General features: G+C 43.8%; 12 protein-coding genes and 6 long non-coding RNA genes across 37 annotated transcripts in view; 9 read left to right on the top strand and 9 right to left on the bottom strand.

The window, feature by feature from the left end:
• Positions 1-2,461: 2,461 nt before the first annotated feature.
• Positions 2,462-13,567, bottom strand: LOC121073318 (2-hydroxyacylsphingosine 1-beta-galactosyltransferase-like). Of its 5 annotated transcripts, none has more exons than XM_040564113.1 (6): positions 13,443-13,567; positions 7,967-8,811; positions 5,246-5,385; positions 5,005-5,081; positions 4,361-4,580; positions 2,462-3,406 (listed from the first exon to the last, which is right to left on the bottom strand). In XM_040564113.1, exons 1-6 carry the CDS (start codon positions 13,501-13,503, stop codon positions 3,091-3,093), a joined length of 1,659 nt encoding a protein of 552 aa, XP_040420047.1. In that variant the 5' UTR covers positions 13,504-13,567; the 3' UTR covers positions 2,462-3,090. The 5 variants fall into 5 exon arrangements, with proteins under 5 accessions (XP_040420047.1, XP_040420048.1, XP_040420049.1 ...); XM_040564114.1 differs by lacking the exon at positions 13,443-13,567 and adding an exon at positions 12,741-13,322; XM_040564115.1 differs by lacking the exon at positions 13,443-13,567 and adding an exon at positions 13,249-13,322.
• A 1,220-nt stretch (positions 13,568-14,787) lies between these two features.
• NOLC1 (nucleolar and coiled-body phosphoprotein 1) lies at positions 14,788-25,456 on the bottom strand. The gene is made up of 14 exons (XM_040564218.1): positions 25,198-25,456; positions 25,047-25,102; positions 24,808-24,929; positions 24,055-24,170; positions 23,291-23,450; positions 22,647-22,756; positions 22,086-22,239; positions 21,105-21,245; positions 20,608-20,697; positions 19,216-19,359; positions 18,450-19,007; positions 17,679-17,791; positions 17,213-17,293; positions 14,788-16,934 (listed from the first exon to the last, which is right to left on the bottom strand). The coding sequence occupies exons 1-14, from the start codon at positions 25,450-25,452 to the stop codon at positions 16,776-16,778; spliced, it is 2,259 nt and encodes a 752-aa protein (XP_040420152.1). The 5' UTR covers positions 25,453-25,456; the 3' UTR covers positions 14,788-16,775.
• Positions 25,457-25,883: 427 nt separating this feature from the next.
• Positions 25,884-76,712, top strand: PIK3AP1 (phosphoinositide-3-kinase adaptor protein 1). Of its 7 annotated transcripts, XM_040564213.1 has the most exons (19): positions 25,891-25,986; positions 34,801-34,903; positions 35,014-35,195; positions 35,286-35,702; positions 51,191-51,339; positions 54,298-54,442; positions 55,910-56,052; positions 57,197-57,329; positions 58,058-58,254; positions 60,395-60,584; positions 66,791-66,886; positions 68,328-68,507; positions 69,321-69,383; positions 70,327-70,532; positions 72,108-72,180; positions 72,502-72,657; positions 74,300-74,370; positions 74,886-75,001; positions 76,092-76,712. In XM_040564213.1, the coding sequence occupies exons 5-19, from the start codon at positions 51,265-51,267 to the stop codon at positions 76,144-76,146; spliced, it is 1,899 nt and encodes a 632-aa protein (XP_040420147.1). In that variant the 5' UTR covers positions 25,891-25,986; positions 34,801-34,903; positions 35,014-35,195; positions 35,286-35,702; positions 51,191-51,264; the 3' UTR covers positions 76,147-76,712. The 7 variants fall into 7 exon arrangements, with proteins under 7 accessions (XP_040420145.1, XP_040420147.1, XP_040420148.1 ...); XM_040564214.1 differs by lacking the exon at positions 35,014-35,195; XM_040564215.1 differs by lacking the exon at positions 25,891-25,986 and having other exon boundaries at positions 34,736-34,903.
• Positions 76,713-77,766: 1,054 nt separating this feature from the next.
• On the bottom strand, positions 77,767-79,852 carry LOC121073364. Its single transcript, XR_005821647.1, has 2 exons — positions 79,229-79,852; positions 77,767-79,041 (listed from the first exon to the last, which is right to left on the bottom strand). It is a non-coding gene; the product is annotated as an uncharacterized LOC121073364 (long non-coding RNA).
• Positions 79,853-79,908: 56 nt separating this feature from the next.
• Positions 79,909-124,238, top strand: TM9SF3 (transmembrane 9 superfamily member 3). The gene is made up of 15 exons (XM_040564209.1): positions 79,909-80,131; positions 88,554-88,749; positions 95,229-95,351; positions 98,618-98,778; positions 101,069-101,146; positions 103,094-103,225; positions 103,746-103,912; positions 106,505-106,599; positions 108,518-108,648; positions 116,318-116,457; positions 117,960-118,028; positions 118,118-118,264; positions 118,694-118,777; positions 118,887-118,963; positions 122,897-124,238. The coding sequence occupies exons 1-15, from the start codon at positions 80,018-80,020 to the stop codon at positions 122,962-122,964; spliced, it is 1,782 nt and encodes a 593-aa protein (XP_040420143.1). The 5' UTR covers positions 79,909-80,017; the 3' UTR covers positions 122,965-124,238.
• Positions 124,239-124,661: 423 nt separating this feature from the next.
• On the bottom strand, positions 124,662-132,452 carry LOC121073361. The gene is made up of 2 exons (XR_005821646.1): positions 132,059-132,452; positions 124,662-129,958 (listed from the first exon to the last, which is right to left on the bottom strand). It is a non-coding gene; the product is annotated as an uncharacterized LOC121073361 (long non-coding RNA).
• A 34-nt stretch (positions 132,453-132,486) lies between these two features.
• Positions 132,487-134,103, top strand: LOC121073360. Its single transcript, XR_005821645.1, has 3 exons — positions 132,487-133,088; positions 133,211-133,639; positions 133,737-134,103. It is a non-coding gene; the product is annotated as an uncharacterized LOC121073360 (long non-coding RNA).
• Positions 134,104-134,424: 321 nt separating this feature from the next.
• Positions 134,425-227,536, top strand: TLL2 (tolloid like 2). Its single transcript, XM_040563977.1, is given in 28 exon segments — positions 134,425-134,575; positions 163,532-163,642; positions 180,662-180,736; positions 183,248-183,418; positions 185,089-185,206; positions 185,559-185,737; positions 186,028-186,133; positions 191,354-191,478; positions 196,912-197,027; positions 198,525-198,627; positions 202,056-202,172; positions 206,234-206,379; positions 207,322-207,508; positions 209,670-209,804; positions 211,332-211,469; positions 211,472-211,491; positions 212,236-212,416; positions 213,828-213,953; positions 214,546-214,673; positions 214,760-214,977; positions 215,691-215,940; positions 217,112-219,505; positions 221,623-221,738; positions 222,799-222,956; positions 224,557-225,597; positions 225,853-225,969; positions 226,845-226,910; positions 227,329-227,536. Coding segments are annotated over 22 exon segments (3,036 nt in total). The 3' UTR covers positions 217,247-219,505; positions 221,623-221,738; positions 222,799-222,956; positions 224,557-225,597; positions 225,853-225,969; positions 226,845-226,910; positions 227,329-227,536.
• LOC121073211 lies at positions 141,250-144,626 on the top strand. The gene is made up of 2 exons (XR_005821559.1): positions 141,250-143,316; positions 143,542-144,626. It is a non-coding gene; the product is annotated as an uncharacterized LOC121073211 (long non-coding RNA).
• On the bottom strand, positions 188,108-197,877 carry LOC121073210. The gene is made up of 3 exons (XR_005821558.1): positions 197,791-197,877; positions 188,554-188,718; positions 188,108-188,308 (listed from the first exon to the last, which is right to left on the bottom strand). It is a non-coding gene; the product is annotated as an uncharacterized LOC121073210 (long non-coding RNA).
• A 1,107-nt stretch (positions 227,537-228,643) lies between the features above and the next one.
• Positions 228,644-234,888, bottom strand: LOC121073180 (cytochrome P450 2C16-like). Its single transcript, XM_040563918.1, has 9 exons — positions 234,674-234,888; positions 234,201-234,363; positions 233,555-233,704; positions 232,956-233,116; positions 232,535-232,711; positions 231,866-232,007; positions 231,245-231,432; positions 229,908-230,049; positions 228,644-229,256 (listed from the first exon to the last, which is right to left on the bottom strand). The coding sequence occupies exons 1-9, from the start codon at positions 234,851-234,853 to the stop codon at positions 229,075-229,077; spliced, it is 1,485 nt and encodes a 494-aa protein (XP_040419852.1). The 5' UTR covers positions 234,854-234,888; the 3' UTR covers positions 228,644-229,074.
• A 5,066-nt stretch (positions 234,889-239,954) lies between these two features.
• On the top strand, positions 239,955-244,527 carry ZP4 (zona pellucida glycoprotein 4). Its single transcript, XM_040563914.1, has 12 exons — positions 239,955-240,170; positions 240,516-240,637; positions 240,716-240,818; positions 241,152-241,307; positions 241,675-241,862; positions 242,029-242,126; positions 242,455-242,585; positions 242,784-242,973; positions 243,047-243,194; positions 243,794-243,872; positions 244,179-244,295; positions 244,383-244,527. Exons 1-12 carry the CDS (start codon positions 239,972-239,974, stop codon positions 244,511-244,513), a joined length of 1,662 nt encoding a protein of 553 aa, XP_040419848.1. The 5' UTR covers positions 239,955-239,971; the 3' UTR covers positions 244,514-244,527.
• Positions 244,528-246,552: 2,025 nt separating this feature from the next.
• LOC121073179 lies at positions 246,553-277,964 on the bottom strand. Of its 3 annotated transcripts, none has more exons than XM_040563916.1 (9): positions 277,608-277,964; positions 266,793-267,646; positions 259,871-260,032; positions 256,884-257,070; positions 255,761-255,915; positions 254,505-254,531; positions 252,748-252,866; positions 248,480-248,608; positions 246,553-248,007 (listed from the first exon to the last, which is right to left on the bottom strand). In XM_040563916.1, exons 1-8 carry the CDS (start codon positions 277,654-277,656, stop codon positions 248,512-248,514), a joined length of 1,650 nt encoding a protein of 549 aa, XP_040419850.1. In that variant the 5' UTR covers positions 277,657-277,964; the 3' UTR covers positions 246,553-248,007; positions 248,480-248,511. The 3 variants fall into 3 exon arrangements, with proteins under 3 accessions (XP_040419850.1, XP_040419849.1, XP_040419851.1); XM_040563915.1 differs by having other exon boundaries at positions 248,489-248,608; XM_040563917.1 differs by lacking the exon at positions 277,608-277,964 and adding an exon at positions 277,443-277,572.
• A 4,315-nt stretch (positions 277,965-282,279) lies between these two features.
• On the top strand, positions 282,280-297,286 carry LOC121073235. 2 transcript variants are annotated; one of them, XR_005821578.1, is made up of 3 exons: positions 282,280-282,669; positions 284,040-285,556; positions 291,585-297,286. It is a non-coding gene; the product is annotated as an uncharacterized LOC121073235 (long non-coding RNA). The 2 variants fall into 2 exon arrangements; XR_005821577.1 differs by having other exon boundaries at positions 282,298-282,669; positions 284,040-284,258; positions 285,231-297,286.
• A 58-nt stretch (positions 297,287-297,344) lies between these two features.
• HELLS (helicase, lymphoid specific) lies at positions 297,345-321,232 on the top strand. The gene is made up of 22 exons (XM_040564001.1): positions 297,345-297,458; positions 297,616-297,728; positions 300,348-300,470; positions 301,737-301,796; positions 302,812-302,848; positions 302,941-303,005; positions 303,463-303,504; positions 304,265-304,489; positions 305,933-306,115; positions 306,387-306,530; positions 307,190-307,386; positions 308,100-308,196; positions 309,120-309,281; positions 309,777-309,919; positions 310,991-311,129; positions 312,310-312,393; positions 312,473-312,592; positions 315,129-315,245; positions 315,869-316,028; positions 319,074-319,170; positions 319,379-319,455; positions 320,699-321,232. Exons 1-22 carry the CDS (start codon positions 297,428-297,430, stop codon positions 320,791-320,793), a joined length of 2,511 nt encoding a protein of 836 aa, XP_040419935.1. The 5' UTR covers positions 297,345-297,427; the 3' UTR covers positions 320,794-321,232.
• Positions 321,233-325,660: 4,428 nt separating this feature from the next.
• Positions 325,661-365,761, bottom strand: PDLIM1 (PDZ and LIM domain 1). Of its 3 annotated transcripts, XM_040564002.1 has the most exons (8): positions 365,563-365,761; positions 355,513-355,664; positions 346,717-346,801; positions 336,469-336,530; positions 334,735-335,037; positions 330,874-331,028; positions 327,769-327,886; positions 325,661-326,198 (listed from the first exon to the last, which is right to left on the bottom strand). In XM_040564002.1, exons 1-8 carry the CDS (start codon positions 365,656-365,658, stop codon positions 326,012-326,014), a joined length of 1,158 nt encoding a protein of 385 aa, XP_040419936.1. In that variant the 5' UTR covers positions 365,659-365,761; the 3' UTR covers positions 325,661-326,011. The 3 variants fall into 3 exon arrangements, with proteins under 3 accessions (XP_040419936.1, XP_040419937.1, XP_040419938.1); XM_040564003.1 differs by lacking the exons at positions 334,735-335,037; positions 336,469-336,530 and adding an exon at positions 336,728-336,918; XM_040564004.1 differs by lacking the exon at positions 327,769-327,886.
• On the top strand, positions 341,568-350,694 carry LOC121073233. Of its 5 annotated transcripts, none has more exons than XM_040564007.1 (5): positions 341,568-341,607; positions 342,999-343,129; positions 346,569-346,678; positions 348,607-348,637; positions 349,991-350,694. In XM_040564007.1, the coding sequence occupies exons 2-5, from the start codon at positions 343,026-343,028 to the stop codon at positions 350,235-350,237; spliced, it is 492 nt and encodes a 163-aa protein (XP_040419941.1). In that variant the 5' UTR covers positions 341,568-341,607; positions 342,999-343,025; the 3' UTR covers positions 350,238-350,694. The 5 variants fall into 5 exon arrangements, 3 of the variants coding, with proteins under 3 accessions (XP_040419941.1, XP_040419940.1, XP_040419939.1); XM_040564006.1 differs by lacking the exon at positions 341,568-341,607 and adding an exon at positions 341,614-342,429; XM_040564005.1 differs by lacking the exon at positions 341,568-341,607 and having other exon boundaries at positions 341,614-343,129.
• Positions 365,762-367,061: 1,300 nt separating the features above from the next.
• Positions 367,062-487,587, bottom strand: part of SORBS1 (sorbin and SH3 domain containing 1) — a 165,005-nt gene continuing 44,479 nt past the window's right edge. Inside the window, exons 4-31 of the mRNA XM_040564017.1 lie at positions 449,796-449,901; positions 433,561-433,616; positions 431,459-431,524; positions 425,411-425,525; positions 423,805-423,830; positions 423,552-423,667; positions 416,480-416,627; positions 412,021-412,050; positions 409,624-409,799; positions 408,777-408,840; positions 403,354-403,401; positions 403,110-403,239; positions 401,671-401,785; positions 399,017-399,100; positions 395,632-395,697; positions 394,966-395,067; positions 393,569-393,618; positions 390,146-390,321; positions 387,038-388,558; positions 386,221-386,306; positions 384,406-384,573; positions 382,890-382,936; positions 381,336-381,450; positions 381,113-381,238; positions 380,071-380,265; positions 370,914-370,972; positions 370,032-370,144; positions 367,062-369,207 (exon numbers count right to left, since the gene is read on the bottom strand). Of these exons, the coding sequence (XP_040419951.1) occupies positions 369,140-369,207; positions 370,032-370,144; positions 370,914-370,972; positions 380,071-380,265; positions 381,113-381,238; positions 381,336-381,450; positions 382,890-382,936; positions 384,406-384,573; positions 386,221-386,306; positions 387,038-388,558; positions 390,146-390,321; positions 393,569-393,618; positions 394,966-395,067; positions 395,632-395,697; positions 399,017-399,100; positions 401,671-401,785; positions 403,110-403,239; positions 403,354-403,401; positions 408,777-408,840; positions 409,624-409,799; positions 412,021-412,050; positions 416,480-416,627; positions 423,552-423,667; positions 423,805-423,830; positions 425,411-425,525; positions 431,459-431,524; positions 433,561-433,570 (4,020 nt within the window). The 5' untranslated portion in view covers positions 433,571-433,616; positions 449,796-449,901 and the 3' untranslated portion in view covers positions 367,062-369,139. The remainder of the gene's footprint in view (positions 369,208-370,031; positions 370,145-370,913; positions 370,973-380,070; positions 380,266-381,112; positions 381,239-381,335; positions 381,451-382,889; positions 382,937-384,405; positions 384,574-386,220; positions 386,307-387,037; positions 388,559-390,145; positions 390,322-393,568; positions 393,619-394,965; positions 395,068-395,631; positions 395,698-399,016; positions 399,101-401,670; positions 401,786-403,109; positions 403,240-403,353; positions 403,402-408,776; positions 408,841-409,623; positions 409,800-412,020; positions 412,051-416,479; positions 416,628-423,551; positions 423,668-423,804; positions 423,831-425,410; positions 425,526-431,458; positions 431,525-433,560; positions 433,617-449,795; positions 449,902-487,587) is intronic.

The following is a 487,587-nucleotide window of genomic DNA, read 5'->3' as shown; positions in this document are numbered from 1 at the left end:
TGCTCGGGCTCCCCATGCCTTGCCAAGAGACAGAAGCAGAGGCAGAAGACAGCTTTGTGCTGTACGGGGCTCAGCTGGGGTTGCAGCTCCTGGGTGAGGCCTCGGCAGCCTTGGGGAAAGTGTTGAGTCATATCCTACTTCTCCTTGAGGATGAAAAAAGTGAGGGAGGAGGGGCTCAGTGCCTGCTTGGTGCCTCACAAACCATGGTTTTAATGCTAAATTACCAGACGTGGCACACATGTAACCTGGGGTTGCACATATTGCCCAGAGAGGTACCAGGGCTGCTGAGGGGCAGAGCGCACCCCCATCCTTCTCCCCCCCAACACGGGTTTTGACCACATGCGTGTGTGACAGGCTGCTCATTATTAATAATTGAACTTAATAACCAGCTCAAGGCTGTGTTATACTTTCCTTCCGTATTCAACACTGAAAGAATAACATGGAAAAAAACAGAGAGAGAAAGCTGTGCTTTTAGCAGGAACACAGAAGAGTTAAGGAGGATAGGAATAAAACAAATCTGAAAAAACTGTATAGATGTATACAAATACTTCCAGAGAACCACCCTATAACTCTAAGAACATCTCCTGGCCATTTCAAAACCCAAACACAACTCTCCCTGGAGAAGACTCTTCCTTTTGGGGTGCCTTTTGAACGACCACTTCCTAGTCATGAGATCCTCGTATGGGTTTTTGCTTTACTTCACTAAAAGTAGCTTTCTCAGCAAGTTTTTGAACTATCTTTTAATAAGCATATATATTTTAACTCCCTGGCTAGACATGCCTCCTAACTCTGCTGTATGTTTGGAAATGAGCATAGTCATGAAAAGCTTAAGGACTTAAGGATATAGCTGGTAGGAGGCAACATGTTAATGGTGCTATATTTTCCTTTTTGCTGGCTTGAACTTCTTTCTGAATTTGTAAACATAAAGGCAGCAGCATTCCCAGTAAGCTAGAAAACAGACTCAGGTTTTTGTAACCCTGCACAGGCTCCTTGGGCCACAAACATCTCCCTGCTCTTTCACTTGAATGCAAAACAAGGTATAGGTCTCTGGCCCCATCAGGCCATGGTACCCTTGTTTCTTCTCATTAAGCTTACCAAGCCACAAACTTCCCAAATCATGTGCTATATTCAGACTGATCTAAATAGCCAGAACCTCATGTAGGCTAAAGTTAAGTCTCCCTTTTCCTCCCCAGAGAGAAGGAACTGAGCAAAACGCCCTACCCCTTCTCCACACTTACCTGCCGGTAGATGACAACAAAGCCACCACAGGGCAACTGGCAGCCATGCTGCAGAACTTGCACCAATATATATTTTTCTCCAAAAAACTATGAACCTTTAAATTTTAACTCAACGGCAGAAAGGTGCCATGTAGCTCCTGTTTCTGCCACATATTTACAACCCCTGTTTTCCCCTCCTCCCTGTTTGTTTGCTGCTCACTTGGCTCTGACCTCCCCCGCTGGAAGCAACCAGTGTCCATGCCCTCAGCTCTGAGGCATGAAGCCACCTAGGGCTGCTACAAAGCTAGAGCAACAGGTCACCAAGCTCACCGCTGACTACAGCCAGGCGTGGGTATCCCAGGAAGCAGCAAGAAATTCTAGGAAAAACAGCAGCAACTTAGGTCTATGGGCTGTTCTCATCCATCCTAGACAGCAAACAGGAATCTTGTCCAAAACACTTTTTTGCTACAGCACCACTGCAAGCTGAGGGCTGGGGAAGAAAGGTTGCACTGCCAGGCATCAGAGAAGCCCCTGAGTCAGAGCTGGGCACTGTCCCAATCCAGGGCATCCCAGGAGCCCAGCCAAACTGTTGTTTGAGAGGTTATACACAGCACTGCACCTCCTTTGGAATGAGAAGCACATGCAAAAGCAGGAGCGGAGCCTGGAAATGAGCCACAGCCAAGAGCACAGCCATCAACCCTCGGTGCGGGGCATCACCAGTCAGACCATCAGCCAGTGCTGCAGGTAGGTTGTGCAACTGCACCCAGGCGTGGGTTTGTCTTAGAGCCCAGGGTGAGTAAAAACATGTGGGTATCGCTCCACACCGTGACCCTGAGGGGGACAAGAGCATGCCCGCACATGCTGAATGTTTTCTTCAGAAAGAGCAGAGCTTGTTGCTTCTATAAACAGGCTGTATGGCCCATTGCCTGTGACCAGCTCTCCAAGCTGCTGGCTGCTATTCCTGTGGTCCTAGCACTTACATCTGTTTCAAATTCTTCTTTTATCACAGGTTTGGAGACTCCATGGGCATGGATGTGTTATGTACAGGCAGAGGAGGGATGGCACCGCATGAAACCCTGGGAGAAGGCCAAGAGGAGTTGCTGACAGAGGTTTGTAGGGGTCTAGAGGTACGTGGAGACTGTAGCAGCAGTGACATGAAGGGAAAACCACTTGAGTCTGCTTGAACAACTTCCTCTTACAAGGACCAGAGGTTAACATTAAACTGAGACTAGAGCACTGCCACCCAGGGGAAAGAATATAACTTTATTTAAAAAAAAAATAATAATTTAGCTCAAACACAAACAAGATTGCAGAGGGTCGATGGAAGCAGGAAGAACAACATTCACCCACAGAACTTCAAACAGACCATTTTCTTTCAATCAATACTTTCATTAACCTTCCCTGTCCACAGCTCTACCTCCAGTCCTCACCTGCACATAAAGGAATCCTGACTCTTGGGGGTCTTGGTGACAAGTCAGAGGAGAAACAATGTCTGCCACGCACAAAACGCTATTCCTACCTCCTGAGCCTCCCCAGAGATCCAAAAAGCCAGAAGAGCAACACCAGCGTCTAAACCAACGTGCAATAAAAAGGGAACAACTCGCACTCCTCCCTGGAAGTCTACCTACCCATGCCCCATTCCCAGCGTCTTGGCCAAGTACTTCCACCCATGCCTGAATTCGCGTCCCCGCCCACAGGTGCTGTACACAGAGGTGTGCACACAGGCCTTTGCAATACACCTCCCTCCCCCCGGCTCTTCTCATCCAGACCTGCTGATCTTTCGCCTCTCTCTGTGCCTGCGTGCCGTACATTTCTTGGCACGGCAGCAGTTCGTTTCACAGTGAAGGGATGTGCCCTGGAACATGCTGAGCCACTACTGCAACTTCTTCTCTTCTGTGAAGTGGCCTTTCATGCAATTGCCATTCTGATAGACAGGGCTGGCCCTCTTCCTTCTGTACCACACAACAGACTTGTAGAGCACAAATCCAATGCTGGCCAGGCAGAGCAAGAGAAGAGCCAAGATGTCCAAGCAGAAGTACTCATACAAGGAGAGGTCGTAGACAGCAGGGCGAAGGTAAGGTGCCCCATTGTGACGGAGGATGTACTCCAGCCAGTACACTGTCCTGTTGAGAGCATGCATCGGTTTGTCCAGGTGCAGGGCCGAGATGAGCTTAGCTGCTTTTCTGTAACTGCAAAGGAAGACAAGAAATTGTCAATCTGACAGGGGCCTCATAGCTAAGAAGTGGCCTGATTCCGCAGTGCCTTCAAGTCCCAGGTGATACCTTAGGAGTGTGGCACGTTTACTCCAAGATTCATTTCACATCTGCCTCTAAAAGCCACTCTGATGGCAATCATTAGCCATGGCAGCACAAGCCAGAGTGCATTTTACTGTTTTGTTAACAAGGCTGGCAGTTCAGTTCCCAAGTTCCTTGGTAAGATGACTGCTCAGTGACTTCTGATGGATAAAGGCTTTTTGAGGGGAGTTTGCACCAGAAGGTCTCACCCAGCATCAAGCAGCAGTCACTTGTTTGGTAACTAGCCAAATACTTTGCTACTGAGTGGAACACCTCAACAACTTACTCTGAGGTCAACAGATGAATGCTCCTAACAGTTGATTAAAAATAAAAATAAAGCTCTTGGACTACACTAACAGTTGCATGTGTTGTATTAGACAGTGGGAGCCCTGTGTTACTGTGCTGCAGCAAATCTAGGAAAGGGGAAAAGCCTTGTTTTGAGAAGCAATGGATGAAGCATTATCTGCAGCCCATGGTCTGCACTAACTGTTTCTACAGAAAGCTTTTTGGACAAGACCAAGGAAATCACAAGGTAAGGATACAATCTCATTTTACTTGATAAAAGGCTGACATTAAAATGACAGAGGTTTGTGCCTCTGCATCTCAGAAAGCTTTCTAAGAAAATTACAGTCAGAGCCAAATAGGGCTAGATCATGCTCTCTCGCAGCAAATGCTGGAGTATATCTTCCTGCAAACATCTCAGGATTACAAGGCACTAACATGTCTGTCCAGCTGAGCAATATTTGCAACTCTGCTTGGTCCAGAGGCTGCGTAGGGGATGACACAAAGGCATCAGTCTCTAGGTGCAACCTGTACCAAGGAATTGCTTGCTGCACCTGCGTGGCTCACCTGGGGTCAGAGATAACTGTGACGACAGCCTGGTAAAGATCCTCTTCTCTCACGCTGCTCCAGTCCATGAGGATACCCATGCCCTTTGCCTGCACTCTGGTCATGATGTCAAACTGGTCCCCATAGAAAGGAAATCCCACCACTGGCACACCGTGATAAATTGCCTCAAATATGCCATTCATCCCGCAGTGGCTGACAAAGGCTTTCACGTTGGGATGGCCTGCAGGCAAAGAAACAGCAGCAGGTCAGTGCTTTCCATGCTGAAACAGGGCTACTGGTGGCTTCTTCAAGACACAGTGTGGATGCATGCTTAGGGAAAACCAAACGTGCTGAGCACAGAGGATGAATATTCACATTATCCTTCAGGAACACAGCAGCCCAAAACTCACTGGGCAGAACCTGGAGAACAAGGGAGGTAAGGGCCAAGATACAACTTCAAACAGGCCCTAGGTGAGGACAATACTATTTACAGATCAGACTCACAACAAGCAAGAGACTTAGACCCACACAGGTGCTGCTTTCCTTGTATGATCTTGCTGTGGTTTGGACTGAACTCCAGAGATGTTGCTAGTGGTACACACACACGCTCACACACATACACGCTCACACACATACACGCTCACACACACACAGCCCTGCCTTACCTAGCAGGTCGTTCTGGGGTAGCCACCCCATCATCAGTGTATTCTCGCCCAGGTTTCTTGGCTTCTGTCCGAAGTATCTGTGGGAGGAGATAAAGATAAAAAAAAACAGGAAAAGAAAAACACACACAACGTAATTATAACAATTTATAACAATTATAAATTCAATCAGATGAAGAGATGGAAAGCAAACTGTCTGATTTTCATCCAACTGGAGTTAAGAGGAATCCCATTCCCTCCTCACCTCCACACCACCCTCTGCGGGAGGCGGGCAAATGCACCAGCCATCTTCTCCACCAGGTCGTTTGGAAGAGCTCGGATCCCAATGCCAAAGGAGACAACAACAACACCTGCATCTGCTGCTTCCACCCAGAGACGCAGACCCTGCGGGCAAAACACACACAGATGCCTTGAAGTCTTGCTGGAGAAAGGCCCTTCCCCCGTAGCCTCTGCCAGCAGAAAGCTGTCTACGAAGAGGATGAAGCCAAATCTATACGGAGCACAAAGCTAAGAGTTTCTGACCAGGGAGATGCTAAAACTACTGTGATTTCTGCAGCCACACAGGCAGGAGTTACTTGAGCACTCAAGATGAGCTTGGCACTCCACACAGAGGTGTCTAGAAGTTGCATTTCGTAATACAGCTTTGGAGGTGACACAGTTACTCCTTGGTAAGGAGGCCTCTGAAAACACAGGGCCCACATAGGTACAGCCAGAGCAGCTAAGGGAGCTGGAGTGAAAATATTAAGGCTGTTTTCCATCAGCGTGCTAAAGCAGAAGGCCTGCCAGGATCTCTAAGTGTAGGCTAGAGGCTTCCTGAGATGCTAAATAAGCAGGTGGGTATCTAGGAGGAAGTCCTCACTCTTTTTGACTGGCAGGAAGCGAGGAGGCTGGAGGAGAAGAAATCAGCCAGCACACCTGCTGAGGAGAAAACACAGTATTCCCTTCTATGCCAGGCTGGGCTGAGCCTCTCTTGCCATGCGTTCTGTCCTGCTTCAAGCCTCCCATGCATCAGCTCACAGTCAGCAGCATTTCAGGGAAGTTTCTTAAAATGTCTTTGAATATGAACACCGTAGAAGATTTTGAAGGGCAAAAAAAATCGCCAAACAAAACCAACAAATTAATTATTTTTTTAAAGGAGAAAAATAAGATGATTAATCTAGAATGTTTCATTAGTAGTAGTCTACAAGGTTGAGTATCAGTACAGAGGAGTTATCCCCAGAGAGTAAAAATGAAATGTGCTTTATGTTTGTCCTCTGTTAGGTGCTTCAGGGACTCAAGCCTTTCTTTGCAGAAGAGCTTAAGAAGCCCAAAAATCAACACAACAACGAAACGATCAAGATGATTTCATCTAAGGGGTTTTGGTTTCTCCATGCTCTTGAATCTCTGATTTTCTTTTGAGCAATACGACTGCTAGAACTTAAAAAAGAAGAGAAAGTACTCGTTTGGCTTTGCTTGATAAAGCTATAATGACTCATATAGCAGATGATTACATTATCCATTATAATCAGGCTTTCAGAAACAACTTCAGAGTTGCTAAGGGAAGCATGGTTGACCACCGCAGATTCTCACCACCTCTCAAATACATATCTATATTCCACCATGCCCTAATTAAAGGGACTCTCAGCCACGACATTCCAAATATGAGGAAATAAATACCTTAATTATACAACCCAGCTTCTGTGGAGATGGGAGATGCCTTACGCTACACCTAGACTAACCAAGGCCCTCTCTTCTGTCGGCATCCTGTACCCTGGGCACAGGCATGCCTGCCTGCCAACACAACAGCCACCGCCTACTGCAGGGCTCTGGACTTATCTCCATCGTTCTTCCCCTAGGCGCCTTCGGCTCTGTTCTTGAAGCCATGAAGCACATGAGTAATGCCACAGCAAGCAACTCCCTTCTTTATAAGCCAGGCGTGTACGCAGCCAGGTTGGACCAAGCTGGTGTTTTGCAAGACCTGTGAGGCAGACACTCTCTGACACAGCTTTTGGAGCACCCTACATGCGTTACATTACCTGCATGCTGTGCCACACGGGAAAGGGTAATGTGCAGCCATACGCATCTGGAGAACTTCTGCTCCAAAGCACCTAAACTCCCTTTTTCCTTTTAACTGCAAAAGAATGGCATCCACAGTCTTGACTAAAGCTGCCATCGGAGATCTAGACAGATCCCATATCATTTGAAACTTGGATCTTATCTCTATTTCAGCCCCTTAGTTGGGACATCAGGACTACCCAACTGCCTCAGGGTTATTATCCAAGTCTACTTCCCCACAGCGTTTGTAAAAGTGCTAAAGCAATGGGAGGAAAAGTAGACACATCCTGCTCCATTCCAACACTGTCTTCGTCTGGAGGCTTTAAGGGCTCATCCTTGTTCATCTTTACTGAGGATAGTGAGATACAGACCAGAGAGAGCCTCTGGGATGCCTGGAGAGCTTTCCTCAGGGCTGTCACTTAAGGAAGAGAGGACAATACACTTCAGTTTTGTACACTTTGGCACTCCACGCTGAATTCAATGAGAAGAAACACAGCTCTCCTCTATGAGTCCTTAAGACTACAAGCTTGAGGGCAGAAATACCCTGCAAGAAATTGAACTAAGGAAGAAATTCTGGATTGACTTAAACCAGTGATGAAGAAATAAAGACTAATTGTTCTTCCTATTTCCTCTTCAAATGTAGAAACAAACAACCTACTCATGTTCAAGTCCCAGGGGCAACACTGCCATCACAGGACTTCCCACACCATTTTACACAGACAGTGCAGCTGACTCCTACTTCAGGGTGGACAGATTAACTACATTCTCCCTGCAACCCCCCCAAGTCCTCAGTGCTCCCCATCTCCTTGCTACACACAGGCGCCAAAATGCAGCTTCACATGGCATTTATAAGGCTCTTCAAAAGAAGATTTGCACTAAGTATCTCCGCAGGTTAATATGTGATCATGGCTCAAAGCTTTCCTGCACTTACCACTGGAAGAGGCTTTGCAGGCTCAGCAAGGATCCCCCCTGTGAAAATGACATGGGGGAGCGTTGGCCGGGGAAAGTCCAGCACCACATCATTGCAGAGGAAGAAGAGGCTAGTTCCATGGACAAGGTCCAGCATGGACGTCTTGGGCTCCACGCTGTGCTTCTCCATGAGACGTTCAAACTTGGGCAGGATGACCAGCTTTGTGGCCACGCGAGTGATCATGTAGACCAGGAGGTTCCAAGTCCTGCCAAAGAAGCCCATCCTGTCAGTCATCAGGGAGTTGAACTCAGGAACATAGGCAATGGGGGACGTGGCACCAATCTCTGCTGGGAACCAGAAACCAGTGGAGATCACAGCATATTTGACATGGAGGATGTGAGCCAGGATAAAGCCACACATCTCATTGGGGTCCACCAACAGGAGGTCAAAGTGCTCATGCTGGAGTTTCTGCAGGAGGGTATTGTTTCCCAGCACCAGGTCACAGTTTTCCAGGTACTTTTCCAAAAAGGAGAACATCTCCAGAGAGGTCATCTTCCCTTGAAAGACACGCTTTATCTTCTCCTGCACCCATGCGTCTGCGCTCTCCGTGCTGAAGATGCCCCAGTACCTCTGGATGCGGAAGGCGGGCAGGTAGGTTTCCACGTCCCGACCCTCGTGGAGGAGCAGCACAGGGTCGTGGCCCCGGTCAGCCAGTGCCTCTGCCACCCGCATGAAGACTCGCAAGTGGCTGTCGAAGACTATGGTGGGCATGATCAGCACCTTGGCACAGTGACATGGCTCCAGACCCAAGGCAGCCACCACAAAGAGAAGAGCAGCAGGGCACGGTAGCACCTTCATCCTCATCACTGCAAGGAAAGAAACATGTCATTAATATAATATAAAAGGCTCAGTCACATACTTGGGCAACTAACAACTGGGAACGTAGCAGCAAGCTAGACGCTTATGAGGTGGGAGAGGAGAGCAGTATTGAGTTCACCACAGGGAGAAAAGAAAAAAAGAAAAGAAAGAAGCCACACACACACAAAACTCAGATACTAGAGCGTGTCAGGTGCATTTTCCATAAATTCAAAGCCACTTCTCTGTGTCAATCCACTTCTAAGGCTCAAAAACAGGCAGACTGACTTGCAGAGAATCGGAGAGGGAGAGCAACTGGCAGAGCCCTGCTGGGTCAGAGCACCAGCTGGGACCCCTGTGCTCCATCCCCACGTGCCACTACAGAACCAGCACAGCTGGATTTTATCACTGTTTCTGCCTCCCCAGAACAGCTGACTGACTGCCTCCCAGCCCCTGCTGTCTGTGCAAGCTCCCTGGGAGGCCTGCAGAGCCCAGAGGGGATGCAGAGAGGCACCCTCTGCTTTTAGCCCTTGAGAGCCACTTTGCTCAGCGCAGACAGGGCAGGAGAAAGCCCATACCACAGCAGGGCTCTCAGAGAGAAGCCTCAGCCCCAGAGAGCGCAGGAAGGGTCTGGATGGAGAGCTGCCCCACCACAGTCACTGCACCACTGACACATCAGCCGTGGGAGGGCAGGGAGGATCAGCGGAAAGGGATGGAAGAGGTGCCAGGACTGATGGGGTGGAAGACAGCAAACCCAGAAAGCAGCCCCGGAGACAATGTGCAACACCAGCGGCACAGCGACGCCCCTTAGTCACACTCCTACAGCTGTCACCCCATCCCAGCTTGGCGAAACACCCAGCATTTCTGTTGTGTAAGGGCTGTTGCTACATCACTGGAAGCAAACTCACCTCACCCACACCTCACATTATTTTGGGAGAAGAATTACTTGATAATTATTTGGGAACAGTCAGAAGCAGAGCTGTGTCCTGAGGACCCAGTTCAGACTTGCTGGGAAGGGTGCGGGGAAGAAGTTATAATGGGAACAATTATAAGTGGATTTTGGATGGCCTCACATGCTAAGCCCCAAAAGGGCTGCGGGAATGTGGACCAAGATTTTCTGCCAGCTTCTCCACCATTGCTTGATCAATTTAGAGGCAAGAAAGAAAGTCACAAATAAGATCCTGCAAAATTCTACCTCCAGACTCCCTTCAGCAGCTGGATATCTCACTGCTTTCCAGTCCCACATCAAAGAAACACAGAGCAGCTGCTAACTGGGACCCTACCGAGTCCCAAAGACAACTACTGCCAGTGCTTGGACAATCATCCAGGGCCAGCTGGGCAGCTGTGCCTGCAGGAGTGAAGAGAAACACCAAAAATGCAAGCAGATGCTAAGGGTGTATATGGACCAACAGAGCAAGAGCTCCAGGAGGATGGAGGCACAGGTGAGAGCCTGGAGAGAAGGGAACAGAAGCTCCACGAGAAAAGTGAGGACCTGCCCAGAGCAATCCCTAGAGGTGCTGGGAATCCCTTCTCCCTGCCCAGACAACAAGAAGGCTGTAAGTCTTCCCAAGTGGTGGGAGGATGTCAGGCTGTGGGAAGGGACCTTTTTTCCTGCCCCAGCTCAAAACCACCAGAGCACCTCCCCGCACTGCCCGTGCCCAGAAAGGCACCAGCAGGTACCGTAGCCAGGGCAGTATTGGCTGCAGCCCAGCCCTCCAGCTGGGGGCACAGCTGCCTACACACATTTTGGGCTGTGCACAGGTGGTTCAAGAACACTGTTAAGGGGGCTGTGCCACAGATGCTTTAGGTTTCCAGGTGCAGCAGGCAGCTCAGGGCAGCATCTCGGTAAGAGCCAGGACTGCTGCCTGCTGTGGGAGGAAGCCCTCTCGTGACTGCCACAGCAAGCAGCAGTGCCCTGCCTGCACAGCACATATGGCCCCCAGCAGCTGCTGGGAGCTTGCATTCAAAGCCATCAGAAAGAATTGAAGTTGAGATGGGAGGCAGTGGAAAGGGAGCTTTAGTGAGAAGAGAGAAGAAAACCCTCTGGACCCATCCAAGAAACTTAACTGGGCAGAAATTTGCCCCTTGGCTTTGCCCTGTTTAACATGTTTGACAAGGAAGGTGTCTGATATTAATGGATGATTATATCAGTTTAATGGAAGTGAAGTAACTGAACATCCACAGCTCTAAAGACTGAAGTTTCTTGAACTCAGGTGCCTTTTTTTAGGATGAAGTACTAAAATCTCTGACAACGAGCATTCTAGTCAGAGATGCCAATGAAGAAAAAGCAGTAAACTGAGACCCCATAGCAAGGAAACTGCCTTTTACTTCTCTCCTCCTCCAGCATTTTGTATTGCCGAGTTCCTACCTACTACTTGGAAACCCATATTCACAGGGCCAAATTATTTCCTTACCTGCCTTGTAGTCTCCATCTAGCTCTTGCACACAATAAGAGGAAATGTTTTCCCTGTAAGCTTCTCAAGAGCTAACAAAGCAGCACAATTCATTTGAAGCCAAAAGGAAAAGACATCTTCACCAGGACACTCAATACTCTTCCTGGAACAAGAAACCAAAGTTTGCCTCCTCTGCTGGGTGTGATCCAGAGAAAACAGCACCATCTGCTACCATCAAGTTGATGACAGCCAACGCAGTTGTGGCTAATTTATGGAAATGAAAACTCCGTGCAGGCAGGCAGGTATGCAGCTCTGAGAGCAATGCTGCCACTGCAGGACGATGTCGCACTACCAGCAGGAGCTGCTTGGGGGGATCTCTAGTACAAACCTAGAAGATACAGTGCTGTGTAAAGCAAACTCAATAAAAACGTATGTTGAAGCAGGGAAGTCTAACCGTCTAACACAACCCAGTGCTTGGTGGGCTCTGAGCTCTGTTTTGGGGTTATCACAACCTTCTACTTCACCATGGTCAGCAGGGTAAATAACACTGAAATACTAATACTAGTGTTTTAGTATTAAAAACAGTAAGCAAGGAGAAAAAATCCCTTCAAGTATAAGCTTTCCCACAGAGCTTATAGCCCTGATTTTTTAAAAATTATCATTCATATATATATATATATATAGTGAACAGTGCACATCTTGTCTGCTCAAAACAGCATTCCTTTCTAGCATTTTTCATTTGATGTCTTCATGGCAGCCCACAAGAAACACGAAGAATGAACAAAGCCCAGGTCCCAAAAAGACCAGAAGAGGCAACCACACGAGCAATCAGGTCAATGCCAGAAAAAAAAAAAAAGTGTTTGCACCACACTCAGTCCTACTGCTTCCACATATCAGCAGTGCTCTGCTCATCCTTGTCCATTCCGGACAGAGAGTTACGTAGTCCTGAGTCAGCGTGAAATTTGTAGGACCTTGGGCAACCTTCAACATCCTTTCTGGATGATCAGAACTTTATAGAGGAAGCTCTACAGGCAAGGTGGGAATATGTGGGCCAGCAGCAGGTTGGCAGTCCATTGGTCACAGCCAGGGAGCCACAGGACTAAAGAAAATAGCTGATCCATAACAACTGAGAAAATAAAATCTGTACGTCAGCTCGTCAGGCATTTGAAACTACAAATACCTTCAAGAACTTGAGCTGGCAGGTGGTGTCTAACATCACACACCTGCTTCCCCACCTGACCTTTCATCGTGCACTGAGTCTGGCTGGGTGGTAAGACAGATTCCCTCCGCTCCACACCCCCAGGCTTCCCGACTGTCTCAAGGAAGGGTCAGAGATGGTTTGCAACACCACCGGGCTCTTCCGGAAGGCTTTCCTCCTGCTTGTGACACGGTTGCAAGACACAGAAGCAGCTGATGTGCAGCTGTGCTCTTCGTGAGCTGTCTCAGGTCTGCAGCGCGGAAGCATTCAGGAGCATTATTTGTAATCCCTGGGTGCTAGAGACAGACAGGCCAGGGGCCATTTCCAAACATTCATGAGGGCCACAGACCTTGAAGTGAGCGCACACAACAGCTCAGCATGCATTTCGGTCTTAAGAGCAGGTTACGTCCATACGACAGTCAAGTTTAACAAGTTCTTGAGACTGCAGAGAAAACCAGAGAGATACAAGAGCAGCAAACAAACTTTAGAGAAGCGGTCGAGAGGGGTGGGGGAGAGAGCCTTCCACTTACTGCCCTGTCATCTCAGCTTCTTTCTGCAGGGAAGCACCACATTAAAGGAAAGATGGCATTAAACACCGCAGAAGGTTGTGAAACCTGTGTAGGAAGCACTAGGGATTGATAAAGCCCTGCCAGACAAGTCTGATCACATTTAACAGCGTTACAGGAGCAGAGAAGCAGAAGATAAGGCTCATCTTCTGTACAAGAACTGACGCCCTCACGTACACAAGCCTGCTGGGCTCCGAGCGGGCAGCAGGGACGAAACCCGGCTGAGCTGCCACGAACGCAACCGAGAAGGGATGCAGAAGAAGAGGAGGCAGGAGGGGAGGGAAGGCTCACCTGGGACGCAACCTCCTAGAAGCAAGTTAACGCAGAAGCACCCAAAATCTCCCCTCGGGCACCAAGGGGTGATCCTGCCCTGCCCTGCCCTGCCCTGCCCAGCCCAGCCCAGCAGACCCCAGACCCGCGCCCCTCGCCAGCCCCGATCGGGCACAGCCGGGGCGATACCGGCCCGGTCCCGTCCCGGCACCCACCTGCACCGAGAGCCGGCGGCAGCGCGGCCCGAGCGGCGCCGCAGAGCCCTTCCCCTTTCATGCCGGCCGGCGGCGGGCGCGGGCGGGGCGGCCCCAAACCCGGCCCCGGCCCCGGCCCCGGGGCCGCCCCGCCCCGGCCAGGCCTGCGAGGCTCAGCGGGGCGGAGCAGGGCCGGGCCCGCCCGGCGGAGGCTGCCCTCGGGCCTGCGGGTGGACGAGGGGCGAGGCGGCCGCAGCAGCAGCAGCAGCCCCCCGCCAGGGCAGCAGGACGGGCCGAGGAACGAGGGGGCCGAGGGCAGGGCGCCGGGGCACCCAAAACCGACCAGAAGGGGCTGTCCTGGTCGGCCAGTTCCAGCATTAACCGCGGCTCGGCCCAAGCTGAAACTGCACCGGTGAGGCACATGGAAACTGGCCCTAAGCACCCCGAGAGGCATTTCCTTCACGGCAGAGATGTAGGTTAAGCCTGCCTAGCAGCTGCGAAAAGCTTGTGAAGGGCACGGTCCTTCCTTAGGAGCGTCAGACATGTCACAGACCACGTAGCTTTGAAGGTCTCACAACACACTTCCCCTCCCAGCACCCAGTCAGGCTGGTGCTTATTTTCAGCATGACCGGTGACACTTTCTGCATGTGCTGCTGAGACCTCAGGCAGCAGCGTTACACCTTCTCCTACAGCACAGGCGAGGTGGCGAGCTGTGGCTCCACTAAAGCAGAGGGATTAACTGATGGATGCCATTAATTATGGACTGACACCCTATCAACCTGGCACTTCTGTTCATCCCAGCTTTTCCTTAGAGGTATAGCACAAGGGAAAAACAAGCATTGTAGCGCTCAAGACCTCCACCAGTCTTATTAGGGTTGTTTCCTTACCCTGCACACACAGTCACAGAGCAGGAAAGGATCAAAGGGAACATTGCATCTTTAACCAGGTACATACAGAGTTTGAGTTGTGCCTATTGTTTCTTACTCCCACAGGTTGTTGCTACCCACGTTGTATTGCCAGATACTATAAAGCTACTTTGGCAGCAATATTGCAGAAGAGCTGACTAGTTATTCTGGTGTGAAGTGACTCAAGAAGCCTGAGCTTGTCTTGGTGTAAGTAAATATCCTTCTACTCCCGTTTTCTCCAAATTTCTTGCAGTGACTTGACAGCCAATTGCACAGGCCATCTTTCATTTTTGTTACATCCATGTGAGTGTATAACTTAGGAGACAAGAACTGGTTGTAGACAGATGTAGCCAGACTTACCAATTCAGCTTTGAGACAGAGCATAGCTACACAGCTCAACATTCATCCCTCCCCTCTTCCCACCCACTATTCCACACCTTTAACTGTCAAATCCACGCAGATTACAAAGGCAGCAATCTTTATTTTTTGAGACACTTCTGTGCTCACACATAAAATACCCCCAAAACATAAGTTTTGTTTAAAAGTTAACTTTGTAACTGTCAAAGGAAAAGACTGAAGAAGAAAAGAGGACAAATGACAAATTACAAACTGTATTTTGTTCAAAACCCCAGCACAGGCAGAAAAGTACTCTTCCCACCTTCCTTTGGCCTCTAACTTTGAGCTCTCTGTAATAACTGGGGTCTCCTGGGTCCCTCTGCATTGCTGCCTAGAATCCAACAACCCGACTGATTGTGCAAGCTTGAGGGGAAGTCCTGAAAAATGCTCATCGAAACATGTTGCGGTGTTTGCATATGGGGTTGTCTCATCACTCTCAGCCAACCCTCAATTATGAGCCATTGCTTTGCACACAAATGTGTCTTCCTCTAACAACAGGGCTCTTCTTACTGGCACCCTTCTGGGAGTGAATGGAAACATGGAAATAAGGCCCAACATAACCTCTTAGTGGCTGGCAATTTCACAAGATGGGGGGGGAGATCTCACATCCCACTACCCCTTTTCCCAAACATGCTTTACCACTGTTCAACTTATCCTGGCTATGCGCTCAGCATACTGCTCCATAAGCTAAAATTAACTTAACTCACCTTACGAAAATAATGTAGTTGGGAGATATATATACTTTTTTTAACCAACTGTGAGTTTACTAGAAATAGTAAAGAGGGCAGTCACAAAACTGGAGGGAAAGCAAGACCTCTCAACAGCAGCAAGCCTTTAAGTTATCACAGTTGCACATGAAATCTCAGTTTAGGCTGCAAGTTACTGAACTTGAGATCTCATTTGCCATACAGAATTAGTGCTTGAAGCTAACACTTCAAGACAAACTTTATTTGCCACAGTGCTATAGGAAACTGACATTTTAATTCCTCAAAGGGACTTAACAGGTAAAAACAGTTCAGAGAGCAAGTGATCCAACCCAGTAAAGAAATTTAAGGCATCAGTTACATTCATCTCATCAACTAACAAGCTGTATGGCACATTGCTGTGTAACCATAAGCTGGCACATTATATGCTCAGCGAGAACATGGAGTAGTGCCACACCGCAGTCAGAGCTTCCAAGAGAAAAGAAACTCACAGCAAGAAGCAGAGCTGGGTTAAAAAAAAAAAAGGACCTTGTTTCTTCTGTCTCCTTAAGAACTCCCACTAAACCAAAAGACTTCTTCAAATATGATAACCTACCTTTTGCTGTCTTCAACCCCCAGCTACATTCCCAGCATAAGCAGTACCAAAGGCAGTACTAAAGACCTTGGCCTTTTTGACAATAGCACCCAACTTGTAACTCCAAGCCATGTGATTCCTCAGCTACTCAGGTGTGTCTATACTCTGCTCCTTTAACTGCTCTAGTTAGTAGCCTCAATAGGAATGGAGGGAAGAGGAAGGTAAGAATTTGTTGCGATGTGAAACTGTAGGAGAAGGAAACAGAAGTGAAATCCTGCCACACTGCATCTATAAATTTGAAATGTCAGATGGGGATGGGGATTACAGCCAGAGTGTTCAAATGAGTTATTCTTACTGTAATAAGTTTTCCAGTGCTTGCAATTTCACATGTCTGATTAAAACTACCTGAAAACGAAACAGGTTAAGTTACAGGGAAATAAATTCTTTCTTTACTAGATGGACAGGAAATTGGAAGGAAAAAAATCACTATCAGCCTTATAAAATTAGACTATAAAAAAAATTAAAACTTGGAGGTCACCCTAGTGTCATCCAATAACACCAGCTCAACGATGGTTCCGTATTAGGGCCTAAACCAGAATTAAAAATAAAGGGGGGAAGCGTCCAACCACTCTCCCATATCCCCATACTGGAACTTCCTGCTCCGCAAGGGGCTGTAGAAAGTGGCATTCCAGGACGGCTCGTTGATGTCCACAACATCCACATGCCCATCCAAGTGATTCTGGTGAGCCGACGGTTTACAAATACCCAAGCATTCTCAGTCACTTTCAAACTTGACTGAATTGACTTGGGTCGATATAGTGCCTCCACAGTAGCTGCCTCGTTTTTTCTTAGTCTTCTCATGACGAAAAGATTTGCCCTTAGTGAATTTCAGGATATTGTTAGCCTTTTCTCCCCAGTCACCAGCTGCTCCTTTCTGTGAGATGAACGGGGAGAAGAAGAAATTCGTGTCAATACTAATGACAGTAAAGGCAATGCTTTGCACATCATCCTGCCCAGCAAGTGCCAGTACAGGATCACCAGAGCTGACGCCACTCCTGTGCACCTCCTGACAGTGCTCATGCACTTCCTAACAGCACCTCCTGGTGGAAAAAGTTCCCACCAGAGGACTGCCCACAAGCACACCAAGGCTGCTCTGGTGACCTACATTTGCAGAGGTCAAGTGTTAGCACTCTGAGCACTACCCAGCCATACCTTTGCATCAAATGAGTTATCAGCAACACGGGCATCCACCTCAATTTCTTCTTCTCTTACACGTCGAAAAGGAGAAGCCGGCTGTTAAAGAAAATGAGATACAGTAAGTGCATACGTGCATGTGCTATTCCCTTGGTGGCAGCCTCCTTCCCTCCTTGCCCTGCAAATATGGAGCCCTGTACAGGTCACCTCAATCCTTAACCATTTCTCAGACTCATAATCCTTTCTGTTCTTCAGATCAAGCAGCACAGGGACAAGCACATCCAATCAACCTTTGCCAGAATAACATTATGCACATATGTGCATTAACCTAGGCTTCTCCAGACAAGATTAAAGTGCTTGAGGAAGGGACAAAAATATAAATAATTTCTGTGGGCTCCACCCAAAAAAAATTCCACAAAAAAACATTATTGGTTCAGTAGACAAAGACGCCTCTCCTACCAGTCAGCAGTCTGCCCTCACTCACCCGTTTCACCTTAGGAACTGTGTGTGGTGTTTTGGTTTTGATCTTTGCCTTTTTACTGTCTGGTGTCTCTGACTCCTGAACATCTTCCCTCTTCTGTTTCTTCCTGATCATGCCTGTTAGATGTAGAGCAGTAAAACTTCAAAAGGGAGTAACTGCAGCATTGGGAAAGGTAATAGCATCTCTCCCCTAAAATGCAGTGCTGAGACATGTCAGAGTCAGTCCCTGCATTATCCCACCAAGAAAACAAACACCAACAGCTATCCTGGGGCAGCAAGGATTTTGCCATCTATCCTAATGAATAATTACCTTTATATTAATGACTTAGTGAACTCAAGAAAGTTGTCAGTTAAAATTTGCCAGTTCTTGGAGTCATCATGTATATACTCAAGCACACCTCTACTGCATTCAAAGTGGTTTCCCTCCTGAATGGATAAAGATTGTGCACTGGGACACCTGTGGTGCCCCATTCACAGCACAGACAAGGGCCCTCCAGTAGTCTGCCTTGCTGTCACTAACAATCTTCTGCATGCACAGATGGCAACCAGCAACAACTGTACAGAAGCGTGCTCCATGTTAGCACAAGTTCCATCACCAGCAGATATGAGATACAGACAAAAAGGAACAAAATAAAAACTGGTCCTTCCCCCTCTGTACTGCACTGGCAGTTATAATAGGATACACAAAGCAGACAACACTGTTTAAGAATGGCTCCCATTGATGTTTAGCTCAGTAACACACTGACCAACAGACCCAGTTCCCAGACTATAATACCTCCGTTTGCTTTTCCTTTCTCCTCTTCAGAGCTGCTTTCACTGCTGCTACTGCTGTCATCTGCTGGCTTAGACTTCACATTGTTTGCTGTTGATGTGGATCCTTTTGCTTTTTCTGTGGAGGCAGTGGTCTGAGAACTGTTCTGTGCCCCTTTCCCTGCCTTTTTGGGTTTCTCATCCTCTTCACTGGAACTATCAGATGAGCTGCTACTACTGCTAGAAGCAGCCGTCTTCTTCCCTACAGTTGCTTTTGCTGCCCCTGGAGATTTGCTGGCTGGTTTCACTGCTGGCTTCTTTTCCTCCTCACTGCTTGAGCTCTCAGAGTCAGAACTGCTTGCTTTGGGTGCTGGGGTAGGTTTGGACACTGGCTTACTCGCTTTGACAGCGGATTTAGCTGGAGGGGCTTTCTTCTTTTTCTCATCCTCAGAGCTGCTGGAGCTGCTATCTGAATCAGAGCTACTTTGCGCTTTCTTTGCAGTAGGTTGTGGCTTCTTTGCTGCAGGGGTCGCTGCTTTAGTTGCGGGCTTCACAGGGGTCTTCTTGTGAGAGCTATCGGAATCTAGAACAGGAATCAAAATTCAAGACTCAGCCCTATTCAACATGAAGGTAACAAATTCAATGCTGACACAGTGCACTTCTCTAGCTGCTCAAAACAACACTGCAATGGGTATTTCCCTGTCCAACTGCAGCCTCATATACAGGATAGAAACAGAGATTTAGGAAAGTACAACATGCAGGCAGTAATTCTTTTCCTCCTATCCCAATACCTGAGCTCTCTGAGGAGGAGCTGGAGTCCTTCTTTGCCTGTCCAGGCCTGACAGCTGCTTTTGCTGGTTTGGAAGCATTCTTTACCAGAGGTTGTTTAGCTGGGGGCTTATTCACTACTTTCTTCTCATCTTCAGAGCTAGAATCTAAACAAAAGGACATTCCTCCAGTTAATAATCTTATGGTGCAAGTTATTTGAGCAATGTCATGTGCATAACTCATGGGAAAATAAAAAGCAAAACTGGTTGTAGCCTAACACTGAGACACTAGATAACTGGCAATAAGCAGTATTTGATGAATGGGCAGGGGACAGCATTTGCCTTTCTTTGTTGGGAGAATTGGAAATAAGGAGAAGTTTAAGTTCTTCATTAATTCACGCAGTAAGCCGCAAATATTTGGAGAATAACATAAGAGAACAGGTATGGAATAAGGAACTGGAGAAGTACAAATATCACCAAAAACCAGCTCAGGGAGAAGAAACAGAGAAAAGTGCTAAAGATCAGAGAACAGGCAAGAAATTACAAGATACAATTGTCAAAAGGGAGGATACAGTGAGGAGGCAACAGATCAGTATCTCTTTTTAGCTTTCTATTTCCTATATCAGATGTGCTTAGTATTCTAAGGGACTGGAAATTTCTGCGTACAAATACTTTTTTCACAGCAATCTGGAATACTACACCTGATCTATTCCAACATTTCTGAACACCTTCACAACAGTAAACAAATCACTGTTAACTTCTGAAAAAACTAGGCAACAACACCAGAGAACACACAGAATTCCCGCTACTTGTTAAAAGGCCATACAGTCTACTGCCAGCAGATAGACAGGCTGCTATCACCCACAACCCCTGCTGTGGCATTACAGATTTTGAGATACAAGAATCAGGAGACCCCTAAACATGGGGGGAAAGTGTATTGCATAGGGAGCCCATGTGTGAAATACAGCGTTGCAAACCCTAAACCTGATCAACAGAAAACACAAGGCATGCTGTCCCATATTTCTAGGGCAACACTAGAAGGCATCTTTTGAGTCTGTTTTGAAGTTGGTATTGTGATAGTATTTTTTAATTTCCAAAACTTCCCCCAAAGTCCATAATGGGATAAAGTGAAAAAGCTTAAGATATGGATCCTCAAAAAGTAACCAAACACCTTCCTGGATAAACTTATTAAACACAATGTTCCCACCCTCCCAACCTAACAACGTGGTCTTAGCTGGTGCCTCACAGTCAAGCTCCACTCTGTGATGCAGGCTGTTTTTCAATTTCAGACCTTGTTAGCTATGGGGACTGCAAAGCTTTCAAGCTCATATGCTACAGATCTTTGCAGATACACCACTGCACACCAACTTGGCCAATGCAAACATTAGCAAAAAGCAAAACTATTTGTTGAATTACCTGAATCACTGTCTGAACTGGATTCCGCCTTCTTGGTAGTCACAGCTTTGTTTTGGGGGCCAGGGGTTGTTTTAGCCACTGCTGCTTTGCCTGCAAGAGCAAGTCTAATGTTAATAGGCCACATCCACACCAAACCTTTGACCCGAAGTCCAAACCTTTCCAGAAAGCTCCCTATTCAGTACGCCAGTCATTCAGACAGCATATCAGAAGCCAAGCAAGGACCTGGCCAGCTGCAGTAATGGACCTGGCTCATTCTGGCTAAACCAGATCCCAATGACTTTTCAAACCAACGTGCGTAAATAACCCAATCCGCACAGCTCATATCCAGAGCTCATACAGTGTTATGTGTGGGACAGCTTCAAATTACCCAATCTTCCAGAGAAACAAATAGCAACGTAGATCCATCATATGGCTTTTTCAAGGAAGCCAAGAGACTGACAGAGCACTGACTGCATCACACAATACTTCCTTTGCAGTCTCTGCTCCTCACAGCATACCTGTTCCTCCCTTTGGGGGCACCTGCTCTGCCTCATCGCTACTGTCTGAGGAGTCACTGCTGTCAGCCTTCTTCACTGGAGCCTTGGCAAGGCCCTTCTTTGTCTGCGCAGCTTGAGGAGGTGGTACAGCACTGTACTGACCTAGAGAGAGACAGCATTCAGATGCCTGTATGGTAACGCAAGCAGCACGTTCAGTTGTTATAGTTAGAATAAAGCACTTCTGCTATTTGGCTCCATCTACTCCTCTTCTGTATCTTTGATTATAGATATTAGCTTATAATTTGAAAGGTTACACCCACTCCAATGCTGCACACCGCTTCTACTGTGAAGTTAATTCCCCTCTTAGGGTTTCAGCTGACCCTACTTTCTCTGAGGAAGTTTTCTCCTCTTCTGGAAGGAAGAGAGCTTCCATTACCAACCTTTCAGAAAAAATACAGATTTCAATTGTTGCTAGTTTTCATTTACTACTTTCTCAAGTCCTCTGGTTAGAGCACCAGACTTGAGTTTCAGTGCTTGATCCTTCACTCCAATCATCTCTCTACTGAAATCCTAAAAGGGCTGTATTAGATTGGACATAGGCCCATTTAGGTCATCAGCTGGACTACAACCTAACAGCCCTGGATACTTCAGGGAAAAATAAAAACGGCTTCAAGTGCTGCAGTTACAGAATAACCAAACCACAGACAAATTACCTCCCAAATCCTTGCAGATAGGAAACCTGCAAGATGGTCCAAGACTATCTGAACAGAAAATATGCAGTAAAGCAAGAAGCATCAGAATCTCTCCCATTCCCCGTCCCTTAATGAGGATGGGTCTGAATTTTAAACAGCACGCACAAAAAATCTGCTCTTTCTGCTTTATGATACTACCACTGCTCAGAGGCTTGTGGGCAGCAAGATTTGCCTGTGGCTGGCAGCTGGTAGTCCTGCTGTCCTGCAGGAAGTATCCTCCCACATAGCAGTAATGGTGTTAAGTACTTACCAGACTTTGGCTTTTTTTTTGCAGGTGGCTTTTCATCATCTGAGCTGTCAGAAGAGTCTTCACTACTGGAACTTTCCTTGGCAGGGGTAGGTTTGGTTTTTCCTGGACATGCCTGAGTGGCTACAGGTTTGGGCTGAGGTTTCTTGGGAACAGCCTTATCACAAGAAGAAAAGAAATATACATTAAAAAAATCGTATTACAGAAAATCTTGGACATGGAGTTGCAGAAAATATTTTAAAACATTCTCTAGTAGAAAACCCAAAATTACAGGTAACTAAGCACAAAGGATTCATGCAAAAGTGAACATATAATGGAGACTACAATATGGTTAAGATACAAGGAGATGTCTTCCTGTAGAAAGTAGCAGAGGAAAGCCAGGGCATAGAGAGAACAATTCCACTGTAGAAAGGAAAAAAAGCTGTGTAAGAGCCATAAATGCTGCACTCAGCATCTATGCACTCTCTGCCCTACTCTATTTATTTCAGTTCCAGAAAGACAAAGATATACCCAGTATTACTACATTTCTACAGTCTTCATTAAGTCTTTGACAGTCTAATTTACCTTCTTCGGTGCAGCTTTTTCCTCATCAGAATCTTCACTACTGCTGCTACTGCTGCTGCTTGGTGCTTTTCCATTGACCACCTTGGTGGTTGCCTGAGCAGCTTTACTTCCTTTTGAGAAAAATAAAAAGGGATACTAGAAAATGTTCTGGGAGATGAGGAGTAATTGCATTCAGTATAAAGTACTGTAGATAGAAAAACGCAAGAAAAGTCAATAAGGAACTATTAAGGCTGTACTGTGAAGCTTTTGCTTTACCCTTCTGTAAGTTTAGAGACAGTTTACAGAAAAACATCCATTTTAGCTGATTAGAAGTTCCAGGAACACAGACTAAATACCACTTTAAGCTTTCTTCAGGTCTGCTCTTTATGTGAAGACACTGAGATAAAAGCACAGCATTAGCAGTTCGGGTTGCTGATTGCAGCTACTTATGGCAAACAATACAGCATTTGTGACCTGATGTTTTATTTGCAATCAGTTCTACACCTGACCATGTTGGAAGCAGACTGTGCTGGAGTGCAAATGGCTGGGACAATAGATTTTCAGACTATGTTAACACATGTCTTAGCATGCAGGTATAACCTCCATCGCTCCTCCCCATGCTTTTTTTGTGCGCTCAGACTCACCATACATAACTAAGGAGGTACCTGCTTTAGGCGTTGCTGGTTTTGGTGGCTCTTTTTTTGGTGCTGCTTCTTCTTCTTCTGAGCTGCTCGAGTCAGAGCTGGAGCTCTCTGCTTTCTTCTGAGGCTGGGTTTTGGTTACAGCTGGTTTTGCTGCAGGTTTTGCTGCAGGTTTTGCACCTTTCTAAAGAAAAGGAAGAAAACTGATTAACCTTTGTAGCAGAGCAAAGAATAACAGGCTAATAAATGGGACATGTATAGGAAGTTCAAATAGCTGGAAATCTCACTGCCTAACGGTTAGTGTTTGAAAAAAATGTCTGGATAATGGCTTTGCTCTGGGAAGCCTCCCAGAAGTCCATGGGACACTTCCCTTGCTCTCCAGTCTCCAGTTCTGCCTCCTCAAAATGAGGGAAATCCGAGGTTGGCGCTGTGTTCTTCCCCTCTGGGGATGTGATTAAGACTGTGATTAAGACTGAAAACACTAAGTAACCCTGTTTCGTCTCCTGAAGTATGACACTTTTTCCTGCCTCCACTTCTCAAAACCATAAGTGCAGCAAGAAAAAGGAAGATTCTCTTTTTATAAATGTATACAAAGAAGTCTAACTCATTCTCATGATTTTAAAAACCTTCCTCTAGAAAAATAAAAACATCTTACTATGTTGCACCTGCAGCAGTCTAGGCCCTTCACAGAACAGGAAAAGTGAGCTCCATTTCAGAGAAAATTTTGCTGGTCAAATTTTCTATTATTGATCATTATCAAGTACACATTAAAGCAGCTAGAAGCTGACCTTTGCTGGCTTCTCCTCCTCCTCCGAGTCTGAATCATCACTGGAGTCCTCGCTGCTGCTTTCTGCCTTCTTGGCTGGAAGAACTGCTTTTGCCTTGGTTACAGCTGTTGCATTAGCTGAAAATAAAGGACAGCACACCAATTGGTAAGCTAATTCACAACTTTCACACACACATATCCTGCACATCAGGTCAAAAGAATATACTGAATTCAGTAAACAACGCCTGAACTCCGTAATACTGATCTTCAATTTTTGTTTGTCAAGCAGCATATGGCAAGAGACTCCAAAACAGGTAGGCAAGAAGATAAAAACAGTTCTAAATTCATTCAGTCTTACTCATGCATTTAAATGCGGACATCTATCAGAAAAAGAACACCCCATATAAAAAGGGTCCCCACAAACTGGGAGAACATTAATTGGCCCTGTACAACTTCCATATATATATATATATATACACACACACACATAAGAAACATAGACAAACAAAAAGAACCAGTGTAATGATGTGTTAAGGTTCTAATTAAGTTACACGTGGATAAGGAGCTCACGCTTACCTAGAATAAACATATACCACAAATGTAAGTGGGAACCACATGCAAGAAATTTGCCAGAAACGAGATCAGCATACAAACCAGTCCTTGGTAAGGACCCTGAACGACTTCACGTGAGGCACAGAACTGAGATGTACATGCAGGCCAAGAACAGGTTTCAAACAGACCCGTGGCCGGCCCCAGCGCCTTCCACAATCCTCACCTGGCTTCTTGGCCGGGGGCGCCTCATCCTCCTCGCTGGAGCTCTCCTCGCTGCTGGAGGAAGGCCTCCCCTTCGCCTGGGCTCCGTTGGGGACGAGCTTCCTTTTCTTGGCCGCGGGGGACCTGCGGGAAGGCGAAAGGCAGCGCTCCCACCGGCCCCGAGCCCCCCCGCGCCCAGCAGCCCCCATCCCTCACAGGACCGGGCGGCGCCCCCCCCACCCCTCACCGCGCCCCACTCACTGCAGCCAGTAGCTGAAGATGTCCAGCAGCGAGGCGTGGTTGGGGTCCTGCTCCTTCTGCGGGGACACACACACACAGAGAGGGCTCAGCCCCGCTCACGGGGCCGCCAGCCCCCCCTTTTTCGTCCTCCCCCCCACCCCCCCCCACTCACCGCCGCCGCCTCCCTGGCGAAGGCGCGCGCGGCCGCCTCGAAGCGGTGCTCGCGCAGGAAGCCGAGCACCAGCGGGAACAGGTCGCTGGGCACCGCGCGCCCCGCCGCCATGCTGCGCCGCCACGTGCCGCCTGCGCGCGCAGCGCCGTCACCGCGTAGCGGCAGGAAGGAGGGAGGGCGGGCGGGAGGGAGGGAAGGAAGGAAGGAACCCCGCCGCCGCCGCGGCTCCGCCCGCGGGTGAAGCCCCGCCGCCATCTTGTGTGTGGGGAGGGGGGGGGGAAGGGGGCCGGCCTCGCACGCTCGCCCGCCGGCAGGGGGCAGCCCCCGGGCAGGAGAGTAAAAGTAACGCCATGCGTCTAAGAGGGCTGTAAGGCTAGGGAAACCTACAGCACAGGTTTGAGCGATAACCAAGAGATGAAGTTGGGGATAAAGCTCACAGCAGATACGCCCGCAGAAATAGTCTAAGCAAGTACCAAAGGGCCAGGGGAGAGCTTAACTGGAGCTCCTGGGCTTATGGGAAAAGGGGTGGGGTGGATGTCACAGGTGAGGCTGGTCAGGACAACGGTGGCCTGTTTGCGTGTTCGGGGCCCTGATAAAGAGGAAGTTTAATTCAGCTGCTGTATAGTGCTGTGGTTTTAAATTAGTGGCTCTGGAAGTCGCTATTCTTGTAGTGTTAGGGAGGAAAAAACACCTTATGTAGTGGTGGGCTGTGCTATAAGCCTCTCCCATTCTGTTAAGGTGCTATTATGCATAGCGTAGAGGAATGCTATTCAGCTGAGGGCTTATTCAGTAAGTGCACTTTGTTTTCAGCCACTCCCATTATGGTATGCCCTAATATGGGTTGCTCAGATTTATGTTGCAGAAAGGAAACTTTCCAGGATCCACTTTTTCTTCTCAGTTTTTACAGTTTCTGCTTATTTGGGACTGTAAGATGCAGCCAGAAGCTTCACCTGTGAAACTCAGCACAAGTTTTGTGCTTCTTTGTGTTAGAAAGGAAAAGGCACAGCCATTGCTAGTAAAGTGTCCTTAGTTTAAGTTCTGTTATCTTCAGCAATTTTGCTGTGAGGAGTCAGGGAAAGTCCTGGCTGTATTTACTATATGCTTGTTTCATTGGTGTACTTCCATTGCTTCTCATGTGTTTAGTAGGCATCACCCTGTCCTGCCAGACCTTTGACAGTTAGGTCTGTTTACAGGTGTGCTGTGACTGCTTTTTTTTTTTTTTCTTTGGAGGTGTTCCCCTGTGTGGTGCCTGTAACTTTCCATGTGACCTGGTAGGGCACTGCCGTGCAAGGAAAGCTTCTATCTTGTTCTGTATTCCCCAAGATAGTAGTGATAGATTCTGGGATCTTAAAAGCAAACAAATTCAACTGATTTATGTAACTGCATGCAAATTCCTTGGTTTCCCTCTCCTATTTCTCATAGCTTTTGTCAGACCTTCCTGTTGGCTGGTGTATCTTTCATTAGATTGCAGAGAGAGTGTTCCATCAGCTCAGAAGAGAACGTTCCTGTGAGAGGTGTCTGCTATTCCCATTTTTTTTTTTTTTTTGTGGCAAAGAAACAGTGAAGAGAGATGGCATGGGTCTTTAAATACTTAGTGAATCCTTTCCTCCTTTTTTTTTCAAAAGTATATAGTAAAGTTGCTGTGCTATTTATGTAGGTTTGCAGAAGCAATGGCTCTGAAAAGAGCAATCCTTTTCTTTGCACAGGGCCGTTGAGAAAAATGCTGCAAATGTAACTGTGTTCAAATGCTGCTCAAAACTGAAGGAAAAAAAAGTTACGATTTGTACAGTCAACTGTGGGCAAGGGAACATGAGAGGCTACCTCTCTTTCCTTACTTCTTAATAAATTACAAGGTGTGTAAATTTTTCACTTAGGCCAGCCTAATATACTAGAGTGTGAAGAGGCTTTTGTCTCTTATTGGTCAAGTCTCCAGGATGTCCATGAGTTTGAATTCTACTTTGCATGAAACCATTAATATGGTAAAGTGAGGCTGAAAAACTAAGAATTTGGACAGTACTGAAAGATAAGGTGTAACTTTTGATAGACAAAATTTCTTTCTATTGCCTTTATGGGATCTCAGAGCAGATGGATTAGATCAGATCTCCCAGTGCGCAAGGGAGGCAAGAGAAGAGTTTTACCATTTTACAGGAGTTAAGGAGTGATGTGTACCTGTCTGCCATGAGAATCATCAGCTGAGCCTGTTCTGTTTCCCTACCAAGCACACAAATGAAATTGCCTCTAACATCAGTGCACTGTGGGTTTGAGCAACAGCTCCAGCAATTCAATCAGCTACAAGATCTGACCTCCGTATGGTGGATTTTGTGGGACGGATTTTCAGGAAAGACAAAGCAAGTGTTATATGTCTTCCTGTCAAGTGTAGCTTTAGTCAGTGCTGTAGTGGAAATGTGGTGGTAGGTAAGGCAGAAATCACAGAATTAGAAGCATTGAGATCAGGGGTTTGTCACCCACAGGGGAACTGGAGGTAATAACATACATCCTGTGGTGAATTGTCGGATGTGCTCTGTAAGTCCAGGGTGACATCTCAGCTCTTACGTTGCAGGGTGGGTTAAGGGGTAGTGCTGTTCCAGCGTGGGAGAAGCAGATCATGCAGGTTCCTAACTAAAAAAAGTAGTTCAGCGGGGCTCAGGTTTTCTCTGAATTAAAGTTGAGATTTGTTTTCCTTTATAGAGGAGGAGAAATTTGATATAGCATGCTACTGTGCATGGAGCTGCAGTCAGTGCATGAGGGCTGAGACCCAGAGAATGCAGAGCGATGACCAGGCTCTTCATCAGTAGAGCAATAAGGCATTTCTGTTGCTTTTTCCCAACCCACAAATTCTTCCATGCCTTGAAGTGAGACCTGCGTTTTTTGATTCTTAATGTATAAAGCATCTAGTTGTCATCAGATTTTTTTTTCAGGTGGAGGCTGTTGTAAAGGTTGCTGAAACAATGTACTGACAGTTACTTCACCTAAAGTCCTTTGGGGAGGCATATTAATTTTACTTTAGTGGCTAAAGAGGTTTCCTGTGAGCTTTGCATTGATTAAATAAAATACTCAGCACCCTAAGCGACACTGGTCCATATGGAGAAGTCCCATGGGTTCTCATTGAGCAAGAAGCTGATTCTAAAGCCTGGCAGTGTCGTACAAAGGGCTAGCAAAGGGAGAAAGAATTTAAAAGTTGATTCCAAAGAGTATATTGAAATCCTAACCTAATATCAGAGAGATGATTTTGAGATAATCTTTCGATGTTTTATGCTGGGAGTTAAAAGATGCACAGCTTTACAAGGGAAATAGCATGGAACAATCGTTATGGATATACATGCTTATCCATCTATTTTACTTTTATCTATTTCCTAGTATAGAGTATTATTCCATAATATTCAAAGAATTTGGATAGAGAATCTAGTTTCCAACTGATAAGTTTTTGTCCTTTACGTAAATCAGAAGTAGATTCTGTAGTTGCACATTTCTACAGCACCCAGCTGTTCTTTATTCTGTTGTACATTTTTGGGATTTGTTTGGGAAAGTCCTGTTTTTTTTTCTCTGTGTGCCTAAGTTTCTCATAAGGCTGTATCATCAGGGATTTTATCCTTGTACTTATTGTAGGAGCAAACTGCCAGTTTTTGGAAGACAGGCTGTGGCATGTAGTTACGTGTAAGCTTATATTAGGCTTTGGTTGAAGAAGGATTTGGAGGTAGCAGGAGAGTTTAATCTAACTTTAAAGATTGAGTTGATTAGTAGGAAACAGGCTTGGTTCCTTACCGTGTGCAGGTAGCTGACTGGTGTGCTGTAGCGTTAGTGTTTGTGACATTCAGCTACACGCAGCGCGTGCCCTGCCTGGACGTGACTTTCTTCCCTGGGAAACCAGATCGCAAGGGAATCTGGTTTTGCTCACTAAAGTGCAATGATGAGAGACTTCACCGGTTCTCACCAAAGAGGTGTTTCTGCATGCCAAGCTGTGCAGGTGGCTTTTTTTCTGCGTTTGCAAGGGAGTAGTCTGAAATAATCATAGGGGCAGACCCTGTTGGTTTGTCGTGGGGGACAAACTGCACTGAGCCCCGTGCTCTGAACTCCAGCAGAGCCTTTCTGCAGCCTATTTTCTCTGTGCTGAAACATGAGCGTAGCCATGTGGAATGGAGTAAATCTGAGTTCGGGCACCAAGGTGTGCTCACCGCTTGTCTTCTGTGCTTTCTCCTCATGTTTTCCACTTTCCCTGACCGTCCCCTTGCCGTTACCGCTCCCCTTTCACCTGCTCTTTCCACTCTCTCTCCCCTCCCAGCCCTCCGGCAGCGCTCTCCCCGCAGAGCCAGAGGAGCAGCAAGCAGCACTCGCTCCGAGCGCATCCCGGAGAAGACACGCAGGACTTTGCAAACCGGAGCCCGGCAGCACCTGGCCCTGAAACCCCTGACCGGGGCCGGGGCCGGGGCGGCGCTGGCGGGGCGGGGCGGGCAGGAGGCAGCCGCCGGCCGGGCCGAGGAAGCGGCCGCGGCAGGGACGGCCCCGAGCGCTGGCGCCCGTCGGCGGAGCCAGGGCACCGGGAGCGGCCCCGGGGCACCGGGAGCGGCCCCTTCCCCGGCGGCCCGCACCATGACGGCCCCCGGTAGGTGCCGCGGCGGGGGGGTGGCGGGGCCGGGGGGTCCCGCCTGGCGCGGCCGGGCCGGGAAGGGGAAGGGGAAGGGGGCTGGCGGCTGTGCCCGGGCTGCGCTCCGCCTCGCCGCGCTCCGCTTGGCTGCAGCTCGGCAGGTGCCGCGGGGCTCGGCCAAGCCTCGGGGCCCTGCCCCGGCTGGGAGCCTCCGCAGAGAGGTTTCTCAGCTCGCATTTCTTCCCAGATAGTGCTTCATCCCCTCCCGTTGCGTGCTCCCTCTTTGGGGTACGGCTTGCTGCTCTGTGGCACGGGACGGCAAGCAAACTGCGCTGGGTTGGTGTCAGGGAAAGGGTTTCGCCTGCACACGCGGGGTTAAAAGACAAGAGCAAACTCCGGAGGGAGAGGGGTTTGACCCTTGTTGTGTAATCTCGCTGGTGCCCACTCTGCAAGTTCCCCTCTTTGCGGGGAAGCGCGTGCGTTTTATCTAAAAAAGGAAAAGCGTGCCATTCGCAGGGTGTGAAGTAACGGTGGGGTTTCACTGACGCATGTCTCCTGGTGATGTAAAATAAGCTAAACGGAGACCTCGGGAGACTTGTGGGCAAAACTACTTTTCTCCCTAAAAACGGAAGGTGATTTCAGAGAGGCTCAAAAGTAGAACGACTTCACGTTCATGTATCGTAATGCAAATCTCACGTTCCTATCACAGAAGTTGTCTTCACCAAACTTATCTAGTTTTTCTATTTCCTCTCGCTTGTGTGCAGCGGTCTGAAGTGAAGGTTTTCCATTCCAGTCGGTTGCATGTTAATAATTACTGCGTGTGATCATTGTGACTTTGTTATGCATTCCAGCTAGGCGAAGAATGCGTTCATTTCCTCCTACATCACTTAAATACACACACTTCAGACACCGCTATCGGAAAGGTACAGCGGGCTTCTTTGAGTGGCCTACCAGCGGCTCCTGGTACCTCTTGCGAAGGTCTCTCTCATTTAAGAATTTGATTTTTAAGACACCTTGGGTTGAGTTTAATTTATACCATAAGAAATTGGTTTTGATAAGAAGTGCATCTCCTTCTGTCAAGGGTTTGGACTCTGTATATTCTTACACCTTCCATGCACATGTGTGCCAAAGCAAATTGATGATGATGTAGATAACGGGCTGTGTAGCACTTCTTCATTTAGTCAAAATTTGAGGCAGATTTGATTTAGCAGATGAAAATTGACTAACATGGTACTAGATAAGATCTTCTGAGTTGGATTAAAGGATTTATCTGCCTTTTTTTTTTTTTTTTACCCATGGTTGGTCGTTGGACCACGAGAAGTCATGGTCTGTGTAGGAAGGGGATGAGCAAAGTGACATAGAAAAGCTGTGTAATGTTAGAGGCCTTGAATTTCCTTTATCAGACACAGAAATACAATGGAAAACTACTTATGATCTGTACACTGTAAAAGCTGAAACATTTTGGCTTGCACAATGAAGTAGTGGGTGGTAACAACTGGAGGGATTAGATTCAAACTTGGGAAGTGTAAAGTGGGCAAGATATAGTCTTACCCAGAACTGATCCACCAGCTTCCTGCGGTGTTCTCTAGCTCTTTCAGCAGTATTTAGGATCTTCCACGTGGTAATCAGAATCTTTCAATATTGCCATAAACTGCTATCCCATGCTTATCCTAAGCTCAGAGATTGTCACCTCACTACTCCTAACCACGGTCCAAAGATTAATTTCTTTCTCAGAGGGACTATGAGGCTGTGATACAGTCAGTCACTTTAGGATACTTTTCTTCTCTTGCCACCAGCCTCCGGAGATTTTGACTGAAGTGATTTATTCCTTTCTACTTCATGTGCAGTTCATAAAGTAGGGGAAGCTGTGTATCTTGCTCTTTCTCCATGCTATTTAGTCTGTTAGCCTCAGTTAGAGATCTTAGGCATTTCTGCGGTGCTAGTTCATAATCACATCAGTCTTATGTCAGGGCTGTATAACTGAGTGTGCAACTAAGCACTAACAAGGGAGTTACAGCTGGAAAGGAGTCCAAAGATTGTTTTTGTCATTGCAAACTGCAACAGAACCACACCTAGATGATTTTCTATGAAATAAATAGTTAAACATGCCCTGCAATATTGTTAATATTGCTGATGTTTTGTAAGCAGAAGCAAAAATCACTTTCATACCCTAAGCTTGGGAATGCAGAAACAAGGTATTGCTAATATTCAAACAAGATAACACTTGTTTGTGAAAGATTTTTGAAACAGTTGGCTGGCACAGATCTTTCTTTGTCATGCTAATTCATATGCTGTTCTTGAATGGAAGGCTTCCTCGTGCTTGTTTTTCCAAAATCAGCCTGCTGAGTGCATCATCAAAGCACCTGAGTTCAGGCTTAAGGATATGCCTGGTGTTCACATAGGGATTTCCTTGTGTGTACAATTGGCAGGGTTTATTTGTGCTTTATTTTTCATGCTTTGAAGTGTGCTCTGCAAGTTCTTACTGTAACTGATGTGTCAAGAGCTGGGGGGACTCCCCCAGACATTCTGCATTCTCCATTTGTTACACTATTCCTTGAGGACTAGCCACTAGTTGGTGCTGTGAAGGGAGATACTTGATTAGACAAAAAGTAGCATGATCCTGAAAAGTGAGTCTCATGTAATTTTTTTTTATTTTTTTTAAGGGGTATGTTGCAATTGAAAATAAGTCAACATTTTTGTTTTCTTTGAAATGGTCCCATCTGCTGACTTAGGCTTACTTGGCTCTTCGCGACCCAGTGTTTTTGCTTATGAACCAAGATAATTTCCTTGGCTCCACTAGCGGAGTCAGTAATTTTGTTTTGCAGTTCCCCTTTTAAAGACCGTTGCTCCTCAGTTTATCTGAGGCGTGAGCAAAAGGCTTTAGGACTTAAGGCAAGAGAGCTTGAGGAGATCTGGCACAGCTCTGCGGGGAACGGCGTGCCCAGAGCAGCGCTACCCAGGGGATCGCTACCTTTCCTACACGCTGGGTGAAGCTTGTTGCTCCTGGGTGTAGAGGCTGCATGCTCTGGGTGATGTTATCTTGGGATATAAATGCTGGCAGGGAGTCTGTCAGATTTGCGTTGTCTGCATACCTGCTGGAGAAGGGAGGCTTCTTGCAGTGCCTGGCAGTGCAATCAGGGTGTAAAATGACTGGCTTCCCGAGCACACCCGCCCTCAGCATGGCTGCTTCCTTTTGTTGAAAGACTGCTGAGGGGGCTGTTTGCTAACAAGTGTAATTGCTAAAGCTGTGCTCTTTTTAAACATGCAGGGTAGGATTAGGTATTCTATTTCACAAACCGTTAAAATGCCCCAGAGGCTGCTGCTGCTTCACCCAGAGCCTGGAGGTAGGTGTCTTCCAGAGAGCTTGAGGGCAGGACTTTAGGAGGCCTGGGCACACCTCAGAGAGCAGCTGTGCATCTCCCAAAAGTGTGGTGCTAGTACTGGGGGTTGTTCAATGTTCCCCCACGCCATGCCTCAGCACCTCACTTCTCCCCCTCCCTGCTCCCAGGAGCAGAGCTGGTCTCCCCATCCAACCACCACAGGGAATCAGCACAGGGCTGTAGAAGCAGAAGTCTCTGGAGGTTCTCCTTTTTTAGAATAAAACAATTGATCTCTGAATTCTATTTTTTTTGCTGTTTCTGTTGTCCTTGTGAGGCATTGTTTAGCCAAAAGCAATATTTTGATGATAGTGGTGTTCTTGCTAGCATGAAAGCCATCTTTTCTTTTTTTAAATTATTTTATTTATTTTTTTATTTATTTTCAGTGGTTCTGTTTTCTTAACCTAAAGGTTCCCAGGCTTTGGGTCTGTTTGTCTGTTTTACGAGTTTGCTGGATCCACTTCACTGAGAATGCTTTCTCCTACAAGATTCCATCTGGGGTTTGAGAGGTGTATTCATTCAGAAACATGCAGCAATCCCGCTGAATACTGCTGAACTGCAGTGCCTATATTCTCGATAGCTAAGCCATCAGTCTTTCACTCTAAAGCCTTGCCCTTGTCCAGGTACACATAACACTGTATTCTGAGCACAGATCCCATCTCTGTGCTGTACTTTTCAACTGTATCACTTCTGCTTGACCGCAGTTTTAAGTTTGTAACTGTATGGTTTGGAGCTGTGGTGCCGTAGTCGAGATGTCATTTCAGTCTTTCTTACAACTGTATTGAAGGTTCTGGGGAAGGTGCAGAAGGGAGTCTTTGGAGGCTGTTCAATTTTGATTGAATTTTAATAAGGTGACTGCAAAAATGTAATCTTCAATTTTGGTAAATTCTCTCTTTGCAGATGCTCTTCTTGGCATGCCAAATTTTAGGCATCGCCTTCTACTTTAATTAGCAAAATCTGTCTTTGTTTGCTTGCTTCTGGATGGAAATGGGCTGGAAATGTTGGCGCTTTCAGTCAAACTGGAATTAGAAGGCAGTTTGCTAATGACATTTGAAATGCTCAGCATTGAAATTTGCCATGGGACCAGAGCCATAATCCTCAAATCTGAGTAAACTTCTTCACAGGTGAAGGGAAAAATTAAACTTAGACTTCAGAATTTTCTTGGGATTTATGGGGATAGCACTGCATCATGTCATATTGGTTCAATCTGCATGTGAGTTTTGCAGCAAACGGGAAGTTTTAAAAGTGCCTTTAATCCAGAGCACAGAAATGCAGGAGGGTGTAGTTAGCAGATACCTCTAGAGAGGCATTGAATAAGTCAACTTTGAGAATATTTCAGGCTGTTATAGCTACCACTATTGTATTATCTCCCTCCACGGAGAGTTTTTTTATGCCAAACAGGTCAGGAAACTTTTGTTTGGCAATTCTGGAGTTTCAATTCAAGCTTGCGAAGTGTCTGAAGCCTGAATGATAGGATTGTTGTGCTACAAGCACTGGGGCTGGCATACCCTTCAGCTGCACATCTACCTTGCAGACGGTTTGCTTTCTGCTGCAATGAGAGAAAAATGTCTAACACCATGGAAGCCATCGTGACTTCCTGTGAGCATTGAGACCTCATTTAAATGAAGGCCTTTCTTATTTTAGGTGCACTACGTTCAGTGTGTACTCCACTTGAGCGTGTAATGGTCTACAGTTGTGTTGCAGAGCATCTGTAGTTGCCTAAAATGATTCCACTTCTCACCCAAAGGTGAACTCTCCTTTTCATGCTAATTTTTTTCCTCTTCATTCTTTTCCCTATTGATATGCTTTACATCTGAAAATTTCCACGTGTGGTTTGTTTCACTTGAAACTACACAGGAAATCCCCTTCTTCAAGAAAGGTTTTTGAGAATGAAAAAACTACTTCAAATTTAGTGGGCTAAGTGTGTGTAGGAGTTCAGACACCCTTAGAGTTGCTCTGTGGCTGTGAACACCTGCTCGCTTTGGATGCATCTACTGTGCTCTAAAAGTCTTCTGGAGCTTCTTACACGAATTACAAAGGTAGTACTGCAGACTTTTTGCTGTAAAACTGAGGGTCGATTCGTGCTTTGTATTTAATCCTGTTCTCCATGATGGTCTGCACCTGTACAGGAACCCATGGAGGATATGATGTGCTGATTGTGTATGCAAGTGACGCCACCGAATGGTGTCAGTACCTTCGGGACCTCTTCCTCTGTACTCGGCACATCCGAAAGCATCGGATTCTGAGCTACCAGCTGGAAGGCGACTCTGCCATCTCCCACCAGGAGCTGGACCTGTTTGCCAAAAGTCGGAGCATCATCGTGTTGCTATCTGTGGAGCTGGTGCAGAGTTTTTATCTCCCTCCTGTCCTGCAAAGCCTTCAGGAAGCTTTATGGCCCCCGCACAAAGTAGTCAAGCTGTTCTGCGGCGTTACAGACTCTGATGACTATTTGACCTTTTTCAAGGACTGGTATCAGTGGCAAGAACTCACATATGACGATGAGCCTGATGCTTACCTAGAAGCTGTCAAGAAGGCTATTTCAGAAGGTAAGGTAGCATCTGTGGAGCTGGGCTTTGTGATCTGGGGTTGGAGGAGGGATACATGCGATACCGTTCATCCTTATTTTAAATCTGGCAATGTATTTTTCTAAAATAGAGAACTAAAGTAAATTGCGCAGCCAGTGTAAACTAGAAAGTTCTTCAATCTGTCCTTCGTGTACGTGGCCAATTGGTCCCTAATTCAGGAGAGATCACCAGTGACTCTCAGAGAACCTCTGAATTTGTGTATCATAACTGTTTGGTTTTGAATGTAAATGGAAAATTTTAAACTGAGTGTCTTTGAAATTCTGACTGTAAATATTGTGCCCGGGAGTTTATTGACTCCAATCAAGGGAAAACTAGCTTTTTCTTCAGTCTTAAATGTCATACCAGAACCAAAATAAGGTTATCCAACAAGTATTCTCTAGCACTCAGTTTGAAGTCAGAGACAGCACCATTGTGGCAAAAGCTGAGTGTGTTACCTATGATGAAATGCCAGAGATAAGTTGAAGCATTGCACTGATGGCTTTAAAAATAACCCAGCCAGTCTGAAACTGATCACCTCATAATAAGCACGGAGGAGTTACTAGCACAGAAATATTAACAGGTCGAGACTAGAGATGCCAATGCACTGAATTTTAATTGAGTCTGAGATTTTCTAAACTCCAGAGGGGTGTGTGTTGCTCTTTTCTCATAGCTTGTGTAGAAATGAAGGCAGAGAGCTCCAGGGAGTCTAATGCTGGTTAAGATGTTTTTCTGATACTGCCATATTTAGGGTTACAGCATTCCTTGTCAGTCTTAGCAACATTGAAGTCCTGTGACTGCATCTTGGATTAGGATTTATCTGCAGTTAGTGGCATAAATGAAATAGTGCAGTCTTTTGGTACATCTGGTGTTGTGCATACAAAGGGGCTTTATGCTGGGATAATGAGAGGAATGATTGTGATGACAAAATTATCACAATAAAAATAAATTTTGAAAGTCATGATCTTGGCCAAAACAGTCCCCCTGAAAAAACACGACTTAGGATTTGTGCGGGAGATGACACTATAAGGTGACCAGGCCAAAACAGATGTTTCCTAGTACCATTTAACAACCTGCGTAAACTAAAGTCTGCGTCCCCTTTTCAAATAACTCTCAACTGCCTTTGTTTCCTGATGGATAACCTAGGCCTCAAGCAGTCTGTCTCTCTTCCTTTTGGACTGAAAGAAGACAGAAAATAGTGCCTGAAGATTTGTACTTCATAAATAAGTAAAGCTGACCAGAGATTAAAATCACTTTTTTGACACTTTCTGGCAAAAGCCAAAGTTTTCTGCTGTTTTCCTCCAAACTTTGGCCTAGAACACAACATGAGCATTTTATTGTTTTGTATTGTTTTGTTTTGTTTGTTTATATATATATATATATGTGTGTGTGTGTGTGCCTTTCAGAGTTAGGGAGGTTTAAACAGTATCTCCCTAGACTGAGTGTTAATCACTCGTAATTACTAGGGACTAACTATTAACAGTACAGTCAGAGCAAGAGTAAATTCTAATAGCTGAAGGATGTGTGAGTGCAAAGGGATGTAGATCCTGAAATCTATTCCCAGAGCCAGCTCTCACCAGCCTCTTCCTTTCTGGGTTATGGCATTCTGAGTGCACAAAGCACAGCATGGGGGCCGAAGACAGCCTCCTGCTTCCTGGGCTGCAGGTGGACTGGGAAGCACGAGTGTCTGTGTCCTTCATTAGATGGATTGGCTGGAGTGGGAGATCTCGCATAGCCAGCTGGATCCCTGTTAGTGAGAGGTTTTCACCCTTCTTGCTAGTTTGGGATGCATTAAAATTCAAAAAGAACTTGAGGTGGAGGGAAGGGGACAGGTATTGGAATGGATCATCTATAAACTGCTCTGGATCAGCAACTACTCTATACGGAGAAGCTGTGTTTGTCAAAGGGAAGCGTGCATGATCTGACTTCTGTGCCCAGAACGTATATTTGTCTGTGGTGGTACACTGAATGCAGAGCCTTGTCAACTAGAGAGCAGCCTCCGCTCTTTTTGATGTCTGATGCAGTCAATGAATTGTATTAAGCTGACCTGCTGTCTTCCTCCACTTTAACATGTGGCTCTCTACAGGTAAGCTAGCTCTTTCTCTGTATAGCTGGCTGCCCCTTGGCATGGGGGAGCTGCACCCAAGGGACCTGGGTGCTGGTGCTCCCAGCACTAGAGAGACTACCCTGGAAGGGGAGCGGAGGTGGGTCCTGCTGGCAGCACTGCCCTGTCTGAGCAGCCAAGGAAGGACTGTGTTGTGGGTCTGGCTGCCATACATCTATGGTACAACTTCTTTGGGGTAAAGCACTAAAGTCTGACTTTTCAGTTTGAAGAGTCCTTCTGCAGAGGTGATCTCTGTTGAAAGTTAGCATATGCTGAAAAAAAGTGCTTTAGCTACATGTAAATAGTGTTTTTAAAGGGAGATTTGGATTTTCGTTGTTGTTTCTACGTAACAAATAATTCAGCTTATTTTCTGTATATGCAGAAAGGAAGGAACATACAAAGATCTTACACTGGCTTTAGTATGTCTGGAAAATGTATACACAGAGTCAGAATCTCTGGACTTCTCATACTGTTACAGAAGGTCTCCCTGATACGAGCTGTCAGCTGCACACAAGTTGGGCAATGTCAAGCAGTTTCATCATGCACGTCAGAGCAATTGCCAAGGCAAGCAGTTCCCTGTCACTGACTCTTGTAAAGGGAAAACCTACTTAAGATTGGCTGGTTTTATGGCAAAAGCATTTGGATGAATTTATGCAGTTCTGCCACAGTGAGGAAAAAGGAACTGGGTGACCTCCCCCCTCCTGTGATCCGGCAGACCAAGTTTTGTGAATGGCCTCAAATGCAAATGCTCTGACACTTCCTCTGCAGAGAAGACAACCCCAGGTGTACATAGATCCCCTTTTGGGTGAAACTGTGAAAACTTTCTTCTTGACTGGTACAATAAAATTAGCATCTGCATTATAGTTTGGCTGTAGCCAACTCCAGCATGAGAGACATAAAGTACGGGTGTTTGTGGTAGCTGCCCTCTCCCATAGAGAAACACGGCCTGTGCTCTGCTCTCAGTGCTTCACTGTTAAGGTTTTAGATGAAGGCTTTATAGGAGGTCAGTTAAGTCCATTCTCTACAGCAGACTGAACTTTTCCCAAGAAAGACATCTCTTCCTTCCTGCAGCATGTAGCAAAGAAAGTTTATGACCATGTTTGAAATAACATGTCTCTGTGTCTTCCTCTCAAAGTGATTCTTTCCACAGGCATTCACCAGTGCTTCTAACAGCAGTGTCAGCACACAGTGAAAAACCAAGACTAATGCAAAAAGGACTGAGTTCAGCTTCCTGATAGCTCAATCCTGAGTAAGTGGACTGTATGACACAGGACACAGCAGGGACAAATACTTCTCCATAGCCTGTGTGTTGGCCCTGTTCAGGCTATGCTATTGCCTCTAGCACAGCTGTGAGGCTGTGGCTTATTTAGTGCATCATGGGAACATGCCACCCACAGACATCACACGCTGAAAGCTGTTTTAATTTTTATTAGTTCAGTACAAAGTCAGAAACGAGGAAGCATTCATCTAGCCATGTTGAGAACAAACTGTGTGCTGATGCTGATTCTTGCTGCCTTGTAGACAGAGCAGTTGTTACTTCAGTTTCTCAGTTGTGGCAAACTACAGAGGCCCTAAGGTTTCTGTTTGCAAGCCCTATTGTTTGTGGGGAAGTTTTTCAGGCTGTGCACTACACTAACTGTGCTAAGGACGTGAAAATGCTCAGGATGGCACTGCACAAGCTAGCTTCATTCTGGCAGGGTGTAATCACCAGCCAAGGTGCAGTGACCCGCCTGCTACTTAAACCGTTTTGTCTGGCTTGTGATACCACACCATGCTGTACAATGCACGTGCATTGAGCACCAGATGGGAATCTGTGCCTCATAGTTGGAGTCTTTCTCTTCCTCCTGTGTGTTCAGATAACTCAACTGACATCTGTTTTTTATTACACGCATTTAGATTTATCTAGTTTATTTCAGCCCCTGCCTTTGTCTTAAAATTTTTGAAATGTCCTGCTTTCTAAGTCCATGTTTCCAAAATGTTTACTAATTAATCAGTGGCTTTGAACTTTCTATGCCTAAGCAAACTCTTGCAGGTAAAACCCTAGGGAAGTTAACAGCTGCCTGAGAATATTAAGGTGATATCTGGGTGTTAACAGCAGTTGTGAACCATGCTGTTGATGGACAGGTACAGCCTTGGCAGAGCTGAATTCTGGTGCAATGAGATGGATGGGAAGGAGAGATCAGTGCTAGCAAACTTCTTGCAAAACAGGAGGATCAGAAGTGGCTGTTAGGAAGTGTGTGGTGAATATGAAGGACAGTGGGCAGCTAGAAGGAAGGTGAAAACTTTTGTTGAGGCCCCTTAGATCCAGAAGAGCTGGAATGTTGCTCCACCTAGTAAGAGGCTCATTGAGAGATGCCAGGGACCAAGGCAGTGGGCTTTGGTAACACCACAGGGAATGCGTGATACACCCGGAAGGACATGCGAAGAAGAGAGTCTCAGGGCTGGAACCCCATCTGTGTCAGTCAGAAAAGTGGGGTGAAGGAGCTTGTGATACTTTCAACCTGTGGTCATGTAACAGGAGCTTTTTCTGATGTGGGCTTGTTGCCCCTTCATTAGGGCTATGAAAAGCCTAATTCAGAGAAACTATTTGCCTGCCAAACGGCTTGTGGCTTGGCATTGCAGGGAAGAGAAGGAGATGCTATAAATGGCCTAATTTATCTGTTGGGAGGGAAATGGCATAACAGAAACCACACAAACTGTTATCACTCTCGGTCCTGTACATGGCAAGGAATTGAATTAACTTCCTGGCTTTCTTTTCTTGCACTGGTGAAACCATGAATGAAACTTAAGATCATATAACAGAATTGTTGAGGTTGGAAGGGACCTCTTGGGATCTTCTAGTCCAACCTCCATGTTCAAATGTAGTCAGAGCAGTTGCCCAGGACCATGTGCAGTCAGTCAGGTTTTGAATGTTGCTGCTGCAGGAGACTACAATCTCTCTGGGCAACCTGTTCTGATGTTTGACCACCTTTACAGTGTGTGTGTGGGGAAAATGTTTTCATGTGTTCAGATAGTATTTCATGTGGTTTAGTCCCTCAGAGTCTGTCTCCTTCTTTTTCATTCCCTCCCATTCACTGATAAGATCCCTCCAAACCTTTTCTCAGGTCTGGGGAGTCCTAGTTCTTGTAGCTTCTTCATGTGTGAAAGATGCTCCAGCCCCCTAATCATCTTTGTAGTCCTATGCTGGACACAAGCTATAAAGTAACCTTGGAATAGGATACTCAGGGTTTGAGGTCCGGTTGGGCAGATGCATTAAATATTGTCAAGTGCCTCCCAACCCACGGAGTTGAAGTAGTTGTGCAGGGGAGACTGCTTTCAGCCTGACGCTTCTGTGATTGCTGGATTGTTAGCTTTTGCTCATTGATACCGTTTAGGGCTAGAGCCTTACATTCACAATAAATTTTTAAGTCATGGCAGGAACTGTTCTGCCTTCCCACTACTTCTGGTGGTCATGCCAAGTGATCTGTGTAGTGGTGACACATATTCCTACTCGTTACCTGTCTTGATTTCTGTCCAAAGGCAGCTTTTTCTGGAGTAGCTCGTTGACCAGTAGTCTCCCTGTGGAAGTGTGTCAGGGCTCATTCCTTTGATTGCTCTGACAAGCTTCATGTTAGGCCTGGATGCACTTGTGGCCTGCTTTGCTTTGTATTTATTTCATGGCAAGCGCAGTGAAATCCAGTGTTAGCTGATATGTTACCCTTATACTTCAGATGTCCCGAGGAATGACAAAGCAGATACCGTAACCTAGAGGAACAGTCTGTGGCTTTTGTGGGTAAATTTGAACGCCCTTTCCCTTTTTTCTCCCTCCTCTTTTATATAAGGTGTATCCCTTCAGAATATTACCTCACATTGAATACTTTTAAGGGCAACTCTTCACTAGAAACCACAAATGCCACTAGCCAGTAACAGAGCTGCATGCTTTAGCATTGGGCACCGTTGATCTTCTCTCAGGTGCCTATTACAACAGTTCACTGAATTGTGGGTGCTCTCTATTGTACAGTGGAGTCGGTAAATTATTTCTCTGACCATAGCAACTATTGTACCTGTTGTGCCATGTCTGCTTCTGGCCAGTAGTGCTTCACTCAGGACCCCTCTGTCAGCCTCACGCTGAGACTTGCAAGTAGGGCAGTAGGCAAGGGGATGCTGTAAACTAGGAAATACAACCTCACTCTCTCTTCATAGGTCCATTCCCATTGTATGGAAACATGCTTCTACAAGAAGTTGTGTCCTGTGATTTCCACTGCTTATGTAGCTTGCTTTATGTGGAGGCAGTGCAAGACCTAGTTCGTGTAGCAACTCTTTCCTGTGCTGCTTGATGTGTTTCATAAGGCATGGCCATTGAGCCTTGTGCCTAGGAATGCTGACTGCAGAGGGGAATCCTGGTAGGAGGAGGCATGGTATGGTCAAGTACTTCATGAAGAAGTTTTGTGACCCCCTTAAAGGACAAATCCTAGATACAAAGCAGCCAAAAAGAGATCTGTGAGTTAATTTGACACCCTTGATCTAATACTCTATCTCTGAGGCTCCAACTTGTGAGCAGACCCCGGTTTCTGCAGATTTAACTGCAGTGTTCTTTTAAAACTCTGCTGGAGGCTCATTGCTTGTCTGTACAAGATCCTAGCATTGTATAGTCCTCAGCAGCTGATTCCCACGTCCTCACAGGGTGCCTGAGGAATTTCCAGTCCAAAGCATGCAGTAGCTGTTCTATGCAAGATCCATTTTGGCACTTGGGAAGTTCTAGCAACTGCAGATTGGACATGGATGTGCGTGCCAATTTTGTGATCTCTGCTTGCGTCTTCAGAGGCTGTTTGGATGTCTGAAGTGCTCTAAAGGAAACAAGCTGGAGTGAGGAAGGGCCAGCAGTCAATGTACATACCCTAAAGGGACAGAGATGTGAAGCTGGGGACCGCTTGCTGTTCGCTTCTGGCTGCAGGTGCTCTGTGGAGGAACATGTTCTGAGTAGTCCTCACACAGAGGATGGCATCCAACATTTATTTCTGTCAGCCTGTAAGAGTGGCCTTGGAGACAGAAGGTAACACGATTGTTGTACTGCGGCCCTCACTCCCTCCCTTGATTTTTTTTTTTTCCCTTCGAAGGGGCAAAATTAAGAGAATACTTAAAACTGTATTTTTCTCTGTTATATTGTGTTGAAATAGAAGATACGCTTCTCTAACCCTGCTCATTGAAGAGGAACAGGTGATGTATTAGTCAGCCCGCTGAGCATAATGAGAGTCTGCTTCATTATATGGGAGCTCTGCAGCCTGGCTGGTTCTCAGCGCCTGTCAGGGAGGGGAAACTGTGACACTTGCACAGGAGTTAAGGTTGAGAGAGCATACTGTTTTTGTACCCTTCCTTGCAGATGCTAGTGTAGCTATAAATGACTGATGCTGGAAACATATATCAGAGAGCTGGTTAAAGCAAACAGAAACCTCAACTAAGCCCCCAGGAGATGCTGAGACAAATGCATAGATGTTCTTATCCATCTGTACAAAACAGGATCAGGCAGTTGAAAGAGTCTTCCGAGTTACAGGATGGATGTGTTGTTTGTCATCAAGGTGCTTCATAAACTCTCAGTTTATGCACATTAAAAGCAATACTTCATGTCCTGACTTCCATGACAGAATGGGGTTCAAACAGTGCTAGTGTAGGTGCATACTGGCTTTCTAGATGGAAGCAAAGAAATGATAGCCCAGAACTTGTCAAGTACAGAAAATGGCATGGTTAGGAAGCATCAGGATGTAATAAACTTCATACATATCACAAATGTGCCAAACCTTTTTTCTCTATAGCTCGTATTTTTAATGATCTCCCCACAGGTTGCTTCAAGGTGGTAACTAAGGCTAATTTTAAATATCCTCCAACGTGAGCTGTGAGGCTTTAAAATGTGCTTAAAATAAGAGCCCAGAGACCATTGCTAATGGCTTCTTCCAAGTTTGAAACAGCTGAAGTTATTTCTGCAAAATCTTTGCAGAAGTTTGTGGTCAAAACAAACCTGCTTTACAGAGCAGGTCTGAAGAGATGTGTGGAGCAGACTTCGGGTTGTTTCGGAGACCTTTGTTGCGCACTTGAACGTTTGTCTTGTTCCTAGGTTTGCATTTGGTAGGATTTTGATGGATTCATCATTACCACAGAAAACTTTGGACACATTTTTCAAATGTGACTTGAGAATACCAGTGGGTCTTGAGTTCCTCATGGGGAGGTTTCGTCAGTGTCATAGGATGACCTCAGCATGGTCTGCCCCATTCCCCACCTTTGATCTGGCTAACTAGCTGGGTGATCTGGTGTGGGCTGCGCGGGTGGTATTTCAAGAGACTGTATGTAGAAAAGAGAGGGGGCAGGACTGCTCTGTCAGTAGTAGTCTGATGGAGTGGTTCTCCAAGTGGCTTCAGTAGATCTAAACCCAGCCAAGCGATGTTCTCTTGGTGGGATGTTTCCAAAGCAGCTACCCAGCTCTTAGGTGGAATGTCACCTTGTTGGACTTTTACGTAGACAGTCTTTTCTGTTGTGTGTTATGCATTGTGCTTAAATTGAAGCAAGGATAATTAATCAGCAAGTTGGATTTTCATGTTTCTCACATGTGGTAGCTCAGGAACACTGACTTGAGTCTGTGACTGATGTAATGTGATTTCAGTGTCCTCAAATTCTCCTCCATGCGTACATTTCTTCAGTACATGTGGCCTCCTCCTGGCACAGGTGTTTGAAGTGAACCATTCCAGCCCTTCTTTCTTGAGATTTTGGTCAGGTACATAGTGCCTGTTGTCTGGGTGGTCAGAACTCTGCATCTTCTTCAGAAGATGTCTCTGTCCTGTTCCCCTGCACCCCAGTTAGGTCTTTAGGTTTATGTACTTAATCCTGTAACAAATTGAACACTAGGCTTATGAGACCCTCAGGCTAACTAAGAGCTCAAAGAATTACAATGAGTTGGCTTGCAATTTCTGAACTGTCATAGCCAGGCACACTTTTAGCTCAAGGCAGACGTGGTCAGATAAGCTATAGCAGATATATCGTGTGTGTTGTAATAATGAATGTGCATTTCACCGTGAGCTGGCAGGTTACTATCTTTGCAGGAGGTATGAATGAAATGTATAAAAGTTCCTCCTCGTCTTGAAGTTCAGGGGCTGGCAACTTCGCTTAACCCCCCCCAGTTGTCAGCTGCTCAAGCAAAGATCCTGGTCTTGCGTTTCAGTGACGCAGCCAAACACGTTCTTTTCCACTGGCTCCGCTGTGTGGGCCCCAGCCTCTGGTGAAAGTAAAGACAAGAAGGGGAAGCCGGAGTGGGGAGGAGGGCCGTGATGGGTGCAATTGTATTTTAAGCTGCTATAGCTTTTTCTGTTGTGAACATCTGTCCTCTAGACAAGTGAACAGTTTATTTTTGCAGTTTGGCAAATTTTCTAAGTCAAGTTTACTGATTACTCTCTGAAGTGAGGTATACATTTGAGCCAAAACTATCTTTTCTGGTCAAGTAACAGCGCTACAGGGGCAGTGTTTTTGCTCATGCTTTATTAGGCAATAGAAGATGACAGTTCCTCTCCATGACTCTGAAAAGTCACCTGATGTTTCTAAGAGCAGAATTTTGCACGCTGTCTCCAAACAATATTTTGAGGGGTCTGTGTTGGGGCAGTGTTTTTCTGTTAGTGGGGTTGGAGGGAGACCTTTGCTGGATTCAGGCTATGCATTCCCTGAGGCCTTGCATGTTGCAGTGTAGGAGTCATTGTTATCTCAGGTCCATTCAGTGAACGAGCAGAGGAGCATTGCTGGAGCAGATGACGTGTGGTAAGCAGTTTTCCAGCTGTTGCTTCTGAGACACTGGATCCATGACAAGAATTCCAGCAGCTTGTTAATACGGTTCCCATTTCCGTCTTTCACTAGTGCAGGAAGGACTTCCCACCAGGGGTTCTGGTCTGCGCCTCTGCAGGTCAGGGAATGCCAAGTGAGGTGCAGTGGTTATGCACGTGTCTGATCACGGTTGCTTTGTTACTGACAGTGCTTCGTCAGTCCCAGTGTCTGACATACTCATGCCCTTGTCCATCTGGACTTGGGATTTGATTGTAGTGTTTGGAAAGGAGAAGCAATGGGCTTTGTGTCTGCAGTACAATGGGATCAAAGTCAGGACCATAATGTAAACACACAATTTTCTAATTTGTGTTGTATGTTGGTGAATAATTAAAAACTGAACCTACTCCAAACAGCCAACTGGAAGTTACTGCTGACATTTGTCCCTAAACTGGAATAATCCCACTGAAGGTGCCTTTGATCCTGTGGGTTATCTTCCTGTTTTCTGCTCATTCTCAGTGTGCTTGAGGTTTTTATTTTATTACTCTTTTCTAGTCTGGTATTTTTTCTCTTGCTCTCTTTTCTGTGTCCTTTCCACTTACCTGGCTTTTCAGACTTTCCATTCTTAACCTTACTGTTCTCAGAACAATGCAACCCTGGTATGGCATTTACTGGTCACTTTCTCATCCCTACCTTCCAGCATTTACTGGAGTGACATGGAATTGCCCTTGGCATTCTTTCAGTGACTCAACTTTCTCCAAATACTTGCTCATTTCAAAGAAGAAATTTTAAAAAATAACCTGGGAGCAGCATTTGGGAACACCGAGACAGGAAAAGTGAACAGATTAATTCACTTGGGTTAAACATTAATGAAGGTCATGAAAGCCTCTTGCACTCTGTTGCAAAGAGATTTGCTCTTTCAGTTTCATGTTTTGTAGTTTTAAAATATAATAAAGGAAAAGTGCTCCTTGAAGTTAGAATGAGATGTGATTCATAGAGGAACTGTGGAGTAATGTGTGTTCTCGAGTGTTAAGGGTGTATATTGTCTTAGGAGGTTACAAGGGTAAACACACCTGTACCTACTGGCTTCTCAGTTTGCTGAAGCACCAGTCCTGTCAGCAGGGCTCTGATAGACCCGGTCATGTTCTTAGTTCGAAACCAAGTTCCCTAAGAGATGGGCATGTGTGGGTATGCACAGTTGCTCAAGCAAATCTTGGCATAGTAAAATACGCTTTGTTTCCTTGATGGGGAGGTTGGAACTATAATCCCAAATAAAATGTGACCACTTTTTTAGTAGAACTGAGAATCTGGTTTTAGTTGCTGTGCTTGTAGATTTAAACAACAAGCTGCTTGGGGTGGTGTTTGGAGAGAAGGGGGAGATGTTCCATACGTAATTTATTATGTAGAGGCAGTTTTACAAAGTCTTATTTCCTGTGTTGATTTTTTGTCCTTGCCTGCTGCTTTTCCACATGCTTCCCTTCCTTCTGTTGAGAAGGGAAATGTTGCTACAGTATAACCCAGTGTGAGGGGTTATCACAAACTATTGCCTGAATGTGTTTCTTTTGCGGAAAGCAGGGACCTTGAGGATAGCATGATGCAAGATAACTTTCCCTGCTCCTCCGACTTGTTTATCAGGACTTTGCCTGCTTCTTGCAAATGCAGCTGGCATTACTTGGAGTCTTAATGTCCTTCTTCATATTTGGAAGAGGAAGCCGACCAGCTGTAAGTCTTGGATGACAGCAGAAGCTTCTCTGAAGGTCCTCCATCTTGCTCTAGGTATACCGAGGTGAAAGTGTGAGGTCCTGTGAAAACTAGTCTCCTCTGCTGGAGAGCTGGTTGACGGGCAGGTGCTGGCGAGGGGGTAGTCTACACATGCAGAACCTGTAAGGACAAGTAGTTGCTCGGTCATGCCATTTGCCTTCGTATCTGGATGGCAAAGCGGCCAGGGCAGACTGCTGACTGCATCCAAGCGCTCACATGTCCTGTGGTGTCAGGGCTGACTTCTGAGAAACCACAGCTGTCAGCTCCACACAGGCAGGCGCAGTTTGGCCAGGAGGAAGTGGATGGCAGAGCAAGCTCCGTGCTCTGTACAGCAAAATATCAAAATAACTGGCTGCTTCATACTGGTTTCTAGAGCTGCTAAAAGGCTCATGAAGCATGTGGCCATGCCTGTGTTTCCCAGGGGTGAGTTCCAGCAGGGAAGCTGTGTGAGGAGCCAGGCAGGATGGACAGAAGGGGCTGCATGGGCTGCGCTCTGCAGCTGAGCTACTGATGTTTCCTGGTGGGGAGCACACTCTTCGAAGGGAAATGTGGTTGGGTTTCTTGGACCGCATTTCCTCCTCTAGCTGCTATTCTCATGAGTATTACAGAGACTGTCAGGCGTGGCCTGAGGTAGCCTTCTTTTAAAGGGGAATAGAAAGGGCTTCCAGTGAAGGCAGAGCCTTTTATAACCACGAGCTGTTGACCTACAGCAGCTGCTCATGGAGAAGCTCAATTCAGGTATTCTCGTAACTTTCTAATGTGTCTGATCTCAGTGATGGCCTGTCTAACCTGGCTACAGTTACAGTGGTATAATTGCTGAATCTTTATATGCAAATGGGTTGTCATTAGCCAAGTGAGTAGGAGGCCTGATCTAATAGCATATCACTTCAGAGCACAGATATTACTGAATGTAATGGGACAGTTTCCTTGCATGTTCATAAGATGGCGTGTGAGTGGAACTTGCAAGATGACCATAGCATCACTTCACTGCTTATTGGGGAAGTTGGTGACTTACAATTTCAGAATTTTCTGAATGAAGAAAACAGATGAATAATTCATACCCGAAACCCCAGAGCCTCTTCCGTCAGCTGTTAATCCAATTACTGATTAACAGTGCTTCTTCCCATATTACCTAACAGCTCTGTTCTTACGTATGACCTCCAGGCACTCGACTCTGTTACAGGAAAGCAGAAGTGCAAGATGGGATCTAGCAATGCCGGAACTTCTTTAACAGATCGAGTGCAGACTCCTGTAGTTGTTCTGCTAATTATTTACCAGTGTTAAATGTCAGTAAAGCAGAGACCTGGAGGCTTGCTCTCTCTTATGCATGCTTACTTTAGATGTTGCAGCTGAGATCCACAGCTGTAGGTTTTCTTTCCTCTGAAACAGACCATATGTTGGGCAAGCAAGGAACCGATGGCTCCATATTAAGGAGTGGGGGATGCTGCGCTTAGGGTAAGGATCCTGGCAAGTGTCAGCTTGTGCTTATGGTTCAGAAATATTAACATGTTCCTATAGTCTGGTCACTGCTGGTTCTGTTATCTGTGATGAGCTTAGTCTTTCTGATTTAGTCATATTGGAAATAACCAAGAGATTAGAGACTCAATTCTAGTAATGGTTGCCTCTTCTTCTCCTAAAGGAATATGCTGCCTTGCTCTGCATATGCCAAACACCTCGAGTGATCGCAGTCATGCAAGGGAAGGATGTGGGACTACTGCTTTAATTTCCTCCTGTGCAACTGGGCAGCCTGGCTCTCCCAGATGGGAGCAGCCCACCTTTTCCCAGGACAAGGGTTCCTAAAACTGAAGTCTGGCTTTTGCAGCTGGTAACTTTGGACGGTATCAATTAACATATCGAGTTAAGGAATTTAAAACCTCAGACCATTTTCTGTAATACTTATTGATACAGCCCGAAATTCCATAAGACCTTCAGTACATAGCAGTTTGTCAAAGTAGTTTCTTCTTGGTCAAATCTGCAAATTTGCGTTGGTGCCGTTTTAAAATCTACGTGCCTTATTGACATACATTGTTCTAGGTTTGAGAAATACTGATATTGGTAGTGATGCCTTACTTGAACTTTAGAGCTGCAGATTTTTGGCTCTGCTCTTTCTACAGCAAATATTAGAGCAGCATTGTGGTTATACTTGCTATGTAGAATGATTCACAAGCTTAGAGTTAAGCGTGTGTGTGACTCTGTGACCAAACCTTCAGCTGAATAATTTGCTAAACTTTTGTGACTTGAAACTAGTCAATTGAAAGCACAGTCACATCTGCGTAATTCATAAAATCTTGTTCAAACATGTAGAAAATACTTTAAAATAAAAATTAAAAAAAAGTGTGACAATTTCAAATATCCTAAGTTTCAATCTTTAGTTATTATAATAAGGAAGAAGTCTGGACTTAAATTTCTGACTGACTCTTGTTCACTGTTTGAGACTAGCAGGACCTGACATCCTAACAGAAGCCTGCTTTAATAAATTTTTGGAAACTATATGCTTGGAAGTTTGGGGGCGGGGGGGGTGGGAGTGGGGTAAAACCTGGACTGCTGGCAACTTCTCTGTGAGATGCCACAGGATAGACATTGCAGATGCTCTCAAGTATTTCTCATCAGGACTGAGCATTTTAAATAGAAATGTCTTAACATAAAAACGGCCAGTCTAAATCTGAGAAGTTGTCTAGTAAATAATTTGTATCGCTCTTTACAGATGTGTTTTATGGTAAGTTGTAAATAAAATAAAAACTTCCAAAATACTGTCTTAAATATTTCATTGTTCCTCAGTTTTCCAAAATTTGAATGGAAATTTTTGCCTGTTGGAGATTGTCAGAAGACTAGCATGAATTCTTAAGACTGAAGTAAGACAGTGACTTTCACCCCATGTTTTGGAAAATGAGGAAGAAAAGGTGTGAATTGAGGTAGAAACCAGATTAAAAAAAACTTTCTACTAACTAAATGCAAATGTGTCTATTTCCTTTCTGCAGCTGGGGAAAGTATTTCCTGGCAGGGTAGGATAACTCTCATCTATGTTACTTTTTGCTATCCTTTTTGTGTGCAAGTGTTTGCTCTTCCATCAATAAAACATATATGGCGTTACTGTGAATCAGGAAGGAGAGCATTGTTTTGTACATGCAGATTGTAGGGTTACATGCGTTTACTTCTCTTGGGCCTGTTTGGGTAGAATACTGTGATCCTTCCACACAAAGGCTCTGGTATGTTTCAAGTTGACTTTTGTATAGTTACAGGAGCTTATACTTCTTGCTTGCGTGGTAGGATCCCTTCAGACTATTGCCTCGTGTTGTATTTTATCAATGTAATAGTAAACTTAAGAGCCGGAGTAAGCAGCGCAAGCAGGGTCCAGAAAACAAAAGATACTGCTGAAATAGAAGAAAAGTAGATCTTCATTTACTTTAGGAGAGGAGGACTTTAAAGGTTGTTGCTCATTCTGCAGTGCACTCAGTGCAGCTGGAATCAGATGAGTCCATTACTGATCAGTCTTACACCAGACATTAAGATACTTATTTTCCTATCTAATGTGAGAAAGGGAGTACCCATCTCAGCAGGGAGTGGCTTTGTTGTTTGTTTTGTAAGCATGTTTAGTGCTACTCCAGCACTTTTGTGTCTTTCTGAATGTTCCCCAGCAGACCCCTTAAGGAAATAAATGAGGAAACTCTGTAGTTTCCCCTTTCTTCAACTAGATCCTCATTTCTAAACATTAATTTAAGAAGTGTAGCAAGTTCCACCCGACCTCTTTGGTTCTTTCACAGGATTGATGTATCCATGTCCATGCATTTTCAGCAAACGGAAACGATTTAATAGGACTCCATATGCTTTATTTTAGACTCGGGCTGTGACTCTGTGACTGACACAGAAACAGAAGACGAGAAGAACCCAGTTTACTCCTGCAGACTTGCCATGAATGAAGAGCATGGATCATCCAAGAGCACTGCGGATCATCTGGTGGTGCAGCCTGACCGCATACGCTGTGGGGTACTGTATGGCCACTCTGTGGGCTGTGTTCTTGTGTGCTGGTGCAACACATTATGCTACTCTGTAATGGGCAGCTTTACAGGCCTGGAAAGTAGTCCATAATTCTTTTTCTGTCCCCTTCCTCAGGCTCCTGTCCTCAGTGTCTCAGTTTTAAGAGCTCAGTTCCCTAGGCCCAGAAATAGCTCGGTAATACGCAGTGTCTGCTATCATCTAGGCTGCAATGTCCCTTACTGATGGATAGTCCCACTGACATAGCTGCTTGTCTTGTGTGTTATGAGGCAAGTTCACACTCCATTTTCCATTCTGGTGAGATTTAGGGGTGCCAAGTGGTGTAAGGTGGTGGTAATGAGACAACTTCAGAGCCTAGATGCAATCTAGTATGGCAGTTCTGGTGCACGTCTTGCAAGTGATTCCAAAGCACTGGGATCATGGCTTCCTGTCTGAAAAATTGCATTTCTTAGCCTAGCGTTCTGTCAGGTGGAAAAAACCTAATACCATGCACCAGGAGAGAAGTTATGGCACCACTGTCTCTACCTCCTCTGCAATGTACTTTTCAGTCAGTGCGGCTGGGCTTTCATTGCATAGTTTTGAGATGTGAGGCACTAGTGTAGGAGGGTCTGGTTGTCAGAGGAAACTTCATCTAACAGTTTAGAAAAACTTCGCTGCAGCGTGACTGCTGCTTTACATTATTTCCTTCTATGCCCCCCTGCCAGGGGCGGACTCATGCTTCAGTGCACTGAAATGAAGCACTGTTTTATTTTTTTCTTTTGTCCAGATCAGTTTTGCCAACTCTTGGGAGCTTTGTGCTTTTTTTAAAAGCACCAGTTAAGGCAATGTAATTTGGGGATCCTCTGCTTTTACTTAGAACCTGACCTTCGTGCTGTACAGAGAAACATGAAAAAATTAAACATAATAGCTCTAATTTGGTAGAAACAGTCTGTCTCCTGTCTTTGGAAAGGAACTCAAATGCTGTTGACCACACCTTGAAGTGAGACCAGAAGTAAACAGGCAGGGAAAGAGGAGGGGGAGTAACAAGTCTGCAAATGGCTATTAGAAGCTCATTTCTGCCTTGGCAGGAGCTCAGTGTGTGAAAGTGAAACAGCACGTCTTGTAGTCAGGTAGATGGATTGATTTTGTCATGTAAGTGTGTACCTTGCAGCGTGCTGCGTTTGAGGTACATCTGAGCCTGCAGCGAGAGTTGTGGATGTTCAGTGCTGGATTATTCAGTAGTCTATGAATATGTGCCTTGGACTTTAGGCATAATCTGCTCTTGACCTGGAATAGCATCCTCTTGGGGAAGAGGGAAGGCTGAAAGGAAGGAATGGTCATTTTAGGAAGTATCCTTACCGAAACAGTTTGTTCCCTTTGTGGTGTGTGTGGCTTGTGACTTGTTCACAGCAAGGGTGGTTTGGGAAGTCAGCAGACTGTTGGAATGCTTTAAACTTTTACACAGTTGTTGACTTAACACAGAGAAAACTGTATCTGGAATTTTTGGTATCAGCTGTATTTGCTTGTTCATGGGAATAGTGCTGTCCCCTTGTATTTACTGGGCATCTATTAGTGAATTCACTGCATGTGTTTCCAAGACTTGGCTGAATATTTTTGCTTCCTTGATGGAGGAATTTAGTGGAGGACTTGTTAGTGTTAGGTCAGAGGTTGGACTAGGGGATCTTGGAGGTCTCTTCCAACCTAGATGGTTTTCTGATTCTGTGAATTTCTCTAGTGCAGGTGACTGGTGGCAGTGGTAGCAACAGACATGCCCGATCCCTGGAATTGTTCAAGGCCAGGTTGGATGGGGCTTTGGGCAACTTGATCTAGTGGGAGGTGTCCCTGCCCATGGCAGAGGTCTGCGTGTGTGTGTGTGGAACTAGATGATCTTTAAGGTCCTTTCCAACCCGAATCATTCTATGATATTAATAAAATCTACTTTGCAATGACGTTGAGGTAGGTAAAACTCCTTTGCTGTGGCTTGTCTGTGTTTTGAGTTGAAGATAAATACCTTAACTGCATCATGGTAAGGAGCAGCTAGGAATGAAGTCAAGAACTTATTATATGAGAGTTGCGGAAGATGACTCTACTCCATCTTGAATCATTTGAGTTTTCTGTTGCTGCTGGGCTGCTTGCATTGGCCCAGGTAGGGATCGTTATGTTCAGCATAAGTTTGTGGACAAGAAAGTCTCTTCAGGTTTCTCTCAGGTTAGTTATTGTAGCATCTAGCATAGCCATGTAAGTGGCCACAAGTCAAGCCTTTGGTGGTCTTTGAAAACCTGACTGGATGACAGCTGAGCAGTACGACATTTGCAGTATGAAGGGCTGCCACAAAGTATGACCCAGGAGATCTCCTAGTTTTCAGAGAGAATTCATAAGAATCTGGTCCATAAATTCACTTTCATAATTCACATAAGTAGATGCTAGACAAGTCTCAGGCCAAATGAAAGACTTCAGCTATCTCATACATTTTATTACATGTAATGTAATGTAATAACTAAACTGTTAAACGCAGGGCCAGTGAAAATTTTGCAGACCTGAAATTCTTGCCTTTTAAGCAAAGCTCTGGCTAAAGACCCATGCTACACAGGTAGATAAAAAATAATTGGATAAGGTTGTTGCATCTCCAGAATATGTTACTTTTAAGTTTCTTTCTTTGTGTCTGTTCAAAATGGGGCTGTGCTGCTTGAGGGAAGAGGCTGCTGTGGTTGAAACTAAATCAGGTTATAAATATAGCATCACAGAGTTTTTATCAGCTTAATGTCTGTATTTGTGCTGGTGCAAGCTGTAACAGAAGCCACCTACCTCGTAACTCAGTGACTGGAAGATGTTACTGAAAATCATTCAAAACTCTGGAAATGACAGATGTTAACTTGTTAGTCGCAATAACAACAAAATCCCTGGAAAAGGGGCTTAAAATAAGTGTTCTTATATTGTGAAACTACATATTCTAATGCCTTTCTCTCTTAGGTGCAGACCACTGTTTATATTATCATGAAGTGTAGACTAGATGGCAAAGTGAAAACTGAAGTGGAATTCTCTCCAGAGAATGCATCGTCTGTGTGTGTGCTGGCTGAGATGGAGAATGAGTACACAATCTCCGTGGAAGCTCCAAGTAAGCTGGGCTGAGATTTGAATTCCCACCTCCCGACCTCTCATTGTTTCCTTTCTATCCCAACCTACCTGTCCTGAAAAGTGTCAGGGGTGTAAGGGTGAAGGGTGCAATGTGGGAAACACTGAGACCAGGAAATCTTGAATTTGCATTCTCATCTGTGATACTTTGGTGGTGTAGAACTGAGGAGACTGCTGCTCAGGATCTCTGTTTTCCCTGCTGCGGTGGTGGGGTTGCAAAGTGGAAAAAAATTAATTCTGAGGAAAGATTACAGCTTGTAAAGCACTTTGAACTTAATTATATGTTAGTATTACCAGTATGTTAGTATTGGCAGGCACGAAGAGAAGATAAGTGCTGGTAAATAACTGCATGATTGTAACAGTACATGTTTAATGTGTGATGATCTCTGTGTGGTTAGAGGTGAAGCTGTTTATCCTAGCTTGTCTTTTAATTCAGATGTGTTCTGTCATTCTAGATATTTACACTTAAAAAAGCTTAAGTTGTCTAAACTTTTCGTTCAGTAAACTTTAGGGGCAAGATTTCTGATCTTTTTAGTGATAGTAGTTTCCCAGGATTATTTTATTTAACCTATTGTGGTCTGTGTTCTTGAAGAGTCAATGTATTAGGTCTAGGAATAGACGCTAACAGCCATTATAGCAACTCTGAAGAAGTCAATCAAGTGGATGGGTTTAAGGAAGACTACCTCAGCCACATACAAATGTTCAGTTTAATCTGTCCTAAATCAAGGCTTCTGATTTAAACACGAACCTGGAAACTAACATGCACTTTGGATTATAAGCCTGACTTTCACATTGATGTAGTGTACATATATTTTAGCTCTGCAGTTTCTAACAAATACATTTTGAATTCCTTTCAGGTGTGACAGTAACCATTTCATTGTTTGTTTAGTTGTTACAGCCAGGCATATAGACAGGGAAAGATTAATTTCAGTGGAATTCAAAATACATGTGCTTCAGAGCTCAGACCTATGAGTACACACTGGGTAAAATATTAGGAAGCTCCAAAGTTGCATATAAGAGAGAAATCCTGTGCCTGTGTAAACTTGCAAAGCTGGAATTCTTCTAAGCTGATTTAATTCAGAGTAGTGAGACTGAGAGGGGATGCGAAATCCCAAGCCAGATGTGGAGAGGAGTGAGGTTCTGTAATTTGAGGTGGAGTACCATTATCATTAGTGGTCCAGACTAGGGTTAGCAGATGACCTAGAAGGTCACAGGTCATATGCTTTGACATGCCTATGAAGGAGGCAGTTCCAAAGTACTTTCCTACCTGGTATTCAGACCAGTATCATCACTTTTCTTTTTTGTGACTTTTCATGAACTCTATACAACAGAAACTATTTTGGTATCCAGCTGACAGTATCTCCAAATTCCTCCTATTCTCGGAGCATTTGATGAAGACTTGTTCCCATTGTTTGTTCTTAAAGGTGATTTCTTCTCTTTTCTTTCAAAGATTTAACCTCTGGGACAGTGCCTGTAAAGATATACTCAGGGGACTTGATGGTGGGAGAAACGAGCGTCACCTATCATACCGACATGGAGGAAATCAGCAGTCTGCTGGCAAATGCAGCCAACCCAGTACAGTTCATGTGCCAGGTAACAACTCTAGCAAACAGCTGCTTTGGACACCAGCCCTTCTCAAAGAGTAGATAGGTGGACATGAGCTATCTTGTGGCAAGCGCTCTTGCTTTTCTGAAATGCAGAATGCAAAGTTGTTAGGGATATGAGAAGGTCCCTAAAAATCCCCTTAGAGCAAAAGCACAGGTACTTTTCCCGTATCTGGAGCAAATAGTTAGCTAAGGCAATTCAGGCTATCCAACTAACAAAGAAAATACTATCAGTCAACACCCATGTTTAGACCTTGGTTTGAAAAGATTAGGGTGACAGAACTTGATACAGTAGAAAGTACCACATAAAATGTTTGGAAATTTGTACCAAAGGGTTTTTGGAAAAGATGTGAAAATGTAACAAAGATTCAAACTAGCTACTGAAGAAGGGTAAAATAAGTGCTAAGAATAAACAAATACATTTATTTCTTTAAAGCCAGTCCTCAGTTCTCGTATCATATTTTGCCCAGTTAGGGTACCTGAGTCCTGTTACAGAGGTAAAGCTTGCACGAGCAAGTTCTCCAGATTTGTTGTCTGTGCTTCCTGCCTCCGTATCCCTGATTAGCTGTGTAGCAGAAGCCTACAGAGAGCAGTGTTAATCACCAGCATGCCTGGGGCAGAGGAGACTGTCTTTCACTTCCTTTTCAATTCAAGTTAAGGAGCAGCTGGTACTGGGCTGTGCTCCTTCTTGGGGTATAGGCATGCTTCACAGTCTTTGGCTAAGCACCAGTCCAAAAGCCAGGGTGTACACCAGGGCAATTCAAAATTGACCTATTCATACTTAGAGCATAAGTGACACTTCACTGGAGCAGCTTCAAAAGTGAGATTATACCCGTCAAGGAAGTAGGAAGTAAGTCTTCCGTGCTTCCAGTTACATGAGTGACTTTCACCTTGCACTCTGTCTTGTTGTGGAGTTTGTAGATCTTATCTGTTTAGATTAATCATACTTTGTTTCTGGACCAAGAAGTTCTTCATGTTCCGTGTTTGATCTAAACATTGCCACCATCAGTGTCTATGCATACTTTTTCCTGATATATTCTAAATAAATAAAACTTACTACATCATCCTCTAAGTCTCATCTTAAATAACCATCTAGACTTAACCAAGCAAAATCACTTTCCATCTATCTCTAGGCCTTTAAAATTGTGCCATACAGCATAGAAGCACTGGACAAATTGTTGACAGAGTCACTGAAGAAGAACATTCCTGCCAGTGGCTTACACCTATTCGGAATCAACCAGCTGGAGGAAAACGATATGATGACAAGCAAGTTGAAATATTTTTTTTATTTTGAAACTTCATCTGTATCAGTAGTTTTTCTTTGGAGCACCTTAACACTGCAGTGTGTGGTACCTGCACAGGCTGTCCCAAGTTTTGAATCTCAGCCAGGAAGCTAAATTTCAGACGATGTCTATAGAAGGGGGATCGTAGTTTGGTTGTGTGACCCTTTTTAGTACGTCTGTCTCACTTTACAGTAGTGTGGCAGATACAGCTATGTAGACAGCTTCAACCACAAAGTGAAAAGATGATGCCCCCAGAAATGTTTGCCTTATTTTCTCACTTGTTCTCCCAGTCCCGTGCGGTACTTTTCCCCAGCACAGTCCTTTCCCCGCCTACCCCATGAGTCTGTTCTAAGGTGCACAGTGGGCACTTGGCAGTTGGATTGGTGTGGTACCATGATTTGGTTCTTTACAACAGCTGGAACTTACTGGAACGATGATTTAAGAGGTCCTTCTGAACCTGTGATCCTACATACATGTGGCTGGTACAGTGCCAGATTCCCCATTAAAGACTATAGGAATCAAATGTGGAGATGGGCTAGATACCTCAGGTAGCTCACTTGTGCAGAACTAGCTCCATTTTGAAATGGTGTATGTACTTTTCAGGGTTTTCAAACCTGCTTTGGTTGGTGTGTTTGCTAGGAAGTCTGTTTCTCATCTGCTGTCTCTGTTGCTGATAGAAGTTTAGATTCTAACAGACTTCTCTTCTCACAGATCAGAGGGATGAGGAGTTGCCAACGCTGCTTCACTTTTCTGCAAGATATGGGCTAAAAAACCTCACCGCTTTGCTGCTGACATGCCCTGGAGCACTGCAGGCATATAGTGTGGCCAACAAATATGGCCACTATCCAAACACAATTGCAGAAAAGCATGGCTTTAAGGACCTCCGACAATTCATTGATGAATATGTGGTAAGAGGGAGCAGCAGTCCTTTGTCCTTTCAGCAGGTTTGGGCAGTGGCACTAAACTCGGCATTGAGAGTGTTGTGGGACCAGGAGTGCTGAGGTACAAAGTGGTGTGGTAGGGAGTAGATGTCCAGTCACCATGAAAGCTTCCATGTGGGAGGGTTGATTTCATCTCTGGAGCCAGGAAAGTTCTTAAGGCTTTTCAACAGAACAAATAAGATGGAAGCAGAGCCTGCCATGCTGGGTTTCCTTATTGTTCAACCATCTAATGATGTTTCTGCAGCCACATGGTGTCTGATGTATTATTCTAATCTCTGATCTTGGAAAAACTACAGCCCCTTCATCCCACTTACTTTAGGGAATAGTATGGGAACTGAATATGTTTGGGCAGATACAGTCTGAGATATTCTCGTTAGTCATAGTACAGTCTGATTATTAGCTCATTCACAGCTGATCTTTGTTCTACGTGAAATGCATTTTTTCTTGTGTTGGGATATCTGTCCATTCTCCACTTGTTCTTGCTGTGGGAGCCCAATTCACAATTCGGTTCTCCTTTGAGCCACCCCCAGAAAACAGCACCCTGACTTCTTCCAGATTATGATGTGGACACCGCCTCTCCTCCCCACCATAGGCAGGGATGCCACCCACTAGATCAGGTTGTCCAGAACCCCAAATTATTGAGTAGATTTTATCTGCCTTTGCTTTTTGTTGAAATGGTGTACGTAGGTGTCCCTAGCAGTTGCCTGAATAGTGGGAGATAAGTATGCCAGTCTATTACGGCAGTATTTAAGCCCTATTTTGGTGGCATGGGTAGTTCTTAGACTAGGGACTTGCTTCGTGATAAGAGGATAAATTTAGGGTTATATATCAGAGCTAAATAAAGGTCATATCCTGTCCTGAGATCAGGAAGGCTGCAGAAACTGTAAACTGATTAAAATCTTCGCATTGGGGTAAGAGAGATGCTCAGGAAGTCCTTTCAACTTTATTGCTGTACTGCGTTCCTCCCATGTTTTCTTTACCAGCACAGTGACAGAGCTGTGTTAAGAGTAGGTCCTGCTTAGTAGCCATCAAACTATCTGTGCAATTTAGCACCAAAGCACAAATAATCCGCACCAGTGTGTCCACAGCAGGGTAGTGACTAGGAGCACTGTGGGTTCAGGAGGAGTACTAATACGGATATTTGAAAATCCTAGTAACACCCTTTACTCACCTCATTTTATGTCTGGCAAAAGTTCCTCTTCACCTCCCTAAAGCATCACATGAGCTACTGACCCATTTTGGCTGCGAACAGAAGCATGTGTAGACAGTTTTGACACATGCCCTGTGGATGAAGGTCAATGAGGTGACGGTTGTGGATAGAAGAATGTCTTGTAGAATTGCAACCAGTTAAGGTATCTGAGCTTGTGACATAGTAGGAGCTTGGTAAGGAAGCTGGGATGAAGATTTTCATTTTGCTCTCTTGTGGTGTTTGGTAAAGGTCAGCACTGCCCTCCACACCTTCTCTTTTCTCCCCTCATGTGGCAAATGTATGAGAGAGTTCTGCTGTCCTGTGAATCGAAAGTTGCCCATATTGCATGAGCAGCTGCCTGCTGTGAGGTTTCCTGTTAGTCTCACCAAAAAAGGTGGTCTGTGGACTCCCACTCTGTGTGTTACGTGCTGCTGCTAGTGCCAAGAAATTGAAACTGAATCTACAGTGAAGCTAAAACTTTGCTTTCTTGAAAGTGCTCCACATGCGGCAAGTTTTCCCCCTTATGGTCATGTAAGCTACGCTTACACCAAAATAGCCTTTGACAAACCGTTGTAATTTTAGAATGAACTTTGCTCATGTTCCAGGAACTTAAAGACATCAGGTAGAAAATGAAATTGAGGGATAGAAAGACAATACTGGCTATTCTGAATGTTTCAGCATCTCCTTGCTTCACCTTTGTTACCTAGTGTTACAGCATAGATCCTGAAGGCTGGCCCCAAAAAGCTGTAATGGAGGCTAAATTCCTTTGAGAAGCCTTAGTCTTTGGGAATGGGCTACTCTTGGAAGGTTTCTTTCCATCAGTGGTGGGAGAAAGATGTTTTGCTTTGCATTGATTCTCCAAATTCTTTATTTAAATGAGTTTATTTTTTTGTTCTTCTTGGACTCCTTTCTCTCCAGGAAACAGCAGATATGCTGAAGAGTCACATTAAGGAAGAGCTGATGCAAGGCGAAGAGGATGAGTCTGTTTATGAGTCCATGGCTCACCTTTCCACTGACCTGTTAATGAAATGTTCCTTGAATCCTGGCTCCGATGAAGAGCTTTATGAATCCATGGCTGGATTTGTCCCGGGTGCCCCAGAAGACCTTTGTATGTATAATCACTGCGATATTCTGGGCTTAGAAGCCTCAGCTGCTCTGTCTCTCTTATACAATAATAGTGCCCTGGTTGAGTTTCAGAGTGAGGGCTGGTTACAGCTTTTCTGATGTCACCATAAGGAAGCCATGCTCTGGTTTTGACATTGGCTGGCTGATAAAATTGCCCTAAGGATTTCTGTGATTGTCAGGGTACATGGTCAAGAGCCATTTCCTCAGTGTTCTGAGGATTCTCTGAATCCTGAGCAAGTGATGTAGCATTTGGAAGAGAAAGTTTCTTTTGCTTCCCATTTCTCCCTCCTGAGATCCAGGGATGTAGAGACGCTGACTTAGTGGAAGACCACAATGTGCAAGATGTAATTTTACTTAGAACTGTGAAACACTGAAAGATTTCAAACGTGAGTTGAGTTTCTACCTCAGCAGCTTAGGAACAAAAGAAGGTGAACATCTAGAAATGTGTTCCAAAAAGATAGAAATTGAAAAATCATGATTCTAATCCACCTTATTTACTGATGAAAACATAGAGCTAATTCTGGTAAATATGCAGCTGTTTAACTTTTTCACTATTAATGTTCAGTGAGGCTGATTGCAAATATAAAGTTAAGTACTTACGTTAAGCAATTGTAAATTTGCTGTTCTTACCTTCCTTCTTAGTCTTGCTTCATCCCGCCGGTACATTTTATGGTTCACATGATAAGCAGAAAGTGTAGCTTATTATAGTTTAAGTACCCACATAAGGACTTCCAATGCTTCTGCAGCTTTAAGTATATTGTCTTGGGAGAAAAGCTTTTCCTGCTGAAACACTTTTGCTTATAGACTATATCTGTCCTGGGTTGTTTTCCTTCTCTTTTAGATTAAACAATGCTATAAAACACACTTTTATTGGTTGTGGAGTCCAGAAAAGTCTCAGTTCTCTGCCTGAAATCATATATACTTCTCTGCTAAATTTTGTTCGGTTACTGTGGGGTTAGTTGTGTTGCTGTCAAAACCAGGATTATTGTGCCTTCAGGTGGGGAATAAGCAGTAAGGGCAGTTGTACTCCTACGGAACAAAGCCGCTGTTGTCCACAGTAAGGGGGTTGCGAGTTTCTAGGTATTCAGAAGCTCTGCCTGCAGTCAGTGCATCTCTGAATAGGGTTGATAGACTAATTCTGGAGAGGGGGAAAAACATGCTTAAAACCACTGAGACCAACCTGTTGTCTTCCACTCCTCAAACATTTAGAAATTCCAGACGCTATGAAGGGGGATATTCCTCTCTTCCATGAATGCAAGTCAAACTCTCTGTACTTTACCACTTTTTCAACTGGACTCTGAAACGCCTCTCTGAAATATCCTCATATTGGTTCACATTTAGATCAGAATTGGTTGCTGTTAAGAAAACTATTTGCTAATTCTGTAGACTGTTGCTGGAAGGGCTAATTGTTTTATGACACTTGCTTCTTCCCAGCTGAAGATCACCACCTGTGTGCCACCTGAATTGCTTATGTATGTGCATTCTTGCCTGTTTCTGTCAAACTACACTAAGTTTAATGGTTTAACTATACACGTTTTCCTGCTCCGACTTACTCTGGCAGATCTTAGGAAGGAACTTGGCTGCTGACGGAATACAGAAAACAGCCTGCTTGGCTCACAGGCATGGAAATGGAGAGCTAATGAATTGGCTGCCTAGGGATGGGAAAGTTGTGCATTCAAAGCCTAAGTCAGGCTGCTTTTCTTAGGCTTCCTTAGCAGTGAAAGCCCAGCAGGCCACTGCCCTTTTGGGGACCCTTCTGCAGCTGCAGCTATATCAGTAGTGTGGTAGAGGTCTTTAGGGTCAGCACCAGAAACTTTCCCTGGTGTATGCACATGCTGCGGGCTCTGCAGGGCTAGTAGGACTGGAGCGGTAAAAACCCAAGCTTGACTCTGAAGTAGATATTTATGATTTCTGTACTAGAAAGCATGGCTGGATAAGTCTGTTTTAAAATGTTGGATAGATGTGCTATATGGCTTATTTGTAAAACCTTAGCAAGGGCAATGAGTGTTCCCTGCTTTTTCTGAAGATCTCCCAATTTATTGCTCCTGTGCACACTTCTTTGTCACCTTCCACTCAGGACTCTTTTACAGAAAATATCTGTATTTCTTATGTAGTCTGTTAGTCTTCGCCTGATGAATATTTACAGCTTGTCTGAATGGTGCTTAAAATGCCATAACAGGTGCCTGTGTCATAATAGGTAAAGGTTAAACTGGCGCCATGTTCCACAATTGGTCTTGTTCTCTCAAACTGAAGGAGTTTCAACATTATTTACAATACCAGCACAGAGGTAAACTCCCACTGAAATTAGTGGGAGTGCTGGTTGGCTTAGGACTGACATCACAAATAAAAACTTCAATCTTTTGTACTGTTTTCTGAGGACAAAAAGCTTCCTAGGAAGTAGTAAACAACTCTTACTGAGGTACTTTCTGCAGGTCAGAATAGCCCTTGTGTAAGTGCTTACAGTTGTGGTCTAGAGGACAATACCTGGGCTTTTTTTAAATGTAGACATACTGTGGCAGCATGCCCATTTATTGTGATCACAATGTGCTTCCACCAGTTTTTTTGGAGACTGATCAAAGGAAGGTTGATACCACTGAGTCATTTAGCCTAGCAGAAACTGATTTGAAAACAAGGTAATGCAGGACTGGAGCCGTTGTAATGAGTTAAAAGTAGTAGCAAATATTTAGATGCTGGAGTGTTCTGCCAGTTCTTGTATTCTTCATCCCACTTTTTTTAATGCATTTATTTTCCTATCTGCTTTTGATCCTGGGGAAACACAGAGTGAATAAGCTGTACAAGGACTAACTTTGCTTAAAGTGGTGCTGTATGAGGGTTGCACGCAGCTGTTTTGAGCTGCTAGTTGTCCCTGATAGCTTTGAGATAAATAATGGGTTTAAAAAAATGGAAAAGATTTTCTTCATCTATAGTAATATACTGCCTCCCCTTCTGCTGGAGAGGAGTATTCTTTACCAGATAGGTCTTAATGCCCTGAGCAGTGCAGATCATAAAGTACTTCTAACTAAATCACTGGAAACTTACTAGTTTTGCTATTACCTTGTTTGCTTTTTTTTTTTTTAAGTGAGATTGAATTGTCATATTTAATTTCTTATTGTCAACTGTAATCATTCCTGCTTCAGAAGAGCACTTCCCTTTTATTACCTTTTCAAACACCTGTAATGTCAAACATAATTTTCTTGAATACAAGTGGAATTTGTTCTAGGTTGGTGCGGGCTGCAGGTAAATATTTAGGTGGGTCACTCACACACTGTAACAAACAGCAGTCGAATAGCAAGAATGGGAAGTTATCTCCATCGTATCGATCTGGTAGTACGAACTACAGCATCAGATGAAGAGCTTCGCTTTTTCTGCTTTCTCCTCACCAGCACCTGCTGAATCTTACAAAACCGTATTTTTGAGTATGCTAGAGCTCAGCGTAGGGGTGAGGCTCTGGGAGCAAGGACTCTTGAAAATGCTGAAAACCTGTTTGATTTATGTGAAAATTAAACTGCCAGATTTCTGTGTGTGTGTTCAGAAGTGCTTGAAGTACCTGGTCAGTTTGAACAAAAGGAATCCTCTAGAGTATGGAGTGTTACCGCCCCTTATAACCTTCTCCAGTATCTCTCGTGTACTGCCTTACCTTCCAAGCTGACTTTCCAACTGTAAGGCTGAAGTTTTTGACATTTTATATGGGGAAACAGGTTGTATTTCCTCTATCCAAGGTCGCTGGCAGTGGCAAAGGGTTGGTGGAAACAAGTCCTGACTCCTAGCGCTGTTTCCACAGCTATGAACTGTGTGGACATTCAGATTTAGAGAGTGTGATTTTTCATCCTTTATCCTTGAGAGTTTCAGCTGAATAAAACCTATTGTCCCATAGTTTGCAGATCTTCAAAACCTAAATAGTACATAGTAGTTGTGATGCCCTTATTCTCCTTCCCCCAATATTTTTATTCTCTTGAGGCCAGGTTTTTAACACTGTCCTCATTGACTTTCATTTTTTCCTCACTTAATGCAAGAAACAGCAGCCTCATTTTCCTTGAACAAACTGTGGGAATTGTACAGCAAAATATAACTTCTTAAAAACATCTGGGGTGTGATTTATACCAACACATTGAAGCCTTTGTCTTAGTTAATAAAGGACTGGTCTCTGTAAAGAGTAAATTTTCTTCATGTGCAGGAATACTTAACTTCTATTGTTTACAAACGTTTAAAGGGGGAAAGGATATGATTACTTTCTAAAGGGTGCCCACATACGCCTATTTTAGCTCTAGTGAAGGGGTCAGTAGGCCATAATGTGTCTTCTGTATGTCTTGCTGCACATTGGTTGAGATCCCTTCTGAAGTCTTAAACCCAGCAAAGGGAAACTAAAAGTCTCTTTGAAAAAATATATTTTAGTTACTAAATTCTGAAGACTGACATCTAGGAACTCTCAACTTTCCTCTCTTCCCACTAGCCCTTCAGAACAGCGTTACCCAATAGCCTCAGGAAGATCTGGGGATCTTTCCTGGCTGTGATACACAGGTTTTGTGCGTGCTTTCTTATTGCTTCTGTCCCACTGTCCTGGTTTTGCAAAAAGTGGAACAGAAGGTGGCATTGGAGAAGTTCAGAATTTCTTTTCCTTTTTGGTACACAAGTGAGATGTTAGAGCTTATCTGTACGCAAGACAGCCCCATGTGCCAGAGAGTATAAAGGTGTCAATCATATCTATTAAGTGAAACTAACTGGTTCATAAATTTAACTGTGTTTAATACAGTAATACAAAACAAAACCTGCAGTATCCTGTTGCTCTGTTGGTTTAGTAATTATGTTGAGCACAGCCAAAACTGGGAGGATACTGCTCGTTCCATAGAGAATCAAAGGAACTTTGCACATCTGTCAGATTCTGTTCTGCCCCCAAATCCATCAAGTACTGGCTTTGCTCAGGGCCTATATTTGCTCCAGGTTTGTTTCTAAAAGCTATGTTAAAAATAACAATCACGTTTGGCTGCAAGGTAGAAAAATTACAGGAAAAATACAGGTTTGTAATGCTGATTCTTTACCATGTTCGAAGGCCAAATCTGGGCTTGTGTAGTGTAGCGATATTAAGTGAACTTTAAATTAGGTTGGTGGTGAGCAGATTAACTTCAGCAGCATGAAACTTGGCATGAACTGAAGAGCTCTGAGAAACTGCTGATGTGGTTAATCCACACAGCATGCAGTATTGCTGTGACTGTACAAAAGGTATACCTGCGAGGTTAAAGCTAGGTTGGGCGCGTTCATGCAGCCACAACAGGGTCCTTCGACAATGATTCTTTAATCGGAAAACCAAACAATCAAAAAAACCACAACCAAACAAAAACAAGAAACCCACAACCAAACAAAAAAATGAAAACCAAAACATACTAGCAAAGCAAAATCTTGGTAGCGTATTGTTAGCATTTACTTAGATCTCCTCAGCTTTACAGGAATTATCATGTAATCCAAAGTGCTATTTTCTATTCTCAGTTAATCCAAATAATCCAAACCATCCAATTTATATGGTAATAGATATTTTGCAATATGCCTCAACAATTCTTTTATATCAGTCTTGTTTTTAATATCATTAGGAGCATGTGTACCTAACTTTTTATCATCATGGGGTTTCAGCATTAGGTTTAGAGTTGCAGTTAGGTTGATCCTTTTTTTTAAAAATAAATCAGAATCCTTCATTGCAAAATGAGGACCTCGCAAAGTATTGTTTGCTGTCACGACTTTCTCAATACTAAGTTATCACTTGACCCTCGAAACACCTTCCAGTCCAGCTGGTTAACTCATCAGCTGTTTTGACTTTTATTGGGTAACCGAATAAAAGGTATCTTGTGTGTTATGGACAGATGGCCTATAATGTCTGGTTTTGGAAAGTCATGAAGTTTGCATCAATTTTGGCCTCCCAGGAGTGTCTGCTTGGAGCCTTGTCAGAAGTTCTCACCAAGTAATGTTAGTCACATCTGTCTTCCTCAAGCATAAGTGTCAGGCAGCTGGCAAAGATTTGTGCAGGGTGAACTGAACATAGCAATTTATCAGCCTTTTTTGAGGCAACTGTCTTGTCAGTTGTCTGGTTTAGTCTTTGATTTTCACCATAAAATGAAAATTCAGTCAGAAATATGTCATATGATATTGTTCCACATGTTTAAGGGCATAATCAACAAATTCACCTTTCTGATTTTTTTTCAGATGTAGAGATGCTTCAGTCCAAGCCAGACACTGCAACTGCCAGAGATGAAATTTCTCTAAATACAAAAGACTCGATGCTCCGCAAGTTTTTAGAAGGTGAGACCTTTTGGAAAGGGAGGGGAACAGCACAGTTGAACTTGAGGTTTCTCCTTAATCTGTTAAAAGTGATCTGTTAAAAGCATAGGAGCAAATCCTCGCCATATGATATGGACAGCCTTGCTTTAGTGGGTACAGATGAGACACAACAGTAAAAGCAGCCTGTGAAGCTTGTGAGGTGACTTCAGAAATGTGGTGAATTTCTTAACAAGAAATAAGAGTGACTTCTTGTTCCAGTGTCTGCTTACCTATGGGTGCAAACATGGTTGATACCTATTCAGGAATGGCTGTCTTTGGTACCTATCTTTGTGAAGGGAATTAATTCTGGTGTCCTGATGCTGGTGCAGGTTCCCCTCATAAACAAGGACAAAGTATAAAGTAGAGCAGCACAAGCTAGAGATGAATTTTAATGCAGATGCTTTATTCACAAGTCCATCTACTTGAATACAGCAGCCTGGAAAGACGAAAAGAACTTCTGGCTCCCAGACCTGCTTTGGGCTATTCCCACTGTGCGTGATTGGGTCATCCAAGCCTTTTCCTGACTCACCAGGTTCCGTAGGATCCAGACTCGCTTCTCATGGGTGACCCAGCTGGACTCAGAGCAAGATTAAGTCTGTCCTTTAACATTTTGTTCCGTTTCCCATGCCAACACTGGTGCTCTGTCAGTTCCTTTGCGTTGACTCAGTTAGGTGTACCAGCATCAACTACTGAAGGACACTAAGTCCAATGGCTAGGTTATTTACTTCTGACTTGATAACAGAGGAGGCAGTTAGTCCGGGGGCTATTAATTCTTTCTATGATATTGAGTCAGTAATTTGCCAACATACAAACAGAGGGAAAATTAACAGTTAAATTGGGTATGGCAGCACTTGATGAATTTGCAGTGAATTTACAAGTGAGAATAGAATGGAGATGATGAGGTGGTATAATGGTAGCTGGGACTTGTTAAGCGCAAATACATGTATCCAGCTCCTTCTGAGACATTGTTCTGAGATCAAATATACCGTCAGCTGATGGCAATTGCTTGTTTCAAACAAAAGAAGTCGTCCCTGTTGTACTCTGTAGATGACCCAGGTAGCTTTTGGAAGCCAGTGCCGTATTTGATTTGTTAACTACTGTGACATGTTAGTTAACTGGAACTTAGAAATCTACTGGTGTTAGTGCTTAAAAACACTTATGAGACTTTCTACTGTTTTTTTGCCTTTTTTTTTAAACTGGCTTAGTAGTAAAGTGGCTTAGTAGCAAACACTTAAATGCTACTAGATATTAATGACTTTATCAAGTCCTGTTTTGAAGATCTTTGGCACGTTAACTCACTGCAAAACTGGCTATGTTTGCCTAAGAAATGGTCAGCTTGGTAAGAATGCGGTACATGGTACATCTGGAGGGTACATCAGTGAAGTGGCCAGGTGTTTTGCTTACAAAGTCCATTCTGTTTTAGGTGGTAGCATGGATGTGCCAGATTCAGAGGAAGGAGTTTACCAGCGGTGTGGTGAAGACCTATATTATTCAGTAGAACAAGATACTTTTCCTCAGGAAATGGCCAGCAGACCTCCAGTTCCTGTTCCAAGACCAGAATCCAGCTCTCCACAGCCAGATAATGAGCTGTACATCTCCAAAAGTGAGTTGGGTACCATGACCTGAACTGTAGAACAGTCAACTGTAGAATGGCCCTGATGTAGGCTCCAGTTGCCAAGAAAGTCTACCTGTGGCTTCCATGACCCTTTGATTATTTGGCTCTGGAGTCTGAACCCATAAGAGCTGGATTACCTTTGTGATCTAGTTTCAGGTCTGCTTTTCATTTTCTGTTTATGCTGAAAATGTGGGTGTTTTTTTATCCTGAGGTCTTGGCCTGTGATTGTTCATAATGAAAGCAATAAGATAACAGATTGCCCCCAGCCACTATAAACAAATACGACTAAATAGGAAAGATTCTGATATTGTAAGGACATGATCAAGCTAATAAATTGAGAAATTGCTGCTCTGTAATGATATTACTGATTTGGAGCATTTGTGTAGGACAATACCTCATTCTGAGATAGGGTTTAATTGGATTTAAAGAGAACTGCCTCTTAGTTTCCTAGGCACTTTGTGAAAATTTGGTCATATTTCACAATCTCGCTAACAAGAACTCCAGTCAAGTATGGGAAAGTAATTTCAGTGACTCCTCCTTCCTCCAATTACTTTACTATGGGAAAGTATTTCCAGATTTCTCTTAGAGATGGCTGAGCTATATTCTTTGAGGACAACAGAAAGGGAGTTTTACTGTGCAGCTCATTATCCTGTTCTCCTACGGACTTAATGGGGTCCAATAGGTCTTAACAGAAGCTGTAATGTGGTGCAGAATTGAATATGATAATATGCTTCCCATATTCATTCACGCTATTTGTCTTCCTGAGATGTGTTCAGTGTCTAAAGAGTGTTTGTTTTCCAGTTTTTGCACAGAAAGCTCAAAGACCTGAGAATCTCTATGTCTCTAGAGGAAAGGTGAAGAAAGGTAAGTTGGAGGTTTATCCTGAAAATCTTTCAAATAATCCAAATCTGAGGTAGCTTTAAGTGAGATTTGTATGTGACAGAATAGGCTGTTTTGTAAGACTCTGGGGATAATAGTCCCATATGAATGACCTGACCTTATGTGACATTGGAAACTTTTTATATCTGCAGAGTGTGATGGGTACTCTTTTATCTCATACGATACATATCTGCTGTCTCAGAGTTTATCCTCAGTCAGGATTTTAATGATCATTGAAGTCCCTTTTTTATGTTTTGATCCACATTGCCTCGTGAAGTTGATGTTCCTCTTCTGAATAGAGTCACTGCCTGTTGATCATTATTTCCTGAGATTTAACCTGTATCGAACTGCTTCCCATTGATCTCTGCACTTTCAAAACTGTGACCTTATTTTTTAGTTTCTTACCCTGTGCATTATCAGAGTGCCAAGAATCGCACCTGTGCTTTTATCTCCTGAGTTGGGTACTCCTTATGTTGTAAATGAGTTGCAAAGAGCCAGCATCAGTAGGATGAGTTTTCAACTGTTTCTGGAATTATACTACATGCTATCTAGGAAGTCTGGCTTTCTAATTGCAAAGGTGAAATACTGTTTTATGGATTGCAGAGGGTGCAGAAGAGAGACTTTTGAGGTGAGGAAGCAGAGTACTTTGAGGAGGACCTTTGGTACTGTTCACTTAAATTATGTTTTTAAGAACAGAGATTACACTAGGATGTATTTGCACACAATGCTACCTCTCAGATTTCTTAGTCCTGACAAACAGCAGGATGGCATATGGACAAAATACCCTTCTAATTAGGGAAACATTCAGTCTCTAATATTAACCTTTCGGCACCTCTGCTATATCAAGGCTGCTTGAATTGCTTTGTATTCAGTGAAAAGGGCAGATGCCACAAGTTCAGTGATATTTTTGCTGCTGTTCTCTTTTCAGAGACAATAGTCAGGCCTGTAAGGGACCTGTCTCAATCAAGTATATACGATCCATTTGCTGGAATGAAAACCCCAGGTCAACGGCAGCTGATTACGTTACAGGAACAAGTGAAAATGGGCATACTCAACGTTGATGAAGCTGTACTTCACTTTAAGGAGTGGCAACTGAACCAGAAAAAGAGATCAGAATCATTTCGATTCCAGCAGGTACAGACTTATTCCACTGTTTAAGAAATACAACACTCCTTACGTATGTATCCATAGCAGTTCAGTTTGGTGGGAGCAGCTTTCTTTTCTGGTTGGAGCAGGAAGACTCCTAACACAGTCCCCCGGCCAGTAGAGTTCTCTCCTGACATGGGAAGCTCTGTTCCTATGCAGCAGCAAGCAGATAGCTGTTTTACAGGTCTGTTTATCTTGTAGTAATATTTTTAGTCTTTCTAACATGCAGATCTGTATACTAGCAATTAGGCCCAAATCAAGTTGGCTAAATTACCTTTCTTTTCACCTAGCACCTACCTGGTGGCAGGGACTTCTGTGAATGAACATTCGGGTTGTCAGTTTGCATCTATTTCAGTTCAGTGAAGACTGTGTCCCAGATGATGTATCGCTATTAAACTCCTGTCTTATAAATAGTCTGATGCTTCTTCAGGTTCTTTAAAAGGCAGAATGTTTGATGGTTTTAATTCCTAAAGCTTCCAGGACTGCCTGTTCTTTGCAGCTGGGCAAAGTAAAAGTCATGGGTGAAAGTGCACTGTTTGGGTGCTCAGCTGAATGAGGACATCATTGTGTTGGCAGCAGCAGCATAATGACTGGGAACTAGCAGTCACACTTTAAAGTTTCCATTCTCACATTAGTTTGGAGCTCCCTCTTCAAAAGCACTGCCTGCTTCTTTTGGAGCCTTTTGTTCATGCTGTGGCAAAGTCTGCCCCAGCACTCGAGGTGCTGGTCTCCAGTGTGTGATACTGTTCTGGTAGCTGTCAGGACAAAGCCAAGACTTTAATCCTTCTCACCTGGAAGGGTCCTCTCTAAACAGAAACAGTCATGGGAAATCCCTTCTTCAATAAGGAAGGCTCTAGTACATCTCTGTAGCAGAGAGGAAGTTGTGTGCTCCGAGCCCTATCCCATGAGCAGCTTTCAAGGTCTGCTGCAGATCCTGCCTTGTGGTACAGCTATTGTTCCTTCTGCTTCTCCACCTATTCAAGGACTTCTTCATTTTTTCGTTTTACAAGCTGTCTCCCTTCCCTTCCACCTCCCCACCTTTCCTTACTGTAAGATGCAGTATGCTGCCACACTTTGTTTCCAGTTGCATTTTCAGGAGTCCACTGTTGCTTCAGTGGGAGCATCCTCAGTTCTCTCACTGTCTGTCATGCTCTGATGTGCAGCAGCCTCCTCTGTCCCACAGTCATTATTACCTGTTCATTAGTACAGAAAGGACTCCACAGTTACTTGAACGTCTCCTGTTTCCGTGCCAGTGTAACAGTGGAGACAGAAAATAGAGGGAGTTCTAAACCAAATATGCTGCTTATCTGCAACTACCAGTGATTCTGTGAACTTGACCTGAACATACACAATAAACATCTGGAAAAAACCTGCCTTCTGAAAGGCACATACGGGTTTCTGAAGGGAATAGATGGTTTCATGTGGTTTGGACTTCAGCCTGGTCTAGCAGCCTTTGTTGCAGCTTGGTTGCAAAGTTAGCTGATATATGTTACTGGTATTGTCAGAAAGCTGTTCATCCTCCTTTATCGAAAGTCTGAAAAGAATGTCCTGTGATATTTTTAGGAAAATCTGAAACGGCTACGAGACAGCATAACCAGGAGGCAAATGGAGAAGCAAAAATCAGGCAAAAGTACAGGTAACAGCCTCTGATTCTGACATTCTCTGGTAGTGAAGCAGCAACCAGTATCAATAGGTTCTTAAGGCAGAAATGTCTCTGTATTGTAATTATGTGATACGTTAATACTCACATTTGTGTGCCTGTTGAGTGAAACATTAAGAAGCTGCTTTATTCAGTTTCCCAGATTGAGTCCACATCTGTGGAGTGAATCTGGATTTGTATATGTACAGTTATGATCATCCTTATACAACTGAGTGTGTTTTGGGGTGTGAAGCTGTCTCACAGAGGTTAGACTCACGTAGATCATTTTGAGCTGTTCATTCTCATTTTCCCTTCCAGATTTGGAAATTACAGTACCTATTCGACATTCTCATAACACTCTGGGGAAACCAGAATGTGGCATATATGAATACACCCCTAGGAAAAATGTTTTCCCACCAAAAAAGGAGATAAAGCGAGGAGACTGGAAAACAGAAAGCACATCCAGCACAACAAGTAAGCAAACCTTGATTGTCACCCCTCAGGGTCAGGACTTTTGTTGCTGAATCCCAGTGCTGACGCCGCCACCCTGAACCCTGCACGCCAACTATTCTCAAAGCTGGAAAAGCAACTCCAGTTTCATCAAGGGGTTTGGACACACTTGTGTCTGCATTTCTATGGGAGGAAAACCTGAAAGCTGGGCAAAAGGTTCCCTTGAGTCTTCCCAAGGAAAGTGTATCCCCCATCTCCAGTTATTAAAAGTAGATGGCAGCTGCTTTCATAGAAAAAAGTATGATCCCTCGCTGTGACTCCCAGCAGGCAGTGTGCTATTCTGGCCTGAAGGGCGTAGCCATATTGCAGGCTGGGAACCTGCGTGTCTCTACATGTCACTTCCTCAATTGTTGTAGATAAAGGACTGCATTTTTCATTCGTTGCTTTGGGACCTGAACTCTTGAGTGAGTTGGATGCTCTGGACATTTTTATTATTTGTTTTTTATTAAGTTTAATCTGTGCAAATTAAATCCTTGCATTCTCACTGTGTCTTCAGACTGAGCAATTTTCACAGAAATCATTAAAATCATTTTGGTCCTCTGAATGGTACACTGAGTCCCAGTGAGGTTACTCACCTTTATGGCTCTTGGCAAGATATAGCTGGCACACATCTGAAGTATGTGCCAGAGGCAGCTGAGCTTTGCATAGAAGCGGTTGTGTGAGAATTGTTAAAGACCCTGCAGAGTTCAGGGTGCAGCTTGGCTCTGTTTTCCATGGTATGATTGTGAGAACAGACTCTAACACAGTATTTAGTGCACTAAATGCTGTTTGGACCAGCTGATAATGACAGTTACCTCAGCAAGGATGAGGAAGGACTGTATATTATGAGAAACCCTCTCTAGCCTCGATTTTAGTGAGTAGGTTTCTGAACATTGATGTCTCAGTATTGTAAAACCCTATAGAACATTACGTATTTATGACTGAAACCAGCCATAGCAGTGTTAGATATATTTGTGAGCTGCTGTCCCCTTCAGAGGTAGCATGACTGACTGCAAAAATCTTCCCTACTTTGAGTCTATGCAAGTTAAATGGGTTGGCATAAATGCTTGTTAAAGGTAGTTTGATCAAACTTGTCAGTTTTAGCTCTGAAATAGACTAACACATATTCCTGTGGTGAGTAGACATCCTTAGAGAGGAGGTGGTGAACAGCTATTGGGAAAGACAGCCTCTCAAGCAGTCAGTTATTCCAGAAATTCATGTGTGACAGTGCCCTTAGCCATCCACCTCCATGAAGTTAAGGGACATGGGGACTGATAATTTAAATATATATGAGTTGAGTGTGTAACACTTGTGAAAATATTTACCTGACTTGCAACCTGATATTGGCACTGGACCCTTTCAGTGAGATTATGGTTGAGTATTTACCAGAAGCCTGGACTTAAGCAGGGGAGAAATCTGCTAGAAAGAAAGCAAAGCTGTGTTGTATGAAATACAGTTATTTGGATCCTGAACACGTGAAAAATATCAGTGGAAACTATTTAATCTAAACAAGCCTTAAATAATGTGTGCAAGAGGTATGCATGAGGTTATAAAGAGTTGAGTTAGTGATTTGCAGTAAGATCACCAGGATTTAATACACTTTTTTTCTCTCACTTACTAACCCTAGGTAGCGCAAGTAACCGCTCCAGCACTCGGAGCATACTGAGCGTCAGCAGTGGGATGGAAGGGGACAGTGAGGTAAGCTTTCACCTCAGCTGATCTTAAATACATGATTTTTTCTTTATACAGAAGAAAAAGCTCAGGAATGCCAGTGCATTTGGAGAAATGGCTAAATGTAGCCACTTCTGTTGTGAGGCTAACAAAAACCAAATTCTGCTGGTGGTCTATAACCTATTCTAAAAGTCCTCTTCTGCTGCTTCTGTCCTCATAGTTCAGATGTTTCTGAACTGCACTCTATGTCGTTAGTGCCAAGCACTTAGAAATTTTGCTACCAAAGGTGACTCACAAGCTGTAGCCAGGCCTAGTTTATCTTATCTCACAAAATACAGCACACAGACACGTTACTAATAACACGTGTCTTTATTCTCCATTGCATTGTTCCCGTATCTGCATATACTAAGTAATCCAGTCCAGAAGCTACGTGCCAACTTGGACACTGAGGAAAATGTGTGCTTTAGGGACAAAGAAGTGTGTTTCAGAATCACTTGGATCCTGATGTACTTTTTAAAATTTTTATTATTTATTTTTTTTAGGACAATGAAGTCACAGAAGCAAGTAGAAGCCGCAGCCCTGTTGGCCACCAGGCAGAGAGGCTGCCTCTCCCACTGCCTGAAAGGCCTCCTAGAGTGCCTCCTCGAGGTGCAAGCAGGTAAAGCTAAAATGCAGCTCAAACATAAGCTTTCAGAGAATCAGTATGGAAGCACTGGGTAGAAATTACGGCAGGAAGCAAATGTCTCCTCAACAAGGTCTGACAGACTATTAAGTGTAAACAAACAGTGCTAAGTAATAGTAAGGTCCTTCCTTCTCGTGTGTAATACCTGGTGAAATTGGTTTCCTGTTGGTGACCTGCCTATTGCAGTGCAACTGCTGTGGCTCTCACCCTCAGTAGTGGGCAACACTGCTGAGGCACACACAGTGCATGCCATAGTAAGGCTGACCCATCTCAAGTAGCATCCTGTACGTGCCAGAGGTTGAGTCCCTGATCCTCTTGAGAAGATCCTCTCACAATATACTAAACGTGGTCCAGGGGGAATTCCCTTTTGCCATTCCTTAGGAGGTTTGTTATTTTTCTAAATTTCAGAGCTCTCCAAAGCATACTGTACGATTGGCCTCAAAGAATCACACTGGTTTGATAGAAGTGTTGGAGAAGGGGTGGGAGTGTTGCATTGATTTGGTCAGGCCACCGCAAACTTTAGTAACTCGCAAACATTCCTGTAGCCCAACCGCTGCAAGTCTATGAAGTCCAGAAGCAAGAGGATTATATAAGAGTAGATGTTAATAAAATGCTTCAACTGTTAAAATAGTGATTAATGATGTGTGGAAACAGTAAGTTCTGTGTTTTGGCTTAGTTTCTCTCAAGAATACAGCTGGAATTTATATTTAGTTTGAGTAAATATATTTTTTTGAACCTTTTGCTCTTTTCCTATTGCTCTTTGTCTAGTCTTCAGGGGAAAAAAAAGCTACTATAATATCAAAGTTTTATTCCAAACAAGCATTATGCCATCTCCTCCAAGTAATGGTAGAATTATTGCAAAGTAGGAGCAGAAGTAACTTGGTCAGGAACAGGGCTCTAGCACCTTGGCATCAGTTCTATTGCTGAGTCACTGATAGCCTGCTTTTCTTCTTGTATGACTTTTGTTTGTACAGCATTATTAGATATGATGTTCTTGCATGCAGTTTGTTCCAGAACCCTGTTCTTTGTTACTTTTTTAATGCATCTGTATTCTGTCTTTTTATAGGCCTATAAGCTCTGAAGGCCTTTATCCTCCACCTGTGCCCCCAAGAGGTCGCTGAATCTCTCAACATCTGTGGAATATGAGATTTTTTTCTGTTTGTATGTGTGTATTTGTACAGATATTTTTGGGGTTGTCTTAAATTATTTATAAGTGGGAGCCAAATGTTTTCTTCCCTTTCTTCCTCTCTAAAGCTCTGGTGACTTTACCCATGATTTTCAATGAGACTTTTTGGCCTTCTACAACTTTTTATTTAGAAGAATTTTCATGCTTTGAGACTTCAAGGAAAAATCATGGTTGGAAAAGAGAACACTGCTGTGTGTCTCAGCAGCCCTGCAGCAACATGGAGTTTCCTTTTGATCAAGAAAGAGCTTGTCCTTTTAGAAACTAAATCCTGATAAGCATTGTCAACAAAGCCTCTGATACAACGTGCAAGGGCTTTACTGGAAAACATGCTTCAAAAAGTAAAGACAATCATTTTAAAGACTTTGTTTGAAGAACACTCGTTACAGCAGGAACAGATGAATGCATTGCTGTTTGGTGTAACATTTTGGGTGGAGACATTGAAATTCCAGAAAATTTAGACTCTCCTTCCAGTATGCATTAAACCATAGGAGGATGAGAAGTTATCTTTATTTAAGAATGTGTTTTTCATACACTCTTGAAAATGTCTTTCCCTATCCCTCCCTGAAGAGGACAGCCATTAACAAGGTGCAGCGTGTGACACATTTGCTGTGAAAATTCCCAAGGCAGGTGGTAAGGGATTTGCTGTGTCAAAACAGCTGTACTTAGACCATGGTGGGGGTTATTGTTCCTTGAAATCATCTGACTGACCTCTTAAATTAGGGGGAAGGAAGAGGCAGCACTGCTTTGTTCTGTATCTCTTGCACATGTTCATTGCAGCATTATGAAGACCCCTTTCACTTCATGTCCTGGAATAGTATAGCTGCTCTCCGGTTATAGATGTGCACACCTCACAAATACTCATGTGGAAGCAGGCATCCTGCCTGGGGGCTGGGCTTTGCTTGCTCTGCTCTGGCAATGTGAATCAGCAACAGCTGTGTCCAGTCTTTTCTGCCTGAGGACTTGGACACTTAAGGAGAGTTTCCTGGTTGGGCTCTGTGTGCCAAGTGTAGAAAGCACATAAAGCAGAAATTAATTTTGATTCCTCATCCGAAGAGGCTGGGATCATTAAAGTAGGCTTTTTTAAAGCTTTGCAATCTTCTGTACATATCCTGACCCTTGGGGGACAAGTCTGGGGCTCTGGTTGTCCATGAGCGACATAAATGGGAATTCTGCAAGACAGCATTCAGGGTAGAGCATTAAGCCACGTTGCCTACTTGGTTTTCAAGCAGTTTCCCCTGAGAGACGCATAGTTTCCATCTGGTCATGTAAGCTTCTCTTGCTCTGTAGCAGAGCAGGCACTAGAGTTGTAGCTCCATGCTTTTGCGGTGGGGTGAAGCCAGCACGGGGAGCTGTAGGAGTGACAGAGGCCAACCGTGACTCAGGCAGCACTGAGGGAAGGTGGAAGCTCCCATGGGCATAAGCGCAAGCTAAATGTCATCCACATGTTGAAACCCGCAGGCTGTGTTCCAAGTACAGTTCAGATAGCCTCTCCTTTTGCTAGGATGCTGGCTGTGTACCGCAGCCTGTTGACGAAGAGGATTTATTGTTGTTTTTGTTTTTCTTAAGGACCTCAGTGCCTTCTTCACTGACAGTTCAAGCTCTTACTGACAGTTTGCTCTTTGGTCACCATAGCCAGGGGAACAGTGAGGTGGGAGGTGCCTTCCTGTGCCCTTCTAGAAACAGAACACAATTCCTAGCACTATTCAGTCAAATCGGAAGCAGGGAAGGAGGTTTTGGTGCTGAAATGAGGAAGATGGTACCATAGATAAGTGAAAGAAGCAGGGATATAAGAAATAAAGGAGGAAAATTAACAGTTTGATTCTCTTCAGCTGTTGTGTGTACTTGGTTTGCACATAGCTCCCTGGTTTTGTTCAGAGGTCCCCCATCTTAGTAGTTCTGGCTGCAGCTGTGCTCCAGAGATGGGAACTGCGATGTGACAGGACTTTGCTTCCACGTTTGCCAGGCACAACTTAAGGCAGAAATGTAGCATGCAGGGAAAACTGCAAGAAGGCAGGAGGTGAAGAGCAAAATACGAATGTCATACAGAAGATTTCCTTTCAGAGCTGTTGGACGGAAGCAGTCCAGGGCTGTCTTCCCCTGCCTGACTTTTAATTCTACACCCCCTGCATGCAATAGACGAATGTCTTCTCCAAGAAGGATTTATCTGAACTGTATCTGAGCATTTGCCTTTGCATAATCCTACTAACTTGGCCGTGAACTAGATTTGTATTGCTAGTCCTGCAGCAAGACAGTTTACATCCAAATAGCTGAAATGTGTCTCATAAGTAGTCTTTTGGTCCCTCTCCCAGTTGCAGCTTAGATCCTTCCTCAGTCTGACCTGAGCTATTATACAAAAACAAATGCTACAAAAACAAATGCAAGCTCTGGCTTGGAGGGGAGGTGAGCTGGGATCAGTGAGGCTGAGAAGTCTTAAAACAGTGCTCTGTTCACATCCCTTTTGCACTGTGGAAGGGGAAAGATCCAAGATGTAGCTGTAGTCTCGGGCATTCCTTTCTCACTGTCTATCTGTAAGTCTGCCTGGATTAGTTAGGCAAACCGCTGCCCGGCAGTCACAGCAGAACTGTCACCCTGTCAAGGAGAAAAGGAACAGCAATAAAATGGCTTCACTGTAAAATGCACGTAAATGATTGGGATATAGGCATGACTTTTGCAGATCAGCAAAGACGCACCTTCTGAGCTGCCCAAATGTGTCTACAAGTTGGTTTCATTTCATTTAATTGCCTTCCCCTCTTACGGCTCTGTGTGTAGAGTCCTTGTAGCTGTAGGCTCTAGTTGTGCTGGAGGAGCTTGTGGTGTGTATTGCCACCACCTGGGGTGAGAAATGCACTGAAATTAAAGCTCAGAAGAGACCGGAGAAGAAAACTGCATGTGACCAAATCGTTGATTACGCATGAATATGCTTGGGGAGAGGAAACAAAGCATGTTTCATCTAGGATCGGAGCTCAAGGACTGAGCAGATAATAAAATTGCTGGTAAAAAGTAAACGGCCTTTCCACCTGTCTGGGCACCGAGCAATTGACGGAGCTCAGGTGGCAGCTGGTGGCCCAGGACGAGTGTTTGCTCTTCACGGCGTCCCTCGCAGCAGATGGCTCTGGCTGGCCCCGCTGTTGACCGAGAGGCTTAAGTGGCGAATAAACGGAGATGCTGAAGCCTCCTCTCTGCCTCCCAAGGGGGGCCTACTCAGTTTTGGGCTGAGATGCAATGACTGGAGAGAAACATATGGTGTTAGCAAAGCAGCCTAGGTTCTCCCATTTATTTATTTTTTAATGTAAACAAGGGTTTTCAATACGGTTTGAGGAGTATTTCTTCTAAGAGGACCTTGCTTCTAGTGAAATAGACAGGGCTGCAAATACGCCTATGAGTTTAGCTTGCTGAACTATAGGCTGGATGTGCAGGACCACAGGGGGAAGGCTTCGCTCTGGTGACGGAGGTAGGGATGAGAGGGGAATTGCTTTGGGGTCGCCCCGCGAAGCCCGGGGAGCTCCCCCCTTGCCGCCCGTGTGTTTACGCGAGGTGCGGTGTTTGTCCATCGGTGCGCCGAGACGGCGCAGCCCCCGTTAGGTGAGCTTGGGACGGCGGGCGCCGAACGGGGCGCAGCTCCGCCATGACAGGGCCGCCCCGCCCCGCCCCGCTTGGCCCCCGCCGCCCCCCGTCGGCGCCGCGCTCCTTCCGCCGAGCGGCCCGGATGACGTGGCCGGGCGGAGCGGAAGTGGCGTTGGCGGCGGGGCGCTGGGGCCGGCCGGGCGGCGGGGCCTTGCTTCCTGGCGGGGACGCCGAGGCCCGAGATGGCGGCGGCCGGGCCGCGCCCGCTCCCGCGCCCGCTGCTGCTGCTCCGCGCGGCCGCCGCGCTGCTGCTGCTCTGCCCGCCGCGCGCACGCGCCGACGAGCACGAGCACACGGTGAGGGGCGGGCGGGGGGCGGCAGGGCAGGAGCCGTGCGGCCTCCTCCCCGGAGCGGGGCGGCGCGACACCGTTCCGTGCCGTTCTGCCGCCTGAGGGTTGTTTGGGGTTGGCTTTGTCTTAGGAAAGTTAATGGGGTTTACTGGCGCCGCGTGAAGCGACGCGAAAGTTAAGCCAGCGTTGGGGACTTCCAAGGAGCAGGTGTGCCTGAGGCAGGCTGAGGGCCCTGCGGGTGTTCTGGCTGAACCTGGCTTCTGGGGGCGGGGTTTGCCCGGGTAGTTTTCAGCAGGGCACTGCGTTTATCTTAAGGGCTGTTCGGTTCGGGGATTTCCTCGTAACTCGTTTAATACTGGTAGTCTTACAGGGAGAAAAGTGCTTCACAAAACCATCGTTAAATTCATCTTTTTTTTTTTTTTTTAGAGCTGTCTTTTCAAAAGTGAATTCTTTTAACAGTTTTATCTCTTCTGAATAACTTCCTAAATAATTTAATAATGGACATTACAAATTCCCTTTTAAAATCGGTCAATTTTTCATCTAAATTACTTAAATCTCCAAGATTATAACTCTCTCTTGATTTAACGTTCTTGTTTGCATCGTGTCCAGTTTAGTAACGTCACATGAGAGGTCAGAAATAGTTGATGGAAGAGGACAGTTATCTTTTTTTGGAAGTCTGTCTTGTTGGGTAGTCATTTTGAAACTTTAATACTCTACGGGAGATTGGGGTGGAAGTATAAATAGCATAAATGAAGCACAGAGTGGTGTTTTATTAGCACGTGCGTTTTTAGATTAAGAAACTAAAGGAAGTGTTCTTTGAATACTGCATGTCCGTGAATTTTCAGGTTTGAAAATGACTGTGCTTGGAAGGTGTATCTTTGTGTAACTGAAGCGCTTGGTTACGTTTTGGAGGCTCTGCTTGCTCTTTGGGAAGTGGAGGGGAAATAGTAGCGTGCTGATTCAGACTTAATAACTTGAAAGAGTAACTTTCACTGACTTAAAGATCCAGTCCACCTGCCCGCAGTACGCAGTGTTACAGGCTGCTGCTTCCTTGTTAATCCTGCAGCGTGCGGTTCCTCGCTCCTGAGCACCTGGCAGCGTGGGGGTCAAGAGGTGTCAGTGTATCTTGACGCAGTTTTTGATTTTCCCTGCAGATGTGCAGTGTCTTACCTATCTGCAGCATGCTTAATTGGAAGCACTACCTTAAGTGTTTGATGCTCCATTTTAGCAGGTTAACTTTTATTTTTTTTACTGCTCCTATAATAATATATCAGCTATAATGTGTTTCTGTATATAATACTCAAATTGGCTATTAATGTTTTATCTGCGTCCTTTATTTTATAACTGTAGGACTGTAGAAGTAAGTATTATAAAAGGTGGTTGTGCAATAGAGGACCCCACATTAAGCTCTAGGACTTAGTGTCCTGCTACTGCTTACAAATAAGTAGTGATGTTTCTGGAGATACTGGGTGCGCACAGCTATATTGGATCAATAACTAAAACTATGAAAAAGCATGGTTTATCTTATATATATGTCTTTAAAAGCGATGCATGCATTTCTTTAGAGAAAGAATAGTGTAAATACAATTATATGATAAAGACTTAACTGCTTAAAATCCATAGTAAGTAAAGAGGAAATCGGGAGTTGACACAGCCTTTAAAATCTTGGTTATCAAAAGACATCAGCGTAACTTCAGACCATCACAGAGCAATTTATCAGAAAGTGAAAACTTGGCTGCTGATTCTTCAACTTGTATTCATGCTTCGGAGCGTGTCACGTCAGAGAATATCAGAGAATATCCTGAGTTGGGAGGGACCCACAAGGATCACAGAGTCCAACTCCTGGCTCCACACAGCACCACCCCAAAACCAAACTATCTGAGCGTTGTCCAAACACTGCTTGGCTTGGTGCCATAACCACTTCCTTGAGGAGTCTGTCCCTGTGCCCGACCACCTCTGGGTGCAGAACCTTTCCCTAACACCAGCCTGACCCTCCCCTGTCCCAGCTCCGTGCCGTTCCCTCGGGTCCTGTCGCTGTCCCCAGAGAGCAGAGCTCAGCGCCTGCCCCTCCGCTCCCCGTGAGGGAGCTGCAGGCCGCCATGAGGCCTCCCCTCATCTCCTCTGCTCTGGGCTGAACAAACCGAGGGACCTCAGCTGCTCCTCACACACCTTGCCCTCTGGGCCCTTCACCATCTTTGTAGCCCTCCTTTGGACACTTTCTTAATAGTTTTATGTCCTTATAGTGTGGTGCTCAAAACTGTATGCTGTACCTGAGGTGAGGCCGCACCAGCTCAAAGCAGAGCAGGACAATCCCTTCCCTCGGCTGGCTAGCCACACTGCGCCTGAAGCACCCCAGGGTACAGCTGGCCCTTTTGGCTGCCGGGGCACGCTGGTGACTCCTGTTCAACTTGCTGTCGATGAGAACCCCCAGATCCCTCTCTGTGGGGCTGCTCTCCAGCCTCTCATCCCCCAGTCTGTAAGTACAGCCAGGGTTGTCTCGTCCGTCCCCGGTGCAGAATCCAGCACTTGCTCTTGTTGAGCTTCATACAGCTGGCGATATCCCAGCCCTCTGGTCTGTCAGGATTTCTCTGCAAGGCCTCTCTGCCCTCAGGGGAGTCAACAGCTCCTTGCAATTTAGTATCATCTGCAAACATAACGCAAAACACCTTCTAGGCCTACATCCAAGTCATTTTTGAAGACATTGAGGAGAACTGCTTTTTGCCTATGTTCCTGCTTTTTGCCTGTATCCTGATTATTGTTCCATTTGTTGACTGTTGTCCGTGTACTTGTGGAAGCAAGAGTATAGATGAGCTATCGGTGGCCTTATCACAATGCCATCTGATCCTGCAGGAGCAGGGTTGTTGGTTTAGGATTGTTGGCTTCTGCTTGCTCTTTGCTTTCACGGCTTCTGTTACCAGACCTGGTGGAGTTGATGATAAACTATAAGAATACTCTGAAATACCTTAAGGTTTTTGATGGAAGGGTCTAAGGAGTAGGTAGCATTTTAATATTGCTTCAGTTTAGTTTCTAATGCTTTGTAAGCATGGAAATAAATGACAAATAGTGAAAAATAAACACAAGATAGCCTATGCTGAATAGCAAAAGAGTTGATTTGTAATGACTGAGAAAAGTATTTCTCTTGAACTTTCAACCTGATGGAGTTACATTAAAACCCTGAGACTGTAAATCTTGCTTAAAATTAACACACAAAGTTACGAAATTTGTATAGTATCTGTAAACCGTCAGTTGGAGAAACACTGTAGGAAACACTTCTGTGCAGGTAAAATACATCTTTGCAAACAAAGCTGTATGCAGCCAGGCAAGGCAGCCTGGTTCCTTTTTGAAGAGGTGGAAGGAGTGTCACAGAAGCAGGACGAGGTGTGCCTGAGCAGCCCCGTGTGTCTAGGAAGGGTAGCAGTGAAAAGACTGCTTGTACAGTAGCTCGGACTGTGCTGCTCTACCGTTGTAGCCATGCTTTGGTGAGCCCTAAAATTCAGAGAGAAACATGAAGATGTTGGTAGAAATAACTTGTTCCATCTGAAGGAGAGCATGAGGCTGAAATCTACAGCTTAATTGACTGTGGATATGAGCTGCAGTTGCAGATTATGACAATGCCTGACAGAATATCCAAGGTACTGGGCGCTAGAAGCCCAGGATATTAGTTGCTGATTGAGTCTTACTTGCTGCCTCTATTATTTCGTGCCCTGCTTTTTGCTCTGCCGTTTTGCTCTGCCGGTAACAGATAACGTTGGTCCTTTTTTCCCTGAAATAAGTGCTAGTATTTCAGGCACTGCTTTCTGGGAAGCCTCACTCCAAACTTCAACCTGAGAAAAGGGGTAAAATTGTAGTGTGTCTGAAGGGAACTGTCTTGATTTGGAATCCTTTTGCTGAATCATCACATAAGTTTTGGTAATTGTAATCCTCTCTGTGCCTCCAGCATTTTTTGTAAAGTGTTTCTAATGGTTTAAAAAGACCTATGACTTACCAGTCTTACACTGTTTTCTGCAGCCTTTCATTTACTGACTTAATCTAGCCTTAATTGTTTTATGGGCTAAATTGTTTATTTCTAGGGTTTCTCTGCTCATTTCTACAGTTGTGCAAAGAGAACATTAAATTGTGTTCCAGATCGCGAGTGCCCTGCTGGGTAACGAGAAAGAAATGTGTCCTGTGCTGAAGGTGGTCTCAGCATTGCCATGTTTGAATGGTTGTAAAACCGTACAGGTGTATGGAAGTTGTCTTTGCAGTAAGCTTCGAGGTGGCACACAGACCTGAGTGTTCAGTAGTTGTACTCTCAACTAATGGCAGTCGGAGCTCGGGCAGTGCAAAGTGTGCCGGCTTCACGCCTGTTGAATACTCAGCAGGGGACCGGAATGTGCTGCCTTGTTGCAGGTGGGATGGGCTCAGGGCACTTCTGGCTTGCACAGGTACAAGATCTCTGCGCAGGCAGTATAACCATCCCATGCTGCCCTGGAAGAGGTGTTCCCAGCTGTGATGATGGTTATAGCTGGTACACGGTTGTGCTTGAGGCGCAGGTTGGTCCTCCGCCACCTGGCTGTTAAAAATGTTTGCTTCTTTTCTAAAAGGCCTGTAGCAATGACGGGTCAAGCGGTGACTCAAAAGCACTTACTGTATGTGTAATGGGGGCAAGAAGTTTCCATTTAAGTCTCCTAAGAAGACGTCTAGTCTTGGTGAATTTAACTTGGTGGATGCTTGATGTGGATGTTCTCGCACATTGTGGTTGACTTCCTCTTTTGTTTGTTCTGTGCCTGTCTTGATAGGGAGTTCTTGATGCTGCTTTCTTGTCTTATGGAGTCTGGAGGAATCTCAGTGAATCTAAGTATTGTGTAGTAGAAGAGAAGGCATCTATCACACTTGCAGTTGGTTACACAAGTTTTATATTGCTGTATAACAATTGTTAAGAAAATATCATTAGACTCTTCATCCTATCGTACTCTATATTAGTATGGACTATGTGCTATTGCTGACTTGCCTGTTAAGGTTAACAAAAGGTTATAGGATTTTGATTTGCTCTGGTGTGCTCAAAGCTCAGAGGGAACAGCTGAACAGTTGTTCATTGGTCAATATCAGAATAGAAAAAGGAAAAATTCAGGGTTCTGTTTGATCATTTTGTCTAGTGTGTCTGGCTGGTGGGTTTCTGGTGAAACGAGAATAGTTGTTTCAGTATGTATTTTCTGCCAAGATGAAAGATGGTACTTCTCCAAACCGAGGAGTCCTCATATAGAGGTGACAGAACAGTCCTGGAAGATTCTCTAGTTCTTTGTCTCGTCCAAGTAAGACCTGCTTTCCTGTAAGTGCTTTGCCACTATTACTTGTTGTAGACACTTTGACATTGTAAAGGCAACATGCAAAAAAAAAAATACTTGAACTCTGGGAGGCCTGAGTTTCTTGCCAGCAAATTACATTACCACTTTAAAAAAAAAAAAAAGCTTTGTAGAAGTAGTCACGGATACATCCTCTTGCATAAAGAGTGAGAAAGTGATAATAGGCTTCTCTGGGACTTTGTGACTGCCTGCGCCTTAACTGCCAGGGCTTCTGCAGCCAAGGGAAGATGTGTTTTATACAAAAGGAAGTCATAAAGTAAAAGAAGAACTTGGTTGAGGAAAGTTGGCAACATACATTGCAGAGAAAAATGGATGGACAACTTCCTGATGTGGGAAAGCAACCGAGCTCCAGAAGATAGTTCAGCAGTCTGTCATTATTTTCTCTGTTCTTCGGGCTGCAGGATGAAGTTAGGCTTAATTAGACATTTTAAGGTGGGATGTTGTGGCTGCCCAAGTTGTGAACTTCCTTGAAAGGGTAGAGATGTTTCCTTTCGTGTGTTTCTGATCACCTCTATATTTTTCTTCAGAGGGAAGTTCACTGCCTACAACTGGGCACTTCAGCTGCCGGGGTGGAAGGCATGCCGTACTAGACACTGCTAGCTGTCCTCCTCATATTTTGTTTAAATGAGGTCACAGATGGTTAACAGGAAGGCGCATTTAAACCTGAAAGCTCATCCTTATAATTGAGCATAATCCAGCAAATACAGAGAAAAGAAAATCCATTTGATTTTTCTGCTAGCCACCATCCCCCAAATACAGACTGAAGTCACTTAAGCTTGTTTTTCTTACTGGAACCCTTTTAGTTTGGAAGGGCGCTGGGGCACGTAAGGGACTGCAAATTGCTGTAGCTGATGTCGGTGAGGTACAGCCTGGGAAGGCTGACGTGCCTTGTTCTTCAGTGTAGCCATCCTGCACAACTTTCTCTTGAGCCGTGCTGGGCTGGAGGGTTCCCAACTCACTCTGAAGCAAGCCAGAAGCAAGCAGCTAAGTGAAACAGTGGTCAGCGTTGTCTTCTTCCAGGCACTGTCACAGATGAACTCACAGAGCTCTGAATGCTGTCATATTCCCTTACTGAAGGATGTGCAGAGATGTAGTTCAGTTTACACGTAAGCTGTTGCATTACAAAGAATAATGCTAAATTGGGGGGCTTGACAAGCTAGGACTATTTTGAGAAAGGGCTGTAAATATGTTCTGCAGCTGTCAGAGGGAGAAACAAAAGATGTCTAGGCAGAACAACAGGAAAGAGGTACGGACCAACTTGTCCCTTGCTGCACTGGCAAGAGCTAAAGGCAGTACCGTGGTGCCGATTCCACTATCTGCTGCTGAGGGGCTGGAACTAAATTTCCTTTTTTCTTCTCTCCCAACCTCTGTTGGAAGTTGGACAAATGCGTTGCACTAGTATAACCCTTCTGGTTGCTGGCAAAGAGGAGGAATGTCTACTTTCTCTTGCTGTGCTCTTTACTTTTTCTCTTCTCCCTTACTGATGTTCTTTACCCTTCAGAATTGTTCCACAGCGTGTGCGTGCCTTTCACGGCTGGGTTTGATGAGTGCTTTACCTTGGCTGCTGTTCAGAATGAAATTAGGAAGGTCTTGAAAATTTCTTCTTGATCACTCACATGCGACAGTGCATCTTTGTGAAGAAAGATGAGGCTTGTAATTGAGGAGGCATCTGTTTAAAAGAATAAAATTATTCCACAAAATATGCTTGTATAAATCTTTGACTGTAGCTTTCAACACTTCATCTGAAGAATTTATTGCATCCCAAGTGCAGCTAATTATTTCTGGGTTAACCTGTTGGTATGACAGTGGTTATTCAGAATAAGTGGAGTTGAAGAACCCTCGCTCATTTGTTGGAGGGAAATGGAGAGCTGCCTTGAGTGTTTCAATTATGATCTATGAAATAGTTAAGGCTAGTTAACAGTTGACTTTCTTTTCTTCTCCAGTGTGTTTAGCATTTGTGAATTGGTCTTAAAATAGTACTTTATTCTTCTGTACTTAAAAAAAAAAAAAATAATCAGGATCTGTATGGTGAATGTGTTTGGAGGTGTGTACAGCTACAAGTATTTCCTTTCTGCCTGAGGAGTTAGGTCACTGCCTCCTCATCTGTTGAATTTACAGTAGGTGGAGGAGTTGTGTTGGCTGAGAGGCTTTGTAATATTTGGCAAACCTGGCACCTCGTTCACATGCAGTCAGATGTAGTGCAAGTAACGACTGCAAATCACTTCGTTTTCTTGGATACAGGCAGTATTGGAATACTGATAGATGAATGGATTTAAGGACTTTTTTCAAGGTCTTAAATTGGGAAAGAAAAAAAAAAAAACTGGCTCCTAGCCAAGGAATGTTTTACTGGCTGACAGAAGCTGTGGAAAGTTAAGGGTGGTTGTTCCCACAAAGAATTTCATGGCAACCACCAGATGCCTTGCTGGTCTGGTTTTTCACTGTGAGTGTGCTGGAAATGTATCCAGATACAGTCCCTCTGTCTGACCGTTTTGTCTCTTGGCTACTGTAGGTATGCCACAGTTGAGTTTTAGAGCTTCCTGTAAGGCGTCGCGCGCTTCTGGGAGTTTTGAATGTAATTCCTACCAGTACAGAAACGAAACGGAGTTGCGTTTTAGGAAAATAAAGTATACCTGTCACCGTGGGTAGACTGCCTGATCTGCTTGCTAATATTTTGTTTAACGAATCATTTGATACTTCCTTTGTCTCAGTGGAAATGCATAGAGTTTTGCATTTCACTGATAAATGTTGCCCCAAAACTTGTAAAAAGTTTATTTATGTTTAAGACTTCTGCTTTTCTCCACTTCATCTCTCTGCCTCTTCTGCTTCTCTTTCAAATTTGTGTGACGAATTCCCCTCTTCTCATACTTAGCTGAGAGACTACCCCTTAAATCTTTTAAAGGAAAGCAGGCTGAAAATCTTGTTCTATAACTGCTGTCACCCAAAAGATAAAAACACCAAGCTGTCTTTAAATGAGACCGTTGCTTATGATCAAGTGTCCCGCCTTGATAGTTATATGAATGAGAGAGATTCTAGAATATCTTTATGCTGCTGGGCTTCTCATCTAACTCAATAACTTTATTTTTCAGTATCAAGATAAAGAGGAAGTTGTTCTGTGGATGAATACAGTAGGACCCTACCACAATCGCCAAGAAACATACAAGTACTTCTCTCTTCCTTTCTGTGTGGGATCAAAAAAAAGCATCAGCCATTACCATGAAACCCTAGGAGAAGCACTTCAAGGAGTTGAATTGGAATTTAGTGGTCTTGACATCAAATTTAAAGGTAAGCAATTGAAAGCGCGTTTAGTTGCTTTTAAAAAAACATGAGCCTGTAAAACTTGATTTTTGAGTTAGAAGAACTGAAAGTCTGCTGTCGCCAGCAACTGAGTGGCTTTCTCATTGTTGCTTCTAATGCCCTGCAAGGTTTCCTGCTCCTGTTTGCTTTTCAATTTACAAAGTTTACAACGCCCCTTAAGGAAGGTGCTTAGAGCAGATGCATGCTTCTGAAATAACTGATTATATTTTATAGAGTAAAACTAAGCTTTCTGCATATGAACGATTAAAAGCATATTTACTGGAATTAATATTCTGTAATTATCAGTTCTGACAACGCATTTTTTTCTGTCATGTTGAATACTTCTAAACACTCAGCAACTGGAAAGGAGGAGCAAGTACTCAAGAATTGAAAGTTCTTCTCTAATAAGTAAATTATTATGTCCGTCTGTTTACTGTCTTGTTTGAAATACCTTTGGCAAATACTTCTGTGGTATCACATTGGCTCCAGATTCTTGCAGATATATTTCTTGGTGTTATGTATGGAATGAGACTTCTACTGCAGAATTTCTCTGGACTGTGTTCTTTGGTACTCAAAGTCTTTCCAAATACTGTAACTGGCAGTTGTAGTGCTATAAGTAACAATAGATTCATTTTGCTTATATTGAATATAACATTTATATATTTAATCCAATTTGGGAGTCTGTGTATATTAGATACTTTTTTTTTTTTAAACCTTGAAGGCTATGCTTCATTGCATCAACAGTGCTAAACTGGATGGGGAATGTAAGCATAATGTCTCAAGTCTGACCATTTGTTGTCAGATGGGACTTAATTTCTGTAGGTTGCAAAAGTTTTATCCAAAACTTGGCATCTCCAAAATAAGAGACTTGATTATACTTGTGTTATTAGGTGGATAAATTAAATAAAATAGTGAAAGTTGGTTAAAATCATGAATACTTCAAAAAGTTTTAAGTTATATAAGTGATTGCATCTCTGTATTAAAGGAATTCAGAGTTGAATCTTTCCTTTAAGAATTGAACTGTGCCTGCACAAACAATAGAAAATATTCCTGTTGCTGATCTGCAAGATTTGTAGCCTGCTGAAAACTTTAATCAATGTGAGGGAAATAGCTTTCATGTCAGAGCTCATAGATTATGTTCAGAAACAAATTGGAAAGAACAGAGAGGGCAACAGGCAGCAGTTCAACATGTCTGTGAAAATTAAGCAAAGCTTCTGTTGACAGAATACGATAAATATTCATTTTTACAGCTGGTTATGTCTAATTTTTTGCTGCCTCTAATTGCTACATCTCTGCTAAGAGATTGTGTTGTTTCAGGGACAAGTGTACTTTCTAGATGCAGCACCAGACTGAACAGACAAATACTGTTAAGAGTGGTGGCACTTTCTCCATCCTATTCCTAAAGCAAAATAAGGTTTATTTCACCGTTTTACTCCCCAATTTATTTTCTGATCATTAGCCACGACTAATTTATTCCCCTGTCATTATTATCTTTTTGCCAGTGCAAGTCTGGGAGGAGTACTGCAGCAGATTGTGCTGCTCCTCACTGCTTGGCAAGTCTGTCCTGGGCCTGCCTCTTTCCTTATGGACCTGGAAGTAGTAATTAGCAGTCTGTTTTTATAGTGGAAGTGCTGAGATGATATTGAGGGAAGGACTGGTTCAACAGCAGGAGCTGGCTGAAATGCTTGGAGAAGTTTCTTCTCCAGAGGTGCAAAAAGGGTAGAGCCTCTGCTGTATCACAAGTACGTGCAGCAGTGAGGCTGGGTTAGGCTTGCAAAGCACAATCTTCTTGTTCTTCCTGAGAGAAGAGATGCAATAGATGAAATTTTCAGTTTATCTTTTGCCTCCTCTTGTAACCACCTTATAGCCTGAAGTTTTATGGGGTTTATCTTTCCAGAATGTTTTCTGCCATTTCTGAGGGAAATATGCAGAAGCAAAGCATTAGGCATGTCCATTCTTCTGTGAATAACTCTCAAATACTTCTGTAAAAAACTTAATTAAGAAATTAACGTGCTTGTTTCAGTAGTTTTCATTTAACACTTGGAAGAAAGGTACATAACACCTGTTTTCTTACACAAAAATAAGTTGAACTAAGGTGACTGAACTTTAATTTAAAAACAAATAAAAACGAGTTCCTTTCTTGTCATCAGAGTTTGACTTGGCTGCAGTAACAGGTTAATGTGAAACTGCATCTTGTTCATATTCAAAGAATTATTTAGGATGCAGCTGTCAGTAACTGAAGTACTACACACTGGATAAATAAAACTGTCAGTTGAATCAGTGGAGCTTGCCAATATTTCTGAAATAGAATAGGAAGCTGCAAAATCAAGGCTCTGCAGAAATGTATCCTGCCCGAAAGGGAGGTGTGCACTTGGATGCTCACAGTGGTGACTGGTGGGACAGATCTACAGGATAACCAGGAATCCATGAAGTAGTGTTCCTTGTTGCATTTACAGATGTCATGTGAAAGGACACCTGTGGCCATACAGGATAGCTGGATTTCCCTTTTGTTACAAATATGGACAATGTTGGTCTTTTATCGTAGGTCCCAAATCTGTATAAATATATTTGTGAAGAAAGTCAATTATTAACATACGCTTACCTTGTAATAAACCTTTAAGGTTTTAGTTGACTTAATTCTCTTGTCAAGCTAAATCTAGAGTAATGATGTTTTTTATGTAATATGTCAAGTTCTTTATTCAAGCATTTCAATTGACATCTTCTACACATTACACCTGAGACCTAGTGAATTATTAAACATATTGAACATTGCCTTCATAGCAGCTTCGATTAGAAAATTATTTTTTGACATTGCCATTAGTACATTCCCAATTAGAGAAGATGAATTTAAAGGGGAAAGGATTTTTTTAACATACTGAAACTTTGCACTTACTTAGAAATGTTATTAAGTTACTGTACTTCCGAATAAGAACTCCTTTCCCAAAACTTCTCTTCTGCATCACCTCTAGAGAATGTGACAGGTGTGCAGGGTGATGTTCAGTGTACTAAGAGACGGTCGCATAGAAGGCTTTATGTGGTTTATATGTCTGTAGTTTATAGGTCTGAGTGAAACCTAATTGATCAGATTTTATGGGAAATTTGAGATCTGGCATAAGTGTACCTTCTTTTGTAACACATTTTGCTTTCATTCTCTTGTAAAAATTTGTTATTGTGCTACTGATGTTAGTGAACCTGCAAATGTTACCTCTTTGGCATCCATGAGGTAGGCACTATGCAATACCTGTCTCAAACTTCACATTCCTCTTTCAACCATAACTTAGATTAAAAAGTATCTAACAAAGGCAAAACTTCAGATCTGGTAAAGCTGTAATGAAGTAGTCTCCAGCTTCCACAGCCACTGAATGCCCTTCTAAGCTACTTCTATTTAATCGTGGCCTTAAGTGTAGCTGTCTAATCCTGTCCTGTAATTAAAAATAAAAAAGGTTTCTCCCGAGCAACAAGTGATAGGATAAAAGGAAACACCCGTAAGTTGTACCAGGGGAGGTTTAGGTTGGATATTAGGAAAAACGTCTTCATTGAAAGGGTTGTGAGGCATTGGAGCAGGTAAATGCAGGGAAATAGTTTAGTCACTGTCCCTGGAGGTATTCAGAAGGTGTGTCTGTGGTGCTTAGGGACATGGTTTAGTGGTAGACTGGGCAGTGCTAGGTGAACGGTTGGACTTGATGATCATGGACATCTTTTCCAACTGAAGTGATTCTGCGATCCTGTAAATCACAGCTCAGTGTTCCTGCCGGCTGGAGTGGTTGTCTTCGCTCCTTTTGCCTGGCCTTCCTGGAGGAGTTGTTTTAGGGGGAGGCGGGAGGAACTGGACTGCATAGTATGGCTGAGAGTGAAATGTCTGCTGTTAAAATCATGCATGTGTTTTGCAAGAATTAAATGAGGTTGTTTTGAATAATTCTGCTGGCTTTTCGTGTGTGTGCACTGGATTAACTTGTAACATGGTTGATCTACAGCTGATTGTTTTATCGCTGTGAGGGCTTCTTGGTGTTCTGGATGCTGGAAGGAAAAATCCACGAAAATGGAGGAAGGCAGCTTTTTCGTGACATGCTGCTATCTGCAGCCTAAGTCGGACATCAGTGCCATTATTTCCGTTCAAATGGTATTTCAAAGTCTTTTTTTTACAGCAGCAAAAGCCAGTATTTACATCCCCCAGGATTAGATGCCAAATGGCTTATTTCAGTTAGCAAAAAAAAGCAAATTCCTAGGGTCTGAAAGCCCATGGAGGAACTTGGCATTGTCTTATAATCTAATGCCAGATTTGTTTTAGTTAATAACTGCAAACAAAGGCTGCTGTATTTGGGCTAAAATGGGAAAGGTCTCTCAACAGAGTATGTATGTGTAGTTCATATGATTTTATTTTAGTAGTAGCACTTGCTCCCATTCGTGTGTGCTGGTTCAGCTGTTTGTGTGGCTTTTTGGTGAATATACAGGCAGGAGAGAGAGCTGCTTAAAAATAACCTGGCCCATACCACTTCCCCCAGATCAGGCTCTGGCGCTCTGCAGTGCTTCATTTAACAGGCTCTACCAGTTGATCTTTTTGAAATAACTTCACCCCTATTTTAATTCGTGTGTGTTGAACCTCTCTGTGTTGAAGAATCCTATGAGAATAAAATCTAACATTAGAAAGGGGCTACGTGTTACTTGATTATTGCATGAAACTGCTAGAGAGGGAAAATAAAATGCCAGGTATTATGGAAAGAATTAATCCCTACTTAGCAACAAATCCAGAAAGTAGGCATTATCCTTTTTTGTTGTTGTTTAACTAATGTCAAGGTGACTCAAAAACCTGTTAAAGTGAAAAAATGCCAAAGACAGGCTTGGTTGTGTGTTGTGGTTTTTTTTTGTTAACGTCGTCCAAAAAATATAGGATGCAGCTCAACAGAGGCATAAATGCAAATTGAGGCCTGGATTTTTAAGTCTTTTCCCATTGTAGTGCCAGCTTTAGTGGCTTTTCTCTCCTGAATGTACCTGTATGGATCTTGAAGGCATAACCCACAGATGCTTCAGAATGCTGGCTTGAATGATTTTGGTTTTCTCTTTGTTCCCAGCCTTCTAAATGACTTCAGAGCAGTAAAATGTTTGTCTAATATGTCAATTTGGAAAAACGATTTTTTCTTCAGTGTACATATGAGGCTTAGAATGCACTCCTTACATCTTGGAAGAACTAAAAATGGAAAATGTTAATGTTTCCATAGGAAATAGGAGAAGGAGTTGCATCCACTCCAGAATAGCTAGTGGCACTATTTTCTCCAGGGCTACAGGAAATTACTCCAACTGTACGGGACTGTTGTTGGTTGATTTCTTACTGTCTTGCTTCTCCAAGCTCTATATCAGATTTGCTTGACCAGAGTTACTGTCCATACTTTTGTTTTCACAAATTATTGTTATCAGAGATAGTATTTTGCGTTGGAAATCAGTGTTTTTTTTTTCTGTATAGGTGATTGTTTTCTTGTTAAACTTTGTTGTAGTAGTGTGTAGGAGAGCTTGAGTAAGCTGAATTTTGATACAAAATAGAGCTTTATTTGGGGCTCAAATTAATACTGTCTACTAGGAGTGGGTCCCAGTTCTCAGTGATAACAAAGGAGGGAGCAGGAAGCTGGGATTTGTTTACATTCACTTTATTTTTTACTATTTGGAGAGAGAAAACATTCACATAGAAGCAACTGTTATTTTTTAATCTCTAAATCCATTGCTGCCTGAGTTCTTGTAAATGTGAGCCCTTTTATTGTGTTTCTCTTGAAAAGGAAATTGAGGTGTGAAAACATGGCTGTTAACTGCATTACTTCTGATTTGTAGACGCTGAAAAATAACTTTCTGGCTTGAAGGGGTGGATATTTTTATTTCCAAATGCAGCCTCTTGTGCATTCTTTGCATTGTTCCTACTTCTGTTTTCTGTATTTTTTTCGTCTATCTTTACCCTGATTGCTTTGTTTCTTCCTGTATGCTATCTTCTTGAAATTCCTCAGAACTTTAAAATACTTCCACTTTATAATGAACAGTATTCCTAGCCCCAATGGGGACAGTCAATGAGCCTGGAAATACTAAAATGGAGAGTGAATATCATCTATTGTTTTATCTATTTGTTAATAAGTTCGTAGCTTTTGTTAAAGTAAAAGTGTTCTCACGATCTATATGTCCAGATAAAGCTACCATAAGCAAATGGATCTTCATCCTGTGCAGGTAAAATAGCACAAGGATACTTTGAAACCTTTCCTTATCCAGTCAGTGGGAAGCTTCTTCATATGGAAAGGTAGAATTACAAGAACAGTCATGTAATTGCTTTAATGGTTCTGTTCTGAATGTCCTTTTCTGTTACCTACTTGAACATAGCCAAGAGGAGTTAAAGACTCCAGCAGTGCCCATTCTTCCATCTGCTTGGTTTGTGTTCGTTTTGAGCCAGCTCATTAATAAATCGTTAACAGTGCTTTATTTATTTTTTTTTTCAGAGGATGTAATGCAGACTACTTACTGTGAAATTGACTTGGACAAAGGAAGAAGAGATGCCTTTGTGTATGCTATCAAAAATCACTATTGGTACCAGATGTATATTGATGACTTGCCGATATGGGGTGAGTGATGTGCACTAACAACTTGATTGCAGCTACAGGATTACAACCCACTGTGCTAGTGGGTTTTGTGAAGTCATCAATGAATAAGCTTCATTACAAGAAACTCTCAAGTATGTAGAATTTATGTAACCAAATAATACAAATGAGTTAAAGGGTTATTGCTTTGTTGGAAGAAGTGGGTGACTAGTACTAACGAATTGCACAAGCAGGGAAAGCCAGTTTTGTTTCTCAGTTACTGATTTAATAATACTAAATTCTTAGGGTTAAATTCTTCTAAAAGTTCAAATAAGTGGTAATTAGATAGGGCAAAGTAAGGTCCATGTTAGTGTGTTCACAAATCGCAACTTCCGTAAAACATTGTCTCAGTGTTATTTTGGTAGTTCCTCAGTGTGTTAATAACACAAGGTCTGTTTGATTTACTTTTATGGTAATTTTGTGGCTTTTAACAGCTTTGCATGTGCAGTCTGTGGTTATATGGAATAGTTTTATTTCATATGTTCCTGTACAGTTCTTAAAATTGTTCTTGCTGAGTGCTATTAAGACCAGTGCTTCTGGTCTAGAAGTGCTTGTGTGTTATATCAATTTTATGTGGCGTCACTGCCGTTGTCTCATAAACTCTCTGTCACTCCCCTGTACCTAGTCACAATCCTAGTAAAGAAAGCTCTGCACATTACTCTTTGTACTTTACAGTAATAGTGATCAACCAAACATCCCAAACTCTAACCTCTCTGTTGTTGATGTAAACAGAAGGGAAAGGAAAAGCACCACAAAAGGCTGTTACATTAAGGTTTTTGTTGTCTGTGTTATGAGAAAGATATGAAACCCCAAAATAAACAAAACCCCACAACACCTACAAAAATACAATTTAAACCTAATGGTAGAAGTCCTTCGATCGGTAGTACGCTGAATGATGCTACCCGTCATTTCTCCATTCTGACAGAAGCTGGGTTTCTTTTTTTAGCTCTTACTTACAATTTTAGTTGTTTTTAGAAAGTAACTGGCTCTTGAGTCCCAGCCAGATATGCTAGAGCTTTATTTATCTGTTAGTCAGGAAGTCTCTTCCTTTTTTATTTTTATCTCTTTTTAAGAGATACATTAGAGTGTCTGACAGAAGGACTAATACCATCTTAGTTCTGTTCAGCTGGTTTGCCTAGGGTGTGTAACAGCTCTGTGACAAGGCTTGGAGTAGGTCCTAATTAATTGGTAGCGTTTACTGTGCTTCTTGTACAGCTTCTGGAAGGCTTTTTAAAAAGTATGCATGTATGACAGTCGTTGGTACAATTTTTTTTTTTATCGTTTTGACCTTTCAGAAGAGGGAGGGGGAAAAAAGGCAACAGATTTTCCTAGATTGGTGGCAGCTTTAGACTGCCCAAGGGTGATGGATGCTAGGATGGAACCATGTGTGGCTAGTCTCAAACTTTTTTTTGACTAATTTTTCTTGTTTTGTTTTTGGATTTTTTTTGTCAGCTCAAATACTGAAGAACAGATATACTTACAAAACTTTCTACGCACTGACAATTTCATGATCTGAACTGAAAAATCCATTTTAATGCGAATCTGGTGTTTTTAATGTTCTTCAGTAGTGTGCTCTCTATGCACTAGAAGTCATTCCTAATGCTACAGCTTACAAACACGTGGGCTCTGGGTATCATCTTTTCTGGGCTCATCCAGGTAGTTTCGTAGTGCTCTCCTGTCTCCTGAAAACTTGAGTTAAATTCGTTTTGTATGTTCTTCATTGTGTTCCACCTTAGTAAGGCTTACTAATGTCAAAGTCAGTGTGACATATGCACAACCATTAACGTTTGACATTATCCTTAGAAAGTCCTCAGAACATCCAGTAAGGAGTACTCTACTTTCAATAAAGTCCAGGTGTGAAATACCTTTCTTAACTGTTGGGGACTAAAAGTAATGACTTCAAACTGCTGTTTGAAGGCTTTGGAAGGATTGCATTTTATGTTTTGACCTGAAAAGGGCAACTAACTCTTTTTAAGTGCATTCAGATAAAACTGTTCAATTTTCTGTTTTCTCCTGTGCTGCTATCCCCCAGTGGAGTAGCTAGGCTTGTCTGTTTCAGGACATCTCCCAAAGTATATGGAGCAGGGTATTAGTTCATTCCTTCAGGTGCAGCAATTGATCAGAAAGTCCTTTAAGTGCTTTAGAGATCTGTATTGTCACTGTTTTGGATAATGCCGTGGGAACAGATGGTGTGCCAGGTGTTAGGCTGTATGGCAAAGGCGCAAACTGCTTCACGTATGTGGCATATACGAGGCAATTCTGACAGATGAGCATGGGTAAAAAATACAACAGAAAATACCTCCTTGGAAATTAAAAGCACACATAACATGTAAGTGCCATTCCTTCACACCTGCTTCTTTGTTGTAACCTGTTTCATGTCCTTCACCTACTTATTCTCTCTCCCACTCCTGGTCTTTGTATGTCTTGTGTGCTTTTATTGTGGGTTTCCGTCTTGTATGTCATCTTCTCTGTGATGTTCTTGACACTTAGAAAACAAGCAGTTGTTATCGTTATCAGTGTACTTCATTCTCTGGAATTTTTCTATAGTAGATTATTCATTTTGCAGTAAATTATTGAAAAATAACTTAATCATGGCTAAGAATGAGCGAACTCTGCTTCAGGAGCTTCTGAGCAGTGGTCAACATTGGAGGTGACCAAAAATCTTCAAGTAAATGATTTTTTAAATTTTTTAAGAGAAAGTAACAGAGTAGTCAGGAACTGGGTTTTTTGGGGAACTAGCAGAAACTTGTGTGCAAATGAGAGCAAAAAGTGTGTTCTGGGAGATCAACTAAGGAGCAGAGAATGAAAGCAGAGTTCTGAAAAGGAAGGGGAGTGAGTGAAGGGATAGGCTGAACAAGGAGATGAGAAAATATAGAAGTCTGGGGCTAACTTATATTCACGGAATTTAGATCTGTGTTCAGTTAGTTCATCATCAGGTGAGAAGTCCATAAAGAAGTCTATAAAATTAGAGGAATTGTTACTAATTCTTTTGTTGCTTGTGCAGTGTTTGTAGCTGAATGCTTTGGTGTTTTAATGCCACTGCAAAATGCTTCTTGCAGGTGACTTTAATACATGGACCATACCTTCAATCACAGTTCATAGAAGGAACATAAGGTCTCTGTGTTCTCTTTTTACTGTAGTAATATTATTTTATAGCTGCCAAAACTTTTGTAATCTATGTTTCTAAGCATAATTACATAATTTTTGAAAAGCATACCTGTAATAGATGCTTAAACTTGTTTCCTGTACAGGTATTGTTGGAGAAGCAGATGAAAATGGGGAAGATTATTACCTTTGGACTTACAAAAAACTTGAAATTGGTTACAATGGCAATAGAATTGTGGATGTCAATCTGACTAGTGAAGGAAAGGTGAAACTGGTGCCAAACACAAAAATCCAGATGTCGTATTCAGTAAGTAATCTGTTGATGCTTGTGTAATAAGAAACTTTACATGGTAAAAGAGCTTTAAAATAGTTACTTGTGTACCTACAGCTATGTATGGATGTAAAGTTATATTAGAGGAAGATGCATCTTCACTATTTCAAATATTTTTTTCATTACTGAAGAATCTTGGTAGGTTTATTTAGAGTAAATGTAAAATGAGTATTTTTGAAATACTTCAAACCTACCAAAGCTGCTATAATCTGCAGAAAAGTGCTTTGGTAGGAAAGGAAGATGTCCAAAAAGATATAGAGTCTAGAACTGTAGAGGACCCCAAAGAAGCTACACAACTCCTTAATGTTTGGAACATCTGCAACATAAATTTGAGCTGGATTCTGAGTTAGGAGCAAAACCCACTATAAACCTTTGTATTTTGCTGGCAGTTAGTATTAATGCTTACTTTGTTTTTGCAGTTGCAGTAGAAATTTATAGCCTTATTTATAAAGTTTTCTTTGAAGCCTTCTGCTTTTGTATTGAATTGTTGTGATAAAAGGTAATGAATCAATTGTGTTTGCTGATCTGCGATAATGAATTTTTTTTAGTTTTCCCTTCCTTGATTATTTGACATTACTTAAATCTCTAATGGATCGCTTTTGTCACGTTCACCACACATATACAGAAACCAGTTCTTAATGCATTATTTTTCTACAGAATGTTAGCAGTAGGTGTCAGCATAAGATTTTATTTCAGAGAATATTCTTGCTGCTATTATATTTGCCTTATTTTGAATAAGTTGTACTGTTTGAAGGGCAGGTAATTGTTCTTATTTGTGCTTTCTCGAGTTAAGTTCCTGCTGCAAAATTGACAGTAGAATTTTTGCAATTTTCTATTTCAAATACCACCAGCATTATGAAGTCCATCTGCTCTCTTAATTTGGAGCTGGACAGTGCTGAGTAGCTGTCAGTAACTAAAGTAACATTAGATGTTTCTTTTAAATACTTTTGGTGTACAGAGCTAAAGGCTTATCTTCCCGTCTCTTCTGGCACCACTGGACAGTTGCTGGGCTGGCAGGCGTGTGGTGTTTAATTCCTGAATTGTATCATTGTATCTAGTGGACTTACTCTAAACAACAGTTCTTAATTGCAGGTACTGTAATGAGAAATGTATCTGCTTAAAGCAGTGCTGAACAGTGTTCAAAGTTTTGAGCTGTTCATCTTGAACCATGCTGTAATTTGAAGTGATAACATTAATATCGTACCTAAGAGTGAGTGTAATCTTTAAGTCTTTCAGTTTTAGTATGTCACAGGACTGTGGTGAGTGATAGGGGTATTCAGTTATGTTTGTAAGCTTTCTTCTATAGTGAGTAAGAAAGCATCTTCTGGAAAAGATAGATACTTGTCTTGTATTTTAAAACATGCAAAACAGAGTTGCATTAGTTTCATGAACAATAAAAATCATGATGTTTCTTAATCTCAGCATGCTTTTGAAAAAATATTAGCATAGATTTGTATTTTATTTCTGGAATTGCATTTAAAAATTTGAATAAAAACAATCTTGTGAAGGATTCTGAAAAATACTTTTTGTACCATATTAGCAACTTCATCAGTACAGTTAACACTTCCAAATCCAAAGCAGTGCTCTGCACAGCTTAGGGAGTTGACAGCAGTAATATATGCTGCTACTCTGTGATAGTATGGCCATAAATGTATACTTTTCCAATTGTTTTCAGCTTTGTTTATTGCTGATTGAAGTGTTCACATTGCAGAATGATGTGGCCTTAAAGATTTTAGGTGGCAGCTTTTTAGCTTGTAGCTTTCAAAATTTTAGTGCCTGTCTTTTTAGGTCTACCTTGAACCCTTTTATCCAGTTTCGTTCCAGGCTCCTTGTGTCTCAGTTTATGCCCTTTTATTTCTTCTTGGCATGTTTTAAATCTCCTCTTATATTTTCTCATCTCCTTCACTTCTGCTGGACTGCTTCTTTTTTTCTTTGGCACTGTACTCAGAGAATTTGGGTACAAGATGCTGATGTCATTGAATACCAGTTTCAATGCATGGCAGCAAGATGGATTTCAGCTGCTATGAGGGGAGCAGAAGTAGAGGAAGTTTTCATCACTCATTGCAACACTGGTAACGTTCTCCACAAGCCTCTTTCTGTACGAGTCAGTACATGGAAATGTTGAGAAAGGAAGCCTGCAGTCAGAAAGCAATCTTCAGAAAAGCATCTAAAGTGGATGATTTAAAAAATTTGTTTTGGGTTTCTGCATGTGGGTATAACTGAATATTATAACAAGTTTCTCAAGTGTAAATTTTTCTCTTTGTAGGTGAAATGGAAGAAGTCAGATGTGAAATTTGAAGACAGATTTGACAAGTACCTTGACCCATCTTTCTTTCAGCATAGAGTATGTACTGTTCTAAGACAACCTTACAAAATAACCCTCTAAAATGGGTGTGTTAGTTCGGAAGATGTCATGGATTTTTTTTTGTCTGTTCCCATTACTGTTCTTCTAAGGAGAAAATGAGTCAGGGTGACCGGTTTGAAGCAACCAGTGATTAATTTATTTCTGGACCTTACATTTATTCCCTCAGTGTCTTGGTTGTGTGGTGGGTTTTTTTTGTTTGTTTTTTTTTTTTTTTTTACTTGCATTCTTATTTTAGGTTTGTGAATTGTCTTCTGCACTGAAGCAGATAGATATCATCATGCACTGTATTGTTAAACTTCCTGAAATCACCCATCACCTTGCTGTTCTGAATTTCAGGCCAAAAGGTGGTTTGCAATTTTTAGAAAGGAGCATTTTTGGGTTTGGGGTTACTTTTTCTTTAAATTGCTTGCCTGTTGTATGCTCTGGCAAGCTGGCTTCTGCCTCCTTTTCCCTTTGCAAATTTGTGAAATGGCGTTTGGGTGGCACAGAGGTGGGAAACTACTTTTTTATATAAAAACATAAGTTCAAACAATCACACCTAATCATAAAGTGAATGTTGGAACTCTCTCTGAATATAATCTTTCACAAACACTTTGAATGTAATTCTTTGATTGAAACATTGGCCATCCAACGTGCTTTTCCGTTATACAAAAAGCTTAATTGTGCTGGACTCCTTAAACTCAATATTGCTGTGTTGTAAACTGCTTGAGAATTACAATATTAACTTAATTGAAGTAGCACTCTGGTACTTCAATTGAAGTACAGTAAGCAATGTAGAAGCTTTCTATGTAGAATCTAGGACTGCAACAACAACTTTTTTGGACAGACCTGAAGAACCTCAGTTGATATGGCATAGAGCTACTAGGCAATAGAGGGTTATTTAATAAAATAAAAAATCTTCAGGTTAATTATTTCCCCTCTTTATTGTTCCTCATGTCTTTGTGGCCTGTAAATTTGAGGTTTTCATCCCATTTAGCAGCTGGCAAAGAAATTTTCCTCTATTTACCTGATGTTGTGAAGTTTAATTCTTGTTAGTCTGATGTATTGATGCAGACTGGAGCCTACTGGACTGCTGTATTAATGGTAAGGTGTTTTGGGACAACAAGACAGGCAGGTCTAAGACTGTATGTTTTAAGTGGTAGTTCTGTTGCTTAAATAGGGTGGCTCCAGTTTTCTTTAGTGCTTCTTCAGTAAATGTCTGCATGCAAACTTCAGGTGTGCAGCAGATACTAGGCAATTCAAGTAGATACATTCACACGCTCGGAAGTGGTGAAACTTCAGGGACACAACTGTACAACTCCATTGCTTGTCAGTTGAATAACTACAGTATGTACAATTCTGAGTGAAGTAAATGCAAAGCAAAAAGGATTAGCGTAAACTAATTGATGATAACAGTTGTGATGGTTTAAACCTGTTATTACAATCTCCTTAAGGGTTGTATACTGAGCTACACTTCTTTCTAAAATTAGAAGTTTTACATTCTGTTTGGAGCCTGGTAAAAATAGAAGGCATACTTGTCAGAGGCCATACTTTGGTCCTCTGCAAAGGAAATGTTCTGTTGGTTTTCTGATCGTGAACATACCTTTTACTATCGGAAACCTCTTTAGGAAGGCAGCAGTACATTGTGTTGCCTTTACTTTGCCCAAGGGAGCATGCATGGAGTTGTTCAGACTTTGCTGGTGCTTAACTAAACTGTGGTACGTTGGTCATGAGGAAGTTTGGCTGTTGAAAAGCTTTGTGTGGTGTTTCACAGGCCAGTTTTAGTGGGACGTTAGCAGACTATGCAAATCTAGTGTTGCTTACATTAGTGTTGCTTGCTTAGCTAGTACTGATAAGCTGTTCTGTTATCAATGATATATCTGTATTGGAACAAATTTGAAACACATTTATGAATCTGAACCTTCAGGATGTGTTTTCTTTTTGTAGATTCACTGGTTTTCAATTTTCAATTCTTTCATGATGGTGATCTTTCTGGTTGGCCTAGTGTCTATGATATTAATGAGAACTTTGAGAAAAGATTATGCAAGATACAGCAAGGAAGAAGAAATGGATGATATGGTAAGATCTGCATTAATATTTTTATTTCAGGCTTACTGATTTCTCTTCATACGTTCGTTGTGTTAGCTGCGATTGAATGGCTTTCTTCGGGTAGACAGAGGACTCCCGATGTGTGTCTTGAAAGTGTTAATGGTTTTCTTTGTAACACACTCCTAGGTTGCAACCCAGAATTCTGTCTGTAGTCACTCTGTTAATGTTCATACTCAAACTTAGATGAAATGAGGTCCATTCTGAGTGTGTAACAGAAGCCTGCTTTTTCTTCTAAGTGCTTCAGAGGATTTTGGAGGCAGGGAGGGAATCTAATAGAATTTATTGCATCGTGCATTTAGATGGTAATTTTTAGCATCTTAATAAGCATCTGAAGAGTAAACATCTCGCTTGAATGCATCGAATCTAGAAGAAAAGTCATACTTACACTTGAAGTTGCTTTACTAAATCAAACCTTTAATATATAATTAGCTTGTGTGTTTGTCATTGATTATGATGACCAGACTTAATTTTTTGTTGTTGTTGTTCCTAGGACAGAGATCTAGGTGATGAGTATGGGTGGAAGCAGGTCCACGGAGACGTTTTTAGACCATCCAGTCATCCTCTAATATTTTCATCGCTTATTGGTTCTGGTTGTCAGATTTTTGCTGTGTCTCTTATAGTCATTGTTGTTGCAATGATAGAGGATTTATACACAGAGTAAGTGTAATTATGCTGTGCCTCCCACATATAAATGATTAAATGAACAAAATAATTACAAAAATGAATGTCTTAACTGGTCTCGGAAAAAAAAGTGTTGAAGAGTTTGTAGCAAATTATCAGTAGTAGTATTTAGGAGAGTTCTTTTAACTTTTAGTGACGTTTTGTTGTACTATTGCCACATGACGTGATCTCCTTTAACTTCATTAAGCTTTTTTAAATGACATTATGAAACTGTAGTTTGTTTCTCTGCAGCATTGCTGGTAGATTATTTGGGCAATAAGTGTTAGAAGGTACATGGTTTCACTCCTGTTTTCATCTGGAGTGACAGCATTTTCCTGTCTTACCCTTTTTTTTTTTCCCGTTCTGTAAAGATTGTAGTATGAGTTTACTGTGCTGTGACAATGCGTTAAGTCAATTTTATTCACAGCTCTCAGGACTGGAGATTTAATCTCTTACATTTTTTGAATCAGATGCTTCTCAACCAGTGTTGCATGCAAAGCCTCCAGCAACAGGTGGTCTTTGTTCCTGACTGGAGACAACTTTCTTAAAACAAGCTGTACTCCAGTTTCCATTTAACGCACCAATTATGGTTCGCCTCAGTCTCTACCTTGCTTTTGATTTTGGAAACTGGAGAAAAGTTGTGTGGTTTTCTGTGTATGTGTTCTTTTTCCCTTTCCCTTGCATATCACCTGTAACCATTGGTTTAACAAGTTGCAATACTTCTGATATACCACTAGAGAGAACTCTTGTTTTTGAATTTACCTGCCTTTTAATAGCATGTTTACAGATCTACTCTGTAGTCAGTATCTTGGCATATTTTCATTTTTCATAGGGTGTTATTCCCTTTTTTGGTCCCATTTGTCGTATTTCTGGATAGGCTTATATACACACTTTTAATTGTACAGCATATTGGCCCTTTAAGAGAGGGATTGAAACCATTTTAGAATGTTTGTGCACTGTAGTGAAGCTGTACGTTAGCAATAGCAATTGTAAAAGGCATCAGAACAATAATTTTTAAAATTATGTGTACGTAATCTTTTATTGCAATAGGTCTTTTTATTACTTTCCTAGTGAATTTAATTCTGTGTGTATAACTGAGCAGTTGACCAAACCTCGTACAAAGAATTTGTATGTTGAGGAAAATAGCAGTGCAAGTTGGAAAATGCTGTAAACCAGAACTACAGAATGATTGCCTATCGATGTTCTTCGGGTCTGTTAAAACTCTTAGAAGTCAGGCACCTGATACCAGCTAAAAGCCTCTCAATGGAACTTGATCATGTCAGCTACTAATTTATTAATACTGGATTGTGTTTTCAGCAACTTTGCCATTAGAATATTTAAAACATAAGTGAGTAACCTTTGAGAATAAGAAATTTTGAGATAATTTTAGATGAGCATCTGCTGGTCACTTTACGGGTAGCCTGTGTTTACGCATGTCACTTCAGACTGTGCTTGATCTTCTGTTTTTTTCTGTATGTTTCCAAAGTGGCTTAAATCAGGAGAGCTGTTAAAGCTGGTCTCTGTCTAACTTTTTAAAGCAGAAAAATAACATTTTCAATAGAAAAAATATCACTTTTCTTAAATGGAAATATTGTTTATTTTTTTTAACAAACAAATGTTACTGTACTGTCCCTTTAGGGTATGTGACCAGCAGTATATTTACTTAGTTTGCTTATTCTAGTCATGAAAGCTGACTAAAGATTGCTTCTTTGAGTAAGGCAGGCATCCAGTAATTTTTCATCAGAAGCCAAGATACCAATAGTCTGGAATCTCTCAGAGCAACTAATGGGGAGATAATACAGCAAATTGAAATTTTTCTGCTGCTTTTTGCTACCAAAGGATAGCAGAGGGACGTGGGGAAATAGCTCTATTCATGAATAACATGTCTAGCTATTCTTAGATATTTTAAAAATGTGTTTTGGGATGGTTTTTATAATTTAAAGTTATTAGCTTTTGCCTGTAAAGTTTCAGAAGTAATGCCAAAATGAGTGCTTCAACATTTAATGAGGTGATAATTTCAAAATATCTAAACTCTTCTGATTTGACTACTCCATGCTGATTTGTGGCTTCATTATAGTTTCTAAATCAGGTTTTCTAATTTTCTGTAAGATGAACACTTCCAATCTTACAAGTTAATTTCTGAGGGATGGCAGAAACATCATTCAGAATCAGTCTATTTTTGTTAGCATTGGCCTTGATATTAAGCAAAGAGTAACTTCTATCTGCAGTAGTTGAATCTTACACTTAATATTAAATAGTTCTTAATACAAATCAAAATGCAAGTGTATTTTGGTCTGAGTTGAGATTTTGTACTTAATTCCACTGAAAATTAAATGCAGATTAGGAAAGAATGTTGTATGTTGCACCACTGTTTTCCAGATTGAATTAGATTTGTCCAGAAGCTTTGAATACAAACAGTTCTCATTTTTATGTAGGTTCTACAACTTACACACTTGCTTTTAATTTTCATATTACATGAAACTACTAGTTTTCTGTTTATTAACTTATAATAAACTAAACTTGGGAACTTTACATTTTGCTCTAGTACTGTTTGCTTTTCTGTTTCATTTATTAAATCACTTCTTGCAGGAGAGGATCAATGCTTAGTACAGCTATATTTGTTTATGCTGCAACATCCCCAGTGAATGGATATTTTGGAGGAAGTCTTTATGCTAGACAAGGAGGTAAATTGTTTTCATGTTTCAGCATTTTTGGTACATTGCTAAATGGAAATGTTATTTTCTGACTTACACTGGTATAGAAGTATCTTCATGGAGTTAGGTCATTCAGATGGAATCCATTAAGATAGAAAATATTTTGAATATATAACTTTCATGTTACTTTCTATTCCATATTGGCTGTCTATTCTAACTAAAGATAGCTGAACTATTTGGTTAATTTAAAGGTAATAAGAAATATTAAAGGTAATAAGAGCTATTAGCAGTTGTATCTTTTATGAATTGCTTGTTATACTCTTTCATACAGTTATGCTTGCGTCATGACATCCAGTGAGTAGTACAGTCTCTCCCTCTTCTGTAACGTATGCTGTTAAGCAGCTCACATCATCTCCAGATGACTCCTATGTAGCCCTCCTCAGTGGGTACTGTTGGATTTGTTTACTAACACTGAAAGGATGAGTGTACAGTACCTACTAGGACATGAGTTATGGGCAGGGAAAAGTGTTTATAGCAACTTTTTGAAGGAGATTCTTCTCCTTTTCAGTATGTGCTCTGCTTTGTACAAAGCAAATCGAAAATGAGTATCAGTAGAGAACAGAAACCCAACAAAGCTGACATAACAGATTTGGACAGTGTGAATTCAAGTGCTTCCTACCATACCTCTCTGAGTTATGACTAATGGCATCCTTGTAGTTCCACTAGCTTCATCCATTCCCTATGCAGCAATGAGAGACTAATCAATATCTATTATCTTCTACAGTGCTTTAGGGAAAATAATTCTGGTGATTTTGCAAAAGATGTTTACCTCCTTAACAAGACATTTATTAGTATTCAGTGTCAACTGTATTGAAATCCATTCTGAGTTTGGAGGTTAGATGTCTATATTCATGTGTTGTATGTATCAACCTAATGATTTGTAGGTAAATCAGTTACTGATCTAAATGTTGTACTTTGCTCTACAGTTGAGCCAGATTTGCAATTTGTCTCCAGATCAAATGTAATAAACATGTAATAAAAGCACGTGAAATGCTATTATGTTGGCTCATGGTGAAAATGTATATGATGATCTTGAAAAGTGTGTGCTGTTTTTTCTGGCTGTTTTCTATTCAGTGCATCTATGTTCTTCATAATTAAAATATATATATGGTATTTAAGAGCTTAGAAGGTGAAGGGAATACAGATAGTGAAAATTCTTAAGGTATTGCCCAAGAGGTGCTTTGGTTTTGAGCTCCTCGGGGAGCTCTAGATATGGTAATAACTACTGACAAGTGTTGCTGTTTCCTTAATGTTTGGGGCTTAGAAATAATTTTCCTTCTAACTTTTCTACTATTGAAGATGCCACAGTTCAGTTTTGCTGTATGTTAAGTGCTGTGGCATTTTGCTTTATACCAAGGATAGGCAGTTCTTTAATGCACCCTGAATGTATGGAGTCAGCATAGTTGGGTCAAGTCAACCTGGAGCAGGTGTTTCCTGAAAGCAGCTGTACTAGTGAGCTGTCCCCAGAGCAGTGCAGAGCTCTCCTTCAGTGCTGCTGTAATACTGGGGTGTGAACAGGCTCTGCAACAGGGCCAGCTCTGCTATCTCTGTCACTGCTAATCTGTAGCCTGAATACACTCTTATGTTTCATACCCCAGTTTCGTTGGCCAGCTTTTAGTCAGCATATGCTGCCAGCCAGAAAATGATCACACTGTATCTCTTTGTCTCGTCTTTTCACCTGGCCTAATAAATTGATTAATGTGCTGCATCTTGCAAGTTTCCAAGAGCCAAATAAAACTGTTAGTTGAGACTTGGCTCTGGTATCCTTGTAGTATGTTGTTACTTATTTATCTTTTGGGGGAAGGGAACTAAACACCTAAATTCTGGAGAGCTTGCTGGTATTTTCTTGAAGAAGTTATCAATTCCATTGGAATGTTCCTTCTTACAGGAAGGCGATGGATAAAACAGATGTTCATTGGAGCTTTCCTTATTCCGGCAATGGTGTGTGGAACTGCCTTCTTCATTAACTTCATTGCAATCTATTATCATGCTTCAAGAGCTATACCATTTGGAACCATGGTGAGTCATTTTAATGGAGAATTTAAACACCACTGTAGACACAAGAAAACTACCTTTTAATCAAAATACAATTGTGAGTCATAGTTTTAGCTTTCTAGTTAGAAATTTATTCTGAGAGGGTTTTAAGTTCTTCAAGTATAATTTCTTTTAATCACTACAGCTATTGGGTGCCAACAACAGTCCTCTGCATAAAATGGCACTTCTGCTTTCTGTTCCATCTTCATTCTGTAGCAATCTTAAGTATAGCATGGAAAGTTAGTAGTTTGATTTTTTTTTTTTTTTTTTCTTCTGGATGACCAATGCAAACTGGCTGTAAGCTAAAATGCAATACAAAAAATACAAAATAACTTTTTTTTTTAAATGGAGTAGTCATTACTTTTCATGTTTGTGCTGGTTATAGTTACTTCCTTATAAATAGTATTTTTAATGCCTGCCTAAATAGAAAATTCATACATTTATTGAATTAGTTGTTATAAAACTATTAAGTACAAAATCAAGTTAAATGTGTATAAACTGTTTGCTTTTTTTTTGTGGTTCTTTTCTTCAAGGAGTTAGGTTAAAATTTTATCTTTGTTTTTATTAATCGGTCTGTGCCCCAAAGGAATATTGTATTGGTTTATCTTTCCTAAGCTTGCAGCCATGTACAGTACTGTCAGAAAGGTTTACAACAGTGATCTCTGACATGTGTAAAGAGGCTCTGTTTTACTGCTGAGCAAGCATTTGTGATATCAGATTTCTCACTTGTATTCCCATTTGGAACTCAGAAATGCTGAGGGAAGGGAATTCCACCTGGGTTGAAATTTGTCTTGTAAATCTGTTCAACTGACTTGTATTTTAAGATCATGGAAACATGTATGTGTAAAAGCAAATGGGAATATAAATCTTCAAGGGTCACTTAATCGGGATGTTAGGACTCTTTATACATAGTGATTTTAATGATCTCGAGGTTTTATGAATGTTTGAATCATTATAACTGGTCATAAAACTTCAGTGGAGTTAGCAAACTTTTAGTAGGAGTGGGTTATGGATTGGAAACTTCATCAGAATAAATAATGCTCTAATAATTTTGAATTAACTAATGAAGCTGGTTTGTAGAAGGCAATGAAAATTGTATGAAATTACCATGTTATGCTTCAGTCTGAAGTCCCCGGGAAGCTTTCTAGCTACATGGATAAGATACCTTTGTATCTTTCTGCTTTTGTTTTTAATGTAGTGAATCTTCCACAATTCTCTACTGTAAACTTGCTGCTGATTTCTTGTTTTCGGGAAGTAAAATCTCTGTCAGCTAAATATACTAAACTCAGAAATGACTTCATTTGCCCTGGGATGTCTTGAAGCCACCCTTCTTGATTTAGTTGCTGGCAAGAATTAACTGTTTTTTCTTCGGTACTGTGAAACTGGAAAAAGCAGATACTGAGTTTGAAAAGAATCACCGAGCTAAAAGGTTGCTAAAAGTCTATGCTTAAATATGGCATCCTGTGCTTTGCCTGTTTCATATTGCTATTTGCCAGTGAACTTCTAGGACCAGTCTCTTCTCTGTGACTTAATCCCTCCCTCGAGAGAGATTTTTCTGTTGACGGTAGGCAAGAGCAGCTGATACTGCTGTCAAACCAAGGTATCCAAGCTAACATGCAGTGGCTACTTCTTCGATCTGCCTGGTATATGCTCTTCTGCATTTTGTGTTTAAATGCTCAAATTGATTGGGCCTTTCAGGACCTTCATACACGTCACTGTCATTTCAGTCTGTTTTGTACATCAGAGCTTTGTCCACCTGGAGTATCTTACTCCTGATGTCTGGAATCTCCTGAAAGATGTAGTAGGTACTGGGAAGATCCAGAGTTTGTTTGTGCAATCATTTGTCAGTCTTGTCTCTGCATGTAGCCCCTTTGGATATTTGTGCAAGCTGCACTGTTACAAACCTTATGCTGGGAAATATACTATGAGCAGGAACAAAGGCTTTAGTTTCTTCCCTGGGATATCTTTGTTGCCTTTTTCTTCAAAATACAGTAAACAATGTGACATTTTATTCAAATATGAAAGCTTTTTAAAACCTAATGGTTTAACACTTCTAAATCCCTAAGCATACGAAGTTGATATAAAAACCTGTGTTTTCTTTCATCTCTTCATCCTTATAGATACAGAGTGAGTGCAGTTCAATTCTTTGGAGCCCAAATTTGTTATTTTGGAGTTGTTTTTTGTTTAAATATCACATTACTGCTGAACATGGAGTACTTCTGAAGGTGTTGTACACCTTGGCTTACCTTCTGTTGATTCTTTGCGAGTGTTTTCAGTGTAATGATCATTTTCCTATTTTGTTGTGTTTGAATTATAAACAGAAAATGGATCACGGGACAATTGAAATAATTGTAAATAGTGGCAAGTGAAGTGAGCTCTCTTTACTTTTACAAGGAATGTGATGGTAGTCCTACACAAAAATACTTAGAAAAGAACCATGGAATCATTAAGGCTGGGAAAGACTTCCAAGATCATCTGGTCCAACCATCTAATATTGCCCACTAAACCATGTCCCTCAGTACCACGTCCAGCCTTTTCTTAAACACCCCAGGGATGGTGACTCCACCACCTCCCTGGGCAAAATTATTCATTGAGTAAAAATTCATTCAAAATTACTTATTAAGTAATGCAGAATTTCTGTAGAGTACACCACGATAGAATTTAAAGAGGCCACCTTAATGCTGGCATTTCACAAGTTGTGTCTGGGTACGTTGTTCTGTGTAATAACATAATTTCAAGATTCTCATTATGGCTAGTATGACTAATATTCTGACTGCAGAATCCGAACAGCTTATGTTAAACTATTTAGATTGTACCATTTTTGTTTTGTTTGAGCAGTAGGTTCCTGTATGGCTACCATTTCCAGTATGCATTCTTAATGATTTAATTAAATAAGGTTATTCACATAGAATTTCTCTTGGGGTCAGTACCCTAGTGTACACATCATTTATACCTTGTCTAAACTAGAAAGGTTTCCTCCGACAGCTTAATCCGGATCTCTGACAGCTTTAAGTTTAGTGTTGGCTGCCACTGAAAATGGTCGACCTGATATCACCACAGATTTTCGTGCATTGAGCCAGATCAGAAAATGATCTGGCTGAAATACTCCTGGCTAAAAATAGAAGGAAAAAAAAAAGATATACATTTAGAGGACTGATTCTTCAGATTGCTTGAAAATGACTGTGGAATCTTTGTCAAAAACCTCACTTATGCTGAAATAGATACAGCTTAATGCTTCTGGCTACATTTTTTACAGTTCTGTTCTTTACTCAAAGTAGCACCCTAGATTAGCAATATAGTTGTAATAAAATTAATAACACTATTGAAGCCTTCTATTCTTTTCTTGTGCGTTTGATGTCTTGGCAGATTCTGTGTAGAAAACTGTACTGTTTCACTGTACAGATTTTGTACCTCTGTACTGCAGGAGAGTTTCATGCTGTCTGAGGGTGCGTTTTTGGTAGGTGACAGGAAAGATCAAGCTGCTGCTTTGACAGTTAATTTTTATTGCTTTTCTCTTTTGTGCATTAAGCAGTCAAGGCACCGCAGCCTGCCAGTAGCTGTTTAATATTAGATATGCTCATAAAAATTTTAATTATCACCTTTGAATGAAGTTTAATCTACAGTTGTCAGAAAATATGAAACACATGGCACTCAAACATAAATTATATTCTTCTCAACAATGTTTCCTTTCATATAAGGAAAACTGAATTCTACACATTCAGTCAAGGGCAGTAAATATTCTTCCTCCTCAAAATAAAAAAAAAAGGGAGAGGGACTAGAAAGAATGTAAGCTTGGTGAGGTTGATGATCTCTCTTATGACAACTAAAATCTGCAACCTAAGTCACGTACTGATTTATGAATAAGATATTTTATATAACAAAAAATGCAGTGGATGAAATAAGTACGTTTTAATGTACAGGCTTGGTAGAAAAGCTCATGTAATTTGCCTTCATTTGCATGGATTATGGAGAATGTGTGCTTGCTTTTTCACTGAAAAACTGCAATTTCAGATGTAGTAGATCTGTCCACATAATTTGTGTTTTCTGAAGTGGTAGTTAACAGCATTCTCTGAATTTCTCTTGGATGATGTTACAATAATACTTCTCTTAAAAGGCTCATTAAGACCTAAATCTCACACCTCTGCCTGCTATTATTGATTCTTTTCAAAAATTAAAAAAAAAAACACAAAACTTTAGCCTCCCTCTGCCGGAAGGTGCTTCTGTGGGAAGGCAGAGCATGCTTCTGTGTTGATCCTTCCTTCATTTCCTCTTACCATTTGTGATGGTGAACCAGGGGCCAGTTGAGCTGCTCTTGCCATTGTAATCTCATTCTTTGAAAGCTGTGGGGCAGAAATCGCTCTTTTTCAGCTTTCTCTCTTTTTTTTTTTTTTCAGATAAGATACTTATTTACCCCACTACCCTGTGTTTGCTTCAGATTGGCTTTAAACCCTCTAGGCTTAGGCATTGCCAGTCTGCATCCTCACTGCCCTAGCAATCTGTGGCAACAGGCAATACTTGTTTAATTTAGGAGGGAGTAGTGTTTTCACCTCAGATCTGAAATTTAAAGGAATATGCCTGAAATGGCAGAAGCAAAAAAAGCTGGCTTTCTCCAGTCATCTCTCACATCCAGAGAAGACTGTTACTGCCAAGAATGAAGAAAGTAATTTTCAGCAAGCATCAGTCTGAGAAGGTAGGCTACCTTGGGGGTCAGACAGTGAGTTGAAAGCAAGAAAGAAGGCACACATCAGCAGCGTGTTGACTAAACAACAGCGGTTGTTTTGGCCAGTCTTCTAAGACTAGCAGGTTGCTTTCACCAGGGCAGGGTTATTTCAGAAGACAGAACATCAGCTTGGACAGCTTGTCAGATGCAGGTAGAAGTGGGAGACATCACTGAGCCTACACTGTGGTCTCCCCTTGCTCATTTAGTTTGCCCTCCTTTGCACTGCAAAATCATCTCAGATGATTTCTAGACTCCTTAGTGACTCTAGGTAAAAAATGCATTCCAAATCCAACAGAACGTAGCATTGCGTTAAGACAGATGGTGCATTGTTTAACAAAGCACTGGTTTATCTTAGTTCTTACTAGATTTCACCAAAGGTTCTAGCTGTTCTACCTGAAATCTGTTCATTTTTCAACGAAGTAGAATGCAAGATAGTACAACATTATCAGTCATGGCTTGGCTGATCAGATAGTGAAACCACAAGCACTCAATTTTTCTGATGTATGCCAACTGCAGATGTACTGGGGACAGGTTGGCAGTACTTACTGAAGCCATTATTCAAGGAACATTGGTCTGTCTTGGCTTGTTCTATGTAGGTAAACATTTTTAGGTTTCAGTGCTGCTGGTGAGTCAGTCTCCCAGACAACACAACAACCATGCCCAGTAGGAGGAAGTTGGGCCTACTCCTTGCCCACCTGATTTGATTGCACTCAGCTCTGTAGTTAGTGTCAATGGAGAGAGATGCTACTGACTGCCTTTCCTCCTCTCTGAGTTTGCCAGATAAGCAATTAAACCTGGATGATTTCTTCCCTGAGGTTATATTATTTCCATGCAGATTCTCTGTGGTAGATGAGTTTTGCAAGACAAGCAATTACAGGCTTGTAGGTTTTGTTCCAGGTGAGCTTGGAATTCAAGGCTGTTGCTGGATAGTTTCTTTCTACAGTAAAGTAGTGGATTTGCTCTCTACCAGTATCCCCAGCCAAAGGTTATTTCTAAGATCAAGAAATGAAGCTATGAACACCTTGATAACGGCACTGTAAAAGACGGTTCCAACTGGATGAGCAATATGGATGCCCAGCCCTGCTTCTGCCGAGCTTTGTGTTTGAGCCAGGCCTGAAGCCTCTGTGCCAGCACGTGTGGGGAGCACCATGGACAGAGCCAGCCCACCACGCCCTGTGCATGCAGGATGCAGAGCAACCTCTTCTTGCAATGGAAATGGTTTCAATATGGTCAGCTCGGAAATTCTTTGGAGCATGTCCAGGCCTTAATTCTTGAATGTCTTTCTTCCCCCTACGGCTCAGACAAGCTGAGATTTTTTAGTCAAGATCCGTTCAAGTTTATTTAGTAGTGATTTCAGAATGTTATTTATTTTTGTGGTAGTGCTTCTCTTCTCCTGTTATGTTGAAGGGCTTTTAAAGGATTTTAGTAAATGTGGCACTCAATACGTTGTTATTTCGTAGTTTTTGGTGTTTTTCTCTGAAAATTCTCATCTACTCATTCTTTTAGATTGAGTAGCTTTCAAGTGCAGGGTCTGCATCCATTAAGTGATTTATATGCTTCTGTAATTCATTCTTAGGTGACCTCAGTGTCCTACCTAAGAAATTGTGCTTGTTTTGCTTGTGTTTTTCCAGTAATGGAAGATGATAAATGGGAGATATTAAAAGTGTATTAAATGTATAAAATCTACTTTATTATTGCCAAGTATAAATGCTACTTAGTTTCTCCTTATTTACTGCTGAGGCTTCAGGTTTTAGTGGCTGATGATATAATGCTTTAATAACATCTCGAAGTACAAAGCAGTCTGGAGAGCGTTTCTGCTCATTGACCACCTGTTTAGTGTACCCCTTCTGAGAAGCATAAAATCTTGCTCCATCCGACCCCTGGCAATATTTTCCATTCACATCTGGCCCAGGCTAGTGACAGTATGCAAATCAGTAACAGAGAGATAACTCTCTCTGTTTTGTCAGATGTTACCTTAAACTCATGTGATTGACTTAATGTTGAGTCTGTGTTGAGCTAATGTAGTACAACTCCTCATCACAAAAAGTTAACAAAATATTTGATGCTAATTGATTTTGTGCTAAAGATTTGAGAGTATTTTACATCTTGCTAAACATTTAAAATTATCCTGTTTTGGAAGATAAAAATATATTGCCTTCCAGGAATAGCAGAACTACATACATATGTTGAGGGGAAAAAAAAAAAAGACTCATGATAAACTTCTAAGGAGGACGTGCCATTGCATAGCACAGGAACATTGGCTTGACTTTGCTGTGTTGTGTGTAAACCTAATCTTTGTATGTAAGTAGGGCCATTGTGCTTCTGAACTGAGTATTTTTGCATACCAGTGGTCATTTGTGTTTTTGGCAGCTCTTAATTACCTGGTTGGTTGAAAAAAATCAAACCCAAAATTTTGATTGGTAGCATTCTGACATGGCTTCACTATTCTTGTTTGGGTTCCTTTTTTTGGTTTGGATTAAAAATCTCATACCCGTATTTGTCTTAATTATGTATGTGACTGCCTAACTGCTAGATGTTAAGTCCAAGGGATAAATCTGCAAAAAGTTAAGAGAAGCTGACAAAGCTCCAACTGACAAAGCACCATGAAAATTTCAGTTGCATTCCTTTGTGATGCTTTGTGATGTATTGAATATAATGATTAGAGGAAAAACAGTTAAAAAAAATCTATAATAGTTATGTTCTCTGAATTGATGTAAGAAAATATCCTTAAAACTTTTTAATAACATCTACTACAAAGTTTCTTAGGAAATAAATACTTTAATTAAGTAGATGTATATTGACTAATTCTGTATAACCAGGAGTATGATTCTACAGCAATAACTACTAAGGACTAATATATACAGGATATGTTGGTTATCTTCTTTCATCTTTTTATACGTTTTTTAAAATTATTATTTTATTTTTCATTTACAGGTGGCAGTATGCTGCATTTGTTTCTTTGTCATTCTTCCACTGAACCTCGTTGGTACGATTCTTGGCAGAAATCTGTCGGGACAGCCTAATTTTCCATGTCGTGTCAATGCAGTGCCTCGTCCCATACCAGAGAAAAAATGGTAAAGACAACTGTGCATCTTAACTTAGATGTATTCACTTCAGTACATTTAAAATGACTTTTCAGGTGTGATCATTAAAAACCTTTCTAAAGTAACTTTTTTTATTTGCTTTGAGCTGTATCTAGAAGAATACCCGTACTGAAATTTTCTTAGTATTTTTTTTTCTGTTGGATAAAAGCACCATGAGCGGGTAACAGTTAATAGTTGTAGCAGTTCTGGATCACTGGTTTACATTTGGCCTTAAGTACTCTTCAGTCTCTTATGTAAAAGTGATGATTCCAAGGCAGTTCTGATATGGGTATCTTGAAACTAAACCTCACCTCTTTAGTTAATGCCTCTTACAGATTTAGGATTGAATGTGCCTTAGAGGCAGACCTGTTCTGTTTAATGGTTTCCATGTTCAAGCTGAGATATATTTGCAGGGTGAAGGTAGGGAGAAGCTTGCAATGCTCTTCTGCACTTTTGTTGATGGCACAGAGCCTAAAATACTTGAACTATACAGTTCGAATTGTGAATTAATTATTTTTGAAGTCTATGTAAAGGAGTGCCGGTTCTCAAAAAGTAGTCTTCATTTTTTGGCAAATTTGAATGCAGTCATTTTTTCCTACTAATTTATTTCAGTGATGGAAGCAGCAAGCTATGGAAATGAAAGTATCCTCAGAGGATTTTTTTTAATATATTTTTCTTGCTTTTCCTGTTAAGAGGAATGGAACAGTGTTAAGGGGGCACTGAAATGTGTACACCCACAGTAACCAGGAAGTGCAGCACACTTAGTCTCTCGTTAGTGGCAGGTTGTGCAGCTCACAAGCTAGGATTTGGTTTATATTTGATTTATATTGTGGCATGTATTTTGGGAATCTGATGGATTTTGCAGGATTAGGATGACAGATTAAAAGGAATAAGATGCTTTCCATGAAGACAATGAAAGTGCACACCATCAATTTAGACAAGTCTTCAAGTAAATAATAAAGGAAGCTGCAGATGAAGTCACAGATTGCTGGCTAGATTCAGCATCATTGCAAGTACTGGGCAGAGATCACCTTTAGTAAGTGACAGGACCATCTGTGGGTAGCTGAGTATCAATTTTTAGCCGTGTGCTTATGACTCAGTATAGCATTAAAATGAACACTGGTTTTTAATTATATAAGCATTACTCTGAAATTTTCATTGCAGTATTTGCAGTATCTGTGGTCATCAACAGCACTGAGTTTTTACTGTCTTCGTTGAAGGCTAGTGTATGTTATGGGGTTTGATTGTTTAGGCCCTTTTCAGGCAAAAGAGATCCTTTCTGTAGCTGGTAAGACTGGTTAGATTCCTGACTGTAGGCCTGTAGATAAGTGTGAGCCTTATGTTTGTTTCTTACTTCTCCCAAGAAGGACTCCTCCTACCCATACATGACATCCTATTAATTAATCCGTATTATTTTCCTGGTTATATGTCTTAATATATGCTTATAAATAAAAGATTAAAATTGTCCCTAAACTAGTTTTAATGTCTTTCAGGTTCATGGAACCGGCTGTTATTGTTTGCCTAGGTGGAATTCTCCCTTTTGGATCAATTTTTATTGAAATGTGAGTTTGTCAGAGATTTCTCCATTTGATTTAAAAATAATCTAAGTACAATTACAATATCATCTGCATATTTTGTTTGCTCTCTACAGGTATTTCATTTTTACTTCATTCTGGGCTTACAAGATCTACTATGTTTATGGCTTTATGATGTTGGTTCTGGTTATCCTCTGTATTGTGACAGTTTGTGTGACTATCGTTTGTACCTATTTCCTGCTAAATGCAGAGGATTACAGGTGGTAAGTATTCTGTTATTTGCTTAGTTGAACAGACTGTGGAAGTTTTATGGAAAAGCTGTGTCTCATCAGTGTAGACAGGTCTTTTCAAAGTATCCCACAAACAGATTTTAGCTGTAGGGAATAAAAGCAGTTCTCGGACCCTTTCTATCCAGGAGCTTTCTCAGTGAGTGCACATCTGTCCATGCATGTATATATGCATAAAAAATATGCTGAAGCACGAAGGAATATAAAGAAGGGTAATTGCTGGTATTAGTGACAGATGTTGCAATGGAAGCTTTTAGCACTTGTAGCAGACAACATGTAGATTTTGTTAAATAAATCTATAGAACAAAGATGCTTTGTTTTTAGGGCGAGACTTTAGTGCATTGTGCATTTTCTTGGGAAGATTTTTGGTTTAGATGTATGATGGGCATCCATGTTTACTTTCAGGCAATGGACAAGCTTTCTTTCTGCTGCATCAACTGCGATATATGTTTACATGTACTCCTTTTACTACTACTTTTTCAAGACAAAGTAAGTGGTAGTTTTCTTTCTTGAATATCAGATTGCCATATTGTCAAAGAAAAATGTATTGAGAAAGATGAGGAAAAATAACTAGCATAATTTCTTCTCTCTTTTTCAGGATGTATGGCTTGTTTCAAACATCATTTTACTTTGGTTATATGGCAGTATTTAGCACAGCTTTGGGAATAATGTGTGGTAAGTTTCAAATATATTGAAAATTTACTATCAGAATTTTTCAGACTGTCATGTTTCTGGTTTTAGCTTTGTGCTTTGGTGGAGTATGTATGTGGTGCAAGATCTGCTCAAAAAAGTGTACAATCCTTAAAATTAATCTTACATTTCTCTGTTTATACTTTGTTCCTACATAATATAGGAGGTTCCCATAGATTGTGTCTTCTGATAATTTATTTTAAATTTTAAGGAAGAGCATTTATGTATTGTGCAGAGAATTTCAGCCTCCATGCAAGGTTGAAAGACTCCGTATTGGGCAAGAATACAGTAATAGGTTACATTTTTAATGCAGTCTAAATTCTTCAAAGTAAGTTCCAATTTAAGTTGAATCCATGTTAATTTTTTTGGTTTTGAGTTTTTACTGTTGCTCTGGGATGAGGAGCTAGGTACACACATTGAGCTATCAGTGGTGGTGCAATGCTGATGGCACTACCTTCTGCATCCTATGACATGTTTATGTGAGGGTGACAGTCCAGAAAGGAATGAAACCTCAAGACAGCATTTGAAAAATTAGTATTGGAATATTCGCAGGTGAAGAGAATGCAAAGTGCTCCTGTGTGCATCTGGGTTTCGTTGCTTTTTAAGATACTGTTTTGAGAGATGTTTAGAGGAAAACACCTCTCTTGGCATGGAAGTCATCTGATGAAGCCATGTATGCTTATTTAACTGTTAGCTTTATTTTTACTCTTTGCTTTATGACTTTCAGGAAGTGCTGCTTTGTTCTTTTGCACTTTACATTACCTGCTTTTCAAGTATGATCCTTATTTAATACTTTCCTTCCTACCAGTGAATAGTCCTATAGCCTCTAGTGGAAGGCTTTCTCTCAGTTAGATATTTGAGGCCCATCCCCAAAGGGTAATTTTACTATGCTTTTTGAAGGGGGGAGGGAAGGAATCAGCTCTTAGCTGCTGAGTACCTGTTACCCATTTCTCTTGTGAAATCTAATCTTGCCTCATTGGGTTCTTGGCACATTACAAGACTTCCCTGCTGTTCTGGTAGTCTTGCAGCCATTTTTTTTCTTTAATAGGCTTATACTTTTCAGCTCTAATCTTTTCTTTATAAAGTGCTCAGGCTGGTATTGATTAAAATGTCTATGATGCAGAAGCCAAGCTTGCCCACCAGTTCCAGTAATTAAAATGTTTTGTGTTCTTTTTAACATGGAAAAGGAAGATTGTAAAATGCTTTCCTGTCATTGTAGGACGCTACCCGATAGAATATTGGAACAAATTCTAAATTTATTCAGAATCAGAAAATACTTGTGTGTATGAAATCTTATTTCCACAACCGTATTGAGATTATTTTTCCTTTTTCATTTTTAACTGTGTTGGAAGAGAAGCTGTGAGATTCCTTTTTACTGAGAACTCCTATTTTCAGCATGCTGGGGGAAGAAAAAAAAATCCCTATCAAAAGCATTTGTCCAGGGAACTTGCTGTCATTGAGATCTAACGACGTGTCAGCACAAACGCTGCACAATGCCATAGTGACTACATCTCTGGTGAAAGCGTGTAGAGCTGTGCTTTGGATGCTCGTGTAAATTAGCATGTTCAGTATCACACAGCCGGATATAAAACAAACTAGTTTGGACCAAGGCAGTAAGCTAGTATCTTCCAACTCTTGTTTTCAGCGCTTCTGATTATGCTTACTGAACTCAAATCCCACATGTAGTAGGATGCTTTGATCCAAAGTTTTTTGCCTTCTACAGAGCATCTAAGCCCAGGGACTGGACAGTAGGGAGCCATGAGAACTTCCAAATCTTTTGAGCTCCTCATACTTGCCTCTTAGTGCCAGAGAACAAAATTGAGTTATGAACTCAGTGTATGGCTTAGGAATTAAGTAGTATAGAATGGTCTTTTGCAATACCACGCTTTGGCATCCGGATAATACTGTAAGTATGATTGAAGGATGTTTGAAAAGCTTACGTGCTTACAAAGACACAGCTGTAGTAAGTGCTAATTGGCTTGAAGTAATAGATGGGAAATAATCTATGATTTCTTTGCAGCTGCTCTTCCTTGCTATTTGGCTTATTTTGGGTTCTGTTCATTTAAAAGGCTTGTTCTGCTGAAATACGCTTACAGTCTATTTCTGCTAAACGTATGTAGGCTAGAACCAAATTAAACACCTTATCAGGTGATTAAAAAAGAATCAATGTGATTGCTTTTTTATTTAAACAAGCCTGCATTTGTCTCAGGAGGGCATTGCTTAATTGTTTGTCGTCATTGTCTAGTGTTCCTCCCCCTCCCCCTGCTTTTATTCAACTCCTGTGAAGTAGCCTTGAGGATTAATTTGCTGGCTTGGACGTGACCATGACTGGTACTTCATGGATAAGGCTGCTGTGGTTCAGGATGGGTTGTGACTTGTTTATGGAATTTAGAGCTGTGGTCTCCTGTGACTGCTGCTCTCTACTCTTCCCCCTCACTTCCATCTCATGCACACATTCTACAGATCCCAAATGAACCACAGTTAGTGCTTTGCTCTCCTAAATGTCTGTAGTATCTGGCATGGGCAAAAAAAGTATCTGGCATAGGCAAAAAGTGATGTCTTAAAAGAGGGGTCCAGCGCCCTTATTTTGTCCGTTTGCTGCCTGCAACAGAAGATGAGTTCCTCCACAGTCTACAGAACAGTCTGTGTGCTTCTGTTTGACTCCAAGCTTATGTCACCTCTGCACGTCATTGCCAGGCTTCCTCTCTGCTGCATCCTCAGCATGCTTGCTTGTGAGCAGCAACCTGATCTTGTATGCACTGTATTAATTTTAATTGGACTCTACTTTGTCCAAGTTTGTAATACAAGTACTTCATTTGCTGACTAGTGGAATGATTGTCATGATATTTTACACTGCTTGAAATGCCATGCAACAACATAGACTGACTCTACAGGCTCTTTATTATTCCAGTGGTACTGGAATCATTCATCAGGTTTGCTTTGTGCAGATCTCCTGATTTTATATGAATGTTGGGCTTTGGGGGTCTGAAAACCAGAATTCTGTGCAGGTTTAATGGCTGGACTCATGAATTACCTGAGCAGTCCCCAGGATTTAAAGAATTGTCCCAATTCTAAATAAATCTGTGGTCAGCAAAGGTAGCTGAAAGAAAAGCACCGGACAGTTCACTGCAGATATTGTATGACAATGATGCTTAATCAGCCTGGCAAAATAGGTTCTGGGTTTCAACAGTAGGCTGCTGCATCTCTTTCTGAGAAGAGGTCCTAGTCCTGTGCATTTTTTTTAAATTTTCCAGGTGTCCTTAGTCCTGCAGTATTTTGGATTTAGCATAAACTGTTGCCCCTATCAAAAATGCAGTGACCTGTTCTTTTACTACGGCTGTGACAATGCATAATCTGCTCATGACTCTTACTAATTTGAAAACCACAGGTTGCAATTTCCTTTAACTACTAACTGCTACTAGTTTAATCTCTTTGTACAGACCTCCTTGGAGTTTAAGACTCCTGGGATGGGGATCTATTATTGTTTGTGCCTTGTGGGAAGGAAAAAGCCATCTGCCAATAAAACACTCATCCAGAAGGCATGCAACTTCTAATAAAAACCCGCCCTCCCATCCACCTTCCCTGCAGAGTGGGTGATTGTACGTTTTTTACCCTCTGTTCAGAAAAAGGGACCTGCTTATTGGCAGCAGTGGGGGAGCCGCTATATTTATCGAGGCCAAGTGAGCATGGCCTCTTGGTAAGATGGCTTAATAGATTTAGTCTGCTAGGCTAGGGGAGTTCTTGCCAGACGTTCACTGGGAGCATGGATAATTGGAATTTGAGAAAAATATTGCAGGTAAATAATTTTCTGTGTGCAGAGTGCATGGTTTTATGTGACTCTGTTGAAGTGTGTGTGTGTTATTTCTGATTTATTTTGATCAGCTCTAATGTATTCAACATCTTCTGTTTATTTTTCAGGAGCTATTGGTTACATGGGAACAAGTGCCTTTGTTCGTAAAATCTACACTAATGTGAAAATTGACTAAGGAAATAAGAAAATTGAACTATGGATCAGTTCCTGTTTTCAGGGGGATGAACTTGCACAACAAAAAGCGCGAGAAGAGATTTGGGTTTTAACACTGGGCACTATATGGGTCTCCATTTTGTGGATGGCTTAAAGTAACATCTATTTCATTGATCCTAGGTTCTTACTGACTGCTTTCTCCAACTGTTCACAGCAAATGCTTGGATTATATGCAGTAGGCATTACTACAGTACGTGGCTAATCTTCCCAAAAAAAAATAAGGAAAAAAAACCTAGCTCGTTAAAGATGAATAGACTAGCTCTCTTCAGTGAAGAGGACAAACAGTTTATTTAAAGCATTTGTTCCATTCAATAAAAAGAGGGAAACTTGGCTGCTAAAACTACTTGATTAGTAGTCTTCCTGGTACTTAACATTTCTAAATTATGTAAAAATGCTGTTCCAGAAAGATTACTTTTCTGATTTTTACTGCCATTGCCAGGATAGGAGGTATGTTTTATATTTTGAATCCAGGTGCTTTTGGGTTTATTTGCAGTATCAACTATACCCTACACATTTGTTTAAAAAAATAATTTAAAAATATAGAAAAAACCCACCTGCATGTAATATATCAGCTATTGTTCTAGTTGGACCAACTTCCCTTTATTTATCTTTAAAGTAATATCCAGCAACATCTTAAATCCATCCAAAGAAAATACAGTTTGAAGACGGAGTGTGTTCTCTGCAATGCAATTTACTGTACAGTTAGAAAGCAAAATGTTAAATGAAGAGGATTGTTTGTTTTTTAATAAACACTCTGAGGTCTAGATTAAAACAAAACCAACATTTTAACTGAATGTCTAAAGTGATTCTCCTTTTCTTTCCAAGTTAGTCTTGCATATTTTTTTTTGGTTTGGGTTTGAATGAGAATTTGCCTTTAGACATACAAGGGGTAATAAGTGTATATAACATTAAATAATGTAACTTAGGTGTAGATCCCAAATGTATTTGGATGTACAGATTTACTACAGAGTACTTTTCTGATGATTCGGTGTAAAAAATGTGTGAATTCGGGTGGCTTTTTACATCTTGCCTGCCATTGCATGAAAAGTTGGGGTTTCTTCACAATGTGTGTATGTCATGCTTTTCTGTTCTTTTTCCTTTCTGAAGCTCTTACAGGACTTAAATTTGTAATTTAGAACATTTTAATTTTTGTTAATCCTATCTGGACACTTGTAACATCAAAAGCACAGTGCTTTAGAGTGTTCAGAAAACTAAAATAAACTTTTCAGACAAAAATATTCTGATTGTGGAAACAGATGAGTTTGCAGTTGAAAGTGTTTGAAAAGGCAATACTGCTGAATGCCAATTTCTGCATATGATATTAGTATGGTTTTCAAATATCAAAGTCCCACACTTTGAATTCAGAATTTGCTTGCAACTGTATTGTACAATACAGCTCCAAAGTGGTTGACCAGCCCAAAAAGATTCTTCTTGGCTGAATTCTTTGTGGAGAAGTATGTTTTGTGATCCAGCTAGTGTACTGAGAAAAAAGGGGGTAAGCACAGACTGAAATAAATGGGCAAATAAAGTTAAGTCTTTCTAAGATGACTGTTAATTATGCACTGTATAAGCTAGAAGAATCCTGAGTGTGTTTGTGACAGATTTAAGAGCCGCTTGGCTTGATGGATTTGTGTTTTGTTTCTTTTGGGGGGGGGGGGGGGGGGGAGGGGCAGGAGGGGGCATCTGTCATATCAGGATGTTTTTATCAGTGTGGCTGTCTGAAATACAGCACCAGCCACGGAGAAGGCAACTTCCTGAATTTAAAAAATGAGCAAAGTGGTTGTATTGATTAGTACTGTATTGTCTCCATAAAAAGTATTGATAATGCAGTAGCCACAATGAGAAACAACCCTGCTTCTGCAGGGGTGGGTTGAAGAGTGGGGAAACTGAACTTACAGTTAATACTGAGAAGCGATGCATCCTGCTGTATATAGCTTCGGTAACATATTTGAGCTTTCAGCACTGATTTTCTTGGCCAATTTTAACCAATCTCTCAGAAAATAATTAAGTTTTGCTTCAAGTGAATGGTTGGTGTCTGTAGCTGAACACTCTGCCATTTAACAGAAGATAATTCTTTTTTTAAAGTACAGGCTGATTTTGAGATGGGCTCATAAACTGTATCAACAGTTAGTTTTCCTTTGTTCCAAAACATGGAGACTTAAAGCAAAAAATGGGGTTTGTACTCGTTCTTGCTTGTGCATATGGATGGGAGAAGCCCTCTGTTCATCCATGTTCTTGTAAATCTAAAGTGAGAAGCCATTATCTCCACACAATAAATACATTAAGTACTCCTCTGAGATACAAGTTTTTTAAAGGGAATATTTTGATAATGGGTCTGTTTCTCTATTTAGAGCACTGCTATGTGATTAGTCTATCAGAAATGTCACTAAATGGTTTGTGAATTTCATTTAATCACTTTTTAATACCACAGAACGGTGGGCTGCCTACCTGCTTTCTCTATCCTCTGGCATTATTAGCTTTTGCATACCCAGATAGGATTGTATAGCTTTTAAAGTGACATTGAAAAGATACTTACTGCACAGGCATTGCTTTTCTTTCTGCAAGCACGTTCCTCTGGAGAAGTACTGTGTTTAAATAATTGACATTTTTGTACTTCCACCGTAGCACATGAGTAAGTTGGGATTTTACTTTGCTTTCCCCCTTTCTTTTGGTTTCTGAAGGAGTGCAAAATGTGACCGGTTTTGAACAGCTTGTCTCTACGGTTGCTGCTTGGGGTAAGGCCATTTATTTGCCCACCCCCAAAAAAATGTGGATATGGTGTGAACCATCTTGCTTAATAGAATTTGGAAGTTCTCTGCTTAGATGATGTAGTCCTTCCTCTTTTATGGAAGAAATAAAGATGCTACAGACAACACTCCTCTTTCCATGGTTGTTTCTTAGGATTTTCTGGTTCTTGAATTGAAGCTTTTGATGACTCCACAGCTGGCCATTCAGTGCTTCTCCTATTTCTGGGGCCAGAGAATTGAGCAAATAGTTGTGTAGTGATAGCCAGTATTGATCAAATGCTTTAGATAAATACAATTTAAAATCTTATATATTGTGGCAGAGTACATACGGAAAGCACTTCTGGTACTTTCTGTGTGAGAAGTGCGTAAACACTGGATTGGATGTAATGGAGACTGCAAATAAATATTATATTATGCTCCTTTCTGATGGCTGAACATTTTGAAACAAGTTATCTGTTAATTCCTCTCCAGATTTACATTCCAAAGTGTGTAAAGGGCACACATTACTTTCTGTACAATAGTGTAGGAGTACTTTTCACAAGTTTCAGATATTAAATATATATATATATATATACACCGTTAATATTATGCTTTTGGTGTTATAAAACTGGGTAAAATTGGTAACATGTTTTAAAATATTTTTATCAAGGGGCATCTACTAGCTTTTGTGAAGATTTGCATTTCTTATCACCATCATCACTGCACAGGTAACTCAAACGAGGGTTATGTTTTGCTCTGGCTTCAGCATCAATAGCATCCAGCCAGTTTGCCTGATGAAGGATATGTAGGCAGCTTTACTGAAGACAGCAGAGTTGCATAAGTGTGACTGCATCAGCAATTACTCCTGAAATGTGTCAGAAACGTATGAGCTCAGGAGAAAAAAAAAAAGCCACTTCTGCAGTCTGTGGGCAAGTAAACTGAGTAGTTGGAGCTAGAGTTAATTGAAGGGTCCCCTTATATTGAATTAATTCTTAAGCTTGTAGTTTAATTGATTAGTTCTTAAGTATGTGCTTTAATTAAAAGTCAGTTGGAACTGTGGATTGGACAAGGATTCCATCCTCTGGATCCCTTCAGTCTTTCCTAGCTGAATGCACTGTGGTAGTGGCAGACCTGCAATGGCTGTTGGCACTTCTCCTGAACCAGCAGTCTAAACCAAATATCTCTTAACAGGGTTAACACTGAAGTCATAAAAGCCACTGCTATTGTTAAAATTTTGTTGCAATAAAGCCCTTCTTCAAAATTTTGAAGCAGCGCATTTACAGCTTGCGTTCTTTGGTAGCATCTTTTTGCAAAAAAAAAAAAATGTTTTGGTGCCATTTTGAAAGGCAGAAATGTAGAAATGAACCCTGCAAAGGACCACTTTTTTTTCTAAATAATTTCAGTGAGAAAATTCTCCCCGTTTTGTGAGGAGATGCATCAGCATGCAAGTTTTTACAAGTAGCGCTAGTATTGTTCACATCTTGCAGTTTTATCCAGGCGGTTTCTTTTCAGTTACGGGGAGGGGCTGTTACTACATTTACTTTCATGGCTAGTTACATTGTTATGATGTTTTTTGTTTGTGGTTGTTTTTTTTTGGGGGGGGGGGGGGGCATGGGGGGAAAAAATGCTGTGAGAATCCATGAGTCTTGGAAGGCTTTCTGCAGTTTCAATACATTTGAGCAGTTATTGGACAGAATTGCTTTTAAAGGGCAGAAACCCAGCTGGGAAAAGGATAAGAAAGAGTTGCTTTATTGAGTGGACTATCCTCTTTCAAAGACAAGCCTCTGGAGACAAATTTTTAGTTCCAGTATCATGTGCCCCAGCCCCATATCAATTGCTGCCTTTTTATTTTCATCAGTGTGTTCACCATGGTGCAGGGCTTTCATTTGCAATGTGTAGTGCAAATGAAGCCGGGGGGTTGGCGGGGGTGTTAGTTGTTACAAATATTTGTGGCTTATGGGAGAGTTAATTTTCCTACTAATACAATTCTGAAATATATGTCATGCATGTCTGGAGGCTCTGTTGTGGCAAGGCTTTACTTCTTATGAAAAGAAAACCTGTAGGAACTTTCCCTACATTCTAGACCAAAGATTTCCTTCAAGACCTTAGGCTTTGGAGCATTCCAAAGCATATCGACTATTCAAGTTCACTTTTATCCTTCAGCTAGCTTTGCGTGACTGCCTTCCAGAAAATACGTGCATTTTTAGCATTGGGAACTCATGTGCGATAAACAAAATACCAAACTCTTTTTTTTCTGTTAAGAAATAACCTTTACTTAGAAATAAACTTTTCTAATATCGTGAGGCATACTTACCATGCAATGCAGGAGTTACCTTGATAAGACTTAAGCACTGTAAACTTGAAATACTATGCTGGGTCTGAGCCAAAAAGTTCAGTCTCCAGTACTTCTATCTAAAAAGCTGAGCAAACTAGGAAAAAAAAAATGCTGTAATTAGCATGCTATGATTTTTTTTTTTTCCTGAAGACACTGAGTGGCAAGCTTCTACTTGGTTTATGAAAAATTTTGAGAGTTTTGGGAACTTTTTGTGAAGCTTCTAAACACGGCTGAGAAAATCATGCAATACTGAACTCAAGGAAGCTTTTGTTTGTGGCTCATTTCCCAAAGGTTTGTGTCAAATGTTTTGGAACTGTGTGATATACTAAAGCATTAGACAAGGCATGGTTGTTTTCTGGGCTACTAGAGATGTAATGTTCCCTTGGAGTTCATGTTACGCAGTTACTTGATTCTGAATCGCTACAGTCTTGGTTTAGCCATATCACTTTACTGGGCTGAGAATATGGTATATCCTATCCGTTGCATTTCAGTATTAGCTTAGCCTGAGGCTTTTCCTTGCTTTGCTAAAGAGGTGTAGTTGCAAATATGGCGAGGATGTTTTCTCATTTCCCACCTGATGTCTGGTGCAAAACAGCGAGCATTATGATGAACTAGTTTATATTAAAAAGAGGTCTGGCAGTTTTACAGACACACATTTACCTGCAAGAATCAGAGATGATGCTTTTTCAAGTGATTTTTACAATAAAATGTTGAAGAGGTGCAATTAGGTTACTTAAGTTCTGCGTTCGGACTCCGCAAAATCACTTTTAGTAATCTGAGTTGCTTATCTGAAAGTTGATTTTGAGTTTCTTTTTTCCTGTTTATCTCACTATCAGGAAGTGAATGAATGCAAACATCTACCATTGTCTGGATCTGAAATGTAAACACTTCTTTTTAATGATATATATATAGCTAAATAAATAATGGAAAAGGAAATGGCTATTTCTGATTTTAGCAGTGTAAAGCGCAACATGTAAGATGAACCTAAAGTATTGTTTACCTAATTAGATGAAATGTCTGCATGGTCTGTACCACAGCCAGGTGTGTGATTTGGTTGCAGATGCTACTACAGATAAATCCACATGCAGAAACTGTGATTGGGAGACTTCTTTATGGCAATTCTTCATGAAGCATTACCAAAGCTTTTTTGGCAAATTCAGACACTCTAAACTCAGGTAGCACGTGCTATCAAACACTAAGAGATGCCTGTGGGTGAGCAGATAAATGCAACTATCCCATCCTTTAGGAAAGAGGGAAAAAAATATTTGACAGAAGATTTTCTATAGCAAAATACAGGCTGTTCTTTGGAAAGACCAATGGATTCACCTTCCAGAGTTTTGAACTCAGCAGATGCTTTTCCAAAGGTGTTCCCATGCACTGCTGTTTAACCTTGCAGCAGACACCACCAAAAGCACTAACTGCTCAGAGCTTTCCAAACACAACTGACTCCTGTGTGAACCCTGGAAATGGATGTTAAGTGAATTAATGGAACATCATTTCACATACCTCAATTTGGGAAACAGTGGTCAAGCCAAAATTCATACTTCAGATAAGACAGATTTCTCCCCCTGCCTCCCACAGCTTGTCTCAGTACATCTCAAAAATGCCTCAGTTAGTAATTTGCTTTTCCCCACGGAGTTTAAGGACTGCAGTCACAATGGGAAAATGTTTGGTGTTTTCTTTTTTTTTTTTTTTTTTAGATGGGTAACTTACACTGCTGTCTGCTGCTATTTTGGTGAACAAAAATGATTTTTCCAAACATGAGTTACTTACTCCTATCTTCCTGAAGAAATGTCAGTGCTTGTGTCTACGCTGGGCTATGTCAATACATTTATGTTGAATTGCTAACAGCTCTGTGTGCAGAGAGCTGTCTTGTATGGCAGATTTCAGAACCCCTGGAACATATTTAAGCAGACATGTGTCAGCACCTTTAAAGATTCCTTTTGGGCAATGAATCATTTAAGCTTAAGTGAGGTATTTGCTGGGTGGTAATGCAGTAAACTTGAAAAAAGAACAGCCCACCCCCATCCTATAGCAGGAATGACTAAATGAGGGGTGGAAGGAAGGAAGAGATAGCAGGGATCAATAGTGACCTCTGTGATACTTCCATTTTATCATCTGGATTTGTCAATGACACTGGCCAAACTAATGAAGAAAGGGTGTCCTAGGAGGGGTCAGCTCTTGGAGTGATAATGGGGGTCTAAAGCAATAGATTGGTAGATAAAACCAGATGGAGGAAATGGGCAAGAGGAAATAGGATGAAAGAGGACAGGCTTCATCGGGTGGGAAGCCTGTGGTGATACTAACAGGCTAAATGAGCCTGTGATACAGTGTCATGAAGCAGAGGGATAGTGGTGCATCTGCAGAGTGCTCAGCAGTGCCTGTAGGAAGCGATGCACATCAGGTTCAAGCTGCAGCAGCGGTTGTTTCCTACCAAAAAGGAGGCAAATAAGTATCTAAACAGAAGGGAGGGGGTACTTGAAATGCAGAGGGAAGAGATATGAGAATTCTGTGGGTTCAGAGAAATGCGCTCCATCTCTCCAGGGCTCCGTGCCCTTGTAGTGGTGATATAAATAGAAGAAGAAAATCTTTGTGTGTTTGGGGAGCTGAGACCAGGAAAGGAAATCTGCTTGTAAACCTGGAGGAAGTAGAGGAACTAACAGTGAGACAGGCTGGAAAGTGCCTTAATCACTGTTAGATTTGAAGGACCCAAGTGTTGGCAAGCGGCAAGAAGCAGGTCTTGTGGAAAAACTAACAAACTTGTGTGTTTTGGCCTCAGGACATGTTGTGTGCAGAGATAGTCCATCAACGCTAAGTAGCTCCCACATAGCTTTGCTCATGGATGCTGTTCAAAACAAGCTGTGTGCATTCTTGTTCAGCGAGGCTTGAAAAGACGGTGGATTTTGTTTGCATGCATTGGGCGGGGGGGGGATTCTGAGCGCAAAGGGAAAGACTGTCTTTGGCAGTGATGGATATAGATTATGTTGTTTTCAGGTAATTAACTATTGCTGTCACGAGTTGCACTGCCTATGTGTAACTTTGCCAACTGTTTTAGCAGCTCAGATTAAAAAAAATACTTTCACAGGGATTTTGTTCCTTATTTGCACTGATGAGGCACCTCCAACCAAGATGACATAAAGCAATCCTCTGAACGCTTCGAAGCAGTTGTTATCCTGTGTGCACTGCTTTGGCTGCCAGTTGCAAAATGCAGTGATTGTTACTGAGAGCCATTTCTAAAAAGGTTATGCTGCTCTCGTGTTAGGGAATGGCGTTCCCGAAAGAGTCTGCTGTAGTGGGGGAATTTTATTTATGTGGGGATAATAGTAACAGGCTCCTTTTTGAACTCTCTCATGAGCTCATTCCAATTGCACGATTAAAAAGACAATTTATTTTGTTCCTTCCTCCTTCAAAGCTGTAAGATGTCCTCTTATATACCACATCTACGTATATAATAGAACTTCTATATGCAGAAGAGCTCAGGCTCCCCTACATAGGTTGTCATCCTGGAAGAGGTCAGCAATTTCCATGCATTGAAAAGGTTTTGTTCTTTTCAGTGGGTGACAGTCCAAATCTCCCCACTGCTGACAAGTGCAGAGCTTGCTCTGCTGATTCATGATGCTGATCAGAGAACTTGTCGATCAACCCTTGCAAGTGTCCAAGATTTTATTTTCCAACTTCCCACAGTACTCAGAAAGTAATGCTGCTGGGACCTCCTCTACAGAGAAGAGAGAAAGGAGCAGTTAGCCTAGTGTTCTCATCTCATAGGAGTTGGGAGTCCCTCTAAAGCATGGGGATCAGCCTTTTTTTAAAAGATATTAATACTCTGCTCTTTGTCTGAAAATGTTGTAGAAAATAGCAAGATAATGCAATAAAAGTTGTTAGTGTATGAACAGTACAAAACTTGGGAGATGGGGATCTAGTTATCTTACAAAGCTTATTCTCATGGATTTCTGACTACATTCCTCTTAAAACAAACAAACAAAACTACAGCCTACCTTTGTTCTTCATGGCAATCTGTTCCAGGGCTTCCCCATTTTACTGCTAGAAAGCTTGCCTGAAACCTAAATCTTCCTTGATGCAGCTGATGCTTTTTCTTCCTTTACATGTTTGAAGCTGGCTACTGTGTTCCCCTCTGTCCTCCCTGCGGGTCTCCAGTGCTGGAATAGTTTCCAAAAATTAGCCACCTTTTTTTCATTGCTTCTGTTCAGGACACTCATCACCAAACAGGTCATCAAATCCTCATGAGTTTGATGAGGGCATGCATTCATTTAGGGCTCCTCTCCAAAGTGACGTTATTCTCCAGGCTTGATCTCAACAGGTGGATTTGGTATTACAGCCCTATTCTGGTGATCATCAGTGAGGAGCGAAGGGCTGTGAGCTGGGACTGAGCATCCTAAGAGAAAGCACATGGCCGGGAAGCTGTTGTTATCCAGTTACCAGTAAGTCCCAGTCCATTGAAGTTTGTTTCTCTTATATCTGTTTTTGCCTCATCTTGCCAAGATCAGTACAGTGGAGGGATGTTTCATTCTTCCAGTGCAAACAAGACCTTTCCCATGTGTGTTTTCTCCGTCTACGCTGTGAGCAACTGGGGCCCCGGAGTAGCCTGGGCTTTCCCTGGGGAGTGACCCAGACTCCCCCACCTGTTGGTTCCTGTCCTTCAGGTTTCTCCTCTCATTCTCTGGGACTGGCTCAGAAGCACAAAGTTGAGGAAAATCGGTGTGTTTTCTGCTGAGTTGCCCAGCTATTGCTGGAACCTTTCATGTTAATCTGCATGCAGGTTCTGGCTGTTGCTGTGGGCTGTTGCCCAATTGCTGTGTTTATCAGGACCACAGAATAAATGGCCAGCTTGCTCCACCTCCCATCACGTTTCAAAAGACAATGAGAAAGATTCTGAGGTGTTGGTGAACACCTGACTGCCATTGCCTTGATAACAGCCCTTAGAAAATGCAGATTAGACAGAAAAACATGTGTTAGAAGTTTTCTTCAGGGCATTTCTGGTGCATTGGGAAGGATCACGTTCATCAGGTGTGCAGAAGTGATTCATGCTGTAAAGATTTTTAGAGTGCTCTTGCTGGAACCTCTAAGCCCTTGCTGGTAGTTGTATATGTGACTTTTTTTTTTGTCTTTCTTGACCTTTCCCTGAGTAGCTATGCGTGTGGAGGTGGGATACCTTGTCTTAGTGCTGCCTGATACAGAAGGCAGGTGGAGAACGTGATGCTTCGAGTGGAAAGCAGGTAATTTGTGACAGCCTCCTTTATGGTGCTCCCAGCTGGCTGTTAGCCTTTACCTGGCAGGCTTTTCACCAGGTGCAGAAAACTCGTGTGTGCAGCCTGCAGGGCAGGTTGGGAGCTGATGCTGCAGCGGGAAATGGTACTCATGGATGCTGCCCTGGGAGCTTGGAAGTAGGCTGCTGACAAAGCACAGTTACATCGTAAGAGATGGTAGTTCACCTCGAGAACCCTGCACGGAGCTTGTAGACGTGTCAGTGCTCCCTGCTCACTGGCGCAGCACCGGTGCTGACGCCACACCTGCCGTGTGGCAGCAGGACAGGGGAGGGCCAGAGCATGCCGTGACAGGTACCTCCTGCTGCAGCCGGTGACCATGACGTCTGCTCCGAGGAGAGGCTGCCCAAAGGCTTTTATACACCTCACACGTGCCACGTTCTTTTCCCAGGCCTTGCTGTACATGGATCACCCCCAAGCTCAAGTTCGCGGAAGCTGTAGAGTGGCCCCGTTGCACCTGAAAGCTGCTGCCCTTTCACTGAAGGAAGGAGAGGGGACTGGATGCATCTCCTGCTGCTTCGTCCTGCCTTCCCCTCCAGCCTTCTCAACTCCACTACCTCTTCCTCAGAGGAAACACCTCAACTTTAAAACCGTGCCGTGAAACTTTGCGTTGCCCTTCCTTCGGGCGCTACCTCCCGGGGCAAGGCACTTCTCCTCAGTCTGAGGGCAGCCGCCTTTACCCCACGCAGCCCTCGCTGCCAGCTGCAGGGGCTGCCCCGGGGCTCTGGGGAGCGACCGTTGGGCACGGGGGGCGACCGTCGAGGCTCTGAGGGGCGACCGTTGGGGGGCGCGGTGCAGCGCGGGCTGCCTGAGGGGAGCCCCCCGGGGACCCTCCCGCCCCGGGGGGCGTATGGGGTGGGCGGGGCGTCAGCGCCGGGCGCGGGCGGGATTGGCTGGCGGCGCCTGAGTGACGGCGGCGGGGGCCAGCCGGGCCGGGGCCGGGCGGCGCCCCCCCCTGCCCGCCCGCCCGCGGCAGGAGCGGCCGGCGGCGGCGGGCCGGCCGGCAGGGGCGGGCGCGGGGCTGCTGGCGCCGTGCAGTGCCCGCAGCCCGGGCAGCCGCGCCGCGCCGTGCCACCGCCATGGGCCGCGGGGCAGCCCCGCTCCGCCGCCTGCTGCTGTCGCTTCTCCTCCTGCCCGCCCCGGGGCCGGGCGGCCGGGGGGCCGCGCTGTCCGCCCGGGAACTGGAGCCGGCGGAGGAGCCGGCGGAGTACCGCGACCCCTGCAAAGCCGGTAGGGCTCCGCGGCAAGTTGGGCGGCGGGACGGGGCCGGGGCCGGGCCGGGGCCGGCAGGTGGCTCCGCCGCCGGGCTCACCTGGAGCCGCGCGGGCACCGGGGGCGGCCCCGTGTGCGGGTGCCCGGGCGCTCTGAGCACGGTGCGGCTTCGCCTCCATCCCTCTCGCTCCTCCTGTCCCGGGACCGTCGTTACATCGCCGTTACATCGCGCTCAGTTGTTTCCGAGCTCCTGCTAACACTTTCTAACCGTTTTGATTCCTCCGAGAGCTCCCATCATCACTTGTATCTTAGTTGGAAGGGAATTGCTCGTGTTTTCTCTCCTCGTACTTTTGGCTCACACTTTTAACGTGACTGTCGCTCCTTCTGCTCCCAGCCATCAGCTGATGTTTCGGTTCTGTGGATTGCTGCTTCTCTGCTAGGAAATTGGTAATCAATATCTCGTTAGTCATGTTCTATTTGCAGATAACTTTGTGCAAAATCCTGCTTTTTTTTTTTTTTTATGCTGTAGGAAGGAGTTTCTGTGCGTGTGGTGTTCCTGGTCTCTCTGTAGAGCTGGGACTTTGCCCCCCGGATGGTCTCCTAGCTTTTCCTTCATGTTACCTGATGATAGCTTCCCTTGTTATCAGGCATCTCCCAACTGTTTTCAGGGTATTTGTAGCTGGATCTGATCATGTAGCTCTGGATCATGGAGCTCTGTCAAGACAGCATCTATCAGAGCCCCTCTGCCTTGTATTGCAAATTGTTTGACTGGTCCATGTTACAAGTGGTACATTTTATTCTAAAATTCATCTCAGCCCTCTTCTCTCCAGTGTTGTTAGTACAAAACGTTCCTTGACCAGCAAATTATTTGTCATTTGATGTGTGTATATTTTTATTCGGTTTGAGGCCCAGCCCACCTAAACACGCTTCTACCATCTTTGTGTCTACTTCTTAAGTGGTAATGAATTCATCTCTCCTCCTTTCCAGTGAAGCTAGGTGTTAGTGATATGGCTGTGATGCAGACCTGGAGAGCTGAAGGTGCATGTCTTTGGTCTTCCCATCTGAAAAAGTCTTATCTTCTCCTTCTCCTCGAAAGTGTGGCATCATTTGCAGTCTACCTCATTTGCTCTTGGGACTGCTCAGTATCATTGCCAGCTTGCCTCAAGGTGTGTTAGGTCAGGTATGCAGAGGATGGGGAATGCTCCTTTAAGGACCACATAGAGAACATTTACTTTAGTTAACTTACCTGCATCATACAGTGAACCTGTAGCAGAAACAGAAAAAAAAAATCCAACGTGCCATTGCTGTGAGACCCTTTCTTTCTCCTGCAGTTCCCCCATCTTCTAGGCTCTCCACCTGTCACTGCTGCACATACACAGAGGAGAGCCTGGACCACCAACAGCAGCCTCCCTTCATTGTACATCCTCACTTCCTCTCGTGGCTGGCAAATAAACATTTTGTATATTATTCCTGTCAATTCAATTCAGTCAGGATGAATTGCAAAAATTAGTTTTATATTCTGACTTATTGGCATTTGTCTCTAATACTTTTCCAGTGTCTTTCTAACAGAAAGGAAGGAGTGAACAAGACCTCTGGAGGTCACAGTCCTTTTCTTGAGCCCAATACCAGGCTGGTATTTGCAGCAGTGCTGGCAAACATCTGTGGATGCTCCCAGGCAGCCTAGTCCAGCATCATTTTGGCTTTCCTATTGTCTAACCTGAGGCTTTAATACTGCATTTTAAGTCTGCCTTTCTCACCCAATCTGTATGGGTGTGATTGACAATACTGTGCCTTCTGCTTTGCTGCAGTCCTTTTCACCTGTGAGCACTGTTTGTTCCTGTGTTTCTCGTGTCTCAGTTGTCTTTTCTGTAGACTGTGTGACTGGCTCTTTCAGTCTGTCCTAACAGGATGTATCTTCTGGCTCTCTAATTCAGTTTCTCTCCATGTGAGCTGTCTTAGCCTAAACTGAAGTGCACAGCACTTAGGCTACAAGACCTTCCTTACATGTACCTGTCTCTATGCACTGAATGGCTGTGGTTTTTGAAGTCAGCTCAAAATCAAAGCAAGCAGGACTTTTACCACATCGACTTGTTAGACACTGCCTCTCCTCCTCCCCCTGCCTTGCTTTCACATTCTCCATCTTCCAGTTTTAGACCATTAACAGACCTAAGCATGGGTTCTGTGCTGAAAACATCATCCCAAAGGGTTAGTCCAGCCAGTTAATGAGAGAAGAGATGCACTTCTGTAAATGAGGTGAGGTGAAGATGCCTCTAATGGAGTCAGCCCTCCAAGATGGACTATGTAGGTGCAGTTGTCTAATGATTACACAGGAAGTCTTTGAGCTCCATTGCTGATATGCCATAGCAGTGACTAGTCTCCTTAACTTCCTGGGGCCTGAGTTTCTCCACCAGTGAGACAATGTCAGTGTTTGTCTAGAAGAATGACTTGCAAGAGGACAATGATTGCAGACCCTGCTGTGAACAGCTCAGATGCCAGATACTTTGTGAAGGCAAGTTTTTGATGGTCTTCGGATACAGAGCTGGCACTGTGAGACTTGCAGTGGTATTTCCTTGGTCACTAGTCACAGCCTCCTGGGTACAGTCCTGTGGCTGCAGATTGTATGCAGACTCAGCCCATTGCAAAGACAAGCTGCTACTCCACTTGCATGTTTTCCAGAGCTGTTAAAACCATAGTGTTTTACTTCTCTTTTGCTGCAGGCTAGTGGCTGTGACCCAGAAGCTGTGATGGATTTAGATCTGGCAGGTTAAGAAGTGAAAGCTTGCCAGTTCCTCACCCCTGCAGCTCATGCCCTGAGGTTGAGTGCAGACTGTCGATGGTTCATCAACTAGACTGTGAGTGAAAAGCCTGGCACACGCTCCCCTCTGTTGCACTAGCTAAGGATGTAATAATCTCCAACAGCAAGGCAGGACAGATTGCACAGTGTGCTAACCTCGGAAATCACTGCGGCTACTGAGCTGCTAATACAAACATGCCCAGTTACCAGGACTCATTTGATGTGTCATAACTCCACTGCTGCTCAGTCTCGAACTCCAGCCACCCAAGTTTTCTTTTTCGTAATCTGTGGCTGCTTTCCTGCCTTTTTCATAGGGTAGGAGGAGAAGGCAAAGTGTCTGAATGAATAGTAAAGGGGGAATTGAGGTAGGGCTGTACAGTTGGTTGGGGTTGCCAGGGGAGATGACAGTGCTTACTCTGCTTTGTGGTTTTTGCTGAGTGTTGTGTCGTGTCACTGGGGCTTTTCAAAGGGAAGGGTACAAAGGTTCCTGCCCAGATCCCTTCTGTAGATGGAAAAATGTCATAAGCCTGATGTGTGCTTAGAATCTGCTGCTCAGAGGGTCCAGCTCATGGATCACGTAGTCACGGCTTGCCATGCTCTTGAGCAGGTAGAGCCTGGCATAGAGAGGCTGCGAAACACGAAGATGGCACCAGAAAAGTGAGTTTGTCCCTAGGGCTTTTGCAGAGTGTCAGGGATGCGAGCTCAGAAGGAAGGAACAGAGGCAATAAGTGCGAAGGGTCTCTGGAGAACTTGGCAGTAGTCCTATCTCCTCCGTTTCTTTATCAGTTGAAAAGTTGTTAGAAAAGCAATTGCAAATTTGTCAGTGGTAGAGCAGCTTTTCCTACTAAACCGTTGCCCTCTCAAGAGTGCATGCTAGTTTGCCTGGTCATAGGATACCACTATAGGTGCCTCTTCCTAATCCACCTGCTGATTTGATCCACTGGATTCTGAAAGTCCCACATCAGAGGTCCTAAGCCTTGACTGAGTGCTGCTCAGAGTGAATTTCTCAGAGGGAGATGTAAATTGTACTTTGCTTTCATTCTGTTCCTCCTAGCTCTCCTCTGTAAAGGCACAGTGCCTTTTGTTCTGGAGGCAGTGAATTTCATTTGAGTTGTGGTATAAACATCTGAAGTCACATGCAGACATTTCTGTGGGAAGCTGAGGAATTCGCTGTTAGGAACTGAAAGTCCTGGGGGGCTAATCAAATGGGAAAGGGGAGGGGGGGAATCTGTGAAGTCCAGATTTCATGAATATTGCTTGGGTTTTGAGTGCAATGCAGATGTTGTTTTCTCTGTTGGAGCATGGATCCATCACATTAGCAGGGAAGCTTGAAAGCTCTTTGCAGGCTACCCGGTGGATCCAGCCCACTCCCCCTGGGACTCTGCAGGTCCTCGAGTGACAGATATGAGCATAAGCCTGACTCTTGATCAGGGCTTTCCCGCATTCTTGCAAGATGTCCCTTTTTGTTTTTGGCAGTGATGTGAGCACTGGCAGGAGCATTTGCTAACCTGCTGTTTGCTTGGGAATCCCAGATTCCTGTGGAGCAATCTCATTTGCATCTTCCTGATTTTCTCGTAAAGCTTTGAAGCCTCTGAGCTGGTGTGGAAAGCCTAGTGCTGCGGTGCAGGTACCAGTGTCTCTGGCTCTGAATCTTAGAAGATGGTGGTGGGAGTCAATGACTTACCCAAGGGCAGTCGTAAGTCAAGGTGGCAGTGATGGCAGCTGAATACGGGTCTCCTGACATTTGAAGCCATATGGGCTTCCAAAAAATAGTTTCTTTCCTTCTTCCTTTTTTTGACATCAGTACTTACACGTGTGCTTTGAGGTAAGAGAGAGAATAGAACCCAGCCTGTGGATTCCTCGATGCTGATGCAGAAATTTACAGAGGAAGCAGCAAGCTCTCACAAGCAATCATTCCCCCTTCGGTTTCTTTCTTCAGCAGGTCACAGGAAGGGTTAAAACCCCAAGGAGAAAGTTGAGTCTTTTTGGGTGGTCTGGGAAAGAATGAGAGAACAGACTATTCAGTCTTTAATTTACCTGCTTTGGGGAGGTGACAGCAGTTAAAGAATGGGAAAACAGGTGGGTGAAGACTACCGTGGATGCTCTGTATTTATATGCGTTCAGTGAGATTTTTGCGGTGGGGTAGAGCTGTGGCAGAAACTTCCTCCTCAAAGGGAAGTTTTGTGGTGGCTTTTATTATAATCATAGCCAAGCACAAGCTGATGGCAGAGGCTTAAAGTAAAAATAACCACTAACCATTTTCTTGCAGCTTGAAGTTCCCAGGTAGAGAATCCATTGGTGTGGGGAATTTGAGAGCAAAACCTTATGGGCAAAGAAACACTTGAAATCTGGGTTTGGAGTCTTCCCACCATTTAGCTGTCTCGTCGATGTCTGAAAAAAATCATGCTTGATCTTTGATACTTCTTGGGGTAGGGTTATGTTGGATCTGCTTGTCCTGCATGAGATTTAACACTTAGTGCTATACCTACACCTCAAGATTTAGCAATGGACAAGCATAGCATGTAGGGCTTTTATTTCCAGAAAGAAGGCTGGTAGAGCGGGGAAGAAATGTTTGGAGTTGTCATGGATACTTTTCTACAAAGAACTTGTAGAGCTTTTATTGAACATTGCAGTCTTAGTGCAGTTCACAGGTGTATGCCCTTGACTGTAACCTGTGCAGGTTGATCAATGAGGACAGCTCATTCCTCAGGTGTTCCATAAAATGAGTAGTCATAAAGCCCCAGCCAAAGGAATTTAAAAACTATGCTGCATATCTTCCAGGCTTCAGAAGTCCACAAAGTTCTCTTAAGTCCCTGCCAGAAGCAGTTGCTCAAGTCCTTCTCTCCTTTCCATCTCAGGTGTTGTGAGATGTTTTCTGCCTCAGTCTTTGTTTGTGGGGTACCCTCTCCTCTCCTGTCCCAGCAGCAACTTAAGCCATTTTTCCTGTTATCTGTAGGTTTTTACATCTTTGCTCACCTTCACAGCAGCCCTGTGCTATGGTGCGCTTTTACCTGTTGTGATGCACTTAATTAACTTGTTCTGTGGAAAAGGCCATTTGCTGTAGTAAGTGAGCTGCTTTGCCAGTCTCCCGTTTCCCACAGAGTCCAGAGCGAAACGATAGGCCTGGCTCCTGTCCAGACCTGTCTGTACCAAAATGATGGTGCTGGGACTGGGAAGAAAACTGACCTGATGCGGGGTCTGTATGCTCTTTTTGGAGACAGGCAAACTTAGAAGGAAGGAGGCACCTCTGACAGTGAACGACCTCATTGTCCTGGATCACAAGTATTGCAGGTATGAACCTGCAACAAAACTGCTTTCACCTGGTGATGAAATGTGCTTTCACAGCTCAGAAAGGATGGATGATTGAGTAGAAACTGGTTGTTGTTTTGATTCAGCTACTCGGGTTTTCTGCTTTTTATTCCCTTTGTTGTAGCTGTGCTCCCTGAAAACGCTGATCTCAACTGGTGGGTATACTTTGATGTTCAGATCCCCACTCTAGCACTTCCTGAACAGGAAGGTTCTCTGTCAATAGAAACTGCTTAAATGTGCAAAGAGGCCTTTGATTAAACAACTGTCAATGATTGATTGATCTTTCTCAGCCAGTTTGTGTCAGCCCAGCTTGGAATGGAGAAAAATGTTTAACTGTGAGTTATGAAGGAAGCCCACACTAAACCCCAGCCACTGGTAAATCACCCTCTGGTTTGACTAATGCAAATCGTTAAAGACCAGCAGCTGCTGTTGGTTCATGAATCAACTCAGCTTTAGACTCAAACAGAAATTCATGCCCTCTCAAGTCATTCACGCAAATGTCAGCACCCAAACAACATAGCATCTGTTTCACCTCCCCATCCACAAATTCCAAACTATTTCCAGAGAGAATCATACCAGTGTTATAAAGCAGAAGTTCAAGACCACTGAGTATTTGATCTCTTTCTTTTTGGAATTAGTGTTGGAGTACTGTTGAGTCCCTTTGTCTCCATATCATAAACTGATTGATACAGTCCTGGACATTACTGAGAATTACCTTTCTCCACTTCTTATGTCATAGCTGTGGGTGTTACCAGTTTCCCATGCCTCATCAGCACAACGTTGAATTTAGATAGTATTGCCTGCAAAAACAGCGTTGTCTAATCAACAGTGTTTTAATTTGCTTAGGACTTCGCCAAAATTATATGGTTTGGTTAGTATTTTTCACACTGAATTTCAGGTCAGACCTGCTGGGGGTTGTTTGTTCCTTGCAGAGAACAGACTTTGGAGGAGAGATTTATTTACAGACTGTGCCCTGCCTTCCGCGAGCACTGGCTGTATGTAACAGAAGGGGCTATCCCAGTGGGAGATGGCTGCTGTGGAAGGCCAGGACTGTCTGCACTGGTGTGTGTGTTGGCAGGATGCTGTGTGATGAAGATATTTATTCCTCAAGGCTTTGGTTTTGCTTTAAAATTCTCCAGGATTCAAAACAGTTAGATGCACTAGCCTAGTAAAGTCAAAGTTCCCTCTGCAGAAATGCCAGAATTAAGTCTACTTTGGAGCTTGTAATGTAGCTTCTTGGGCATGAAGGGAGACTTAAATGATGTGCATCTCTGGAACTCTGTGCCTATTCCGAGACTGCACCAAATATGGGTAACAAAGGGGACTTTTGGCTGCGTTGCCCATGTCTCTGTTGCAGAAGATGGGTAGTGCATAGAAAATGAGGCAACTGCTGCAGGAAAACCTTGGGTAGCTGCATGACAAAGGAATTTGAGCTGTGCTGCTGGACCCCAGACTGAGAAGCAGCAGTTGGTAAATGATCCTGCCAGGCCAAGGAGCTGGCAGGCAGTGGGGAAACCTAATATAGTGATCTACAAGTTAGGGGACCTTGGAAAGGATGGAAATCATGCACCTGCATTTCCCTTACTGAGTATCTTGGGCTTAAGTGGGACTGTTCCTCAGGTGGCCCACTGTAAGTAGCTCAAGCTAGATGTAGGCAGAGGAGTGATAAGAGAGCAAGGATCTTCAGTTCCTTTATGGAGTGTGTTAGTAGGGCTCCAGGCAGTAGAAATTGCAGCTTTAAGTTAAATGCACCTGGCTGTGGAGTATCAATGCATTTGATACTCCAGAGGTCTAATTTAGGCTTCTGTTGCCACCAGATCTTGTACGCTGCTGTTGTCCACACGCTTCTGTGTTGGTTTATCTGCTGCCTGTGTATTCCTGACAAGAGAAAGGCAAAGCTCTTTCACTACAAGTGAATTTTGAGAAGTTTTGGCTGCTGGGCCAAGAGCTTTCTGAGTTATTCGCACAGTGCGAGTTCTCATGTGGGCTTTTTTTTTTTTGTGTGTGTGTGTAGTTCCATTGCAGTTACTCTGATTAGAGGCCTATAGTCCAGTTTGTTTTGTACCTGCTGACCTGAAAAAGCGGAGATGCTCCAGTTCTTGGGGGTCACTCTCGGGGGGGGGAGCTGGGGTGGCCTGTTGGGCTGCTTTTGCAGTGGAAGAGAAGCCTGTTATTTGCTATACTGTTGATGTTGGAAGTGTATTTTGCTCAGTGACACTCTGAGCTGCAGCTGGCCCTTGTATTAAGATGCTGATGTGCTGTGCAGTTGAACGCTGCCTGGATTTAATCTCTAACCTTTGATTGTTCTTGAAAGCATGTTCTAGGGATTGCATTCCCACCCACACTGCTACTATGACCCTTTCCATTTCCTGGGTGTCTAAGTACAGAACAAAAAAGATTCATTAACCTGGCAAGTAACCTCTTTTTATGGGGGAAGTGATTTTCTGTCACGCTCTGTTAGATCCTATTGATTTCTGTTTTTCCCCTCTTTGGCCTCTTCTGCCATATATTCTCTTCTTTGTCATGCTTCAGTTAGGAGGTGATATGTGATATTCTGTGTTGTGTTTTTGTTTCCTGGGCAGAGAGCTGGGATCTCCTAAGGCCATTGCTGAAGTTCCCAAGTTTCTGCCTTTTCTTGGAAAGCTTTTCTGTTAAGGTAAACTGCTGTTTACTAATGGGATGTTGACACTAGGATTAAAACCCCCTGGCTGCTGTCTTTTTTCTTGACAGCAAAGAGCACTTTATATCCTTTTGCCCTTTTCATACATTGTATAATTACTAATCTCCTGGCAAAGGTATATCGTGTTTGCTATGGGGTTTGCAACTATGTGTGAAATAGGGACCCTCAAATGTACTGCGCCTGCTCTTTCTGTCTTCCTAGGCAGTGCTGACCGCTGGGTCCTGAGGCTGTGCCTGGGTACTTCACAGCTACGCCTCTGCTTTCAGAGCTGAATCCTTGCAGATTTGAAGAGCAGGGCTGGACCCAAAAGGTCGTGAGCACAAGTGGCACGCAGTGTTGTGCTTGGCCATGCGCTTGCAATCTCTTGTCTCACCTGCAGGCTGGAAGAGGACATGGGGATGTGCTGTGTCCCAGGAACAACAGGACATTCTGTGCAGAATTTCACAAAAGGATTGTGGAAAATGTTTTCTTCCCAACAAGTTCCGCTTTTCCTGTGTACGACTAATGCAACTATTTCAAATATAAAGTATTACAGAGGTAAATGCTAAATATATGCTCTCTGGGCAGGTTACCTCAGCTTTGAGAAGGCTGTTGCTATTTACTGATGTATTAGGTTTTTAGACAGAGCCTTTCTGTGGTTCGAGGCAGACTCACAGATATTCCAGTAAGTAACTAGTTGGAGAAATAGTTTCCCTTCCAAAAATACACTTTCACTTTTCATATTAATTTATTAGCTTTAACAGTTCTTGCTAAATTCCTCTTTTTTATGTCTGAATAATTTATAGTAGCCCCGTATAGAAGTATTGCAACTGAAGTGTCAAAAACTTCAAATCTAGGGGAACGCTGTTGTTTACTTTAGACGTTTGTTTTATTGTAAGGAGCTGTATTGTGAAGAAATGGTTGGCCTTTATGCTGTCTGTCCTACTGCTGCTCAGCTTCAGCTGATCAGAATTAGGACCTCTGTCCAAAGAGAGAAATAAAACTCACTACAGCAAGGCTTGTCACTTAGGTTGTGCTAAAGGAAGATACATGAAGAACAGTTCCTATTAATATCCAAATCTTAGTCTGTACTTTCCTTAAAATAGGCAATTAAAAATAGGCTAATACTGGCTATATTGCAGGACATTTCTCTGTAGTACAAGAAAAACATTTTATTGGAGATTGGCCTTGCACGTGGTAATGGCTAAAGACATCTGTCAACAAAGGAGAAGATTTCTTTGGTGTAAAATGATGTGAAACAGGATTTGATTCACAGGAGCATTTTTGACTAAAATTCCCCAAACTGCTGTGTGACCGATGTTTTTGAATTTTATGTGAGAGTCTGACAAGATGCAAGGTGCCCATGGGTATTTTGCACGTGTGTGTGTGGAAAAGGGCTGTCTTTGGAGGAGAAAGTGGTATGTGGAGTTGGGAGGTCTCGTAGCAAAACAGGAAAGTTGGCAATGTTGCTGTCGGCAGAAGGCACAATCAAAGGAGCAACTGATGGCTAGGGAGGTTTGGGACTCTAAAATATGCTTGGGAGGGATACTTGCTATCCCTTGTGAGTGCTGGACTGGAGCTGGGTCACCAGTCCCTGCAGGACTGTTTCCAGAATGCCCTTTCAATCACTATGGAGGCGCAAGGGATCGTGATTAGGGGTGTTCAGGTCTGTCCTGCATGAGGAGTGGACCTCTGCTGTGTGATGCTGCTGTGTGATGCAGGCAACCGCTACTTCCTCGAGGGCTGGCCTGAGGGTGCTGTTCCTTCTGGAAAGAGAAACTTTGGAATCAGCCATGTCCTGGAGAGACTGGAGGTGAAGGATGGGGTTGTGTTGCAGGTGGTTCTTCTCTCATTCTGCTGCTGCTGCTGAGGCAGGGAGGGTGACAGATAAACCAGAAGTCCGGTGCCTTCTGGTGTTCTTGTTACTCATTATCAAAAACCTGCCAGCAACCTCCTTTACGCTGACACAAGCCAAGGTCCTGGCTTTGTCTCCATCCCCCTGCCTTACCCTGCATTTTGCTAACATGCATGAATGCGAAGTCCTGAAATTTAGGTTCATGGTTCCAAAGTTCATGGTCTTGAGAATAAACAAAAAACTATTGTAGTGGCTGCGAGCTGGGTACCCCATTAACCCAGAATCATGAATATTTATTACATTGGATTACAAAAGAACATAGAGACTATATTGTATTTCCTATAACTTTATTTCCATGGCATCTTTTCGTGGCGGGTCACTTTAATGTAAGCTTTGCTTATTTAGTTGCACACTTTAAGCTGATTAACTTTTTACTAATAAAATATGTGTTGACTCCCTTTGTCCCAACTCCTGTTTGTTTGTACCTACACTCCTGTGACAAAGAGTCACAGAGAACTGCTTTAAGCTTTGGCTAAATCCCCCTGCTGGAAGCTTTGAACGAGCTGAATGTGTCCGGAGGTTATTTCAGCCTTGCATTTTCTCTCTTGCCCTGTCACTGCCTGGAAGTTGGGCCTTGCAAAGCAAAATCTTCTGAACACCTCCTTCATTTCTGAAACCATTTGTGCTCTTATGGGGTTTGGCAAGAACAATCCAGCCTGTTATTGTCACTCTATGAGCTGGGTCAGAATAAAAGTGGGGAGGAATTGGAGAAGCTTTCCAGACATGAAGACTGATCTGTGGTTCTGTATGTTTGGTAGTTTCCTGGCTGGAAACTGTGGAATAACCACATTATTCCTTCTTCGCTTGCATAGCTTGCCCTGCCATTCAGTGCCCGACATATCATATGTTCTACTGTGGGATGTTCCAAGAGAGAGATGACTACACCATATCTTTTTATAAAAGGTGCTCGATAAAAATTCCCAGCCCAGCTGTTTTTAATAACATAAAATACTCATCCTTTGCTATTGCAAGAAAATCTTTTCTTTAAGGACTCCACACTCTCAGTGGCTAGCGAAAAAGAGAGGATATGTTCAGGGGAGTAGTAGCCATGCTCCACACCCCATGGAAATTGTTTAGTACATCCCTGCAGCAGATTTTCCAGGTGAGTATTGGACCATTCAGAAATTGTTTGAGGGGTAGTTTTGAATGTGCTCATTGTCTCACATGCAACAGAGAGGGGATGCCTGGAGTCATTTCTCCCCCATTGCCTGTGCTCTCCAGGGAAGTGTCTAACAAGTTGTGGCGGGTGGTGATGGAAGGAAGGACAGTGTAGGAATCCAGGGGGAATGTACTCACTCGCTCACCACTGTAGTATCTGGGCATCTTCTTGTACTGGGAGTTTGAAACTTTTGTTACTTTGTTAGATTTTTTTTGTTTAGTGAGTTTTGTAGCTTAAGCAGTGGTTTCAAAAAGTACCTTCAGTTTGTGATGGCAAGGGTTTCAGGGAACAACATCCTGCCTTTGCTACTGGACTCCTGAGAGAACGATTAGTTTGCATCATGGCCAAACCCTGCCCTTGTTGGGGGACTCCCAGTACCTCTTAAGGAGCAGAGGTGGGAAGTGCTTGTGGGTGATGTGGTGTGAAGCTGCCTGGGTGATAAACAAGTGGTTCTTCACCTAGTCTCAGCTACAGTTAATATAAAAGTACAGGTGTGTACCATGCAGGGAAGCACTGGCATGTGATAGATTAAAAGTTGTGTTGTTGATGGAGCTGCAGAGGAATAGCTGTCAGGAGCGGGGTGGGAGATCTGCTGATACTTGCTGCTGGGTTGTTAGAATAGTCAATAGCTGGAAAGCTTGTTTTTGATGGGGGTTGTCTTTCTGGAAACTGCTTGCTGTCTGTTTTCTGCTGATGTGGAACTGGCACTGGGATCCTGCTCCCCGAGGTGGTAAGCTGGGAGCAGTGTGTGCGTTTCCACAGGAGATGGAGATCCATCTCTTGAGGAGATGGATCCATGGAGGGGGAGGTGGGTGGGACTGGGTACCTATCTCTGCTCATCCTTTCAGCTACCTTAGTAGATGATAACATGGGGTTTTCCAGTGGGGATGGTGACTCTGTCTTCTGCAGATATACAGGAGTGCCCCTGACAAGGTCTCACTTAGGTCTCACTTACAGCTGTGGGAAACTGGAACCAGTTTTTAGTTTGCAGTTCTTTGGGCTGGATTTTTTTCCTGACATTGGTCTGCTTGGGAATGAGAATTGTTTTTAGAGCCTGAACCAAAAAATGGCTTCAGTGCCTCAGAACAAGGCTAATGCAGGAGAGACCTTGCTGGCAGTGTTAAATTCTGGCAGCTGTCTTGTGGCAGCTCTGGTCTCTCTCCCCTTTGCCCTCTGCTTTTGTCAAACTGCAACCTCCCACTTCAAAGCCAGGCACACTCCTGACACAAGACTGTTTGCTATCCAGAGGGCATAAGCATCTTGTCAGGGGAAGAAGTTGTCTTCATTGTAAAGACATTTTATTAAGTCTGGGTAATGTCAAAATTGAAGTTGCTTTTGCACATGCAATCCAGCCCTGTATGTGTAGTGATAGCCACTAATTATATGATTGCATTACACTGCCTCTGGAATTGATCCAGCTCTGGGGTGAAGCAGACTGATGATGACAGGGATCCTTTCTCTTCTCCTGCAGAGCCGGGGATGTGCACAGTGAGCAAGGATGAAAAAGGCTCTGTCTTTTAGACAGCAGAGTGGTACCATGGCAGTGCATGCTGATGCTCTGCGTCAGTGTTCCTACACGCTCTTAAGTGAGCTGTGGCACCAGTCTTTTCAAGGGTTCTTACCACCTTTTTGCTTTTCTGGGTGTTTGACATGGGAGCATATGGATTATTTGCTAAAGTGCTTGCTACCACAAGGGAGGAAGCTGAGCTCTGACATGGAAAGGACTAGACTAATAAACAGGACTCATCCAGAGTCTTTCAGAGAGGGTTGGCCAGCACAAGTGGTTATGGTGCCCAATTGGGGTTGTATATTTAATGTAACCTTGTGAATAACAATGCATCCTTCAAATTACTTATTGTAATAACTAGTTATCCTGACTCTTGATATCTGTTGTGATGTGATACAATGTGGTTTGTCATGAAGGGCCTTTAAATGGCCTACAGCTTCCACCTGAGATCCTTCTGACTTCAGAGCCCTTGATCCCAGTCTGGATCTGGGTTGATGAACAATGATATTTAGTATGAATTCCACCTTGCCTTTTCAGGTGGCCATGAGCTGATTTTCCTTCTATACAGAATCTCCAGCGTACTGATTTCCATTCCTGAGAAGTCTTGTGTTTTCTGCAGTAATATTCCCAAAAGCTTCATCTTACTGTGATGAGACAGACTGTAATGGACAACCTGGGTATGTTCCCAGCACTGTCTGAGGGCAGCCTTCCATTACTATAGCTTCATAATTTCATGTGCTTCAGGCGTCATGTAGAGTTCAGGGCATGAAGTATCTCCTGTAACTTGGACCCAAGGAAAGACCCTGAACTGAAGACCCTGTACTACTAGTGGAGAAAGCTGAGGTGGCTGCCACTGGCATGCTGAATTGCACAGCGTTTTCATTCATTCCATCTGTTTAACGGGATTACATGAGGAGTGGCTTCTGCCTCCAGGCACTTAGTGCCTATGGAAATCTGCAGCTGTCTGGATCAGTTATGTGCAAACCTGACGCCTCTCCTTTATGCAGAGGAATTTATGAATACTGAAACCATGTGAATCAGTCGCATGAGTAATTTTTTATGTGCTGCACTCTATGTCAGATTCGAGGGGGACTTTGTTAACCGTGTCTCGTCCCTGACAGCTTCCCCAAAAAGGGAGGAGATGCTTCAGGATGGCCACTAGGTGTAGGAGTAGGACAGCTTTGGTGAATGTGAATCTCCTTGCCTTGGACAATGGGAAACAGCCCAGTGTGCATGTGAACTGTGGTTGCTTGGTCTGCCTGCCCTTCTGTAGCATGACTCACTTGTGAAGTGACAAGGACATGAATCCTTTAGCCTCAGGAGGGAAGGTAACTCTAGTACCTGAGTGCCACCCAACAGCAGATGGTCTGTCTTGTGTATGAAGCACTGGACTGAGGAGCTGGGACATCCATCTCTGCTCTGGATTCTGTAAAAAAAAACTGATTTGCTTCTTCAGGACATCCTGAGAAACATATCTTTGGATGACTCTTTGGGACATCTGTTTGATGCCTGCTTCAGCAAGCTTTGTCTAAAGAAATGAGGCGGACTTTACTGTGCAGCAATTAGTGCAGTGGATGCAGATTGTGCATTGCACTTTCTTAGGGTACAAGTACATGCCATTACTGACAGGCAAAATACTGGCATCTATTTACCTTTCCTCTTTGAAGTGTTAAATCATTTTAGTAGCCTCCCCTGCATTTCCAAACAGATATTTGTTGTCTAGTTCCCTGACCAGATCTACTTTTAGGAGAGCAGTGACCCTGAGTGAAGTCCTTACCTATCTGCTCAGTCTTTCCATCCACCCAACTACAGACTGTTAGTTTGGACGTGGTCTAGCTGGAACATGACAAATGACCCGTTGCCAGGATGGATCTGAGCAGGAAGCCACAGTGGGTGCAATAAAAGTGAGATCCTATTTTCAGATGTACAGCAAGATGTTGAAGCATAAAATTCTAGTTTACATGGAGTCTCAGAGCCTCATTTATGCTTCAGGTAACTCTAACAGCTACAGCCTAGCACCCAGTGGTAATGCCTGGATGAGGGCTGGGCAGAAAATACGCCTGTCCCACGAGTAACTACTCTGGAACCAGGAGCAGGGGGTGGTTGCACTGTGCGAATTGATAGACCTTCTTCACCTGCTTAGGTGTTCATCACAGGTCTTTTCCAAAGTCTGCTGCCTGCAATTCTGAAAAAGTGTGTTGCTGCAGTGGTGGATCCCAGCAGGAGGCAGCATTTAGAGCAGTCAGCAGCATTCGACCGCAATAGGCACTGGAGAAGCCCAGGCACACCGGGGAACAAAGGAGCTGCTGCTCAGAGCTGCATGATAAAACCTTTCTCTGTGGAAGCCAGACAATCTATCCATTTATTTGTAAGTGGCATTCGGTCACAGTTTTTTGGCAACATATGGAAACTGTTTAGATTAGCCGTATGAGCCATACGTGAAACAGATGCATATTCTTGAGCAGGCTTTTGTCATTTATGTTTGAGCGAGTGAAGGGTGCAGCTGGCTTGCTTGTGGAGTGGGGAGCATGTCCTCACCCGCATGTAGTTAAGTGCTGGGAGTGAAACAGAGAACCAGACGTTGATAACGACCAACTTCTCACAGGGACCTACTGCGTAAATAAGATGAATGGATGTAATGGCACTTGATCCTTCACTACTTTCCTGATTGCTCACTGCTGGCGCAGGATCAGTTGTGTGAACGGAAGGCTGTATAGTCCATGGCTGTCCTGCTCGTGTCTTCCACCTGTATGCTAGCTTATCAACAGAATAGTTTAAAGCTTGGAGGTTTGATCAGAGCATAATTCTCTGCCTTTTTGAGCCATCTTAGTAATTAGAGGGATACAAGACCTTGTTGAAGAAAGCAGAACATTGTGACTGCTGTGGCTTTTGAATGTGCATCCTAAGAGAAATTTTGTGGGGGGAGAAACTGCACCCAGACTGATCCCTCTGTAACTGGACCTGTGACAGCCACTGAACTCATGGAGCTCTGTACACAGGGAGGATTGTGTTGCTGCGCAGCCCTATGTGCTCGCTGTGGTGTGTATGGCTGGAACAATAAAAGTGGCTTTGAATAGTAAGAGCATTGACTTTACGTGTGCCGACTGTTATAGAATAGACTAAGGTGGGAGCTGCTGAGACTGCAGTGATAGTTTTTGTGGATGTTTGCATGGCTGAGTTTAACTGTAGGACAGTAACACTGGAAGACAAAAATGGGAGAGTTTATGGCATGGGATTCACCAATGGGCAAGGAAACAGTAAAAGAGCTCTGGGATGAGTGCTGTTAGGGCTGACTGAAAAGGAAGTAGGTTTTGGGACATCAGCAGGAACCATCCTGGCCAAAGGAAGGCCATGGCAGGATGTGAATCACTCTTACAATGGCAACACTGATTTTGTGTGCCATGCAGGGATGTTTGTACAGTAAAACATTAATTCATGGGTGTGCTGCTGACAGTCTTGTAATGCTTGCCATCACAAAGTAGACTCGATGAGGGCTGAGCTGGGCTGGGTGACTAGATCCTTTCCCACATGTATGTCTAAAGGTACAAATCCAGAGAGGTGTTTGAACAGGCTGCTGACAAGGCTTATGAGTGGCAAAAGGGGAAGTAAGAGATCCTGTTTACTCTATTAAATATTAAAAGACAATCACCATTTTTTCCTTAATTTATTACAGGAGTTTAAAACATGCAGGGAATTACCAGAGAGGTCTGAGGTGTTTTAGGGGGCTCTAGTTGTCTCCCTGAACCTAGAGTCCCTTGCAGCAGCTAGTACTCCGGGCTCTGCCACACTGAGCTAGCAGCATGGTTCAAGTCTGGAGCATCACTCTATCCTGTAGGATTGTTCCCTCTGTGAAAAACACGTGTTTGGATTACATGGTGGTGAAGGCCAGGTTTCTATGGTCAAGGTGAGTTATTTGGCAAATGCCTGTTTCTAGGTGAATTGGTGGTGTGGAGCACAAAGAAAACTTCCATGTGTTGTCCTCTCCTCTGTGAGCTCAGCTTGGGACCAGAACAGAGGTTCTGTAGAAAGGTGCCTAGAATTCACTGCAGCACAGGTGGTAAACTTGTCCAAACGTAGAAACAACGTGTTTTTAAACTTAACAGGTGAACCAAACATCTGTTTGACATCTTCTCTGTGACAAATGCTGATATTTTGGCTTGTGGGTAAACCCGAGTGAAACATCTCTTGTGTTTTGACCTCTCCTTTTTTGGTTTTGTTCATGTTTCTTTGAATTGCTTTTGCCAGTGGTGAGACTTATCCGGAAGCATCCTTGTCATATGCATTACTCTAGTAATGTTTTGCATACTGCAGGGGGTGGAGCGCTTCATTTTCAAGGTTATTTTTAACCCCTAAATACTTGTGTTGAAGCCAGTCCAGGATGGTGGCTCAATTCTTCACAAGGAAGGGCTGCGCGCTGCTGCCAGGGTGAGTGATTTCCACTCTTCCTGCTTGGGGTGCTGCTATAATTTTCCATGCATAGTATCACCCTCTGGGGAGTGTTTGTACAGTTGGATTTTAGAGGGAAGAGGGAGGAAAGGAGGTAAAATCTGCTGGGCTCCTTTTGTGGATTTTTTATTGTTGATGGTAGAGGATTTTTTTTGTATTTTGCCCCTTAACAATGCAGTGTAAATGCCATGTTTCATACTGCATCTCAGCTCAGCATGTGCCTGAGACAGTGCTTGTGTCTTTTGTGACCAACCTGCTTCCTTGGTTTCTCTCCTAACTTGTGGTGCCTGGTGTTTTGCTGGGTTAAGCTACAACACACAGTCACCTGTTTCCCCTGTTGTGAAAACCTCTTGGTTTTCCTCGGCACTGTGATTTCACAGCTTGCAAGAGTCCCAGTGCCGTGGGGTTGCTGAGACTTTTATTGCCTGGAGTGAGCTCAGTGGTCTCTGAAGGTTCTTGCTGGTTTGCCGAGCAAGAATGTGACATTTGCCCGTTTCCTGAGATCTTATACAAGGACGCTTATAGATTTTTTTTTCGTTTTCATCTGTTCTCCTGGGACACCTATGCCTGGCTTAGGGCACAAACCTCGGTATAGTCTGGGGTTGTTTTGGGGTATATCCCTTGCCTTCACGATGCCATTCAGTGCTGCAGCCATTCTGGCTGCTAATCTCATTCTGATCTCTTCATTGTTGTGTTTTTGGCAATCAAAATTCCCCACCCAGGCCTGAGAATTTAACATCAGCACATTTGCATGACTGATCAGATTTGTCTCGCTTCTATGACGACATTGTTTCTATGGAAAATTAATGGATTCTCATGTTGTATTTTTAATGGCTGAAATCACCCCCCTGCCACCCTTCCATCCCCGAGCTCAGAGGAGAAGTCTGTAAACAGCTCAAATTAGCTTTCCTCCATAAATGGTTCCCATTTCTTTCTTGCCTGCTGTCCGTTTCTTTGCGTTCTTCCAACAGTGCTGCAACACTCCTCTCCTGGTGCTGGTAGATAAGGAACAATGAGCAAAAATGAGCTTGTGTTTGCTTTCCTTGTCTGGCCCTTGAATAGATGTGATCTATCATGGACTATCCCCTTTCATCCAGCAGTGTGATTTTAAATTGTTAGCCTGCCCTGAGGTTTGCTCCAAGCAGGCTTAAGCAGTTACCTTCCTTTTTCTCAGGATGTTACTTAGCTAATGGTTCTGTTCCTGTTCATTTCTGCAATGAGCTAATTTCTTCTGTGTGGGGGCATTTGGCAGTATATTTCCTGCATGTCTGCTTAGGATCACCTATTCCCCTGCTGCATTGCTTGGGGCTGCAAGCGGGTGGAAACACTGAGATTTGGATACCTAGTGTGTCAGGGAAAAGCAGCAGTTTTTGGAAAGAAACCTGCCGCTTGAAGGAAGAACATCCCTCCCCAAATGTTGCAGTTAAATAAGCTGTAATGGTTCTTTGCTTTGTGGTCATTACTGGTGAAATGTCTTTAATGGGGGAAAGTGCTTAGCTGCTGAACCTGTCCAAGTGAAACTTGGGGCTGCAGCAGTTTTAATTTCATTTTTCTTCTGCATCTCGAAGGTTGTTATTCCTCAACTTCATTTCAAGGAATATATCCAGGACAATTCCCATGATGTGAGAGTTACCTGAGGAGAGGGGCTGACTTAGATCGATTCCTCTCAGAAGACTGAAGCTTGATGGCCAGGAGGTTCAGAAAGTCTCTTTTGTGTGACACCTGGTGAGGGGCATGCAGTGTTTTAGGTCAAGGTCTCCTGATCCATGATACTGAGAAAGTATTGTAGCAAGGACCTGAACCTCAAGACAGCAATCTGTCTTTGAAATGAGGACTGGCTTGTTTCCTGCAGCTGTCATTGTCACACCTAAGTCTGAAACTGCTGGCACCCAGTCCCTATGCCTGCCTTTGAGGTGACAGTGGAGATGAGTCCACAGGGCTTTTAACTATTTGCCTTGTTCCTGCCTCCTCCAGGGTGCTCAAGGGCATCCTTTGTGGCATCCCACACTAGCCAGACCTCACAGGGTGGAGGGAAGGGCCTGTTGAAAAGAGCTGGTTCTGTTGACTGCTGGACTGCACTGGACTGTCTTTTTCCTGTCTAACCCAAACTTGGCTTGTGGGCTAGGGCGTGCTTGCCGCTAAGGGTCCTGCTTTCAGTCCTACAAGCCCAGTTTGGGGTGGTGTCTCTTTTTAAGGGTAGGTGGAGCTATTGGGGAGCTCAGCTGAACTTGGTGTTCCCACCTTCCAGTTTTATGTTGGTATCTGGAGAACAAGACCAGCCTGGTACCTCAGGCAGGAGGTCATGTTTGCAAGTGGAATGGGCTTTGCTATAGCACTTTGGTAATTAAGATGTGCTGCTACGGATGGCAGGTGGAAAAGTACGGGGAGGAAGATTGCTTAGTTACTTAGAAGAACATTTTTGCAGGTTTGGGAAGTAAAAATGCTGGAGATATGGAGATAAAGTGGTCGATTTGAATCTTTGCAGCACGGGGAGGAAAGGGGCAAGAGAGAATCTGCTCTGGGCTGGCAGAGGCTGGGCTGAAGCACCCGACTGCAAAGTGTTACGTTTCTGGATGTGATTGTTGCTTAGGGCTTTGGATTATATTAGCATGGAAGAAAAGCCTCCAAGTGAAGGGCCACAAATCATATCTGGGCCTATAGGGAAGGAAAGAAGACTATAAAACAGGAAATCAATTTAATACTCAGTGGGTATTTGCAGCATGCTCACCCTTCCTTCAAATTGCCAAAGGAAGGATTAATTAAAGTTATATTGAGCAGCAAAAATGATGGAGGGTGTGAGATGGGGCTTGTGTGGTACGGCTTTCTCCATAGCTAATTGATAAAGGTATGCTTGGGTTTCATTACCCAGAACCTTGCCATCTCCAGCTCTTAAAGGGCAGCTGAAGTGATGCTGTATTTGCTGTATTTCCAAGCCAGCCTTGCTGCCTTGCCGGGTGAGCTAATGAGGAACATTTCATATGCACTTGGGGAAGGTGAAGTAGAGATGGAGGGAAAAGATGATGCCTCTATCAGGTAGTATCTTTGTCAAGTGCCACCGTGCTGTTTATCGGGCCTATCATTTAGGATCTGACCACAAAATGCTTTTTTCTGCTGGTGGTTTTGGTTCCTGGCTCCCACTTCCGCTGTGGTTGAGAGCTGTGTGCACCGCAAGGTGTAGGTGTTGGCAGGGGATGGTGACAGCTGGAGCCTACGTCTCTTGTCTCTGTCTGCTGACTTTAGTTAGTTAGAATAATTTTTGAGCAGGGTGTGACAAAGCTGTAAGAGAACTGCTCTCCGAAATAGAGAGAGAAGAGTGTATGGCTTCCCTTTCACTGCTAGCATGATCCAGTTGCTGTGTGTGTCCCTTCTTTATTTTAATGAAATACTGCACTTGATCAATGCTAACTCCTTGAGAGGTTTTTCCTGCTCTTGCACTGGCTGCTTATTGGGACTACTGCATGTTACTTTCTCTCTTCCTTTTTGGGGTAGGCTTTGGAAACACCAGGGTTTTGCATTCATGGAGTTTCAGAAGGAGCCAACTCCTGTAAACTGAAATGCAGCCCAAGCTGCCAGCTCCTACCTATCAGTAACTATAACATTTTCTCCTGGATTTTCCCATTGAGATCTTAATTTGTTTTGATGCCAACACTTGCCTTGAAATGGGCTGGTTATGAAGCTTCCCGTTCTTGTCCTGAAAAGTAGCTGTGCCAGTCCTCTCTAGGGGTGTCTAAACACTTTGTGGTGTAAGAGGGAGTTTCTACATACTGAGCTGTTATAAGGGGAAGGCTCTGCTATCCACCCAGTGGTCCAAGGTCTGGCAATCCTGGAAGCGTGTTTCCTCTGTTGATTTCTGTCATAAATTACTGAATATGCTCACTAGTGCAGGGCTGAGAGATGTAGTGCAGGCTAAAGCTTTAGATTAATTGGGTGCAGCAGCTCTAACCCATATTGGCAACTTAACGCCATGGCCATGCCCAAGTTCTGTTTGTTGTGCATTATGGCTGTGATGATGGCTGATAGCGTCTAGCTGTGAGATATTGCAGAAAATAAACATATTTTTTAAACAAAAAAAGTTATGTTTAACAGTCTCTTGGTGCAAGGCCGGCACAAGATGTTCCTAAAACCAAATGTAATTGACTACACAAAGAAGATGAAAAAGTGATTGCAGCTTAGTGTAAATATTGGGTATGGCACTTCTTATACCGGCTAGGACAGAAGAAACAATGGCTGAGTTGGTTAAATTACATGAAGTTGACAAATCATGGGGGATTTTTCCCCCCTTTCCTTCCCCTGTCTCCCCTTTTTCCTCTGCACAGTCAACTAGAGGAGAAAACAGAGTGAAAGAATGTTATTAAGGTCACATAGCTCAGTTTCCTTTGCATGGAAACGTGAGGGGTTAAGCTAGACCCTTGGGGTTTGCATACTGCATTACAGGGAAGTAGCATCCTGAAACCTGTAAGAGCTCTGAAGTATTAGGCAACTAACATCCTCCTGCAGTACTCTTTTATGAAGAGGTGGGTGTTTAACCATTTAAGAGCCCATAGAGGGAGCTGCTTTGCTGTTTGTGGCATGGATTTTCTGCTGTGTGTGTTCACTTACGGTCTCCTGCGATGCTCACTGTACCAATAATGGTTTCGTAGATCTCTGGGCAGAAGTGAGTACCATGTAGATGTGCAAAATATATAGACCTTGAGAGAGGAAGCAGCCAGCAGCAGGAGAGTTACGAATATTACAAGGAAAAGATCTTTCTCCTAACCTAATTTTGGCAAGCAGTATAATTCATGCCACTGAATTTTTCAGTTCTATGTTAAAATAATGTATCATTTAGCCAAGAGAGAGTATGTATTGTTCCTTAAAGCATGTCTTTATGTAGGATCACATATATGCTTTCAGCTTTGGACAAATTCAAGCCAAAAGTATTTGATCATTATAGCATCATTGCCTTCCAGGAAAGGAAATCCATGAACTGGAATTTCTGGACTATCTCCTGCAGATAACTTCCCAAGAGAGGGTGCTCTGGAAACGCTGCACGTGATAATTCAGGCAGTTCAAATTTCTGCGGAAGTCTGAACAGGGCTTCAGACTCTGATTCCGAGGATGTTTTGATGTTCTTGAAGTATTTCTTGTAATTTAGAAGTGGACCAGGTTCTTAATCATTCCTTCACAAACTGTGTCTCTGAAATGAAATGTGATCCCGGATCAGGGGAACTTCTCCTTACTGGAAAGTGAATTGTTGAGTCTCTGTTGCTGAGGGACTGTGCTCGTGCCAGACAGCAGCTCTGGCTCTAGCTACTCTTGTTGTGTGGACAAGTTTACATCCAGAGCCTTTGGGTCAGTTTATCCCTAAAGCTGGCCAATGGGAAATTTCTGATTATTCCTACTGAGGAGAAACAAACTGATGCAGATAAAAGCATGACAGCTGAATGTGGTGGTCTTCATGCTTTTCTAGTACTCATTGCTGTTGCTTGTTTCTCGTCCTTTGGCTCAGGGTCTGGCCTTATTTCCAAAGTTTGTGTTTAGGATCTTTTTCTATTTTCTTTCACTGGTTTCTGCCTTATTTTGAGGCATTGCTCTTCTCTCTGACACAGTTGTTACTTTGCCCAAAGGAATGTGTTGAGGTTTTTTCTTTTTTGAGGTATGAATCTTTCTCAGCATACGTCAGAATACTTTCCTACTGGTTCCTGGGTCAGGACGTAGTGCAGCAGCAGCAGACCGATCTTCCTGCACGTCAGTGTGCAAGAAGAAAGAAATATGGATGTGCTGGAAACTCACCTTGATCTGTTGATTTACTTACTTATTGCTAGACTGCAGAGTGTTAGCCCTAATGACAGCATGGCCAGCCCTGAAAATTTAATCTCCCAGCACTCAGACCTGTCAGGCTAGAAGTCAGCAAATGCTTATAAGTAACTTGCATGTTTTTGCCAGTGCATGAATAGTCATAGTGTGTCAGGAGATGACACTCATTATTACCTACCTGTGTGTGCATGTACCCAGCACTCCTTGCCTGTAGCTCTTATTGCCAAGGTGGGACACTGGCTTTCCCTCGTACTATTCTGGTAAGGTGCAATCACCTCTGGAACAACAGGAGCTGTTGAACAGGACCTGTGGAACAACAGGAGGGAAACAGAGATCTGGGTGGGGACAAACATTGCACCTTCAAAATACATGTGGGATTGATCTCGGGGGTGTGTTAAGAGCACATCCTTTGGTTGCAGTGTGAGCCACAAGCACAAGTAGCTTGTGACTTGGGTGACACAGTTGAGTCTTCTGCATGGGCTGCCTGACAGTTGCATCTGTTGATGGCCACAAAATCGGAAATGCCAGATTAATTGTGCAAACACATCTTCTTTGGATGTTTTGCAATGACACACATACTCAAGTAGTCGTGAAACATTCCTTTTTGCGAATCCAGCTTTCATTTACACACAGTGTTTGTGGACACTAGCAGAAACTGAGTTTGAGTCATGAGCTTTGCTGAAACAAGCATGAGGCATCTGTTTGGCTTCACATAGCTATTTGTTTTCTGTGCTCATTGCTATGCTGCACTGTAGGAAATCTGCTGGGCAAGAGTAAAGTCCTTCCAGCAAAAACGTGTTAAAGCTGCACTGGAAGAACTGAGATGAAGTCTGTCAGCATGAGCTGTGCCAGATGGCTGCAAGTTCAGACTAGGCCCTTGGGCTGATGACATACGTGAGCTTAGCATGCCTCTGTCCCCACAGAAAGAAGATTCCTTTGACTCAACTCATAGGGCGTAGTCCTCAGTTGAGGTTCAGATCCCATTCAGCATCTAAAACTTGCCATTTCTTAATACAGCTTCCGTCATTGAGTCTGTATCTGAGATGCAGTGGCATGGGGGGAGTTTTCCTGGCAGGCAGAGTATGCCTGTTTCCAAGGCCTGGTTCTCTGTGAATGTCACAGCTGTTCTTGATAGGCGCTTCAGGGAAAATTCCTGTGGTCTCCCATGGTGTCCAGAGGCCAACTGCTTTGTAGATCCCTGTCATCAGGGTAAATCTGTGGGCTATGCTGATCTCTTGGTGCTGGAATGGGGTCTTCGTACAAGGGGTCACTGCAGTCAAATGGGTGAAAGTTTTTCTCCTAGTCATGGTTGGTGGCTGGAGATCAGTTCAAACACAGACATCAGGTGATGTTTCTCAAGCATGGAGTTAAATTCTTCCGTCAACTCAAGTGGCTTTCATACACTTGTGTAAACTTGGAGCTGACGGTGGTTGGGGCTAAGGATAGCTGTCCCTAGGTATTTTTCTTGAAGCCTTAGAGATCAGCCTGCTTTTAACAAATCATAACATTGCATTTTGTTTTGATGTTTATTTTTAGGAACAATGTTTTTTAAGTTTATGGCTGAATACCAGAAGCTTTTGTAATTTGTTTCTACTTGTTGCCTTTGGAAAAAAGAAAAATAGAAAGGAAAGGAATTTCGCTAAAAGGCCTGGATGAAACACAGTTTCATGGAAAAGGAATATTTTAAACTGTTGTGAACATTTTTGTATTGAATTCTCATAAGAGACATAAAAATTATTATTTTTTCCCTGAATTCCAATTCTGACTCAAAAACAGGGAAAGGAGAAAGTGCAAGGAAGTAGGAGAAAGGAATTGCTTGGGGGCGTCGTGGGGAAGAAATAGGTCAGGGGGGTGGTTTGCAGAGAAGAGAGTTAAAGATTTTAGAAGGAAGATGCTTTGTACAGTCACATTGCTCTGAAGTCAGAAAATGCCAGGAGTCCTCCAGACATGTTACTGTGGAAAATGGGCTGTGAAGCCATTGGTGGGTTCAGACTCTGTGCCTGTGTGTGAAGCACAAGGAGAAGCTGTTCAGCCTTCCTTCTGACCAGAAGGAGGTGTTTTCCTTCCCTGTGCAGTCTGCTGTGCCTTCCAGGTGCCACGGTGCCTCCGTGGTCAGTACACAATGCAAATGCCAATGCATGGACATTCAGTATGTCCTCCTGGGGGAAAATAAACTGAAAATTATGACAAGTTGCAAGACTGCTTGTTTGTTTAGATGGTGGATTTATTTGTTAAACACAGTCATACTTCCCCTTTGCCCCAACAGACATGTGCTCTCCTATTGCATGTGCTCAAAGGTTAAACATTCTGGGTAGTTGGTGGTGACTACTAGTCCAGCATGGAAGCAAACTCTGTCATATTGGCTGCATCAGCGTCATTAAGAGCTGCTCTGTTCTTACTATCCAGAGCAATTAATGCCTCATCTTAAACAAAAGCTGGCACGCTATTCCACTGAGCGTTAAGAGTTTGCACCTGGCTGTACACTGCAGAGATTCCTGCCAAGAGAAATACTGGTTTCCAAATTTGTTATCCTGCTGTTTGGAGATTTTAATTTTTTGTTTGTTTTTGTTTTGTCTTTTGGAAATTCTCACACATTAAATTAAAAAGGAGACATTGATAAAGGAAATCAGAAGGGATGCTTTGAGAGGTTTCATTTGCCAGCAGTCTCTGAACTTGTGACCCTTTAAAATAAAATACTTGGGCTTTCCTGTGGGACAGATCCCTCAGGGTGGAAGCAAGCATCTTTCAGGCTTGCTTGCCTTTAGGAAGGAGCCTTTGACAGCACAGGAGAAGTTGCAGTGCAGCATTCCCAGCCAGGACTTCCAGTAAGGAAAGTTGTTCAGCTGGCTTGAGACTGTGATAAATCATGGTTCCCCTTGAGCATGCTGGGACTACAGAGAGCTGGAAATAAATGCTAGGGAAATTCGGCTTTTGTTGTGGGCTATCTTTCAGGATGATATATGGCTTTGTAACAGAAAGAGAATCCTTTGCTGGGGTTGGGAGAAAACTACTGCCTTCTATTGGGAAGGAAAATGTACCAATTCTGTTTGTGTGAATCCTTGCTGCAGCTTTGCCTTGAAAGCCGTGTTTTGACGTGAACTACCTGATCATGAAAAACAATCTATGCAGTACTAATGTAGAAGAGCCCCTGAAAGCCCAAGGTGGTGGAAATTAGGCTGGGGATGAAATGGTACTATTGGTTTGTATTAGGGTAGGGAATGATATCTAGTTGGCCAGTATAACAGGGATCTAGTTGGCCAGTATAAATGTGGCTGGGGAAGGAACCTGGATGACATGGGATGCTGTTTGCCTGTCTGCCTCTTGACTCTACATTGTCCTGAGCAAGCCATTTCTCTGTATGGATAAAATGTCTTCAAATTGCAGTCACAGGAACGTTATGTCCCTGTTTCTTTCACTGGGCATTGCCAGTCAGCCTGCCTCATGGCCACACTGGCCACCTCTTGGTTAGCTGGTGGTGAGCTGACAGTATTTTAGGTTCTTCTCTGTTCTGTGGGAGGACTTGGGTTGCCAAGGCACTGGGGAGAGCCTGAGCTGTGTGTTTGTGTAGGCTCCATCCTCGTTATAACTGATGTCAGTTAGCATGTAGGTTTGCCTGCACTGACTATGGCCTCTTCTGGAGCTTTTGCTGTATTTCTGTACTCTGTGTTTTGGTAGCGCTGTCACAGAGAACCAGCCAAAAAGCTATAGCCAGTCTCCTGCAGGGCTAGGAGTCGTGTTGTCCATTTCTCTGCTGTGGCCAGATAACCACAGGCAGGCAGAGCCTTGACCCACAGAAGGGAAAACACCTGAGGCCCTCTCTGCTCATGCCAGGGCTCTGCTGCTCGTAGCAGCAATTTGGTGGGGCAGTCTGTGGCTGCTGGAATGTGTCTGGTAGCAGGCAAAGACTTCTTGCCCTCTCTGAGTTAACTCTTTAAAATTCAATTGCCAGAGATCCAATTGCAGATTTCTGATATACAGACAAACGTCCATATTTCATTTGGTCCTGGCAGTAAAAGTGAAATGACAAGTAAAGCCCATTGGTTTCTCAGACCTAATGTACTTTGCTGCTGCTAGCATAGCAATGGGACGATTTTTTCCCCAGGAATGTAAAAGTTGTGTTGTTTGACAAGAAAAGAAAAGGTGATTCCATCCCATTCAGTCACTGTTGAGATAACTCAGCATTGCTGCTTGCCTGACGTCCTGAGTTCTCTTGAACTGTACCAGAGATTAATTTGCTCTTTTTTTTCTTTTTCATCAGCTTACACAGGCTATGAGTTTTAACTGTTCATAACATGATTGTTATCTCTGAAGGATCTGTTCCGTTTAGTGAACTGCTTCATCATCTCTGTTTCCTTTGTTGAAATTCCACAAACGGTAACTGTACACTGTGCAGAGTCATCTGTATTCCAGCATTATTAGTTTTTCTACTCAAAAGGTTTCCAGTCTATTCCTTTGAGCTGTGAGTGTTGAGGTATCAGTTTGTTTATTTTCATGGCTTCTGGCTGAAACCCAAGGATTTTTACAAAATTAAAAACTCTGCAAACTTAAATCAGGTTACCTAACCTCAAGGGGACAAAAAACCGGTGTTTCTCCAGCCAAGTGGAAATGGTGGGCTGGCTCTCCGCTTGGCTTTAGGCCAGCACAGTGTGTCTGAGTGCTAACCACGTGTAGTAGGTCCTACAGGCTGATGCTGTAGCCTTTAGATTTGCACTGATGAGCTTGAGTGCTGTGTGGTTTTCTTCCTGTCTTAACTGTTAGCCTGAGGATGGTGAGGATGCAATATCTCAGTCAGAATCTGAGCTGCAATTTAGTTCACTCCTTCACACTAACTAGGGAAATATCAGTAATTGCCCCCCACGTAGGCTTTAATGTGCAGTGACCAGTACCACCTTACGGCCTGGTAGAGCCAGGCCTGTAACAAGACTAACAGGGGGCATCTCTGCTAATCAGCTCCTCTCTGTGCATCTGCACAGAGGATTTTTACAAAATTAAAAACTCTGCAAACTTAAATCAGGTTAACTAACCTCAAGGGGACAAATAACCGGTGTTTCTCCAGCCAAGTGGAAATGGTGGGCTGGCTCTCCGCTTGGCTTTAGACCAGCACAGTGTGTCTGAGTGCTAACCACGTGTAGTAGGTCCTACAGGCTGATGCTGTAGCCTTTAGATTTGCACTGATGAGCACTGTGCATCTGCACAGTGGCTCATTTCAAATACTGTCACTTGGCCTCCACTATGTCTACTCTCTCTGTACTTTTAAATCTGCTACTATATATTATTACCTTTTTCTGGTCCATGGAGTAATTGCATTTGAGGTGTGGTACGGGCCTCATAGGAATTATACTTTCCTTCCAAAATAAAACTAAACTAATTGCAGTTTGTTTCTCTCCAGCTGCCTTTTGGGGAGATATCGCTTTAGATGAAGATGATTTGAAGCTGTTTCAAATAGACAGAACTGTTGACTTAACAAAGCACTCAGATGGCAACGCAAGACACACTTCAGGTAAGGGCAGCCCAGAGGTGGCAATGCCTTCTTTCCCCTGGTTTTGTTGTTAGGTAGAAAGGAGATCCCTGTCACTTACGATGCTTGTTCTCACAGGCAGGGAAGTGCATGTAGAGGGAGCTTAGTTGTGTGACTGAGGGTGGGATCCAACTCTGAACGTTGTTAAATAAAAACAGAATCATGATTTGCATTATAGGGCAGTGATGCAGCCTTTCTATCTGGCCTGAGGGAGAAGAGTTTTAAATTTACAGCACTGGTCTCTTCCTGTGAGGATCTACCTCTACAAATTTGGAAGGAAATGTGTTTGAAGTAGGAACACTCAGTTTGGCACTCGATTTGACTCTTACTGTCCTCCCCTCCCCTCCTTTTTAATGTATGATCTTAATGGAATAATGTATTTTTTCAGCTTTTTACCCAAGTAAAACCTATTGAAGTCTAGCATACAGGCTACCCTTGAAGTGATGATGCAATTGACATCGGTTAACAATCATTGTGATTTTTTATAAAGCCAGTAGATGGGGTAACATATGCTTATGTTGCCCTCTGCCCCTACACAGCTCTTATGTATGCTCAGTTTTGTGCCAGACCAGAGTTGTTTCTTGAGTCAGAAGCTCTGCTTTGAATCCATCTCTAACAGTCTCTGAAACACTGCAAATGGTTTGAAGGGTGTGAAGGACTTCCCTCAGTATCGTTACTTCTGCTCCACTTTATGATGGCAAGAGAGAAATGGTTGGAAATCTGAGCTGTGAGAGACACCAGTGGGACTGGAGACAGGGCAGGTCAGGATAACCTTTTCCTTTCTCTGCTGTTACACTCTTAGGTTAGCAGTAGTGTGAAAAGTTGAGTTGAGACTCAAGTCAGTGTTTTGTTCACCTGACCCATGTGCATCTCAGCTCATATTTTATCATTCATAAGGACTGGTAGCTGGTTCTGTATCTTTGTGACTACCTACCTTTGGTTTCAGAGTGTCAAAGCCCTGTATAGGTTCTGTTCTGGGGGTCAGTGCTCTAGCTTCCTGTTGGAACAAGTGTGAAAGATGACACATCCATCTCCCAACACAGATGTATGGTTTTGATGTCAACATATCTAATTTAAACGCGTGCTGATGCTGAAATTCTGGGCAAAGGAGGTCTGCACGTTTTTTTATATTACTGATTGTTCCCTGTAAGTGCCATTATCCTGCATAGTCGTGTCACTTAGCCTATTCATGTCATGTTTTGAGCTGCGGTGTATTCTCAGGTGATAAGCGATTAGAAGCTGGTTGCCTTCAGAGCAGAAGGTAAGTCAGAAAATGAGGATTAAGTAGGTGGGACAGGATTCATCTCTTCCATGTCCCTTTGTCAGCTCCTGAAGTTAGATGAAACTGCTGGGGAAGCAAATCCAAATGGTGTTTGAATGTATCAGTTTGCTGCGGTGTTTTTTTTTAGTTGTCAAATCACGCACATTTTCTGTGCTCAGCACTTATGCTGGACAAACTAGCAAATTAACTGAATTTTATAACCCACTGGTCTCTTACAACCATGTCTCCTGTTGTGTAGTTAGGCTAGTGTATTCCTGGCACCCTTTGTTGACTGAGGCAAAGTTGGTGCATCATGCGATGCACTGCGTAGGGGAATTGTGCTGTCGTGCTCATTTGGCCCTGTCCTCATCTCCAGCAGGTTTCATTCATCCCCCTGGCTTTCAACCCTTGGAAGTGCAAGCTGACAAATGGCCAGCCCCTGTGACTGTCACAGTGAGTTTAGCTTTCTGCAGAGTACACATAGAGGGTTTTCTGTATTCACCTGCCCTGCAAGGGGGCTCTCTACAGGGGCAGGAAGGGTTGATTCTTCTCCTGTGGGACTTACTTGACACTTGTGAATTGTAAGAGGGTGGTCTACATCAGCATGGTGGGGATTGGGACCCATTCTTCCCTGGGAGAAAGTCTTGCTCTCTGCTCTTTTATTTCCAGTGGGAAGAATGCAACCTCTGTACAGAAACAGTCTAAGACCTTTTATGAGTGGGACCCCTTGAATTATAACATTTCAGAATTTCCTAAAGCTGCTAATCGGATTAGTTGTATAGTGGAGGAAGTACTTAATACGTATATACAGACACACAGGCTCTTCGTATCTGGGAGCTGCAGTTCTGAACAAGCTATTAGGCCAGGCATTCTTCTTTCCCTGTGTTGTTTCCTTGTCCCCAGAAAATGTTTAGCTGAGAGGAGTGGGAGGAGGGGTGAAAAAAGTGCTACTTGACACTCTTGGGCTGTTTGTAGGCATACACTCTATGAGCTTGTTGCAGGCTCCAGAGGAAGAATGCAATTTGCATGCCCCTATGGGTGATGAGGAACAGTGTTCTCCAGTAAACCTAGATCTACCTGCAGATGATCTATTTTTGTAAAGGCTGTGTATTGTCTGATGAGGGCTGAGACTTCCAGGTGTGGAAAGGTTTCCCATTCCAACTCCCCTTTGCCTTCTTCTAGTCTCCTGTATAGACATCTGGATGTCTCTGTCCAGTGTGCCTGGATTCTTTTGTGTGAGTGGTCACGCAGGGAATTGGCATTACAGAGGAAATTGCACCTCTTGTTTTACATATTTAAAGTACATGTCAAGACTGACATGAAAGTTCTTATTCACATGGGCAGTCTCCTCTCACAGAATCACAGAATCATCCAGCTTGGAAGAGACCTCCAAGATCATCAAGTCCAACCTCTGACCTAACACTAACAAGTCCTCCACTAAACCATATTTGTTCCAAAGGAGCTTCCTTTTCAAGCATTTGTTAGGGAGAGCACAGGTTGGGCAGCTGAATACTGCAGAAGGCAGTATCAATAGCATCTTGCATGCAAAGCATCATTCTCAGATACTTCTGTAGCAGTGGGGTTTTCTTCAGACTCTGTAGAGGGAAAGGCAGACACGATGACAGTCTATAGCTAAGTGTAGCCCATTTAATCCAAGCAGGTTTTGTGGAGTATGTGTGCTGATCTCTGTCCCCTCAGTTAAAACTCTGAGCTGTGAGTTAATAGAGAGTTTTTGCAAACAGTGCAGATGAACTCTGAGTGAATGCCACGAGGCATGCCCTTACAAGAGAGCTTGTAACTACCAACTAGTTCATTTCTCATCTAGACCCTTTCAGGATTTTCCTGAAGATTTATTCCAAAGTGTTTTCTGCCGACCCAATTCTAAACATCCAGTGTTGTTTCTTTCCTACCTCCATTAGCTGCTCTCCTTTGAACCTAGGTCCTAAGGTCATAGAATTGCATGTGTTCTTTTTGTTTGTTGCTTTTTATACTAGTAGAGATTCTGTAGGCCAAATTGTGTCCTCCGTACCCTCCTGTTATTACAACATGTAATGCCATATAAAAATATGCTAAACAGAAAATTTCTCCCTTCTCCCTAAAATGGTTTGCAGCTAAAGGGGTGAAAAACAATAAGGGATGTTGGTAAAGTGTTACTTTGCATTTAGAATGTTTGATAGCTGCCTCCCTGCCTCTGTGGAATGAAGTCTGCATGTCATGTTCGCTATGAAAATCAGTTGTTCTCATGGGATAGTGTTGAAGTGGATACCCTTAGGATTTGGCCCAGCAGAGATACAGTAATGGTTCAAAACATAATGAAACAAGGTGTCTGGAGATCTGCCAGTGGGTGCTATTCTCAGTATGTCCTTCACCAACTCATAATTTTGATGAAAAATTGTCCAACAGCTTATGGTTTTGAAAAGTCTTACAGATTTTTTTTAAGTTTATTGAAAATACTTGCTTTACTGTATCAATAGTTCAGAAGAAATTTGAGTCTAAGCTTTGAGGATTCCTGTGCTGCTGAAAACTCACTGATGGCTTTGAAATGTGGGGAAACAAGAAAGTCCACTGGCAGGCTGTGAAACTGCACAGTCGCTCAGATCGAGTCCTCCGGTGCAAAGTGATCCTCTTTGCTGTATTGCTTTATTTGCTGAAGCATTAGTCACAGAGGAAGAAGGCCTTTTCTTCTCTTGCCCTGCCTTGGGAATGATGTGCCTATTTAATCTTAACGGCCTAATTTAAGTCTTTTCAGGCAGTTTAGGGATTAAGAGGAATTTACTGGTATATTATCTCTTATCCTGATTTCTGTATCACTTGAGGCAGCTTCAAGTCCTGAAAGGCACCCCTGTGGGTGAGAAGGGCAAGTCTGTCTTCTGTTTGTTCTACTTTGGCAAATCAAAAGACATGGGAGTCTGGCTGCCCTCAGTGCTACCACGCTGTGTTAGACTTGCTGCTGAGGCAGTGACTACATCCTACTGCAGCCAAGAATGCTTTTCAAGAACACTCAAACTAGGTTTTCTTGGCCTCTGATACTGAGAGATTTTTAGGCTCATGGCTTGAAGGCCTTGATGAAGCTTTCACACTTGCACAGATCAGTTTCAGGAAGGATTTATAGAGCATCTTTGTGGGATAGAATAGGTAATACTTCAGATAACAGTGTGGTCAGAACCGGGGGTATGTATGATCTCAGGGATTTTACTGAAATAACAGCGGGAACTGCCTTTGAACCATGTAAGGTATTTAATAACTTGTGTTGTGACAGAGGCTGCCACGAATGGCTGGAGGTTCTGGTATCAAATTCATGAGCCTAGTGCAAGCAAGTTATTCTCTGGTGAATTAAGCGAAGAGGAGTTCTGAATTAAACCTTCTATTAATAATAGCAGGGAGCTGGTTTGTTGGCACATTTTTTTGCACAGCTCTGCTGTTCTCGAGCGTGTTGTGAAACAGCAAAGTAGCTACTTTTACCAGCTCTGCACAAGGCGCACATCTACAGCAGACTGCTTTTCTTTTTTGTGTTTCGGGATGCCTGTGGTGATCTTGTTTCACCCTGTTTCACAGGACTTTTCCTGTTTCAGGACTTGCTTATGGCAAGTACTGTGCATAAACTGCTTTGGGGTATGGAGGCAAACCCTGAAGAGATCTGGAAGGGAAGAGAAGAATGTGCAGTGCTGTGTGAGTGCATACTTGGAAGGTCTGCATGCTGCAGGGGGGATGACTGCAGTGCTTTTCTAGTTGCATAGCAGCTTTCCATTCAAAGTGTGGTGGGCTGGCAGCCACTGAAACATATTTCTCTTCTCTCTGGTTACATTGCTGAGACAAGGCATTAATTCCCACATAAGTCTGGATTGTTTGCAGGACCTTTTACTACAGTGCAGCTCTCCTTCTAAGAGCTATATTGTTTAGCTTCAGAATGGAGAATAAGACTTCTTCACCAGTGGCATGCTTGAGGTGTTCAAAGCAGTCACAAGCAGGACTTCTGCTGCTTCACGTTGGGAGAGTTTGCTTAGTTTAGGAGCTGAATGACTTGTGGGATGTGACTGACTGATATCCCAGGGAAGATCTGATTTACAGATTGGAAGGAGAGATGGTTAAATTCAGCTGATTTCGCATATACATGCTAAGCTCAGAGCTGTTTTTCCTTCATAGCTCTTGTTTGATGCTCTGCTATAGTGGTGCTCGGTTCAGGGTAGATGGGGTAGACTTCAGCATTGCTGTATTAAGGGCTGCCTGGGGCCCAAGCTTGAATTCATTTCGGTTTGGAGCGGATCTATGGGTTGTGCTATCGTAATCTGAGCTGTGTTTACAATAACTGGCCAGGAGCAACACAAATAGCTATGTATGTGGTATAACTCATATCTGAGAGCGCTTCCACTGGGAAATCATTGGTGAAGGCTGCTTCCTCTTATATGGGTAGAGGAACATCTTTATTCTGGGAGAGCTGTCTGAGGGCTCAGTTCATCTGTGTGCATACCTCCTTTCAGTTTTCCACAACATGTGTTGTGCACACTAGGGATTTCTCTTTGCAGTCCGTGCAGTCTCTAAAAGGGAAGAGGAGTCTTGGCCCATTCTGTGGAAAAGTAGGTGGCAAATGCCTGACACTTGGCCTGATGATAAAGTTTATTTAGCTGTGTCAAATGATTTTTCCATGACTAGCCCCAGTGTTCACCTTTTTGAGTCCGTTCAGTCAGGGGTTTTACCAGAGAAGGCAACCATGAAATGAATTTCCCATAGTTCTGTAGTTTACAAAGGCACGGCAAGAGTTCTACTTCGGAAGAATTGGATAAATCCTCTAGGGCTGAGAGTGCTCGTTTCTGTGCAGTAAGCCAGTCACCTTCTCTTTGCAGAAAAGCAGATACTGTTTTTTTTTCTGCCAGTTCAGAATCTTGCAATCCTGTTGCAACCTTCTCAAACCTACCAGATTTTCTCCAGCATAAAGGTAATAGCCTAGAAGGCTCATGACCCTTGGCTATAGCGGATGAACCTTCTAATTCCCCGTGTGTAAGGCCACATCTGCCTGTTCTCTGCTGCCAGCTGCACATCCTGGCACTGCTGTGGGATTTGTCTGTCAGGAAGGCAGTGTCTGTGGGGTGATCCCACAAGCTTCGGGTCTAGAGCGCTGGTGATATGTGCTTGGCCATCCAGTGAGCTGCGGCTCAGTTCACAGGCACAGATTCTGCTCTGGAAGGCCTTGCAGCTGATACTTCCAAAAGCACACCACAGGCCAGCTTTGTGCTTTTGGCTGTGCTGTTTTATCCTTTCCACACTGCTTGCTTCCAGTAAGGAAGAATTCCATTGGTAGTTTAATGTGGGAGCACAAGAGAGGTGCAGAGCAGCAGCTCATTTCTTTGCTTTGCCTTTGTATGTTTGAGTGATTCTTCTGACTCCCTTGCTCCATAAACTCCTGTGTGTTGCATATTCAGTTCTGCTTTAGAGATTCTGTCAGTCCTCTGTAGCCCCTTGCGCTGAGTACAGTATTCTCCTTCCTCTTGGGGCAGTTTCACTTTGCCCCCTGCCCAGACAGGGTTCTGTGCATTTGGTCTTCCATTACAGGTTAATACATGTTCTTCTTTCTTGTATTTACCAAAGGGAATTAATTCTTCTCCTTATTTGTCTCCTCAGAAGCTCTCCTTATGGGATACCTGTGGAGAGCTTTCACATGCTGATAAGTGCTGTCTTACTGTTCCCTTATCCCTGCTTCACGAGTGTTGGTTTTTTTTTGTTGTTGTTTTTTTTTTTTTTTTCCTACTTTCATACCATTTTTAGGCTGTGGTTTGTACAGTCCCTATGTGTCTTTGAAGTATGATGGGGTGAGAGAGTGGTACTTGAGTGCTAAATAACATTTGAGTCAACATCAGATGTTAATGGAAGACTGCCACTGACCTCTTAGGCAGTGAGATGCTGCTTGTGATGTGTGTATGTAGTAACAACAGATACTCCACCTGTTGCACAAAAAGGTATGCAGGATCTGATTTTCTTTGGATTAGGGACTCTCCAGGATGGCACTTTACTTCAGAACCACTTAGGACAGGCCTTGCGGTGTTCCTTCATGCAGTGGGCTGTGGTATTCCAAACTCAGCTTATGACAAACAGAGAAATGCTTCACTCACCACAAGAGAAATAAAAGTCTATCTCCTCTTCCCTCTTTGCTTGTGATAAATGTGATAGACGTCCTGCAGGGCAGGCTAAAGAAGGTCCCAAGCAGTAAGTGATTATACCGTTTGGCCCTTGCCAGTGCACAACCTGAACAACACAGCCCTGCTACTTGCTCTGTGTCCCCCTTGGAGTAAGATGTTGTTTTTCTTTTCCCTCTTGTCTAGGTTCCTGATGGCAACTGGTCACATACATGACAAAGTTTGTTTTGGAAATGAAATGTACCCTGAAATCAAGTTTTCTGAATGGTGGCCTCCCACTTGTCAAAATAATTAGTTTCATTTTTGTTTTGCAGTCAACATTCAGCTTTTCATCATTTTTTTCTTTTTTTTTTTTTTAAATGATTTTGAGCTCTGAAATTTTGCTCAAATTAAAATGCTGTTAACAAATGGCATCGTAAAAAAAAATCCCCAGCTATTTCTTTTCCCAGATATATTACTTATCCATTCTTAGTGGTAACTTTGGTAGTGTTTATCCTATGAATCTAATTCATATGCTTCTTTCAGAAATAAACCCGGAATATGACAACTCAGTATCACTCTTGTCAAATGCTGCACATCAGAAATTAATCAGGTTACGTTTTGTTAGTGAGCAGTTAACTTACTTTAAACACCCAAAGACAACTGCAAAAATTGCTGTAGTCTAAGCTGCTTCCAAGCAGCCCATTTCTACAGCTTCTTCCTGTTCAGTGTGGTGCCATCATCCGATTTGGGCATAGCTGCAGATCAGAGCAGTAGTTGCAGCACACTGTCAGTGCTCAGACAGTGCAGAATCCCTGTTGCTACCTGCTTGGCTTTGCCTGTCTTTGGCTCCCAGCCCCACAGCTTTGTCCATCCCCCAGGTTCTCTTTTGGGCAGGTCTCAGGTACCTGGAAGTTGGTACAAGATGACATTATTAATCTTTTAAGGAGCTGGGGTAGTCACCATGTAGAGCATTTATAACATCTGATTGCTGTTTGCAACTGTCTTGCTCTTGATCGCTCTTAATTAAATTTTCTTTAGGTCTTGTCTACAGCTGGTGCAACACACTGGGAGACTGTTCCTTTTACTGGTGCCAGAAGAGTCTGAATAGTCTTTTGTATTTAAGTGGAGGTTATTAAATAGATTTATATTAATTAACTGTGATGCAGGGAACACATGGGCAAATGTACTTGAGGAGATTGGTTTATCCATATGGAAATTACGTTGGAAGTTAAATCCATTACCCTAATTGTAAAATTCGACAGTGCTTAGCCAATAACTGTGGAATTGCCTAACTCATGCATTTGTTTCAGAGCTGGGCAAGTGCCTAATTTCCTTGAATACTTGCTCAAATGAAAAATTGAATTTGCCTCAACTGTGTATGCTTCTTTGTCATTTCTATGAGTGTCCTAGCAAATGAATTTGGAGATAGAAATGGTCAGTGAAAGACTAAAATCTAAGAAGCTATGAGAGGAACCATTGCAGGATGGTAACTCTGGGAGGCTAGCTTGGATGCTTTGAACTTCTGGCTCTTTCCTTTAAAGCAGGGATGTTGCTGTGCCTGCAAAATAAAAGTTGCTTACCCCATTCAGTGAAATAGCTGGCAGGTCCAAGAAACAATCAGCAGCCAAAATGACTTGATGAATAATAGCAAATAACAAATAAATTAGAAAAAGTTGTAAACTGCTCATGGTCGATTGTGAACAGAAAGGAGTTAGGTTTGTGGAATAAATGTGTTTGCCTCAAGCTGGTTGTTCAGGCCTAATTTGGAAAGAAGGCTGGCGTTTGTAGCTACAGTGGACAAAAAAAAAAACTTCACTGCAGCTCCCCTTTTCAAATGGCAAGGACAAAGTATTTATTCAGCTGTCAAGTGGGGAAAGAAAGCAAATTAGTTTTAGGCTGAAATGCTGTGCTGTGTTTGCCGCTGCAGTTTTGAGGCCAGATGGTGACTTGAACAGCCCTGGGGAATGGGTAACAAGTTTCTCTGGGGCAAAGATCACAGGCAAAAGGAAATATTCAGATTATCCTGCTGTTTCACTTCCTAGAGCTGTTCTACAGAGAAGATAGTGTGAAATTTAGAAAGCTGTGTCTGTTGGGGGGATTCACTGCTGTTCTTGAAGCTGATGGAGTTGCTGAATCCTAGAGTCAGATTGTGGCAGAGATGCAGAGGTCTGAGAGTTGCTTTTCTACCAATTTGATTCTTCCACTGAAGTGCAGCTGTCCCTGGGCCGGGTTGGGTAACTTCTCTGCCAGCAGCTCTCAGTGTGGCAGTTTGCTGTGGTGAAGAAAGCTCACTTTGCCACTTACACCCCAATTCCCCCGCTGTTTTTTTAATGACTGCAAACGATTCAGGCATCTGTTTCACCAAGGAGCTGAGAGATGGCACCTGGAGTGGAGTGGCATCGTGCATAGGTCCATTGTGGAAATGTAGGTCTTGAGCTCCTGAGGCAGTGCTGCTTTTGGACTGCAACCTGCTGAGGTACCAGCTCCTGGTGTTGCTGCTGCAGCAACAGAAATCCGTGCCCCATGGTTAGCCCTGTGCTCAGAGAAGCTCTTGCTCAGGTTTAGGTCTTCTCTGGGCTCCTTTATCTGCATGCCACCTGGAGTGGTGGCACGCAGTTAAACGCTGCTGCCAATCCCCTTGGGAGCCTGGAGGGAAAGGCTCTGAATAGCGATAAGTGAAGCTTGAACTGGCTCCCTCCAGCATGCTGAGAAGTGGTGTGGTGTTGCTGGCTCCAGTGTTGCTCCTGCTCCACTTGCTGCCTGTAATGGTCTTGCTCCCCTTGGCCTGCAGAGCCTCCCTGGGTGCCCACTGGGGAGGCTGATGCCCTGGCTGAGCAGGTCCTGCTGCTGCTGCTGCTCACAGCTGGGGTGGGGGCAGGGGTCTGCTGGGTATGGGGCTGGAGTTGACCTGAGGCTACCCAATGGCAGCCACATCTGTGCTCTCAAAGCCTTTTGAGTCCCAAGTGAGGCCCCACTTGCCCTATGGCCTCAGTGCTGGCTCATTCCTCAGTTTCCCAGCCACTGGGAAATTCCCAGTCAGTTGGGGTGTCCTTTAAATGAATTGTGCTTGAGCTGGTAGGTAACCAAGCAATTGGGGTGTCACTACTGCTGTATCTACTTAGGGTCCTCATCCATCTGTTAGATATGGCACAGACCTCTAGAGGGGGCAGAAGGCATCAAAAACTCTCCAAGAAGCTACAGGACTGGGAGTGTTTGAATATCCAGGCAGAAAGCAGTCTGGAAGAAAGTACTCTGTGCTTGCACCACATGTGCTCCGTGAAAGGAGTTTTAATTGCTTTTAAACATAATTCAGCTTCCAGTGTAATGTTTTCATTTAGAGTTAATTTTTATCCAGTACAAACAAGGTAAGGAGAAAACAAAAGGATTAGAAAGGCTCAGTGGGAGGAGAGCTGGCTGGCTGTGCCTGGGAGCCCACAGCTGGAAGGGAGCAGAGGGATGCTGCAAGAGAGCACAGAAAGGCTGAAGCAATTAGATTGTGCAGGTCAGAGGGAAAAGGATGTTAACAGGAGGGGGCCAGGCGGGTTTGTACTGCCCACCAGAACAGCATTGGATGAACACCAGCCAGCTCTTACCATTTCCTTAACACCTGGAGGTTCACTTCTGTTTTCTTTTACTTTTAAAGGAGAGACAGGTAGAGGAGGATTATTGTGAATCAAGAAGGTTGTCATGGAGAGGCAGACACCTGTTAGAAATAGGTCTTGATTATTTGGATTCACAGGAAATCTAATGCAACAGATTATAGTTGATGCTACATATTGCTGCTTTGATGTGCTGGAGGGGAGAAGTTGCACACTGGGTTTGCAAACCTGGTTGTGCAGCAGAGACATGCACATGGTGGAAGTAGTTGTGTACTCACTTTGGCCTTTCATTTTCACTTGACTGAGTACAAGTGAGAGCCTTGCAGGACTCTCACTGGAATAAACAGTCTGTAGCTTGCTTGCTTTCTTTTCTCTCCCATCTGTCTGTCCCTTTTTTACCCCAAGAGAAAGAGGTGGTTGCTAATAGCCTGCAGGAAAAGGCCCTCTTCCATTCTTCTCAGTCCTTCCCAGTCTCCGGAAAGTATTGCTCCTTTCAGCATTGACTCTTGGTTGAAGGGCTGGTGAAGAGGTCAGTTCAGGTTCTTCCACTCCTTGCAACACCTTCTTTGAAAAGAAGATGCATCACAGTGTAAAAGTGATGCAGCCACTTCCAGAAAACCCGTGAGTGCCCAGGGAAACCACAGGGTGCTGCTGATGCTTCTGCTCTGCCTGCAGAGGATGGCCAGCAGAAGGACACGTTAAGTGCTTTACAGCTCAAGTTTTTGGCAGTGCTGCATTTGCTTAGCTGTGATCACCTTTCCCTTCTTGTGAACTTTTCTGGGAGGCTGGTGTCTTGTTCCTTCACGAGCATTTGCAGAGCTGATGTGGACATGACACATCTGCTTGTCAAACCTCTGAACCCTGGGACTCTCCTGAGTTACTGCAGCTAGTCAGCTTACTCTGAATAAGAAAAACAGATTCCTGAAGGGAATTTGGAGTTCGGAAATCTTTTCCTCTTTAATTTATTTCTCCTTAAGTAAATTGAGGGGAGCGTCAGCTATTCCACTGACAGGAAATTGTAAAGGATCTATCTCAAATCATTTGCTCAGATCTCCAGGGCCCTGGGGTTTATGAAAAGGTTTTGCTATAGACTCTCTACCAGCTCTGGGAAACATCTGTTCTGCATTCTGAATGCATTTTCCAATACATCTCCCAACAGAGCTTGTTTTAATAAAATCATCACTTTCTCTGTGGTTAGAAAATCCAGTGCAATAAAGGGTTTTGTGTGCCCTAAAAAGTTGTTGACCACTGATTAATGAGAAAATTAAAAAGCAGCATGTAACATCATTTGTCTTACCCTATCCTTTCAGAAGTTTCCCTGATGGTCATAATATGACAGAGTTTACCAGATCTAAAACTCTGAAAAGAGATGAGTGCTTAATGTTACCTGTAATTCTCATTTTATATTGATACTTCATTGTAGCCTCTGTTTGAAATCCAAACTCTAAGCTATGGCATGTGACTAACATATGTATTGAATGAAACTATTAAAGTGAAGAATTTTAAGGTATGAGGAGGGGAGATTAAATTGTCTTTTTTTGAATTTATGACACATTTTTCCTTGGTTGTGTCCAAGCTCTGAAATGGCTTTTTCACCACCATAAGATGTAATAGAAGAAGTCTTGCTGAGGTTCAGTTCACGTGAGACCAGATAATTATCTGTACAGTCAAGTTGTTCTCTGCTGAATTAGAAAAGCAGGAGAAACTGGCAAAGTCCCCAGGGCTCACTGGAGACTCCTTTGTCCTCAATGGAGGTGACAAACATAGTGGTTGAAGCTATTGCCCAAGTTCAGCTAAGTAGCCCTTCCCCTGTATGAAAAGCAGCCAACGAAAGAAGAGAATATCCAGTGAACATGGTTGAGAGGGTCTTTGTGGGCCTGGAGAGAAAAAATTATCCTGGCTTGGAACTGCGTTGGAGGTGAGAGGGTTTGATTTGGACATTATCTGTTCTTTCATCTTGGAAAAAAGGGAGATGTTGCAGCTTCATCTCATCCAGCTTCCCATGTAGGAACATTTTGTGTTCTCAGTCTGCAAATTTTCAGACACCCACAATTCCTCTTGACTATCATTGGGTTTTAAACTAAAATTCTAGATAGGCATAGTCTGAAAATTAAGCTTCTAGTATTTCAGGATGGATTGATGTTTCTCTTTTGCTTTCAAGTGACTCAACTGTCTCTAAACTAGTGTTTTCAGATAAAAACTTGAAGACGTTGTTACAGTGTTTTAGAAGTCAGCAGTCTCTCAAGCAGTTTTGCAGTGTTATGGGGTGTTATACAGTGTGTACACTCAATAGGACAGTGGTGTGTATTTTCGGGCCCACAGCTTGTGTCCTAATTAGCAGACTGCTTTGCTGCTTTGCCTGGCTTTCCTCTCCTTTGTTAAACAAGAAGAACTTCATGGTTTTTGATCAAGTGGAAGGAAGCATAGAATTTTTATTTTGTAAGGGATCTCATCGCCCTATCTTCTGTAGTTCAGTCTACTTGCATTTTAAAACAAACAAAAAAGCAGAATGCATGCAACAATAAATATTCTCAAGCCTAACTTGCATCTGGTAGAAGACAAATTTACAGTTCAAACAAATTACTAAGGTATCCTCCTTGTCCTAACCTCTCCTGTGGGCATTATGGATACTGTATGGAGTCTGCTTCCTGCTCTTTCTTTGGATTACATGTCTTTTTGCCTGTGCTAGTGGCAGAAGGAAACTGCAAATAGTACAGTTTTATCCAACTCTTGGCATACTTTGTGCTCTCTCTCTCTTAATCTGCTGCCTTTTATTTTGGTCCCAGCTGAGCAACTTGGACTCCTTTAAACAAAATTGGGTTTTCATTTTCCTCTTCTGGAAGAGGGGGAGAAGCTGCTTTCTTCCTAACAATGCCACAGCCTGCTGCTTTCTGCTTCACTGGACCCTTACGTATCACCTCAAGCTGCCTCTGTAGTTTCTGCAAACAATTTAGGCACCTGTTCTTCAGCCATGATTGTGAGCGTGGTGAATTAACTCAGACTTACAGTGCATTTAAGCTACTGGAAGCAAGCTCCCTTGGCAGTGCTGGTCTGTGGGGAATAGAAAAATGAATTGTCATACAAGTGCACTCTAGGCTGAAGGTGAAATATTCCAGCCTGGGAGGAGAATCTTTTGTGTCTTTGTCAGGCTTTGCACAGGAGCTAAGTTATCTAGCAAGGGAGTCCAGCAATGCTCAGCTGGAGTTGTTAATTCCTACAAATCATTAGGAAGGAGAGAATCATAAAAGTGTGGGAGCTAAAAGAACTTTGGGGATTTAGTACAGCTCCCTACACAGAGGCATGATCAAACAAAATCTATATCATCCCTGGTTGTGGGAGAAGCAGACAAATCTTAAAAAGTCAGGATGAGAAGCATGATAGCTGGTCTGGCACAGCAACAAGTATGAAGTACTGAGCATGAAAGTGATTTTGGAGGGCTTGATAACTGCTGGATATACATTAAAAAACAAAAAAAGTCAGCCCTGTTTTGCTTATGTTACTAAAGGTTACTGTAAGTAGTAGATCAGGCCTGCCTTTTTATTACTATACAGGCTGTTGCATCAAACTGAAAATCTGCATTCTCCCTTTCAATGTTCGTAGTGATAATAGGCTTAAATGCATACATGGGCAGTTCATGCTCTGGAGCAGTGATGGCTGGAATCCACTCTGCTCTCTGATGTGACAGAATAGTCTGACAGAAAGGTACAACAACTTAAGGGACTTGTTGAGGGAGCAACAGGACCCACACATTGCCTGCAGTCTATGTGCAGTTGCTTTCAGATACAGGGTACATTTCTTGACTTTATTGATAACATGCCAGTGACTTATCTTTGTCTTGCCAGGCTCATGCACTATCCTTCTCTTGTGAAGAATTAGGAAAGAGGATTAAATGTCTGTCAAGTCACTTTAATCTTTGGGATGGATGTGTTTAGGTATTATAAGGATAGGAAATGTTTAAAAGCCCGATCAGAATCAGAACAGTGTCTTCCAAAATTCTCAAATATGATTCCAAAATACCCCTGGGGGAGAGAAGGGTGTGGGTGCTCCCTGTCTGTCCTAGTGAGATTAGTAACGTTTGAAAGTATCTGGTGTATCTGCGCACCCATATCTGGCTTTTGTATAGCGCTTTCCCCTTTCATGGGCTACAATGAGACAAAATATGCAAAGATGTTTTAGATTTCATTAGTCACACTCGTTTATTCAAACATCTCCTTTGCATAAGAAACCAAGGCTTGCACTGATCTCTGGGAAAGAATGTGCTCACAGCTTGGAAAAGCAGTCTGCGCAAATGACACTGCTGCACGGCAGAGGTCAGCAGCCCGGGTGCAGGAGAAGGGGCCCGGCTGCAGGGTTTGGTGCCATCATTTGCAATTCAATCCCATGCAGTTCCCTTTTAGGGGAACAATTCACTCAATGCAGAGTTGTTCTTTTTTCCTAATTCACCATATAATTCACCTCCCAATTTCAATTAAGAAGCAATCTGTTTGTGACTGCAAGCTGCGTTTGTTTAGAAATACGAAATTATCCTTTGCTTCAGCAAAAACCCACATACGTTAATAATTCTGGTGGTGAATGGCTGGTTGGGGTTTCCTTTAAATGCAATGGGATGTTGTGTGAAGAATAGCATACTTTGGGAGGGTGAAAAGTCCTGGGGATGTAAAATCTAACTAAGAAGAGGAACTTTTGTTGAGCTTGGGCTTAAGGAAGTGACAAGGACTGGGTATGAAAGAAAACAAAGGGAAATCTTAGGATGGGACATTGGGGCTGGAAAAGAGTGATAGAGTTCAGAGCAATCCATCTTGCTGAATCAGGCTTGTTCCTGTTCACACATCTAGTGGCTTTTGTCCAGTCAAGCTCTGTTAAATTATGGCACTTCCTCTGGGAGACAATTCCCTGATTTAGTGCGTCTCTTGGACCAGGAAGCTTTAACCTATAGTCAGCTGAGAGTTTGGCTATTTTATTTTCTTCTGGTTCATTTTATTGTTCTCTTCCAATCATGCCTTTCCTGGTATGCTAATTAGTTCTTATAATATAATATTGGGGGGGGTAGAATCTGATACCGTCCTCTCAGCCTTCTTCCCAGGTGTCAGAGATGTACCTTTCCCTGTGTCCTTGCCTACTTGGAGGGGCTGGAGGAGGTTTTGCAAGAAGCCAGCTCCAGAGCAAAAGGAGTGTCTTCCAGCTGGCAAAGCTAGACTGTTTCATGGGCTGGAACATTTCCAGCTCTCTTGAAAGTGGGACATCTCTCTTGAAGCATCTACACTGCATGCAGCAATGCTGTATGAGTAACAGTATCTCCCTTGCTGCATCTGATGGTTGATCATGGTCTTCCTGCTTCACCTTGCCACCAAGACTATAGAAGTTTGCTCTTGCTGATACTTCTGCAGAGATCAGCCCAGTCAGCATCCCTTCTCCTCACAAGGGACCCATGATACCAGGATGGGGAAGGAGGGAGGGTGACAACAGTGACGGTGTTAGAGGCACTGCTTAAGGCAGTGGATGTAGTCCCAAAGCACATTTTATTTGTGTTATAGATCTTGTTGTCTCATGTGTTGTGTTCTTTGACCCTCGGTATGATTTTTGAGTTTTTCTTCCTACTACAGTAATGTGGAGAGCTTTCCTGCCAAAGAGGTGCTGGGTTGATTTTCCATGTTGTTTCTGTGACTTCAGTGGCTTGCTGCCCAGGCTTCTGTGCTGTGTATAGCTGCTGTTTGGCTTCTGTGGTGTTCCCAAGTTGGACTTGTTGCAGAATGGAAAGACTTCCCTAGAAGAGACTTTTTGCCTTTCAGTATATGGGGAAACTGAGGCACGGGGTGATTATGAGTTGAAAGGTACCATTGTAGTCTAGGAAGAAATCCAGGAAAAGAGCCCAGCATTATCAGGCCTTTAGTTCCTGCTCCCTGTACAGGTGAAGCAGCCATTTTCTGTGGCCGGCAGACATACAAATGGCCTCACTGACAGCCGTCGTCCTTCCTATGTCAGAGTTCTGACAGCGTACTCACCAGATGTCTCTGCTCTTTTTCTTTTTCAGGAGGCCTTGGAGAACAGTCTGTTGCGCCAAGCGAGAATGCCACTTCAACTGATAGTAACAAAGCAGTTAAAAAGGGTAATGTGGTACCCCACCCAGACCTTTGGGTATCTTTTGTTTACTATTTTATCCTCTGTAAAACAAAGCTTTGTCCTGTGTATAGGTGTGTGACTCGATGCCTGGGAGACCTGCCCTTCCAAGGCATCTGCATTGTTGCATTTGTTGGTGTTGGTGGACTCTCTGCAAGGGTGGGTTTGCCTTTCATGGTGTGGTGGGTTGACCCAAGCATCCACACTCGAGCTCACTCAATTCCCTCTCCCCCAGTTGTATGGGGGAGAGAACAGGAAGAGCGAAAGCAAGAAAACTCATTGGTTAAGATTAAGACAGTTTAAGAAGCAAAGGAAAGGGGGGGGGGAAAAAGCACAAAACAATAACAAACGAACAAGTGATGTAAAAGCACTCCTCACCCCCTCCCACAAGCAGAGTAATGCCCAGCCAGTTTCTGAGCAATGGCTACCTTGGAATACAAAACCCTGCAGTTTTATTGCTGAGCATGGTGTCAGATGGTATGGAATATTCTTTAGACTAATTTGAGTCAGCTGTCCCAGCTGCATCCTCTCCCAGCTTCTTCCCTACACCTTGCCTGCTCACTTGGGTGGAGAGGGCTCAGCGGAGTGAGAAAAAGAAATCCTTGACACAGTGCAAGCACTGTTCAGCAATAGCCAGGACATTGTTGTGTTATCAGCACCGGTGTAGCCACAAATCCATAGCAGCACCATATGGGCTGCTATTAAGAAAGTTAACTCCATCCCAGCCATACCCAGTGCATATAGGTGGCCACAAGTGTTACTGGGCAGCAAAACAATTTGACTCCAAAGCAGAGTGTGTAATGCTAGCTGGCTGCTTCTTGCTTTTGGGATGTTTCAGCTAAACTCATTTAAGCTTGTGTTCCCGTGAAGCTGGGAGATCACTCAGGCAAAGTTTAGCAGCTGATTTTTTCCCCACTCTTGTAGGGAAGGTATTGCTTACAGGATCATTCCAAACCTGCAATATTACAGGTATTCCCATAGGGTTGCTGTGCTCTGTACAAGATGTTTGTGACCACTGTGTGCAGGAGGGACTGGTGTTTCCCCCTTGTAGACGGAAGCACTGAAGCAGAGAGACCACACAGCAGGTCAGTCTGTGGAGGGCATGTCCCGTTCATGAGTGCTATGTTCATAGCCCAGTACTATATTCCCATGTCAGGGCTGCTCATGTCTCCTAAACTGCTGGCAGGCCTAAGGTAGTGAAGCAGTGGGCAAGAGCACTTGAGGAAGATGCTTCTGCTTGCAGAGCTGTGTTGGTTGCTTCTACCTCACTGTTTCGCCTTAGAGGTTGGCTGGTGCTGCTGTCAGAATGAACCTGAGCTGCCTCTGCTAGCCAAGAGTCTGAGAGAGCCCTGAGTGAGTTTCACAGGGCAGCTGTGCCCTTCTAATGCCCCAGCAGTATCTTTGTGGGATAGATGTATGCAAACAAGGGGAGGGCAGTTCTTATTTCATTGTGGGAACCCTGCAACAGTGGAGCGTCTGCCTTTAGGGTCCAGCAGCTGGTTTGAGGATGGGACAACTTCTGAAGTGGCTGGTGCAGCCAGCATGCTGCGGAGGTGCTCCAGAGTTAAATGGAACAAAAGGCAAATTTCCAGCTTTGTCCTACAGCTGACAGCAAGGCCTCTGTCAGGAAGGGCAGGGCCTGATGAAGCAGGAGGAAGAGTTTGAAGTTCATTCCTTCCATTCCTCCGCACTGCCTTAATTTCCTTCCAATTGTTTTGATCCCTTCAGCCTTGACAATAGTGGTTTGCTTTACCCATGTTTCCATGTTTCCGCTGGAGGGATGAATAGGAGAAGACACTCTCAGCAGCTGCTCTAATCCCAGGAGGAAGGGCTCAGCAGGGCTGGTGTTTTTTCACAACCCAGCAGCCCGTGGCCCTGACTGGAGAAGCAAAGCCGTAGCCAGTCTTGATGATTTCCATATGAATCACAAGACCACAGCTGAAGCTTAGATCTCTCCTCTTGGAGCTTCAAAAAGGCCTGCCAGCACCAAGGAGCCACTGTCAGCAGAGTTGCCTCTTGAGAGCAAGAAATGAGATACCCGTTCAGTTTTTCTTGTCACATTATTGCTCCTTTTCATTAAAACGAAGAGGTTCAGCAAGGAGATTTGTACTAAGTATAGAATGCATCAACTTTTCCACCTTGAACATCCCTCCTCCAGCAGTGATTGTCTGTCTGATCTGTATATGTTTCCTATATTGAGAGAGTGCTGCTGCTTGACAGAGTGGGTAGCTAGAGACAGCAGGGTTGTCCCTTTACACATTTCTGGGAGAATAGGTTTGTTATAATGCATAGTGGGGGTCCATGACAAGAAGGGCCAGGTTTCCATGGATTAACTGTCTCCAAGTCCCAAATAAATCACTGGCAAATCTGCCTATGGCTTCTGGTTTGGTTTAACATCTTGCCTTTTCTGTTTTTCTTTTTCTGAAGCTCCAGGGTATTACCTGAGGGCTGCACGTGGAACTAAAGAGGATTTAAATGGTGTTGCCACTCTGTCTTGCAGACGGCAGGCAGAACACAACACTTGTGAGGAGACCGAAGAAGGAAGAATATAAAGATGAGTCAGGGATGGATACACAACCCTCTCCCAGAGTGCGCAGGGCAACCACATCCAGGGCTGAGAGGATTTGGCCAGGGGGAGTCATCCCCTACGTGATCGGAGGAAATTTCACAGGTCAGTAGTGAAAATATTGCTCCCTGTTTGCTCAGGGGTGAGGGTCACAAAATGTGTGGGAGATCTTGCGAGCAGTTTTCCCACAAATGGCTCGGATTTTGGGGAACATTTTTCCTAAGGCAGGGTGGTGAGCGTGTGGTTGCACAAGGAACTGTGCGCTGTGGAAGCCTGAGATGGAAGTGTGCAGAGAGATGGTTCTCCTCTTGGAGTCCAAGAAATAATTGGGTGACTGGGTTGCTTTTCTTGATTGCTTCAGGGACCGGCATCTGTGAACTGCAGTTACACCCTGTGTTTCCAGAAAGGGACCCTCTCTGCAGTTGGAAGAGCAGGGCAGTTTGGGAACCACTCCTGTACAGTGTGGGATTACCTCCCCAGTGCTGCTCCTCTTGCCAATTAGGGGTAGTCCTCAAGACCTCCTTAACAAATTCACAGAGACCGTGCCTCATGCTGGCACCCAAGCTGCTGCCAGGAATCTGTGAAGCCCTAATGGAAGGGTCTGTTCACCTCATACAAGAGGAGGGGCTCGTGCAACCTAGCAGGATATTGAGTAGCTTACTAGCTACGGGTGTCCTACAAATTTGTAAAAGAACACACGTCCACATCCTTCAGAGTCTGACAAGAGAGTCTTCTCTATTTTGCGTGTGTCCCACTGCCCTAACCATCCAGAGAAGGTGACACCATCCTTCCATTTGGGTGACTGTGCAAGAAGCAGCTCTCACAATAGTGCAATCCTCTCTTACATTCAGCTTGGTGTTTTGTCTCAGATAAGTGTCCCCTCTGGAACTCGTCTCTGCATTCCTTGTGCTTTTTTATGTACTTCTGGCCTTTCTCCACTTTTTAGTCTTTCTTGAGAGTGGCAGCTTACTCTGTAGCCCCGTGTATCCCAGAGGCTATGCTGGAAAGGCAGTACTGTAGTGAGGCCTCCTGGAGCCACGTACTGCTCTGGGGCGTCACTTTCTGGCTGTCTGTGTGACTGTTCTGGATGCAGCTGAGTGACCACTGCAGGTATCCTGCTCCCTGGGGATGCAAAGTGCTGTCGCCTGTCTTCTTGCTAGTGTGAGCCAGGCATAATACCCTTCTTGCAGGTGTCTTCCTGTTCAACTCCTGATTTGTCCCTGAGTTCAAGCACAGACCAGCAGTGTATCTCTGTGCCTTCTTACACAGCCCTCAGACCACTCCGCCTCTAGCTACAATACAGCTTTTGCTTCTGATTTTAAAGATAAATTTTCTGGCAGTAGTTTTGCCTCAGTTTTGTGGAGCACGTGTAGCAGCGATGTGAGATTCCTGGGCCTTCAAAGTTGTGTGTGGTGATTTTATGTTGCAGCATGCCACTGAGTAGCTGGTGCACAGGCAGAATACTCAGCAGCCGTGCCAGAGTGACCTTTACCAATGAGGTGACGTTTCTTTTATGCAGAAACATCGATGTATTTAATCAAGTTTGTGGCCCGTTTAATTAGAGCCATTAATTCATCAAGCTCAGGAAGAGAGAAAAGTATGATACAGTAAGTTAGTGCAGAAGTAGGAATAGGGTTCCAGATTCCTGTAGGTGTCTACAGGTATAGGATTGACTATTGGAAAGGTTGACTGTACCCCTATTCCTATAATGTCCATTAGAAATTTTCTTGAAAGCCAGGCCTTGACTGTTTGCTGTTCTTGGATTTCTTTTTCAGGAACCCAAAGAGCTATCTTTAAGCAAGCTATGAGACACTGGGAGAAGCACACTTGTGTGACATTTGTGGAGAGAACAGATGAAGAGAGTTTCATTGTGTTCACATACAGAACATGTGGGTAAGCAATACATACATTTCCTGAAGCTATGCTGCAAACGTGCCTTTCGTTATATGGCTTTGTAAGTCTGTCTCTGGTCAGAATAAATATGGGGGGAATCTGTCCTTTCTGGATTCTTTTCCTAGGATAACACTTAAGGTGTATGTATGCATTTTTACAGACATGCAGTTATTTCTTTCTAGATACACATACATATACAACTGTGTGCATGCATGCATATATATATGTATATATATATATACACACTTGCACACTGAAGTACATTTAGTGTATGAAACTGCTGGCCTGTTCCTGTCTCAGACTTTCCCAATTCAATGATGACCTGCATGGGTTCGTGGGTTTTCTTTTCCAGATGCTGCTCATATGTGGGCCGCCGAGGTGGGGGCCCTCAGGCCATATCCATTGGAAAGAACTGTGACAAATTTGGGATTGTGGCTCATGAGCTGGGTCATGTGGTAGGTTTCTGGCATGAGCACACACGGCCTGACAGAGACCAGCATGTCACAATCATCAGGGAGAACATACAGCAAGGTAAAATGGCACTTCTGGTTATTCTGCTTTGCTTTTGGGCGGGTGGAAATCTTCTTCCTTGCTGGGCTTATGCAAAACCCTAGTGGTCTGTGAGCTGGGATGAAGAAAAAATATTGCTAGTCCTTGTCTAGAATAAGGGCCAAAATAGTTGAACAAATAGAAATTTTGGATGTCCAGCTGGAATTGTTGGAATGTAGGAGGATATTTCTTTAATTCTAGACTCTCAGACCAGGAAGGATTTTTTTTAACTTTTTAAGTGATTTTTTTTTTCACTTTCTATGGCAACACAGGTCAGGAGTACAACTTTTTAAAGATGGAAGCTGGGGAAGTGAACTCGCTGGGAGAGACCTACGACTTTGACAGCATCATGCACTATGCTAGGAACACGTTCTCCAGGTGAGAATCATAGACGACCTGTCCTTAGTACTATTTTTAGCAGTCATCATTAGCTGTGTGGAATACCTGGAGCCTAGAAGGAGACCAGTGGTTTATTGCAGAGATATGTGGCAGTGAGCTCTGATGCACTACAAAGCTTGGAAAGCATTTGAAAAAGCAAGGTATGTGAAGAGAGTTATTGTGGACTACTTTTTTTCCCTGCCTACTGTATTCACCTGGTACTGGTAATCCGAGAGACCTTCCAAAGATGTGTTAGCATGTTTTGCAGCCTTCCCAGCCAGCATGTATGTGTGTGTATCTGCCCACCTGCAAGGAGATAATGCTAAAATCAGCTTTGAATCTCATGGTTGTGCAGCTCTTGCTTTTGAGTTACAGTATTGCCTTCTGAGAACCCAGCAACTTTGCCAAGGACTTGAAACTGTAGGTCATGATTTTTAGTTGCTGGGGTATTTTTTAACCATTTGTGTATGTGTTCTAGATCATAGCCTTGCAACTTTGTAATTCTGTGTGATTGGGTTCCTCATGGAGTACTTTTCAGTCCCGTTCCTGACCCAGCTAATTGGCCGATTTCTATGTGGGGTGTTATTTGCCCTTAACTCCCATCTTGTCCCTCCAGATGCAGCCCATTTTCTGAGCAGAGAGCTCTACTAGGAAGGTGTGGTGAGGTGAAATTAGTATACTTATTTATGTCCTGGATTTGGAATGAGAGCTACTGGATGACCAGCTCCATTTTGCTACATTTTGAAGGTTTTTCCATAAATAGAATAGGAGCTTTCCTTCACGATATACGCCAAGTAAAGGGGATGAGAGGTAGAGCCCAAATATTCACACTCTCAAGAGCTTTTTTATTGCTGAAATTAAATCTGTCTTTGGGGCTTTTTTATTTCATTTGCCAGCTGTATGGGAGTACTGAGTGTATTGTTTTGTGCTTTTGTTTCTGAAACTTTGTATCAAGCAGGGGAAAATTATCAAACTTGCTAAAGTGTTGCTTGTTCTGGCAGGAGGAGATGGTGGCTGGGCAAGGGTGCTTTGCAGCCTTTAGAGATTTCTTTGGATCAGATACCCAAAGCAAACAATTTTTCTTCCCTTGAGGCATCTGCTAGCTCCTTCCAGCATTCGCTGGACTCTAAATGGTTGGAATTGTCTTGCACAAAAGCAGGATTAAGTTATTACTGCCATTTATATTGTGGATACCTTTGAGTCTGTCTCTCTTGAAAACCAGGGTCCTTCAGAACACTGCTGGGCCAAAAAGGGATAAAAATGGCAAGAGTCCTTCTAAATTTAAATTGGTGCTTAACAGGATTTTTAAGTCTGTTTTCTTTAAGTCTTTTGTCTCTGTGACCCACCCTCACCCCAGTACCAATCTTTGTGCAGTAATTGAACTGAGCACTAAGTGGATCTGTGGGATGATTGTGCTTTCAGGGTAAATAGGCAGTGCTGGGAACAGGCTTTTACTTTACCAAAGACTGTCTTGAGATCTGCTGACCTGGGGGAATGACGCTTGCTTTGACCAATGAGCATGGATACAGATTTGTGAGTGTGTGCATGTCCCCTTCCCACCTTACTGAATTTTGCAGTTATTAGACAACTGCAACTAACAAAGGCATAGAGCCCATGAAGATACTAAATTCTAGCAAGGTTCATTATGACTAGTAGCTAGATATGAGAGGCCCTGCATAACCTTACGAAAGGAAGGACCGTAGCAGATTAATGCATCAGCAGACTATAGAAAGTCCATGTAGAAAAAAGATAGTATGAGCACCATACCAATGGAGAACAACATGTGAATGAGGAGAATATGAAAGATTATGAATAATCTGGCACAAGAGTCTCTAAAGCTGCACCTGCGACTCATTGTCTTGAAGCAGCTCTTACACAGCAGTCAGCACAACTTTGTTGCTTATAACTCCTGGTGAATACTGGTGATAACAAATCATGTGTGTGTTTGAACATGTTCAAATACTGCTGCAATTCCTAGGCCATTTTTATTCTAAACTTCGTGCTTAGGACAGAAATGTACAGTTTTTCTGAGACACGATGAACCCTAGCAGTGGAAATGGCTTCCATTGGTGCTTTTGAAAAATGCCGCAGGAATCGCTTCTAGTTTTCAATTCAGAGAAATGTACTTCTCACTTGCATTTGTGGCTGGCAAGAATAGGAGTATGGCATCAGAGGCTGTAATGACAGCAGTAACAAGTTTTTACCCTGGCAATGTCTGTTCTATGTCAGAAAGTTGCTTGTGGCTTAATATGGCCCCAGCTTTTATTTACCGGTGCATTCTTTACAAACATGGAAGCAAATTATGTTGAATTTTGCTGCCTCATAAAACAATTTCTATAATTGCTTTCAAGATCTCTACAATAGTAGTTTAACAATAAGAAAGTTTAAACCTTCAGACTCCTAAGCAAACAGTGGATTACCTTAGTTCAGTAAGCCTCTTGTTAGTAGGCCTGGCGGCACATCCTGGAGTTACAGCACATGGCTCTGCTTTTCTGCGAAGCTTCTGTTGGAGTCAGGGTGCAGGTAACACTGTTTGCAAGGCAAGGGGCATCTTCTTCATGTATTTGCAACACGCCATCCTAACCCTATGTAAGATATATGCACATCACACATATCCTCAACAGTTTTTACTGTGTGAAGTAGGGTTATGCTGTCTCTCTTCTGCAGATGGGGTTGTAACTACAGAGTAGGAACAAAATGTAGCTGTCTGAAGTTGGGTGCTTAACCTGCGTTAAATATCTGCTTCCTTGAGTGTGGTTAAAACACCTGTCTCTATTGCCCTCAGATGGGAGAGTGATCAGCATTTCTCAAGATTAGTTGATAACTTCATCATGATATTTGCATAACACATTTGTGGTGCTATGTGAATCTTAATGACTCTTAAGAGCATCTCTACTCAAACTCTGTCATTCTCAGCTGATAGCGGTGGTGGGTTGTGCTTGACTTAATCAATGCATTGGGCAACTAGTGCATGCTCTGCCTATGCCTGCACATCAGGAGAAAGGGGCGTACGGTATTCTGGTTCTCTTCCTCAGTCTGGAAGAAGAGGTTAGGTATCTTATTCAAAATGGTCCTGGTGTTATACTGCCTGAACTGCTCTGTTTAATGGTATCTGCTTGGTGTTTATTAATTTGTGAAGCAAAGTATTGGTGCTCTTAGAGACACTCATCAAACATGCATCTTAACATCATCAGTATTGCTAACCAAATGGGGTTGGTTGGGCAGCACGGAACTGCTGGAACCTATGAGGTTTAGGCCAGAAAGACTCCCTCTTGTTCTCAGTTCCTTTAAGTGTGAAATGATAGGAATATTGCCTCCTCATTTGGAGCCGTGTTCAGCAATGCTTGTGAGGGGAGCACAAAATTCAGTTGGTGGAAAAAAGTGAAACCTTAAATCTTCCTGCCCCAGCCTAGTGTACATCCGTCTGGAAGAAAGTGTGTTTGGCAAGTAATAAGGGATCACAAGGTAATTCGAAGTTGTGTGTCGTTTGCTTTGTGTGAGCAATACCCTAGATGTATGCTATGTGGAGGAGGCTGGAGGCTATGTGTATGCAGTTGTGTGGGCTGGAACGGTCAAAAGAATCAAAGGTTTACGTGCACAAGTGGTGGTTACTCTGTTAAACTTTGTTAGTCTTCACTGGTGGAGCCTGGGAACCAGCAGAAAGCATTTCACTGCCACAGAACTATGTCCCTGCCAATTGCCAAGAACTCCCGAGAAGGCTTGCAAAATTACCATGAGCAAACTGATCTGTCTCTGTTCATGTTGTTTCTGGAATTGGAGTATTTATTTTTGATGCATAAATAAATTCAGACTGAAGCATGCAGCTGGCATGTAGAACGCCAGCCTGAATTTGTCAATCAACATTTGATGGGCTTACTTCAGAGCTTGTAAGCACTGATTTTATTGCTGATCAGGAATTTTCCTACCACTGGAAAAAAAAAAAAAGAAAAAACAAACAAAAAAAAACCCACCACCCTTCCTTGCAAGAGTTGATTCTAGTTTCTTAAGCAGATTAAATTCCTTCCCCTCTATTTCTTCTGTCAAATTGAATATTTACAAAAGATTTTTTCCCACAAAATATGTTTAATCGAATGATATTTTCTGTTCAGGAATGCTAACTACAGCTTTGGACAGCTGTGATCTGCATTCTCTGCTTGTGGTATTTATTTAAAACTAAGCCAAAGCAAAAACTATCTGAAACTTCTTCTTGAGGTCCTTACTCAGCTGAGCAGCCCAATGAATAAGCTTAACCCGTACCTGAAGATTCTTGTATCAGGACTTGCAGCACTAAAATTACTGCTTCTGCCCTGACTTTTCCATTTGACTCTATGAACTAGTATCCGTTCCTTTGGAAAGAGAAGTCTGCGTCACGGAGCTGATGCCAAAGCTTCAAACTCACTGTTAGCATTGGCACTGTCAGGCCTGTCAGACATTCAGGGATGTGGTGAAATGGCTCCTGTGAATTGGACAACCTGACTACTAGAGCTTCAATTTTTACCAACCTGGCATTCCATGTTCTGATTCCTCCCTCCCACATTAGCTGTGCAGTCTTAATGCTCTCTTGTGTGCAGGCTCTTGTATGTATGCACTGACTTTGCATTTGGATGGAAGTGAGGCTTGAGCTTAAATCCTTTGCTGGACTGAGATCAGAAGTGCAGTAGAGAGCTCCCAAGTATGAAGTACAATGTGGAAGAAAATAGTAGCAAGGGAAAAAAGGCAGAGACAAATGGAGTTATTAGCCTGGAAACTCATGCAGAACAAAGGCAGAGCACTTGATCTGTTTCTCGTCTGTGGCAACCACAGCCACTGCTGGTCCAACCCCACCTGCTACTGAACAAACAGCGCTTCCCTCTGCTCATAAGTGTCCAATCTGTGCTCCTGCTAGGCCAGATGTGCTGTGAACCTTCTGCAAGAATATTTCATTGCCTTTTCTGATTTATGGCAACGGATGTGTCTATGCTGAAACACCAAACAGTGGCAATTCTGATATGTCAAAATAATTTACTGGCTTGGCAGACTTGCCTGTACGTTTGGAAGCTATCTGCTATAGGGAGATGGCCACCTCAAGACATGCAGTTGTTAAAATCTGTATTACTCTTTCTTGTTAGCATGGGATACTTGCTCAAGGAAATGGAGTGGGAGGCCTGCCAGGATGGCTTTCTGTGCATCATGTCACTTTTCTTACTTCGCTACTCTTTGTCTCTCTGTTCTTCCCTTTAGAGGGGTTTTCCTCGACACCATCCTTCCCCGTCGTGATGATAATGGGGTCCGGCCAACTATTGGTCAGCGTATTCGCCTGAGTCAGGGAGACATTGCTCAGGCGAGGAAGTTGTACAAGTGCCCAGGTAAATATGGCTTGTGGGAAGAGCTCCTGCTTTATCGTAGACAATGTTGAAAAGCATGGGAGTTCAAGAGCACATTAACAATCTCTTTGATGAAAGGACTCAGGAAATGTAGGCCATCAAATGCTTCAAGCTGAAGCTGTGGGAGAACTGAGCTTGTCTAACATGTGTCTCCTATTAGTACTTTGCCAGTATTCCTGTTTTAGGGCTTTGGTATCTGGTAGGTTGGAGTCTCTGCATACCAGCTGTCGAACTTCTGTTGATTTTTTATATAGGTGTTGTCCCAAGGGAGAGCTTTAGTGAAATCCTAAGTGGTTATGGTGTGTGTTGCACAAAGGTTTGGGAGTAACATGGAAGACAGCTCAAAGATTTTTGAAACAGCCAGGTACTGGAAGCTGGTGCTTTGGACTGCTGAGGGGAGGGTTGCATCCTTCTTTCTGCTGCAGAAGATGTGATAGACTGGGAAGAGCTTTGGTAGAGAACCTATCTAAATGTATGTGACTACTAAAGACAGATAGTCTGAGTCCTGCTTTATCTGAAGTCTGCAAAGATTGGCAAAAAGAGCATTGATGTCACAGCTATGATTTGGAGACTAAATTTATCCACCAGAATAAAAGAATCCTTTTAAATTAGAGATGTTAGTAGAAGTATATGCAACAGTTTTAGCTGAATAGATTAATAGAGAAAAACAGATTTCAGAGAAGAATCCTGTCACACTTAAGAACAATTAGAATTTCAGGATGTAAAGAGATGCTTCAAGGAAAGATGGCACTCTGTCTGGCACCTGTGTCATGGCCTGCAGCAAATGAGGACAGAGGTAGCATGGAAGGTGTTATGCTTGGAGGGAGAAAATTTAACTAGCTCCGAGTATCTGCTGGTAGCAAAACATCCATGAGAAGACACTAGATAATGAGAGAGTTGCCCTAGTTTTGCAGAATGACTCTAACATTTGTAATAATGCAGGGAGGGAAAAAGCGACTTTTGCAAGCATGGTTGGGAAGTTTATTGAAGTGGGTGAGTCTGGCCAGCATATTGATCTGATTTAGAATGGTTTTGATTGATCATAAACCTTCCCCAGATCAGTGTATGCTAAACAGAACAAAAGGTTAATCTGCCTAGGATAAGCATATCACAGGGAGAGGGGAGAAGGTGGGAAGGAGAGAGAAGTTTTACTGGTATACAGAGTCACATCTTAAGTGAACAGCTGGCTAGCACTGATCTGTGCTGAAAAGCCACAGAAAATGGTCTGTAGTTGGTGTGCAAAGCCTCTTCTCTGTATCTAGGTATAGGTCAGAGAATATGGGTTCATAAGGGTCTAGAATAAATTCTGAGGATCAGCAGTACTTCAGGATCCACGATGTTTGGGGATCACTGCTTAGTTTATAGTGAGGGATGTAACTTTCCTAGGTGTGCTAATCTTAATTAACAATTTTTTTTTCTTTTTACAATTCATATTTTTTTTCAAGTAAATCCCCTTTTGGCTGAAGAAGATGAAGTTCTAGGAAAATTACGTCAATTTACTTTAGGGATTGGGTTGTTAGAATACTCAATAAATAAATAAATAGGGATGCCTTGCACCAAGTTTTTGATTGAGTCAGACTTAATCAAGTTAGGCTTTTCAGTCTCTTAGCTGGAAGCATTGACTACAGGTTCAGATTTCTTGAGGCAAACTGAAAATCTGCTTTTGGCCTGAGGTTAAAGTCAAACTAAAAGCTACAAAGCAACTTTTTAAAAAAGAGGACCCTTCTGAGTCTCAAGTTTTCTACTTGCAAAGTAAAAACTTGTTTTTTCCACAAAACTTAGCAGAGGAGTTATTTCTGTTCAGAAAATATTTGGCAGCAGAATGATCAGAGCTTTAAGCTTACTAAACCAACTTTCTTCAAATATCTATTGTTTTGTTTGTTTTGTTTCACATCAAAATTTATACACAGGTTGCATTTGAAGAGAAGGGGTGCAGTATTTTTAATGAAACAGACATCTGCAGCTGCAGTTTGAATCTGTAGCTTGGAAAATGTTCTTCTGCAAAATGCAAAGCTCAGGAGTTCAAAACCAAGGGGCTTGGTTGTATGTTCAAGCAGGATCTGACTGAGATTTTTGGTTAAGGACAACTTTGTTCAGTAGTCAAGCTGAGGACTTTTAGGTGAAACACAACCATGTGATCCAGGAGTTGAACGACAGGTGGTTTCCTGTTTAGTAAGAGAGTATCTGTCTGAATCCCCACTGCCAAAAAAAAATCTAGAATGATGGAAGGAGAGTTACAAGCGTGCACTGGTATGAGCCAGAACGACTGTTGTCTATTATAAGAGACATGGCTTTCCAACTCATTAGACTTTTGGCTGCTACATTTTGGGCTGTCTTAACTTTTCCATCTAAAACTTTGCTGTTTTAAATTGCTTTTAATTCCCTGAAGCTTACACCTGCTGGGTTAAAGTTAGTGCCAAGCCAGGTGGAACCAGATGAAATTTGCTGAAGGAATTTCTGGAAGGCAAGATGAATTCTACTGCAGTAAACTCTGGTTTTGATATGTCTGCATAGTAGAGGCTTTGATGAATATAGTCACTATAAAAGCCTGTCCTGCTGTCTTGTCCAGTGCTAAAGGAAACAGGCCTGTATGGCTCTGCTATCTATATAATGGTTATACGTTACATTGAGAATGGTCCTGCATTGTTATCCCACCCAATTCCCTGTGAATTTTCAAAAAGATGTACTGGTGAACAGTAAGTGCCTGCTTCTCAACTACTTCATTTACAAATGAGTTTTGAAGTATTCACCTCCTCTGCTTTGGTTTTCACCTCTGTTCCTTTCTAGCAGCTTGGGTGTGCAATAGCCTCTTAACCACGTGCAAAAACCACCTTGGCTCAGTTTCTTGGATCCCAGAAGCACCAAGCACTAAACTTATTGGACCTCTTGTCTTCTTTGATACTAAGCAGAGTACATTTATAATGCTTATTGGTGTCCTCTGCAAGAGACTGTGCTCCACACCTACATATGTGTTGCTTGTTAGTATCCTGCTTCCCCCAGCACATGCAGGCAATCACCCTCCTCTGCACTGAAAGGCCAGCCTCTCCCAGCATGTCTGGTGAGCCTCCTCTGCAACATGTAGATAGTTAGCTAGGTCATGACTCTAGCAGAATAGTGTTTGGTAGTAGATATGTTAGTACCTGCTCCATAATTACACATTTTTTCCAGTTACCATGTAATTACACTTAGGAGAACTAGGTCTGGGCTGTTGGAAATCTTCACTGTGGTTCAGCTGAGCATAGCAGTCTTCTTTATCCTGTGTCATTATGATAATATAGTGTGTGTTCCTAGTTTCTTTATAATTTCATGGGGATAGCTTTGTTTAGATAGATTTTGAGCAGAGAAAATGAGCATCTGTATACCTTGGTCAGTTGTGGACTTGGAATCCCCTGTTTACTAAGACACCTTGTCAGATGTTGGCATTCTTAAAATAATCCTAAGCTGGTGGCCACTCCAGACCAAGTATTGAGATGTTTATCTGTTGGGCCATCATGTTTTTCCTGCCTAAGAGTCCCAGGAGCATCCTGGAAGCTGGAAATATATCATAACAGATTATGCCACAGACAGCAAGGCGCTGCATCTTTCAAGAGATGGAGAGGAAACAAGCGTGTTTGTTCTGAAAATAATTGTCCAGATTTCTTCTCCAGTGCATGCAGGCCATCACCTTTTACCACCAGCCCACCTCTGCCCACCTGAAGATTAGAGGTGACATTACCATGCTGGGAGAGTCTGGGGAGAGATAAGCTATTTCTGCAGGGTACTTTGAAACTAAAACTTCCTGTGCAATGCTCCTTTGTAGTTGCATAATGGTAAGGGAAGTTCTCAGGGCTCAAACCTGAGGAGGGAGCATGGTGTAGGTTTTGAACTCTCATTTATTTGCTTCTTTCTGTAGGGCAGATGTGTGTATTTTCCTGCCTGTTTTCCTCAGTGGTGCTTCTTTCTAGTAGTTTTAAATACCTTTGGCTTTCCTGACAGAAATCACTTTGCCAAAGCCCATACTGACCTGTGCCTTGAAATATGTGCAACTTGTTCCTAGTAGTGACTTACCTTCCAGAGCAACCCTAGGAGCTGCTTGGTTGAACAAAAAAACCCCTTTTGTGTCCCTGCCCTTTGTTCATCTAGTCTGACATGTCAAAATGTGGGTCAAAGTACTTCAGGGAAATTAAGAAATCCTGGCCTACGTGACTCCCTCTCTCCTTTTTGAAGGTATTAAACTTTTTGAATGGGATGGGTCTCTTTTCACCTCCAGCTTCCGACCCACCCATCTAATAGTGATCATGGCTGAAAAATTAGCGAGTGTGTGATAGCCTGCGGCCGAGGAACATCCCCTGACATTTCCATGAGAAAGGGAGCCAGATGTTCGGTCTTGTCAGATCTTTTAAAGCACTGCTACTTAACAAGGGATTTTTGGAAGCTTCCTTACCATCGCTGAGGAAACCAAGCTGGAGCTCAAGGGGAGCTTATAACATCAGTGGGTTATGACATTAGAAAAACAACCTGAAAGTAGGCAAGCTAAGGTCCCCGCTCCTTGGAATGGGTGTTTGCATGTGCCTAGTGAGTATTCTCAAGGATGGGGATAGGAACTTTGGTACATATGATTCTGCAACCTAGGCAGTCAGCTGCTCTGGGCATATACACACGGTCATTCCTTGCTCCAGTGAAGTTCTCCAGGCGCAGAGAACAGAAACTACAACGTTGTTGCTTTCCCACACATTGGAAGCTGCAGTTCCCAAAAAGGAACATATGCAAACTGTTTGCTTCCCAGAAGTCACTCTGGGATCTACATTTCATCAGCTGCAGCAGAACACAAAAAACAGGAAGGTGGGGAGCAGAGTGGACTGTGGTGTTTGTATTTTATCCTGTGCTGTGTGACATCAGGTAGATGCTGGACAGCCAAAGTCTGGAGTCACTGGGGTTTGTCATGCTTTTTTTTTTTTACAATGTTTTAACCTAAAAGACACTTAACAGTGGTAAACTAGGGTGAACTTCACAGAGAAGCTGGTAATAAGGGAAAACAGATTTGCTGGCAGCAATCTTGGGGTTGCAAGGTGGAGTGGTCTGTTATTTTTTGTTCTATCAGTGGATGAGATATTCCTCAGTGGGGCTGAAACCTTGAAAGTGCAAAGTGCTGTTGTGTGTAAAGATGAAAGAAGAAGTGTGCCTTTTTAAAAGCTGTTTCTCCTGTGTCCTTTTACTGATTATCTTCTATCCCAGGAACCCTGATGAATTTCACATCATATCCTTTGGTGAGGTCTCAGGTGGTAGCTGACCTTGTGCCAATACCATGAATGAAATCCTTAGACTACAAGCCACCAACCTGTACATAGCAGCCATCTGCAAACATTGCATTAGACCCCAATATCCTTCAGAGAGTCACTCCTTTTGCTGTTTTGTTATTTTTCCCATCTCTTGCAGCTTGTGGAGAGACGTTGCAGGATACAACAGGGAATTTCTCAGCCCCTGGCTTTCCAAATGGCTACCCCTCCTATTCCCACTGTGTCTGGAGAATCTCGGTGACCCCGGGAGAGAAAGTAGGTGCCCACAAGGACAACGTGTACTCTGCAGTTCTGCACATGTGTTTCTGCCTGTGATGACATTGTTAGTAGCTGCCAAAAGATTGTGCTGGACATTTCTGCATGCCTGATGTGCAGGGATGAAGCCTGGAAAGGCTCCTGAGCACTGCTGTTGTCCTCCCAGAGATGGGACCAGGAATATGTGGTCCTTAGAAGTGGTAATTCTGGAATAGAGCCTCCTTGCAGGTCTGGGCTGGGAGTTGATCTCTGATCCTTTCTCTCAAATAACAGCTAGACCCTGCCTGGACAGTTTCCTCAGCTACTCAGCGTGCCACCTGGTATATCCGATTGAATTGAGAGCTGAGAAAGTCACCTTTCAAACCAAATGCTGGTCAGATGAGTTACATAAAATGGATCAGCAAGATGGGGCCCTGCAGGGAGCTGAGGAGTCATGAGTGACAGCAGGGGTCTGCCCCTGTCATACAGGCATAGCGTCCCTGTCAGGGGACCCCTGCTCCCAGCCTCGAAATGCTGAGGCCTGCTCTACATTGGTTGGCTGCTCTGTCCACTTTACAGTTCCTTTTGTGATATTGATCTTTCTGTGAAAATGAAACCTTTCCTTAATCCACTAATGCCAGCCCCTCAGCCTTTCATGTCATACCAGGCTGCAATAATTCATGGCCTGGCTTGGGAGCTTCTTGGCAGAGCAGCTTTGCTGAGGACCACCCTTAAGACATGCTTAGGACTGAGGCTCGAATGAACAAAGGATAGCAGAGCTTACTTGTTTTGAGTCTTCCTCATTGGCTTCAGGGAGAGCTTTGCAGGGAGGAAAAGGTACCAAGAGTAGCCCAGGTTTTGAAACAATTTCTGTGGCAGACAATATATGTAAATTAATATGAGGGTCAAATTGTGCAAAGACAAAATGCCACAAGTACTTCCCATCCGGTGACTTCCTTAGGCCCAGAGCAAGGCCAGTAATCCTTGTTACAGAGGAAGGAGACAAATGGGACATTTTCTTGCTGAACTCTGTTCTGTAAAGCCATTGAACATAATTGCATCACAGTGATTATGTGAATATGTGTCAGAATGTGGAAGCTTGTCAGCAAAATTAGCTGTTTGTTAGTGGAAACATTTATATGAGGGAATAAACCCCAAACATATGTATTTTGGGGAAATGTGTGTCTCCATAATATTCACATTAATCAAAACCAAGGATTTCATTTTTAATTCAAAGAAAAAAAGTCTTAGTAGCATTTTAGTAACTGAGGAGCAGTGACTGTGTGAACTATAGAATGGATGGTAAAATGCTGTCTTCTGTAATGTACTGTATAGTATAATTAAAATTCCTTGAGAAGCCTTCTTTTTTCAAGGAAAGCTGATGTAAAACTCCAACCAGTTGTCCAACTATCTTTTCCTGCATACTCACATACACACTGTAGCAAAGATGAAGTATGTAGTCTATAGGGTCTTTCATTTTAAAGTAGTTCATATTCCAAAAAAAAATCGTTCTTTCAGATTATGTTGAATTTCACATCAATGGATTTATTTAAAAGTCGCCTTTGCTGGTATGATTATGTGGAGGTGCGTGATGGCTACTGGAGGAAGGCTCCGTTACTGGGTGAGTAGCTGTTTCATATTAATTGCATTTTGTGTGTTCTACTTGAAGCTTATTGTGGGAAAAAAACAACAACAGAGCAAACAAACAAAACACCATAACCAGCCTGAAGGAGCTGGTTTACCTGGAAGGAGCCTGTGTCCAGGCAGTGCACTGGCCATGATTAATGTCTCCATCCAGAGATGTCAGTGTGCTGTATTCACACCAAATGATCAATGCTCCCAAGTCGTTTTGGTTGCAAAGACTTTATTCCTTTTCTAGCTTGAGAAGTGAGGCAGAGAGGGAAGTGAGTGAAGGGCATGGCTGGGATTAGAAATGTGGTCTCTGGAGCTTTACATTTTTTTTTTTTGTAAGATCTGGGTAGAACCATCAGATGATAAGAAACAAAGCAGTCATATAGCTCCTGGCCCAAGCTCCTGCAATTTTCTCCTTAAGAATACAAAATCATGGAATCCCAGAATAGTTTGAATTGGAAGGGACCTTAAAGACCACCTAAATCCAATCCCACTGCCATGGGCAGTGACACCTCCCACTAGACCAGGTTGCTCAAAGCCCCATCCAGCCTGGCTTTGAACACTTCTGGGGATGGGGCATCCACAGTTTTTTCTGGGCAGCCTGTTCCATTCATGGCCATTTGTACTTTGAGCCTCTGTACTTTTAGCAGTGAAATTGCCTCTGGGCCCAAGGATTACTGACCATGCCTAGGATATCAAACTGTGCAAGGGCTCTCTTCTACCTCTGCTCCCAGAGTTCTCAAAAAAGGTGCAGGTCCTCCTCAGCGTCCTCCTATTCATTCCTCTGCTTTCCTGCTATCATAATTGCAAGTTTTCTCCCAACCCTGAGTGGGCAGTCAAAGTTCCCTCTTACTTTTCCCAGCTTTGCCACTGGCTCTATCCTGACCTTCTCACTTCAGTGTCCTTACATGCAACAGTTTACTTCCACCCAAAAGGCAAGAAGCAATCAGCTTGTGTAGCATCACCAGCTGCGTTAGAGGTGCTGTACCGAGTGCTGCAGCACATATCTGTGCTAGTGTGAGGTCAGTGGGGTGATGGAAATTTAGGTGCTATGCTCACCTTAGCCCCATGGGAAATTCCAGCTGTAATACAGAATGAAGTTCTTAGGTTGGAGCTGTACTGCTCTCTAGAGGTTTCTATGGGTCTGTGTTTCAGCACGGAGTTGGCAGCTGTTTTTATTGCTTCCTGTCTGTTTTGGGGTTGGTAGCAGCTATCGTTTTCCTGCTGCACATACATCAGGTAACATTGCTCCTGTGGCTTTAACTTAGGTCCCCATTATTTATTTTTTCTGCCAAGTAATTTGAAGGTATTTCAGAAGCCAAGCCACCTCCCTGTCACCTTCATGCAGGTGTACTTGTGAGTGTTTCCATCTGGAATGAGACACTGCTTGAGTGGCCACAGCTCCCGCAAGGGGCTGAGCCCATGAAATTAGCTCGGAAGAGGCAGACAGACGGCAATTCAGCAGGGGGCGGGAGGGGGATTAGTGTGAATTGTGAAAGCATGGACTTTTTGCAGAGAAAAAAAAGTATATGTGCGCTGCATATTTTCCCAGGGACGTGTGTGAAAACCCAGCCTTTAAATGGTATATAACTTTTTATGAATGGGCCCTTTATCATGTTCTCAGGAGCTTGCTCATTCTAGTTCTTCATCTGTGTTTCCTCTCCTTGACACCCTGTTAAACTGCAAGTATAAACCCAGGAGGCAGTTGCTCAGTGACCCTAGAGGAAGGAGCTTTGCAGCACTGATGCTGTTTGTTAGTATCCTTTTGGGGAGTGAAGATGGGAGATGGTATTGTTATGCTGTAGGCCTGTGTCACGCTTCCCAAGCAGTGCTGGGCAGCTTTGGGGCACAGAGGCTCAGAACAGAACAGCTGAGTATAGCTCAGGTGTGGGACTAATGTTGAGTGAGGGACTCCACAAGGGAAAATGTTGGCGGTGAAACTGCTGTTGGAGACAAGCAAGTTCGCAACTCCCTTTCTGTGCATTCTCGTTTGCCCTGACTGGCCTGTCATGGGGGCAGAACTCTTGCATCCCTGAAGGTTTATCAGCTTCCCGAGGCTGCCAAATGGTGATGATGAGGTGGGCAGAGACAAAAGTGGCAACAGCTGATGTGGGCAGACAACTACACAGGGGGCCTCTTGGTTTCTAATGCACAAGATTCATGCCAACCACTCTCCTGCATACGCAGGAATGTCGCAGTCTTCTCTGCCTGTCAGTCAATAGAACTAGAACAATCCATCTCTTTATCCAGTGTAGGGAACCACTAATACAGCCTGCTAGTGGGAACTAAGGTGTTGTCTTGCCAGTAAAGCATAAACCAGGTTTCCACCCAATGGAGGGTTTTCAAAGAAAGATTGTCTGGTTTCACAAGGCCAGGATCAGGGATCCTTATCACTACTGTCCTGACTGAATTTTAACCCAAGTAACTGCTCTTCGCCCCTGTCAAACTCCTACAGGGAATACAGTCTGACAAGGTGCCAAGGCCTTCAGCACATAGCCCTGCTGGTGTCAGCTGAAGTGAAGAACTGTGTTTGCAGTATGTGCTTTTTGTGCATACTTAGTGGTTTGCTCTGTTTCCCTGAGGAGCTTCTGGGTGGGACAGGCAGAGGAACACCAGAAACTGAGTGGAGGGTTGTTGAGGTGGTTTGGGCTGTTCTGGCAGGTTGCCTTCTGCAGCTGGTCTGTTTTAGGATTGTCCATTGCTGAGGGTTTCAGGTATATACCAGTGCTGATGCATACCAGAGAGCTCATGGCAGAGGTGCATGATGGACTAAAAAGGTTCTTGGTCACAAAGATACTGAATGGGAAAGAGATTGAATGACTGAAGGTTTAACCTGACAGAGGTAGGTTTACTAGAGGAATAAGACCAGAGGATAGATAAGGGACTTTTAGCACCAGTAACAGGATAAACTATGTTAAGTGGTTCTTTAGGGATTCCGCATAATCCTCTCAGCCACATCCCGCCCTCAGATTGACTTGGACAATTGGTCTTGGGTGCAAATAACTGAAGGAGTTTCCAACATTTAACAAGTGGAAAGGACATTCCCTATGCCCTATCTCCAGGACAGGTTATGGTTCTCCCACCTTTATCAGCTCATTTGCCCAATCATGTAATTAAAACAAGAACCCCTTTGAACTTACCAGGGTAACAAAAGCTGCGTCTGTGCTTACAGGATTCTCCTGCCAGCTGAAGGAAATCTGGTATTTAATAATTGAAGAGAATTAGAATTAATGGGGGAAAAAAAAGAAGACGAAACTCTTTCAAAAGTAGGCGTGGTGGGAGTGAAAGGGTGTTTTACACAAGCACTGCTCCTTAACCACAGATTGTCTTTGCTTCCTAGAACCACAGGTGCCTGCCACCAGTAGGTGTGCTGCCAATCAGCCAGGAGATCTTGATCGTCTCTTTCCTGCCTTCTAGGTAGATTTTGTGGCGACAAGATCCCTGAACCAGTAATCTCCACGGACAGCAGGCTGTGGATCGAGTTCCGGAGCAGCAGTAACATCCTGGGCAAAGGCTTCTTTGTGGTCTATGAAGGTACAGCCTTTAGCTAGAAGTGTGTCGCATTGCATAGAGCAGTCAGAACAGGATGCAGGGATTTATGGGGTCAGTAGGAGTTCAGCTTCACCGTGTAGTTAGACACAGCACCCGCTCTTGCTTTATGGGAATTGGCAGAATTTGTGGGCTGTTTCAGCAGACCAAGGTATGGATCTTCCAACTAGATCATCACATTTCTTCTGGAGAATAGGATAGGATAGCAGCACAGGGCAATGGCTTCCATTCATAGCCCAGGGTGCTGTTTGCCCTAACAAGCCTCTGCAAGCAGGCTTACTATATGTAGCAAGGGTTGCTTCTAGTAATTTAACAAAGTTCTGGTTTAGGTCATATACTTTACATCACTTAAGCAGCTTATTTTGTTGGTGTTTTTTGCTTAACTCAAATGCAAAGGCTGTTCTTTGGTTTCTCCTTCTACGTTTTACTTAAAGAAGATTAGAAATCTGGCAGATTTTCTGCAGATCAGGTACTTTCAAGTTGCATGGCACTGGGATGCTGAGACAGCTTCAGAGGAGGAGCAAAGTCATTAGTAACATCCCCTTTCCATATATGCTTATTTTTGACAATAACAATTCTAAGTTGTATTAAAAGCCTCCATTGTTCTCTGAGCATCAGGCATTTTCTTAGAAGTACCAGTGTCCTCAGTAGTAGTGAGTTTGAGTGGAATGGTACCAACGATACATCATCTTTCTGCAGCTGCAGGAACAAGCATGACATTGGAAACCCAGTGCTGAGTGTCCAGTATACTCATGAATAATGATACTACCAGAGGAAAGCAAAGAAAATGCAGGACTGTTGGGGAGGTGCAATAAAGCATGTGAGGATTTCACAACAGTGTGGGATTGGCACATCCTTTACACAGGAGAAATGTCTGGTTTCTGCAGGAATTGTTGGCCCGGAGGCAGAGGTAGCTTGCCTGATTTTTATGTTTCTCTGAGAAGCAGCTATTGCCTGGACCATGCGGTTTGTAACACCCGTTTTATGGTAGTTTGCTTGAATTAGAAGTGATCAAACTAGTGGGTCTCTAATAGACTGTTTTATTTAGGTTTATTGCTTTTGTGGGCCAGTCACTTAGTCCTTAGCACTGGAGGATAACCCACTGTATCTGCTCTAACTTTGAAAGAAAAAAGAAATGTAAGGAAATGTCTTGGGAAGCATCTTCTTGTTCTTCATGATGTGTGTTCATATGCATCATGGGTTATATTGATAAATGATATTGAAGTATTCTTTTATATATATATATATTTGCTACAACCCAAGTCAGTTTGCAAAACTTTATTTTCCTTTGGATAACTGTCTGTATATCCTGTTGATGAATAAGTGACCCTATAGGTTCATTAAAGATGAGCAATACTTGCTTCACTTAATTTCTGAGGAGAGAAATGAAAGTGGTATGTGTATCTAGTGGGTCAGACTTTGCGTCCCTCTGACTGTTCATATTTTCCTGCTTCTTCAGGGTTTCAGCTTTCTATGTAATCCCTTCCTGTAAGCAACTTCCCTTTGGAAAGGTGGGAAAATCTTGCCAATTCTGAGAGCAAGTACAGGTTATGACTGGTGGAAGCCAGTTTGTAGCAGTGATGGCCCACTTTCTTATTTCTTTTCTTAACTCAGCCTCATCCTATTAGAGGAGCAGGTAATGAGATTGTCTGCATCTCTCTGGATATTTTATGTGCTGAAGTGGGAGAGTTTCCAAAATCTTCCATAATCCCAATTTCCCTCTGATTCAACTGCAGATAGATAATAGCTTGTTTCTTTCCTTCATTGTCAGTAGTTTGCTTCTGATGCTTTGTGAATTCTGTGTCTAGGCAATAAGGGTAATTTTTATTTCTAAGAGAGACTGCTCTGAAGTCTTTAATTTTCTGTAAATTTTTGTCGTAAAGTTTTCTGCATTGCTGTTAGTTACTCTTTTTCTTTCGAACTCTTCTCCCTCACATATTGAAAAGTCAAGGTGGGTCTTACCACTGCTTCTCTGTCCTCTTCTTTTCTGGGAGTGCATCTAAACTTCTGCGCATATCAAACTTTGCTGGGAGCTCTGTGGGTGAGGACCTGATTTTTGGATTTAGATTCCTCCAGGTTCTTGTCTCTAAGGTTTTAAATAGATGGGAGGAAAAGAGGTAGAAGCACGTAGCCGTGTTATGGTAGAATTATTGTATAGTAAAAGACAGGAAGTCAGTTTTAGTGAAAGTGTCCTCATTTTTTCAGTCATATTGTTCCTTTCTTTTGTTATATCAAAATGGAGAAGATGCTGGTGGTTTTGTCCTATAGCCACTGCTGGCAGCCTCAAATTTATCATTGTTATTGCCTTCTCAGACTCTGTCAACAGATGTTCTTTCCATTTAGCAGTAAAACTCTTCCAGTACAGTTAACCACTCAACTGAATATAGTGGAACTACTGCCATGGGTAGAGAAACTACTGTTTGCAGGCTGACAATTTTATGGCTGTTAAAAATGAAAATTAAAGACATTGAGAGCAAAAAAATGACATAGTCCTCTTTCTGTTAGGTGGGGAACCAGTTCACTAAAGGGTGCCTCAGAGGTCTAGCACCACTTGTAGCTCTGAATATGTGAGCTTGAACTGCGATCTAAATTGTGCTCTGCAGCTGAATTTCAGGTGCAGCTATTTGGTTGTGCCTGAGCTCTGATTCTCTAAGAAAGAAGTTAGCACTGCACTAGTGAAGCACTTCTTTAAATAGATTACAGTTAAATATCAGCAACTCACAAGACAAACCAAGACAATGTTACCTGCTATAAGCAATTTTTAGGACATAAGGAGGCTCATATCCACACAACTAACTCCCTCCAGATGCAGGACCTTGCACTTGCCTTTGTTAAATTTCAAGAGGTTCCTGTCTGCCCATCTCTCCAGCCTGTTGAGATCCTTCCGAACAGCAGCACAGCACTCTGGAGTATCAGCTACTTCTTCCTGTTTTGTAATTTCAGCAAACCTGCTGAGGAGGCACTCTATTCCTTCATCCAAGTCACTGATTTAATTTATTACCAGTTTAAACAATACCAGACCCAGTATTGACCCCTGGTGGACACCACTAGCTATAGGTCTCTAACTAGACTGTGCCACTCATGACATTCCTCTGAGACCTGCCATTCAGCCAGTTCTCAGTCCAACTCACCATCCACTCATCCAGCCCAACTGACTGAGCTTGCCTATGAGGATGTCATGGGATACAGTGCCAAAAGCCTTGCTGAAGTCCAGGCAGACCAACATCCACTCTTCTGTCATCTGTCCAGCCAGTTGTCCTATCACAGAAGGCAACTAGGTTGGTTAAGCATGATTTTCCTCTGGTGAATCTATGCTGACTATTCCTGATCACCTTCTTGTCTTCCACATGCTTAGAGATTCCTCTAGGATGAGTTTTTCCATCACATTTCCAGGGACTGAGGAGAGGCTGACTGGCATGTAGTTCCCTGGGTCCTCTTTCTCGCACTTTTGAAGACTGGGGTGATGCTTTTTTCAGTTTTCAGGCACCCTCCTGCTTGCCACTATGCTGAATTGCTGTTGTCTTTGAGGTCTCTGCTATTTTTGTATGAAACCAGATTTTGTATTAAGTTATCTGTTCTTGGTCTTTAAATTTATTCATTTTTTCATCTAGCACAAACTTAAATTTTTCATGCGCAGTAGTCAGCCTGATGGTCTCCTGGTGAACAGCTCAACTCACGCTTGTTAATACTGCCATCTTGTGGTTGGATTAGATTTGCAGCTGTTCGTTTTTTTTTTTCCTTCCATCTTTTCCTGGTCCTTATTACTGATTGCACGTGTTAAGCAGTTATGGAGGTGACCCTAGAGTGTGAAACACACAAATCCATAAAATTCTTTGTCTCAGTGAGTTCACCTTCTAAAGAGGTTGGTACAGCAAGACAGGAGATGCTATTAAAGACATAATGGTAGATTTTTAAAACCTGCCATGACATTTGTGTTGCCTTTGTGCAAGAAGTGTTACTGATACAGATTTGAATGAGGAAGAATGCTAGCTATGGAGCAGGCTTTACCCCTGCAATGTCATTTTTGCTGCTTGTTTCTTATGAAGCTATTTGTGGTGGAGAAATTCACAAAGATGCTGGCCAGATACAATCTCCTAATTACCCAGATGACTACAGACCTTCCAAAGAGTGCATCTGGAAGATCACAGTTTCTGAGGGCTTTCACATAGGAATCACGTTCCAAGCCTTTGAGGTGAGAAATGCCATTGTAAGCTCTTGAATACTTATTGTTTAAGCTCTCTAGGTCCTTTAAAATTAAAAGGGAAGTAATGTAAATAATAATACTTAAATAATGTTCTGAACTTTTTTTTTTTTATGCTCACCAGAAGTTTGCTCAGAAATTTTGAAGCCAAGTTTAAAATATGATGAGTTTTCAAAAAATGTTAGTCCAGATAGGAAGAATAAGAATGGGCACAAAATTGCTGATTATGTTAAGTAAGGGATTCAGGAGTCCTTAATACTTCACTCTGGTCAAATGAAACTGAATGTTCACAATCCAAGCAAAAAACCTCCCGTTGGCGTTACTGGGACTTGGCAGATTTCAGGGTGTGTTTGGACTGTCCAAAGAAACATCACATTCCAGATGGCAGACAGTCCTTGAAAAGCTCAAAAAGGTTTTCTAATTATAGGATGTCTTACACTCTTAGGTGCTCGATGATCTTTCTGACTACTAATGTGTTAGTCACAGTCAGGAGTGGACAGGACCTGGGTTTGTCCATAAATCCCATCTAGCTAATTGGTTGGTGGCTTGTGCACACTTACTGTGATTGTCCAAGAAAGAGCTGACACCACTACTCCCTGACTGTAACCCCAAGGCTCTTCCTTGAGCACATTTATTTGTAGTTGCTCTTCTCTATTACTTACAGCTTCTCATGGAAAAGTAGCTTGTCATGGAAAAAGTCAAGGACCGAGTTTCACTGGAGGGTAGCCATGAAATAGTTGTTGACCTGAGATGTATCTGTATTGAATGTGATTTCAGCTGCAGGAGTAACAGCAGCCAAGAGACATGCAGCTAGTTGTGACCAGTTTGGGATGCTGCTTTCAAAGCTGATCTCTGGCCAATGTCTAACTGGGTAGCAATCCTGACTCAGCTCTCATGCTAGTGAGCAACAGGCCCACCCTTTTCTATTTGCAGATTGAATGGCATGACACATGTTCCTATGACTACCTGGAGATCCGAGATGGCCTCACTGAATACAGCCCATTGATCGGTCAATTCTGTGGCTACGAGAAGCCAGGAGATATCAAGTCCAGCTCAAATAAAGTATGGATGAAGTTTACATCTGATGCAACCATCAATAAAGCAGGCTTTGCAGCAAATTCTTCAAAGGTATGTGATCTCTGGTACCTCTCAAGGTTGAACTTAGGGACCATCCCCTAACCTACTGCCAAACTGAAGTTAGCATTTATCTGCTTTTAGTTAAAAGTTTCGACTTATCTGTACAACTGCCAAAATCAAGTCTATACACAAATTGCTTTGAGGGTATAGAAAGGTTTGATGATGAGGCATGAACATCACCTTACTGATGATCCCTCAAAAAAGGGCAGCCTTTTTTATGGGTCATCACCAGCGCAGGCACTAGCACCCTGTGTGGAGTAACACGGTATTAGCCTGTGATCATATTTTCACTTGTTATATAGTCTTTCAGAAAATTATCACCAAGATTTTCTGGCCAGGGATACTGTATTTTCAAGACGGATTAGTACTGTCTGAGTGTTTAAAAATAACCCTTGCTTTAGTTCTATTCCAAAAGTATCTTCTGGAGAGAAGGTAAATTGAAATGTAAGTAGAATCCCAGGGAAAAATTTAGAATGCTTTTGGAAACAAACATGTTCCTAATCTGAGATCCTTTTCAGGAAGATGCGAATGAAGACAAAGATTTTTCTTAAGAGCTGGATCCAAGCCATGGTTCTTTACCAGCACCCTGGTGGCTTGATAGAGGCAGAAACCAAATATAAACTACTTGGGAAAATACCTGATGCGGTTGCTGTGAGGTAGTACCTAATAGCTGCAATGCCAATATTTGGATTGCATAAGTCCTTTATTTCTAATTCAACTTGTGCCTTTGTATTAAGGGTGCTTACAAGATCACTAACAAATACTGTGATGTTTCATTCCAGCCCCTGGACAATTCTCAGAGCGCCTGGATTTACTTGTTTAAATTTCTCAGGTTCCATAGAGATACAGATAGTATTTCTTCCTCAGACATGTTGGGTTCTTTCAGGAGCTGGTAGTGCAGGGTGATTGTGCCAGGGGTATAAAACTGCTTAGAGTGAATTGTTAGCACAGTTGCAGACATGGGTATTGTCTGTGCAATTTTTACTGGCAGACTAGAATTTGCAAAGTCCGCTCAAACTTGCATGTGTGAACAAGAACAATGCAGCTTGTGGATGTTAAGGGTGTTGCTGAGTCCCTGTTAGTCAGTCCAGCTGAGGAGCATAAGTGTCTTTGCTTGGGCCAAGCACCACAGTAGCCACAGTTACACATTTTCTAGCCAACTTGCACTGTGGGCAGAGCTGATGATGGTTTGCAAAAGCTGGGTAGACATACCCGTAGTCTGTGTGGAATCCCAAGCTGGGATCTGAAGTCTGCAGACTACCTCCATATCCAGAGGGATGTTGTGTGAGTACCAGCCACTCCTTGAAAATAAACGAACAAATTGCATGTCTCTGCAGGCACTCAGCAGACTACCATCCATACCTGATTGAGCCAATGGGTCAGCTTTGTCCTAACATACTATGAAAGAAATAGAGCATAAATCACATGTCATACAACACTGAAAGAAAATAACTCAGCTTAAAAAAAAAAACAAAAATTGATTTGAAATTTATGCCTTGTGACAAGTTGCGGTGGTAACTTCTCTGAGAAGTTAGAAAATAAACCTGCAAGCATCTCAGAGAGGGTAAGTCGTTGATCATGTCCAAGAGAGAACGTCAAGAAGATATGAAGAGCAATTACTTCTTGTCCAACCCTTCATGTATATCTCAAGGGAAAGCTCTAAGGTTGTGCTTCGTTACTTATCTTCATTTTGGTAACAAGTTGTTTATATGACTGAAGCATACATATTCTGTACATGGTTAAAGTATTAGCTGTGATGTGCTTGACTTACGCTCACTTTGTGCCTTTCTACCTGATGGCAAACATTAGTGGAAAGACAATACTTAGTGAAATATAGCTGCCCATGGCCAGGGCGTGAGAATTCATGTCCCTCCCATTGTGAAGACTATTTACAGGGTTTTTTTGTTTGTTTGTTTTATGATTGTAGGAGAGAACACCTCTCTTTCCTCTCAAGTGCGTAATTTAACAGCCAGATTAGAAGCTATTATACTGTGTCCAAGCGTGGAGCAACAAAGGAATGCTCTACTTTCTTCATAGTGAATCCACAAACAAAAACCAGAAAATGAAATCTCTGTGTACTATCCTTCTGTCCAAAAGTGTTACCTGAGGAATGTGAGGGAAAAGTGTGACTTGTTCTGGTTTCCTCCTGACAGAGATGGATGAATGTTCTCTGCCGGATAACGGTGGGTGTGAGCAGCACTGTGAGAACACACTGGGCAGCTACAAATGCACCTGTGAGCCTGGCTATGAGTTGACAGCTGATAAAAAGAGCTGTGAAGGTGAGTGATGTAGAGATTGAGGCATCTCTCGATAGGGTGGGTACTACAGCTAACAAAGGAATTGAACAAGCTTCGAGATGATTCTCCTTTTCCCTTCATCTTCTCATCTTCTCTGGTTCTGTTTATCTACCCCCCCCCCCCCCCCCCCAATCAACTCCCCCCAAAATTGTTTTGTTAACATCAAGTTTAGGGTGAAAAACTGAAAGTAGAGTGATTGTCTACTGCTAAATCCCTCTAAAAACTGTTGTCCTTCTTGGTCAGAGCAGATCTTCCATGGTATACCATATAGGGTAGGGGGAACATTGGAAGCTGACAGCTAAAGCTCCTGGCCTGGCTTCCTTAGGCTGGATGCCTAATGCTATCCTGCCTTCTCAGCACAGAGCGTGTCTTTGTTATGGAGCGGACAGCAGCACGTGCAGATCTGTGGAAAGGACAGTGCGGTTCCCCTTTCTGTCACTGCTACCTGCTCTCGTGCAGAACACAGATGGCCTGTGTGGGCAGATAGCCTAGCATTGCCAACTCTGATGGAGGGGAATGTAAATGCAACCTCATTGTCCCCCAGATGAAGTGGTTGTTCTACCTCTGCTAAAACTAGTGAGGTGCTAAGAGTAATAAGCAAATGAGTTGGAAAGTTTTGGTGAAAATCCAAATGCTTTGTGCAATTTTTGTTTTGTTAGGTTCTACAACGCTCTTGATTTTATATTACTCTTTGCTCTATCAAGTCCATAAAACACTTGCTGCACTTTTTTGCATTGAAGCTGCTCCCTTGGGTTAGTTCTCTTAATGCAAAATTATGCCAGGAACAAGGCACAGAAGATTTTAACCTCGTGGATTTTGAAGATCTAGCCATATCTCATTACTCCAAAGAAACAGCATGGAAAAAATGCTTTGTTGCAAGTAGAATTTTGCATTAAAAGAGCAAACCGAGGTCAATTTCTTTAAGGTAAAAAACATTCCCTCTCTCAAGAGGGTGAAACTGAGATGTCCTGAATTTTTAAAGGAAACGAAAGAGTAAAGCTAAGTCTCTGATTTTACCTTCAATTTTCCCTGGTGAAAATGCAGCCTACTTGAAATAAGCCACCAACAGGTTTGTTGGTGTGTCTTGACGGGAGTGTCTTCCTGAGGAGATTCCATTGCCCTCTAATTAATCCTTACTGTTAAACTTAATAAGGTTTGTCAGACTGAGTGTGGGTGAATTTACCAAGCTGACCATTACAACTGTATTGTGCATGTTAAATCTACTGATCCATAGTAAGCCCAAGGCTGTAGAGTAAAATGCAGTTCAATCTTACATAGTTTTAAGTGACTCGTAGGGCCGCTGCCTGGCTGTGTGTGTTTCACTGGTGGTTTGTAGCAGGTAATGTTTCTGCCTTCTCTGCAACTCCTAACATTTTCAACCTGTTCTGCAGGCTGGGATTTGAAATGTGCCACTAGTCAGGGTCCGACTCATTTCCTAGCTAACAGTATGGCCCGCTGTGTGTCTGAATAGAACTAAGCAAACCTTGTGTTCATTTATTGCCTCTCCAGCTGCCTGTGGGGGCTTCATCACCAAGCTCAACGGGACCATTACTAGCCCTGGATGGCCCAAGGAATATCCTACTAACAAAAACTGCGTCTGGCAGGTGGTAGCTCCAGCTCAATACCGGATCTCTCTGCAGTTCGAAGTGTTGATCTGGAAGGCAATGACGTACGTAACCAATCCCTGCATCTCAGAACTGCGACTGTTGGCTAACTTGGAACTGGGTAAATCCTTTGGGTACAAGCAAGAGGAGTCTGACTTGCTGGTGGAGCTTCTGGTTGTTTCCCAACCCTTGCTATAATAAGCCAATAACAGTGATTGTTCTCCTTGAAGTCTGAATCTTCTTTCTCTAGGGAGTGGAGAATTAAAGTTGTTCTGTTATAAATGGGCTTCTTTTCTCAGCGAGTTTTGCAAAATCGTAGATGTTCTCCATCCTTAATAGGTGTCCCATCCCACCCTTCCTTAGGCTGCCTTTTTAGGAAAATAATTGGAAATGAACAAAGAAGTAGCGTTCTTCAAGGGTAAAGAAAATAACCATAGAATCTGTTCTCTGCCCTGCCAAGGAAAGGATGGATTCTGAACAAAACTTTCAGGTTTCATTTCCTCCGCTGTAAATGGTTCTTCTTTAATTCAGGAGGCTGCTGAAGTTCATTCAATGCCACTAGGCTCTTGAATAAGGTGGGATTAATTATTTTAGCTAAAATAAATGGAAACCCTACTATTCTAATAAACAGACCCCAGCTGTAAGACTGGGGGCAACAAGGGAATGGGGTAAGAACACTGACAAAAGAGATTTTGGGGAAATTAGGAGTGTGTATGAGTATACGGCTGTTTTCTTTCCCTGTCAGTCAAGCCTCTGTCCCCTCTCTCTGAAATGCTCTATTCTGAGTTGACTGCCTCCTGTCTTGGCAGGTGTGTAAATATGACTATGTCGAGGTTCGTAGTGGGTTGGCTTCTGACTCCAAGCTGCATGGCAAATTCTGTGGCTCAGAGAAGCCCGAAGTAATCACATCATATGGCAACAACGTGAGACTGGAATTCAAATCAGACAACACAGTATCCAAGAAAGGATTCAAAGTCCACTTCTTCTCTGGTATGTGTCTTGTCTCCTCTGACTGAACCTCTCATTTTTTCGTAAATTGTCTTAAACCTCCTGACACAGTTGCATCTAAAAAGCATAGTTGCGTTGTGCTGTGTCATCCTTCATCTTGGTTTCTCTGTGCAGTGTATGGTCCAGTTTCACAATGTGATGTCAGCAAGGTGCATGAATTTCATCAATGCCTCTTGTCCCTCCACAGTGGAAAGAACGAGGAACCTGATCCTAGAAATTCTCTCTGCCCCTGGTGTCATTAAGAATCGCTCTTTTTCTCTGAAACTAGGGGAGTTAGAAAATTTCTAGAAATCTTCTATGCAGCAATCCTTTCCATCGGTGCTGTGCATACTAGTGGAAGTTCTGACTCCTCCATACCTGTTGGTTTCAGTGATGCACCTTGTTGGCAGGGAGCTCTCATGGTTAACTGTGCATTGTATGAAAGTCGACGTTCAATTCCATGCTGTCTTTTCAGCAGAGCTGAAGAGTGTTAATATTTTTGAGGAGGATGATCAAGTAAATGAGCTTGAGCTAAGACAGTGGCACAGTAGAATCAGGGCAAGGGGCTTGGCTTATTAAATCTAACAAGAAGAAGGAAAGGTGAGGTGGAGTGTGTTTTATCTAGAAATGTGTTGTTAATGAGGAGTCAGATGAGGTTAATGAGGTCCAGGATCCAGTGAATCTGCTTGTCAAGGGAACTCTATAGTGGGAGGGCACTAAAACAAGTGTCTTCCACTATGCTTTCTGGATGCTTTCATCGCCTTTTACTGTAACCCTGATTTTTTCAGAGCCAACTCCCTTGGATTGGTTTATGAGAAAGGTGGGACAGAAGTAACTTTATTTTCCCTTTTCTCTGAACTATGCATGGGCTGCCTGTCCCGTCAGGGTAAGAAAACAGTCTCTCTGTGGCCTCAGCATAGAACTGAATACAGCAATGAACATCTGGGGCGTATTTCAGCTTCAGATAGCAGCTCATACCTTAGATCCTCTTCTCTATCTGCTTGTGCTCTTGAACAGAACAGCTTAAAGATGGAGGCTCATCAGAGCATTTAGAAACTTGAAAATATAGAGGTTGACCAGCAGATTTTTGCATACGCTAGTGAGTTGTGTGATTATTTTCCTGGTCCCTATTCTAGAAGAAAGAGGCATTGCTATAGGTTTCTTTTAGATAAGGAATCTTTAATCATTCAAAACCTGCATTATATAATAAAACATTTTTGTGGTACATCTTATGGAATGAAAAATGGTTGAAGAAAACTGTGTCTGGGCTAATAAGGTGACTGGACAAATCCATCAACAGAGGTTGGAGGTTTGTGTTTGTATTCAGCAGTCTGGATATGGGATTCACAACTGGTGACAGTGGTCATCTGTTTCTCACTGGTAACTCAGTATTTATTGGTTTGATCTTGCCCAGACAAGGACGAATGCTCCAAAGACAATGGTGGTTGCCAGCATGAATGTATCAACACTTTTGGAAGCTATGTATGCCAGTGCAGAAATGGCTTTATGCTGCATGAAAATGGCCATGATTGTAAAGAAGGTAAGTCCCTGCTCTCTGCATTCAGGAAAGATGAGCTACCACAAACACTATCTGAACCAGAATGCTTCCTGCCCTATATTGGAAGCTAGTTTGTGCAGCCAAGTGCTGTACCAGTCTGGGGCACTGAAAAAGCCCCTGCTAGCTGAAAAACTAGTTAGGGAAAGGAAAGTCAGGGCTTGTTTTCAGCTGGATCCATTCCCAGTCAACACGGTGGCAGGGTTGGAGACCTTGTCACTGGGAGCAGGGCAGATGAGACAGAGGAGCAGGAGAATACATTTGGGAGTGAGGGTACAGGTGAGGTTAATGGGGCTCAGGGGAATAAGATGGTCTCTTTCACGCGCTGACCAGTTATCTCAGCCAGCTAGGCTGGCTGCACCAGGGGATGCCAAACATACAGGCCTTTCTGGGGACAAACCCACCAGAATTATGCAGTAATTCTGAAAGACTTTCTCCAGTGACTGAAGCCTTCCCTAGTTCTGCCATGCTTAGGGTCTTGGTGGACAGCAAGGAACATGTAGGATGTTTCAGTAATGCAGTGCCTGTATGAGACCTACCTTGATGCCTCTGTCTTATGATCTCTCTCTTTCTCAAGCTGGTTGTGAGCATAAGCTCAGCAGTGCAGAGGGAATGATGAGCAGTCCAAACTGGCCTGACAAGTACCCAAGCCGGAAGGAGTGCACCTGGAATATCTCTGCAACATCTGGCCACCGAGTGAAAGTAGTGAGTGATCAGTGAATGGGAGTGCAAGGGGAGAAACATTCTCAGATTTGTAAGTGTCTTTTTCATTTTCCTTATTCTTACTGTAGACCTTCAATGAGTTTGAGATTGAACAGCACCAAGAATGCGCCTATGACCACTTGGAAATGTATGATGGGCCCAACAGCAAGTCACCTATCCTTGGTCGCTTCTGTGGCAGCAAGAAACCAGACCCTGTGGTAGCTTCTACCAACAAGATGTTCCTTAGGTTTTACTCTGATGCTTCTGTGCAAAGAAAAGGTTTCCAGGCAAAACACAGCACAGGTAAGCTGATTCCCTGCCAATATCCCAGTGTGATGAGATGTCATCAGATCTCACTGTTTTGTTTACCAGGCAAGATCAGACACACTTTTTAGCAAAAGGAGCTTAGCCTGAGTTTTATTTTTATTAGCTGAGAGGCCTACTGACATCAGGTGTTCCTACTCATCTTCACTTGTTTAAATTGAAGATGGTTGAGCAGCTGCCACATCTGTTCCTCATCAATCCTCAGAAATGAGGGTGATACAGCTTAGCTTAGCAAGAGATGCCTCTCAGGTATATTGACCCACACACAGAATGAACTTATACTAGATTGGCTATGATGGAAGCAGAGATGTGCTGTGACAGACACAGCAAGCTTAATCTTCTATTTGTGCAGCCCAGAGGTGGGCTGTGTTGTATCAAGGTTCACTTTTCTGAAATCTTTGCCACTAAATGAACGAAGTAGACTGGGCAGCAGTGCATGTGAGAGGAGGCATCTTCCTCATTGGCGGCAGAGAAACCAAAAGGATCAGGCTTCTCTACACTATGTGGGTCATTGGATTCATGGATAACTGAAGAATTCACTGTTTTGTCTTAGTTAGGTGCAGTGGTTAGTTACCTTCCTGTTGTACATATGCTGGAGGTTTTCTTTTCCCACAGATGGCCCAAAAGTGGGATGGCAAGTCTTTGTTGTGAGGTAGGGCCTTTGAGGAGACTGTTTTGTGCCCTTTCTTCCTTCAGGTGTGGTGGACTCTTAAAGGCTGAAGTACAAACTAAGGAGCTGTATTCCCATGCTCAGTTTGGGGACAACAACTATCCAGGTCAAGCCAACTGTGACTGGGTGATTGTAGCTGAAGATGGTTATGGGGTGGAGCTGATATTCCAGACATTTGAGATCGAGGAAGAAGCTGACTGTGGGTACGACTACATGGAGATCTACGATGGTTATGACAGCACTGCACCCCGCCTGGGACGCTTCTGTGGTTCAGGGGTAAGCCATAGTGATGGGGAATTCACAGTGGTGGCTGGAGGTGGGAAAGAAGGGAATTCATATCCTTTTTCGGAGAGGGTCAGCAGTCACAAATTGATGATGAGAACGCCTTGTGTGTCTGTGTTTTGCTTCTTCCCCTCTTGCCTAAAGATTACAGTCATTTTATCTGATATACAGAGTTGGTCTGAAATCCTTTCCAACTGGCTTTCCCTTGTTAACCCAGGGCCGTGCAATCAGCATGGGACTGCTGCACTGCTGTGCCCTAGCCTTGCACCGAAAGCATTGTGTGAATGTAAGAAACCACTTCCAAAGGCTGGTTTAATCCTCAGTTACTTCCTGCCTGAAGGCAAGTTACATTGCAGTTGTGCTCTGGAGAGAGTGAAGGGTGGAGCTGTTTGACTACAGGGTGGTGTGCTGTCTCCTAAATTGTTATCTGTGTCCCGCTTTAACAGAAGTGACTCCGTTATTTTGAGTGACAGTGTGTGGTATTTAAAACCAGAGGTTCCATGTTTGGTTTCTCTAGGACTTCAGCAATGAAACAGAGAATGTGCATATTGAATTTAAAGAGAAACGATCAGGCAGCCCGTGTGTCACAATAGTCTATGCAAACCTGGGAAATGGTCTGGAAAACAAACAAAGGCATAGCAGATTGGTGCGAAGAAGTTCAGGACAGTGGGGCAGTAATCACCTACCTGCATGCTGTCAAACAGAGTGGTGGGGAAAGTATCAGTACTTCAGAGAAGCACAGGGAGGTTATAGCAGGTCACAGCAGCGAGGGAAATCACCAGTTTTGCTGGTAAGATATATGGCTAAGTTATTTTGCTGCTAATCGACCCTGCAAGGGCCTCAGCTGCCAACAGGGTCCACTTTGCATTGTGTCATTTCCTGAAAACATTAGGACAAATTAGAGCGTACTCAGAAGACTGGACCAAAAATGTCAAGGACTGGCATTAGTCTTCAAACTTAAAAGGCAAGCACGCAAAGAGCAAGGGAATATGCTCAGGAACGCAGGGCAAGGCAGGAGGTACTGAGCACTTAGTATTTGTGTTTCCTGTCCAGTCTGTCTTCACTGTGGCTTAAAATCTGGCATCGTAATGCAGACAGTTATTTAGTATGCAAACTTGACCAATCTGTGTTCTTTTTTTTTTCTTTTCTTTTTCCTTTTCTGCAGCCTCTGGAAGAAATCTACTCTGCAGGGGATTCCATCATGATTCGATTTCACACAGATGACACCATTAACAAGAAAGGCTTTCACGCCCGATACATAAGTACCAAATTTCAGGATGCACTGCATATGAGAAAGTAATTTGACTGCTCCTTACAGACATTCCCCATCTGAAGACTGAGACATTTAACTGTGATCTTTCTTTTTTTTAAGCTTCTGTGCACCTGGCCTAAAGCAGTGTACAGCATTTTCTGTAACTAAAACTAAATCTAGTCACAAAGGTTTGCCTCTGAAATCATTAGCTTGACCCTCTCATGTTAACATACCCAGGACCAAAAATTGTCTTCTAATCATACCTGTCAGGCATAATCATTGTGTTTTGCACAGCTTCCATGGGGTTGAGTGAAGACTGAGCTTGAGTTGAGAGAAGTCTTGGTCTCTTGCATATCCTGTCTCTAGGTGACGTTTCCTAAGCATCCTGTACATGAGCTGTCTGAATGCATTTTCTGGAGCAGATGGTGTGGACAGCCACCCGGTAGGATTTTCTCAAAGGACCTTGGGGACTACCCCTCTCCCCTACAAAATACTCTGTGCAATAAGTGAACAACCAGATGGCCGGGACTCCAAATTCCATGGCTCCTTCTATCCCATCTATTTATTGTCTTGGTTATCGTGGCTTGAAAGGTAGGAAAGGGTACGGGGAGAGTCTCTTTAGGGCTGCTAGCTACTTAGACCACAATGAACAAGAAGTGCCCAGTGCCTGATCTGCAGTAATTGTCACAGTATGTGTTGAATGGAAGTACTTCAATGCAGTGGCCAAAGGAAAGGCTGTGGCTGACAGGGAAGTGCTTCGGTAGGAGGCAGGGCATGAATGTGTGATGGTGGCAAGGCTTAGAAACTGGAATACTGGCAGCCTGTTCCCATTACACTGCGAGGCAAGACAGGTCAGAGGGCTGTGGCAGCAGTCCAGGCCTTATCTTAAATAAGAAGTCTCTCCTCACTCCACCCATGTTTGCTTTCTCAGTCTTCTTTATGCTGCTTCCATTCCACGCTCCTGTTGTTCCTTAGTACCCCTTTTTTGTGAGCCCTTCCTTTTCATAGCTGTCTGAGCTGCTCTCCCCAGAGCTCCCCACAGCTACCTAGGGGTGCTCTGCGACATCAGCTAGCCAGAGCATCTCACAGGAGGACACATCGAGTCAGAATTGGACAGAATATCTTAGCATAGCGTCACTGGTTGTTCCTGAGGCAGAGGAACACAGGCCGTGCTGCAGGTCAGTTCTGGTGAACTCTGGGAACCTGTCAAATATGTGCATGCTGCAGGCACAGGATGAGGAATGGAAGAGCTCTGCTGATTTCTGCTGCTTCTCCATTCTTTGCTAGCCCATGACCCGGTCTATTAGTTTCATAGCAGTCCTATAGCCCGGGCATGCGTGCGAGATGATGAATAAGCACTTTGAGCTATAAGTCTGAGATGTGCTCTGTGTTGCAGTTAATTATATACGTGGAAGCTACTGCACCATGGACTTGCATAATTAACAGATAGCTTGGCACTTCTTTGGGAAAAAGTAGGGAAAAATGCGCTTTGTGGGGAAGCACCGTAATTGAACTGTTATGGAGAAGAAGAAAGATTTTATTCTGAATGTTTCATTAAGGCACTCATGGGCAATTATGAGCTAAGAGCTGAGGTATGTTAGCTTTAATGAAAGTATTTATAATCCAAGGATTACTATGTTTACATAACCAATGTACTGTCAGGCTCTGGGGTGACACCTTCTGCTTGGGTGTATGACTGTGAAGTGGGGGGCCAGCGCCACTGTCAGGCACAAATGACATTTCTGGAGATGAGGCCATTTCCAGATGGATAATAAAATTGACCCAGCCCTCTCCAGAAGTCCTTGAACAGAATATGGTCCAAGTATTGTGAATACTATGGGAAGCAAATGCATGAAAATATTTTCTTGCTTAGAACAAGAAAAATAAAATAATTTATACACACACACAATTATATGTATATAAAATGTGCATGTAGAAGACCAGTAGTCAAAGCCTTAATTGTCATGTGAACAATACTGAACCATTGACTATAGCTTTACTGCATAAAACCATGTTATTTCTGTTTGTTTTTCTAGCTCTATTTTGTTTCTGTTTTTCAGTTTTTGTGGCCTTTTACAGGCAAGGCCTTTTGTCTCAAGCTGTTTGTCCATACAGGTCTGGGAAAGTGAGGTCTGCTAGCTGGGGTCTCTTCCTTGCCCCCATTCAAGCAAAAGTGCAGTGACTCAGGTCTGGAAATAAATGCCTGATGCCAGTCCCTGTGAAGCAGAAGGAAAGTTTCGAGTGGCAAGCAGCAGTTCAGATTTCCTGGCTCTCTAATGGGAGTAATGACTCTGGAGAGAAGTTACTGTAGAAGCTTCCTCTGTACTTTAACATCTGTGTTCTCTGTTCCGATATTTTTTTTTATCTTTCTCAGACTGTATTCAGTGCTCTGGTTCATTGCAGATGCTTGCAATATGGTTTGATGGATCTACTGCACTTGTTACCATTCAAGCAGGTGTCTCTTGTGACAGTGTACTCATAACTGTTGTACTGTACGTTTCAACCAACGATCTGTGTGGAATATTTCTGCTGTACTGACTGGGCTTAACAGTCAATAATCCTAAATGTGTGAAAATTTCTTAAAAAACGTGAGATCCTCTAAAGGTGTATATACATATTCTGGTCTTCGTGTGGTTTTACATTTCACTAACTAAAATATTTTTTTTAGGGGTGAAGGAGAGGGAGGGTGTGGGGGGCAATCAAAATGTACATGTGCAGAATGAGTCTCTACATTCATTAAAGACTGGATTCAGTTGCATGTTATGTTGTATGCATGCATTTACCACTTTGTCAAGGGGAGGAAATTTCTTAATACATTTCTGTTTCTGCTGACTGTTGTTTGTGTCTGCTGCTAATAGTGGGTGGGATTTACTGTCTGGAGAAAGTAACTTTCACTTGAGCCTTAGCTTTGTCTTGGTTTTTGGAATCAGAAGGACACTTAGGAAGTGACACTTGGTCAGCCAAAGGCTACATCATTGTCTTGTGTTCTGTGCTGATCCTTTAGTGATCTGGGATATAGATCTACAGTGATAAACATGGATCTGGAAATTATTCCATAAGTAGACTTCAAAAGAGAAAGCTCATATAGTACTGTACAGGGTAGAGCCTTCAGCAGCAGGTCCCAAAGTCTCTGGGACATGAAACTCCTGTGTAAGGACAGCAGGGTGAACACAAGGCAGATGTTCCTTACTGCAGCCTTGTGGTCTGCTCTCCCACTGTAGCAGCAAAATGTTCAGTAGCCAAGCAGCACCTAAAATGCTTTTCTTCCTCTTTTGTCCTCTGCTTGATGCCTGTCATGCTTCCTTAAGGATCATGTCTGTGTTATTCCCCAACACATACCCAGTTCATGCATGTCCCACCACCCAGTACGCTTCCTGTGGTGTGTTTCACTGCCACTCAAAACTTCATAGTGACTGAATTTCCTCCCAGCTGCTCCCAAAGGCAGAGCAGCAACAGAAATGCAGTAAGAAAACAAGCATCCCTGTGCAGCCTCCTGCACCAGAGTATTGTTGCACAGTATGACTCTGGAATGAGCCTGGATGCTGACAGTCAACTCATTGGTAGACATGATTTCCAAATGAGGGCCAGGAAGCCTCCAGTCACAGAGAGAGTTATGGACTAAAGTGATGTTGAAACATTGGAAACCATGCAGACCACGGGAAGCCAGGGGGAAATAGGAGGTAAAATAGCAGATGGAATATGAACCGATGTCACAGAAACACTGACATCTGCAGTTGCAGCAAGATATGTTCTCACTGTGTGCATGATCTATCTGTTGTACATGTAGAGATCTTTCATTGGCATATATATATTCCCTGTGGTCCAAATAGTATTTTCCTTTAATTTCTCTTTCCACTTTGCCAGCCACCAGTGCCATGGGAAATGGCCAAGCCTCATTTCGAGAGACAGGACTTAATTTTCCAGAAAGTGCCCAAGGACTGTCCAGTCACCATGTGTGAGATGCTGAAGGGAATATCTGTTGTCTGCCAGGAGATTCTTCATCCTTTAAAAACATGAATTCAGTGGTACACCACAGTCGAGACAGAGAAGGATGTCTACAGCAGACAGGCCCGTTTGTCTCAGCATCAGGCATGAAACAAGCTGGCAGAAATCGTCCACTTTGTCCTGTCATTCCCAGTAAACGTGCTCTGTCAGACAAGGTGTTAGCCTTAGAAAATAAAAGTAGGATTCCCCTCAGGCTGGGCTCTGGTACATATTAAACACATCATCTGAGCCAGGAGCAATTTTGCTTGCCATGAGGCAGATAAAAAGAGGTGGAGTCCTCAGTGCCCTGAAGCTCAGCTTTCCACGTGCTGGCCAGACTCTGCCCCTGGCAGAGGAGCTGCTTTACCAGGTGTGCTGGAATCCAACCAGGTTACTTGACTCACCCTGACAGAAATGCCATCGCCTCTTCCTCTTTACAGGTCTGCAGTTTGTTTTTTAACAGGAAGAGAAACTTATCTTAAAAGGAGTGCTAACCTGGAGTCGGACGGTCAGCTGTTACCGCGTGCAGGGATTTCTCGGGGAGGAGAGCGAAATGGTGAGTGGGAGCCGTGCTGTCTCTCTTGGTTAATGGATGAACTCAGGGGAGAGGTCATAGGGCAAGAGAGGTGAGGCCATGGGAGCACTCAGGTGTTTGATGAAGCGCTCCCTGGGAGCATTCAGCCCTCCTGTTCTCTGCCCCAACCAAGTCAGTCAAGCTGACCCTTCTGCTATCTCTGCATTTCCCTGTTGTGCAACCAATGTTTTCTGGCACCTGACTGGGTTTTAGTGTCTATCCCAGCTTTTCTGTCCTGGAGGTATCACCTGGTTGTAGGGCAGTTGGAGCAAAGTGGAAGCATGGTTGCATTGTTTTCTTTTTTAAGCTAAACTGCAGTTATAATGCTTTCTTTTGCTCAGGATGTGCCCTCAGCAGACAGTAGCTACTGTAGTTAATGCTGCAGGGAAATCTACCCAACTCACATCAGGTCACTGATGCTCAGAGCCCTCTAAACATCACACTAGAGTAATCCAGGCAACGTGAACAAAAGTAGGAGCACTGCAGTCTGCAACCACTATGTTGAATTATGCTCACTTTAAGTTTTGAAATTTCAGAGCAGGCTGATCAGGATTTTCAGCTGGGATGACTAGAAGTAAATACATTGGAAGTCAATAGTAATTTACATGTAAAGGTCCTTGGCTCTCACAATGTGGCTAGCATACAATTTCCATACTTTTCAATTTTTGCAAATGACTTGAGACAATTGTTTTCAGCTACTGTACACTTGAGAGAACAGGCTAGTTCTGTGTCTTGCTCCAGTGCAGAACCAGGCTTGTCCTTTAAGTAAGGGCTTACTTTATACTTTTTGTTCTCTAGTGTTAAGGAACTAAGTCTTTATCCCTGGTCTGAAACTATGATTAAATAAACTAGGAAAAGCATTTCTACTCAAATCAAGGGCTACCAATCAGGTTATTGCAAGTAACAAATAGACCTGTTGCTATCTGGCAACTTAATTTTGTCAAAAATCAGTTGCACACACAGATATAGTTTCACAAATACCTTGAGCACAGAGAGGTGAACAGAGTTAAACAACACATTTTATGTGGCTTCTTCTCTTCAGGCTTTCATTTAATCTGCATATGCACAGTCCTGGAAATAATCATGAAGTCCATTAAGTCTTTAACCGAGAAGAAGGAAATAAAATAAATTTACAGCTTCAGAGCAGAGAGAGAGATAAATATCCAAGCTCAAACATTAACAGGTCAGCTGTTCAGAAAGGTATGTTTCAGTGAGGAAGTTCAAAGAATGCACAATAGAAAATTCAGGTGAGAACATCTCTGCTGTATTTCATTCCCGGCTGGCAGCCTGGGTGCGGCAATACCTGTGCCTCTGGGGAGTTAGGAAGAAATCAATCCTTTTCACTTGGTGGCCGGTTGTTAACTGTGTCTGCTCAGAGGCATTTCCCAACATCTGCAGTCCCTAAGCTAAGCCATTGAAAGGTTATACTTCCAATTCAGTGTCCACGGCCTGCCTGTAAAGGCCACGGTTCTGAACATGCCTCCAGCTGTAGTCTGTAGTAGGAGGATAAATTCTGGACCTTTCAATGAGCATTATGATCCTTCACGCCCAGTGGTGTGTCCTGCTCCTAGACCACAGGACTTAGACTGGGCTGAGACTGAAGAGTCACATCTCTCTCAGCTTGCTTGCATTCCGAGCCTTCCTTCTCCATAAACTGCAATGCCCAGACTTTTACTGGCATGCTTTGACCTCCCTGATCTGAAATAACCATGCCCTACTCAGTGCATGGCAGCAGAACTTCCTGCATACAGAAAAAGGGCAGCTTTCTGCCAGCTCCCTCCCTACTGGCTTTTGGTGGATGCAAAGTGAAGCTCACTTTCAGTCTTCTCCTGTCACCTTCCACATCATTTCCAAGGGAGATCTCAGCAGCTTTTGCTCTTTCGCTCCATTTTATTTAATTCCTACGTGTTTCTGGTGCTGACCAAGGTTCAGTAATAACACTAAGACACTTAGGTTCAACAAAGCTGCTTCCTGTGGATGCCCCTGGATTAAAGGAGAGGGGGAAAAGCTTCTGCACTGCTTGTCCTCATTGCCTGCCTCCAAAGCTAAGCTTCCCTTCCCAGCACTGTCAGTAGCACCAGTCCCTACAGGCGGCCTCAGCTGCCCACACAGCTCACCATATAATGGACTCTATACTGCTTCCAACAGTATAGTTACACCAGCAAGAGAGATTGAGAGCAGCTTTTAACTTTCTCCAAGCCTCTTTCTGCATTCCTCCTAGAATGGTAGTGTCTGTATCCCAACTGCCCCAGGCAGCAAAACAGCACCAGAGTAAACAGCTATTCTTCTGTCTGTGGAAACAATTTAGTCAGGAAGGAGTTAAAGTCTTTTTTTCAGCTGTCTGTTGAATCAACAAGAGCAGGAACATGCAGTTCGTCTGGGGCTCAAAGGCTGCAGGTGGAGGTGTTTGCTGTCTTACAAGCTGCCACTTTCCTGTAGCTCCCCAGCCACTGTGGGGACAAACAGCCTTGTCCTCCCTCACTGGGGAGCTACCTGCCAGGGTGAGCTCATAGCGTGATAATCCCTGACTACTCAGAGGCTCTGCATGGTGTAAGCAATTCAAGCAAACCGGTTCAAGTTTCTTTGTATTGCTTTCTTAAATAGTATGACATGCCTCTTTGTTTTCTCTGGAATAACTATCATACCTTAATATTCAGGTCACATTGGTATATTCTCATGCCACCACCTCCAGTCACTTCAGAAATATCCCTGCCCACTCCCACAGATGGTCAGGACACCTGATACTCAATTCTGGTTTTCTTTTTTCTTTTTTTCTTTTTTTTTTTTCATTTCTCTGCAGACAACAACATTTTCCAAACCCTTTTACAGCACAACAGTAAGTACGCTGCATAGGATGAAGATCTACTGCCTACTCAGCATTGTGGTATATATAGGAGCTGGGGGATACAGTTCTGGAAGAGAAGGAGGTACTCTTATGGGGTGGGCGGCTGCTGGGGATCTTCTCTGACATACTGTCCTAACGCCGCTGACATTACATTGTAGCAATAAGGACAGGTGAGATGCTTACAGAACCCAGATTCCTGTATTTGTGCTTGTTTTCTCATTTATTTAGAATGAACAAATCCAGCGTGCAGTGAGTTTGCAGTATTTTACTGCGTGAGCTGTCAACTGTAGGCGGTGGGTCAGTCTGGGCAAGAGAATAACAAGCGATGCACTTGCCACCATCACTACGTGACAGGCTTTCTTGTTGTGGGGCCTCAACTGCCTTTGGAGCTGGGTGGGACATTTTTCAATGGCTAGAAAAATCCAGAGGGTTTTGTTTCGGGGTATGTCCAGTTTTCAGGGCCCTGCACTACACGCATTGCTTCTGTGAGCCCAGGCAGGGTGTGCAGCACCCTCCACTGATTGATGCTCAAGGGAAGGCCAAGCAGGCAGATGATGTGGCAAGGACAGAGAGCAGCCTGTTGCAAAAGCACATCATTTCTTGGGGCTTCCTGCTCCCCTTTTTGCTGCTTTCTCTTCTGAATCCAGCTTTCTCTGGTATATATTTGTGCTTGTTTCCTGTGTATGCTTTTTTTCCAGCCGTAATCCCCTTTCTGAGGAAGAACATGTATTCCTTCCAGTCAGAGCTATTGTTGGAAGGGCCAAGGTCCGGGTTCTTGCTTATGACTGGCAAGCACAGGCCACAACCTCAGGGTGCAGCCGAGTTCTCCATGTGTAACCTACCATGTGCTGTTGTTGAAGTCTTGCAACTGCTTGCTTAGCCTCTGTCCATGTTTGCTTTATATGAAATATATTTTGAAATGTTCTTAAACCGTCGTATTTCTAGACTTCTGAAACAGCAACAGGAAGCACAACTGTCCAAGCAGATTGTTATGGGGTAAGAGTTTGCTTCATTGTTTAATGTGATTGTTTACATGCAGCATTTTCCCTCTAAAATCAATCTTTGCTTCTTTTGTCCGTTCCCATGTGCAGTGCAGCTGAGCTAGATGCCACTGTTGTGGCCCAGGGCTGCAGTTCTGTCTCTCACATTGGCTATCCTTGTTGCATGCTAGCCCCACACTCTGCTACTGAACACAGAATTAAAGGATCACACTGAATGGATTTGACCTGACTCTCTTTCTTTGTGAGTTAGTACAAGCCCTGGGTGATTGGAGTAGCCGCAGGGATACCCAGCTTCCTGGCCTTGGTCCTTGCAGTCATCTTGGCAGTGGTCTGTGTTCTCCAGTGGTCAAACTTCAGCTGGAAGCAGGTAAATACCTTCCATCTCCTGGATGCCTTGCCACTTCCTAGCCTAGTCCTCTACATCAGAGTTCTGATTCAGTACCTTCTGCAGCTCTTAGGATGTTCAAGACCACACCCCTAGGCACTCAAACCGTCACTGCTCTGCTTAGGAGTTACAGGATCATAAAGATAAAAGAGAAATTCATGTGAAAATACGGGAGAGGCACCGCCAAGTGGTCTGTTAACTAGCAGGAAGTAAACAAAAATCTATCATCATTGTTCTTCAGTGAATTTCTCGTTATTTGCTATAGGAAATCATTCATTTAGGAATCCTCTGACTACAAAATAGCGTTATTTAGTTCCCAAAACACTGCCGAATTGTTTCATACTATGTAGTTTGGTCAACTTTTTCCTCTGTTCCAGCCCATGGGGTGGGTTTAAATGCCTACCTCCCTATTGGTGGGGTAGAATGAGGGGGTTGTGTAGTACCCTGCCTTGTTCCTCTGGGGTGAAAAAGCATTCATGTGTCCACAGAAGAGGAAAGTCAGAAAGCATTGTGGCAGCCGTGCACGTGAGTGTTTTTCCCTGTATTAAAGGGGGACCGGGTGGATTTAGGACGTTGTAGTGAAGGCAATTCTTGGGCATCAAGGGTTCACATCTACAAGGTAATTCCCACGGGCTGGCATCAAGTGGCCTGCGTGATTGTCCCAGATGAAAATCATTTTGATGTCCAGCTTAGATTATGTTAGATATTATTCCATGTGGTTATTTATGCCCCAAGTATGTTCTGAGTTCTGAGCAATTTGATAACAGAACATTTTTTCCCTGCTCTGTACTTCTTGCACTGTTGTTGGTGAATTGTAGATAGGTGGTGTTTGTCGCTCTTTCTGTTCATCTCTTCAGACAAGTGGGTGTCCTGAGATACAGGAAGAACATGAATATGAGCGATCCCCTCCCAGACCTCCAGATGTAAGTCATCTGTTAACTGATTCTTACTGTAGCACACAGGCTTCTGAGTGAATTACTAAACAAAGGACTGGCTTTAAGGGTAGCCCTAGACTAATAATAGAGACCTCATGGAAAGCTCTCTCCCCATGCTTGCCTGTGGCTCCTACACTACTGCTGTTTCTAGCTGTACGTCTGTCTGATGCAATCTCAGATGAGGGTCCAGCAATAGATTGCCATTGTTTTAGAGTACACAGGTATTACAGCTGCATCCTGCATGGGCAAAAATGGAGGGAGGAATGAACCTGAAATGTGAGCAAATACATTTTCTTCAAAATATTGCCAAACATTTCCAAAGAAAGGCAGGAATTCTCATGCACTGTATTCTCTGTAGCCTGAGTACTTTGTTACAGCCATCACAGAAATAATATTTTGCTTCTAGGACTTTTATCTGACCATGATGGAGGAGACAACAAACGTCTACGTAAATGAAGATCAAGAAAAACACTTCAGACCAGACATCCAAGCACAGGCAAAGCCCCCAAGGATGAATAAGCCCAGAAGAGACCCACCTGTGATGGAATACATTTATGAAAATCATCCTCCCTTTCACTGAGAGAAAAGCACCAAATAGTGGCTGGAACCAGAAATAGCAGACACAATCCTTTTCCTGGACACTAGGGGCTACACAGCTGCATTTCATGAACAAGAGTTTTCTCTTTAAGCATACAGGAAATTCTAGAGAACAGGACAAAGAGACTGCATGGGGAAAGAACCTGTTTGGAATTATGCCTCTGAGATGTGGAAGCAAAATGAGATTCCCTGCATTTGGGGAGTAACAAAGTGCTGTGGGAGAGGTGTTTTTGCTGTCCTCCTAAATTTAATTTATTTTAATAAAGAACATCTAAATCCTTGTAGTGATAGTAGAGTGAACAACTAGAGTGTTTGCTGGAATCCCCATCATTCAGGTTCTTGAGCTCCTCACAACTGCCTGGGAAAACATGAATGCACCCTTGTTTTCAATTTGCAGAAGGAGACTAGACTGTAAATGAGGTGAAGTGATAAGCCCAAGAAAACTGGAGGGAGTGAAGTTCCAGCTGCTGACTTTAGCCCCAGGGATGGCAATTTCCCTTAGTTCTCAGCTAATCCTTACCCACAGTGGTATCTCACTCACACTATTTTCTCTGTGCCCCTACAAAAGGTATTTCAGCTGGGAGCTGAAGTGGGAATGTTTATTCTCTTATGATTTCAGTAAGAGACACCAGCCAGAGAAATGATCTCCTCTGCAGCCCCATCTTGATTCATGTGAGGATGCTGGGCGGCCACAGTGACAGGCAGGGTTGTGTTGGCAACTGCTTTGGGAAGAAAGAGGAGCCATAAGGAAGATGCTCCCAGCCTGTGGAAAGGCTGGGCCATAGAGTACCCTAGGAATGAGAGGGGCAGCCAGGAGGAGGCAGAGGTCCCACCAAAGGGGCACAGCATTGAAAGTAGCCAGAGCTTCAGCCTGTGAATGGAGGAGTGCTGTCCTCCAGGAGGGATGCTGCCGCCGTCCTTCAGCCAGCTGCAGGCTGCAGGGCTGGCAGGGTTCCTTGCAGGCAGCAGCAGGAATCCGGTGGTGAAACAGGCAGGGCCCTCGCCCTGGGAAGGACAGCTCTTCTGGCAGTGCCGTGGCCGCAAGCACTGTGACCTGCTCTGCAGTGGAGCAGTGGCTGCAGGGACTGCCCCAACCCAAAAAAAGCCAGCAGCTCAAGGCCTCATAAATAGATTTTTCTTTATTGGGCTGTTAATGTACACATACCATACTGTCCAGCAGCAGAGCATGCTGCCCTTAGTGGGACACATGCTGCAGGAGAAGCAGGTCATGGGCAGCCACAGGAGCCACGTTTGTAAGCAACTCGGCTGTTCAGTGGGACTTCTGTGCTCAGTGAGCGCGCACACACACTGTCAGTGCAAGGGGCTGCAGAGTCACACACACAACTTCCCTGTGACATGGCAGAGCAATTCTAGGAGGCTTTGAAATCATCTGCTCTGTGTATGCATCCGTGTTTGAAGAGCCTGGGACTTTGGAAGCTATCTTCATGGAGGTGTTGGGTAGGTGAGCCAACACTCCTGTCATTGGATTTAGTAGGGGAGAGAGATATAGAGGACTAGACAGGCTAGGGAACACCGCAGAGAGGTTTTGTGCCCATCAGCGGGGAAGAGCACAGAGCTGGTAGGAGGGAGGAACATTTCCTGTTCCACTCAGTGTAGGGGTTATGCTGAGCTCCTCAGGCCTGAGGACAGCCTTCAAGGTGAAGTTCTGCAAGATCGTGGTCAGGAGCAAGAATATCTCCATGCGTGCCAGGCCCTCTCCAGGGCATATTCGCTTCCCTGGAAGTAAACACAACAAATAGTGCTGAGCAGGTGCTGCTGTGTGGGTTGGAGTTTGTGCTAGGCCTACGTGCTATGCAGCTTTATTTACTAGGTACAGCTAGTAAATAAAGCTAGTAAATAGCAGCAGGGAGGTGACTGACTGGGAGCTTGGCTGGGTGTGTGAAAGAAGAACAGGAGAAGCCTTGAGTGTGGAGGAGGCATCACGTGGAGAGGACGAGAGTGAGGTGACACAGAGTGAGTGAGAAAGTGGAAGGTTGGGGCTGTTGGTAGGTGAGTGGTTATGTGTAGCCTACTTAAAGGTGCCCAGAAAAAGCGGAGCTGCCACGGAAAGACAGGTAGGTTAAGAATGGCTTCAGTGGTTGTGTACAAAGGTGACAGGTGCTTTGCGAAGTGTGAGTGGCACCCGTTCATGGCATTACATCAGCAGCTCCCAGTGGGAGTTCCAAAAAGCCACGAGGCCCCAAAAGAGAGGGCTGATGTGGGTGGGGAAGGGAGCAGCAGGGAGGAGGTATACAGAGAGCAGCGAGCCCCAGGGAAGTACTGGCAGGACCAGGCAGGACCACGCGGGGAGCAGGTGTTATGGGGAAAAGAAGGGTGGTTCCCCCAGGGAAGGACAGCAGCTCCTGGGATAGGAAGCCTGTGCGTTACCTGCTGAGAAGGGCATGAAGAGTTCACTCTTCCTAAAGGTGCCGTTCTCGTTCAAGAAATGTCCAGGGTTAAACTCATTTGGGTTTGGGAACTCCTTGCTGTTATACAGCACAGAACTGAGGACGGGGAAGATTGTGGTGCCCTGCAGTAAGACAAGAAGAGCAGAAGTGAAGGGAGGTGAGTTAGGTCACTTAATCCAACTGTCTGCCAAGTTAAGGCTGAGCTGACTAGTGCAATCCTCTCAGAGCCTTCAGCTACCCTTTGGGGACTCTCGCTTTGGAGAGGCAGATTTAGGGAGGCCCTGCTAGATGTCACAGCATAGACAGTTGTTCTGGCTGCCCCTCCTGTGTTCCCTTTCTGTTTCAGCCCATTTATCCTCTCCTTTCTCTGGTTGTTTGGGGACACCCCACCTAATTCTTTTCTTGGTGTTTCACTATAATGAACTTGTAGATGTACAATGTTCCTTTGTTTCTGTGAGCCCTGAAAAGCAAAAGCACACAAGATTGTAGCTCTCGTCTCTTCTGACAATTTTCTCCTGGCACCATCCTCTTTCTTCTTACTTTCTGAGCAGCCACTGACTGGGTAACAGGATAAATAATCCAGAAGTGATGACAAAAGAGCACTCTGCTAGAAGCTGAACAGTTCCCTGGGCCCTGCCTTTTGATTTTACACTGACAGATGAAAATCATAATGCTAACAGCCCACATGCTGCTGTTTCCCCAGCGTTCATGGTCCCTCAGAAGATAGGAAGTAACATGAGCATCACTGCAGTGGTCCAGGCCAGGCCAGGCCATGGGCTGCCCTAGCCTATCAATCAGCCTGCCTCTGGCAGTGGCCAACAACGATTGCCTCAATAAGTGTGTAAGAACAGGGCAAACAGGTTTTACTCATTCATCTGAATGTAAATACAGTTTCCATCACGTTTTGCCTCGGGGTCTCTTTGCTCTCAATAACCACAGACTGACTCTGCCTCCAAGGAGATGCCCAGGCTCCCTCTGATGGCAGTGAGCAGTTCCACAGCTTTGCTGCCTTCGTGTGGAGACTCTGCTCTGTTTTTTTTGTGAGCTCAGCGTGTTTCTATTGATAGGTCAACCTGCAGAGCAAGTGAGCAGAGGTGTTGGGCAGACCCAGTGTTCTGGTCTCAGCCCAGGGGGCAGCAACAAGGAATTGCAGACATGCTACAGCAGCCTGGGGATCTGAGGAAAAAAACCTTTATGAAGGCCCAGGTGATGACATGGTCAGGTCACAGCATTTCTAGCTTCTGGCTTGTAACTGACAGCCTAAGAACAAGCATGCTGCCACCTTGTTGCTGAACTTGAGGGAGCTTGCCCACTAACCTTGGGAATGAAATACCCTCTGAAGTAGATGTCTTTGGTTACAGCATGAGGGACGCTCAAGGGGATGAGGGTGATGAAGCGCTGGATTTCATGGGCCACTGCATCTGTGTAGGGCATCTGGGTCCGGTCAGCCACACAAGGTCTTCGTGATCGTCCTACGACCCGGTCAATCTCTTCTTGAACTTTCTCTGTCAAGAGAAGCACAAACCATAAGATGGGTGAATAAAGCCAAACCCACCCAAACAGGTTGTCCTAAGCTGTCCACAAACCTCATGGATTTGCTAGAAATGATGGGAGCATTTATATTGATTTTGGTGTTGTCTGGAAAGCAGCTCCACTGCAGCCTGTGCAAAGAATGCCCTTATAACAAACTTGGCTAAATAGGAGTACCGAGAGAGAAAGATGTGGACACAGCCAAGTCCCTGGCTGGTGAGGGGGTGCATTTGCTGTTGATGGCCAGTGAAGCTGAGGGATGTGTAATAGCCCCCCAGGGGTATGAGCATACAAGGATTTTGCCCATTTAGATAGAATATGAGAGAAGAAAAGTTGAAAAGGCAGTAGCATTAGATCTGTGTCCAGTCCAGGGGAACGGCTAGAGGAGAAGAGATCATAGACTGGTACCTTGTATCTCTGGGTATTTGAGAAGAAGCAGAAACCCGTATCTTAAGGTGGTGCTAGTTGTCTCAGTTCCACCAATGAACAAGTCAAAGGCTGTGGTTATCAGGTTCTTCACGTGGAAGCTGGAATTGGGTTGGTCTTTTTCCTAGAGAAAAGGCTGGGTTATTTCTCTAGTTGAACTGAGAAAAGGGCCCTTTCTTGTGTCATCCTGGGCCCTACTTTCCACCCAGAGCTGTTGCGTTTCTCTGATAAGGTGTGGCAGCCATGTGGGACAATTCAATGCTATCTTTGTGCAGTAAGCAAGACCCCAGAGCAACCTTCTTTGAATCTGTACATTGTCTCTTAGGTATATAACTGTCTGCTTGCCCTTGCTGTGCCAACTGCTTTCCAGTGCAAGAACTGCAAGACCAGCCTGCAAATGCCCTTGTGTTTTGGTGCAAGCAGGTGTAGGTCTTGGTGTCCAAGCAGCTGAGGGTAGTGACTGCGGAGTGTGCAGACCACCAGCTATAATCTCTAGCACAGGCAACATTAGGGGTATTGTCAGTGTCTGTCCACTTGCACAGACCAGTTGCCTGGCTTCAGCACTGACAAGGGGCTATCCCAATATCTCTATTAGTTAGGAGAAGGAAGGGGTGTTTGGGGATGAGCTGGGGCTGTATGCTCTCTCCTAACCTCCTGCATTTTGCTGAGAAAGCAGTCAATGAAATCCTGAGGAGAGCTGGGATCCAGGTAGGCTTGGTGCGTCTTCACTTCCTCTGCTACAAAGGCTTTTACAGCATCAATTTCTTTGAACACGTTGTTGTGTGGGCCAGGCAAGTAATCCAGGATCTCTGGAAACATCTGGTATAGCTGGAAGGAAAGAAACAGGAGGTCTTAGCAGGAATCTCAGAGGTGGAGAAAAAGAGTGGTTAGGACTAGGGAAAAGCTGCACTTAGCTGGCAAAACCAGCTGCATTTGCAAGGGTGTTTCTTGCTCTTGAGCAGCAGAACATTGATGGGTCCTAGTTTGAAGGCTGAAGTGAGACTTCATTGGGAGGGAAGCCTCCTGCTCCCCTGGGAGAATGTTACCACTGTGAAACGGTTGCTGAAGGTACCTGTCCCCAGAAGGAGCTGATCATCTCAAAGATGTTGTTCATGTTGCTCATCAGGGACAAGAACTTCTTGTCTTTATAGTCATATCGTTTCCCAAAGATGACAGAACATATGACATTGGAGACGGTGCAGCACAGCATAAATGTTGGGTCGAAGGGCATTTCTGTGAGTTCAGAAAAGTTACAAGCCATTAAAAAATAAAAAAATAAATAAAAAAAGGCAAAACCTACAGCTACCATGGGTAACCTGACCTCTGGTGGTTAGTGGAAACTCACAGTCCCTTATTGACACAGAAGGGTTCTTCAAAAAGTACAGTACATGATCATGGAATTGTTAACTGCTTTGTAACGAGGGGCAGCTACTGCAAGGAGTAAATGCATGGAAACATCTATTCACAGAATCACAAAATGGTTGACAGACCTCTGGAAATCATCTTGTCCAACCCCCTGCTAGAACCACTTGCCCAGGACCATGTCCAGACAACTTCTGAATACCTCTAAGGATGGAGACTCCACAACTTATGCTTAAGAACGTGGGCTCCCTAAATGCAGTCTTTTTTTTTTTTTTTCCAAGTATAAGCTATATTAAAAATAGACTATACTCTTTGTTTTTCTGAGCTCTTCAAGCAAGTGCTCAGCTTCCTCCTGGATCCTCTCTTCAATGCTCCTCTTCCCCATCCCGAAGTTGCGCAGAGTGGTGAGAGCAAACCGACGGACATGTAGCCACCCCTCGTTGTTGCTGAAAATAATGCCTGCAGAGGAAGAAGAAAGAACGAAGACCTGATTTGGTGCGCTGGATGTAAGATGAATGGAGACTCATAATGACAGTGAATCCTAGCCCTGTAGATAGCACTGACATAGCATCATAGAGTACTGTGGTCTGGAGACAACCTCTGGAGGTCCCATAGTCCAGCTGCCTGCTTTTGGCCTTCTCCAGCACATCCCCAACCTCCTTGCGAACAATAAATCCCTCACATCCACACAGAATTTCCTGTGCTGCAGCCTGGAGCTGTTGCTGCTTGCCTTTCCACTGTGCATCAGTGAGATAAGTCGAGCCCCATTTCTCAGAAATCCTCTTTGGATGGTGGAAGCCAGCAGTTGCAGGCTGCCCTGCCTGCCATTCTCCAGGTGGGACCCTCCCCACATCACTCAGTCTGCCCTCGTGCATGGTGTGCCCCATGCATCCCTTGCCATACTTGTCCTCAGCCCCTCCCTTAGCCTCAGGAGGAGCTCAGTCAGTGAACATACCTAATCCTTTGTTACCCCGGTCTCCCAGTGGCATCCTTCCTCTGGCAGCAAACTCATCCCCACGATCAATCAAGGCTTCTTTTACCACGTCATGTCCACACAGCACCACCACTGGATCAGAGCCCAGGTGCACTGTGAAAACTGGCCCATACTCTTCGCTGAGCTGTCAAAATGCAAGAGAGAACACGGCCATGTAGAGAGGAGGAGTTGAAAAGTGACCACGCCATTCTTCTGCAGGCAGTGCAGCCTCACAGACCAGCAGGGTTAAGATCTGGTCCTCTCATGGCAAATGTCAGCCATCAGATCCTAAACAAGGGTGAGAGCAGTCGGGGGTAGACAGCTGAGATCCCCATGGCTTTTCTGCTGCTCTGGGGTTGGCAGTCATCAGGCTATAGCCAGACGTTGTCCCCATGCACAGAGCACATGCACTTCTCACCCGGAGAAGAAACCGAGGGGAAAAAGAGAGTCCGTACCTTCTCAAGGGTTTTGGCTAAGTCCTTTGGTTTCACCTGCAGCAGATTCCCTAGGATGGGAAGAGGAGCTGGTCCTGGAGGCATCTTCCCCTTTCCAGACCGGATTTTCCATCTGGCGAAGTTGAGCAGGCAAATAACACAAACCAGGAGGACAGCAGACGCTGCCCACAGCAGCTCCATTTTCCAGGTGGAGGAGAGCTTGTGAGGCTCGGGAGTAATTGAGTCGGGCTGCCCAAGCCTGAGCTTATATACTGAAGTGCTCTGCTCTGTTAGATCAACATCACGTTTTTGATCACGTGGCTGAGTTATCCAATGTTACTAGTCAATCATTTGAGACTGCTGTGTTGCGAAACCAGGACTGAACTTCTCCAAAGTTAATTGGTCATTAACGACACACCTTGTCTCAAGCAACTGCAGAGGCCAACAGAGATTAAGTTAAAAATGTGCTCATAAGACTTGATTTGTTTCACTTAAACTTCATTGTTATGGAGATAATAGTATGGGCTGGGCGTTCCACTTGAGGTGCTCCCAGAAATTTGCTGTTTTGAGAGCACCTTCCGTGTACCTCGGTGCCATGTGGGTTTCCCATTCTTCAGCATTGTTTGCGTTAGTTCTCAGTGGGGACAGCCAACCCTGCTTGTTCCTGAAGGCTTCCTGGTGCTAGTAGGGGAGGTCAGACTGCAGGCAGCATGCTGAACACACTGGTGTGTTGTCTTGTGAGCAAAGCAACTGCCTCAGTTTCTCTCCCTGGGGGGGGGTATGGCCTCACAAGAGAGGAAAGTATAAAATATCCACCTAGCACAGGCAGAAAGGTCTCTGGGCATAGTGATAGACAACAAAGGGCCTGCTAGAAGAGAGACCTTGGGACTCTGACCTCTTCAAGCTTTTGTAAAGGAGAGAAAGAGGAAGATGAGGAGGTAGAGAAGAGAGAAATCAAGAACTTGAGAGGGCTTCTAGGGAATGGGTTCCCAAGCTGAGAAAGATCTGAACTTGTGAGAGATTGTGTATAGGTTAGTGCACCCAACCTACTTCTGGAACGTGGCATCAACAAAACAAGTCCTTCTTTTGTTAATGTCTGATGGGTGCACCCTCAGCAAGTCTGTGGGTGATGCCAGCTGAGTGGTGTAGTGGACACTCCAGAGGGAAGGGATGCCATCCAGAGGGACACTGACATTGAAAGGTGGGACCATGTAAATCTTGGGAAGTTCAACAAGGCCAAGTGCAAGGTCCTGCACCTGGGCTGGGGCATTTCCAAACACCAGAGCAGAGTAGGTGGTGAACAGGTTGAGAGCAGCCCTTTGGAGAATAAGTTGGAGGTACCAGTGTATGAAAATCTCGACACGAGCTGGCAATGTGCACTTGCAGCACAGAAATCCAGTCATCTCCTGGGCTGTCTCAGGAAATGTGGCCAATAGGTCAAGGGAAGCGATTCTCCCTCTCTATTCTGCACTCGTGAGACCCCACATGGAGTACTGCGTCCAGCCCTGGGGGCTCCAACGCAAGGGAGACATGGACCTGTTGGAGTGGGACCTGAGGAGGGCCACAGGGATGATCAGAGGGCTGGAGCACCTCTCCTAGAAGATTTGGGGTTACTTAGCCTAGAGTAGGGAAGGTTCCAGGGATGCCTTACAGTGACGTTCCAGTACTTAAAGGGAGTTCACAAACAACATGGAGAGAAACTATTTACCAGGGTGTGCAGCGATAGTACAAGGGGTAATGGTTTTAAACTAAAAGATTTAGAGTAGATATAAGGAAGAAATTCCTCATGATGAAGGTGGTTGGATAGTGGAACAGGCTGCCCAGAAAATCTGTGACTCTTGCAAGCTGACAGATCTCATCCAACGAAGTTAGGGGATGTGTGACTTGGTGGGAATTAGCTGAGGGCCTGGGTGAACTGTATGCTTGGTCGGAGTGTGCTGGGTTTGCGGTGCAGCAGCACATTCATGTGAGTTTCGCCTTCACTCAGAGATGCTAGTGAAGGTCTCCACCCCTTGCAAAAATTTCAATAGCTTACCTATGAGTTTTTAAGTCATCCTTGCTCTCTAACATAGGTGCAATAATTTGCTTACCTTTATCAAATATTTTTATAATTTTATCTTTACTTGTTTTTCTTTTTTAAACTCATTTCACTTCTTATAGACTGGTATCTGATGATTGCCAACAAGTTCAAGCTAGTTATTGATCTTCTGATCTCATCTGCTGCATCAGCTCATGCCTTGCCAGGGCAGTTCATGGAAGTTCATGTGTGCCTAAGGACGTCTAGCCAGTGACAGTGGAGTTCACGGGAGTTCGCCCTGCTGCATGTGGCCTCGCTACTGCTAGTTCATGACTCCGTCACCTTTTCTGTAATGTTCTTGTTCCTGGGAGGAAGGGTTCACTTCTCAGCTCTGCCTCACAGTTTGTATACTTTAGGCAAAATATTCCCCAATAGGAAAACTTTCAAGGCTTTTCTCTCTCTCTCTCTTTTTTTTTAATCAGGATGAAATCAGTGTATTCCAAATATCCCTACTCCCCCCGCCCCCCCCGGCAGACACACTGAGGATTTACAAGGCAGGAAAACTCAGAAGACTAGTCACGCCGACCTTTCCCCGAGGGAAGCCATGGGCCTTTTCATGTTGCAATAGTGTCCAAGTGACGCTATTTTCTGGGTGCTTGCTTCTATTTGCAGAAGCCATGAGTATGCAGGGCTGGTTGTTCCTCTCCATCCATGTGAAAGTCCAGGAAAGCCAAGCTCAAAGCCCCTCTCTCCATCTTTGCCAGGAACTTTGTCTTAAATCCTTTGGAGGCAGGTGTTTGGGATTTTTCAAATAAAAGGCTAACAGTGTTGTAGCTTTGCCTCTTCTTTCTAAAACAAAGCTCAAGCTTGAATAAAATGTCATCACTGTGCAGAATCTCTTGCAGGCTTGCTGTTTGCTCCTTTTCTTCTTGGACCTTGGTTCAGAAGGTGACACTGCCAGTGCCACCCCTGCCCACTGTGCAGCCAGCACCCCTCTTCCACAGAATGCTCTGTGTGGATATCCCTGCTGTCTGCAGATGCCTTTTGGCTTCTGGGGGCAGTGTGTCAACTGTGGTACACCTCTGTGCACAGCTGTTCTGCACAATGCTGCAGGCTGTAGCCTTGGCTCTCGTCTTCAAAGAGGTTGGGTGGACAGTCTTTTATTTAGTGTGGAGGTGAGGAGATCATCTCTGGGGTTTGGCATCTCAAGCTGAGGGGATATGGCAGTGCTGTGCACCCCTCCTTCAGCTGGCACCAGAGTCCCAAAGGTCCAAAGGCTCGCTTTGGTAGAGCCACATGTGGTGAACACCGTGGTAGTATTCTCTCAGCCCTTTTCACTGCTTTGATGAAAAAAAAAAAATGTTAGGAGGAGGTGATTTTCCTAACAGATATCCCAGAAAGATTTTAGTTTGCTGGGGTCTGAGTAGCCTGCAGAGATGTGTGCCTCACCTACCTTCACCCTGTCCACGTGCGGTTTGTGGCAGTCTTGGGGGTAGCTAAATGTATAGTTAGAGCTGGGTCATTGTTGTAAGGTGTGATAACTAGCAAATAGACCAGGAAGCGGTTTGGGAGGAAGAGAGATATGTATGTTTCCTCTCAGCCAGACTGCTTTCCACTTCCTATAACAACTTCTTCCAAACAATATTTCATTTCCTCAGATTTCACTTGTTTCACTTGCCTCCCATCTCCACTTTGTAGAATCATTCAAGTTGGAAAAAGCCTCTAAGATCACCTAGTCCAACGTTTATCATCCAACATGGCTGTCAAGTGTGTGTATGTATGTGTAGAAATTGGGGAAGGGAACTTAACTGAAACTGTTCTCAGCACAGGTATTGCTGTGGTGAGTCTACAGCACTCCAGGTATTTTTTCAAATAGAGTTGTTCTTCAAGTACCTGTAAATATTTTTCCTATTGGCATAAACAAACTATTGGCGAGTTAAAATTTAATGAAAATTGTCTCTCTAACTCCAAAGTACTTATTTATTTGGTTTCTTTATCCTAATTATCAGCAAGTAATCCAGTCAAGTAGAGCATTCAGGTGTTCACAGTGGCTGTGAGACTTGGGCAAGGTTTCTTGGCACACCTCTCCGTATGACATCAGTTTCTACAGAGATCACAGGCTTATAGAACAGTCCGCATTAGAAGGGACTTTGAAAGATCATCTGGACCAGCCTTTTGTGGAAAAGGGTGCTAGGTGAGGATGAAGCTTCCCTCCCTGCCAAAGTCCAAACGTTTTCCCCAGTGCCTCTCCACCATGGCTGCCCAGTGCTCAGGAGGTGCTGGGGAGAGCACAAGGGGTTCATGAGCACTGCTCAAAAGCAGGCAGCCTGTCAGGATCCATTCCCTCAATCCCAGCTGTGCAAAGCTGCTGAGAAGGTCTTGTGCTTTGTGGAGCAGTACTTTTAGTCTGAGCGCGGTAGGGCTGACATATTGGAAGGGGACGACTGTATGTGTGAGGGTGTGAGATGCATTGCAGTTATGGGCAGGCAGTGGGTACTAGCAGGCAAAACATTTCCTGGGATCACGGAGGTTCACCCTTATCTGTGTTTCTGGCCCATCTTAGGCTTCCCAAAGGAAACCAGTCAGCTTCTGAGGGTGAATGTCCCACAAAGTGTATGGTCCTGTCACCCGACAGCCTACCCTGGAACAGTCCTGCAGCTATCCCCACACAAGCTGCACTGCAAACAGGGCTGCAGTCCAGTGCTGGGAGTGTTCAAGGGCAATCACCTCTTTTTCCTTGTGCAAAGCTCCCTGAGCTTCCTAGTTTTCCAGAGGTTTCATATGGAGCGCTGTTCTGTACTTACATGTCAGCACCCTGTGTCTAGCATTTGAAGCAGTGGCACCTTTAAAAGAGAAAAAGAGCATTGACACTCAGCTTTTTGCACTTATGTGGTGTAATAAGTAATCAAAGCAGCAGTAGGTACATGGGGAAAAGAAGGCACATCTCCTGGATGGGCACATCTCCTGGATTCTTCCAGTGATGGGAAGAACTCAGGGTGAGAAAAGGAGTCTGAAGGTCCTTCTCAGGCTCCAGAGTAAATTGCACGGATGAGCCACTCTCAGCTCTGTGATATGAACACAAAAACATCTCTCGACATAAGCTCAGCTCCTATGCCATGGTTTGCTGGAAGGGATGCAGACAGGCTGTGACAAATTCAGAGCCAGGTGAGAGCAATAGAAGGTGTTAAACTGCTGGGCTGGGTCCACCTCGACACGCCAGGAATTGGTGGTCCCGGTTGGCTCCACAACTTAAAAGGCCATACTAGGAGCAGATACTTTATGGTCCTCAGTAGGAGAGCAGGATGGGTGTTGTAGGGCAGGCTAGGCCTGTGTCTGGAGCTCTGCTCTTTTGGGGGTTGCTTGGTCCCTTTGCTTTGGTTGTGGGGGCTCAGGGCAGCTTTTTTGCTGACCCTGGCATGCTGGCTTGTGGTCAAGATAGCTTGCAGCTCACCTTATCCCTGGGCTGGGAAGGGAATGTTTCCTTTGTGCTGACTGCTTGGGGTAAGTGAGAGCGATGTCAAGGGGCCTTCTGGCTGCTGCTATCTTTACACAGTGCAGAGGTATGGTTGGAATGAGAAGAAAAGGGCTGGCTTTAATGTGAAGTGCTAACAGCTTCAGTGCTTTGTATGTGAATTGGGAGCTGATTATAGGACTCCTCAGTCATGGATTGAGGTGAAGCTGTGTGCCAGGGTCTAGGTGGCCCTGGCTGCTGGGTTCCCTCATGTTCTTCTGCTGGACCCTAATGCAGACTGGGACCCTGTCTCCCCCAGAAAGTTGGGGTTACAGCATGCCCCTGTCTTTGGTGTGGCATGCTGAAGCCCTCACTGTTGTCTCCTTTTTCCCTAGACACTGAGGGGAAGGCACATGCCCTGCACAATGACTCTGGCTGTGGGCTCTGGGTTTCGGGGGCTCCAGACGGCTCTAAGAAAGTGTTAGTCTCCTACACCAGTTGCTATGTCTTTGAATGGGTGAGTGACCCCAGGGACCCTGCTGGGGCTGCGGTTACTGCTGCTCTGGCTGCCCTGACTGGTGTGGTTCTCCCCCAGGATGGCAATTACCTCATGATTGTGGGGCTCGAAGGCATAGATGCAGCTGGGCAAAGGGTTCTTCTGGAAGAGAAGCTGCTCAGGTGCCCTGTGGACCTTCCTGGTAAGGCTCTGAGAGCTCCTTAGGAAACCCTGCCTGTGGCTTGTGGCTGCTCCTAGTCAGCCTGGGGCTGGGAAGGGGAACTCATTGCTGCCCAGGAGATTCCCTGGGGAAGGATGTGGATGCAGGAGCCCAGCTTGCTGGGGACTTGTGCCTCAGCAGGCTTCCACACCAGCTCTGGGCCATGTGTTTGACTCTCACCTGAGTCCATGAAACTTCCCTTGGCTTATATGCAGAGTCACCAGGACAACTTACACCAGTGTCCTCTGTGTTTGTTTTTTTCCTTCCCTGTCCTGTTCCTGTGCTCTTGCTGAAAACTTATGCTACTTCTTTCAGCCCTGGATGCCCCAAGCAGCAGTGTCTGCTCTGCCATCCGCAGCCAGGACCGGCTGCCCTGTGCCTCCTCCCCTGTCAGCCGGGGAGACTGTGAAGCACGGGGCTGTTGCTACAACCCCAGGGACAGGGTGAAGACTTGCTACTATGGTAACACAGGTAAGTGTAGGCCACTTTCCTCCCCTCTGGGAGTTGCTGCTGGCTGGGAAGCCTCCTTTCCCTGGCAGAGCAGGGTTGGTGCATACCAGGCCCACAGGTGGCTTAGGGTTGTGTTTTTTGGCTGTTAAGGACACTGCCTCATGGAAGTGTCCAGTCACTTCAATTATAGCAACAGAGCTGGGTTTAGGGCCAGGATCAGTGTTAACTGTTGGACAGGAGTGTATAGAGCTGGCTGCACTTGCACCTTGTTGTGCTCAGTGTGTGCTCTGGGGATTACAGGCAGGAGAACCTGCAGTACTTGCTGCTCTTGTCTCTGCTGTAATGTTCAAGGCTGCTTCTTCCTGAACTGAAAACTGTTTTCCTCCAGTGACAGCTCACTGCACACCAGATGGACAGTTTTCCATTGCTGTTTCTCGGGATGTCACCCTGCCACCTGTTATCCTGGACTCTGTGCATCTGGCCAGTGGGCCAAGTGCTGGCTGCACCCCTGTAGTGAAAAACAGTGCCTTTGTTGTGTACCAGTTCCCACTTTCTGCCTGTGGCACTACTTTTCAGGTAAGAGCTGCAGCTGTCACCAGGCAGGACTGCAAACTCCAGATAGACCTGGAGAAACTTGATGTGGCTTGGGCTACTTAGTGGGCACCCTACAGGCTTCTGGAGGCCAAACACTGTTCTCCAGTCTGGCTTTACTGCAGCCACAGTGTCTGGTCTGTCATTACAGGTCACTGGAGACCACATTGTGTATGAGAATGAGTTGGTGGCATCCAGGGATGTGAAGACTGGGAGCCTTGGTTCTGTCACTAGGGACAGCACTTTCAGGTAATGCTCTGGAGCCGGGACTGCTGCTATGTGCAGTCTTCCTGGAGAAGTTCTTGATTGTCGCAAGTTCTGAGCTCACAACAGGGACACTGGAGTAGGGTAGGGACTGACGTGTCCCTGATTAGAGGTAGTAAAGCTGGTGCTGATCAGTGACACTACAGATTCCAGTCAGAACTCCAGAGAACTTTCAGTAGATAAAAGGAAGTGTTGGAGGGGAGACTGGGGATGTAATTAACTTAAGTAGATAATTAGGTTGCAGCCTTGGAGAAAGGCAGGTAGGCAGTGTCAGAGTGAACTTGCTTGACTTGGGGTGTTCCTGTCCCACCAGGCTACATGTCCGCTGTAGTTACTCAGTCACTGGGAGCTTCGTCCCCCTGAGCGTTCAGGTCTTCACACTGCCACCACTCCCTGCCGTGTCCCAGCCGGGTCCTCTGTCCTTGGAGCTGCGTGTTGCTTCAGGTATGAGGTCCACAGTACTTGCTCTAGCTTCTTGGGGTGGGACTCTGGTCTTCACTGGGTAGTAAGGGATTCTTAATGGGTGAATCATGGTACTGCTCTTCCCCTGCCCCACTGGGGACTTAATGATATAACTATGAAGGATGCTCTCTCTGTCTGATTATTCCTGCTCTAAAATGACTCTTGTTTCTTCTCTCCCAGATAAAAGCTATAGTTCCTACTACATGGACAGTGACTATCCTCTTGTGAAGGCTCTGAGGGACCCCATTTATGTTGAAGTTAGGATCCTTCAGAGAACGGACCCTGACCTGGTTCTGGTCCTGCACCACTGCTGGGCCACTCCAAGTATCAATCCCCACCAACAGATGCAGTGGCCTGTCTTGGTGGATGGGTAAGCAGATTGTAAATAGCTTTGGGCATCAGGGGAATGATATGTACTCTTAAATTTCTGGCCCCTTTCTTAGGTGCCCTTATGTAGGGGACAACTATCAAACACAGCTGGTGCCTCTGAGTATTGCCTCAGGACTACAGTTCCCATCTCATTACCAGCGTTTCACCCTCTACACATTCACCTTTGTGGACTCCACTTCCCAAGAGATGCTCTCTGGGCTGGTAAGATAGTGTATTGGCTGCCTAGCTTCTTCATGAGCAAGTAATATGTGAACAATAAAAATCCCTCCATGTCTGAGACTCTTGTCCTTTTGGTACCTGGGAGGTATCTGGATTGAATGTCATTAACTCCATAGTACTTAGGTGATGTTCACCAAACCCATCCAAATCCAATTGAGCAGGTATGGAGTAGCCTAGAAGCAGGGAGGTCAGCTCATGCAGCTGACCCAAATTAGCCGAAGGGATATTCAATACTACATGGCAACATACTCAGGAATGAAAACTGGAGGGGTTTTTCTAATTACACTACTGCTCAGACACTGGCTGGACTTCCCTCCTGCTGTGGGAAGGGGTGCGTGAGGAATTGCCTTTGTATCACCTGTCACTTAGTGTTTTCTCTGTTCCCACTTCCTTCACTTATTAAACTTTATCCTTTTCCTCTTAAGCCACAAGCTTTCTTGGTTCTGCTCTTCTACTTCTCTCCCTGTCCTGCTCGGTGAGCAAGTGGTATGTGGGTGCTTAGCTGCTGGTCAGATCAATTTACCACACTGAGATATCTGTCTACAGATACTGGGTGACTCAAGGCCATGTCCCCTTTCTAGGTGTACCTGCACTGCAGTGCCTTAGTGTGCCACCGGTCTGTGCAGGAGTCCTGCACCACCACTTGTCCTGCTGGAGCCAGTAAGTGTCCTAGCCTTGGTGCATCCCCATCCAGAGAGGCAGCAGGGGTCTGGGCTCCCAGCTGGTGGGTAGGGCACATGTGCTATGGGCTGGATCCCTGGTACAGCTTGACAGGCCCTTCCTGTGCCTTTCCACTGAGAAAGGGCTCTTCCCCCTACCTTTTTGGCATGAGGGCTCTTCAATCTCTTAACTCTGTTCTGACTCGTGGCAGGCTTGGCCATGTGGTGAGAAGGTGAGCTGGACAAAGTGTGCTGACCTTCAGGGCTTAGACATCTTGTCACCTAAAACTTTCCTGCTATTCCACAGGGGGTAAGAGGAGTGCTGAGCACAACTTTCAGGATGGTGTCTCCCATGTCTCTAGCAGAGGCCCTGTTGTTTTCCTCCAGAATGAGCTAAGACAAGAAGCTGCTGTGGATAGTCTCAGTAAGTGTGCAGCCCAGCCAGGCTGGGTAAGAGGCTGTTTTCTGTTGAGGCTGTTCTCTCTTAACCAGGGCTTTGTTTCCCCTACAGGAGCAGCTGTGCTTGCTGCAGCCCCCTGGGCTCTTGGCTTTGCTGCTGTGGCAACTGTGGTGGTGTTAGTGGCTGCTGTGCTGAGGTGGAGGAAGGTGCCTGTAACACATGAAGTCAATGCACTGCAATAAAGTGGCTTCCAAACACACTTAGTCTGTGACTGTGGGACTCCTTCTGCCTGGTCTGGAGCATGAGTAATGGAACAGGGGTAAGACCTGGCCATAACTTTTTTTTTTTGCAAGACAAAAATGATTCTTATGGCTGTGAGAGCAAGCTTTCCAAATGCTCTTTATCTAAATGCATCTCACTTTCTGGCTGTTCTGCTCTGGGATTGGTGTTAACTCTCTTCTTGTCAAGAAGGAGCCCCTGTCATGGCCTGGGAAGCTGCAGGCTGAACCAGGAGTGATGCTGGGTGTGGTCTGTGTTTCTGTCAGTGACTAAGCTAGCCTTTAAAAGTACTTACCAAAGTACTTATCTTGGTTCATCTCAAAGACTGAGCATGACTGCTATGAAACTAATGCAAAGTAGATTTTGCATGTGCTCTGTTTTGGGGGGGGGGGGGGGGGGGCATGTAGAGCAGCTCTATGGCTATAAGGAAGGCTATCATTTTTAACTTAAAGTCATTATTTTTTGCAGTAGAACTGCTCTCTCCTGCCATCTCGAGGACAGGATAGTAAATGCTCTTAGTCTTTTAAACTAGTCAGGACAAAAGCAGATGATATTCTCCTCCAAGTTGTTTTGTGGGAGTGAGTAGCTGATATCACGGGCTGGAGAAATCATCAGCTGGGGATAGGTCCAATACCTTCCTCCTTTAGGGAGTGCCTCTTGCAGTTAAATGGCTTTGGTACGGAGCAAAGCAGTGCATAAACTCAATGTGCCTCATGACCGGTCTTTAGCAGTCTGCAATGTTAATTAACTGGGCAATTAAAGGAGTAGTGCTTGCCACACCTCTTCAGTACACCAGGCAGGGTCCTCTTGCACTGCTCTTAACTGCATGTGCTAGCTGATATCTACAAGCATGTTCTGGGCTCCTACTGGAGTCTTCCCATGCCTTACTAAGGCATGCAGTATCTGTGCAGAAAGGTTATAAGGTGCAGGGTGGTGGGGTGAGGAGAGGGCAGCCTCTGCCTCTCTGCTGCCCTCCATGGGTTGCTGAACTGACCCAGAGTGGTGGGGAGTTCGGGCTTTCTGTTTCTTTTTTTTTTCCCTCTCCAGGTCCTTCCTGTCCTTTGCTGGGTCTCACTTATTCTCCTTGACTTGCTTTCTTCAAGTGCATGTGATTTCTTGTGTCAGCACCTTCTCTAGCTTACTGTGAATGGAGATAACATGCAGTGGCTGGCCTCAGGGCTGCTTGTCCTCAGCCTGTGTCTCAGTCACAGGCTGTGTCACCCTCCTGAACAGAACATCTTTCCTTCACCTGAAGAAGTCTAAAACAATGTCTACAGTGATCCAGAACACCTTCAGTTTAGCTGTACAACCATGTGGTACAGAGCATAGGGTCAGTGCTGCCAAACTCCCCCCGTCATCTAGGCTGTGATGAGGCCAAGATCATGCTTTTATTCATGCTTTTATTTATTGGTGTTCACCAATAAAACATCTGAAACTGGTTATTTTGTAAGTGGTGCTTTTTATTATTAAACTTCTTACATTGTAATACAAGCATATCTTGGAGTTGGTGAACTATACAGTATGTTACATGTTATAAATATTTCTGAAAATACATGAATATATTTCATATAATGCTGTAATAAGAGTGCTAGTTCATCTTATTTAAAAAAAAAAATGAATGGGGTGAGGGAATGGGGAAATACCAGTCCACGACTGTCTTAAAAAAAACTTTAAATCCAGTTCTGCACTGACTCACATTCCTCATGGCCTCTGTAAAGCTGGAGGGATGAAGGAGGGTGTAAGTTAAGGTAGGATTTTAGCCCCCTGTATTTATGGAGTTATACAGACTATTCACAGAATAATCAAGTTATAAATCTTTCTAGCTTTGGATAAAGCTAGGAAGATATACAGTGAATAACCAAGTCTCACAACAGCAGCTACAACTAATGACAACTGAAATATTAAATGCAGCAACTTTTTTTAGGGTGCTAACTTTGAGTCAGCATGGACCTGTTCATACATTTGTTTTTGAGATAAGTAACAATAATCACACTGAACTTCACCTGTGAACTGCAGCTGTGCTGAGCAAGGGTGACCTGTTTTTCCAGTGAGCAGCAGCTCTTTGCCTTGTGTTACTGCCTGCCACTAGAACTGGGATCAGACCAGCCAGCCTTCTGGGGCTGGGGTACTCTGCATCTCAGGAGAGATCCTGCTCTGGCTTTGAGGACTTCAAGGGCTCCAGTTGATTTGGGTGAGCAAAGGGAAGCACCTGCTACTGAAAGACTAAGCTTGGTGAAACTGATCTATTCCTGCCAGTGTCTCAAATCTCTGTTCACAGGCAAGAATGGATTTTAAGGGATTTTAAACAGCAATTGTCTGACTTGCAATTACATTCTAATTTTAGGGCAGTAGAATATCCCTATAATAAGTGGCAAAGTTGGTTTATTTGCTTAAATCTTTACTCCATGTGCATGAAATCTTGTGCTACTACTGCTAAGAGCTGGTGAGCAGAGATCACTGTACCCACAGGACTTTCAGAAGCAGGTGCTGTCTGTCCCCTGCGTCTGAGATCAGTGGACACACAGCAATAAGGCAGCCACCAAGCAGGGCCACAGTGTTACACACAAGTTAGCAGACCCAAAAGAACAGTCCTGGGGAAAAAGGCACGGATTATAGAGGATGTATATATTTGAATTACTCATCCTTGCAGCTCTGCTCTTTCAGAAGATGAGTATCTCAGCCTGCCAGGGATCTGGGCTGCCCGGTGCGTGAGGTACTGCCCTTGGTGTGCCTTCCCATCTCTCAAAAGGCCTGTTCCTGCAGAGCCCCTCACTATATTGACTTCTGCATAGGCTGCCACCGAAGTCAAGGGGAATCTGCAGAAGGTGCAGCCCCATGGAAGTAGAAGTTGGTGGTGGATTTGGGAATGGACCTGAAAAAAAAACTTACACTTTTTTTCCTGTTGGATTTGAGTAAAACTGCAGAGCTGGCAGGATGCTGTTCTGAAGGAAGGAGCTCTGCTGGGGACAAGCAGAAGGCAAGCCAAACCCCCATAGGAATGTAGTTGCCCATCCCAGCAGCACCCAGCAAGGAGCCCCTGACACCCCTCGGGATGCTGCTGTCTCCTGTGAGGCTTAAGTTTATTTCAGCTGAAGGTGGTCCCCACAAAGCAATGACAACTTAAAAGCTTCAGCGTTTTGGGTAGTTCTGTTCTGAACCCAGATAGGAGGAACGGTTACCAAATCTCATTTAAAAGTCTCTGCTGGTTATATTGCCAAGATGTGGGCTGCGGTTTTTGTCTGCAGCTTGATTCTGTATGTATACTTCGGTTTCAGGAGTGAAGTCATATGTAGCTGAGCATGTGTCTGTCCTCGGACCTTTCTTCACCTCCCCCTTCCTTCTTTCCCTTTCAGCGCTCAAATCAGAGTTGCTCTGTCAACAGCTGGTGGATGCATGATGCACAAAGCAATCCTGGGCTTTTCAATTTTGTGTCCATTGCTGCTCTCGCTTCTCCTTTCTGAAATAGAAACACATTGTGAATGTGAGAGATTAGAAAGGTGTTCTCTGCATTTACCCAGTGGGCTGAGTTGAGGTGGAAGATGAGGATGAGCCTGTTTTGATAATGAGCAGTTTCCCAAGACATGCGGTTGGCTTATTATTTGGGGCTCTTCTGACCGAATGCAGATAATTGAATTTCCTTTTCCTGATCCACTTCTTTAGTGCAATGCAAAGCACCTGTGTGATACAGACTAAATGACTATGGTTGCCTTAAACTGATTGTGTTAAAAAAGGGGAGGGGGAAGGTGAGATGTCTTCTGTTAATACAAAGGTATATGGGCCAGTCAATTTGAACTTCAAGAATCTGTCCTGTTCCTGTCTTTGCATGTTGGAGGATGTTTGGATGAAGGAACAGAATTGCATTATTTCTGTGCTGTGTGGAGGCAAAAAAGAAAAGAAGATTTTAAAAAAAGTAAGACCTGCTGCTTTACCTATTTTACCTTGTTCCATTTGATTCAGGTTATCAGAAAGGCCATATGTTTTCATTCTTCGTGTTTTGCCCCAGAACAATCATGGAGTTCCTCTCAGTTTTCCTCAGCTCTGAAGTTGTAATATCTGGCCTTAACAAATAGAAAAATACAATTAAAATTGACAGCAATCAGAACACAAGGTGGTGCTTTTAGTATTAATAGGCCATACATATGTACCCAACATCCAAGCAGCACCCAGAGCAGCTTCCCCCTCACCAGTCAGAAATTTCAAAACCGGTGCTGTCCAAGTACTTGTGGCAGCATCCAGAAGAAGGAAAAAAAAAAAAACACAAAACAAACAACAACAACAAAAACAGAACTGTGTTTTCTGCCTAGCTAGAGGTCAGGGAAGAGACTGGTGGGCAAATGTCACAGGGATAAAAATTCTGGCCTGAAGGAGTAAATATGAAATAAAGAATTTTAAAGAACAGGACTAAGCTAGCTGCTGCGGACTGTCCCCATCTTAATTCTTTTGTTCATTATTTATTGCTTCCAAGTGCAAGACATCCTGTTTGGTTTGAGTTTAGGCCTCCAGGACTTAGGAAAGAGAAACCTCTTTGAAAAGATTTTTTTAACCTTTATAAAAATAACTGCTTTTTAAGAAAGAGGAGCTGTGAGCTTTTTTTTAATGCACTATTTCAAATCTATTCAAAACTATGGATAGATAACAACTAATAGCTATCTTCAATTTGAAAAATTGTTCAAGTCAAAGCTACGACTGATGTGGTGCAGACTTTTATTTCCTAGCTACTAATTTTTCTTTCTAATCTAAATGTTGTAGTATTTTTGTTTCATTGACTTCTCAAGTCTTTTGCAGTGAAATGGCCAAAGTTATACCTTGATGCATTTCTCTAATCCTTTGGCTGTCTCTGAACGCTGAGATCCCCCTTGGTAGTAACCTTCCCTCTGAAGAGCAGTGTTCAAACCTGCATCTGCAAGCTCTAAGGGTTTTTTCAGCCTTCATGCTGGGTAGTTCTGAACAGGGTTTTGTCATGTTGGAATTGTGCTGCTCTTCCTCACTCACTTTGCCCTAACCACCAAATAGTTGTCACACAGCTCTAAGTTTTCCGTGGCTGTCAGGGTGAAACTAACATCCTTACCGTGAAAGAGGTTAGATCAAGCCCACGCAGCTACCTTAGAGCTGCAACTCCCATAGATAAACAGGTGGATGTGTCTGAACAGGAATGCCAGGCTGGGATTGTCCAAAGCTTCCCAAATTAGACCCTGCCCTAGCAAGGGACTGTGGGATAGCGTCAGTGAAGCTCCTGAGCTCAGTTGCTTTTATTGAGATGGCCGGGATGAGAACAACTGCTGGGCCAGGCTGCTTCCCAGCTGCAGTCAGGATGAGCAGCAGGGGACTGAAAGTCTCCTCTGTCCTCAAAGGAAGCTGGGAAAAATAAGGAAAAATGACTTAAAGGTGTTTATGTGCTTCAGCTTGACCCCGGATATCTGAGGACTGGTAGCAACAGCGATCTAGCCAGAGACAATTCCATATGTATTTAATGATGTTAGATGGACTGCCAGTAAATGAGCAATAAATTCATCAAGGTGGGCTCCAGCATAACCTGCAGCCCAGCTTTCACAGACTAGGCTGGATTCTCTCTGTTCTGTTCAAAACAGCATCAGACTGTGCAATTGTTTAATGAGGGTGAATATTTGACCTTCTGATGCTCAACTACTCTTTGAGAACAGTCTTCTGTCACGAAAGCCAGTCACAGTGGAAGGTGAAGTTATTTTCTTGGGCATTATTTGAGCTGGAAGTAAGCTCCTTGCTCTTTGTGGAGGGTTCATTCTGCAATGACTTGAGGAAGAAATCTACCTATCTGCTGTGTGTCAGATCCAGGTCTGTGTGCTGTTAAGTTCATAACACCACAATCAATTAATTCATCAGCTTGTTCTGGCCCTCTGTACAAAACAGACTTTGCTTTGAGGTAGTAAAAATGCTAGCAGGAAAAAGAAAATGAAATGAAAACCTGAGCATGTTTGGAACAATGTATGAGAAACCACTGAGCCTTGTGCCAGTGTGTTTACCTTGGCAGGCCCCCGTCTCTCCCTCTAGAAGAACCAACTTCTCTCTCTACTATGAGAATTCTTTTGTGGATGTTTTTAAAAGAAAAAAAAGAAACCACCACCCTGGAGCAGATCATTCATCATAAACAGAGTGGGAGCATGAAAGGGGATTTGCTTTGACCTAGTTACAAAAACAAAAACAAAGAGACTTTCTCTAATTGCCTGAATAACTCAAGTGGGACTGAGTGTCAAAAGCAACAAATCTCTGCTTCCTTCAGAACTATATGCTAATACAGGACACCAGGCTCCAGCCTGCTCCAGTTCGAGACCTCGTGTGATGTCTCTGAGCCTGAGGAAGCCTGGGTAAGCAAAAGCCAGCCAATTCTGTATGCCTGCATGTACAAACAGGACCAGGAGCCAGGACAAACATTTCATAAATTATAACAAAGACAGTGGCTTTAAATGCTGAGATTATCAGAGCTTCAGTGCTTGCTTTGCCAAGAGCTGTAGACAGGTACTACTGTAGGAAGCACCTGGCTTTCTATCCAGCAGCATTTGCAGGACTGTCACTGATCCACAAAGGCTTAACCTTTTATTTTAAATGAGTCAGTGTAGCTAGGTACCCAAAACGCTATTGGAGCAAGGTGCCCAGCTATTCCAGGCACCAGCGAAAAGCCCAATGTCAATGCATTGCTACTGCAGGACGTGGGCTAGAATCACAGAATGGTTTGGGTTGGAAGGGGCCTTAAAGCTCACCTAATTCCAACCCCCTGCCATGGGCAGGGACACCTCCCACCAGATCAGAAGGGCAAGAGCAAATACAGAACAGAGCTAGGAGAAGGAAAAGAGGGAATAGAGGGATTTAAGGGGCATGGGCAAGGAGCGTATGCAGATGTGTCAGAGAAAGCCATTTATCGGCTAAAGGAAGCAGTCTAGAAAATTCAATGTGCAAGGTCTTTGGGTCTTGAAGGTCAGTTCCCACCAGGTAAAGAAATTTCTCTTTGGTGTCTCGTTCTCCAGCCTTCCCATGACAGTTTTAGTCGTTCAATATGCATGCAAAAATGACAAAAGAGATTTAGGAGCTACTGGGGTGGCCTTTCTATGTGAAAGCATTGATTTATCTAGCCTGTAATTGTCAGGCAGGGAGCCCTGGCAGCATCCTCAGCCATCCAGAGAAAAGGCCACGCAGGAGGTTACAGCGACAGGACTTTTCTGAAGCCCAAATAAAGTCTCCGTTTTTCATATTGAGAGGGAAGGTTCATAAGAGTTCGAATGTTTTCCCCAGCTGGTTCACCATCTATTTTAGATGGAACTGTTTGATCTCTTTCTGCTTTGTGTTTCTTTCAGTTTCCCAAACAATGGGAGGAAGCTCGCCTGTTACATGTGTTTGGGCCCCAACTAAGCTTTTCCCAGCTGGAAAAATCACTCCATGAACTGCAGAGGTGTTTTTTTCTTTTTTTTCCCCCAGCTGTAATTACAAGATTCCCAATTCCGTTATGAGTCTTGTAAGGTAGGAACAGGCTATCCAAGGGGGAACAATGGGACATTCCTGAGTGCTTAAACAACTGCCGTTTCCCCACCATCGCCCCCTCTAAAACCCGAGGAGGGCTTAAGCACATCCGAGCTGTTCCCCTCAAGGTTACTGAAACCTCAGCTGAAAAAACACAGGGAGGTGCCCAGTTCTCTGTGTAGTGCTCCTGCTTTGGTGAATAAGATACCCAAGCTCTTCCTGTTACCCGCTTATGTACACAAACACCACAAATCCAGCAGGCCAGCTGGGAGGACTTGGCGAGCACACGGAGTATCTGTGCAATGGGTGGCTGGCGGTGCTGTTGTCATCTTTGACAGACGCGGTGCTGTACAGCTCAGGTGCCAGGATATGACAGCCCGGCAGACAAAATTTCCAGAGGGACCAGCACAGATCTCCTTACAGAAATAGTAGTTAGGCAATGGAGTGGCTCTGGCTGGTGGTGAATGGGGATGAGCACCTTCTTTTGGGTACCCTAATGTCTCCATTATTCTCACACAGGTAACATCATCCAGGTGTGATCTTAGAGCACCTGGGCACTAAGGAAGCAAATGTGCTGGCCAGGACCCCCATATGTGACAGAGAGAAGGTAAGGAGGGGTCTTCTGCTCTGAAAAATGCAGCAACCAAAGGTAAATCTCTCACCAGCTCCTCCCAACACCAAATGAAATCCTCCTGCAGCCCTGCCTTACCTGTACAACTGTGGGCATGACCTCTTCAGAGCAGCGGAGGACAGCCCCAGCTTGCTCTGGTTTCTCAGCCGTGTCTTCCTCATGAGATCTCTCATTCTCCCCCAGGCATGGCTCTCACCCTAGGGAGCAAAAAGAAACCATGACTTGAAGGACCAGAGGCTGGTTGCTGGCCACCTTACAATACTTTGGGTACTTCACGGTGATGGGAAGGGCTTCCCACTCAGAATATGTCCCTAGCAAGAGCTTCAGTCCTGACAGAGCTGGTGCAGGGCTGGGACTCCCCCACAGTTTTGCAGCTCACCAGTGCATATGGTGCCTTGCTTTGAGCTACTTTACTCTGGAGAGATGGAAAGAACCTTGTTTTTAGTTCAGCCTAGGTTATCTGGGGTCAGGTCTCACAAAGGAGATTTTAACACCCTGCAGCGGTGCCTGGTAGCTAGCCTGTACCTGCACGGGGCACAGTGGAACAGGATGGGTCAACCATCAGTAGTAGTGCCCTTCTTGTATTTGTCCCGTATCATTTCTGTGCCTCAGGCCCTGCTGTTCCTTCTGACTTCACGTTGCAGAGAGTGAGAGCACTTCACTGGAGAGTGTTGAGTAGCTGCCTAAAGGCACGTTTTACCTTATTGTTATTACTGTACTAAAGGAAAAGAAAAGTTGTTTGGTTTTCTACCTACTTATATGCACCCCAGGAGGTGGAGGTGGGGGGGCAGTAGCTTTACATAGCAAACAACCCAAAAAAAGCAGCTTGACTCTCTTCTCCTTTCTGTTAGGCCAGGTGCCTTGGTATCAGCCCTTTTCAAGGTGTCAACTTTTTGTGGACCATGAATTAGAAGAGATCAAGCCTTTGTTTCTGTGTCACGTCTGCAAGCCACAGCTATAGGGCGCTTACATTTGAAATGCTAATAGTGATTATCAGGAGGTCAGGGATTCTCATGAGGCTCTCCCTAATGTTTGCTCTCTTAGGACTGAACTCGTTAAGACTCATGAACTCAGAAGGAATCATGTATTAAAATTTTTCAATTTCTTTTTTTCTATATTGTTTTAAATTTCCTAAAATAATGGCTGGAAACCCTGGGAAAAGAGTGAAAAAATCATGTCCTAGGGCTAACGTGATGAGCAGAAATGATGTCAGTGCCCATTTCAGTGAAGTTCTCAGTGCCATTGTCACGTTTGGGGCATTGTCTTGTCCTGTCTCAAGGTGCCTTCCTACTGTGCCATCAGCAGAGCCATTGCTCCATGAGTTGTGGCCACCTCAGGAGCACAGCTTGGCAGCTGTTGCAGTAATTCTTGAGGCTCTGCTAAGTTTTCAGTTCAAAGCTTCAGATGAGGTCAGGGGCTCAGCTGAAAACTGCACCACTGGTTTTTGTGCTATTGAGTTAATTGCCAGTAAGTGGGACTGTTAACTCATGGAAATATCAAATCTTTGTGTTTATTACTAGGATTAATGCGAGCTTTGAAGGCCTCAGTGGTTCGCTTGCTGTGCTGGTGTCCCAGATGAGCCAGCACTGCTAATACCACAGGAAGCCTGAGCAGTTGCCTGTTCCTGAAGGCTAGCTAGCTGGTGCCTACAGTGGGAGTGGGAGAACAACGGACCGAGTGCAGTAAGTCATAATAAGTACACATGCGGTCTGTTACTTTGATAGTAAACTTTGGGGGTCAGTGAAGCTGTTTTTGTGAAATGCTGTGTGCTTCAGAGGCTTGGCCCATGACAAAGCAGATACAAGTGAAATACATTCCAGAAAGGCAATACATACCGAGCAGTTCTTGCTGGTGTCCAGACCCTAAAAACAAAGGGAAATAAACTGGTAAATAACATGGCAGTGAGACCACCTCACAGTGCTGGGAACAGGCTGGGCTCTGTTCTCAGCTCTGCCCTAGGTTTCACCCATGGCCTTGTTCAAGTCCAGTATCTCTTTGTGGTTCTGTCCCTCACATGTGCATGATAATCTCTTATTTCCTTTATCTTTTGTCTCTCTTTTGTATTTAGACTGTCAGTTCATGTATATAGCACCTCAATTGGTATGGAAGGATCCCCACACAGTACTGCAGCTGTAGAAGGAAAGGGGGCACTTCGTGCTTAGAGTACAAAATGCAGCAGCAACAATACCAAGGTGTGGTGTAACAAGACAGTGCTAAGATTCAGCTTAAGGAGTGTGGATCTTGATTCTGCAGTCCTGTGAAGTCATCATGGGACTGTGATTCCTGAAATAATGCTCAAACCCAGAGCTTTGCTGGACACAAGCACTGAGCACCTTTCAGGATTCATCTTTGACTGGATTCCTGAAGTTCATCCAAATGTTCACAACCCATTTGCAACTTCGGGTGGAAACTTTATGAGAAAGTCTTTCCCGTGAGAGACCCACTCCTTCCTTTTTCCTGTAGAGCTGGGAATACTCTGATTAGGGCCTCTGCCCTGGCATTTCAGCACTTCTGATCCCCACTGGAACAGCAAAGTGCTGAGGCAGCCACAAACAATAGGAAAGAGAGGGAGAGGAAAAACATTAGTCCTGGCTTCCTTGGAATTCAGCGATAGGGCTTCCCTGAAACAAGCTTTGGGGACTGCTGTTAATTACACTGATATGCAGCCAGTCTGGCAGTAAGTGTTGCCAGCTATGGACTCACACACAGAATTTTTTATATGGTAATGAATGTGTGCTTGGTTTATCTTTGTTAGCAGCAGTAGTGAAGGCTCTTACAACTGACTTCATGCATCAAACTACCTGGAGTTAGTGAGGGCTAAAGCCCATGTTGCTGCCTGCAGTGCTCCTTTCCCCTGCACCAGGTACCTGTTCTGTGCCTTTCTTGCCCCACCAGCATATCCATCACCATCATTTAAGCCTGGGATCAGATACATACAGAGCACCCTGGCCCATGCAACCCCAGCTCTGGTCAGGAGCAGGCGATGTTGGCTTGTTCTCCTGGTACCTTGCTCTGCACTTGTATGAGCAGAACTTCTCCCTGCTTCCCCCGCCGACCCCACTCAGAGCCTGGCTCCAAGCTTATCACTCACCTTTCTTGCTGCAGGATCCTTTGACGGAAAAGCCTGCCCCTCTGCCATGCTACCAGCTTCTGTGAACTCATTCTCCTTATTGTTCCTATTGTTTGACAGCTTCCTGAGCCCCGACATTGGCTGGCTGTTTCCTGATTCCGGGTGTCTCTCACTTCCTGCAATGAAACATAAGGACTTGCTCACGTTTCTCAGCAGTGTCCTGCTAGGACGGCCTCTGGACAGTGCTGGCAAAACTGGAAGAGACCCCTTAGGACTTCCTGGTGGGATGAAACCTTTTGTGTCTTCATGACATGCTTTAGTGCAAAGAAGGGAAATGATTCAAGCAAGTGTCTGGCCAGGGCAAACTTTCTAATGGCTTCCTCAAGGTCTTATTTTCCTTCTGGGCCTGCTCTGAAACTGTCAGGGAAACGTTTCTGAGCCTCAGCACTAGAGATCGCAGAGACCATTTACAGCGACTCAGTCCTGCTAGGAGGTGTTGATGTGGTGTTTCACCAGGTATGAAGGCAGGCTTAAGTCCAGGGTTTGAAATGAACTAATCACATCTGATTCACATCTAATGTTGGATCCAGACTTTTCAGCTGATTTTATTGTCAGTAGTCTTAGCCTAGTCTTTCTCAGCTTTCTGGAAAAGTTGGTCTCTGGATCCACGCCTTGCATCTGGGGCTTATTTCCACTTGGTCTATAGAATAAGTCATCCTCCAGGAACGTGTTCTGCACCTGCTTGAGAGGGTAGGAGAATAATAGCAGGTATAAAGCTTTCCACCTTGGATAAAATCATGCCTTAGCTGGGAGGATTTTAAAGCCATGTGGAGGACTTGCACTAATGGACTCATGCAGGTATGCCAAGTTTCCAAAAGAGAGACATTTGATAATGTGTGTGTCCCGATCTCTGTAGCCACACATACGGTGGGCAAGAAGTCCTGCTTCACACATGTGAAGGAGCAATCCTAGATGTAGACAAAGTATTTTAAAAAGCATCTCTTAGTGGAACTGAGCCTTAGCTGGGAAGCTGACACTTTGCTCTATTCCCATCTGTCTGTCCTAGGGAAAAGGAAGCTGCTGGTCAGCTTATCTCACCAGCTGGTGACAAGCAGGAGGGCAGGTTAGAGGCAGTCGAACTCACCGCTGCAGCTGCTCAGCTTTTCGGTGTTGGCTCCTATTTCTGGGATGATGGAAAGATCAGAAGGGTTTCCCGTCTGAACCAAGAGGCTATGAGGTCTGCTTCTCCCTGCGAAAAATGTCTTCACGTCTTGGTACGAGTTGAGGAACACACTTGCAGCTCCGCAGGAGCAATGCTGCATGAGGTACTCCTACACCAGACAAGAAGAAAGCATGCAGACTCTCAGGCTGCAGCAGCTTGAGGTAACGGGCAATGCAATGGCTCAGGTGAATTGCAAGCATTCCAGCCCTGGGATGCTCAGCCTTGTCCCAAGACACAGACAAACGATTTAACTCCCAAAAAAACTGAGCAGCCTGGAGGTGGTAATGCAGAGTTTTCATGGGTTCATTGGTGTTTAACTTGAATTTCCTGGTACTCGGCATCTTTTGGGTTTGTTTCCCAGAAAGAGCTGAAAACAAGTTTCTAAACACATAGCTGCTCAGCTGAGGCAATTGTGTAAACAAACAGATCCATTATAACAGTGACTCACATTTTATGATAATGTTATTTGATTTGGAACGTGCACAGACAATATCTTGTATTTTTATTGATGGGAGGCCATAGTTCGCTTATGTGTTATCAAACATTCACTGTATGTGGTACTTTAGCTTGTATACTTCTGTAGCTGATGTGGTAGAAAGGGGAGATTTTCAGCCTTGCACGATCATGTTGTACAAGAGTTTAGGAGGGCAGGAAGCAAGGACAGCTTTATACAGTCAAAGTGGAAAGAGAATCAAACTGTTTGTGTTGGAACTCGGACAAGCCAACACCAGTTTAGACCCACAAGTGATTGACAGTTTTAATGTAATATGTCATTTGGGCAAGTTGCCACAGCAGCATGGCACTTTGCAGTACCTATGCCTTTGGCGGGTGCTTTGAAAATCTGATGAAATATCTTGCTTTTGGCCTAGGGCATTGAGGACTTCCTTTTAAAGCAAAGGCTGTGGAGTAACTGTGTTCCCTGTGCATCCCAGGATCAACACTATTTTTTTCTTTAATTCAAGGTTCCTTTGGTAAAAGCTGTGTTCTGCACAGAATTTTGCAAAAGATTAACTACTTCTCTGGGCAAGACATGCTTAGGAGAGTTATGACAAAAGGTTTCTCAAATGTTTGAAGTTTTCAGTCATCCTACCTGATGAAGGCTAGTCCTGTGAGTTATGGGCTGCCATCAGCTTTCTGTGTTATAAACTGCCTGGTGCTTTATAGAATAAATCAGTATAGCTCTATCAACTTTAGGAACCTGCATTGTCTGAGTGCTTCTGGAAATATCACTTTCTGTCAAGTTGTCTGTACAGCTCTGAGGAACATCATTGGGAGCATACTATCCCCAGAACCAGCTCTTAATACCCCACTAACCCATTTCTGCGCTGGGATTTGTGTCTTTCCTGGGCATGGAAACCTTTCCATGCTCTCACTCTGCATGGAGAGTGAATGTGGTTTGGAAAGTACCCTGAGGATGCCCCCCAGACTGTGATGTGGACAGCAACCACCATGTCCCATGGCAAATGGGGGTAGCAGTGGTTCTCTTCTACACAGAGGTGCTATGGGACTGAAGAAGAAAATGATTGAGAGCTACTTGGATATAGGAGACACAGGCACCACAAGGATACCTGAAAGAGAGAGCACCGTTTTGTAGAGAAAATGCTGTGTGTTATAGTTAGGGGTCCAATTCCCTGCTGGAACATTATGGGACATAGGCAGTTGAGAAGGCTGTGGTGAGAGACCTTGGAAAATACTGAAAAGACCTGTTTCAAATATTTACATGAAAGAACAGTGCCTTTCATTTCAGTGGGAGCTGGGAGGAGGAGGCCTTTACACCAGATGAGGATTTGACCCTGAATTTTCAGCTTGGAAGAGTTACTTTGATCAATGACTCAATTGTAGAGCTTCAGGAAATGTGCTAACCAGGCTCTATGTAGGAGGCTGCATTCCTCTGAGAATCAGAGATTGGTACATGGAAATGACAGGCTACGCTGTTCTGCAACCTGACTTATGACTTGGCTTTGGCTCTGAGAAGGAGTCGATCACCTACTGCAGATCCAGCCCCAGCAGGTGGGAGAGCAGCACTAGGGGAGGAATGATGCTGTCAGCAGAATGAAAGTCACCACAGCATGGTGGGGAAGAGAGAGCCGAGTGTGACAAACCCCTTCTGTTCCTTTGGGGGTGATACAATAAATACAAAGAGAAAAAGTGGGGAGTGGCAAAAAGCTGGAAACCTGGTGTGGTGGCCAAATAAAAGGTGGGTCAGAGTTGAACAGAGTGTGCAGGGACTGAAGAAAAAATGCTGTTTAGGAGGAAGACGAAATGATTTGAAAATTTAAGTCAGATTCCACAGCTAGCTCTGGCTGCCTCAAAAAAGATTAAAAAAAAAAAAAGACAAATGGAAACACGGAGATGTTTCATGTCAGAGATTTTCATTTAGCAGCTCAGAAGAGCAGGAAGGGAAAGGGAGCATCAGGGTTGGGTAGTGGTACTACCACTTCTCTTTCTTATTGTGTCCATTTTGTGGAAAATTCTGGGGTTTTGACAGCTTGAAATCAGAAGGAAAAGAAAGAGCTTTTAATTCAAAACACAATTGCTTGGGAGGTCGATGGAAATGTTTTGTTTTGATAGCACTGACAGAAGGAGGTGCCTTCTTGGGAAGTTTTCAACTGCAGAGAAGCAAAAGCTACTGACTGAGCTGGCCGTCACCTGAGGTGAGGGGACTCTCTTTAACTCACCAGAGGCAAGCAAATGGCAACTAGGACATCTGAGAGCAAAAATGAACAAGAAGGCCAACCTAAGGGAAGCTGAGCCCACCATGGTGGGCAAAAGTTCCCTGAAGACCAGAACACCCAGCCCAGGTGGGTATGGGGTCAAATAAATTAGCATCATCTCTTAGATGGACGTGAAACTTTGCATGTGGGCCTTGAGTATATCATTTAATGAAAGATTCTCTGGTGTCTGCTTACCTCTTTTAGCTGGCTCATCTTCTGCTCTTTCTGCAAGCTGCAGACCTGTTTCTGGAGCCGCAGGTTGTGCTCCTGCAGCTGCCCAATCTTCTCTATCAGTTGGCAAATGTGTTCCAGGTATCCCAGGCCCGATCCCAGGGCTTTGCTGTTCCCTTGGTTCACCTGCAATGACAATGCAGCTTGAGCTAGGGTGCAGAGACAGGGCAATCCTTACCAGCTCCTCGTGGTTGTGTGGGCTGGGGTAAAGACTCTCAGGCTTCCACCTGCAAGGAGCTTTGGTTGTGACTGTACCAAGCTGTACATTGCTGGCTCACAGCTCTTCTCTGAATTAGCCTGCAAGAAGCTCCATCAGAGGGACTGATCACAGGCTGACGCTGAGGGAAACCTTGTGAGAGCCTCCCAGGTTAATTTTTATTTTTTCCTGGTGACAGCACCCCTACAAACAGGTGAAACCCTACTGCATGGTATATATGGATGGGCCCGTGCACAGCCAGGGCAAATATGGACAGCTATTTGCTGCTAGCAAATACGGACAGCATCTCGCTTCCACCTTGGCGCTGCTTGCTGGTGTGCGTGTGATATTGGTAAGTAAAATAAACCTCGGTCTTTACAAAAGCAGTACTCTAAGTTTATCTTACTTCAAAAAATAAGTTCCCTCTACAAAAGCAGGAAGCTTACTCTGTCTCCTTTCCCACAACAATCTACATTTTTGGGGAAATGCCAGCCTTGGGACTCTTCCTGTCTTTTCATTATGTCAGAAAGCTCATGGTGCGTTCAAAAATAATCAACATTAGGATTTACTTCTCTTTAAACAAATGATGATACAATGTTGTTTATAAATAGGCCTTATTATGTCCAGATGCTTTTGTGTCTGAAGCTGGGACAGAGGTCACATGAAATCATATGAAAAGCTACAGTGACTCCAAGCCGGTCAGCCCCTCACATTCATGACTTCGGTGCTCCTTGGGCAGTGCCTGTAGGAGCGGCGGCAGGACAGAGGTCACAGCCACAGAACTGAGCCCTTGGTGTACCAGTACTGCAGGAAAGGCTCCATCCTAGGGCTTGCAGGGGGAACAGAGCCCAGCTGGTGCCCCCTGGGAAGAGCTGGACTCCAACGTGCTATAACCCAAGTATCTGAAAGCAGCTAGTGGTTCTGGGGTGCACAGCTTCAGGAGCAGGATTTTCGGAAAGTATGTGTCAGCTTCTGAAAACTTGGCTTTTCTAAGCTGCCCCAAAATGGGTAGTCAGAAGTTCCTCATTCCCCTTGAAAATGTAGGCTTTCTGACACTCTGTACCCTCTTTCTGCACATTTAACTGTTCCCTTTCTGCTAGGCTGCTGCTGCAGTGACTGATGTCCTGCATGTCTGTATTGCAGGGCACATAGGGCAGGGGGAGGTGAACAGAAGGTAGCCCCGATTCCCAATGCTCTGTGCGTAAGGTTGAAAGCATAGGTGTGTTTTGGGCAGCCACGGAGAAATCTGGCTTTTAGGAGTTGGAAGTTCTCTAACTTTTGCTAAGAATAAATGCAGGGGGAAAAAAAAAAAGAGAGAGAGAGAAAAGGTGTAGAGTAGTTGCTTCAGGCCTTGAGGAAAGGAGATTTACCCCAGTGGAAGACCTAAAACAGACTGGAAGTTGGACCCCATATGCCAGAGGACCCCGTTTCACAGTCCTCCTTCAAAGGATGCTCAGGACAGGCAGTCTGGGCTATTGAAAAGGGAATTAACTTGCTTTTTTTGTAGTGATCCCAGCAAGTGCAAATGAGCAGAAGGCCAACCAGGCAGAGCCTGCGGTGCTTGACGATCCCTGTAGGGCCAGCCATCTCTGTGGTCAGCATGCAAGGGTAAAAGCTTTTAAAGGGATGCTTCACCTTGCTTACCCTGCCACAGTGCCCATTAGCATCGGGATTGCTCAGACATGGCAGGCATTCAACACAGAAAATTTGTGTCATTTGGCAGGTTGCCCCCAAAATAGTTGCTTAGAGAAGCCCTCTCCAGGGACCCTTCCCGGACCCTTTTGTAGGAAACACCTACGCATCCCTCCCTATCTTCTGGTCATACCACGTGCAGCACAGAACCTGCTCTGTCACTTACTGGTCTGAATATTTTCCTCTCAGCAACTATCAGAGTTTTATGCTTGAAGTTGAGGGGGAGCTACCACAGGAAAACTGCAAACATTTTCCAGGAGGAGTCCCTTTCTGTCTCTGTCCTCCCAAAACATTCACCTAATGGGGCTGACATTTTTCCCATTCCCCATATGGAGATTGCCAAGCAGTATTGGAACAAAAGCCATGTACCCATTTTGGGGTACATGAAACCTATGAGGAAAGAAAAACATCTCACCTACTTTTTTGAAGGTGAAGATGCAGAGGATGAGGTAGGCACAACTTAAATGATGGTTAAAAAAGATGGTTAAAGCTGCAATAGGAAAGCAACAACATAACGTATAAATAGGTGTCAGCTTTTGCTTTCGGGTGCATCAGAGGGAACCAGACCTCAGCTGGAAGAAGAGGATGCTAAGGCACTCAGCCATACTGTGCTGAGCTGCTCCCACTAGGGATTTGACCCTATGGAGTTAAAGGAACTGAAAAGGCATCTCTGCCCTTGTGAGTGCTCACCTGACTGTTTTGGGGACAGGTTTTTAGCACACAGAGCCCTGCTCAGTTAGCAGTAAATCCTCACAGCTCTGCTAGCTCACATATGTCTTAGGAAACCTAAAAATACAGAGTCAACATGTGCACTGGCAACTTTAGCTCTTATCTAAAGCCAATATTTTGACTGGTGTAAAATCACACTTTTCTTCTGAAGTCACAAGCATCACTCTGTCTTGCTGCTGTATGTGAGCACTACAGAGGTATGAAGTTCAGTGGGAGCTGCAGGAAAGACAGATGTTTACCAGTCCCAAGCCCAACTGAGATATAATAAAAATCGTTGGTACTGATCATCTACTCAGCACTCTGTCCTGCCAGATCTCAGTCCTGATCTGTTGCTTTGATGCTTTTCTTCAGTTGGGCTCGATGGAAAACAGCTCTGTGCTGGACCTGGCAGCAAGAGCTGGAGCTGGAGCTGGTGGTGGGACTAGCTTGGAGGCAAAGCTCTTCTTTCAGATGAGAGCTCGCCGGTGTTCCTTGCAGTGACTTAGGTTTCTGCATTTCCTGTGGTGTTTGTTGCTTTCCCTCAGTGCTTCATACTCCCAGAAATCCCTGCCTGCTCTCCCCCGCCACGTTGGCATGGCCAGCAAGGATGCAGTGCAGTGAATGTGCCAACAGCCAAGGAATGTAATCACACTGCACATCGTGGGCTTGGGGTGACTGATCAGTGACGCCATAGGCTGAGCGGGAAACATTTGTCAGTGGTAGCTGACAGCACCACGAGGCTTGTGAATAACAGGAAAGAGAGGGATCGTGCTGTATATTTCTGACTGCTCCACCCTAATGTCCAGGAGTGGTCATGCTGGCTGATAGCTTCTGGTTTCCTCCGTATGGCACGCACAGGCCAGAGCATCACGGCTTGCTGTATCCTTCCCCTGAACCATGCCGCTCTCCAGAGAAGTATTTTGACTTCTTTGGACAAGGATAATTAATGCTATGTGATTAATAGCCTTTTTTTTTTTTTCATTTAATGACGACAGTGCTCTCACCCTGTCTCTTCTTCTAGGGGTCTGGGCTGACTTTAAATGTAAACTTTATGAAGCGCGAGGAAGTGTTTGCAAAGCAAAAGCATCAAAAGCTACGCGTCTTCAAACTGACCCAAAACATTTCATTTGGCTTAAAAGGAAATGCTTTTATTTAGGCTTCAAAGTTCTTTCATTTGTTGTTTAACAGCTTCCACTCTCTTTCATCTTTTTAAATGTAGACACATTTCAAAATAGTAGTTCAAAATAAAAGATCAGAAAGATTTGTTTAAGAAGTGCCAGACTGAAATGGTGTGATGTATATTTTAAGCCAAAGCCATTCACCAAATGAATCTAAACCACCAAAATGTTTGGTCTTTTCCAGCCTCTCCTTTTCAGCATTTTCCATCCCCTTCTCTCAGAAGCAGCCTCAGCAGCAAGGGAGGCTGGAGGATGTCAGGGGCTATCCTCATCCAGCACTGCCTCCTTGCTGGGTGGCAGCATGCCGGTAAGCTCAGTGCCGTTGTCATTGCCAGCGGGGTTGGGGAAACTCAACTGCTCTCCTGGTGCTTGGGACTTAATAACTCACCTATAATTAAATAATACTGTCACCTGGCATTGAATTGACAGGCAAGAGTGCTTACGCTGGTTTATATCAATACAAATTTAATGCATCAGGAATTAATTTGAAGGAGTGTGCTGTTTGCCAAGCAGAGTGGGAATACCGTGTACTAGCCTGCTGTATTTCAGACAACACTGACTGCATTTTCATTGCCTGGCGTGGTCTCAAGGACACACAGAAAAGGTTGGCTCCTAACAACCATGTTGCATCTTGGACAGGTGATAGGAACATGTGAAAACCACGGTGTCAGCCTGGAGCAGAGCCTCAGCTGGGGCAAACCAAGATGCATCCATAAGCTGTATAGACAGATGGCCATCTGGGTCTCACCCTGCCCTGCCTCTGTTGCAGGATGGACAGAACAATTGCATGACAGCAAGGACAGGACAACCTTGTGCAGGTTTAGAGAGGGCACAAAGCTCTGTTGTTGCTGTCCCTGTGCTCTGAGGCACAAACTACAGCAGCAGTCCTGGGCAGCTGTTGCCCTAGCCAGCCTGGGCATTCATTGTCTGTCATCCTAGCAGTTAGCAGAGTGCTGCTCCTGAGGTACAGCAGCTTGGAGGGGCTCTGTGAAGAGGGACAAGCTTCCCTGGTGTCCAGGTCACAGCTGTATTTATACAGCTTGGAAAACAAACACAGAAAAGTGCTCTGGGGCACAGAGCCTTAGCGCTCAGCCAGTGAGGATATTAAAAAGGAGGGGAGATAAGCCACCAAGCCTTCATTTCCTCTTCAGCCTCTTTCTAATTTATTCTATTGTTTATTTAAATGCTCTGCTTTGGGAAACTGAGGCTCTATTTCGCAAGGGATTTAAAGGAATTTCATGGACAGCCAGAGCTGTCGGATGAGATCAAGTTAGTTGCGAACCCTCCAGAGAGCAACAGAGAATTTGGGTAATTTCATAAAAAGTCTCCTTGTGTTCAAAGTCTCCTGCTCTGGTTCTTTCTGAACCCTCTGTCAGAAGGCCAGGTTGCTGTCTGGGAACCATGCAAAGTCTCTCCCCCCACCTCCCTCCCAAAAGTGAGAGCTCTGGGGAAGAAGAGGGTGCTCAGTATGACTGTGCATGCTTGCGCCACCCAGACATGCAATGTTAATGGCGACAGGCCTGGCCTACAGAGCCATCTCTGACCTTCTTCACTGCTCGGGAGGGTTTAGCCTGCTGGAGGGGATGGCCATCGCCTGATGGTTCAGGGCCTGGGCAGAGAGATCGTGGTGAAATACATTCATTATGTGCACAGCAGCACCTCTCACTTGGCTCTCTCTGCCTTCCAATCCATCACTGTTACCCTGGATGGGAAGCGATGGCTGGGCATGCCATGGTAACGCAGCCCCAGATTCTGATCCTGCAGGCTGCATCCCCAGGCCTGATCTGAGACAAGGAGTGGCTCCCTCCGCAGTGCCTCTGACACATCCTGCCTCTTCGGGGTCTTGGGGTGGCACTTTCTGGTAACTGCTCCCCATGTCATCTTTCAGGTCGAGCCATCAGAAACCACAGTTCCTCAAAACACGGGAAATGTTGGCAGAATGGCTTTTCTTAAGGCATCCAAGTACCTAAAGCCTTCTAAAATAGGAGGCAGCTAGGATGCTTAAATATGTATTTAGAATCCAAGACTTCAATACATCACATTTTTCTGGCCCCTTTCTTCCTTCTCAAAGTGAAAAAGAAAATGCGAGTGGCAGGCCCTGCTGCTCTGATGCAGAAGGAAAACGAGCAGCAGAGAGAAAAGCAGTGTGCTGTATCTGTCTGAAAAATTGCCATTATGCACTGTTTGGTGTGTCCCTCTGTACCTAGCCTGCCCTCTCCTTTCCCTCTGCCCATGGGGACTTCGGTCTGGCTCTCAGTCAGGCATTAACCCCGCAATGAGATCTTTCTGTCATCGGCTTCTGGAAGCCCCTGCAGCAGCAGGCCTGTGATCTGTCAGCGCGTCCGTGTGGGGCTCCGTGTACAGCTCTGGCCTGAGCGCTTGCCAGCATTCAGTGTGGGAGAGGGCGCACAGAGGGCATTTTATTCTCCTGTGTGTTGCACAGTGTACCCGGTTAATGGGGAAAGAGCAAGTTTGGAGTAGGACAAGCTGCTGAAGATATTATGTCTTTGCAGTTAGGTCAGTCTCTGAACACAGGAGTTTCCATCGCAGCTGTTCTAGCAAAGTAAAGCGTGAGCTCCAGCTCTACCCCAGCAAAGATTTGAATTTATACATTAATTCCCTGTCGACTCAATATTCAAGAGCTGGCTCTTGAGCCAGCTTCAGGCCTGGACAGAAATGAACTACCCTTTATATGAGTTATTTCCAAACTTCAGAGCCCCAGCGACCATTCAGCTTTTCCCAGGAACAGGAATAACCTGACCTTGAAACTGTATTCTGCTCCCACCCCATGTATCAGAGGTGGTGTGGCTTACCTTACAGTTTTCACTTAATGCGCAAACGCAAGCACATGCTTTAATCTAAAGCTTTCTGAAACACCGGAACCTCACAAACTGTTAGTCATCCTTACCTACAGACTACACGGGAATCACTTCAGAATTTCACTGCTATGAAAAGAAACCTTAAACATCAACTGCCATGATTTGCTGCTCACAATAGTTTCAGGGGAGATTTTCTAACTCAGACGTGTCCTGACCTGAGGCAGACAACAGAACCTTGACTGAGGTATTTAGACAGGCCTAGCTACAAGATGCAGTTTAGGTGCCTTCCTTACCTCACTCAGTCTACAGCATTCATCCATGTATTCATCCAGACTGTCACTTGTGGGGTACTTCTTCAGCGGATGCCCAGGGATCTGAAGGTCTTGCATGCTGCCAAAGGTCTCTGGGTAATTGTCCGCAATTGTCTTTGGCTCTTCTACAGGATCTGGGGTGGGAAGAGTGCTTTCCCTGGGTAGGCTCATCTCTGGTGCAGGTTCCTTTTCCAGAGGTTGCCTTTCGCTCTGGTCAAAATGTTCATCAGGATCTTCTCCTTCCTGAGGGACACCGAAGTTGTCAAGGGGAGCTGTAGGAACCTGCACAGCATCAGACTCCTGGCTGTAGTACTCTGCTTGCTTTTCACTCTCTGGACCTTGGTGGCTGACTTTTCTGGCACATTCTTTACATGTTCTCATTATCAGATGGTCAATTTCTGGAGAAGAAGAGGTGCTAAGCACGCCCGAGTCGCAAAATGAGTCTCTGTTGTGAAGCACAAAGCTCTTCTCTGAACCTGTTGGCGTCGATGGAGAATTAGCCCCGCTTGGCAATTCCACTCCTGAGTCCTCAGATTCAAATTTGGATAATCTGTGAAGCTGGCACTTGGACTCGAAGGTGCTGAGGTCAGGCAGTGTGGCTACATAGTCTGTACCTGCCGGGGCATCTGCACAGTCTGGGTCTGCCGCCGGGGCTGCAACATTGGGACTTCCCTGGCAGTCCTGGGGGAGGCTGGCACCGGGGAGTTGGGGCTCTTCAGTGCAGGCTGCATCAGTGGGAGCCTCTGGTGTTAGTGCTGGGTTCTGAATTCCTTCGTTGCTCAGTATCTTCATGTGTGTTAGCACTACTTTGTCCTCAGCAGGTGGGCTCTTCTTACCTGCATAAAGGAAAACAAGTAGAAAGTCACAAGGGGCTGCAAAGCTCGGTCTAATCTATACTGCGTTGCCTGAGGGATGAGAGATGGAAAGCTGTCTATATAGTAATGCAGTAGAAGGGGGCAGCCCTGGTTTGTTTTTCTTAAGCTATATGAGACTTTCTTGTAGACTTTGTTGTAACAGAAGTGTTTTGTTTCACAGACACTGTGTCCTTCAGGGGGGGTCATAAATGCAGAGTTCTGATTTAGTAGGTAGGTAGGAAACAGTACAGGGAGTCACATGAATTTTAGTCATTACCTGCATGCAGACACAGAGAAGCACAAGATAAGACATTAATTTAAGGCTAAACTACTTCTTCTGATTAAATGTATTCTGAGGCAGAAGCAGAAAAAAAAAGTGCAAAACTAAATATGTATTTCTGGAGATTTGAGTGAATTTCAGGCTGCAACAAGTAATTTGCAAACTGTTTGGTCAGTAGTGCTCTGAACACGTACAGGTGATGAAAAGCAAGTACTGATAGGAAAAGTAAATGAGGCATTGTAGATCTTTTTCAGTCCCTGCATGGCTTTATCTATGAAGTCATTTCTTTAAATGAACTCTTACCTTCCTTGTAAAGAGAAAGGGTATGGGAGCAGCTTTGTTCATGAGTTTTTGCACGTGGGCAAAGATGACGCATTTCCACATCACAGCTATTTCATGCAGTGATGTGGATGAAGTGTTGAACAGCTTCTGGATGAAAGGCTGACCTACATGAGCTGAATATCTGGCCCAGGTTTTCTCACTGTTTTTCTGGATCTAGCATTTCACAGAGCAGAATTCTGAGCCCTTATTACCATCTGACCCAGGGTACCTCGGAGGGCTACAATGCACACACACACTTCAGGATATCTTACTTCCTACTTCATTTCCTTTCAATCCCCTCTCCTACCTTCCTTTCTTTTTGCCTAGCATCAAACCTGCAGCTGCTTCAGAAACTCACTCCTGGCAGCGTAACTGTCCCTGAGCAGGTAGAGAAGTCTGGAGCCCAGCTGGAAGGGAGCTCTGCTCTGTGCAGCCCTCCTTCATGGGAACCCAGAAAAAATCCTGTTTCTGAAACAACCCATTTTCCAGCCTTCCCTCCTCCAGCTTGCTTTCCGCAATGTCAGCAGACGAGAGAATTTTACTCATCAAGTCCAAGCTCGCTATTATATGAGTCATTTTCTACTTTATTTAAATATTCCTTCTATTTGATCTTAAGAATTTCTTGGAACACCACTGAAACATGCCCTTCACTGCTCATCAGCAGGCACAGATTTAATATTTCACACTGGATTTTCAAAAAGGCTGAGAGTGATAAAGAATCCTATCTGATGGGAATTCTTTGGGGCTTTCTATGAGCGTGTAGTGCTTTTAACCCCGTATAAAAGATCTTGTTTATCCAATACAGACCTACACTCACCTCCTTTGACAGCATTCACAGGCATCTCTCCACTGCAAAGAGCCACATTTGAGTCAGTGCTGGACTGTCAGCAACACAACACCAGTGCATTGCTGGGATGGGTGACAAGAGAAAGACATTGCCTATGGAAAAGCTACAGGAAAGCATCATCGGGAGCTGTCTGTGAAACAGGGCACCTCCTCTTGGGGTGAGCGTGGTGGACCTTGAACTGAGGACAAGGAAGAGGGAGCCTGCTTCACAGCTTCATGCACAGCAAAACACTGACAGTAAGAGGGGCCTTGGTGCCAGGTCCTGGAGGGAGGTGGTGGAGCTGAGTCGTTACTGATTGGGAGTGAAAAGCATCTCCCAGCTCAGCTGCCAGCCTCTCTTGGCAGCTGGAGGCAAAACGCTGTACCTGCTTGAAAAATAAAAGGCTAGCAGGATCTTTGGATGGCATCACCACCCCTGATGGCACAACAAAACCACCAAGAGTCAGAAGGAAAACAGTTGTTGTGCAGCATTTTCTTTTTAAGAGCAAATCATGCAGCTGTCATTCCTACCAGGAATGACTGAACGCAGTAGTAGTCTATTCCCACAGAATCTGATTGCCTTCACTTATTAATCATGCCATGCTCTCGTTTGATTGGAGATTCTCTCACTGTCTTTCAACCTGCCCCTTTTTTTCTTGCTTAACCGGTTTTACCCTGGCCTACACAAATATTTCTTTGTCTGAAATCAGGAAGCAGTGTAATAACATGAGGTCTTGCTGCTTACAGAAGGAGATGTCAGATGCTTTAATTCATATCTCTTATGAATACTAAAGCTGCAATGTGAACTGCAAAGTTTGGTGGACATAGAAAAAATAAAAAAGAGATTAACCCCCTGACCCTCATGAGAAGGTCCCCTCAATTCCACCAGCTCCAGAGCTGAGAAAGTTGTCCCCATCCCGTGACCACTAGCAATATCAAATGGTTTCACAACAATTTATTGTTTATCTGTTGTAGGCTGCAAACCGTTGATCTTGTCACTGACCGGCCCTGTAACCACAGTGCTTGATTTATTTCTGATTTATCCTCCCAGCCCCTTGTGATGATGCAAAAAGTTATCATCTTCCATCACACGTTTAGAATGGATGCAAAAGACAGCAGGATTTTGCAACACGTTTAGGCACCTGATCCTCATTCATTCAATGATACTTTCCCATGATCAGCAAGGTCATCCATGCTACTGCAGAGATATCAACTGTGATAAAGGCAGCAACCTGAAACTGGAGTTCTTGCTTCACCTCACATAAGTAGTAGTCTCTTATTCCTCTTCATTAACTGGGTTATGGACTCTAAACCATGGGCCTTCCATGATGCAGACTGTTTCTGCTACAGATCTTGAAAGAGGCAAACAACAATGCTCAGCTCTTTGAAACACGGTGCCAACAAACCCTAGAATGGTGCAATTAAAGTTCACCTGTGCAGCTCACAAAAAAAAGTTGGCCTGACCGTCAGCTGCTATAAATTAGCTCTTTAGGTGGGGTCCTAACAACGTTGTGATAGTTACTGTGAGGTGAGATTTTAGCCTGCAAGTGTTTGTCCAACAACACCAAAGGGGCCAGAGCAAAGATGGGCAGGTGGCCTCCTGATTGGTGCTGGATGGAGCATGCTGCGGGGGTAGCATTACAGGGCTGTGCAGCGGCTTCTGAAAGAAGGTGTGAAGCACTTCAGAGAGCTGAAGGGTGGCATTAAAGCTGGTAAGATGTATTTACTTGTGCTGGAGGCCAGCCAGGTTTGACACTGCTGCTCCCTGGGAAACCAGCCAAGATGTTTAGTTTTGTTTTGCTTCTCTTCGTTGGGCTGGTTTTCCACACCCCTGCTGGGGTGGGGGTAAGGTACCATAAGATCCAGCATTCAGACAGCTGGCTGGGATGTTGGTGAGGCAGTGCTGGGGGGGACAGAGCTGTGTGTGCATGTTTAGGAATCAATACAGCTTCCTGCAGCATCTCTGGCAATGCATGCCCAGACCAAGTGTTGTCTCGGGTTAACTTGTGCTACTTGCTTAGTAGCCCTCTCGTGGGGTTATATGGCTCTTTAATTGTACTAGAGATAAACAGGATTCTCTGGGTTGTAATACGTCTATAAATGACAGTGATTGATGATGTATAACCTTGGGCAAGTTGCTGGGCTTCCTGCACTTGCAGAGCTGGAGGATAAGGCTGCTTCCCCCTAACAGGGAGGCAGTAACAGTGCAGCAGCTAATATCTGGAGGTAACTGGTAGGGAGTGAAAGGAACTGATGTATCCCAGCTAAATCTCTAGAACTTTGCTTTGCTTCACTTCCAAACTGCTTTCTAGGATACTTCTCTGTTGGCAGTTAGCAAAGCCTGGCAGAGAGGCTTAAATCCTTCAGAGGTGATTACTCTCACATCCGCTTTCCTTTCCTTGGGGGTTTAAGTCCCAGAGCTTTCCTTTCCTTGGAGGTTTAAGTCCAAGTGCATTTTTCCTGTTTCACAATAACCAGCAGCTGCCAGGGCACAGCCTAGTACATTAATACAGAGATCTCTGACCTAAGGAAGGAGGATGGGTGTCTAAGCATGAAAATGCTTTCAAGCAATTTCTTTATCCCAAGTAAGCTACGTGTAAGAAAAACACACAGACAACTGTCTAGACAAAACTCCTAGGCATTCCCAGTCCTGCCCAGACCCAACTCCTGCGAAAGCTCCAAACCTTCTAGTAAACAACAGCCTGTGTTTAAATCCCCATACTCCAAAATATTTGAAGTCTAGTCTTTTCTCTTTTGCCTTTTTGCCTTTGCCTCTGATGTACTGACTCAAGTGTCATATCGTAGCATTATTGGGCTAGTGGAAGGACTGGTGATGGAAGGGGCCAGGGTGTTAGTGGGGTGACTGTTGCTAGCGGCAGTACAAAGCTTCTGGAGGAGCTGGCATTTTGTGCAAATGCTTCTGATCATACCACGCTGTAAACCATATGGTGCTGCTTTCCTCCCTTCTGATCTGTGTCCATCTGTCTTCTCAAAATGTTCACCCTGATTTGTGCACTGACACAGATGGAGCCATGCTTTGTTTCTCTCTCTCTCTCTTGCACTTGTGCTACAAGCGATAGCAGCATTAGAGCCATCAAAGCCCTCTGCTTGTCCCTAGAGCTACTGCAAGGTTCACGTACAGAACAAACCCCTCTACAGCAGGCTGTGCTGGCAGGGTTATTGAGGCTGGCAGTCCCTGGCAGAGGAGTGAGGTGAGCAGTCCTGCGGAGCTCAGGGAGCCTCTTCTGCTCCTGCCTACCACAAGACACACAACTCTCTCTAGATCCAAGCCTGGAAGGCTGGTACTTCCCAGCTGTAGTGTGCCGCAGGAACAAAGAGCATCACCAATGGCTTGAGTTGTTGGGGCAGCAGGAATTGTGCACAGCTGCCCTGCAAAGGAAGACCAAAGTCAGACCCACCAGTCTGCTCACCTCTGAGCACAGGAGTAAGATACACCTCCAAAACCCCATAAAGGGCTTTTTTTTGTTTTGTTTTGTTTTTTGTTTTGGCACTGCACGGAGGACCTACACAGCCTGTGTAGTAACACATCTGTCTCCAGCTGTGCCAAGGGTTCAGTCCTGTCCCATGCAGGGCAGGCTCAGTGATAGTGCTGGGGTCTCCAGGTAACACGCTAAGAGATAATCACTCTGTACCAGCTTGTGAAGAATTACAAGGCAGCACTGGCTAGCAAGTGGAGTCACGCTCATGACCTGGAAATGAAAGGCTGCCTCTCCCACTCTGTCCTTGCATTCCCTCATTTTCCTTCCTTTACAGCCTCCCTCTAGCTCTGTTGCCTGCTATGTTCTCTAACACTGCTGGCAGCACAGCTCAGGTGGCATTTCCCTTTTGCTGCAAAGAGGGGATTTTTTTTTTTTTTCCTCACCAGTGATGAGGTTTCAATTTCCCAGCATTTAAGAGAAAAGGGTCACTTCCTTTCTGAAACAATAGGCATTTTTTGCTGCTGACTCTTCCACCATATGTGCCGGGAGGTGGGGCTGGGTTGTCACCTCCTCCTGAGTGCTGGCCCACCAGCTGGCCCTGACGCAGGGTGCACGGGAGCTGTTACTTCTGCAGCTGGGCAATGGCTTCTCTCACACAGTCCCGTGTTGTTGCATGGATGGGAGTCCTGTACTTAGAAAAGTTGGATCGCTCTTAGGCTGTTGGGAAAAACAAGCAGCAGCCCCTCCCTGATTGACCTTCTGAGAAGGAAATCCAGCTCTGTGAAGTTTTTCCATCAACTCCCATGGAGTGAGGATTTCCCCACCTCCTGACGTCTGTTGAAGACCAGATCCTAGTCTTGGTGATGCTGGGGGTGCTACTGGGCACAAAGTTTCTGCATTACCAAGTCTTTCAAGCAAAGCTAGTCTACGAGCACAGCGCTGCGTCTTGGGCTGCCCTATCTGAGCAAGAGGTTTTCCTAAGCAATTAGGATGATCTGGAGTCTTGGAAGTTCTAGGGGAGCTTATGGGAAGGTGTTGTGGCCTCAGCTCACCAGTTACAGCCTCCATCTGCAGGGGTGGAAATCTGTGAAGGCTTGAAAATTGCTATTTTTTTTTTGGGGGGGGGGGGCGGGGGGTGACTGACAAACCCATATTTGCAGAGGAATGTATTCCCATGTGGTAGCTGAATATTTGTGTGACAGACCTGGTTCTCAGAATTTGTATTTATATTCAGCTGGGGAACCAAAATGCATTTGATTTTTTGGGGGGAATATAAATATGGTTTGATTTGTTAGAAATGTCAAATGTAAAGGAAAGGTTAAGACCAAGCTGAGGTCTTGGACAGTCCTTCCTTGAACAGAAAGATCTTGGATAGTTTGGTTCTGAGGTGCTCTCCAGTCTCACAATTATTAAAGTGTGTGAAGTTCCTCTGGATGACAGTTTGGTAATATAATGTGACCAGAAACATAGATAACCCTAGAGCTGCAGCAGGTAATGATAATTCCATATAAAATAAATGCTGTGAGAAAGATAACAGGGTTCAAGGACTCTGAAGAGGCATTCATTGCTTTAATATGTATGTTTTGGAAGAGGAGATAATGATAGCTCTTTTCAGGCATTTGAGGAGCAATGAGCTGGAGATGGATTGTTTACTGATGGATATAGTTGGGGGAACTAAAGAGGAAATCGTTTTCCAAGTAGTGAGGCCACTTGACATTTTTACTGCTTGCTCCTATTGATTCCAAGTGACCTGTTAAGTTTTTGAAACAGGGCAACAGGTCTGATAAATTAGTGACCTCTGGCAGAGTCCTGAGGCCCAGCAGGTCCCCACAGGCCACCTGGTTTATCAGGTACTTGTGCAGGCTGGCAGCCACCATTTTTAGGCTGACACCTGACCTTGTGCATAGCACCAGCTAAAGAGCATCACCCACTCATTACTGAATTTCTCTTGCAATTTATTTCTCTCAATACACAGCCCAGAAGGGAAATCGGGCCAAGGGGAATTCCAGTGCACAGGATCCATGCCTAAATCCTCCCTGCGCTGCCTCATAACCGCTCCTGGGAAGGGGGTGGCTCAGCTCCAGCAGGCACCTATGGGGCTTTTTGGGGAGGCTCCATCAGGAAGGATCACAGCTCTTGCTAAAGACCTGAGAATTGTTCTCCATGGACACTCCTGTGCCCTCCTTCACGAGGGAGGTTCAAAACAGGTTTTTATTTTATTTTTTATTTTGCCCCTGGATCTGCTATGAGTAGATACTAGGCCAATTGCAGGTACTGGAGGCTAGCACGGAGGAAAGATCCCGAACCTACTGCATGGAGCTAAACACACTGGGAAGTCTTGTAGGTACAAGGCCTTCCTGGTGAACTTCTTCATATTCAGATAGCTGTCTCTAGGATGAAATATCAGAAATAGTCTTGCATAAATGCTCTAGCCTCCTTGACTGGGGACACTGCAGAAACTAACCTTTACCTCATCAGAGCTGTGACAACTGCTGGTATGTCCTGCGTCCCTTCATGTGGGAATGTGACAGAAGGAAACAGGACAGTATCTTTTACAGTATAGTAACACGTAATAGTATACAATTTGTATACTATTATAATAGTGTTGTAGTAGTAATAGTATATGCTTGTTGTTAGTATATTTAATATATTTATATTGTTAATATATTTAATGCATTAATATTAGTATATTTAACATATTAATAGTATACAATTATAACTATTAAACTATTACTATAGTAGTAGTATACAATTTGTATAGTTATTTCTACCTCTGTTTCACAAACAGGCAAGTATAACAGCAATGTAACTAGTTATCTAGTATGCAGCTTGATAACACATCTGAGTAGAAAATGAAAATGCCTTGGCAAAACTGCTTAATTTAGAAGACCATTCCTTGCCTGTCTGATTTTTCAAGCCACCTCATATCATAAAGGTGTATTTGGCCAGAAACGTGCTGGGAGACAGGAGGCCCTCTGCAGGGATGGAACTTGCCCCCCAGGGATGACAGGTATGTAGTAATTCAGGTTTTATTGCCTATAATAAGCTTGGATAAACAATTGTTCAATAGCCCTACAGACTAAAGTCATTAAGACCCCAATGCTTCTGCTGAAGTCAAAGGAACTCACCAATGGTGTCAGAAAGGTCGCTGGAGCTATTAACCCATTCTTCATGCGCAGTCATTGCTGTCCCTAGGTAAAACCCTGGAGAGCTTCTTCAGCTCAAACAAGGTAGTAGTAGGCAGGTATAACTGTACCAAAGAGGATGTCCCAAATCTTATGGTAGCAATGACAGCAGTGAGGATTCCTGGTTTTGTTGCTCTCTCTGGGGCCAGATGACAAGGAGAGGCAGGTGATGCAGCACCCTGCAGCTGTGTTAGACCAAACTTGCTGTTAGGAGAGGTCCTGACAGCCTGATACCCTCTGCTCCATCGGCTTTTGCAACAATGAGAGCCAGATCCAGCCTATATATCTGGTACTGAGCTGCCACTCTAAAAACATTGTTTGGTTTGTATTCTGTCTCCTAAGCTGCATTTCTATCTGCAACTTTAAAGATCCTGCCACAAAACTTGCAAGAAACAGCAAATTCTTGGCTCTTTCCGTATAGAGATGGGGCCCAAACCGAGATGCAAATAATATTTGATGTCCCTTTCCAGATGAAGTGATTAGGAAGTGCCCTTCCTGTTTCTTTCTTAGATTTTAGCTGAATCTCTCTTTTGATTCCTCTGTGCCCTGTGTGATTAGTCTGTTCCCCTCACCAAGTCCTCCACCATCCCCAGAACAATAGGGCTGTCTGGGTGATGAGGGACACTTCCATGTGGAAGAACAAGCTTCCTTTCCGCTCCCAACCCTCCTGGGAGGTTTGTGCTATACCACTGAGAAACAAGTTCATGGCCAAATAACACCTAGGGGAAAAAAAAGAGCAGTTTCCACCATTCTGTAAAAGGCATCTCTTCAAACACTCTCTGCATCTTGTGGCAACGCTGGAGTGGTTTCAGAGCAGCACTGCTCTAGAGCAGCTTTCTGTTCAAGCCAGTCCTTCACGCTGGGGGGATGCCCACTGGTACAGCAGCTGTGGTGGCTCTGCAGGAGCTCCCTGCCCTGCAGCAGTCCCAGCTCAGCATGCAGATGGGAAGTCAGGACCCCAGGCAGCAAAATCACTCCAACACAGTGCCTTGCAACATCTTTATCGTCCTGCTGTTGTGCAGCAAAATCTGCTGAGACCCTGGCAAACTGCAGCCACCTCCATGCCAAGCAAACCAATGCAGTGCAGCCATGTCAGTGGGGACAAACCACAGGCTCTGCTTCCAGCTGGTACAAGTCAAGCTGATGGGCACGCAGGAATGCCAAGGGGATTCTGCTACCCAGGCTTGTGGTCTCAAATCCTACAGAACTGGCTAAGGGATAAAATGTTCTTTGACACATCGTGCCTGAAAAAGGCAGGCTGAGATCACATCAGCTTACAAAGTTACAACTCATTCACTGTGGCACCAAAGCTGCCTTTTCTGCCTGGCTCACCACAATTCCATGGAAGAGGAGGGAGCGAATAAAACCGCTAAGCCTGGTGGCAATCCCTGTCGGATGGGGATGCTCCAGCTGATGCCCGGAGCGGTGGCAGGTGTGCAGCGCTGAGGGCAGACCTGCGATGCCCGAGGAGATGGGGTGCGCGCAGCCCCTGCGGGTGCTGATCCCGTCTTCCTTCCCCTCTCCCGAAGCAGTTTGCCCTCCCTCACCCGCTCGGAGCCGGGACGCCCCTGCCTCTCGGAAGCCCCTCCACACTCCCAGATGCCAAAGCAGCCTCTCCCAAAGGGAGAGCCAAGCCCTTCCCGAGGCGCGCTCCTTCCCTGCGGGGCCGGGGGCAGCGGGGCTTGTCCCGGGGGGAGGGGGCGCAGCAGCCGCCGGGGCCGCCTTACCTGCGTGGGGACAGAGGCAGCCGGAGAGCAGCGAGCGCAGCATCGGGCCGGCGGCGGGGCGGGCAGGGCCGTGCTGCCCGCAGCGGGCCGGGCACCGCCCGGGCGGCCCCGGCCGGGAGGGAGGAGCGGGGCCGGGGGTGTGCCGCGGGGGGCGGCCGGGCTCACCTCGCCTCCAGGGCGCTGCCAGCGCGAAGCTCCGGTGCCAGCTGAACATGCCGCCGGCCTCAGAGCCGGGCCGGGGCCGGGGCTGGCGGCATCGTCGCCGGGGTGCAGAGCGTCCCCCCCGGGGCCAGGGGTCGGGGGTCCGGGCTAGGACATGGCCGGGAGCGGAGCTGGGTTCCCGGCGAGGGCTGCGGAGCGGCGGGCGGGCGGCCAGCAGCGGCTTATAAAGGGAGCAGCCCTGAGGAATGCGTCTCCCTCGGCTGATAAGCCGAGATGACTGGAGGGGTTTGAACTACCTTTGCAACCCCCAGAGGAGGGAGGGGGGAGGAGGAAGAAAAGAGAAGCAAAAGGAAAAATATTTCAGCACTTGCATAATGTCAATAAACAACCCCCCTCTCAAGTGGCAGGAAAGGAAAGGCTGGAATGCTTTGGGTGGGGAGGAGCGAGAGTGGAGTGGGCTCCTCTTCTCTCCCTCTCCCATTTCTCTCCTCTCCCATTTAAATTCCAAGTTTTGTGCATTCATAATGCAAAACTCTGCCTTGATTGTACCTAGGGCTGTAGGCTATGGGAAAGAGGGGTGAGGGACATGGCAAGACGGCCCCAAACATGAGCTTCCATGGGCAAGTTCATAGTGCCACCCCAGTGCAGTGAGCTTTAAACACGAAGGGCTCTGTTTCACCCTGGGCACGGCTGCATGCACCATAGTGCTGTGCCAGGAGCCAGCCTTGCTCATGCTGTTAGCACACACAAGAAATTACTTCTGAGCTAGATTTGAGCACTACAAGCTCCCTACAAGCAACAGCCCCATAACCTATATGGGGTCTGTCTGCTAAGAGTGCCCATCCCTGCGTTACTCTCCCATCCAGACCTGTGCTGACTCCAGCACTGTCAGGAGGAAACGTGCTGCTCCGCCGGTTAAACCAGCCCAGTTCAGTGGACAGGATCAGCGGCCCCGTGCAGACAGCAGAGACAGCGGTGCTACCTAGGGCTGGATTGGTCTGGGAACAGCCCTAAAGTGAACCAGCCCTGCTACAAGTGCCATGAGGAAGGCAGCGGGAGGGGAGCTGTCAGGGGAGATCCAGTCCAGCCACCCCTCTCTACTCCCAAAGCACTCCTCAAGCTGTGCCTCTGAAACAAATGGCCAGATACCAGTTGAAGTGAATCAACTTTTTGTTGTAGTGAGGCTTGCTGATTGTATTGTATTGTATTATTATTTTATTGCTCCCGAAGTCCCATCACCCAGCAGAAGAGCATCCCTCCTCCCCAGGCTGGGAGATCCGTTGTGCTGCCCCTTGCTCTCCTGCTGCGGTGGGATGGTGTGCTTGCAGGCTGCACCTAACACCTTTATCCTGTCCTTACGGCACTCCAGGCTCTCAGCGAGCATCCAGCACCTGCTCCTGGTTTTCTGGTAAAGCAAAAGAGGGTCACATCCAGGGCTGGTGAGGAGAGGCCATAAGGTCACTTGGGGAAGGAGGTCCATGTATAACCCGCCTGGTGCAGGGGTTTTCCTCTCTGAACCCCCCCTGCCACATGCAGATGTGGAGTGTTTGGGTGAAACAGCTGGGGAGGCTGTGGCCCTGGTGGCTTTCAGGAGAGATGGAGCTGGGACTGTTTGTGGTGGCCTCCTTTTCATCTTGCCATGAGGTATTCTTCGGTTAGAGACTGTTTTATAGGAACAAACAAGTACAAGTTATTGCTTTGGAGGAGGCAAATGGATCTGAACTCCAGCTTAAGATAGCCTTAATAGCTACAATAGCTGATAAAGTGCCTGCTGCTTTACAGTATTTAGAATGAGTTTCCCATTATTTGGCCTCATGTTGCAAATGGTGCCAGCTTTCAGATGGTGGTAGGTGTTGGGCACCCACTCGCATAACATTTTCCAGGATGAAGGGGTGGTGTCAGAGCATTGAATTATTAGAGTGGAAGGAGAATTTACAGGTGCCTTAGGCTGAACTCAGTAGCAGCCAGAGGGATGTGGGGGACAAAGCATTGCCTTCTCACCTCTGAGGGCATATCATATACCTTCCCTGACTCGGTTTGCACGCTGCTTTCTTCCTGCCATAGACCTCCACTGTTCTATACACTGCTAAACATACTTCTATACTACCCAGAATCTTTTTTTTTTTTTTAAAGTAGTTTGGAGATGAAAAAGAAAAAAGCAAAAAAACCTACTGTGCTGATGTTTTTATACAGTTGCAATTCAAAGTGCTCTGGGAAGGACTAAATGCATAAAATAATTATCGCATGGGACTTTCCCTTTTTAATAGGTATATGGAGCACTTTTTCATCTTTGCAAGGCTTCTCCTACCGAGCCCTTCTCCAGAAGACATTGCTTTAAGTTGCTTTCAGCTCAGACCAAACCTGAGAGTTACTGAGGATTACAACCAGCATTTTCAGAAGTGTCTTGTGATTTGGGTGCTGCAGTTCTGGGGTCTTATTCGCCAGAGAAACGTTTCTAACATGCAGTGAGCAACAAATTCGATGCTTTCAGAAAATCAGGCTGCTAAAGAGAAAGTCTCAAGCTGGCCGTTTCTAAGCTCAGTTTACCTTCTTATGTTCGACAAATGCTTGGGGCCAACAGAAATGTAATAAATGAAAGAATCCAGTGACAGTCAGCTTTTGAACAGGAATAGAACATCCTCTGGAGTGCACACAGTCCAAGCACTCCAGCCCTGGGCTAGGGCAAAACTTGGAGTGAAAATGGCTGGAAATGAGTGCAAGATTTTAACGCTCTAGGTGCTCTCACGAGAGGGTGTGTGTGCGTGTATGCAACTGACAATTAACACTGGAAGTGCCCTTTGTTGACACAACGTGTGAGTGTGACTGTGTTCAGAGTCTAGCGGGCCCCATAAAGCTATTGTTAGCTGCTGTGCATGGTTATTTTTGTCTGCACTTGACAAATTTTAGTAGCATAACTTTTTTTTTTTTTAATAAGATGTGTGTTTTAAGTGTTTTGTTTTTTTTTTTTTTTTTCCTGAACACAGGTTATTTGCATATTAGCATTAAAATGGAACCAGCTGGGGAGGCAAGCAGGCTGCCCAGCTGCTGCCAGGCGCCTCGAGGGGATGCTGTGAGCTGCCAGCACAGGCCTGGACCCTGTGCCACGGCTCCTTCCTGTCCATCCATGTGCTGAGTGTGTGGGATGGGTTCTCCAAATCGCAACTGGGCAGGAAATTCCCTCTCGAGCTGCAGAGGATGTAAGAGGAAGAGGAAAAACCTCTTAGTCAGCATCAGCTTGGTTTCTGATGGACGCATCAGTTTCCTTACCCATAAGAAAACTCTCCACCCAGAGAAGTCCCCTAGTGTGGAAAGATGTTGTGTCTCTGGATCCCCCGGGCGCACAGCTGCATCCTATCTCTCTTGTCCACTTTGTGAGACTTGGGGCTGGTAGGAAGCAACTTGAGAGCAGAGGGCACTTCCCTACAGCAGAGAAGCCAGGCGTGAGCTTCCCAGGGCTGCCCACCCTTTGCTGAGCTCCTCAGGCTGTTCAGACTGTAAAATGCTGGGCAAAGTCTGCCTGTAGTGTGATCTTTGTCGTGTGATTCCCAAGTTAGGCACATGGAAAGCAAGACATCTGTATTTAAGGGTGACTTTTGAAACCAGCTTGTGCTACCGGGGTTGAAATCCCTTCCAGATCTTCCACAGTAAGTGACTTACAGTGTCCGCTGAGAGACTGCAGTTGCAAAGGAGGATGACTGTCAAATGTGATCTTTTCTTTGAAAAACTCCCCAAAAGCCAAATTAAGCAGTGGCAGGGCAGAGCCCTGAGTGTGTGCAGCTTTACATGGGTGGGACAGGTGTTCCTTTGCTGTTTTGCTTTAGGCAAGTCCCCTGTGCAAATAACTTCATCTCCCGCTGCTGCAGCTTGTCTGGCAGAACAGGATTTTTGTAGGTAGTTTCAGGACCCATCTTCTTCAAGGTACACAGCCCCCAAATCACAGAAATTTTCGTGCATGCAAGGGACCCCTCCACCTGGTGCGAATTATTCATGGTAAAGAAAAACACATTCCAGTATCGTTGTTGCTGTGGTTTTCACACTGAAGCACACAATGAAATAATTGTCAACCTTTCATCATATGCATTTATCAGACCTTATTTTCCATCCTGTTCCCTGACCCTTATTTAAAGGCCAGACCTGGACAGGTTGCTCGACTGCCTCCTGGTTGGGTTTGTGCACCTGCAGCGTGGCACAGAAGGACCCTGTGCAATGCTATCAGCTCCCCAACTGGAATGCGTTGTCCTTCATCCTGGTGCAAGCAAGGTTTTGGGACTGGATCTGTGTGACAAGTGGGAGAGAAGGGGGGATGTAATGTCATGCTGCTGGGGGCTCCCCACCAGCAGAGGAAGAGCAGGGAGGGGGTGGTTTGTGCAGCAGCCTTCGGGGTTGGCTTGGGCCTGTCCCACCAGGAGACCATCAGGGGCTGCTCTTTGCCTTGGGTTTTGCCTATCTTTGCCTTGCATGGATTGTTGCAGCCCACACTGCCTCAGCCAGCAACCCCTCACACAAGAGCTGGGTTGAGGGCATGGCCGAAAGATCAAAAAGAGAGGGGGTGTTCGAGGAGGAAACGCATGACATTTGTGTTCCTGTAAGGAGAAGTTTCCGAAAGACCCCAGTTTCCTGTGAAACGATTCTCCAGCTAACTTGGTAGTGGCCTGCACGTGTACAGCCTGCCCAGGTGAAGGTTTGGGGTCAGAAAAGAGGAAGTTGTTTTACTGCAATGTCCTTACTGTGCAAAAAATAGCCTGCTGGGATAGCAAGTGGCCCTCAGCTCCCTCAGCAGGAACGCGTTAACCCCTGTGAGTCCTGGGACCTGCTCAGTCTAGATACATTGCAATATTTGTTCTCTGATCGAGGAATCTGATAAATGCAGCAAAACTCAGAAGGAGCAAAGCCTGCCTGTACAAGCAAAGCCCCTCTGCACTTTCTCTGCCCCTTGCACAGGCACTGCTACTGAACCACAGAGGAGGAAGAAAGCTGCCACGCAGATTAGTCCTGTTTGCCCCTGCTGCTCACTGCTGTGTCCACCACGAGCGGAGAAGGCTCCAAAGCTGGGATCCTGGAGCAGGTATGTTTGAGTATGTGGGTGCTGGGAGAGGAGGGTGATGCTGGGGAGCTGGCTACGGAGGGGAAGAACAGCAGAGGTGCCTGAGGAGTGGGGGCAGCCCCTTGGGAGGGAGAGAAGGGCAGGTTGGAGAGAAAAGCACCTTGTTTTTCTGCTGGGACCTGCGTGTCCTGAGTGGGCTGTGAGCCACTGCCCTGCTCCATGGGGGACCAGAGCCTGCTCATGCCAAGCACCTGGCAGCACCCCTTGGCAAGAGGGGTGCCTACCCCTGGGGTTTTCCTAGGAGGAAAACTGCCACAGCTGTGTTTCACAGGGACTGTCAGTGTGTCCCAAAGCTGGGCCCAGCTTTGCTCCTGCTCCTGTGGGCAGTGTCACTGAGACCATCCCACCGGAGCGTGTGGCATCATGCCTGACCTCACATTCAGGTGTGCCCCAAAATACACAGGGGGTGAGGGTGAGGCAAGGGTTGGGGCATGCCAACATAGCTTGGTGGGGCTGGGTGCGTGGCAGTGGGCAGCCTTCGTCTTTGCGAAGCCCTAACCGAGCACTCTGGACCTGCTGCAGAGCTTCATGCTCAGCTTTGTCAAGAGGAGACTGGTAAAGCTAGATGGGAACCCAGGGGACCTTGACAGAGAAGATCAGAGAGCATTAGGGCAGGGTCAGGGAGTTTCCTACCATGAAATCAAGGAAGAAGTGACAGGGAGGGGCTCCCAGGGTTCAGAAGAGGTGCTTTTGACCTCCTTTCCCCTCTCCGTGGTGTTTGCCAACACCATGGCCAGCACTGGCGAGTGCTAGTATCCCAAGCATCCCTCAGCCTGGTTGTTGTTTGCTTGCTTTTTATCCCTTGAAAATCCTGTCGACTGTGAAAGTGCTGCTTAAACCTTGCAATTAACAGGGCTGAGAGTTTGGCAATCCTTTGCCTCATTGTAAATGCTGCATTGTTGTAAATGCTGCGATTGCTTTAATTTGGAAACACTCACTCTCATTTTAAAGCAATCTGTTTCAGTGGAGTGCAAGAGAAGAGTTAGGTGTGTGACTTGCTAAGCACATCACCTGAGTTTAAAGCAGTACAAATAGCAATTCATGAGGTCTGCTTTCCCCTGAATATATGTACACACATTAGGAGAACTAAATATTTTTCTTGTGTAGCGATTTAATTAGAACTGATTAAAGTAAACATGTCCTGAAGGCTTGAATATGACAGAGGCATTGCATTATAAATGTTGTTTTGATTAAATAATCACCTCTTTCCTCGAACAGGATAGCTATCCACCCGAAACACAGAGGTGAAACTTTGGTTAATAATAAAACTCCCACTGACTTCAATAGAGCTATATTTCACCTTAATTGTGCTCATAATTATGCTTTCACAGCTCGATTACAGAATTGACTGTTTCCCACTTGGAGGGGGCATACATTGTTGTGCTCCTCCAGAAGAAAACCGAGAACCAAGGGCTGCCGATCTGCATGCAGTACATGAACCTGGGTCTGGAGCAAGGTGATCGGTGCTGCTCAGGGAAGCAATGGAGATCCTTGTCCATGAGCACACCGAGCTGCTCCATGGACTCTTCCACTAAAAAAGATACTGAAAGGTAAGCCAGGAGCAGTGGTCACCAGCTCCCATTTGGACCTGGTGACTCTGGTATTCAGAAGTAACTGTGGAAATCAGGCAGACTGTGAGTGGGTTTAAATATGCTTCACGGGACCTCATGTCCACCAGAAAAATTTACAGGGCTTCCCAGACTGAAAAAGGTTGAAAAAACTGTCCTTGAGGGGAGGACGGTATTCAGTAGCTAAAGACTTGTCTGGATAACCCCAGGACATACTTTACAAATAGCATCTGTTTCTGCAAACCTGTTATTTAAAAACTCTCTTGCTGAAGCCAAATCAGTGCTCTTTCATTTGTGTACAGCCCTGATATCCAGTTCTTGGGTGTGTATTTCCTCTGGACATCCCGGAGGATATCTCTGGCTCCACTGTTTGTGAAATCAAGTCGGTAACGTGACTCTGGACCTTACACCATGGTCTGTGTACATGACTGCGTGCAAGCAGCAGGTGTGTGCTGTTTCATGGCCCCACATCTAGCACCTCTTTCACACAGTGGAAAGGGCACTGGAGCTCAAATTTAGCACAAGCATTGAGCACCTGCCTCGTGAGCACGGTGGTCCATTATTCTGCTTTTCATCTTTCTGCCCGTGAAAAGGAGGTGAAATGAGTCTCCTTTCTAAAGGTGCCTGGGCATTAAAGCTGTGAGTCTGCACTGCACTGGGTGTTTCTATGAGCAGTGAGTGACCGCTGCTGTCCAGAGTAACAGCAGAAAGTTCATCATAAAGAGACATTTTTTCCCTCTTCACACTAACCCCAGAGCAGGGCTCTTCTAGGTCCACATGGGGAATGCTGGTGATACCTTCTCTGTCCAGACCTGAGCTAAGTCCTCTAAAGGAGATTAAATACTTCCAAGGACTTTCAGGGGTTTGGGACCAGGACTTCTGTAACTTCTATCTTAACAGTGGTACCTGTGCTTTTATCTATAAATCTCTGCTTCTCTTTGTATTCCTGTTTAGTGTGGGGTGAATGGAGACAGTCTGCTATTCCACTGCACACTTCCCTGTGCTTCTAATTTAAGACTGCCATTCAGACTGAAGTTTCCAGGTTGGCTCATGATGAATCCGTAGTCTGTATGCAGTGCCTGAGAGAGATTTCCGTATCCTGAAATAACAGAAGGCTTGTGATACATCACTTCATGACCCCACAGCTCTCTGCAACTTATAGTGTGGAGGACTGATGTCACCAAACTGTTGTACAACAGAACAGTCACTGTGCAACAATCCTTCACTTAAAGCCCAGAGAACTGTACTGATGAGGAAAGACATGCAGCTTTCCATGCCAGGTAAAAATAATGGGCATATGTATTTCTGTATTTGCACAAGGACGGCCTGCTTTCTTTGGTGCCTTCCAAAGAGTTGCTGGCAGTGCTCTTAACAGAAAAAAAAAAAGAGAGAGAGAGCAAGAGTGAATACTGACCTCCAGGCGACCCAGCTTTGAATGTCAGTGATTTGCAGTTCCACAGCACAATTTGCTTGCTCCTGAGTTAGTTTTAATATGAAGGAACCGGCAAAGACACAATAAAATATTGTCCCAAGTTTGTAAACTGCATCAGTCAAGTTCCCGTCTGTCAAAGTCAGAAGTAGGTGGGGGCCAGGCTTGTATTTGCCCTGGTAGCTCATGTTCATATAAGCTCAGAAGGCAGTGGAACAAGGGAAGGGTTGCAAGGGCTGCAGAGCAGACATCAGTTATGCTTGGCTGCAGAGAGGCACCTGGCTGGAGTCTGATTTTACAACAAAGGCCCCACATCTAACTGTTTTGGGGATGTTTAAAGCTGTGTTTTCAAAGCACGCCATTACAGTGAGCCCTCTGGGAAAAGCTGGCTGCAACTTTTAGTGCCCAAAAATGCAGGCTAAGCTGTTCTGAAGATCTAGCTCTGCTTGTGGCTGCTGAACTGTTGTGAAAGCCGAACCCTTTTTTCATATAAACACCCAACTGCCTGGTGTCAAGTCGGGCTTGCAAGATAAGATAAGCGTGCTTCAGTGAGGGATAAATGGAGGAGAGTTTATGGAAACTGAGTTACGGCAAAGAGATAGCATCAAGAATCAGGGGGTTTATGTGGTGCTTTGCACAGTAAAGGTGGATAGAGAGTGTATGTGGTCTTCAGAGCTGTGGGAGGGTTGGGTTTCCCCACCCTGTCACTGTGGCAGCCACGAACTCAACGCAAGAGGTCCGAGCAGGGGACCTGGAAGCCCCATGGCAGGGCCAGCGGGACCTCAGAGGCAAGTGGAGAGGAGGGCGATGAGAGGAATGGAGGGAATGTGATAAGGCCGGGGGAGGGCTCGTGGAGGGAAGGGGAAGGAGCAACCCAGGGAAAAGAGGGGGGGTGAGGGAGGTTTGGGTCCCTCAGCTGAGATACCAGGGAACCGCTCTGTGGAGGTGTGTCCCATTTCAGCAGTGTATACCTGGCCAGAGTCCCTCCAGCCATCCCCAATGGCAGGCACAGAGGGCAGCGTGCTGCCAGCAGCCACTTGCCCTGGGCACCAGTGCCTTCAGAAATAACAAGCCTCTGTTGCTGTTGTCCTTGTGTTTGTGGATGGCTTGGCCCAAGCAAAGATGAAAGCTGGTGGAGATGCATAAGTTGTGGAAGTTTCTGTGCAGGCAACACAGGTTTGTGTGATTGTACCTTAGAGACTTTTTTTTTTTTTTAAGAGAGAGCTCTTGCTCTTTGAAAAGGTCTTCAGAGCCACTTGCTTTTTATCTGTGTTGCTCTCACTGGCTGCTTTAACAGTTAGTATCTGCAGTAATGAGTTAGAGATGCTGTCATTGTGCTTCTGTTGGTGGTGGGTGTTTTAAGGGGAGGGCTGATACCTCCTAAAATGATCGTGCCTGAGTCACGCAGGTGGAGCAGTGTAATTCCCCAGCACAGGAAAGCTCGGGGCATGGCGAGTGGTTGCGTTGCAGCAGGGGAGCGGGCTGAGCTGTGCTGAGCACTGCCGCGCTGCTGGAGCCACAGCCCTGTCAGATCTGGTGTAACGTTTCTGGCTCCAGCACTAACCCAAGCGTCTGCACATCCTTATCAGCAAGCCTCGCAGGTAGCATTACGTGTTTGTCCACTTGGAATAGAAATATTCCTTAACTCTGAACCTCCCTGGCCTCTGTCTTCATCTGCTATCCTCTCTTGGTGGTCGGTGTACTCTATTGACTGATATACCTCCTGGCCTTAACCTTTATGGATATGTAAATTCATGCTTGCAATATCTCACAACCTTTAGAATTGTAAAAAAAATACTATTAGAGAAAATCCATCATGATGCAAATGTACAAGTGAGTCTGCATCATCTTATCCCCACGCAGGCGAGCTCATGACCAGGTGGTTTTGAAACATGAAAATAACCAAAGCCCTGTATCCGAACAACTGGACTTTTACAGAGATTTAAATCAAACTGGAATTTAGTAGCTCAGAAACACTTTGAGAAAGCTCTAGGAGAAACAGAGGCAAACTTTAAAGCTGTGAGTGGAGTAAGTCAGTGAAACATACAACAGACAAAGCTAGGCAGGCTAGAGATTGTAGTTAGCACCCGACTCTGCTTCACCTAGAGCTTATAGAGGATTCTTTGGCATAGATCCTAAATTTTTGCAGCCAACTGATCAGTTTTAATTCTCAGTTTCTTGCAGGCCATCATACATTTAGCTGAAAGTATTAGAAGGAGGGTGCGCTGTAGATTTCCTGGCCTCCCAGACCAGACTTCGTTGCTGGCACAGAAAATACTGTGTGGAAAGAGCTGTGGTAAGGAAAGATTTCACAATGTCAGCAGTACCCAAAGGGAGGACAAGGTGGAGCTCTTGATGAGTAATGGGATGTTTGGTACCAGCAGGTCTGAATGTCTCAGACAAAAGTTGTGATTTCATCCTGGTATTTGGGTGAAGATCTGGTCTGCCAAGTGGGCTGCGGCCACCCCGGTTTCCCCTCACAAAAAAAGGTGTAACCTCCCCTCCCTTGCCATCTGGGTGCCGGCAAGGGAAGGCATTGCACCCCTGTTCTTGCTCCATCCAACCAGCCAGCAAACAGGCCTCCTGAGCTTTGCAGGGTTGCTTCCCAGGCAGCGTTCCCAGGCGTTTTGAAGAGCCTGTGGCTCTTCAAAGCCCTCCTCCTTTTCCCCAAACCAGCTGTTGCTTTCCCATCACCATGCATACTCGCAATGTCTTGCTGTCTTCAGCAGAAACTCCTGCTCTTGCAGGAGGTGCCAACACTGCCACACCACTCCGGGAAAAGCAGCTGAACTCTGTGCTGCAGCTGGATTTCAGTGAGGTATTTTGATCTCGGGGTAATAAGATGTGCCAGTGAAAAAGATGTGTGTGATCAGTGCGCTGTTGTTGTGAGCTGAAGCAGAATATGGCGAGGAGCCTGCATTAATTAGTATTAAACCACAGTTGGCAGATGCTGACTCCTTCATAGAGTTGCTCGAGGGCACAAAAATCGCGTTTGGGTGGATGGGTGAGGTGCAGAGACAGCACCAGGAAGCAGGGCTTATACCAAGACGGTGCAGAAACCCGCGTGGTGGGGTTGGGTAAAGAACCGCGTCAAAGCAAGAAGAGATGCCCATGAATTACATCTCCCTTTTCACTTGGACACTGAAGTCAGCCAGCAGCAGAGAGAAATTGTTTGGCCTCTTCTGGCCAGGAAAATGCAACTGTGATTGCTGATCACTGCCTGAGACAGCTCGGGGGGTGGGGGTGGAGAGAGGAGGAATATCCCAGTATATGAAAACGGGGAGCCTTTTTTCACCAGTAGATCTCAATGTGTTTTGCAGAGAAAGTCTCTATGGTTATTTCCATTTTTATTTATTTATTTATTTATTTATTTGTTTGTTTGTTTTCAGGGGGAATACAGAGTTCAGGTACCTGAGGCACAGGAAGGGGAGGGGAGTCAGGTGTAGGAAATCTGCATTAACTGTTCCTAACTCTTTAGGGACTCATGATAATTAAAGAAAACATATGGAGAGCCTTTGGCTGCCATGAAGTCTCCATAAACTAAAACAGAGCTACCTGCAATTCATTGCCTCTATTTTGTGATTGTCCTTTGAGCATAAGATCCAGTCCTGTACAGGAATAGGGATTTTTTTTCCTGTTTCCCTTTTACCAGCAGTAAGTAATGTTTCCAATAAAGAATGCAGGGTACCAGCATAACTGGCAATGGAAATAACTCCCCTGGGCTCTCAGGTTGGTATTTGGCTGCTAGCAAGTGCTGCCTCGCTCAGAGTCCTGTGGGCATATTCAGTCATGTTCTCACAGACTTCAGGGGAAGATGAAGTGTCACTTCAGCTTCTTTCCCGCAAATGGTTGGTTTTCCCACCACCACCCGAACAAGAGCCTCCAGCACTGAACACAATGGATTGTTAAACCTAAATTGATGCCTTTAGTATTACTGGAATACAAGTAAAGAAAATTTCAACACAGCATTGAAAATGTCACCTTCACTGTGGCATTGTAGGCGAGCTGACACGAATTCTTATTTTGTTTGCTTGTGGAAGAAAACTGTCATTTTCGTTACTAAAATATTTGCTCATTGGATGGAAATGATTACAAATGGAACAAAACAAAATGTTTTGATTAAATACAGGGCTGATCTTGTTTTTTCCAGTAAATGTTTGATGTTTTCAGTTCTCTTCCCCCTCTCCCGGGGATAACATAACAGACAGTTATAGATCACCTTCCATCCCACAAGATCCCTGATTGTGTAGGGATTGCTTCCTTTGGCACTGAGATGTTGCTGCCCATGGGCCAAACAGCATTTAACCATGTAGCTGCCCAAGGTACTGCAGTGAAGGCTGTCTTCCACCGAGCAGGGGAGTTTTCAGGAGGCAGATTCCAGTCCATAATCCGTGCCAAACCCGGGGGCTAACACTGAAGTGTCAGATCTGGCTACCCCATGGCTGAGGAATGCAAACCAGCGGCTGTCCAAATTCCAGGCACGGTGCTGGGAACAGCTGCAACAAAACCAAGTCCCACCAACTTTGATCTTGGATCTCCTGCACAGAATTAAAGGGGTAACTGAGCCTGGGCCTGAGGCACAGGCGTTTGGGGAAGCAGCACTGGGAGTCTGCAGAGTTTTCATGGGAGTTTCTGAGCATATGACGATAAGGCAAAGATAACTCTCCTTTATTGTCATGATCCATTTCTTTCACTGTGAGCGCTTCGAGGCCCATGCAGGATCACAGCGGGGACATCGGCAGATATGTGGTACTCTCTGCATCATGCTTCTTTGTTTGGGTTGAAGGGGTGATGCTTTGCCCTAGATCAACTTTGTAAATAGGGCTGGAGTGAGAAAAGATTTGTCTGCGTAGATCCAAACACTCTCCTTGCTCCTCCTGCTTTTCTCTGGGGTTTGATGTGACGGGTTCACATACCTGTCACTTCCCTGGGATATGAGCAGCTGCCAGAACCCCCTCTGGCTGCTGTCAGTCCAGCTCAAGACACTTTTGCAGGAGTGGCTCAAACAGAAGAGGGTGCTGTCTATACCCATACGGCATTCAAACCCCACTGTAGTCAGAGTGAGGAATCGTATTTCCCCCACCCCTGCCCTCTGGGTAAGAAAAGACAAACATATCATAAAGGTACCGTAATAAGTCTGCTAGAGATGTCTTTGCAGTCTCTTTCTCCTCCCCAAACTGGAATGTGCCTAAGCTCCTTCTGGTCTGCTTCTTTCTTTTTTCTGGCAGCCCTTGGGGAAGGCACCTAATACCTTTTAGCAAACATTATTTATGGACTCAGAACACCAGAAACGTGTTTTTACAAATAGTCTGTACAATATGTCCTAAGCCCTCCTGTCTGGCACCTATTTATGTAAGTCCACAATGCTCAGATTTCTTAGGCTTTTTGCTGCAAGCCAGATTTATTGATCCTGCGCTGTTTCCACATGAGCAGAGTACTGTAACGACTGATGATCTGCGCTTGTATGACTTGCACAGTAGTGTCTCCAACTTCACAGCTTCTGGTGATTCCTGCTTAGGTCCTAGTGCCAATATTTGGTACTTCAGGAAAAGATAAAGGTCAGTGCTAGCCCCCAAGGACCAGTGTGACATTGCACAGCACCCTAGGATGCTACAGACTTGCCCCTCAGAGGGTGAGCTCACTTGGTCTGTAGTGCATCATCTCTTACCTAGCATCACTCCATTCTGTGAGGCCCATAGTAGTAGTTAGATGCATCTATAGGCCTTGTGGGAGCTTTGCTTATGTAGCCAGCACGGAGGTTAAAGAGGGGGTTTATACAAGAGAGCAGCTGTACATACACTTTTTATCAAAGCTACCTATGAAAACTACCTTCTTTCCAATGAAAACCACTGTCTTTGTTAGCATTTCTGTCTTTTCAGGATGAAGACCACAGCATAAAATCTTCTGAGAGAAGTTCCCATGTTTGTCTTCAAGGAAGGCTCTATCTTGTCGACTGGTGTTTTCTGAATGCTGGCAGAGATGATGGGACTTGCTGACTTCAGACAAGATGCCAAAGCATGCAGAGAGGACTCCACTGTAAACAATACCTTAAAATTCATTTTAAAAGGAGAAAGAGATGAGGGGAGGAAAAACAAAATACCCAGAGACGCTGACTTGCCCTCTACAGTCATACTCCCTCACTGGTGATTAATCATCTCCCCCTTTGAGCCCAACAGACCAGCTACATTACATTCCACATTTTCTTTATTGCTGGCAAGAAATTCACTTTCTGGCATGCCTTTTGTAGGATTCAAAATGCCTTTGTGCTGCGGTGAGTGTGAGGGAAGGGAGTTTCACTTCTCTGAAGATATGCTAAAAGCATACATTACGGGCTGAGCTCTCCACCCCACCCAGGTTGCAGGGAGACATTTTTGGTTCCCAGACCCCTCATCTCTGGCACCTGGTGGACTTAACAGGCTGGAGAGTGGCTCTGGGTACATCGCTGCCTGCTGCGGGAGGTCAATGTTGTCTTGCCAAGTGTAAGCCTCTTCTGACTCATTGAAAAACTGGGTAGGGAGGAATCTGAAGGAATGGGATTTCAAATGAGAGAGTAACTTCCATTTGCTGTCTGCGTGCTGTGAACCAAGTGAATTTTGTGCCCTGTCTATGGTACAAAGCTTAAGTAAATTACATTTATACGTACAGTTGCAGGCAAAGCATGTATAATGTAGATTCCCCTGAAGACAGTCTGAGCTTGGTAAAGGTGTTGTCTGTGCCCTAGAAAAAGGTTCTCAATGGCACTGAAAAGTCTCTTTCCACCATGGCTGTGGTGTGTGGTTCATGGGGTGGTGTAAATGGGATTCTGGTCCTCTTTACTGCAGGGTTAAACCATGATCTTGCTAATAATGCAGTATTTCCTGGTGTTTGTTATGACAAATGAATGGGTAGAGAACATTTTCTTGCTGATAAAGCTTGTATGCTAGCCCACTTCTGAAGGAGTTACAAAAGAACAAGACTAATCATCTCAGGCAAACCAGCTGTCATGCAATGGGACTGAATCAGTGATCAAAAGCCACAAAAGAAGGAACTGGTGTGCTGCCCACAGGTGGATGTTGCTTGGAATACACTCGCATGCTGTCCATGCTGGTGTATGCCTGCACGTGCATGCCTCCTCTCTCTGTGCACTCAGCCTGTACCAAGCTCTCAACTTGCATGTTTGGTACATTTGGTCTACCGATGTTTGTGTTTCCCCTTTGCCTGCCAGCAAACATTTCACAAGAGTTTTTCTTTACCATGACTTAGAGGTCATTGTCTCATGTGACAGCTCAAAAATGTAATCTTTCCTGGCCAGAGTTGACTCAGACCATGAGGAAAAGCAGGGGGCTGGCGTGTTCGAATGCAGGAGAGGGCTCTCTGGACCTGTACCTCTATGGGTTGCAGTGCAGCAATTGCAAAGCTGCACCCTGTGATCATTTTTCTAGATCCCTTAGAAACAGCCTGCAAACTCCCCACAGATCACAGGCTGTGCTCTCCCCCTCTGCCTCAACTGTGATGTTTTCATTTCTGGCAGCCAAAAGCAATGAAGTGGTTTAGGGACCAACTAAATTGGATGCTTTCTGGGGTTTGGAGCCACCTCGCACTCCTGGGATGACTGGAAATAAAGCTATAAGCTCTGATCTTAGTATGTGTTTGCATCAAGTAAGAGCAGCCTGGAGTTTTGGAGCAGAAGGTTATCGGGATTTGTTTTGCTTCTCATACCATCGTGTACGAAGTTGGTGCCTATCTGAAAGCAAAGCCACAAATCATTGCAGAGGTAGGCACTTATGGGCAGAGAAACTAGGAGAGGATTTTGTTACAGTTACCTGAAGTCGGGAAATGCATTGCTGGCAGAGCTTACACTTGAAAGATTTGGACCAGGTGATGAGCTGGATAAAACTGTCATTTCTTAACAGATGTCATATTCTCAGTTAAAAGTGAAAGTGCTGTAACACCCAGATTTAATCATAGTGAACACAAGCAATCTTTTAAGCAATGCACAAATAAAAGGTCTGTATTCAAGCACCAGGCTAAGAGCTGACTGTAATGGTCAGATGAACGTGGTGATTTTTTTTTTTTCCAATTTTGCATCAGGTTTTTTTGAGGGATGGTCCTGTTCTCCAAGAGAACTGCTTACCTGCTGAATTACACTATCAATCCTTATCCCTGACAACCTTAATCCTGCTCTGGTTTGCCTGGGCTGCATGCTGCAGCAGGAGCTAGAAAACTGAGAGATGTATGCAGAAAAGTCTTGGGATGTTGATGTACAGAATGGTGGGTGGTGTTATTTAGATGTCTTTGTAAACAAACAAATACACCTGATTAAAGCTGGCTGTCCATGGAGGTTTCTGCCTCTCTCTGCACACCCCACCCTTTTCTCTGCAGCTATGGGGATTTCAGGGTACTTGAAAGGCCGGGTTGGAAATGGGTGTCTCAGATGCTACTTTACATATGGTTCAGCTCCTACTGGTGGAGATGGAGCAAATCTGGAGGAAGGCTGTTTCACTGCAGCACGGTATTTTTGTCATTTGGTGAGGAGTTTCAGTCCAGCCATCAGCAAACACCATTCCCAGTACCCTGCAACCCTGGCTGCCAGCTCAGAGGAGAACTAGTTTATTACTACTACAGAGGGGATGGCGCACAAACACGCTCCTGCCTCACTGATCAACACATCTCACCTTCTATGTTTCGGGCCCACAAGCTACATAATTGAACTTGAAGGCAAGAGCCCCTTCTCGGGGGCTGTGCAGCCATCTAGCGTTGCTATATATATAGCACGCTGGTTAACGTCAGCCCCTAGGTCACTTCAGTGCTTTTCTCCTACACGTCTCCCAGCTGAATGTTTAACTCTAAGGTAAAGGAAATTTAGTTAAACTTGCTAATCCATTAATCTTAGTGACCTCTGATATTTTTGACCACCTGAAAATTGTGCTTGTGGATGGAGAAGAGGCTGCTACTACAGTATTTCTTCTAGCTGTAGCAGGTATGGGTTGCTACTATCAGGAAGAGCTGCTGCATGTTAGCAGTGTTGATTCTTGGGAAAAGGAAAGGAAAGCAAAGCAAAGCAAAGCAAAGGAAAGGAATTTAAATTTGAAGATCAGCAAGCAAACCTAAGGAATGCCACTGCTATCTGCCAGTATACAGGTTCCGCAGTGCTTTGGAGACTTTCTTATGTGTTCAGGAGTAGGAAAGCTTTGTACATATATTGTGAATGAGTAGGACAAATATCCTGAATCTATATTTCTCACTTTTCTCACCTAGAAAAAAACAGCTTATTTCAAAGTCTCAGCTTCCTCTTCGGTCCTTCAGCAGGCAGGGCAATTAGTGCAAGGCACTGCTTTTACAGTTAGGAATAAATTTATAAGGAAACCTGTGTAGGCACGGAGCATGATGAAACAGCATGCATTCTTGTGTTGCATACCAGAGCGACAAGCAAATTTCAAAGGTGACAGTCCAGGGTTACTGTGTGTTAGCGGCAGCCACTTGGCTAATCTGAGAACAGAACCGTCTTTGTTTACAATCTCCGTTTTTCTAATTCTTATCTCCTCTCTTGCACTGTAATTTCCCCCAGCACCCTCTGTGCCTCTAGGTTCATCTTTCTCTGCACTTTGCCTTATACTGTATCAATGTCCAAGTGTGTTACAAGGGACGTTCATCTTCCAAAACAAAAGGTGATGGACCTGCAACTTTCTACACCTCAGTAACAAGTCAAGGACTACTGAGATAAAAGGCATTTCTTCGGGATAGAGGTTACATGTTACAAGCTCTTTGCCTGGGCTTTATGGAGATCTTAATGGAGATCTATGCCATGCAGACACACCATTTTATGGATCCTGATGCACTTCTGGAAGGGCCTACCAGCTCTGCCCATTTAACATCTCACAGCATTTGCCTAAGATAGTTTTTGAAAGGCATGCTTTACAAGGAGTCTTCCACTGCATCAAGTTTTGTGGGCATAAGATATCTGAATGTCTCTCCCTGTGAAAGGGATGGCAATCATGATGCTGAGCAGTGCAAGGGGAGGGGGCCAACTTGAGCCATAGCCCCACTACCTACCAGCACATTCCCTTACCCCAAAAAGCTTACAGGCACAGTGTCAGGCAGAGCAGGAAACATGAAACAAAATTGTCTGTGTCAAAGTGATTAGTTAAAGTGATAATTTAATTAAAGTGATTAAAGTGATAATCTGATGTAAGGCAGCTCTCTCTTACAATTGTTAATGTTTTAATGTTATTACATAGTTTTATGATATATCATAGTTTTAGTGATATTACAAAGTAACGTATGCATACAGGAGTGAGATGGAACATTTGTATTGTGTTATGTATTTTATTGAGAGACTTATTTTCTTTTGCTAAGGTATGTAAATTAAATTGTGCAGATCTTATGTTTTTGTTGTTGTTGTTGTTGTTTGTTTAAGAAGCAGAGGTGTTAACATTTACATCCCAGCCAAAATCTTCACAATTTCATTTTCCCAAGTGCTCCAGAAGCTCTAGTGGCACCTTCATCCCTGCTTCCTGCCTGGAACTGGTGTTGGGAGTCACTTAAGCCACCACAGCTTAAGCTGCATTTCTGCGGTTGTCTAGGTGATTATTCTGCTCTAATGATATAGTTTAGTAAGTATTTTGAAGTCTCACAAAATGGAAGATATCTTAAAAAATAAAAGTTTTGTTTATTTATTGTGATGTCTTGAGAATAGTGGAAAGTGAACTAGAATCTTGAAAAAGGCTGCATTCAATTGCCACAATGCCAATAAAATACTTTATTAGGGGTTAATAACATTATTCCCTGTTAACACTTCCTCACATCAATGTAGAACCATCTTGTGCTAGCCTCCAAACTATGTCTTGCAAAACAGAATCACTTTTCCATAAACCACATTACAACATCCAGAATCAACATCTAAGGCTTGGGAATGAGAAGAATGCCATCCACCTCAGTTGTTACTGGAGTTGTTTGTTCTGCTGCTGCTTCTTTCTGCCCCTTTTCTCCCTTCCCATGTCTCTTTTAGAGCCGGGAGCTCCGCTCCCCATGCACATGGAGTTTAAACTAGTGACCCCTTGGACAGTCAGGTGCGAGAAATTGCTAGCACAGTGTTTTTTTTATTATTTATTTATTTTTTAATGGATCGGAGGTGATAAGATAAGCCCAGAGTTATTTTGACAGCTGATGTTTTTCGGGTCAAGCTGGAGTGTTTGTGTTCTCAACACCAGAAATATTTACTTGAACGCAATCTACGCAGCGGGAAAGGTTTTCCATCAGTGGTGGTGGCGGCGGTGCAGCTCTCGCTCGGTTTTAAGCGTTCCCCTGCCCTCTCCTGGCACAGACGAGAAGCGTTCAAGGAAATGGTGGAGTCACCTTCCCTGGGGGTGTTCAAGGAAAGGTGGTGCTTGGGGACATGGTGTAGCGGGTGCCATTGGTGGTAGGGCGATAGTTGGACCAGGTGATCTTGCAGGGCTTTCCAACCATAATGATTCTATGAAACACACGTGTCCACAGGGACAGGAACCCACTGAAACGTCCAAGACCAACATGCAATGAATGCAACGTGTTTCTACAAGCCCTCACAAAAGCAGGCGACCGCTCCCCCCACCCCCCCCCAAAATGGCTTCCCTTGGGGGCCCGCCCGGAGGCGGGCTGGGGCCGCCTCGCGAGACCTCGGCCGCGTCTCGCGCGGCCCGCTTAGCGCGCGGTTTTTGTTCTCGCGAGGCGGGCGGCGCGCGGCGGAGCCGGTGCAGGGGGCGCCATGCCGGCACGGAGCGCGGGGGGCAGCGGCGGTGAGCGCCGGGGCGGGGACGGGGACCGGGACCGGGACGGGGACCGGGACCGGGACCGGGACCTGTGGGCGGGCAGGTGCCGGGTGGGACGGGACGGGCAGGTTAGCGGATGGGACGGGTCGGGTAGGGCCCCGGGGTAACCGTGCCGTCGTTGCAGAGCCGCCGGGAGCAGAGATGGGCGAGCAGGCGGTGATCACGCCGGCCATGCTGGCGGAGGAGGAGCAGCTGGAGGCGGCGGGGCTGGAGAAGGAGCGGCAGATGCTGGAGAAGGTGAGCGAATTGTGGGGGAGGGGCTCCCCGAACAGCCTTCTGGAGATGGTGCCTTCGTAGCACGCATGACATGATCATGGCTGTGTTTCATTTTTGTTCTGCTCTGAGTGTTTGTGGCTGTTGGTATTAAGAATCTATTTTGGAGAGACAACCTAAAAACAGGGTGCTTCAGCACTGCTGATACAAATTATCAAGGTATCAGCGTGCCAGAAATAAAAGGTACTCTATTTCAGGCGTAAGAAAACATAAGTGTGGAAGAACATGCATCTTAAATGCTCTCCTGCGATTTTTCTCTAAGAAGCTAATGCTGTTACTTAAAACACTTGAGAAATCTCCCCCTTTTTTTTTTTTTTTTCCCCTCCATCTTTCAGAGTATTCTCATTATTTCTTTTGCTTAACCATCTGTCTTTGTATTGGACTCTTTGTATTGAACAGTCCACAGGAGAATGGTAGCTGAAAGTTGAAACGTTACTTTAGGGACATGAGAAATACAATTTCTAAGGCCTGGAACTAATTTTATCCCCTCTTTCAGTCTTTACTGAGAAAAGGTTTTTGTTTGAAAGGTACGTTTTTAAGCTGCAACATTATGATTCTGTGGTCAAAAAATATTACTTTATTCTTTATTTATTACTTCATTCTCCTAGAAGTCTCATAGTCTCTTTCTTGCAGGCAGTAACTCATGATAGAGCTTAGCTGAACTTTTCTTCATCTATTCCTTGAACTAAAAATTTGATGGCAATCATTTGGAGGAAATTCGTGTAGAGTAAATATGTCTCATTGCACAGGAAGTATTGAGAAAAGGACATAAAACTTTCTTTCTTTTCACTTAGGTGTCACAGCTGTAATGTGATACTACTGTTCATTTCCTTTTTATGTTGTTGTGGTGGAGGTGGTTGATTTTTTTTTCCCCCCCTCATTATTCTTTCAATTTCTTAAGGATCTGCAGAGCTTACCTCTAACAAGGGTGTTATTCCCCTCTCCTGTGTGCTTCTACCATGCCTTCACTCTGTGCTCAGGGGTCTGTCAGACCAAGGGAGATTACTCGTGTCACTGAACTCAGGCTTACTGACATCTTGGGGACAGTTGATCTTCTTGAAGCTCCTGTTATGTTTTTTTCTGCTTCACTTCTGCAATCCCCTTGCCAGGTGACTTGAGCAGTTCAACAAATGAGTCACTTGTTCTTTTTGTGGTCTAAGAGCAAAATACCACAATGCAAATATATGAGAATGTAGAATGATGAAAAATGAGTGGCAGATTTTTGCCATAGTCAATATAACGGGTATAAAAACAACCTTGTTGAGGCTTGGAGGTTCAGTCAAAGGATGAAGTCTTTCAGATGAAGTAATTAATGGAAAGAAGCTGGTTTCCACTCCAACACGAATTGAGCAATACCAACTCAATGAATGAAGTACTTCAGTTTCACTTATATTGTTTCTTGGCTTTGCTATCAAGGGTTGGTTTTCCTGGACTCAGGTATGTTCTGTCTGAAGAAAAAAACAGAAATGAGGAGAGCAGTAGCAAACAAAAACTTTGTGGAGAATTTGCAAGAAAGCCATGTAGCCCACAAAAAACACCCGGAGATAGATCTTCCGCTCACAAATGAATAGAGTGATAGCTACTTAGTAAGAATGACTTGGCATACCATTTGTGGAAAACAAAGGTATGATTTCTCAGAGGAAGAAACCCTGCTTTTTTGTAGTTTCTCCTCTCAGTCAGCTAACATCTTTTCCCTACCTATTAATCTATTTAGTTTCAGAAAATTCTTTCTTTTCTGTCTTGGTGTGCCCTTCCCCCAGTGTTTCTTCTGAAGGCAGTGGCATAGATAAGCATCTTGTAAAGCTCTGCATCTTGCCTTTCCTGGGTTTCTCTTGGAGATGCTAATTTATACCTTTTCACTTGCTTGAAGTCTTCATCTAACAGGCAATTTTACCTGACTGCTGCAGGGTGTATGCTTTTTTACTTTTTGGAGAAGTCTTGGTGAATTACACTGTGTTGACTAATTCAATGGGTAAAGTTTTTTTTTTTAAAATAGTGGCAATTCAAGCACTTGGATTTTGTAAGCAAAGCAAGGAGAAGTTGCTGTTTTCACACTGGGAATTCACTTGGCCACTGTAAATTGGGCACTAATGACTTTGTAGCTACCTGAGTATCTTGCTAATGAAAAACTACCTTTGTGCAAATGGTATATGGAAGTGTCCCGGTTAATACTTAGGAAACTGTGCTGAATTTTGAAATTTAATTTTATTTTTCTCCCAGATTTTGCAGGCTATGAATAAGCTTAGATTTCCTTTTAACTCTAAATCTACAAATCAGAGATTAGATATCTTTAAGCCCTTGAATACCTCCTGCTGTTGCACTGGAAGCAGGTATGCTGCAGAGCTGTTTACGTGTGCAAGTGAATCCATCCCTCAGTTATGCTGATCTTGCAGCGAGCGCTTCATAGAGAGATACATATGGGTGAATACACCCATGAATCATAAATATTTAATGACTCAAAGAGAAATGCTTGTGCAGGTGTGAAACAATTGTGATTATCCTCTAAAAGAACCCTTTCTTATGTGTAAGGCATTAAATTTGAAGCATCTTTAAATACTTGACCTTTTTTTTTGTGTTGGCCAGGCTCGCACTTCTTGGGACAGGGAGTCAAGTGAAATGCGATATAAGAGGCTTCAGCATTTGCTTGAAAAAAGCAACATTTATTCGAAGTTCTTGCTAACCAAAATGGAACAGCAGCAACTGGAGGTAAGTGTATTCTTCTCTGTGATGGGGATTCTTAAGATGAACTGTCATCTCTTTTTTTGCTTCAGTTCTGCTGAATATCTATGGAAGGTACCGCCCAAGAATGAGGTGGTGCTTTACGTAATATTCAGAGTTTGTCCTATAAATTTATAGATAAATCAGTCTGGAAAGAGCATGAATTATGATCACAGTATAAAGGTAGCGGTGATGTCTTTACAATTTTTCTGTTGGCCTGAGAGATAGGAAGACGAAATTTAAGGAAGCTGGAAAACCTGGAAGGAGGATAGAACGATGCAAAGAATTGACATGTAGAAGTTGTGCAGCCTGGTTTTGTTGAGTACTGAAGGCTGAGGGTGAGGCTTGTCTTCAGGATGCTAAATGTAGGACAAACTTCTAAATTACAGTGATCTCAGACCATGCTGTTCCCGAACAAGAGCTTCCATGAAATGATTTTGTTTTCTGCTTTTTAAATTTACGGGTTCACATCTGTCTTTGTCTTTACTTTTGTAATTGTCCTCGTATGTACAAACTTGTGAGAATTTGAGCTTGAGAGAGGAAGAATCTCAAGAAAAGAGTCAGGATAATCACGTGCTCAGATAAGTGATACTTGACAGGCTGCAGAAACGTCCTTTCTAAAGTACTTCTCTAGTGTCTATTGTCAGCTCAAATTCATGATTACTTCATTGATAGAATAACTATTTCAATATTAAGTCTTATTGCTCCATCTGATAATTATAAAGGTTCCTTATCTTTTTTTTTCCCCAGGATCCTTTTGCTTTCAGCAAGTAAAAATAGTAAATGGAACAAAAAATCTTAGATTTTTAAAGATATGAAAGCATTTCTTCCTTAAAGGCATTGTAGGCTACTTACATTGCATTCTGTTTGACAATGAACACAAGTGGTAACTCGTAGAAGTTAAAGGGGAGCTAACACACATGGAAAACTTGCTGTAGTAAATGTGATCTCTTCAGGAGTTTGCAATTGGGTATATTTTTGTTGGAGTCTTCTTAAATTACTGTATTTGAAAATGTTTAAAGTAGTCACTGACAAGCAATTCAAAGCAGTTGCACTTACATGCCCAAGTTTTGTTTTATGATTTTTAACAATGTCAGAATAGAGGCTTTTACTGAGACTGCTAAAACACTCAAGTCTGTAGAGTACATGGCACTCTACATTACCAATGTAATCTGCATCTGTTATTTTTATAATGGATAGCTCTCTTGTGAGTGTCATTTAAATACAAGAAATGTCTTTTTGTTTGTTTTTTAGGAACAGAGAAGGAAAGAGAAGTTAGAAAAAAAGAGAGAGATGATGTTAAAATCTGCAAAGGTAAGATTAACTAGAGGTTTTATGCAACTTCTCTTTGCTATAAGTCTGTCAAATTGCCATGTCAATATTGATCATCTGGTCAAGGTAGCTAAAGTTAGACTTACCCAGGATTTGACTTGCAGAAAGATCTATTGTACTGTATTTTTAACCATAGTAAGACTGTTTAAATCTACTTAAAAGTCACACAGCATGACAGTCTTACTAAGGAGACTTTTCTGACTAATGGGGCCCCCAATATAATAAGGACCTATTACATTAGAGCATGTCGAGAGGAGTCCCATACAGGTGATCAGAGGGCTGGAGCACCTCTCCTATGAAGACAGGCTGAGACAATTGCGGTTGTTGAGCCTGGAGAAGGGAAAGCTCCAGGGAGATATGGAGTGATCTTCCAGTACCTAAAGGGGGCCTACAAGACAGCTGGTGAAGGACTCTTTGTCAGGGAGTGTAGTGATCATACAAGGAGTAATGGCTTTAAACTAAAAAGAGTGTGGGTTTGGATTGGATATAAGGGAGAAATTCCTTACTATGAGGGTGGTGAGTCATTGGCACAGGTTCCCCATAGAAGCTGTTGATGCCCCATCCCTGGAACTTTTTAAGGCTGGGTTGGATGTGGCATTCAGCAACCTCGTCTAGTGGGAGGTGTCCCTTCCCATGGCAGGGGGGTTGGAATTAGATGATCTTTAAGGTCCCTTCTAACCCAAACCATTCTATGATTCTGTAATTTTTATTCAAGGACGTGGTTTGGATTTGTCTTGTGGGGGTTGACTTTTAGTTCTGTTTTTTTAGCAAAAAAAAAAGCCTTATTCAGTAGGCTAAGTGCTGGCGTACTAAAGCAAGGTTGAAAAAGATAAACAGTAACTACTTTTGCTATATTTTTTATAAACTACGTAACACTAAGTCTTTCAAAAAGATTTCAAAGACAATGCTTTAAGTTGGATTGCATGTTTCTCTCATTTGTGCCAGGGTGGTTAGACATGCATGAGATGATGAACCTCTTTCTATATTTATTTTCTAGGGTCAAAGTCCAGCTGATGGCAAAGAGGAGAAATCAGGTAATGTATTAAGTTCTGCCTTTAGTCAGCACTGGTGTTTTCAGTTTCTTTAATATTTGATGTGTTGTATAAACCCAAATGTTATCTTATAGCTGCAAAAAAGAAGAGAGGGAGAGAAGACGGAACGTACAACATCTCAGAAATTATGTCTAAAGAGGTAGGCTGTATTTATAAATGGACTTGTTTGGGTTTTTGTGGCTCAAATTTTAACTGGTGAGACTATCACTGTGTGACATCTGTATTTCGGAGCAATGCATTCTTATACATTATCATCAGAAATTATTGACCGACAGCCAACAGTAGCCTACCTATAAGGTATGACTTCCCAGCAAAATTCTATATAACAGGTAGTGTTGTTGGACCTGTAGAATCCAAATGCTTTTCTTAAAGTTTTTGGGGAGGCAAGCTGTGAAGATGTATTCAATTATCTTTTGTGACTGAAATGCATTTGCTGATGTGTTGCCTTGTTACGGTCACGTATGATGGATGATGTTGTATGGAAATTTGCTTCAAGTATGTAAAGGCTTTTCAATTAAAAGATTTCTTGAAATACAAATTGGAGTAGCCTTTGAAGTTGAAAAGCACATAAGCGTATTTTTTTCTTTTTTTTCCAGGAAATCTTATCAGTGGCAAAAAAAAGTAAAGTGGAAAATCAGGTATGTTTTCACATGTTGTTATTGGATATGTGTTAAGCCCAAAGGGAGGGAGGACATTTTATACTTTATAGCATGTCTTTAAACTTTTATTGTAAATAAATATCTCTTAGCTATGTATTGTAGTTCTGAGTTAGAAGCTTTAAAACGTGCTGCAAGTAAATGCACTTAAACGCCTATTATTGTATAACAGGGGTGAAAACTTCTGATTTTTACTGTAGTTTTCAAAAATGAAGGAAATAATTTAGTAAAGAAATGTTTGTGCTAGTATATAAGACCTTAAGGTGCAGCCATTTTAAAGCATTTAAATTTGGAGATTAAAAGGTGTGGTCTTTTTTTGCTCCTACTGTGGCTTAGGAACTACAAGTGCAGTACTACTTTCCAATATTATCTAGAATCCACTTACAGAAAAGAAATCGCAGCATTAAATGTCAGCCTCTTGGCAAGGTTTTATGTTTTTTTGCTTTCATGGGTAGAATAGTCTAATTGTTCTTCAATTCCAAAGGAGTAAAGGATGCCAGTAAGGTATTGAAATTTTGCATGGTTACCTCTGCTTTTGTGGTGATACTAATCCTAAAAATAAATTTTACTCTTTCATTGACAGTTACTCAAAGTCTTTGTGGCAGGGGCTGGCTTGTTTTGCTACATAACAACAGACTGGCAGAAATTTACCAGAAGTTTCAGCACCTGGCATAAGTATGTCTTAGCTGGATTTTGTTAAAGCATGCCACTTGTCACATGTTCCTTGAACTTTCCTCTATAGGATGAAAGCTCTTCTGATAACCTGTGTCCAGAAGACCTGCAGAAAAATGGAGACTCAAATAGTGTCATTAAGGATAGATTGTGTCAAGCTGTACGACACAGCGCCAAGCAATTCCTTGATCCAGTACGGAAATATAATGGACAACCAGTGCCTTTTCAACAGCCAAAGATTTTTACTGGAGGTGTAATGAGGTGGTACCAGGTGGAAGGCATGGAGTGGCTAAGGGTAAGGAGCAATTGTTTACAAAATTGAATGTGTTGCTGATTGGAGATGAAAACAAAGAGGAAGAGACACTAGAAATCTGTGGTTATAGTTGCTGAAGGGAAAGTGAAGAAGGAAAGGACTTCATGATTTTGTAACACCAGACTCTTGTATCATGAAAAAAGTTGCCCATATGCAGATAGAAAGTTACAGGGTGGGGCGGATATTTGGGTTTGTAAAGGCTTCTGTAAGCTTCTTGGTTGGTGTTCTTCATCTCTGCTTTCTCCATCTATTTTCATGTTCAACTCGACCGTTCTTTCAGTCTCTCCTATAAGTGCTTTGTGAAAGCAGTAGGTCTATGCATACTTAATTTGAGGGACAGTCTTACTGTTTTTCCTCTTTCAAGGACTTGAATGCCTAGCCCCATGAGCCTGCAAGGTGAGTCTTTAAACATCTAACATGAATAAGCTTTCAATTCTTTGCATTATGGACTCTTAACTAGTGGTATTAGCATAATGTCTTTAAATTGTTTTGTCTTTAACATTTGATTTCAAAAGCCAATGAAACTTATGTTTGTGGGCATTTCTTTTATTATATTTTTTCCCTGTTCTTGCTTGCAAGCCATATTAGAACAACTTTTTGTTGTTGTTGTCAGTCAGGCAGAACTAACTTTCCTTCTGCTGATGATCTCCTATTTCCCTTTTTTTTTCTTGCTCCCACAAGCATGTATATCCTGTTTTAACAGGCTTCAACTCATCTCACAAGTGAGTGCCACTAAACTCACTCATTCTGTTCTGTCTCTGGGAAGTGCCTAAGGAAGGTTGGCCTGTTCTGGGGGAATAAACAGCTTCCATTGTTGGACCATCACTCATAACCTCTAAGAACAGTAGATAGAATAGTCAAAGGGTACTTCCTTTCTGTTCTGTTGTGAGAAATTGCTCTGTCACGTGTTGAAATAGGCAGTGTTGGCACAAATAATTTTTGCCAGAACAGCAGGCAGTGTTGGTCAGGTATTGCACCTTTTTCCTATGCTGAAGTAGCAGTGGCTACAAAAGCTACTTGAAAAGATAAAACTGAAACACAGTAACTCGGTCTTTTGGAAATGGAAGTTACAGGAATAATTTGGAATCAGGATGAGTAAAAGTCAGAGTGTTGTGAGGTATACTTACCGTTGAAGTGCTTTTTGATATAACAGTAGTTCACATCCTTTCCTTTGATACTGTTCTCTTTTTTTTTTCTCCTCCTAGTCAGGCACTTAATTTGCTCAAAGCACATTACCCTACATATGACAGTCTGGGGCTTACAAGATGCTGGTGTTTTATTTTCATCGTGGAGAAATCTTATTCATCTCTAATATAGAATGTGCCCAGTAGAGAGTTTCCACAGATGATACATTCCTATGGATGTTTGTTGTTCCTAAGGTGTGATAGTTATTCTATGCTTATGTATTTTTCTTTGTGTGTGCAGATGCTTTGGGAAAATGGTATCAATGGCATTTTAGCTGATGAAATGGGGTTGGGGAAGACAATCCAGTGCATCGCAACAATAGCACTGATGGTGGAGCGAGGAGTCCCTGGTCCCTTCTTAGTATGTGGTCCTTTGTCTACTCTTCCAAATTGGATGTCTGAATTCAAAAGATTTACTCCAGAGGTAAGAGAAACAAAGGTTTTTCTTCCTTGGGTCTAAAAGAACTTTTTTTTAAATTCCTACCTCAATTCTTAGTTTTAATTATTTGCATCAAAACGTTTTCTATATAGAACATCAGGTTAACTATAGTTCTTTGTTGTTACTACACACTATGCTATGTCTTACTATGTATTTACAGCCTTCTTGTAACCAAGCTAATTATCTTTACTACCTGTGAGATTTACAGTTTTAAGTGAGCTTAATTCAGCTGACTTCTAAGTCTTATTTCTTTCAGATTCCAATAATGCTGTATCATGGAGCTCAGCAGGAACGTCGTAAACTGGTTCGAAAAATTCATGGGCGACAAGGATCACTGCAAATCTATCCTGTGGTCATTACTTCCTTTGAAATCGCAATGCGAGACAGAAATGCCCTGCAGGTATCTACGTTCTCCTGAAAATCCTGCGACAGTTGGAATGCCTCATCACTAATGGCAATGCTTTTACAAAGCATTTTTTTTATAAAGTAGAAAAAAGAAAAAGACAAACAATCAAAAAACACACACAGCCCAGCATGCCGCTTGTTCAATGAGTGTCATACTGCAGCAGCTACGTTGGTATTCAGTTCTGCTGTGATATATATCCTTGGTAGAAATGGCTCTGGATTATTTTTTTCGTGCTTGAGAAATTCTTCAAATAGAATGCTATCTTAAAAAGTGAAGCAAGCAATTAATTACAACACTTACAGCTGTAATCTACATATTACAGCTTTTTTTCCAATTATCTCCATAGGTAAGGGAGGGGAGAGATGTGGAGAAAAGTTGTCGTTTTTATATAAGTAACATAGTTAATATTAGAGTGGTTGCTTCAGTGAGAAGAGCTTCTTGTAGAAGTTTTCACTGTAATCATCAAAACTAAATGCAGTCACTGTGAAGCATTAACTGTTTGAACTCTGCTGTTCCAGTCTGACAAAGTGAGAAACAAGAGCAAATAGAATCTTTCTAACGGTCAGGATCAGGCAGTATTACTAGTGCTGCTCATTGGGCGCGTTTTGATGGAGTAATCTAAGATTTACTGAAATACCGTTTCTTGTTTGCAGAATTGCTTTTGGAAATACCTGATAGTAGATGAAGGTCACAGGATTAAAAATATGAACTGCCGTCTTATCAGAGAATTGAAACGTTTTAATGCAGACAATAAACTGCTGTTGACTGGTACCCCCCTGCAAAACAACTTGGCAGAACTTTGGTCGTTGCTTAACTTCCTGTTGCCAGATGTGTTTGATGATTTGAAAAGGTGGGTTGCAGTCTGGTTTAAAAAAAAAAAAAAAAAAGATTCCCCTTTGTTCTGTTTGGGCATTATTCTTGCTCTTTAATAATTAAACTTCTATCAGTGTTTAAAAAGTTCTTTTATGATATGGTTGTAATTTGGTATAATCATCTGGTTGTAAAGACTTTGAAATGTGTATTGTCTTCACGCTAATAGTTTCAGAAAGGAAGGATGTAATTATCAGCTCCATGGATAGTGGAAACTCAGTTCTGAACTAAGACATAGGCAGTGGGGTGAGACGGGAGATGGTTGTCTGATCATAAGTGTCTGGAGTTGCTTGAGATTTTGTAAGGTGTTACAGACAGTTGTGTGAGGCTGTCAAGCATGGGACCAACGGGAGACTGATGCTTTTACGAAGCAGTATGGGGAGATCAGGAACGTTGCCAAAACCAGTCTTGAATTTAGTCTAAATTTGGAAAAAGCTACAGACTATATTGGATATAATTGATCATAGTAAATATTACAACTGATACAGGTATTTTTATTGATTGCTTTTAAAATCTCAAGCATCTGAATTGACAGGTGTATTTCAGAAGTGTCTCCTGTTCCCTCTCTATGTGATAGATACCAGTGCTTTGTTTTCTTAAATCACAGGATGAGAGGAAAAATAGCATAGTTATATAAGGAAGAAGAATCATAGCTATGAAGTAAGCTATTCCTTTTTTTTTGTTTTTTTATAGTTTTGAATCATGGTTTGACATTACCAGCATTACAGAAACTGCCGAAGACATCATTGCTAAAGAAAGGGAGCAAAACATCTTGCATATGCTACATCAGGTTTTCACTTATTTTTTGTTATCTTTTCATGGTTTGTTTCTGACATTGACCATTATTACAAAGTGTACCAAAATCTTGTTTGTGGGGCTGACTTTTGACCCCCAAGGCTTTTATTGTGGCACTTCTGCACTTAGGTATCTACTTTTTTCCTCCGATATTTAGGGTGTCTATAAGTGCTGAAAGGAACAATGCACTTCTTTGATAAAGACTCTCTTTTGTTCTTGGAACTGAATTGAGTTCAGTTAAACTTAATTGCTGTTGCTTACTTCAGTCTGCCAAAAGATTTAATTTGTATATTGAACTTGTGGAAATATAACTTTGAGAGAATTTATGCCGCTCTGAGGTGTTGAACAGAAAACCTCTTAACAAACTAGTTTTATAATTTGCCTGTCTTCAAAGGCAAAACAAAACTAACATTCAAAATGTTTTTTAAGGGGCGGTGGAGGAGAAAGTAACTGCTTTCAAAACACATTTTCCCATTGTAAGCTGATGGTGTGAGATACAGTTTATATTTTTTAGATATAATTGTTGATGACAACTTATATATTGCTTTTAAAGGCTTATGGCTATCCTGGAATAAGTTGAAGAAATATAACAAGCAAAATGAGCTAATTTGTAATAAGATTACTTTCAATTAAGAAAATTATTTGAAAGATCTGCAACGCTTATTAAAGACAGTTTTTAAGATGTCCATAGATGTGGGCTTTTGTTTTTCTTTTAACACATGTGACCAGTATGTGTGTAAAAGTTTTGGAGTAGGCATCTCTGTTTAAAAATGAAGTATGGAGCTCTGCAGATTAAATCCCTTAGTTTAAATTGTAAAAATAATGTTTTATCAGTAAACTTTTTGTGTGTCTTTTTTTCTTTTAACTAGCCTTGTTGAGAGCTTTGAGTAATTATAACACAACTGCTCAACGTTTCAGATTCTGACACCCTTTCTACTGAGAAGACTGAAATCTGACGTTGCTCTTGAGGTTCCTCCCAAACGAGAAGTTGTGGTATATGCGCCCCTGGCAAAGAAGCAAGAAACATTCTATACTGCCATTGTTAATCGTACCATTAGGAAACTGCTTGGAAATAACGAGGTATCTACTGATACGGGTGTTATAAACCATTAATAGCAAGCACATTTATAAGCAAAACCACTCTGACATTGCTTCATTACTAGTGTAACCAAAACGTTTGCTTACATTTTGAGTCTGACCCTTTCGTCACTTCAGTGTCTGTTGATGTGACTGGCCTCTGTGGTCACAGAACTGATATGTGAGTGTTAGTATGCTTTCGGTTGCTTGTAGCTTAGTGGAAAAAGACAGTTTTCATAGAACTGAGAGTTTCTGCTGTAAAATCAGTAAGGTACTAATGCAGCTTTTAAAAATTGAGCAGAAGCTTTCAAGATCTACAGTTAAAGACCTTTAGAGTTTGGGCCACTCTTTCTGCTTAGCAAAATTTACAGCTGCAGAGACTAAGTATTGGATAGAGCATATTGCTGAGACCTCTCTTCAGGATTGAGAATTCTTGGGTCAGCACAGGCCTTTGAATGTGGAGCTGTCTGCTGTTGATGACAATGCTGTTTCCCACAGGAAGAAGTAATTGAGTTGAGTCCGACAGGCCGACCAAAACGCCGTAGTCGAAAACTGGTTGATTATTGTGAAGAACATAATGGTTCACCTGATGACTTGGAAAAATTGATCAACAGGATGCAAGAGGAAGTGGAAAAAGAGAGGTACCTGCTTTAAAAGATTATCTTTTTTGTTATACTGAGTATTGTCCTCTTAATATTCCTTCAGAGCTTTTCTTGTGTGATTTTATTGCTAAATTTTGCATGCTTTGTTCAGGTAAAACTTTTGTCTACATTGTTCAGTTATGTTTCTGTCTTTCATTGGCTCAATGATAGGACTAGGGATAATATTTGTGTGTTAATTACAGTTAACTCCCAGATTTTTACAGAGTTCCTCAGGAATACTTGAAACAAAGTTTGGGCTCAGGATTGGAGAAAAGGGATAATTAGTTTCCTTGCTAAATTTTATAAAATATATAGGTTTAAACTGAGAGCTGGAACCCAAATAGCCAGCATGGTTACTGCTGTGTTTGTGACACTTACAGGTCACTTACTGGTTGGTAATTATGATCAGAATGGAGGACCAAGACTGAGGGTGCTAAGTAATCCTGAGTTTGACAAGATCCATTGGTGGCTCTAAATTGGTTGGAACTCCTTTGGGCGAAAGGAAAGCCAGGATTGGGCTTAAGTTACAGGACTGAATTGTGTTTGTTTTGCTAGATTTTATTTTAGTCCAGTGTACTCTGAAAGAATGGGTATTAAATATTTGCTTGTGTTAGTTTTATGACGTGCATGGTTCCCTTATGCTGGATATAGCTCTTAGGTTTGGAAGAGCAAAATAGCTGTAGTAGAATCCTGCAATGTGTATGTGGCTGAACTGGGATAGGCCAAGAGCTGATTTTGGAGTAGTTCGTATATTGTTCGGTGGGAGATAGGACAAAGTTTGAGTTCCCTTTTCTGTTCCACTTTTTTCGCTTCTGATTACGACTTTACCATCCTTTTGTGTTTTAAACCAATAGTGGCAAACTCTAGTGCCTTTGGGTACCAAGTGTGACACTAAAGGAAGTCTCGTCTGGTAATAGCTTTATTAACTGTGAGGGGTTTAAAAGAAGTTTGACACAGCATGTGAATCTGTTGCTTTTTATTTTATTTATTATTTGGGGGGGGGGTGGTGTTATTTTTTTCTGTAACACAAGGTGATGCTTTCTGTACTAATAAGACGGCATGTCTTTCAAGGCCGGTGGTAGAAGTGAGCATGCCCATGGATTCGGAGGTGAACCTTAAACTACAGAATGTTATGATGTTACTGAGGAAATGCTGTAATCACCCCTATCTTATTGAATACCCATTGGACCCTGCTACGCAACAATTCAAGGTACGTATATTAAAAGGATTAGAAGAAGAATTATTCTAGGCATTTAGAAGCAATAGATCATGAGCTGACAGCAGTTAGGAATGACCTTTACAATGTATTTACATATGCCTCCCTACTGAATTCCAGCATGTGACTGAATCATTATTTGAAGGAGCAGTTCAAACCTCTGTGTCCCTTTAGCCTCTGCAGTAGTGATACTGTAGTGTTCTCCATTATGAAGGCACTCATCTGCTGGAAGCAAGTTATTAAACTGAAACAATAGCTGGCTTCTGCTTAGCCAAGCTGTTTTAGGATCTGCCTTAAGCTGTCCTCAAAAAGGTTTATTTTCCAAACTAAAAATGCTGATGTTTGTGAACTGTTCATGACGTAGACTGTAAACACTGCAGAAGGTACGATGGCAGTTTTTAGGAGAGGTGTTCCAGGGCAGACAAGTACAGCAGGATCATCTACTCAGAGGATTACAGAATCTGATCTATGCCTTGAAAGGGAGAAAGTCCAATGGAAGTACATCATAAAGGCCAGTTGGCAGTTTAATCTAGACAAGGCAATTGGTAATATAGGAAAGTAGAAAGTACTTTGAGTTGAAGGAAATCTCATCAACTTGAAGTTGCTTTGTTTGTACACTCTAAATGCAGTTTGTGGCCTCTTGTAATCATGTTTCCCGCTTGGTGTGTGGTTAACAGATTTGGCTGCACTGTGGAGAAAACTGTCAAAGTTTATCAATGCAAGGTCAGTGCATAAAAGAAGATAACACCATGCTAGTGTGTAGAAAACAGGTTGTTTCACACTGTAGCTTGTTCAGCTAGTGCTTCCTTGTCTCCAGCAGATGGAAGCCTTGTGCATTAATTACCACTGATAGAAGCTGGGAAAGAAACTGCTTTTCCATGTGAAGAGAGAAACCTTCAAGACTTTTATTCCTTCCAGAAATGGGATGAAAGTTAATTCATTTAAAAAAAAATATTTGGGCATATAAAACAGTGGGGTTTGATTTAATTTCATCATGATTTAACTGATTCAGCTTACTTTGCAATTTGTCGATTTCAATGTTATGGCTTTTAGTTAAAAGGATGGTACAAGTTTATTTCAGTAAGCATTTGTTGGTGCTTCTGAATGATGAAAACCCTCGGCATCCTTCCTTCTAATATACATCTGCTTCTCCCCTTTTTCCCCCTCTTCTAAGGTTGATGAAGATTTAGTAAAGAATTCAGGCAAGTTCCTTCTCTTGGACCGGATGCTTCCAGAATTGAAAAAGAGAGGACATAAGGTAAACCCAATTTTTCTTTTTGGCACAGTTGTCTCTTGATGACCAAAAATGGTACTAAGGAATCTTCCTGTTTTTTTAGGTCTTGTTGTTCTCACAAATGACTATGATGCTTGACATCTTGATGGATTACTGCTATTTGAGAGACTTCAAATTTAGTCGATTGGATGGGTCTATGTCTTACTCAGACAGAGAAGAAAATGTAAGTACATGTTCATGTCCTTCGAGCCTGTTACAAAATTGTGCCTGTTAATGTGACATTGGGATGAGACTTTGCACAGCATTTAGTCTTCAATAGGCAACAGACATCTATGTTGAAAACTGATGTTCTTGCTGCTGCTTTAAAAACTGCAGTTGAGAAACACTGAAGTAGTGAAATATGTTACTAAGCAACATCTTGGTATGCCTAGAATGATGAATGCTCACATATTCTTGTTGCCCAGATGTGAAGTATGCAATTTATGCAGATTGCAACAGGTGCTAATCCCAGCGTTACCCCAGCCCTATTGTTTCCTAGCATCCAGGATGTTATACCAGTGTCTGTGGGAGTGTGCTGCAAGTCTAACACCAAATAGGTGTTAGAGTAGATAAGAATAGATTTCCAGGAAGTGGTGTTGTATACCTAGTTACACACTTGTAACTTCAGCCTGAAAGTGAAAACACGGATTCATTACAGTGTAATCCTTTGTTCTTGCATGCTTATAATGAAAAGATCACAGAATGCCTTACTATTGAGGCATGTATTTGTCATGAAGAGCAGCCATGTAGAGTGGTTTTGGAAAAGCTTTGAGGATTTGCAGGGATGTAAAAAAGCAATACATACACGGTGTGGAAGAAGGTACACAGAATGTGTCTAGGCGATGTGCTGCAGTTGCAATATGATCTCGCAAGTATGTACCAGTATTTATGCAGATAAGGAAAAACAGTGACTTGCTGATCATCTAGCTCAGAAACTGCTTTTGTTTGCACTGTTTTTTCTCTGCCACAATGTGGCTGAGGAAAGCCACACCCCTCAACATTTAAGTTGCTATTGTTAAAAATGATCCTAAAAGCCAAAGACTAACTAGCAATGTGTCTTGTATTAAGCAGGTAAAATTTTGTGCTGCTGGTTTCTAGGCATTTATGGGAGTTCATTACGCAGTTGTTATGTGGTTGTAAATTGTCAGCAAATGGAATGTGAATGGCTTTTGGAGGGTATGAATTCCGTACTGTTCCATACTGTTTTGTGATCTGACATGCAAGCTTTTACTCTGTATTGCTGCTTCTCACCTCCTCACAAGTTTTCATCCTATGATGTGGTTGAAATTTCTGAAACAAGGCACGCTGTGCCTTGCTTCTGGAAGTTTGATTGTTGTAGGGGAGTTAAAAGAATACAAAAAAAATCAATGTAGAAGTGTACAGCTGTAAAAATCTGAAGAAATCAGGTGTTTACATGCTTGAGCAAGGAGAACCTTGTTCCCTTCCAGTGAAAACTCCCAGCAGGGTATGCATAGCTCAGTTGAGAATGAACAGTGTCTCAGGGTAACAAGAGGTGAGTTGGGACATTACTTCATTTAGTAATATGTATCCAGCAAAACATGCTTTGGACCAAGAGTCACTTGGAGGTCAGCTTCTATATTCTACAAAGTAATTTGAAAGCTAGAGGGAATCTTGGTGTAAAAGGAAACCTGAGTGCAGATAGGCCCAATGCAGGCCCAAGAGGTACAAGAGAAGTTCAAAATAGTGCATGCATCCGAGCATACATCTGATATAGAAAATGTAACCAGCACTTGCCTGCTAATATGTCTGTCTTTTGAAGTCGAGATGTCCTGTTTCATTCTTGGGTTAAGAATTGCATGTGGTACTTCCTCTTATGAGAAGACATGCAGTTACATCCATCTTTTGTCTCCTGTGACTTCTATATTTTTTTCCCTTTGTTGAAGTATCCATGTTAAGCATGACTTTTTTTGTCTGTTAACGTTTTTTAGTATACAGTTAAAATGTCTTGGCATTAGGTTCCCACTGTGTTTCAGCTGCATAAACAGCAACGAGTGGCTCAAGAAAACCATGGGAACAAGGGATAAGTGCAGCAAGTTTTAAAGGCGCTGGTCCAATTTGCTTCTTTTCCTCTCTGTTCTTGGCTTCAGTGCCTACCACAGAGTAGTGTAGGTGCAGAACAAGAGAACAGATTTAACTGCTCGTAGACCTGGTAGGAGCTGTGCTGACGCTTGGAAGGATCTTGTCATGAAAGCAGGTTAGATGCTGAGTAGGAGTTGAGAAAGTTATTCTTAGTTTTGAAATAAGAAGAGGAGTTATACAAGGAGGCTGGAAGTTACAGTCAAGATGACATCAGAATTTTAGATTGCTCCATGTGTCAGAAAGTAGATATGTTTTTAGGCTCTGCCAACTTGGATTATGCTCAATTTGGGAAAGAAAATATCACTGAATGGTAGATTACGTGGGGGTAAATGTGACGGGGATTATGTCACTGTAGTTATCTCCACTCTGTGTTGGACAGCTCATTGACTAACATTGACTAAAATTGGCACATAAGAAAATACAGTTGTTTCACTTCTTGCTCTTGCCCTGTCCCAGATGCACCTAATGTCTCTTAAAACTTTAGTTTACCTCTGGCAGCGTATGTTATATTCTACCTGTTTACATTTTAAAATTCCAAACATAAGTCTTTTTAAAAATAAAATGTTAGATATGTTTTTTTGATCAACCTGCTGTTTTGTAATAGTCTTATTCTCTTCCAGATGCATCAGTTTAATAATGACCCTGAAGTCTTCCTGTTCTTAGTGAGCACGAGAGCTGGAGGCTTGGGCATTAACCTAACTGCGGCAGATACAGTTATCATATACGATAGTGACTGGGTATGTTGACAGACTGTTTACCCAGTGATGTGTCGCAAAATGCTTTCTTTACTGCTGCTTTCAATAATTATTTAGTAAACCATCATGGTGCGGGCCACTTGTGTTATTTAATGACCTGTTACATAATGACAATATAAGCCATGTACGCTACCATGTTATATGTTAAATATACAGCCTGATTTGAAAATAGCTTCTCTAGCAATGTTAGAGCTGGTTTGCGAAACCAGCATGTTTGTCCCCTGGGTTATACCAAAAGTAGGAGCTTTTTTGTTTCTGTTACTATTTTAGATGTTTCCTTTTTTCCAGTTTATTATTTGTAATTTGAATGTAGCAACAACCTCGGCTAAATTTTTGATACAAAAAATGTTTATCTGTTGGAAGCTGCAGCATGTAATGGAGAAGCAGTCAGGCTAGCTGGGTTGCTCTGGCTGTGCAGCTACAACAGCAGAGCTTGGCACGGGCATGTTTTAGGAGCGAAGAGATGTACAGTTTTATTATACAATAGCTGCCCTGCTGTTTGCTTCAGCTGTGACTCAGCTCACTGACTGAAAATGCTGCCTGTGGTAGCATTTAAAAAGAGAAAAGTTAACAGTGCAGTTAACTTGGTTTTCTTATCCCTTCAGAACCCCCAGTCAGACTTGCAGGCCCAAGACAGGTGTCATAGAATTGGCCAGACAAAACCAGTGGTTGTCTATCGTCTTGTGACAGCAAATACAATCGATCAGAAGATTGTGGAGAGAGCTGCTGCCAAGAGGAAGTTGGAGAAGCTGATTATCCACAAAAGTTAGTATCCTTCTCTTATGCCTTCCTTTATGCATGTGTTGCTTCTTTAAATCTTGGAGACCTCTACTCTGTTTTGAAACTCTTTAGTATTTTTTCTTAAACATGAATAGCTTCATCCTTCCAAAAATGTCTATATAACACTGCTCCTCAAAATGCGTTCTTAGACATATTACAGATAACTTCTACAGCAAATTAAAGGAAAGCACTTGTATTATTTCAGGGGTTACCATGTTATGAATACTTCTTTACTGGTAGGTAATTTAGGAAAAAAAAAAAGGCGATGGGATGGTGAGCCTGCCTGGAATAAATAAAAGTAAAAAAAACGGGCAATGAGGGAGTACAGCTTTGGGGCTTGTTAGCAGCTTGTCAGCAAGATGATAGTTTGTTCAACCCAAATGTTTTAGACTTCTAGGATGGAAGATGTCAAGGCTGGGAGTAAGTAACAAGTCTGAGTTGACTGTCTTTTCTTATAACCAAATTAAATGAACCAGAATGTAAATGGAAAAGCAGACAAAAATTGCGATATTGCTTGCAGTTTAGCTTATAACAATTCTTCATTTGAAGCAGTAGGCTTACCTAATGATATTTAGAGCTGTGTTTAATGATATGAAGTTTATCAATAGGTTTTCTAGCTGTACTGGCAGCTGCTTGAATAGGGAGCATTCCATTAAAATTGGTAAAGTAAGCAGGTACTATAGAAAGCTGGTTTCTGGGAGTTCCTACTGAATGTGGTTGCGAGTGCAAGTCTTAGACCTGTAAAATCACTAGAAAATTTCAGAATCCTTTCTGCACGTCTTTTTAAATTTAAGAATAGTCTGTTATAACCACAGTAGAATAAGTTCTCTTCTGGGGCAATTAACCAGTGCTGAATGGCACAATAGTCCTTTTTTTGTGCGTGTGTGTTTACAGAACAGTGGTGATTCTTGTTGTGTTCTAGATCATCTAGCTGGTCATACATACTCAAGGGTCTTTAAAAAATGGTTGGGATAAAGCTTCTCTTTTGGGGTAAATTTGTTTTGTTTAGGTGCTGTAGGAATACTGCTCTGCTTCTGTAGCTTACTCTGTGTGTGTTGTATTTGGATGCTAGCTTGCTATAGTATTTTCCAAACAGTAAGCTCAGTTGGGGAAGGAAAAAAAATTCTTGCAACCTCTGACAATAATTAGCTGTGTATTAAACTTGTAGAATTTAAAAACGTCTTGTGGTATATTAAGGAGAAAAAAAATACCACCATGTTTTTGGGAGGGCAGAAGGGAGGCAGAAAGGCCACACCTGTAACTGTCTACTGCACAGTGTGCCATTTGTCATGCCTAAGCTGTGGATTGCTGTGGATTGTTTGGATGATGTTGGGTAATGGTTCAACACTTCCTTTGTCCTAGCCTTTTTGTAACTGCTGTCTTCATGTGACTGTTAGGACTGCCATCTGACTTTTCTCTAGAGGAGCTAACGACATCAGCCCACAAGGCAGGATGGACTCAAATATTTAGATGACTGCCATATGCTAAAATAGCAGCGGGAACTAGGATGAGGCAGTGTACAGGAAGGATACTGAGCGGCAAGGGTCATGTCTGGTTTTGCAGCAAGTTGAATGTTTATCTTGCTAACTTTTGTTGAAGCCTGCCTGTAGGAATGTTCCCTGCAGGAGCCTTTGAGGCTCGCTCTGTAGTTGTAAAGGTGATGTAATATATCCTGTAATTCTGAATATTTAGAAAGTATCAGAAATTTTGAGAAATGAATGAGGAATGAATATCATAAAGCTTACACCACAGAAAGGCCTGACTTAGACATGTCAACGATGTAGGGTGTGTACAGTATAAGTACCAAACCTTAAGGATTGAAATATAGTGCAAAGCTGTGTTTTTATTGAGCTCAGCATCACGTCGTGCCTTCTGTCTTTTTGTTTCTGCTTTATTATAGAAAGATGCCTAGGAAACTGCATGAGAACCAGTACAATTTTAGTTAACTTAGTAGATGTCAGACTAAGATGAAGTGATGCACATAAACTCTTTTTTATGTTACGTGCATTTCCTGTAGCTTTCTCTGTGTTACTATTACAGCCCAAGATCTGTACAGCACTAATTCAATGCCATATAGTTTGTGAAACTCTGAAAACTTATCCAAATGAGTAAAGGGAGAAATTGCATCACTAAGAATGTGGGATGTGACCTGCGTCCTGTGTGTCACAGCAGGAGAGAAATCTTATAGCCCTAACCGCTCTGGAACTTTCATTTGATTTGCACTTTGCTGAGAAACAGCTAGTCCTTGGAGAAAGATGGGGAAATGTGTGGGGAGGTGTTCTGAGACTGAGATACAGGAAACAACAGCAGTGAGGCTGATGAAAGGGTATGAGGAAGACTTGCTATGAAATGGGTACATGTGTTAATAAAAACTGGGGAAGCTTAGCACGGGACAGTAGGCCTAGCAGTGCACAGATCGAGCTTGGCTTCATCCATGCTTAGATTTAGCAAGGTAATAAATAATCTTGTATAACTTTTTGGATGTTGATGCTGACATCGTGATTTGTGTGTAGGTAACTGTTAGGTTGGTTTCTTGAAGAGACTATGCTATAAGATATATTTTGTCATTTCTGTAAAATTATTAAATTGAGGGTGTTTCTACAGTGGAACAACGTTATCCTTCATATATTTCCTGTCTTGTGGTTAATGCTGCTTACTTTGTTTCTACCAGCTTACATTACAAAGTGAACAAACTTCAGCACCTACCATCTAACTTTATTTGCAATCTTTTTACTGTAAGTAGGACTAATGGCTTTTCTGCTCTGTGTATGCATGGTGAATTGGTGTTTCAATCAGTTCTTCTGCATACTATAGCTAGAAGGTGAAAGGCTTGCATGTAAACTTCTCGTGCACCTCTGATTTTTTGACCAGTTAACCTGTTAGCTTAAGATGTGTTTAGTTCAGGGCTGAAACAATAAAACACATTAGCCTCGATATGCAAAAGTAGATTTGTTCCATCTGTGCCTAATATTGATGTAACAGTTTATGGAATTTGTTTCCGTCTCTACTTAAAATTTCTCCTTTCTACAGATCAGTTTAAAGGTGGCAAATCTGGCCTAGCACAATCAAAGAGCTGTCTGGACCCTAAGGAATTACTAGAATTACTGAAATCCAGAGACTATGAGAGGTATGTAGAATTTTACTTTTTCTGTTGACCATTAAGTCTGTAACTTGCAGCTTGCAAGCAGCTGTCAATAGTTCTCGTGTTTTACAAAGCGGATCTTCAGAGTGAAAAGAATGTCCTAGGGATTCTGCTATATGGAAAACTGACTTCTGTGCTTTATTAACTTTTACATGCTTTTATCTGTATTGAGAGTGTGTTTCTTTTTCAACAGAGAGGTTAAAGGATCTAAAGAAAAAGTAATCAGTGATAAAGACCTTGAGTTACTCTTGGATAGAAGCGATCTTATTGGTAAGTCAGATTCTCATCCATCTCTTGTGTCAGACAGAAATACATTTTTTTTTTAGGATTCTTTATATTTAGAAAACAGTCATAGTTTCACTTCCCCACAACTGTTTTACATGTGAAGAAAGACACTTTAGCCCCAAAGCTGACGTTTCCAATAGGATCTGCTGAAGAGGATGACTTTGACAAAACTATTCCAGAAAACCTCATTCATGCATAGTGTGCCCCAAGCTTACACACTGTAAAGGAAAAGCAGATGTTTTGCAAAGAAATTTTCAGTGCAAGTTGCTGTAATTGGTCAAAGTAGAAGTCATTCTCAGGAGAAAAAAAAAAAAAAAAAAAAACTTATTTCAGCAAACCTATTTGAAAACCCATTTTGATACTTTCATAATTCAAAATATAGCCTAGTAAAACTTCAAGGAGAGAAACCTAAACTTTGAGGGTTACCATGCCTTCTCAGTGGATCAAAATTTTTTGGGGAAAAAAAAAAATTCGGTTGTCTGCTTTTGTAAATTGACCAGGCAAAGATATTATAAAAACCTTAATTCTTCTGAGAAATTGTTTAGAGGAACTTTTAGTTTCTCTAAACATTAGATATAAGATGCTGAAGGAAATAAAGCATTTTAGGAGAGATGAGACTCAAAACATAGATACAGAAGAAAAAAAAGTCATTATAGAATTTATAAAGAATTCATAGCTAGTCTTAAATATGTATGATATGTGAATTTTGAGTAAAATAACTGCCTGAGGAGAAGAGAACAGTTACTACACTTTGAAATTTCTCCTGCTTTATCTAAAGAATGTTTTTTTTAAAAAAAAAAACAAAAAACAAAAAAAAACCAAACCGCTTATTTCAATTTACTGTTGATATAGAAATGATTCTTGATGCGCTGACACAATATGATCCGTCTATCTTTACAAGTTCAGGCTATGAAATAATCAGATTTGTCCTTTCAGGTTGGAAAAGGTGTCATTTATTTTTGTGGTGTTATTAGCAGGCATCATATTTTATAGTGGTTGCTTCTTTTTTCTTATCTACCGTAAGCAGAATTTCATACACAACTGTAAAATATTTTCAAGCATGAACTTTTAGTTGCTGAGTGGTTATGAAGGAGCAAACTGATCTTTATCAACTTGATTTCCAAATCCAGATGAAATAAGAGTACATACGACTTTTCACTCTGTATTGCTGTACTTTAAAAGAAAGGTTGCAGACAATTCACATATTACTTTTTTTTTAAAATTCTAGATCAAATGAAAACTGACACAATTAAGAAGAAAAAAACGGGTGTCTTCAAGGTCCTGGAGGAATCATCAGATTCCAATGCAGAATGTGTCTTTTAACGTGCAAATGGCCTGTTGTCTTACATGACAAACATGACTGACATCAGCTCTTTCAGAGATGTCATTATACATACTGATCCTTTATGCTGACTCTTTATGGCCTTTTTCAGATCCCTCAGTTCTTTCAGTGAATTTTGACGTGTTTTAAAGTGTGATGTTTGTTATAGTTTCATGTTTGTAGCTTTGTTAGCCTCTGATAAAGGATTAAGAAAATGAGCATGTTTCATATTTTCAGCTAGCTTTTGTGATCAGTGGTGAAAACTGGCAAACTTGTGTAAAATCTTCCTGTGGAAGTCCTAAAACACTTTTTTTTTTTTTTAATATGGTGTTATGATCTTATTTGGAAGGGAAAGAGTGTATGCCTTTGTAACAGCTTCTGTTTTTGTTTTTTTAACTTCTGCAAATTATTTTGATAAATAAATAAATGTCTGGTTTGTCCGAAGTGTTGTAGGTTTTTTGACACGGACAGCACGTAGGCTTTGCTTATTTAAAAATCTATTATTCACTCTTTCTCTACTTATGTAACGCTTTAACCCATTTCACACATCAAAATAAAACAAATGCCCAACTACAATAAACCTCCAAAATGAGGGAGCTAAGAGTACCCAAACAAAACTGTAACCTTTCCTGCTGCAGACAGCAATTATCTATTGACTGGCCTCTAAAGCATGTAGAGGGAGCTCTGGGTACTGGAAAGAGGAGAATGTGTGGATATGTGGAAGACCAAGGACTACCTCTGGGCAAGGGTCAGTCTGAGACAACACTGGGGCAGAAAAGACAAGAATTCAAATTCCAAATCAGCAGGAAGCATGGTTTTATTCCAGGAGTGACAGGAAGGGAAGTAGATAATAAAGCAGGTGAAGCATATAACTTTAATTGCATATGTATCCTCTAACAGACAGCTGCAAGCAATGGTTTTTGACGTGGGCATCAGCTTTTAAACTGTATTATGCTTTGTGAAATGTCTTTTAGGCTTAATGAGAGATGGCAGTTATGGCATTGCAGCTGGAGCTGTCACAATTGCAGTTAGACTAGTATATACTAAGGCATGGGTAATGTTTCAGAATAAACTACTTAATTTATCAAACTATTGAAAACTAGTTTCTTGTCACTTTGATCATTTGTAGACGAGACCTTCCATGTAAACACCAGGTGAGTGCCACCTCACAAGTAGGAAATACTTGTTCTCCATTGGGAGTAATATGTTAGCTGATTTAGAGTTATGTTATACTTGTACGAAATACATAGTGCCTTACAGAAGTAAGGATAAACAAATAACTCTGTTAATGGGTATGCTGGCTTTGACCTTTCCCTGTTGAAAGCCATGTCTTGTGTCGAGTTACCAAAGACAGAAGTCTTCAAGTTTTCGTTCAGTTACTTATTATCCTGACTAACACAAAGTCCAACTTGTGTTGTCTCCATGTGTTACGTATATTTGCTGAACTGCCATCCTAGTCTCATCCCTTGTTTTATGCTACCAAAGACCTACCACAGGAATTGAGATTAAATGATAGGCCTACAATAGTATCTAAATGGAATCATTGCAACAGTTTTTATTAAAACTGACATAACTGCTTCCATGCAGGCTTACCCAATTTTAGAAGACTAATTTACTGTGCTCAACCAGCACAGCTATGTGACTCACGGCAGGACTATATGATAGGAAACAAAAATGAACAAGTATTTCTAAACCATACACTAGCACAGCTAGGATTTAGTAATAATTGCTTCCTTCCTAAAGATGCATAAACCAGTATTAATACTAAGGGTAGCATTAGTGAAATGTGGTCACTGTTTAGTGATTTAGAGCATGATGTGTTATTTAGAGACTTGCTCTGCAGAGGTGTGGCTGCTTTTTTAGCCCACTTCCAGGAGGTGAAACCAATGCCAAGTTTTGCACTTGCCACTGTAGGAGAGCCCAATTCTCCCTTTTTTTTGGCTCCCGAAGTACTGAGAATGTAGTTGATGAAAGCAAACACAGTATCTTCTTGGCATGACCTTGCCTTTCTTATGCCAGCAGTCAAGAACAGTTTTCATGCTTGCTACTCACCTGAACTGTGAAGGTACCCCCCAGCTGCTCAAAGCAGTCGACCATTTATGCCCTTAATGTCTATAAGCACAGTCAGGGACACACTTTTTCTGGTGTTTCAGAAAGCAGCCTTCTTTTCCAGAGGTGGAGAAGATAACGTGAGTAAATGTAATGGTAACGTAAGGGTGCTTGGACAGTGGAGGGGATGACTGAGGCTAACATCTTTAAAGTGTTTTGGATGAAGTAATGTCCTCTTGATTGGCCATTGGAGGGAAAAAATACTTTAAAAATAGCTGATAAAGACAAATTCTTGAAGCATAGGCATGTCCTGGCGACTTGGAAGCAGTGCTCCTTGTCATATGCTGCACCCAAATATATTCAACTATTGTTCCTCCTGTTGGGAGTGTGTGGGAGATGTCTGCGTTGTTTGAGACCAAATGCAGGGGCTGGAAAGCTGGCGTCTCTGCTTGCCTGTTGCTACTGTGTGTCTACATGCAGATTTTTTTTTTTTTTTTTTAGCTGATGAGGAGTTCATATTCTTATCTGGAGGCCAGGCAGAGAGAGAAACTGCTGGTGGTTTTTCCAGGTGATAACATAAGAAAATGCATGTGGTGAATTTATCTCGTGCATTAGATTCTCCCTAATGGCATTTCACTAGCAGTTGAATGAATTAGCAAATACCACCACTCAGGTATTTTTACTTACCTGCCTAGCAAACATTGCTTGAGCTGCCAAGCCCTCACCTTGAGGAGAATCTCTGTGCTTATCAGAATGTCATTAGCAAATGAAATTTAAAAGTGCAAGCTGGAGCAACTGGCCATGCTGCTCCAGCTTGCACATTGGCTGGGGGGGGAACAACAATAAGAGGTTTGTCTTCATTACGCTGTTGGACTTGATTATGCTCTTAGGACTTTTGCAGCCCTTTTCTACCTGCAGGTTTCCAGCTCAATGTGCTGTGCCCAGGAGGGCCCTGCAAGCCAGCAGGGAGCAGCAGGGCGTGAGGAGAAAGGGCGATGTGGCAGCGGCAGGGAGAGGCCACAACCAAAAACCCAAGTAGTCTGTTAAAATGACAGACTGGCTGGGCTGCACACCCACAGGAACCAGTCCCTCTCTGGGAGGATGCTAGCTCAGTTTCAAACTGCCCGACACTTCAAATTGGAATCTTTTACATATTTCTTGCTTTATTTTTATACTTTTTGTAGGCGGCTCAGTGTTGCAGGCTTGACCCCACTTTGCCTATTTTTTTATTGTTGACAAACTCCAGATGCCAACTGCTAAACTCAAGAGGAATTTGGAAAGTCAGACTACAGTGAATGCTGCAGTTGCCAAATATTTTGGGCTGCATCATAAAAAATGAACGCATTCCTTTTTCCAACGAGCTACAGCAGAGATGAGCAAAGTCCTCCCTGAGCAATGAGTGTGGATTGCCTTGGCCAGCCTGTTCCCATAGTAATAAATTGGATCAACACTGGTATCTGCATTAGAAACCTCCACTTCCAGAGTTGGCCCACAAACCTTTTGTAGTTCCCGGCTCATGCGTCAGGCCCCACACAATCAGTGTTTTCCCAGCAGCACTGCCAGCCTTCGCCACAGGAGCTCGGCCGGGCGATAAAGCATGCGGCCTGGGACAAAGCGGTGCTTGTTGTCTGTTTACAGCGAGGGGTTGGGGCTGGGGAAATACCGGGCATGGTTCAGGCTCTTCCGTCCTCACCCGATGGTGCAAGAGCCAGCTCGCGAGGTTAGCTGGAGCCAGCTGCTTTTTGCTGATGGGTGTTATACAGTGTGGAAAGATTTAGGAACTTTGCACAGCCTGAAGGGCACAGGCAGAGTGCTGGTGTCAGTGTGCAGTACAACAGAGGGAGCCCGTGGCCAGCATTTTCACCCCATGAGGCAAGCATGCAGCCACGCATGGTGTGTGGCCAGTAGCCTGCTGAGAAAGTGGGCAACGAGGAGTTTGCCCTGCTGGGGAAGCCAGTTACTTGCCAGGGCTGGGCCTGAGCATGAAGATGCCATAACCTTCAGTTTAATGTGCCTGTGGGACCTGAACTGAATACCTGGGATGTTCCTATACCTGTGAGCAGTACTGTGTAGTGAACATGTGGACTGTGTCCTGCTCAAGCCTGGCAGACGGCACTCAGGAAGGTGATGCTGTGACTGACCAGGCTCCTGCCCTGCCTGCCTGCACTGGCCAGCACAGCAGCAGAGAGACATCATTTCCCTGGGAAAAAAGTGCAGTGAAGGGGAGGGTATTAACTCTGTAACAGCACTGAGGGGAGATGCCACCCAGGCAGACCATAAATAAATAAATAAATAAATCACACCCTCACCCTGAAAATAAAGCTACCTGTGTTAGTATCAGGAGCTGTGTGTGTATGCATGTGCATGCACCAGCAGCACAGACGAGCTAGCCTATCCCCAGGGATGAGCCAGCTGTGGATGCCGGCCGAGCTATTCCATCATTGCTCGCTCACCACTGCCCATAGAAGGAGCCTGAGGAGAGGAGCTAAATTTAGTTGGGTTTGTGAATTATTCCCATCCCCAGCCCGCCAAAAAAGCTGCACAGTTGATCTGGACAGTTGGAAGCAGAGTCTTAGTGGCAGGTCAGCCTTACCTATGAAGAGGCTTGTGATGTTGTGGTGGTTTGTTTACTAATTTTTGGAAAGGCAGCATCCTGAATGTCTGGGGGTCTGGCAGCAGCTGGGCGACACGTGAGGCCATTGTGCCCCAATTCAGCAATTCCCTCTCGCTGCTCCCCAGAGCAGGCACAGCCACGTGCTGGGCACCTCCATCAGGCACCCAGGAAGCCCAGTCCAGGAGAAAGTGGAGACAGCCGCCTGGTGGAGTCACCCCGTTTATTGAATGCAAACAGAAGGCAAATAACTGGGACATGGTGGGGCTGTGATCTGACTTTGGCCTCCGATTTTCCTGTGCAATTGGCAGCACAAAGGAGGAGGAAAAAAAAATAATCTGTGTATTAAAAAAAAAAATGTGAAAGAGAAGATGAAAAGAATGTTGAACGATTAGTGACACCTCGCGTGAACAGACGGGAGGATTAATGTGGCAAGGAAATTCAAAGCCATGCCTAGCATTCCTTATGGCAAACAAGATTCGGCAAGAGGGCAAGGGCGACACTTTCCAAGGAAGAGCAGCAGAGGAGAAACCATCCACGCCGGCCCCGCAGCAGCGCAGTTACTTTGGGAAGACAGTGACCACCTCGTAGCCCTCCGGGGGGACCACCCGCTCCCGCGCATGCTTCTCGCAGTAGATTTGGTCTTCCACGAAGAAGTGTCCTTTCTGCTTGAGGTTGGTGCCACAGTCGCTGCACACATAGCACTCGGGGTGACGCTGCTTGTCCCGGATCTTCACAAACACGCCTCTGGGGAAGGAACCAGCACCCTCAGCACCAGGCGCACGCCAATGCCGTCCCCACCCTAGCCACCTTGCACAGGCCCGACCCCCTCCAGGGCCTACAGGAGACCATCTTCCCTAAGCGCACGCCCTACCTCTGCTCGGGCAGGTGCTGACAGAGCACTTTTATACCCAGCAGGGGAGCCCTGCTCTTGAAATCATATCCTAGCAAGGGCCTCCCTAAATTTCACAGGCCAATCCTACCACCTGTAGCGGCATGAATCACTGTGGTGATTCAGAAGGCAGCCCACCGGCCTTCAGAGGCCTGGGATGAAATGAGGGGAGCAGCTTGGCCATTGTGTGTGGAACAGAATCCATGTGGGTCGACAACAACTTGTTTCCAGAACAAACCTGGAAACAATTGCCAGCACCAACAGAGGGGGGACGCTCTGCTAGCGACGGTGATGCCTGGAGCAGGGGCACAGGATGACCAGATCCTGGCCCCGGCCTCAGACACTGCCACTTGGGAGCAGCGGTCCCACTCAGCATGGGCCAGTCTGACTGGAAACCTTCACAGCTTGACCCAACACTTGATGAGGGAAACTACATAGCAACTTGTTAACTACCACCAGCAACAGCACAAGTTGCCAGGAGTATGATTTCGTTCCAGCAGCCACCTATATTTTCCGTAATTCATTAGTTTTTACAGCTATTCATAGGCCTGTCCTGTGCTTTCTCTCCAGATCTCCCTAGCTGACAGAGTAATTGTAGTGTTTGTGTCAGATTCACATTTACAGCCTATAGATTGCCTCTGTAATGACTCTGCCAGTCCTTGGCGATGGAGGCATGCCAGGACCATGCAGTTACAGGGTCCTGGGTCTCAGGAAGCAGTGTGACAGTCCGATCACACTGGAGAAATCTGAGTTATTCCATGGCGGTGCAGGGGGCTCCCAGCACTTGGCCACTGGAGCCCGCTGATAAGCTAGAGGGGTTGCAGGGAACTGAAGGAGAAAATGAGTGAAGAAGAACTTGTGGTTGAGAAACTAGAGGGTGAATAAAAGACATGGGCTGGTTCCCTTGTGCTGTCACCCAGTACAGCAGCTCTGTATCGTCCTTGCTGTGCTACAAGTCAGACGTACCCTTACAAGGACAACAAAAATTAATTTTGCCTCGGCACAGCAGAGATGTGCCGTCCTGCAGCAGAGCAGGGAGCAGAAGGCAGCTCTCCCAGTCCACACCGCCTCTGACTGCCAGGGCACAGCACTGCTGCATTGCTGGGAACACCGACATGAAAAACATTAAATACTGTTCCTGAAGGGAAAGGTCAGTTTGTTTCTGGGTGCTATAAACAGGTTTCAGGTAGGAAGCAAAACACTGCAGCCACAACTGCACTGGGGGTTGTCTCACAGGGACTTGCTTCGATACAGATCTGTAGAGGGAAACCCAACTCTGCCTTGCTGCAGGGGTTTGCAGGGTGAGCGCTACCAAAGCTGGTGAGAACCAACGTGCCTGGGCCGGCTCCTGGGGGTGCACTGGAGGTGAGAGGTGAGGTGTGCGCAGACACACGGGGTGCCTGGGACAGGGACAGGCTTACTTACACAATGCCAGATCCACACTTGTCGCACATGGGCAGCTTCTGGGCATTCCCAATCGATGAGGCCACCTTTGTGGTGGGGGCCTTGACGCTCCTAAATCCAGATGGTTTGGTGGGGTCTCCTGGGGGTGGAAGGAGAGTGCTTCAGAGCATGTGAGATGCGTGGCTGTAGGCTCTCCTCCTAAGCAGATGCTCTGCTAAGGAGGGGTGAGGTCCTTCAACACCAGCTCTGAGGCAGGGAATTCATGCATGGGAAGGAGGCAAGGGATTTAGGGTGTGTGAGAAGGAAGGAGAGAAGGGACACAGCTGAGCCTGGCCCCGGAAAACCGAGGGCCTGAGGTTGTGGGCAGTAAGATGAGCTTCTGCCCCATCTCATTTTCAAAGCCCTTTGGACATCAGCTAATGTATCTTGCATGCACAGAGACACAAAGCAAAGCAAAGCCTCAGCTCCAGCCTCAGCAGCACCAGAGCCTGCCTGCCATGTCCTGAGCACCCACTCAGGGTCAAGCTGATGGCCAGATTTGGGTTCAGAAAGTGGAGGTGGGTGTTCTGGCAGACAAGGAGGCCTGTCAAAGCCTTTTTCCACTCTGCTGTCTGCTGTAGGATGGAACTGACTCCCCCACAACTCCTGGAGGATTTGTTTAACAAACCCCTTGTTGTTGCAGGGACACAGGGTGTGTGGCATGCTCCAGGGATGACACCTCCCTAGTGCAACCTCTCTGAGGCAGGGATGTTCTGCTGGACCTTCACAAGAGACATCTGCTGACCTGGATGCCTACAGGCAGTGGATCCTAGATGCAGGATAGGAGGCAAGCCTTCAAACATCTGCAGTGTAAAAGCAGCCTCTTACAAAATGACATGATCGGTACAACTAGCCTTATCTATACGACTTTTGCAAGAGGTTCAATACCAGGCAGGAAGGGAAGGAGGGCTGCAGAGGCTCCCACGACGTTTCACCAGGAACAGAGGAGGCTGATGGGCAGGCATGTGCCACCTCAGAGAGGAAGGCTGACAAAACCCTTCAGACTAGCACCAAGCCAACATCAAACTGCACCCGTTGTTAGTGGTGGAAAGGGAAGAAGAACCCCACAGAAGCTCACCCTGGTGATCAGCAAGGTCTGGGACATGTTGCAGCCCAGGGCAGGGCCTCCGACAGATGAACTGAGGGGAAAATTTGGGGCACTACCCACCCCACATTCCTGTCACCAAGCCCAAGTACCCCTGCATTGCCTCGTGCAGCCCCACACAGCACACTCCAGGCTGAGCTTACAGCCAGTTCTGATGTGCCTCAGCATTTAGCCCAGGGACTTGAAGGAGCTCAGTGCTGAGATGCTGCTCCAGAAGTGCAATGCCCTAATGGGGACAGGAGTCCATGGACCCTTCAACCACGCCAGCAAGCACCAAGCCCCCTTCACTGTCACTGCAGGTGACCCTTGCTGGGAAGGGAGCAGCAGCAGCCACATTTTCAGGGTCTACCCTATCACCCCTGCTTGTTCCCTCTGCTTCGAACAGCACTTTGTTCACATCAGTAACACTGACAGCACATTTTTAAATTTCTCTAGGGGAATCAGCTTAATAAAATACCCACAGGAAACATAACCTGTTCCACCCTGCCAAACACCTTAAGCCTCAGCGTGCAGGCTCAAGTCTAAACAGCGAGCAGCCGCCATGCCTCCACGCACCAGCGCCCACACACAGACCCCAGGTCCTCCCAGCTGGTGTGGCTCAGCGCAGCCCACACCCCGGGGACCAGCCCCAGCCGGGGAGATGACAGCTCCCTGCTGCTGCACGCAAGCCATTGCCTGAAGACAGGCTTGGAGAAGGATCCCACAAGCGGTGTGGCTGGGGCACTGTCTCCTCTGGGGCTGTGTAACCCATGGGTGATTACAGCTCACTGTGGAGAAATGCCCAAGCCTATCCCGGCCTCTGATCAGGCAGGCAAACCTCGTGCCAGAGAATCCCAGTAATGCTGCAAATCTTCAAAGACTGATAAAATAGAGAGGCTTTTGCTTCTTATCTTCTTCAGCACTACTAAGCACAGGGGAGGACCTCGGAGGCGTGAGAAGTCCTGGCTCCTCCAGTCCCTTCCTTGCAGGAGCTGAACCCTGAGGGGCGAGCTGCAAACACTCACAATTTAAAAGATGCTTTCAGGTAGGTATTTTAACATCAGATCAAAGACTCCAAAATCCTGGTTTCTTTCTTCCTATAATTTCCTTACTTCCTTCATTTTGCTGTTCCCTTTCGGATCACTCAGACCTAAGAGCACTTGGCTGAGCTGTTTCCCCTTCTGGTGAGTATCTCGGCACCAAGCTTTTGTTGGATGAAATTGAATGTTCCTCTGCCAAGCTAATAACACAACAGACAAAGTCTCAACTGGTCTAAGGGGGGAAAAAAGTCATTCTTCGAATTCTTTTCCTAATTATTTGTTTATTTTATTCTATTTAAGGGGAGAAGGGAGTATGATTTGGCTCCCACCTAAGTTAATCAGAGTTTTTATCTATAAGTCTGTAGCCTTGAACTATACTAGTCCAGATGTCAGATCAAGAGTGCCAAGTAGTGTGAGGTTTCAGAGGTTCAAAGCTGTGAACTGATTGCTGTAACTCAGTTTCCAAATTTTTACATTCAGCTGCAGAAGTGGATCTCTTTTTCTTGTGTAGAGGGATGGGGACCAGAAGCTTTAGGACTCACTAAAGAGCGCTATCTCGTGGTACCTTTCGAAGTCTTGAATCTAAGATGGTCCTTAATCAGTGAATATTATCCTAGAGGGGCAAAACTTTAGAAAGTGTAGAAGGGTTTTTGCAACTTTTAGAATTCCTTCTTGAGAACTAAACATTGCAGGGGTTTATTTCTGTAGCACTCAGTCAATGAATGAGCAACAATAATAGGACCACAGATGCTGAAAATAACCAAGGAAAAGAAATTTAAGAGTAAAGTTAGTGAAAGAGTCTGTAGTTTTTTTTTTGGAAACCATCTACACATGTTACCTTGAAGAAGCAACAGCTAAGAAAGGAGAATAAAGTTTCAGGTGTTACTCTGAGACACCATATACAGCCGAAGAGATGGCAAAAGGGAAGAGCACACCCAGGTTAGGTGTGCAGCAAGGGCTTACCTTTCTCTTCTGACTCCAAAATCTCTTGCAGCACCAGGAAGGAAGCTGATTGCCTGGGTGGCTCATGCGACTCTTGGTTCTCTTGGAGCATCTTGTAAACCTCAGATTCTCTGTCTATGACAATGCTGCCCGGGGGCTGGTTGTGCTGATCTAAGCTGAGGATGGAACAGAGCATATTCTTGTTAAATGGCTAAAAACTAAAGCCACTTCCTCCAGCAAAACCATCACGATGCATCATATGACTGAGAAATGAACGTGCAAAATGAAGGCAGAACAGGACGCCATGAGACACAGAGGTGCTGGACGTGCTCGCACAAGCTGCAGCCCCGGTGGGATTGAGGCGCAGGGCCACCCGTACAGCCCACTGTCAGTAGGTCCTCGCCCACTGACCCCGGCCAGTCCCTATGTGTTACCCCTGCTTCACAACTGCTGTGTGTTCCAGAAACTAAACCTTCCTGTCCAGGAATCAGGAAAATAAAGAACGAATGTGCTGAGACGGTAATCCCACGTGGTAGCTGTGTAATTACTGCATGGTCCCCACATGCATAAACCACCCGAGACTGCTAACTTAAGCTGCTGTGACTTTCAAATTCAGTACTCTTTATTCCATCAAAAAAAATCTTTGCAAGTATACTATGAATTGGTCCTGAAGGCCACCTTCACACAGTAACAGCTGTAGGATGCAGCTAAAAGGATCCTCTGATTGGAAAGAGTTCTCTTTGGTTTTCAAGTGGGCATTATAATTTCCGTTTTCTAGGTGGAAACCCAGAGTCACAGCCCTTTTACAGCATTTAACTGGGATTAATGAACATGTCAAGAGCAAGGAGAGATTTCTGCCTGCTAAGACTAAGCCCACATTTCAGCTGCTTCCTGAGGCACTGCTGCCGCCACTTGTGTCACGAGCAGCTTGCATTCTCAGCCTAGAGCTTGCAGTGCTACTGCACAGGGTAGCTCCACACTGGAGCTGACACAGTGGTCACTGTGCCACCGGCAGGGTCTTTAGAGTAAAAAAAAAAAAATAATAAAGATGCCAGAGGCAATAGCTTGGATGTTCTCCATGTCCAGTAGGTACAGGACAAACCATGGGATTGATCTGCAGGAGGATATTCAGAGTATCCCTTGGGAAAAGCTTTCCAGCAGACGGGATCCAATAGACCAAAATGCTATGGATTGCTGTGGACAGGTGAGCAAGCTCTGCACTGAAGAATTTAACAAAAGTCTGGACAAATATCTACTGTCTACTAGTTTAAATCAGTGGCTTAAACTGATGAAATGCTGGGGTAGGGGTTGGACTACGTGGCATGGGAGGTTCCTCCCATCCAAATGTTCTGTGGATGGAATAAAAAGTCTTTGGAAAAACGAGGTAAAAACTGACAAGTCTTCTCTGATGGCTCAATTACATAACACAGCCATATAAAAGTAAATGTTCTATTGGGTTTCACTATTCCTGCACCCTGTGATTGCCTGACATGTACATAAACATCCTGAAGTTCAGACTGAATTGCAGAGGGAAATCTTTTTCATGAGGAGGCGACTGCAGATTTCCATGCCAGTGTGCAATTGAGTCATCTGGGAGGTACTCTGCAGAATGAACTCTCCAAGCATCAGAGGTATAATCATTACACATGCTATAAAATGCTATTTCCAAAAACAATTAGTTCATAAAATGTTTCCATCTTCAGTAATTCTCACTGGAGCAGGAAGTACATTAGACTTGCAGTTGAACCCTTGAAGCCTGAATCTCGTTTACTGAAGCGTCTCACCCGATATAAAATAATATTTCAATTACACAGAAAATGGCCCAAGTTATCCCAAATGAATACATGCTCCATATTACATTCCTCTTACATAAACTGATATACTGCTTCTACTCTGTCTACCTACAAAAACATTGGACAAGAAGCCTATCCTTACAGTGTGCATACCGAGAATGTTTCATAACCATGCATTCGAAAAGCAAAGGCTAAATCATCTTAACGCGCACAAGAGTCAAACAGAGCCGTCACATTTCAACCATGCATTGTGGTAGTGTGCAAAACATACAGATCAGCTCTCCCAGATAGATACATTTGCATATAAAGGATTCAGAAAAACTACATTAAAAAACCTCAAACCCTAGAAACACCTCCACTTGTCAGGGCAGAGGGCTACACTACTTAAAGAAAATCTAAATAAAGCACATACACCTTTTGAATGGGCACGGACAAATGTATGTAGAGCATGCAGGATAACAAGTATCCCTATGTCAGCAGACGCATGGTACCTGCTGTCACCCAGGCACTTCACCTGCAGCAAACACCACAAGCTGGCGTCCTTGCTCAAGCACAGGAGTACCCTGACACAGCATTTTTGCAGGGGACAGCTTCAGCTACCTTTACTGGACTTCAAACTCCAGCAACTGTTGCTGGATTTCACTGCTTCTACCACAGGCAACTTGCAGCACTGATGGAATAATGCTGGATTACTGAGCTTTGAAAATTGGCAGGAACATGGCAATAAAAGCCACAAAGACAGCCTTGCACAGCATCTTCAGGAAAGCAGAGCATATTCATTACTAATGTGAATTTGCTATTTTATGTTAGCACATTTTGTGAAGTTTACAAGGGTCTTAAAGCCAGGCTTCAGGAAGGTTTCATACTTGCTTGTGCCACAAAACAACTGCTGATGCCTGGGGCTCCTTTGTTAGTGGACATCAGCTCTCTGGCGCAGCAAAGACAGCCAGCAGCGTGCCAGCTCCTGGAGAGCTCAGCACTGATGACAGGCCTGAGCAGCGACTTGCTGCAAATAACTAGACTGAGAAACAATGTGGGAGCAAAACCACAGCCCCCCCATTATCACTTGGCTGCTGTCATATGGCAAAGCCTGGCCGTGGGTGCCCAGGGGCCAGGAGGGGACTGGGAGCAGCCAAGGAGCTATGCGTTAAATGCATGGGACAAAGACAAGCAGCTCCCTGGCCACACAGCAGCAAGACACTTGGTAATGTAGCTGCGGAACTGCTGAAGGTTCACCTCCTCTGAACAGTTCAGCCTTGGCTGGAGCCCGCCCACAAGATGGCTGAATGTGCCTTGTGCTTCATGTCTTGATACCGAAGTCCTCGCTGTAAAACCCCGTGGGCTGTCACTTAGAGGCACGGTCCCAAACCGCCACAAAGAGCAACCACCAAAGAGCACCAAGGCCTTTTGGTGCTGAGGCTCTCCCCAGGTCCTGCAGCCCTCAGCACACATCAGGCATCCTCCCATGGGCAAAAAGAGCCCCAAGAGCAGCCACTTGTGCAGGCAAGTGAGCAGGGGAGGGATGGCAACACAGCCCGGGTCCTCCACACACCTGGTCCCACCTGGGCTGTGCTAAAGTCATGAGCATTATCAGCCAAAGAGGGAGACCTGTGGAGACCTGTATCACCCAGAAATGAAACACTCCTCATAGCCCAGTGCACACCTGTGGCACAGCCAGCAAAATGAAAGCCACAGCTCACTGTGCACAGACACGTGCAGCAGCACCCAGCAACAGCCCTTTTGGTCCAGGAGAACGACCAGGTTTCAGGATAAGACACCCTGCACCCCCAAATCTGTCTGCTGCAAGCAACTCCTCCAGGAAAACCACCGAGCTCCCTGCTGCATGGAGTAACAGACACGTGGGCAGGCTGAAATGATGTTTTGGTGCTCGTCACGGCACTGGACACAGACACAATGCAGAGAAAGCGCCCGTGGAGTCATGCACTGCCCTTGGGAAGGCAAAATGTAACCGCTGGTTTCTTATGACCACCAATGCTGTGAGCCACAGACAGCGACGAGGTACTCGTGGACACCAAGATGTGGATGAGCAGATGCGCTGCACTGGCCGCAGAGGCAGCAGGCAGGTTACCTGGGGAAATCGGGGCTGATGGAGGAGATCTGCCCCTGCAGGGAATCCAGGATGTTGCTCTGCGAATAGAGCTGCAGGGGAGAATTGAACTGCACATGCAGCACCTTCAGTCCCGGCACCTCCACCTCCACGGGGCTTTTGGGGCAGACCTGGGCTGCACGCTTCAGCTGCTCCGGCCCCACGCGGACCTGGCTGGGGACGCTGGAGGGGCTGTGCCTGCGCTGCGGCTCCATGCCGGGCGACTGCAGAGGGTTATAGACGGAGGCGAAGGGAGCCTGCTGCGCACTCGTCGGCGATGGGCGGCTGCAGGCACGGGTGCCCGCGTGGGATGGGCAGTGCGAGTTGTGTTTGGGGTGTTTGGTTTTTACGTGGTGGAATTGAGCAAAAGATGCAGAGGAGGAAGAAAGGGAAAGAAGGAAGAAGTTAATGAAGAGCTAAACCGAATATACCAAGTGACATAAACAGAACACCATCTGTTGCTTGTGCCAGAGGGACACACCACTGAATACATCACTTCACATTAAAAGCTTCTAGCTGATGCTGGGACACCAGTCTCACACTCCAGGTGTGTCCACACACAAAGCAAAATGCAGCCACTCCACTTACAAAAGCAATGAAGACATGGCAGCAGGGGTGAGCATGAATCCATGGTCCCACTATCTAGGCATGACACCTTCACTGCCGCCCTACCCAAAGCTGGCCTGGGCATCCCACTGAGCAGCAATATCAAGTCCAATACCAAAACGGCCATGCTCAGTGGTATGGCTTCGTCCTGCCCTCCCCATCTGCTCTGAGCCCAAACGCTACGATTTAACTTATTAGCCTCATTGACATATTAATTGTCAAATAGTCTTGGCTTCCAGGAAGTGCTCTCAACTGGAGGGGACTCTAGGCTAGACCAGAGGTGGAATTTGACTGCCAAGTGGTCCCAGCAGGTTAACACAAAGCCAGATTTCCCTTGTCCCTGCTCTGCCTTGACTCAGATCTTGAATGAGGCCACTGTGGTCTACCAGAAGCAAATGAGGAGTGAATAACCTGTCCACCAGCTGCAGCACCATTGCTCTGCCCAGAAGAGCCCATACTGCTAGCTGGGCAAGAAGCTGGTTTCAGCCAGGAAAAGTTTCCATGCTTGTATTAAACCACGCTCTCAGGTCTTTTTACTCTGCAAAAGCAGTGTCTCAAGTTACTTTTGTCTCCTTAGTCACAAGTCAGAAATTTAGTCAAATATCTCCAAATATCTCCAAAAGCATGGATCTTGCAGCTTTTGTTTTAGAAGTAGCCAAAGTCTTCCAGGCAGCTTGGTACTGCTATACAGAGACTTGGGGCAGTTCAGCAGCACAGCCAGAAAGATTTCAGAAAGCTCCTGGCTCCTGGTTTATAGCTTCTATTAAAGAAAAAAAACAGGAACCTTGGACTTCTGGGAAAAAGCCCTGGTCTAGGCAAAGCTCAGGTGCAACCACAAACATTTCAGGGTTGGGACCATTTTCAGTCCCATACATAAAATCACTCACGCAGGTATAAAAGCTTCAGCTACTTTTTAAAACTCATGTGACGAACTGAGTTTGATAATAAAAATAGAAAGATCCAAGCCCGTCTGTGAACGCCAGGCCAGCCGGGAGCTGGGACGGACGGACGTGCTTCCTGCGCTAACCGTACCCTTCCTGCCCAGCACTGCCCGTGCAGCCAAAACAAGACGTCGACTGTACAAAGCGCTCGTAACAAGCTGTCAGGCACCTGTTCAGACCAGAGGGCTGGTATGTCATGCTGAACGCACGCGGAAACTGCGTCGGTCTCTGCTAAACAAAGAAACACAAGAGCGTTAATTTCATTCCTGCACCGCACGAAATGCTCCTCGCTCCTCTGAGCCCTGCCCCTGGGTGCCACATCTGCTCCTTCCCCTGTCCTGAAAGAGAGCTTTTTGGGTTAAACCGGGACCCTGCCAGCGAGCCTCCCCCGGGCCGGGCAGGGAGGGAGAGGCGAGGGCAATACTTACGGCTTGCTAGGCTCAGGGGCCCCAAGTGATGTCTTTGACTCCACGGCACTGTTGAAGGTCTGGATGTTTTCTGAGGAGTAGAGGCCCGCCGGGCTGTTGTACTGAGCAGTGATCACTTTGGGGGCAGAAGCCGTGGCAGCAGTGAAGGGGACCGCGCTCCGGTTGTGTGCGCTTCCTATGTGCCTTATTTCCTGCATGCAAAGGAGCAAAGGCACAAATCAGAGGTGCTCAGGCGTGCGGGTGGGACGTGGCGGGGGAGCAGCTGCTGCAAGGGTCGCGCTGGCATGTGGTGTCACCTGAGGAGCACGCCACCCCAGACGTGACTGCCAAAGCTGGCAAAGGTCCTCCAGACGTCAGCAGGACCCCTGTTCCCATCCCAGTGGGCCAACATACCCCTCCTCGGGCTGGCACTTAGGAGGTTTTGGAGGTGGTGCACCAAGAATGCAAGAGCTCAGAAATATGGCTAGAGCAATTAGCTCCAGCCACCACATGCCTGGGAGCTCTGCAAGCCACAGGCCCCACCTTCTTACATGAGACTACAGATTGTAAGCATTCTCTGAAATCCCTGAAAGCAGGAATTCTATGGGAAAGTGGAGATGAGGGGCAGAAAGAGGAGCACTCTTCAGTGGCAGCTGAAAGAATGGCAAGAGATAAGGGCACCCCGAAAAGAAGGGTTTTGTCATGGCTACAAATGCTCTGGAGTATGCCTGCTCCTTCAGTGAAGACGGGGGTTCACAGCTGTCTTTCATGAACAACTTTGGTCTCTCTGGACAAGAAATTGCCACAGTAAAGGTGGGAAGATGATCCTTGTTAAACAAAGCATTGTCCAGAGGCAGAGACAGCTAAATGCCTTGACAAGACCAGAGACTTCTTTAGTACCAGAAATCACCCAGATGTTCTGGGTTTACAGCAAACCAGAGGCTTCCAAAGGCATTAGTGGATACTTTAGTGGCCAAATCCAAGTTAAATTAGACATGACATGACAGCCTTCCAAATTGCAGGCTGCACTAAGAAAAAGGGGGAATTTTGTAACCCCAGCTCCAGTTCAGCAGTCTGGGAATTGCAGCCCTGGGTCAGAGCTAACGACAGCAGGGGCTTGTTCCTCCTTGACCAAAGCAAGGTGAGCACAATGGGGCCTCAAGAGAGGAGGAAGAAAGTTCACTGAAACAGCCAGGGCAAAAAGATGGCACCAAAATGTGCATTTTGAAATGCTCCAGCCAGAGGCTGGGAATGGCTTCGTTACAGGGCTAACGCCCAATGGCACAGGATGAAACAGGGCCCTTCTCAGCATGCTGGGCTCCCAGCTCCCAGCCCTAATTACCACAACCGGTTTCCCTCCCACTCCATACACACGCTGACTTCGACAGCTATGAAGTGAGCCTTCACTGCCCTTTGAACGTCTCACGGCACTTGTTTGATAGAGCTATAGTTACAGAATAAACACTCATTAGAAACACGTATGACTAAATTCCCCTACAAGTTTTCCTTTAAATCACTTATATGCCCCCAGATTTCCTTATGCAGCTGGCTAGCCTTCCCAAACTTACAGCTGGGAGTCATCTTGCTCCATGGCACACATCAGGCACAGCACAGGACCCCTTACAGAAGAGGAGAGTAGGTCCAAACTCGCTCATGAGTCACAAGTCGTTTGAAATCAGTGGGGCAGCTTGAGAAGTTCAGGTGTGGGGTGGCAGGACTGCTCTCCCACGACTTTCTTGCCAACACAAATGGAAGTCAGCCACGAAATTTTCCCACACACCAAAGGAAGAAAGACCCTGGAGTAATTAGCTAATCTCTCTTTGTTACAATCTCATTCAAAGCCCATAACAGGGCTCATAAAAATAGTCTTTCCCATGGCAGAAACTGTGGATATTAGCAAAAAATAATCATTACTTCAGCATGTAAATCACACCATGGGGAAAAGTATCAGTGATCTTTTATCAGCATGAAGTGCGCATGTTAGAACTCTATTCATAGGCCGCAAGCCGGAGAGGGGATATGCTGTGTGTATGAGCAGTTGGTTTAATGAAAGACAGAGGCAGGAGTTTTAGGACAAAGGGGTTATACTTTTAGGTCACATAGGCTCAAAGTTTAAATCATGTCACAATCTGTATTATGGAAACATTTAACTACTAACCAAGAATTACAGAACGGGAAGTAATTTAGGGTATTTTTTTTTTAAAAAAGATCTGGTTTCCTAAGGAAGTAAGGCATCTCGATTACATACTTTGTATGCATGCAGGCATGTTTCCACCCCACCAAGGAGTTCTGAATCTGTCAGCCAAGCCCAGATCACTGTGACAGCGTGACATAGGCCTCAAGGATGGTTAAGATCCTACAAATGTTGAGAGAATAGGCAGCCAGATGGAGAAAAGAGACCGAAATCACGTTAGTGCCTCGATTCCAAGAACTGCAAGCTGTGCTTGGGCACAGAAGCCACATTGGGGATTTTGGCCCACTTGTGGCCCACCGTTGTGTAATGGCATCCAAGTCCATAAAAGAAGCTTCCAGAAGTGCCAGAACATCTGTAGCAGCACTCATGTGGCTAAGGTCCACAGGAGAATATAAGGGAGTTTAAAATAGCTTAGACAGAGATAGCTGTGCTGAGGTGGTGTCTGAAGATTAGGTTAGAAAGATCCCATCTCAGGAAGAATGTAGGTCTGTAACCTGAGAGTCTACAGACAATATTGCAAGAGCAATAACATTATAAAGGGCATTTGGATAATCCAAATTCTCCAGTGCTTCCTGTCATGCCGCGCTGCTTTTTCTGCTTGAGCTGTGGAAGGAATTTGCAAAGAACAAGTGCTTTCATGTACCAAAACCAAGATGAAAAGATAACTTCTTCTCACTGTCAAATATATTTACATAGTGATTTGCCAGACTTGCCAACCAGGCCCTGTGTTGGGCATTAGTTTTGTGAAAGCCCCAGCTCCTGAGATCATTTGTTTATGTGAGAATCTCTGATTTAACACTGGAAAAAAAAATCAGAAATGTGGCACTCCCAAGCACCTGACCACCAGCAGGCAAGCAAAAAACATTAACACAAAACCACCAGGATGCCATGTGTACTTGCGTGGGGGCAGTGCCAGGTTTAGGCAGTTGAAATTCTTGGGGTCTGCAGCATCTCTACAGCTGCGTATCTTCCAGGACCAACCCAAGAGGGGGCAAGAGGCATCATGTGCAGCATCCCCAGCGGGAGCATGGCCTGCAAGAGCACAGCAAGCAATGCTCTGCTCGTGGAGGGAGAGCCAGCAGTCAGACACATGGAAATGCCAGACTTGACCCGCTCTTTCTTTTTCCATAGCACAGAGGAGTGTGGCCAATACTTTCCTGAACTGTCTTCATGGTGGCTGGAGGGTGGCAGAGACTAGGGTAAAACATACCAGCAACTTCACAGACATCTCTGCCAGCACGCTTCTGAATTCAGAGTGGTCTCATTTTGCTTCCTTTTCAAAATGACGTGGCCTTTCAAGGATAAAAGAAGCCACATAACAAGGTTTGTAGGACCCCAGTTCCAGTTCACATCCACAGGTCTCCTGCCGGATGGGTTTTTGGGGCAGCCTTTTCCGGGCAGGGAGCCACCAGCCACTTCGGTGCCAGCTGCGGGGACGGGGAAAATGTCCCTGTGCTGGGGCAGGAAGCGGCTCAGCATTTCCTACCGTGCTGGCGTCACGGGGAATTTTCTGGGAGAACAATGGCCCCTTCCTCCTGCTTGCACCAGGCCACGCTCGGGGACGCCCGAGCCTGTGAAATCCCCTCGGCTGTGCCTGCCCTGGTGGCATGGCCGGCTGCTTCCCCTGCAACTCATTTCAGATGCTGAATCACAACTGAAGGCCACTTGAGGCACTGCCTGAAGCTCCAGGTTGTGGAGTCAGGTTAGCACAAGGGACTCGCTCTGATTTTATGCTACAAATTAAAAAAAAACAGCACCCTGCAAGTTCACCAGCAGCAGCCCTGCAGGCCCCAAACCAGCGCCAAGCCTGTGGCCTCACCGGGCTGCAGAAACGGAGGCTCAGGGCAAACGATGCCAGCGCGTGCTCCTCGAGAGCCACGCCAAGAGGAAACACGATTAAACGTTTCTCAGTCCAACTGTTTACTCAGCTCGAAGAAAATGGGCCCCTGACCAAACCTCAGCAAAGGAGAGTGCTCCAGTCATGCTCTGGGTGGGGAAGGAGAGCAGAGACCGGCAGCCAAAGTGCCCAGCCCCGTCCTTGCCCTTGCGAGGCTGCGCTGGGAATGAAGGCAGCCTCGTGCCCAGGGAGCGCATCAGGCAAATGCAGCAACACCTCTGCGGAGGACATCTTCACGGCAAGCTCCAGCTGATGCTGCATCCCACCAGCTGCAGCTGCAAGGAGAAATTCCTTCATTTTCACCTCTCCCTCTGTTAGTGTTTGGGTTTTTTTCAGCTATGGAAAAAATCTTCTGCAATGCTTTGAAATCTGATTAGAAATTAGGAAGGGTCTGGGGCTCTGTTATTGTAGGGGGGTAAAACAACAAAGCTGGCTTCCCACATCCTCTCCCTCTGAGTCCCCAAAGCATTCCAGATCCATGTGGTAACGCCTTTTAACCGAAAACAGCGGGTCACCATACTTTGTTACTTTATATACCTATTGCTTCATACATTGCCCACGCATGCAAGGCCTTATCAAAGGCCAGGCCAGCCACACACCCAGTTTCTATAGCCCCAGCCTTCTCAGTATCCAAGGAGATAAAACACACAAGGCGGAAACAATGACATCACTTGGCAAGGATGGGGATGGGGACGGGGACTGGGACGGGGCAGGCACTCTCTCAAGAAGCCTCGGGAGGACAGAAGCAGCTGTCTGTTCTTGCCATCCCACAAGAAACATGATTCACCTCCAGAACTCCCCTGTCTACATGTCTGTATGTTATTTCTCTCTCTCTCTCTCTTTTTTTTTTTTTTTTTTTAAGAGCATTCTTGAGTTTAAAAGCCCGTATCTTTTGCGGTTAAAAAGAGGTGGTGTCAAACTGAGAGCTTTCAGCTTTTTTTGGAGACAGTCCTGGTGTTGACCACCCTCAAAACTGGTCTCTCTCGGCTCACTTCCTACATGAGCTCACCCAGAGCAAACAGAGACCTCAGCCCCATTGACCTCAGTGTCATACAAACACAGGAAAAAGACAAATCTTCTCCCAGAGAGCCCGAATCTGGCACAGCCTGAGGGATAACAAGTTTTATGGTTCATTTTACCAATGGGCAACACAGCCACACACAGCAGCCCGTGGCTCTGGAGCTTAATGCCCAGGCCAGGTTACCAGAGTGTGGCAGTTCCAAGTTATCCTCATCTCTGGTCAGTGCCTCAAGAACTGAAATCACCTTAGTCACCAGAATAAGTTGCTCTCCCTCACTTCAACCACTTTTATCAAAAAAAGTTAAGCAGAAAGTACAGGCAGACATTATTTTAATCTTTCCCACCATGGTGAGGAAAAGCTCTTGATGGGAAAATGACACTGAGTGATCGCCCTCATGATGTGGGTGAGAAGTGCAAGTGAAATAATTGAGTAAATATATGAAGAAGTCTCCGTCATTTCCTTCCCCCGATGTTGCCATAGCCACATCCAAAACAAAGCTTGTTCAGCCCCTGAGCCATCACTGCTGACAGGCTGCTGCACCTTTCGATGAAATGTGATTTTGTCATCACTCTTGCCTCGGTTTAAATTAATTTAGAAGGATAAAGATAATGGTAATGAAACAATAATTAGGCTGTAGCTCTTTCATTTGCAAAGATCAGCACAGACAATGAAGTCAGTCTTAGGATTCAGGACTTTGGGGAATGCATGGGAGGTTGTGGAATGTCTTTTTTTTTTTTTTTTCCAAAGACACTTAAAAGTATCTTGAAGTTGCATTCCAAGTAAGGGAAAATACTTCCACAGACAGATGCAGTATTTCACCAAGTATCAGCCTCTAACAGGACTACAGGAGTAAACAAAAAGCGTGTTTCAAATAGTAAAAAGTATGGAAGCAGAGATCTTAATGTCTATTTAGTCATAGAGTTCGTGACAAAAAAAATAATTTCTTTTGTAAGATCATTTGCAAACACTTAAGTTATTTAACTGCACAAATAAAATGGGAACAGGAAAAGAAGGTGGACAAGTGCTGTGAGAAGTTTCAGTTCAGATGGTGAATTTTGGGAGCAACATCAAACAGAACCTCATTTTAAGAAAGGGGGGAACTTATTTGAATAATTGCAGCCCGATCTCTTCAGCAAAGGCTTTAAAGTTTTTTTTGCCTTTTTATTTATTTTTTTTTGAGTCTGCAGTAACTCTATTTACATATACGATGGTGTTCCTGCATGTGCACGAAAACTATGAGAAACATCTTCAGAGGACCCTGGATCAGGCCATAAATGAACTACTTGGACTCGGTATGTCTTATTTTCTTTGGTAAGTGAATTAATAAGTGTTCTGTATAAGGCAGCTGCCAAGGAAAGCACATGGGTTGTTTTCACTGGTGAGGCAGCCAGAAAAAAACCTAAACAGCTCAGACAGCACTGCCTTCGAAGAGTCAGCTCCACTCACAACTTCTACCAGTTCTATTGGGAAATGAGATCGGCACCTTTGTGGGGAAATTCCTACCAGTTTGCCACGCGGGTATATAGGCACAGCACCTTCTGCACGCTGCTGCTGCTGTGCAGCAAGCCTGGCTGAGGGCTCTGGGCACACTGCAAAGATGCAGCCCCAGAGAAACGCGGCCAAGGGCTCACCACAGATCTGGCAGAAGTCAGCACGCTGCGCTGACATCATGCTGCGAACAGACAGCCCTCGCCACTAAACCTTCCCTGCTGCAGTCAGCTACTGAAAAAGGAAATGGGTGTACATTAAAAAAAAAAAAAGCACACCTTAACACTTGATGGTGTTCATGCCACTTTCCCTTGGCACAGCGGACTAGGATGTTCGGGCACTGTGGAGCAGGAAGGGTAAATGGCAGCTTGTGGTTTGGAGCTATACAGCTCACACTCCTAAATTCCTCTGCTCCAGCCCACGGCCACGTGAAGGAAAGCCCCATGCTACACACACCAACAAGAACCACTCACATAGGCCACCACAAATGACTTAATTGGCTTTGCTTTCAAAATAAAGGGAAGAAGAAAGGCAAGAGTTCTGTGGGAGCTTGACTGTTGCTTTTACACCAGGAAATAAAGCTCTCCTAGTATCAGCCATAACGAAGGCTCAGAGCCTAATTTTCAGGCAACTGGTGGCTCCTAGTGCCAGATTAAAACAGGGGTCACTGCTTAGACACAAGATATGTAACAGGAATCTTGCCACAGTCAGTTTCTCTCCAAATTCTCTGCTGAAGACAGTTAAGGGTGAGTATCACAGATCCAGCTGTGCCACTCTTACACGCTGGCAGCATCAGGGTACATACATAGCAGCCAAAGCCAGAGGCAGGGGTAGGGCTAAGGCTAAGGTTTAGCGGGAATGCACTCTGCAGTCAGGGCTATTGATGAATCCTGCACAGTCTGATCTTTGTGATGCCCTTTACTCGGACTTTAGGAAGCACAGCATGACTTGTAAGTCAAAGACGAGTTAAGATTAGTTCCTCACACCCTTGTTTCTTCCAGAGTTGCAGCAGGCTCCCCCAGACAGGCAAGGGCTGACTCATATGCAAACAGCACTCTGAAGTGCCCCTGAGGACATCTGACTAAAGAAGAACTATTGATTAGGGCTAAAAATGCCAGAGCAAATGATTTAAACTAAGAGGTGATGTCAGGGGATTAAAATAGCCTATGCGTAATGTTTGACCAGTGGCGGATATCTGTCCAGTGCCCTAGGCTGGACTGGGGGAAAAGGAGTGGTGGTGTGGTGGCTGGTGGCAGGGGGGCTGCAGCAGCAGGTGCCTTGCTGCAGATAACTCAGCTTCGTGAGCCAAGTTAAGTTCCTCCTGGCATGAGTAGTGCCCCATGTTTAATTCCAGGGTGGGAGAAAGGGTGAACGTTTAGCTAAATTCTGGTTAATTTCCAGGTTAAGGTCTTGTCACCAGGGTGAGGTCTCCTGCTGAATCCTCTCCTGCTAAGAAGCTTCCCCCAGGCTGGGGGGGTCTAAGCAGGGCCTTCCACTGCCTCCCCCAGTACTCAGGGTCCCATCCAGCCCCGTGCTGCAGTCAGGACCTGCACAAGGCTGTAGGAGAGGATGCTTTTACAGGGCTTTTTCTTACTCAGCTCTGCTGAGCACATTGAAATGAACACAGGGCTTATCAGGTTGGTTGCATAGGTTTAGGTTTTGGGCTACAACCCTTATCTTTGCTCAGACCCAGGCATGAGGTGATTTCTACATCTAGTTCTTCCTGATTTCTGCCAACATTGATACAAGGATCACCCAGGAGAAGCAGGGCTGCAGTGCATATACATACTCAAAGCCATTGAAGGCTCTCACTTTGATTACTACAGGTCAAGGTGAAGTTTCTGCTTCAGCTGACAACAGGCACAGACACTGCGGCAGGACCACCTCTTCCTTTGCCCTGTAGTGTTGCTTGAGTTGCACTTCAGAAGCATGAATTTTCTCTGTGTGTTGGAGTTTGGAGCCTTTCAACACTGAGTTCTGAAGAAACTCACTGCTGGTTCTATTCAAAATAGAGTGCTTCAGGGAGATTTAGCGAGCAGTGAAATCATGCCATAAAGCAGTTGCATGGTCAGTTTCACCAGCCAACACTGGGTTTTACAAAGCACCAAGACAAACTCTGTTGTGTTCCAAGATGAACTGCCAGCAAGGCACTGAGTTATCTTTGCCTTTTATGAGAGCACTAGATGAGGTCATTTTCAAAGGCTGTGGGTTATCCACCTTTCCCAGAACATGCTGTTTAAACAACAGCCCTCTGCAGCCTTGCAGGGGAGCCTCTGCCACACTTTTGGCAAGAGTTGGCCCCACAATCTTGAGGTTTGCTGCAGAGCATCTTCAGAGCAGAAGACACAGAGCAGATCCCAGCTCAACAGTGTCATAGGCAGGTGTCACTGCATGGCCCCAGCCCAACCTAAGTCCAAACAGCTCAGTCTCGCACTGTGCCTTGGCTAAGTCATGAAATACCTGCAGAATGCAGCACCACACTCTCAAGCCAAGCAACACACAGCAGCTTGGCGTGAAAAGGAGCGTGGATCGATGCCAAGCCAAGGTCTGGGCCGGGCATTGCTGCACACATGCTACTTTAGGTTCGGGTCCTTTCCATCCCAAACAGACATATTAGCACTTAATTAATTGCAGAGTCAAACTATTTTTCTCTTTACTCATTTTGCTAGAAAGACTCACAGGGGAAATGTTCTAGGGCCAGAATCCAAGTCACTACCCCAGTGAAATCCAGAGCAATGCCTTTGATTTTAGCACAGCTGTAGATTTCTGCAGTGTAATCTTCTGAGCCTAGCCCAGGCAATGCCCTTGCACAGATCACTGTTATTGCTACTTTTACTTGACAGAGGCAGCAGACCGATGAAGCAAGGCTACCAACAGTTTACAGAACCAATCTCCTAGAAAGGAGTTGCAAGATCTGCCACACAGATAAAAATATAAAAGGCTGATATATTTCTCTTCCGCTTTTTCCAGGGCTAGACTGCTGATAAGAGTCTACTAGTAATAGGAAAAAAAAGAGAAGCAAAACCAGAAAACATTGCAAATCACTCTACTCTCCTCTCGAGACCTTTCTTATCTATGAAAATCAACAGGCTTCGCAACGGTAGTGATGATTTATTGAGCCACACCTCCACAGTGCCTTCTTTGTGCCCTGTGACACGTGTGAGCATGCACATGGCAGGAGACACCACCTCCGGCCCAAGCAGCTTACCTGCGGTGAGGTATCCGACTAGCTCTGACCATGTCTGTCTGTCTGTCTCTGCAGGTTTCCAAGGGAGGTATGGGGCACACGCTATCCCCAGTGTGACCAGTGGAGTGGCACATGCTTGACTCCTTGGAGGATCAGGCCAGAAACTGCTCCAAAGCCAGCCAGGAGTAAGTGTGAACAGGAACTTGCAGATACTGTTACTTACCTGGGGCTGGGAGGCCAGATTCATCTTATAAGGATGCGTCTTCCCCTCTTCGTTTACAAGTGGTGACCAGACTTTTGATTCCGTTCTGCAACACATGAATTTTCAATAGTTAACCTACTTCCATCACAGAGCAACATTATTGTTATTAAAGGATTTGAAGTTCATTAGCTAAAAACATCTCCCCCAGACTTTTGTATACAGCGCTGTCCATACTAGAGGGAATCCATACTAGAGCCTCATTCCAGGTACGTAATTTGGATGACTGAGTAATGCTGTAAGAGGTCCTTGGATCTCAGCAGAGACTGCCCTGGCTCGTCCTTTGGGACTCCACTGGCGACACAACAAGCATGGGCTCCAGCCCAGGCAGTAGAGCTGGGAGTCACCCAACAGCAGAAGCTGGAAATACCCCTGGGATGCATATCCTTTAACTAAGTGGGACAATTCATGTTACTGTGTGTTTCAGCTCTTATGGGTAGCAGGGAAACGGAACGATTCTTGTCTGTATTGAATATACAGAGAACATTTTGTTCTTGAAGTTGAGCTGCCGGAAATGTTTCTTGGTTCGGGTCTCCAGAATTTCCTTATTTATACAGTGGTATCCATGCAGAGCAAACAGAAACGTTTGGGAGTTATGAAAAAATGGGTCAAAGTCTGCGATGGGACTAAGAACTGAGACGACATAATGTGTCCAAGGGAAAGCCTGCATAACCTTTGCTGCTCTGTGGTCTGACCCAATTACTCACAGCAGCCTGAAACACAAATCAAGATCTGTGACCAAAACCAATCACTGCTACCATCACCATTCTGGAGTTTTGATATGCCCCAAAGAACAGCAGACAAGCAAGCAGTGAGGGAGAATTAAGAATTAAGCTTAGATTTGCTTGAGATATTTTATGGGAAACACATGCTACCTGTTTCTCGGACATACAGAGAGCAGCTAGCAACAAGGAGGGACCAAATAGTGCTACTTTTGCAAACTTTTTAATAGTAGGGAACGAGTTGCTGTAGAATTGCTGAATGAAACCCATTGTTCGATGTTACACATTGCACAATGCAGCAACTAAATAGCTGATAAACTCTTAGGATGAATTTTGAAAGCCATGTCCTGTTTTGACAGGAGATCCTGCAACTTTGTGACTCTGCAACTGCAGATAGATGTTCTTCCCAGATATCTGTGGGGCCAGGTCCAGCTACAGTTTAAGTTCTTAGTTAGCAAAACAGGAATGTTTCCACTGAGAATTAACTGGAAAACTGGAAAGATACTTTAAACAGAAAAGGCTTATAAAACTGACAGGGGTAGAGAAACAGGGTGTAGAGCTTCCCACAATAAATTCAATCTCGTCTACCCCATTTCTCTAAAAGCCCTCCAATGTCAGTACATTTTAAAATAAAAACAAGCAAAAAAGCCTAACTGTGATACATGTGTATACTCCAGACACTTGCTGCATAAATAGTATTTTAATGCTTAACATCCAGAGGGTAGCTCAGTGGGAGGAGATGGGAGCCAACACTCTTACTCAAGGAAGAGGAGAATTTTTATAGGACATTTATTTACCTGCTACAGCAGCTATTGCACTCTGGACTTTACACAGAAGAAACCCTGATGGAAGCCTGCTGTACTGTACCTGCTGTACCTCCTTTCTCAGGAAAATTCACAGACACAGGTCACACCTGATAGCATCCTTTACACACCATGAGTCAGGCAGAGCAAACCTTTGGCTCTGGGCTATTGCATCCTGTGGGCACAGCTGCAGTGCCAATAGCCCACAGCCTACTTCACCCAAATCCTGGCATCTGATTCTCTGGAGCACACACGGGCTGACAACTATGGACGTAAGAGCTGCATGGGGTCAACTCTGTGACAATCTGATCATTATCTTGTCCCAACAGCTGCTGTTGCCGGACGCACAACATACCCGAGGTGAGTATAAAACAATCATTCCCACCTTGCTTCTGACCACCGGTGCTTTAAGGGGCCAGAGGAACCAGCAGTTTTACCTAGATCACAGCTATCAAGCATAACAAAGTCACAGACACCTCTCGGATGGTTGCCTTTTGCACTTGAAGACTGTATTTGCACAGAGGGAAGCAGCCGATTGACCAGAGCAAAGCCTTACTCTGTGGAAATCCTTGGAGATCACATGTGACTGAGTTTTCACCTCTTCTGGAAATACAGGGGGCACAGCAAAGCACATGGAAATCAAACACCCTGCCAGCCAGGCTGCAAGCAAGTGGACACTGGCTGGAGACGAAAGAGCAGTTCAGAAAGCATTAAACACTTCAGCTGATTTCTAGCATGAGGCATCCCTGGTGCCAATTCTCACTAGCCCTGACCTAAGTATTTTCCACGCAGTACTTTCTTTTGCAGCAGCTTAGTGTTACCAAATTTCAGAAGCACCGAAAGGCCTTTTTCAGACTGCAGATTTAAGCTCGGAGCAGGCCAGTGTACAAGCACAGAGCAGAAACCTCCCCTCAGGACCCTGGGTGCTTGCTTTCGTCCCACTGCCCTGGCTCGGTGCATTGGAGGTGGCACAGCGTGTTGGTCTCCACCTTTTGGGAGGCACCTTGGGCTAGTTACCACAGCCAAATTTGGGTTTCTGACCAGATTTTTCTCCCTTTTTTAATAGCAAGGCAAAAAGCCCCAGTTTGATTCCCAGCCTGCTGCCATTCCAATCTGTCACTGGATATAAATGGAAGCAGCAAGGTCACTCCAGGCTTTACTTTCAATTCAGCTTAAAAGTTATCCAAACAGAAAGGTTAAATAGCCCATGTGGTTGTCCCTCTAAGGCCAGGAGGACAAAGCTTCCCTTTGTCTTTACAACAGCTGTCACAGAGCCCCTCACTTGCTCTCACAACACCCATTTATGGCCCCAGCAAAGAGAGGCAGCTTTGCTGTGGATGCACTGCCTGGAGGGGCCAGCACGGTGGGCGTCCTGTCCCAACACACCACCCGTGGAGCTGCGATCCCAGCTCTTGGCAAAGGTCTCCTGCCTCTGCTCCCACAATCAGTGTCTGCACTTGTACTGAAGCATGGCAGGAAAAAGAGAAAAAGCACCCTAAAGCTCACCTACATCCCACTGCTGGCCCAGAACTTAATTTCTGTAAGGCTGGGAAGTACAGGTACGAGGCACGAGTTGGGTGGATTGGTTAGACATCGTGTCTCTGCCATATCTGCATGTGCTCATATCGTTTATATGAAGCAGGGAACAGGTGTTGGAGTGGCTAGCTCAAATCCAAATTTGTTTTATAACATGGTTTCTCCTCTATATTCCAGCAAAGGGGACTCTGACAGAGAGCGACACTCAAACATTGCAGAAAGAGAAGACAAAAACATGACAGTCAAACAAGCCCAGGAACAACTGCCAGACAAATTAATAGCAAATATACAAACTTCATCGTGTTTGCAGTTTACACTTCTATGCTATTTCCTCACCACAGGAGAGAGAGCAACCAAGGCAGGGCCAGGGAGTGAGCCATGCATTTGCTGTTCCATCCAGGCAGAAAACAAGACCCAAGATTAGAAAATTTGTCTGAGGTTAGCTTGGATGGGAAGGTACTGGTAGGAAGGAGAGGAAGGAAACTGCATGCAAGTCAAGGCAAGAATGTGGAGAGGTATTTGTGAAACACAACATTTTTCAAGAAGCTTGGCTCGAGCACGGTATAATATAAACATCACAAGAGGCTAGATTTTGCTATCAATGGGGTTTGCGTGCAGGGCTGGGCTATAGCTTCAAGGGAAATTTCATTGCTGGAAAATGAGGGTCTAATTCTGTAGCCAGGAACTGCGTAAGTAACTTCTGTAGGGCAGAGGCACATTTACATTCCTGTTTCAAACACGGGGATGGACACAACTAATTTACCCAAGTAGCAACTAAACCCCTAAATACTGAAAAGTTTCTTGCATAGCAGAAGGTTTGACGGCTGAAAAATGAGGAAAGGCTTAGGCAATTCCTCTTTCAACAGCCCCCAGGGTTTTAGACAGGCATTTTAACAGCTTTAGTGACTAACTACAAGAGCTTTCAGGCTACCGGGAAGGTACCTGTTTACTCAGCCTGTTAGCTACAACAGCTGTAGAGTACGTGCCCTTGGATTTAAACACCAGCAGACTCTTTTAGCAAGCCATCCATTAATGGACAAATTCACTTTGGCAAGCAAAACCGTCTCGAACAGCAATGCTAGTCACAACTTCCTTGAGACTAGAGGCCCCTAATTAATTTCTTCTTCCATTTCATACAGCCACTAAAAGCAAAAGGGCAACTCTGGCTTCAGCAGCAGCACCAGAGGAGCACCACGAGCCCTTTCACTACAGTGTGGCGGAGGACAAGGCACACCTGGCTGCTCACAGTTCCTCCACTAGCCAGCTGCAGTGTTGACAGCTTCTGCCTTCCCAAAGAGGCTGTAACAACACATCAAAAGCCAGGCTTGACTTGCCAAAATGATTTCGAATGCTCCCATCACTGGTAAAAGCTGCTGGCGGGCACCTGCGAGGGCTGGGGAGCAGCAGGGCGAGCTGCCGGGGAGGGCGGCCGGTGTGCATGGCCTTATATAGCTGCTGCACAGCACCGGCCCTTCCCAGGGCCATGAGCATTATTAGCAAGATGACAGAGCTGGAAAACTCTTGCTGGCAGGGAAGCAAAAAGCAAGCCTAAATGAGTCAACAAACTCTGCAGACTTCCCAGAATGCAACCTCGAGCCTATTGTGGCTTTGTGCAGCCACAGCCAAACACCGGGGACAAGCAGAGTGAAGATGGGGAGCTTCCTGCAGCGAGGGTGCAGCTGAGCCTACCGAGTAAAACCCAGATGGCATTTTCTCTCTCTCCCCTGCCCTTCACTCCTTCTCCATAAGCATCTACACACGACCCTTTTTGACAATGCACTTAACATCTGCTGGTAGGACATCTGACTTCTCTGATCTGAGCAGTTTTCAAAGAAAAAAAAATGCATAGCTTCATTCCTTGGCATCGCTCTTAGCAGAGTAACAGACTGTTTTGCAAACAAAAAAAAGGTGTATTAATATATCATATGCTGGCAGCAGAGGTGCAAAAGAGCAGCTTGATATTTGAAGAAAAGGACAGTAGGAGCAGAAAAAGAGATTACGTTTGCAATCCCTTTTCACAAATATTCCTCTCCTGTTACCACCCCAACCTGCCTCCAGACACAAAGGAGGGGCAGGCTCGCTGTAGGAATATTTCTTTTTTGTTCACTTGGTGACTACAGCCATGGGCAAAAAGCCATTTCTTTTAGAGAGAACTTTCACCTGTACTGCAACTGGAAAGAGCATTTGTCTGCTCTTGTCCATCTGTAGCTACAGCCACACAGAGCTGTGTGCCAAATTCCTTGTGAGCATTACCAGTGACATCGGCGATGCCTGGACCTTTTGGATATCAGGCGAGTTTTGTTTCTCAAGCCTTCCTGTCTTGAGTACTCTCCCATCAAAGTGAGTTTATTTCCCAAAATGCACTAAGTTTCCAAAGCAAGCTGACAGCATTCCCCAGACTGCTGGACATGTCACTGCTTACCTCCATCAAAGGAAAATCAATGGTGCACTTGGGAGGGGGGCAGACCTTCACTGAAAAAAAAGAAGAGGTCTTCCCAAAGACTCAAGATCCAAAACTTCATTTTTCCTACAAATCCAAGAGGCTCGCAACTCTGCCTGTGAAATTTCTTGCTTTAGCAACTAGGTACTTCTGAATCAACTGAAGTGCAGTCTGCTGTAGGTTGGTCTTTCTATGTGTACCAAAGAAAACCACGCTGCAGAGCTTGCCCGTATACTGATGAAGACAATAATGGAAATTTTGCCTTCATTTTTTGTGAACTATGACTCTTAGAGGGCTCTCTAGCCTGAAACAAAAAGCAAAATGAACGAACAAACAAGCTGAGAAGAGAGCAGTGATCTGCTGGAGATGCAAAGTCCATCAGGAATTTGGTGTGTGTGCCAACATTGTAAAACAACTGCTTCCAAGGCAGAAAGCAGACCTTTCCAGTTCTGTTCACATGTCAGGCAGCAAAGCACCTGGCAGTGCCACTTAGAGAAGCACACTCAGAGAAAACAATTCGTGGCTGGTTTTAAATCCCAGGAAATAAACAGATTTTTTACCGATAAATTTGCCCCTTTGGGTGAAAAAAGCAGACCAGGCATGTTTTCTTCTGCTAGAAATTCAATCCATTTTTAACAGTGACATGCGTTAGACTAGATTTCCTGCCTACAATCTGATCTGAAATATTTTTGGACTGCTACCATCGTTAAGGAAAATACCGAAACAGGAAACATTGGAATGCTGTTGATATTTGCAATCAAGTACACAGTGCAAACAGCATTTCCTTTACCAGAAGTGTTTAAGTCCTTTTGGTTCTCTACATTTACATTTCTCTTAAATAATCATTAGTGCAGCCAAAGATAAGGACATTTTAACCACTCAGCTACCATTAAAAGAGAAGAGGGTTGCATAGATGCTGAGCACACATAAGGTTTGTTTAGGCCTGGGGAAGAGGGACAAGAACAAGACAAGCATAGCACCATACTTCCCCAAAACACTCCCAGCCTTCAGCTCTTTGCAGCTTTGGGGCTTTCTGCAGCAGAGATACTACTGTGGTATATACTAGCCTTTACGCATTTTATTTGCATGAATTCATCCCATCTCCTCTTGAAGATGTGCATTTTCAGCATTCATAAGGTATGTCCTCACTGTCACAACGGTGGTGTCCCTTTGTGGAAGTAAAATTCCTGATGTAAGCTCCAATCCATGTCTGTAAAATTCCTCTTGGCCCATCCCTGCTGCCACCCCAAATGCAGATCTGACAGCATTTTGCACACTTGGCTCTCAGAGAAATCATTTAAAATTAATCAGATATCAAATTAAAAATCAATACAGGTTTATGCTTTCACATGACATCTTTATGATGATGAGTAACAAGAAGGACTGGAAAATTTCTCTCTCCAGAAACCCGGCAAAGCTGGGCACATCGGCAGCACCAGCTGCAGTGACGCCCAGCCCACAGAGCTGCTGCCGTCAGACCTGGAGTCCTGGCCTGCACGGCTGCTTTGCACAAGGGACCAGCTAACAAGCTGTGACTGCGGAGCATGGAGACCTGACCCAGGAGCTGGCAGTGTTGAAGCACAAGTGATATCCTTTTGTTTTCATAGGCAACTACCTACAAAGCCACATGGACAAAGAGATGCAGTTACAGGGGCCCAGAAGGAGACAGCTCAGAGCTTGGAATAAAATATCCTCAACAGACAGCAACCAGGAAAGACAGCATGATGCACATGGCTGCCTTTTGGTGTTAAAGCAGAGCTTTCTCCTCTGAGAAAACATAATGCAGTATCATATTGCTGATAGAAACACATCTCTAGCAGCTATCAAATCTCCAAACAAGTAAGCAATTCCCTAAGCAGAAGTTTAATCCCAAAGAAGGAGGAGGACCAAAGACTTAAAGTTCCCTGGAACTATCTAAAATGGATTTCATAGAGAACAATGGGCAGTAAATCAAACCTTGGGGTGGATGAGTAGTTAGATCACTGCTTTTTTCACATCCTTGCAGTTTTTACACTCTCCTTGGCCATTTTGTTAGTGGTGCCTGTCGGTCAGTACAGCAACAGGGTCCACCACACTCCTCGTGCTTCCACACTTAAAGACGGTCTTGAGTTTTAACTCAAAGCTCCCTCATGGCTTTACACAGCTGCACAGAAATCTCCCTCTGGGCAGCTTCCACATCCAAGGCTGATAAAACGTGCATTGAGTGACTATAAAGCTAACGAGTTGATAATGAACATTTGCAAACACATTTTCCAGACTCATGACCTGTAAGAGTGAGCTTGCCCACAGGCTGAAAGAGGCCTGGCCTCCTCTCCTCTCCTCTCTCCTAGCCAGAACCATGCAGCACTGGCTTGCTAAGATCAAGAAGCCGGATATTTGGGGGCAGACAAGAAGCACTCCCTCACAGGAAGACTACGGACTGCCAAGTTAGGGGAGAGCTTGAGAAATGCTGGGGCTAACACGCTGCTGTAATGCTCACCACCCATTCACGCTGCCTTCCCTCTGCTCGGGTCTTCCCTCTGTGAACTCCCTCAATGAATTGTCAGGCTTGTTTTGGCCAAGGCCCATCACTTCTTCCTGAACTGGGAAATGCCTGCTGAACTGCTGCCCTTGTGCAAGCTACAGAAAGAGTTCCCTTTATCACAGGAGAGCCGCAAACAACTGAGCTACTGCGTCACTTAGGGCATGCTTTTGTGCTTTCCCTGCCTTGAAGCTGGTATCTGTGGCTGCAATTCAGGTAAATCCCCTGCACCCTTGAAAAGCCAGGCTCCAGTACTTTTAAGAAGCTTGATCAAGAGACTCCAAAAATGCACAATATTTCTGAATCTGTGAGTGGCAAAACCTAGATAATGAATAGCTTGAACAGCACACAGCCATGTATTTTATCTGCTAAATTCATGCAACAGGAAGAAAGGTCATCTCTGGTCACACCTCCTCTGCTATGAGTGAGGTTTTTGTGAGACCTATCTTGGATTTCTTGCCGTCAGGAGCCACAGAACAGGCTGACAGACTCTGCCACAAATTATCAGCCAATCTCTCACAGGGAAAATTATTTTCATAAGGTCGAAGTGCAGCAAATGCAAGCAGCACTAGGATTAAAGGCTGAAATGCAGTTCCCTCTTGCAATTCAGTGCCTGGCCAGACAAAGCACTAAGAGGTCAAATTAAACAAACCAGCCAGAGAGGTCAAACCAAAACACAGCTACTGTCCACTCCACCTCCCTCCTTGTCCCCATCCCCAGTCTTGCCAGGTGACCTACCTGCTGACTGTCAGGGTTAGCTCATCTGCGCAGCCCTTGATTTTGTTCTGTGCCTCGAGGTGCGTCATGTTATCTGTGTTCACTCCATCAATGGCTATGATCTGGTCGCCTATACACAAGTTGGCTGTTGCAGCTTTGCTACCTGGAGTCACCTACAAGAAGACAAAATGAGTGAATGGACTGTCCAGGGAGCCGCTTTCCAAGAGACATCTGAAAAGCAGCTGCAGCACTCAGGGCTTCTCTTGATGGTACCTGGAAACAAGGAGGTGAAAACTAATGAAATCAAATCTCAGCAGAAATATATACGGATACAGGTCTCTTAGATAACTAACTCTATTGAAGTTAGGATTGGGATTCTGTTTTGGCACCCACAGATGGATTTAATGGGGAGGAGACAGGTAAATGACAAACATTGTATTTTCATTTGAGGCAACTGGCTTTGTAGTAGAGAGTAACAACAGAGGAAGCAACTCTGTTCTTTGCTGGACAGAGAAGTGCTCTCCAGAGCAGTGGGTGCTGAGAAAAGCAAGGTAGCCCAAGCCTCTAAGAAAAGAGATGCCAGAAAAGAGAGAGAGAATTTGAGTCAATGCTAATCATAAACACCTTCATCTGCATCACAATCTCATTTGCTTCCTTCCTTGGGAAAAAGGTTTGGGCACAAGATTTTGGATTGCATCTTTAATAAGCTGGTTCAGCCCAGGGACAGGTGGAGCAGACTCACCGACTACAGTTTGATCAATTCCAGAGCAGTGCTTGATCTAACAAGCAGATGGGGAGGCAGAAAGGCATCACAAACCTCATCTTTAAAACACAATCTGACAGTACTATCTGAAAAATTGGCAGCATGATCCCCAGCCTCCCAGTCTGACCTTACCTTGATACATTCTGCCATATTACACCTCCCTTTCCTCTTCATGCATGCTTTGCTTCCCAGATATACTACGGCACTGCTAAAGAGCTGCTGTGCTCTGCCTGAGAAATGAGGGATGGGAAGGAGCTCAGGGTAATCTGCTGAGATCCCAGACAGAAGACATGGTGCAGCAATGCCACCGGTATGGTACTGCTTGTGAAAAAAAGATCCCAGTTAAAACTTGGCATTTTCAAGCAGCTTGTTCACTTTTCTCTATTTCTACTAAAGAGGTGTCCTCTTAACAACCAAGACCTCTTTGGGGCAAAATTATTGCCAGGGTTGAAGGTGAAGAATGTCACATTTGCTGGTGGCTTTGCAATTGCTATGTAAGATTTTGTGCAGTGTTAATGACTTTGTGGGAGGAGCATCATGATTAATGTGGGCTTTCATCAATTATTTAACAGGCAGAGGAAATGAGAAGGGTGGACTGCTTCCACCCTTCTCCAACTAAAACATGCCTTGCAGCTGGGACACACCTCATTTATGAGTCCGTTGCAACTGGTATTCATTCTACACATTCATGCTAGGTTTTAGCATGCTGGAAAGCAGCTGAGCAAACCCAGCAGGACTGTCAGGCATAAATAAACACTGTTCAGAAGATTTAGAGTGCTCCTAATGTGGGACAGGATGGCAAACCATTCCCCCTAGGGAAATGTTCTCTTCCTAGAGGTGTCACACATTAGCTGCAATCACGTCTTTCCCTGGGCCAAAAAACGAGGCTATTCAGCACATCCCCTCACAGCTGCAGTGGGATATTTTCCCTAGCCAGAAGGAAGATGACAAGATGCTTTTATTTTTTTTCACCTCTCTGCTAAGTCATTAATTTATGGAAAAGGGAAGGACACAGATGCATATCACGGATGTCCAACTTGGCTAAGGTGCTCAACATTAACCCGAGGACTTTCAGAGGGGTCAACAGAACAGTGCCTGTCTACCTGCTCACTAATTTTAATGCTGTAAGCAGACTGTGAACAGAGGAAGTGCTAATGAAAAGCCCAGACAAGGCACCAGGTGGATATAGAAAATCTGTGGCCACCAGTCCCACGGGATTTGGGAGCTGCTGCTCGAGAAGCCGTGAGACAGATCCCTGAAGACACCATTACAGCAGAAGGAGCTTGCAGGAGACACATTGTGGATCCTGCCCTGGTCGCTGGGCATTTACTTAGTCCCTTCTCAGTGCCTTTATTTCCTCCACTGCCCGAGACAGGAGAGGGGCACATTACTCAACCCCGTGAAGAGCGCTGAGCTCAGCACACAATTACCGTGTTTCATTTTCGATCAGACAAGACTGCTAAGTGGTCAAGAATAACGCTGGATTAACACCACCACTGGCATGCTGCTGGAGGCTCAGCTGTATAGCTTGTATTTAAAGACTGACAGCCTATGCAACATTTGGCAGACTGCTAGAAACGATCCTGTACCACAAGGAGCAGCTGAGCCGGACACTGATACTGAAGCCTCCTGGAGAAACCCCAAAAACCACCAGGATGAGCGAGTGGCACCCGCAGAAACACCTCAGTGCTTTGCCTGGGCTTGCGGTTCCTCTTCTGTGTCCACTTCAGAGGAATTTGAAATTTGAGTGCTGTTCTCCATCAGATAAGAGCTGGCGATTACACTCATTAGGTACCCTGCAAACCTCTCCCCTAAGGGGAAGCCACAAGGATGCACAGTAATGAAGAAGATAAGCAAACTTGCCAAAAGGAAACTTGCTTAAACACCCAGCTCCTTCAGTTCTTGAAATAACTTGCCCTGAAATGTAACCTTCCACAAACCATTTCCCTGCAACATCCAGCTCATGCTCTCTGCCAGGACTGCTCATAGTCAACGTGCCTGCACAAGAGCCCAGCACCGCAGGGAACCCATCCCCCAGCCTTTTAGCATGATTAATAACTACTAATGATGCTCCCTCCCCCCTTGCAGCATGGTCTGGGCTCATCTCAGTGCTGCTTTTGAGAGTTGCTCACCTGCCAGTTAGAGTCAAGATAGCAGAAAGCACTTCTGTTATTAAACAAGGACCTTTTTCTGCCTTTATTTGTGTGGTGTCCCCCCCCGGTCTGTGGCAGCAGGGCTGCAGGCAGGGTGCTCAGAGCACTGGCAGCTACTGGCCAGCTTGCACAACCCAACAAGGACTCCAAAAACAAACAGCTTACAGGCTCACAAGCATCCCATCGATGTTGCACTGCCCAAACCTGATTTGCACCTTTCAGACCACCTAAAGCTCTGCACCAGCCTCTCCCCATTCTCCCTTCTCGAGGGACACCAGAGCAGTGGCCTGGGGGAACGGAGGGGATGGTGGCACAGCCATCTCGCACACGACGGGATGCAGCTACACCTCTGCGTGGGAGGGCGAGGAGGGCTGAAAGATGCTGCGAGGAGCAAAACCTGCAAGCATGATTTTGCACAAGTTACATCTTGTGCAAAGGCTGAGCCTCCTGCCTCCTTAAAAACCGCTCCCAGCTGGCTTCCGCACTGGGTCCAGCAGCCTCTGGCAGAAGGGACGTGCGGCACCACAGGCCCTCAGGACACTATGGTCAGATGAATAAAGCTCTGCACATCCTGTAACATCATGCCCTGAGGCTTCCTTTGGAAACAAGCCATGCCCTACCTCCCGGTGCTTGTTCCACTGCAATTGTGTAAGAAAGACTTTGCCATTAGGTCATTTCACTGTTGAGCAGACAATGCTGAGACACGTTGGCAGTACTGCTTGATATTGTATCTGAAATAGGTCCCAGAGCTCAACTGTTTTGTAGGTATTGCCCACGGAAACATCAATGACGCTGTCTGGCTGGGGTAGGTATCGGGCCTGGGTCCATCCATGCAAGCAAAGCTGTCTCATGTCAAGCAGTTGCCACAAGAAATGCCAGTTGTGACGTGGGAACAGGTCCAGCTTGCAGGGGCAGTCCTCCAGCAACTGGGCCAGGAGCAACTCCAACCTCCACAGAGCCACCTCTGGAGGAGGGGAGGGTGTGGGGCTGGAGATCTGACAGGCCAGATCTTCCTGTCCCACATAACCTGGGCTACCACCGCAATAATCCAGTCACTTACAACTCTACCATTCAACCAGGCCCCTGATACCAGCTCCGTAAAACTAAGAACCAGCTCAGACTCATTTGCCAGAGTGCAGAAGAAGCCCCATTATCCATGGACTTGATTATGACATTTACGCTGAAGTAATGAATGTATGCTTGGACCCCTCTTTTTAAAGTGGTCCCTGAGATTCAGGGTTGGTATGGCTGGGAGAAAAACCTACCTTATTTTGTCATACTATAAAGTGACGTTCTGTGTCCATGGGCACCACCTGGTCCCTCTCTGCCTTCCCAGTGCACATGCTTTGGGCTCCACCTTGCCAACACCACGGGGATTTTGCAAAGTCCAGGTTTCAGGCTCCCAGGTGGTTTTCCTGCTGTCACTCCCTCGCACTGGAGGCAAGGCAGCCAACAAAGGTCTGGCCTGGGACATGTTAATCCCTCAGCTAGTGTCTTTGGGAAAGAGCATTTACACTAGGAGAGAAAATGCTTTGATTTAGCAGAGGGAATGAGACGTATTTGGCTGCTTACCCAGCTCCAAGGCCCTCTTTATAAAAACCTCTGTCTGTCCCAGAGCTAGCCAAATACAACCGCACTTTACATTTGCTGCAATTAATTCTATACATGCTCTCTAGTGAGCTTTGTAAGCTCTTTGCAGAGATATGCGGCATCTCCTTTGCTTCTGTAGGTGAGGATCCGAGAGGCAGCAGTGGGATTAATATGGGAAAGCTGTTGCCCACAGCAAACGAGAGAGAGGAAGGGTGGGAAGCATGAACAAAATGCTGCATAAAGCAGCTCAGAGTGAGTCAAGACATATGGGCAGGTCTGAAATTCAGTGCCCTTTCTGCCCTTCTCCCTATCCATTCAGACATGCTGCTTGCTTACTCCATCAAACCTCTGCAGTTTCTCACAGACCCCACAGCCTCCGGCACCACCCATCACTCCACACCTAGACACACATCTCAAGAAGCGATGAAGAGATAAGAAAACAAGAAAATTAAGAACAACAGCGAGGGAGGAGATCTGGATTAACAGCACCTATCTGTGCTGGAGAGGAAAATCCAGCTGCGTCCCTGCTGGACAGAACAGACGTGCGGCAACATACTTATAAGGCCACCAGTGACGAGACATCCCTGACATTGTTTAATCCTCCCCACCCGCGCACACTGCTGTTTTACCATGAATAATGTACTCAGCACCGAAGCATTATGCTAAGCAGCCACAGCTTCTCTCAGCAAAAGCATGCAGCTGGGTCAGCAGAGATCAGAGGCTATGAGAAAATGCAGGCAAGCACGTTCCCCACCCCTGCTCTTTAGGGGAGGGGGGCCATGGGCTTAAAGCCTTAAAGCAGCTCCAGGAGACTCTCCTTCCAGGCTGCCACCACCCCGTGCACTGCTGCGGTAAGACACTGCCCAGCCCAGGGCTCACCCAGGGGATTCTTAACATGGAAAAGGGAAGGCATCAGACATGGCATGGAGAGGGCTGACCTCAGGAAGGCAATGCAAAAACGTGGGTCAGACTCACTGCATTGCACAGGAGTAATGCTGGAGGCTGTGTATTCCCACAGCTCATTTTGTAATGTGCTCCACATTAAAAAAAGAAAACAACAAAAAAAAAAACCACAGAAGTATAAAGTTTTCTTACAAGGGCTCAAAACATTACGGAAAGCTGCTCATCAGTTGAGCCTTTCCTGATGGTTTATTTCATCCTCTAAATAAAACAACATGTGGTGTAATCAGCAACCATCTAAGATACTGTGTCATGGTCCAGAACTGCATCAATTGTTTATGCAGTTTAGGCCTGTCTCAATTTCCGTGTTTACACTGAAAAAAAAAATCCTTCCCTGTTTATACTGAAAATAAAATAAAAATCCATTTGCTACAGTTATTTTGATGTAGCACCCTTAAAACCCAAAGCATTTTACAAGCCCTGCCCAGGGGTGCCCCAGGGCCCAAGGGGGCGAGCATCCCTGCCGTGGTGTGGGGCACTCAGCAGTCCCATGGGGAAGGCGAACAGGTTGGGAACAGACAGATATCCATTTCCATGCTAAGTGTGAATGAAAATGGAAACGGCTGGGGGAGCTGGCAGCCATCAGCTCCCAGCAGCCACGGGGAGGTGAGCAGGGAAGTTTTGGTGCTCGGTTTGGCAGGTAGTGACTTGGTGCCTGGCTGCCCTTGAGAGCGCAGGATGCTGCACAGGAGACAGGGGTGTTCCCAGCACCGTGAGCTGCGCAGGCAGTGCTGTGGGGCTGAGCATGGCATGGCTGCTCCTGCCCAGGTTGCCAGGTAAGTGGTGAGCAGAGGGGTGACCGAAAGCTGCTTCTCCAGTACCTGCGCCAAAGCCACCAGGGCCACCTCCGCCCGGGGCAGGCCTGTCAGACATGATGCGGCCGGAGAAGGGCACAGGGGGACAGCTCTCCCCTGGCATGCACAGCAAATTCTCAGGCATGCGCTGGGCAGATCACCCCCATGTACCATGTCAGTCCGCATTTTGCTGTGGTTCTGCTTCACAGCCCTTCCCACACCCCTGAAAACCGCACCCAGCCAGCCATGCCTCCTCCTGCCTGGCAGCCTAGAAGCCCCGGGTATCTCGCGAGTCACTGCCTGTCACACACACACACACACACACACAGGATACCATGAGGTAAGCCGTCACGCCCCCTCACGCAGGTTTTGGGCTGGTGCTGCTCCCCTTCTGTGTGTGTGACAGTGCCAAACCAAACCCGACGGCTTCGCACCCTGGGCACTTATTTCGGCGTCTGACTTCAGGCCATTGGGCCTGGTTTTAGCACTGAGTCACATCTCTGGGTGTAAGGAACCAACATCTGATTATCTTCCAGTTCTATACATGCTATAAATCCAGAGCCGTTCAAACTCCATAAGTAGATGGAATATCAGACCGAACATGGATGAATTCCTGTCACTGTGGTTGAAATCAGCAAGAGGCATAATGTTGGGAGTTCAGGTCTTTAATATATCTGCAGAACTGGGTTGTCTTTAAACCACTCTTTCAATGGGAAAATGCTCAGTTTCATACCAAAATGTGGATACTGAGGTGCTCTGGCTTTGGCCAGCGCCACAGATAACGGCAGACATCACTCCCCAGTGGGGCTGGGGATTCTTGGCCTGATGAAGTGTAAATCAAAACTCCCTTTTACCTGTATTTTGCGTCAGCCATAAAAGATCAGCATACCACTAGCACAAAACATAAATTCAGCTCAAGAGCAGGGCTTATGGGACAGTTCCATGTGTATATTTAAGTGCAAACAGAAATCCAGTGTTTATCAACATGAAATGCAAACTAACAGGAAAGAGCTCGTATTACCTGAAGGACAGAGGGGGATGGGGTCTGTTATCTGTGCAGCTTTATCAGCTGTCTCCCTATGCAGCTGCTTGCTTCCTCCGCCAGCCCCGCTGGTCTCACAGGAATTTAACTGGGAACTACCCTGTGCACAGGGCAGCCCCACCATCACCACCATCCTGTAACATGTCAGTCCACAGCACAGGCAGGACCTGGGAAAAGCTCTGCCCCGTGGGCTCACTGCCGGTATCACCCAAAGGGTGATAAAGACAATGGTCTTTCCTACTCCCGCAAGGGAATCCTGCAGGCTTTGGTCTCGGGTTCATTACACTGACCAACACAATGCTTGTTCTGAGCAAAGACTGAAATAAAATGTCCACCATAACCCTGCAGTTTTTTAAAAGAAACGTAAGCCAGGAACACCTGTGAAGCATCCCTCTGAAAGAAATGGGAGATCCACAAGAAAGTCACACATGGAGTGCTTGGGAAATCCCCACGCTTGGCTCTCACTGGGCAGACTGGTCCGACGCAACCTAGGAACCAGGAGCATTTGCACCAGAAGATGCTCCTGAAGTATTTGAGCTTGAGGCAGTGCTGAACAAGCAGTTCAAGTGGAAAGGGAGGTAGGGAAGCAATGAAAGACAAGAGCAGCTGTGGAAATACCAAAATCTTTTATCTGCCACTCTTGTAAAACACAACAGGACATAGGTGCCGTACAGCCACTGCCAGTTGGGAGCTCACAGCCTGGCTGCTCTATCGGCTCCCAAGCTCATGGTACCGCTGCTCCTCACCCTGCTTGGCCCTGAGATTGAGGCTCCAGGCTCCAACAATTCACATTTACATCTCAAACAGTGCTGCCTCCCACCAGCAGGACCCCGATAAGCCCCACTTGTGGCAGTCACAGGTTGCAAAGATAAAAGCCAGCGGTAAGGCACTGAGGTACAATGGTGGTCAGGGCCATAAATACCAAGCCCAGCTGAATAGCTCACCCTGAGGGTCTTCAAAGGCCAAATCTGAGCTCCTGACAAGCAACACAGGCTGAATGTAGGCACCTTGCTTCAAAGAGAGGTGTGAGACACCCAGCTCAAGCCCGTGGCTGGATGGACGTGTCCCTCTGGGCATGCCTGCACCACGGCCCCACCACTTACATGCTGCAGCACAGAGCAAACATAGCACTGCTGGGGAGGGACGGCTGCACCCTCCCTGCTCCAGGGCGACGCTCTCATCACGCTCCCCTCCCTCCTGTTCACCTCAGCTTGCCCCCCCCACCTTGCACCTTGGTGGGACCGAGGCCCTCACAACCCTTTTTTATGTGGTGAAGAGGGGAGCTCGCTGAGAGCTTTGTCACTAAGCAAAGGGGAGAAACCCGGCAGCCTTCAGAGTGAACCACAGGAAAGATTAATGGTTTGAAGGCTTGGAGGGTGAATTAACAATGTCAGAGGAGCTGCCAATTGTCAGCGTTTTCGTCACCAAAACCAGAAAGGCTATTTTATTACATTTCAGTCTCCAGGGTCACAACCAATTTCTCACGAGGCAGTTATTTTTGCCGCTTTGCTGATCTACATCCCTTGGTATGCGACCATGAGCGCTGGCAAAGACAGCCATGGAGAAGAGGTAGGAGCAGTGAGGTGGGACTTCAGACATAGTGCTGCCTGAGAGTCTCTCGCTGGAAGGAAATGGCAGCAATTACCATAACAATGTACTAAATATCACTTCCCCTACGCTAAAGCTACTTTCATGTCCAAAACAAATGCTTTACAAGAATGTGGCGTTATGACTGCAATTGAAGGAGAACAGAGGGAAAATTAACAACGGCCCCCCTGCTGTGGGTCTTACAGCACTCGCCAGCTCTGCCATCCCGCAGCCCGGCAGCAGAACCAGCAGCAGGAGACCCCCAAGGAAGGAGGCATTTAGAAAAATCACAAGTTTTAACACCCCGTTTCCCTCAGAGGGATTCACAGAATGTGGTGGCCTGGTCCCAGTTCTGCACTGCCTTCAAATCCCAAGGGCCCGAGGTGAGGAAGGGCCATGGGAAGTGGGATGTACTTGACATTTCCATGACATCGGAGGGAAACCCGTGGGCAGCCTCGACGGGATGCTGAGCAGCACACCCCACGTGAAGTGATGGGTGGCTTGGGGTGCGTTGTCCCCTCACAAGAAGAGACGGGCACACTCAGCCCCACTTTTCATGGGTGTGTGGCAAGCAGCTCGGGGCGGGCCCAGCTCTTTGCCAGGAGCACCACAGGACACGAGCACCCACAGGCGGTTACATTGGGGTGCAGGTGGGAGTGGGGCAGCCACAAGGAGCCCTGAAGTTTTGCTGGCTGGAGCAGACGGGCAAGTTAAGTTACACCTCTAAAACCGTTTGGATGTGAAACTTTAACCGTCGTTTCCTAATTTTTCCTTAAGTGGGGGTAAGAAGGACTTGCAACAGAAGCAGGGAGAGGCACTTACAGAGGTCAATGCGGCTCCTGTAAACAAAGGATCCTCCTGTAGCTATACAAGGCAAGTCAAAGCGGCCAGTCCCGCGGCGGGGGCAGCTCACCGGCACGGGCACCGGCTGCCGCGGGTTTCTCCCAAAACGTCCAAAAACATATATATAGAAAAATGCGGGAGAAAAGGAGAAGACCCCCATACACACATGGCTGTGTGACGATCCCCATCTCGGCACCGGCAGCCACCTGTCAGCCCCGGCTCGTCTCCCGCGGACCCGCTGCCGCTCCGTGCCGTGCCGAGCCGAGCCGTGCCAGCTGCCAGGGGTCCCGGGCAGCCCCTGACCCCCGCCCCGCCCGCCCCGGCCCCGCCGAGCCCTACCCGAGAGATGGTGAGGGGCTGCTCGAAGTCCCGGCCGCCCACCAGGCGGAAACCCCAGGGCCCGGGGCCCTGCAGCACGATGCGGAGCGTCCCCATGTGCACCTCGCCGCACAGCCCGGCACCACCGGCACGGCACGGCCCGGATCGGCTCGGCGCGGCTCGGCACGGCCCGCCCCCGGCCCGCCCCGGCCCGCCCCGGGCTCCCGTCCCCGCGGCCCCGGGCAGGAGGAGAAGGGCTGAGCCGTGGCCGGCCCCGGAGGCGGAGCGGCGGCCGCTGCCGGAGCCCCTGGGGCTGCCGCGGTGCGGAGCTGCTGGTGCCGGAGCTAAACCCCGCGGCACGACCCAGCCGCAGGCAAGAGTGCCCCGGTGCGGCACCTCCGGGGCAAACGGGGCTTGTCCCGCCTCGGGGAGCTGCGGTGTTAACTCTGAAACCTAATGGTGGCGGGGGGCATGAATTTCATGGTTTCCCAAATGGAGGGACACGCCTCTGGGAGCTGGTGAGTGTGCATGGAGCCTAGCAAGGGGATTACATTTTCACTAGTTTAGCTCTGATTAGTCTCTGCTTTAGGCAGAACGTTGCTTTTATTTTTTTCCCGGTACCCTTACGGGTGGCATCACCAACAAAAGGAGGAATTCTTCATACAGGTCAGTAAGTGAGGCTGAGGCACTTTCTAGGATTAATATCCAGGAGAGAGTGATCACGAGCAATCCCCCCCTCACAGATGTCAGTTATTGCCCTCAGCTTACTGCTGCCCACCACATCACGTGCAACATCACGTACACACATATGTACGTGCACCACCTCCAGCAGGGATCCAGCGCACTGTAAGTGATTCAATTCATCGTTCATTTAATGACTCAGTTCATTCAGCAGCGAAGCCACAACCTCCAGCACTTGAATTAAATTAAAAAGCTTTCCTATGAGCTGTACACATAATTAATGGGCTGATCTAGCTGGAGCTACTATGAGTGCAGGGGGTAAGGCTCGGACACAGAGACACAGAGGAGTAGCCAGCCAAGGAGTGGGCCTGCTGCCCGAGGCTTGCTGCCCCCAGCCCCTGCCTGCAGTGCTGCTGACACCGAAGAGCAGGAGCAGGGTCTGGCAGGACTGCTCAGGTACAAAGCCAAAGGTGAGGTTTAGAAGCACCTTCTAGTAAGTATGAAATCACAAGATGCTCTACAAGTGGCACAGAAAAGTATCAAAGCAGCACACCTAGCCAGGACATTGGTGACCAGGCGCAGGACCCTGGAGCAAGAGCCTGCCTCAGGTGGCAGATGCATGTTAAGGACGCAGCCTTCCCATCAGCATTTCTAGAACTAATTTTCTTAATCATTAAGAAAAGCAGGATCTGGAGGTGCAGGATGCTAGGGAAGACCCATGGCAGACATCTACTGCTCAGTATGGCCACAGCCACGGGGGGGCATCGGTACAAAAGTGCATTGCTACAGGAACAGCAGGAATAGGCTTTATTTAATAATCTGTACAAGAAACACAGTAGTAATTCAATACTTCCATTTATTAATCATCAAATAGTAATCCACTGCAATAAGAAACAAAAATCAACACAAAAATAAGTTGTGGGGTGTGTGTGTGTGCGCGCGTGTGTGTGCGCAACTTAAAATGGCAAGAGCAAGAACAGAAATAAACCTTTACATGAGTAGGTTATATACAGTCAGTATCATCGTGTTAATTTGCTGGATAGGTTCATTTGGTGTTATCCAATCTTAACAACAGGCCTAAATATTGCTGCAAATAACTGGAGGACAAACCCAAAGCAGAAAAACAAACCCATAAATAAGATGCAGGATTAATGATATCTCCTGTAGAAAAAAAAACAAAACAGTGGTACTTTGTGTCATATTTGAAACCTCTTCATAGTGGATATTTTGTGCTAAAACTCTATGTGAACACACACGGAATTCCATCATTTAAATAAAAGTGGAAAAAATCCCAACCTTTCACAACTGCCTTTCTTTCCTCCCTTCACTCAATGTGTTTAAATTATTTTTCTATACAAGGTAAGTACATTGTCTGTACAAAGTTAAATATACATATTTACAGTCAAACTTCTGAGACACCGAGTCTTCTCTTCCGCTGACCTAGGCGGAAGACAAGCCTACTTGATTTTAAACCCAGGAGCATGGCTAATTTATCAAAACATATTGCAAGTCGTGCTAACAGTTAGTTGTAGTTACTCTTAATAAATCTGTATAAAAGCATCAGCATAAAAATAGGCATCTTATATTATTAAATACGGCTTATGACAAAATAGCAATCTAACCCTTTGCTATTTGTATGGTAACTGTAGGAAGCAGAGTCTGAGAGAACTGGTTTTGTTTATGCTTTTTCTTAATAACAAAATGTCTATCAAAAGAGTATCCTTAGTGGGTTTACAGGCAAGCACACAGGCAAGCCATGTTTTTTTTCTCAAGGAAATACAGATCTCTATAACTGGTAATAACTGTTGGAAACACAGCTTTCCAAATGGATTAGACTTTTTTGTCTGACTAAGAGGCGGCCAAAATGTGTGTATTTATCAGAGATCTAGCATCAACATTGTCAACCACCTCCCTCCCACCCCCACCCCCAAAAAAAGGCACCCTCAATGACACATTGCTCAGATTTATCAACGCCTCTAAGATTTAATGCCAGGAAAAAAGCAAAGTCTTCATCCCAAAGAGCATGCTTCAAATCCTCTAGGGCTACCAACAGGACAGGAGAAGCCGAGAAAGTGACCAGCCATAGGACTCAGAAGCAGGATTTGCTCTCACTGACGTTTTGTTTATTGGTTCTAGTCTTTGTGCAGATAAATTTCAAAACCAGGCTGATTTCTCTTTAGAAAAGATGACTCTGTTTGTTTTGATGCACACAATACACTCGCACACACACACCCTGCACAAAAGAAAAAACCCTGCAGAAGTAGGTACTATGTTACGTATATGAAGGGGTTTGGGCTTTTTGCGCATTTGCAGTATGTTTTGGCTGACCTCTCTGGATTAAACTACCAGTCCCAAACTCCTTTTCCACACAGAGCTCTGCAGTTAAACCATACCAACTATCCTCTGCCTGTGCTGGTTCTTAAGGTGCATGACATGAAGGAAAGGTTTTCTGTGGAAATGGAAGGCAGAGCAGAGTAAGTTTCCAGCAAGGCAGAAAGCCTGCCCTTCCTGAACCTTGCCAGTGAAAGGGAGCAGCTGCAGGCTGTGTACTTTCCAAAAGCACTATCATTTCTCAACACACAAACAAAACCTATACCATTTGCTTCCCTGAAGCCTTCTCAGAGGTAAAGTACTCCATACAAATTAAGATTATCACCAGAACTCTTGCTGGGGAGGGGAGAAGAATACACAAAGGCAGCACTGTAAACTAGAAACTGTCTCTTCTTCAGCAAACAAATCATACCCTGAATCAGTGGAAGCAGGGCTGCACATTCAACTCAATACTGTACCACATAACCACATCCTCCTAACACTTTGTCTCCTGTCTATTACATTCATAAATTGTCTCTTTCATTGCTGATTAAAAACATCATCTGGAAAACAACCCCATCTTTGTCACTGTGGGATTGCTGTTACTTTACAGGTACAGAAGCTTCACGTAGTTGCCTGGGAAGGTGCCGAATTGCCTTGTTCTCCTGGACGTACCTGTAGCAAAATAAAACACATGGAAGCCAGAGTAAGACAGAGCCATGCAAGGAAGACTTAGGGGTTTAACAACGTTGAAATGGCAGCCCTTTCTGCTTCCAGGCATTGCTTTCTAAAAATAAATAGGAGTCTGGGCCAAAGAACCTTTTGGTATAGAAGAGATCAGAACTAGTTCTGCTAATAATCATCTTTGGTCTTTCCTTTCAACAATGGATAAGGTGCTGGTGAAAGCTTCTGGGCCTATAGTCTAGGAGCCAAACTCCTACCAGTTCAGATGAGATAATCTTCCTCAACAACCAAGGATGAGCCTAGATTTGCACTGCTGAGATAGATAGCACTGTCCAGACTTAGACTATTTGAAGACACAGGGCTAGATTTTGCTAAATATACATCTGCAAATGAGGCTGGGTTTCCAGGGACTGCAACTCCCATACAAGCGTTCCCTCTGTCCCCTACTTGCCACTTTCTGTAACTTGTCACAGCTCCCTCAGCTTTGGAAAAGATACAGAAATCCAGATTTCCTTGGTTCCCTCTGCTGCTCTGCTATCTGTGTGAGCAAGGAGGATCGGGAGGAAAAGGGAAATGGAGAAATTGAAAGCAAAAAAAGGAAAATCTAGACAGCTAGCAAGGAAAATAAAGTTCCATCACCCTGCAGCCTAATTTTAATGTTCTTGGCGTAAAAAGATGAGAAATCACTGAAAAAGTTGAGTTGATCTTTTTTCATCCTGTTTTGATCCTTCAGATGAAAGCATCTTCCAGATGCTCTGCAAAATCACTCATCTGCATCTCAAAGAGCCCTGCTGCCTGGCAAGTGTCACACTCACCCACAAACCAGCCATCATCACATTTCTCCATGACATCGACAATATCACCATCCCTCAGTTCCAGCTCATCATCATTCTGAGGAGTGTAGCTGTAGAGGGCTTGGTAGCTAACTCTGAAATCAGAAAAATAGTACACGTTAGCTGTTGGATTTTCCTGACACCCTTTTGTTAAGAAATTTCTGGGCCAATTTGGTGGATGCTTGGGTCCCCTGGCTGTGGGGAGTGAAAATAAAGCTGATGTGAGACTTTCAATTCTGCATGAAGAAGCTGGGGGAAGTAAAGACTCATTTTAGGAGCCAATTGTCAGTGAACTTCAGTCACCAGTGCACAGTGCAGGTTACTGTTCTCAAAACCAATGGTGAAACACACCATCAAGATTAATGGCAGCTTCAGGTTTAAACCCAACAGAGACCACTGAAGATCTCAGCCTCGGTCTCTCAGATCATTAAACCAACTACTCTTCCCTGGACCTACCCAACAACGCATGAGGTGACTGGTGTTGGGACTACCCAATGTGCTGTGGGAAGCTAAGAAAAGGGGTGAACATAATGATTCATACCATGAGCCAGGTGTAGCTAGTGGATGCTAATTCACCTCCAGCTTCAGATACAAAGGCAGTGAGAGAGCCTCTGTAAGCAGCATGAATTAAGAGCCCAAAGGCGACCCGGTCTTGGATCATGAGGTCATTGCTTCAGGTGGTATACAGACACAAAGGTCCCAGCTTTAGAATTCTCACTATGATCATGTGGCTATTTTTGTTCTTCAAAGAAAAGCTGTCACTTTCCCTGTAACCCCTGAGACTCTGAAGCTTTCACACCACCCCATCTTCACCACCAGTAAGAGACAAGGCTCCTGGAAGAGACAGGAGCCAAAAGGACTTACATGTCTCGTGGTGTATGACTTCTGTCAGGGCTGGCTCCTTGCTGCTGTGCTTGAGGTTGCTGAGAAATGATGAGAGATGGTTTATAGTCATTAGAGGTCACCTTGTGGCGAGAGTCAAGAGGCTGAGAAATAGTACTGCAGTAATGAACAGACTTTTCTGCAATGTTTATGATCTCATTGCAAACAGCTTCCTGCGTGGTAGGCAGCATTGACATCCAAGAACACCCAAAGAACAGTCAACAGGGGGGAGGGAGGGGAAAATATAGACAGGAAGAGATGGGACATTCCAGATGCAGCACATAAGTCCAGTTAAAAAAAAAAAAGAAAAAAGTTGTAGATCCAGGTAAACATCCAGGTAGTGGAGTGCAGAAGGGATCCAGGTGTAAGCATGGAAAAACAGGCAAGATACAGAAGAATTTGGCATTTAGTTTGAAGATTTGTAACAAATACATATACATATATTTTAAAAAGCAGCAGCATAAGAGGTTGCAATTAGTTCTGCAGTGGCATCATTAAAAATGCTATGAAGTCAGTTCAAGACCGCAAGGTGCACTGCTTCATTCATGCATTTGGCTTCATTTAGCTTATATCCAGGGACTGGCAGCACAATTAGCCCAACTTCTTGTTGACTATGGCAGTTTTTCTAAGTGCTAAATTCCCTGCTTCTGTTGCAAACAAAACAACGTAAATTGATAAAAATGTACCTACTTTGCAGCTAAAAATGGTGCTGGCATTTTATACTCTATTGAGATGTTTCTGCCTGGGTGAAGAGAGGCTAGGACTACACATCTGATTTAAACAGTGGCCTTACCACATAGCTCTTTTCAGACTCTGTGAGATCTGGTCCAGCTCTCAATGAATGGTGGGAAGGCTGTGTGATCACCAAGCAAATGATAAGGAAGACATTTTAGCAGATGTCATACTGGTCAGAATTAAAAATAAATAAATAAATGGTGTGCAGACAACAAAAGAAAATGAACAACTCCTCCCCTCCCCACCCCAACACCACTCTTTTTGGAAAACAAGGTCTTTCATTTAAACAAGACATTAGGGCTACAGTAATGCAGCACACAGGATGCTGCAAAGAGGAAGGTGACAGCAGAACAGAAGATTAGAGCAGGGACTCAGAGAATGAGCTGGAAGATTATGGACACAGCTACAACCAGAAATGATACACAGCATCATGTTGCATTCCTGTAGGGGTGAAAAACAAGGACAGAAGCACGTGCTTGAGTGCATCAAACTCGCTGAGAGGAATCTGCTGCTGGTTTTAGAAAAATCCTCAGTGACTTTGACACGGGAGAGAACTTGCTTGCTTCTTAAAAAAAAAAAAAAAAAAAAAGACCAGCTCAGGTCCTCAAAAGGCACAATGCAGCGTAGCCCCATCATCAATATCACTCTAGCTTGTACCACACGAGGATGCAAACTGCTCTGTTAATTCCCCAAACAAGGCAGAGCTCCAGGTCAGAGGAGGCCTTGACTGAAAACTCAGCTCCAAACACCACCACCTATGACTCTGTCTTCCTCTCCAGCCACACCTCTGCACAGGAGCTCACACATCCTAGGGCACAGCAAGGAAAACTAGGCTTTAAGGGGGTGGAGGTTTTATGGGAAAGGGGACTGTCGCTGAGAAAGTCACAGAGATATCCAGAGCCTAGTTTTGCATGCTTTTGTATATTCAAACACCTACTGAAAGCAAGGGGAATGCTGTACGTGTGTTCTAGTAAATGGGATGCCTGAACTAGTGCAGTTCTAACAATCCGTGCAGTAGTGATTAGCAAACCTGATCAGGTAAGATACAGAACATTGCCTTCCTCTGTGATCATTCAATATAATACTCAACCCAAACTCCAAATGCCTCAAATTTATGCTTTCCCTCCTCCTCTTTACTTCAACAGTGCCGTTCAGTCATCCTGTGCTCTCAAAGATGTGGCTGCACCGCAGTCTTAGGGAAAGGCTTGCTTTCTCATGGCATCCTGGCACTGAGCAGAAGCAGAGGATAAAGATGTTTTGTGACACCTTCAGCGCAAGCATGCTCAAGGAGTTTGGATAAGTGTGGGGTGATGAGCTCATCCCTTCCTACTTCCCCTTCTCAAAGCTCCTCTGAACCACATCTCAGACCTCTAATACGATGGGCATGGTTCCAAAGAGATCTGTCTCTTTTCTCAGGGACTGTGACCCACTCCGAGCCAACCCAACCCCACAACAACGCCCCCTTAATCAGCTGTGCTGCCTGAGGCTGGGATCTGGGATCACTGCCCTAAGACACAATGTCCTATTACCATGCATATTTCTATAGAGAGAAAATAAAATGTAATTTGGATGGGATAATTGCAGTGGAATTTGTCTTCAAAGAATTTACTGTGGAGCCTGAAATAATGACAGAATTTCTGGAAGTCATTTCTGCCTGTCTATCATCAGCCCTGAAAGGTTAACAGAATAATTAGAAGTTTAAAATTAATGTTGTGCAGAGCTACTGAATATAATGCATCCAATTTGATGAGATCAGACCTAACCCAGGTGGTAAAGTAGCTGGGAAAACCAATTTCCAGTCCAAGGTGAGAGGCAGCTGTAAGAACGATTTTTTTTAATTCAAGAAAGTGCTTCCTTGCTCCTTACTAATACATTAACAGCTGGAATTGCTCCATGAGCTTCCTAAAACCGCATGGTCTATTTCTCATTGATTATTTGTGACCTCCCTGGCCAGCTTTTCTCTAAAAAGCATTAATAACTCTGAGTTAAATTAGTTATTTGAGAGCTAAAAAATTAGCACTACTTCTGAATGCTCCATAGTACCGGCTTATACCTGTAATATCCGCAGGCACAGCCTACAAACATCAGTAACTTGGCCACATTCCCTTTCCTGGCACCTCGGAAGCACAAAACACTGAGGTTCCCCCCCAAAAAAACACAAACAACAACAACAACAACAAAAAAACAACAACAAAAAAACTGAGCCAGTCCTGCAGCTGCTGCAGTTAAACTGAGGGCCCTACAAGTGACAAAGCATTCGTGAACCATCAGGACAACCCAAGTGCTACCCTCTCAGTCACACTAAGTGCTTTGTTAAGACTAAGCAGATGCGTAAGTGCCTCTGTCTCCAGACTACACAAATATGCAATACAGCCAGTTCTGAAGCACAGCTGGCCACTGTTTCCACCTCATATGGAGTCTGAGAATGGATCTAAGGAGCACCACAGGTTTGTGGGAATACCAGAAAGATGTTCCATGTTAAGAGCTTAGAAAAGTCCCGAGGCAGGTGTTTGCTGTTAGGAAGAAAGATCCTGGGGCTACTCAATAGTGCTTTCACCACGCTCCTAGCAGAATCGAGTGTCATCAGTGTGTCTGCCTGTTGCAGCTCTTGTATATGTGTTGTCTTCCAATCCTTTTCTGGTGGGAGTTAAAAGGACCACATGACCAAAGAGAAAGCTAAGCAGAACAGACTGACAAGACAGACAGACAGAGGCAGACAAATTGGCATCCTTCAGAGACGGGCACACAGCAGCAGCGATACTCCTGCACATGCACAGAGAACCAAGAGCAGGGAGGACTGCTCAGGAAAACTGCTGTGCATGTCAAACCCCAGCTCTGGTGGGAGTGAGGGGAAAGCTGGCCCAAGAGCTCTCACAAAGGATGCTGAAAAGGCTGCAGTGCACAGCAGCCTGACCTAAAGGCTGTCAGAGTTAATGCAAATACTTCTTGGCCCCAAGAGCAGGAGCTAAAGGCTGTGTCTACAGCAGAAAAATGAATCTCCTGTGGGTATGAGGTACCAGTGCCTGCTGCAGGACGTGCAGCTCTGGCTTGGATAACCAGCCTTGTGGTGCTGGACCAGTGCAGCAGCAGCAAACCACTGGGTGGGGGTAAAAGCTTACCTTGGAGGCAGTGCTAAGTAATGAACACAGCATAGCTGGCCTGTGCTGATGTCTGAGCAGGCCTGTTCTGCCCACTCCTCTCCTTTTTGCCAGCACGAAGTGAGTGAAATTACTCACCTCCCTGTATGCCTCTGCACAAGCAGAAAGGAGCAGGCTGTCCCCAGACCAAGACTCCTCACACTGCCAGGGCAAAGCCAGGACCCTCGTCCAGCTGCTCATGAGGGCACAACCCTGCCTTCCCAATGTCTGCAATGGCTCGTTTCCATGTCTACTAAATGCTCTTCACATTTGATTAAAATCAATGAAAAGACAACAGATTTTTGAGAAGGCCCCCAGGGTATTAGCAGCAGTTCTGCTGAAGGTATCAGACTCTGTATGGGCCTTGCAGGCGACGGGAAAGTCATTTGCACATATAAATCCCACTCCTGCTCCCTAAATAGCTGTAGGCTCAGAGCTGGAAAGGAGGCCAAGACTACTGACTGTCAAACAATTTTAACTTGACACTGACAATGGGCCGATTGTCAAGGCACATAACATAAATTTTGGCTTGACTTCAACTCCAAAAAAAAGGCCACAGAGTCCTGTTACATCCAGGTGTAACACCCAAAATAGAAGTGCATGCTAGCCAGCATGGGAAATGAGGTGAGTAAAGGACACGGGAACTTCAGGGTTAAAACCGGATCTCTCTCTCAGAAAGCAGTCACGAAAATGAGTATCATTGGCAACTCTTTCCCACACTCATTCTGCGTGAGCAACTGCTTGATTCACTGATCAAGCCACAAGTGCTGCCCCCAAACCCACTGCTCCAACCTCAGTCCATTTTTTGCTGATTCTGAGCATTTGGTTTCAAACATCGCCATCGTGTGGGAGCTGCATGGAAGGACTGACGAGTCACCAGGAGCGGAGGGCATTGCTCATTACTGGAGCTGGGAAGAGCCACCACACAGTGCTGGGGCCGAGCTGGTTACGGTGCACAGACACTGCTGTGCTCCTCTTTAAAGATGACTGTAGCTCTCAGCAGCTGAGCTGAGAACCTCTGAACTACAGGTATCCTACCTGAGAGGGCTGGGACAGGTCCCCAGCTCAGCTGATACCAACCTGAGCATGCCTTATCCCAGCTCTGAGACACTCAAACCCTGAATCCTGATTTCATGTGGTTAAACAAAAGCTGAACCAAAGTACCTTACATTATATTGTTCCTGCTAACAAAGCACCGATACTACCTTGCAATGAAATCAAGCTGTAGGAATGCAAGGTCAGAACCTATTAGCTGAAGAACTGAAAGGTCCTGAGTTAATCTTTTGAAGGAACAGAAAATTAGATCCTCAGCTGGTGCAAACTGGCAGAAAACCATTGACTTGCAAAGCTATGTGGGTTTGCACCAGCTGAAGATTTTGCCCATACCTGTCCTTCTGCACAGCCTGGAAATTGTTTAAATTATTATATTTTATTCTTATTTTTTAAATGAAAATGCTTACTTAAATGGCAGGATAAATATCTTATCTGTCAAATCAGTGAATGGATAAACAAGCATATGACAAAACAATGTCGTGGCATGGAAACAACTCTAAGTAATGGAAGAGTAATCAGCAAAGATGATTACCTGTGGCTTATTGACTCTGCGTGTAAGTCTGGGAGGTGGCTGTGTTGTGACAGTAGAGGAAGAGAGGGCAGAGGAAGAGAGAGGAGCAGATGAAGAGAATGCTTTTGAGTCTGCAGTCTTTTGAAGAAAAGAAAAGTTGGTCAGCTTGGCACACGCACTCTTATCACAATCACTCCTAGTGATAAGAGCATTTGCTATGCAGTAAAATTTGATGCACACACAGCAAACTGAACTCCATGCAAGGGCAGGTGCAGTTACCTAGTTGGTTTGTCTGAACTCACCACCTCATTCTGTTTTAAACATGCAAGTTATGCCTGTAGAAAATGCTGCTAAAAATACATCCAGATGGTAAACAGCATAGTTTTTACACAGCTTTCCATATGCTTCTGGTTATGATTCAAGCAGAAATCAAGCAATTTGTCCTAAGATTTCCCAGTGTGAAATGTGTCATCTTAGAAACCACAGTCCTTCATTATTTAACTTTGGCTAGATAGGGCATGCCAAGGAGGCTATCACATTGCATTCAAGAAGCTACTTATAACACTATGATTTTGAGCTCCCCAAACTCCCACTCCTGTACAAGGTAGCATGGGGATGCTGTAATGTATTTTGGCTGGCTGTAGCCCACAATGGACACCAAGCCAACTGAGGGCTGCAAAGTAAAGCAGATCTATACCAAGACTGTGGGCAGAAGATGTAGAAACCACTAGAGGGTTCCCCTGTGTTCCTTCTTGTAACACACCTAAATACTCTTGGGGGAAAATAACACTCGGTCTAATTCGCATTTGGGGCTGGACCACATCACAGCATTTTGGATATGCAAAGTTAATAAATCCCACTCAAAGCACAGATAAGAAGCAAGCCTCCCTGACTTAGTCTTGCACATCCAAAACTAAAGCTCACTAATCCACAGACTCCAGGATCAACCATCCTGTACTTCCACAGCAAGGAATAGTTTTTGTGATTCCACAAGCCAGGCTGACATTTATAAGAAGTGCTTGCATTTAGGGGGAAGAAATAAATGCCATTACCAAAGATCGTCCATTGCACACTGGAAAATCTTTGAATATCAAATAATTGCCTGCATTCTATGTGGTGAATTACAGGGGCATGAGGCCTGTGTGACACTTTCATCCAACCCAGGTTGGATGGGGCTTTGAGCAACCTGATTTAGTGGGAGGTGTCCCTGCCATGGCAGGGGGGCTGGAACTAGATGACATTTAAGGTCCCTTCCAACCCAAACCATTCCGTGATTCTATGATATGACACATCTGATAATAGCCACTGCCTGGGACAGTCACCTTGTTAGACACGACCAATTGAGTCAGTCCTGTGCTATTATCTATTCTAGACTAATTCTTACTACACTACTCCTGAGCCCTGTTCTAAAAGTTTTTGACCTGCTGTCCAGTGAATGCCACTGGTGAATCCTGGATGAAGGTCTTACTGTTACCAAAAGGACACGTGGCAGCCACTGGCTCTGTGTGGCCAGCAGAGCAGCACAAACCCCAACACACCAGTAAAATCAGGGATTCAGAGCAGCGCACACACATGCAGGAAAAGTACCTTCTCTTCCCCGCTTTGAAACTTTCCCAGATCACCTTTCCTCATGCCTCTTTTCTCTGCTTTACCTCCCTGCACAATAGCCATTAGCTCCTGACATAACTGGTTGTCCTCAGAGGAACTCAGAGGTCTCTTTTCTGGGCTCACACGCATGTCTAGCTGGGATGGTTTCAGGCAGCGCTCAACAGAGATCTTGGGACCAGCATAGGAACCCTGCTCGGGGTTACTGCTGCCCTCTCTGGTCTTCTGGAGCCAGGCTTGGCTGCCAGGGGTGCCACGCTGCTCTGCGAGGACGCTTTCAGGGCTCCCACCTGCCCAGCGAGGGGAGTTAGAGTAGCTCACGCTGGGAGACGGGGAGCCAACAAACTTTTCTTCGCTCTGCGGAGTGGCCTGATAGGAACTGCGAGCGGAGGACTGAGGCCTGGATGAATAAGAGGGCAATGGGGATTTAATGGACCTGGGAGTCGAGGAGCCCGAGAGATGAGAGTGGTGGAGGCTGACCGAGGGGGAAGGGCTGGCTGCAGCAGAAGGCGCAAGAGAGTCAGTGTGAGGGAGGGAGGCTTCAGGCAGAGGAGGCAATGGAGGAGTTATGGCAGGAGTGGTGCTAGGAGACACTCCCACGGTCAGAGCAATCCACTCGGATGTGACCGCCTGCACCTCTGGAGATAAGGCGCGGCGTGCGAAAGGCAAAGGCGGAGGAGTTGGTGTATGGAGCAGCTCAGAGCTGGGAGACTTGAAGGAGACAAAAGCAGAAGAGAAAAAGAAAGAAATGAACAAAAATAAAAAAGGAAAATTCGAAACAACTGAGCAAAAGTAAAAGGAGAGTGAACGAGCATGGAGAGGAGCAGATCTGTGACTAAGCATGTGCATAAGTTTTCCACGGACAGGTGCACCCTGTCAGAGAATGTGCTGTCCACAGCTACCCCAACCACGGAGTCCAGTCCTCATCTGTGCTCCAAATACATTTCCCCAGTCTTTGCCAGTATTCCAGACACAAAATGCCTTGTGGAATACCTTATACTTCTTACCTTCTGCCATGCTCAAGCAGAAAAATGCATCTGGGACCACTTTTACAGGGAACCCCAAAGAAGCAAAAAGCCTCTCCTCTTTACACAGTAGTCAAGAATAAAACCACTCCTTTTAGGGACGATCCAGACAGACTCCAGGCTTGAGTCATGGCTGTCTTTCCCATCTGTCCTGTACTGTACATCCCCTCCTCCTGATCCCAATTCTCCACTTTCATTCCTTGCAGTCTCAATCTCAGAATGACCTTACTTCAGTCCCCTGAGTGAGAGAAGGGATGCACCAGAGCCTCACAGCCACATCCTTGACATGTATGCTGACCTTCAAAAGCATGAGTATTTGCAGAATGAGAGCAAAACAAAGCGATTTAGAGACTCAATGCCTCCCTGACACATTTTCCATGGCAAACATTCTGGGATTCCCACATTCCCCATGCAGTTATCTGCTCCCATTTTGATTTCTAGTTTGAACTGTAGTATGGTTTATAGCGAATTCATGAGAGATCCCAGAAAGGTCCACTCTCTAAACTTGAGCTCATTTAGCAACAGTTGCAAATACTACAGGACACCCTCCTGACCCTGTCTCCCAAAACCTTGGTCCTGACCTGGAACATTTTGGAGTAAAGGTATGGCATGATTCAAGCTGACTGGGATCAACAGTAATGGCTCCTGTGGAACGTAACAGTCCATGATAATGTCCTTTTAATAATCATAATAAAAAATCCACTCATCACAGTGGAGGTCTGCAAACATCCACTCAGGAGGGGTTGGATCGCCAAGTCATTCCATCTTTGGCAGTGAAACTTATTCGGATGGCTATTAACCACAGCCCTTTCACCCTGGCTTGAATTCAAGCTACAGATCAGAGAAGAAAAGCTGAGCCTCCAAATCCCCAAATTACCCACTCATTAACCTTTCTGGTAAATGAAACATCACCTTTTCCTGCAGTTTCAGCATACTGCAGGGAGCACAAGGGCTTTAATGCACAGATTACTAGTGTTAGCTAGATCTTTATCCACCTATTGTTTCCTGCACAACAACGGCAACATCCCTCTGTTCCACAAGGTGCAGTAACCGGCTGCAGCCAGTCCAAATACCTGTGGTGAAGCTGTCATGCTGCGGTTAGGAGAGAGGGACATAGGTGGGTCTGGATAATCAATGGCATTCTTGACCACTGGCCGTTTGAGTACTTCCACGTAAGTGACAGGGAAGATGCCTTGGCGATTGGTGCCAGAGATTCTTCCTTCATACCAGTTCTCATCCACTCGTCGAATCAATGTGATCCTTTCACCCTATTGAAAGAATGGCAATGTAGTTCTGACTTCAACATATTAACATATGATCATTCCAAAGCAGATTACGTTTTTAAACTTGCTGCAGCTCATTTAAAATAATTTATGGCTCTCAGCCTCTCTTATTCCTGAATTATACGGTTCTTACACTAACCTCTGGGTGGGAATACTTTTCAGTTCAGAGAAGAAGGAGGTGCAGATCTTCTGGTGTACTTTCATGCTGCCTGCAGACTCAGTTACACTTACCTCATGTTTTCAAAGACCATATGTACTAAAGTCAGGTAAAAAAATTGAATGACTGTGAAACCTTTAGGGGTATGAGATGTACAGGGAGTATGACCTGGTCTGCAGTTTAAACTAGGTGTCTCTATGCTCTCTCATGTTTTGCTGACAAATGAAGTGACTTCCAGACCCCTAATATAAACTACAAGTACCACCTTCACATATAATGAAAAGAAGGCTGATAAGATCTAATTTGGTCATCAAAAAAACTAGAGTTGGTTGAGAGATTAAATAGCATTTCTCTGTAAATATGCCTGACTGCTCTGAACCGCCGTTACACAACCCGTTCCTATTCTTTGACTGCAGTCAAATCTAGGCAGTCACTTCAGCACCACAGAACCTTGCCTGCCTGTGCTTAATAACTTAGCTTGTAGCGTGAAGGACACGGAAAACAGCTTTCTTCTTGTCAAATCACCATTTTTATATGACTGCATGCATCTCCACTGGGGAGGATCAGACCACTGAAGATTTAATCTTATTGTAGCTTTCATTTGGAAATTTCAAGTTACTAGCATTAAAAAAACTTTTGTCTGGGTTCAGTTCAACAGCACAACAGAAGTCCCACCTTTCTGAAGGACATTTCCACTTGGGTATCGCCATTGAAGTTGAACTTAGCAATAGCATCTCCATATTCCAATACTTGCAATGGTGATGGCTTTTTGGGCTGAGCTTTCTCAGCTGGTGGAAGGAGCTAGAATGAACAAACAAAATCAAGTGAGTCACATGCAGAAAGTTCATGAAGTGGTCACTGGAGAAAGGGAGTGAGAAAAGAGAACATTTCCAGGTACCTCTATGTATGATCGTGGGAAGATGCCAACTCTGCCGTGGTGTTCACCTTCATACCAGTTCTGGTCAATCTGCTTGTAAATGTAAACAATATCTCCTTTTTGCAGAGGAAGTTCCCTGTTAACAACACAAGCACTCCGTGAGAATATCACTGGAGATCAGATGTGTTATCTGTCCAGCAACTCGTAGGTACCAAGATCTGCATCAGCCCTGTTGATATCTCACGCTCCAACCAAAGTGAAAGCTACATGTTGAGAATTATTATCCTGTTCACACCACGATGTGCAGGGACTCTCTTGTTCTTTGGGATCGTGTCAAAAAAGCAGACCTATGAGGGCCCTACTGACCACACACCCTCCCAGCAGGATTGTGGTCAAACTCAAGCAACAGATGCCACTGGCTGGTTTCTGTGTTGGATATGGAAGGACTGAAAGTTGTGCTCAATTCCTGTTTTGAAAACGGGCATTACACAAGAGCCTTCGGAAAAGGACACATGATTTTAATGGAAACTAGTTTGCTGATCAGATGACCTCTCTCACACACAAACGTTGATCCTGTAAATATTATGCTTATGGTCAGCCAGTGGTTGTACAACCACTGACCTCACCTGGCCTAAAAACTGGGATTTCAACCCAGAGTCTTCAGTGCTAAAATTACCAATGTCTGCACCTTGAGGAACAACCACTGTGGGAAGCTTGTACTAGGCTTATAAACCTACTACATGGGTCCTCACAAGAAAACCCAGCCTTTCCTACCATGATTTTCACAAGCTCTGCTTTATTTTTGTCTGATACTCTGGTATGTTCTCCTCTAGGGATACAACAGTTAATCCTTACATTTGCTTCAGTTTTATTACAGGTCCTGGGGAGATGCTGTGTAAATCATTACAAATCATCACCTATAGAACATATAACAAAACAATCCCAGGGCATTAGCACATGAGAAGAAAAACAGCTGCTCCTTCACTGAAATCTGCTTTTCTTTCTTCCCTCCTTAGCAATGTTAAAACGAGAGACTCTCCAGGTTCATGAAAAGGCAAATGCTTTTCATAGTTTTTTTTCACAGCAGCATTCCCTTCCCTCCATAAACCCCCTGCTCTTCCCGCCCCCCCCCCCCCCCCCCCCCCCCCCCCCAAAAAAAGAGTAAGGTTCTTGTTTGATTCATCACAAGGACCACAAAAGGGTTTGAAGGTACAATGCCACTAGAAACATCTGCTGGTATATCCACAGATATCAGGGGAGCAGTGACCAGTCTGTACCCTTATAGGTCCTGAATCAGGAAAATCCTGAGTCAAAGGCCCAGCTACATGATTAGAACTAGGCACCTGTTTAAATATCTTGCTGACACTGAGAAAGACATTTTCCTGAAGGACCACTACAGGCTACGACCTGCAAGATTCATATTACTTTCACCTGCCATACTGTGAATGCTTTGTTTTGACTGAGTTGCTGGAAAGACACACTCAAATCCAATGGCATGAAGCTTCATAAATGCTGCATCCTAGGGGAAAAGGCAGAGGAAGAACACCAAAGGCAATAGTAACAAGCTATACTCACTTCAGTGTCTGCGCTTTAAAGTCAAACTTGGCTCTAGCAGGTCTCATCTAGAGATCAAAAAAAAAATAAATTAGCACATTAAGATAATAATTAGGTTTTCCATCCTCTTCTGAGGAAAAAAAAACCAAACTCTTCTATAGCTACCATTAGTCTAGGGAAGGATGTTGAATGTAGGTATTCTGCTACAAGCTGGTGTGCAACTGGTATGACAGTCAAAATATGCTGGATGGGTCTCCCTTACCAGGGCAAAAAGTGGTATAACACTTCTGGTATAACTGTAATTAATGCTCTAAAGAAAATGGATTTAACAGCAGTAAACGTTTAAATGTGACAAACCCTGGTTAACAAGAGCTACTCCAGTAACTACAGTTACTGGGACTCTGGAAAAAAATTCCCCTCAGTGTCTGAATCAGAAAGCAAAATTAACCAGCTGGGGGAAAAAAAAAGTAGGATTTTATTTGATGTGGCTCTTTACTGATTATTACCTGGCCTTGATGAATTCTGCAATGTGATCCACGTATGGATTGGTAGCAAAGAGACGAAGGTGAGGAGGAAGTACAAATAAATCAGGCCTGTGCATAAAAAACATCTTCAGTGGCTAAAAAGCCAAAGAGGACATGTTGACAGCAGGCCTAGGCTTCAAAACATAATTTATCTGGCTGTTTTTCTAATAGCTACTGAATATTTAGACAATTTAAAAGTCATTTTGGTAATGAAGCATAAAATAAGAAGTAGATGCATTTATATGACACTTCTGCATTTGAAGCTATGTAAACAAGAGGCAGACAAATGTACTCCATCCACATGGTGACCACTTCACCCACTGCCACTGTGCTGCACCTCTGGGGAAACAGGAGCTGTAAAGAACCACAGCAGCAATCCACAAGGCAGGAGATAGCATGTGGCCAGCACACCTGGCCTAGCATCCAGGGAGAGTCTAGGGAGAACTGCCTCGGGCTCATGGAAAAAAAAAAAAAAAAAAATCTCCTCCTTTGTCTCTTTCAGAAAGACTGACCAGGTTGTACTCAGTGAAACATGCTGAGACTTTTTCCAGTTGTTTCCCAAGGACATTAAGCAGCTTTAGATAGGAGAAGAAACAATCTATTTTTTAAAAAAACAACAACTATGAAACAGTCGCATGGCCAGAATCAACAAGACATGAAGTTTCTAAGCATAAGGCACAGACAAGAAGGCGATGTAGCAATATGATGCAAAGGATGTAGAACGCCTTTGATTTACTACAAGTAGCTGATATTTAAAGGCATGCATCACAGGTGTGCACCAGCAATTCTCAGCAGGCATGCTTTAACATATGCAGCTTGGTATAGAGATATCTATTAATTTACCAGGCACAAGAGTCAAAGCAGTTCTAAATGAAGCCAGAATGGGAAAGGGGAAGGGGGATAAAAAAAACAAACGACATTCTCCGAAGAGCTAATGTTGGCCTACAGCACAACATTGTGAGAGGCAAATATTGCTTTGGGTCAAGCAGCAGACTGAGGTAACTAAAACAGACCTCTGACCCAGATTTCCTCTTTGCTGTATCGTCTACATTTAGGAGGTCCCCAAATCGCTCATTAGTGATAAACTGATGGTGCGTTGGAATAACCCCTGTGTGCCTTCTAGCTGCAATATCAGCTTCTTCTTGCTCACGTTTAAGCCGTCTCTGGTCCTCTAAAAGTTTCTGCCATAAAATTGCATAAAATGGGCAGTAAATCATCTAGTTAAGGCCATTTGAAAGCTGCCACAAATGTGACTTGAATAAAATTCCTGAGGTCCCAGCAAAAAGCTGGAACTTTACAGTTCAACATAAAACACCGATTTTACTAACTACACAATACCCTTTGATTTAGCAAGCACAAAAGTACATTCCCATTATCACATAACAGAAATCCAGCTCATACAGTGGATCTGATCCAACACTAATGGAAGTCAATGAGTTTTTCTAAGTTTTGGCCACGTCTTGGGAACTTCTAAGATAATGTGAAGCTTGCTGATAATGCAGGGGGCTGATGCAACACCCCCTCCAACCAATAAAGAGTTTCTCTCGACTTCCAAGAGACCTGAATCAGATCCACAGGTAAGTTGAGGCACCAAACCCCTCTCTGAGCTTTGAAAGGAGCTTGGGAGAGTGCCTAACCCACCTTCAGGTATCAGATTCTCCCATACTTCCTTCTGGGTTCATGTAACACACTTCACAAAATAAACAAACCCCACAGAAATATTTTGGACTTCTTTAGCCTCTGGCACATTAATGGAAATGAGAATTCTCGGGAACCATGCAGAAGGGTTCTTGCACGTTTTGGCACTGACTGTAGGCTGAAGAGTTAGGCTCTTTGGTAACTCATTTGGCAGTTGAACTTGATGACCTTTGTAGGTCCCTTCCAACTGAATGATTTTATAATTTGAAGCCAGCACGTCTTAGTGAACTCAGAGTTTTGCTCTTACATGAGCTTTCTTGCTGGATTTTGGCAGTGGGGGGATTATTGTTTCATGGGAGAAGACAGCAAAAAGTATATTTTTCCACATTGGAATTAAGAACAGATTTTACACATATTTCAAAACCCACACAAATGTTATTTGAACTCAGAAAGGTAACATGATTCTTCAGTAAAATTATCACTTGGTTTTATTTTTATTTATTAAACAAGCTTCCTAGAAAGCAATCACTTTATAATTTCTTTAACCCAACTTGAATACAGTCAGTGCTGAACATCCTTTGTTACTTTCTTAGTATTTCAGCTTGTCCATACATCACCGAGCCATTTCAAAAAGGACTGATACATTCTGTTGACAATTTTAGATATCAAAGAATTCTAATTTGCATTGGGGAAAAGCTTCGCACTTCCTGGTGGCTTGATATGCCTTACATTTGTTACTCAAAACCTGAGGACTCTTGCATGAAAATAAACCCTTTCTGACCAGCTTGATTAATACTGACTCAGGTGGCTTTCGTGGAGAACAATAAAAATTAATTCACTTGTAGAAATACCATTTCAGCTTTATCTGCAAGTACTGAGGTGTTACACTACATCTCTCATACCTCTCCAGCCTTTTTACATTTTTAAAGCCCCCATATATCATTTTGTGCAATTGATAAGAACTATCAGGTTCCTTTTAAATAAAAGCTAAACTGGACTACACATTATACAGTAAATTAGTGGCAAAAATAGTATTAAAAATAAAACATACTGGTTCTACCTTTCTGCTCTAACTTCCAATATACATATCAATGCACATATAAGTTGTCCTTCTAAAAGAGTTACTGCTGTATTTCTTGCATGTGGAGCTGCCACAACTGTTACTAGGCCATAAAAGAAGGCATTATTACCTCTTTATCATCATAGCGCCTGCGGAGAATTTCTTCGGGAGTTTCCATGTAATCAAGTGCTGCAAAATGCCTTGGTGATTCTGAATCTACTTCGAAACAACATAAGGAAGTTAAAATACAGATGGATTTATCTAGCATAACCAGAAAGGAAAAAAATAAATATATTTTAAAAATTTGCTTCCATTACAATGGTAAGGATTCTCAATTGTCATTGACCAAATTGCCAATCAGATGTTGATTATTTAACCATTTTCATTTTTTTCCCTTTTGGACTATACTTGTTAACAAAGATCCAAAACCAGGAAGAAAATAAAGGTACGGGAAAGAGTAAAAACACAGAAGGACTTTGTGAAGAAAAGATTTGCTGCCATCAAAATATGATTTGGCATTTTACTGCTGAGAAAAGTTTAACACACACACACACAACATGACCTTGAGAAACTGCTCCTTATAGCAAATCATCTGGGTTTATTTTATACTCCCATGTCTGCAAATGATATAGGACTAGAAATAACTCATGTTGAGATTCTTGCATCCCAGGAGCTGCTTGAGACCAACTGAACACGATGTGATTAGAAAGGCAGCAGAAATCGTTTCTCAGAAGTGCAGCTGTTAATATGTCCTGAACAAAAATGCTCAGCAAGACACGCAAAGGACATTAGACATACCAGAAAAATAATAATAATAATAAAAAAATAGGAAGTCAGGGGATGCAAAGATGGAGAGTAAAAATGCAGGGACTGTGGAAGAAAAGGGGAGGAGAAAGGAAAGCAAGAAGACAGATGAAGGGACACTAGTAAAGAACACAAAAAGCCACCTCCTAGGTACGTCCCAAGTTCACTTTGCGGGTTGTTGTTTGTGTCCAAGCTGTGATATAGAGCATATGGGACTGGGTTCCCATTGTGTAAGGAGTCAGGAGTATCAGACCGGCCCATGGAGCTATCTCGGCTAGATCCCCTGGTGGGGAAATAGCTAAGCCTCTCCACAATGTCAAAGGAAGACAGGCGCCTGGGAGCCAGCGGCCTGCTTCTGGAGCACAGTCTGTGCTGGGAGTGGTGACTCTCATCTCCTGTGCTCCCCTGGAGCTGTATGGGGTCGTCTGGGCTGTCGGGCCTGGGCATTGCTTGGGTTTCCAGGCAGCCTGGGGGTGGAGTCCTGCTGGACTTGTGTTGAAAGGGTTTTTTCAATCGGAATGGGAGTGGGCTCATCAGGTAGACATTTCTGGGGAGTGTGTGTCTGTCCCCATAGATATCTCCTTTGGAATCAGGGTTCCTGGAGGCCTGCTGCTGCTCATGCCTTCGGATAGTAGTGAACCTGGTGTAGGAAGCTGGGCATGTGCCTTTGCATCTGTTGATTTTATGCTTCTGAGGTCCATTGAGGTTGCTGCTGCTGCCGCCACTGTCATTGGATGCATTTGAGAGGAGATCTATCTCATCCGTGCAAGCTGAAAGTGTGTCCATAGGGATGGCATCACTGACATCCGAAGCTGTGTCCTCCACGTTGCTGCAGGAGCGGGAGGATTTGTCTGCCAAGCTGGTGGCATCCTTCTCTTCTCGCTGTGTTTTTGGCAAATCCAGAAGAAACTCTGCAGAGTAGGCAGAACTCAGACAAGTTTTAGATTGGAGAGAAGTGGTGAACTTGCTTGGTCCGGTAGAAAAATCAAGTGCGGGCATTGATCGGGATCTCTGGATCAGCTGCTCAAAGGCACTGATACGGGAGGAAACGGTGTGTTTGGGGATCTGCTCTGAATCCTCTCGACTAAGGCTGTGCTCCATCCTGTCCTTTGCTTCATTCTCAAACTGAGACGCGATATCTCTCACGCTGCAGGAGGAGACTGTGCTCAAATTGATCCTGGACCGGTTGATCTGGTGCATGTCTTTATACAGCATTGTAAACTCCATCCCGCTCTTCCTGGAGGCAGGGAACAGGTAGCCTTTCCTAGAGTTGGTGCCATACTCCTGTAGGCTCATGGTACTGCCAGATTTGATGGCATACTCCTGCTTCGACTTCATCAACATGTCTTCTATGCTTTCCCCTATGTCTACCATAAAAGCTTTTTTATTATCAAACAAGGCAATGGAGCTACGAAGGTTTTCGCAGCTTTGAGCTTTCTCATGAGATAGCAAGATACCCTTCTTGTCCTGCACAAGAGCAGCTGGAGCTGCTAGTTTGGGTTTGAATTTAGAAGGGAGGATTTCAGTAATGCAGGCTTTTGCAGCTGATAAGGGCTTCTTATTTTTACACGAGTGACCTAACATACCGGTATGACTAGCGTTAAAGGTTCGGCTATTAACTGAAGAGGGTGCAGTCATATGAGCATTCCCACCTTTACGATCCACTGGTAAGCATGCAGAATAAAATAAATACAACCTGTTAGCTTAAGTGCTAGAAAGCTATTGAGAAAGGAGAGAGAACATGCTTGGATTTCATACAATGCACTTTAAAGAAACAAAGTTCCAAAACATAAAGAAAAGCAGGAAGACACTGCACAACAAGCTGCACTTACAGGAGTAGGTGAAGTGCTGCTAATGTTTCTAAGCTGAGAGGCTTGGCCAGAAACAGGCCTGTTGCACTTTCAAGGTACCCTCCTAAAAAGTGCTGAGCATCATCAGCTTCCAGGGGAGCTGTGGCACCATGGAAAAGGGCGGCTGAACTCTGGGCAGGATCAGGGTGTCAGCAAGAATGCAGAGGCACTGGCATTGCAAAAATGGCTTAATGCACCGAGCCTGTAATCACACCTACTATGGTCTCACCACAGTGTGTGCCAACGAGTTTATTCCTGAGAGGGAGAAGAAAATCAAGGGCTGACCATGCAAGGACAAGCATGCCACATTAGCTGGCCTTGTAGAAGAGCTGCTTGCTTAGAGATTTCCCATACCAGGAATAAGCTGAGTGTGCTTCAGACAGTGTGGTGTGGCCCATGTTTGCTTTAAAAATCAAGGAGTCAAATGAGAACACTTTTTTAACATCAGATCCAGACTGGGTTGAGCTGTGACTGCATTTTTTTAGGTCTGTTTCCAATCTGAGATCAAATTAAACTGTCAAAATAACCATTCAGGTTCAATTGCAGTTTGGGGAACAATAACTGTTTGACCAGATTTTTTTTTGTTCAGCTCCAGTTTGACTCCTTGCCCTACAGGCCGGACATAATACTGAAAAACATCTGGAAGATGGAGACAGAGACCTTTTTGGTGTGATGCACTATTTTTAGGGAGAGCAGTTCAGAAACCCAATGCATTCCTGCCCCAGTCCTCTCCCCATCTTGATCCATTTTTAGGTTGAAGTTGGCTCAGGGACACATTCCCCAGTACAACTCCCTGATGGTAGTCAGGCTCTTCCTTGACCTAATCTTCTAGAAAGTCCACAATGGGGGAGAGAAAGGGGGAGGAGAATGCAGCAGTCTCTGCTGTCTTGCTGCCTCAGAGACCGCAGGGTGTTGCTGGTTCAATGTCCTGTGCATTCTCTGTACAACCCTTGCAGGCAGGAGGCTGCAGAGAACATGGTGCTGGCTACACCAGGGTGGCCAGGCCAGCAGCCATGGTGTGGCCTGCTGAGACCCCCCAGCAGGAAGAGCAGGAAAGGACTCTAGCATGACAAGGCAGTGGGAGCAGATGGACAGCAAGGCCAGCCTGAGCAGCCTGGAGGAAGAAAAAGAGGGTGTGGAATGTGGCTGAGGTGTGGGAGGGAGAGAGCTGGTTCCTGTTAAGAAGAGGAACCTGGATCAGATAAAGGGGTCATGAAAAATACTGGCCAGTGTAGTCTGAGAGAGAAAAAGAGAGAAAACCAGGGATGGCAAAGGGGAAGAACAGAGGAAACCTCAACTGGCTTGAACAGGACTCTAAACCCTGCAGGAGTTTGCCCCATATCACCAGACTTTTGACACTTTGTGCAGAACAAAGGTCAGGTTAGCGCCCTGACCGCCTACCTTTTGTGGAAGCAGAGCTAGAAGGTCGCTTGAGACCACTCAGCCCCTGGAACGGGATATCTCCACCTTCCAGCACACTCTTGTAAATCTGTCTTTCATTCTCCAAGCCAGCAAAGTCCCCTGGTGCTGATTCTGTCTCCCTCTTCACTGTGTGGTAGCTGGGAGAATATGTGGAGCTGGAAAACAGTTTGCAAAACAGAAAAATGGCGAAGAATGCCAGTGGGTCACTTCTGTTTGCTGAGAGCTTCGTGCAAGGAAAGAGAAAACCATACTTATAAACCCAAAATGGACTGTGCATGAAGAACTGATGCTGAATAAAGAGGTTATGAGTACATTGCAATAGTGCTGCAAGTTTTGCACTACCACAACATTCTCCACCTGAGGGAACTCTCCCACCTCAATCCCCCAGAAAACAGGTGGCAGGAAAGCACTCCTTTATTTTACAGACGAGACAACAGGGTCACTGAACAAATGCATGATTCCCTTGCAAACATACAGAAATTCAGTGGCTAGCTAGAAGTAGCACATACATCTTCCGGCTCCAGCCCTCTCTCCTTAAACACCAGCCATTCCTGTCCCCTGGTTACAAAGCACAGCTGCTCAGGATTTCATCTCAACCAGTTCAGCCTCCCAGCCAACATTATAAGCCAAGACTCCCAGAGCAATTTTCCAAACCCATCAGTGAGGGACTGTGCAGAGAAGCACAAGCACTGGGCTACAGACACTACTGTTTAAACACCAGAGAAATTTCCCAGATAGGTACAATTCTGCTCAGCTTTGCCTCAAGCTTGCGCTAGAGGAAATACGAAGTCACAGACTCTAGGTCTACCATGCAGACATACAAACAAAATGCTGGATTCTGAGATATATGTTAAAAATGGGCACAACTGTAATTCCTTAGGCCCTTAAATAGTGAAGAGTTATTACAAATCCCTTTCCTCTGTCATGAAACAGAACCAGTAATCTCCCACATGTGATTTCTAAATTTCACTGTATTCTCTCTAAAAAAGAAAAACAAACCAAACCAAACAAAAAAAAATAATAATATTTCATGGTATGAATGGTTTTCCCAGGTGCAAAAGATCAGGCAGACTGTGTTTTCCTAAAAGCTGAGCTCATCCGATACCAGTTGTTGTACATGCTCACCCAGGCTCTTTGGAATAAGATGCAGTCTCACACAAAGTTATTCTGAGGCCAAAGCATGCCTGCTAGAAAGTTAAACCAAGAAAAAAAAAAGTTTTTTGCCAAATCACAGAAACTTTTGAAAGCTGGTTTTCATTGCGATGTCCAGGGGTGATTCAAATTTATGAGAGTGTGGAAATACTTGTGGTTAGGCCTGCTTGTTGTGGCTAAATTTGTACATACATCTGGTTATTTTGGATGGACACTGTAGTTACAGGGTAAAGAGAAAGCTTTCAAACACATCAGAGGACTGGCTATGGGGGTGGAATTACACAATGTCTGGATCACAAAGAAGATTTTAGTTTCCGGACAAGGAAAACCAGGTCATAGGCAGTCCCATAAATTATTTTCTGAAGTAAAAGGGCTTGTGAAAAACACCAGCAAAGAGAAACAGAATAATGTCGCCACTTCTACCTAGGCAATGCTCAAATAGAAGCAAGGGCCCAAGCCATAACCATAGCTACAGAGTTCTTCTGTCTCGTGTGCATTACTCCAGTGCCTCTATTTGTCAGGTTCCTGAGGAAACCCTGCCAGCTGCTGCAGGGACTCATGACTGCCTTGAGGTTCCTCACCTGAGACGTGAGAGCACTTGCACCCAGTTGTTAAAAACAAGGGGTTAAAATATTTTCCCTGCTTTGGGAAAACACCTAGGGGAGAGAGAGGAGGTATTTGGCAAAGGAGTCCCTATACTGGTTGCTCCCCCTACAGGGCCAGCCAGCTGTACGGCAGAGCTGGGGCAGGCTGCAAGAAGGTTAGAATCAGGTGAACAGAGGGAAGAGCAACACCAAAGAGGAAGAACAACAAAAAAAAAGCAATAAACTCCAGATCTCTCTTCTCCCTGTTCTCTACAGACAGGCTAGGGAAGAATGTATGACTTCATTGGCCCTCTCTGTTGTCTCCCATTCCCACCCTACCCAGGTTGCTTCCCATCCGCCAGCACAGACGTTGGCACTCCTGAATGCTTTGCATAGTATCAGAAAGGGCACAGACAATGCTGCCATAGGTGGAAACCTTGGCTTTTGCTAACAGATCAGTCTGTGCACAGGGGAGAGATGCCTTGCAGAACAGAATGCTGTTCTACGTAATGAAAAGTAGAGGTAAGATGGCTTTAAAATGTATGATAACACATATACATTATGCACATGCTTCTCTTTTAGCTGGAGGGTAATTTCCTTGACTTGAGTTGTAAATATTAATTCTGTATGTACAGACACAGCTTTCAAGGTCCAGAACAGCTCCTACACCCATCAGTGGCAACTAACATGGGCTCTATAAGATGACTTGAATGCAGGAGAGCAAACCTGGCCCGCCTAGCAAATCAAACAGAAGATTCACAACTTTTGCAACACTTTCGGGACAGTCAGGAATTCAGGATTCTTACCAGTCTTTGGCAAATATAAGCTATCCTTTTATGCTAATCTATGAGATTTCCATGTATTTTATTGCTCTCTCCCTACGTAAACAAAACTGAAAAGTCATAGGAGCAATGAACAAAATGATGTCAATGGGTGCCTGGAGGAGAGAGTGCCTTTCCTAACAATCCATGCATGCATGGCAGATTGTGTCTATGAGAAATGCGATGCACCTAGTCCAGTTACAAGGACTACTCAGCATATTGCCCTCGATTTTTTTCTCTTCCTCTTTCAAAATGAACCAGCTCAATGTATAACTCATTTACACAGAGTTCACTGTTATATTAAGTGTTCATCCAGAAAACCAGTGCCACATTAGATCTCTAAGAAATATTGCAACTGCTACTACTTTTCCCTTCCTGGAAGCTAGAAAATTATTGTGTTTCATCAACAGCATCCTTTTCCTCTAGAATGCATAACTGGAAACTTCTAACAGGAACCAATCTACCATACAAAAGTAACAAACTTTTTTTTTCTTTTTTTTTTTCCAGGCAATAAAGTTGTTTGCAAATAGGCTGTAGCTTCATGCAGTTTCATAAAAATGGAGTTAAGATTCCGTTTGTTTTTTTAAAAGTAGCTGCCTAGGCACTATAGCAGTTCTTATCTAGACAATACAATCACTTAAGTAATCACTTCAAAATTAATTTAGGATCAAAGAGCAGACATAGTATCTGGATTCACCTAAAGCACACTTATAATTCTCATGGGATATATAGCTGTCTATATCCATCACCAAAAAATAAAGCCAGGCCATTTCCAACACCCTAAACCCTGCCCCACATGCCCTCAGACTATACAAGAGGCATCAAAAAGCAATTGGAAAACTTACTAGGAGGAATGGTCTGTGGAAGTTTCCAGAGGAGTAACACCTGCTGTATTCTGCAAAAGTCCAAACAAAGGAGTCATTGATATCCGCTTATACACGAGGAGAAAGAAAAAGGCTTGCTTAAGTAATTTTCCATTTATTGCTTGAATATTAGCCTTTACGAGACACTGAAGTTTAAGTCTAAATGCAATTTAAGTTGTCAATGTCTTTGCAGAAAAGCGACAATTTTCCTGAGTTCCATCAGGGCAGTGACAGGTTTTTAGCACAGCCGATGCCTTTTTGCAGCGCCTATTCTTTTGTCTGCCAATGAGTCATTGTGCATAAAGCCAAAAGCAAGAAGAGATAACCAGCTGGGCCAGGACCAGGAGACATGCTCATAATTATTTCCCCAAGCTTTTCCCCCGAACCAGTCACTGCCCGCCTTTGCTTTAAAGGTACATTACATTTCTGCAGCACAATACATTCCTAAGCGTTCATATGAATATCAAAGCACTAACAAGAAAAGCAATGTTTCAGTTCAGTTTCCTTACTTAAGAGAAGCAATGCCAGCTGCACAGGTTCAATAGCAAAAGCCAGTTCTTATCCGCTTGCTTTAAATCCATCTAACACTTCCTAGGTACGTTATTTAAAAAAAATGATGGCAATTTTAAAAGAAATGCTGTACTTGGTCTCCTCTCATCTACCTGAGGATTCCTACGTAGGAAAAAAAAAAAAAGCAAATCTTGGGTTTGAAAAAGAAGCTTTTTCAAGTCCTGGTGAAATGCTGCAGCTTAAAAAAAAAAAGCCAACAACAAAGGGAAAAAATGGCGTGTTACCAAATTAATCTGTCATTTCATGGTTCAAGTCCTGCAGACCCTCGGACCAGCAGCAGCAGCTGACCTGCCCTAGAAGGCCATGGCAAGGTGCAGCATAAGGAAAATTGTGCAAAATCTCTTGGGAATATTCAAATATTGGGTAGGCATGCGCTCCTAGCAGGGAGCAGCAGGGTTTGTATGAAGGGAGGGTTGATGGCAACACGCTTGAAAGGCACGAGATGATGACGTGACACCAACCAAGAATTTTAATCTCATTGCTGCTGCCTATTCATGTGAAAAATAGAGAGGGTTTTTTTTTTTGCAGACACGGAACTCAAAACCCTGAAGGGGGAAAGGGGTGGGTGAGGGTGGAGGACAGCTGAAAGGGAATGGGGGGAGAGGAAATCACTGTATCTGAAATGGATTTCAAGCCGGATTCTCAGCATCACATTCTATTATTTCTGACAGCGACACAGCAAGCCATGCAGTCAGAATGGTCAGAACCATTATTTATCCCAACCTCAATTAATAATCATCCAGCAGTGAATAGATTAGAGCAGAGAGTTTGGAAACAGGGATTGGCAGCATGAAAAGAATAGGAAATACCTTCTGTGGCTTTTTATGTGGTGCTTTATAAAGCTTCTCCATTTTTTCTAAATCTGCCTCTAACTCAGTCTGGTAGAGGTAGAGGTCTTTTTCTAGATCAGTCTGGTTAAAGAAGGAGAAGAAGAATGGGAAAATAATGCTTAGGGTTAGGGGAAACCAAAGGAATGTTAATTTTGAAAAAAAATAAGCGAGCCTTTTTAATTGAAAAAGACAAAGATGGTATGGACAATACACAGAAATTCACTAGTAATTAATCACATTTCAATCATTACAGAGGAAATTGATTTAGGCATTTAAGATCCAAAATTAAAAGATGCACAGCAGGCCTACTAGAATCTACTTCTACAAACCATAAAGTTATAAAACCCACCTGTAAAAAAAAAAGATACTATAACAATATTCAATAGTATGTTAGTATAATTATCATTGCAAGTCAAGATAGCAAAACCACCACTCTAAACTACTGTTGATTATGTTTTTCAGAATTGTTTATTAAATCAATTCACTAGCTACTTGTTAGGCTAATGAGCTGAAGCCCAATTAAAAAAAAAAATCACAAGCACACAAAACCCAAGCAATGCTACAAAAGAAATAAAGAAATAAATCCACATACACACATACATACGCACTGGATGCCGTAGTACAACGTATGTGAGACACAATTACCTTTCTATCCTCTCTAGTAAGGATAGAGCAATCTCCAGGAGTATAATCCCAAATCTTTTTTGGAGGCTGATGGAAAGCAGAGGAAGGAAATGAGGAAATGAAGATAAGGAAAGACATCACAGAGAACATGGAAACTGGATTAGAACAGAGAGGGAATACAATAGGGGTTTTGCATCAACACTGAAAAGAAATTATATAAAAAAAAAACACAACAACAACAGAGAAAGAGAGAGATAGAGGGATAAAACCACTCTAGCACAAATATCAGGAGATCATGGGAGGTAAAAGGGAGCATACATGCAAGTCAGGGAGGGGCTGTTTTCAGTAATGTTTGAGGACAGTTTTATTTTTGCAAGGTGCTCTAAGGGATTTTGGACTCTCTAGGAGGAGCCCGCAGCTGGTGGTTAAAGCATTCTTAACACACACAAAAAAGGAAAAAAAAATATAGAAAAAAAACACAAAGCAAAACAAGGAAAAAAACACATGGTCATAAAAAGCATTTGTTTTGCTCATTCTTCTTTTCGAAAGGAAAGGGTAAAACAAGGGCCTTTGATAAAGAAAAGGGAGAGATCTTTCCCACCCCCAGCAGACTCTGAATACATACCATGTGAACAAATGGCTGAATTTCCAGTGTTGGCATTGTGGGGCAATGAGAACGCAGAGCTGTTATTTTCTATTTTTCTATTTTGGAGGAGGGGGGTGTTTGTGGTGGTTTTTGTTTTGTTTTGTTTTCATTTGAGATAGTGAAGTTTGGAAACAAGTTATTTAAAATATATTCTACAGGTAAAGGCTCCTATTTCAAAATAGGATTTTTCCTGTTTTATATACATGTAAATAAATCGGGAAGGATTATTCAAAATGAAAGACCTTTGTCATATCCAAATAATGCCATGATAACCGTTTCTCATCAAACATGCACTTCACTGATATGCTCAAACTCTGTGTTTCCAAACAAAAGTAACCTTTGTTGGTTGGCAAGCTTAACCTCACCCTATATGTATGTCCATACTGGCTTATATAACTATTTTATCAAAGCATCTCTGACAGAGAATCTCCCGATGTCAGTTCATCAAAGGTAAGACTGAGCTACAATGCTTGGGTCTTGGTCCAAACTCCTTCAGGTTTCTGGATGGCCTGGATCTGTAGTGTGAACCAGTCCCACTTCTAAACTTGGACAGCCACTGTGGGGATTGCAAATACTGCAAATCCCTATTTCTTATCTATAAGATCAGCAGCTGCAGGTGAATAGGTAAGATGGTGCTGCAAAGATTTAGGTTTGAGATGTGGAGGGTAGGAGGTAAGAAGACAGGACACTCCTTTTTTTTCCAACCCCCTGCTTCTCTGTTCATAGCAAAGAGCTTGCTCAGTGCCATCCCAGGAGAGGCTAGGAGAAAAGTGCCCACAATCACAACAGAAGGCAACTGAGCTCTAGACTTACTGACCATCATTTTTTTTTGGGGGGGGCTTCATGGAGCTGTGAAGTCACAGTCAGGAGGAAGAAGGAAGAAACCTGTGGGAATTCAGTCTCAGCAGAGCCCTGGAAAATCATCCATGCTGCAGAGTGATCTCCCTGGCTACGTGTCCATAGATCTGCCTAGAAATGCATCTGGGATGCTGGACAAGCAGAGCATTGCTTTGGCTGTCCTAGGAAGTGCATGTGCTTTCCTCAATGTAAATCCCTATTCATGGTCATTCTGGTGTGTTTGGGGAGCAATACCACAGCCCCACAAGAATCCTGTGCTTCCTTTCAGCAAGGGTGTTTCCTGCCTATGTCACATAATTGCAGCTAAAGTCACAAAATTAGAGGAAATCATGTTTTTAGAAGGACAAATTATCTGCAGCACTGGGAAAGGTGGGGGGAAGCTTGTTCAAACAGAATTTTTGAAAATCCCAGGCCCTAGCAGACATCACTTGAAATGCTCTGGGCATCAGGTTCTGTGCCTAACGAATAGCTGATAACAAAAATCTGGTCCTCCCATGGCTCAACTGAGCACAGCTCCACAAAGAGTACTCTGCTGGCTCTGGCCACTGAACTCAGAGGGATCTTTGCTGAATTTGTCAGGTTCAAGAGCAGCTATCTATAGAAGTCTGAGATGGTATCCTCAATTAAAGTGCCTGATGTAATGCTGAAACAACATGTGCTGAAACACAGAGTGGAACATCCAGACACCAATCATGCCTGTTTTTCAGTAGAAATTACACTATTTCTATGATGTGATCAGACTAGGTACCCAAATTCAGGCAGCTATATTCTGTGCAGAGGAATTTTGTCACTTTCACGAGAAGTGTGAGCAAAGCTCAGGTTTAAAGAAAGTCTGCCTTCTGGTGTCCATGTTCAATAGCCTTTGAAGCCAGTATTGAACCCTAAAATGTTTTTGTTTTGTTATACATGGAAGGAAATCCCAGCAGTGCTCAGAAGTGGTGTGCATGAGCATTTGACAACTGACCTCAAGGAGAAAGGAGAAATCGCTACTACACTTGAATAAATGTGAAAGGCTGATGCTGACCCTCTGATGCAGTAATAGATCATTAAACAGTATTTTATAATGAAATGCAGAACGTTTTATCAGGGTAGCATTTTATGGCCTGGTTCTCAAAGTCCACTACCTCTTTTTTTCTGCAGGTAGCCCTAACCACTGATGTGTTCCTCCATCAGAAAGGTCCTTTGACAAATAATTCAAATAATTAAGCTGTGCTTCATCCTTTTCCAGAGTAAGAAATCAAGGCTATGCTTTTTCACACATAGCAACACAGCTCCATTTGAAAAGAAAGCACACTGTTCTCAGACTCCTTTGGTTTCAAGGAATGGTCGGGGCCGCTCAAACAGACTGGTGCACCCCGTTCAGACAACAGGCGGCTGAGTGCATAAGGAAAGGAGCAGGAAGCAGGGTCATAATCTGTTATGGATAGCTGGAAATTACTGACCTATAGCTCGCAAACCAAGGCCAGAAATACACGAGTGATTCACCTTGAATTAAAGCTATCCCAAATATTTTTAGGAAGAGAGAGAGAATAAGAGCATTGAAAGAGGACTTTCATTAATAAGAACAGGGCATTACTGCTACTGTTAACAATAAAAATGAAGCTTGAACTGTGGTGTAAAAAAATATTGCCTTGTTGGTAAATATGGCTGGAAGGTGGGGAGTGTTGGTAAGTGGTTTCAAGATACTTTAAAGCAGTCACACAACAGCTGTTTTGCATCAACAACAGAATGATGTTACGAACAATCACATTTTTAAATAAGTAAAACAGCTGTTCCAGGTTTAGGGCCTAGCAAGAGATGTGACAATAATTAAAAAAATAATAATAATAAAAGAAAGAAAGAAAGAAAAAAAAAAAGAAATGGTAGGTTGACTTTATTGGTCACTGCAACTATCAAACTTACCGGTTTCCCAAACTCCAATTCCGAAAAGAATTTATACCAAGGTTCATTCTTTAAATCTATCTCTTCTGGGCTTATATCCCGAGTCTAAAGGAGTTGGTGACAGGGGAATGGAAGAAAGAGAAGGATAACATTATGCAAAGAATACACGGAAAGGGACTGTTAAAGATGCAGATCCCATGGTTTCCATTCTAAAATGCTGATATTTAGCCTTATAATTTGGAATTTCTGTAGCACCTCTCTCACAAAAGCCATGGACCGCTTTGCAAACATCAGTTAAGCCTAATGGCATCATTGTGAGAGACATGAATATGAATGAATTGCATTTTACAGATCAGGAGACCTACACAGAGAGATTATGCAGCTTGCCCAGAGTCACAGGGAGACTCAATGGAAGAGCTGGGAGTCAACCAGTCTCTCAGTCCTACTATGAGACAATTCCACTAAGACCAAAGCTGCATGTACTTCTTGAACTTTTTTAAATCATCTTTTGGTTTAAAAAAAGGCAGTTTCAGTGAGACACAAATCAAATACAGCAAAATACTGCATCTTTAACAGTACATGAATATGTGAGAAACCCTGTTCTATACACTGCAAACAGCATGAAAGGTGGTTTTCTAAAACAAAGGGGACACAGGTCAGACAGAGAGCATTTCTGAAATTTCTGAAGGGACACAAAGAGAGAGACAACATTACTTGTTTCTGCACAAATAAATGTTAGGGAATCAGGCAAAACTAAAATGAAGGAAAATCAGAAAGGACAGAAAACAGTACAGTTGAAAAGAAAATTGCCTTTTGATCATATAAAACAAAGTCTGTCCCAGTGCTTCACATGATGGGGGATTCTGATAGCCACAGCTCTGGGTGTGATTACTAGCAGATATCCACAAATCTCCTGCAGCCTCCTCAGAAACACAAAGAAAGATCTAGTTGCTAAACAGCATATTACTGTTGTATTTAATGAGACTGATGGAGACCACAAAGCCACTATTTCAAGATGTTCCTTCTACGGCTTGAAATTAAAGCTCAAAAAATAACATTGGAAGTAACACAGCTATCACATTCTTCTCATCTTTGATGAGCTCTGTACAATTTTTCTCAATTATGCTGATGATGATCCTGTTCATGGTTTTTAGATTCTGATTCAACAGCTCAATTAAATACTCTATGAAGTCTGAACATGTAAACAGTGCCACTGGTGATGTCAGAATTTTTGCAAAGGCTTAAATACACAGATGAAGCAGGCCTTTTGCCACAAGGTTTAATTTTGGCTATTTATCATGAGACAAAACTGCCACTGAAGTCAGCAGAAATCTTGCTCCAAGATGGGCTGCAGGAATGGAGTAGTCATACTATGTTCAAACCACTCCTCACTTGCTCTTTCTGTACTGGGCTGAGCCAACTCCCATCACAATCAAGGGAGTAATCCATTGCCTACTTCAATCGGCACTAGATCATGCTCCAACCAGGAGCAACTTCACTGAAGTCAATGAAGGGACACAGGTGTGAGAAGAAGTTGGTTGTAGGATCTTTAAAAAGTGATGGACCTTGATTGCACTTGGAGGGGAAAAAAGACACAGTAATAAGAAACACCAGGTCCCAGATCAGACTTGATTTTTATGTTTCTATTGATTTAAACTGCTGTACGATGCTTGTGCTTCAGCACAAAATCTATGGTATGTTTTTCAGGACCGGTCATCTACCTACTCCACGTATAGATCACTGTCTGAGCTATTAAGGCATAGAGTCCAGTTTACATTTGGAATCTCACATGCAATTAGCACTTCCAATCAAATCCTTTAAATTAATGCCTATATAGAACAATTACATCTTTATCTACCAAACTGGCTATTCACTAATAACCCCACTCAAGCACTTACAGTATTGTACTTGTACCCTGAAGGACACTGATTCGTGGTGATTTGTAAAGGACTGGCTGAGGTTAGCACCACCTCTCTGCCTTACCCCTTGCCAAGTCTTCCCAGTTAAGCCTGCAGAATGAGACTTTTATATGTCCCCTAGCCATTAAAACTCACAGCTTACTCACTAATTCAAACTGAAATTGGTAACAGTTCACTTAATACTCCAGGTTATGCACCTGTGTAGCTGAGGAGCCCGCTCACATTCAGTTCTGCCACCCCAGCCGTGGCTGAGGAATAAAGCAGCCAAGGGGCCATGTCATAGCACACCTCAGAAGCATCCCCTGAAGCACATTACAAGCACCCTAAAAGATAGTTTTTTGGTGTTTAAAGTTAATGGCATCAGAGGAACACAGAAATTGAACCATCCTGCTTTGCTGTGTAACTTCTTCAACCCTACTGCTGTGCCCTAGAAAAAGTACAACTGGCAAAACAGCTGCTGAAGAGGTCAGTGTCAAACACGGATTAAAAACTAGGGTTAGTGATCCATACTTAACACAGAAAACAACATGTCCAAAAGTAAAGAAGCCTCTCAATCACCCTGGATCTTGCTTTATAGAGAGAGACAATGTTAAGAAGTTATGCAAAACAGTTTTCTAAACAAATATACAGGAAAGACACCACATGAGCACTGCAATGTAAACATAAGGAGTCCTTTTGGAATGGAACTGGACAAGCATTCAGCGATTGTATTACATTCATGGATCAAGCCACAGACTAGGATAAGACAAACATTACCATCTTCTCGCTGTTCAGAACTGAGGACTTTCCTGGCTGATAGTCATAAATGCTCCTGGGCTCTGCACGGTATTTTCTAGTGTCCACCTTCTTGTCTGGAGGCTCCCAGTCAGTTCTGAGGAAAGAAAGATCAATTAACACAAAACGCTGTGGTTTCCACGGAGACAAATACTTTCTTTTGACAGACGCCTTCCCCAGTTAATCCTGGTTTAAGCAGGGTACTTCTTTCATCTAGGAAAGAAACCTGCTTCAAGAGGCCCAGTTTAGATAGGGCTCTGAGCACGTAGTCGTTTTTCTACAGCAGGCAGAGTTTGACACAGCTCAGATACTGAAACCACTGGAACAGAGGGGGTTCTTCCTTGTACTTTCAATAAACTGCTAGACTTTCATGTCTTTCCTGATTGGAAATAGCTTAATAATGGACTTCAACTAAACTCACAAGTACCAACACATCCAAAATTTGAGCAGAACTCAGATAAAATCTTTTTGCTAAACCCCTTCATTTTGGTCATGTCACTGATTACCTGACTATTGTGCAGTACCTGGAACTGCTCTCGACTGGTGGCACTCTGGGGTCCAAGAAATGGTCTTTTCTACAGACAAGAACCCATTATCTCTGACTGGCATTTGTAAAAATAGCTAACAGTCCATTAACTATCCAAACAACTATAACTTTGTTTTGTGTACACACTGGCACAGTTCAGACAGTATCAATCACAACAAATTCACTGTCCATATCCTACGATGTCCAGCTCCTTCCCAAAAAGTAGTACATTCAAAGCGGGGAGAATTCTGGAGGATATAAAATATTAATTGTCCAACATTTTTCCTTCATTTGGTAAATATATTCTTTACTGTTACAATGAGTTTTAAAATAAATGGTAACAAAGCAAATGATCAGGATAGAAGTAATACTGCAATATCAGAAATGACGCACCTAACTAGAACCTACTTCCAAAAAAGTTCGTGTGGGTGGGACTTCTCAGAGAAGAACAGTATACAATTCATTTATTTTCTTGTTTTAACCAAGGCTCAACATAAATTCAAATGCTTTTTCTCTGCTATTTACTTGTATTCTGATGTGCCTTTACAGTGTCACACTGAGCAGAGATCTTCCACTGTGCTCCTGTGGTAGACACTGTATAGACATGACATCCAGGAAACACTCCTCACCCCAGCAGGAAGCTACCTATCTAACAGAGGTTGTGATGCCTGGTAACAACACAACCACAGAGAGACATGCAATGGGTGACTGAGCTATGACAATGAAGGAGTTCATTGGTGCCTGGTAGAAGATTCAGAACTGAAACCACACTTCCACCTCCCCAAAAAGTTTAACTGGAGTTGTGGACCTACATCCTCCACCTTTGTTCCCTTCTCATTTACAACTTTCAGAGATTCTTCCAGTACTGATCCAAACATATCTTAGTTCAGGTCACCTTTCTGGGCTTGACTTCCGCGATGAAGAACGATTTGGCAGTGGCAAAGTGGCAGACCTCTTAAACACCTTCTCCGAGTCAATATTGTCCATCTCACTCTTGGAGCGGGGAACTGAAGGCTGGCTTCTAGCTGTACAATAAATCAAATGTAGGAATGTTAGTGAACTGGATAGGAAGCCAACAAATACATCCTTTACATACCCCTTATGTTTGAAAGTTTACATAAGAAATAGGAATTACTTACTATCATCAGAATAGGAATAACGAGGAGAGTATGAATCAGAATCTTCATCTGAAAGACAAAGCATTTTGCAAGTGAGATGAAAAAGCCCCAGAGAAACATCAGAGACGCTTTTCATTTCTTCTACTAATACACTGGACATAATTTGAGAGTAATATGCCCAATACTTACCACAGAGAGGATCCTAAAAAAGAAAAATCCCAATGGGGTTTAGATTGCATTTAAAAATAATTCCTAGATGAGATATAAATATTAATGTTGTACTTACACTAATACCTTTCTCCAGCCTCTCAAAGCACTTTAAAAAACAATCACTTTTTGTCACAAAACGCCTCTAGAGCAAGTGTTATTAGACCCACTTTATCAAAAGCTGAAAGATAAATCAAGGATCTAAAAGATGAAGTATATGCCTAAAATTACTCATTAAGTGTTAGACATAGTAATAGATCTGAGGAGTCCTGCTCTCAATCACATATGATAATCACTGGGCCATCTTCCTTGTATTAAGTAGCACACCAAACTGAAGTATGTTCACAGACTTATATTATCTTTTAAGCACAGATATACGTGTGTGTATCATGCCAGGAACATTACTTGCACCAAGAGACTGAAGAGTTTATGTTTTAAATAAGAAATGTAAAACAGAATGTAATGGAGATGTCCGAGCAGCTCTATAAGGGCTAACCATGACCGTCATCTAGAGAGTATTTCTGCTTGATCAAAAACCTAGCAGTATCTTTCCACCATCTTCAGCATGCTTTGCAATAAATCTTCCATGTACTACATATATAGTAGCAGGGGGAGTTGGGCTCAAAACCGGAAAGTAGACCCACAGGCCCATCACCTTTCTCTACAGATAAGGTAAGAACTAGCAGGGAAATATACATGAGATATCTACAGGACTTCAAGGCAAAATGCAGGAAAATACAATGCAATGACTGCAAAGAGAACTGTATGCTAAGGTATTACTGTTATCTCTGTGAATAAACAACTAAAAGTGCCAGAGAAAAATACAGAAAACCAGAAATATACAAAGAAAAGAATACACTATACAAGTGTCACATGAACTCAGTGACGCCAATCAACAGACTGAAACAATTTGCAGCTTCTCTCTCAAGAAGGACATCAAGGAGATGCTACACCCAACCTCATCCACCGGAAAAACAATTTGGCTAATACAGCTGACCTCAGCTTGCACTCTTGGCTTAATTGAGCCTTTCGGAAAGGCTCAAAGAAGTCTTAACTTTTAGCCCCTCTGCTGAGTTCTCTTAGTGAATGAATTAAACTGAAGGTTTAAGTTCCAAACAGATGGTTATTGATTCTTCAGTGCTTATTATAACCTTCAGGTTAAAAAAGTAATGAAGGACATTTTTCAGGCCAATTTCCATGTTTCAGACCTAAATGACAGAAATAAATTGACTGCTATTCCCATATAAAAGACGGGTTTATTCAGGTAGAAAAATACTTGGTAAGTCAATGTCTGTCCCTACAAATACATGGAAACATGTCTAAAAATATCTTTGCACCCATTCAGGTTTTGTATTTAATGCTAGTGATAAATGAAAAAGTCGATCTACTTACTTGAAGAGAAATATCAATATTGGTTATAGATTATCATTCAGATAGGAAAAAACAGGAAAAAAAAATCACTTCAGATAAATGCAAGTTTCCAATTGCAAATATTTTAATATCTACAATAATAAGGAAGACAGGTATAACGTTTTATCTCTTCAAGTACCTTTGAAGAAGAATATCTGTTTTTTCTCCCCTTTACAACAATGAATACTAAAACATAGAAAATTGGAATGACTCAATAAGTTTAAGAGGTAAACCAGAGATGAACATTAGAATGAGATCTCCTGGTTCTCAGAGCTACATTTTATCTATGGGACTCTCCTTACTGGAGCTGGGTATCACCAGTTTGTACTTTCAAAATCTGATTCTTCTTTGTGAGAAGAGACAGTTCTCCCGTAGTTCCTAGCAAAATCTGTAGTTTTTCCTTTTTGAAAAGCAAAAAAGGGAAAAAAAAAGGGGGGGGGGGTGCCTTTTCTTCTTTTTTGGGGTTGGCCAAAATCTCTAGATTTCAATATCCTTAAACTTTGAAGGTATTTTAAAGAGAAACACAAATCTTAGTGTTTTTTAGATCATCAACCCAAAGCAAAAGACTATGACACTTAGATTGTATGAAATTTGAGGCTTGAGGTTTCACCCATCTAGTATAAGTACTCTGCAGTTGAATATATCACTTTCAAATGTTTTCTGAACATGAAACATGGACTTCACCCTGCTATATCATTAGATATTCTGGATTCCTTATCAACCAAAAGAATCCAAGCAGGTGTTAGAGAAGCATTTCCCAATGTATTGAGAATAAAGAGCAAGCATTCTTGGTCCAATAAAATTTCAACTACCTAAACCAACAAATTACTTTCATCTGCACATTCATAAGGTACATATGGGGACATTTATGGGAAACCAGACTTTTAATATACTAAGATCATTGGTTTTTGCAAACTACGTTAGTTCAGACGAGTAAAATGAATTCTCAAACTTCATTACAAACAAGAAAATTGAATCACTGTAAAATTTCCTTTAGCAACTAGTTACTGAGGCTCTTTGTTTCTCTCTCATCCTACTGAAAGCCATTCTGCCAACAGAAGATAATTTACACTACATTGTGATTTGCTAGACAGAACTCTTCACCTGCAGGTTTCACCAAGAAATATAACATCTTAGATACCTCTATGACACTAGTCCACATTCACTGTCACAGTGAAACGCACCTTACATCTCCTATTCTTCTTCGAGCATCTCAGCTAGAACCCAGATTGAATGCTTTCTTTTTACACAGTACCCACCAAATGTTTAATACAAACACTGAATAAAATGGTTAATTAACAGTCTCACTAGGGTTGGCTTGAGGCACAGGCTAAGTAGGCAAGTTCCTAAATTGCAGGATCCAAAGCAATAGCAAAACACCAAGCCAAACAAGGCTGTCACCACCAACAAATTTCTAATCAGGAAATATCTGTCTGCCAATATGCGCAGCAGATTCCAATATTTTTCATATATCAGTATTTCATACACCACTACATGGTTATAGGTTGTCATGACAATAAATACAATTCCATCATCCTGAAACATGACTGACAAAGGATTCTAGATTGTACCTTGAAGTGTAAAAGAATCTGCTGAGCACGAGGAAGCGGGTGTAAATACAGTGTTACAAGTTGCAAGATGTGCTGATGAGACTGTCAAATCTGTCCTTGCCTAGATATGGCCAGTGCACCTAAGACCGCCCTGAACCCGTGTTACTAAGTTATATTTATTTTAAAGGACTACGTTGAGGGACTGATCCAAAACCCACTGAAGCAAGCAGTCATTTCACCATAGACTTCAGTGGAATTTTGGTCTGGCCCTATTACGTGTTAATAGTCAAAAACAGAAGCGAATAATTAAAGAAACACATTGATTTAAGGGGGGGGGCAGAATAAATCTCAGTTAAACCACATTTTTACATGTATATCAGCATTTTAGGCATGTTAAATAATCACTGCACACACATGACTAAATACAACTGATAAGCGCATAAAATCAAGCAAACCCCAGGTCTGCAGCATTAGTCAACTACTAGTTAGAAAGCCAGAGGAGCACTGCAAAGCCAAAAGGCGGCATACAGTCAAGGCAATGCTTAGAGTGCAGCAAATAATTATGATGCAGGATAATGCTCAGCAACTAGAAAAAACTTCAAAGAAGAAAATAAATGGACAAGGCAGCATTTGTGCAGAAAAATATATATGGTCCTTTATTTTTACCTTCAGAGATAGGGCTAGGAGTAGACGCAGGAAACTGGTATGTAGGAGAATAAGGATTGTCTTCTGCAGCAGAGAAAAGCAGTGGATTTTGAGACTATCCACAGTGAAGCGGAGGTTCTGCTTCATCCCCCAATTTCCTACCACCAATGGTTTTATTGCTTACTTTAATAAACTTGTGTAAACATCACTGTACTTTAAAAAAGATTAATGGATTAGCAAAGATTTAGTATTTATGCATCACACAAGAAGGTATGCTGGGCATAACTGAATTTCCAGCTAGTGTAACAAATGGGATAACAGAATCTAGAACCTGAATCTAGTTATATTATGGTGCTATATGTACAGTTAACTCAAGCACGAGACAACATACACTCTGACTAAGCTTCTGGTACCTTCAGGTTTTTGCTGGATTTCAGGAAGTTCAGAAATATGTAGGTAGGGCAAGAAGGTTTTCTTCAGGAGTGTCTAAGAGAGGAACGTGGTTTGAAAAAAGAAAGAGAGTAAAGATTTAAAAGGGGAAGAATGGAGAGACAGGAATATCCCCAACAAGCTGCAGAACAGTCTCTCACGTGCTGATGCTACAGCATAACCATACTCAGATGCTTTCTTGCTCATGTCTGCCGTCAACGTAGAGGCCCTGGGGGAGATCCTGGAGGCAGAAAGTACTGAACTCATTCTCCACGTCCTGAAGTACAGGCTCTGGCTGAGCTGAAGAACTTCTGTTAGGAGCGCTGGGAGGAGGAAATTGTTCAACTCTTTCTCATTCCATCCAATATAATGCAGTGCCTATATATGCATAAAGCTCACCATGACAGCATCTGCAGTGGCAAATACAGCTCCAGTTTTGCATGCTGTAGGGTTTGTTATGTAAGCACAGTTCTGAATTGCATTTGCCTAGACATTAGGTTGTTCAGAGCGTTCAGTCTGCAAACACTACTGCAGCCATTTCTCACACAGAAGAAACAATGTGAATGTATCAGCAGGCAGGCACAGAAGTGCCTCAAAGTAGTGGATTCCCTGAGAACACACCATGATGAAGTTTGCAAGAGCTTACCACAATTTGAATTTTGAAAGAAGAAAATCTGAGGTTTTGAAGAGAGAATTCAGATTCTGAACCCCCCAAATCAATGCAAATCTTTCCATTGGTTTCAGCGTGCCTCAAACCAAGCTCTATTAGGCAGGTACTAAAGCTTTAAAGTGTAAAAAGTCTTTTGTGTACAGTGCTGTTTCAGAGAGAACTTACTATCATTTAAAAGCGTTAGGGGCAGGGAGAGTCAGCTGCTAAAGATGAAGTTCAGGGATCTGTTTTCTTTAAGTATGAAATTAATGACAGCTTTCTGATTTCAGTTCTCAGACAGTACTCATGATTTCATGAAGGCACTGCAGTACACCTCAGAATAACTCGGACCTTTCTTTGGACTTCACTATTTTCTCACCTTTGTCTCTGGAGCTGTTAAATACATTATTGGTTGTGTTCTGTGGTGCAAGGTAAACACTAGTTAACACAAAAGGCTTTTATTGATCATCCATAGTACAATTCTTCACATATCTGAAACAAAGTGTTGTCATAATGGTCTTTTGAAGTAAATAAAGATATCTGTTCTACAGTACCTCTGTTTAGCTTGTGGATCTGTTTGAACATCGTCTTGTACCAGTCCTTCGATCTGTCTGTATTCTATCAGAAAAATAAATACGCAAATAAATAATCACAGACATGAATTCTACCAGCACTTCAAAACTTTTTTTTTTTTAAAAAATCTTGCAGCAGTATGGTTAGCACCCTGATTCCTAGTTCATTTATCACATTTACCTCAAAATCAAGGCTAATAAAATATGAGTAATTTCACTCTGACATAGAATTTCGTATCTAATGAAGCTACAAGCTTTGCTCTAGTTTAATAATACCTTGAAAGTTCTTTAGGGGTTATGATGTTCTAGACTGTGTAGAACTGTACATTGTGTGGAAGGTTGTCCACTGTAATCCGATTTTATATATCATTTAAAAGTAGACACTATGCCTAGTTTAGTCATAATACACTGATTTCCTCTGTATCCAATGGACAGTCAGACACATGTAGTGCTCAAGTCACTCCAGACACTAGTTGTAAGAATGAGTTGTTGTTTTCATTATGATTTCCCCAATCACTGAAGGAACTTAAACATGTGGTTTAGAAGAGATAACTGCCTTTAAGATGGTTAAAATAATGCAAGATTAATCTCTCTCCCTTAGCTGCTAGCAGTGAATGAACAATATTCTCAAATAGGATGAAAAGAGATGATCATTTATTTTTTCTTTAACCTGATACAGCTGAAACATGTTATTGATAACAAAGTTGGTAATAAGATATGCTGGAACTAGAATTACATCTTCTATCTTTGCAGCCTCTGGAGCTTCAGGGAATTCCCTAAGTCTCAAGACAGGCAGAATCTGGCCCATGCTTTTGCAGTGTTGTCTTACCCTCAATGGAATGCCAATATCATCAATGGAGGTATCAGGCATGTACTGAGGGCTCCTGACAATTCTTCTTTTCTCCTCCATTGCCCTCTTCTCACTTGGTGCTATCTCCTGAACTGGCTTGTCCCGTGTGAGTGCCAAATCTACTTTATCAGAAACTAGTCTGTCTGGCACCGAATCTGGAAATGAAAACAGGAGATTATCATCTCATCCCCATTCTACCACCTCACTGTATTTCACTTTTTTAAGGCAAAAATCCTAGCAAATAGTTGATGAGACAGACTGTGTCACCATCATCTGTGGCCAGCAAATGGATTGAAGGAATCTACCAAAAAAATATTTGGTATCAGCAAAAGCAGGTTAGCATCTCTGTGGTAGTCACCTTCACACACCTCGAGATAGGCTCAGCTATTATGTAAGACAAGAGACTTTTGGTTTTGGAGGCTGCTTTTTTGGTCTAATTAGCAACTCTGCAATCTCATTCTTCACCTTTTTCTGCTGGTGATTTCAATCTAATAGAGCATCCCACGTGGTAGTGGCACTACTTTTTAACAGCTTGCACTCACCTGCCTGACAATCCTATTCGTTACAGTCGGTATATGATATTTCCAGGTCATCTTTGAGCCCTAATCAGAATTTGTAAACAACAAATTCTTCTCTTGGTTAGCACATGCATAATTCCTGTCTATAAGGGGAAACAACTAATTGCTGCAGCCTGCTTTGCTTCCACCTGAAATTCCTTGATGCTGCCTGACTGACAGCCATAGGTAGTAGCAGGCACCAGCACCCCTGCGCAAGGAGTCAAGGGAGCTCACACTGCTCTGAAGATATGCTATGCTCTAGAGAGCTGCAGCACCGCAATCCTTAGGCTCTGCTGAAAACTTTTTCCATGTGTATTTCTGGGGAGGAAACATCTGTGATTTTACAGTCTGCCTCATCAAGGCTTTGCTGGGTCCTATCCTTTTTACATCACTGCATGCACTGAAGAGAAAGAAAGGGGTTTTATTCACATGCACGTCACCATGCTGCCCAAAGCCATTAAAGGTGAAGGAAAATGAAAGAGGCAGTTAGCAGAGGAAAAGCTCGTGCATAACAAAGCTTTGGTCTGTTGGTACCCTGAGCAAACAATTCTGTCCTGTGAAACTCTGTACATGAAGAATTTGTGTTTGAGTGATTGGCTTGAAATTACCAATCTTTGTCTTTTCCTCTTAAAAAAATGAAATAACATTTATGAAAGGTCAAAACATGGCAAAGCATCAATTAAATCCTTGTTTAGCTTTTTCATCCTGTTTCCCCTCCCTGGGAATGCAAATGCACTTTCGGTCCTTCTACGTTCCTGGTGCAAAGGGCTATTTTATATGAAGTGCTTGGTTTGTTCCCTTATAACTGGAAGAATTAACAGCTAAATTCCACACTGAACTATTTGTAACAGCTCCAATGATTTCATAAGTACTGGTGGAGGTATATACCAGGCTCTGAGGTATTTAAAAGTCAAATAGCCAAATCTGGTGCCTGACCATACGGATAACCAGGTTGCACTAGGTAGTACATCCCATGGCACCTGAGCCATCCTTTTCCAGAGCAGCATCATCAATATGGGGTCATACAGCAAGCGTTTTACCACTGTGACCAAGAAGATGCAAGAAGCAGGGGGATGAGGTGGCAGGCAACACCTTTGCAGTTGTTTTGACACTAAGAGCAGGTGCAGGCCCAGCTGTGCAAAACAGGCTTCATTTGCAGATCAATGATCATTTGGGACAGAACAAGCTGCACCATGAGTTAGCTGTAGTTTAGAAAATTAGAAAAAAAGAGTTCCTGATCATGAAGGGAAACACCTTGTAAAAGAGAAAACCAACAGGAAACCTCTGTCTGGGCTTACAGGCCAGCATTAAACTCACAGTTGAGTGGTGTCCACTTGGAACCACCAAGGGAAGGAGGAGGGAGACAGCTGTGAGCTAGGGGCAGCCCATCACCTCAGCAGGGGGGCAGCATAGAGGGACAGACTGGTGCAGCAGCCAGAGGAGCCTGGTGGAAGAAGTCAGACTAGGTCTGCACCTGCCTTAGGGGCAGGCTCCACACACCCTGCTAGACCTGGTCCCCCACAGCAGGGCCAGAGCATGGAGTAGTGGCTTCCTTGCATCTTTATTTGCAATGTTTAGAGGAATAGACTAATAATTTAGGACCTAAGTATATTAACATGCCCACAGCAGTAACATTTGGAGAAGAGACTGAAATCAGACTTTCAGTGATCTACACTAAACCAGGACAAACATTTATTTATTGTTACAGTTCCCAGGAAGCGTGCTTGCTCAAGGTACTCCACAAGCTAACAGAGCAGAAGCAGCAGCTTTGCTCCAGCAGAGGCAGCAGTTGGGAGGCAGAAGACCTTTCACATCATACCTGCCAGGCTACTAAGCCTTTTTTGCTGTTCTGTGGTAAAGGAAGAAACAAAACAAAAAGAAATACAGAACAAATGGGTGAGACAAACAGCAAGTGCTCTGGTGCTGCACTTCTGACAGGCAAGAAATACGCTGTAGACAGAACAGCAGCAGCTGCTGGAGAGAATCTGTTTTCAAATACCCTGCCAAAGTGACAATCCACAGCCTCTTCTCCACACAGCAGCCTCGTGGATAACACAAATCTTATGATGCAGTGACCAATACATTTGCAAAGAGGTGCTTTTTTTGTTTTTGTTTTTTAAAATCAGAGAGAATGGAAAAAGTTGGACAGGAGACAATTTTAAAAATAAAGACTATCAGTCAAACAACTTGACAAATAACTGTTACTATTAACATGAAGTACATTTTTAAACAATAATGCTGTAGCATGTTGTAGGGATATAGGAAAGGACCAAGCCACTGTTGGTGTGTTGGTGTGCTGAGTCTCATCACACACTAGTGCGCCATAGACTGAGTGATATGCCCCCAGTCACAGATGGGATGTGGCTGTCAGTTTCAGAATGATCACTCTTTTAAGGCCTTCCATTTCTGAGTTCCCAGACTAGGACATTTGTGGTAGCTTCCACAGTGTTTCACCACCCTGAAGTTGACACTCAGAACTGCTTTCTAAAGGATGCCCAAATGACTTGTCCAAGTCATGGCTAGGAATAAAGAAAGGATTCTTAGATCTATGTTCTCTGCTCTACCTGCTCCCCAGCAATTAATCCAGTCAACCAACACAAAAGACATTTGAAAAGAAACTACTTTACTGACATACAAAATGCAAACACTCTTGAATGCTCATACAGTTAATGCAAAGATCCCAAAACTTTAATATATTAATCACACATGTTAAATATTCATAAAAATCACGCCATGCAATGCCTACCCAGGAAATAACTGTGTAGTAGGTAAAACACATCCTCCAGTTGTATGTTGTTTGCTAGCAGAACCTACCTTCAATGGACATTTATACTAAATGGAGCAACTTAGCAAGGGAGGACAATGTGTCTCTTCACTAAGGACAGCTCCCTCGCCAATATGTATGAACTTCGTTCTTTAATCCCAGTGTTTCTGCTCTGTTAACCACCAAGGGCAAGCTGCTTGTGTGCGTTATTGCTCACGTGATAGTTGTCAACATATGCCTGTGTGCAATTAGGAAAAGAAAGGGCTTGCAATCTGAAGCCAAGAATAGATGGGGACCACTACTGCAGGGTTTGCTCTTGTCTATTATGAGAAAGATGAATGATCTCAGCCTCAGTCATTGCTATCGCTGAAGAGAACGGTGTTCAGTCACTAAGGCCTTCTGGCAAAAAAAAATGGTGTTTTAAAGACCTATGCTAGAGAGTTCTTCCCTGCCTCTTCTTCCACAGGGGAGAGAATATCATGGATGAATAGACTTTTTAAAAAAATGTTTTTTTACGTGAAGTGCAGGTTTTCTTTTCACTTGTGTCTCTGACTAGAGAAGAGAGCTGCTGACAGATAGAAACTGAGGAGGTGGAGGTATCTGCTATTTCACTCTCCCACCTGACCAAAATCAGCTTGTAGCCTCAGGCCCACACTAGCTAATGAGGATTTTATCCTTGATCGTGTGTTCCAGGATGGTAGGCAAAGGCCAAAGACTTGTAGGCCTCTCAGAGAAAGGGCTGAGTAGAGGAATATAACTGCTGGCAACAGTAAAGGAATGATTAAACATGACTTGAGAGTTCCCAGAGCAGCAGTGGAAGAAACAAACACTTGAAACCATAACAAAAGGGGAAGAGGAAACAAATATTTGAGTACATTTATTGAAAAATTATGTCAAAAAAAATCAAGACACCAACAACTGTGAAGGGAAGAAATTCTTACTTTGGTGCTAGGAATGAACTAGAGGATGTGAAATGACTTGTTCATAAGCATTAATGGTATTGTTGGCATTGCTGTCAGTGATACCAGTTGGTATTACTGAAATCCAGTAGAAAAAAATCTGAGATCTCTCATCATGACTTACCAAGTAAGATCAAGCAGACAAAAAAAAAGAGGATAAAAGTATCTTGTGTGCTTCAAAAATCATTACCTGTTTCTAAGATTCTAATAGCACTAAAGCAAAGTATCTTACATGCTTATAAATTAATGAACTAGCAAAGAAAGTATAAGATAGGACAGTAGGTGATGTTTGCTACAACAGTCCCTCCAAAGGATAAGATAACAAGCTCCTTAAAGATCAATCAATAATCCACTGAGGAGAAAAAACACATTCATCAGGAAGACTAACTGAACTACTGGAGACTTCAAGCTACCAGCATTCAGACTACCAGCATTAAGATGACCTTGAAATTTCTAACTTTAAGGGTATTCATAGCACACAAGAGGAATTTATATTAAACCTGTTCTTGACATAAAGAAATTGATTTAAGAACAAAATATAATTAATTATCAGGGGAAGGGGGACCATAATCCAATAAAATGTTATGTGCCATTAGACCAAAACAGCTTTGAGAATGGATAAGATCCATAAAGATGAAACCAAACATGAATTATGTCAGCCAGGGGAGAAACACAAGAGATCACTAAAATCTGAGAACCACTTAAAAAACGCATCAACTACACTACAAAAAAAAAGTCTTAATGCTATGCTGGAATAACGTCTAGACAGGGGAGGAAGCATAAGTAACTGTGAGAAACTCTTAATACATGGATAGAAAAGTAACAAAACATACCTATGAGTAAATAACATATGCTAGGAAGTACAAGATGACAACAATGGAAGTGAAAATTCACAGAATGTCCAAGACGACTCAAAAAGACATTTCAAGGTTCATGAAGAGTAAACAGAAACCTACCAATAGTCTTGGTATTTTACCAAACAGGCACACTGGAACTGCTTGTAAGAGGGCTGAAAAGATGACACATCCAATCATTATTTCCATTCTGTATTTTGAGGAGGGGATGAAGAAAAAAGAGTCTGACGTCCTACTGCCTGGTGGAGAAATGCTTTCCACTTCAACAGTACCTAAGGTCCATGATGAATGACAACAACTGAGGTCATCTGTTTGAAAATCAGCATGCTCATGTAAACTGTACTGAAGACTTTTAGAACAGTTTCCTTTTCTAAAGAAAGCATTTTCAGGAAGGGCAGCTTGCTGGACTCTTGACATTCATTCTCAGTATGATTGGAATACAAAGGAAACTCCATAGGACAGGAAGGAGGTAGATGTGACAATATTTGAAAAGCATAAATGTGACTGCCAGATGTCTGTCACATTGACAGTAATCCCAGGAAAAGAATATATTGTAATGACTAATACAAGATTTTATTATAAAAATGGCGTGGCACACACAGTACCAGTCACTACAAATTGATGACTAAGATGCCTTGTCAAATCAACTCAATACGATTCTTGCAAGTTACAGGTGTGATTAATAAAGACTGGAAAACATGCATCAATATAGATACCATAGCTCAGTCACATTGCTTATCACGTTGTGATCTATACACTGACAAAAAAATGTTGTAAGAGAAGCTCTTCAGTATATCAGGCTACAGTATCATGAGGGCTGATGGTCAGAGGCAAGACATTCAAGACAGAACAAATTGTTGTCTGTGAAGGTAATTGATCAAGAGAACAACTTGACATCACTTGTCTCAATGCCAGTGTGTATGCGGACCATCGTATTATACAAGTTTGTCCCTTGTGCTCTTAAGATCTACAGAGAAAATATTCTTGTTTGGCACATGCTTCAAAATGCTCCAGATTTAATACTAGAAATCTACCAAAAAATATCCCTGCTTAAGGAAGGCAACAAAAAGCTTTGAGATAAAGGCTGCCTCAGATAATGTTCTCTCTCTCGACACAGATAAAATATTTGGGGGATCTAGGCACCCTCATTCAGGAGGGCATAAACAAAGCTGCTTCAGATGCTAGCAGAAAGGAAAAGATATAATCTACTTACATGAGTGATACAATCAGCTGGGCTACAGTGAGGACACTATCTTTGGAGCCAAAGACAGAAGACTGTTTTACAAAGGCATTGAAGAAAAAATAAAACACCTTGAGAAACACAAACGAATGGACCAATGAATGCTTGTAATTAGACTGATTAAAAGGAGATGAGTGCACGCCTTTCCTTTATTTTCTGATTTTTTTTTCCTTTGGAAAATGCAACTTGCCATAGCTTATTCACATGTCCAGTTATAGAACTTTCCCTCAACATCAGAGAGGCTTCTGATCCACAGGTTCTAACTAGAAAAAGTAGGCATTGCCCCTCACCCTAGCCTGTCACCTGTGTATTGTATGCTCTGGTCACTACAATTCATGAAGGCAGCTTTATTATCTCATAGTAGCGTGGACTTCATTGTCCACAGCACACATTCTCCAGTTTCTTGCAGTTTAACAGATTATTCAGTTTGAGTCCAAATACCTATCTGGAAGTCTCCTTACCTCGATTGTGCTGCAAGAGGACAATAGTGGGATTGACGATTGTGGTAGAGGGATAGGCAGATGATGACTTGTTGATTGACGTGAAGGAGGTTGGGTAGTCAGTGCCAGTGCTAGGCTGGGACACCTCATTTAACACAGGACCTGGGTCCTGAAAAGGAGAGCAACATATCATCAGCAGGCAGGAAGATTACAACACTGGGAAAATCTGAAGAAAAAAGTCATTTTAGACTGAACGATAAGCATAATCACAGCAAGTTTTAGTAAAAAGAGGCATAAGCACGAGCATTACCTTACTACATGTATGTACCCTGCTCCTTGTTAATGCAATTAGTTTGCTAAGGCAGTATGATTCTTTGGTGTTGGGTTTCACAACTCCAACCCCAAAAGGAGGCACTAAATTAATCCCGCTTCCTGAAGCGGACACAGGGTGCCAAAAAACCAAGCAATTCTGGTTGTGGGGAAAGATGCAGACACCCTTCCCCTGATACATACACACAAACATTTTTTTGCGGGGGGGAAGTTGTTTTAAAAGAATTCCTTTCATTGCAAGAAGTCAGGCATGCAAAACTCATGCAGTTCTGGACTAAAACATTATTACTGCAGCTGGTATGGTAAAGAAGGTCCAGGAAATAAGGTTAGCACCATCGCTCAGGAGACCATGACACATCTACATGGTTAAAATCATGAAAAACAAAACAAAACAGATGGAGGATAAATAGTAGGATTCTTGCAAGGAAGATACTCAACATGGCTTTGCTGCTGGAACATGGATAGCACAAGCTGCTCTTGCTTTCCTAAAGCATCCAGATCCATTGTTTATTAATTTCAAACCCACCTTTAGTATCACCACAGCTCTGGTTGTTCTGTAGAAATACAAGTTGTGTCCACAGGGAGACTTTAAAAACTAGTTCATCTTTGAAAACTCTCAGTCCAAGAATATCAAGCTTTTGTTGACAGTAAGGGGAAAAGAAAGAAGGGGTGATGGCATAAGAATGCATGCACCAGTTTAGGCTGAGATTTTTCAAAGCTTCTCAAGGAATCTGGACACACAATTACAATTAAAGTTAAGGGGGAATAAGCATCTAATCAGAGTGAATGTGGAATAATGGTGTACCAAATTTCTGCACTCCTACTATTCCACCATCAGATTGGAATGCTGCAGGCTACTGGTGTGTGAAATGGAGCTGAGCATTCAGGGGGATTTTAATCACCGTTGGTAAAAAAAAAATCAATAGACTATTACTCCAGAAGAATCCTTTCTCCTGGTGTTTATGGCTAAGTGCAAGTCAGTGCCCTTCACACCCACCAGTGTCAGTAGAAAGGACTTATAGGATCAGATAAGGGGCTGAGCCTGGGCCAGAGATCAGAGACAAATCATAGTGAGAATCTGCTGTAATCTGAAGAAGCATCTACAGTCAGTCCAGCCTAGAGGAGAAGAGTAGGCTGGATGGAGCTATGTTGCTCCAAGAAGCATCTTGATCAGGCAACAGACATTTCATAAGGACAGAACAGAAGGCTTCTAATCAACAGTCTTCAGAAATAGAGGTCAAGAGACACTTTGCCCTATTTCACTGGTTGGGATAATATTCTCAGCAACACAATCTGGGAGAAGTAGGAGAGATGTGCTTGAGCTTCACTTTGATAACTAACATACAAAGAATCCCTCAAAGAAAAGAGGAGTTAGGTCTAGGCTTAGGAGTCCCAGTTAAGTCACCAATCTAGGTGAACAAAGACCACTTAAATCACCGTGGGAAACAGCTCTCTGACCACATGCCTGAAGTGAGAATGCATAAAAATAACGTTTCAAAACTCATTTTATGAAAGCCAGGTAGAACAAAATTTCTACTACTTCCCTATGATTTGGATGCTTGCTGATTTTTTCTGATGCCTGCAGACAGGCTCCATAAAAATACTTCTACTATTCTCAACAATAAAAGCCCACTGATTCCAACAGGAGAGAAAGGCCAATGCTAAAAACTTTCCAAAAAATCATCCTTGGTTGTTTTTTTCCCTTTGTGCCCTGACCCCATACACCTGTTCATGGTACATGTTTGGCCTATATTCAAAGGCCAAAGAAAATAAAGTACCATCCTAAGAGAAGGGAGCATCTGCTGAGCTGCTTACTTGCCCTCAAACAACCGTAAGAGATCTGGCAGTTTTACAGCTTCTAGTACAGGAGGGAGGAGGGTCAGTTTTTTTTCCTCCTGCTCTGCAACTTTAACTTACAGCCATTTTCCTCCTTGTTCCTGAAGACTTCTTAAAAGAAGTTGATGAGCTTATAAAAAATAACCCAGGAAGAAAGCAGTAAAGTTCAAGCTGAAATTATTGCAGTACTTTTTGAAAGTTGTGAAGACTTCAGTGAAAGACAGAATTCCAAACTGAACAGATACTCTCCCCCTGACCTATCCCATGGCGCCTACGTACTTGGAAGAGTCTTAGCTCAGTAACTGATATTATTGCTTCTAGGTCATTGAATATTGGCAGCAATCTTACACTGGCTTCAGCAGGAATTTGCGTAGACACCATACAGTCTTGTGGCTCCAAGTGGAACAGAAAGCAAGCCCTAACCTTTAACTGGTCTGCTGTTGCTACTTCAAATGTTATTGAAACACAATTAATGATGCTATTAAGAGAGCCTGAAGAGATCAGTTAGTTGCAGCTATTCTGTTTATATAGAGTTAATTATTCTCAGATAATTCTGGTGAAGACTCTTAAGATATGTATCACCTAGCAGAATGGACGCAAAGGTAGACAGTCAATTGTCATGTAGGAGAAGTCAATAAAAAGTTCAAAGCTGCACAAGGCAGGCAACACGCATGCACTAGCACAGGACGTAAACAAGGTTTCAGTTGTCATGCTGCTAGCAGGGAGTGAGTCATCACTCCTCTCAAGTTTAGTATGCCAAGGAGAAAGTCATTTTTATCTGGGAATATAAATTTAGGAGAAGGGTGAGGAGGGTACTTGGCAAGCTTACTGTACGTGAGATGACTCCAGTGATTTCAGGCTTCAAGCCCCTGTGCAAAGCCCCCGTAACTGGAGGGACAAGTGAAGGTGGTGATGAGAAGAATGGCAGTTTCGGGTAAGCAGAGGACAATGTGTCAGATGCAGAGGGTGCTTGGTTATGGTGGAGACCCCTCTGGAGATGTGGGGGAATGAAATCATCTAAAGTCGGAAAAGTCAAGGGTGAGCCAGGAGAAACAGTCTCAGGGAATACGGAGCCTTGCCCAAAAGGAACCAGAGGCGGTGGTGGAGTGCTGGAGCTGCCTTCTTGCTGTCTGTCTGGATTAACCTGGAGGAGGGGGACTACTATAACTCCAGGCTGAGTTGTGGTGGTGGCAGTGGCATCCTGTAGGAAACAAGGTGTTGTTATGCAATGGGGAAGACCAGTACTTTAGTCTAACGCAGCCATACAGTGTCATGCAAAGATGCACCCAAATATAAAGCCCCAGAAGATTTTCTTTCCCTAGGGAAACATACTTCTTCAGCCTTTTGGCCTTGGCCTCCATGAACACACACTTCTTGCAAAAATAATAATACTATTAATAAAATTTTTTTATATTATATATATATATATATATATATATATATATATATATATATCTTCCTTCCCCAGTGAGGCTAAATCAAACCACAAAACAGTGCTGCACTCACCCATCACTTGAGAAGCACTAACCATCACATTACAGAGTTTCATCCTTTTACACCTTCCTAAAATAGCAAGATCCTAGCCAGTCCAACCCAACCCCCTGCAAACAACACACACGCACAAACACACACATCAATGCTGGGGGGCACAGAGTGTTAAATATTATCAAGTGGAAGACCACAAGACTCAGTTGGCATATCAGATGCTCAGAAATTAGGAAGGAGGGGGATAAAGCATTAAGGGAACATTATAATGAATTAAAGAACCGTTCACGTGGCTGAAAGAAACAAGGTTACAGAGAAAACATGTACCATGCTGCGTCCCATTGCCTTGTACAGCGGCTGCCGTTGCTGAGTAAGGTAAGGCTCTTTTCTCATTCTGTCCTCTGCAGCAGTTGTGCTCTGGGGCTCTAGCACTCTGTCCCTCAAAGCTTGCGGAGGTGATGACTGAGTCCAGGAAGGCTGGCCCGCACCATAACTAACTGCGTCTTTATTGAGGACAATGTAAAAGTACGGCCTGGGAGGAATAGGAGGAGGAGAAGGAGCAGGAAGAGCTTTTCCCGGTACAGAGGAAACAATGTCGGTGGCTGGTGCCTGAGTGAGCTCAGCACCCAAACTGGTGCTGGCTGCTAGGTCATGTGTGGTGCCAGTGGAATTTTCAGATGCGGCCAAGCAAGTGTTGTTAGATAAACAAGCTACATATAGTCTGGTGACCTTTTTATCCGCCTTCGTCTCATGACTGGAATTCATTCCAGCCTTACTATTGGGATCTGCCCCGTCAGAGCTGCGTTGTATGGATGATGCATTTGATAAGGAGCAACTTTCCAAGAGTGGCTGCCCAGCATGCACCTCATGTCTGGAACCTGAAGAAAAATGCCCTGCTGGCAAGCCTTGCTTCCCACTGGGGACTGCCCCATAGGGGTGGGTGATGAGAAGTAACTCCGTGCACTGGCATTTGGTGAGGCACGCTGCGGATAAGGCTTGGGCGCATTCAGGTACACGCAGTCCATGATGGGCACTGGCAGCAGGTTGGTCACTTTAGTGTCAGTGCGAGGGCGCCATGCAAAGCTTTCCTCTTTGGGAAGAGGGGGACGGGGAGGAGGAAGGGCCTGCCCAGGCAGAGTCAAGAAGCAACAGAGGGATAGAAGAAGCAGCACAAAATGAAAAGAAAAAGGGGAAAAAATAAATTTGAAGAATGAATTCAGTCATTAGACTTGGGTTAAGCAGGTTTTAATACAGCAAGAACAAAAAGCAAATACAGTATCTGGAAGGCCAGCACAGAACTCATCCACATACATCATCTCACACAGCCTCTCTCAGCACTGCTCACTGCAGCACACAAGCATTACCTAGATCTCAAGTCCCTGCCTACACATTGCTGAATTAAGATCTAACATCCCGGCTAACTAAACCCTGGCTCATGTCTCCGTAACCACATACTCTCCAGCACTGGGTACATCTGAATCACAAAGCTGAATTCAGAGCTCTAGGCCATCTCTGCTTCACGTTAGGTGCATCGCCAGAAGATGAACATTACACAGTTTTGCCAGGGATATTGAAAGCAAACATCTTGCAAACACAATAGATTGTCACAGATGACTAAGTAAAAAGTCAGCATTTAAGAGCCAGTTTTTCAGTAGGAATAAATTTTCTTCAGGACTTTTCAGTCTTAAAAATGCTCTTGACAAAACCAGAACAATTAAAGTTTCTTGAGAAACTGAGTTCATAACAATTTGTCTCCAGAAACAAGATAGGGGTGGGGAAGGGGAGTAAGGGTTAGGGGAACAGCTTTACTGTTTTTGGTACTTTGCAACATATAGATTGGTACTCCATAACTGCCTGCTGATTGAAACTCCAATTCTAATCACAGTGAATTTTTGCTGAAGGCCAGATTGTTCTGAAGTAAAGTAACTTTGCAATAGAAATGTTTTGTTTTATTTTTTTGCTTTGTTGCCAGTAGCCAAAACTAATGAACTACTGAAAAGAATAGAACTAAAACACCAGCCTAGTGAACAGTAGCTCCCTGCATTCCTGCAAATTAACCCTCTGGAGACTATAAAAGGAGGTTTTACACATACACACCACTGTTGTATCTTTATGTGCAAAGACTGGCTAAATCACTGCTAAAATAGTTAAGCACACACAAAAAACAACAAAAAGAATGAAGATGCCGTAACAGCTCACAACATTCAAATCTGAAAAAATATCACCTTTAAAATTAATCCACACAACAGGTTGGGACCAGCGTATATTCTTGTTACATGGATATAGATTTAGAATAGTTTCATAAAACTGCAGCTACTGTCTCAAAATCTACTGAACTCATGCTGCTACTCTTTCATCCTCATCCCTGATGTGCAAGGACTGCAGAAGTGGGTTGGTAGGTGCTCCTTTTGAAGGGCTTCTGGTTTTGGAACAGGCTCAACTCTTTTGGTTCCTTAAGGAAAGGAGCTTCAGCTTCGAGAATTCAAATTGCCACAGTACTTCCCTAAAGGATTGGGCTAAGTCTCCCGTTATCACTGTATGGTATCAGGAAATACTAATTCACTACCTGCAATTTCCTTTTTCCATTTTGTTCCATTTCATCTCTGTTCAGACAATAGTCCTTGTGACTTCTGTAAGAATTACCAACCGCATCAGTGCTCTGTCTGTTCATCAACAAGATCAGTAAGCGACTACAGGACAGCTGTAAATATCAGACAGTAAATGGATCTCTCCATTAGGGTGCTGCTCCCTTCCCCATCATCTTCTGAGTTGCGCCATATTCCACTTTCACTTACAATTTCAAGAACGGTGTCTGTTCTGTAGCATTGCTACATGTCCCTGATGATGGGAGCAGTTACCCTGCTAGGAGACAAAGTTTTCAAGGGACTCCATTTCATACAAGAAAGCAGCTTCCAACAAAGGGCTTCCTTATCAGGCTGCTGCTCTGCAGACCAACCACCCAAAAGAAAAAGGATGAAGTTCACCTCTTAATAGATTCATTTCAGCAATTTATCTTGGGGTTCAAATAACCTTTCCCTTGATGGCCTTAGAAGGCTTGTATCAGTTACAGCATTAGAACTGAAAGACATTTCCCCAGTAACTTGTTTTCAACGTCCTGTCTATCTTTGCTTTCAGCCTGCAGCAGGAAATAAACCAGCACAAAAGACAGACTAAGATGGCTACTTCACCTTTTTCTTGCAAAGAAATAGCATTGTTGTCCTTCTTCATCCACCAAGGAAACACTGTGGTCTGTCTGAACACAAAAGCTCCACAGCATTCTGCTGACATCAGCATTGTCCCCATTTGACAGGTAGGAAAAACTGAGGCATAGCAACTTACCCAAGTCTGCAGCAAAGCTTGGAGTTCAACCCAGGACTCCTGACCATGAAATGATTGCTTGAACCCAGAAGATCACCCTCAGAGCCGCAGTAGAAAGGCTTACCTGTGGCTTGCTGTCTGAAGAAAGGTTTGGACGCACACTCCTATAGCCCTTAGCAGCCAGAGAAGATGGTTGGGCATCCCCATTGGCATCAGTGGTAGATGACGACCTCCAATCATCTAGAAGCAGAAGGAAGAAAGTCAGATCACAGAGGATTCCCTCCAGCTACAGAATGAGTGAAAGGAGGGGATTTTTTTTCCCCAGTCAACAAGAAATACTTCCAAGAAAGCAACAACAAATGCAGCCAATTTTGTACCTGTTTCTGTGTTGTCTGCCTCAGACCTAGGCATTCACAGAAAAAGAGGGACAGAAGACAGAGGTGGAGGATAAGCATAAAGGAAGAGAAGGGGAGGGGGGGGAAAACCGTTACATTACGGAAAACATGTACCAATTGAAGTTAGAGTCAAGGTTACTTCATTTCACACATAAATGCTCTCTGACAGGGGCTGCCTAATTACCATAGAGACCAGTCCTAAACATGATGCCCTCCTTGTTTCTGACCTTGTGTAAACACAAGGCAATCATTCAGAGCAATGGAAGAAACAATTGTTCATTGACATTCTTATTTCAGAGACAAAAAGCAGCCCAGCTAGCTAGTTCTAAGCTGCAGCTTGAAGTCCAAACACCACACAGTTACTGGAAATACAGGGACCCCATATTCAGCCCTGAGACAGCCTATGAAGACACTCTATCCTTGTCAACATCACTGTGTATGATTAACAGTGCAGAGGACTGCCAGCAAACAGATCAGGTTTTGCAGACTAAGGGCATGCATGTGAAGAGGGTTAAAAAAATAAAATACAACATCACTTTGCAACCGAGTCCCTGCAGATAGATGCTTTAGTCTCATCAACTATTTACCCACCTCCCACTGGGTTCTTCCCCACCGACTCTCCCCCTGCTAGTCATTTTGTTGTTTGAGTTACACGCAAAAAGGACTTCCAGCTACAAAGTACATTTCATAAAGTGACTGACAGAGTAAGCAAAAGTAGTATTAATGATCTCATTTCCATAGTAATAGGCTCATTGCCATTCAGGCTGCAGGAAATTTATGAAGCCATCAGCAGAAAAGAGTGAGGCAATGGTGGAGGGCAGGAATGAAGAAACAGGGAATAGCAAGCATGAAAAGAGGGGAGGTCATAGGTGGAGCAGAAGGGGAGAAGAAGACAGCAGAAAGTGGCACATTGTGGCTGGAATTAATGGAATCACCCTTCCTACTACAATGCATCCAGAAATTATGTGTGTTTTGCTTTCATGGAGCAAGGTTGACCCCCCCCCCCCCCCCTTTCCCCTTAACAGCATCTTGCCTTTGGGAGTTCATCCTCGCTGCCAGACCCACGACACTGGACAGGTTATTATGCTTTGCCTGTCTCCTACAATTAAGTAATTACACATCTGCTATGAACGATGGCAGAACTCTGTGGGCAACACGGTCCTGTCTGGGATGCCATTCCTGCTGCCTTGACAACCAAGTGAATGCTATGGTGGCAGCAGCCACCACCCGTGGATCTTTCTGATCCACCTTGGCGTGGGGATAAAAGGAGGTGGATAGGACCTGCCAGGAAAAACAGAACTAAAGAACAACACCAGTTGAGATTTTTTGGGGCCTCCTGACAGCAAAAGGGAGCTGTAAACAAACTAAAGACAGAGAGAGTGGTCATGAACCTGTTCTAGGAGACAGGAGGACTTCATCTCCCTCGGCTGGTCTGGTTCTTACAAGAGGTTTCTGACACTGGTATAGGATCTAGGGCTTTAAGTCTTAGTTAAAAGTTAACACCGCCCCAAGACTCTGGACTGACCTCATATAAGCTACCGTGAGGTAACATATTCCAGTTAACCTTGCACACCACTACACTTACTTTCAGTTGCTCAGCATCCGAGGACACAGTGAAGAGAGATTCTGATTCTCTTCGTAGGCTGGAGATGCCCGGAGGGTCACAGCTCCTTTTCCGCTGCAGACTCTAGTGGGATCCATTTCTACAGGAAATGCACATGTCCAGAGAAGACACATTGAAAGAGATGATATTAGATGAAAGCTATTAGAAGCCATCAGAGCGCTATGAAGTATTTTTAGCATGGCTGCCTTTGGGTGAATTGATCTAGTAATGTTTATGTTGATGAAGATTAGCTCTGGATTTAAAGCATTGAGAAATCAAAGCAGTTTTGTATTCAAGTAACTGATGAATGTAGAAATAAGTTCTGAGTCAGTGTAACAGAGCGAAGAAAGGAGGAAAAAAAGCATGAGTGTTTGAAACCAAATTTCATGAGTCCACTTGCTTTATTTGGTCTGCTTTGCATGTAAGTACTGTATTAGCAGGACACAATTACACCCAAGACTTTTCTGTAGGTTCTGTAGGGACGTCACAGTGGTATAAAGCAACGGGATTTGCATGCTAGGGCCTTAAAAATGCCTTTTGTGCTGGACGGAAAAAGTCTTATGCCTACTGGAAGACAAAGTCTTGTCAAACTATGGCCAAATATGATCTAACGGCAGGACAATGCAAGCTACCTCCTTGCCACCTCCTCCCATTTCATGGTGGTATTATACCTTTTTGACATAGGAACCCAAATCTCCAAAGTAGAAGATTTAACATACTTGCTTAGATCACCCTGTGGAGCACAACCACCAGATCATGTCAGCTTCCTGGCTAAGGCCTGATTCAGCACAGGCTTTTGTGCATGCTACCCTTCTGCATTTCAGTCCATGGTTTGGGTTTGTTCCTTCACTGTATTCATCAATAGCCTTGAAGTTCAAGTTTGTTATCTTCTTACCCTGTATGTAAAAAACCTTTCCGGAGAGGTTGTTTCCCTCTAACATATCTGGAGAAACAATAGCCTACAGAGACTCTTACTTACCCAAGCTACGTCCATAGCAAAACACATCACCTCCCTTTCTTATGCACTATTACTGCCCCTGCAGCTGCAGACTTCTCATTTTGACCTACCTAAACAGAAGTGCTTTGTCCTACCACGACACGCACAGGGAGCCTGAAGGGTGTTTCTGAGGATGTGCCTGTTTGCACAAGTAACAACAATGATTTTTAGCTTTACGGGTGAGATTAAGCTCCTATGCACCAGGGAGAATGCAGCTGCTTTTAGGAAGTGTTATTATAGTGACAATTATGCCTCCAGACTGGACAGAGGGGGCAAAAGCTGCTGCTTGCTGCCCAAATACAGCTCATGTTTACTGACAAAAACTGCAGTCCCCTGCTGACATCAGTAAGACAATGCTCAATTACCATCCACATCGTGCCTACACACCATGACAATGCCTCTGCCAAGGGTTGCAGAACACTGCCACAACATAATGAAACACCACGAGTAGAGTGGACCAAAGAGCAGTAAGGGAAAAGACTGACACTGGAATCACCATGGTGAAAGCTTTTACTTGGTCTTCCAAGCTTTAGGCTTTCTCAAAAAGCAGTTTCAGGTAGCAGATCCACACTTAGCAAATGCTGCTGAAGTATGCCAACTTCACCCTCATACCACACAACTAACCACACTTTAAGGTCACCCACATGGCTGTTGAAATAGAAACCGACTTCTCTGACCAAGAAGCATTTAATACATCTGTGTGGATAGTTTTGCCCCTCCTAGAGGCTGCCTCAGTGTCGCAAATTAAGTAAAGGCTGTACTGATAGAAAATATCCTCTGATTCCCTACTTAATCCACTTTTTTCCTGTAGTCCTACACGTGGAATCTGCTACCCAAAGCTATCCTTGTCTGAAGAAGTCCTTAAGAATCGGATGGCAGAACAGGGTTATGAAATGCTTTTGTACAGGACACTATTCCTGGCTACAATTCACATCCATGCAGCACAACGCACAGCCTCAGGTACTCTTTGGACCTCATGTTCAAACCAGAGTACCAAGGTTTAAGCTCTGTGAATCCAGTTTCCAGTTTCAAGAGTACTGTGATTGAGGCATAGACGCATTGTTGGGAGTCACCACGCCTGATTCAGACATCCACAGAGTAAAGGGTTGCTGTTGTTCTACATTCTTCCCCTATACATCCTTCACATGTGCTGGACAGAGAGAAAAAAACAGCTAGAGCTACCACAAAATAGAAGTGCCGTCCATTATATTGGAGAAAAAGGCCCTGGAACTGACCACGGACTGTTAGTCCAGGAAAAAATTGTAACTGCTTTGTGCCCGACTCCTCTTGTCATTTCTGTACTCCATTTAGATACTAAGTTTTGGGTGGCAGGACCCTTGACAATACAGAAAAATGTTGGGACTGACCCCTCCGCAGAGATTGAGGAGAGATGTTTTAGCAGGACACGGGAAGACTTCCTCTGTGCTATCCAGCAAATACCAGCAGCTTGCGCAAAGGACTGAGGTCCACACCCAAAAACCAGCACTGAACTACAGCTGGATCCTGAAGCTGTCCCCTGTGCTCTGACTCCACTGTTTGCTTGTTTGGTTAACGCTGCACACTCTCCTTGTTTGTATCAGGCTTCTTTTATCACAAATGTTTGCTGGGCTGTTTTGCAACAAATATTGCACATACATTGTGATTTGGTGAGGTGTCAGGTATGATCTCAGCCACTGTTATTAACAGCAATAGTATATTGCTGCTCATTCTTCCAAAGTAACTGGATAAACAATAGTCAAATTATCATTTATGAGTGAATTCTCAAGGCACAGTTCTAACCTTCAGGTCCATAAAACAACACTTTTACAAGGTCTACCATGGTGTGAAGAAAAAACATTCACTAACTAGTCTCTTAAGCTTATAGAAAAAATGAGATGGGACTGGATTTCTCTCATCGATCTGACCATCCCTGAACTTTGAGTTTTCAAAAAATCCAGATATAGATGTAATCGGCATGAATTTTCCACTAGAAGTTGTGTTTGAAAATAGTGACTCAACAAAATGGAAACATTATTAAGAAACCAATCAAGTTAATAGCAATTCTCATGGGATACTACCAAAGCATTTCATTTTAATATAACAATTACAAATGTATTACAAATCAAAGCAATAAGAGTTTGGAAAAAAATCTGAACTCAAAAAAAAGTCAGGGTGTTTTAAAGAAGGGGTTTGAAAATAAAGTTGTCAGAATATTTCTTTTGGGAGAGGAAGACAAACACCTAAGATGTTGAATTCCCTCACAAAATCAGGGTGAAAAGAAGGAAAACAAATATCCAGATCTCTCATTATGAGTCCCACCAGTGTTAAACACGAGGACATTAGCCCTGTACTTAGTACAAACAAAGCATGTGTGGCAGATCAGAAGAGACAAGCAGTATCAGCTAACCTAGCATGACTGTCCAAATCCAGCAAAGTACAAAAATAATCTTGTACTTTTAGCAGGAAAACATGTGCTTGGGGGCAGGGGGTATAACAGCCTGGCATCCTTATTTACAGATTCTTTACATGGATAAAGTCAGCGTGTGCACAGATGTCTGTTTACTTTCATAAAAACAGAAAGATAGGCAGGAAACATTCTTTGATTCATCAGGAGCTTGTTTCAAGATGAGGCTGTAATAAACAATATCATTCATAACCAAGCATTAGAAGAAGAGTTTACTGTGATCCCAGATTCAAGTAGACACAATTAGTGTCTGCAAAGAAGCAGCATAATTGAGAACAGTGCATTGTGCCGTCAGGAGGCTAACTTTATTACCTACTGATGAAATCTACAGCTCTGGAAACAGTGAGAAGGATGAAGCTGAAAACTAGCCAAAGCATGTGGGTGAAGCAGAGAGAGAGAGAGAGAGAGAGAGAGAGAGACAGACAGAGAGAAAGATGATGGATGGCCAACTAATGCGGGAGGCGGGGGGAGAAGATACCTGTAGGCAGCACTAGGTGAGGAGAAGTTTTCACTTTCTTCACAGGGATTATTTTAACGGCAGAAATAGAGCGTGTATATAAAGGGACATCACAGCTGCAAAACACAAAGTGTCAATGGCACATCCAAAGGGAAGAACAGAGTTTGGGAAGCATGCCACAAAAAATTTCTAATGTACTTGGAGACACAATAGCAGGAAATTTCAAATACAAAGCAGTCCAGAGAGCACTGATGCAACCGTTAAAAATATCCCTTCGCTTGTCCTAATTCAGGACGTGTCTGTTTATGCAGTGTGCAGAACTGTTTTTACTGAATCGACTAACTGCTGGACTGCCACTGTGCTGCAGGGGATGAGAATCTGGAAGCATTAGTTTTTAGAAGCAATCAAAAACTTTTAGTGTAATCATTTTGCTGAGATACACTACATGCAAAAAATAAAATGGTAAGTCAACATTAAAACGGCTTAGTTAAAGTGAAAAAAAACAAAGATTGAGAAGTTCAGAGTGGATAATTAAACTAGTGCATTACATGAATTCTGGATTTTACAGCACGTGCTTTACAAGTTCAGAGAGTAGAGAAATATGAAATAATCCTGAAAACAGTCTCATGACAAAGTGCAGCATCAAATATCCAGTTCAGAAAAAAAATCAATTTAAGAATTAAAGATTTCTACTACTGCACTTCACCATTTTGCATACTAATTATGCCAGGCATAGTAACACGGGGAAATCATATCACACTGTGCAAAGTGCTAGCAATTGTTGCAAAACTCTCCAAAATACCTGCTACTTCCTCTCCAACTCTCTATTGCTACTAATGTAGAACTATTAGAAACAACAACAAAAAAACACACCCTACTCATCAGTAAAGCTCACAAGACCTGCCAAGATAAACATCTTTTAAGTCACAGCTCCACAGGAGTAATGAATTGTACTGTTGAGTTCTGCAGAGCCAGGATTTTCTCCTTTAAAACCTGCTAGTTTTCTGCAAGTATTGACTGGAAAATGCCAGGTGCTCCCTCCTTTCCATCTCCTTCAGGCCTGCAAAATCAGAAGCAAGAACTACATCGCTAATACTTCACACACCATTTCCCAGTGCTGGGCCACTTTGAGGGAGGCATGGACATCAGGATGGTGTGTACACCCCCTCTTGGGGGAATCTTTCTAGCCCCAGGCTAAACTAGAAAGAGATTTCAATCTGGCAAGGGATTTCAAGCAAGAGGATAGGAGAAGAGCTTGATAAGAGTTTTTTCTAACTCCAGATAAAATTGTTATTTTTATTTGATGAGATGGTTTTAAATCCACCTGTATTAAAAAGGAACCCAAATCAAACCCTGTTCTCCAAGCTTCTCCCTGAGCACTGCAGATCCTGTGAAAACCAGAGATCCCAACTCCAAACAGTCTACAGTTTTGGAAAAAAAACTAATTTGTTCTGCTCAGTAACTGATGGAATTCAGCCATCTACAAAGTAGTCAAAATACTAACCACTATAAAAAGGCATCAAAGGAAAAGAAAGGAAATGAACCCAGCAGACAACCACCCATACACTCATATACTTTCACCGTGCCAAAACACACACCATCGCTATATATATTGAATTCTGTAAAGCATGCTTCAGACCTGTTGACATTGACGTGATGACCAGTTTGTTCAGGTAAGTTGAGATTTAAAATCCTTGTTACTAGTGACAGATTTATTTATTACCTAAACAGTCAGTTCCAGCTCTTTAATCCTGGCTCAAACCTTCACCTCCCTTTGAAATGAACAGGATTCATACATAGGTACCCAAAAATCCATGCTGTCTAAACACACTGAAATATGGATTCTCAGGTTGTCACAATTAACACAAGCAGTGCACAAATTTCTTCAAAACAGCGCTAGAAATATACAAAGATGCAAATCTAGCCGGCCACCTTTTGTTGCTTGAGAGACAAAGAACACTTGTTCAGCTACAAAACGCTGCTGGCATGCTGCAGCACAAAGCCTTTCTTGTATCAGTCGCCAAGCAAACTAAATTTGGAAACCCCTGCTGCAGTGAATGCCCAGGGAAGTCAACCACATCACTCAGTTGACATGCAGGGGGAGCTGCAGAGGTGTGTCTGAAGCTCTTAACCCACCTTTTTCCTGTCCATTGCTGCTAAGCCCATTCACAACAGTTTTTGCAACATCAATTTCTTTGTGTTCTGCAAGACAAACAAAGAAACAGATTATTTCTGGGTTAAAGTATTTGCAACTGAATTTAACATCTGACTATGAGGGCATGCCATGGGTCAGAGCTACTGATTCAGGAGCTAGGAAGTATTCCTACTATCTCAGGAGATGCTGCTTGGAGACAGATCTCCCTTGGATGACAGCTCTGTTTGTCCTTCCTCTTCACCTACATGGACTGCAGCCTCTTTTAAACAGGGACTTCCTCTATATGTGCACATTGCACCCAGCTCAGTGGTGTTCCAGCTCTGAACGGGACATGCACACTGTAGCACAGGAAAAGTAAATACTCTTCACTATTGCATCAGCCAGATGTGTGTAGAAACCCAAAGATAATGGAGCTGGCCCACACTCCCCAATTTTAAAGCTGCATGCTACATTATGGCACTCTGGACTGCTCTGCAATTTCCCAATAACTACTGACTTTGGGGCCCAAGGGGAGCAAGGAGAACAGCCACCTTTTGCTACAAGTATCTGGCATGCTGAAGCCTTGCTTCTTAAAGCTGATGGGATAACTTTTGCACCACTTCAAATATGAGATTTGAAGGAAATTTAATGTGAAATCCAGCTTAATGAGAAAACATTTGCTGAACTCAGGGCCAATATAAAGATCATGATGATGTTCTCTATGGAAAGAGAGATTTGAGTCTGCAGGGTCCTCAGCTGACATGAATAAAACTGACTTTTGTGAATTCAGAGAAACACAGAAGACAATGTTGGAAAGAACCTGCAAAAGTCATCTAAAGCTCTACTCCCGACCCACGACAGAAACAAATCTACCTCTGTGATTGCTGACAGACGTTTGCCTAACCAGTTCTTACAAACTTATGGTATTACCCTAGAGCAGTCTACTCCAGTGCTTTACAACCTGGAAGTCTTAACAACTTTTAAAACAAAATTCCCAGCTCGTGTTTTTCAGATTTCTGATTAGTTTTCTAGAATTCCTCTAGACTGTCTCCAAATGGTTCATGTTTTTATCAAAATGTAGTGCTAAACATTGGACGTGATACCCCACCTGAGACATGATAAAGTGCAAAAAATCAGTTGAGAATATTATTCCATGGGTCCTACATATAGCATTTCAGTATGGTGTCTGCTTTAATTTTTCACTGTGGCTTGCCTGTTACCTAGACAAGCCCAGCAGTTTTACTCTTGCCAACTAGCCCCATTTCCTCTTCCCTCATTTTGTTTGAGCAGCTGATATTTCTTGTCCAGATGTCAAATTTTACATTCACCACTACTAAAACATACCCAGTTCTTTCAGATCTTTTATTTTTTCAAGTAGTCACAATAATTTTGAATTCTAATCTTTTATTTAATAATTTAATTACAAAGTAAAAAGCTGAAGGGACCTACCTTGTCTCAAGATGTTTCTAGTTATTTGAGCTTTATAAGCCAAATTGACACAGCAAAAGTCAAGCCAGGACACTCTTTATTAAGAAGCCACACCATTCTTTCTCCAGTAGTTAGGTTCCCTGAGCTTTTCCCTCAGAGGGCTGCAGCACCTCTTCCATGAGAAAAGGCTGAGAGAGCTGGGGTTGTTCAGCATGGCAAAGAAAAAGCTCTGGGGAAACCTTATAGTAGACTTGCAGTACCTGAAGAGGGTTTACAATAAAGCTGGAGAGGGACTCTTTATCAGGGAGTGTAGTGATAGGACATGGGGTACCAGCTTTAGACTTAAAAGATAGGAGATTTAGATTAGATGTTAGTAGGAAATCCTTTACTCTACAGGTGGTAATGTACTGGCACAGGTTGCCCAGAGATATTGTAGATGCCCCATCCCTGGAGGTGTTTGAGGCCAGGTTGTATAGGGCCCTGGACAACCTGCTCTAGTGTGTGGCATCCCTGCCTGAGGCAAGGTGGTTAGAACTAAATGGTCTTAAAGGTCCCTTCCAACCCAAACCATTCTATGATGCCAGGGCTTTGCCTAGCAAGATGCAGAAGAAGAATAAAAAGAGAATAGCAATAAAGAGGTAAGCTAATGATTGCGAATAGAAAATAACAGACTTACCAGAGCTCATTGTGGCAGAGGGACTTGCCCTTTTCACTTCTGGATTTTGTTTCTCTCTGTTTAAAGTGAAAGACAGAATGGTTAGTTTCCTTCACATCTGCCTAGGCAGCAGTAGATATAATGCTGAACAATCATTACAAAAATCAAGGTAAGAATTGTACTTTCATCAAGAAATTTAGTTCAAAACCCAAATGAATTCATGTCAGTCAGCAGTTACAATTTTTATTCGTAATTATCAGAAATTGAAGAGTATTTCCATCCAATTACAGGCACTACTTTCAAACCTTAAAGTTCATCCTCAACACCAAATCATGAAATACTGATTAAAGCATAAGAGCCTATATATGGCAAATTATATGTTAGCTTCTAACATATGAAAAGTGCATCACTTTTGCGGAGAAAAAAATTGTAGTGAGACCATCTTTAAGTTAAAACCCTCAGCTTAGGCCACTGCCAGATTTCAAGGCAATCTGCTGCTCATATCAAAGTCAGCCTCTCCTCTGGAAGATGTTACAGTGAAGAAGAGACATTTGTAGAAATGCATATTAACTTCTGCGCTAACCATTTCCAGTCCTACAGTGCTACTGGTATCTTCAGGAACAGACTCCAATAGGTGAAACTTAAAATTAGAAGCTTTAATCCTTCTGGGACCAAAGGCAATGAAATCACCAACCCAAGAGGAAGAACTACCAGCCTGGGACCAGAAAAAAAGTCAAATTTCAGTCATGAGAAACTACAGGGGACGACTGCGGAGCCTACTCTTACCGAGCACCCACTCCAGGCAGGATTTGATGTCTGTAGCTTAACAGCTTTCACAGCATCACACTGTAGATGTTGGTCTCAATAGTGAAAGAGCAGCATGTCTACAAAACAGGTCTGTTTTCCAGGATGTCTCAACTCTCTAAAGGTTCTAGATTGAATTAAAAACCCTTTCATCTTGACTTTATCCCCACTCCCACAAAAAAAAAATTAGCACTAAAGAGAGCAAGAGTGACTCCAGGTAATTAAATGCCTCCCAGGGCATGAATAGAAGTAGCTATCACAAGCTGTGCAATCATGCATAACCAAAGACCCTAATCTGTGGAACATGGGAGAAAGGGGATACAACACCTTCCCCACCTTCTCTCCTTCCAAGCTGCTAGGAAAAACAAGAAACTGAAGAAGAGAATTGGAGATATTTGTTTTCCTGTTACTAGAACTGGAGCCAGCAATACAGCATTGTAAGAGGTGGAAATTGTCTTCAGGGAAGTAAATTTGCTCTCTTGCCTGAAATCCCCCCATTCTTATCCAGTATTCATTTTGTACCAGCCAGAGTATAATGAGCATGTTCAACAGATACTCAAAAGGGAAAGTATAGAAAATTAAACAAATATAGTAACAGATTAATCTGTAGAACTAGCCAATACCTAGGCTCCAAGCATGTCACTCTAGGAAGAGCTACCACCACTTAATTATTTTATTCATTAAAATGTCCGCATAAGATATACATTGTGGGCCAGGGAAGGCTCAGCAAGACACAGCCCAACTCCAAGCTGATCCCACCAGAACACAGTGTGGGTTCAGGGGATGCAGCCTCAAACCACCTGAGCAGAAGCTTAAAGGCCTGCTGCCCTACTTTGCGGGCCAATACAATATCTGTCTTTGGTTTCTACCGACCATATCCTGGGTATGGCAGACACAGCACAGCCAGCAGGTCGAGGGAAGTGATTGTCCTGGTGCGACCTCACCTGGAGCACTGTGTGCAGTTTTGGGCACCGCAGTATAAAATTATCAGTCAGCATCAAAAGAAGGGCTACAAGGATGGTGAAGGATCTAGAGAGCAAGATGTATGAGAAGTGGTTGAAGTCACTTCGCTTGTTCAGCCTAGAGCAGAGGAGACTGCTGAGGGGAAGCCAAGAAAACCCCACACCTATAAACCTCAATTATTTCGCCTTAAAAGAACAAATTGCTTTTTCACAAAAAGTGATCTGAGATTAAACATACAGTTGCATTAAATAAATAAGCTTTCTAAAATTAAATGAAGTTGTACAAACTCATTAGTACTAGATGTAGAAAAATGACTTTTCTACATATCCCCATGCTTACTAGTGATTTCAGAATTCAATTAAAATAACAAGCATTCAGCGTTCATTAACTGTGAAACCAATCGGCATTACTCAAGCACTCCAATGAATGCACACTTAACGCAGGTTCCCATACAAAGATTGGATTCAGAGGGCTGGGGGTTAGTATAAGCAATCCAGAGAGCTTCAACTCCTGTAACTCCAGAGGTTCCGTTTTAAAGTTGATTTAGGTCACTTGCAGTTCCCTGTGCAGATTCACTGCACACAGGTAGAAATAACTGCTGTTTAGACTGAGGAAATTATGGTGCATGTTTGAAGTTGAGAACATGCTTCAGTGCCTTTTTGCATCAGGGCTACGGAGTTATTCCTACCTGTCTCCCATATGCTTAACCTAAACCACACACTGAAGTCCTGTTACAACCACATTGTATTTTATGGAGTAGCCTAAGGTTGCTCTTGGGACCAGACACATGGTTCAGACAGAGCACATCTGGCTCCATGGTGCCCACATAGCAAAACACTGCCCTCTAGCACTTGGGGATGTACACACAAGGTCAGTGCGCTGTGAGTATTTGGGTGGTGCATCCTTGGGCAAAGCACCTCTGCCAGGTTAGCCAGACAGCCTGCCCATGGGCTGCAAAAGGGATGGATCTAGAAGCATTTGCTGCTCCCAATTGCTCTAGAGAACTTCCTGTAGATGCAGCCAAAGCAGTCCCATAGACACGGGTAGTATGCTCAACCACACTTCATAACTCAGCCATTCAAAAGGAACCAGAAAGAGATCCCTTGTGTCAGTCTTAGAAACTGAAAACTGGTACTGGCAGATCATGCAAAACAAAAACCAAACCACACACACTCAAAAATCACCCAAGTATCTCCCTCCAGCTCCCTGATGTAACCAACAGTCCTGTCTCCTTGCCAGACTTTCATGCCTTTGCTGAAATATGACAGATGTAGCAACAAGGGTTTCAAAGCTGCAAACATTCAAAACACAATGAAAGGTAATGAATTCCTAAGGGCATACGCCAGCAACTGTAGTCCTGAAGATGCCAATGTCTGTACTTAACGTCCACCAGCTCCTTGCCAGTTCCCTCGTACATCTAGACAGATGTTCAACGGCTCTTTCCTCCCTTTCACCCCAGCACATTTCTCCAAAGGCTGCAGCTCCTTCCCTACTTGGTGTGGAAACACAGCACAGTGGATTTAGAGCCCTATTTAGGAGGAATGCAGATAAGTGGTGACTACTGCTGTGCAACGTCTCTGGATTATCTCACATGCTCTAAACATTCAAGTACTCCCCCTACAATGGCCAGAGGTAACAAACAGCTCATTAATAGTCCCAAGTAAGGACACACGCTCTTAAGTCACTGGTATCTCAGCTAAGAGTCACAGGCGGTGGTTATTTTTGGTGGTCTAATGTACATGTGGGGAAAAGTAATTTCCTTTGGTTTCTTCTCTTGTTGTTACTGATAGCTTTGATGACTTGCTTAGGATTTAAAAATAATTGCTAACCACAAGCATTCAAGATTTATCAGACAGGCCTCTTAAATCCCTGAGATTCAGACTCCTACGTTAGCTTCTCAGTTTTGAGTTTTTATATTTGCAGGTTTCTGTCCATGTACAAGAGCTTTAAGAGTTTAGTGGCTGCATTTAAATGGAAAAAAATCTTATGTATAAATAGTCTATGAGATAAGGCTTTTAGAAAAATGAGAGACTTTCAGACTTACGGGAGGATCGGCAATCACAAAAACTCGTCAGATTTTGTACATCACTGATGGCACTCAGTCTTTTAGTCCCTGGCTCAGACACTTTCTCACATTGTCACCAGTGTTTCTGATCCAGATCCTCTGCTCAACCAGCTGTGCTGGCAACATGGGTTCCCAAAGCTGGAAAGAAGGCAAAGGGCTGCACTGTAGCCAGTGTCTGCTACCAGAAGGTTCTGTTTAAAGGAAGCCTCTGGAAAGTACATCTCTGCTGTACCTCTCACACTGTCATGTGAAATGTGGCAATAGAAAATAACTAGAATATAACAGGCAGCTGCAGGTTAACCCATGCAATCAACTTTAAGTATCATTATTCTCTCATCCTGAAATAAGAGAAACATGTTGCCTGTCATTTTTATTTTAAGAGTTAAAGAACATCGTCATTCCTTCAGAAGACATTATGCTCCTAAGAATAAATTGCATGAAAGGACTATGAATAAGCAGTACACAGAAGAGTCATGCTGATTCTGAACAACACAACCGCCCCACACTCCTCAGCAAGTGTTAAAACAGCAAAGAGGGAGCAGTGAAGGCTCAGCTACATGAAACAAATGGCAGCACTGAACACAAGCTGGAATAGCGTGTTCTTATAAATAATTGAACTTACAGCTGTTGGAATAAACAAGCATAGCACATTTCATATGCAGTATTGCTGTCTTTTTTTTTTTTTTTTTAAATATGGTGCATGTTTGTTTTCTTCCTAATGGGTATATCTGGGGCATGTGCCAGGTTTTGTGCAATTTAGCAGTAACGTGTCACTGCATAGGCAAGAAAAGTCAAATAGGAAATGTAAACCAGGAGATGTGGCTTTAAGAACTCAGATGCTTTTGAATCAAGTCATCTTCCAGTCACCAACTTCAGAGTAAACAAAATTTACCAACAACCTGAGTTGAACTGAGTTCAAGGTCACCACTTTGGAACACGGGGCAGAAAAGGATCTCCGGGGTCAAAGCCTACTCCCATGCTATTGCAGGCAACTGTGTCATACAATCCTGGGCAGGAACATTTCAAGTTCCAGCTTGAAACTGGTAACATGGCCTGCCTCCACAACTCCTTCTTTCTTATAGCTGGAAGAAAGTTTCTGACTTGCAGCCTAAATTTAGTTTACGAACAGCTAGCACTTAACTGTTTTGCATGAACATCTTTTTTCTGTTTAAGTAGCACGTGTGCTCCCCCCTCCATGCATTTTCAGAAAGAGATTGCACCTCAGAGTCTTCATTTCATAAACCCATAAACAAATGTTTCCAAAGCAACTAGTCCGCATGTTGTCATCCAGCTCATTAAAATCTAGTAAACAGCAGCAGATTTTTAAAGGTTGGCAGTCCAAACCCTAAACTCTGCTTAATATCACAGAATCAGAGGAAAGCCTACAGCTGGCATGCCCAAGAGCTGAAAAAGCAAGGTTTAAAAGGCAGATCAGCTTCTTTGGTCCACTCTAATTCTGGCCTGCCTACTAGACACAGCTCTATGATCAGTGCTAGTTCAGACAGTGATTTGATGTCTACAGGGACCTCCCTTGTAAAGAAATAGACTGGAGAAATTTCATCAGCTACCGAACCCTCATTAAGTGATGATGACTTATACCTGCAGGGTTTCGGGGCTCAAAGGTGGCTCCTGCTTGAGCGAGCCATCAGCCTTCTGCTCAGCCACAGATCCAGGGCTTGTAAAACAGCAGTTCAGAGGGTTGTTTGGCACAGAGGAGACAAACGAATAACTTGACATGCAGTGGGTCACTGGTTCCCTCTGAATAAGTTAACTGCTCTTATCAGTAGTTTTCCAGTCAAAAACATTTCTTCTTATGACAATAGATTTTTAAATGCGCTGTAACTGGGCTTCAACTTCCTCCTGAGTCTGCCATGACCACCCTTTATTTTTTGTATTTGGTGGCTGAGATCACAGTGACAGTAGCTGCAGCCTGGGTATCATCTGTGTCTACTAAAGAAACAAATGCTTTTGTGCCCCACCTATATGCCCAAGCAGCTCATAGTACATCACAAAAATCCATACAGGAAAAAAAATCTAGAATATTTTAAAGTCTCATACTCATTTTAGCAGATCCAAGGCACAGCATCTGAGAACATTAGAAACAGGCTTTTCTGCTCAGATTTATCTGTGGTAAGTATGCTAACACCTCATGCACAGCCTATGCATGGGAACTCACTGGGCACAGTTCTCAGACTGCCAGCTCCAGATGGAAAGCAGCAAATGATTTAACAGCCTGCCACAACCCGGGACAGTTCAGGACACTTAACACAGGAATTCAAGCAGGGCACACGTAACTACTGAAACCACAATTCACAGTTAATAAGTGGAAATTAATTCAACACCAGATTTACCTTTCTGCAAAAGGGAAATCTTTTGGGCAATCTGCAGTGACCACACCTAGCCACAAGGATGCTGGTTTTACACTTCAGCTGGAAGAAACAGAAGATTCATTGAGTTCCATCTGGTTTGAGACTATTTGTACACACCGTGCAGCTGGGGTGCTCTGTGTGCTGCACTCAGCTCAGCGTACACCTCTGATATGGGGCCACTTGTGTCTCTGCTGAACAATTACTGTAAATAAACAAACCCAAATTCCAGAAGCCCTAATTATGTATAACAATGGATCTATTTAGCCAACCACAGGATTGAGGGGCACACATACACTACATCACATTTAATACAGTGAATGGCATTCTGTAAATACAATTAATTAGATCATCTAAACAACATCCAGCAGCTTCTCTTGCATGATTTTGTATAGTGAAGACTACAATGGCTGTTTTCACTGCTGTCATACACTTCCAAACAGTGAAGCAGTAAATAAGTGGAAGTTACATTAAATAGAAATATCAATTAGAGACTGACTAGTGTCACAAAGTTCAGATCCACATTAGCCTATTTTTTGTGAAATGTTTATAGAGAAGATTCTTGTGTGCCTCAGACACATAAAGCAGATAACTTTAATACTACAGATCACCTTATACAAACCCAGACACACAACTAGGAATCCTAGAATGTAAGGCAGAGGAGTTGCACTGGTATTGAATGCTCACGCTGGCAACCATATCTAACAATTTACTCCCAACCTCTGCTAGCACTAGCTGTTTTCAAGCTCTGCACAAACACACACTAAGCAACACTTTGCAAGTCATATAGCTGATACTCCTATTTCACACAGAGCTGATACTCCTATTTCACACAGAGGGAAGATTCAAGCCTCTATTCTACACAACATCTGAAATTAACTGAGCCAACACGGTGTAAACAAGGTGTGTGTGTCAGCTGTATAGGTGTTTTACGATGTCTTCAGAATAAGCAAAACCAGTTTGAAAGTTGCTTTCATATACACACAACTGCAATGACCTCTGAGAAACAGAAAAAGCTAAGTTTAGGCTACGCATAAGGAGACTCAGGCATACCCTACCCCCAATTGCACCTATAGCCTTGTCAGAGGTGCATTGGAAGTTAGACAGGGTCATTCTCCTTCGGTTTTGCCAACCTGGAGGCATTGCTACTCAGGAAAAATTTCCCCAGAACCAGTTCATCTACCTGAATATCAGGCACAAAAAGGTCCCAGCAAAAACGAGAAGGCTGGTCACTGTCACGCATCCCAGGCCAGGCAACAAAGCTGTGCCTGTCAGGGAGTCCAGGCTGAAGTCCTGGCTGGCTAACCTCACTGGACTGCACTGCCTCTAAAGGCACTTAACATGCTGGAATGGGGAACAGAGTGATTCCTTCTCTGCTTGGTACTGAAAACGCTGGGAGAAAACCAAACTGCTGGGTTAAGTAATGGTCTGACACTTGAAGCGTCTCCAGAAGTAGCAGGATGTCACATTCCAGAAACCAAACCTCGTCCTTGCTTCTCTGACTCTTCCAGCCTCAGGTGACCAAGTTCCCTATTGCTGAGAATTCCACATCCATTCTCACTTTCATTTTAGCAACAGCCTTGGAATCTGCTCTCATGAACTGCTTTCAACTACTCCTTCCCATAAAATTAGTCAGGAGAAAGATGCAATAACTTGGGTATGAAGGTGAGGACCTGCCCGTTCCTCCAAACCAGAGCACAAGCCCACGTAATGACCATTTTAGATATCTCCCCTCTCTTTTCAAGCAGCAACTGGAAATACCTACACAAACAAGAGAAGCAATTTCAAAATCAGTTAGTAGTGCCCCAACAGACCTACTCACTCACTGCGTGTCAGCAGATGACAGTGCCACGTAAAGTCCTGTGAGCTGAACTCCCAGAAGCTCCAGGAGAGCCAGCTTCGACTAACTGGGAATAAACATAGTGCCCTTACCTTGATTCAGACTTTTCAGTTAATGGTGCCATTTTCTTAGTCCCTTGATTTCACCCCATACAAGGCACTAAGGAGTTAAGGAACCCTTTCACTGTGCTGCCCAGTCACTTGGCTGCAGAAGTATAACAAGAAATTTGTGGAGGCCTCTCTCCCCTTCTCTGGCACCCTTAAATACTTTGCTCCTCCTCCTCCTGTGCTTTAATTAGCCAGCTGGTTCTTAGTCACACCATTCCATCACTAGGCTTGCTCACCACCAGCCACCCCCACCCAGCCTGCCTGTCACTCGCATGCCACTGTCATCATGCAAGACAGTGACTGCGCGCGGCTCCGGAGCTGGGAAAAAGAGAGAGAGTTGGGAGATGACACTCCATGGTAGCAGGGGGATGGGAAGTGACAGGCAGACCCTGAAGAAATACTTCATTAAAGCACAGGGGAAGTACTTGAAAAAGCACTTTAATAACCAGGGAGCATCTGCTTGTCAAGGGAGGAGCATTTTCAATAGCACTAGACATGACAGATCTTATTTCAATGGGTAGGAGCTGAAGGGTCAGCTAAAGTTTCTGTGCTTGGCAGCCCAGATTTGTTGCATAAATACCTCACGTGACACAAACTAAACACTTGCACGGCTACTAGCTACTATATGATGCCCACTCTACAGGGCATTAAGTGACCTTTTAAGTCACAAGCTGTAGTAGGATGTAAAGCGTGGAACATCCCCACCACAGCACAGCCTGGCTCCCCTTTAGCCCGAGGGGCATGCTGCAGGGGAAGCGGTGCCAGCTCTCAGGAGGGCAAGGGGCTGGTCTACCTCTTGGTAAGAATGCTGTGGTAGCAGCACAGCATCACCTCTCCTTCCACAGTGAACATCTATAGAACAAGCAACTGAGAGCAGGACTCCCTGAAACCAGAACTTAAGAGTTTGGTTCATGCAAGGCCAACTGGTAGTTTAATAGGGGAAGTAATTTGAAGGAGACCCCCAAATCTCTCAGTACTGTCTTTGTCACCAGACCACAGCACACAGAGCTTCAAGCACTGCAGGCTTTTGTGACTGATGCTCCAGAGAGTCTTTGCCTGCAGCCTGTCTCCAGATTTTGATGCCTCAAACATGCATGTACAGGCACTGATCTGTTGCCAAACTTAGGAATTGAAAAAAACATACTGAAAATCACTGCAAGGCAAGCAGCTCCACACTCAAGACCTAGAAAGCAACACTGATGGCAAGAGTTGCTGATAGCAGAAGGACACAGAGCAAAGGCTACTATGTGGGTCAACACTTACTGTACCTTTAGACTCTTACTAAAGTGTTAGTGAAGGACACAGAACAAAGGTCTCCAAATACCCATGTATGTAAACCCCTACCAATGTGTTGTGAAATGCTGACTGAGATTCTGATATTCAACACAAGGTGTTCTTTTCCCCCCTCCCCAATATACCTTTTGGTATCACAATACCTATCCCCCACCAAATGAAGCATTTGTTAGCAAATATAGGCACAGCTCTGACTCAGTAAACTGGCCAAGGGGCCAGAAGAGGCTGGAAAGTTATACTTTACTTTTTATTTATTATTTTTAAAGACCAATCCCACACCTCAATGTGAGCATGTCATTGGTAGTACCTGATTACAGAAAACAAAGGGGCTTCCATACCCACATTTATTACTAAGTCCCAAAGGACTAATGTTGGGGAGAGCTTGGATTTGGAGTTTTGGTTTCATCTACCCCAAATTCAGGTCTGGATCTAGGTTTAGGCTCCAGCCCCATAAGTCAGATATATTTGGTTTAGGCGGAGGAGAAAGGTTTAGACATATCAACAGTCAAAATAAAGGATGATAGAAAACAGTTTGTTTTGAGTGGTCAGACCCTAGTGTCCCCTCTACAAAAAGAAAAAACACAACAAACTGGGGGAAAAAAAAGTTGTTCTCACCAATAAACCAGGAAAGCCAAGAAAAAAACAAAACAAAACACTACATTCTCCAAAGTAAACTGTGCAATCATCACCAGCTTCAATTACTTGAAGCAAAGTTGTTTACACAACAGTACACAATAGAGGACCTCCCTCACTACCCAAAGATAACCTCCTTGATCTCCTCCTCAAGTCTGTTCTGGAGCCTGACCACGTGAGAGTTTCTATCAGCTGGGAGCCCTGCTTGTGTGTAGCAGGGGGTTATAAACAAGCCTCTGAGTTTGTCTTCAGTGACTGTGATTAAAGTGTCAAGAGAGCAGAAACCATACTGTAAAAATACTTCTCTCTAGTCAATGAAAGAATGGCAACTATGGAGAAGCAAAGTAGGGAAGGATCCAGGGGCTGGCCGAAATCCAAATTCAGATTGGTAAATTCAGGTTAAGAATTGGATCCAAAACACTTCTGGTCTTTGCAGAAACCAGCCTAGACAACCTTCGAATAGCTTGGCAAGGAGAGAGGAGTTTCTGCTACAGACAAACACTTGGATGGAAAACTGAAGGACTTTCACAGAAATCACTAAATCGCTATTCCACGCGGGCGAAGGGAGGACTGGGCAGAAAGCGCAGCACAGCCATAAGTCTTGTTCCCTGCCCCTCAGATGTCAGCCCTGACTATGAGCTAAAAAAGCTTTCTGAAGTTTTGTTGCTGTTTTACCACCAACCCCTAGCAATAGTGTAGTATCCATTGCAATCATCCCGGCACTTAGTGCTGCACAGCCACTGCCGCATTATTGCCCCACAATAACTATGTCTTTATTTCAACAGCTGAAGGAAATAGCAAAAGAGACTAAACAATACGAACAACAAGGGAGGTCTTTGGCATAACAGAGACAGTTACCAGTTCTAGAATGTCCTGGACCACAGCTCTAGCCCCTGGACAAGACTATCCTCATCACATCTGTTTTGCTGTCACAACCATACAGAAATCCTGTCACTGGAGGGAGTGGGTTGTTCTCATTATAAGCTACCCTGGAAAGCCTGCTGCACAACTGATAGTTTGTTTTGATAAATGTCATACAGCCATGCTTGTTCTTTTATGCCACCCCAATATGCCATGGGGCTGGGTCTTCCATGGTCAAAGAGAAACCATGAAAAGCAGTTTAGAAAAGAAGGTACTTTTGACAGATCCAAGAGATATTAAAAGTGAAAGTTTATTGGTTCTGCAGATGGATGACGATAGCAAACTTGCATTGTGCTCATGCTTTTAGTTCAGTTTCCTCTGAGAAACTGGGGTTTGAATCGCAAAGCAAAACTCAGCCAAAGTAACACGCTGTTGCTAGAGTTACACCCAGCACCATTATCGGGCAAAATCAGTCACCCGGAATCCTCGCCCTACTGGGCTGGAGCTTCTGCTGTGTTACAAAACAGCCTCTCAGGTTCTGGTTAGGATAGTTTTACAGCACTTCTGCTCAGAGATGAGCCCTAGCTTGCCCCAAAGCTCCCAACACCCAGATGCCCTTGCATGTCTCAGACCTGAGCCTGAAGCCCACAGTTCAGACATCCCCAGCCAAAAGCTAAGGGAACCAGCACCACCATGGAATGAAACACTGCAGCCAGCAGCCCCTGCAGCCTGCCAGGCAGCTCCGTGCAACCGCACAAGGACTCAGGAACCACTTACAGCTGATCTGTGTGGCACAAAGGGGTTCAGACTGTCACCAGAGACTGAGCAAGACACCTTGCAATGATGTGTACAGGCCTTGTAGGAACCCGAGACAGGAATGTAATCTGCTAATAGGAACAAATTTGCAAGGCAGAAGTTAAGAGCTGCGAGAGGCCCTGGTAACAGTAACCTGTGTATCAATACGGTGAGAGCAAGTAGCCAGCTAAGTGTGTAGAGCAACAGCTAGAATATCGTTTCTTACAGCTAAAAAAAAGCATAATTCAGCTTCTTTGCTAGACTGAAGAACTGCCTAAGTGTCCCTTCTGGCTGTTGGAGATAAGGGACATGTCGTGAGCATATTTAAAATGGCCAGAAATACTAACTGGTAGGGTCACAGTTGATCAGGATCTGAGGTCTGCAGCATCTTAAGGGAGCCTGCAGAGAGAGGCATGGCTCCTGCTGAACCGAGGACTCAGAAGGATTTGGGAAGCACTGCCTCTCACTGAGGCAAGCAGGGAGTGATCAGCTGTTGAGCAGCCTCCTAGCAGCAGTTTCTCCCATATCCCACTGTGCTATTTAAACTCTCATGCATAGAAGTACAACCTTGCCCATCTACCTTGAATAGTTACTGATCTCGGTCCAAGTGATCTTGTATAATTAAGGGCCTGATAAATACAACACCACAGGAGAATAAAAACTTAGGATTTGGATAAGCATAGCTGAGTCCTAAGGAAATTAATGGTAGTTACACCATACAACCAAGGAAATGCACACCCTCAGCTGCACATCAGCATCCCCAGCCCTTTGTACCCAACATTGCCACTTCCACTCAGGCAAAGTGGAAGCAAAACTTGCACACTGATTTGTGGATTAGACTCAGTGATCACTAGAGTGTGTGGCAGGAGAACACAGGCTCTGATCCCCTACTACAGAAAATAATGATGCTTCTTAAAGTAAGCTTCGCTAACCAGTGTCCAGACTCTCCAATCCTTACTAACCCAACCAGCACCACATTTAATGAAAGGTACTGTTGGCTGTGAAAGTAACAGAATACAACCCAACCAATATTAGAAGCTGTGTAATAGCACTAGCTATTTACCAGGTGTCATTAACCTTTGTGCTGTAGAGCTTGAATCAACATTAAGGTACAATCAGGAGAAAATCATCTCCTACATTACATGCGAGGAAGCTTTTTTTTTTCTTTTGTAAAATCCTCTTACCTTTTTTGCACACTCAAAATACTCAGATATTTGGCACAGTCCGCAGGCCAGCAGTTGAGCTTACTGGCTATTTGAACAACAGTGATTTGATAGGTTGGTCCAGGGTAAAAAAGGAGAGGCAGGAGAACAGTAAAGAAAGAAACTAGCAGAAGCAGCAACAAAGAAAACTCAGACTGTGCTGTCTACCCATCTCAGTATTTTCCTGCAATGCATCTTCTCTGTACCCTAATAGCTAAAGACAAATGAATATCAAATCAGACTACTCACAGCTGGTTCTCTGTTCTCCAGGAACACAACCATACAGCCAAAAGAGGCAACGTGTTTTCCAGTAGAGAAGCCTGTGCATTCATGGAAATAAAGTCCCAGCAGCTCTGCCCACTGCACTTATTGAATGTGTCATTAACAGAGATCCAGCCCAAAACACCAGGCTGAAGAGAAATTTGCATTTGACTCTAACTTGGCCAGCTGGCTGGAGTTATTAACCAGTTACATTTGTAACTATGAAAGCTAATGAGAGGGTAATCAGATTTCACAGTTCACAGCAAGTTACTGCCTTTTGGAGTTAAGAAAGGTTTAACAACCCCATCTCACTGATTCCTCTCACAAACTGGCTGCCACATAATGCTTTGAAGGCATCAGTGAACTTTTATCTGTCCTCTAAGGGGAACACCTGAATATGTTTATTGCGAGGAAACGGTGTTCATGAAGAGGTTCAAGCCTAAGAGAAAAAAACTAATCTTCCCCCATGCCCTCTCCACCACTACAATGTTTCTTGTCAGAGCAGAGAAACAGCAACTGGATGACTAAGTAATGATAATGACTGCTGTTGAGTGCACTGCTGGACTCTGATTAGATTCTTCTTGGCTTCTAAATAGATTAAAAAGAACAACAAGAAGGCTATTTGGAAAGGCAGGACTGGCCTATTAGCACTAGTACAGGGCTCAGTCAAGACACTCCTGGATCACTGTCTCTATCCAGAAGGTCCAGACCCTTTGCCGTGGAAGCCTGGAATGGAGTAAAAAAGGATATTGCCTATCAGGCCATGAGCTGCTCCCACAACCTTGTGTGTCAAAAGTCCCTTAGCCCCAAAAACACAGCCCAACAGGAGAGCTTTGGGGCATTGAAATTCTCATGTCCTACACTAACTACCCTGTACTGAATAAGCAAGAACTACGAGTCTATGAGCAAACTGGGAAGACATTAAGGAAAACATTTGAAACATACTGTCCCTTCCAGCATCTCTGCCTCATCAGCTCTCCATCTGTTCCCAGAAGTTCAATGGAAAAAATGAAAGTGCCATTTTCCTGCTTTCTACAAACTCACTGTTACTGCTCTGGTTTCTGGTGCAGTATGGCACTGTTTAAACCTCTTTTGTAGTCCAACACGGGCAGAGCTGGTGTGACGAGATGCCTGTAGCCAAAGCAAAATTTTGTGCAACACCTTCCTCTAAGAGACAGTCAGGTGAAGTAGTGGAAGGATGTCTTTTTGCACTTCATAGCAGCCTGAATAACCTTCAGCTTTCACTTGAAGCAACGAATTAAGGAACTAAGTAAGGCAGCAGCTACTGACCTGCAAGCCCTGGGAAATCCAGCCACCAGTGAGAACAGCAGCCCTTTAGCATTCTCTGCAACTGTTCTCTGCATGTGTTTAATGTTTTAACAGCTAGTTTCACTCTTTTCTGAGAGAAAGAAAAGAATCAACATCTAGTCTAGCCTCAGAGTTGCTTAGCATTTTCCACACCTTGCTCCTCCACGTATGACAGCAAAAGATACGATCAGGATTTCCCCACTGTATTCTCCTAGGTTCCAGGTCATGGTAAAAAAAATAGGGTGCCCTAATTAGATCTTAAACACCAAGAAATGCAAACTAGCATGGTGTATGAGTACTCTCTCCTGCATTCTCATAAGCTTCTGGAAAAAGGAAGAGAGTCAGACTGAAGAAGAGATATGAGCAACCCTTGAGAATCATATTGTCAGTACCTACGTGCAACTCTGGCACAGAGACAAGCATCAGGTACTGTGTTACGTGGGGAAGGAGTCAAGATGATCATACCAAGCTGAAATCTGAGATCACTAGAGCACCTGCACAGAGAAAAGAGAAGGGTAGAGACAGGAAAGACTGCTCCCCTGACGCTTTCAGCCTCTTTAAAAAGGAAAAAAAATAAGTAGCACAAAGAAGTTGTATCTGCCACTTCTTGGATGCTTAAGATTCAGTCTTCAGTAACTGCTGCTTTGACCTTTACCTCCCTGACCACAAACAGGATCCACACCAGTCACCAAGGGGAAAAAATGGTCTCAAGAGCTTGACATGCAAGCCTCAGCCTTGATCTTGTCTAGAACTTCTCCTTCAATGCAGAGTTTTCAAAGGAAGAGGCACTCTTGCCTCAGGCAAGTAAAAATATCAAATCTTATCTCAGCACTATCAAGCCTCTTCCAATCCAGGACTTAATCTTAGACCAAATGGTACCAAAGACCTCACACTATCTCCTCTAAAGGAAGCAAAATCACCAGTATTTGTAGCTGTCCTGCCTGCAGCAGCCCTAAATCTAGCCCAGTAGCTCCTCGGGGACCTGACTTCATCTAGTGTCAACTCCAAAATTTGCCCCACGTCCTGATCCCAGGCCTAAAGCTCCTGTCTGCTCCAAATCTACACCAAGTCATGTCACACATCCCAATATCCATTTCAACCTAGACCAACGGTCTCTTAGAGCTGAGGCAATGAGTCTAGCTCACTACTGCTGTAACCCAAACCCATTCCCTAATTCAATGCCTGGTAGCCAAGACTAACAAAGCTTTCAGGCAAGCACCAGCACTAAGTCTGGATTTGTAGCTTATTCAAGGTCAACTGTTGAACTTTGGTCCTTACCCTAAATCCCAACCCTCACTGCAATTCCAAAATATAATCACCACATGTTCTTGACCTAGACTAAGTCACAAAATATCTGCTGTTTATTTTGATGCTGGTGACAAAGGATATCACAAATGCAGATAAGTGAGAAATATATCTGAGAACATATCCGAAGACACAATAAGTAAATTAGATAAAACATTGTAGTTCCAGCAAGGATCAAATGCATCCATGAGTCATCACAAAATAGCACTTGGAGCTTGACCTTTTTTCAAGCACTGGAGCTTTTGATTGGTCACCTACAGTAAATCCCAGATAATACAGTGGTGCACTGACCAACACGTAGCTTTCTGCTGTACAACCCAAGTAGGCTGTTACTAGGAAGAAAAACCTCTTTCACTGCTAAAGTGAGAAAGGGATAGATACGATTTTGGTGCCCCAGGTCAGGATTAGGTCTCCAAGTGATGTGCTCCGTCCCCTTCCCTTCAGGGTACTCACCACAGTCGACGAACTCCTCAGGCCCAGCTGAGAAGGACGGGATCCTTTGTCAGTGACTTCCACTCCAGCTTCTCTTCACATGCAACTGTTCCGTTACAGCACATACCTACAAAAGGTAAACGGGAAGAAAAGATGATGAGTGCTATTGGTCCAGCTGCTCAACAAAACTACAGAGAGGTCTGTACCGAAGCAATCAGCTGTTCACAGAAATAGCATTACTTCTAGGGAAAAAAATTCCCTCTGCTCACCACGCAGGAAGCATAGTTAGCATAAACAGCAGGCTGCCCAGATCCACATCATAGCACCCCCTATGTGAGAACTGATGTTTTGGGTTGTCTCCGGGGAAGGCTGAAACCACATCCGCTTTCCTGCCTTTCTGCTGGAGATCCCCCCAAGCAGCAAGGACAGCTGAATAGCACAAATACTCACGCCTCCCCACAACCTACAGTCTATTTACTGATGTAAATCACTGCTGATATCAGCTTAATTTAGTATACTTGTTCGCAAAATGCAGAGAAAGAGGAGTGAATACACATCTTATTCAGCTATCCCTGATGCATGAATAGGCTTGTCTGATACAGAGCCTAGGCTGGAAGCTGGGGTAGCAACAATTGTGAGATGGGAACTCCCTGCCGCAAGGAGCAAAAACCCTCAGAAAGAAGGGGGGGGCACTAAGAAACACATCAGTTTCTCTTCAGACAAATTCCTTGGTTAGGGTATACAGCTAGACAGACAGCCACAGAGTCTAAATTTGCAGAGGACAAATTCCCTTTTAGTGTGTTGATGGTTACTAACTGTGACAATTTAACTCCAGTCCAGTATTAAATCTAAATGGTTAGATTTGACATTGATTTGATAGATGGCTGTGCAGCTTTATTGTTTCACTCAATAACATTAACAACAGCCTAGCTTTAGTAAGCTGTTTTTGCAGGTCGATTTATAAGGTAAATATTGACACCACTCAACTTTAATCATGTCATTTATCGCATTGAACTAGTCAGTCTCCCTATGTTTCTTCTGCACTAAATGGAGAGGGGTGTTCTCCAGAGGGCAATTCAGCCTCTCCCCCACGCTGCCTTCTTGGCACTTGCCTGTATACAGTAATTTTATAAAGAACTTGAGGAGACCAACTGACCAAGTTACATGCCCACATTAGAAGACTAAACAAATCCCCATGTGTGCTTTAACCAAGCTCTGAGGGCAGTGGAATCACGTTTCCTTGGACAAGCAATGCAGGTCCAGAATCTCCAAGGGCCGGGTATGACACCAGTCCGTCAGTCAGCGAGCCTTGCAGGTTGGATGTGCTCGTGACTGTACAGGGTGTGCATGAACATGGCACAGAGAAAACAGAAGGTGATGGTCAGAGGTAAAAGCTCAGACTAGCAGCAATCTTATTTGGGAGCCATCTCAGAACATGCTCACAGAGTGCCAGTAATAACTTTAAAGAAGCTCATGATTTCTTTAAGGAACCACTGACATCCTGAATAACGAACCTAGAAGAATCAAGATAGTTTTTCAATAAAACTGGAATAGTTCTAGGAAGACAAGATGAAACGAATCAGTTTTCTGTCCAGGACAGCCTATTAATTTCTCCATCTCCAACAGGTAAATAGGGATAGATGAAAGTACCCAAATATCTCCCTACATTAAGCAGCACACTTAAAAGGATTATTTGATAGCACTGGGAAGACAGCTTCCTATAAAGCTGTCTGGAGAACGCAGCAAGAGTTAACACTCCAGTTGCAAGGTCAAGTCTGGTTTTGCTGGGAGACAAGGAGCTGTCACGCTGGCACAAACTACCATTTATTTGCTCCCCCAACCTGACCTGTCCTTGTGAGTTGACAGAAGTCTGAAGCTGGCCTGAGTCCCAGCTACCAAAAGCTGCCCAAAGCAGAGAATATGTTGCTCATTACAAGGACGAGCAGCTAGGTGGAGAGAGGGAGGAGAGAATAAGTGGTACGAAAAGCAACTGATAGGATCTCCTCTGATGCTAAGAGCTGCTCTGGAGAAGGCTCCCGCCTGGCACACAGCCACAGAGCACAGGAAGACACGGGAACACAGACACCGATTGTGGCCAGTTCCATGTCCCAGTCTTGAAGAGACAGCTCAACATTCAAAGTTCCCCCCTGGAAATATGCCTCACATTGGCTACTGGAGAACCATAGGAAATTATTTTTGGTAAAAATCAATTTAGGATTAACAAGAAGATTCAGCTTGGACAAACTCTATGCCCACTAGAGCTAGTGCCAAAGCTCCCTTTCCTGCCAGTGAACCCGACAGTGCAGAGATGAATTTTAACATATTTTAATTTTGTTAGACTCCAGCTGTGTTCTTGTATTATGTGCTGTTAGAATTATGATCTCTGCTGTAACAGAAGAGTCTACAGAAGGATTCTGCTGGAAGACTTTGCAAAGTATAGTGCAAAAGCTACTTGACAGGTCCTGCGTGAGCAGCTGCCAGGTCCCCCAACAGCGACTGAGCCACTGGGCCAGCCACAAAATCAGCACACAGGAACACATAACCACGCTAGGGCTCCCACCCAGGCACTTTGAGTGTATGTGGCCATGTAACAGGGAAGTGCTGAAATCAAGCAAATTGAGGGGAAGAAAAAATAAATATTTAAAACAAAAATCCAACACCGATAGTAAAGTCTAAACACTCCTCGAGTTTAGAGCATTCGGACCTTAAGTCAATAAATCACTGCTGCTTATGGCACACTGCAGTACAACCTCAGCCAGTCCCAGTACCTGGACCTGATTAGGGGGCATTTCACGATGACATAGGAAGGTGATAGCAGAAACAAGATGGGAATGAGCCGAAATGACAAGAGCAGCAAGCTCCACAATTTTACAAGTGTTTCTCGAGGCTGCTCTATTTGTGCTGAGGGCTGATACAATGCTTGACCATACCATGGTTGCACAAAATAAGACTGTCCAGCTCTTTCCTTTTCTCAGATCAACAACCAGTAACCCGTCACTTCTTAAAAAGGCTGGACACAGGCCACATTCACTCAAACCACATCTCCATGGAGAAAGGAACATTGCCAAAAGCAGAAAGGAGAGGTGAGAAACAGAAGAAAACTATCCCAAACAGCAGCCAAGCATAACCCAGCAAGACAAGCCTATGTGAACCCAGGTAACACCTGATCCACTGCAGACATGGACAGCCGCTCAGCACACTGCTATCCATTGATTTTTCCATTCTTCACAGCTTGAGCCCCAGCAACCACCAAGGAGACGGCACAGCTTCCTGTCCCCTCCTAGGCAGCAATGGAAAAACACTGTCCAAGTGATCTCACACCTGAACACTACAGGAGGGCAGCAGACACACACAGAGCCTCAAGCTCAAGAACCGGAGGTGCCAAGCAAAAGAAACACAGGAGTTCCACATTGTTTCCAAGGTAAAAAGAGAAAAGGGTTGACCCTGCTTGACTTCGTGTTGTTTGTACAGGGCCCTGCACTTTGCGCACTGAGCTGCAAAATCAAAGCAAGTACAATGGCAATGAAAACAATCAAACAGTGTGGGGCCAGCTTTGCAATGAAAAAGCAAAGGTTTGTAAAGAAAAAACAATACTCAGATTTAAAGGCCATTTCTACAGCCATTTCGGAAAAGAGCTGCTTAAAGTTGTTAAGATTAGCAGGATAACAATATTTTTATTTTGCCATTGTCCAACGTAAGAACAGGCAGTCCATTTTCCAAGGAATCTAAACAGACAAGATGGATGAAGGGGAAACACATGCATAGATGAGGAGTGATTTGACCCTGATCACATAACACCAGGATCAGTGCCAGGAAGAAACTGACTCCTAGCACAATGCTTTTCACTAGTCCATACTGCTTCCAAGGCTGGAAGCAGACACCCAACTTTCGGGCCTAGCTAGAGAGACTGAAGGTGTTTCCATCACAAGGTGCCTGTTACCATCCCATCAACTGGAGGTTAGCAGACTTTGCTCACATGCACTGTGCAGCTGGTAAAGCTGTGAGCAAATATAGCAACAAGCAGGAGCATGGAAGGGAAGACAAGGGTAACATCTTCAGCCAGAGCAATTACTTTTGTCCTTGGTCTCATATGGTCATGTTCAACTCCAGAAGTCATAAGACTGGTGGTTCAGATAAGAACAGCTATCAATGCATCTTTTAAAAGCATCTTATCTGCACCACTCCATCATGCAAGTTCTAGTTTAGTAAGTCACATCCAAAAAAAATGCTGTCCTTAGCTAATACAGCAAAGATGAGATTCTGGAAACATTTTAGCTAATTATAATTAGGACTGAATCAGCTTGTTATTGACAAGCCATCTCCAATGTTATTGGCTGTTAACTTTTGGATAGTTTGTTAGATTTTACCAAGCTGTTTGTATGTCATCTATATGGACTGCTCATGGACATAAGGCCAGTCCATATCAGATGACCAGTGTTCAGGGTCTATGGACTGAATGACTCACAGAAAATTGCTTTGGGCCACAAGGAAGAGTAAAAAGAACAGCGATGATATTATGAAACTGCATGCAAGACCAAACCTTGTGAAAGCATATGATTCCCAGTGAGATCAACAGAAGAGGCACAAGTACATTCCAGGGCAGATCTTGATCACTAAAAGCTGTCTTAGATTTTCTCCAATATGAAACTGAACTCCTCTAACTGATGGACCTTTCACCTCAGAGCTAATGTAAACCAGTAGCTTCGCTCACCTACTGCTCAGCAAGCATGCCCTATATAGTATGTGGCCTCCAAACACAAATTCCTTACACGGACTACTTAGGATTCAGCTGTGTTGAAGAAACACTGTCAGCACATAGCACATTAGCTCAAGCTTTCTCAGAAGCAGCAACACTTAGCTGCCACTGAAATTCCTCTCAGGTTTGTTCAGCCCATGTCTGAGGGCCTGCTTTTACTCACCCAAGTGAGTCAGCAAGATCCATTTCACCTCTTCCCTAGCGGTGCGGGCAGCATACACTTTCTGGTCAGCCGTGCCAGCTCAGCACATAAGACCCTTCTCTACTCAGGCATGGCAGTTTTTTAGGTAGGCCTTGTAGAGAGAAATTGCTCGGAACCAGCTAATATACACCAGTAATGGGTCCAATAACACAGCCTACCCAACAAGTGCATATACAGGAAGCTGGATGTAGAAAATGACCAGTGGCAGCTCACAGTCTAATGCAGAGTTTAAGACCCCATTTGCACACAGAGGGAGAAGAGAAGGGGATAGCTACAGCACAGATACAGCATTGTCTTTCAAGGAACTTTTCATTGATCAGGAAACCACATTAGAACAAGAAAACAAACTTAAGTGCTACAGCCCTGGTTTCTTGAGTCTTCTGCATCCCCAGCTCAATACTGAGGACAGGAACAATCAGAAAAACACACACTGCGAAATAAAGGAACAAAGTCATGGTACATTTTCATGATGGTCACAGAGAACCAAGAACTGTGTATCAGCTCTTCTCAAATTTAGTCCTCGAGATACAATTTTAGCGACGTGCAGTTGCTTACCCCTGTAATTCAGTGTTTACCTCCTGAAAGCGAAAAATTGTCAGCACCATGTAGAGATTGAACTGAAAGAACAGTATCGCAGCGACGCCATAGCTCAGGGCGCATTCTCACTTCGTCTCCGTTTTCCATTAGCTAATATTGTCAGCTCCACAGAGGCGATGTATGACTTACTGCAGAGTAATACCATCCAGATACAGAGGTTACTCTTGCCTGACCCCAACCTACATGAGATTAGAATCACCCCCCTCCCACTCCCACCTCTTTCAGCACCTCTATATTTAACTGCAGATTAACTCATTTCCTCTTTCCACATGTGAGATTAAAGTGTCCCAAGTTCAGTCGGCTCCAGCAGAGCCTCAGTGCACCCTCACATAAGTCACCACTCATTACATGTACTACAGCATGTCAAGGAGGAGAATGAGTCACACTGTTCACTCTCAAACTAAGCACTTGCTCCTCAAGAAGTAGAGCTGGCAGGCAGCCCAGGCCCCAAGATAGTAGGAGATACCTCCAGTTCTAATCTTCCCTGTCTGTTACAGGAATCTTAAAGACATAAGAAATGCCACTGTTTACCAATGCGTTTGAATGAAATGTGGGTCAGTGACCAAGGCAAAGGGTCAAATACACAGTGACTTGGCCTCTGGGCATGGCATTGATTACAGGTCTCTAAGACTCAATAGCCAGTACATACCAGGGAGGGTGAGGAAGAAAAAAAGCACAAAATCTCACTGAGGTCAAGCTCACCATTCTTGGTTCAAAACATCTGAGACAGTAAGATTGCCTGGGGGAGGGGGATTGAAGCAGGAGGCACCAGCAGAAAAGAGGCAGCGAATGCCTTCCTCACCATGTGCAACACCGCTCACAAAGGGCTGGGTGCCAAGGATGAAAATGCTGCAGTCAGACTGTGATTCTCCACCCATGGCTCTGCGGGGCACATGGGAAGATTAGCCATAAGGAAGAGGTATTTCCACTTGGGGAGGGGCAGCAGCCACAGCTCTGGGGTGCAAGAGCCCTGTGCAGGCTGCAGCCCTGCTGCACTTGCACTGTGGCCCCAACCAGCACCTGGTATCCCCAGGGAAAGCAGGAGCTTTTTGCTCTTACAGCCTCCCTTCCTTTGCATCTCAACAGCACTGTGCAAGAAAGTATTTCTATATCTACCTGACCTTCCTGCAAATCACTTTAAGCCCTAGGGTACAAAATCTTTGTTCACTGGTTGAGAGAAACATTAAGTGGCTGTAAATAAAGCTGGGACTTTAAATCCAGCCACATGAGTTAACTCCACGGTGAATATAATTTTTCATAGCTAACAACTGTAGTAATGAATTTTATCTCAATGAACACAGAAAAGATGAAGCATGCAGAATTCAGAACAGGAATAAGTTTCTTGGCCTTAGATTTTATATCAATAATCTTTTAAAGTACAAGCACTTGTTTTCCTCATCCTCATAATGGCAAAACCTCTCTTATTCTAACACTTCAAGAGAAGAGGCCCCTTAATTTTAAGTGGCTGTAATAATGGGCCTCAGAATTTCTGCCAAGAAAAACAGAAAATCAATGCGGACCAAGAGCAGGGAGACACGCAGGAGAGCCACTGGCAGTTGCTTGAACAAAACAGCTGGAGTAAGTTGTCAGTTCCCCTTACTGTATCTTCAACTGCACTGCTTGGCAAAGGGGGCTACTGAAGGAAAGAAAATGCCTACAACAAGCTTATGACACATCTCAAAAGCAATAGCAGTCTCTCCACGATTCAAGGAACAATGGAATGACAAACAGATGGAAATGAGAAATACAGCAGTGGAATGGCATAGGGAGGGCTCTGCTATGGATTGCAGGAGCAATGGGGCATGTCAGGCAGATGTCTTGTTGCCAGAGCAGAATCTTTCTAATCTAATTCAGTGACTGCATTGCCTGCAAATGAAATCACAACAGGCTAGACAGAAACAACTGTTACAATTTGGTGCTGCTGTGCATGCACCAAGAGAAAGACTATCATACTCTGTCCTCTATGTTTTGGTGTAAAGCGGCCGAATTCTTCCATGAATAGAAGAACCTACTCTGTGGAGATCAATAACCACTAGGGTCATAGTGATTCTCTTTCAGTTCAAGTATTCCCAGCGGGTTACAAATAGACTGCAGTGATTCGGAAACATCCTCCTTTTATTTAAGGGTAGACTGAAGGTGTCCTGAAGTAATTCCTTCTGCCAGTATGAGGTCACTGTATAAAATATACATCAAACAGAGGATGCATCTCAAAATCAATAGCAGGCTTCCAGACATTTGAGAAACTGAAAAGATGAACAGATGGAAACGAGAAAAGGAAGAGTGCACTGCACGGGGTCACTATCAGCTCACAGAGAAGCTAGTACAAATATACTATCCAAGAGCTGCATAACTGATAGAAACACCCCTCTGCTTCTTCTCTATGCGAGTTCCATGTTGGAATAAAACCACAACTGTGTCTTATGGCAGCAAGCCTCATTCCTTGCTTCCATTCAACTGTGCACATGCTTACACACCTTTGCATACATCTGTTCATATATCTGCCTAATTTTTGCAGAGACTTAGTAAATAGGGATATTTTTCTCTTTGTTGCTCTCCTAATTGAGAAAATTAGACTCAGATCCTGAGTCTAAAACATGATCTGCTCCTGACAAAACAAAGAACAAATGCTAAGGGTCTATACCAGGAATACAGAAAAAAAACTTCCCATTCTAAAGAATAAATTCATTTCCATATTTCTTTAAACTTTATGCTGTTTTGATGTTGTTATATAGAACACAAAAGAAAATTCATTGTAATTGCTATGTGAAAGATTCTCAGGAAATTCCCTGCCAACTCTGCATCTTATGCTTGAACATGGCAAGTGACAAAGTAGCTGGCAAAGTGACATCAGGTACAATTGCCATTACACTAATTGCAAGGCAACCTTACAATGGGTGAAAACAACTCAATAAGAAACTTCTGCTAAGAAGCCTTTCAAGGAATTTAAAAAGCAAATGAAGAGCAGCTCTCAGAGCACTCTGGGTTACATCTACCACATACTGCAGGATACTGCTACAGGATATTGAAAGGGGAAATGAAGGAAGGGTTTTCAAGGATGCTATGATTGCTGCTGGACTGCGGAGCTCCCTGCTGTGCCACAGACATGTTTTAAGAGAATTTCTGCTCATTTCAAGCACAGAAAGTGAGGAATGGAAAAACTAGGCTTGCTACAGCAAAGGCTGAGCAGCCCCAGAGCAGGTACCTGGAAGCTGTTGAACTCCTGGGGACCACATCACTCCCTGGGTTGAGATTCGCAGTGCTCCAGGACCAGGCAGACTCTCAGAGCAGCCACCCAGAAAACCTGACTCGCTAACCAGTGTATAATTAAATAATAACAGGGAACCTCAAAAGATTAGACAGCTGAGTCAAATTAATACTCAAGAGACCAAAAGCAGCAAACATACATTAAGGTTATAACGAAAGATTAGAGGAATATTTAGCTGGAAAAGACGGAAGCAAAGAAGAAAAGCCGATTGATTTCAGGCTACAAGTAAAGCAATGAATAATTGTGAAGCGAGATTGGAATGTGCTGATTTATCCTGTTTCATGTTATAGAAAGGCAGTAAATGTAATTGATATTCTTTTATTAAAATTATAATAAAGCAGCATAAAATCAGTCTGAGGAATTTATTACCACAGGGCAAGGAGGGAATACTAGAGTTGTACTGGCTTTCAAAAAGGATTAGACAATTTTATTAGCATAAATAATACCTACAGCTGGGAAAGCTACATGAAGAGTTACAGAAATAATCAGCTCAAAGGCATCGCGCTCTATTCCATTTGCCATCCTGTATTTGCACCTTCAGGCAGAGTGCACATTTTCCAAGTCATAGTCAGAATTAAAAAGGATGTAAAATTCCTGTTTGGTCTTTAAATCGTCTTGTGTGAGGTGGGCGCTCAGACTCTGAGGGAGCACTGATTCAAACTCTTCTGAAGAATTTTGGATTGCACCAATGCCAAGAAGAAAGCCTACAGCAAAAGTCTGGTACAGCAACTGCTATTTCTACTCCTCCAGGGAGCTGGAAAGCTAACAAGCACTGCAGCAAGTTGCTTACTTTAGATCAACAGCCTTTCTCCCCCTAGAATCTGTCCCAGCGATGACTCAGTCCACTGCTACGAATGAAGATGAAGACCAAAACACTCCATCTTTGGTCTTCATACTCAGACCACCACAAAGCATGCAGACTTTGACAGAGATTCATTTCTTGTAAACTGGCTTGAAAAACCACCGTCTCCAACAATGGCCTGGTGCTAGAATACCAGTCCAGATTTTTAGCTTCCCCTGCTTAGCAACTGCCCTAGTTCCAAAGCATTGTTGCAAAAATACTGAAGTCTTCTCACATAGCTCTGACATCCAGTCTTTAACTAAAGCATATCCTCAGGAATTCTCTAAGCTTGAACCTGTCCAGAATTGCCTGTAAGAAATTATGATCTGCTCTAAACCTTATAAAATCTCTCAGTTAAGAATGGGTACAGCACAAAGTGCCATCTCCCAGTTTGATACACATCTGAGCACCACACATCTAGCATGGTGTTGTCAGATCTTACAATGTGTGATGTTTTCATAAGCCTCACCTGATGGAAACAGAAGATTGCACAAGAATCTCAGCTTTCAACTAAAATACACAAAAAACAAGTCCCCAAAACAAACACAACAAGTTACTGACATGATGAAGAGAAAGACTTGAACAACCAGAATGGATCAGGAACCAGGAGGCAAACAAAAGTTATTCTAACATAGTCTTTCATGACATACAAAAACCCATTATGATTCTTTAAGTGAAATCCCTTAATATGGGGTGGGGGTAATCCCTATGATGATTCAAAAATATTTAAAGTGTCAGTATGACAAAGTTAAAGCACATGACTTCACAGCATGCTCTGACCATTCTCTTGGGAAACACAGATCCTGTTTTAATGCAAAGACCTCCAGAACCAGAGGACAAGGGAGGAAAGTGCCAAAATAAGAAGCTGAAATGATGCCAAGTAGAATAATTGAAGTACTCGGTGACATTTCTCAGGAGCCACTGCTTCCCTTTGATCATTGCACAAGTGCTCTAGGGGTAGGATGATGCTGGTGCTCCCGGCTATGCTGGATTTAGGAACCCCCAGTTGGACTCCATCATTCTCCCATGCACAGACACAGAGCAGAAAGTGCTTCAGATTGCTGCTGCATCCTGCCAGGTGCCAGACATCACTAAAAAAAGAGCAAACCTGGACAAAAGTCAGAGGTTTTCTTCAGTCTCTTTGCACTGAGGTCTAACATATCCAGTAACTCCAAAAGCTCAAGAAAAGGGAGAGTTAAATTTAACAGGGGACATTGTTTTCCCATCTGTCTTCTATGAATGTATGGCAGGAAGCTCTGTCCTTTTCTTCGCATGCCAGGAGAACACGCCTTGCTTAGCTTTGACTTGAGAAACACAAGAGCATATCTAGCTCCATGAAGAGACAGCATAGGAGTCTAAGCAGTAGCTCCCCTTGGGTCCAACTCCTTCCACAGTTTACATCACAGTGGGCACAAAATAGAATTTGTACCCTTATCCCAGGGTTTTTTTCCTCCCTGTGAAGTCAAACTACAGTAAGCAGCTGAAAGTAGGATGTGAACTGAATACAAGAGGCCCAGTCATGCCAACTCTTATCAACTCTTATGTCTGAACTGCAATTCCTATGGTAGCTGTTTTTGTTTGTTTTTCTCTAAGATCTGAGCTGCTGTAACTCATGCAGTAACCGGCAATTTACATTTCAACTAAATAAAGTTTTCTGGGAATGTCTATTCCACACAGCGCAGAGATGTGCATGAACCCTGAGCTGGCTGCTACATAGCAGCCTTAGCACTGCGCTCCAGGGCACAACACAGGCTGCTCAGGGTCTCCAGGTGAGATCAATTAAGTGTTCACATAGGTATTCCTAATGTAAATATACACAATGCCTAGGCACCGTTTACTTCACACATTCCTAAAGACTTAGCTCCCCATAGAGGCCCTATTTATCACCTTTGAAGACCCAAGCTGTCAGCACCATCCTCCAGAGCTGACAACTACCTGCACTTGCTGCAAGAGTGAGCATTGTACTTCCACGGCAGAGGAGCACAGTAATGGCAACATCACCTTGCAGAGTAGGTATCTCCATTCTTACAGGGAGATTTTTTTTTTCCCTTGGCCTTGCCTTCTTAATTTCTACTTTCAAAAAACACATGAATATGTAACAACCACAGCCCTCTTTGCGGCTACAGAAAATTAGTTTGAAAAATGTATTAAAGGCTCAGAAGAAAAAAATCAAAATGGCATAGAAAATCCTGGTATACTTTTTAAAAATCCAATGGATTCTTATCTGTATCATAATGAATTAACCATGACAATCTTGTTTGTCCATCAAAGGTGCTTCTACGCATTGAGACTCTGTCAAAACGCAGAGGCAGATACACTTCATAGCTAAATATCCCATGGGATGGGAGACAGTGGTAATCCAGTTAAGAATAGAGCATATCTTCTCAGGTTGTACAGAATACACCACAGAATTCCTCTATCTACAAGAAAGCATGGGTGTTGTGGTTATAACTTTCTCATTCTGCACCATGACAGTGGTCCCCAACATTTTAGGGGTGTCACTTGGAATGGTGAAAGAACAGCATGATGTACATACCTTTGTACCTACTCCAAGAGGTCACTTGTCAGAATAGTTGCTACCCATGAACATGATTAACTGGATGTTTCTTGTATTTCCCGTAAGATATTATTAAAGTCCTCATGTTGGTGAATCAGCCAAGCTTTGATTACTCTGCTCTTGTTTACAGCTTTGCATAAGATGCAAGCCGTTAAGTCAAGTTGTTTTTCAAATTCTCTAAGCATGCTAAACTTTCAGAACTAATCCTATAAACTAGGTTCTCTGGGCTTTCAGAGCTTCCCTAATATGGTCATTAAATATCTGAGAGATGAGGACACCTCACAAATACTCAAATGAACGATAAACTTTTCAGATTTATCATTAAAAAAAGTCAGAGACAAAAGATATGCCAGACTACATGTTGCAGCCAAGAGACGACAAAACCACGTGCTTGACAAACGCAACAGATGTCTAGGATAGCTCAGACAAAACAGTCAAATATGGTCGCAGAATTTAAAAAGGGACGAAGGATACCGTTCTGTTGCAGGGCTATGAGAAAGTTATCCAGTAATCTTGTGATTTGCAAAATGGTTCTGAAATGAAATTGTTACATTTTTCTATTTTTAAAACATGAAAATGTGTTGAAATGCAAGAAGTACATGCAAGCCTAACTTTTCTGACATCAAACACCCTGATCAAACCCAGCTCGTTTCTTATTCAGCACTGTGTAAAGTTCTACTACTCTTACTGATGGCTTTGCAAATGTTTATACATTCAATCCAAGTCAACATTTTCAGTCTGAGACAGTACTGCCATTTATGAAACCACATCTTGGTTGGATGAATTCTGTACTAACCCTATGCCAGAGCTCATGCAGACTGTCATGCACTTCTTCACATTTTACTATTTTGGCTTCGTGGAACTTCACAAGCTAGACCACGTCAGTGCTGTGCAGAAACAAGTATACCAACAGAAAAAGGATAAATTCTCTTCTCATCCCCTTCACTCATCTATCATCAATCCTACCTATGCTCCTTTTAACAAAGGCAGTGAAATTGGCAAACACTCCCCTATAAGCTTGCTTGACCTAGCCAAGGGGCTGATACGCAGAGCCTGGCCATTCATTCAAAAGCAGAGAATGCTTTGGCCCAAGCACACAATTTTATCCGAATAGCAGGGGCTGACAGACCTTTTGAATGACTTCACAGTAAAAGCAGCCCGTTTCAGAAGATCTGTAACTCAACTGCTTCATATCTAGCCCATAATATGATGACAAATACTTTTTTCCTTCCCATCCATTCAGATAATAGAGAGCTTAGCTTTATTATAACACAACTGGGCTAGTTATAAGGACACTTGGCCAAAATATTTTCAACAAGTTGTTCAAACATTATTGGTTTTGTCCTAAAAAGAGCAAGGTACTCACTTGTCTTTTTGTAAGTGAACATCTGTTTAGTTAGCAAACCACAAGACATGCGATGTCCATTAGCTAAACTGCCAGGATCCTGGGAACTTCCACTGCATTGTTCTTCTGATCTCAGCAAGCCTTAGCCAGCATTGTTCCACCACATTTCCCTGTAATCAGGGCAAACAGGGCTGCTCCAGCATGACAGGATTGGAATGAGTTAGGAAGATATTTCCATTCCAAAGATCAATAGCAGCAACCACCCAGCATTACAGACTCAGTTCTTTGATACTCAGCTGCTAAAATCCACAGGACCTGAGAGCAGCGAAGGTGACTCTGTTCAACTGTTATATTTATTTGCAATGTGTGCTCATGGCTAACATTTTACTTCTGAAACACATTCTGACCTTAGAAGGAGAACTATTTCATTCTAAACTCTCCATGGCTCACATATGGTATAGAAACTTCCAGCTGTATCACATGCCAAGAGAATCTGAACAAGCTTTTACAATAGTTATGAAAGTTTTTCTCCCCCTTTCCCACATTTTATTAAGACGGACGCTTCAAGATTTTGTTCGGTTTTGTTCTCATTTTCATTCCAGCCAGGACTCCACAAAACAGGTCCAAGGAGACTCTAACAGTTCAAAGCACTATGCACTACTTTGACCACCGAGGTACATCCATGCCATTGAAATAGCTCAATAGACAGAGACTGTTTTCTCTTCACCCCAGTCACCTCCATACCAGAATTCCTGAGCCCAGCCCATCACTTTTCACAGCCCCCTTGAGGCAGCACTTAACACACCTCTTGGGTTTGCTGATGATGCAATTAGGATAAATCATCCAAGTTCAGGACTCGAATTTACAAACTCTATGGCAAAACATTCACCAATTTTCAGGTGAAGCAGATCCCTAAGGCTTCTTTGTAGCAAAAAAAATTAGGCACCTGTATGTAAATGAATTCTTGAGCTGCATATGAAAGAAACAAAGTGTCATCTTTATTACAACAGGACCTATGAAAAGAGAGTGAGCTGATGAAGGGAAAATAGATCTGCTGAGATGAAGCAAGATCCATGACCAACTTTACCAAGCTCGTGTCAGTGCAGTTGTAGCCACGCACTGGGATCCTGCTGTTTTTTTTTTTTTTCTGGAGAAAGAGGAAGGTGGCATCATCAACACCCAGAAGGTACAGTTTTTCCATAACTTACATTCACAGTACACATACTTCTGTCACAGCATACCAGTCATATGTTTCATGTGGGCCTAACTTCTTGTACAAATTAATCCCCTCTTGTTTTGCTATCAGAGTATTGTCATGTAGGAACAAGGAAAGAGGAATGCTACATGTGCTCAGTGAAGAGGTCAGTGACTAAACATGTTCTAATGCAGTTTAGACTACATGAAGTGAATTATCTCAATGGTACAGGATAAGATCTTCCATAGAAGACTGATTTGCTGAAGTCACTGGTATGTGTTTCCTGGAAGACTATTCTGAAATACAAAGAAATTCTACTTCAGTAACTTCTGTAAACCAAATTTGGATATATACTGGCTTCTTTTATTCTCCTTGCCATTTGCATAATTCATGTGAAAGTATTCAGCAAGCCTAAGATAAGTAAAAGGACAAATCCTAACTTACAGCTTTCAGAACGCGAAGTCCATATATAGATGATAATACAACAGATTTAATAGTGGTAACTAAGTAGTGTCTGCAGTTAATTAACTTGCAGTGTTTGAGATGTTTCCTGTAATAGCTTTAAGAAAACAAGACCAGAACAGTTGGCATTTTATCCTTATGCATAACTAAATTGTATCACAAATTAGAGATCTTCCTACCAGCAGAAAAGTAGCAACAAGCCCTAACTGCACCAGGAAGTTCCAATAGTATCTGCCTTTGAACAAAGCACTACAGGGGCTCTTTGGCAAGAGAAGCCTGAACTCTCATCTCATGATGAACCTCATCTTTACACTGCGTCACGTTACAGAGCTGTTCTAGGGCTTTAGTTCAGAGATAGTGCTCTCATGACCACAGGCTGACCTCCAGCAGGCAGGAGACAAGGCAACTCCTTGGGGGTCCGCAGCTTTTTTCAATTTTTCTATTTGCCATTCAAATCCCTGCACTTTGCTAGCCCCAGGGTTCCTCCTTTGCCCAGGCTGAGTGGGATGTGTTTCACATCTTAGCTGAAGTAAATCACAGAAACACTTTGCATATTTGGCAAGCAACAGCCTTCCCCAACCTCTTCTATAACTAGGTGCCAAGTCATGCTGTTTCACTGACTCAACTGCTAGGAATCAGAACAGCACTTTCTATTGCTCTAAGACTGAAGTTTGAAGGGTTGGAGATTGAGGCTTTTATTCTGAAAGAATGACAATATCAAACTGCTTTAATATGAGGGCTTTTGGGCTATCAGTGCCCCTAAAGCAGTATTGTCACACACCCTCCTCTGGGTGTAAGCCATCCCTCACCCCCAGCTCTTGTGCACAGGAAACTAAGGGTATCTCCTGTGGGCTGGAGGTAGCCACATCTTCCAGAAAGTTGACTTCCACCAATGCTTTTCAGGAAGCAGAAGGCAAAAGTTAAAACAATGCTCTTTACTGAATGTGGTATGTTATAGCACATCTTATAACACACACAGTAATTACCCAGAGATGCAGAGAGGCAGTATTTGATTACAAATAGTGGCAGGTGACAATGCTGTTGGCAATTAGTCTGAATTGCCATGCAAATTGCCAGCAGCAGCATCTTACCAGATATAGACCTATTAGGAGAATTGCTGTGAGAACAGACTGAGTGCACTGTTACCTTCAGGGCTGGCTGCCAGCTCCAAATGTTAGGGCTGTGCTACTGCAGATCTCCCAACCCTGTCCACCATACAAGCTACTTGACATCTTAATAGGTTTGCCAAAACAAGGAGGGTTGGCAATTCAAACCCCTGTCTCTCTCTTGCATCAAGAAGTCACTTGTATTTTAAACATTGCTAACAGCACTTACTGACTATGCAGAAGGGTGATCAACACTCAGGAAAGCAGACATGTTTCTCTCGATGCCAGCATGATAAGTAACATGAAGAGGAAACAGAACAAAAATATTTAAGCCTTATTTAGTCTCAGCAAAGCCTTGGGTAGTTCAGCCTGATTCACTGCCAACCTACTGCATCTGGATTTAGTTTCTGATGAAAGCATCTATAGAGACAAATAAAGTGACATAAGCCAGTCCTAAATGATGAGCAAAGCTTAGAAATAGACTGTCATGACAAATGGAAACTATGCTGTTACAAATAGCAGGAACTTGTCCTGTGAGGCAATAAGAGAATCGCTATATGTACAAAAGCCCTGGCATACTCTTCATATCAAGAACCATGAGGGGAATGGTAATGCCGCATTTCAGTCAGAAAAAAGGAAAAATGCATTTCCACAGCATGTCATCTCAACTTCACAGCAACTCTAAGCTGAGAAGTCTCTATTACTGTGACTATAGAAGTGTTGCTCCCACTCCACTGATGCAGAAATTGGAGCACAGGCAGGATGAGACTTTTTTGAAGTCCCTAAGGAAGTCACAAGCAGCCACATGTACTGAGTATGCAGTGTAATCAGTTGCCAATAGACTCCCAAAGCACAAAGGGAATCCTTAATAAAAGGGCAAGCCCTCTCCACGCTGCTTCTCTAAATAACCAGTGTGATTTGGGAATTCATGTCTACAATCAAGATATTAAGAGTTAATTAATAAGCTTGTACAATGAAGTGTTGACACCCTTCAACAGTCACACTCACTCCACAAATGTGCCTAGAGAAGCACGTAAACAGCATAACAAAAGTTGGATGACTCCAAAGAGAGCTGCTCTGTGTGGTAACCATCCCACTAGAACACTATTTTGAAACTGGTCCAGGAGCGAACAGAAGTCTCCCCCAGATTAGCTGCCCAGTGCCTTGCGAAGAGGAGCTCACCACACATGCACAACAGCACCTTCTATCCAAACCTGTGCCACCAGGAAACAGCTTGGGTCATATCAGAGTGAGGCAGACATTGCTGTCTGGAAAGTGGGATTTGACATTGCTTCTGCCCATGGTACATGAGGCCTGTGACTAAAGGAATTCAGTGTGTTTGGCTATCAAACTAGTCCATTTTTTTCTTCCATCAATCCAAAAAGAAGACATGCACAGACAGTATCATATTGCATCTCTTTTCTCCCACCCCTGACAGAAGGAAAACAAACAGTATGCCAGCCCCCGTGCCAAAAGAAAAACCTGGATCTCCCCACACAATGTTTGTTAAGGAATCCCTGGTGTAGCTTGGATTCCAGCAGGTCCAGGTTTCAAAAAAACCACAGAAACAGAATATACTCCTGCAGCTATTTAACTCTGTGCACATGATCAGTGCCACTAACCAGAATTACATATTACTGTAACTTTTGGCACGTATAAAACTGCAGTTGCAGATGGCTTCTGAGGCAGCAAACAACAAGCAAGTGCCATTGTACTTTGCTAGACAGATTCAACTTTGTCCCTAACTTCCTCCAGATACTTCTGTTCTTTGCTAGAACTGAGCTCCCCTCACATTGCAGGCATTCAGTTTTCATCTTCACACAGATCTGCAGTTTTTCCTTTTCAGCCTGCAAAATATTTACTGAATACAAAGACAAGTAGGTAAACCTGAAGAGTTTCTCCTCCCTACTCTGTTAAGATAGGCAAGTAAAAAAACTAAACAAAAGGTATAGCAACTTTTCATTTAATATTATCTTTAAGCAAAGGTGTTATGTGCACAGCACCTTACAATAGCAGTTAAAAGAGCTGATGCTGAGCATGTTGTGTAATATAAATATTAGTTAACCTAACATCATGAGGATGGCCCTCCTTATAATAAGAATATTTATGGGATAGTTTAAGAGCCACATGGAATAAAGTAATACAGTGACAGAACACTAGAGACCTCAGAAATTAGTAAGTTTTCACAACAATTATGTGACATGTTCAGAGCAAGACTGTCTATTCCTTGTTAACAACTTCACGCAGGCAAACAGGTAAAATCCCATTTGGCTCTAAATAACCACCAAACATACCACACATCTGAAACATTTGTAGCCTTAAACTCTCAGGATTTTATTTTTTCAGAAGTTTTAGATCTTGCTGACTGCTGCAGGTGTAATATCTCTGCAATCCTCTATTTTCTATTTCCCAACAAGATCAGCCAATCAGCGCTCTTTAGCAGCAGGAATCCACGTCCCCTTCCCCTCCAAAAAGCATTGTCAAAGTGCGACTTGCAAACGAACTTTGTAAAACATAACCCTCACTCAAGATAACAATGAAAACAATTCGCTATTCTGTTGATTCTAAAAACGGACATTTCCGCATGCACAAACAAAGGATAAATAATCCTTTAAGACAGGATCCACTTCACCTCAGGAGAGCTAAAGAAATGTCAGCCTTTTAGACCATTACCTCTGCAGTCAATGACAAATGACAAGGGCTTGCAGAGAACAAGTCATCCTGTCCTAAGGCAGGCATACAAGCTGGAATGAAGCACCCCACAGCAGCACTGTTCTTTCTCTGCTAACTACAGAGAGAGCCTGGGAACCCAGTTTAAGAGACTTGCCTCACCTCAGCAAGCACAGCAATAACCCACCCCCCCCGTCACAGGCCCAGGTGGAACAGCTGAGATGATGGCAACTAGCTAGACCTAGATCATGGCACCCAGGCAGCAGCTCCCTCTTTGCAGGGCTCCCCTCATTCCCTGCTACATGTAGATACTTAGCCTTTTACAAAAAGCAAAAAGGAAACATTGAACAGACAAACAGCTGTTGTCTTTTCCCACAAGAACAGTAAATACATAGTCAGGTTGTGTCAACTTGTAATAGACATCAAGCTGTGGGTTTTAAACCTGTGGTTTGTGTTTTGACAGCAATGTGGTTTGGACACAACCACACACAGTACAAATACCGCAGCTGAAGGTGTCAATTCCAGACTGTAAATGGGGTTGTACTTAAAATATAGACCAGCCTATGATGGAATATTTGGGATCCTGTGACATTAAAGATCACTAATTAGATGCCCACAGTTCATTGATGGAAGTCTTGAGCATTAAAACAGCAATTTCATAACACTTTCACCTTCCCAAAGATCCCACACAGGTTGTGCAGTTGAGTGTTCAAATGAGACTCAAAAGTCCCAGCACCCCTCCCTGCTCTGATACAGGTGAGGTCTGGGCTCTTTCCTTAAAGGCAGGATTTGGGTCCAGATTCCTCAGAGGAAATGCACACCCTGGTTGCAGCCTTACTCTTAAACATGGCTATTCATCACTGGGGGTTCCTGGATACAGCCCATTCAGCGTACTGGGAGATCTGGACAACCGTATCAGTTATAAAATATTGTAGCTGATAAAATATAATGCATTTAGAAACAAGATGCTTTACATGCATTGCACATCCGAGATGGTAAGGAGCCCTCTCAGCTATCTGCACAGTTATTGGAAGAGCACTGATTCACCCATTTTCAGCCTGCTTTACTACACCCATATTCACAAACCACAGTTAATTTCTCTGTTGGTAAACCAGTTTGCATTCCAGAAATAGTCAATATTGTTAGCTGTATTTAATAATCCGCTCTGGCAGATCCTGTTTATTTCAATGTTGAAAGAGATTAAGTATATCACCATGAAAAAGGAAATACAGATTAAGCCCATGAAAGATTTATGTACATTATTGATCATGTAAATCCAGGGACAGCACTAAGGAACAGAAGTGGAATGAGAGGTTTCCTGAAGCAAGATTTTAGATCATAATCAATTTTGCACCATACTCACTTATTTGAAGGGAAGGCAAAAGCCCTACACCTGAACTAGACCCCATTTCCACAGAATAACCATGGTGCATTCTGTATTTAGGATGTGATTTTGCACCATCATATGCAAACAGCCTTTTCATGAGGGATTTCACCAACAGCAAAGCAATTACTCATGTAACCAAGAATTTTTCTTGCAATCACAGGGTTTGCAGGCATCTGTTTAGTATGGCAATCTCTGTTCATATTAAATCAACGCTTAATATAGTGGTTTCTTAAATTACCTAACAACTGCTCATGCAAAAAGATCACGTAACAAGAACACCCTAAAATACGTTTTTTATTTACTGTTAGCACTTTAATACAAATTGAGCGATGTTATCCTGAGCTACAGGGCGTGGTATTAATTTGAGCTTCAGAATGTCAACGGGAGAAGAAAAGGCAGTTCATTTCAGTAACAAAATGCTTTATTATCTATCTGCAAAATACCCGTGGCATTTAGAAGACAGTGATCCTCGTATCTTTGTGAACTTTAGCAAGGATCTGTTACAAAATGCCATGCGCAAATGATGGATTGTTGTAGTGTTACGACAGAAATTGGCTTCCAATAACAGTCTTGTGACCTACAGCACGGTTAGCACAGGACAGAAACCCTCCACATCACAAGTCCACACCATGCCTTGGGCTCTCCAATTCATAATCAATACTTTGTTTTTCTTCATAAAACTAAATGACTTGAATTTGGGAATGTTTCTAAAGGAGACAAAAATATACCATATACACTTCACTGATTAGCAGACAAATTAGTTCAAGTTGGTGTTGCTAGTTGACACTCACATAGCACCAGACAACTTCAGACGGCTGTGCAAACATTAATTTAGCTTTACTGAAATCGCATGAGATAAGTATGTGTTATTAGGCCTATTTTAACAGTCAGGAAATGAAGAACAAAAAGTTTTAAGAAAGCTGCACCGTTTGTTTAGTTTTCCTTCCACTGAAGTCAATGGAAAATTTGCCAGGGCCAGATTTGCATTTGCATGAGGTCCCTTTATACCCCTCTGGCAGAGCAAAAAGCCTAGATTTAAGGATCCTGACCTTGCCAAGCAGCATAACGAAACCTTACTGGAAATAAGAATTGGGCCTCCATCAGCTTGAATGGGAACAGATTTTACTGTGCTATATACTTCTGAAATTCCTACCCACAACAGCTAGATAGTTTGAACAATGTGACACAACAGGCTTGCAACAGAGAAGAATATGACAACTCTGTCTGACACAAGCTATCAATATTGCAAACCAGCCCACCTGAATATACTTCTTGCTTTGAAGAGGGCTCAGTAAGTCACACACAACATTTTAAATTATGTTGGAGGATTTTTTTAAAATAGAAACAGATGCAATACATGTGACCTGACAGTTCTGCCGACCATCTATTACTGACCTGCTCTCAAGTGCTGTCTGCACTAAGGCATGCATGTTAGGAGATGGCAGTAGTAAAGTTATTTCATTAGGGTGTGAGTAAGAGATGGATGAAGGCAGAAAGGCTGAAGGAAGAAATACCACCTCAGAAAAGGCTCCTTGCTCAGACAGGCCAGGATAGAGGATTAAAGCTGGCTACTCTTGTATGCAAATACATGGCATTCACTGTACATGGACCTACTTCCATTAGTCATGCTGGAAGCTAAGACGGAGATGCCCCCTATGTGAACGTACACATCTGACTTCGAGGGGATCAAAATGCTGTTTTGAGAAAACCACCCAAGTTTGTTTAAAGCTATCAGTTTAGTAAGTTGTTCCCTCCATCCTCCCCCTCCACCTCCAAGCAGCAGTTACGCTTTAACCATGTATGGAAGAGACTTCAGAGTCTGAGTCATTAAAACCTACAGAGAATAAGAGAACTTGGCAAATATGAAAACAAAGCATTTTAAATGGCTCTGAGACAGCCTGCTCCCCCTTGCTACTGAAGATGTGATAGATGAGTTACCATTTATGTGTAGGAGCTGACAATGTGAGGTTTTGGACAAGTCCCTAAACTTAATTACACACAATGTGCCCCAAACAGTTCAAATACAAATTATGCCAAAAACTGTGGGAAACCTTTTGATCTTACTAAAGAAGAAAAGAAACCAACGTTTAAAGTAGTAGTCTTGTGTGTTATCTGCAGACAAACTTCCTGCCAAATATTATAGTGCCTGCCAAGAGCTACAGTATTTTTGGATAGTTGCTTATTTACAACCCCTCAGTGTGCATGAAACAGTGATGTTTTGCCATTTTTAGGAGTGGCTGATCATATGAAAAGCTCTAAACAATTTAAAGTTACAAATTCTTTTCACAGTATTGTCTTAATGGAGAGAGCATTACAGCAGTCTTCAACTTCCCTATTAAAAAAAAACCAAACATATCAGAGGGGAAGAAAAAGCCAACAACAAAAAAAATCACAACACAATGCGCTGAGGAAAGATCCAGGAGATGTCATGTGGAAGCTCAGACAACCAAATGACATTACCCATGAGCATGTGTGATTTAACAGGGACAATATTCTGCTCCTGGTATTACTGTAATATGCAAATAAAATCAGTGGTTATGTTTTTTCTTCTCCCCCCTCCATGTTTTCAGAAGATGTGTAGCCACACATCAGCAAGATTTACCTGTATGAAAAACAGACTGTTAACAGTCAACTTTCAAACCTTTTGGGATGTTCCCAGAGTGCTGCTAAGTAATCACAACTCAGCATCATGCTTCCTCCCTCAAGATAATTCAGCAGGACTTGGATTCTCAAAGAGGTTGTTGATGAACTGGGATTCAGGAAATCCGAGCTTTATTCCCTGCCTTCTGCTACCTCTGCACTACAGCACAGCACCTCATTTTCTCAATTAAAAAACAGGACTAAAACCACCAATCTCCTTTTCAAGCACTTAAAAAAATAATCAATACCATGTACAAATTATGCACTTATACAGTCTCCCCACCCTAAAAACAACAGGATTTTGACATTTACTTGCTACGTGCTCCTGAAATACTCTGGCTAATATTTATGCCAATTCAATCACAGTAGCATTTCTCAACAGCAGAGACTCCACTTACCCGTCTCTACCCAGAATAAATCTCAAACGCATTTACTCTGGAGTTCAGTTCTAGTGCTGTGAACTCAACCTCTGGTCCTCATTATGGCATCTGATCAATGCCAGCACTTGCAGCCACACAGATCCCCACCAGAAGGGCTGTGTTTACCCAATTACAAAAAACATTCGGGATGAATAACAGAGAAAGACTGATCTAAAGTGATTCCTAGTGCCATTTGATTTCCATTGGCATCATTAATGATTACTTCACTTGAGAACCCCACCTTCTCTCCCACTCCAACCATTCCCCAATTCACAACATGAATAAGTTCAGAAGAGTGAGAATACCAAGTACACTGAAGGCAAAATCTACCCATACATTTTAGGTTCTTCATGGATAACAATCCTTCTACACACACTATCCACAATAAAGTACATCATTACAGATAATACTCTATTCTTCATAAAGTATATAATGTTTAAGGGTATGTATTTTTAAAGAGCCACACACCATGCAGAAAATCATATTTAAACACGTTATCTACAAGTTTTTTTTTTTTTTTTTTATATATTACCTACTCTTTCTTTCTTGATAAGGGGGGCTCAAATTTGTTCTGTTTATCCAGTATTTGCTCAATTTGTTCTTTTTTCCTCAACATTACAATCAACAGAGTTGAAAGCAATTAAGTCACAAAGAAATTGTCAGGACACGGTGAGAATAAAAACTCTGAAGAGGCATCTGAGAGGGAGCTGCAAAACAGGTTAGCACAGATTTGAGTGCCAAAAGCTTCTCACGAACATGGCAAGATGATGAGAGGTAAACAGAAAGAAATAAGCTTCTCTGTTTCTCATGGTTTATTCTCTGTGAAAATTAAGTAGGTCTTAAGAGTTTTGGAAGCTCATAACACATTTTTTGGAATTCAGAAACTGAGGGTTTTTTATATGGGGTTTCTTGTACAACAGGACACCCCTGAGTTACGCAGTTTTGGCCCTGGGGTATCTTTACCACATACAGACAGAGCCAGCAGATTTCAATGGAATCTAAAAATAATTTAGAATGGTACATTAAAACATATTCATGCGCTAAACATCACTGCAGCCTGCCTCATAGGGCACATTCAACACACATCTGTGCTTGCCTCCATTCAGATATTACCAGAACTTGAAATCAAAAATAAGAAACCAAGACCTCACTTTTACCGATTAATTGAAGTAAACCAAAGTAAAATAGATATGCTGTGTGACAGATGCAATTCTTTCCCAATAAGGCTCACAGCAGATCTTTAGTTCAGCAAATGCTTTCTATATGGATACATGCAGATGATGCAGTTACCTCAAAGAATCTGTTTTCATATTTCAGTATTTTTATTAGAGCAGTATCTAATAGTTCAGTCACATCTCATCCCTGAAGTGCTAGGGACATTTAGGACTGCAGTCCTTATCAGACTAGTTCATAGCTGATACAAACAACACAGACAAATAAAGCATTATTACTTTCACAGGTGGGGAAATTTGACACAGATAGATCAAATAACATGCTAGAGATCACACCGCGTGTGCAGTAGAGCTAGGTATTCAGTTTATTCCTCCTAGTGAGCCCCAGTTCACTGCCAAAACTAATTTTCATCTGCCATATGGAGGCTAGACTTCCCAGGCTGCTGTGCCCAGTTATTTTCTCTCTCATTGGGCAGGAACTGATAGCTGTACAGGACAGTAAGCTATCATACAAGTTATAACAGAGAGAGGATTGTCTATAATGGGAGACCACTTGGACACCTCAGAGGAGCTTTACAAGGGGAGTCCTCCTGTAGAACAGACTGGAAGCTCTCTACAAGGAGATTTAACAGCTATTAGCAACCAGGCTCTGGCTCCTTCTCCAAGTGTCTGCCTCTGTTTGCCTCAGAATGCTTTAAAATAGCAAACTTGGTATTTAAATCTCAAGGAAATCATCTGGGAAAACTTAACAGGGACATGAGGAGCATTCAGTTCTGTTCAGCCTCCTGAGCTCAAACCACTAACAGCTGTCTCCAGTCACAGATGGGGGGACCGGGGAGGCACTCAGGGTGCTTTAGAAGGTGCTGGTGAGCAGGGCTCCTCTTTGGAGCAGCAGCAGGTAGTCATTCAAAACATCATGTAGTATAGCTCCAATCTTTCAAAATTACCAGAATTTACTAAGCAAGAAGATGAAATATACCTAATGGAAACATTAAAACCAGCATCAATCAGGAAAGAGAGACAGGGTTACAATCTTCAGTTATCACCCCAATCTACCTAAAAGCAAATATTTGGGTTTGGTTCTAGACTGAGGCTGGTCTAAAAGGTTCCAGCTGCAGCACACCAAACTCAACGATTTGACTCAGTAACTCCTATCACAGTTAAAACATTTTAGATGAGACCTAAGATTAGATTCTTCTGGTTATGCTGATATAAATATGGAAGAATTCATTTTAAAAGTCCCAGTCAGTGTGAGTATGTGGACACTTGGACTGTAAGGCAGGAATAGTGACTAATATTTGGGCTGGATCTTCGGTCTTTTTTTTCCGGTTTTATTCTAGTCCCATAATGACCTGCATCTGTCTTTAGAAACTTAGTTTCTAAGGCTTCATGTCAGGCTCAATTTTCTGATAAATTAAGACGTTTTCAGTCCAAATTAACACCTCTTAAGAAGAGTTAAAGTTGAGCTCATTTTACTCCCAGTTTTAGTTAAGAATTTCTCAACTTGAACTTGCAGTTACACACATGGCATCCTTTTTACTTTTGTTTCAGGATGTTCGTTTGGGGAAACTTCACAGGCAAGAGATGCCTATCTGAGAATGGAATCAATCAGGAATGCAGCTACAACAGAAAGAATTTCAGCACACCGTAAAAGAGAGAGAGAAAAAAGCAAACCCTGCTACAAGAACAGTCCAGCGAAATGCAACTGTAGCGAGTTTGGGTTGCTTCCCAGTACTCCAGAGGGAATTCTGTTATTTGCTGAGTTTAGTGAATGTAATCTAGTGCTGAAGGAAAACCAGAAAGAAAAAAAAGGCAACACATAAGTACTGCTGCTTTCACCATTTTCTCAGTTCTACTCAGTATGAGAAAACATACGGAAAACAGAGAAATTATTGTGTTGCTGTGGAAGCGGACAGAAACTTGCAAAGCAGATGTTCTCAGCACAAATTAGAGCAACTGATTAGACATTGAACAAAACTACACAGCCAGGCTTTCTACTTTTTTTTTTTTTTTTTTTTAAGTCATTCAGCTAGCAGAGAAAAAAAGAAAAAGGAGAGTCAAAAAACCATTTTGGACACAACATCTGTAGAGATAAGTAAGCCTCATTTAGTTATACAGTCATAGGGAATCGATACTTTCCACTGCACATCACATACAACACCATTTGAGCTACTTTCCTTTGTGAATCTCAGCGTGCAACATTAGGCAGGAATTTCTAAATCACTCAGAAGAGATTCAAACAGTTAACAGGAAATGTAAAATAAAACAACTCAAACAGAATCTCCTTCCAAAGGCAACAGATACACCACAAGTTATTTATAGTGGAAAAATTAGAAGAGATTGGAAAGGTCTTAAATCTTCTGAGGTTTTAAATACTTACTTCTTGCAGCCAAAATCACGTCAGATGAACATCCAGAAAATTTTTAAAAAGCTTGCATTAAGGAGCTTAACCAGCTGAGAACATGATGTAGCCCTTCCTTTGGGCTGTCCAGCCACAGGCATTTACTCATTCACCAGAAGCACAGAACACGATAGTGTAGTGCAGCCTTTTACGTACTGATGCCGGGGGGGGGGGGGGGGGGGGGGGGGGGGGAAGGAGAGGAAAGCCCTTCCCCAAAGGTTTAAGCTCAGCCCACTCATTAAAATACGGAGTGGAAACAGCTGCCATAGAAAGGAAAAGGATGTCCAGGCAGTTTTTGATTAAGTTTCCTGGGTGTAAAATAGTTTAGTTCTGGAATCTTTATAAGAAAAACATTTTTTCCTTCTTAATTTCATTCTTAGTCTGCAATGTTGAAGGAAAGGAAAGGAAAGGAAAGGAAAGGAAAGGAAAGGAAAGGAAAGGAAAGGAAAGGAAATCTGTCTTTAACTCAGCTCAGAAATAACATACTGGATAGTTATCTCTCTGTTTTCAAAATCATTACACCATATTAGGGGAAATAGATCCCTAGAAGACCTTCCTTCACCTCCCCACAAGAACTAGTGTATGTGTGTACTTTCTGAGGCTTAAATCTGCATGTAATGTAATACTCCATTCATCTAGAATGAGTGCCCATCAAGAAGTCCCAAGCAAACAGCAAGTATTAATTCATGAATAGCAACATTTAGAATTGATAGCGTGCCTCTTACAGATTAGCACCTCAAGTTAAAACTAGATAAGGAAGAGAAGAAGGGGGTAGCAACAATCAAAGACCTACAACTGTCTCTTGACAAGGAAATGCTGAATAAGTGAGGATTCTTCAGTCTGAGAAAGTGTTGACAGAGGGGAAATGAGAGAGCTCTACGAAATCTTGAAATGCATCAAATCCGCTAATCTGGGAATGGTGGCTCATTCCTTCTGGTAACACAAGAACTACAGGGCACTGAAAGAAATCCACAGGCAGAAGTTTTAGAACAAAGGACAATACCTTTTCATGGAGTACATAATTGGACTGCAAACCTCATTGCCACAGGAGCTTGTGGATCTCTGCTCTGTAAGCAAGCTCAAAAATTAAATATATATATATATATATTAAAAAAAAAAAAAAAAAGGAAGTATAATCCTAAACTAAAACACTTAGCTTGGAAAGTTTTTGGCCATAAGTTACTAGAAGGTGCAGATACCTCAGGTGAAGTAGCAGTTTGCATTTGCCTTCTACATTAACTCTTTCCCTAAACCTGTAACACTGGCCAGTGCCAAGACAGCGGACTGGATTAGGAGGATCTTTGAGCCACACCTGTGGTCTTATACTCTCATTTACCTAATTTTCACTACAGTGAATTTCCCTTAATGGGAAATTGTCAGTAGTATTAGGTCTATTTCACAAACAGGGCATTAACTATGTACATTAAGATTCCAAGCATCAAACTATTTAGAAATTCTGACCACTAACCAAAATGAGACAGTTGGATACTGCCCTTAAAAGTTGGCCTGAAGTGACTTTGTGCTTCCTCAAAGGCAGCACCCGAAGTGTCCTGATTTTCACATTGCTGCCTACGCCTCTTCCCTGCTACATCATTCACTCCAGTATAACTATTTCACATGCAAAATTTCTCACTAACAGTTTTTCCCTAACAGATTTCAGAAGCCATTTCTCCTATTTTCTGTTCTCTGTCCATTTGCCTACAGTTACACTAACTAACGCTTTCTGGTAGTGAAATCTGATATTTAACATCAAAGCTAATTTAAATACATATGCGACTTTTATATACTGTCAGCTAGCAGTTTCCAATGTAAGACAAGTGGACGATCACTGGGTAATGACTGTTCTTAGAGCAGCAAAGAGCTGGACAATCAAGGTTCCTTTTTTTTTTTCTTTTAAATGAGAGACATACTTTAAAAATAGACTTGTAGTAGCCAAGCATTCACTGTGTGGCAAAAGGTGAAATTGCCCACTAGCTCTGCTGGTTCGACAGCTGGTGTTAATTAATATTCAGAAACAAGATACTTCTATGCAAAATAAACCAATTGACTCAAGATCCTTTTCAGACTGGGTCTGAGAAAAGCAGCCACAAACTCTGCTTCCCTTCTCCACTTAATTTGAAACTGGGGCTTAAGAGCTGTTTGTCTGTCTTTGTGTGTTTAATGTTTCCTGTAGGCCTGCAAAAGCACGCAAAATATTTTAGTTCAAGGCCTCTATATGGTTGTAATAGGAAATAGACGTCTCCCTTAAAGAGCTGGGTTAGCATAGAAACAGAGATTGTCTGAATGACAGTGAAGTCTTTAGTGTTTATTTCAAAGGGAAGGAAAGGACAGATAAATATTTACTGCCTTCCGTACACACCGTAGAATTCAAATGTTGCCTATTTTTGGTTACTTCTTGTGTAAGCAATCTCCAGGCTAAGGTCTGGTACTGTTGTTCTCTTTGTCGGATTTTTTTTTTCATATCAAAAGAAAGTTCTGCTACCACCTTTGCCAGACAGTTCCTCTAAGCTGCAAAACACCTCATGAAGAGAAAGCTGGTTTCTAAATCCTGGGCTGGTCAAGCCTTCCTGCTCGTGCAAGAAGCATGGTCACCAGAAACAAATCAGGTCACCAGAATCAAATCACAAACCTCAGAAAGCTGCAAATTATCAAATGGCAGACCTTTTGGTCTACCTCAGAAAGTGAGTGCTTCCTGTGCAAGGCTTCAAGCCTATATTGAAAGAGCCTTCTGGAAAACTCAAGACTCTGGAAAAATCAAGACTCTGTTTCCTAGTTCTATACTCTCTCACTTTACCCATCCTGAAGAGCATGTAACATCCCCTCCATAGCAAGTGTAGGGGAAGCTAAAGCAAGAACCAATGTTCTCCTTCCTCCTGCACAGGAGGAACACCTGAACAATCTTCAAGTTCTGGTCTTTGACCCATTCACAGAAGCAAACTGTAGTCCTGAGTCTTCTTCACCACTGTGTCCTGACAAGCCCATCCTTTCTCTTTCACTTTACCATGCACTTACTGCTAGAGAACCAACAGAATTAAAAGTCACTTTGAGAAAATTTGCCTTTCCTAAATACAGTCCTACCTTCCCTTCTTCAAGGCTTGACTAAAAATGCTATTTCCACCCGTTCCCCCTTTCTTTCCCTCTTTTAAATAAGAGTCACATGGTAAATCAAGAGAAGATCAGAGGAAATGTCATTACCTTCATGTAGTTGCAACTACACCTCCTGGCAGAAGACATTCAGGGAACTAATGATGGAGTAACCCATGTAACTACAAGGCAGTGGAATCTAGTTTATCCAAACAGCCAAGGTGCAACCAGATCCTCTGTTCAGCAGGTGAATGAAAGCTCAGGACTCTGAAGGGATACGTTCTTGGATGCTCACATCCATGGACATACCTCCTTATACAGCAACTGCACCAAAATCTACTAAAATAAGCAGACTTGTGACAATTCAAGAGCTGAGTAGGAAGTCCCTTAGGTGTTACAGAGGGAGACAGTGGTTCAGTGAATGATGCTCTTCTCTGAACAAGTGCCTTAGCATAAAGCCTTCAAACACATGGACTTGTACAGATCAGGAGAGTCACTAGAGGGTCTGAGGGTCCACCCATACAGACTTCTGTATGCCCAGTTGACAAGAATTATACCTGCATTATGATCTAAAGCAGCTTAATATAATTTATTGCAGCAACTGTAACCCGGTAAGATTTTCTGTACAGTTCCTCAGAGGTTTTGTATTGTCTCTTTTTTTTTTTTTTTAAATTTTTAAGTAATAAATTAGTTTAGGTGTATCAGTAAGTTTCTACCAAGTCCTCCTTGCCCCTCTTCCATTGGATGGAGCAAAGAAATGAAAAAGAAAGGAAAGCAAAGGTATTCAGGTGAGGGAAGGGGAAATTGTAGAATGATTTTCATGGAAAAAATGGATCTAAAAGTTGAAAAGTGAAAAATATTTTTTCCCAGTTTTGAAAACATAGCACAGTTAATCCTGCCATTAAAATGTAAGATCTTATTTTGCCACATTGTTTTACAGTTTTCATTAGCAATCATTTCTTTCCGGAAACACTCATAACTCCTTCAAATTAAATATTGAGAGCGAGAGAGGAGCTGCAATATAAACAGACTGGATGGCTAAATGTATCAAAACAATGACTTTCCAGTTTTTGGTTCTGAAATGGCATGCGCTGATTTACTAGTGATGTTATTACCTTCAGAAAATTCCCGGTGATCTTATCAATACGCAGATTATTAACTTTGGCTTTAGACCATCATTTCTATGACATAATGAGGGGGCTCGTAGGATCTTTCCCATATTTTGCCATGTTTGAATTTTTCAAGCCATCTCTATAATCTACCTTGAAAAACAGCTTTGTGCTTTCACAGAGACAAAGACCACTGAAGGGCTGTTGGTGGACAAGTTATATCCCAACTGGTCTCATCACAGAAACTAACAGATAATGAAGGGCCACTGCTCCTTAAGTAGCATCTGCAAGCAAATCTGTTTTCCTTAAAAATCAAACATGATCCTGGACTTTAAGCACGGTACTTTTGGATAAACTCTCAATTACCACTTTCAACCTAACACATACTAATTCTTTTTTCAGCAGTGCAATCCTGTCAAAAAATAAGCACTTCCTCAACAGAGACCAGCAGGGTGCCCATGCCCAGCATCTTTCTTGACCAAGGAAATGGATTTATATGAAAGTCCAATGGGATATTTTAATATCCATCCTGAGCACAGAGGGCTCAAGTGTCTCAGGATTCTTCCAAAAAATGCACATGCTGCATAAAATCAGAGATTGACCTAACTCCGAAATCTGGCAAGCTGAGGAAATGCAGCCAAGCATCAGAGATGCTGAACAGAACCTCGATGGTCTGAATCTGTTCTTTGGAGCATGGAGCCTCTCCCTTCCAGCTAACTTCCCCACCTGCCCTGAAAGCATTCTGCTTTGGGAGTGGCTCTTCTCACCAGCGAGGCAAAACTTTCTTTTATTGTGGTTCATGGAAAGTTTTGTCATTTTTTCTTTCTGCAGCCCACCTAGCCTGGAAAAAAATACTAGTCCCAACCAAAACGCAGTATTAACAACTCTTCCCATCTGTGGATAGTTCTTTTCAACTACTAAGGAAGCAATCCCACAACTGCATTTCTTGTGGTTCATTGTGGGAATGGTGGTGTAGCACAACCACAGAAAGACTTGTACTGGAATGAACAGTCATTGTAGAGCACTTTGAGGTGCTTTCATCCAAAAAAGATTTATGAAAATAGGGATTAGATCAATTCTAGGGCAATTGTGGTCTTTAAGTGTAGGAACACTTCCCATAAATTCAAAGGGTAATGAGAGACAATTGGGTACATAGGATGAATTTTATTCCAACTTATCTTTTATTATACATTATGAGATATAGAGACTGAGCTGTGGAGTATAAACAGTACAATCCCCAGGCACAATAACTGAGTTTATTACTGATCCAAAGTCTGCTATCAGTAACATGAATCCTATTATTGCTTTCAGTGGGCTTTGGATCTGTCTCCCAAAAGCAGCGTGGAAAAAAAACCAGACAACTAGAGAAAAAAAGACAGTTTAATTTTAGCAATGCAGGGAAAATGTTTTACTTTTCAGAAAAAACAGGAGCTGGGAGGTGCCACCACTGGTCAGATCATTGATTTACTTAATCTAAAAGCCTTTATCAGTACCAGAAGCCTCAAGGTCTAATACAAGAAACGGATCAGCACTTCTGGGAAAGCAGCAGCTGGGCTCCTCTCCTGCTTAAGACAACACAAAGCAACTTCCCTGCATCAGTGAGGCACCATTTTGTATTTGATGGATAAGTTTTTAGCTGGATCAGTTCCCAATTTACCTCACCAGTGCTAGCCAGGATTTGGATCAGTTCACACTAGTCATGAAAAGATAGCTCCATAGAAGAACTTAGAAGTGAAATTTCTTAGAGTTGGAAATCTTTTACCAAGTAGAAGCCAAGAGAACAAGCCACATTCAGGTAAGCCATATTTGGCAACAAGTAGGATTGTCTGTATGTCTGGAGTGCCAGTGCACCCAGCACTTCTGAAGAGCTGGAACCAAACACCTGAATCTACTCGTAAGTGCTCTGGTCAAGGTCACCTAAAGAACCTCTCACACAGCAAAATGCAGAGTCTGGAAGCCCTAACCTAGCACCATCCCTCTTTGGATGGTTGGGTGTTCTCCAGAGAGCTCAGTTCCCTTGTGATTACAGGGTGCTAAGATCCTCTTTGTGAAGGAGGCACCGTTTCTGGTAAATCATTCTGTAAACTAATTACCTACCCCGCTTTCAGCACAAATCCAGTGCCCTGTACCTTTCCCTGAGCTAGGTTTGGGTTAAAGGCAGTGCACTACCCACACACCCTCCAGATTTTCACCTTCAGTCTAGACTAGAGAGGCACCTCAGCCACAAAGTTGTGGTCTAGGTCCTTACTCTGTCTGTTTCTCAGGTCTGGCTGAAACCTTATCACTAGCTCTCCTCTTCTCTTTGTCATTGCAGCTCTGGTGGTCTCCTGCAAGCAGCACAGCTGCTTCTCCTGCCCTCTTGCTGAAGCTTACTTCTAAAGAGCCTCCTCGGAGCAGATGTTTCCCATGTGCTTCACCCTTTATTTTCTTGCCACCCCTCCATTTGTTCCCATGCAAATAACAATTTATCTCCTTGATCTTTCAGATCCAAACCTGAAATTGTGCAAGCTTTATCAATCTACCCAGCTGGGTTCCAGAACAGGAGAAAAACATTTTTTTTGACTTTTCACTGTGATAATATGCGGGGAGGAAAAAAAGGTTTAACCTTGGCACAGCCTTTGGTTCCCATTTCACCTCCACATCACCAGCTTTAGTCTGGCACTTTTTGTTTTCTTTCCAGCAATGAAATTTTATTTCTTAGCAATATTTTGCTAAGCAGAATTACTTATTATCTCAATTATTTGCCACTTTCTTTTCTATCTCTTTCCTTTGTTTTCTAGCTGCCACTAAACTGTGATTTGGAAATAGAAATCTTCAGTTTATGGGTATCTCATGTGCCCCATCCCCCTTCTCTGTGACATTTCCCTCTCCATCTGTCTGTCCTTGGCACCAGAGCCTGCAGTGGCCCTATACTTTTACACAAATTACCTTTGCTCTGCTTCACGTTTCCAAAACTGCTTTCAATATCAAGACAATTCAAGACAATTTCACAGCCTTATGCTACCTAAATTAAATCTAAAAGGAACACACTTTAGCTGGACGGATACTGTAATCCCAGCTTTAGGATATTACAAATTCAGCTACTCTTATGTAGAGACAGGTTTTGTTGGGAGAAGGGTGGCTGCATCCCCTCCCATGCAGTATGATGTTTCTCTGAGCAGGACTACTCACCTAGGTCAAATCCTGAAAGTGCCATCAGTCTACAAAGGAGCATGTAACTGTGCCATGTAGGCTGGTTGGTAAGCTCCGCCACAAACAGCAGATAAGACTATGAATTTCTAGCAGCTTCCAAAGGATCAGATGAAGCTCTCAGAAACATGAAACTAAGTCAACCCAGGTTTTGCCCAAACCAGGGGCAGAGCGCTCTAGACGGAGACTTACATGGAGACAGTCTATGGAGTCCTTGTTGACAGGGACTTGGTTCTTTAAAGCCCTCACTCTGGTCCCAGCCACAGGCAGGGACTACCCAGTAGCTATGCTGTCTGTGCGTCTGTCCTCCCTGCCGTGGCCTTTGTTACAGTGCTCACAAATGGACTTCAGCTGGAGGAGTCGGCCAGGCAGGACGGATGGCGTGACCAACTGCTCACTTTGCTGGTAACTGTGTCGGAGTACAAGAGCTGGTGACAGGACGTCCCTTTCCTGACAGCTTGCTCCCGAATTTGCTGCCTCTGTGCAAGTAGCTCTCCAGCGTGTGATTTCTCACATTCCATGAACGCTCTGATAAAAATTGCTGCATTCAGCCAAATGTTTAGTAACTCCTCTGATAGCTATGTATTAAAAATGACCGTGGGAGTGAGAAAAAAAGTAATGGTCTGAGATCATTAAGTGCAGTCCTGGGGCAAAGAAAAATTTTGCTTTCCAAATGCCACACACAGATTTACTGTGGGGACATAATGGGTGGGTGTATAGGCACTGAGAAGCCCCAGGCAAAGACTTTAGTTTCATTTTCAGCCTTGCCCAGAGTCGATGACTCTCGATGACTTCAGCTAAGTCACTTCATATTCTGCTTTTTCAAAAACAGGCAAAAATCTACATTAATGCTACATATAGCAAGTCTGTAATGCTACATACAGCAAGTCTGTATATTCACAGTGCACCCTCCTCATAGTGGCAATTGTCTTTCACTGTACTTGCTCCATGCCTAGATCTTAGATGAAACCTCAAGGTAACATAAACGAAATTTGCAGAAACCTACATAATTTCACAGTACTGCCATGAAATTACTTGTATGGACTACTAAGAACTAGTACTAGCTGGTTTTAACAGGCTAAAAGCTTCCTAGCAGTATGGGCAAAATTGAATGCATCTGAATGATGGATCTGGCTGTGTCAAAGCTGCTGAGGAGCCCCGCTGCTCCTGATGCTGTCAACAGAGAGCAAAGAGGAAAAATAGAAACTGATGCTCATGGAAGGTGCCACTCCTTTCTCAACACCAACTAGCCCTCTGTTTTACATACTCTTTCTCTCAGCAGTGCCGCAGTGCCACAGTGGAGTCAGCCTGGTTTTTGAGACCAGAGAATACCTCTGCCCTAGACAGGTTTGCTTAGAGCCAGCCCCAGATAATAATACCATTATTTTTCTCTTCCCATACAGTTCACTAGACTAATCATGCACTGTTTTCTGCAGCTCCCTTATAGGACAGGCTCCAGGCAACAGAAACAAACATCTGTGCAACCCTTCATTCTTCAATTCCTTGATACTGCTGTAAGAAAAATAATAATTAAAGAAAAGCTGAGAGGGAACATAGATTGAATGAACCTAGAGAGAATAAATCCAGTACTGGAAGTTCCCAGTCAAAAAAGAAGCTTCCCAGGTGGAGCATAATGAGCGCTTGTTCAGGATAAAGTGCAAAGCTCAGAAGATCAATAGGTATTGAAGGAACACTGTTGTGTTTTGATCAGGGCAGACCAAAGACATTATATTAATTGCTTTTCAAGACAGAGACTTCCACAGACTTTATTCCATTCTGCTATTATGCAGAGAAAGTTGGTAGAAAGCCACTTAGTGTGTCCCATCCAGCTTGAATGTTGAAAAAATGGTAAAAACAGAGAATTCTCCAATCTATTTCATGTAAATTTATCTTATAACTAACAACTTCTTTTTTGTTCCTTACTACCTCCTAAACCTATTTTCACTCTGTTTTGCACCTTTTCATTTTTTATTTCATAGACTTGCAAATCCCCTTCTCCAGTCACCATCTTCTCAGAAATCACTTCTCTTTCAAACTGTTCTCACCCTTCCTCCTACAAGCAGCTGTGCTGTATGTCATCGTCTGGGCATGATTTAGACTGGAAGCTCTACAGTGCAAAGAACAGGTCTTATTTATGTTTGTGAATCCTGGTCTAACTTTATACTGCTGTATAAATGTTTAATAGGTAATAATGCATTTGCTGGAACAAGCTGTGCGCTACTACTCAGTGAGACCGTTTGGATACAATCCTTGCTGACTGTCAGAAGCTTCTGGAACAATAAATAAATAAATAAATGCAGCTGTTTGGTGACACTGCAGTCTCAATGTTAAAGGATGCAATAGTTGAAATGGTCCACGAACATCCACCATAGCGCTGGAAATGGCCATACCTCCTCTTTCCATTTTTGAATCAACATAGAGCTCAAGAGCTCGGTGCTATGGATGTAGGCTCAGCCTTAACTCCTTTATGTTATCTATATCCAGACCTCCACACTAACACAATTTTAAAGAAGTAATTCAAATTTTTGTTTCCTCTTTAATGTTGGCTGAAGACTCTAGAATGGTTCTGTCCATTTTCCACTCCACTCTTGGCATAATTTTTCTTTGAGTGTATCACGACCCGTGTTAGAACTAATTCTGAAAGAGAAAACCCAGTAGCAGATTGGACGCATAGTTTTTATTTCATGGACCAAATAGGAGCCAGATGATTCATCACTGACACCACACAAATAATGAATGCTCAAGCAAACAGGGAATGTATGATGTCTGGGCCTCGGGGCCAATGAATAAAATATGGTGATGCTAACGGAGAATATGCAATAGGGCAGCAAGCATCTCAAGTCTTCATGTCATCTAGCCTCAGGTTAACACTCATAGAGACAAACCACAACATAAATTTCCACAACCTGCACAAATAGATATCTTTGGGGTTTGTTCTGCCCATGTTCTCTCTGTATCAGGTTGCTACTGATGGCAAAGCTGGTGATGACAAGTCTTATCCCTTAATCTCAACAATTCGTGCACTGTTGACATGAAATCCAGGGATATATTAAGAATTGCTACTGTGGCATGCCTGTAGGGGCTCTGAAACAAGGAGTGGAATGGGGCTCCTGTCTAGCCGTCTACCTCCAATACTACATCTTAGGGTCAGGATCTTTTTCCTATGAATTTTTATACAGTTTCACTAATACGATATTTTATCCTTGAAAGAGATTTGACTAAGTGATGAATTAAGAAGGTTTGACAATTGTCAGTGGGCAGTAGGAAAGAAAAGGAGCTGTATCAAAGAGAAGTCAGTCTAAAATGCAAAAGATGGCTCTATTATGAAAAAATCCTATTACAGTCAAATCTCATGGACTTTATACAGTTTCTTCAGTTTCATAAACCACCACTGTAGCAATTTAAAAGTAGATTTG

This window comes from Cygnus olor, chromosome 7, assembly GCF_009769625.2.
Source record: "Cygnus olor isolate bCygOlo1 chromosome 7, bCygOlo1.pri.v2, whole genome shotgun sequence".
Lineage (NCBI taxonomy): Eukaryota > Metazoa > Chordata > Aves > Anseriformes > Anatidae > Cygnus > Cygnus olor.
Note: the sequence above shows the minus strand (reverse complement) of the source record. Positions and strands in the feature narration are given on the sequence as shown.

Coding starts and splice junctions, on each gene's coding strand:
- LOC121073318 (XM_040564112.1), bottom strand. CDS start 12,183: ATGTTGAAGGTTGCCCAAGGTCCTACAAATTTCACGCTGACTCAGGAC. Junction 5,386..7,966: donor CTGCAAAGCCTCTTCCAGTG/GTAAGTGCAGGA, acceptor TTTTGCCCGCAG/GGTCTGCGTCTCTGGGTGGA. Junction 4,581..5,004: donor ACCCCAGAACGACCTGCTAG/GTAAGGCAGGGC, acceptor CTTTGCCTGCAG/GCCATCCCAACGTGAAAGCC.
- NOLC1 (XM_040564218.1), bottom strand. CDS start 25,452: ATGGCGGCGGGGCTTCACCCGCGGGCGGAGCCGCGGCGGCGGCGGGGT. Junction 24,930..25,046: donor ATCTTCAGCTACTGGCTGCA/GTGAGTGGGGCG, acceptor GCCTTCCCGCAG/GTCCCCCGCGGCCAAGAAAA. Junction 16,935..17,212: donor ATAACTCATTTGATGCAAAG/GTATGGCTGGGT, acceptor TTCATCTCACAG/AAAGGAGCAGCTGGTGACTG.
- PIK3AP1 (XM_040564211.1), top strand. CDS start 25,944: ATGCATAGCGTAGAGGAATGCTATTCAGCTGAGGGCTTATTCA. Junction 25,987..35,285: donor TTCAGCTGAGGGCTTATTCA/GTAAGTGCACTT, acceptor GCACCTGTACAG/GAACCCATGGAGGATATGAT. Junction 56,053..57,196: donor CAGTACAGTTCATGTGCCAG/GTAACAACTCTA, acceptor ATCTATCTCTAG/GCCTTTAAAATTGTGCCATA.
- TM9SF3 (XM_040564209.1), top strand. CDS start 80,018: ATGGCGGCGGCCGGGCCGCGCCCGCTCCCGCGCCCGCTGCTGCTGCTC. Junction 103,913..106,504: donor ATAGAGGATTTATACACAGA/GTAAGTGTAATT, acceptor CACTTCTTGCAG/GAGAGGATCAATGCTTAGTA. Junction 118,778..118,886: donor TACTACTTTTTCAAGACAAA/GTAAGTGGTAGT, acceptor TCTCTTTTTCAG/GATGTATGGCTTGTTTCAAA.
- LOC121073180 (XM_040563918.1), bottom strand. CDS start 234,853: ATGGAGCTGCTGTGGGCAGCGTCTGCTGTCCTCCTGGTTTGTGTTATT. Junction 232,712..232,955: donor TCAGCTCCTTCTGGGGACAG/GTACCTTCAGCA, acceptor CTTTCCTTCCAG/CTATACCAGATGTTTCCAGA. Junction 230,050..231,244: donor GAGGGTATTTCATTCCCAAG/GTTAGTGGGCAA, acceptor GTCTTACTGCAG/GGCACCACAATCTTCCCCGT.
- ZP4 (XM_040563914.1), top strand. CDS start 239,972: ATGGGTGTTGTAGGGCAGGCTAGGCCTGTGTCTGGAGCTCTGCTCTTT. Junction 242,127..242,454: donor ACTAGGGACAGCACTTTCAG/GTAATGCTCTGG, acceptor CTGTCCCACCAG/GCTACATGTCCGCTGTAGTT. Junction 242,974..243,046: donor TGGCCTGTCTTGGTGGATGG/GTAAGCAGATTG, acceptor CCCCTTTCTTAG/GTGCCCTTATGTAGGGGACA.
- LOC121073179 (XM_040563916.1), bottom strand. CDS start 277,656: ATGTTCAGCTGGCACCGGAGCTTCGCGCTGGCAGCGCCCTGGAGGCGA. Junction 260,033..266,792: donor AATGCTGTAGACTGAGTGAG/GTAAGGAAGGCA, acceptor TTGTCATTGCAG/GTGAACCAAGGGAACAGCAA. Junction 257,071..259,870: donor AGATGAGCCAGCTAAAAGAG/GTAAGCAGACAC, acceptor TGTCTGGTGTAG/GAGTACCTCATGCAGCATTG.
- HELLS (XM_040564001.1), top strand. CDS start 297,428: ATGCCGGCACGGAGCGCGGGGGGCAGCGGCG. Junction 303,006..303,462: donor CAGAAATTATGTCTAAAGAG/GTAGGCTGTATT, acceptor TTTTTTTTCCAG/GAAATCTTATCAGTGGCAAA. Junction 311,130..312,309: donor CTGCTACGCAACAATTCAAG/GTACGTATATTA, acceptor CCCTCTTCTAAG/GTTGATGAAGATTTAGTAAA.
- LOC121073233 (XM_040564005.1), top strand. CDS start 342,864: ATGGTGAATTTTGGGAGCAACATCAAACAGAACCTCATTTTAAGAAAG. Junction 346,679..348,606: donor TGCTCCAAAGCCAGCCAGGA/GTAAGTGTGAAC, acceptor TTGTCCCAACAG/CTGCTGTTGCCGGACGCACA. Junction 348,638..349,990: donor GGACGCACAACATACCCGAG/GTGAGTATAAAA, acceptor TCTATATTCCAG/CAAAGGGGACTCTGACAGAG.
- PDLIM1 (XM_040564002.1), bottom strand. CDS start 365,658: ATGGGGACGCTCCGCATCGTGCTGCAGGGCCCCGGGCCCTGGGGTTTC. Junction 355,665..365,562: donor AGCCCCTCACCATCTCTCGG/GTAGGGCTCGGC, acceptor GTCTTCTTGTAG/GTGACTCCAGGTAGCAAAGC. Junction 326,199..327,768: donor AAGTGTGGATCTGGCATTGT/GTAAGTAAGCCT, acceptor TTCCTTCCCCAG/AGGCGTGTTTGTGAAGATCC.